A 440086-nucleotide genomic window follows, 5' to 3' on the forward strand; every position below is an offset into this window, starting at 1 on the left:
ATAAAAGCCTCTCAAAATTCACTGATATATTTCAACTGCAGTTGTTGGATTATATTAGATTTCCTCAGGTTTGGAGGAGAAATATAGCCCCGAGTCACTCATCTGATAACAAAAAGAAAATATCAGGAACTCTAAAGGCCTCTTGAATCTAGCAGAGAGAGGCATAAGGAGAAAGAACGGCTGGAAGATAAAGCCAGAGAAATTCAAATGGAAAATTAGGGTGATTAACCACTGGAAAAAACCACCGAGGGAAGTGGTGGATTTTCCATCTTTTAAGTTCAACACGGGATGTCTTTCTGGTCGACGTGTTTTAGACCAACACAAATTACTGGGCTCGATGCAGGAGTAACTGGACAAATTTATCTGGCTTGTATTGTACAGGGGGTCAGACTAGGTTTTCTAAATTCAACGGTCTCTTCCCCTTCTGCCTTTAAAAATCTGTGATAGCAAATGGAGATTGGAGGATTATGAAGGCACCCACCAGGGAGGTCCAGGGGAGAGGCCCTGTTCCCACTCATCCTGCTACTGAGAATTGGGAGGGTGTTAATGTTCCTGTCCCTGGACTCTGCTGAGGGGCTCCACCTCCCATATCAGCAACTGACTAGTAGGTGTGTTATGAATGGGAAACTCTGTCCCAAGCTCTCTCTTTCTCCCCTCCTTAAGCCTCCTGGCTACTCGAGCAGGGTGGGGGCAGGATTCTGCTATTTTGTCCCTCCCAGAGCTTCCATTTTATCAGCCCAGCTCCCCTGTGATTGTGACTGGGGCAGTAGGTGCTGAGCGGGAGACTCTTGTTGTTTCAGATGTCGGTGACCTTTGACGAGGTGGCTGTGTATTTCACCCAGGGGTGGGGGCTCTGCTGGACCCCAGGCAGTGAGCCCATTACAGGGACATCATGCTGGAGAACTATGAGACAGTGGCCTCACTGGGTAAACGATTCCCTTCCCCTCAGGTACTGGAAGCCAGGGAGTCTGTGATGTGGCTGGTTTGGCTCCTGCCCAGGTTCTCCGCTGGTCACTGAGGTTACGTCTACACAGCATCTGGGAGGTGTGGTTCCCAGCTCAGGTAGATGGACATGCACCAGTTCTGCTACAGCTAGCGCCTAAAAATAGCGGTGCAGAGAGACGCTTGGGCTAGCCACCTGACTACATGCCCTGCATCCTTTGAGGTGGCAGAAGCATTGTATTGTCCTGTCTGTATTTACTCATGTCTGTTCCCCTCCCTTTCAGGGACTAGCTCCATCCATGGGCAGATGTCACTCACCCATGCTGACTTCTCTTTTTCCATCTCTCCAGCACTGATTGTGTTGTGTTGTGTTTCCTCCCCCTTGCTGTTTCCCTTTTGTTCCTCACCCAGCTGCTGGGAATGGGGAGGATTTGGGGATTCCTAGCCCTGGATCCTGCTCTGTGGCTCCATCTCCTAAATCAGCCTCTGTCTACTAGGTGTGTGATAAAGGGGAAGACCATGCCTTCCTCCATCTGCTGGGAGGGACAAGGAGCTCTCTTATTCTCCAATCACCTTGAAGCCTTCTGGCTGCTCTGAGCTGGGTGGAGGTGGGATCCTGCTTCTCTGTCCTTCCCCAGAAATTCCTTTTTATCAGCCCTGCTCCCCTGTGAATAGGGGGTTTGTGGCTGGGGCAGCAGGTGCTGAGCGGGGGGCTCTTGTTGTTTCAGAAACCGGTGATCTTCGAGGAGGTGGCTGTGTATTTCACCGAGGGGTAGGGGCTCTGCTGGACAGATGATATGCAGGAGAATTACGAGATGGTGACCTTACTGGGTAAGGGATTCCTGGCCCTTCAGATATTGGAGGGGCGGGGTCTGTGATGTAGCTGGTTTGGCTTCTGCTCAGTTTCTTCCCTAGTCACTGAGATTATGTCTGCACAGCATCTGGGAGGTGTGGTTCCCAGCTCAGGTAGATGGACATGCATCAGTTCTGCTAGAGCCTAAAAATAGTGGTGCACAGGTGGCTTGGGCTAGCAACCTGACTACATGCCCTAGGGCAGGGTAGGGTTGTAATCAAGCGACTAATCCAAGCCACAGCCCTCGCTGCCATGGTCACACTGCTATTTATAGATGCTAGTGTTGGTCTGTAGACCAAGCTGGGAATTATACCACCCAGCACCTGTGTAGACATAGCCTTTGATTTCAGGAGAAGGGCCCCACACTCCCCATCACCTGTTTAAGACAGACTTTGATCTCCACTCCCCCAGCAAGGGGAGTCAGAAATACAACAGAGATGCTAATTCATCTCCATCCCGAGGTGGCAGAAGCATTGTATTGTCCTGTCTGTATTTACTCATGTCTATTCCCCTCCCTTCCAGGGACTGGCTCCATTCATGGGGCAGATGTCACCCACCCTTGCTGACACATCTGGCAGGATCTCCCTCCCCGACTTTACTTCCTCCTGGGTCTTTAACAAGATATGTGGAGGCAGAATCCAATTTGTCCTTTCTGGGGCCCTGGTGCTCTGTGCTGTCCGTTACAATAAGGCTATTTTTTCAGAGCATGAAAGAACCATTTTTTTAAAATTTATTTTTAAATCCTCTGTGTTTAGCTTCTCTCTGTGGTGTCGTTGTTGTACCTGCTGCAGTACATTGTGAATTACAGACGGGTCAGAAATGTTTCCCTTTCTCAGTCCCCCCAGCACTTATTGTCTTGTGTTTCCCCTCTTTGCTGTTCCCCTTTTGTTCCTTTCTCCTTGGCACAGGGGATGACCCCTGTCTGGATTCTCTCTCTTTATTCCAGAGGGTGCTGGGATGGTAAGTGAGATGGAGGAGAAGAATCCACAGCGGGAAGGTTTTGAGGACATGGATCAGCATGGAACAGTATTGGGAAGAGCTGAGGGGAATGTTCCTCAGAATCATAAAAAAGGCAAAACATCCAGAAATCAGTGCAGGTCACAAAGGCTGCTGGGGTATGACCCAGGGAAGAAAATGTGTGAACCCATAAATAAGGGTGGAGACTGCAAGGACCTCAAGGAAACCACAGATCAGCAGAGACTCCCCACAGAAGAGAGAAAAAACACATGCACTGAGTGTGGGAAAAGCTTTATTCGGCGGTCACACCTTATTTCACATCAGAAGGTCCATACTGGAGAGAAACCCTATAAGTGCCTTGTCTGTGGGAAAGTGTTCAGTCAGAGCTCAAACCTTATTTCACATCAGAGGATCCACACAGGGGAGAAACCCTATAAATGCCTTGTTTGTGGGAAAGGTTTCAGTCACACCGCAAACCTTAGTTCACATCAGAGGATCCACACGGGAGAGAAACCCTATAAATGCCTTAACTGTGGGAAAGGTTTCAATCAGGGTTCAAATCTTATTAGGCATGAGAGAACACACACAGGTGAGCAGCCCTATAAATGCCTGGAATGTGGGAAAAGCTTCATTCAGAGCTCAGATCTCATTAGGCATGAGAGAACCCACACGGGTGAGAAACCCTATAAATGTCTGGACTGTGGGAAAAGCTTTGTTCTGAGTTCAGATCTTATTTCACATCAGAGTACCCACACGGGAGATAAACCCTATAAGTGCCTGGACTGTGGGAAAAGTTTCAATCAGAGCTCATACCTAATTTCACATCAGAGAACACATACAGGAGAGAAACCCTACAAATGCCTCGAGTGTGGGAAAAAATTCAGCTGGAACTCAAATCTGATTTCACATCAAAGAACTCACACAGGAGAGAGACCTTATAAGTGCATGGACTGTGGGAAAAGGTTTATTGACAACACAGCCCTTATCAAACATCAGAGAATGCATACAGGCGAGAGACCCTATAAATGCCTCAACTGTGGGAAAAGTTTCAGTCGGAGATCAACCCATATTGGACATCAGAGAATTCACAAAGAAGAGAAACCTTGAATGTGGGAGATGCTTCAATTGGGGTCAGCTTGTATCAGGCATCAGCAAATCCAGACAGGAAATAGACCTCTTAAATATCTTTAATATGGAAAAGGCTTACAGCAGAATTGACATGAGAGACTCCGCACAGGAGAGAAATTCTATCAATTCCATCACTAGGACTGGCCATAGTTACTTAAAAGGATAAATCCAATATCCCGGTGCATATCTTTTGATTTAATTCATTCTCATGAGGGCTACAGATGAAAATGGCGCAGATCTGGAGGGGGGATTCAAATGAATCTCAAATTCTGTGTTATGGTTCTTAGCTTAAATCCCAGTGTCCATCAGACGGGAATTGGGGTTTTCTCCTTTCATTAGGATGATGTTAAATCTTTTGTGACTAATATGACCATATAAGAAGGCTCCGAATGAGGCAGGTATAGACAGTTCAGAGGAGAACATGAGTAAATCTATTCACTTGATTTTGAATCATCTGGAGCATGCTCTGGGATGTCACTTTATATGAACTTGAAAGTGTCTTATAGCCCACCCTGTATTTAGTTCTCTCTTTGCTGAATGCCATTTGGTCACATAATACGATATTAGTTTCTTTTTATAGGATGTAGTGCGAAATTATTGGGGACTCCACAAGATAAATAACCGTTTGCCGGAATACTTTCTCTTTTTACGTGTACCATTTTCCGACACTTTGCCATGCGATTTTAGTGTTGTTTGAACAATGATTATGATAAATCACCATCATCACAAATACGGATGGGGCCAGTCTGACAGTCGCAGGCCGAGAGGCAGAGACTGAAATGGGAAGGAAGTTCCTGCCTGAGCCCTGCAGTGATGTGAGATCCAGTTGGGAGAGGGAGAGTGCGGGAGATAAAGAGCAGGGGAACTGCAGGGTTTTCTCTTGAGAACTGTGCAGCTGAGGCTGAGAATTGTTAATTTGCTGCATTGGAGCCAGAGAGAGACAGGAAATAGCCTACGCGTGTTGGGTGAAGCCATCCCTGGATCCCAAAGGGCTAGAAATGATGCTGCTTGTGGTGTGATCCGGTGCATCAGTGATTTCTGAGCGAATGAGGCTGAGCCAAGCCAAAAAGAAAACTGGGGAAGTCAACAGGCCTGGCTGGCCCTGAAGCCGGCTGAGCTCCATCACTGAGACTGGAGGGCAATGAGGACTCTGACGACCAAGATGGTCACTCCTACCCCTCCCTCCACGGCATCCTTTATAGAGGTGACGGAGACCGTCTCTGCCACACTTATGCCACTAATGCCAAGGACGTCTCCAGGGAATAAAAGTCTCAGCTGGGGTGGGAGCTGCCTGGCCGTTCTCTGGCTCCCGGTAAGCCGAGCTTCCTGGCTTTCCTGCGCTCAGGGTGTTTGCTTCTGTGACTGAATCTTGGTGTTTCTAATGGATTCTTGCCGGTTTCTGCCCACTGTGAATGTCGCTGATGCCTGCGGGACCTGGGAGCAGCACCACATGGGCTGGAGCGGAAATGCTCCGTGCTGAGCTGGGCTCTGGGTACTGGGTGGGGAGGAGACTTTAGCTTTTATTTCTTGCTGTGAACGAATAAAGTAGAATTTAGTTTTTCAAACTCCCAGAGTCCTTGGTCTTGAATAATGAGTAAAAATGGCCTTTAACGGGCTGTGAGTGCATCTGGGAATCATCTCTGAGATGTTGTTTCCTCAACCCTGAGCACTGCAGATTGCACATCCCTGAGCTGCCAGCTGTATGGGTTTTCAAACCCTTCAATGGGTCTGTGGCAAAAATCCCTTGTCTCTAAAGGGAAATCCCCTCTGTCATCTCCTATTCACCTGCCTCCTATCTAGCAGCATGTTCTGAGAGTTGTAATCATACTGTCCAATGTCCAAGCCCCTTTAATCGGTGGTGACTCCCAGAATCCATTGTCACTTAAACACACCACCTGCTAGAACTACCCCATGGCATAAACCTTTTAGTCTACTACTTCAAGGGGGCGCACGATATGTGTAAGGCATGACATTCATAGAACTGATGGCCAGGAGGGACTATTACGTCATTTAGTCTGAGCTCCTACATAACAGGCCAGAAAATTTCACCCAGATACTTCTGTGTTTAGCCCAATAACTTGCATCACTAATTTAACATTGACCGAGCTGCTCCAATGAGTTACCAGAGAAGATCAGCCCTGCTATCTGTGAAATACAGGCCGTCCCATTCATACAGCCCTCCCCTCCCACTGGAACATGGCCCAATGTTCAACAAAACCCAACCCCTCAGTTTCAAATCTGCTGCACAGCCAACGATTTACTTCCAGGATTTTTCTCCTTTTCTCATTCACGGGACCAGAAGGACCCTTTGCAGAGGAGTCTAACACATGGTTCTACTTTGAGTGATTGCTCATATCCATTCCAATATAGCAACACATCTCGAAGAACAACAGTTACTGGTAAGTAACCCTGTTTTATACTGGCGTACCAGCTGACTGCTAAGTTAAGGCCAGCTTACCAGTTAAATGTGAACATTTTGGGTCAGTGACAAAAATGTTGGTTTATTTGAGCTACGGTTTCTGGAGCTACAATGCCCCTCAAATAAACATCTTTTCTTAAGGTAGAGGGATTCTACCAACTTTTTTTTGTGTCAAACCATGTCTCTCTGATTCTGATCACAATGGTCTCAGTTGTTTGACCCTTCGCTAATTAGTGTATGTTAACCTTTGGGAGGACCATAACAGAAAACGATGCTCACCAGAGAGTTTAGCTCTCAGTCGGTGCACGTCCAATGCTCATTTGCTAAATGGTTCACCTGGCGTATGTGAAGACAGAGGGTCAAAGGGGCTTGCTAGTCAGAAATGATAAGACCTCAGTGAGTTTGAGGTGATAGGTTATAGTCACTCAACCTGAACAAAGAGCCGAGCCCTGGAAGTTTGAGTCTGGCCCTTGGGAAAAATAAAATAAAAGTGTGTTGCTAAAATCTGCCTCAGTCAAAGGTTTTTTTTGAGGGGATGAGGAGGTTGTTTTTATTTTCAGGAAACGTAATCCAAGTAGAGCAGAAATTCAGAAGGGACTGAAACATCTTTAGGAAAGTAGTGGTTATATTGGAGAGAGTCTAGCGGAGAGCAACAGAAATGAAAGGTTTAGAAAACCTGACCTGATGAGGAAAGGTTAAAAAAACTGGGCATGTTTAATCTTGAGAAAAGAAGACGGAGGGGGAACCTGATGACAGTCTTCCAATATATTAGGGACAGGGATCAGTTGTTCTCCATGTCCACTGAAAGTAGAGCAAGAAGAAATGGGCTTAATCTGCAGTATGGGAGATTTTGAGTTCCTCTTTGCAATTGCAACCCCCTGCCAGGAGAAATTTGCTTGCATATCCCCAACTCCTGGTGGGGGTAGGAGGGGTGGAAGAGCAATTAACACAGTCTTTTGTTCTACGATGATCTCCAATGTGCCTTCATGAGACCAGTGCTGTAAACTAGTTGATGTCTGGCGATCTGACTGGTGACAGAAAAACTGACAGTCCTTCTGTAGGAAGCCATTAGCTAATGTTTCTTTCCTGTTTGCTGCCTTACACAATTACAGATGATGGTAGTGCAGACATTTAATATCCCCTGAGAACACGGTGCCCAGATATTATAAGTAAGATGAAGGCCTGCAGCATTTTATACAATCTAAACACACTCTCATAAACATCTATTTTAACATTACTAACATACAGGTACGTCAGACTGATTACAGCCATGTATTGGTCAGTCTCAGAGGAGATACAGAGAGCTTGGCATGAGTTGGAACCTGTCTGCCAGCGTCACAGATATTCGGGAACACTTTCTCATTACAACAGTAAGTTTGTCTCTGGAACAGGCTTCCAAAGGGGGTGGTGGAAACCCATCATCTGAAGTTTTAAATATCAGGTTGGATAAACACCTGCTGGGGATGGTTTAGGTTGACCTGGCTCTTCCTCAGTGCAGAGGGCTGGACTTGATGACCTCTCGAGATCCCTTCCAGCCCGACATTTCTATAGATGCATAGACTATCAGACCAGAAGGGACCATCGTGATCGTCTAGTCCGATCTCCTGCACAACGCAGGCCACAGACCCTCGCCCACCCACTCAAGTAATACACCCCGTAACCTCTGGCTGCGTTACTGACGCCCTCAAATCATGATTTAAAGACTCCAAGTGACAGAGCACCACCATTTACACTAGTTTAAACCTGGAAGAGAGCCGTGCCCCCGTGTTGCAGAGGATGGTGAAAAAACACCAGGTGTCTGCCAATCTGACCCAACGGAAAATTCCTTTGCAACCCCAAATCTGGCGATCAGTTAGCCCCTGAGCATGTGGGCAAGACCCACCAGCCAGACATGTGGGAAAGAATTCACTGTAGTAACTTAGAGCCCTCCCATCCAGTGACCCATCTCCAGCCAGTGGAGATACTTGCTGCTATGATTCTATGACGTTTTAAAAAGATAATAAATTACACATGCAAATGTTTTTTGGGCCAGGAAGAGGGATTGGGGGCGAAGGAATGGGAGGAAATGGGAAGAGGGGTTTGGGGATGCAAAGAGGGAAGGGGGAAAATAGGGATGGGTGGGAGGAGAGAGGGATTGGAGAGCTCAGGACAGAGGGACGTGATTGGGGGAAATGGGACGAGAGGGTGAGCCACTGGGAGGGGTGACTTGGTGGTTGCTGGCAGGTGAGTGGGAGTGATTAGGAGAAAGGAGCATCTCTCAGCCCCACATTCTCCCCTCCCATGTGTGTGCTGAGATCTGGGTGTCCTTGCCCCCCAGTGCATGGCTGAGCCCCCTCTCTGCCCCACATGTGATCAGGCATCTGGGAAAGGCCTGTCCGTCTGGGGGATGAGCTGGGAACAGACATGTTGGGAGCCTGGTGGTATCAGGTGCCACTCCCAGATGCCGAGTTCAGCACGACGCAAATCTCGGCCAAGCAGTAAATAAAAAGTTAAGATAATGTATACTTAAATTTCTGAAAACCAGGAAATGCAGATTTAAGATACATCCCAATGCAACCATAACTCCGCCCTCCGCCCCGCCAGGATCCAGCCACGGTCACCAGGAATTATCTGCATGCACGCCAGCTGCATTTACTGGTACGTGCCACTGTCGTGAATGATGGAAGGATTTGCTGGAGCAGCCTGGAACAGCTGTGATTGTGATCTGAGATCTGGGGCTCCTGCGTGTCTGTGAGTGTGTGTGTGTACGTTTGTGCCTCTCTGCTTGCCCCCCTTGTGTATAGGATGAAAGGGAAGAGATGCATGTGTACCTCAGTTTCCCCCCTTTCACAGGTTGTGTTGGGAGCAGGGCACAGTGGTCACTTTGCCATGCGGCGTGTCAGCAGTGAGGTGGGCAATGAGTGTGGTCCGTTTGCTGAATGATGGGTAGATTAAAACATGCTGCTGGCTGCATCCTCGGCCTAAAGGGGAAGAGGCTGTAAAACGTCCCAAGTGTCAGGTTTTTTTCTATGCAGCAGGTTCCGTGTTTGCACAGGTGCCGGTAGCTCCGGTTCAGCACAGCTCACCTGAAACCAGAGCTGCCTTAGCAAACAGAAGGTGAGAGATTCTGTCCTGCCCCTGCCCTGTTCCCTGCGGGCCATGCACACTCTGCAAAGGCAGACTGGGAGGGGGCGGCTATGGACGTCTCGGGGCATCGCCCAAGGAGGGCAGGGTTGCGGCTGTTCTGCCGTTTACCTTAGCTCTGGCTTTCCTGGCGTCCAGAGGGCTGAGATTTGCTCTGGAATGGCGTGAGATACACACCGCGCCATTAACCACGTTCTTTGTCAGTGAAATTCCTAGCAGAAATTTTTAGCAAAGTGCGTCTGTTTCGGGAGGCGCTAGCAGGTATTTGGGCAGCCATCGGCGTCATGGAGGTCAGCAGCGGAGGCGGGGCTGTGGCGAGCTGAAGGCCCAGGGCGCCCTGTGATTCCTAAGTGGTCCTCCCCGTGGGCACGCGGTGACAGTGGCACTGGGCTGTCGGCCATGCTTCGAAAGCGCTGGAGAGGGGCGTTGCTGGCAGGGCGGGGGAGAATTCCCAGATAATGGCCTTCGTCCCAGAACCTGGACAGTTTTAGTCCACGCTGGCTACCGTAACTTTAAACACGTGAGAGAAGACGGGGGTGTCTCTCGCCCTCTCCACGCCCCAGCATCCCCGACAACCAGGGACGGCGCCACATGGGATGGTCTCTCTTACTGCCCCTCCAGGGTGTGCTGTGTCTGAGAGCAGGAGCTGCTCAGTGGGGGTCGTCTCCCCCTCAGGTCTGTGGTCCCAGCTCTTTTGTGCATGAGGGAGACGAGATCCGTCTTCCCTATTGGGGACGTGCTGGGCAGGCTGGCGTCTCTGTACTGGAAGAGTCTCCTGGGGAGCAGCGGGAATGTTACTGCTCCATATTCACCGCTCCCGGCTGCAGCCCGGGCTCCGGGGGCCCCAGGATCTTGCAAAAAGAAAATACAGGGACCCTGGATTTCCAAAGCAGTGCTGCAAGTGCAGTTCATGCCCGTTCCCAGCCCAGCTCCCTTCTCGGTCCTAGAGATAGACCCATTGCCCTGCAGCCAGCCTGCTTCTGGGGCAGCCTCGCCCAGCAGTCAGGGGTCTTCATAGAATCCTAGACGTGTAGGACTGGAAGGGACCCCAAGAGGGGATCTGGTCCAGTGTCCCCTGCACTCCAGGCAGGACCGTGTCATGACTAGATCATTAGAACTATCCTCGCCTAGAAGCCTGTCCGTGGGGGAGGGAAAGAAGGAGATGCACAATCCCCAGTAGCGGGGGACAAGGAGGATTTCTATGGGGACTCAGGATTGTTCCAGAGGGTCGCCAACATTAAATGGGACATGGGGGTGATGGGGTTCTGGGCCCAGAGAGCCTGCCCAGAGCCCTGAATCACAGGGGGCATGGTTCACTGTGATACTGGCTCTGGGTGGGATTCGCGCTGCAGGTTTCCATAGTTAAAGGGCAGAGAGGAGGAATTTCTGGCCCTGGCCCTCCTGGTCCTGCTCGAGGGGGTGGAGAGAAGTGTGCGTGCGGGGAGGTTGTTGTCTGTAGATGGCTCTTGCTCAGATGGAGGACAGCCTCACTTACTACCGGTAGCAGTAACTGATGTCTACTGGGTGTTCTTTTCTGCTGCTCTGTGGCAATGTGCTGCCCCTCCCTGTCCCCACACCCTGATCCAACCACAGCAAAATGGGATGGATAAGAGGGTCGCCTGTCACAATTTGCTAGCCCTACCTTTCCCCATCCTCTAGTCCACGGTAGCTTATTGTGATGGATGGAGGTATGCCTGACAGAATTTCGGTAGCTCTTACCTTTCCCCATCTCTTGGTCCATGGCGCAGCAAACTGTTATCGCTGGGGGCACGCCTGTCACAATTTGTGCCCGTCGAGACAACCCAGTTGTAAATTTAGAAACAGATAAAGAAAGGCGGTGTTGTGGTTTGGAAAAGCATGCTACAGATTTAAAATGCTGGCTGTTGGATGTAACCCCCTGAATGACGGTACTGTTTTTTTTCTTATTAGTCTCATTGTCAGAGGATGTTGTGAAGGCCAACATAACTGGGTTCAAAAAAGAATTAGATAAGTTCATGGAGGATAGTTCCATCAATGGCTATGAGCCGGTAGAGTTGGCAGATCTGGCGACATGCGGTCCACGGTGCGCAGGGTGAGGGAAAAAAGTCTCAAAGATGATTTCCATCCAGCCTCCAAATCCATTAAAGGCCATTTTTACTCATTATTCAAGACAAAGGACCCAGGGAGTTTGAGAAACTAAATTCTACTTTATTATGTCAACGAAAGAAAGAAAAGCTAAAATCACCCCCCACACCCGCCCCAGAACCCAGCATCTCACGTCACTGCAGGGTTCAGGTAGGAATTTACTTCTCAGTTTCAGTCTCAGCCCATGACTCTCACACTGGCCTCATCCGTGTTTGTGCTGCTGGTGATTTATAATAATCACTGTTCAAACAACATTCAAATTTCATGGCAGAGAGTCAGGAAATGGTACAAATAAAATAAGAAAGCATTACAGCCAATGGTCATTTGTCTTGTGAAGTCCGCAATGAATCTGAACTACATCCTGTAAAACAAAATTAATATCCTATTATGTGATCTAAGGGCCTTCAGCAAAGAGAGAAAAACCCACAACAGTGTGGGTTATAAGACACTTTCAGATTTATATATAATGACATCTTAGAGCTTGTTCTAGACGATTGAAAATCAGGAGAACAGATTTACTCATGTTCTCCTCTGAACTGTCTATACCTGCTTCATTCGGAGCCTTCTTACACAGGCGTGTTATTTTAACATCATCCTAATGAAAGAAGAAAACCCAAATTCCCGTCTGATAGTAACTGGGATTTAAGCCAAGAATTTGGGATTCATTTAAATCCCCCCTTCACGTATGCAATATTTTCATCTGCAGCCCTCATGAATCTGATTTAGCATAAGAGAAATCAAAGATATGTGCCGGGGAACTGGATTTCTTTTCTAAGAAACTATGGCCAGTCCTAGTGATGGACTTGATAGAATTTCTCGCCTGTGTGAAGTCTCTAATGTCAATTCCACTGGAAGCATTTTCCGTGTTAAAGACATTTAACAGCTCTGTTCCCTGTATGGTTTTGCTGATGCCTCAAACAAGCTGACCCCAATTAAGCTTCTTCCACATTCAAGGTTTCTCCCCTGTGTGGATTCTCTGATGTCGAATATGGGTTGATCGCCGACTGAAACTTTTCCCACAATCGAGGCATTTATAGGGTCTCTCTCCTGTGTGGATTTTGTGATGTTTAATACGGGCAGAGTTGTCAACAAACCTTTTCCCACAGTCCAGGCATTTATAAGGTCTCTCTCCTGTGTGAGTTCTTTGATGTGAAATCAGATTTGAGCTCCAGCTGAATCTTTTTCCACACTCAAGGCATTTATAGGGTTTCTCTCCTGTATGTGTTCTCTGATGTGAAATAAGGTATGTGCTCTGATTAAAACTTTTTCCACAGTCCGGGCATTTATAGGGTTTATCTCCTGTGTGGGTTCTCTTGTGTCTAGTAAGGTGTGCACTCCGATTGAATCTTCTTCCACAATCGAGGCATTTATAGGGTTTCTCTCCTGTGTGGAGTCTCTGATGAATAATAAGGGCTGAACTATCACTAAAGGCTTTCCCACAATCCAAGCATTTGTAGGGTCTCTCTCCCGTGTGGTGCATTTGATGTCTAACAAGTTGCATGTTCCAATCAAAGCTTTCCCCACAGTCCAGGCATTTATAGGGTTTTTCTCCCGTATGGGTACTCTGATGTGAAATAAGATCTGAGCTCAGAACAAAGCTTTTCTCACAGTCCAGGCATTTATAGGGTTTCTCACCTGTGTGGGTTCTCTCATGCCTAATAAGATGTGAGCTCTGAATGAAACCTTTCCCACAGTCCCGGCATTTATAGGGTTGCTCACCCGTGTGGGTTCTCTCATGCCTAATAAGATGTGAACCCTGGTTGAAACCTTTCCCACAGTCAAGGCATTTATAGGGTCTCTCTCCAGTGTGGATCCTCTGATGTGAAATAAGGTTTGCTGTCTGATTGAAACCTTTCCCACAGACAAGGCACTTATAGGGTTTCTCTCCTGTGTGAATCCGCTGATGTGAAATAAGGTGTGATCTCCGAATGAAGCTTTTCCCACACTCGATGCATGTATTTTTTCTCTCTTCTGTGGCTTCCTTGAGGTCCTTGCAATCTCCACCATGATTTCTGGGTTCACAAGTTTTCTTCCCTAAATCGTATCCCAGTGGCCTCTCTGACCTGTGCTGATTTCCACAAGCATTTTCTTGTTTGTGATTCTGGTAAAAATTCCCCTCAGCTCTTCCCAGTATCGTTCCATGCAGATCCATGTCCTCAGATGCATCTCGCTGTGGATTCTCTGCCTCATTCTCACTCACCATCCCAGCACCCTCTGGAATAAAAAGAGAGAGAATCCAGACAAAGGACATCCTCTGTGCCAAGGAGAAAGGAACAAATTTGAAATAGCAAGGGGGAGGAAACACAACACAATCACTGCTGGGGAGATGGAGGAAGGGAAACTTTTACTAACACATCTGTAATTTTTCCTTCTTTAAAGAGAGTCCTGGTGGTGCATGATCCATCACAACTGTGATTTTCCTCCTCGTCTTCCCGATAGGAAAATTCTCACTCTAGCTTCACAATATATTGCACCAGGTACAACGACGGCACCACACAGTGAAGCCAGAACGAGAGGTTTTAAAAATCAATTAAAAAGATAAAGCAGCCTCCATGCTGGGAATAAATAATTTAGTTGTAACAGACAATCACCAAGCCCCAGGAATCACAGTGGAAAAACTGGATTCAGCTTCCACATCCCTTCCAAACACCCTGGGGGACATAAAGTTGGAGGGCGGGACGCTCCTGCCCGATCTCAGTCAGCATGGGTGAGTGACATCTGCCCATGGATGGAGCCAGTCCCTGAAAGGGAGGGGAACAGACCTGAGTAAATACAGACAGGACAATACAATACTTCTGCCACCTCAAAGGATGCAGGGATGGAGATGAGTTAGCATCTCTGTTCTGTTTCTGATTCCCCTGTCCCATGGCTGGGGGAGTGGAGATCAAAGTCTGTCTTAAATGGGTGGTGGGGACTCTGGGGCCCTTCTCCTGAAATCGAAGGCTATGTCTACACAGGCACTGGGTGGTGTAATTCTCAGCTTGGTCTACAAACACCAGCATCTATAAATAGCAGTGTGACCATGGCAGCAAGGGCTATGGCTGGGATTAGCCGCTTGATTACAACCCTACCCTGCCCCAGGGCATGTAGTCAGGTGGCTAGCCCAAGCGTCTCTCTGCACCACTATTTTTAGGCATTAGCTGTAGCAGAACTGGTGCATGTCAATCTACCTGAGCTGGGAACCACACCTCCCAGATGCTGTGTAGACGTAACCTCAGTGACCAGCGGAGAACCTGGGCAGGAGCCAAACCGGCCACATCACAGACTCCCTGGCTTCCAATACCCGAGGGGAAGGGAATCGTTTACCCAGCAAGGCCACTGTCTCATAGTTCTCCAGCATGATGTCCCTGTAATGGGCTCATGCCTGGGGTCCAGCAGAGCCCCCACCCCTGCGTGAAATACACAGCCACCTCGTCAAAGGTCACCGACATCTGAAACAAGAGTCTCCCGCTCAGCACCTACTGCCCTAGCCACAATCCTTGTATTCACAGGGGAGCTGGGCTGATAAAATGGAAGCTCTGGGAGGGACAAAATAGCAGAATCCTGCCCCCACCCTGCTCGAGTAGCCAGGAGGCTTAAGAAGGGGAGAAAGAGAGAGCTTCTTGCCCTTCCCAGCAGGAGGGACAGGGAGTTTCCCATTCATAACACACCTACTAGTCAGTTGCTGATATGGGAGGTGGAGCCCCTCAGCAGAGTCCAGGGACAGGAATTTTAACACCCTCCCAATTCTCAGCAGCAGGATGAGTGGGAACAGGGCCTCTCCCCTGGGCCTCCCTGGTGGGTGCCTCCTTCATAATCCTCCAATCTCCATTTGCTGTCACAGATTTTTAAAGGCAGAAGGGGAAGAGACCATTGAATTTAGAAAACCTAGTCTGACCCCCTGTACAATACAAGCCAGAGAAATTTGTCCAGTTACTTCTGCATCGAGCCCAGTAATTTGTGTTGGTCTAAAACACGTCGACCAGAAAGGCATCCCGTGTTGAACTTAAAGGATGGAAAATCCACCACTTCCCTCGGTGGTTTTTTCCAGTGGTTAATCACCCTAATTTTCCATTTGAATTTCTCTGGCTTTATCTTCCAGCCGTGCTTTCTCCTTATGCCTCTCTCTGCTAGATTCAAGAGGCCTTTAGAGTTCCTGATATTTTCTTTTTGTTATCAGATGAGTGACTCGGGGCTATATTTCTCCTCCAAACCTGAGGAAATCTAATATAATCCAACAACTGCAGTTGAAATATATCAGTGAATTTTGAGAGGCTTTTATATTATTATTTGACAACTGAGAGAGAGAAAATTAGGGAAAGATTCACATGTCCGTTAATTAGAAAGGAGAAGATATTCTTATGTTTTTAATAGTGGGTATTTAGAGAAAAAATTAGCAATAGTTATGCAGATAATATATTAATCTATAAATAGAGAAATTGAACAAAATTTGAAGGGATTTTATATCAAAATCTGGCAAGTGGAAAAAAAAGGAAAAAAGGTGAGATGTTATGGAGCGATATTTTATTAATAAAACGAAAAGGAGCTACATTAGTGGTGATTTTATTATTATATTTATATGGAGGCGAAGCATAATATCAGTATTAATTTACAAGGTTTTCTTTTTGATTTGTATTGATTTCAATTTTCACAGTTTCACAGGAAATTATGGGGTGGGTCAGACAATAATTATTTCATGATTGTAAATCCTGGAATTAAAGTTAGTTTTATAACCATGAAAACACAAATTGGCAGCATCACATGTCAAAAGATACCAAGCAAATACCCTTAAAGCGCACTCCATGAAGTTCTGGAGCAGCATTTTTCCTATTTTGCCTCTCTGTACATCTTGATTATTATCCATGGAAAATATTTATTCATCTATTTGTATGTGTAGGGTAGAACTGACCTTTACCCCCTAAAATCTAATCCTCCCAACCCTATTTATACAGAAGAGAAACACATGTTGAGCAGATTGATATCCACACAGGGCCCACAAACTGCCCTGAGAGCATGTTACTGAGGCTCTCTCGCACACGTGCAGTAGGAGGACGCAGTCTCTGCCAGGATCACACCCTGGGGGCTCTGCACTAGTGCAGGATCCGGCCTCCTGTCAGAACCGATGTCTGGGCTGGAGCACAGATGGCCCCAGCAGCAGTTCGGCACTGGGGAGATTTGCCGATCTCTGGGAACAGAAGAGGCTGGTCTCGGAGCACTGAGGGGTTCAGATGTTGGTAAAGGGGTCACGCTGTAAAATGAAAAACCTCCCCCACCCCCACCCCACTCTCCCCTCTCTCCTGTTCCCCCCATTTCAGTCCGATTTTTCACCCCTTCCCCCCTGACAAGCCGCCCCAGAGACACACCAGGGGAACCCCGCCGGGGCCCACCCATGTTCCCCCCACCCCCCGTCCCGACTCTCCCCGCTTGGCCCCGGAGCAGACCCTGGGCACCGCGCGGGCAGCGACTGGCTGCTGGGAGCGCAGCCCGGCTCCCTCCGGCAGGCGCCTGCCGCACACGGCAGCAGATTCCCGGCGCTGCGGGGTCTGAGGCTCCCCCCGGGGCCGCTTGTGCAGAGTCACTTCCCTGCCTAGCCCCGGCCCGGCCCCGGCTCCCCCATCACCTGCGGGCTCCGGCTGGGGTCGGCAGAGCCGGGGCTGCCCCCGGGGGCTGGGAAGTCCCAGCTGGGCTGGGCGCGGGGGGCTTCGATGAAGGGCTGGCCCCGGCACGGCCCGGCTGGGGGAGCAGCAGCGGCTCGGCCCCGGCCCGGCTCGCGGCTCACAATGGAGGAGGCGGCGGCGGCGGCCACGCCCGCTGACCCGGGAAGGTAAACACGAGCCCGCAGAGCATGTGCAGAGCGGAGCGGCTGTGACCCGCGGCTGCCGACATCCGGCCCCGCTCCGCGTTCGCGGCTGGCCGGGCCGGGGGCGCTGCGGGTGCTCGGGGCCATCGGCTGAAGCTGCTGCCCTGACCCTGCCTCCACCCCCGCCCCGGCCTGGAGCAGCTGCTGATCCCAGGGGCGAAGGAGGAAAATCCGGCGGGCGGAATCGGGCCGGGGGGACTGAAGGCACAGGAGGGTCCGACAGCTGGGGGCAGGAGCGGGGCCAAGAGGCGGACTGGGGGCAGGAGCCGGGGGCAGAGCCGGGCAGGTGCAGGCCAGGTGGTGGGAAAGGGGGAGACGCCAGAGACGGGGAGGGGCAGAGGGGGTGAAGGTTACCCTACAGAGGGTGAGACAACTGCCCTGGCTGCAAAAATAAGGTGGTGCGGGTCCGGGGGGCTTCCCCCCCTTGCAAGATGGTACATCTTCGCACCCCGCTTCCCAGGGCTGTGTCCTTGAAGGCACGGGGCACCCCACTGCCTGTCTGATATTATGTATTGAGCTGCTAAAGGAGACTCGAGTCAGTGAAATATTTTCCATTCACCCCCCTCCACAAACGACAATTCAAATACATGATTTTCGTGTTTAAAATAATCCCTTTTCTTGTTATATGTCTGCAGAAAACCTCCAGCAGTTCCCAAATATGGCTTAGCTGCAGTTCTCATTACCTGGCTTGGACGGCCTTTTCCCTGTAAGCCCCTGTAAATGCCCTTTCAACCCCCCAAATTACTTCCTCTTTAAAATATTTTTTGTATTCCTTTAAAGTAATATTTTTACCTCCATTTACACAGGCACAGTAAAGAAGCTCATGAAGCTACCACGTGGTGGAGGTGAACTTCACACTGGCAAATGGGGGAGAAGCCAGCATGGCCTCTAGGTGCAGAGAGAGTAGCTTGGTCTGGATTTGAAGAACCCATTTCAAAGGTTTGCCAGGTTGCAAAGACAGGGGAGCTGAACTTCATGTGAAAAACAATTGAATCAACTGATTGTGTCCAATATGGCTGAGTTATAAGAGGTTATAAAACTTTTAACTTTTTCATTCCAATCTTTACAGTCATGAAATTATTGTGTGACCCACCCCATAGTTTCCTGTGAGTGTGAAAATTTAAATCAATAAAAATAAATCCTTAAAAATAAACATTGATATTATCCATTGAAATGATAAAAAAAAAAAAAATCAAATTCGGCCAACCCTATATATAAATATACAAATACAATTACCATTAATCTAGCCCCTTTTCTCTCCCTTAATAAAATATTGCTCCATAACTCCTCAGATTAGTGTGCACTGAACAAATCCTTTGGAGCCCTTCGGGGTTGTGCACCCAAATCACAGGCAGCGGCTTACCCGAAGATCACACGTTTCTTTGTGCCAGGAGCCTGCCGCTGGGGCAGGGATCAGCCGGCTAACTGCAGCTGAAATCCCTATTCAGCTGGATTGACTGAGTGGAATTGCCGGGACTGCTCCTAAGCCCCTAGTTGGACTTGTCTGGTGGCCGCTCTGCAGCTGTACTTGTTCCTCTGCCTGTTGTCCACGCCAACCCTGCTCAGTTCCTGACTCCAGCTCTGACTCCGACTTTGACCACTAGGCCGGACTACCCCACGTCTTGCACCTGTGTTACTAGCCTGAGCTGTACTTTGAGCCAGGCCCTGCCCCTGCCTGCTCCAACCAATCCTTCCTATTCATGCTCCTGACCCACAGATTCCACCTCCCCTCTGCAAACCCGTAATCAGGGGCCAGCCTCACCCACCGATGTGGGGATGCCCTGAGCCCTTGGTGTGCATGATGAGCTCGGCCTAAAGAAGCAACAAAGTGTGTGCCGCCCTCATAAAATCAATAAGCAAGTTGTTCCTCAATAGCACCTTTCATTAATGGAGCGCAGCGTTTTACAAAGCAAATCTTTGTATGCAGTGGTGCGGTCAAACCGAGAGGTGCCAAGAGATTAGAGAGACAAGGTGAGGAAGAGAGTATCTTTTATTGGACTGACCTCTGTTGGTGAGAGACACAAGCTTTCGAGCTACACTGGGTTCTTCTTCAGGTCAGGGAAAGGTCCTGAGATTGTCACAGCCAAATACAACAGCAGTAATATAAGTAGTTACCACATATCTCAAGGGACCATTCAAGATGAATTGGCCAGTTAACACCTCTCCCATCATAGAGGAGGAAGAAGCTGTGGGAGGGTGGGCAGTGGGTTATTGATAGTTGTAATAAGGCATAAATCCAGTCTCTATCCAGTCCATGATTTTTAGTGTCTAATAAAGTTATGAATGTAAATATAACATAATATAACATACCTCCTCATCAAGAGACAGCAGCTAGGTCAATGGAAAAATTGTTCCGTTGACCTAGCTACTTCCTCCCACCGACTACAGGAAGGATGTGGACAAATTGGAGAGAGTCCAGGGCAACAAAAATGATTAGGGGGCTAGAGCACATGACTTATGAGGAGAGGCTGAGGGAACTAGGCTTGTTCAGTCTGCAGAAGAGAAGAATGAGGGGGGATTGGATAGCGGCTCAGCTACCTAAGTGGGGGTTCCAGGAGGATGGAGCGAGGCTGTTCTCGGTGGTGGCAGATGACAGAACAAGGAGCAATGGTCTCAAGTTGCAGTCGGGGAGGACTAGGTTGGATATTAAGCAAAACTTTTTCACTGGGAGGGTGGTGAAGCACTGGAATGGGTTACCTAGGCAGGTGGTGGAATCTCCATCCTTCGAGGTTTTTAAGGCCTGATTTGACAAAGCCCTGGCTGGGATGGTTTAGTTGGGGTTGGTCCTGCTTTGAGCAGGGAGTTGCACTAGATACCTCCTGAGGTCCCTTCCAACCCTCATCTATAATTCTAGTGCCATCTGCACCGGGGGGTTAGGTCAGATTAACTACGTAACTCAGGGATTTAGATTTCCCTCCACCATGAGCAATGTAGCTGGGTCGACCTACATTTAGTGTAGATCAGATGTCAGTCTCTGTCTCTCAGCCTGTGACGCTCACACTGGCCCCATCATGGTTGTGCTGATGCCGGTTTATAATAATCATTGTTCAAACAACATTAAAATCTCATAGCAAAGTGTTGGAAAATGGTACAATTAAAATAAGATAATGTCCTAGCAACTGGTTTTATGAAGTCTCAAATAAATCACCGCTATGTCCTGTAAAACAAAACTAACATCCAATTATGTGCCTTAATGGCCTTCAGCAAAGAGAGAACAACTAGCAATACAGGGTGGGACATAAGACACTTTCACGTTCATAAAAAGTGACATCCCAGAGCATGTTCCAGATTATTAAAATTCAGGAGAACAGATTTACCTACGTTCTCCTCTGAACTGTCTACACCTGCCTCATTCGGAGCCTTCTTATATGATCATATTAGTTACAAAAGTTTTAACATCATCCTAATGAAAAGAGAAAACCCACACCACCGTCTGCAAACAATCTGAGGTTGGCAGGAAAAAGACCAGATGCTGCTTTATCAATACACGTAAATTAGAATATACACTCAGAACAATCACACTATGTTGCAGATTCATTTGAATTCCCTCTTCATATCTGTGACGCTTTAATCTCCAGCCCTTATGAGTCTGACTTAGCATGAAAGAAATCAAAGATATGTTCATGGGAATTGAATTAAAAAGAAAAATTATAGTCAGTCCTAGTGATGGACTTGATACAATTTCTCTCCTGTGCGGAGTCTCCCATGTCAATTACACTTGAAGCATTTTCCATGCTTAAGATATTTAAGAAGTCTGTTCCCTGCCTGGATTTGCTGATGCCTGATACGAACTGACCCCAATTGAAGCTTCTCCCACATTCAAGGTTTTTCTCCCGCATGGATCCTCTGATGTCGAATATGGGTGGAGCTCTGATTGAAACATTTCCCACAGTCGAGGCATTTATAGGGTTTCTCTCCTGTGTGGATTCTCTGATGTTTAATAAGGGCTGAATTGTCACTAAAACTTTTCCCACAGTCCAGGCACTTATAGGGTCTCTCTCCTGTGTGAGTTCTTTGATGTGAAATCAGGTCTGAGCTCCAACTGAATCTTTTCCCACATTCGAGGCATTTATAGGGTCTCTCTCCTGTATGAGTTCTCTGATGTGACATTAAGTATGAGCTCTGATTGAAACTTTTCCCACAGTCCAGGCATTTATAGGGTTTATCTCCCGTGTGGGTTCTCTTGTGTCTAGTTAGGTGCGAACTCCGATTGAATCTTCTCCCACAATCGAGACATTTATATGGTCTCTCTCCTGTGTGGAGTCTCTGATGAGTAATAAGGGCTGAACTGTCACTAAACCCTTTCCCACAATCCAAACATTTGTAAGGTTTCTCACCCCTGTGGTGCATCTGATGTCTAACAAGCTGCATGTTCCAATCAAAACTTTCCCCACAATCAAGGCATTTATAGGGTCTTTCTCCCGTATGGGTTCTCTGATGTGAAATAAGATCTGAGCTCTGAATAAAGCTTTTCCCACATTCCAGGCATTTATAGGGTTTCTCACCTGTGTGCATTCTCTCATGCCTAATAAGATGTGAACTCTGATTGAAACCTTTCCCACAGTCCTGGCATTTATAGGGTTTCTCTCCTGTGTGGATCCTCTGATGTGAAATGAGGTTTGAGCTCTGATTGAAATCTTTCCCACAGACAAGGCACTTATAGGGTTTCTCTCCAGTGTGGATCCTCTGATGTGAAATAAGGTGTGAACTTCGACTGAAGCTTTTCCCACACTCAGTGCATGTGTTTTTTCTCTCTTCTGTGGGGAGTCTCTGCTGGCCTGTGGCTTCCTTAAGATGCTGGTAATCTCCACCATAATTTATGGGTTCACACGTTTTCTTCCCTGGGTCATATCCCAGCAGCCTCTCTGACCTGCGCTGATTTCTGCCGGCTTTTCCATGTTTATGATCCTGGTATAAATTCTCTTCAGCTCTTCTTAACACCTTTCCATGCAGATCCACGTCCTCAGAACCATCGAGCTGTAGATTCTCCGCTTCATTCTCGCTCACCATCCCAGCACCCTCTGGAATAAAGAGAAAGAATCCAGACAGGGGTCATCATGTGTGCCGGGGGAAAGGAACAAAAGGGGAACAGCAGAGAGGGGAAACACAACACAATCACTGCGGGGGAGATTGAGAAAAGGAACATTTTTTAACACATCTGTAATTTTTCCTTCTCTGAAGTGGATCCCTGGTGCTCCATGATCCATTGCAACCGGGATATGCTCCTCATCTTCCAAGCATGGAAGACACTCCATTTTTTAAACCCTCTCTCTAACTACACAGCATATTGCACCAGGTACAACAATGGTACCCCAGGGTGTAGCTGGAAACAGAGGCTTTAAAAATAAATTTAAAAAATAATGTCGCCTCCCTTGGAATATATAACTTAGTTGTAACAGACAAAACAAAGCGCCAGGGACCAACAGTGGAGAAAATAGATTCAGCTTCCACATCCCTTCCAAACACCCTGGGGGACATAAAGTTGGAGGGCAGGAAGCTCCTGCCTGATCTCAGTCAGCGTGGGTGACTGACATCTGCCCCATGGAGAGAGCTAGTCCCTAAAAGGGAGGGGAACAGACATGAGTAAATATAGACAGGACAATTAATGCTTCTGCCACCTCAAAGGATGCAGGGATGGAGATGAATTAGCATCTTCGTTGTGTTTCTGATTCCCCTGTCCCATGGCTGGGGGAGTAGAGATCAAAGTCTGTCTTAAACAGGTGGTGGGGACTCTGGGGTCCTTCTCCTGAAATCAGGAGCTGGGTGGTGAAATTCCCAGCTTGGTCTACAGACAAACACCAGCATCTACAAAGAGCAGTGTGACCATGGGAGCGTGGGCTGTGGTTCGGATTAGCCACTTGATTACAACCCTACCCTGCCCCAGAGCATGTACTCAACTGGCTAGCCCAAGTGCCTCTCTGCGCCACTATTTTTAGGCACTAGCTATAGCAGAATTGGTGCATGCTGGGAACCACACCTCCCAGATGCTGTGTAGACGTAACCTAAATGAGCAAGGAAGAAACTGAGCAGAATCCAATCCAGCTACATCACAGACCCCCCAGGTTCCAATACCTGAAGGGCCAGGAATCCCTTACCCAGTGAGGTCACCGTCTCATAATTCTCCTGCATATCGTCTGTCCGGCAGAGCCCCTACCCCTCGGTGATATACACAGCCACCTCCTCGAAGGTCACCGTCTCCTGAAACAACAAGAGCCCCCCGCTCAGCACCTGCTGCCCCAGCCACAAACCCCCTATTCACAGGGGAGCAGGGCTGATAAAAAGGAATTTCTGGGGAAGGACAGAGTAGCAGGATCCCACCCCCACCCTGCTCAGAGTAGCCAGAAGGCTTCAGGGTGATTGGAGAATAAGAGAGCTCCTTGTCCCTCCCAGCAGATGGAGGAAGGCATGGTCTTCCCCTTTATCACACACCTAGCAGGCAGAGGCTGATTTAGGAGATGGAGCCACAGAACAGGATCCAGGGCTAGGAATCCCCAAATCCTCCCCATTCCCAGCAGCTGGGTGTGAGAAGAGGGGACATCCCCCATCGACCTCACTGGTGGGTGCCCCCTTCGTATTTCAGAGCAGCTTCTGGCTACTAGGTTCAGCAGGCTCCAGCCCTGGGGAATCTGGTCTGTTTTCCCAGCAGTAGTTTTTTCCATTGGTTAATCACTGTAATTTTTCATTTGAATTTCTCTGGCTTTAACTTTCAACCATTCTTTCTACTTATGCCTTTCTCTGCTAGATTCAAGAGGCTTTTAGTACCTGATATTTTCTCTTTGTTATCAAATCAATGACTCAGGGCACTATTTTTCCTCCAAAACTGAGGAAATCTTATATAATTAAATAGAGTGAAAATATCAATGAATTTTGAAGGGCTTTTATTTTTATTATTTGACAAGTGAGAGAGAAAATTAGGAAAATAGGAGAGAATTTGTCAGCTAATTAGAGACGGAGAAGGCAAAATATTATGATTTTTTCTTTATAGTGGGTATTTAGAGAAACAAATAAGAAACATTTATGCAGATAATATGTTCATCTATAAATAGAGAGAAATTGAACAAAATTTTAGATTTTATATCAAAATCCAGCATGCAAGAAAAGGAAAAAGTCTTAGGTTTATAAAGCAATATTTTATTAATGTAGAGAAAAGAGGTAAGTGATTGTATTGCATTATTTATATACAGGTTTGGCAGAATTTGATTTTTTGATCATTTCAATGGTAATATCAATGTTAATTTTTATGGATTTATTTTCAATTTTTATCACTTTAAATTTTCACAGTTTCAGGAAATTATGGGGCGGGTCAGACAATTATTATTTACTGACTGTAGACATTGAGATTTGAAAAGGTTAACGCTGTAGAAATGTTCAACCCAAATTGTCATCATCACATGTCAAACCAGAGGAAGTAAATATCCTGACATCAATTTTAATAACCTCTCAAGCCACATTTTTCGTACTTTGCCTATCTGTACATTTTGATTATTTTCTATGGAAATAAATGTTCCTCCATTTATGTGTGTACGGTGAAATCGACGTTTAAGGACATTTACCAATAAAAATCTAATCCTCCCAACCCTATTTATACAGAAGAGAAACAAACGTTGAGCAGATTGATATCCACACAGGGCCCACAGACTGCCCCGAGAGCATGTTACTGAGGCTGTCTCGCACACGTGCAGTAGGAGGACACAGTCTCTGCAAGGATCACACCCTGGGGGCTCTGCACTAGTGCAGGATCCGGCCTCCTGTCAGAACCGATGTCTGGGCTGGAGCACAGATGGCCCCAGCAGCAGTTCAGTACTGGGGAGATTTGCCCATCTCTGGGAACAGAAGGGGCTGGTCTCGGAGCAGTGAGGGGTTCAGATGTTGGTAAAGGGGTCACATTGTAAAATGAAAACCTCCCCCGCCCCCACCCCACTCTCCCCTCCCTCCTGTTCCCCCCATTTCAGTCCGATTTTTCACCCCTTCCCCCCCTGACAAGCCGCCCCAGAGACACACCAGGGGAACCCCGCCGGGGCCCACCCATGTTCCCCCAACCCCCCTTCCCGACCCTCCCCGCTTGGCCCCGGAGCAGACCCTGGGCACCGCGCGGGCAGCGACTGGCTGCGGGGAGCGCAGCCCGGCTCCCTCCGGCAGGCGCTCCCCGCACACGGCAGCAGATTCCGGCGCTGCGGGGTCTGAGGCTCCCCCCGGGGCCGCTTGTGCAGAGTCACTTCCCTGCCCGGCCCGGCCCTGCCCCGGCTCCCCCATCACCTGCGGGCTCCGGCGGGGGTCGGCAGGGCCGGGGGCTGCCCCCGGGGGCTAGTTCCAAAGTCCCCAGCTGGGCAGGCCGCAGGGGGGCTCTGAGGACGGCCAGCTGCTCACTCCGGGCTCCGGCTCACAATGGACGATCTGACCTAGGAAGATAAACAGAGGCAGAGCGAGCGCTGCTGCCCCCCTGCGAGCAGGAACCAGAGCCCAGGAATCCCCCCCACTGCTCACCCCACCAAGACCGCAGAATCCCGGCCAGAAAAAAACCCCTTCTCTCTGCCCTTTAACTCCAGAGACCTGCCCAGCGAATCCCACCCACCCACCCAGAGCATGGCCCTGAGAAACGTGTTCCCTGCTGCATCTCAGGAAGGGCTCCGGCCAGGCTTCTTCTGGGGCCAGGACCCCAGTAGTCCCCTCTCTGGTGTCCCCCTGGGTTTTGAGACTCTCTGCAACAATCCCAAGTCCCAATAGAAAAATCCCCCTTCTCCACCCTCCCGGGGATCTTGCAGTTTCCTCTTTTCCATCCCCCCAGACAGGCTTCCAGGCAAGGAAAGCTGGAATGGTCTAGTCATGACATAGGCCTGTCTTGAGTGCAGGGGACACCGGATTAGATCCCCCCCCCTAGAGTTCCCTTCCAGTCCCACACATCTATGATTGTAGGAATACCCTGGGCGAGGCTACCCAGAGGCAGGCTAGCTGCAGTGCAATGGGTCTATCGCTAGGACCCAGCAGGGAGCTGGGATGGGAACAGAAGTGAATTGCGTTTCCTACAGTAACTTTTTGTTGCTGGGTGAAATTTCCAGGTTCCCTGCATGGTCCCTTTCCATTGACCTAGCTACTGGGAACTGACTGGAAAATAATGACTGACTTATCTGGGTTTTACTACGGTTACCATATTTGTTCCCCAAAAGAGGACACTGCTGGTGGGGGAGAAGGGTGATTTGGGGCCGCGGGAGGGAAGCGGGAGCTGGGGGGAAAGGAGGTGCAGGAGGAAGTATTTGGCAGAGGTTGCAGTTCTCGCCATCAGCTCCGGCATGGTGCAGCTGCACCTCTGTAGCATTCCAAGTGTAGACAAGCCCCATGTGAAGTGCTTTGTACTGTGTCAGGCCCTAGTCCCAGGGCCCAAGCATAATTTTTTCAGGCCCAGTACAAACTTGTAATACAGGCCCTCCTCCCACACACATACCACAATCCCTCATCCCATACATACAATCTTATGAGCCATGAAAATTGTTTTCCTCATGGTAATGGAGGTTGCAGGCTGGGCCGGGCGGCCCAGGGCCTGTGGGCCCCGGTAAAGTGTACCCTTCCCCCCACCCCATGTGGGGGACCTGCCTAGTCCTGGGTGTTTCTGGCCCCTTCTGGAGAGGCTCAGAGCATTCCAACTAAAATCTATGTCCCCCCCCGTCCCCCCCCCCAGTGCTTTTAGCCCTTTCTTCAGGCCAAAGAAGGACAAATCCTGCAGTATGTGGATTACATCAGCCTAAAATAAACTAATAATTAAGGTTTGTTTACACTGGGATTTTAGGGGGAGACTGGAGTTTCTAGACTTTGCCTTTGGAGGTCCCTAAATACCTTTGAAAAAGAAGTGACTCTGCAAAGGATGTAGGGGGTCATGGTGGACAAGCAACTCAACATAGCTCCCAGTGTGATGCTGGGGCAAAAATGGCTAATGATGCGATCCATGGATGTAGAAACGCAGGAGTGGGGAGGTCATTTGACCTCTGTCTATAGCGTTGGGGAGAGCAATATGGAGATAAGAAATACAGTCCTGGGGTCTGCATGTTTTAAAAAGGATGTTGAAAAACTGGAAGCAGTGCAGAAAAGAGCCCCAGACGTGATTTGAAGTCTGGACAAAATTCATTCCAGCTTATGCCGCTTGTGGAGTTGGATTTATTTGGCCGACGGGAGAGCTCTCTCCCATCAGTATGACGTAGAGCAGTGGTTCCCAACTTGTAGCCCGGGGGCCAAAAGTGGCCCATGGGGGCATTCAAAGTGGCCTGCGTCTCCCCTCCCGCTGGCTGCAGGAGGGAGCCGCTGCCTAAGGACCCAGGCAGAGCACGTTTCTGCAGCGCTCCCCTCCCCCTGGCTGTAGCAGGGACCATGGCACAGCTCTCTGCCTAGGTCCACAGGCGCTGGGGTCCCTTATGGAGCCAGAGGAGGGGAAATTATTGCTCCCCTCCCCAGCTCCAGCAGAAAGCAAAGCGCTCTGCCTGGGTCCCTAGGTGCCGGGACCAGAAGCTGCATTACCAATAGATGGAACCAGAGATTTAAGCTCAGAACGGTCACACTGTGTTTCAGATTTATTCAAATTCCCCCTCCAAGTCTGCGACACTTTCATCTCCTGTCCTCGTGAGTCTGATTTTGGGGGGCCGGAGACCATGATAGAAATGAGATGCTCAAGGTTGGTCTAGACTAGAAATGGTGAGGGTTTGATCAAGGTCAGGGGGAAATGCGCAAGTTACCAACCCTGACCAGTTTTCCTGGTCTAGACAACCCTCGGAGGCTGATTCTGCTGGGATTTTGGTGGGATTCTTTGGCCACTACATTCAGAGCATCTCTGCGGTCGCTGTGGACCCTCTGATGTGAAATAACAACTGAACTCTGAGTGAAACTCTTCCAACAATCCAGACATTTATAGGAGCATTCTCCAATGTGGGTTCCCTGATGTGTATTAAGTTGTGACTTGTCATTCAACTTTTTCCCACAGTCAAGGCATTTATGGGGTTTTCTCCCATGTGGATTCTCTGGTGTCTAGTCAGATTTGAACGCCGATTGAAGTTTTTCCCACAGTCGGGGCATTTATAAGGTGTTTCTCCTGTATGGATTCGTTGATGCACAATAAGATTTGAGCTCTGAATGAAACTTTTCCCACAGTCAAGGCATGTATAGGGTTTCTCTCCTGAGTGGGTTCTCTGATGTGTAACAAGGTGTGAGTTGTCACTAAAATTTTTCCCACAGTCAAGGCATTTATAGGGTTTATCTCCTGTGTGGGTTTTCTGATGTCCCATAAGGCGTGACTTGTCACTAAATTCTTTCCCACATTCAGTGCACGTATAAGGTGTCTCTCCGGTATGGATTTTCTGATGTCGAATTAGGTTTGACCTCCGATTGAAATTTATCCCACAGTCCTGACATTTATATGGTTTCTCTCCTGTGTGGATTCTGTGATGTGAAATGAGATCTGAGCTCTGGAAAAAAGTTTTCCCACAGTACAGGCATTTATAGGGCTTCTCTCCCGTATGGGTTCTCTGATGCGTAATAAGGTGTGCTTTGCCATTAAACTTTCGCCCACAATCAATGCACTTATAAGGTTTCTCTCCAGTGTGGGTTCTCTGATGTGTACTGAGTTGTGATTTGTCACTAAACATTTTCCCACAGTCAAGGCATTTATGAGGTTTTTCTCCCATGTGGATTCTCTGGTGTCTAGATAGATTTGAACTTTGATTGAAGTTTTTCCCACAGTCAGGGCATTTATAGGGTGTTTCTCCTGTATGGATTCGCTGATGCACAATAAGATTTGAACTTTGAAGGAATCTTTTCCCACAGTCAAGGCATGTATAGGGTTTCTCTCCTGAGTGGGTTCTCTGATGTGTAACAAGGTGTGAGTTGTCACTAAAACTTTTCCCACAGTCAGAGCATTTATAGGGCTTATCTCCCGTGTGGACTCTCTGATGTCCCATAAGACGTGACCGGTCACTAAATTCTTTCCCACACTCAGTGCATTTATAAGGTGTCTCTCCAGTATGAATTTTCTGATGTCGAATTAGGTTTGACCTCCGATTGAAACTCATCCCACAGTCCTGGCATTTATATGGTTTCTCTCCTGTGTGGATTCTGTGATGTGAAATGAGATCCGAGCTCTGAAAAAACATTTTCCCACAGTAAAGGCATTTATAGGGCCTCTCTCCTGTATGGGTTCTCTGATGAGTAATAAGGTGTGCTTTGTCACTAAACTTTCTCCCACAGTCGATGCATTTATAGGGTCTCTCTCCAGTGTGGGTTCTCCGATGTACAGTAAGTTGTGATTTGTCACTAAACTTTTTCCCACAGTCAAGGCATTTATGAGGTTTTTCTCCCATGTGGATTCTTTGGTGTCTAGTCAGATTTGAACTCTGATTGAAGTTTTTCCCGCAATCGGGGCATTTGTAGGGTGTTTCTCCTGTATGGATTCGCTGATGCACAATAAGATTTGAGCTTTGAATGAAACTTTTCCCACAATCAAGGCATGTATAGGGTTTCTCTCCTGAGTGGGTTCTCTGATGTGTAACAAGGTGTGAGTTGTCACTAAAACTTTTCCCACAGTCAGGGCATTTATAGGGCTTATCTCCCGTGTGGACTCTCTGATGTCCCATAAGGCGTGACTTGTCACTAAATTCTTTCCCGCACTCAGTGCATTTATAAGGTGTCTCTCCGGTATGGATTTTCTGATGTCGAGTTAGGTTTGACCTCCGGTTGAAACTCATCCCACAGTCCTGGCATTTATATGGTTTTTCTCCTGTGTGGATTCTGTGATGTGAAATATGGTGTGCTTTGTCACTAAACATCTTCCCAGAGTTAATGCATTTATAAGGTCTGCCTCCTGTGTGAGTTCCTTGATGTCCAATAAGGTGTGAGATATCACTAAATCTTTTTCCACACTCAAGGCATTTATAGGGTTTCTCACCTGTGTGGGTTTTCTGGTGTCTAAAAAGGTGTGATCTCAAACTGAAGCTTTTCCTGCACTTTGTGCATGTGTTTTTTCTTTTTTGTGTGTGCATTCTCTGCTGGGCTGTGATTTTCTTGAGATCCATGCATCCTTCCCTACAATTAATGGATTTAATTACTTCCTTCCACAGGTGGTTTCTCTGCTGCATTTCTGACATACACAGACTCTCACCGGATCTTCCCTGGTCGACACTACAGGAAACGTTACATTCATATCTTCCTGATACTATCCTGTACAGTTCCATTTGCTTAGGACTTTCCTGCTGGGAATTCTTCTCTTCATTCTCACTCACCTTCCCTTCACCTGCTGAAGAGAGAATCCAGGCAGGAGTCATTCCTCAAGCCAGGATGAAAGGGAAGAAAGGACAACAGCAAAGATGACACAGTAACAGTTCGGGATATTGAGACAGGTGAAATGTATTTACCCATTTCCATAGTGTCAGGGCAGCTGAAATTGTATTTCGCTTCTGCGGTTCACCAAGGTCACCCACTTCTAGGCTTCAGGCTCCCAGCTGTCACCTCCCTTTGGTGCAGATGTGATGTGAGACCTGGGGTGTCAAAGGATTATATTGAACAATGTGCCAGACGAGAATGGACTTTGGGGAGAAAAAGTGTTAAATGGTTTTCCTGGGGAATACATAGCAGGGAGGAGAATGCAAATTCCCTACCCCCAGTCATGAAAAACTCCCTGCCTTTTGAAGCTCTGGCCTGAGGAGGGGGCCTTTGTCCACCAATTGAAGGCCCAAGCTGTAGAGGCCAGAAGGCACCGTTATGATCATCTAGTCTGACCTCCTGTCTAACACAGGCCATGGAACTGCCCCCAAATAATTCCTAGAGCAGAGCTTTTAGAAAGACAGCCAGTCTAGATTTAAAAATGGTCAGTGATGGAGAATCCCACAATGACACTTGGTAAATTGTGCTGACGGTTAATTACTCTCACCGCTAAAAATTGATCTCTTATTTCCAATCTGAATTCGCCTAGCTTCAACTCCCAGGATTTGGACCGTGTTACGCCTTCCTCTGCTAGATTGAAGAGCCCAGTATTAAATATTTGTTGCCCATGCAGATACTTATAGACTAATCAAGTCACCCTTTAAACTTCTCTTTGTTAAGCTAAATAAATTGAGTTCCTTGAGTCTATCATTCTAAGGCAAGTTTCTAATCCTTTAAGCTTTCTCATAGCTGTTCTCTGAACCCTCTCCTATTTATCAGCATTAAAGAAGTATAGGTTGGATGAATGGACTATAAAATGGATAGAGAACTGGCTAGATCATCAGGCTTAACGAGTAGTGATCAATAAATCCATGTCTAGCTGGCCGCTGGTCACAAACGGGAGTGCCCCAAGGGTTGGTCCTGGGACTGGTTCTGTTCAACATCTTCTTTACTGATCTGGAGGATGGGGTAGATTGCACCCTCAGCAAGTTTGCAGATGACACAAAGCTAGGGGGAGTCATAGATACCCTGGAAGGTAGGGATAGGATACAGAGTGACCTAGACAGGTTGGAGGATTGGGCCAAAATAAATCTGGTGAGGTTCAACAAGGACAAGTGCGGAGTCCTCCACTTAGGACGGAAGAATCCCATGCACAGCTACAGACTGGGGACCGACGAGCTAGGCAGCAGTTCTACAGAAAAGGACCTGGGGGTTACAGTGGATAAGAAGCTGGATATGAGTCAGCAGTGTGCCTTGGTTGCCAAGAAAGCTAATAGCATATTGGGCTGCATTAGTTGGAGCATTGCCAGCAGATCGAGAGAAGTGATTATTCCCCTCTATTCGGCATTGGTGAGGCCACATTTGGAGTACTGTGTCCAGTTTTGGGCCCCCCACTACAAAAAGAATGTGAACAAGTTGGAGAGAGTCCAGCGGAGGGCAACAAAAATGATGAGGGGGCTGGAGCACAAGACTTATGAGGAGAGGCTGAGGGAACTAGGCTTGTTTAGTCTGCAGAAGAGAAGAATGAGGGGGGATTTAAGTACCTGAAAGGGGATTCCAGGGAGGAGGGAGCTAGGCAGTTCTCAATGGTAGTAGATGATAGAACAAGGAGCAATGATCTCAAGTTGCAGTGGGGGAGGTCTAGGTTGGACATTAGGAAAAGGTTTTTCACTAGAAGGGTGGTGAAGCACTGGAATGGGTTACCTAGAATCGCCATCTTTAGACGTTTTTAAGCTGCGACTTGACAAAGCCCTGGCTTGAATGATTTAGCTGAGGTTAGTCCTGCTTTGAGCAGGAGGTGGGACTAGATACCCCCCTGAGGTCCCTTCCAACCCTCATCTTCTATGATTCTATGACTCTAAGGGTATTTCTACAGTGCACTCTAAGCCCGGCTCCGTGGGAGCTGAGCCTGTAGGCTTGGTGTTTAGAAGCCTGGCCTTGAACATTCACACTGAACATTAACCCTACATTAACCCAAGGTCCATCAATGGCTATTAGCCAGGATGGGCAGGGATTGCTGTTACCAGAAGCGGGGAATATGCACCGGGATGGATCACCTAATGATGACCTGTTCTGGTCATTCCCTCTGAAGCACCTGGCATTGGCCACTGTCAGAAGACAGCATCTGATTTTCCTCCCACAAGAGCTCCACACTGGTGTAGACCGTTCCAGTGACTGCAATGGGGTTACTCTGGATTTGCACCAAGCTGATTGAGAGGGCAACAGCCTACATGGTACCAATGGAGTTACTCCTGATGTACACTGGGGGAGATGGGAATCAACCCATGTGATGCCAGTGGGGTCACTCCAGATTTAAACCGGGTTGAGTAAGAGGAGCACATTGAGTTTTGACTCTATGGGAAGTTTGAGAGTGTATGACAAGCTTCTTTGGGTGACCTGCCTGCATTTCCGTAGCCAACCAGGCCTCGAGTGTGTGTTTAACTTTAACAACAAATACTGTGGGTTTGTCATGCTGGTGTGACCCTCCACGCACTCTGCACCTTGCACTTGATTTTGGGATAATGAATTAAATGAATAATACCTAGCTCGGACCTAGCCCTTTACATCAGTCAATCTCAAAGCACTTTACAAAGCTGGTCATTATTTCTCTCCACGACTTCTCACCCAGGCATTAAAAAAAAAAAAAGAGAAAGAAAAGCAGCAGCAGAGCTCCCACAGACTGACGGGAGAACAGAAATGCCAGTCAGAGGCAATTTCCCCTGTAGATGAAGGTTTGTCTGCCAGAGACTCATAGAAGGATTTGAAACGCTCTAGCATCTGCAGTCTGTGGTGCTCAGGATTGGGGAAATAACACCTGAAAGAGGTTTCCTAGATGACCTCTGACTCCATCAAAGGCCATTTTTACTCACTATTCCAGACAAAAGACTCAGGAAGTTCAAGAAACTAAATTCTACTTTATTATTTCCAAGCCAGAAGTAAAAAGCTAACCCCCCCTCCCGGACCAATGCCCTGAGCCCGGCTCAGCTGTGTGTGTTTCAGACCAGCACATTGCTGCTCGTGGCTCCTGCAGCCACCAGCAACAGAGTTACATTTTAAAGCTGGCAGAAAAGGAAAGAGAATCCGAGACAGACGCTGTGTCCTGAGACAGGCAGCTGGATCCTTAGCAGCCAAATGCTCCTGACGTGTGTGTGTGAAAATTAGGAAATGGATTTCTTTTTTTAAACCATGGCCAGTCCTCATCCGGGCACTGAGAGAATGTCCTTCCGGTGTGGAGAAGTCTATGCTGTCCAACGTGGCGTTAACTCCACGTGGAGCATACTCCCTGTCAAGACGATCTAGAGGTCTCTTCCCTGTGTTCATTTGCTTGTGCTTGAGACGGTCAGAGCCCAGTTGAAGATCTCTCTCATTCAAATTCTTGCTCTGGTGTCAAGTTTCTGATGTTTAATATAGTGTAAGCTGTGATTGAAACTTTCGAGGCATTTATAGCAGTGGTTCTCGATCAGGGGTACACGTACCCCTGGGGGTACAGAGAGGTCTTCCAGGGGGTACGTCAATTCATCTAGATATTTGCCTAGTTTTACAACAGGCAACATGAAAAGCACTAGCGATGTCAGTGCAAACTAAAGTTCCATACAATGACTGGTTTACACAGCTCTATATACTATATCCATAGGCGACGCGTGTGGGGGGTGTCATGTGCCCCTCACCAATTTCTGCGAGGGTGGGAGTCGGGCTGAGCGTGACTGAAGGGATGTGTGTGGGAGGGGCACCAGCAGCTAGCACTTCCCCTGAGCTCCACTAGGTGGTGCCCAGAGCAGGGAAGTGAGATGGGCCTGGAAGCACAGCTCTCTGCCAGAGGGGGCACGGGGAAGCTTGCTGTGTCCCATCCCTCGCTCCCAGCAGCCGCAGTTACTTTCTCTAGTACGTGTCTGGACTGGCCTGCCTGGGGTGCACAAAAGGGAGCTTGGGGAGTCAACTGTGGCAATGGGGGGGGAGGGGGAAGAATCAGCAGGGCCCAGGGGAACTGGGGAGCCCATGGAGGCAACGGGCCAGGGGTGATGGGGGAATGGGTGGTGAGTGGGGGGAGGCAGCGGGAACTGGTGGGGATAGGTAGAGGGAAAGGGCAATGAGGAGGGGCAGAGGTCTGGGGGAGTCAGTGGGAGCCAGGGATGATGGGGAGGAGCAGAAGTCTGGGGGAGTCAGCGGGGGCCAAGGGTGATGGGGGAGCCAGGGAAGGCAGCGGGGCAAGGGCGACAAAATACAAGTTCCCCCAGGGTGCCACTGTCCCATTTTCTGACGTAGGCAGAGGGCGACCACCAGGGTACCATGGTCAGGGGGGTGCCATTATATCAAGAGGGTGTTGCTGGAGGGTACACCTTGGCAGTCACCGGGAAGTTGACTGGGGCTGTGGTGGTGAGGGGAGAGCCTGCCACTGTGCCTCCCCCACCATGGGTAATTACCAGTTGCCTAGGCATCTAGGTCAGTGTTTCTCAACCTGCGGGGCACGGTTTATTTTATAATTGTATGGTAAAAATGAGAAGGTGCAATTTTTCAGTCCTCGTGCGCGGCGACACTTCTGTATTTTTACATCTGATTTTGGAAGCAAGTCGTTTTTAAGTGAGGTGAAATTTGGGGTACGTAAGCCAAATCGGCTTCCTGAAAGGCGTACATTAGTCTGGAAAGGCTGAGAGCCACTGATGTATAGGGTGTTTCTCCTGCATGTACTATTTGATGTATACAAAGCTGTGAGCGGTGAATGAAATATTTCACACCCGCGGAGTACGTACATGGTCTCTGCCGTGTGGATCCTTTGATGTGAAATAAGACCTGACCTCTGACTGAATCTTTTCCCACAGTCCAGGAATCCATAAGGTCTTTCTTCAACATGGGTTCTCCAGTGTGTAGTAGGATGTGAACTAAATTTTTGCTCACAAGTTGAGGCTTTTGTGTTTTTTGCCTCCCCTGTGGATTTTCTGATGCCCAATGAGATCCGATTTCTGAATGAAACTTTTCCCGCAGTCCTGGCAGGTATAGGGTTTTTCCCCCGTGTGGATTCTCTGATGTCTAGTGAGGTTGTAACTCTGACTGAAGTATTTCCCACAGTCGGGGCATTTATAGGGTGTTTCTCCTGTATGGATTCTCCGATGCACAATAAGATCTGAGCTCTGAATGAAACTTTTCCCACAGTCCAGGCATGTGTGGGTTTTTTCCCCCGTGTGGATTCGCTGATGCACCGTAAGATCTGAGCTCTGAATGAAACTTTTCCCGCAGTCCAGGCATGTATAGGGTTTTTCCCCTGTGTGGATTCTCCGATGTCTAGTGAGGTTGTAACTGCGACTGAAATATTTCCCACAGTCGGGGCATTTATAGGGTGTTTCTCCTGTATGGCTTCTCTGATGTACAATAAGATCTGAGCTCTGAATAAAACTTTTCCCACAGTCCAGGCAAATATGGGTTTTTTTCCCCGTGTGGATTCGCTGATGTCTAGTAAGGGTTGAACTTCGACTGAAGTTTTTCCCACAGTCGGGGCATTTATAGGGTGTTTCTCCTGTGTGAATTCTCTGATGCACAATCAGATCCGAGCTCTGAATGAAACTGTTCCCACAGTCCTTGCATATATAGGGTTTCACTCCTGTGGGGATTCTGTGAGGTGTGGTAAGTTGTGACTTATCACTACATGCTTCCCCAGAGTCGGGGCATGGAGGCGTTTTTTCTCCCAGGTGGGTTATCTGGTGTCTAGTAAGGTTTGCACTTCTGTTGAAGCTTTTCCCGCAGTCGGGGCATTTATAGGGGGTTTCTCCTGTGTGGATTCGCTGGTGCACAATAAGATGTGTGCTCTGAATGAAACTTTTCCCACAGTCAAGGCATTTATAGGGTCTCTCACCCATATGAGCGCTCTGATGTGTAATAAATTGTGAGTTGTCACTAAAGCTTTTCCCGCTGTCAAGATATTTATAGGACTGATCTTCTGTGTGGGTTCTCTGATGTCCCATAAGGTATCACTTATCACTAAATTCCTTTCCACACTCAGTGCATTTATAGGGTGTCTCTCCTGTAGGGACTTGCTGGTATCAAACTAGGTTTGGCCATTGAAATTTATCCACAGGCCTGGCATTTATATGGTTTATCTCCTGTGTGGATTCTGTGATGTGAAATAAGATGTGAGTGCTGAAAAAAAAGGTTTCTCCCAGTAAAGTCATTTGTAGGACTTCTCTCCTTTGTGGGGGGTCTCTAATATGTAATAAGGCGTGCTTCTGTCGCTAAACTAAGTCCCACAGTCAATGCATTTATAGGGATCTCTCCTGTGTGAATTTTTTGATGTCCAACAAGGTGCGAGTTGTCATTAAATCTTTTTCCACACTTAAGGCATCTATAGAGTTTCTCTCCTGTCTGGGTTTTCTGGTGTGTAATAAAGTGTGATCTTGAACTGTAAATTTTGCCACACGTTGTGCATGTGTTTCTTCTCTTTTGTGTGTGGATTCTTTCCTGGGCTGTGGTTTCCTTTGTGTCTTTGCACCCTTCCCCACAAGATGTAATTACTTCCGTCCACAATTGGTTTCTCTGCTGTCTCTCTGATCTGCAATGATTCTCAAAGGATTTTCCCTGGCCAACAGTCCAGGAAACATTCCATTTTGATCTTCCTGATCACATCTCATGCAGTTCCACTTGCTTAGGAATTCCTACTGGAAATTCTCCTCTTCATTCTCACTCACCTTCCCTTCACCTGCTGGGATACAGAGAGAATCTAAAGTCATTCCCAGTGCTAGAGTCAAAGGAAAGAAAGGGGAACAGACAAGAGGACTAAGAAAACACTATAACTGTTAGGGTTTTGAGAAAGAGAAAATCTGCTTACCCGTCTAAGTTTTCCTTCTCTGAAGTGAGCATCTGGTGCTCAGTGATCCATTACAACTGGGTTACTCCTCAATCTTAGGAGCATGGAGATAAAATAAAATAAAATCTTCTAGCGTCACATTGTCGTGCGAGAAGGTGGAGGTGTTCTGTGAACATTTTGCCTCTCTAACTCTCAAGACAACTCTCCAAGTTGAGAAGACAAGCTATAAGTTGTGATGAATAAACTTTACAAAAGATTAGCCATCTCCAGGTAGGATACTTTATCTACTTATTCATTTAGTATACAAAAAAGTGGAAATGAAGGTTTTACAACAAAGCAAGATCCCAATAGGTGGGAATCCTAAGTTTTCTCCATCTCTCTGTTGGAGGGTTACATAGGGGAAATAAAGAAGGATTGAGAGATTTCCCCTTCAACTGGAATTTGTGTGGGGTGTCATGGAGCATCAGAGCCCACTTCAGAGAAGGGAAAATGATGGGTGGGGAGATAACTTTTACCTTTCTCCTTCTTAGGTACCTGGTGATCTATGATCCATTACAGCAGGGAAGTAGCCAATACTAAAAACAATCTCCACGAACAAGAAGGAAACTTAAAACATCAAGAAAATTGAACCAACAGGAAACCCAGCTCTTATTTGAGAGCTTGTTTTATTTCTCTTTCTTCCCCTGAGATATGATGAAAAACCAAGGGAGAGACTGCATAACCCTTTGTCCAAATGCCATTTCAGACAAACACCACCACATCTCTTCTGAGTGACAGGGAAGAGAACACATTGAAGGCCAGGTAGCCCTATGGCAAAATTACCTGAATGAAGCATTGTGCTGTTCTGACCTAAGGAAGCACTCGGATCTAATCAAGAACCTGTCTAGAAAGAGAGATGTTCCTGGTTGTGATCCAAAACAGGATTCCTGTCCTGTCAAGAGCACCATGAAGATCCAGTTATCTGAATCCCTAGAAAAGCCCAGGTGTGGGCAGTTCCTAGATTTGAGCAGGAAGTCTGTGAGTTCTCCTGAACATTTATGCTCCAGAAGGTAAAACCTCCCAGGTTCCAGGGTAAGAGCCTGAGATGTTGTGGGCTTGGGAGTTTGAGGGGCACTTAGACCAGACATTTCTTCCAGTCCAGGATGATCAAGGCTGTTGCACTGCCGTATCTAGGAATCTGAGAGACCAGCGCTGAATGTGGTCTCAAAAAGGTGTGTGTTTGTGTGTGTGTGTGTGGGGAGTGTCCATAATTTTCAACAGAAATGAGAGCGATGCCACGTCGGTCTGTCCCCTCCAACCCTACATCCATTCTGCTCCCACCTCTGTTCTGCTCCACCCCCCGTCAGTTCAGCCCCCACATCAGTTCTGCCTCTCCACCTCTGCTTTTCCTACAGCTCCAGAAGTTCCTTGCCCCCACTCTCAAGCCAGGTGTTGCAGGGACGGAAATGGGAGTGCGGAACAGAAGGGAGCCGAGCCGCCCTGATCACAGCTGGGCAATTTCTGCTCCTTCCAGCTCCTCTACTGCGAGGACAGCTTCAGCACCAGAGAGGAGAGGGAGAGTTTCCTGCAGCAGCTCTGATTGGCTGCTTACACCATGGGAATGGGGGGAGCAGCCAATCAGAGGGTTTTTTCCCTCTAGGCAGGGCTTAAATGTGAACCCCACTTCCAGTTGTAGACATTGTCTCTGTGACAACTATCAACTCCTTGAACTGTTTTTCTCCTTAGACTTGGTTTCCCATGGGATCTTACCTACCGACTCCCGGAGCTTGCTAATGGCTGTCTTCTTGAATCCATTATCTTTAGCGTACTGTTTCCCTCCTACCATTCCTTAGAATCATGAACTCTACTAGTTTCATGCTGGCTTTCATCCAGGTTGCCTTCCACTTCCAAATTCTCTACCTGTCCCTCCCTGTTTGTCAAAATCAAATCTAGAAACGCCTCTCCCTTAGTAGCTCCCTCCACCTTCTAAAGGTAAAAAAAAAGTGTCTCCAAGAACGCGTTGGATCATCTGTCCCCTGCTGCATTATTTTCCCAACAGATGTCTGGATAGTTGAAGTCCCCCATCAACACCAAGTCCTGTGCTTCGGATGATTTTGTTAGTTGTTTAAAAAAAAAGTGTCATCCATCTCTTCTTCCTGGTTAGGTGGTCTGTAGTAGACCCTACTATGACATCACCCTTGTTTTTTAACCACTTTTACCCTTACCCAGAGACTTTCAACAGGTGTCTCCTATTTCCATCTCAACCTCAGTCCAAGTGTGTACATTTTTAATATATAAAGCAACACTTCCTCCCTTTTTTCCCTGCCTGTCCTTCCTGAGCAAACTGTACCCTTCTATATCAATATTCCAGTTATGCGTATTATCCCACCAAGCCTCTGTGATGCCAACTGTGTCATAGTGCTGTTTATTAACTAGCATTTGAAGTTCTTCCTGCTTATTCCCCATACTACTCGCATTAGATTCCCCATTAGACAATAATTAGTGAGCAAGCTGAGTAACTTTTAAAGAGCTTTTGTATCAGTATATAACTGAGAAAGAAAATGAGGAAAACCTGAAAAGATTTACATAACTTGGCTAATTAGACTGGAAGAAAGGCATTATCGCTGGGGCTATATATTAATAATAGTTATTTAGAGAAACAAATAACATTTATGCAGATCAGTGGGCGTACTGAGGGGGAAGGCAGGAGGGGGTCATGCCCCCAAGTGCCGGTCTGGGGGGGGCACCGGCTGGGCCCTCCTCCTTGGAGCCATCTCCGGCTGACGTCCCTGGCGGCTGCACTGACCTGGCCCCTCCACCTCCCCACTCTTCTGCCCCTGTGCTGGGTGCAACGAGGGAGCTGCGGGGACCCCGGCTTTGCAGGGGCCAGGCAGCATGCCCCCCTGCCACGGGGCGGCCCAGGAGCATCTGCCCCTGTCACTCCCGCTCCCTGCCACACCCACCACCCCCACAGCGGGGGGAGGGAGTGGGGGATAGCAGGAAACGGGCCCGCAGACCCCCCCATGGGGCGCTGCCACCATCGCTGACGGGGGGGGGAGGGGGGGGCGGCACAAATACAGGTATTGGCCCCCAGACGCAGGAGACCCACAGTACACCACTGATGCAGATAATATATTAGTAATCTATAGAGAGAAATTGATCAAACTCTGAGAGGCTTTTATATAAAAAACTTGAGACAAAAGGGGAAAAAATCTGGGGGGTGGTATAATAACAAATGATTATTGGGAGGAAAAGGGGCAAGATCAGCGAGGATTGCAATATATTGCTAAATTGGATAATGATAAAGCACAGCAAAACTGGAAGGGATTTATATCAATATTACCCACAAAATCCACATTAAAAGAATGTTCTTACGGTTGCAAAGTCCAGCACTCACAGTAAGGCAGGGCCAGACTCAAGATGTTCATTCTGCCCCCTTGTGTGAGTGCATTAGGAAATAATCTCTAATGACAGGATCACACACCGCACTGTTCACTAACACAGGACCCTGCCTCATTCAGTCCTTTAAAACCTGACATCTCTGATGGAACAAACAGGTCCAGGAGAGCAAGTGAAGATTGGGGAAATTTTTGGCAGCTCTAGGGATCCCTTTCCATTTCTGTCTTACATTTCTAAAATCTCATGCTTTATGGCTTTAGCCAGTCACCTGCAGGGGTCAGGAAGGCATTACCCCACTGCTCACTAGAATTAATTGGGATTATGGGTGGGGGTGCTTTTCTTTTCCCCCTCCTTCCTCTGAAGCATCAGAGAATTGGAGATGGGACACTGGATGGCGTGGGCCAGTGCTCTGAGGTGGTACGGAGAATTCTCTTTCTCGGGTGTTTACTCACATGCTTCAGGTCTAACTATAATCGGGGTCAGGAAGGAATGTTCTCCCAAGTCAGATTGGCAGGGATCTTGGTGGGGTATTTTTTTTAATCTTCCTGTGCAGTGTGGGGAGTGTGTCACCTGCAGGGATTGTCTGGCTACATCTCAACCAATTTTCTGCCATGGCAGGGGCCTCCTGTTCTTTGCCTGTCTTGCCATAGCTTTATTTCCAGAGGGCTGTAATCCTTTGTCTAGTTCTGGTTTAATTCTGGTTGTTGGATTTGATGGGGAAGTGGCTGGGTGGTATACAAGTGGCCTGTGAGAGACAGGTCAGACTAGATCAGTGCTTTACAACCAGAGGTACACAAACCTCTGGGGGTACGCAGGAGAACATCAACTCAGCTAGATATTTGCCTTGTTTCACAAGAGGCTACATAAAAACACTAGCAACATCAGTACAAACTAACATTTCATATGGACGATGACTTGTTTATACTGCTCTATATACTATATACTGAAATGTAAGAACAATATTTATATTCCAATTGATTTTATTTTATAATTATATGATAAAAATGAGAAAGTCAGCCCTGTTTCAGTAACAGCGGGCTGTGACACTTCTGTATTTTTATGTCTGATTTTGTAAGCAAGTTCTTTTTAAGTGAGGAGAATCCTGAGGGCAGGCAAGACAAATCAGACTCCTGAAAGGGGGACAGTCATCTGCAAAGGTTGAAAGCCACTAGACTAGATGATCTGCCCTTCAACTCCATAAATCTATGAGAATTCCACATCTTCATGGAATTTATGGGGAACCAATTGCTTATCACACAGGCAGTAAAGGGTTTAGATTTTTAAAAGAAATAACCTCCAGTGAAACCCCGTCCTTTCTGTCACCCTTTCTCCACTCATCCCTTTTCTCTATAACACCTCTTATGTTTCATCTATTTCCTCTCTGACAACCCATCCTCAGAGGCACAAAAAGACAGACTGGGGATTGTTCACAGCCCCCCTGCCTCCCCACTTCTCCTCCTGAATCTCTCCAGTTTGGACCCTGAAGCAGACGCTAGGCAGAAGGAAAGCAGCGAATCATTGCTTTCAGGAGTGTAATTTCCCCTCTCTCCCCCCCGGACATTGCAGGATGTAGTATACAGTAGAAACTCAGCATTTTGAACACCTCGGGAATGGAAGCTGTTCATAACTCTGAAATGTTCCAAAACTCTGAATAAAACGTGGTGATTCTTCCAAAAGTTTACCAATGAACACGGACTTAATCCAGCTTTGAAACTTTACTATGCAGAAGAAAAAGCTGCTTTTAAACCAGCTTAATTTAAACAAAACGAGCACAGAATTCATTTCCTTACCTTGTCTTTTTTTTTTAAACTTTCCCTTTGCAGTTTTAGTCATTTACGTTTAACACGGCACGTTGCTGCATTTGCTCTTTTTTTTTGGGGGGTGGGGGTGGGGGCCTCTGGCGCTGCCTGATTGTGTTCTTCTGGTGCCAAAGCAGGCGTGTGGTTGTTGATCGGTCCATTGGTAACTCCGGTGTTCATAACTCTGAGACTCTGCTGTAATTACCTATAATGTTCGATAGGCTGACACAGCTTTGGCCCCCTCCCATTTTTTTGTGACTGCTGTAACTGAAACTCAGCAGAGTCACTTTCCTGCCCCTCCCCAGCCCTTTCCCCCCAGATCTCCCCCTCTCATCACCTGCTGGCTCAGGAGTTGTGGGTAGGGCCTTGGGTTGCCTCAGGGGGCTAGTTCCAGCCGCTGGAGAAAATCCCCACCTGGGTTGGGCACAGGAGGAGGTTTCACGAAGGTCTCTCCGGGGGAACAGACCCAGCTGCTCTCAGCCCGGGCTCCCAGATCACAATGGAGGATGCAGCAACGTCTGACCCAGGAAGAGAAGCACAGGGACAGATTAGTGCAGCCTCCCGCCTCTGAACCAGCCTTCTCTGCACTCCACCCTTCTCAGCACACACAGATCAGGGCCGAGCAGGCATCCTGCCAGAGTCCGTCTCAGTCTCTGCCCTTGAACTACAGAAACCTGCAGAGCAAATCCCACACACGGCCAGTGTCACTGAGAAAGGTGTCCCCTGCAGCAGGAAGTGAATTATTTTCTGGGAGAGGCTGCCCATGGGTAGGGGAAGTGGACCTCTCTCTCTCTCTCTCTCTCTCTCTCTCTCTCACACACACACACACACACACGCCCCTGGGCTTGCTGCATCAGTTATGAAGGTTAAAAAAAAAATTGCATGAGCCCCAGTATCTCTTTCATCACAAAGCCCCGGCCACCCCCTCTGCACGCTCCGAGCCGGCTGTGAGACCTGCCGCCAGTTTGCCCTGGGCACATCTGTACACGCTCGTGCTCCACACTTTTCATTTCCTCGCCCCCATGGCCCGCCCTGACACTAAGTGGCGGGACCTTTGGCCACCTACGGAGGGTGAGGAACTGTGGTGGATCAGCCCACGTTCCACCTCGGTCCCACGACCCGCCGGGGACTTTCATTGGCAGCTCCTTTGTGGAGCCATGAGCACGGGTGTGTACCTGGCACAGTTCACCCCTTTCCCCGAGACCTGTCTGTTTTGCGGTGTGAAGGAGACGTTGGCACGCGCTTCTCTTGCGGGCCAGGTTGCAGCCCCTTTTCCGGCTCCTCCAGAACCCTTTTTTTTAATGGTTCTGACTGCATTTTTCCCTGCACCTTCTAAGTTACACACACCCTATCCGTGGCCCCACAAGGTCACGAGACATCCGTGTCAGCCTCCGCCTGGTGCTGGCCTAAGAGGCCATCTATCAAAGCAGGGAGAGGAGGTTGGCCCAGCAAGACCTTTTTAAGACCTTTGTAGACCCTAGGCACACTTGCCTTTGTAGGCCCCCCCCCCGACCGAAATAACTAATTTGATTTTAAGCTGTTAATTTAAGCACATTAATTGCGAGGTTTTTGTGGACCCTAGTTATGCTACTCTGAGCAAAATGTCAAATAAAAATTGTTCAAAATTGAAACCTGCATTTCATGCATTCCCTTTTGCTAATATCGTAACCATATTCCTTAAAAGCGTAGAAAATTTTAAATCCTGTCACAGAATTAAATTACAATGGATATATGTAATAATAGAATAGTAATTTGTACCTTAGATATATTTAATTTAAGAAGATAGGAATTTTTGATTTTATCATTTGCTTTTTCAAATTTTCGGATACATTTTATTTTAGTTCACAAAATTTTTCGTAGGCCCTGAAAGTTTCGTAGGCCCTAGGCACTGTGCCTATTGTGTCTAATGGATAATACGACCCTGTGGCCCAGGGGGTGACAGTGGGGCCTGTCCCCTACACAACAAACATATCACTGTAACAATAAGGTCCAGCGTGCCATGAGCATTCCAGCAACACCTTAGGTGACATACGTGGCATTAAACAATACACAGTCACACCCAGGGCCGGCCCTAGGGGGGTGCGGGGCAAATCAGCGAGGCTCACGCTCCGGGGATGGGCCAGTCTAGCACACACACCCCAGCACATGGTCACTGAGCACCCCCCTCAGCTGGGTGGGCCCGGGGACCACTACTTACATTTGCCCCCCACCCATCGGCTGCAGCGCCCCACAGGGGTGGGGAATGCGGGTCCGTTTCCCGCTCTCCCCCACTCTCCCCCCCCCTCCATGGGGGCCGTGGGTGCAGCAGGGAGCAGGAGTGACAGGGGCAGATGCCTGTGAGGCGGGCGTGACAGGCTCTGCCCCGGAGCCCAGCCTTTGGCTGCCTGGCCCCTGCGGCTCCCTCCTTGCACCCAGTGTGGGGGCGGAGGAGCCGGGAGGAACTTACTCCCCCTGCCGTGGGAGCTGTCAGCAAGCTGGGGGGAGGAACTTAAAGCCGGGTAGCCCCTGGCCCCTGCCGTGGGAGCCACTGGCGGGGGCCCCCCAAAGCGCAGGGCCCGGGGTGGTCGCTCTGATTCGCTTACCCTGGGGGTTGGAGGCAGGACATGGCAAGAGAGTGAGGGTGAAGATCCAGTATCCCTACCGCCAGTCTGGGTTTAGTGTAGGGGAGAGGCCGTACACTTCCATCTGCAGCACGGGAGGCTCTAAAAGGTGTGAAGAGACTCATTTATCTAACGAGGGTGTTCCCAGCTGAATGAAAAGACCCCGTGCAGATGACGGCATCCTGGAATATCAGCTCCGTGAGAGTGCGTGAACTGCTCCATTCATATCGAGCATATACAGAGAAAGCACTTTTCACCTTTAGATCTCAAAGCCCTTTACGAAGGAGGCCCCTGTATCATTGTCTTACGGATGGGGAAACTGAGGCATGGGGAGGGAAAGCGACTAGCCCAAGGTCAGCCAGCAGGACAATGACAGAGCTAAGATTTGAACCCAAGTCACCTGAGTCCCTGTCTAGTGTGCTAGCCATCTCCGTGGCTTTTTCTCACCCCCTGTCCCTTTGTGTCAGCACTTGTGAGCCTACGTCATGGAGTGAGCTGGCCCTTTCTCAGCTCCTTGCTCTGGCTTCGGCCTTGTTTGCTCTGTGCATGCCCTGAGTGCGCCAGTTCTCTGCTCCCCACTTTGATCGCAGAGCTGGGCACTCCATTATGCACCAAAGATGGCTATTCCCAGCTCCCCCCTGCCCCAGTGTCTACAGGGCTGTGAAAAATCCACACTCCCGAGTGCTGTAGAGAGGCCAACCTAGCCTCTCTCCCCCACCGCTTGAGTCGGCACTATGGGATGGGGCCCCACGTCTCCCCCCAGGGATGGCCCCTCAGTCAGCACTTCAGGCACATCCTGCGTGTCCCAGAGTGAGACTTCACCTCTGCTCTGGCAAAAGCTCTGGGGTACTCAGACTGCTGGGATCTGAACCAGCTGGTCCTTCTAGGGGCAGCGCCCACTGAGACATCTCCTACCCACCTAGAGTGGGGGGAAATGAAGGGCCACATCTACAAACTGGCGGGATGTTAAACACAACTCCAAAGCCATATTTAACACCGGGTCAGTTAACGTGGCTCTTCGAAGTCCTGACTTAACGCAGACTCATTTTCCAGTGGAGACCATCCCTGGGAGTGAGGTGGTAGGTGTCTATGGGCCACTCCAGTGCGGTTACTCCTGGTCTGCATGGGAGGGAGCGAGAGGGGAATCCGTCCCAGTGAATCCAACGGGGTTACTCCTGCGATACGCCGGCTGACCGTCTAGCCCATATGTGCCGGGCTGTGCCCATGGATGTCTTACCTCCATCAATGTGCTTCACTCTTGGTCCAGAGTTGCTGTGACCTCCAAGGGCCAGCAAGAATCTCCGTGGCCCATTCAGGACTTGGCTTCTCTCTCAAGATCCCCAAAGAAAGGGCTGCCAATGACACTAGAAAGTGGGTTGGTCCTGCTTGGAGCAGGGGGTTGGACTAGATGACCTCCTGAGGTCCTTCCAACCCTCATCTTCTAAGATTCTACTCTAAGCTCCCAACCTCCAGGCCATCAGAAGGGGAAGAACTCTTCGGGCCACATTTGGCGCATTTAAAGCAATTTAAGTGCCTGAAGATGGAGATATTCACCGAGGGGGATTTATGAAATCTCCTGAACATTGTAGGCACCCAACTCCAGGTGAAATTGTTTGGGGGAAGTTCTACGAGTTGTGTTAGACAGGAGATCAGGCTAGATGGCGGTTGTATTTCTGGAGCCAGAAGGGAAGGAGAGAGGCGGAGAGACCAGAGGGAGCTGATGGAAACCAAGGTGTCTCTGCTGTGATAGCATCATTGTTCTGGCTGCAAAACTGAATCTAACATGATTCATGCCCGCAGGATGTGGAGAGAGCAAAGAGCCCCTAGAACGTTTAAAGGGATTGGGTCATCAGAATGATCCCACATGGTCCCTTTGGGCTCTAATCTGTGAAAGAAATATACATCTCTGGGCGCCTAAATACCTTGGAGGATCTGGTCCTTAGTCCCCAGAGCTTTACATCAGGAGCAGCCAAGGGCAAAGGCTGCTTTTGATGTCACCTGTCTTCACTGAAAAACAACCAAACAAACATTAACTAAATGATGCAGGTTCTTAACAGCGATGAAAACAGCCGTGAAAACACAGCAACTCAGCTTTTAATGGGGAGCGCGCACCTCGAATTCTATCCCCAGGCTCACCGACAGGCTTTCATTAGACCTGCTGAGCAGAGTTAAAAGATGAGTTGCCTTCTCTTCACCGCTATTTTAACCCAAATTTAAGAACACTTTTTTTTTTGTGCCCATGAAGGCAGATGCCATAGGCAGATGCCTTTCTCATGAGAGCATGAAGGGCAGCAAGGCTGACAAAGCACTCCTCCTCTTCTGAAAATGTCAGCAATATGTAACAAGACAGGGAAACGCCCTGTAGTTAACAAAGGCCTTTTCTGGGAATGAGGAAATGAAATTGATTCTCTCTGTCATTCACAAGGAGCCATGGCGGCTGCCGATCCAGATCCAGTAAAAACTTTTGAGGATGAAGCTTCTTGTTCCATCTGCCTAGAGTATTTTAATGATCCGGTGACTCTAGACTGCGGGCACAATTTCTGCCGAGCCTGCATCACCCAGTGCTGGGAAAGATCTGATCCAGATGTCTCCTGCCCTCAGTGCAGGGAGATCTTTCCCCAGAGGAACCTCCGAGCAAACAGGCAGCTGGGGAGTCTCATAGACCTAATCAGGCAAGTGAGGGATGAGGAACAGGCAGAGCTGGGAGGAGAGAACGTGTGTGAGAAACACCGAAAGGCGTTGAAACTCTACTGCAAGCAGGATCAGAGCCCCATCTGCGTGGTGTGTGACAGTTCCAGGGAACACGGCACTCACACTGTGGTTCCCATCGACGAGGCCGCCCAGGAGTACAAGGTGAGAGGGAATCTGTCTAGCGTGACAGATCATAGCTGCATGCAGTGTTGTAGCCACGTTGGTCCTAGGATATCAGATGGACAAGGTGGGTGACCAAACTTCTACTGCACCAATTTCTGTTGGCAAGAGAGACACACTCTGGAGCTTACCCAGAGCTCTTCTTCAGAAGCTTGAAAACTTGTCTTTCTCCCGAACGGAAGTTGGTCCGGTACAAGATATTACGTCACCCACCTTGTCTCTCAGATTAGAGCTGGGAAGTTAAAAGTCATTTGCGACGAGGAAGAACAGGGGCTCGTTTTGGTTGCCTGTGTTCTGGAGTCCAGAACTGGGATGGAGCGAAGGGACTGATCATAACCCACCTGTTTGTTACTGGAAATGAAAATGTTCCCAACGGGAAACTGAAATCTCATCCCAGAAGGCAGGCCACAGAAGCCAATAGTCTGGGTCATGTTTGCCAGTTGTTCTCCATAAGTGTCTTTAAACAGAACCCAGCTCAGATCCAGGGTTGAGGGTACTTTATGGGGGGTGAGGAGAGGGAGAGGAGCCCCACAAACACTTGTAATCCAATTCTTTCAGGAGCAAATCTGGAGGCGCCTGGATGTTTTGGAGAAGGAGAGAGAAGAGATTCTAGCTCTTATATCGTGTGAGGAGGAGCAAAGTCAGGAACTGCTGGTAACGGCCACTGGTATCCTGTAGCGAATTCACACAGGGAGGTTCCCATGTGAGAAGACAAAGGATGATTCGGTGGTTAGGATGCTATCCTAGGACTCAGGAGAGCTGGGTTCCTTGACCTGCTCTGCCCCAGCCTCCCTGTGCAATTTCGGGCAAGTCATTGAGTCGCTCTGTGCCTCGGTTTACCCATTTGTAGCATGGGGATAATAGAACTTCCCAGTTCTGAGAGTGATGTCTAGTGGTTGGAGCAGGGGAAGCTGGAAGTCAGGACGCCTGGGTTCATTACTAGCTGGGGAGGGTAGTAGTGCCTTGTAGTTACAACAGGGGGAGCTGCGAGTCAGGACTCCTGGTTTCTATCCTTACAAGGAGTGTTGTGAGGATAAATACAATAAAATCTGTGTGTTGTTCACATGCTACAGTGACTGCAACCATCTAAGTCACTTAGATATACTGTGACGTTGAAGCAACAAGGATGCGTTGCCTACTTTATTAGACAGATATTAAATATTTCCTCTTTGTAAAGCCAAGATCATCTTCTGCTTTAAAGGAACCGAGACTGATCTGGGAAATGGAGAATGAGGACAAAGGGCTTCTTTAAATTTTTGAATCACGGTCATTAAACAGCGACTGATTATTCTGGGTGCCTCAGTTTTCAGAGGCCCACTTGGAGACAAAGTAGAGCTGAAATCCCATTTTTCTTCCTTGCAAGTTACCTTTAAAGTTACACTTAAGACTATTTCAGACATTGGAAAGTTGCATGACTCCCCCTCTCTGTTCCTGGCCTTTCCCTGTCCATCACAGAGACAAATGGATATTGAAAGGGAGAAGATCGAGTATCGATTTGAGAAACTGCAGAAGTTTCTGCAAGAGCAAGAGCGACTCCTGTTCACCTGGTTGGAAAAACTGGCGAAAGAGGTTGTCACAAGAAAGGATGAAAATGTCCTCAGACTCAGCGAGGAGGTTTCCCGGCTCAACACCCTGATCAGCGAGATGGAGGAGAAGTGCGAGCAGCCAACGAGTGAATTCCTGCAGGTAAGACTGTATGAAAGATACCCCAGGCCTCGGCACCGGGAATGGAGGGAAGCCGTCATCGCAAGGCCCCAAGAGTCAATGATTAAAGCAGAGCCCTGCATCTGCCCAGCCCAATGGGAAATTCTTTGGTTCTTTGAGGGGAGAAAAATCTTCCTTTGTTCTGAATTGAGTGGAAGAAAATTCCCCTGAAGACCAAACCCCAAATCCTGGTCTCTGGTGCTCAGAGAATCTACTTTCAGAGAGTACAGATCCAGAATGCCAGGAACCAGGCCTCAAACTGATTGTGACGCAGAGCAAGTCCCCTCCGGGGCATGGCGTGGGTCTCCAGCATGTGGCTTGTGGGCCTGAGCTCCCATTTCTCTCTCTCTCCCCTCTAGGATATCAGAAGCACTTTGAGCAGGTTGGTGGCTCCTTCTCACTCTCCCTCGTGCTTCCTGATGCTGGGAAGGGACTCGGGCACTTGGTGAAGGACACATCTACTCAGGGCCCAGCAGGAAGAGCATGGGACGGTTTCCCCCTGCAGTACCTAATCTTCCCTCCGTCCCCAATGTCCTGGGGTTACTGCCATTTCCCCAGAATCCAGAACGGCCCAGACCTTAGGGGCAGGTGACTCTGAAAACTGAGCTCCTGTCCCATCCGTTCTCCCCGGTGCTTGGGCGATCAGCTGGTAACACCCTGTGTCTCTCTCTAGATGCGAAATGGGAACATTCCAGACTCCAGCGCCTACTTCTCCTGAACCAAAATGGCGACTCTGGTTATTTTCTCAAAATTTCACTTTTCTCCAGGATACTCTGAAGAAACTGAAAGGTAACGGAGAGATGGAGACGTTTGGGAGGTACATGACTACTTACGCAGGGGCTGGTCTGATTCTGATTTCACAGACACTGGTTGTACGTCATCTTAATTCTAGCGATTCCAGTGGGGTTACTCTTGATTAACACTAGAGTGAGAGGGGAATCAGTCCCCGTGTCCCGTTCTTTTTGTGAGAGTGTGAAAGAGGCAAACCGCCCTAATGGCTGTTTCTTAATTAGTCCACAAAAATTCTAAGTCACTAGAAAGATCTGTCTGTGGGTTTTCTGGGCCATGTCTTCTTCCGTCCAGTCTTTCACCCCCCTCTTTTAACTAAATCCAGGACCATAATTCACAAAATCTGATCTCCTTTCCATGCTTTTCTTCCTTTAGGGAGTCTGTTGCCTGAACCAGAACCAGAGAGAGGTAAATTTCTAAGCGGTTGTGGGAAGACTGATATTATTAATGTGACTGTGTTTTCTGACGTGGGGAGAACATATTTGGTTAGGAACATCATAAGCAGCAGGAACCAAACTAATTGCTGGAGTTGGCGCTACAAAAAGGACCTTCCATTGTCTGGGCTTCTAGGAATCTTCATCATTGGAGATTTTTAAGAGCAGGTTGGACAGACACCTGTCAGGGATGGTCTAGATAATGCTTGGTCCTGCCTTGAGTGAAGAGGACTGGACTAGAAGACCTCTTGAAGTCCTTTACAGTCCTATTATTCTATTCAATGCCAACTGTAGGGGGTTATTATTAGCCGCTGCAGTATTAATCATAGAATCCTAGAAGATGAGGGTTGGAAGGGATCTCAGGAGGTTATCTAGTCCAATCCTCTGCTCAAAGCAGGACCAACCCCAACTAAATCATCCCAGCCAGGGCTTTGTCAAGCCAGGCCTTAAAAACTTCTAAGGAGAATTGTCTAAGTCAGCAGCTCCCAACTCTTTTGAGTGTGTGGGCCCCTTTTCAATGTCCAAACATTTCACGCACCACCACATGCTCCTAGTTGTTTTTTACACTCTGTTGTATCATTAGATTTCCATAAAAAATGAAGAAATAATATGAAATCAGTAATAATTTGTAATGTACACATCTTATATTAAATCATTTTTTATTTGAAATTGTACATTCCCTTGGTGAGGATGTTATTTTTTTCTTTTCCATGAACACCCTGTAGTAACCTCCAAGGACTACAGGTTGGAAACCACTGGTCTAAGTAATATCTAAGTATTATCAACTCCTGTGATTTTAATCAAAAGTCTCATGACATTGGTGTTTTTCTTAAAGAACCAGCTCTTGGATTCAAGTGATTATGGGAAAAGCTCACTTTCATTTACTATTTCAAAAGAAACATCTAGCCCTTGTGGCTGCAGAGAAAAAAATGGAAAAAGTGAACCTTGGGTGACTCAAAGGCACCTAAAGAAAAAGGAAAATAGAAAGAACCCAACATTTATTTAAAAAGAAGATCCCATTGTGTGAGGCTGGGCTGACTCAGTGTCTGAATGCTTGGGTTTGGTGATGGTTCCAGACAAGGAGAGGCCACCATACAATTGACTCAGTCACTGTTTAACAATCAGATAAGATGGGAGAGGATATTGGTCTGTGCTTTGAAGGCCAGCGGTTGATCAGAACAGAGAAAAAGGGTGAGGTGGAAAATTAAAACTAGGCTTGGAAAAGCTGAAATCAATGACTAAGCGTGGCCACGAGATGGCAGCAGAACCTAAGGCATAAGACATAAGACCATAAGAACGGCCATAGTGGGTCAGACCAAAGGTCCATCTAGCCCAAGATGCTGTCTTCTGACAGTGGCCAAAGCCAGGTGCCTCAGAGGGAATGAACAGAACAAGTGATCCGCCCCTTGTCACCCATTCCCAGCTTCTAGCAGAGGATGGGGCACTGCCCTTTCTGTGCTGGATGTTGAAACAAACCCTGCCCTCAGGGCCGAGCTCTGTCTCTAACACTGATTTTCATTCCCCCTCTCTGTGCAGCGAAAGTGACTCTGGATCCAGACACGGCAAATCCCTGGCTCGACGTGTCCACGGATCGAAAGAGCGTGAACTGGGGAGTCGCGCGGCAGGATCAGCCAGAGAATCCTGAGAGATTTGATCCTGCTCCCTGTGTGCTGGCCGTGGAGGGCTTCATCTCCGGGAGACACTACTGGGAAGTGGAAGTTGGAGAAGGGGCAGTCTGGGTCATGGGAGTGGCCCAGGAGCCCGTGAAGAGGACAGGAGCAAGCAGCTTTACACCCGAGAAGAGGACCTGGGCTGTGCGGAAGTATTGGGATCAGCACTGGGCTCTCACCTCCCCTGAAACGCCTTTGTATCTGCATGGGGTCCCCAGGAGGATCCGGGTTTATCTGGACTATGAAGGGGGGTTGGTGGCATTTTATGATGCTGGCACCGAGACCCCGATCTTCACTTTCCCACCATCCTCTTTTGCTGGGGAGAAAATCTGCCCTTTCTTTGAGCTCCTGAGTACAAGCTCCCAGATCACATTGCAGCCCTGAGACAGGCTAAATCATCTCTGATTGGCCTTGTTCCTTTTGTGCTGACTGGCTCCCACCCGACAAGGACTTAGAGATGGAGAAACTAAGCCTAGACCAATCCAGCTCATTGCTCCAGCCTGATTGTCTCAATATATTTTTGACGACTGGTGGGACACAGCATCCTTGCAGAGGGGCAATAAATGAGGGAGAAGCAGGCTAGCTTTGCGAAGGGGAGGGGATTAGTCAGGAGGTCCCAGGTTAGTGTGGAAAGAGGTGGAGACTTGTACCTGAGAGGAGGCTGAGTGGTCTTGGCTGGCATTTTGTCTTGTAAGTGAAAGTCCCCAGTGTGGAAGGGGCTCACTTGAATAGATGCTTCTTGGCCCAGGAGAAGGAGGGAAAGATCTAAGTTGGGGCGTTGAGGTCATGTCCTGGGCTTTTCAAACTCAGCAGAGAAAGTGCTTCCCTTTTCCCTAGGGCTTTATCCCTTGTTAAAGTGCCCAGAACCCAGTCAGATCCAGCCTCTTCCCAACCCTGCATTGCGAGAGGAGCCCCTTTAGATGCATTCATCCAGGCTATTCAGATCAAATAATTGAAGGTATTGAGGGTCATAACTTCCGCTGATTTCAATGGAGCCTAAATACCTTTGAGGAGCTGGGCTTCAGCTCCTAATGCAAGCAGTTGTGTGTATGCTAGGAACCATTCCCTGGTTCCTGAATGTCCGTGGTCCACAAAACACAGACCAGTGGCGTGAGAAAAAGGACTAGAGGATGCTGGTCCTTCTTGTTTCCAGCTGCTAAACCATATTTAAAAAAAACGCTAAATAGACATGAATGGTCTCATATTTTACAGAGCTGCCCAAGGCGCTTGCGCACATGCAAGATGCTCAGTGCTTCCACAGAGCCAGGTCCTATATACATTAGTAATAATGCTTCTCCATAGAAGCAATTGGCCTGGGGATGGTTTTAACTACCAGAGGGGGAGAAGACGGTCCTCAAAATAATAAATAAGAAGCTATAAGTAAACAATCAGTTAGGATGGGCTCCACACTATGAGAAAAGTTTGGAGGAGTCCTAGCATACAGGTCACAGGGTGAGATTTAAAGATGAATATCTCGGCATGTTTGTAGTATGTTAACACCTAGAGGTCCCAACTGAAATCATAGCCCTCTCCCTAACACCTTTAAAAGAAAATGCAGAATTTAGCGGGAATAGCCTCTGCCAACATTTCATTTAAATTGTTCCTCCTTTTAAAGTCATTAATTATATTGTCTTTCTCTGTAAGTTATCCACTGCATATTCTTTTAAGATAGATAGCCCTTAAAAAGGCCATTAAGTTGCAATTACTTTTAAGTAATCAAGCAGTAACCTAGCTAAAGGAGGAAACTTTACTTAGAGCTGATATATTTAATAACAGTCTTAGTACCTTCAGATACAGCGTGCTTTGCCAGTTCTCTAGGCTGTAGCAAGCACACAGCTATCTGAATCTCCCTAGAGCTAATGGCTGAGGACTTAGCATGCAGAACCAAGCAGGACACATCCAGGACAATGCACCAGAGAGGTCAATCACAGAACAGTGCCTCATGCTCACAGTTTTAGAAGAAACACCAACATTAGGGTCAATCTGCTTGGCTGCTTCCATGCCTCATAAGTGTAAACAGAATAAGATTTTTCTTTACTCTTTTTTTGCTTATCATCACCTTTTTGATCAGGAACAAGCCTCTTCTAAGGTTTCTTAAGGGTAGACATCTCTTTTAGTTCTTCCACTTTTACCACATTTCCCCATTATAGTAACTATGGTCAGACCTGAGTGAAGACCTAGATAGCCTGCCTGCCCCCCAACTAGTTCAAGCCCATAAGGAACAACCACCCTTTGCTATGGCAAGATGCAAATTAGGGATTCCCACACACTACTTGTCATCGGCTTACCTGGGAAACCAATCGAACGGTGCTAACATCTGAAAGAAAACAGAAAGCATCAAGAATTGGTAACTTTGCGCCCACTATTAATTAGAAACGATGGTTTAACTTGGGAACTCCCAGGGTAAACACTGTGTATTCCTACAGCGCCTAGCACAGCACAGCTTCATTCCTGAATTGGGGTTGGTTTGATACTACGATGCAATTAAATATTTGCTAAAATAATCCTTTAATTTAACCCTTTGTCAGGTATCCATACTATAAACCACGCTGGGGGTGGACCCTTTTAGATAATGTCCTTCAGTTCCATTCCTTTGTTAAAACCAGCATCCTTATCATAATAAGGCAGGGTGAGGAAGTGAAGGGTGAGGTTCAGAAAAGGACCTTTTTCTCTCAAGAGATAGCAATGACACACCGCCTTACTTCTCTTGGGGTTTAACAATTAAATCCACTGTTCCTTAAAAACCAGCATCTGGGACCTGCAATTAAATGATTTATTGGGGAAGGAGTTGTTTGTTGTAACTCTTAATAAAATCACCACTAACAGCTACTTTATAAAGAGATGGGTCACTCTTTATGATTTTATTTAAATAGCAATCTTTCTTTTCTGGCCAGATTTGTTTCTGGATACATCACATCTCTACTTTACTGGTACAGCGCTACAGACAAAGAGTTTATGGTGTAGGCTAGATGTTGGTGTTACCAGCAACAGATGAATCAGTGCATCCATGCCAAGACTATAGACTTGCTCAGTTGCTTCTATTTAATTAGGCTTTGAAAATCCCCCAATTTATCTGGGTGTATTGAGTACACAACCAATTTACAGTATTTCTAATATTTCTAGTTCAATTACTTGGAACTCCCTTCTAATAATTCCATAAAATTACAGCTCTTTAAGGCAAGATAAGTAGGCATTAAAAGAACTCTCAGAGTCTAACGGTTTTAAGTAATCTGTTTTCTTCCTTTGCCCAACCAGATCACTTAACTTTACAGCTAATGTATTTGGTAATACTCTTAAGTACTTTCCACCATGCTTAAGAATAAGCACCCATTCTAGATTCAATTTCAACTGACAATCAGCACAGCCTACAAAAACCATACAACACATTTCAAAATGAATAAGCTCAAACTCGTTACAAAAAAATAAAATATGGTGCTTATAGTATTAAAATAAAAGCTTTTAGAAATTTTTCTTCATTCCTTTATAATAAAAGATTCTTATCTAGACTCCCAAATTTTTTCATGACACTATCTCAACCCCCTCTCCCCAAACTTTCCGGAGTACAACCCATCAGCTATTACGTAATAATTTTTTATTTAACTAATTGAAACAAACGCAGCGAATAAACCGTCTAACCATAGTGCGTTGGAACGCCTCCTTATATTGCCTGAAATCAGACCGGAATGGAAACTGAGAACTTTCCTACCCGCCAGACTTCGCTTAGCCCCGCCCCTTCACTAATTCAATCTAATATCTACCAACCACAGTGCGAGCTCCTGGTATGCGATAATTAAAACATTTCTCTTTTAAGAAACCAACCGACACGAATGTTGCTCTACCCCTGAAATACATGGCATGGAATTAAAATCCCCTAGTGTAAACCCTTCCCTTATCCCGGTTCTGGCCGTTTCCGGAGGGAAGGAAGGGAAATGTAGCTGGCATTTCAAGAAAAAACTCATTTAGAAAAGAGGGCGACAGAGGCGAGATTTGTGCATATTTTCCCCTAAATGTTTTAGTTTGTCTTCTCACTGAACTACACCCTGGCCACATGAACGTAACACGGGTATCTGAAAGACACAGGACTTGTCAGCTGGTGTTAAAAGTGCAGATTTCTGGTGCTGTAGAGCCCAGAGCTGCGGGGAGGGAAAAGGTTGATTCATTGGGCTGCGTGGGACACCGGGTTACAATTAACCTCTGACGCCAGACTGCGGACTTTAGGGTCTGAGCTACAGCAACCAGGAAGCGCAGCGTTTCTTCTTTGCCGGGGTGAACACTGATGATGAGCCCGCCTGCTCCAGCCACCAGGAGAACGAAGTGGAAGAAGAGGAAGGCGGCGCTGATCTCTCGACACGACCAGGAAGGTTTTGCCTACTTCATCCTCCACACAGTGGATTTCTCCAAGCACCCAGGGGAGGTCTCCTTGGGCGTCACCGGGGAAGCTCATCAAGCGGAAGCGAAGCTCCCTCGCTCAGGGGCTGAAGAAGGCTAGACTGCTAAAGCAGCAGGAAGAGCAACCCCGCAAAAAAAATGCAGCGAAGAAAAAAAGCCAGGAAGAAACTAAAGGATCTGGTCACGCGGGAGAATTCTGGTGAAACCGCTCCTTATGCAACCCCTGCGCAGGGGGAAGCATCTCACGAGGGAAAATCATACATTTCGATTCACCCCCCCCCCCAAATAAAAAATCCTAGGGCTCTTTTAAGAGCCACCCTAAAGCGTTTTCTGCATGTCCCCTTTCGTTCGATTGCATTGTACCTGGACTGAACCGAATCCCGTTCGCGAGGTCTGAACCTGCCGAGCGGAAAGGCAGGCAGATCGGAGCTCTAAGAAGTGTGCAAGTCGTTGTATTGGTTACCCAGAATAAACACCAGTGAACACCAGCCCCGAGGTCATGGTGAAAGTGCCCCGCCCTCAGTTTCCCCAACCTGCGTCTCGTAAGGTGCATTGCTCCACACGGCTGGCATCGCACCGTGGCCTTTAATTAACAAGGCTTTGCAATGCAAGTGGCTTTCCCTGATCCGAGGCGCAGCGCTCAAGCGTTATTTAAGTGCTTTATTACCAAACACCGCTTCACACACGCCAGTCGCTCTCGCTCTTTTAAAGAACACGTTGGGGCGGCTCTGAAAAGAACCGTTGTTTGCGTGGGGCCGGGCTGAGTCACCGCTTCATCAGGAAGGTGCCCTTAATAATCTCTTCTAGGATCTGCTTCCTGCGCGTTGCCACCGTGCCCCTGATTTTGCCCGGGTTTCTGCTGACCCGCGCGGGTCTTGCAGCAGCCGGTTTGATTTTCCCGCTGGAGTCACGGGGGCCTGCGGCAGCTGCGCCTTTCTCCTTGGAGCTCTTGCGCCCCCGGATCGATTTTTTGTTTTTTGCTGCCGGGAAACAGAAAGAGCCCGAGACGCCACTGCCGCTGGCTCGCAGCAGAATGCCTTTGTTCAAGAAATAGCGAAGCGCCGCCCGGATACGAGCCTTATTTTTGCGCACGTCGTAGCCCTCCCTTTGAAGCACTTTCTTTATAGCAGCTAGAGAAGCGCCTCTGCCCCCATGGAGTTCAGCGGCAGCCCGCAAAATGAGCTGACTAAGAGTGGGTTTTTGTCTTCCCTTCGGCGGAAACGTCTCCCGAACCACAGAGCACAATGCAGAAAGCGCGGGAAAAGGGGAAAAACCGGCCATGACCTTAAAAGTCAATGCCCGCGGCCAGCACCGCTAACCACAGGAGACGCCTCCACTCTGCCACTGAGCCCAACGGCTTTCGAGCTATGCAAGATAAAGGGGGGAGCCCGACGCAGCCGAATCAACCCCCTGCTTTCTTCCCGCCCCTCCCCCTCCCGGCCTGTGTTTCTTCTGCCCCTCCGGTTGCCCCTAAAAGAAGCGCCAGCCCCGATTTGCACAATCACTCAGTCCTGCCCACTCGAGGACGCGGAGCTATTTCGCCCGCTGGAGTTTGGCCGAGATATTAGGAACTTTGCTCTATGTCACGAAACGAAGCTGGGACTGCCCCGTCCAGACGCTCCTCGGTTCCTACCAGCATTCGGGTTTGTTGCTAAATTAAAACCGCATTCCCGCCGCTGCCCCTCTGAATTTCCCTGGGACAGGGCAGGGGTGGGCGGCGGAGTCAGAGAGCAAAAGAATTGCTCTGTTTTTCTGCTTTTAGTGTCATCTAACTTAATGTTACAGAAACTAAAAGACACACCCGAACGCCTCCATTTACCTGCAGACACATAGGGATCAACATTCCTGTCTTCCTATTGGACAAAAGAAACATCTCGCTTCCTATTGGGTCGCATTCTTCACCAATCAGGACAGGAGGCTTCGCGTTTCCTACAGGATTAGGATTGGAGGGCTGTTTCAGATCCGTCCTCTTGCTTCTTTCTAGTGGAGGAAGAGCAGTTGGAGGCTCGGATGATGTCAGGACGTGGGGGGAGTTATTTTCGAGGCTTACTGCCTCAGCTGATTTTCCCGCGTATTGTGTCTTATCATTTGCAGATTAATAACAATCCAGTGAATTCGTCTACTACTGATTTCCCTGTGTTTTATCATTTACAGTTTAATAACAACCCAGTGTACTTGTCTGTCACTGTTATGCCCTGGACACATCCCTTCCCTTCTAAGCGAAGTAAATAATTACTGCCCTGGAGTGAAAGGAGAGGTTTCTCTGTGTCATTTGACAGATGTGTATAATGGCTCTAGGAATCAAAGGCATGTCACATTCGAAAACAGGATTCTGCAGTAGTAAGGTGGAGGAGTGTGTTTTCTTTACTCCAGGAGTGGTGTTAGGCCTGGATCCTGGTCCACTGAAGTGGGCCATTGATTCACGTGGGAGAAAGATCGAGCTGGTGAGTCCCACGTTACAGTGTTAGTCGAGGAAAAGTCGGGGAGGCACCTATGCAAAATCGGTCCCTGCATGTTATTTCATCCTAATTTCTGGTCAATTTATAATAATTCTCCTTTAATAGACGTGAGGTCTTTTTCTAGGGTATATTTCCCCCTTAATTCTTATTTTCCTCTAACATGAGGGGGGCACTTAGGGAATAAAGGGTTTACAATATTCCTGTCACTGATTCTCAGATCCGACTGAAGTTTGTTCTTTTTCTAATCGTTTCTTGGACGAAAGAGTAAAAGCATCAGCGGGGCTGGAGCAGGTGCCGTTTTCTTTCCTTGCCTGTTTCCTATCACAGCCGCATTTGCAGGTGGTCGCTTAAAAAAACCGGCTTGTTTTTCCCTCCAACCAGAGCCTTGGCTTCCTTGTATCAGTGCCTGCCTTTCCTTGGGAGCCAATCAGCGCTCACTCGTGCCTATATAAAAGTCTCAGGGGGCATATGTTGGCGCTGTCGTTTGAACCGCGGAGAGGCGTGCAAAGGAAAGTAGCTGTGGGCGGTTTTGCGATGGCTAGGTTAAAGCAGCGCCTCTACAAATCGTCTACGGGAGAGTTCCTGTGGCGTGACCGACGCAGGAAAAAGGCGCGGAGAAGTGCTCCTTCCTTACCAGCGAAGATGAAGAGCCCCTGGCGTGATCTGACGACCGGGGTGGTGCGGAAGCGTCGTCGCTCCCAGAAATCTAGCGCGATGCTGATTCCTCAAAGGCCTTTTCAGCGTCTGGTCAAGACGATTTTTTCTAACTCTGAGGGGAGCCTGCGTTTCCAGATCCGCGCCTGCCTGGCCTTGCAAGAAACTATAGAAGCTCACCTGGTGGAGCTGTTCGAGGACTGGCAGTTATGCGCTCTGCATGCGAAGCGAGTCGCGGTCGTTTCCAGTGATGTCCATCTCGTGCGCTGCCTCCGCGGGCAGAGAGCTTGACGGCTGTGAATGCGGATCTACGCGACAGCAGCACCCTAGCTGAACCGACTTCAGATCACTTTAAAAATAGTTTGTTATGCACGAGCTGCTCACATTTTCCACTAGATATTAAGTGGAGTAAATTGTTTTAGTACATAACGTTGTCTTATGTCCTATATTTGTTTTGTTCAATGATTTTCGGAGTTCCTTTTGAAGCATGGACAGTAAAAAATAAAGCATCTTTCTTTTAAGAGGAAATTGATCCATTTTTTAAAATACACCCCCAATAATCCAAGGCTGAGGTTAAAGGGATTAGTTAGCTTTGGGTAAATACTTCACAGAATGAGCACGGGTGTAGGCACGCAATTCCGCAGTAAAGGATCCTAAGGGGGGTGATGTTAAGTGACGAAAGTTCCCCATACACACTTCTCTGTCACACTATTTCGATCATTTCCAGATGCTCTGCTGTCTCAGGACTTCACACCGATAGAACAGAGAAGCGCTGCTGTGGGGATTTTCTCCTGTCCTCAGTAGTACTGAGGTGACGTTACAGAATAATTCACCAGACCATTCACACTGCTACAAACGGTTATAGAGTAGTTTGTCGGCGTTGTGATACTAAAAATGGTGTCATCCTGGTGATGTGCATATCCCCCCCCCACACACACACACAGCCACGCTACTCTGATAGGGGGATATAGCCTTTTCTGAAGCTTTTCACCTGAGAATCTCCGCTTTCCAAATGCTCATTAAGGTTTACACTAGCACAGATCAAGTGCTATTGGGACAGTTACACGGATTAAGTGGCAATCAAAATAAAATCCCGTCGCAGCTTCTTTCAGTGACGTGCTGCGAAAAGATCGGGTGGCAGCTCTCCCATTGTTCAAACAGGCTGATTGTGATAACTCGCCAACAGAGAGATTATGTACATTTCCTTCCTCCCTTCTCCCCTGTAACAGCTGACTTTCACTGGTGTGTTAACTATTTCACTTGAGACTCGTGTTTGAAATAGATCTGGCCATGTGTGCTCCCCATCCCGCTTTTCTCGCAAATAAATGAATGCAGGGTTTCCGCAGGCGGATAATGAAGTTCAGCTGTTGCGCTGGGCGGTGTTTAATTAAATTGTTACATGGGGGTGAGTTAAATTTCGTAGAGAATGAATGTAATCTTCACGTTAATGGGTTGGATGAGTGAGAGAATAGTGCCGCGGTGAGTATAAAATTCAGGCTTTTCTTTACTGCGTGGGAAATCGGCTCCAGTTTTTAATCCTTCCCATTTAAACCGGCCTTGGGAGAAGCATTTCAGGCAGATTCACCAAACTCAGGTCAGCTGTGACCAGCGTGTGACCAGTGGGGGCAGCTACGAATAACAAAACCCCTATTAGCAAGTGACTGTGAGAAGCTTAGAGCAATTTCAACCTCCACGCTCTCTCCTCCCTCCCCAGGTGGAATAAACATGCCCAGAGCTGCCAATAATGATCATGTCCCAACCCCATGTTGTCAGAATCAGGATCTCGCCTGGAGTGGCTCTCCCCAGCTATCAGGTCCGGGCAGGATTTCTAAAGGAGACCTAAAGAAGGCTGCAGTTGCTACACAGAGCAAGGTAGGGGTGCTTTCTCCTGACTATTAGATCTGACCCAAATGCCCCAGTGTGATGTTAGGGAGGTTGTGTGACCAGGGCTGGGGCTCACTTGGGGGTGCTCTCCCATTGCAGTCCCAGATAACCAACTCAACGGCCCCACTTTGTCATTCCTGAGGCCCCAGCACTTTCTCTCCTACCTGGGGTATGAACCGTGGTGTCTTGGCTAAATGCCTCCTTTAATTATTCCATTCTGCCCCCCCTTCTAAAATCCACTTGCGCTTTGTTTGGCCACAGGATTCCCCATTCACTGCCTGGAACCCAGCTGCCCCACCCCAGAGGTGGCTGCCTCTGAGCGCTGGGTAAATGCATCGGAATGGTCTGTTGTGTGGCTGTTATCGGCTGCCCCACCCCAGAGGTGGCTGCAATTCACTGTTCATAGCCTTTACCATTCTAGGAAAACAGCAAGCTGTTTACTGAACTGGGGTCCGTGTTTCTGAAGCCCTGACCTGCTGCTCTATCCCCTCTGGCCAGCACACAAACCTCTCCCTCCCTGTGAGTGCATGCGCCCTCAACGTCACAGTGGCTGCTCCCTAGCTATTAAAATCTCAGCACTGGAGATGTCTGTTCAGCTCCAGCATCCCCCACCCTCCTTCGTGCTGAGCCGTGAGACACAGCGAGAGCCACGACGCTGCGCCTGTGCTAAGGAGAAGGGCAGGTGAGTCTGTGATCCTGGGGGTCCCAAGGCCTCTGTTGCAGATGGGGCAGAGGAGTCATGGGACTGAATGAGGTAGGAGAATAGCTAGAATTGGGATCACTCTTCGTAATTACCTCTCTAATACCCTTCTCAGAGACCCCATTCTCAGAGCTGGGAAGAGAACCCAAGAGTCCTGGCTCCCCCCCTTCTGCCCTCTAACCCACTAGACCCTGCTCCCCACCCGGAGCTGGGGATAGAACCCAGGAATCCCGACTCCCAGCCCCCACCCCAGTCTAACCCCCTAGACCCCATTTTCCTCCTCTCTTAGAGCTGTGAAGAGAACCCAGGAGTCCTGGCTCCCAGTCCCAGCTCCCCCTGTTCTGACCCCACTCGAGCTTCCTTAAACTAGCCAATGACGGATGTGCCAATGACAGAGAAGCACAATCCCTTTCACGGAGTTAGGTGCCTAAATCTGGTGGGCTGCAGGGAAGTGCCTTGCTCTGCTTTTGATCAACACATGGGACCCCCTCTTCTGGAACCAGGTGGTTTAGGTGCCTAAGCTACATCTTGCGAGAATGAGTGAGGTGCCTGACCCCTCCGCTACACGTGAAACAGCTGGAGTAGGAGGTAGGTGGATTTCCTTGTAACCTTTTCAGCCCAGCAATTAAGGCACTCCGCTGGGGTGTGGAAGCCCGGCCTCCTGTTCAAGTCCCCACTCTGCTTGAGGAGAAGCAGGGATCTGCTGCTCTCACAGGGGTACCTATGGGCTGTTGTGATGTGGGGCTTTCTCTATGTCTCCTATTGAGATTGTCCCACTTTAATTAAATAATTATGAATTGGGGAAGAGACTGAGTGAGTGAGAATCACTCTATAGCCAAATGTTCAGGGCACCCAGGTGAGAGGAAGCCGGATCTCTATTGAAAGCCCTTCCCCTCCGCAGGCAGCGGGGGGATTTGACCCAGCAAGGAGGGGTGGAGGCTTCCATATGCAAGGTAAATACCCTAATCACTGGACTAAAATAAAAAGATTCCATTGTCTTTCTCCTCCTACCCCCAGCTAATTTGTGTGGAGTCAAGCTGCTCTGGGCACTTCGACCAGAATGCCTATCTTTCCCTGGTTGGTGGATCGACTTAAACCCATGTCCTAGACTACTGAGGTAGCTACTGAACCATTCTTCCTCTCTAAACAACATCCGTAGAGGCCTCTCCTGCAATATAGACCCCGGTGTGCTAGGTGCTGTACGTTCTCAAAATAAATGCCAGTCCCTGCCCCATAAACTTCACCAGATTCTGCACCAAGCATGGTGCAACTGGTGGATTATTTCACAGCCATGGAATATCCGTGGGCCTGGTCTGACCCAGATGATCCCTGGTAAAGGGTCCCCTGTTCTTTGCAAACAACTCTCACTTCAGACCTGACAAACTCTTTGCACCAAACACATCTTGCAGGACTTTTTTGCCACAAAGAGTAACGTGAGGGATCTATCGAAAGCTCGTGCTGTGTTAAGATTAATAATAAGTGAGAGACGTATGTACGGGTCATATTTAAGGAATAATGTATTTATATTGAAAGTCTGCCTCATGGACTTGGCATCAAAAATAGTTAGCGGGAGATAACCATTCATGGAGGAGGAACACAATAATGATGGTGCCCTGATCTTAGCTGGGGCATCTGTGTGCCCATGTGATACATAGAACTGCATGTGTCCAGAGAGAACCCAAAGCCAGCCATCAAGATATCAGACCACTTGTAGAATGAGTCCTGTGGCCATTCTTGGTCATCTGGCCTTGGAAGTTTAAGGCAAGGGTTGATCCTTTGACGCACCACCAAGGACAGTTCATCTGATCCTAATCAGCCACCTTCCCTGCCACTCAGCTCCCCCTAACTCCTGTTTCTTCAGCTCCATAAATCCAAATCCTTAAGAGACATTTTACACATTGATTATAACATCCTTTGCCTTTGTAATGTACATCTCACGTCTTCTCTAGCTTTGCACAGACAGACAGCTAACCAGTTAAAGAAAGCACATTTAGCTTCAGCTGCTTGAGTTATGATGACCAAAAATGGTTCCTCTTCACATTGTTGTATTGTGTAAGCATAGCCATAGGAAATGAGTTCAGGAGTTTTTGGAAGGTGAAAATTATCTCAGTGTAAGCAAAGGCAGAGACTTCTCTTCATGGCAAAATGTGAGTATAGATGGTCCCAGTAATATAGGATGGAGGTCAGCCTGGTTACAAATTTCCTGGCAAAACTTTTTTTCAGCAGAAAATTTTGATTTTGAGTGAATGAAAAAATTGGCAGAAAATGTCTCCTTTCCTAGAAAATTTGCAATTCCCCCCAAGAAAACTGAAGGGGCGGTGAGGTGCAGTTTTTATCCTTTTTTAGCCTCTTTCCCCCCCCACCTTTTCCAACAAAAAAAGGCATGAGTCATCTGTGCCCTGAAACAATGGCCTGATCTACACTATAAAGAGTTAGGCTGACATAGCTGCATTGATCAGGGTTGTGGGGAAAAAACAACACACACCCGAGCACTGTAGCTGTACCAACCTAACCCCCAGCATAGATGCAGCTATGCCAACAGAAGAATGCTTCCATCCAACGCAGTTGCCTTCACTTGGGGAGGAGGAGGAGGATCTACACTGATTGGAAAAATCCCTGTCAGTGTAGGCTGCATGTACACTCTGGGATGATGCCAGTATGACCACGGCAACCTAGCTGTGCCGCGAACATCCGTGTGTAGACAAGGCCAACGAGTTTGGCCTATGTAACCTGGTCATCACCTTCTGTCAAGGACACTCTCTGTACAGAGCCCCGAGGCCACATGTTACCCTCTGTTTCAGGAAAGTAGCCTGAGGTGTGTTTGCATATCCCCAACCCGGAAAAAAGGGAAGATTCTCTCCCCTGTAAAAGAAGCTGGTGGGAATGAAAATATCTTTGCGTTGTTATCAATATCCCTAAATGCCACCAACCTCTCTTCATAGGCCAGATAAACTGCAATCTTTGTGGGACTCTTGCTCAAGGACAGAAGAATCATCGGGGAGGTTAGAACCCGGTACTGACCCCTGGAGAGCCCCATGGCCCAGATGCCCCCATCAGGGTCCAAGCTGATCTCTCCCTTCCTCCTCACAGACTCTCTGGCCACCCCCACAGCCCAGCATCCTCCATCCCCCACTTCCACCAGCCAGCAATGTCTCCCCGAGGTGAATCCCTCACAGCCCAGCACGCAGCGAGAAGGATCAAATCTCTCAGGACAGTAGGGCAGATCCTGCCGCGTGTCTCCCCATCTCACGCTTTTCCGGCTCTTGGACACGACAAATCGGGGATGCGCTGTGGCTGGATCAAAAGTCACATTTGCTGCAGTGGGAAAGGGAGAGTCCGAGCATTAGGGATGGAGCTCAGCCCTAGAGGTGGGTTTGACTGTATCAATGGCAGAACCTGCCTCAGCTGGAGAGTGAAACTGAGGATCTCCTTCCTCCAGGATTTACCCAGCTCTGAAGGGGAAGCAGCTCTGAGACCTCAGCAAATTGCAGAGGAGACTCATTCCAATTGGCACAGACAGGTCAGATACAGAGCAAAAGGTTTCAGGATCTTCTAGCATGTTTTTCCACAGAGACCCATGTGAAATGTGCTAGATTAGGCCACAGATCTTCTGCACCCAGTATAGTACTTTTACTCCCCTCCTCCCATTTAAGGCTCACTGAGCTAGTCTTCCCAGCATGTTTTTCCTAGCTGCATGAATTGCACCAGGTTAGATGAGCTGTCTTTAAGGAAGTGCCCTGACATAAAATCATAGAATCCTAGAAGATGAGGGTTGGAAGGGATCTCAGAAGGTCATCTCATCCCACCCTCTGCTCAAAGCAGGACCAACCCCAACATCTGGAGCTTAGCCCATGCCTCGTGCTGTATATTGGTCACAGGCTTTCATTTTATTGGGTTTCAGATGCCCCTTCCCTCACTCCAAAATTCAGGGACACAAACTAACTTTTCTCCTCAATTTCAGAAGATCCTCATATGCAAACATTCACTTTGTTAATTGGCTCCCGAAACGTACCTGTTTCCAACACGGGTACTGGTGGCAGAGTCTCTAGAAGAAATAAAAAAAATAGGGAGGGGAGAGAAAGGTGAGATCTCCTGCTGGCCTAGATACAGTCAGATTCCTAGTGTTTTTTACTGTACCTGGTTTAACTATCTGTGCTTGCACATGAGTGTATATAAATGATCTCAATCTTTAACCCTCTCCTAAATAGGCCTCATTTAAATTGCAGATTTACTGATGCAAGCTCAACTGAGTTTAGAAAGTGTTAAACTGATGGAAGTGCTTCTGCATTAGGGGTTGCATCAATTTAGCTAGAAGAGCACCCCCGTCAAAGCTTAAGACTAAGAACGGCCCTGCTGGGTCAGACCAACGGTCCATCTAGCCCAGTATACTGTCTTCTGACCGTGGTCAAGGCCAGGTGCTTCAGAGGGAATGAACAGAACAGACAATCATCATGTGATTCATCGCCTGTTACCCATTCCCAGCTTCAGGCAAACAGAGGCTAGGGACATTTCAGAGCATGATTTTCCCTCCCTGTCCATTCTGGCTAATAGCCATTGATGGACCTATCCTCCATGAGCTTCTCTAGGATGAGCTTATTGCACACCCCAGGGGCTCCTTTCAACTCTCCATTCCCTGCATGAACTCCCCATGGGCCAGCCTCCCATTCCCCTTTATTTCAGGGACTCCCTGCTACCCCCACCCACCCACCCACCTCATACCCTTTGTGTCCACCCTTTCCACCACATGCCTGAGTCCCCAAATCTCCCCCTGCCAGGAGTTCTGTGAGCCCCCCATTTCCCATACCAGCATCCCCCATACTCCCCTCTACGCCAGCAGCTCTGTGTGCCTCCCACATCTCTTAACCTCAGTTCCATCTCGCCACACACCCCCATCCCATGCGAGGAGCTGTGTTCCCCCATTCTCTTCCATACCTGGGTCCCCCAATCCCTTCTTCCACTAGGGGTTCTGTGTGCACCCTCATACTTCCTCCCAATACGAGGGTCCCCCATTCTCTCCCACATGGTCCTCAGGTCTGATTTAGCCTAGCAATTCCTATGTCCCTGTGTCAGAAAGAATGAGTGACATGAACAAGGCTGCAGAGGGAACCAATCCTAGAGTTGGCGTTAGGAGCAGAGCTGAGCGAATAATGGAATTTCAGTTCACTGGCAATTCCAGGGCGGGGGGGAAATAATTTCAGATCAACTGAAAACAATGATTTTGGGGGAACTTTTTTTGCAAACCAGGTAAAAAAAAAATGGGTCAAACTTTTGTTCTGTTTTAGGCTTTTTTTGAAAAAAAAATTTTGAAGGGAAAATCCAGAATGAAATATGATGTGATGTTGACCTGAAAAATCACAAACGTTTCATTTAAAAAATGTCAAAAGGAAATAAATCCTGAAAAAGTCAAACTATATTTTCGGATTTTTTCCTTCATTTGTGTTTGTTTTTATTTTTGTTTTGTTCCCCCCCATTTAAAGCAATTCACCAACATTGGCATGAATTCATTAAACATTTTGGTCAATCCAAATCTGCATTTATAATGAAAAAGAAAAAAGTTTCAGATGAAAAATGTCACCCAGGAGTCCCTAGTTAGGCTTGTGCTTAGTCCATGGTTTGTCTCAGTCTGTCATGCTCCTTTTTCCTGAAGCTGGTGGTCATACAAACCGTTTAGCAGTGGCGCTGGCTCAGCTGTCATGGCCAAGTGAGAGGGAGATTTTGGTGCATTGACAGCAGTGTGAGAAGCACATCCCCTCCACAGCTGCAAACTGATCCAGGGTCTCCCCCAAAATAAGCGACCTCTACCCATGCCTTTCCTGGACTAAAGAGGTCAGCCCTGCATGGTTGGAGTAAAGGCCCTGAATCATCTATGAGCTTTAGACAAGATCAAAAGTGATCAGCTAGTCAGGGGCCGTTACCTTTGAATTTCTTCAGAGCAACCTGTAGCAATGTGGTTTCTTGAGAGAGTTCCTTGATTCTCCTTCTCCAGTCAGGAGACACAGCTGTTGGCTTTTGAAACTTCCCCTTCCTCCATCTAAAGAGAAAACAACTGTTACCTGTCAGCTCTGTGGTTTTGGGGAACCAGGGCGCAAAACCCCTACGGTCTGACTCACCTGAACCCTCCCTCCCTCCATGTATAGTATATGGAGCAGTATAAACAAGTCATTGTCTGTATGAATTTCAGTTTGTACTGACTTCACTAGTGCTTTTTTACGTAGCTGGTTGTAAAACTAGGCAAATATCTCGATGAGTTGATGTACCCCCTGGAAGACCTCTGCATGCCCCCAGGGGTACCCGTGCCCCTGGCTGAGAACCACAATGGGCTCTGGTCCATGACTACGGTTCTTTGGCACCATAATACAAATAAATAATAATTCATTATGCTAGTACAAAGTACTGCATTCAAAGGAGGATTGGTAGGGGCTGTACCACTTCAGCTATACTTTCTGTTGTAGACAAGGCCTAAGCATTAAGCTCATACGTATTCGTGAGCTGAAGAGAATTCAAGACTATAAAGTTTAATGTGCATAAACTTTATGTGCTTGGGGGAAGAAAGCTTCATGACTCCTTTGAGGTATAATAACTCTTCACAGATGCTACTGGTGTTTGAGCCTCTTTTCCGTAGGGTTTACAAGCTCTTTGTGGTCTCCTGAGTAAGTTATTAGGGGACACTTTATCTATAGGCAAGTTTGCATCCGTCTGTCTGTTTAAGGGGGGATCATTCATAGTGCTCCAAAATCCATGTGCATATTCAGTTGGACCTGAAATTGTGTATGTCAGTAGAAGAATAAGGATAGAGATAATGGAGCAGATTTGGGGTCATTGGGTCAAGGGGTTTCTGAGATACAGAACCCCCCAAAAGATAATTTTTAAATGTGTTTGCTCTTACAATATTTGTATTTGCTGAGCTCAGAAAAACAAAAAACTACGGGAAGCATCCAAATAAAATTGATGTCTCTGGACAATCCCTGCGCTCGTTCAGCGTCCAGCATCAAAATCCATCCTCAAGACCAAGTAAGTCAAACATTATTAGACTTTCATTTTGGTTCTGCAGAATGGCCTGCAATGCTGATGTGAGCTGTGCACAGAATGCCAGCAGGACTGGGCTTATAACACAGATAGAGAGCATCTCCATTTAAATGCAAATTCCCAAAGCCCTCTAAAATTTGCAGACAGAATCAAATCGGGTACATACCAGTTGAAGTTTGGGCTGAGAAGTGTGCAAGAAGGAGCCACATACCTGCTCACGGTGGTTCTGATGTCCTAGAAAGAGAGAAAAAGAAAAGGGAGCTAAATCTATACTCCATATTTCCCTGGCTTATCCCCCCACCCTGCTTTTTATTATGGCCTTGTCTATACTAGAGAGCCTTCGCTGGTATAGGTATGCCAGAAAAGTCCCCAAGTGGACACACAGCATAAACTGACAGAAGGAGTTATGTCAGCAGAGCTACATGATCTCCCTGAATGACATTAACTTTGCGGGCAAAAGCATTCTTCTGTCGGTGTAGTTGTGTCAACACTGGGGGTTTAGTGGCCATAGCTCTGTTGACTGGAAGTGTGATTTTTTTTCACACCCCTGAACAACACAGCTATGCCGGAAAAACTGTGTAGTGCAGACTGCGCCTATGTCCCCTCTTATATCTCTTCAGCTAATCCCCTCCTAACAATCCCAGCCACTTTTTTGAAAAAAAAAAAAAAAAAAAAAACATGGCACTAACATGACATTTGCAAATCATCACTCTGGTCATGCTGCACGTATGTTCTCTCTCTTTTCGCTACCCTTTGTTCGGTCTTGGCTATTTCGACTGTAAGCTCTTCGGGGCAGAACCTATTATTTTATGTTCCCAGCTCCCAGCACAATGGGACCCTGATCTCGGTTAGCTCTTAGACACCACTGTCATGAAATTACAGTATCAAATAAGAACAGCCATACTGGCTCAGACCAATGGTCTATCTAGCCCAGTATCCTCTCTCTGAGAATGGCCAGTACCACTGTTTCAGGGGCAGTGTACGGAATAGGGCAGCTGGAGCTACCATTGTCTTCCCCTCCCAGCTTCTGGCAATCAGAAATGGGAAGTCAAATGAAGAGATTCAAAAAAATGGGGAGTTATATGGTCCAACTGGAACTTAAACAAGCAAGGAAAATGAGTTTTGCTGGCTACTCAAAAAGCTGATGGAGTTTTGGCAGGGGGTGAATCTTCAAAGCATAACACAGCAAGACAGGGAGGTAAGAGAATCTTGTATAACTGCACATGGGGTAGTGAATCCAGTTCCAGGTACCACGTTAGTGGAAAGACACAGACAAACTGGACGGAGATGTGTGAAGAGCAATAAACTGACTGAGCAGCTGGATTGACCGATCTATGAGGAAAGAGTAAACGAGCTTCCAGAGAATCATAGTTTTAAAACCAGAAGGGACCATTAGATCATCTAACCTGACCTCCCATGTAACAAAGGCCAGAGAATTTCACCCAGGTACAGCTGTGTTGAGCCTGATAACATGTCTTTGATAAAAGCCCATCTTCCAGAAAGGCATCCAGTCTTGACAGAAGACACTAACAGATGGAGAAATCCACCTCTTCCACTTTCTTTCAATGATTTATAACTCTCATTGATAAAAATGCATGTCTCATTTCTAATCTGAATTTGTCTGGCTTTAACTACCAGACCTAGATGATCTCCTAAGGTCCCTCCCAACCCCAATATTCTATGATTCTATGATGACCTTGGTTCTTGTTATGCCTTTCTTTTCTAGATTAAAAAGCCTGTTGGTATCCAGTCTTTCTCCCTGGAAAGGTTCTTTTTAATCATAATCAAGTCACCTCTCAATCCTCTTTTTAACAAACTACACAGATTGAACTCTTTAAATCTCTTCCTGTAGGGCATTTTCTCCCACCCTCATATTATTCATGTGGCTCTTTTCAGCATCTTCTCCTAGAAGGTGGAATATGATTTCTATCCTTTGAGCTAAAGGACCACTATGTTAGTTTGGATGCAGTAGCTGACTCAGAATTCTCTGTGTTTTCTAGCCACTGGAAAAGGTCAGGCACACACACACATACACACAGAGTTTTAGCCTGGATTACACTAAATTTGAAGTACCAACTACTGCTTGATCCAGCCACTGGGTGAGGAGTACAAAGAATCACACTCTGTTTGCATAGCTTACAGTGGAATGAAACTGAGGAAGGAAAAGCTGAGGCTGAGTGTCAGGAAAAGCTTCCTAACAGTGAGATGTGCTAGGCTGTGGAACATTCTTTCCAAGAGCAATGGTGAGATCTCCCAACACTTGAGATATTTAAAGCCAGTTTTGGCCTAACCCTGGGACATGTGGTAAAGGTCACGATCCTGCACTTGCCTCAGGGGAAATGGAGTGAGTGACACAACTGGTCTTTGCAGTGTAGTTGTAGAGCTCAGGATGGCTTGAAAGCTTATCTCTCACCAACAGAAGTTGGTCCAATAGAAGATATTACCTCACCCATCTTGTCACAACTGGTCTTTGGCACCCATCAGTTCTGTAAATCTGTGACTCACCCATCAGTTCCATGCGTCTGTGACTCAGCTTTCAAAGAGCTAAATAATAACGTAAACAGCAGCAGCAGGACACAGACTGATTTAGAGGGTAATCTCTGAATGCCGGGCTCCACTACTGATGATTCAGGAGCTCTCCCTTCCTTGTGCAGGGACATGGGGTGTCTCTAACACAGCCTCACCTGCAAGAATTCACTCGTTGGTTGCTGGCACTTCCCCTCCATCTCACAGACCAGCTCGCTGAGACAAGACAGCACTTTAGAGTATTTGGTAGCATTTTCATCCCTCCTTTTCACAATCTCCTTGGCCAGCTCGCCCAGCCGGCACAGTCGGCGTCGCTCTTGTTCCTCTAGAAATAGGCGCAACTGCTTAAATTCAGACGCAACCTTCTGCCTCTCAGTATCCACTTCTTTCTGCAGTGAAGAGGCACAAACAGGGAAAAGATGAGATCAGGGACACAGAGAGCATCACAGAATATTTCATAGACCCTTCCGTAATCAGTAGCTCTCTGCGGGACAATTCCATAGCAACCCGTAACAACTTGAGATTGGACATTTCACGAAAACGTGTCAAAAGAGAATTTCTCGATAGTTCCCCCAGCTGCACAAGAGCCTCCTTAAACCAGATCTTTCAAATAGCAAGAAAGGCACCAGGAGCTTGGCCTCAGCATGGCAGAAAACAAGCATCATCAAGCCCATTGTTTGGATGATGCATTTTTCTGCAGTCTCCATTTTCCTTCTGAGTATCTATGTATACTGTGTTAGAGAGGCCCCAGCCCCCTACGTGTGAATGCAGTACCTACGGCAAATGGATAGAGGATCTCTGAACCAGAAGAGAGTTTCCAAAAGACAGCTGAGTAAATAAGTACTAATCTCTCAGAGAGAAGCATGATACTCAGAATAACGTTATCAGTGATGCCCTTGTGCACGTGTGCTGGTAAAGAACAATGACACCTACCAGCAGTTCCTGATTTGTTATTTCCCCACTCGATTGAAACGCTAGAATCGCAGCTCTCTCTTTTTTCAAGATCCCCACATGGCTCTGAATTTGAACCTAAGAAGGGGGAAAAAAGTGTTATGAGCTCTTCTTAGAAACACACATTTTTGAGGCTCTTCCACCAACAATAATTTATAGCAGATTATTTTTAGCCCGCTTGCTTATTAATAGGGTGTGTTCATTAATGTGTTTTTAAATCATGTGCTAATGCCTAGAATATTATTAGTTTTAATTTGGTAGCAGCCAGGAGGCTTGGCTATAGGCCAGGAGCCATTGTGGTACGCACTCTACAAACAGACTCTCCCTGCCCCAAACTGCTTACCAAGTAGATAGATAATAAATAAATCAATCACTTTTTTTCCTCTGCTAAAAAGTCATCCTGAGTCCCAGACATAAATCTGTGCTCTTACCCAGTGCTGACAAGTTCTTGCGAGACTTCAAGGGGAAGTGTTGCTGCACAGCTTAGAAGTGAAAATGTATCCAAGACGCTCAGAGAAATTTTAGTTTGTACTGACTTTGCTAATGCTTTTTATGTATTTATTAAAATATCAGCTTGCACTATGTTATTATCTTATTTGCGGTGAGAATTATATAAAAACTAAATATTTCCCCTGTCATATTGTTTAAATGTGAATAGTACAGTGGTTCTCAACTAGGGGTACATGTAGCTATGTAAAGATCTTCCAGGGGGCACATCAGCTCATCAAGATATGTGCCTAGTTTTACAACAGGCTACAAAAAAAGCACTAGCTAAATCAGTCCAAACTAAAATTTCATATGGACAATCACTTGTTTACACTGCTCTATAGGCTACACACTGAAACAGAAGTACAATATTTATATTCCAATACATTTATTTTATAATTATATGGTAAAAATGAGAAAGGAAGCCATTCCTCAGTAATGGTGTGCTGTGACACTTTTGTATTTTTATGTCTGATTTTGTAAGCTAGTTGTTTTTAAGTGAAGTGAAACTTGAGGAAATGCAATACAAATCAGACTCCTGAAAGGGGGACAGTCATCCAGAAAGATTGAGAGCCACTTCTCTAGATAATACGTAGTCCTGCCATGAGTGCAGGGGACTGGATTACATGATCTCTTCAGGTCCTTTCCAGTCATAGAATCATAGAATCATAGAATATTAGAGTTGGAAGGGACCTCAGGAGGTCATCTAGTCCAACCCCCTGCTCAAAGCAGGACTAACCTCAGCTATATCATCCCAAACAGGGCTTTGTCAAGCCTCACCTTAAAAACCTCTAAGGATGGAGATTCCACCACCTCCCTAGGTAACCCATTCCAGTGCTTCACCACCCTCCTAGTAAAAAACTTTTTCCTAATGTCCAACTTAGACCTCCCGCCCTGCAACTTGAGACCGTTGCTCCTTGTTCGGTCATCTGCCACCACCGAGAACAGCCTAGCCCCATCCTCCCTGGAACCCCCTTTCAGGTAGTTAAAGGCCGCTATCAAATCCCCCCTCATTCTTCTCTTTTGCAGACTAAACAAGCCGAGTTCCCTCAGCCTCTCCTCATAAGTCTTGTGCTCCAGCCCCCTAATCATTTTGGTTGCCCTCTGCTGCACTCTCTCCAACTTGTCCACATCCTTTTTGTAGTGGGGGGCCCAAAACTGGACACAATATTCTAAATGCGGCCTCACCAATGCCGAATAGAGGGGAATAATCACTTCCTGTGACCTGCTGGCAATGCCCCTCCTAATGCAGCCCAATATGCCATTAGCCTTCTTGACAACCAGGGCACACTGCTGACTCATATCCAGCTTTTTATCCACCGTTACCCCCAGGTCCCTTTCTTCAGAGCTGCTGCCCAGCTCGTCGGTCCCCAGTCTATAGCTGTGCATGGGATTCTTCCTTCCTAAGTGGAGGACTCTGCACTTGTCCTTGTTGAATCTCATTAGATTTCTTTTGGCCCAATCCTCCAGTTTGTTTAGGTCACTCTGTACCCTATCCCTACCCTCCAGGGGATCTACCACTCCCCCCAGCTTAGTGTCGTCCGCAAACTTGCTGAGGGTGCAATCTACCCCATCCTCCAGATCATTAATAAAGATGTTGAACAAAACCGGCCCTAGGACCGACCCCTGGGGCACTCCGCTTGTGACCGGTTGCCAGCTAGACATGGAGCCATTGATCACTACTCGTTGAGCCCTATGCTCTAGCCAGTTCTCTATCCATTTTATAGTCCATTCATCCAACCCATACTTCTTTAACTTGCTGATAAGAATACTGTGTGAGACAGTATCAAAAGCTTTGCTAAAGTCAAGGTATATCACATCCACCGCCTTCCCTACATCCACAGAGCCAGTCCTGTGATTCCTACCTTGTACTCCTGGGCAGCCTCCTCTATGGGAACCACAGTGTGAGTTCTGTGCTCCTTAGATCTATCGCACACCACACAGATGAGGGTTTGATCCTCCTCACAGAACAGTTTCAGAGCCTCCTGGTGTTTCTCACACACCCTTTCCCCTCCGGGCTCTTTAACTGACTGCAGGCTGAGTTGCTTGGCTATCTCTGCAACATTTGCCAGCTGCCTGTTTGGCTTGAGGCTTCTCTGGGGAAAGCTGCCTCTGCAGCAGGGGCAGGAGACATTTGCATCCACCCCCGCCCTGTAACAGGTGATGCAGGCTCGGCAGAAGTTGTGCCCACAGTCTATAATCATCAGCGGATCTTTAAAATAATCCAGGCAGATGGAACAAGTAGCTTCGTCCTGGAGCGTTTTGGCTGGATTCGCAGCAGCCATTCTTCCCTTCCCAACAGGGCACTGGGTGCAGCAGAAGCGGAGTTGAGCAGCAATTGTTTGTCTTCCACCACTTCCCGAAGCAAAGTCATGGCCATGGGGTGGAGTTTTTTGCCAGCAGTCAGCCCACTTCCTGAAGTTGCAAGTTGTTTTTGTCGGTTGTTTGCAGACACTGGGCTGCTCAAGAGAACGGAGTCTGAAGGTCAGTGTGTTTCCCAACTTCCAATAGTCTGGCCTGCCCACAGTTTTTGCTCCTGTTGGAACTGACTGCCAGATAACTCCAGTACATGCCCACACTGACATATGCTAGCATAGACCCACTCATGTTTTGGTTTGCCCTAGGGTGAACCATATTCACAGGACATTAGACCAGAAGAGACTTCCCAGCTCATGGAATATAGTCCCCTGCTACTGAAAACAACTTCACAGGCAAATATTTATCATGGTGGTGGTGGGGATTTTGGGGAGCGTCTAGGTCAGTAGTTCTTGTAAAAAAAAAATCTAGTCAAATGAAAGGGAGGAAAAGTATCCAGAAAAGAAGACAGAAAATAAAAGAGGATCTGGCCAAAGGTTTTGAAACCTGGGTGCCTACAGTTAAATTCCTAAGTATATATATAAAGTCTAAACATAAGTGGCCTTCTTTTCCCAAAAAAAGGTTGTAAGGTGGTAGACAGCAGTTTTAAAATCAGGACACTTGTTCAGGCACATAGGAATAGATTTAGAAACCTAATTTCAGTCACAGAGAGAGAGAGAGAAGGAGAGATTAGATTAACTGATTTTTTTTTCCAAATAAATTAATTGTTTAATAAAGATAGCAGTGACTAAAGTAAAAAATCCATTCTTTGAATCATGCAGAAGAAGTCACATGGCTCTTTTGTACTCATGGCAAGTGCTGATCAGAATGTCTATAGATGGGATTACCTGCTAAAGTGAAATTGAGTAAATTGGTGACCAGGACTGCACTGAACAGGTACTTGTTAAATCTATGATCCATATGTAAAAAGTAAAAATAAAATGATTTGTAAAATATGGAAAAATAAGATAACTGTTGCAACATGCTAGACATTCTCCAACATAAAATTAAATATTAAATATTCTGATTTTTACAAATCTTTGGAATTGTAGAGGATTAAGAGTGGGTTAATCTAAGAAGAAAGCAGACAAGACTTTTGAGACAACACAAGATTTTATCATTTGTTCTGCCTTCTGGGTAGCAGATGGTGAATAAAGAAAGCCCTCATGTCCTAGGGAAACTTTAATTCCTTCTATTTAGTCAGATGCTACTTTGCCACTTTTCTTTCAGGAAGAAACTGAACAAAAAAGTGGTTGCGTTGAGGTGATTTTATTGTTTCGATTGATCCTAAATTCTGTATAAAAAAAAAAAAAACCACCACCCAAACAAACCCCGAATCCTTCTGTTATCAAAAGCCTTTCTATAGTGAAAACTATAATGTTATGCGTGGAGTTGTACATGTCAAATAGAGGTTAGACAAAAAGGCGGTCAGTATGACAGACATGATAAATCTTACCTGAACGGGGAAACTTTGCTGCTGTTTGATTGGTTTCCCAGGTGAGCCAATGAAAAGGCGAATAGTTGGAACCCTTGGTTTGTATAATAAGTAATATAGCGCAGTTAGCTATTAGACTGGACGAGCGAACGGGGTAAGGGGGAACATGAAATATAGCGGACTGAAGAAGTCTCAGTCTTCTTTCAGGTCGGAGTTCAAGCTATATAAAGAGGAATTCTGTGGCTGTTAATGTTTTAATTTTTTCAGCGGGGACGTGGAAGTGATTTAAAATGTCTGCGCGTGCTCCGAAGAAAGGCGGGAAGAAGTTTGCTGCAGAGGCTGCGAAGAAAAGTGATAAAAGGCGCAGGAAGAATCGGAAGGAGTCTTACTCAATTTACGTCTATAAAGTGTTGAAGCAGGTTCATCCGGACACGGGTATTTCTTCCAAGGCTATGAGCATAATGAATTCTTTCGTGAGTGATCTCTTTGAGCGCATCGCCGCCGAGGCATCACGTTTGGCTCTCTACAATAAAAGGCTAACCATCAGTTCGAGAGAGATCCAGACTGCGGTGCGTTTGTTATTGCCCGGGGAGTTGGCTAAACACGCTGTGTCGGAAGGCACCAAAGCAGTTACCAAATACACCAGCTCTAAGTAAAGCTTCACCGGCTGAGAAGGGACGAAACCATCCCCTGAATTAAAACCCAAAGGCCCTTTTAAGGGCCACCCACGTATCCATAAAAGCGCTACTAATCTTTGCGTAGGAAGGGAAAGGAGCTTAATCAATCGGGTGGTTGAGTGAGAAATTTCATGTTATTAAATTAAACGCTTGTTCCCGTCTGATTAACGTGGAAACAGCATTTGGGGAAGAAAACGGGTAAAAAGTCTGGTTCTTGCTGTGAAAAGTAAACACGTAAGCAAGATTTTTTCATAAAAAAATGGCAGGATGGGCTTTGTAAAATGCGATTTACGGGCTATTAATTCTTTGCATAGCAGATACCAGAGCTTCCAAGGGCAGGTAGAGCATGGATCTATACTTCAAGGGGAGAAGGGGACGGGGGGAAGTAGAGGGTCCTGTTTTTTTAAATCGAAACTCCAGCTTAAGCCCCAGGAGAAATTTGATTTTTAGAGACTTTTACAACACAAAGGCCCCCCATCAGCTACATCACGCGCTGCCTTGCAGCACCGATCTGGGAAAGTCCTTCCCCACCAGGAAGAGCCACCCTCCGCCCTGTGTATTTCTGACAGCGGCGGTTTTCCCCGCGGCTGAGCGGGCAGTAGCCGAGACCTTGCAGCGCGGTTGCTGGTGGGTTTCCGAGCTGTCTGAAACCGTCCACGTGGATTTTACAAGCGGGTTGGCTGCTGCTTTTCGTCCAGCCGCCTCCGACAGCTCCGCCGAAGACAGCAACGGCTTCTGGTTTGCGGAAAGGGTATTTCACACAGGGACAGGGGGGGCTGAGGGTCCGAGAGGAAAAGATCCATTTCAGAGTCTCAGATTGTATCCCCGGATTTTGGTTGTTTGGGAGCTGCTGGTTGGGGGTTGGGGGAGAGAGAAGGTTTAGTGGTTTGGGATTTTTTCAGATTATTTTGGGGAAGTTAAAAGCAGTTTGGATGATACTTTATTCCCTTTCCTTCCCGATTTTGGGTTTGCTCCCTTATGCCTGTGGGGCTGCTATTTTTCAAGTAATGCGCCTTGGCGCCCCATCACAGCCAACCCGGGGAGCGCAGCTGAGGCAGAAACAGGGCGGTCCTTGTCCCCCGGGCAGCCCTGACCCCTTCCCCGGTGGTAGTCACGGGCGCTGTGCTGCATTGCGGGCCATCCCTGAAAGCACAGCCTCGTCCGGCTAATAAACGGGGGGTTCAGTTGTTCCCAGGCTACTGTACATGTCCGTCCCCCCCTTACATCACATGACGGAGATAAGGTTGTGCGTAACTCAGGGCTTTAAATTGTCATACACAACTCCGCTTTTCTTGGCACTTGCTGACCACAGCTGCCGCTTTTTCACACTCGTTCCTGTCACACACACACTGAGAGGCTCATCCTGAAATAAACATGGCAGCGTATCTCGTGTCTTTCTAAAACGGGGGCGGGAACAGACCTAAAAGCCTGGTTGTGGGTTCCTATCGCACCCTTTATTTTCCACCGACAGGAGGTTTTGCGGGCGCCAGGAATGCAGTGTTTGGTCCTACCCCGTGCACAGGGAGATCAACCAGGCCCTTCGTGTTAAAGCTCTTCTGGGAATGGCTTGGGGTGGCTCTTAAAAGAGCCGTTGTTTCGCTGTGGGGAATCGATGGATCCTTCACGGTTTCCGCTTGGGAGATGCGGCCCCGCGAGCGGAGAAAGCAGCAGCCGTTTTGCCAGCTTCTGGGGTCACGTTCCTCTTCTTCCCGGGGATCTTCGTCCCCTTATATTTCTTCTTCTTGCTCTTTTTAGCGACAGGCGGCTTTTTATCTCCGCCTCTCTTCGGCTTTGCAGGCTTCTTGGCCGCCTGGGTCTTGGGCAGCTGCAGAACCAGCTGCGTTTTGCCGACCCCCGGCCCTTTGCTGAGCTTGTAGGAGCCGGGAGTCCCCGCCACTCCAGGCACCTTGCAGAGAATGTTGTTCGTGACCAGCTTCCCGAGCGCCGCTTTGATGCGGCTTTTGTTCCTCTGCACGTCGATCCCCGTCGCCGCCAGCTCCTTCTCGATGGCCACCAGAGAGAAGCCCTTGCGGCTCTTGGAGAAATCCACGCTCCATAGAATAAGCTGGGCAAAGGCCGGCCGCTGTTTCCGGGGCGGTTTCTCTCTCTTCTTTTTCATTTTCTTTTGGCTGGCTGGAAGTGGAGACTCAGGGTCACCAGCCGGTTGCGCCGCATTCATCTCGGCGGAGAGAGGGCGCTCCTTCCCCGCACACCAGCACCGCTCCGCTCCGCTTCCTATTGGCTCGCTGCTCCTGTTGGACAGGGAGCCCGGAGCAAAGATCGTCCTCCAACAGCGGCTCCCGAGACTGACAGCCAAGACTCCGGCCAGAGGCTAATTATAGCCTGGACCCGGACGCAACCGAATCAACCTCCCTCCTTGCCTGCCTGCTTCCGCAGCTCTGGGTTCTCTTCCAAAGTGTGTCTGCAGCACCGAGAACCTGTGTTCCTAAGAGCACACGAGGCCCCCTGTCATTCCACAGCCGGTATCTTGTTCAGATCGCGAGGGTGTTTCATTCCCTGGCGGTTGTTGTTAAGGAATGGACCTCGTCTTGCTGGGGGGGGAGGAAATAAAAACATCAACGCCTCGCAACATCCATAGTTCTACAGTCAGACCTGTCCAGTATTTGATATTTTTTCTTTCAACTAATGTTAAATTTCGCCGCCTTACCTCTGACTGAAAGAGGAACAGGGATGAACAAATCAACCTATGAAGGAATTCAGTGGATGATTTTGGGTGATGGTGGGGGGGGGGGGGTGAGGAACTGTTTTAAAATGGAGCAGGTGACTCTGTCGATGGCTATTAGCCAAGATGATCAGGGATCCAGCGCCATGCTCTGGGTGTCTGACTGCCAGGTGATGGGATTGGGTTGATAATTGGATTGGATGATAATTGCCTTGTTCTGCTCATTCCCTCTGAAGCATTTGGCATTGGCCACTTTGGAAGACAGGATACTGGGCTAGGTCTGACCCAGTGTGTCTGGTCTTATGTTCTTACGTTTTTAATGTTCTATGGCTAATCAAAGTATATGGCTCAGAAAGGAGTAAGTGGGAGGGCGAGGGGACCATGCTGTACAACAGAGAGGAAGTCTTTCAGTTATCTCTCTGCTGCTTTGGAAATCCACAGATATCAGAAATCTGAGATGCTGTCCTCCTAGTTGTCTTTCCAGCCACCGGTCAAGGAAGTTGACTATGAATTCAAGAAGAAGGTTCGTTTCAAGACCCTTGCAATTAATGGTGACTTTACTGGAGAACTGCAATGAGTGTGATCTTCATGCGAAGAAAGCAGCTCTCATGCTGAATGATATACATCTTGTGAAAACTCCTGCAATATTTACAGCAGCTGTGGGGATGTAGGACACTTTGGCTCTCACTTGAAAGAATTTAAAAACTTTCATTAGAACTACTCATGCTTTTTACAGCTAAACCTAATGGTCTCCTTTATGCAAAGTTAAAATTGTGGGGTTGCTTGCTCACCTGCTGATTCAATACCCTGGCCTTAAGTCTCCCTCTTTTTATTTATTCAAATAACGTTTTATTTTCGTTTCCTTTAAATTTGGCAACAGTCAGGCAAAATGGCATAAGATAAAGCTCCCCACCACCCTCCCAGTGTATCATGTTGAAGTCCAATAAATATTGATTAAATTGTTGTTAGGAGGGCTTGTTCTTTCAGCGTGGGTGTGTGAATGAACATTATTCCACATGGCATTGTAGAGATGAGTAGGATAGCATGTGGTGAATGGTATCACAAAAGTTCCCTGACACAGTCCAGGAAGTTCTTATCTGCACTGAACAACTGCATGACCAGCTATCTCAAGACTGCACACAAAGTCAGTGATGTGTGATATTGTGGAAAACATCACATCAGTTTCCGGTACATATGTGATATTATAGAATACAAAGAGGGAAGGGAAATGGGAAAGGAAAAGACAACCTAGTTTAATATCTAGCATTTGGTGAATGAACTGTTAAACAGTCAGTAAAACAGAGTAAATAAATTAATAGAAGTAAACTATTTCAGTGAGGAAAAAATCTTTTTTGGCTAACAGATATGAACTGAGTGGCTGGGTTGAATGAGTCACTGGATGGACTGAATGAGTGACAGGATTGCCTCTAGCTAAGTGTAAAAAAAAATCTGGGTTTTCTTTTCTGACTGCTCAGTGGGAAATCAAGCCCAGCTTTCCATTTAAATTGCTTCCCATTACAACCCTTTTTAGAAGACTTTCAATCTATGTGTACTGATGGTGGACCACGACCGTTTTAGGAGAGAAAAATAATCTGAAAGAAAAGGAGCTTTCTCATTGGTTCAATTAGGATCCTCATTCTTATTGGCTTAAGGGATCTGGACTCCTACTAGCCAATCAGGATGGAGGAACTGATCAACTCTGAGGTTATAACAAAGGCTGTTCATTCTTTCAAACATTTTGTTTTGCCTTGGAGTAAAGGGGGAAGAAGTGGTGAGGGCAGAGTATGTCTGCTTGTACAACAAATGAAGGAAAGTTGCAGGAGCAAAGTCTTGTTCATCTGAGATAGGGCCACTGTTCCTTGTAGGTAGGGTGCACAAACTGTTTCATGAGATGTAGTAGAGATGTTGCCTTTAGATTATTTGGCTGTTATATTGAAATATCTTGAGTATCCAGAACCTTCTATTAGCAGAGAAGGTGTCTTGGGAGAGTGAGAAATCAATTTTTTCTGTGCTATCTATAACTTGCTCTCTTCATGGATTGAAGATCTGAATAAACTGCTAAGAAAACTTCCTCTTGTGGAGTCTTGACCAATGAGGCTGTGATTTTGGGTGAGAAAACAGCACCTAGCAACAGTAGTAACTAACACCAAATGTAAAATCAGCAACTGTTATCTCTAGAAGAAAACTAGAGCTAAGATTGTGTCTGTCTTTGCCTCCCCATCACTTTTTTAGGAACAGGCATAACAAACTCTCCCATATATAGATAAGAAGAAACTTTTGATAATACATTAGCCCAACTCTTCATTCTAGCCAGCTCTTGTTAGCTATGGGAGTTTCTTAAAGTTTTACCCACATCCTATTTCTTTCATTGATCTATAGTAACTAGAATGTGGTGCAGTTTTACACCTGCATTGTAATTACAGCTGTCTGAAGAGTGAAAAACCTGATTAGTGAATTTATTCATGAATTTTAGCTTGGGGATTGATATGCCACTGTTCACTACTGAAAGTCATTTGGGAACATTTAATATTGTTGTCCTATGTCATTATTCTTATGTATTTCAGCTGCTGAGTTTCATGAAAAAGATCCTGAGATTTTCATTACTTTTAGTGATGTGATTTTATATCAAAGGGCATTTTAAAAAAAATCACTCATCCTGTTTAGCAGCAGAAACAAAATCACGTCACTCTTGTCACTAAAGAAAAGAAGTCAACACTACACATAAACCACTCATATTCTAAAACTGACTTATCCATGCTATTCAGTTGCTATTTGAGTAATAAAAATAGAAAATGAAAATTGGTTCACAAGTGATTCAATAACTGGTGAAAGATGCTACATTTTCAATAAACATTGGTCACAATGAATAATTCAACCACGTTTAATTAACCAAGTCTTCCACTGGTATTTCAGGGATCTGTAAATCTGTCCTGTATCTTAACACCAATATATTTTTGAACCTGTGTCTCTGACTTCCTGGGTGAGTGCTCAACCAATGGGTTAAAAGTTATAAGAGAGGCTCTTCCTTCTATATTGTACAGTTTTCTGCAACTTTTGATTTTTCTAGTGAAGTTAATGGATGTTTTGTCATTAATTTCAGTCAACTCAATGAGACTAGGATGCATCTCTGTATATATTAAAATAGCAGTACACTGAAAGTTTTTTGTAATGTTTTACTATGACAAAAAACTAGAGATGTTTGTATTTCCTTCTGAAATTAGACATATTCTGCTGGATTCATTTTAGATGGGTATGGGAAAGCCTAAGTGTGTTTTTTGTTTGTCTTTGGAGGAGCATTGCACAAAAAAACAAAGAAGGAAATGATTTCATTTATTTGTGTAGGATACTTCACTCACCCTTAATACTGTTCCTTCGATATCTTGAGGGCAGGTGCAAAAACTAAATTTTAATTTAGGATTAAACCCAAATTTTGTTTACATTTGGGGGACAGGCAGATGGATAAAGGTAGGTTTTTGTCAATTTCTGCAGGTGGGAGCTCATCCCCTAGCTCAGAAAAATGCAGCAGATGAAAATACCTAACGGTCTTAGCCTGGGGACGCCTACATTAGCTGAGCAAAAAGCCAATGGAACTTGTAAAATTTGAGATAAATGGCGTTTCAGAAACACAGATTGGGAGGTGCTGCTGGGAGGCAAGGAGACGCTGATTGATTCAGTTGCGTCCGCAGTGCCGGGGCTCGCGCGCGGCGGGTTGGTTGAGTCGGCTGCGTCGGGTTCTTTTCTATATAAATACCGAAAGGCTGCTGTCACGGTCATTTTGGGGCTGTAGTTCGCAAAAGACCGCGTTATATTGCAGCGCAGATTGACAAGTGGCGGCGGCGGCGGTGATTGCTGGGGCTTTTAGCTGCTGATGTAGCAGCCAGAGATGCGAAATTTAAGTTCAGCCTCCCAGGCTGCATCCTCAGCGGTGGCGCTAGCTTTTCTGTCCAAGAAGAGAGGGAGGCCGTCTCTCCCTGATCTCATTCTCCGGGCTGTTTGTATGTGTAGCCCCCCACGCAAGGGCGCCTCTCTGGCTGCCATTAAGAAGGCGCTCTTAGCTGAGGGGTACGATGTGCAGAAGAACAACGGTCGGCTGAAGGCGACGCTTAGCTCTCTGGTAACCAAGGGGATTCTCCAGCGGGTGACGGGCAGCGGTGTCTCGGGGTCTTTCCGAGTGAACAAGAACCAGAAGACGGGGAGCGCTTTGAAAAAAACGAAAAAAAAACCCGCCATCAAGAGGGCCAGAGCCCAGATAGTGGCCAGGAGGTCTCCGAAAAAAATCAACCTTGCACGAGCTAGGAAAGCGAAGGGCCCTGGCAGGCAGAGCAAACCACCTGTTAAAAGACCTAAGGCGCGCCGGAGCCCAGCCAGACCCAAGGGCAGAGGGGTAACCCGCGGCAAAGCTGCGGTCAAGAGACGTTGAAAAATCATTTCTAGCGACCTAATTAATATAAACTCAAAGGCTCTTTTAAGAGCCACCTTCAATGTTCATTGAAAGAGTTGATGTGTCGGTGGGGAGCGGGGGAGATCCAATATTCCTCGGGGGAGAGGGGAATAGTTTGTTTTTTTTAAAAAAACCCAAATATTCAACTGAGCAGTGATGGTTACAACGAGAAAATACCCCATAGTTCCCCTGGAAAAAAGTGGATTTAAGGAAAAAAAAATTGTCCTCTCTTTGTAGTAATGCTCGGGCCTCAACCTTTTATTAAATTCGTATTCAAGCTTGTCTCTTAATATTGTGAAAGATTCCAGTAGAGAAGCGGACTGAGCCCGTGCTGTCTCGGGTGCCTGTTTCCTATCAGGTCCGGCAAAGCGCGGCTCAACGAAAGTTCAAGCCAATTTCCCCTGCCTCGCCTTTGTCCTCCCACACAAACACTCTACCAAGGCTTGTCTTTTCAGCCAATCAGCACCCGTTCTTGCCTCTATAAATACGCGCCGTGTTATAGCTCGTTTGCTGTAGGCATTGGAAGACAGTCACTATTTTGCTATTAGTAGGAACCAGGTAGAGTGTACGCAAATATATTTGTAGAGTAGTAGAGAGAAAACGTGTTGCTGAAGAGAGCTCTTACAAGGGGGGTTTAAAAGGTTCATCAGTACCGGCCTAGCACTGTGGGGCTGTAGGAAATTAGCCGTTACTGTACTTTGTAAGCTGCTTTTCCAGTGCCCGGTCAGAAAAGTTACACAGGATTTCTAGAGCAATCTCTTCTTTCAGAGTTCCGCTGTCCTGGTCCTGTAAGAAACCTCGTGGTCTTATTCGAAGACAGTAATCTGTGCGCTATTTTGCTAAGCGAGTCGCTATCGTACCTAGGAGCCTGCAGCTGGCGCGAGATATCTGCAGAGAATGGGTCTGAATACCGCAAACACCCCCCCCCGCGCTTTACAGTGGTATAACGACCTGCAAAGTCAGCTTCACGGTGCGTTTAAGAGTCGCTTTCGTCGCGTTTTATAAACGAGTTTAGCGCTTAACGTGTTACTAAAAGACCTAATTGTGCAGTACAATGTTATAGTCATTTAGACGATAGAAACTCGGGGAGGGGTTTCTAACGATCCGCCTCAGGAACAGACTTCGATATCGTGTTCTAAAGGAAGTGGGGTTAGGAAGTTTGCAGCTTCAGTTAGGAGCTTGTTCGTGTGACTTTGCCTTGCTATGGAGGCTAGTTTGCTTCCCCCCGCAGAAGCTGTGAGTGTATAAATGGCAAACTCCCAGGAAACGTTTTCTCATTGCTTCAGCTGCGTTACAAACGCGGAACGGAAGAGAGACCTTGAAATACTGAATTCTGAAACCCTTTCACATAGTCTTTGATTATAAAAGACGCTCGAGGCAGGTGTTGTTTCTGTGTGTTCACTTCCCCAGAAGACGCGATCACTGGTAGAAGAAAATAGAAGAATTGCTCCTGATTCTGAATGTAGCAGCAATTGAAGCTAGAGCTAGGTATATATCCTTCCACTGTGACGAGGAGCCCTACACACCCGGACTGAATATTGCATACAGAGAACTAGCACACACTTATTTTCATTATTTCTTTGGTTGATTTCACAAGGGAGAGAGAGGAATCAACGAAGACGATGTCACCTGTTTTCTATAAGGTCCAGCGCTTAATCGCAAAGCTAAGCACATTGGGTTTTTTTTTCTTTTCTTTTTCTTTTTCTTCTAGTGCTTGTTTTCCACCAGCTCCGCGAACCTTATTACTATTTTTGGGGGGGACGACTCATGGGACACTATTGGAATTAGTTTGACTTTTTTTTTTTTTTTTAAGGTTTATCTTTGAGGAGGAAGACCGAATTTCTTTGTCTATGGTGCACAAGCTCATGGAGGGAAGCGTTCACTCCTTACCTATGGGAAATTATATGGAGAAGGAGCATGTGATGTACAATATAGTAAAGGCTGTTCACTGCAGGTCACAAAGGAAAATACACCAGAAAATGTAACACACTCTATAGCAATCCCCCTTAATGTGAGAATAGACCAAACATCCCTCCGACATGTTGAAATGCCTTTCCGTGCAGTGTGCTACTCGAAATGGCTCAGGCATCAACCCTGAAACGTCCGGCTAAACTTAAACTTGTGCACTATTGTCTAAAAGTGGGTGGTTAAAGTTAGGCACCTAAACCGATAGTTAGTGAGGTGTCTGAGTGGCCAGATTTTCAGAAGTGCTGTGCGCTCTGCAGCTCCCACTTACCGAGAGCCTGGTCGTGTACAGTCAAGTCCATGGGAGCTCCACCATAGCTGTTCTGTCAGTCATTGTGGGTGAGCAGCACTTTTGAGAATCGAGCCAGTCATTTAAGGGTTAAGATCTCAGAGCATTGCACGTGTAACGCATTAATTTGTTATTGCGCAATTCACTTTCCGTCTCAGACCAATTTGCAGAATCCTCATTTTCCAGCCCACCCGCTGCTTGGCGAACCTTAGCGCTGCGTGGATAAAATGCGGCTGTGCAGGCAGCCAGAGGAGGAGATGTTGCCTGGGGCTACAAGTAACATTCAATCCTTTGATCCTTCCCTCGTCATCTCGCCAGGCACAGGGTGCTGAGACGCTGCTCCTCGAGGATCCTGGATTTATGAACAAGGCGCTGTTTTCTTGCAACCAGGTAGGAATGCGACAAAGGTCCTTGTCGGGGCCATAGCACTGCCCCTGTACCAAAACCCCCAAAACCTCGCCCCCCCCCAGCACCACAACCACACACACACACACACTTTTAGGCGCTCCTCTGTGATAAGGTTCTGGTTTTGCCAAAGGAGTCCGGGCGGGCGGGATACCATGTAATAACCCCCCACACACACACACACACCCGGGCACAGGACCTATGCTTTGTGGATGGACAGAGGTTAAATTAAGGGATTATTTTAGCCCATATGTAACGGTGCCGTGTTGCCCTATCAAACTAAAACCCCGATCGGCACCAAGCCCCCCGGTGCTAGGCGCGGTAGGACTAGACCGTCCCCGCCCCTGTGAGTTCAGCATCTAATGAAGCAACAGCGGGAGCAAAGCCACGTCTCCCTCCGTGGGCTGGAATTTTGTTAATGAAACAAATCTCTCTTTTCTTGCAGGATGTAGCGCCGTTTGATTGGTTCCCCAAATCAGCCAATGACAAGGCGAAGGGGCGGAACGTTTCATGTGCAGAGCGGGGGGGGGAGGGGGCGTTGGAACACGCCGGGGGCGGGGCAGAGTTCGCCGAGGGCAGGAAGATGAGAGGTGTCAGTCTCCTTTCAGGTCCGCTCCCCCGCCAGCTAAAGCGTTCTTCTGCGCGTGGTTGGTGTCAGCCTGTGAGTGGTTTGTGTCAGTGGGGGTGGCTGTGGAAGTTGTGTTGGGTGGGGTCGGAGTTAGGGGCAGAGCGAATTCCCCGAGTGTTTTCCCTCCTTCCCCTAGAGGGGGGTGCCCCACAGTTTGGGGACTGGGGGTTGAGTTCCGGTTTAGGCTTGAATAAGCAAAGCAAAGGGTTGACCAAACTGCAGGCCTGGGGGGATAAAGGTCATGAAAAGAAGCAAAGGAGCAAATAATTCTTGTTATGTTTATGTCCGTGAGGGGCTGCAGTGAGTTAATCCGGATTCAGGCTTGTTCTGAGTGCTACACATTTCTAGTGGGTTACAGCCCACAAAAGCTTATGCCTGCAGAAGTTAAATTTGTGAGTCTTTAAAGTGCTGCAGGACTCATTGTTTTCACACATTTCTTTATCTGTGCTCTGAGCACATTGCTGTGGAAATAACGTGCCTGGCTGGTTCAATAGGAGCTTGACCATGCATTCTGAGAGAGATCCTGACGGCTGTGTGCTTGTTACTGTGTGGGGAAGGATTCAAAGCAGGCTGTATTTAAAGGTATCAAACTTAATACTAAATACAGTAGCTGTAAATAAAATCCCCTCTCCAGTTGAAGTAAGGAGGCACTAACCATTTAAAATAACTAGAGTCCAAAGGCCCTGTTAAGGGTCACACATTTTCCATTAAAAAAAGTTATTCAGTAGAATCTTTAATTAGAAAAACATGACTGTAATATTTGTTGATTTAAAATTTTTTGAAGTATAGGAAGCATTTAAGGAAATTAAGTCTATAAAATACTCCTATTTATAAGGCCTATTCCGGCAGGAGTAAGATAAAGGCCCGCAACCTCTGTCTTGTATAAAACATGAAATGATGTAAGGCAATATGTTTTATGCAGATGCTGTGGCCAAACTCATTCAATATTTCATCTTACATTAAGAGCATTGCCGTTGGGGGTGAAATGCAGTGATGGTTTGATGAACTTGATAATGTTATGATATGAACTTCAGATACGTTAAGGGCTGTTATAAAAAGGAGGGTGATCATTCTTCACCTCCACTGGGGGTACAACAAGAAGTAATTGACTTAATCTTTAGCAAGAAAGATTTAGGTTGGAAATAAGGAAAATCCTTCCAACTATAAAGATAGTTAAACCCAGGAAGAGGCCTATAAAGCAGGCTGTGGAATCACCACCATTGGAGGTTTCTAGGAACAAGTTAGACAAACGCCTGTCAGGGATGGTCTAGGTTTACTTGGTTCCATCTCAGCCCGGGTAGCTGGGTTAGATGATCTCTGGAGGTCCCTTTCCAGCCCTACATTTCTGAGATTCCAAGTTAAAGCTGGAGTACAAATTAAAAGGGGGGGGGGGGAGACTCAAGGGTTATGATGGGGGTGAAAGCAAGATCCAATAAATAATTACCTCTATAGCTGAAAACCATGTTTTTGTTTGTTTAGGGTCCTCCCCGCCCACTCAGCAAATTCATTTAATATTTATAAAATCAACCTGAAGCCGCCAGGATCCTTCCGACGCATCCAGAATGTTTATGAAAACCTTTAAAGATGCAAACCCTCTCCTGTCTGAGCCACAAACCAGTTCCGTTAGCCAAGGGTAATAGAGAGGCAAGGTGAGTGAAGTAATATCTTCTACTGGACCAATTTCTGTTGGTGAGAGAGACAAGTTTTTGAGCTTACACAGACACCTGAAGAAGAGCTCTGTGTAAGCTCAGAAGCTTGGTTCTCTCATCACCAGGTCCAATAAAGGATATTACCTCACCCAACTTTTCTCTGATGTCCTGGGGCCAAGGCGTTTAACCACTATGGCAGTGTCATCAACCTGTGTATGTGATCCAGCCACCACTAGAGGGGGATAAGGTGCCACAGTGGGTGGAGGTGGATTAAAAATCCATTGATAAAGCTCAAAGCCTCTGAAGGGGATTTTGTCCTTTCAGCGAGAGGTAGCCCTGTGTCGCTCTGTAACTATCCTTGCCACACAGCAGGAGGGGGCCCTGTGACACACGGGGGGCAGGCCAGGGATGTTGAGAACTAAGCCGCAAGCTGGGCTCATTTTTCTTGCTCAGAAGCTGGGAATGTGTGACGGGCTGGGTCACTTGATGATCATCTGTCTTGTTCATTCCCTTTGAAGCACCTGGTGTTGGCCCCTGTTGGAAGACAGGACACTGGGATAGATGGACCATTGGTCTGATCCAGTATGGCAGTAGTTAGCTTTTTAAGTGAAGCTTCGAGATCTCCCAAAAGTTGTGCAAAAATGTCTTTCTTGCCACCCCTAAGAAGAGCTGGAGAACATCAGCACCAAAAGGTCTTTGCCCCTTGGCTCCTTCAGTTATTGAGCATCCAAATAAATCACAGCCAAAGCACCCAAGTAAACAGCCCCCCCTGAATGCCCGCCTCTGTCATCTCCAGCCAAAAAGTGATAGAGAAAGTTACAGAAGCGAAGAAAACCCTCATCAATGAGAAACATTAAACAGAGATCTCAGGAAATGACGAAGGACTCTCCAAGAGGGCAAAGCATCCCAGCAGCAGGCAGTGAAAATCAATGAGAAAAGGAGCAGCAAGAGTCAGGACTCCAGAAAGTCGCCAAACATAAAAATGAGTATTAATAAAGATCTCCTGAGGCACACTGGCAGAGGGCTGTGTCGGCTACCTCCCCATCTGATGTCAGGCTCCGTAAGGTGCTGACTGGCTTTGGTGTCTCTGCTTAAAGTTAAAACAGGAGTCTGGTAGCACTTTAAAGACTAACACATTTAATTTCTGCAGGTATAAGCTTTCGTGGGCTGCAACCCACTTTGTCAGATGCCTTAAAGTTGGTTCCCATCTCCTTAACTCCAGCAGTTTCCCAGTTCTCCGCTGGGAAGGGGCTGGACTTTTCTGCCCTTCTCCCAACTCTCAGGCAGCCAGTCCCCTCTGACACTGACAAGCCTCAGTTGCCTTGCAGTCCAATTAGGTCAGGTTACCTTTCCTCCCATGGCGAAAGCTTCCTGACCATTCTTGGCCTGCCTCAGCCTCCCAGCTGATCTGGGTTATCCCTCTTATCCTTCACTGGACCAATCCTCTCCACCTCAGCACGTTCTTTCTCGTCTATCTCCATAGCTACATTTCATGCTGCCAGTCTTCTCTGATAAGGGAGAAGAACTGATTCACTAACCGCTCCCCTTCCCTACCCGTTGAAGAGTGTCTGGCATCTGTGATGCTTGTATAATGTTTGATTTTTGTTTGGCCTTCCCCACACCACACTTCCTTAAACATCCTTTCATCACACCAACATGAGCCTGATTATACTGAAGAATCAAGTAGGGAACCAAATCCCCCCCATCTCCCCCTGTGCGCCCCCCTCCCACACACACACACACTCTTTCTCTCTCTCTGCAGCTAGAGGAAAAATAAAGGGGGAGAGGTAAACATAAACCAGCTGGTGTTTTAGGTTGGTTTTGTGTTTGTAGTTTTCATCACAATTTTGGAAGTTTTCTGACCTGCTCCAGTTCACAATCACAGTTTACTAAACCAAGGCAACCGACATGTTTCCCTTTGTCCTGAATCAGTGACGCACGATCACAGAGACACTTACGAAAATGAAAGAGAAACAAATTCTACCAGGCATGTGCCTGCTGCTTTACATCCACAGGTACCTACCAGATGCTCCTGGTGTCTCCTTGCTCCAATCAGTTTATATTCCAGAAGCTCCCGGTCCTTTCTGTCTTCAGAATCTTTAAATGAGTCTGGGTTTTTTTTTCCTGAGTGCAGGAAAAAAATATTTTCAATCGCTTGTGTAATTTTTGCTTTGAAAGAGCCGGTTCTTTCCTTTCAATAACCAGTCTCCCTCACTTCATTCCCCCCTCCCCCCGCCAAGTATAAGTGACCTGGATCTGTTTCATTTTCAGGTTTTATTGAAATTAGAGTGGATTGACTGTCATTGAGAAGAAAAACAGATGCCACCAGAGCTGCTGAATGAGCCCGAGTTCCTTTATTTCCTTGTGTTTTGCTTCAGACTGAAAATGTTCCCTTTGGTTTGTGTCGTTATAAAGCTCTCCCCAAACCCAGCCCGTGCAGCTCCCTGGACTTTCAACCTTGAGTTGTCCTAGAAATAGATCATCATAGGGAAACAGACCTGCCTTCGCCCAGGACATAGGGAGGGAGCCATCTTCCCTGCTTGTGACCTGCTTACGCCTCCCTCCCTGTGATGGGCTTTAGCCCAAAGACACAGGAAGGGAGCAGTCTTCCTGTCTTCCCTGCTCTCTGGGTAGGGGGAACTTGCTGCCAAGTTTAACCTATTTTTCTGCCCCCAAGACAGCAACTCAGGCGACAGTGAGGAGAGCCGGCACCAAGACCCCACCACAGAGTTACAGCACACTTCCTGCCGCTGGGACTTTCTGACCCCAGTGATCGCTCCTGCCCCAGCTCCGTTGGGTCCTCCAGATAAACCAGTTGTGCTCCGGCAACATTGCATCACGCTCTGTCCCTTTTGCACTCCTGTTCTCCTGGTTATATCATCAGCTGGGCTCTGCCCTAAAGTTTACACCTGTCTGGACCTTTATTTTGCAGAGACAAGGCGGGTGAGGTAATATCTTTGACGGGGCCAACGTCTCCTGGTGACAGAGACAAGCTGTCACAGGCAGCTGCAGTTCTGAGCTGCGTGACTCACCCCACATAACGTGTTGGTGCAGGAAGAGAAACTCCCATTTCTCGTTCAAGAGTCAGCAGCGCATTGCCAGGAACAGGGAAGTGAAATTAAACTGCTCTCCTGCCCAGGGCGAGCCATGGCTGCTGCGAAGGCAGCACAAAGCCTCCAGGATGAAGCCTCTTGTTCCATCTGCCTGGATTATTTCAAAGACCCGGTGACTCTGGAGTGCGGGCACAATTTCTGCCACACCTGCATCACCCGGTGCTGGGGGAGCTCGGACACAAAGGTCTCCTGCCCTGAGTGCAGATCTATCTTTTCCCAGAGGAACCTCAGGCCAAACAGACAGCTGGCGAACGTGGTAGAAATAGCCAAACAGCTGCATTTGCAATCAGCAAAGGACACCGGAGCGGGTAGAGCTTGTGAGAAACACCAGGAGGCCCTGAAACTCTTCTGTCGAGAGGATCAGTCTCCCATCTGTGTGGTGTGTGACAGATCGAAGGAGCACAGAGCTCACGCTGTGGTCCCGATAGAGGAGGCTTTCCAGGACTACAAGGTAGGAGGGGCTCCCTGTCTAGCAAAACTGGCTGATATTACTACACCTCACTGCATGAAATGTTCTGTGCAGCCGGAAGTACAGGTCCAGACCCAGGGAAGCAGGGGCAGTGGCAGCTTTAAACTTTGAATAGCCCTTGTGCTTCTGGACTAAAACAGCCCCTGGTACGTTTTAGAGGAGATCTCTGGATCCCACGCCTCCTTCACCTCCCTAGAAGGGAAGCTGAGTTTTCGACTGAATGCAAGTGTTCATGGAAAGTGTCTGCTTTCCACAAGAAGGCTGGGTTTTTCATCGGGGGGGCAAAAAAGGTTTTGTTCAAAAATATTTCCGTTTTTGTCCAAAAAATACAAGATTTTTTTTCTTTTTTTGGTTTTTTTTTAATGAAAATTTTCCACAAGGAGAAAAAGAGTCATTTTTTGGCCAGATCTCATTTCATGTACGTTTATTGGTTGTTAACGACATGTGTAGTTCTTCTGCAGTGTGCTTCTTTTTTATGTTTAATAAGTTACCAGCATGTGCTCTTAACTTGAACTTCACCTTAGCAAAGTCTTTTGCCTGGGAGTTTATTTATTTTGCATCAGGGACAGATAAGGGAAGGCCATCACCTGCTAACGAGGAGCTATGGAAAGGATCTTAAATGTGTGTCGCTTTCTGGCTGTTGCTAGAGACAAGTCACCTAAGAGACAACTGCTGATTTTACACCTTACGACCTGATCTTGCAGTGATTCCTTGCTTATCATTATAGAGCTATCACTCCCTGGGCCGGAAGGTCTGTGCTATATCTCCAAGAGGCACTATGCAGAATCTCACCCATAAGTTTTAATTTTGATAAGAAATCTTTTTTTATTATTTATTTAAACTGGCAGCGGGGAGAAGGCGTTCTACCTGGAACTCATGTAGATGTCTGTGAAAGTTCATTTTAAAATTCTTTTCATGTGAAATGTCATCACGTTTTTTTGTGTAAATACAGGATCAACTGCAATATTTACTCTCATTCTCAACTGGGATTTTAATACTCCCATCCTATAGTTACACTAAGCTCTCTAGATCTTAATATTCTGGTCTGTTTATCTTGACTGGAGCATGCAGCTTGGCTGAACTTTCTGTATGTCTAATGCTTGTATATAATATTTGTTGTTTTGCTATTGAATGCATGGCTGACAGATGTACCTTTTTCTTCTATCCAGGGTGACTTAATCTGCTTTGCCTAGCAAAGTTCATATCTTTCTTCATATATAATTGTGATGTGTATGTACATTTTGAAGGGCAAAGCTTGTGAGTGATTCTGTAAGTTTTATCACTGAGTTAATAATTGTCAACCTATAAATAACTCGTAAAAATACCCTCAAGTGCAAGCAACTTTTCTTTGCTCTAGGAACAAATTCAGAGTCGTCTGGAGATACTGAGGAAGGAGATGAAAGACATTGCTGCGCTGAAACTGAATGGGGAAATGACAAGCCAGGAGATGCTGGTATTTACTCCTCAGCAAATGAACCTATGTTGTTATTTTGGGTGCCACTGGAGTTGAACAGAGTAATGTGTGATGCTCCATAATGGATTATCACTTATTTGCGTCCATAAAGTAAATTTTGTCATGGTTCCAAGATGGCCAAAGTGGAGAATGCAGGAGGGTGTTGGATAGTGTTCCTACCTTTTCAGGGCTGTGGGCCAGATGCTACTTTTAGGGTTCCTTTGCAGGTTGCATATAGAAATATACACTCTACAGAATCACACCCTATATGTGGTGGGACTTTGCATGGAGGATGTTATTTTGTAGAGCGGGTCTCAGGCACATGCAGCCTCTCCCGTTAGCTTAAAGCATTTTCATGAAAGCCCTATAGTGACGCAGCTGCATCGGTGCAAACTTTTAAGTATAGACTTGCCCTTAATGTGAGTGAGAAACCTGTTTAGCAAAGAGTGTGACGTGCTGAAATTAAGTTTTAGATATTAAAAGCCTGTTTTGTTTTGTTATAGCCAGCTTGGTCTCTTCCAGCCCTTCTCATTGGTGCTTAAGTTTCAGTTCTTTGCTTAACATTACATCTCTCGTTGCATTACAAAACCATCTCAGTGCTGAATATTAAACTAAAGGGTGAAATTGTCAGCTAACCTACAGGCTGGTGTGTATTCTGTCTCTGTGGAGGCAGCGTACTTGATCATTCTTGCGCGGGGAGATGGTTTGAGAGAGACTCAGGATTGGAAGGGTTGTTGGTTTCACCCTACAAGGAGTAACCAGGGTGGTTGGAAGCCAGGGTGAGGCCTTTGTGCTCTGCGTAGGCTGCTTGTGTCAGGGCTCTGAACCATGGCTGCAAAGCACAGAGACCCCCAGGGTTAGGGCTGGGTGAACCCCCAGAACATCCCAGACTCCTTTGAAAATGTTACTTGTTATGGACTGTCACATATTTCTCTCCACGCCCCTGACCCAGCCTTTCCCCGCTTGTACCTGTTCATCACAGCAACAGACGGAGACCGAGAGGAAGAAGATTCTGTTGGAATTTGAGATACTCCATGAGTTTCTAGAGGAGAAAGAATTGCTCCTCTTGGCCCAGCTGGAAATGCTGGACAAGGAGATACTGAAGAGGCAAGACGAATACACTGCCAGGCTCACACAGGAGATATCTCGTCTCAGCACCCTGATCAGTGAGATAGAGGAGAAGAGCCGGCAGCCAGCAAGTGAATTCCTACAGGTGAGGTTGTGTGAGAGGTACCCCAGAGCCCTTAGTTCAGATGTGCATGGCTGTTTGCTATTGGAATCCAATTTCACAGTATACTGCACTGTAGGAACATACATTATTTTACTCATTAAGGTCCTGTTGGAACAAGATGCTCAGCACTGTGTTTCCCTGATCCAACAAAACACTTTTAAACACATGAGTTTCCCCATAGATTTCATAGATTTTATGCCCAGGAGGGATCATTCGGATAAGCTTGTCTGACCTCCTTCATTACAGGCCAGAGAATTTCACCCAGCAATTCCTGTATCAAGCTCACAATCTTGGCTGACTTAGAGTGTGTTTTTTTAGAAAGACGCCCAATCTGGATTTAAAGGTTGCAAGTAATGGACAATCCAAGAAGCAGTGAAGTGGCCTTCAGTTTTGGACTGTGAGATATTGGAGAGGGTCCAGAGGAGAGTAACAAAAACGATAAAAGGTTTAGAAAACTTGACTTAGGAGGAAAGGTTAAAAAAAAAACCAGACACGTTTGTTCTTGAGAAAAGGAAACTGGGAGGGATACGTTGAAATATGCTAAGGACTGTTACCAAGTGTTTGCCATGTCCACTGAAGGTAGGACAAGGAATAAATGGGTTTAATCAACAGCAAGTAAGATTTAAGTTGGATATTAGGAAAAACTTTCCAACTCTAAGGGTAGTTAATCTCCGGGATGGGCTTCCAAAGTTGGTTATGGAATCCACATCACTGGCGGTTTGTAAGAACAGGCTGGACAAACACCGGTCAGGGATGATCTAGGTTTACTTGGTCCTGCCTCATTGTGGGGGGTTGGACTAGATGACCTCCTGAGGTCCCTTCCAGCCCCACATTTCTACTATTCTAACCCACAGAATCTACATCTGTCATTGTTAAGATTAATAGACCAGAAAAATGGCTAAGTCAATAGCTCAGGTCACGCTTACGTGAACCGTTGTGACCATCGGAGTGAACTCAACCAATCATCTCCCTTTCTGACCAGCTAATTTGCATGCTTTACTTTTGTGGGTTGGAATGAGTCATGTGTCATAAGGGGAACTAGACATGTGTCAAGAGTTCCCACTGGCAGATTAGCCCGCAATTGTATGCTGACTTGTTGAGATACCATGTGTAACTCATGCTTACATGATGTGTCTTTTTCCCCCTCTTGTGGCTGTAAGGTTTATACATATACAGATTTATGAGTCTGGTGCTGCCTTCCAGCTAAGGGACCTGGGAGTAAAATTTTTAAAAGGGACTTAAGGTCTGGATCCTCAAAGGTATTTACGTGACTCCACTCCCATGAATTTCAGTGGGCGTTAAATCCAGATCCTCAAAGGACTTTTGTTACCTATGTCCCATTTTCAAAAGTCCCTCAGGCATTTTTTACCCTAAATCTCATAGACTTTTAAAGAGGCTCAGGATCCTTAGTGTCATGGGGTCGGATTTTCAGAGGTATTTAGGCACCTAAAGATACAGATAGGGATTTTCAAATAAGCAAGTTAGGTGCCTCAGAGCAAGAACGATCGTCAGTATATGGTGTGTGGAACTGAGCTCCCCTCTCTCTCTCTTTCTCCCCTCTAGGACATCAGAAGCACCTTGAACAGGTACATGGCTCCTCTCACTCCCCCTCACAGGTGCAGGTGTTGGGTAAAGGACATGTCTTCTCAGAGTCTAGCCGGGAAGAGTATGGGACAATCTCAGTGGAAGCTCCTAATCTCCCTTCCACCCCAGAATTCTGAGTCTGGCTAGCTAGCTAGCAGGCGGCTAACTACCTACCAATATCTACCTAGGGGTATTGTCTGCTGCCCATCACCATAGTAACTTCCCAGTCAATCATTCCAAACTCCTCCTGGGTTAGTGATGATGTCAATTCGTTTCCGTCTAAGGACTGTTCAGTGCCTTTTTAATCCCGAAGCACAGTCTCCCTGCTCAGGGTTGCAGAAAACAAAGGAATTGTACATGTCAATCGGTACACATCCCAATGAATTTAAAATGTGCTGTGAGACAAAGTGTCATGTTTATCCACATAAATGCATGACTCCTCCCTCCTGTTGGAAAGGGGTCAGTGGATCTCACTCATCCTCCTGCTGGGAGGGACGTTCCCCCATCACAAAAGCCCATTGTTCCCCCATTGTCAACAATTCCAGCAGTGGGGCCAAGGACTGAATGGATCATGGAGAAGGAACGGTCCTGTCATTTTGGCAGAGGCTCCTCCTTCTCCCCATGACATAGGTGAGAGACCCTGGTGGGATGAGGAAGCTTGCAACGTCACTGAGTCAATTCTGTGGATCATTGGGGAATTGAAAAGCCAGATTCTCCACTAGTGTAAATCAGGAAATCCTCATTGGCGTGAGATTCCCAGCTGGTATAAATCAGCCGTAGCTCTATTAAAGGCATTTCAGCCAGACCTCCCTCCCCCACCTTCTGGCGTATGTTGGTCGTGGCTGTATTGCAGTCAATGGAGGCAGATCTGCAGCTGGTGGAAATCCATGGGTCTCTATCGAAGTCAATCTCCAGCTAGTAAAAATGAGCATTACTTCAGTGTCGTTAATGGAACAAAGTCAATTAACATCAGTTATGGATCTGAACCTATGTCTCTCTGGGCTGTTCAATGTATCATCTTTGATTAGAATTAAATTCACTTTAGAAAAAAAGGTTGTTTTGGGGTGGGGGAAGAGGGGTTAAAGAATTTAAAGAATTTCAGATTTAGAAAAAAAGGGATTTTTTAAATCAAAAAAAGTCTCCAGAATTCTTTTCCTCCACACTGCATTTTTACTGTAGTTGTTACTCTTGTTGAAATCAGTTAACAACAAATAACAGGCCATTTTTCTCTCTAGATGTGAGACGGAGAGGTTTCAGAATCCAGCATCCCATTCTCTGGAACTGAAAAGGAGAGTCAAGGAATTCTCTCAAAAGCACACATTTCTGGAGAACGCGCTGAGTAAATTCAAAGGTAACACACTCTGGGACCGTTCTTTGCCATGATGTACTTGTATAGGCCCCAGTCAGGGATCAAGGTCTAATTGCTCTAGCTATTGTACACACATATGAGATGAAAAGAGTCCTCCAGAGAGCTCGGAGTCATGTCACTAGCTTACAGGTTATTCATGGTCTCCCTTGTAGAAACCCATGAGAACCCTGGCCACACGTCTCTCCCGTTTTGCAAGGACACCACGTGGGGTTGGGCTTCCAAAACAGCTACAGGCTCGCTCTGGAGGTAACCAGAACTTCCTGCCAGTTGGCCGAGAAACTTTTCTGTCGAGCAGCTAGTCACAAAAGAAGGTCAGCACAACATGAGATGCAGCATGGTCTAGTGGACCGAGTCTGGGATTAAACAGGGGCTGCTGTGGTTTCAACCTGCCTCTGACAAAGCCTCCATCTGAGGATTGGATCACTTCTCTTTCCTGCCTCATCTGTACATAGGGATAATAACTTTCCTGACTCAGCAGGGGCAAAGGGGAGGAAGTGATGCTTAAGACAAATTTTCCAGTATTTTTTTTTCCTATGGGAGTTAGATGCCCAGTCCCAATATGCAAGAGGCACCCAGCTCCCCTAAGCTACTTTGAAAATTGAAGCCCAAGCAGTTAGTAGTTTGCAAAGCACTGTACAGATGCCAAAATTCACTAGATTGTAGGAGCCTGGGAACCCCATGTCCCCCATCTTATCTGGATTATTTCCCCTTCCAAGCAATTATCTGTCTGCAACAATGCCTGGATCCCAGCACAGACAGTTAGGGAGCAGAGCGGGGGCAGATATCGTTGTTGGGTTTTTTTTCTCCTCCCATGGAAATTTTCAACAAAAGCAAAAATGTATGCAACATTTGCCCTGAAAAAATGTTGATTTTTTCATACAAAAAAAATCAAAGAAATATATCAGTCGAATAAAAAAATATTTAACTTTGGAAATATTGCTGCAGTGTTTCATGGAAGGTGTAGTTTGGATGCCACAGGCTCTCATTCTCCCCATGGGCTGGGTTTCCTGAGCAGACTTCCTCTTGGGGAAGGGATGTGATGTGTCATGACGTCCCTGGCTGTGGTGCATCCTGGGAGATGTAGTCTAGTTCAAGAGCCTATCACATAAAGGATAACAGGAACATGAGCAAACCAAATTACAATTCCCATGAGGCACCAGAGCAGTATTTTTGGCCAAAATATTTTCGGATATTCAGATTTTCAACAAATTGAAAATTTCTATTGCCACTTTTTGTGAAAACTTTCATGTGCTCGAAAACCCAATTTTCCATTGAAAAGTAATTTTGATGGAAAGTTTTTGACCCGTTCTAGTGGGGCAGGAGTATGCGGTGTGCCTCTAGTCACCACTAGAGGGAGGATGTTTCTGACTCTGAGAGGAGAGGCTAGTTCCATGTGCACAGGGTGCAACGGACCCTATCTGTCTCCAGTTGTGATCAGCCCATAAAAGCTTGTATAAAACAAGCCACTTCCCAGGGAGGGTAGAACACTATGTCTGTGAGGGAGCTCTGCAAAGGAAAGAGAACTCACTCCGGATCCAATTTCCAAAGCCCTTTGCCTGCTGCCACAGCTTTTCAGCTTTGTCTTCTGAGCACGACCAAGCCAAACAGTAGCGAACACTGATTCTTACAGCCCACATCCCCAGAGGTCAATAATAATTACCCCAGGGATTCTGAGGACAGAATTCTGCCCTTCATCATGGTACAGCCTCAGTTGCTCTCTGACTATCTTCATGGGGTGAAGATTTCTGAGAGCAGAGCCTTTCATCCAGCAAAGGCAGAACGAGATTCAATGGCTGCAAATTGAAGCTAGACAAATTCAGCCGGGAAATAAGGCCCACATTTTTAACAATGATAATTAATCACTGAGGCAATTACCTATGGACATTGTGGGTTCTCCATCTCTTGGAAGATTTTTAAATCAAGACTGGGTGTCTCTTTCCAAAGATGCACATACTGGTTTACCCAGAAATTATTGACTTCATGCAGCATGATTGGGTGAAATTCTCTGGCCTGGGTTATGCAGGAGGTCAGACGGCCAATTTTGGACTCTACTCCAAAGAGCTTACAATCTACAATAGGAATGAATGAGAACAGCTGAGATTTCACCTCTTCCACTTTTTTCTCCCTTCCCTTCTAGAGACTCTGTCATCTGAACCAAAGTTGGAAAAAGGTAAATTTCTGGAGCTAATGGGGGGAATACAGTTACAGGGCGGGGAAATGACTCTGAATCCAAAGCAATTTTTAAAAACAAAATTCCAGAAAAAAATATTCATTTTCAGTCAGTTGGAGTGTTTTGTTTCAATAAATATGAAATGTTTCATTTTGATTTTGGCACCATTTTTTAATATAAAATGAAGAACATTTTGGAACAAGAAGTAATTTCAAAATAAAAACATCTAAACTTTTTTCCCCTGAAAATGTTGAAATGGGACATTTCCAACCCCTCTATTTTCCCCCCCAAAAAATAAAATTTCCCCGAAATCAATACAATTTTGTGAGAAAGTTCAATTTACTCAAAATGGAGTTTTCTGACAGAAAACTATTTCAAGGAAAAATTTCCAACCAGTTCTAGAAGTGACTTTCCCAAGGTCACACAGTAAGTCAGTAACAGAGAGAGAAATAGCATGCAGGACTCCCAAACGCCAATCCCTTGCTCTTACCACTAGTTCATTCTGCCTTCCTCTTGGCAGGGGTCAGGGTATCAGAAAAATCAAGTAATCCTAAATACTGTTTTGCTTTGTTAATGCTGTCTCAGTAGAAAGAGCTCTGTGGATTTCTTTGCATTTACATCAGCCCTCTTTTATATACAGTTAATCTGCAGTTATGTTTGTTAAAAACAGAAATGTCTTGGTAAAGTTGACAACAGCTATACTGAAAGTGTTTCACTTTTTCTCCCAGGAGTGACTCAATCTGGAAAGCAGGTGGACAAAGGTAAATTTTGGGAACCGATGGCATAATTGAGTACTGTATTATACCCAGGCAAAAAAAAAAAAACAACCCAGAGGTAATTCAGCCAGTCATCATTCACTCCCTCCAGTTCATTTGCAATCCCATTGGTTGAAATGAGTCAGCAAATGATGTCACAATGATGCTACTCAGGCTCTTCTGTCTGTAGCATCAAACAGGCACTGTCTGATCTCCCTGTAAGAGACTGGATTTTCTGATTCACTCTCCAGCTGGGGCAGATTCTGTCACTGACCTGATCAAACCCTCCTCCCAGGGCTGAGATCTGCCTCTAACGCTCTGATTCTCCCTCTGCCCCCCAGCGAATGTGACTCTGGATCCAGACACGGCTCATCCCCAGCTCGTCCTGTCTGAGGATCGGAAAAGCGTGAGATGGGGACATGCATGGCAGGACATGCCGAGCAACCCTAGGAGATTTGATCCCGTTCCCTGCGTGCTGGGCTGTGAGGGATTCATCTCAGGGAGACATTGCTGGGAGGTGGAGGTGGAGGGGAGTGGCTGGGCTGTGGGGGTCGCCAAAGAGTCTGTGAGGCGAAAGGGAGGGGTCAGCCTGGAACCAGAGGAGGGGATCTGGGCGGTGGGGCAGCTGAACGCAATTCAGTACGTGGCTCTCACTTCTCCTTGGACCAGCCTGCCTCTGGATAGGAGACCCAGGAAGATCAGGGTCACCCTGGACTACGAAAAGGGGCTGGTGGCATTTCTCAACACTGAGAACAAGACTCAGATCTTCACTTTCGTAGCAGGCACTTTTGCTGAGAGTCTCTTCCCATTCTGCTGGGTGGCGGACAAAAGCTCCAAGGTCAGAATGTGTCACTGAACCCCGAGATGCAGTATCCCTCTTCCCCCAGGATCTAGCTCTGACATATGTGCTGTAGCATCTCAGTGCAGCCTGCTGGTGGAAATGTAGTCTGTCCTACCCAGCTTCTTTTAACCACAGCAGTATCTGGGCACCCAAGCCATCCACAGCTCCAGCTGGAGCTCAGAGAGAGCCCACAGTGTCTCTAACGCTTGCAGACCATTCATGGTCCAGACAGTTGCAGTATATAGGAGTCAGAGGGTGGGGACAAAATCCGTCCCTCAGACGGAGGGGAGGGCATCTTTTATAAGGGGAGAGATTAGAAGTGGGGAAACAAAGAGTGACGGAAAAGGATGTTTGTAGAAGGAAATATGAAAGGAAAATGTGTAGGAGGAAAAAAGGATGAGGGAGAATATAAATTCTTTGGAGCAGGGACTGTCTCTCACTGTGTGTCTGGGCAGTGCCTGGCACGATGGGGCCCAGGTCTCAGCTGGGGCAAAGACTGTCTCTCATGGGTCTGGGTGGCACCTGGCCCTGTCGTGAGTCCCATGTTTTCCCTGCTTTGGTGAGATCAAGTGGCAGAATTCTCTTTTGTCCTTGCTGCTCGCACAAATGTTCCAAGTCCAAAGCCAACTTGTCTTCATTTTAGGATTCATGTTTACTAAGTCTGAATAAAATCCATATTTTTAAATACACGTATTTTCTCTTGTGCTTCCCTTCCCCACATCTGTATTGCTGGGCTTTTGCAGGATGGGGACATAACTCCAGTTCCTAGATTCACCAGACAGGACTCTGACTCTAGCACCGATGGGGAACCAAGCAAACTTGGCGAGGATCGCTGGGCGGAATATTGGGGTGAGGGCAAAAGTTTCTGAGCAAAAAGTTTGACTCTTCATCCAAAAATGAAAAAGTTTCAGCCACTGAAAACCCTGCAACGTTTGGTTTTCCCCTGAAAATGTTCAGCTTCAAGTGAACACATTCAGGGTTTGTTTTCCTGGGCACGTTGCCGAGGAAAGCAGACACGGCTTACAAAAAAAATTTCTTGCAATGAAAACCCAAGTCTTCCCTAGGGGGCAAAAAATTGGGAGAGGGACTTTTTGCCCTGCCCTGTTACCAACATAGATTCCTAGATTTGAAAGGCCGAAGGAACCATTAGATCATGTTGCCTCATCAGCTTTCTGCATTGCACAGACCAGAGAATTCACCCAGGGGCTTTTGCATCCAGCTGTGTGATAAGGCCATAGATACAATTGCTCAGCCTTCACCTGCCCCCACCACCAGCTTCACTTTCCCCCCTCAGCTCCCTGCTTCTCCTCTATCATCAAACTCCACTCCCCCCTCCCCACAAGTCCCTTCTTCACACACACTCCCCATCACTCCCACACCCCATAGAACAGCCAGTCCCAGTTCTCCCCCAGCACCCAGGCTCCTCATCAGATGTCACCCTTCCCTCCTGGCCCTCACCACCTTCCCCTTGCCCCACTGATTGTCAGTTGCTGTCTAGAGTGTGGTTGAGGTGCCTGGCCAGGGTGTGGATGAGAACCCAGCTGTGGAGAGGGTGGCTGGGAAGCTCTCAGCCAGCTGGGGAAGGGGCTGGCCAGAGGGGGGCGGTGGCGACTGGTCCAGCTGGGGAAGGCGGGAGTGGCTATATTAAGGGGGGTTGATGAGCCCACTTGGGGGGCTGGCTAGAGTGGGGGTGAGGGATCCAGCAGTTGGGGGATCAGGCTAACATGGGGTTGAAGGGCCCAGCTGCTGGGGAAGCTGACTGGCATGGGGGTAAGGGGATGGGTGGGAGGATGGCTGGCCGGAGTTCAAGTGAGGCGGGGTTGGCCAGAATTGGAGGAATGGGCCATGCTGAGAGGCTGGAATGGAGACAAGGGGCCAGGCGTGGTGTGCAGTGTGGCCTACAAAAGCAGCAGAGCATGTGAGCCTCTAACTTTCCTCCCTTGACAGGGGAGGATTAAGTGTGGAAATTTCCAAGGACCTTAAGGGAGCTAGGCCGGGAGAGGCAGGCACCCAACTCCCCTCGGCCTTTCTGACAATTCCAGTCTGACCAGAACTCGGGGGGGGCAGTCCCAGCTGGCTGAAGTGAGGGCAAAAAGCCCAAGGATGCTGCCCTGGGTGCCAGGAGCCTGGCTGAGGATGAGCTGGCTGAAGTGGGGTGAAGGCCCCGCTAGCCCGAACCCTAAAATCACTGCTTCACCCCTGTCGTCCTGGGTGACCAAATGGTGCTTTGAATGGAAATCAGGCTTAGCCGATTTTCACGAAAATCATTAGAGGCAGGTTCTGCCCACCGGTGCCTAGAAGGTGCCTCAAAATTTTGCAATTGACCAGTTGTTGTTTTCTAAAGTCCTCACTTTACACACAGCCAAGCAGAGAAACGCCGTGGAGTTACGCATAGGTCCAGCCCTCAGCTCGCTTGGCCAGTTAAGGCTGCACAGTCACCTTAATTTTCCCCGCGGGAGTATATGCACTGTGATACAGTCTTTAATGATCACATAGTGTTTGCTTCCACAGGCAGCCCCTGCCTCATTCTATTCCATTGCCTCCAGCCTGTCCCTCCCCCAGTCTTCCCCCACCCCATTCTCCTCACCTAGACATTTCCAGTCTTTCCCTCATTTAAGCTAGTCTCAGTCTCTATTTTCCTCACCTAAGCCAGTCTCAGCATCCACTCATCAGGCTTCTCAAACCAAGGCCCAGTCTCCCTCTGGACTGCCCATCCCAGTCTCTTTACCCAGCCACTTCCAAGTCCTCCCATCCTTCCTGGCATAGAGGAAGATGTAGGCCCCATTCTGATCTCATGAACTTTGACAAAACATTGGAGTAACACCAGTGGACTCAGAGGAGTCATTCTGGATTTATATAGATGTAAACAAGAACAGGGTCTGATCCATTATTTTAGAGCCTCCAGATAAATGAATCTTTACAACCCCTGGATGGTTGCAGGGAGAGAAACACCAATTTGTTTTTAAAAGCTCAGCCCGCTCCTAGGAACAAGGAAGTGAAAAAGACATTCCACTTTTAGATCGCGTTCCAACGCGGGCTGTGGAAAGGCCTTGGTACGTGAATCAACAGCCGGGTTCGAAATCCAAGCAACACTTTAACCAATAATAATAACACTGAGTTTGTAAAATGTTCTTCTCCCCAAGGAAAAATCTTTTTAGCTGACAGCACCCAGACCACAGAGAACAGCAGGAATGGGGAAGGGGAATTTTTAAAAGAACCTCTCTCCATTTTCCAGTGGAGGAAGAGGTTTTCTATTGGTCCCTGTAACACAGCTGAAGCTGGCTTCTCACACTCTGCCCTCTCCCACTATCGGCAGGCCTGGGTCGTCTCTGCATGGTACCCCTGTTAGAGCAGCGTAGCTATGACTTTGTGGGCAGCAGGATGGGCTGTCTGTCTCAAGCACAACCCCATCTGAAATCCTGGGTAAGTACTTTGGCCGGCTAGCCTATCCTGGCATCATTGCTACTTTTAGCCTGCTGGCTTAATCAGAGCCAGCATGGGTTTGCGTGAGCTGGAACTGAAACCTGCAGCTGCAGTGTAGACATACCCTCAGCCGGTTCAGATTCATCCCTAGTGGATCTTTGTTAATTTCAGAGGTGTTGCAGCGGGGGGGAGATTTGACTCTTCAGATACACTTTTCAGTCGTTTCTCCCCCAAGCCTCCCAGGAGCTGGTTGTCTGACAAAATTACACAATGCAGCCTAAAGGAAACGCAGCAGCAAACACAAAAACAACATGCCCAAAATGCTTTTAGGGAAGAAAACACCCAGTTGCTGGGTAAGACTCAGGCCATGTCTGTGACCAGGAGATTGCAGCTGATCGTCTCTCTTTTACACAGAAGGAACAGTGGCTTCTGAGAATCCATCCGAAACCCGCCAATAGAAGGCTGCTTGTTCCATCCTCGTGATTTGTATATAAGATCCAGTGTTCGCAAATCAAGGACACAACATTTGCTGCTCCTGCACCACCCAGTGCTTGGAAAATTTACCTAGAAACATCTTCTGTCCTTGGTGCAGAAAAACCTGGCCGAATGCCGTAGAGCTGGGCAGATCATTCTTTTTGCAATCGGCCAAAGAGCCAGAAGCAGAGAGAGTGTGTGAGAAAAACCAGGAGGGGATTTGCTTTGTTCTCTGAAGCGAGGCCAACAACTCACCTGTGTGATCTGCACGAAGAGCCCATGTTACAGCTCCCACCAAGGCAGCTGCTGAGCAGGGCAAGGTAGGACATTGCTAGTGAGTGAAACATATTATACTAAAAACTTCCAGTAGCAAATCAAGTAACTAAATGGGGGATCTGCAACACATTTAAAAAATCTCTACATATTTGCTGTGTCCTGTGTTATTTATCTTATCAGAGTTAGAATGATGGGATAATTGCTTGGATGATTGCTAGGATTTCACCGATAAAAGGAAAATCAGCTCCCGATGTCTCCCTAGCAATCCAGAATTTAGAAACATTATCAGTAAGTTTGTTCAATTCCTTTCAGACTGATCCTTCTCTCTTTGCAGTCTCCTCTTGACTACAAGAACAATGCCTTTTGTGCTCCTGCTGTCTGGGTTGGTTGTTTTTTAGATCTTCATAGTTCCCATATAGTCCTTTGTCTGTTCTTTATCCATAGATATTTTTACTTCTGTGCCAACTGTTCTAATTTCTTCTCTGTATCTTTGTTGGGAAAGGAACCCAACACCTCTGCTATTTTTGAACCATCGTTAACGCAGAGCTGGTGGAATTATTCAACGTGAAGCACCTGGTCTATAAACATAACCCCTATTTTTGCAGTCATGAATTATCCACGGATAGGGCTTGCGGTGTCTATGAATCTGTTTGTTATTTAAACTCCATGGATTCATAGATACCAAGGAACCACTGTGAGCATGACGTCTGACCTCCTGTATAACACAGGCCACATAACTTCCCTGAAATAAGTCTTGTTTCAGCTAGAACATAATTTCCAGAAAAACACGTCCAGTCTTAATTTAAAAAATTGCTAGTGATAGAGAATCTACCCATACCCTTAATAAATTCTTCTAATGGTTAATTATCCTCACGTTTAAAAACGAACACTTTATTTCCAATCTAAATTTGTCCAGTTTCAGCTTCCAGCTATTGGATCTTCTTCTGCTTTTGTCTGCTCGATTAGTTATCTGTTAGTTATTTGGCTAAAGGTTTGTGTGAATTAATTTTAGCCTCTGTGTCCCTGTATCACCTCAGATCTCAGCGCAGTTCCAAATGAGCAGGGACCAGCTCCCTGGGGGAGGGCGTGGTTCTAGTGCATTTATCTCTGTGAGACACATTTTGACCGAGGCCTCATCCCAGCTTGTCAATTTTTGCATCTCCAGTTGTAGGCCCAAATTTGTAAGTGACTCCAAAACTCAGGTTGGAGGGTGCACATGGGCCTTTTATTTGCACGTGGAGCTCGGATTGCTCGTGCAGAGGTTGCTGTGAGTAGTCCAGGTTCGTTATTTGCTTTGGGTGCCTTGTGATTGGACACCTCAATCACATGGTTTTGTTTCTGTTCAGTGGGTAAATGACTTCCTAAGATTTACAAATAGGGAGTGTCTATTGTAGAGAAAACATTCTCAATGCCCCAAACCCTAATCAATGGAGTTCTGAGAATTAACAATGGGAATGGAGAGATTAAATCATAGATCTGAATCGACCAGCTACTAGCAACTGGGAGTAGTGACAAAAAATGAGCTTCTTCTCAAGCAGGAGGTGTCCATAATATGTGACATGTAGAACTGAGCTCCCTTTTCTCTCTCTCTCCCTTGTAGGACGTCAGAACCACCTTGAGCAAGTACGTGACTCCTTCTCGCCCCCCTTGCACTTCACGAGGCAGGTAAGGGGCTTGGGCGGAGGCTGAAAGATACAATCGGCGTTGCCAACTCATGATTTAGTGCACATCTGGTGGTGATCTTTTATGTTTTTGGGGGGTGATATTTTGTGTTTTTTTCTTAAAGCCCCCGTTCCTGGAGTCATGTGATTACATTAAAATCTTTTTAAAAAGGGCAATTTATAGTTCTTGCGGTTGCAGAGAAAAGCTTTAAAAATATGCCCCCTAGAAGACAGGGAATAAGCCGCTGTCCAAAGGGAACAGGGATGGACATTTTGCCGAGTCTTTGTGTGGGAATGGCGGTGAAAAGGCTCCCTGTTATTTATATTGCCATAGCACCCATAAGCCCAGCTGAGATCAGGACCCCATTGCATACACACATAGTAAGAGACAGTCCCGGCCCTGGAGAGTGTATAATCCAATGAGACAAGCGAGACACAAGGTGGAAGGGGAAGTGACTTGCCTTTAATCACACAACAGGTCAGTTGTAGAACAAGGAGTGGAAGCCAGGTGTCCAGATTCCCAGTTTAGTTCTCTTTTCCACTGGTCCCGCACACCGCCCCCCCTTTGTGGGTCTTTCCCCATCGCTCCCCCAACCTGGAGAGAACTTGCAGACTCATGCCAGGTCCAGGAACAGATGGGCCCCTGGATGTTTTGATACCACTGGAAGCGAGCAATGAGATGAAGATTAATAAATGTGTGCGGGTGTTTTGCCTTCTCTAGCTGTGAGGCGGGGAAGGTGTTGGCTGCAATGGCTCTTTCTCCTGAACCGAGGCAGAGGACGCAGGATTTTTCCTTTGACCCCCAAACCCTAAAGCAGTTCAAAGGTAAGGCACACAAACCCTGCAAAATTTTCACACACACACACACACACACAATCATTTTCATTGATTTTATTTTATTATTGGAAAATGAAAACTCAAAAAGTTTTCAGTTTTTGGCAACTCAGTTTTATGAGTTTTCCCTCTCTCCCATCCTGAAAAAAAACTTTACATGGTAAGATTTTCATTTCCTGGCCAGCTCTACTCATCAGTTACCACAAAGAATTGCTCATAGAACCATAAAAATGTGGGGCTGGAAGGGCCCTTAAGATGCCATCTAGTTCAACCCACCTCACTGAAGCACGATTGGGTATACTTAGACCATTCTTGACAGACATTGTCTAACCTGTTCTTAAAAACCTCTAAGGAGGGGGTGCTAAAATCTAAAATGATTGGATGACATTAACTCTTCTTTCGAACCAGGTAGAGTCCACAGGATATGAGATACTTTGTCCATTTCTGATTAGTCGCAGTATATCTGCGTCAACTATCCCACCTTACTTAAAAAGATGCTATGCCCAGTGGATGCACAGGTGCCCTCATGCACGGAGCCAGTGTGTCTATCGAAACTCACCTCCTACGTCTAGATCACAGGTGTACAGCACTGGTGGGTGTGCTGAGGCAGCATATTTATTATGTGTGGTGAAGTTCAGAACTGTGTATGCATGCACTTTTAAAATTATGGTTTATTGTTCACATTTTCTTAACTCCCCTCTCGATGCAATGTTCAGTTCTACATGTTTATGGCTATGGGCTGAGGACTTGTGTCAGCCCCTAAAGACATAAAGAGCAGGGGCAGAAATCCTTGATCCTAGGAGGGATAGAAGAAGGGAAAGATGGAAGAGTGGATAGAAGGGGCAGAGTTAAGGTTATCTGAGGGTATGTCTGCACTGCCTAGGTTGCAAGGATCGATGCAGGGGGATCGATTGAGTGGGCTGTGGAGACCCTTTCACTCGATCCCAGAAGTTCTCTCTGGCCAATGCAATAAATACATCCCCCCAAAAAGAGTAAGGCTCCGTCAACTGGAGGGCGTCTCCTGTTGACGCAGAGCAGTGGAGACGCTGCAGTATGGCAACGTAAGTAAGTCGACAGGAGATAAACAAGCTACAGTATATAGCTTGCATATCTCCCTTCGACAGCTGGCAGCAGTGTAGACCAGGCTTGAGTGACCATCACTTTTAATGTTCTGCCTTTTCAATGTTTCTTGCTTTTAAAACACAAATATAAAAAGTCCCTGTACACTGCTTGCATTCTCACTTCTGAATGTCCTAGTTTATGAACATTGGCCATTGATAGTTCCAGCATCCCTGCTAAGCCTTTAACATCTAAGAGTCTGGTATGAACGTTCAGCCTTACCTTTCACCTAGAAAAAGATGTTGCTGCTGGCGGCACATTGAGTGCATCCAATTGTAGATGATTATATTGTACCAATGTCTGACCACTTGATATTCTATCCGACCTTCCCCCAGGCTGATTTCTGCCTCTAATGCTCTGATTCTCTCTCTGTCATGCAGTGAACATAACTCTGGATCCAGACACGGCAGGTCCTGAACTCATCCTCTCCGAGGACCTGAAAGGTGCCAGATTTGGAAAACCAAGTCTTGAGATGCCTGACTGTCCTAAGAGATTTGACACTGATCCCTGTGTGCTGGGTCGAGAAGGATTCACCTCCGGGAAACATTACTGGGAGGTGGAGGTGGATGGGAGGCTCTGGACTGTGGGTGTTGCCAGAGAGTCTATAAGGAGGAAGGGACATATTATCTTTCGACCCAACACAGGGATCTTGGGTTTGCAGAAATATGATCATCTCTGCGTGGCGCTCACCAGCCCTTCCAACACCTTAGTGTCCCTCAAGAAGAACAACAATGAGTTTGGAGTCTATCTGGACTATGAGCTGGGGCAAGTGTCATTTTACGACCTCAGCAACAAGAAGCTGGTTTTCACTTTCCCACCGGTCTCTTTCAATGGGGAGAGAGTTTTCCCTTACTTTTGTGTATTGTTGTCCTACATAAAACTGTCCCCAGAGGGTGATGTGTAGCTGTGCTCCCAAGAAACTGGATTATCTGGCCTCTGTTGTCATAGTCTGTATGATCCTAGAAGTTCTTGCTGAACCTCTTCTAACTTCCATTTTTCTAGGCTCTATGACCCTGGAGGATTACAATATTCTTGCTGAACCTTTTCTAGCTTCCATTGTCCTAGACTCTATGACCCTGGAGGATTACAATATTCTTGCTGAACCTTTTCTAGCTTCCATTGTCCTAGACTCTATGACCCTGGAGGATTACAATATTCTTGCTGAACCTCTTCTAGCATTCATTTTCCTAGGCTCTATGACCCTGGAGGATTACAATATTCTTGCTGAACCTCTTCTAGCATTCATTTTCCTAGGCTCTATGACCCTGGAGGATTACAATATTCTTGCTGAACCTCTTCTAGCATTCATTTTCCTAGGCTCTATGACCCTGGAAGACAGCCACTTTCCTGAAGAGCTGCTTCTAGCTACCTCCTTAGTTTCCATGCACTGGGAGGATGCCCATGTTTCTACACAGAAAATCCTAGCCTCTAAATTACGGTCTTTATGACCCCATAAGGAGTGCAGTGTTCTTGCAGAGTCCCATTTCACTTCCTATTTCCTAGTCTCTATCATCCTGTCAGACTCCCATGTTCCTTCAGAACCCCTCTAGCTCTCTCTCTGCAAACTGGATTATCCTGACGTACAGAATATGGTGTATTTTAATGGCAGAAATTACAGGAAAGAAAATCCTGAGTTAAAACTATTTCTTTTTCAACAGATCTTGCTTTAAGCATATTGTATCAGCCGAGGGAATCTCAATTAAACCTATATTACCGTTGTGACAGATATTGCAAACACACTCAGCGTCTTTGGGAAAGATTGTTTCAACCTGATACATGTTATCTGTACACTTGAGCCAGAGCTTGAACGTATGAAAACTTCAGAGACTATTATACTGAGATGGGCCAGACAACATTGACCCATAGTATATTCATAGACCTTTGTATCAATATGTGTAATTGTATGGTCCAGGATCACTGGGTTGATTTCCTGGGGACTCTGGAAGCACTAGGGAAGATTAATGCAAAACCCTATGCTTAGTTACGCAGATTCCCAGCCTTTGAAGGCTTTGCCCCCTGGTGACAGGGGCACTGGCTAATTTTACCTGTTTCAGGAGCTTGAGAACAAATTTTGGGGTATAAAGGGTGAGTTTAAACAGACTCCCTCATTTGGATCCAACAAACTGACATGAACTTTTAAACAATAGGTCTAATCCCCAGAAGGGGTGGAAAGGCTAGCACCTGCCAGGGTCTCCGTAGGACTGATGGGAGACCTCTGGGAAGCAGAAGTATGTATTCAGACTTGTTATTGCTTTATTGATCTGTTTTCTCTGTAAGGCTTTTGTTCTTAAATAAATGTACTTTGCTCCATGCAAACTGCCTAATCACTGGTACGCTGCTTTTTAACCCTTGAAAGAAACAGAGCAAACCTGATCCCCTATCTTTTCTCCACTGTTCAATGGTACGATAGAAAGGAAAAGCACGGAAAAAACATTGGCAAGATGTTAAAGATCCATCATGGAATGGATTTCACTAACCTCTATCCTCTATTCATTCAAGTAGAAGACTGAGCCAATAACAGCAGTAAATGCGACATGAAATAAATGTGAGGTGAGTGAATGGGAAATTCCATTGAGACACGCAGAATAAGACATGCTTAGCAACCATCACATCACAAGCTTTTCTGGATGGGGAATTGGTGAGTTGTGTTTTCTTTTCCCAAAATATTTATTACATTTCTTTGTGTCATTGATTTTTCCTTGTTGATCAGTATCTGGTAGAAAGATGCCTGATTTTGCAATACATATTTATTCCTATTTTTCATGTTATTCTATCAGAATCCTTTCCCAACATCACCCCTGTAACCTACACATCTATTTTTTAATGTAGGATCATAATTTAAAATGTCATGACCATAAATAACATGTTGGTGCAAATATAAAGACCAACGTCTCCCTGAGAAGAACATTTGCAGATCCATGCAATAAAGTGCAAACCATGGCCCTAAAACTAGTCGAATTATTCACTGGGAATGCTACTCATTACCAGTTAAGCACCTTGTTGAAGTAACAAGTCATTTGTGAATCAACCCTGATTTTCTATGCATGCTCTTACATAAGTATCAGCTCAATAGTTTGGAACCATGATTTTCATACTCTGGACTGTTTGTGTTAACGTGTCGCTGTTCACTTCTTCTGTTGTTAACCCAATAACCAGCCTCTGGGCTTGTCTACATTTAAAATGCTACATTGGCACAGCGCTTCCATATAGGCACTACCTATGCTTATGATGGGAGGGATTCTCCCGTCAGCATAGTTAATCCAACTCACTGGAGGTGGTAGCTAGGTTGATGGAAGAATTCTTCTACCAACGTGGCTACGCAGGAATTTAGGTCAGGTGAATTACACCACTCAGGGGTGCGGATTATTCAGACTCCTGAGCGACATCGTTAAATCAACCTAATTTCAAGTGTAGACCAGGCCTGTCTTTGATATTTTCATGTACTGCATTTCCAAAATCACAGTTTCCAGCCAATGCGTGCAGAGCTCTCATAACACATTCAGTATTTCCCCCCCAGTTCTTGGATTCTCAGGTGAAAACATGCTTTTTCATAAACCATCTTTCTCTGAGGCATAAAGCATGCATCAAACATAGCCAGAACCCTTCCATGGTCATCTGTCTTCAGTAAAGTCAAAAGATTTAAAGATATGCTCTGCTTGCTTCCCCATAGAGTAAATTAAAGAAGATACCCGTGTATCTCCCCTTTCTCGGTGGAGTTGGTTTGCAATTCAAAATCTTGCAAAGTACTGTTTGCAGTCTGCCTATTGTGAAGGCTGAGCAATACTGAAGTTCTCCTGGGGCACTGAAGAACAGCCTGTTGATGAAATCCTGCAAACTTTGTTGCTGTTCTCCTTGTGTGTGTGTCCTTAATTTACTCCTGACACCATGTCATGTCCCTGCACCAGATCTGGCCTGGCCAAAGAGCTTTTTTATACACACCAGCTGTGTTCATCGTAAGGTCCTTCAATGCTTTGCCAGCTATGGCTGAGGTTTATTTAAATAAGGTATTTTATACACTGTGACACCTACTGTTGAAACGGTTTAGCATTCGATACATACTGGTACATGAGCACCGTTTTTCTTTGAGAACGTGCAGGCGGTGAGGGTGAACTCAGACCCAGATCTCATCTCACAATCACAGTGGCTCCACCTACTTCCTCTGTCATTCAAATACAGCTACACCTAACACAGTGACTGCAGCTGGAGGACAAGCAGATAATTCCAGTGACTATTGTCAGTCCCAGTAGGCCAGAGCTAAGCTTGCACTGGTGTGTACCTTAACTCTGTATTTCCTTGTTTTCAGAAGCCTGAGTTTTTGATGAACTTGTGGTCCTGGGCGGATACTGGCTGTCATCGGGAACCCTTAACTCAACGTTAACATAGTTTTGTTTTGTTTTGGCTTCTTTTCAATTTTCTAAATCCACAAAAAAGGCAAGAAGAGAGAGTCTCTCCAGAATCCTTCCTGAGTGTATTCAGATCATCTCTTGGGGCCCCTGAATGCTTGAGTCTGTTGGTACAGGCACGTCCAGCTCAGCAGGTCCATGGCTGTTTCTTTAAGAGATTACTCTAACCTCCCCCACACGAGGGAGTTTGAAATGACTGCCTCTTTCTCGGTAGTGCATTAGTTTCACTTTCCAATTTGGCAAATGCTGCAAGAGGGAAGCACCTTTATCAGTCTGGAACAGGAGCATATTTCTTTTAAAAAGGGCACGGAAAAGCTATGAGAAAACTCGGCAGCTATTGTATAGTCAGTCCAGAATTAGCTGTGCAGCTTGCTTTACTGAAATAGTCACTTAAAAACTGGAGCAAGACGAATGAGGCTGGTCACATCCTGAATATTTTAAAACTTCCCGGGAGAAAAAATCAGGTAGGTTAACGGCTTCAAAACGACTCATAGGGGTCTGCACCTCTCTATGAAAAAAGATCAGAAACCCTTGCTTTATAACCCCTAATTTACACTGCTTATTGTGTGGACAAATTGTTAACATAAAAATTAAATAATCATGGGATGTTTGTTTTACTCTATGTAAACACGAACATTACATGTATATTCAAAATGATTTACATTAAAATACATTTCAGATTCTTTTCATAGAAATGTAACTTGAGATTCGTGCAGCCTATTGAACTAGTAATTTATTTCATTTGTGTTTTATTCAAGTACACTGAGGGAGATTTGTAACAAAATAACTTCCTATATTTGGAGTATAGGAAGAAATTTACTGCATCAAAATCCAAGTGTCTTTTGCCTGTTGTTATTACAGGTTTCTAAATCTGGTTGGGGCACTGAATTCTTTTGCTTCTGATACTTTCAAAGGGAAAAAATAATGTAATTATTTCCATAATCAAATGAAACAGAAAATTGAAACCTTTTCTTCTTCTGAAAACAGTGGGAATTAAGCGTGTGCCTAAAGCTTATGGAGTATTTAAGAGAGTTGCTGAACAGGGATTTTATGTCATGATTAAAAAAAGAGGCAAAAAGAGGTTGTGTGACTGATCGTCTACTGTGTGAAAAACCATTTAAGGGGAGTTTTCATGAGCAAATCGATAGCAGTAAAGCTAGTGTAGCAAAGCGCTGTGGCTTTCCTCAGAGCCTGGGCCCGAGAAAGGGTCATGACGCCCCGGCTGGGCAGATCACAAACCTGCAGGCCAAATACCGTGGGAGCGGAGGGGCGGGGCCAGGACAGGAAGGGGAAGTACAAAAGGCCTGCCTAGCAGCTCAGTCAGGGGGAAGCTGCTGCTGGAGAAAGATGTGCCTTCCCGGAGGCTGTGCATAGCAAACACTCCACTGACCGGAGCCACCAAGGGAGAAACTCCAAGAGAGAAATCCCCCAAGGCCGGCCCTGACCTAGAGGAGCTGCCTGTCGCTGGGGACCCACTGGTGCTGCCTGAGCCCAGCGTGCCGGAGGACCCACCGGCACCCTGTGACCTGGAGGAGCTGCCATCTGCTGATGGCCCCGGGGAGTTCCCGGACCTGCCGCTGGCTGATGGTGAGGGACTGGTGGGACTCCCGCTAGCCGTCTACCCCAGCGACTCGGAGGAAGACCCCTGGCTCCAGGTACCTGGGTTCAGGGTGGGAGGAAGTAGCCCAGGGGCAGCCAACTACAGTTTAGCTGAGTTGTGGTCACACCAGTGTCGGCGTGTTGCGGCTGGAGCCCCGCTGATCCAGTGGCAGAGCCTCTTTGCCACTGATCGGGCCCTGGGCCAGGATGCAGTGGAGTCGGGTGGGCCTGCGTCCCCCTCCCCACTTCCCTAGCCACCCCGGGAGTGTTTGTCTCCTCTGACCTGTTGCCACAGAGGATGCTGAGCCTTGGAACCACAGATTCCAGCCCCACCCGTCCTGCCTGGGGGCCGGGGGCTACAGACTACGTTGCTAGCCCACCTCGCCTCGGGGCTGGGGCTAAAGATTCGTAACCTGCTAGTTTTTTTCCCTTAGAGCAAGACGCTGTGGCCTTCCTCAGAGCCTGGGCCCGACGAAGGGTCGCGACGCCCCTGCTGGGCCGTGTCACCAGGCTACACTCGTTTTAAAAAACGACTGGTGTGAAATTGTATTTTAAAATGTTTGTTTTGTTTGAAATATGGATTTTTTCCATTTTTTTAATCAAATATTTTTTAAACAAACATTTTGTTTTCAGTTTTTCTTTTTACACCCCCCAGTTTTCTTTTTCCTTTCCTTGTGGACCTGAACCGTCCAGACGGGCCTATGCAGAATATGGGGAGAAAGAGGGTTGTGATAAGTGGAAAATTAAAATTCATGCATTGCAGATCTGTGGGGCATCCTGATCTGGCCTTACGTGCTTCAAAAACTCCTGCGCTGCCTGAATAACATACACTGCTTTATTTACAGCTTTGGCTAGCGCTGAGCCATAGGAAGAAATCCTGGTGTCATCAAAAACAAATATCACAAATTTGGTGTTGAAAAAGGGGGAGCCTTGGCGTATATTTTAATTAACATATTTGTCTCTGGATCTAACCTGCCTTTTTTTTAAAGCTAATCTTTTTGTGAACGTGCACACGTGTGTGAATGGGCATGGATGGACATGTAGGCAACACAGTGGGTTCATAGCGGAAAGTCAGTTTCAACTTTAATATGGGTGGTGTCACTCCAGAATATCAAAATGAATTTACTTAACTGTGTATATCCCCGTTTTATATAACACATCCTATTGGTAACCTTCTACCTCTCAACCACAAGAATCTAGTTTGCTTTGATTGTATTGATCACTAGAGCCTTGATCCAAAGTTAGTGGGAGGCCTTTCCATCTGGATCGGGCCCTAAATGTTTGTTCATTTTTTTGCTTCCCCCCTCAACTCCTGTTGCACAACTCAAGTTACAACAAAGATGAAGATTTCCTCATTCTGCTGCAGCTCCAGAACCAGCTCTACTCGGATGGCTTTGACCATTTTCCTCATTATTTCTCACATCCATAAGCTGGAATCAGGTAGGAATGCCGTCTGGTGCTTATTTTGATTTGTGAAATGTGCCTGTTCCATTCCTGAGTTGCAGATACGCACACGAACACAAATACCAAACTGGATCAATAATAATAAATAATATTCTCCTTATTTCCCAGCCCTTCATGACAAATAACTCTCCATCTCCCACACCGCCTTTAACCCATTTATAGCCCCTTTCATCTGCTGCCATCTCAAAGTGTATGGAGATTTGACTGGCCTATCACCATGACCAGAGGGTCAAGAGAGCTGTCCCTTTTTTGGCCAAGGATGGCTGTGAGTGCTATAGTGGACTGCTTTTCATTGAAGATACCCTGCCTTCATTCTCCTCTAATTAAGAGCAGTGTGGCTTGTAAACTCAAGTACCCCCATTAATCCCAGCCACCCTGGTATTGCAGGATAATAGAGGTGGTCTGCAAGGGGACGTGGTCCCAAATCACATCGTTCTTCAAAAAAACAAAGCCAACTCCTTGAATTATGTTCACAAATATATTGGACACGGAAGCAGAACACAGAGCTCAGGGATGAGGTGTTCCCTCTGAGGAGCACAGCTAAGCAAACAGGATGCCCCAGTTTGCCCCAGCTGGAGTTTCCACATGGTCTGCAGATGTACCCCAGGTACAGTGTAATCATGAGGAGACAGAAGCAACTGAGGGTCCAAAAACGTCCAATGTAAAGTGAATGAACTACTCTGGGGCCTAAAACTTAGTGAAGACAGCTGTTACCATCCCAGAAATGTCCTCCAGTCACTTTGCCCAACTTACCTGGGCTGGTTCTATCTGATGCACAGAGCATGCTGCTTTTGGGGCTAGGAGGAATGAGAGAAAAGAGGACATATATGGAGATCAGTAATGAAATAACTAAAGAAGTGACATCTCTACCTTCTTTCTGTCTCCTTTAGGTCCTAGGATCTACCCATCATGTTATCCTCTTCATATCTCCTGATATCACCTGTGGCAGGGGTCCTATGGATAAAATAGTATAGGATCCTCTAATTAAAGACTGTGTCATCATTAGACTGGGTGAATTGTTGGCAAAACATTTTTTTTTTTTTTTTTTTGCCAAATATGCAGTTTCAGGTTGGCTGAAACTGTTTGCAAACTCAGGTCAATTTTGGTGAACAGATTTGGACCAAAAAAATGGAGATTTTTTTTTTCTTTTTGAAAGTCAAAAACATTTTGGTGAGACATTTTCAAAACACGACGTTTTGATTTTTCATTCTGAAATTATTTCATTTTGAAAATTATGAAAACTTAATGCATTTTTAAAAGTTTTTAAAAGCTGAAAACACAATTAAGTACTTTGTTTCAGTTTGAACAAAAATGATTGATTTGAGCAGAATTATTATTTTACTCTTTTGCTGAAAAAATGAGAATTTCTTTTCATTTTGAGTCACCCAAAATGATATTTTAAAAATTGTTTAGTTCAGCCACTGAACCGAAAAACAAACAAAACATGCATAAAGGAAGAGACAGTAGGTTGTCAGGGCAACTTAATTTTGGTATTTCCTGTCTTTTGACTGCTATATTATGCAACCTCAATAGCACAGAGACAAGGTGGGAGTGGTAATATTTTTACTGGACCAACTTCTGTTCGTGAGAGAGACCAGCTTTCAAGCTTACACAAAGCTCTTCTTTAGGTCTGTTAGCTCAAAAGCTTGTCTCTCTCATCAACTGAAGTTGGCTCAATAAAAGATATTACCTCTCCCGTCTTATCAGTCTAATATCCTGGGACCATTAGGCCACAATCACACTTCATAAACCTTAATAATGCTATTTTAATGTAGTTTGTGTGTGTGTAATATGGAATATAAAATATGTATAATCTAAACTACTGAATATCTTATTTTGGAAATGTACATCAAATCATTATATTCTTTCTAAGTTTATTTCCTTTGTGTTCTGATACATTTCACAGCCAAGTTCTCAGTGGTTGCATCTGATCACCCTGTCACTGCTATTGTGGGTGAGGCATTTCTATTACCCTGTCACCTGTCCCCCAGAATAAATGCTCAAAACATGGAGGTGAAATGGTTCCGGCCCCATCCCTCATCTGTTGTGCATCTGTACCGTGATGGAAAGGATCAGAATGAGTCTCAGTCTGTCGACTATCGGGGAAGGACAGAGCTTTTGAAAGATGGCCTCTCCAATGGGAGTGTCGACTTGAAAATACACAACATAAGACTCTCTGATAAAGGATTATATAGCTGCTTCATTCGATCAAGTCTCTTTTATGGAGAAGCCCTACTGGAATTGAAGGTTGCAGGTCAGTCATTGTGTTTGGTGTGGTCGCTCCACACATTTCAGTAGCTTATGTGGTATTTCCTTTTGACATGGTAGTTTGTTTTGGATTTGTTTATTTGTTTATTATTTGTATATCAGTAGTAAAGCTGGTCAATATTTTTCCACTGACTCCCGCCCCCTGGAAAATGGCTATTTTAATCACAATGGTAATTGCAAAGACATTTTTTGAGGGATTTCATGGACACAAAATATTGGTTGGCTGGGTAAAAAGTTTCAGTAAAACTTTCAAACACAAACAAAAAAAAAATCCATGAAACATTTGTTGTAGGGGGAAAAAAATCATTTTTCAAACAGTTCTATTCAGTACCAAAAATTCCCCCTAACTCCCTGACTTTTCTCCTAACAGCAGCAGACCTGGTGTTTTATGAGCTGTGCTAACAGCTGAGAGTTTTCAGCCTCTGTCTTTCTGCATCAGAAAAGAAGGGTTACAGCCCTATATGAAACTAACACTATGGGCCACCACTGCTCTTTGTGAAACTAAGAAAAAAAAAAAAAAAGAATCTACCTGGGACATATTGTCATATTGGAAAAGCAGGATCCAGGTACAGACACAACTCTTACTTGTTACTACGAATCTTTCTCCCGGATCAACCAAAACCATTTCAGCCTTTCCTTCACTCAGCCAGTCAGTCCATTCATAAAGTTCCAACCACTGGGAGAAAGAGAGACATCCACATTGTCCTCCGATAGGGATAAAAGTTATAGAGATGAATGTCAAAAGCAAGCGAGTGACGCTGCAATCAGTGATGTCTTGCAATCGCCCTCAAGGCCTTAACATATACAGTAAAACAGGAGGAGTGAATGCTACAGCCATGAGAAACTACTGTCCAATAAATACATATAAAAGTACAGGTTGAATTAGCATCAGTATGATAACTGCCCTCTTGGCCTCTGCCAGGGATGTTCGGAGCCGAAAACGTGAGTCTGTACAGCCTGAGCTAAGGGATGATCTTCGGTAGCTAGGAGTTGTAATAGACTCCCCTCTTCTCTGGATCACGCACAGAGGGAGATGCATAACATACACTGACCAGTGGGTGACACCAACATGAAGATCTAGCACAGATGTACATTCTTCTCTGTACACACACCCACGCAACAGCCCCTGATGAGGAAAATGATGGCTTGCAATGTTCTCTGAATGCACATTCTGGTCCAGTCAGGCGTCTGAAAGAAAATTCCTGAACGGGGCTTCTCCCTTTAAAAACACTCTCCCTACAAAAGATACATCAAATGACTGAAAGTTCAAGAACTCTTTGTTCTTAGCTATAAGCCACAAAGAAAAGGATGGTCTCTAAAGTGCACACGTCTCAAGCTATGTGGGATCAAGGATCAGTCTAAAGATCAGGCAACAAATGGACATCTCACTAGAAGATGGATAGGGGAAAACAAAATATATTTTTTTCATAGAATCATAGAAGGTTAGGATTAGAAGGGACCTCAGGAGGTCATCTAGTCCAACCCCCTGCTCAAAGCCGGACCAACCTCAGCTAAATCATCCCAGCCAAGGCTTTGTCGCTTTCTCTTACTCTTTTCCAAAACTCCCTGTTCAAGAACCTTACAGTCTCACTCATGTAATAATGAAACACATAATGTTGCAGGTAGTCAAGGTTATTGTTGCCCTTTGCTAAGTGGAATCAGATTTTCAAGACAACTGCTCCATACCAGTTGCCGGTATGGAGCAGAATTTGGTGACAGTCGAGTGTATTCTTAGTGTAATTCATCCGTTTGCAAAATATTCCCAAACCCTATTTTCAGATGCAGGGATGGCCACAGAGAGCCTGCAGGCAATTCACTGCCACAGGCGCTTCCTCTCTCCAGGAACACACACAAGCGACCGAGCAAGCAATGAGTGCTTAGCTCACAGAAGTCCTCAGTCCCTGTGGTTTTATCCCTAATCTGATGACATGACAAAGGGGGCTGAGTTTACTCACTCTGTATCTTTTAGGATGGTCTGGGGTGCAGTAATTTAACCTCCTGAACTACATTCTAGGAGCAGTCACTACACAAATGGACCTAACAGTAACCCGTTACACTATCATGAAGGTAGTATGTCCCCCTCCCGATCAGTTTTCCTTTTTAATGTGTTCACATAATTTACTCTGACCATGATCACTGGGAATCTATTGATGGCTTAAAATTCCATCTTTTATATGGAGTATGTCTATAAATTAGCATATAGGAATAAGGGATGTACCCTGTTCTCCTGCAGGTTTCGGCTCTGATCCACACATCGCTGTGGAGAGTTATCAGGATGGAGGGATCCGAGTGGTTTGTCTGTCAACTGGTTGGTACCCAAAGCCCGAAGTGCTGTGGAGAGATCTCAGTGGGCGACATTTACCTTCAGTCTCTCAAACAACATTCCAAAGAGACAATGGCCTGTTTGAAATACAGACCGCTTTCATTGTCACGGAACATTCAAACCAGAACGTGTCCTGTTGTATCCGGAACACCTTCCTCAACCAAGAGAAAGAATCAACAGTTTCTGTGTCAGGTCAGTTGCAATCAATGCCACACTTTAAATTAATTATCAACACCCAGACGCAACTGGTTAACTAAAAGAGGTAGATTAGCTGCATGGCTGAGAAACTAGCCTCTGATTTAAAAGATCTGGATTCAGATCCCATTTCTGTTAGAAATGTCTTGGTTAAATCCTTTAATTCTTCTGTGCTTTAATCCCCATCTATAAAGTGGGGATAATCAACCTTCCTTTCTACCACCCTGTCTGCTCTGCACATTTGGACTGTAAATTTTTTGCGACGGTGGCTTTCTCTTATTATATGTATTTAGAATGCCTAACACAATGGAGTCTCTAGGCACCTATATAATATAAATAATAAGTGAATATTGAGTCTCTATGCTAATTAAACTACACTGCTAAACACAACAAACAACACTGACCACTTATATTTTCCCTAAAATGTATCCTAAAAGTATGTAAATGGAAGTGAAGGAAATGAAGGGTTGGAAGTTACAGAGTGGCACAAGGAAAAATGAAAAACTGCCCTACAACTTTCCACTCTAACTTTTTCGAAGGTGGAGAAGTTTTGAAAAGGTAGTGTGGAAAAAGGAAAAGTGGAGTGACGGGGGGGGGGGGGGAGGAAATTCCCTGGACATTTGGTCATACCCAGTGGCGAAAAGGAAAAGGCAAAAGCAGTGAAGAAGGAAAACTTGAAATTTTCTGAAAAAATATTTTGTGAAAAATTTGGGAGCTATGAAGAGCATTGCATTTTCATCCCTGGGGCATGGAAATAATGTTTACCATTCGAAACTGCCTAGAAAATGGCTTGCCATTTTTCAGCAGTACCATCATTAGCTCTGTTACAGACCTCACTGGGGCAAAATTACAGATCTGTTATAAATGGACCCCGCCTTTTGGATCCCATGACTTTCCAAGCCATCTGGAACTGGGTAGAGTCCAGGCACTGGTTCTAGCCTCCAGGACTCAAGTCACACCCCTAAGGATAGCCTTTTTCCCTGATACCCTTCCTTGGGACACCACACGACAACAGTCTGAGGTTCCCAAACCAGCTGAGGCCTCCACAGCCATGTTCTCCTAGAGTTCCACCTAGCTGCAGACACCCGGGTTTGTAGTTTAACCCGTTGGGAATCATGTGGCAAGGAACACAGGCTTTGCACAGGAGTTTATTAAACACAGAAACTTTTACTTTCAAAGCAGAAGAGTTACAGTTCTTCAGGAAAAACGCTCTACGCTCTTGCCCAAGTCTATGCTCACCCTATCTGTGAGTTCCAGGTCAATCAGTGTGTGAGGTGGGTAGGTCCCACTGCTTCCTGCAGCCTTGCTGTTGTCTGGCAATATTCAGCTGAGGAGAGAGGCTGAGGCTGGAGCAGATCGTGTTCTAAAATAATGTTTCTGCCCCGCTCTGTCATGTGCCTAGCTGAGCAGCTGCAGAACTTCCTTTCCAACCCCTGGAAACGCATTTCCCTTCAGCCAGGCTCTTCTTTGTAGCAGATCCATAGTTCCAGGGATGGTCCCCCTTCATTGAAGGACAATCAGAGCTCATGATGCTCTCTCATTGTTATCCCTCAGTTAGTGTCCGGAATAACTGTCCTGGCAGGACCAGTCTGGTTTCTTCTAACACACCCTGGGTGTCTCCATCCATATGGAGGTTACAATATGCAAGTGGAGGTTACATGGAAGTTGCAGTCAGAATGTCACTCATCAAACAAAAAAGAGTTTACAACTTGCCCCCGTCAGCTCTCCAGTCTGTCTAGTGTGACCAGAAGTCCTGATTTTATGGGGACAGTCCCGATAGCCAGGACTTTTTCTCCTATAGCCACCTATTACCTCCCACCCCTTGTCCTGATTTTTCACACTTGCTATTTAGTCTGTCACAAGCTCTACTGTCTAAATGTTCTCAAGTTTTTTGTAAGCATCAAACTAGAATGCTACCTCTGATCATTGAGGTGCTGATGTTAAATCCTAACGAGGATATTTTAAGAGGCAGATTCACTGGAATGGAGGTCCTCTTTAGAAGAGTTAAGGAGAAAATAAAACTTGTTAAGGAAATCTCCTCAGAAATCTGTTACCTTTAAATGCAGGGATTCTCAAAAGGGTGTGCTGAAGGAAGTAAAAGGCCATTTCCTATTCTTTTCAATGGGAGCTAGATGTCTAAGGCTTGTTCTACACTTACCTCGGCGGCGGTCGACAGGAGTTATGCAAACTACGCAGAGAACTTGCATTAACTCCCGTCCACTGCTGTGCTTCTCTTCTGCGCGCCGTCTTCACTGCACTGTGCCGATGGGAACCAAGTTCCTGTCGACTCAGCGCTACGCCACTTGAGGAGGTGGTTTTAGTACGTCGACTTCTGGATCGACTGAGCAGGTCTTCACCGACCAGTCGATCCAGATAAGTCGATTCAGATAAGTCGATCAGCCGTCAGTATGTAGACATAGCCTGAATCAGTTATACCCCTTTGAAAATCACATCATAAGAACACACACATTATTTTTTTAAAGTTAGAAACTCAGGAAATTCACCTTATATAAATTCTCTATAAAGGGAATATTTAGATAAAGTGTGACCAAGATTTCTCTGTGGGAATTAATTTTGCTATGGGGTGATTTGAAAAGTTAAAAAACCTATTCATTATTTATCCCACGTCACATGACGTTGGCCAAAAACTGACTAAAATTATTAAACGGGATAACAGTGATTAATGAATGAGGTACTTCATCTCCAAATGTGCAGATGACTTGTGAGTCACTCAAGTAATGAGAGTAATACTAGCCTTGCAAATATTTTTTTCTTAATGACTGGGTCCATTTTTTTTAATGTTCCTGAACATTGACTAATATCACCAATAAACAGCAGTGGATTGAGCCATGCTCATTTACTCAGATATTTACCTCCCTTATATCTCTGTTGGTTGGAACCATTCCGTTTCTGATCTCTGCAATCAGACAGGGACATATATGTAAGCTCCTCTCACACAAACTCTGTTATGGACGTACTAACTTGGAATTAAATCATGTGACTTTTGCCCTTGCTTCCCAAGTAAGAAAATTCCTGGCATTCTATGTTTCAGATTCTTTTTTCCCCAAAGTCTCCCATTGGATGGTGGCTCTCTGGATGATCGTGGTGGTTTTGTTTGTTTCCATTGGCCTTTGTATTTATCTCTTCAAAGTAAAAGGTAAGGCATTGTACAATGAAATAGTGCAAATGGGAAAGAAGATAACAGAATACCACCCAGTGTTCATAGAAGACTCGGGTTCAATTCCTTGCTCCACCACAGCCTCCCTGTGTGGCCTCGGGAAAGTAATTTAGGCTCCAGGTCACAGCTCTCCCATCTGTAAAATGGACATATTAGTACCTCACATGGTGTGTGATCAGGTATCCAGATACCTGACACGTCCCAGCAATCAAAACAGTCTCATCAGGGATGAAAATACTTTAATGAGCATCCTGGTTCCCATATGGGCATCCAAAGGCTCATGATGTGGAGATGGGGTAGCCTTTTCTCCTTGGGATCCCCTATGTGGGTCTCAAGCAGGAATCTAAGAAGAGAAGAAAGGTCCAGGGGACAATTAAGTTGCAGAGAGAGAGGTCAAGAGATGTATGAACACTCCTTCCTTCTCCATTGACCAACTGCCTACAAACCATCAGAGAAGAGTTTTCCTGCTGGAAACCAGAGGAGATTAATTTGATGGACAAAGCAGAGAAAGGCTAACGCTGCCTCTCTGCCTTCTCCTTCCATGCCCTCGAGCTGCTCCTGTGCACGTCCCTCCCAAAGCGAAGTCGTTTCCCACCTGCTGCTGGCAGCCCATGGTGAATCATTGGTCTCTGGAGAGGGGGCAGAGTCTGGGAATGTGTTTCTTCTTGGTAGACATGTGATGTTAGGGGCAGAGAAGGAATGTGGGATTACCTTCCGGCTGAGTGTGCTTTGTCCTCCAGTCCTAAACTGTGTTCATGTAGTGTTTTAAGGGAATTCCTTGTTCCTGTGCGTGGCTTTAACAGTGTAGGGAGCCAGGGATACATTTTGCCGATGAAGAACACACTCCTTTAACTGCAGAGAACAAAAAGTAAACCACACAATGACCAATAAAGTATATCTGGTTTTGTTTGCTTTTCAGGTAAACTTGTAGCGGAACTTAGTAAGTATCATTCTTCCTCTCCACTAAATATCTTTTGCACAAATTTGTATCCTCATGAGGGTCTTTGTTTGATGGCTTTGTGTGTGTGTGTGTGTGTGTGTGTGTGTGTGTGGGGTGTGTGTGTGTGTGGCAGGGGAAGTTATTTAGTTTAGGATTTTGGCAGTTTTGTTTAATGTGGGATAATATGAAGCATGAAAAAAATCACATCAAAAGTAATTTGAAAAACTCTTGTCTTCTTTGGATAAAAGTGACTTGTTAGCCTCACCCTAAGCACTGACAAAGTCATGTAGTAAAGGCATCAGGTAAAACATGTAAGGGAAAGGGAACAGCTAAACCTCTTCAACTTTGTAGTAAGGACATGAAGACACATAGAAACAACTATGGCTCAAGGGTGGGATTTTCATATGTGCTTAAGTATTTAAATCCAGACTGGGTGTCTTTCTAAAAGATCTGTTCTAGCTCATATGGACATTATGGGCTTGACGCAGGAATAACAGGGTGAAATTATCTGGCCTGTATTATGCAAGAGGTCAGACTAGCTGATCACGTGGATTTCTTCTGACTCTGAAATCTATGAATAAGGAATGCAAGTTCCCATGACTTTCAATGGAGTTTCTGCTCCTAAAATTATCAAATGCTACTCCCACTGCCTTCAACTAGACCATGATCAAGCCTATTTCCTCATGCAGTTTTAGTGCATCAGATAGCAAACTGTGATAATTTATTAATATTTATTTATATAGTTAATGAGAATCCCAACAAAGCAACGAGTCTGTTTAAATGTATAGCCTCTGTGAGAGAATTGCTGATTATATATTGGGAATGATCAGGAATTTTTCATCAAAATGTTTTTGATGGAAAATTCTGGGTTAAAGTAAATGGACATTTCCCGTAGGGCGGTGTTGATCCTGCCAGAACTTTTAGCTTTTCCCACTAGAAAATCAAAATGAACCATTGTATTTTGGGTTGGGTCTACCTTAATTCGTGCTTGCCTGAACCACTGCAGTATTCAGTGGGATTTGTAGTTCATAGAATCATAGAGCTGTAGGACTGGAAGAGACCTCGACAAGTCTTCTAATCCAGGTCCCTGAACTCAAGGCAGGACTAAATATGATCTAGACCATCCCTGACAGGTGTTCGTCTAACCTGCTCTTAAAAATCTCCAATGACAGAGATTCCACAATCTCCCTCGGTAATTTATTCCAGTGCTTAACTACCATGACAGTTAGGAAGTTTTTCCTAATGTCCAACCTAAACCGCCCTGGCTGCAATTTAAGCCCATTGATTCTTGTCCTGTCCTCAGAAGTTAACTAGAACATTTTTTTCTCCCTCTTCCTTATAACAACAGAAGCCGTATGTCCGCATTCTCCCCTATGCACTACATCTTCCACAATGTACTGTGGTCTTTCCTCTGCCTGATTCTGGGGACAAGAGGCAGCAGAACGACAACTCCCATGAGCCAGTGCAGCAGCCTGAGCAGACCTAGATAACCATCAAACCCACCCAAAACAAAACGTTTGTCTCGGGTTCAGATGCTTTGTTTTGGTTCAGGAATGTCTGTTCTGCAAAAAGTTTCAATGTTTCAACTTATGGCCCAACTCAAGACACAATTCAAAATATCGGAACTTCCTTTAGGATGAAATCTCCATTTTAAAATCAGCCCTGTTATTTATACTATGGTAAATGTTCAGGCACACTAATTTCCCCTCCAGTGTATCATTTTCTACAGTATTTAACTCTATTAGTATAGTATCTGGTCAGTCAATTTCTCATCTCTAATTTGTGGTTGGTTTCAGGATGGAGAAGAGTCCTCACACACCCAGGTAATTAAAGTTAATATATTACCATTGTTCAGATCCCAAAATGTTGCCCCTTTTCCTGGTATGTGTTAATGGAGTGGGGCAGGAAATACTGTATTTCACAGGACACCATGAGGACCGACGGGTTTTGTAGCTGGATCCAATCAGACCACAGTATCTCTCTATGTCACAGCAGCTCGTCTTTCTGCCCTCTCTGCTTGCATGTGCAAGCTAGAGCCCTGCTGTGGGACTGGGATCCACTGCCATAAAAGCAGGGGTGGGTAAAATGCTCTTTGTTGCGGGCATAATTGGGTGGGCAAAAAAAAAAAAAAAAAAACAGACTACGGGAAATGTTGGGACACAAAAGCAACATCAGGTGGTATGGGGAGGGGAAAAATATGTTTCCACTCAGAACTGAGCAGTGTTCTCTCCCTGTATCCCTCGAGGGCGCTAGGCCTCAAGAATCAAGTGAATGAGGCTAAAAAAACACTGGGGGCAGAAGGATGGACAGCAAGGCTGAAGAAAGTACTTTGTGTCCCAACATTTCCCACCCACCCCCACAAATGCATCTATGCACCCACACTCTTTCTTCTTTATCATTCCTTTCATGCACTTGTTTTGTTAGGGTTTTTTTTAACCTTCTTCACATCCTCCCTACCAAAGGGGTAAGTTCTGAGCCATCATATCTTTGTGATGGTCCTGGAAGAGTATGGAATGTATTCCTACTACTGACCCGTGAAATCTGGGACACGGCAAATCCTGGTACCGTGAGTTCTGTTGCTGTCTATGACTGGAGGACCTCAGGCAGGTGGCGTTTCTCAAACAAGCACATTTCAGCGGTGCCGCGCTGTAATGTATTCCAACAAAAGGGTCGCTGGAATACTGTGAGATTTAAGATAAATAGGGGTCACTGCAGAGGGTGGTCATCTGTGTCAAAGAGAACTGGGAAGGGGTGGACATGGAGTTCCTACATAACAGGCTCTTCCACCTGTCCGTGGGGAGAAAGGATGGGAAGGATTCTGAACTGTAAGCCTGGCTCAACTGATCTTTTCACTCTGCCACTGACCCATCTCTCTCAGGGGAGTGAATTTCCTCTGCATATTGCTGGAGACCTCAGACCTGGATCCATCCTGGAGGAAGGAGATTCCCTGATTCACTCCCCAGCTGGGGCAGATTCTCTCACTGACACCCTCAAACCCTCCCCCAGGGCTGCGCTCTGCCCCTAACGCTCTGATTCTCTCTCCCCAGCGAACGTGACCCTGGATCCAGACACGGCTCATCCCCGACTCGTCGTGTCTAAGGATGGGAAAAGTGTGAGACAGGGAGACACTCAGCAGAATCTATCCAACAACCCTGAGAGATTTGATTACGAGTGCTGCGTGCTGGGCTGTGAAAGATTCACCTCGGGCAGCTGTTACTGGGAGGTGGAAGCAGGGGACGGGAAGCACTGGGCGGTGGGGGTAGCCAGAGAGTCTGTGAGTAGGAAAGGAGAGTTCATGTCAAACCTAAACCCCGAGGGGGGGATCTGGGCTGTGAGGCTGTATGGAGATCAGTTCCAGGCTCTCACGTCCCCGAAGACCCCCCTACCCCTGAAGCATAGCCCCCGCAGGATCCGGGTGTGTCTCAACTGTGAACAGGGACAGGTGGCATTTTTTGATGCTGATAACCAGACCCTGATCTTCATGTTCCCTCTGGCCTCTTTTACTGGAGAGAGACTTTGCCCCTGGCTCTGGGTAAGGGGGGGATCCCAGCTCAGCCTTTGTCACTGAGGCATGGAAGGAAGTATCCAACTGAAGACCCTGAAATCAGAATCCCTAGCGTCGATGACCTGCGGGGTCTCTGGGAGGAGTCTCTGGACTGTAAAAACCATAGAGAGCAGGAAGTCATCAAGATGAACCTGCCAAGCTCATTGCCCCAATGATTGGTCAGTGTGTTTGTCTCTGTCCTCTATGACCCAGGAGGCCTCTTAGCCACCTGTAGGTTCAGAGACCGATAGATAGGAACCCAGGGAAGGGGGAAATAAAAGTGAAGGTTAGTGAAAAGTAGGGTGACTAGATGTCTCAATTTTATAGGGACAGTCCCGATATTTGGGGCTTTTTCTTATACAGGCGCCTACTATTCCCCACCCCTGTCCTGATTTTTCACACTGGCTATCTGGTCACCCTAGTGAAAAGGTAAGAGAAAAAAGGAGGTTGACTGTGAAACTGGGAAATTCTATTGAAAGTGACCGTGTTTCATCACATAGTTCATCCGCTTATTTCTTTAGTTCATGAAAAAAGGAGCCCATTTCTGTGCCTTAAAAATGCTTGGCACAAATTTTGTCAACTTTTGTCTTTTCTCGTGGTTAAATATTCACTTCCGAGTTACATGATGTCCTCATATTTATGGAAAACAATTATCAATAAATAAAGTGTCATTGTCTACTTGGCATTTCTCCCATTTTGATGAGTTTTTTTTCTTGTGAACTTGTTTGGAGAGAACAGGTAGCGTCCCAGGGGTTTAATCCCTCACTGATCAAAACACCTCTAAGAAAAGCCTGCATGTTAATACGATGAGTCTGTTGGCATTTCTTGGTGATCTGTTGCTTCTGGGGACTTGTGATTTCACCAGAGAAAACACTTTGCTAAGGTTGTGGTCGCATAACGTTGCTCAGTTGTTAATGTGCTCTTGTGACCCTGAGCACCTCTGTATTCATAAGGGCTGAAGTTCCTGAGTGTTTCCTACCTTGCATTTCTGGGCCTCCTCCCCCATGAGAAGCACTGTGTGAGATCTGCGCTTTGGGGATCTCTCACAAACCACACACAAACGGCTTCCCCGTCCTCTTCACAGAACAGATCCAGGGTCTTTTTGAGTCCCCCACACACACAGCCACTTGTTTCATTTTTTCCACTAGATTTCCCAACGGCCTGCTGGGCCAGCGGTTTCCTTTCAGAATTTGGGATCTGCAGATGGGACACTTCAAGGATCCACGTTCTTCCCAGGCCTCACCGAACTGGGTGATGTAGCCTCGGCAGAAGTTGTGCCCACAGTCTACACTCACCGGGTCTGTCAGATGCTCCAGGCAGATGGAACACGTGGCTTCCTCTCGCATGTCCCAGTCTGCAGGTGCTGAGGCTATGGCTCTTGGAGTCTCCAGGCTTTTTCTGACCTGCCTTTTTATTCTGCCTGTGGAGGGGAGAACAAGCTCAGTGAGAACCATATCAGGGAAGGGAGGGGGACTGGCTGGGAGAAGGTGAGGAAAGCAAGATAGGAATGGAGAAGAGAAGGCAGCAATGCCTAGATGGGGGACGCTTCTTTCACACTCACTCTGCAGGGGTGGGCATCTCTCTAGAGTGGGGGCTACCGTTACAAGCCCTGTTTCCCTCCTGCAAACCCAATCTGTGTCCACACTGGCCCTCTCCATTTCTCAAAGCCAAACTGATCTGAGCCCCTCGCCTTTTAGTGTACAGAAGCAACCCCCTGGAACATAACTGACTCCGTGTACTCTCTAGGGCAGCGCTTGTTAGAGTTTGGCTGCTGACAGCTGAATTCGCCCCACACCTGAGCTGACCTTCACGCTGTCCCTGTGTTGGAGCTGCTGGGGTGGTTAGCCTGAACTCTGCATTTCATCCCCCTTATTAAAAGGCTGGACTATACAGTGGTTTGCACTTCGGCTTTGGCCCAATTCATATTTAATTACCAAACTAAATGGGAGCCGGGCTCAGTTCCAATTTGTGGCTCTGGACCGTAGGAACGATGGCTGTTAAACAGTGTGCAAGGCTCTACTGTCACTATAGCAGAGCTCCCACTCTGCTATGTTACCTACATTAGACCAATTTGAATGTATATGCTGCTATAAAACAGTAAATGTAGTGGTCATTTCATATTAAAAAAAGAATACTCTCTACAACTGTTTAATTCGCACACTTTAACTGTCCTTCCTAGAGTAATATTTTAAAAATGATGTACACGGATGAGTAAAGTTTCAAGGGGGTCTTCGACAAATCTGAGAAACACACCTGCGTAATGTGGAAGAAACGAAGCTTCACTCAGCGTTTTTAGCTGAGGCTCGTCGGAGATACGAGACGCTTTTATTTGTATTAAGTACAAAGAAATGCAGGGGCAGAGCCACTGTGAGAGATTTCTCTGGTCAGTAAAGGGTCTCCGCCTCCAGGCAGATTTTAACATACATTTATAGCGGTGTTAGAATACAGCTACAATCACTTTTCTTATCAGCCAAGGTTACAAACACAAACGAACTGCAGCATTGTTTTTCTAAATGAAGGGAGCACGCCATCTGGTCTGTTTTGCAGGAGCCCATGCATTAAATTATGTCTTTAAATTCTACCTTAACTATAGCGGAGTGGCAGCCTTGCGTCCTGCTTAACAGCCCTTGTTTCTGAGGCCAGGATTACCCAAATTAGAAAGCTCCTGTGGGGTGGACTCCTGGTGATGCTGGTCCCATTGAGCAATGCTGCCTGGGAGCCAGCTGGAAGCTGGTGCAGAGACACAGGGCCACATGAAAATGGGCCAAAGCTCTGCAGATCACGGGAGATTCACCAGGTTTAGGGATGGGCTCTGTGGCCTTTTTTGAGTGGGGATAAAACCGCTCCTCACTGGGCGGTTTGGGGGACTCTCCATGAAGGGGTCATCACAGGGAATTTCTCCCCCGGCTTTTTGTGCAGAGGGTGGTGAAATGCAGAGGTCACACTAAACACTCCAGCACCCCACCACAGAAGAGGCACAAGGGACGGGAAGCTCCGCTCGGACCTGGGGTGAATTCAGCCCTCAGTGTCCAGGCAGCTGGGATAGGCTCTAGCAAGATCTGCAGTGGGGTATGTGTTGGGTCGGTTTCATTAAAGGGGCTGCTCTGTGCACTGAAAGGGGAGAGGCTCAGATCCGTTCAGGGTTAGCCAACGGAGAGGGCCAGTGTGGACACACATGGGTGCGGAAGGAAGGAAGAGGGCCTTGGGATGGAGAGAGACTTACAGCCCCCATTATGAAGAGACACCCAGCTCTCCAGAGTGAGTGTGAAACGGGCATTCCTCATTCTTTTCTCCATCCCAACCAGCTTCCCCTCCCTTTCTCCCTGCCCTGGGTCCTGCTGCCCCCCCCCACGTGGTTCTCACTGAGCTTTTTCTACCCTCCACCCGCAGCATAAAGGAAGAGGCCAGACAAACCACTGGAGATCCCAGCAGCCATGGCCTCAGCAACTCCTGGGCAGGGAATTCGAGAGGAAACCATATGTCCCATCTGCCTGGAGTGTCTGACAGACCCCGTGACCAAGGACTGTGGGCACAACTTCTGCCAGGGCTGCATCACTCACTGCTGTGACGAATGGGAAGACGATGGAGCCTTGGAGTGTCCTGTCTGCAGAGCCTGGAGCCAGAAAGGGAGCCTCCGGCTCAACTGGCCGCTGGGAAATATAGTAGAAAAAATCAGATCCTAGTGAGGAGAATCTGTGTGAGAGACACCAGGAGAAACTCAACCTGTTCTGTGAAGAGGACGGGGAAGCCGTGTGTGCGGTTTGTTGGGGATCCCCAGAGCACAGATCTCACGGTGCTTCGTCTAGAGGAGGCTGCCCAGAAATACAAGGTAGGAAATGCTCTGACGTTGGTTAATTCAATCCTTTTCTTTTCAGACGAAGTTGAACTTTCCCCTGGGGCAGCTGAAGCTTCTCTGAACCTCCTTCCGAGCCACAGGTCCTCCCAGCTTCCCAGACATCCTCTCCCAGAAGCCAGTTCCATCAATAGTCCTGCCCTACAGAGATATTCCCCCTGGGCTGGCACTGGGATCGTGGGTCCTGACGTTGCGTCTAGCTGATCAGCCCTTAATTGTGCTGAGTTGTCCACAAAAGGCTCCCTGAAAAAGAATTAACAATGAGGGGTGCATGGTTCCGTCAGACCCAGCCAAAATCAACTCCCCACACTCCCCTCCCTGCCAGACCCCCAGCCTGGAGGGATCAAGTGTAATCAGGGCTGGAAGGATTGAGGCACAGACAGGCGAGAGTCCAGGGCTCTGTGTGTGTGTGTCTGTGTGTCTGTCGTGCGATTCCTTGATCGCTAGGACCCAGGAGCTGCTGGGATGCGGCTCTGGGAGCGATCGCGGGGGTCACTCGGTCCCGGCAGCAGCAGGAAGTGACTGAATCACAGACTGGCGGCAGCAGAGGGAGACTCCGGGTCCGGCTCCCGGCGAGATCCGAGCCCGGCGGCGGCTGCTGGGTCCCCGGAGCCGGGCTGCAGCCGGGCGGTGACTGGGGCGGTGACATCCCCGCTGCGCCCCACCCAGGAGCCTCTCCCGGGGCAGAGACCCCAGCCTGGCCAGGCCCTTCCCGGCCCCGATCCCGGCCCCGCTCGCAGGGAAGGTGAGAGAGACCTTCCCCCCCCCCACCCCGCCTGTCCCAGGGAGCGGCGCCTCCCGCTCCCAGCCCGGCTGCAGGGGCGGGTTTGGCCCCGGGCTGCTCCCGGCGGCGCTGGCTGCGATTCCCCCCCTGCCCCCGCCCGGGGAAGCTGCCGCCGGTTCCTTTGTTTGCGGGGCGGGGGGAGCAGCTGCGCCGGGCTGCGGCTGGGACCGCGGCCCCGGGGGGGAGGAAGCCGGGGGGGCTCATCACGTTCCCATCCGCCGCCCCCCAAACCCTGCAGCTGCTTTGTGCCCGTGCGGTGTGAACCGGGGCTGCTCGGGGAGATCCGCTGCCCCGCCCCGCCCCGCCCGCACCGGCCCCCCGGGCCGAGAAGCAGCGCCCGGCTCTTCCTGGGGGGCAAAGGGGCAAATCGGGGGGGGACAGAGTCTGGGCAGGGGCCAAAGTGAAGGGTGAGGAGGGTCCGGCCGCTGGAGGCGGGGGAAGGAGAGGGGCCAAGGGGCGAGATCAGGCCTGGGGCCAGGAGCGGGGTAAGACCCGGCTGCAGCACTGCCGGACATGGGAGAGGGGGAAACCCGGGAACAGGGAGGGGCAGAGGGGATCAAAGTCCGCCCAGACGGGCTGAGCCAGCTGCAGTGGTTGCAATAATAGGCTGTGGGGCAGAGGGGCTGCCCCCCCCCTCCCCTTCCCAGGATCTTAGCTCCCATTTCCCAGCGCTGTGTGTTTAAAGGCCCGGTGCATCCCAGTGCCCCCTAGACAGGGCCGCTCCTCCCTCCTGTCTAGGATGTCTTCGAGGCAGATTGACTCCCCCTGGACAAGAAGCCGAGGGATGGGAAGTGACAGCCAGAGAGGATTGCCCCGTGCAGATGGTGGATGATCCCCGCAGACCTAAAGCCGGTAGGGTTGGCAGCTTTGCAATCAGAGGCGCTCAGTGATGCAGAAACAACACCTCAAAGAGACTTCCAAGATGGCCTCCGACTCCTTCAAAGACCATTTTTAATCAATATCAAGACAAAGGGCTCTGGCAGTTTGAGCAGCTCAGGGCTGCTTTAATATTCCAAAGGAAGAAATAAAAACTAACCCCCCATGCTCAGATCCCAGCCTGCCGCATTTCAGCCCCAGCCCAGCAGGTTGCTGGTTCCCCGCAGGCACCAGCCACAGAGCAAGATTTTAAGGCAGGTAGAAAAACGCAGCTAATCCCTGAGGGACGTGGGGATCCTGTCGCAAAAACCAGCACAGAAAACCCAGGGAGCTGAGGTGAATGGGAGCCAGCGACCAGGAGGAATTTAGAGCAGCGTCAGCATCCCCAGTCCCAGTTTAGCTTTGATTTCCCTGGGGACATCCCTGATGAGTGGGGCAGAGACAGTCTCCATTGTCCCCAGCCAATGGTGTGGTAAATGGGGATGGGGAATGCTTCTGGACTGGATGATTGATGTCAGTCTGGTTTCAGGGCTGGCCAGGCCTGTTGGCTTCCCCGCCTTCCTTCTCAGCTCTGCTCAGCCTCACCTTCTCAGCAATTGAGGACTAAATCCTCCGACTACGTCCTTCATAGCGCTTTAGAATTTAAGGATGGCTTCTCCTGACCGTCACAGGGGATCTCCTGTCTCTCAGATTTAACATCATCACCGAAAAAGAAAGAAAAAATAGCAGCAAGCAATCTGAGCGTGGCAAAAAAAAAAAAAAAGGTCCATCGCTGCTTTTATCAATAGTCTCTCTGCAGACTCAGGTAGTTCTTGCTGCTTCAGTTATGGTGGGGTCTCAGTTTAAAGTTTTCCTCTGCAAGTAAGAGGGCTAGAAACGTACTCCAGGGTGGTTGTATTGAATTGTCTTAAGATGTCTAAAACATTAGTTGTGTTCGCTTTAAGTTTTTTTTAGGGGAAAATCCACATAAAGAATTGATAGAACAGTATGTTATATACTGAACCGTTACACTGTATTGTGTAAGCACATGTTTTCACATTTTTAACCGTGTGTCTTATGTCAGTGTTTAAGAACTTTAAACACTCAGGTTGTTAACATGATAGGCAGCAAGAGTTCCAACAGCTGTGACAATTTAATTCATAATTAAAACTAGTGCAATGGCTCTTTTAATATATCTCACTTCTCGAATTTTGAAAGAGTGAGTTTATGGAAATACGTATTGTTTCAGTTCCATTGCATAACAGTGCTGCTATGGTTAAAGGCTCTGTAACAGTTCATTTTATATAGCCCAGCCACTAGGATCTTATCTTTCAGGCAGAGAGATTTGCTCCAGGCTGCATTTTTTGGATTAAAGAATCTTAACCCAAATGATATTTTGGTACACTTTTTTTTTTAAAGGCTTCATCTGGTTTTAGAGGTTTGTAAATGCAAAAAGAAAAGATAAATGCATTCATTTATGTGCTCCTACGTGAAAAGCAAGTTTATTTTTTTTAAAAAAACATGGAATCCGATTCTCATTTATACAAAGTCCTTTTTATGCAACTCAGTCGGCATAAAGGGGCCTTGACTTGGGAGGAAATGATGTTTATGCCTACTGTAAGGGCCCATGTTACACAGTCAGAGCCACGTAAAAGAGCCCTTAATCATAAGACTGGAAGGTACCTCAAGAGGTCATGTAGTCCAGTCCCCTGCTCTCATGGCAGGACTAAGTATTATCTAGATTCTAGACCATCCCTGACAGGTGTTTACCTAACCTGCTCTTAAAAATCTCCAACGATGGAGATTCCACAACCTCCCTCGGCAATTTGTTCCAGTGCTGAACCATCCTGACACTTAGGAAGTTTTTCCTAATGTCCAACCTAAACTGCCCTTCCCGCCATAGAAGCCCTTTGTTTCTTGTCCTATCCTCGGAGGTTAACGAGAACAATTTTTCTATCTCCTCCTTGTAACCATCTTTTATGTACTTGAAAACTTTCATCATGTCCCCTCTCAGTCTTCTCTTCTCTAAACAAACCCAGTTTTTTCAATCTTCCCTCAGAGGTCACGTTTTCTAGACCTTTTAATCGTTTTTGTCGCTCTTCTCTGGGCTTTCTCCAACTTGTCCACATCTTTCCTGAAATGTGGCGCCCAGAGCTAGACACAAGACTCCAGTTGAAGCTTAATCAGCATGGAGTGGAGCAGAAGAATTCGTTCTCATGGCTTGCTTACAACACTCCTGCTAACACATTCCAGACTAATGTTTGCTTTTTTTGCAACAGAGTTACATTGTTGACTCATATTTACCTTGTGATCCTCTATGACCCTCAGATCCCTTTCCGCAGTATTCCTTCTGAGGCTGTCATTTCCCATTTTGTATGTGTGCAATTGATTGTTTCTCCCTACTCGGAGTACTTTGCATTTGTCCTTATTGATTTTCATCCTGTTTACTTCAGACCGTTTCTCCGCTTTGTCCAGATCATTATGAATTTTAATCCTATCCTCCAAAGCACTTGCAATCCCTCCCAGCCTGGTATCATCTGCAAACTTTATAAGTGTGTTTTCTATGCCATTATTTAAATAATTGATTAAAGTATTGAACAGAACTGGCACAATGTAAGTGAGACTCCGTCCCTAAATGTTTTCCTGTCATTTGATCATTATATAGACTGGTACATGGGAGTAACTACTTTTAAAAACAGTGTCTTAGTATCAATTTCTGCCCTTGGATACTGATGTGCTCCTCCCTTTTGAGTAAATAGGTGCAACATCCATGGTCAGGCTTTGACCCTTATCAATAGGCCTTTATATACCTAGAGTTATTTGCCAAATCCTGTCCCTTAGATAGAAGATGTAAATTATTAATTATCAATGCCTCAGGTACTTGAGTGACTGTTGGTCTGTCCTGTATGGGCACAGAGGTTCTAAATGGACCGGATCATGGGTAGCTCCCAGAACCGAGAAGGCCCTCATTCGTGGAATTTGTTCCCTGAACCTTTACCTGAATCCCTCTTTGGCTGTCTCAAGGAATCAGTACAATACCTTTTGATTTGGGTCAGCTCATCATTGACTGTCTTTTTCAATAACTCTTAATTTGGTTTATTTTTACCTTTATTTTATTTTTTTAATCAGAGTAGCTATGACCTGGCCCAGTTTGTGCCAGCTTTATTAGTTCATAGCTTAATTATAGATGTTACGGGACTCAGTCCTGCAAGATACTGAGCGCTCTGGCCCTGCTCCATTAAAGCACTTAAGCATGTGCTTATCTATAAGCTTTAAGCATATCTTTAAGCACATGTAGAGTCAATGGGACTACTTGTTCTTAAAGATAAGCACAGGTTTAAGTACTTTCTTGGCTCAGGAACAAAATGTTCAGCATCTTAAAAATGTTTTGAATTCTCAGATTGTATGAATTTGATTGGGTTTTGATTTGACTGGAATGGAAATACCGGCTCAATCGGCTACGGAAAAAAAGGTGTACTAAGTTTTGGTCAGTTGTTGTTTATTTTGCTTTAAATAGTAGTATGTCTGTGGTGTTTCGTTTTCTTTGTGTGTGCAAATGGCTAATTTTAAACTATAATACAGCACCTTCTCTGATTTAAAGTAATTAGCTATTAGTATTATTTCACCAGTAATTTTTTTCCCAGAAGTTTGTGTTTCTTTATTGTTATTTATTAATATTAGTTGTGGTATTTATTTATTTATTGGCTCTGGTTATTTTTCTTATTGATTTTCTGTGAGTTGCACCCAGTGAGCTGCCCTAGATGAAGTTTAAAACAGATGTGTCTGTATCTATTTTTATTCTCCTTTTGAGGATGACATAGACAAAAGGCACATTTAAGTGCGTATTGTTAAAAAAAATAAATAAGTATGTTTGTCCACAAGATGTATACCACAGCACCCCACATTTTTGGTGCTTTAAACTGTAAAGATTTCTCTTTGATCTCAGCCTCTACCTGCTCACCAGCCACATGTTATATACATTTTCTCTCTTACTAACTACGCACTGCCGGGAAAATTTAACTTAGACAGACAGCATTGTCTGTTATCCCGTTCCTACAGTAATAGGGTCATATTAATGAGCTCATGACTGTGATATTCACAAAGGTGTGAGGACACACCCTCACAGGCGTAGGAAACATGTTTTCAGCTCACATCAAACATTGTGATGCGTCTCAGCACATGTGCAAGGTGATGGGCTGATCTCCCGGTGCAGAAGCCTCCAGAAATAAGGTGTGGCTGTGATTGCTAGACAGATGCTCTCTGTTTGTTTCTGAAGCTGTATAGGATGTTTTCACTCTGGGAAGCCACCTGGCAGGCCACTGCCTGTTTACAGATTGACAGTGGAGACAATCAGAGATTAAGGCAGGGGGTAGGAGAATGTTATAAATATGTCTGTTGATATCAGCGGCTACTTAATGCAAGAGCTTGCTCACGTTTGCTGTGTGGGATGGGTTTGCCGACAAGTCGGAGAAGTGTTTTGAAAAGGAGGAGGACACGGGCATTCTTCAGATCCAACAAACCCTGGTGCTTACGCGACATGTGATGGCTGCATTAGAGAAACTTAGGGCCAGATTCACCCAAACCCCATGCTAAGCACAGAAGTCTGAGCTTAGGTACCCAAGTCCCAGTTTCGACTCCATTGGGAGATGTAAAACTCCTGATGAACCCTGTAGGTCCCAAAACTCACTCAGCACCTGTATTTCCAAGGTAGAATTTGCCTAAGGAACCTTAGTTTCTGCCTCTGAACATAGAATCACAGAAGATGAAGGTTGGAAGGGACCTCAGGAGGTCATCTAGTCCAACCCCGACTGCTGCCTTGGTCTAGGCGTCCAGACACCTGTCTCCCACTTAAACCCCAGAGTGCTCCAGGAAGAAGGAATGAGGCAGGTGAATGCCTACCTTGCATTCTGGGCACAATCCGATTGGTGTGCTGAGATGCCCTCTGCTGGGTCAGGTCCCGTTCAAACTCTGGTGGGAGAAGGAGATCGTGATGTTGCTATCCAACCTCTAGCCCAGTGTTTGGAGCACTCACCTGGGACATTGGAGAGCAGGTTCAATTCCTGCCTCAGACAGAAGGGGAGAAAGGGTTTGAGTGGGGGTCTCCCACCCCTCAGGTGAGTGTGGTAACCATGGGGTTAAAAGTGATCGGGTGGGCCCCATCCTTCTCCAGCTGTTTTATGTGGAGTGAGGTGCCTGCCTAGCTCATCCTCACAAGAAACAATGTAGGCGCCTGAGCTGCCTGATAGTCAGCAGGATTCCCATTTCTAGATCACTAGGCCGAGCTCGGCGCTTCCCTGCCGAGGGGACGTAGGCACCGAACTCCATGAGAGGGGCAGGATTTAGGACACAGCCGTGCTCGGCGACTCCTGGCCTAGCGGGCTGGCGTTTTTGGATCCCACTCTCAGGCTCCCGTCTCTCCCTATTCCCTAGGCACCTTACTCCACTTTGCGGATCACAGTGGTGTTCCCGTGACTTTCTAGGTGCCTAAAAGTTAGCCCGTGCGACACTCAGCATCACGACACCCCAGTCCCTGGGTGAATTTAGCCCACGGGCCTTTCCCTCGCTACTGAGAGAGGTGGTTTTTTTGTTGTTTACCTCAGGGTAGGTAAGGTGTGGGAGATATTCGGAGGTAAAATCACAATGAGGACAAGGCACTTTGGTTTTAGCGGGGAGGAAAAGGCGGAGGAAATAGCTGTGAAATCAGATCCGAGGGCAACGTGATGAATGTCTGTGGCGTGATCTACAGTGGAAAGAGACGAATCGAGAAATGACACCACCTTCCTTCTGGGTTATACATGGCAGGGCTGACCAGAGTCTGGGTCTGATATCTGAGTGGGATTCCGATCTCAGTGATACTGGTGTCAGACCAGAGTCGCTGCCAGCTAGGGCAGGGGGTGAGTGCGGATGGGCAAATGAGATCGGCCTCTGCCTGACTGTGCTGGGGAGAGACCTTCATTAAAGCTCCCTCCTTTCCCAGCCCAGGTGGGGACAATCTCCGGTGGCTGGAACCAGCCCCTGGGGCAGCCCCGGGATCTGCTGACATCAGCTCCAGAGCCGGAGCCTCCAGGGAATGGAGAGACCTGGGGGAATGTTCTGGGGATGGGCATGGAAGTGGTTCTGCACAAATGGCCCCATGTCACACACACACCCTGCCCCATCTGTGCTCCCTGTGTGTCTGCTAGTCCCAGAGGGGACAGCCGGGCCTCACACTCCTGCTATCAGTGGCAGGAGCTGATCTGCCTAATGAGAGCAAGCGCCCATGTAAAGGGGCAGTAACCATTTCTCCCAGGCAGCGGGAAAGGGAGAGAGGGGAGGTGATAGAAACAGTGCGTGGCCAGACTGAAAGGGGCAGCAGGAGCAGTAAGGGGGGGGAGAAGGTTCCCAGCTCCTGCACCGGCCCAGATCCATTCCCTGCATCCCCCTGGGCAGATTGACTTTCCTGGGAACAAGGTGAGGAGCTGACAGAGGAAAAACCAGTTCATGCCTCCTCCAAGTCACCGCGCTTTTTGGGGAGGACAGGACAGAGGGGGTCCCGCTGCCTTTGCGGACAATGTCGGGGGAATCCCCCAAAGTGGCTCCTTTGGCTCTGTTCTTTTTCCAGCATTTGGCTCGGTGATGCTGTTACTGGGAGGGTTTTAAAGCGTCCCGGTGCGTTTAGTTCTGCTGGGAGGGCCCTGGTCTGGGTAGTAATAAACCAACTGAGTTTCTTCCCAGCATGGCAGAGTCCAGAGCATCTGTCTGCAGGGGAAAAGCCTCGGGGGAATCAGGATGTTAAATGGATTTAAATCCCTTCTGAAACCTCCCCAATCACCCTTCTTGCCCCAACAGGCTGAAGAATCAGGTCCACGTTTCACTCCAGATTGTCCCGTTTTCCTGGAGGACGGGGCAGGGAAATGGCTGTGATGGAGCCAGCTCAGGTAAGGGATTTTCAGGGAGCTGCAGGGGTTCTGTTGTGGGGGGTGGCGGGAGGGAAGCAGGAAATACACAGGGTGAGGCAGGGAGGGGACAGGGTGTGATAAACCTGCCGGGACACGTTCAGCCTGGGACCTGATTTTCTGAAGAGGCCCATGGGCAGGGGGTGAACGTTCTCCCGTTTCAGAACCAGGAAACAAACTGCCCAAGGGAGGGCTGGGAAAACTGACCCAGACTCTCAGGGCTGGAGCCTGAACTCGCTAGCCAGAGGCTACTGTGAAACAGGAAGGGAAGCTGTCGGGATTCCTGCCCCTGTGCCCTGCTCGGACCTCCGCTTCCTATGCCAGCCAGTGCCTGGTCGGTGTGCGGTAAATGAGAAGACTCTGCCCTCCACCATCGGCTGGGGGAGATGAGGAGCTCTCACTTGCTCTCCATCCCATGAAGCCTCCTGTGGGGGGCGGATTCTGTATCTCCGGCCCTTGTTGTTTCAGATGCCGGTGACCTTCGAGGAGGTGGCTGTGTATTTCACCCAGGGGCAGGGGGCTCTGCTGGACCCCAGGCAGCGAGCCCTCTATGGGGACGTCATGCAAGAGAATTACGAGATGGTGACCTCGCTGGGTAAGGGATTCCTGTGCTCTCGGTTCTTAGAAGCCGTGGGGTCTGCATTTCCAAATCTGGTCAGGTTCTTCCCTGGTCAGTTAGGTTGGAGGGGAATATGTCCCATAATCCACAGCTGCAGTGTGAGAGAGACTTGCATCTCCATTCCTCCCTCCGCCAATGGGATCAGGGTATTAAAACCTCATGGACATGCTAACTCATCCCCATCCCTCCAGCTTTCAAGGGGGCAAAAGCCGTGTATTGTCCTGTCTGTGATGGTTGTCAGTTGCACGTAGAATCCCTGTTCCCCTCCCTTCCTGGGACAAGCTCCAGCCATGGGGAGGGCTCTGGGCTCTGCAGGTTTAGAAACAGGCAGGGGTTTAGCTCCAGAGCTGTGTGTGTGTCAGCAAGGCTCCCAGAGCGCACAGATCCTGGGAACTCCTATTGAGGATGTGACAGTTCCCCCCACTTCTGCAGACGTCTGCCTCTCCCTGGGGGGCTCAGTGACTAAGTTCTCATCCTCTTGGATTCCACGTTCCACCAGCACAGCACGGGGACAGGTTCAACTTACGGAATATCCTTTGTGACAAATACTCTGCCAATACTCCATGCACCCTGATCTTCTCTGATTTCTCCCACTGAGCAGGATTTCCCATTTCCAAACCTGACCTGATCACCCGACTGGAACAAGGGGAAGAGCCGTGGGTGCCCGATCTCCAGGCCTGCGAGGAAAGGGAGATCTCAAGAGGCTGCTGCCCAGGTGAGGACTCAGTGAAACTGACACAGAAACCATCTGGTGAATGATGGAAAAAATTGCGAATGCCAAAAACATGGTGTGAGCAAGTGCCCTGAGTTCTGCCTTATGTCACCGAGGGCAGGCTGTAGTTAGCAGATATCGCACACGGCTTTCCATCCCTCCTGTTAGCTGCAGGATTGTCCTTCCCAACTTTACTGCCCTCAGAGTGTTTGGGTGGGATGTGGAGGCAGAATCCAAATGCTCCGTCTTTGCAACTTTTTTGTGTTGGGTTTTCCCTTTGTGCTATTCCTCCTCCTCCCCAACACAGACAATGACTAAGTGTCTGGATTGTCTCTCCCAGCAGGTGAGGTGAGAGTGAGAGAGAACAAGGAGGGAAATCAACACCAGAAAGTTCCTGGCAAAGTGGAACCTCAAGGGACCTTTGTGAGAAGAGCTGAAGGGAATTTTTCCCAGTGCTTGGAACACGGAGAAGGCTGGGGGAATCAGCACAGGTCAAAGAGGCTTCTGGGAAACCACCCAAGGAAGAAAGTGGATGAATCTATTAAAGGTGAGGAAGGATTCAAGGATCCCAAGGAAACCACAGCCCAGCAGACAAATCCCAAAGAAGAGAAACCCTATCACTGTCTCGAATGTGGGAAAGGATCCATTCTGAGATCATACCTTATTACACACCAGACAATCCATACAGGAGAGAAACCCTTTGAGTGCTTGGACTGTGGGAAAAGCTTCAATAACAGTTCAGACCTCAATAACCATGGGAGAAGCCACACAGGAGAGAGACCCTATCAGTGCCTCCACCATGGGAAATTTTTTAATTGGAAGTCAGCCCTTCTTACACCTCAGGCAGCCTACAGAGGAGAGAGACCCCATAAGTGCTTGGAGTGTGGGAAAAGCTTCAGTAACAGCTCAAACCTTACTAAGCATCGGAGAATCCACATGGGAGAGAAACCTTATAAATGCCTTGACTGTGGGAACTGTTTCAGTCTGAAGACAACCCTGATTATGCATCAAAAAATCCACACAGGAGAGAAACCCTATAAGTGCTTGAACTGTGGGAAAAGTTTCACACAGAGATCAGCCCTTATTACACATCAGACAATCCACACGGGAGAGAGACCCTATAAATGCCTCGACTGTGGGAAATGTTTCATTCAGCGCTCACACCTTCTCAGACATCTGAGAATTCATACGGGAGATAAACCTCATAAATGCCTCCACTGTGGGAAAAGTTTCATTCAGCGAACAAACCTTATTTCACATCAGACAATCCACACAGGAGAGAAACCCTATAAATGCTTGGACTGTGGAAAAAGCTTCAAGAACAGTTCATACCTTACTAAACATCGGACAATCCACTCAGGAGAGAGTCCCTATAAATGCCTCAACTGTGGGAAAAGTTTTGTTCTCAGTTCGGACCTTACTGTGCATCAGAGAATCCACACAGGAGAGAAACCCTACATATGCTTGGACTGTGGGAAAAGCTTCAAGAACAACTCGTACCTTACTAAACATCGGAGAATGCACACCGGCGAGAGACCCTATAAGTGTCTCGACTGTGGGAAATGTTTCAGTCAGAAGTCATCCCTTGTTACACATCAGGCAATCCATACTGGAGAGAGACCCAATAAGTGTTTGGAGTGCGGGAAAAGTTTCACACAGCGATCGGCCCTTATTATACATCAGAGAATCCACACGGGAGAGAGACCCCATAAGTGCTCCGACTGTGGGAAAAGTTTCACACACAGATCAGCCCTTATTAGACATCAGGCAATCCACACAGGAGAGAGACCCCATAAATGCTTGGACTGTGGGAAAAGTTTCATTCAGAGATCAACCCTTATTAGACATCAGGCAATCCACACAGGAGAGAGACCCCATGAGTGCTCAGACTGTGGGAAATGTTTCACAAACAGATCATCCCTTATTAGACATCAGGCAATCCACACAGGAGAGAGACCCCATAAGTGCTTGGACTGTGGGAACAGTTTCATTCAGAGATCAAACCTTATTATACATCAGAGAATCCACACAGGCTATAAACCTCATAAATGCCTGGTCTGTGGGAAATGCTTCAGAAAGAGCTCATACCTTACTAAACATCAGAGGATCCACAAAGGTGTGGGCGACCCTAGGAATAGTTTGATGGCAGGAAAAGATTCAATCGAAGCCCACGCATCAGTGATCCACACGACAGAGAGACCTTGTATGTGGGGGAAGCTTGAACTGGTGATCCCGTAGTGCCAGGCATCGGCAAATCCGCACAGAGAAGACGCCTCTGAGATGTCCTGAGCATGGAAAATGCTCCAGGTGGAGCTAATAGCATATCAGAGATGAGAGACTCCTCCACACAGCAGGGAAGTTCTCTCAGTGCCCGGACTAAAGCTGCCCATCGTAACAAATCCATTCCCACACACATCAGGGGCGTTTGATGCCCAAGGATCCAGCTGCCCATCGCTGGGGTGAGGATACAGCATCAGCTGGTCAGTGACCCTCTGGCTCTGCCTGGTCTAAGCAAATCCCAGGCAGAGAAGGGGAAGCACTGCTCAGCCCCTCCTCCCTGCTGCATCCCTGGCTGCTGAACTGACAGGCCACAGGTGCGGGAACAGACAGAGAGAAACTCCTCCAGACGCTCCCTCTGCCTGTTTGAAGTCCCCCCCCCCCCTTCCCGTCCCAGATGGGATCCCCCTGCCATGGGGATGAGGAGAAGGACTCTTGGGCTAGGCCCCACCTTCACTCTAGTCCCCTGTCCCCACCCCCGTCTTCCACCAGTTCCTGGGCTGCACTTCCCCACTTACCTGGAGCTGTTTCCTGCAGCTGAGTGTGCCTGGGGCTAGTAACTTCTCCCCTCCCCAAATACCCCAGAGCGCTTGGCTTTGTGGGATCAAATATTAAGGGGCTGGGAGGATGGTTTATGTGGAGGAAACTGGGGATTGAACGTGGGGACTGGGAACAAAGGGAGGTGGGTTCTGTGGCTATCAAGTGTTTAGGGATTATGGGCTAAGAAGAGAGGCAGAGCACAGGGGTACAGAGATGCTGCCTCTTGTCACTCACCGTCTCTGCCCCTTCTCCCTGCCCCCTCTGCATTCAGAAAGCACCAATCAAAGGGGCTGATTCCCACAGGATCTTTTGTGGAGGCTTCGAGATCCCCACCTCTGCCCCCGCAGCCTCAGAGGTTCTCTCTATGGTAGGAAATGTGGTCAGAAATAGTCAGCACATCCCTGTGTCCCTCCACCAGATTTCCTAGTGTAAACTGTGTGATGCTAGCAGACCAGGTGCCAGCTCATGCCAGAGCCCCAGGTCAATTCCCTTGTGTTTTAGGATAGATGGAAGTGATTGTTCAATGTGCAAGAGTGTAGTTGGTGTTTAAACTTCATGAATGCTAATGAGATGTTACTTACATTGTTTTCACTTAACTGTATCCTGTTATAATGTAGTTGCAAACATTTACATGGCGTATACCCCCATCACTAAATAACCCATCAAACAAGGAAAAAGCGTCAAGGAATGCGAATGAAGAACTTTAGCAGGAAAGTGCAGATTTCAAAGCAAGTGCTCATTGTGTGTGATGTCAAAGACTTTTAAGTGCGTTCCTCACTCACCGCCATCAAAGGAAAAGCCCCCATTTGTTTTCTGTGAGAAGAAGCTATAAGTATGGATTCAAGAGAAGACTCTTCTTCTCTGGACCATTTGGACTCTTACAGGGAAGTGTACCAATGCAAAGTGGAGATCCCCAGCGACAATCTGGATACCCAGAAAAGACTTCTGGGAAACTGGTAGTTTGTTACATCACTGCTGCTACTTGGAATTACACACTGTGACTCACCTGTTCATACATTTTACCTGCTTTAACCTCTCGATAACTTTCATTTCCTTTTCTTAGCTAATGAATCTTTAGTTAGTTTCCTATAGCACTGGCTACCAGCGTTGTCTTTGGTGTAAGATCTAGAGCACCAGTTGATCTGGGGTAAGTGACTGGGAGCAACCAGATGTGGTGTGATTTTTGGTTTAAGTGACCTTTTATCACAAAGTCCAGTTTGTCTGGGTGGCAAGATAGATTGGAGAGTCTAAGGGGACTGTCTGTGAGTCTATGGTAAGGCTGGTATAATGAACTAGGAGTTATTTGTCACAGGCTGGGTGAAATCTAATTACAGAACACACCACCAGCTTGGGGTGTGTCTGCCCTGTTTTCTGACCATCTGCCCTGAGGTAGGCACTCACAGTTGGGGGCCACTCGAGACAACATGACAAACTTACCCTGAACATCTTATCTATTTTGATCTCTCCCCCGCCTCTCCCCAGACCCCTCATTAGCAGAGTGATTGCTAGTCCCTGAGTTCCCCCTTTGGGGCTGGATTGTCTCTTTGCCAGATATTCTCACATTACTCCAGGCCATGCTGAAAAACATGTAGCGTTTGTACATTTTCTCCCTTATGGACCAGAATTAAATACATGGAAAAAAGGGAGAGCAGGGATAGTAAAATGGGGTGTTTTAGCTTCTGTGCTATTTGAGGGCAATGGGGTGAGTCTGTGGGATTCCCTCCTTCCTCCGTCACCATCACCCTCCACCCTTGACATGGTAACCTCTGTCCCAGCAATGGAGAGTTTTATCCTTTCTCCATTCTACCCCTCCACCTCCCAGAGTCTCACTAATCACAATGGCCTTGGCTCTCCATGCTAGAAAACTTTGCTTTGATTTCTATGATCCTAAGTCAGACACTTGAGGCCTGGGGAAGAAAGTGTCACAGATCTGGAAGGGAATCCAAATGAACCTGAAGGCACATCTTCAGCTTTCTGATCTTACAGCCTTGTTTCCATCTACTGGTAAAATTGTTTCCGGTTTTTGCCAAGGCTAGTTCAGATCATTTTTAGATGGGAAACGGGTTTGTTTGTTTTGTTTTTATTATGATGATGCTAAGACTTTTGTAACTAACACGACCAAATAATGAGGTGAGAAGTAAAGCAGGTTTAGCCCCTTGAGAAGAAAACGGGTACACTTATTTGCTGGATTTTGAGTCTTCAGATTCTCTCTGGGATTTGCCTTTTTGAATGTGAAAGTGTTTTATGGCCCACCCTGTATTGTGAGTTTCTCTCTTCCTGAAGGCTGTTTGGTCACATATGTTGTTGTTAGATTTAGTCTGAGAGGATGTAGCTCAGATTTATTGAAGGCTTCATGAGACAAATGTTCATTTGCCAGAATAGTCCTTTTTAATTTTATTTTAATCTGTCATGTGACTTTCTTTCTTTGAACAGTGACAGTTATGCATATCTGTCAGCACAAACACTGAGCATGAGTACTAGATTGACACTCAAAGAGCCAGAAACTGAAATGGCGGAGGTAGTTACCGCCTGATCCCTGCAATGCTGTGAGGTACAGTCAGGAGGGGGAGAGGGCAGTGAGGACAGAGCTGGGAAATTGCTGGGTTTGCTCTTCAGAGCCAGACAGCTGAGACTGAGAACTGTGAACTCGCTACACCAGTGCTAAAGGGAGAGAAGAATTATCCTGCAAGTGTCGGCTCAAGCCGTCCCAGAATTCTAAAATGCTGTGAATCACACCCAAGAGGAATGTTATGGGAAGAGGCAGTGTCTACTGATTGCTGAGAAGACAAGGCTGGGCAGAGGTAAGGAGGGACGTCAACAGACCTGGGCAGCTTCGAAGCCAGGCCAACCACATAATTGAGGCCAGAAGGAAATGAGGAGCCTGACAAGCCCAGCTGGTCACCCCTACCCATGTACTGGAGTGTCCTGTGTGGGAACGACAGAGACTGGCTCTGCCCCATGCACCCCACACTGTCCCTCTAACCTGTGTTGCTTGGATTCCCTGTTCTCAGAGTGTTTGCTTTTGTGACTGGGTCCCACCGTCTCTCATGGCTTCTCTGCACGTTTCTACCCATTTATCAGAGTTGTTCTGTTGCTGGTGCATGTGGGGTTGGTGTAGTAACGGGCTGGGCTGTGGGTGGGGAAGGGAGTCTGTCTTTTGCTTGTCCACTGAAATAATAAAGTAGAATTTAGTTTCTCCCATTGCCAGGGTCCTGTGTTCTGCATTCAATGGCTGCCAACTCCAGAGTGAGGGTTAGAGGTGAGAGCAATGCTAACATGGTCTGGATGGAAATGTGCAGTGAGGTCACCCAACCACCCTCACCCCTGCCCTGTCATAGGCGCCTCAAATTCCCCATAGAGATAAAACACTGAAATCTTGTGCTGCTCTCCCTGACCCCAGCACAAATCAGGAACAGTCTGACTGGTCTCATACGCCTCTCCTCATCCCTGATGCTAGTCGGGCGTCATCCCACTGGAGCCACTTGAACTGTCTACAGCAGTTTGAAGCTGTGAGTGGACAATCAGACCATTGGCCTCTAAGGGTATGTCTATACTGCCCAGGCTGCAGGGATCCATGCAGTGGGATCAACTGAGCGGGCAGTGGAGACCCGCTGAATTGATCCTGGATGTGTTCTCCGGTTGACACTGACACACACACACACACCCCGAAAGGAATAAGGCTGTGTTGACCGGAGGGCATCTCCCATCGACGCAGCGCAGCAGAGACGCCATGGTAAAGGACCGTAAGTAACTCGATGGGAGACACGGTCACTGCCAGTGTAGACCAGGCCTTGGTCTGTTTGCAGAGATACGCTCACAAATTGTGCCAAAGCAATTCTGATCTCTGAGCTGGGTTTCAGCCCAAGGTCACTCTTCTCACAACCTTACCCCTGTCTAATTGTAGCGCAGTCCCATTGAAATGACTGGGTTAGGGGCTGGAAGATGCTGGAAATGGGAGGGACTGTTTCTAGTTCAATCACCCAAATGTGTTCTGAAAGGTCACTGTTAATGGGATCTGCTTCGCTCTGCTGCTTGGACAGCCTCTATATCTGGGGATCCCGGGGACAGGAAGAAGCAGCCTTACCATTTGGCTGCCAGTTCCCGCCGGCTCCTGGGACCCAGCCTGGCACCGCTGGGTTTTCAGCATCCTGATCCTGAAAGACAACCTGGCCGGGGAGAAAGAAGGAACCAGCTGCCATCCTCCACTCCACCAGCTTGAGCTAAATCCTGAACTTCTCCTGGGATGTGAGACTTGGGGTTCAGCTGTCACCCTTCTCTTCCTGCATCATTTTCCTTCCCCTCCCCCCACTCCACTTCTGCTCATTCCTCTCTCTCCTTTTGCCTTCTGTCTCCTGTAAGTCTGGCTTAGCCGGTTGAGACATCTCCACCTTTTGCACCAATGCTGGTGGCCTGTGACCGGAGAAGCAGTTAAAAGCAATGCTATAAGCAGCCCAATCTGGCTAGAAGTTTACCATGTCTCAGACGGGCTGATCAGTGGATGAACTGTGCCCAGTTTTCCCCCACCTGTGAGGCTGCCAGTGCAACTGAGACCCGGCAGAAGAAGCTGCGTTTTCTGTTTTTGTTGTTCATTTTATCTCCCCTTTTGTTGGTCACTGTTTTCTTTTGTCTCATGGGGAGCAAGATTGGACTCCAACAACAACAGCTCAGGCCTGTCTCCACTAACTTTTTCTCTTTTACCCTCAAAAGCACAGTTACTACCATAAGCTACCTAAAAGAATGTCAAGTAGGGATTTCCCCCCAGGAAAGAGTCTTTACAGCTAATGGGAAATTGTTATCATGGGAGGAAGCCGTGATAACTGCATCCCAAACTGCACTTACCTGTTTAAAAATGCTGGAGTTATGAACGAGGGATTTGTTAAAATCTTCCCATTGTTGGCAATAGAAATAACCAAACTTGTTTTCCGGGGGTGGATTGGGGAGACAGAACCTTTATTGCCTGCTTGTTCCACCTCCGCGGGTGAGCAACGAGGGGGTTACTTTACAATCCTTTTATCTACAACAGTATTTAAATGTATACATTTCCAGCCAGTCCCCATACACCCTTATTTGGTTACACTGACACCTACAAAATGAATATTAACAACTACATAATGATTATAATTATACGCACCCCGTTTGGTGTTTACAGGATTACCATGCAGAGGGCAGGTATATCACCTTAAAATCTATACATTTTACACTAATATTCTTTGAAGTAAAGGCATGCCAGCGGGAGAAGGAAGATAACGCTTTCTTCCCACCAAGGCCTGACTCAGAAGTGATGATAGTACCTCATTCCCAGCACAGATGGCCTGGGAGGGAGGAGAAGAAGAGAGAGAACAGAGTCTAACTAAAATTCACAGCAAGAACAGAAACAAGATTTGCCCCTGCCATGACCCTATTCCCTGTAATTTCGGCCTGGCCAGTTGTTCAGCTTTTAACTCTTTATTCTCCTACAATTGTCTTTTGAAATCCTATGGTTGTAAAACTGCCAGGGGCAAAGTGTGTCCCGGGGGTGGTGTCACCACTGAGAAACGTGTCCCGTCCCTCCTGCTCCAGGCTCCGGGCAGCCTGTGGCCGAGCAGGACCCATCACCCCCGTGTCCCCGAGCACATTGTGGACTGTCTGGAGCAATGCCCGGACTCCTGCACAGAAACGCCCCTTCTCCCCCTCCCCGCAGCTGGGGTCTCCTTCCTGCTGCCCCTTGACCCGGCGGCTTCGATGCACGATGCGCCCTTTGATGCTGAGAGAGGCGGCCAAGGTCTTTGGGGACAGGTGGGCCCCCAACAGGGAGGGCGGCTGCCGGGCATCCCTTGATCGCTAGGACCCAGGAGCAGCTGGGATGCGGCTGTGGGAGTGATCGCTGGAGGGGTTAGTACGGCAGCAGCAGGAACAGGAGCAGCACACGCGGGCTACAGGCTCCTGGGCTGGTTTACTGCTGCTCCGGCTCTGGGTCCCTACAAGATCCTCGAGCCCCGAAAGCCGGGCTGCAGCCGGGGCGGTGACATCCCCGCTGCGCCCCACCCAGGAGCCTCTCCCGGGGCAGAGACCCCAGCCTGGCCAGGCCCTTCCCGGCCCCGATCCCGGCCCCGCTCGGAGGGAAGGTAAGAGAGACCTTCCCCCCCCGCCCCGCCCCAGGGAGCGGCGCCTCCCGCTCCCAGCCCGGCTGCAGGGGTGTGGGCATTGCGGGGGGCAGGGATGTGCGATGGGGCAGGGGGGGTGATGGGGTGCGGGGGCTGCGCTGCGGGGCAGTGGGGGGCGGGTGGAGAGCTCTGGGGTGAACATGGCTGGAGTCGAGGGGAAGTCTGGGTGGGGGGTGCTGAGAAGCAAAGGGGGATGTGGGGGAGGGGCTGGGGGGCAGGTGAGGGCTAACGGAGGCTGGGTGGGGAAGAGACCGAGAGAGGCTAATGACAAAGGGACAGTGAGCGAGAGAATGGCTCCCCCCCTCCCCCATAAGGCAGGAAGAGGGTGAGGGGGGGCCTCCAGCCCAGCAGCCGGTGGGGACATGAGCTACTGAGCTGGACCCTCCGGGTGATGGAGAGAGACCTGGGGGAAAGTGCTGGGGCCGGGCAGGAAAGTGAGTCTGCACAAAGAGCCCCATTCAGGGACCTGCTGGTGAGTTTGCCCGGAGAGTGAGGGGCTCCCTGGGTGTCTGCAAAGCCCAGAACTGCCGCCCTCAGTAACACAGCCAGGCTCAAACCTCTGTTGGCAGTGGCCAAGGAAAGCAAACGCCCACGTCCATGGGGCAGTAACCCGTTCTCCCAGGGACAGAGAAGGGGAGAGAGGGAAGATGGTAAAAAAGGAGCCTGGGGACCGAAAGGGGCAGCAGGAGCAGTAAGTGAGGAGAGAGGTTCCCAGCTGCCATGCCTGCCCAGATCCATTCCCTGCATCCCCTGGGGCAGACAGACTTTCCTGGGAAGAAGGGGAGCGACTGGCAGAGGAAAAGCTGGTAGCTCAGTCTGCTGAAGCACTGCACTACTTGGCGGGGGCTGGGGCGCTGGAAGGGGTCACAAGGTCTTTGGAGACAATGTCGGGGGAGTCCCCCAAAGTGACTCCTTTGATTCTGCTCTTTTTCTAGTCTTTGGATCAGAGACTCTGTCCCTGGGAGGGTTTAAAAGTCCCACTGGGTTTAGTTCTGCTGGGAGGGACCTGGCCTGGGTAGTAATAAACTGAGTTTCTTCCCAGCATGGCAGAGTCCAGAGCCTGGGGGAATCGGGGTGTGAAATGGACTCAAGCCCCTTCTGACACCTCTCCAATCTCCCTGCTCACCCTGACAGGTTGAAGAGTCGCACCCAGGTTTCACTCCAGATCATCCCATCTTCCCGGGGAAATGGCTGTGGTGGAGCCGGCTCAGGTAGGGGATTTTCCGAGGGCAGCTGAGTGGGAGAGAGTGACAGGGAGAGGACAGGGTGTGATGGAGCTGCTGATTTTCTGAGCAGGCCCTTGGCTGGGGGTGAAAATTCCTCCATCTAAAACAGGAAACAACCCCCCTGAACGGGGCTGGGAACGTTTTCCAGACTCCCAGGGCTGCAGCCTGAACCCACTAGCCAGAGGCTGCTGTAAAACAGGAAGGGAAGCTGTTGGGATTCCTGTCCCACCCTGTCCCTGTCCCCTGCTCAGAGCTCAGCTTCCCATGTGAGCCTGTGGTAAAGGAGAAGACCCAGTCCTCCTTCATCTGCTGGAGGGACAAGGAGCTCTCACTTTCTCCTGTAGGAGAGTGAAGAGTTAAAAGTTGGACAAGTGATCAGGCCTAAGCCACAGGGAATGGAATCATGGCACAGGCAAAAACCTTGTTTCTGTTACTTGGTGTGAATTCTAGCTAGAGTCTGCTCTCTGTCTCCTTTCCCTCCCTTCCTAGCCATTTGCACAAGGAATGAGACTAACCAATAACTATTCTCCCTTCTGTTCAAGGTCTTTGGTGGGAATGCAGCATTATCTTCTCCCCTGCTGCTTCTCTCCCCTCCCCTTCCTGTCACTTTTTTTTCTTCTTGTTTGAGAGCTCAGGGTTAAAGCCGCAGTTGGAATGTTGGTGTCGTCAGCCTGTGCATTAAAGTAATTTCACAGAACTGATTGGTTGCTTTTCACCCCCTCCCCTTTTTTCCCCTGCTTCTTCTCCTCCCTCCCCTTCCTCTCTCTCTCTCTGCTTTTCTTTCCCCGCCCCCCCCCCCTCTGCCTTGCACTTTGTTTTTCTGAAATTTTAATGGGGGCAATTTTAAGTATACTTTGAAAGTAAAAAGTTTGTGACAAAGCACAGACGAAGGTCGCTGTGTTGCAAATATTGCACTTGGTGGCTCAAGTTTTGGAAGCACAATACGCCACCTGAAGGATGCAGCTCAGTAAAAGCAGTGGCTGATAAATCCAGTAAAAGAAAGGAGGGTTTACGATCACAAACCTACGTTGCCAGTGAAATGTTCAAGCTATGGCAGCAAAGAATGATATAATAAAGCTAAAATATGTTTAATTGAATGCAAAAGTAATTTAAGAAATGGAGGGAAGTTAAAGGTAGCTTTTGTAAGAATTAATACTAGAAAAGCTGAGAACAATTGAACAGTTAATTGTGGAATTGTTGGAGGGTGATAGTTGTGGAAATGGTATAAAAGTAATAGTGTTAAAATATTTTTGTTTCATAATATTCAGTAAGGTAAATGTATGGATAATTTGGTACAGTCACGTTGCATGGAAACCTAACAGTTAAACAAATTACACAAAGTGGCTATTAACATGTTTTTGTCCCCAGGAGCCTTTACAGCTATTCTGAAGGAAAATGGGCCCTTTTCCCGAAGGAATCGTCAGTAAACAATTAATTGTAAGTAATTGCTGCAGGCAGCAGGCAAAAAGACAATCTGATTTTTTTACACTAATTTTTTACACACTTAGATTTTCATTTTGTACATTTAGAAACGGTCACATTTTAATGGAACCCCCTTATTTCCTTTTGTAAATTTGACCGATTGTTCAGTACTCCAATGATTTAAATCAGATTGTTCCTTTGCCTGCTGCCTGCACCAGTTATTTACAATTAATTGTTTACAGATGATTCCTTCAGGAAAAGGGCCCGTTTTCTTCCAGAATAGCTGTAAGGGCTTATGGAGACACAAACATGGTAGTAGCCACTACCTGACCCCTTTGTGTAATTTGTTTAACTATCAGGTTTCCACACAATATGACTGTACCAAATTATACATATATTTACTTTACTGAATATTATTAAACCAAAATATTTTAACATTATTACTTTTATACTATTTCCACAACTCTTCCTTTTCAACAATTCCCCAACTTCCAACTGTTTAATTGTTGGGGTTTTTTTTTTCAACTTTTGTAGTATTAACTCTTACAAAAGTTACCTCTTCATTCTTTTACTGTGTTTATTAGTCACTGTTTCTACTGAGTTGCATTCTTAAGGTGCCATATTATGATTGTGAAACCTGAGCCACCAAGTACAATCTTTGCATCACAACTACCTTAGTCTGTGCTTTGTTAAAAACTTTTCACTTCCAAAGTGTATTCAAAATTCCCTCCATTAAAATTTCAAAAACAACAAAAGTGCAAGGGTGTGTGTGTGTGTGTGTGTGTGTGAGAGAGAGAGAGAGAGAAAAGCAACCAAGTAGTTCTGTGAAATCATTTTAAAGCACAGGCTAACAGCAAACACATTCTTTAAAATTCCAACTGCGGCTTTAACCCTCCACCTTCAAACAAGAAGAAAACGTGACAGGAAAGGGAGGGGGGAGAAGAAGCAGGGAACATGGGGGCGGGGGGAAAAGATAATGCAGAGAGAGACTTAGGAAGAAGAAAGACCTAAGCCAAAAAAAAAAAAAAGGTACAGAAATCAGCGGGGCCCTTTGGGAGGGGCTCCTTGCAAACTCTCACTCCTAAGCCTTTATCCTGGCTCTGAGAGATGAGTGGGAGTTCTTTCTGTTACTGGTGTGAAGTGTCGCTAGAGTCTGTTCTCTCTCTCCTTTCCCTCCCTTCCTAGCCATTTGCGCAAGGAACGAGACTAACCAATAACTATTCTCCTTCTGTTCAAGGTCTTTGGTGGGAACAGAGCGTTGTCCTCTTTCCCTCCCTTACACACAATATGTTTTAAAGAATGTTAGTAAGTTTCAAGGTAATGTGCCTGGGCTCTGGGCAATAATCCTGTAAACAACACACAGGGGCGGGTATAGTTGTATTCATCCTGTAGTTATTAATATTCATTGTATGGGTGTCACTGTAACCAACTAAGGGTCTGCGGGAAGTTGCTGGGAATGTGTACACACTGACATGCTCTTCTGGATAAAAGGATTGTAAAGAAACCCTGTCATCGCTCACTAGCGGTGTCGAGGTGGAACGAGCAGACAATAAAAGATTCTGTCTCCCCAATCCACCCCGGGGACAACCTGTTTGATTATTTCTAACACTCCCCACCCCCTGAAGCCTCCTGGCTGCTCTGAGCAGGGTGGGGTGGGATTCTGCTCCTTCAGCCTTTCCAGAGCGTCTCTCTTTTTGGCCTTTCTCCCCCATCACTAGGGGAGTTCTGGCTGGGGCTTCAGATGGTGAGTGGAGACATTTGTTGTTTCAGATGCCGGTGACCTTCGAGGAGGTGGCTGTGTATTTCACCCAGGGGCAGGGGGCTCTGCTGGACCATGGGCATCGAGCCCTTTATAGGAACGTCATGCGAGAGAATTATGAGAATGTGACTTCGCTGGGTAAGGGATTCTTGTGCCCTCAGTTCTCAGAAGCCGTGGGGTCTGCATTTCTAAATCTACTCAGGGTCTTCCCTGGTCACTTAGATTGGAGGGGAATTGGTTCCATAATCCGGAGCTGCACTGTGACAGGGACTTCCATCTCTCTACCCCCTCCCATGGGACCAAGGTGTCATAACCTTGTGGACATGCTAACTCGTCCCCATCCCTCCCACTTTCAAGGGGGCAGAAGCCGTGTATTGTCTTCTCTGTCTCATTTCTCACTTGCACACAGGATCCCTGTTCACCTCCATTCTTGGGACTCGCTCCAGCCATGGGGAGAGCTCTGGGCTCTGCAGGTTTAGAAACAGGCAGGGGTTTAGCTCCAGAGCTGTGTGTGTGTCAGCAAGGCCCCCAGAGCGCACAGATCCTGGGAACTCTAATTTAGGACATGACAGTTCCCCACACCTCCCTCGTCATCTGCTTCTCCCAGGGGGGCTCAGTGACCATGTTCCGATTCTCTTGGATTCCACATTCCCTCAGCACAGCATGGGGACAGGTTCATCAAATCATCTTTGTGCTGAATATGCCTCCAACTCTCTGTGCACCCTGATCTTCTCTGATTTCTCCCCTGAGCAGGATTTCCCGTTCCCAAACCAGACCTGGTTGCCTGGCTTGAACGAGGAGAGGAACCGTGGGTGCCCGATCTCCAGGCCTGTGCGGAAATGGAGATCCCGAGAGGCAGCCACACAGGTGAGGACTCAGTGAAACTGACACAGAAGCCACCTGCAGATGGAAGGAAAAAGTTGAGAATCCCAAAAATGTGGTGTGAGCAAGTGCCCTGAGTTCCACCTCATTTCCCCAGGTCATGGCTGTTTGGCAGTAGATATCACGTGTGGTTTTCCACTCATCCTGTTAGCTGCAGGAATTTTCTTCCCAACTTTCCTGCCCTGTGAGTGTTTGGGTGGGTGGTGGAGGCAGAATCTGATTGTTTGGTCTTCACAACTTTAAGGTGTTGGTTTTTCCATTTGTGCTCTTCCTCTTTCACCACGACACAATGACTGAGTGTCTGGATTGTCTATCCCAGCAGGTGATGAGATAGTGAGTGACAACGAGGAGGAGAATCAACACCAGGAAGTTCCTGGGGAAGTGGAGCCACAGGGGAACTTACTGAGAAAAGCTGAAAGGATTTTTTCCCAGCAGACAAATCCCAAGGAAGAGAAACCCTATCACTGTCTCGAATGTGGGAAAGGTTTCAATTGGAAGTCAGCACTAATTAGACATGAGAGAATCCACACAGGAGAAAAACCCTATACATGCTTAGACTGTGGAAAATGTTACACACAGAGATCGACCCTTGTTACACATCAGGCCTTGTACTGTGGAAAAAGTTTCACAAGGCAATCAGGCATTGTTGTACATCAGAAAACCCACACAGGAGAGAAACCCCATAAGTGCTTGAACTGTGAGAAAAGTTTTGCACAAAGATCATACCTTATTAGACATCTGATAGTCCACACAGAAGGGAGACCGCATAAGTGCTTGTACTGTGAGAAAAGTTTCATATGGAAATCAGGCCTTCTTGCACATCAAGCAACCCACACAGGAGAGAGACCCCATAAGTGTTTGGCCTGTGGAAAATGTTTCATACAGCGATCACACCTTATTAGTCATCAGACAGTCCATACAGGAGAGAGACCGTATAAGTGCTTGGCGTGTGGGAAAAGTTTCAGTTGGAAGTCAAACCTTATAATACATCAGAGAATCCATACAGGAGAGCGACCACATAAGTGCGCTGACTGTGGGAAAAGTTTCATGCATAGAGCAGCTTTTACTAGGCATCAGCGAATTCATACCAGAGAGAGACCCTATGAATGTCTCAAGTGTGGGAATTGTTTCAGTTCAAAGCCAGATCTCATAACACATAAGAGAATCCACACAAGTGAGAGAACCCATAAGTGCTCCGACTGTGGGAAAAGCTTTAGTGGCAGCTCACAACTCTCTCAACATCGGAGGACCCACACAGGAGAAAGACCCTATAAATGCCTTGAGTGTGGGAAAAGCTTCACTGGGAGCTCTCACCTTATTGCGCATCACAGAATTCATACGGGAGATAAACCTCAGAAATGCAGCAACTGTGGGAAATGTTTCAGGTGGAAGTCGGATCTTATAACACATGAGAGTATCCACACGGGAGAGAGACCCCATGGGTGTTTGGACTGTGGGAAAAGTTTCACATACCGATCAGCCCTTATTAGACATCAGGCAATGCACACAGGAGAGAGACCCCATCAGTGCTTGGACTGTGGGAAAAGTTTTGCACGAAGATCATACCTTATTATACATCAGGCAATCCACACAGGTGAGAGACCCCATAAGTGCTTGGACTGTGAGAAAAGTTTTACACATAGATCAGCCCTTACTAGACATCGCGTAATGCACACAGGAGAGAAACCCCATAAGTGTTTGGACTGTGGGAAAAGTTTTGCACGAAGATCACACCTCATTAGACATCAGAGAATCCACACCGGATCTAAGCACTGATCAGCACCTCCTCCCTGCTGCAGTCCTGGCTGATGGCCCACAGGTGGGGGAGGGAGAGAGAGAAACTCCTCCAGACGCTCCCTCTGCCTGGCTGAAGTTCCTCCCTCTCCCTTCCCTTCCCAGCTGGGATCCCCCTTTCATGGAGATTAGGAGGAAGACACTTGTCAGGCTCCACATTCACACTAGACTCTTCCCCTCCATCTTACACCAGCCCCTGGGCTGGGCTCCCCCACTGAGCCGAATCTATTTCATGCAGATTGAGCTTCCCTAGGGGCTGGCAGTTCTACATCTTCCTAATACTCCAGGGTGTTGGGTTCTGGTGGATGAAATATTGAGGGACCAGGAGGGATGGGTTTGGGGGAGGAAAATGGAGATTCAATGGTTGAGCTGAGTACTGGGATTATTGGGTGTTTGGGGACAATGGGCTAAGAAGAGAGGGGAGCACAGGGGTAGAGAGATGTTGCCTCTTATCACTCACCCCCTCTGCCCCTTCTCCCTGCCCCCTCTGCACCAGTGAGAGGGACACATTTCCACAGGACCTTTTGTGGGATGCCTAGAGATCCTCACCTCTGCCTCCGCAGCATCAGCCTTCAAGCGACCATCTAGGGTAGGAAAATGGTTGGGATTAGCCAGCACATTTCCTCTGCCCCTCCAACACTCTTCCTAGGTAAACTGACCCTCAGTATATTGAGTGTTGTGGTCCCCCCTTCGCCGAGTGCTAGTCCCTGAGTTCCCCCTTTGGGGCCAGATTGTCTCATTCCCAGATAGTCTCACATTACTCCAGGCCATGCTGAAAAGCATGTATTGACTGTAGATTTTCTCCCTTATGGACCAGAATTAAATAGATGCTAAAAAAATTGGAGCAGAGATAATAAAATAGTGGATTTAGCTTCTGTGTTTTTGGAAGGCAATGGGACGAGTCCGAAGGATTCCCTCCTTCCCCCATTGCTATCATAATCCACCCTCAACACAGCCTCCCTTTCCAAGCGATGGAGAGTTTTAACCAGCCTCCTTTCTACCCCTCCACTTCCCAAAGTGTCAGTTACCACCATGTCCTTGGCTCTCCATGCTTAGGAATCGGTGTTGATTTCCATGAACCTAAATCAGATTCCTGAGGGCTGGAGAAGCAAATGTCAGGGAATCCAAATGAATATCAAAAAAACAGTTGGACCTTTCTTCATCTAATACCCATTTCCATCTACTGGTAAAATTCCTTCCAGGCTTTTCCTGTTCTAGTTCAGGTCACTTGTCAATGGGAATTTTTTCTTTTTTGTTTTTTCTTCCTTTTATTATGATGATGCTAAAACTTTTATAGCTATAATAACCTAATAATACTAAAGCAGGTTTAGAAATGTTAGAAGAAAATGGATACATTTATTTTCCTGATTTTTGTAGGAAAGTAAAGAGTTAAAAGCTGGACAAGTGATCAGGCCTAAGCTACAAGGAATGGGCTCATGGCACAAAGAAACCTTATTTCTATTACTTAGTGTGAATTTTAGATAGAGTCTCTTATCTCTCTTCTTCTTCTCCCTTCCTGGCCATTTGTACGAGGAATGAAACTAACAAATAACTATTCTCCCTCAAGATCTTTGGTGGGTACAGGGCTTTGTTTTCTTTCCCTCCTTTGCATGTAGTATATTTTAAAGAATATTAGAAAGTTTCAAGGTAAAGTGCCTGTGCTCTGCATTAATCCTGTAAACAACAAACAGGGGCGGGTATAATTGTATCCTTTATGTAGTTATTAATATTCATTGTATGGGTGTCAATGTAACCAAATAAGAGTCTATGGGGAGTGGCTGGGAATGTATATACTTACATACTGTTCTGGATAAAAGGATTGTAAAGTAACCCCCTCGTTGCTCACTCGCGGCGTGGAGGTGGAACGAGCAGGCAATAAAGGTTCTGTCTCCCCAATCCACCCCCGGGACAACCTGTTTGATTATTTCTAGCAATTTTGAGTCTCCACATTTTCCATGCAGCTGAGTGAGCTAGTTACACTGACATCAGCTGCTAGTGTAGACCAAGCCTCAGTCAGGAGGAGAGGGTGACGGGGGAGGAGCACAGAGCTGGGAAATGGCCGTGTTTGCTTCCCAGAGGCAGAGAGCTGAGGCCGAAAACTGTGAGCTCCCTGCCTCAGAGCCAGAGAGAGACTAGAACTGGCCTAGGAGTGTCCTGTGAAGCTGCTCCTGAAATCTGACAGCCCAAGAATGATGGGGGAGGGGCCGCATCTCCTGATTGCTGAGATGACCAGGTTGGCACAGACAAGAAGGGAGCCGGGAACGTCAGCAGACCTGGGCAGCCCTGAAGCCAGGCCGACCCCCATCACTGAGGCTGAAGGGAGATGAGGAGCCTGACAGCCCAACAGGTCACCCCCTCCCCATCGACCGCAGTGTTCTGTGTGGGGCAGAGACAGACTCTGTTGTACCCACTCACCCCACACTCTCCCTCTAACCTGATCTCTTTGAATTTCCTGCCCGGAGTGTTTGCTTTTGTGACTGGGTCCCACCGTCTCTCATGGCTTCTCTGCACGTTTCTACCCATTTATCAGTGTTGCTCTGTTGCTGGTGCATGTGGGGTTGGGTGTAGTAACGGGCTGGGCTGTGGGTGGGGAAGGGAGTCTGTCTTTTGCTTGTCCACTGAAATAATAAAGTAGAATTTAGTTTCTCCCATTGCCAGGGTCCTGTGTTCTGCATTCAATGGCTGCCAACTCCAGAGTGAAGGTTAGAGGTGAGAGCAATGCTAACATGGTCTGGATGGAAATGTGCAGTGAGGTCACCCAACCAACCTCACCCCTGCCCTGTCATAGGCAACTCAAATTTCCATAGAGATAAAACACTGAAATCTTGTGCTGCTCTCCCTGACCCCAGCACAAATCAGGAACAGTCTGACTGGTCTCATACGCCTCTCTTTCTTCCTGATGCTACTCGGGCACAATCCCACTGGAGCCACTTGAACTGTCCATTCCCAGCACAGATGGCCAGGGAGGGAGGAGAAGAAGAGAGAGAACAGACTCTAACTAAAATTCACAGCAGGAACACAAACAAGATTTGCCCTTGCCCTGACCCCGTCCCCTGTCTGGAAGAAAAGCCGGTGGACACCAATGTAAGGTTGCAGAGCTTCTAGGGCGAAGTTTAATTCAAGACATTGCAAGGAGAGGGGGACATGAACCCACAGAGTCTCCTCCTCAGTCCAGTCAACCCCCTAATCCGTGTTAGTACAGAGGCAACATATTCTTCAGTGTCATTCCCTTAAAGGTATAACCAGTCAGCCACGCAGTTCACCACAGCCCTTGTGCTTTTCCTGCTACTCTCCAAGTTTAGGGGGAACTGACACTTGCAATATCTTTGTTCATGTTGCCCCATTTCCTCATCAGCAAACGAGGCTGCAATTCACACATCAAGCGCTTCTGACAGTTACACTTCTCAGCAGATTCTCACTCCTTCTTCCACCCTTCCCTATAAGACACACTTTCCTTGGCCAGAGTTTAAGGCCTAAACAGTTTACTTCCACCCCTGTAACTTAGCCTGGCCACTTGTCCAGCTTTTAACTCTTTATTCTCCTACAATTGTCTTTCAAAGTCCTTTGGTGGTAAAACTGCCAGGGGCAAAGTGTGTCCCGGGGGTGGTGTCACCACCCAGAAACGTGTCCCCTCCCCGCTGCTCCGGGCAGCCTGTGGCCGAGCAGGACCCATCACCCCCGTGTCCCCGAGCACATTGTGGACTGTCTGCAGCAATGCCCGGACTCCTGCACAGAAACGCCCCTTCTCCCCCTCCCCGCAGCTGGGGTCTCCTTCCTGCTGCCCCTTCACCCGGCGGCTTCGATGCACGATGCGCCCTTTGATGCTGAGAGAGGCGGCCAAGGTCTCGGGGACGGGTGGGCCCAGGAGGCAGGTCTGGGGCAGGGCGGCTGCCGGGAATCCCTCGGGCGCTAGGACCCAGGAGCAGCTGGGCTGCGGCGGTGGCAGTGATCGCGGGCGGAGCTCGTGGCGGCAGCAGCACAGGCGGCTCCAGGCTCCCGGGGCTGGTTCGCTGCTGCTGCGACTCTGGGTCCGGCTCCCGGCGAGATCCGAGCCAGGCGGCGGCTGCTGGGTCCCCGGAGCCGGGCTGCAGCCGGGCGGTGACTGGGGCGGTGACATCCCCGCTGCGCCCCACCCAGGAGCCTCTCCCGGGGCAGAGACCCCAGCCTGGCCAGGCCCTTCCCGGCCCCGCTCCCGGCCCCGCTCGGAGGGAAGGTGAGAGAGACCTTCCCCCCCCCCCCCCCCCCCCCCCAGGGAGCGGCGCCTCCCGCTCCCAGCCCGGCTGCAGGGTGTGGGCATTGCGGGGGGCAGGGAGGTGCGATGGGGCAGGGGGGGTGATGGGGTGCGGGGCAGGCCGGGATGGGGGCAGGGGCTGCGCTGCGGGCAATGGGGGGCGGGTGGAGAGCTCTGGGTGAACATGGCTGGAGTCGAGGGGAAGTCTGGGTGGGGGGTGCTGAGAAGCAAAGGGGGGTTTGGGGGAGGGGCTGGGGGGCAGGTGAGGGCTAACGGAGGCTGGGTGGGGAAGAGACCGAGAGAGGCTAATGACAAAGGGACAGTGAGCGAGAGAATGGCTCCCCCCCCCCATAAGGCAGGAAGAGGGTGAGGGGGGGCCTCCAGCCCAGCAGCCGGGGGGGACATGAGCTACTGAGCTGGACCCTCTGAGTGATGCAGAGAGACCTGGGGGAAAGTGCTGGGGCCGGGCAGGAAAGTGAGTCTGCACAAAGAGCCCCATTCAGGGACCTGCTGGTGAGTTTGCCCGGAGAGTGAGGGGCTCCCTGTGTGTCTGCAAAGCCCAGAACTGCCGCCCTCAGTGACACAGCCAGGCTCAAACCACTCTTGCCAGTGGCCAAGGAAAGCAAACGCCCACGTCCATGGGGCAGTAACCAGATCTCCCAGGGACAGAGAAGGGGAGAGAGGGAAGATGATAAAAAAGGAGCCTGGGGACCGAAAGGGGCAGCAGGAGCAGTAAGTGAGGAGAGAGGTTCCCAGCTGCCATGCCTGCCCAGATCCATTCCCGGCATCCCCTGGGGCAGACAGACTTTCCTGGGAAGAAGGTGAGCAGCTGGCAGAGGAAAAGCTGGTAGCTCCGTCTGCTGAAGCACTGCACTACTTGGCGGGGGCTGCGGCTCTGGAGGGGGTCACATGATCTTTGGGGACAATGTCGGGGGAGTCCCCCAAAGTGACTCCTTTGATTCTACTCTTTTTCTAGCCTTTGGATCAGAGACTCTGTCCCTGGGAGGGTTTAAAAGTCCCACTGGGTTTAGTTCTGCTGGGAGGGACCTGGCCTGGGTAGCAATGAAGTGAGTTTCTTCCCAGCGTGGCAAAGTCCAGAGCCTGGGGGAATCGGGGTGTGAAATGGACTCAAGCCCCTTCTGAAACCTCTCCAATCTCCCTGCTCACCCTGACAGGCTGAAGAGTCGCACCCAGGTTTCACTCCAGATCATCCCATCTTCGTGGGGAAATGGCTGTGGTGGAGCCGGCTCAGGTAGGGGATTTTCCGAGGGCAGCTGAGTGGGAGAGAGTGGCAGGGAGAGGACAGGGTGTGATGGAGCTGCTGATTTTCTGAGCAGGCCCGTGGCTGGGGGTGAAAATTCCTCCATCTAAAAGAGGAAACAACCCCCCTGCACGGGGCTGGGAACGTTTTCCAGACTCCCAGGGCTGCAGCCTGAACCCACTAGCCAGAGGCTGCTGTAAAACAGGAAGGGAAGCTGTTGGGATTCCTGTCCCACCCTGTCCCTGTCCCCTGCTCAGAGCCCAGCTTCCCATATCAGCCTGTGGCCAAGAAGTGTGTGGTAAAGGAGAAGACCCAGCCCTCCTTCATCTGCTGGAGGGACAAGGAGCTCTCACTTTCTCCCCACCCCCTGAAGCCTCCTGGCTGCTCTGAGCAGAGTGGGGTGGAATTCTGCTAGTCCGGCATTTCCAGAGCATTTCTGTTTTTGTCCTTTTTCCCCATGATTAGGGGGATTGTGGCGGGGGCTTCAGATGGTGAATGGAGACTTTTGTTGTTTCAGATGCCGGTGACCTTCGAGGATGTGGCTGTGTATTTCACCCAGGGGCAGGGGGCTCTGCTGGACCCCACTCAGAGAGCCCTTTACAGGGACGTCATGCAGGAGAATTACAAGAATATGACCTCGCTGGGTAAGGGATTCCTGTGCCCCCAGTTCTTAGAAGCCGTAGGGTCTGCATTTCCAAATCTGGTCAGGGTCTTCCCTGGTCAGTTAGATTGGAGGAGAATTGCTTCCATAATCCGGAGCTGCACTGTAAGAGGGACTTGCATCTCTCTACCCTCTCGCCTGGGGCCAAGGTGTCATAATTTTCTGGACATGCTAAGTCATCCCCATCCCTCCAGCTTTCAAAGGGGCAGAAGCCGTGTATTGTCTTCTCTGTCTCGTTTCTCACTCGCACACAGGATCCCTGTTCACCTCCATTCTTGGGACTCGCTCCAGCCATGAGGAGGGCTCTGGGCTCTGCAGGTTTAGAAACAGGCAGGGGTTTAGCTCCAGGACTGTGTGTGCGTCAGCAAGGCCCCCAGAGCTCACAGATCCTGGGAACTCCTATTGAGGACATGACAGTTCCCCACACCTCCCTCGTTATCTGCTTCTCCCAGGGGGGCTCAGTGACCATGTTCTGATTCTCTTGGATTCCACGTTCCCTCAGCACAGCATGGGGACAGGTTCATGAAATCATCTTTGTGCTGAATATGCCTCCAACTCTCTGTGCATCCTGATCTTCTCTGATTTCTCCCCCTAGCAGGATTTCCCATTCCCAAACCAGACCTGATTGCCCGCCTTGAACGAGGAGAGGAGCCGTGGGTGCCCGATCTCCAGACCTGTGCTGAAAGGGAGATCCCGAGAGGCAGCTGCACAGGTGAGGACTCAGTGACACTGACACAGAAGCCACCTGCAGGTGGAAGGAGAAAGTTGAGAATCCCAAAAATGTGGTGTGAGCAAGCGCCCTAAGTTCCAACTCATTTTACCCAGGTCATGGCTGTTTGGCAGTAGATATCACGCGTGGTTTTCCACTCATCCTGTTAGCTGCAGGAATTTCCTTCCCAACTTTACTGCCCTGTGAGTGTTTGGGTGGGTGGTGGAGGCAGAATCTGATTGTTCGGTCTTCACAACTTTAAGGTGTTGGTTTTCGATTTGTGCTGTTCCTCTTTCACCACGACACAATGACTGAGTGTCTGGATGGTCTCTCCCAGCAGGTGATGAGATAGTGAGTGACAAGGAGTTGAATCAACACCAGGAAGTTCCTGGGGAAGTGGAGCCACAGGGGAACTTTTTGAGAAGAGCTGAAGGGAATTTTTCCCAGTGCTTGGAAGAGGGAGAAAACCGGGGAAATCAGCAGAGTTCAGAGAGACTTCTGGGAAACCACCCAAGGAAGAAAGTGGATGAATCTATTAAATGGCGGGGAGGATTCAAGCATCCCAAGAAAACCACAGCCCAGCAGACAAATCCCAAGGAAGACAAACCCTATCACTGTCTCGAATGTGGGAAAGGTTTCAATTGGAAGTCAGCACTAATTAGACATGAGAGAATCCACACAAAAGGGAGACCACATAAATGTTTGAACTGTGAGAAAAGTTTCACATGGAAATCAGCCCTTGTTTCACATCAGGCAACCCACACAGGAGAGGGACCCCATAAGTGTTTGGCATGTGGAAAATGTTTCATAGAGCGATCACACCTTATTAGTCACCAGACCGTCCACACAGGAGAAAGACCCTATAAATGCCTTGAGTGTGGGAAACATTTCACTAGGAGCTCTCACCTTATTAGACATCACAGAATTCATTCTGGAGATAAACCTCAGAAATACAGCAAGTGTGGGAAACGTTTCAAGTGGAAGTCGGACCTTTTAAGACATCAGAGTATCCACATGGGACAGAGACCCCATAGGTGTTTGGACTGTGGGAAAAGTTTCACATACAGATCACACCTTACTATACATTGGGCAATGCACATGGGAGAGAGACCCCATAAGTGCTTGGACTGTGAGAAAAGTTTCGCACAAAGATCACTCCTTATTAGTCATCAGAGAATACACACAGGAGAGAGACCCTATAAGTGCTTGGACTGTGAGAAAAGTTTCGCATACATATCAGGCCTTTGTAGACATAAGAGAAACCACACAGGGAAGAGACCCCATCAGTGTTTGGACTGTGGGAAAAGTTTCACACGAAAATCAAACCTCATTGTTCATCAGAGAATACACACAGGAGAGAGACCCCATAAGTGTTTGGATTGTGGGAAAAGTTTCGTACAACGTTCACACCTCAGAATTCATCAGAGAATACACACAGGAGAGAGACCCTATCAGTGCTTGGACTGTGGGAGTAGTTTCCCATTCAGATCAGGGCTTATTAGACATCAGCTAACCCACACAGGGGACAGACCCCATAAGTGCTTGGACTGTGAGAAAAGTTTCACACAAAGATCACTCCTTATTAGTCATCAGAGAACCCACACAGGGAAGAGACCCCATAAGTGTTTGGACTGTGGGAAAAGTTTCACACGAAAATCATACATCATTGATCATCAGAGAATACACACAGGAGAGAGACCCTATAAGTGCTTGGACTGTGAGAAAAGTTTCGCATACAGATCAGGCCTTGTTAAACATAAGAGAACCCACACAGGGAAGAGACCCCATAAGTGTTTGGACTGTGGGAAAAGTTTCACACAAAAATCATACCTCATTGATCATCAGAGAATACATACAGGAGAGAGACCCCATAAGTGTTTGGATTGTGGGAAAAGTTTCATACAACGTTCAAACCTCAGTATTTATCAGAGAATACACACAGGAGAGAGATCCCATCACTGTTTGGATTGTGGGAAATGCTTTGAACAAAGATCAGCCCTTATTATACATCAGGCAACCCACACAAGGGAGAGACCCCATAAGTGCTTGGACTGTGGGAGAAGTTTCACATTCAGATCACGGCTTATTACACATCAGGAAATGCACACAGGAGACAGACCCCATAAGTGCTTGGAGTGTGGGAAATGTTTTGTACGAGGATCATGCCTTGTTAGACATCAGCTAACCCACACAGGGGAGAGACCCCATAAGTGCTTGGATTGTGGGAAACGTTTCGTACGAAGATCAAACCTCATTCGACATCAGGGAATCCACACAGGATCTAAGCACTGATCAGCACCTCCTCCCTGCTGCAGCCCTGGCTGATGGACCACAGGTGGGGGAGGGAGAGAGAGAAACTCCTCCAGACGCTCCCTCTGCCTGGCTGAAGTTCCTCCCTCTCCCTTCCCTTCCCAGCTGGGATCCCCCTTTCATGGAGATTAGGAGGAAGACACTTGTCAGGCTCCACATTCACACTAGACACTTCCCCCATCTTCCACCAGCCTCTGGGCTACCTATGGGGTACGGCCTTCTGGATCAGAGGGTACCAACGCAGCAAAGCAATTAAAACGGTATTGGCCTTTCAGAGCCACCTGGTGAACAACCCTCGGGGAAAAGAAGTAGCTAGAGGGAACTGGACCTCTGCCACCCTATTGCAAGCGAATGTCGGGGGTGGGTGTAAATGGGAATGGTCCCAAGAGCCAGCGTGGCAGGTGCGGGTTGAAACAAACGACACACAGTTTGTGGTTGGGATAGAGGTATACTATCCATGGATGGGAGTAATTTGGGCAGGACAAGGTAACACACGGGAGGGATGGTCACAAAAACAACCACCATTACAATGTATAGAACCGGTATCCCCTCAGCACTGCGTGGAACAGGGAAATAAAATCTGCTGGCAGGGATCAGCCGTGCTCAATGGTCAGGAGCTAAAGGATGGAAGGTGTGTGGAACGGGTGGGGTTTGGAGCAGAAAGCTTTACCCTGCAACTAGGAAACTCCACCTATCACATCTGCATCCTGGCCATAAAACAGCTTAACATAACAGGACACCAACAATTCCAGTGAACTGGACTGAGGCTGTACCTGAACCCTCCTGGGTAAATTCGGACCGCCTAACACTGCTGTAAAAACAACTCCAGGCCGAGCAACGCAGATCGCAGGTTTTGGAAGCCCCGGCCCTCCGAGGAACCAGCGCGTTCCAACTAGCCACTGAGCTGCCTCCTGACTGTGCTTGGACTGATGTAGCCTGTGCCCTGAGAACAGGCGTAACAGACTCATTCGCTCCTCGGTCGTGTTACTCGTGTTGTAGGAATATTAATCATAGTAGTTGTTTTTTTAATGATGTTTATGGGATGTTGAGAACTTTGCACCCTCCCAGCCTCTCCCCGAAAGCCAGACCTGTAATTTTAGGGCTAATTGTCCAGTCAGTAACCCGCTTCCCTCATCTCCCTGTAGCATGAGCAGTGTCTCAAGGCATTGGGCCATCGGGAACAAGGGCCTCCTGGACCAGTGCCCCACCGGCCAGTGTGCGGGAAGGATGGGTGCCTGGGCCTTTCTTTGAAGAGAGTGGGGGAGTGTGGGAGAATGAAGAGTTAAAAGCTGGACAAGTGATCAGGCCTAAGCTACAGGGAATGGGTTCATGGCACAAGCAAAACCTTGTTTCTGTTACTTAATGTGAATTCCAGCTAGAGTCTGTTCTCTCTCTCCTTTCCCTCCCTTCCTAGCCAATGGCGCAAGGAGTGAGAATAACAAATAACTATTCTCCTTCTGTTCAAGGTCTTTGGTGGAACAGGGCTTTGTTTTCTTTCCATCCCTTGCACACAGTATATTTTAAAGAACATTAGTAAGGTTGAAGGTAATGTGCCTGCGCTCTGCAATAATCCTGTAAACAACAAACGGGCGGGTATAATTGTATTCATTATGTAGTTATTAATAGTCATTGTATGGGTGACAGTGTAACCAGATAAGGGTCAATGGGAGGTGCTGGAAATGTATACAGCTCTGGGTAAAAGATTGTAAAGTTACCCCCTCGTTGCTCACTCGCGGCGTGGAGGTGGAACGAGCAGGCAATAAAGGTTCTGTCTCCCCAATCCACCCCCGGGACAACCTGTTTGATTATTTCTAACAGTTTTGAGTCTCCACATTTTCCATGCAGCTGAGTGAGCTAGTTACACTGACATCAGCTGCTAGTGTAGACCAAGCCTCAGTCAGGAGGAGAGGGTGACAGGAGGAGCACAGAGCTGGGAAATAGCCGTATTTGCTTCTCAGAGGCAGAGAGCTGAGGCCGAAAACCATGCTTATCCACTGATATAATAAAGTAGAATTTAGTTTCTCCCATTGCCAGGGTCCTGTGTTCTGCATTCAATGGCTGCCAACTCCAGAGTGAGGGTTAGAGGTGAGAGCAATGCTAACATGGTCTGGATGGAAATGTGCAGTGAGTTCACCCAACCAACCTCACCCCTGCCCTGTCATAGGCGCCTCAAATTCCCATAGAGATAAAACACTGAAATCTTGTGCTGCTCTCCTTGACCCCAGTACAAAGCAGGAACAGTCTGACTGGTCTCATACGCCTCTGCCTCACCCTGATGCTAGTCGGGCGTAATCCCACTGGAGCCACTTGAACTGTCTACAGCAGTTTGAAGCTGTGAGTGGAGAATCAGACCATTGGCCTCTAAGGGTATGTCTACACTGCCCGGGCTGCAGGGATCCATGCAGTGGGATCAACTGAGCGGGCAGTGGAGACCCGCTGAATTGATCCTGGATGTGTTCTTCGGCTGACAATAAATCCACACACACACCACCCCGAAAGGAGCAAGACCCTGTTGACTGGAGGACATCTCCCATCGACGCAGCGCAGCAGAGACGCCATGGTAAAGGAACGTAAGTAACTCGATGGGAGATATTGTGTCACTGCCAGTGTAGACCAGGCCTTGGTCTGTTTGCAGAGATATGCTCACAAATTGTGCCAAAGCAATTCTGATCTCTGAGCTGGGTTTCAGCCCAAGGTCCCTCTTCTCACAACCTTACCCCCTGTCTAATTGTAGTGCAGTCCCATTGAAATGACTGGGTTAGGGGCTGGAAGATGCTGGTAATGGGAGGGACTGTTTCTAGTTCAAATCACCCAAATGTGTTCTGAAAGATCGCTCTGCTGCTTGGACAGCCTCTATATCTGGGGATCCAGGGGACAGGAAGAAGCAGCCTTACCATTTGGCTGCCAGTTCCCGCCGGCTCCTGGGACCCAGCATGGCACCTCTGGGTTTTCATCATCCTGATCCTGAATGACAACCGGCCAGGGAGAAAGAGGAATCAGCTGACATTCTCCACTCCACCAGCTTGACCTAAATCCTGAACTTCTCCTGGGATGTGAGACTGGGGGTTCAGCTGTCACCCTTCCCCTCCCCCCCACTCCACTTCTGCTCGTTCCTCTCTCTCCTTTTGCCTTCTGTCTCCTGTAAGTCTGGCATAGCCGGTCGAGACAACTCCACCTTTTGCACCAATGCTGGTGGCCTGTGACCAGAGAAGGAGCTGAAAGCAATACTGTAAACAGCCCAATCTGGCTAGAAGTTTGCCACGTCTCAGAGGGGCTGATCAGTTGATGAGCTGTGCCCAGATTTCTTCCAACTGTGAGGCTGCCAGTGGGAAAGAAGCTGGGTTTTCTATTTTGTTGTTCTTTTATCTCCCCTTTTGTGGGTGACTGTTTTCTTTTATCTCATAGGGAGCAGGATTGGACTCCAACAACAACAGCTCAGGCCTGTCTCCACTAACTTTTTCTCTTTTCCCCTCAAAAGCACAGTTACTACCATAAGCTACCTAAAACACTGCCAACCAGGGATTTCCCCCCCAGGAAAATCTCTATACAGCTAATGGGAAATTGTTATCATAGGAGGAAGCCGTGATAACTGCATCCCAAACTGCACTTACCTGTTTAATGCTGGGGCCATGATTATATCAGCATTTGATAAGTACGCGAAAATGAGGAAAATTCTGAGCAGATTTATAACAAATTGGCGAAGTAGAAAGGAAAAAAGCCAACTCAGCAAGGTTTCACATGGAATGGGTATCGAAAGGAAAAATAAGCAGGGAATATATTTAGTAATCCAGCAACAGAGAGAAAGTGATCAACCTCTGAGTGGGGTGTAGTAAAATCAGGAAGTGAATAAAGGGGGAAATCTGTGCAGCAATATTTGATTATTGGAGAGAAAAGGGGCCGGACTGGAGGATATAATATCTGCCTATTAAATTTATCTGGTAGAGCAGGAAAACGGGAGGGGATTTATAAGAACATTAGCCTCAGAATATTACAGGGAAAGCATGTTCTTAAGGATGCAAGGTTCAACAGTCTCAGGCAGTGCCAGAACCAAGGATGTCTGGGCCTTGTTAATTCAGCCCCCTTGTGCCTGTGCGTTCCTACACAATCTTTAATGACAGGGTCACACCCTGCAGCGCTCATTAACACAGGAACTGCCTCATGCAGGGTATGTCTACACTGCAACAACAAAACACCATGGCAGCCAGTCTCAGAGCCTAGGGCAGCTGACTTGGCGTTGCCGCGGATGTTCTGGCTTCAGTGCAAAAAATGGCCGTGTAGATGCTTGAGCTGGAGCCTGGGGTCTGAGACCCTCCCCACACGCCAGGTTTCAGGGACCAGCTGGAGGTAGAACCCATAATCGCCATTGCTATTTTACTGCCAAAGCCTAGTCAGTTCACCTGGGCTCTGAGATTCACTGTCGTGGGTCTTCATTTGCAGTGTAGACGTCCCCTCAGTCCAATGAACCTTTGAACTGGATTCTCTGAGGGTGATCTCCTCCGGACAGAAATCCATGTCCAGCAGCTGTGAGGCAGTGTAAGAAATAAAATCTTTAAGTTAGCCTAAGTGACTCCATTTTGGCTAGCTGTCTGCAGGGAGCCTCAGGATTGCAGAAGGCCCCTGTTCTTAGCTAAAGCAGAACATCCCTGCAAGATCCGGATAGTTCCAGTTAGCGGACAAAGGAATGTATCAGCAAAAACATAGAACAAAAAACTAGTGCAGGGACCAATCACCTTTACCAAATAGCCTTATCTTCTTCTGCAACCTTGTCTGGCTGCCAAGTATGCCCGTGTAAGTTAAGCTACTGCGCATGTGTGTTTGCTGTTTATATGCTTGTATAAATACGTAGTAAGGCGTGTGTTCGGGGTCTTTTGTTCACTGGCCACCTTTGGCTATGTGACGGACCTTCTGCAGAATAAAACTTTTGGAGACTGTCCGGATTCCTGTCTGGGTTTCTTATCTATGCAGGGCAACGAATTACTTGCAATCTTTTTCCAACAGCAGGTAAGTGACACGGAGTCTGTCTCGAGGGCAGCGTCCTCCTGCTGCGACCCGCAGCTGTGTGTGGATGCTAAAATGCAAATCGTTTCGTTCCTGCCCACTCTGGTGATAATAGGGGGAGGTTTCCCTGCACCCCCTCATTAGGGGCTGTCCGGCTGCTTCCCCAGGCTGTAAATACATTGTCTGCCCAAGTCCCATGGTAGTAAAACTGCCAGGGGCAAAGTGTGTCCCGGGGGTGGTGTCACCACCCAGAAACGTGTCCCCTCCCCGCTGCTCCGGGCAGCCTGTGGCCGAGCAGGACCCATCACCCCCGTGTCCCCGAGCACATTGTGGACTGTCTGCAGCAATGCCCGGACTCCTGCACAGAAACGCCCCTTCTCCCCCTCCCCGCAGCTGGGGTCTCCTTCCTGCTGCCCCTTCACCCGGCGGCTTCGATGCACGATGCGCCCTTTGATGCTGAGGAGGCGGCCAAGGTCTTGGGGACGGGTGGGCCCAGGAGGCAGGTCTGGGGCAGGGCGGCTGCCGGGAATCCCTCGGGCGCTAGGACCCAGGAGCAGCTGGGCTGCGGCGGTGGCAGTGATCGCGGCGGGAGCTCGTAGCGGCAGCAGCACAGGCGGCTCCAGGCTCCTGGGGCTGGTTCGCTGCTGCTGCGACTCTGGGTCCGGCTCCCGGCGAGATCCGAGCCCGGCGGCGGCTGCTGGGTCCCCGGAGCCGGGCTGCAGCCGGGCGGTGACTGGGGCGGTGACATCCCCGCTGCGCCCCACCCAGGAGCCTCTCCCGGGGCAGAGACCCCAGCCTGGCCAGGCCCTTCCCGGCCCCGCTCCCACACACACACAGGGAAGGTGAGAGAGACCCCCCCCCACGCCCCGCCCGCACACACACAGCGGCGCCTCCCGCTCCCAGCCCGGCTGCAGGGTGTGGGCGGTGCGATGGGGCAGGGGGGTGATGGGGTGCGGGGCAGGCCGGGATGGGGGCAGGGGCTGCGCTGCGCAATGGGGGGCGGGTGGAGAGCTCTGGGTGAACATGGCTGGAGTCGAGGGGAAGTCCGGGTGGGGGTGCTGGGCAGGGGGGATGTGGGGGAGGGCTGGGGGGCAGGTGAGGCTAACGGAGGCTGGGTGGGGTCAGACCGAGAGAGGCTAATGACAAAGGGACTGCGAGAGAAGCTAAGGCAGGAAGAGGGTGAGGGGGGCCTCCAGCCCAGCAGCCGGGGGGGATTTTCCCCCTTTGTGGTGAAATAAGGCTGGGGGCTGGGCAGGAGAATTCAGGGCTTGGAAACTACTCAGCAAATATCCAGACACAACCTGCACCACCCCCACACACACACACACACCCCCTTCACTCCTCCGCACACACACCCTGCTTCCAATTTGTTACACTTGTTTACAGACAAACTCCCGATTTTGGGTGTCGTCTCCTGAATGTTTCTGTGGGGGTCCTGGCCTGATCTCTGCGCAGGATTCAGAGCTCAGCCAGGCCGGTGTCAGACCAGAGTCGCTGCCAGCTCGGGCAGGGGGTGAGGGCGGCTGGGCAAATGAGATCGGGCCCTGCCTGAGTGTCCCTGGGGGCTGCAGTGATGGTCCAGGGGGGCTCAGACGTTAGCCGCTGCCAGCGGAGGGCCTGGTTATTGTTCTAGTGCGAGGCTGGCTGCAATGTCCCGTGTACGGCTGTGTGGCTGCACCATGTCACCTTCCCCGAGATGTGTCCTCCTGGCTTGAAACTTGTCCAGGCAAAACTCTCCTGGGCAGTTCACAGCGGGTCAAGGCGTGTGTAGAACAAACCCAGCTCAGCCATCCAGGGACAAAGGACTGGACTGGGCAGCCCAGATTGCCCCAGGGACTGGGGAACCTACTCACAGTAGGAGAGTCCTAGAGCTGAGCCGCTGCCTGGGTCAGATGTGCTGCATCCTTCTGTCTTGTTGGGTGTGGGAGGGAGCCAGGCTGAGCAGCTGCTGGCTCCTGCAGCAGGTTAGTGCTGGGGAGAGACCTTCCTTAAAGCTCCCTCATTTCCCAGCTGAGGTGGTGGGGACAGTCTCCAGTGGCTGGAACTAGCCCCCTGGAGCAACCCCGGGTTCTGACGACATCAGCTACTGAGCTGGACCATCCGGGTGATGCAGAGAGACCTGGGGGAAAGTGCTGGGGCCGGGCAGGAAAGTGTCTCTGCACAAAGAGCCCCATTCAGGGACCTGCTGGTGAGTTTGCCCGGAGAGTGAGGGGCTCCCTGTGTGTCTGCAAAGCCCAGAACTGCCGCCCTCAGTGACACAGCCAGGCTCAAACCTCTGTTGGCAGTGGCCAAGGAAAGCAAACGCCCACGTCCATGGGGCAGTAACCCGTTCTCCCAGGGACAGAGAAGGGGAGAGAGGGAAGATGATAAAAAAGGAGCCTGGGGACCGAAAGGGGCAGCAGGAGCAGTAAGTGAGGAGAGAGGTTCCCAGCTGCCATGCCTGCCCAGATCCATTCCCGGCATCCCCTGGGGCAGACAGACTTTCCTGGGAAGAAGGTGAGCAGCTGGCAGAGGAAAAGCTGGTAGCTCCGTCTGCTGAAGCACTGCACTACTTGGCGGGGGCTGGGGCTCTGGAGGGGGTCACACGGTCTTTGGAGACAATGTCGGGGGAGTCCCCCAAAGTGACTCCTTTGATTCTGCTGTTCTTCTAGCCTTTGGATCAGAGACTCTGTCCCTGGGAGGGTTTAAAAGTCCCACTGGGTTTAGTTCTGCTGGGAGGGACCTGGCCTGGGTAGCAATGAAGTGAGTTTCTTCCCAGCATGGCAGCGTCCAGAGCCTGGGGGAATCGGGGTGTGAAATGGACTCAAGCCCCTTCTGACACCTCTCCAATCTCCCTGCTCACCCTGACAGGCTGAAGAGTCGCACCCAGGTTTCACTCCAGATCATCCCATCTTCCCGGGGAAATGGCTGTGGTGGAGCTGGCTCAGGTAGGGGGGTTTTCAGAGGGCAGCTGAGTGGGAGAGAGTGGCAGGGAGAGGACAGGGTGTGATGGAGCTGCTGATTTTCTGAGCAGGCCCGTGGCCAGGGTTGAAAATTCCTCCATCTAAAACAGGAAACAACCCCCCTGCACGGGGCTGGGAACGTTTTCCAGACTCCCAGGGCTGCAGCCTGAACCCACTAGCCAGAGGCTGCTGTAAAACAGGAAGGGAAGCTGTTGGGATTCCTGTCTCATTTGGTCCCTGTCCCCTGCTCAGAGCTCCACTTCCCATGTGAGCCTGTGGCTAATAAGTGTGTGGTAGAAGAAAAGACCCAGCCCTCCTTCATCTGCTGGAGGGACAAGGAGCTCTCACTTTCTCCCTGTAGGAGAGTAAAGAGGTAAAAACTGGACAAGTGATCAGGCCTAAGCCACAGGGAATGGAATCACGGCACAGGCAGAGCCTGTTTCTGTTACTGGTGTGAATTGTAGCTAGAGTCTGTTCTCTCTCTCCTTTTCCTCCCTCTTTGATTATTTCTAACACTCCTCACCCTCTGAAGACTCCTGGCTGCTCTGAGCAGGGTGCAGTGTTATTCTGCTACTCCAGCCTTTCCAGAGCATATCTCTTTTTGGCCTTTTTCCCCATGATTAGGGGGATTATGGCTTGGGCAGCAGATGGTGAGTGGAGACTTTTGTTGTTTCAGATGCCGGTGACCTTCGAGGAGGTGGCTGTGTATTTCACCCAGGGGCAGGGGGCTCTGCTGGACCTCGAGCAGCGAGCCCTCTACAGGGATGTCATGCGAGAGAATTATGAGAATGTGACCTCGCTGGGTAAGGGATTCCTGTCCCCTCGGTTATTAGAAGCCGTGGGGTCTGCATTTCCAAATCTGGTCAGGTTCTTCCCTGGTCAGATTGGAGAGGAATTGCTTCCATAATCCGGAGCTGCACTGTGAGAGGGACTTGCATCTCTCTACCCCCTCCCATGGGACCAAGGGGTCCAAACCTTGTGGCCATGCTAAATCGTTCCCATCCTTCCAGCTTTCAAGGGGGCAGAAGCCGTGTATTGTCTTCTCTGTCTCGTTTCTCACTCGCACACACAATCCCTGTTCACCTCCCTTCTTGGGACTCGCTCCAGCCATGGGGAGGGCTCTGGGCTCTGCAGGTTTAGAAACAGGCAGGGGTTTAGCTCCAGGACTGTGTGTGCGTCAGCAAGGCCCCCAGAGCGCACAGATCCTGGGAACTCCTATTGAGGACATGACTGTTCCCCACACCTCCCTCATCATCTGCTTCTCCCAGGGGGCCCAGTGACCATGTTCTGATTCTCTTGGATTCCACGTTCCCTCAGCACAGCATGGGGACAGGTTCATGAAATCATCTTTGTGCTGAATATGCCTCCAACTCTCTGTGCACCCTGATCTTCTCTGATTTCTCCCCCAAGCAGGATTTCCCATTCCCAAACCAGACCTGATTACCCAGCTTGAACGAGGAGAGGAGCCGTGGGTGCCCGATCTCCAGGCTTGTGCTGAAAGGGAGATCCCGAGAGGCAGCTGCACAGGTAAGGACTCAGTGACACTGACACAGAAGCCACCTGCAGATGGAAGGAGAAAGTTGAGAATCCCAAAAATGTGGTGTGAGCAAGTGCCCTGAGTTCCACCTCATTTTCCCCAGGTCATGGCTGTTTGGCAGTAGATATCACGCGTGGTTTTCCACTCATCCTGTTAGCTGCAGGAATTTCCTTCCCAACTTTACTGCCCTGTGAGTGTTTGGGTGGGTGGTGGAGGCAGAATCTGATTGTTCGGTCTTCACAACTTTAAGGTGTTGGTTTTCCATTTGTGCTCTTCCTCTTTCTCCCCGACACAATGACTGAGTGTCTGGATTGTCTCTCCCAGCAGGTGATGAGATAGTGAGTGACAAGGAGGAGGAGAATCAACACCAGCAAGTTCCTGGGGAAGTGGAGCCACAGGGGAACTTTTTGAGAAGAGCTGAAGGGAATTTTTCCCAGTGCTTGGAAGAGGGAGAAAACCGGGGAAATCAGCAGAGTTCAGAGAGGCTTCTGGGAAACCACCCAAGGAAGAAAGTGGATGAATCTATTAAATGTGGGGGAGGATTCAAGGATTCCAAGGAAACCACAGCCCATCAGACAAATCCCAAGGAAGATAAACCCTATCACTGTCTCCAATGTGGGAAAGGTTTCAATTGGAAGTCAGCACTAATTAGACATGAGAGAATCCACACAGAAGGTAGCCCACATAAATGCTTGAACTGTGGGAAAAGTTTCACATACAGATCAGCCCTTATTAGACATCAGGCAATGCACACAGGAGAGAGACCCTATAAGTGCTTGGACTGTGAGAAAAGCTTTACACATAGATCAGCCCTTATTATACATCACGCCACACACACAGGAGACAGTTTCCACAATTGCTTGGACTGTGAGAAAAGTTTCGCATGGAGATCAGCCCTTATTATACATCAGAGAAGACACACAGGAGAGAGACCCTATAAGTGTTTTGATTGTGGGAAATGTTTCACAAGAACATCAAACCTCATTACTCATCAGAGAATACACACAGGAGAGAGACCCTTGTAAGTGTTTGGACTGTGGGAAAAGGTTTTCACAAATATCATCCCTTACTAGACATCAGGCAATCCACACAGGAGAGAGACCCCATAAGTGCTTGGACTGTGAGAAAAGTTTTGAATACAGATCAGACCTTATTAGTCATCAGAGAATACACAGTGGAGAGAGACCCTATACGTGCTTGGACTGTGGGAAAAGTTTCATACAAAGATCACACTTCAGTAATCATCAGAGAATACACACAGGAGAGAGTCCCCATAAGTGCTTGGACTGTGAGAAATGTTTTACACATAGATCAGCCCTTCTTAGACATCAGGTAACCCACACAGGGCAGAGACCCCATAAGTGCTTGGATTGTGGGAAATGTTTTTCACAGAGATCATCCCTTATTATACATCAGGCAACCCACACAGGCGAGAGACCCCATAAGTGTTTGGATTGTGGGAAAAGTTTTGCACTAAGATCAGCCCTTATTCTACATCAGGGAACCCACACAGAGGATAGACCCCATAAGTGCTTGGATTGTGGGAAAAGTTTTGCACGAAGATCACGCCTCATTAGTCATCAGAGAATACACACAGGAGAGAGACCACATAAGTGCTTGGAGTGTGAGAAAAGTTTTACAGATAGATCATCCTTTCTTAGACATCAGGCAACCCACACAGGACAGAAACCCCATCACTGCTTGGATTGTGGGAAATCTTTTATACAAAGATCATCCCTTATTATACATCAGGCAATCCACACAGGAGAGAGACCCCATAAGTGCTTGGATTGTGGGAAATGTTTTGCACAAAGATCAGCCCTTATTATACATCAGGCAACCCACACAGGGGAGAGACCCCATAAGTGCTTGGACTGTGGGAAAAGTTTTGCACAAAGATCACAGCTCATTAGTCATCAGAGAATACACACAGGAGAGAGATCCCACAAGTGCTCGGACTGTGAGAAAAGTTTCGAATACAGATCAGGCCTTATTAGTCATCAGAGAATACACACCGGAGAGAGACCCCATAAGTGCTTGGACTGTGGAAAAAGTTTCATACGAAGATCAGGCCTCCTTAGTCATCAGCGAATACACACGGGAGAGAGACCCCATAAGTGCTTGGAGTGTGAGAAAAGTTTTACATTCAGATCAAACCTTGTTAGACATCAGGCAACCCACACAGGAGAGAGACCCCATAAGTGCTTGGAGTGTGCGAAAAGTTTTACAGATAGATCATCTGTTGTTAGACATCAGGCAACCCACACAGGAGAGAGACCCCATAAGTGCTTGGATTGTGGGAAATGTTTTGCACAAAGATCGGAACTTATTACTCATCAGAGAATACACACAGGAGAGAGACCCCATAAGTGCTTGGATTGTGGGAAATGTTTTGCAGATAGATCATCCCTTGTTAGACATCAGGCAACCCATACAGGAGAGAAACCCCATAAGTGCTTGGACTGTGAGAAGAGTTTTACATATAGATCATCCCTTGTTAGCCATCAGGCAATCCACACAGGAGAGAGACCCCATCAGTGCTTGGACTGTGGGAAAAGTTTCGCACAAAGATCATACCTCATTAGTCATCAGAGGATACACACAGGAGAGAGACCCCATAAGTGTTTGGACTGTGGGAAAAGTTTCTCAAAAAGATCACACCTCATTAGTCATCAGAGGATACACACAGCAGAGAGACCCCATAAGTGCTTGGACTGTGAGAAAAGTTTTACAGCTAGATCAGCCCTAATGATACATCAGGCAACGCACACAGGGAAGAGACTCCATCAGTGCTTGGACTGTGGGAAAAGTTTCACATACAGATCACACCTTATTAGACATAGGAGAATCCATACAGGATCTAAGCAATGATCAGCACCTTCTCCCTGCTGCAGTCCTGGCTGATGGACCACAGGTGGGGGAGGCAGAGAGAAAAACTCTTCCATATGCTCCCTCTGCCTGGCTGAAGTTCCTCCGAGCTGGGATCCCCCTTTCATGTATATTAGGGGGAAGACACTTGTCAGGCTCCACATTCACACTAGACACTTCCTCCCATCCTCCATCTTCCACCAGCCTCTGGGCTACCTATGGGGTACGGCCTTCTGGATCAGAGGGTACCAACGCAGCAAAGCAATTAAAACGGTATTGTCCTTTCAGAGCCACCTGGTGAACAACCCTCGGGGAAAAGAAGTAGCTAGAGGGAACTGGACCTCTGCCACCCTATTGCAAGCGAATGTCGGGGGTGAGTGCAAATGGGAATGGTCCCAAGAGCCGGCATGGCAGGTGTGGGTTGAAACAAATGACACACTTTCTCTGGTTGGGCCAGAGGTATACTATCCATGGATGGGAGTCATTTGGGCAGGACAAGGTAACACACGGGAGGGATGGTCACAAAAACAACCACCATTACAGTGTATAGAACCGGTATCCCCTCAGCCCTGGGTGGAACAGGGAAATAAAATCTGCTGGCAGGGATCAGCCGTGCTCAATGGTCAGGAGCTAAAGGATGGAAGGTGTGTGGAACGGGTGGGGTTTGGAGCAGAAAGCTTTACCCTGCAACTAGGAAACTCCACCTATCACATCTGCATTCTGGCCATAAAACAGCTTAACATAACAGGACACCAACAATTCCAGTGAACTGGACTGAGGCTGTACCTGAACCCTCCTGGGTAAATTGGAACCGCCTAACACTGCTGTAAAAACAACTCCAGGCCGAGCAACGCATATCGCAGGTTTTGGAAGCCCCGGCCCTCCGAGGAACCAGCGCGTTCCAACTAGCCACTGAGCTGCCTCCTGACTGTGCTTGGACTGATGTAGCCTGTGCCCTGCGAACAGGCGTAACAGACTCATTCGCTCCTCGGTCGTGTTACTCGTGTTGTAGGAATATTAATCATAGTAGTTGTTTTTTTAATGATGTTTATGGGATGTTGAAAACTTTGCACCCTCCCAGCCTCTCTGCCAAAGTCACACCTACAATTTCAGTCATATTGTCCAGTCAGTAACCTGCCTCCCATGTCTCCCCATAGCATGAGCAATGTCTCAAGGCACTGGGCCATCGGGAGCCAGGGCCTCCTGGACCAGTGCCCCATCGGCCAGTGTGCGGGAAGGATGGGTGCCTGGGCCTTTCTCTGAAGAGAGTGGGGGAGTGTAGGAGAGTAAAGAGTTAAAAGCTGGACAAGTGATCAGGCCTAAGCTACAGGGAATGGGTTCATGGCAGAAACAAAACCTTGTTTCTGTTACTTAATGTGAATTCCAGCTAGAGTCTGTTCTCTCTCTCTCCTTTCCCTCTCTTCCTAGCCATTTGCGCAAGGAATGAGACTAACAAATAACTATTCTCCTTCTGTTCAAGGTTTTTGCTGGAACAGGACTTTGTTTTCTTCCCCTCCCTTGCACACAGTATTTTTCAAAGAATATTAGTAAGTTTGAAGGTAATGTGCCTGCGCTCTGCATTAATCCTGTAAACAACAAACAGGGGCGGGTATAATTGTATTCATTATATAGTTATTAATATTCATTTGGTAGGTGTCAATGTAACCAGATAAGGGTCAATGGGAGGTGCTGGAAATGTATACAGCTCTGGGTAAAAGATTGTAAAGTTACCCCCGCGTTGCTCACTCGCGGCGTGGAGGTGGAACGAGCAGGCAATAAAGGTTCTGTCTCCCCAATCCACCCCCGGCACAACCTGTTTGATTATTTCTAACAATTTTGAGTCTCCACATTTTCCATGCAGCTCAGTGAGCTAGTTACACTGACATCAGTTGCTAGTGTAGACCAAGCCTCAGTCAGGAGGAGAGGGTGACGGGAGGAGCACAGAGCTGGGAAATGGCCGTGTTTGCTTCTCAGAGGCAGAGAGCTGGGGCCGAAAACTGTGAGCTCCCTGCCTCAGAGCCGGAGAGAGACTAGAACTGGCCTAGGAGTGTCCTGTGAAGCTGCTCCTGAAATCTGACAGCCCAAGAATGATGGGGGAGGGGCCGCATCTCTTGATTGCTGCGATGACCAGGTTGGCACAGACAAGAAGGGAGCCGGGAATGTCAGCAGACCTGGGCAGCCCTGAAGCCAGGCCGACCCCCATCACTGAGGCTGAGGGAGATGAGGAGCCTGACAGCCCAACTGGTCACTGCCTCCCCATCGACCGCAGTGTCCTGTGTGGGGCAGAGACAGACTCTATTGTCTTTAGTGACTGGGTCCCAGCGTCTCTCATGGCTTCTCTGCACGTTTCTACCCACTGATCAGTGTTGCTCTGTTGCTGGTGCATGTGGGGTTGGGTGTAGTAAGAGGCTGGGCTGTGGGTGGGGAAGGGAATCTGTCTTTTGCTTGTCCACTGAAATAATGAAGTAGAATTTAGTTTCTCCCATTGCCAGGGTCCTGTGTTCTGCATTCAATGGCTGCCAGCTCCAGAGTGAGGGTTAGAGGTGAGAGCAATGCTAACATGGTCTGGATGGAAATGTGCAATGAGGTCACCCAACCACCCTCACCCCTGCCCTGTCATAGGCTCCTCAAATTCCCCATAGAGATAAAACACTGAAATCTTGTGCTGCTCTCCCTGACCCCAGCACAAATCAGGAACAGTCTGACTGGTCTCATACGCCTCTTCCTCATCCTGATGCTAGTCGGGCGTAATCCCACTGGAGCCACTCGAACTGTCTACAGCAGTTTGAAGCTGTGAGTGGACAATCAGACCATTGGCCTCTAAGGGTATGTCTACACTGTCCGGGATGCAGGGATCCATGCAGTGGGATCAACTGAGCGGGCAGTGGAGACCCGCTGAATTGATCCTGGATGTGTTCTCTGGCTGACGCAATAAATCCACACACACACTCCTAATGGAATAAGGCTGCGTTGAGCGGAGGGCATCTGCCATCGAAGCAGTGCAGCAGAGACGCCATGGTAAAGGAACGTAAGTAACTTGATGGGAGACATGGTCACTGACAGTGTAGACCAGGCCTTGGTCTGTTTGCAGAGATATGCTCACAAATTGTGCCAAAGCAATTCTGATCTCTGACCTGGGTTTCAGCCCAAGCTCCCTCTTCTCACACCCTTACCCCCTGTCTAATTGTAGCACAGTCCCATTGAAATGACTGGGTTAGGGGCTGGAAGATGCTGGAAATGGGAGGGACTGTTTCTAGTTCAAATCACCCAAATGTGTTCTGAAAAGTCACTGTTAATGAGATCTGCTTCGCTCTGCTGCTCGAACAGCCTCTATATCTGACCATATATCTTACCATTTGGCTGCCAGTTCTCGCCGGCTCCTGGGACCCAGCGTGGCACCGCTGGGTTTTCATCATCCTGATCCTGAAAGACAACCCGGCCAGGGAAAAAGAGGGAACCAGCTGACATCCACCACTGCACCAGCTTGAGCTAAATCCTGAACTTCTGGGATGTGAGACTGGGAGTTCAGCTATCACCCTTCCCCTATCCCCCCTCCCCCACTCCACTTCTGCTCATTTTTCTCTCTCCTTTTGCCTTCTGTCTCCTGTAAGTCTGCCTTAGCCAGCCGAGACAACTCCATCTTTTGCACCAATGCTGGTGGCCTGTGACCAGAGAAGCAGCTAAAAGCAGTGCATTAAGCAGCCCAATCTGGCTAGAACCTTGACACGTCTGAGACGGTCTGATCAGTGGGTGAGCTGCTCCAGTGTGACTGAGCCCTGGTGGAAGAAGCTGCGTTTTCTGTTTTTGTTGTTCATTTTATCTCCCCTTTTGTGGGTCACTGTTTTATTTTGTCTCATGGGGAGCAGGATTGGACTCCAACAACAACAGGTCAGGCCTGTCTCGACTAACTTTTTCTCTTTTCCCCTCAAAAGCACAGTTACTACCATAAGGCACCTAAAAGAATATCAAGCAGGGATTTTCCACCAGGAAAGTTTCTATACAGCTAATGGGACATTGTTATCATGGGAGGAAGCCGTGATAACTGCATCCCAAACTGCACTTACCTGTTTAATGCTGGAGCCATGAACGAGGGATTTGTTAAAACCTTATCCATTGTTGGGTTGTAAAGAGCCCCTTATCAACACCACAGCTCCGTGAACACGGAGGAAACACCTTGCTGTTCACATGTCACAAGGAAAGCTGATCTTTGGGGAGTTTTAAACTCCAATCCCCCATTGTGGGAATTACTCAGTCATTCTCCTCCAAAACGGAGGGCATCTTACATCATTCAGCAATTAGAGACAGACACAATCGATAAACGGTGAGGACAGTTTATATCAGCATTTGATAAGTAGGCGAAAATGAAAAAAAATCTGAGCAGATTTATAACAAATTGGCGAAGTAGAAAGGAAAAAAGCCAACTCAGCAAGGTTTCACATGGAATGGGTATCGAAAGGAAAAATAAGCAGGGAATATATTTAGTAATCCAGCAACAGAGAGAAAGTGATCAACCTCTGAGTGTGGTGTAGTAAAATCAGGAAGTGAATAAAGGGGGAAATCTGTGCAGCAATATTTGATTATTGGAGAGAAAAGGGGCTGGACTGGAGGATATAATATCTGCCTATTAAATTTATCTGGTAGAGCAGGAAAACGGGAGGGGATTTATAAGAACATTAGCCTCAGAATATTACAGGGAAAGAATGTTCTTAAGGATGCAAGGTTGAACAGTCTGAGGCAGTGCCAGAACCAAGGATGTCTGGGCCTTGTTAATTCAGCCCCCTTGTGCCTGTGCGTTCCTACACAATCTTTAATGACAGGGTCACAGCCTGCAGCGCTCATTAACACAGGAACTGCCTCATGCAGGGTATGTCTACACTGCAACAACAAAACACCATGGCAGCCAGTCTCAGAGCCTAGGGCAGCTGACTTGGCGTTGTCGGGGATGTTCTGCTTCAGGGGAAAAAATGGCCGTGTAGATGCTTGAGCTGGAGCCTGGGGTCTGAGATCCTCCCCCCTCGCCAGGTTTCAGGGCCAACTGCAAGCCAAAACCAGACATCGCCATTTCTATTTTAGCACCAAAGCCAAGTCAATTCACCTGGGCTCTGAGATTCGCTGCCGTGGGTCTTCATTTGCAGTGTAGACATCCCCTCAGTCTAGGCTCTGGGGTGTCTGATGCAGCAAATATCTCCCCAACCCAGCTCTGTGGAGTTGAACAGGACCCGCTAGCTTGTCCTTGGACATTCATGGGTTAGATTTGTAAATGGCTAATCACCCCGGAACCAAACACTCTCCTCCTCTGCATCATCCTCTCTGTTCCGTCTTCATTAGTCTGGGCAAAACCCCATGACGCCCTTAGACAAACTGGGTGTGTCGCTAGTTACATTGTCTTTGTCTGTGCCCCAAATTGTTCCTTTGCCTTCTCTGTTTGGGGCGCTGGAACATTGAAAACTGAAATCCATTGTCTGGGGCTTGTCTGGAGCCCTGTATGGCTCAGATGTGACAATTGTAAGTAATAAAATCTTTAAGTTAGTCTAAGTGACTCCATTTTGTCTAGTTGTCCAGAAGTAACCTCAGGATTGCAGAAGGCCCCTGTTATCAGCTGAAGCAGAACATCCCCGCAAGATCCGGATAGTTCCAGTTATCGGACAAAGGAATTCATCAGCAAAAACATAGAACAAAAAATTACTGCAGGGACCAATCAGTTTTACCAAATAGCCTTATCTTCTTCTGCAACCTTGTCTGGCTGCCAAGTATGCCTGTGTAAGTTAAGCTACTGCGCATGTGTGTTTGCTGTTTATATGCTTGTATAAATATGTAGTAAGGCGTGTGTTCGGGGTCTTTTGTTCACTGGCCACCTTTGGCTATGTGACGGACCTTCTGCAGAATAAAACTTTTGGAGACTGTCCGGATTCCTGTGTGGGTTTCTTATCTTTTGTAAAGGAAATTATGCATGTGGAAATCATTAGCTGGAAACATGAGAGTGGTGAACGATAAGAAAGGATATTATACATGAAAGTGTCATGAAGCTATAGGATAGGAATGTCCTTTGTAAGCAGAATTTAACAGAGAAACAAAAGAAAAGAAGGAACATATATATAAAACTGCAGTGTAAGCAAAATTACTAGGGAGAAACAGGAGATGTGCACCATCTGGTTTTAATATCTAGGGGGGCCCACTCCTTTAGGTAAGAGGTATATACGCAAGAATAAAAAAAACAGGAGGGACTTGCAATCCTGTTATTGCAAGTCTTCAGCTGAATAAAGGATTCTTTTCCTATGAAACTGTTTGTGACTGTTCTGCCATTTCATCTCAGCTGAAAGGGACCCTGACTCAATTATATGCATGTGGGTAAACAGGCTTTATTTGCCTAAACCTGTGGCTGTAATTCATGCATGTCCCTCACACTATGCAGGGCAACGAACAAAGTTGAAATTTGCTCAGCACACCTGCAGACTTGTCAGATCCTGGGCTGCAATCCAGACCGGTGAAGGGCTGGGTCAGTTCTAACCCTGTAACCCCAAGTTCCTCACAGTGCTTAGCCTCCATGTCCCTCTGCCTGGGATGCCCACAGTCAGCATGGAGCATGCACTCGATGTATTGGGCAGCCCTGGACCATCTCTTTGAATCTGGGCGCCCTGCCTGCAATCAGCCGGACTGTCACCACCGAGAAACGTGTCCCCTCCCGCTGCTCCGGGCAGCCTGTGGCCGAGCAGGACCCATCACCCCCGTGTCCCCGAGCACATTGTGACTGTCTGCAGCAATGCCCGGACTCCTGCACAGAAACGCCCCTTCTCCCCCTCCCCGCAGCTGGGGTCTCCTTCCTGCTGCCCCTTCACCCGGCGGCTTCGATGCACGATGCGCCCTTTGATGCTGAGAGAGGCGGCCAAGGTCTCGGGGACGGGTGGGCCCAGGAGGCAGGTCTGGGGCAGGGCGGCTGCCGGGAATCCCTCGGGCGCTAGGACCCAGGAGCAGCTGGGCTGCGGCGGCGGCAGTGATCGCGGGCGGAGCTCGTAGCGGCAGCAGCACAGGCGGCTCCAGGCTCCCGGGGCTGGTTCGCTGCTGCCGCGACTCTGGGTCCGGCTCCCGGCGAGATCCGAGCCCGGCGGCGGCTGCTGGGTCCCCGGAGCCGGGCTGCAGCCGGGCGGTGACATCCCCGCTGCGCCCACCCAGGAGCCTCTCCCGGGGCAGAGACCCCAGCCTGGCCAGGCCCTTCCCGGCCCCGCTCCCGGCCCCGCTCGCAGGGAAGGTAAGAGAGACCTTCCCCCCCGCCCCGCCCCGCCCCGCCCCACCCCAGGGAGCGGCGCCTCCCGCTCCCAGCCCGGCTGCCGGGGCGGGTTTGGCCCCGGGCTGCTCCCCGCGGCTCAGGCGGCGATTCCCCCCCAGCCCCCGCCCGGGGAAGCTGCCGCCGGTTCCTTTGTTTGCGGGACAGGGGCGGCCGGGCTGCGGCTGGAACCGCGGCCCCGAGGGGGCTCATCACGTTCCCATCCGCCGCCGCCCCCCAAAACCTGCAGCTGCTTTGTGCCCGTGTGGGTGTGAACCGGGGCTGCTCGGGGAGATCCGCTGCCCCGCCCCGCCCGCACCGGCCCCCCGGGCAGGGGAAGGAGAGGGGCCAAGGGGCTAGATCGGGGCCTGGGGCCAGGAGCGGGGTAAGACCCGGCTGCAGCACTGCCGGACATGGGAGAGCGGGAAACCCGGGAACAGGGAGGGGCAGAGGGGATCAAAGTCCGCCCAGATGGGCTGAGCCAGCTGCCGTGGTTGCAATAATAGGCTGTGGGGCAGAGGGGCTGCCCCCCCCCCTTCCCAGGATCTTAGCTCCCATTTCCCAGCGCTGTGTCTTTAAAGGCCTGGTGCGTCCCAGTGCCCCCTAGACAGGGCCGCTCCTCCCTCCTGTCTAGGATGTACTGAGCTGCGGTAGGAGACTGAATTCAGTGAAATACTTACATCCCCGTCACACACACCTCACACCTGTGCTTAGTGTTTACAAGAACCCCTCCTCCGTTTACATGTCTGCATAAACCTCCTGCCACTTCCGAAATGTGTCTCACCTGCTGGTCCCCTTCCCGAGTTCAGTGGTTATTTTGTCTGTCTCTCCAGCACCCTTCACGTGTCTTCTTGGTGGATAGAACTTGGTTCCCAAATATTCACTAAAAGTTAGAATTTCAAGGGTGAAGGCACCGAGATCCTTTTTAATATGCCACTCACAGCATCAATCCTTTAAAAAATCTGTCCCTAAGCGCATTATATTATCTTGTATTAAATGCTTCTCAATAGGAAATTTCTACTATATTTTTTAATAAACATAGATACCCAACTCCAGGATCGATTGACAATGGCAAGCATTCAACGCTCATGAGTTATGCACCCCAAAGTCAAGAATTTAAATAAATAAAGAGAAATTTTGCTTTCCATTTTAAAACCTTTTTGTGTCTGAGCCTTTAGGATACATTTAGCCTCAGGGTTTTGCTGCTGCCCCTTCCAAAGAATCCATCCATCTAAAATGGTTGTGCATTCAATGCCCTTTGTGACTTCCAGTACATGTGATTTTTCCCCTATTAGTAACTGAAAATTGATTTAAAAACTTTATTTCTGTCAATAATCCCCCATCCTGCACACACGGAAGTGCACCCTTTTCTTTTCTACTACTTCATTCATTGTATATGTAGGTGTTGATTTTTCTACTGTGTTGCTTGTTTCTGATTGTCTATTTGAAGCTCACACAGCCTTTTATGGGTGCCAGTTTTTTGTTTTGCTACATTGCTGGGATGTTCTTCATGCTGACAAATCTGTTGATTTTTACTACCTGGCTCATTCTCAGAAGAAACAGCTTCTATGCCTGAGCCGCCTGACCCCAGGAGCAGGGTTCCCATTCCTGGATCACTAGGCAGACCTAGGTGGCTCCTTGCAGAGGGGATTTAGGCACCGAACTTTGTGAGAGGGGCAGTGTTTGGGACATCACCCTGTGGTTGGCATTTCCCATTGGATAGATTAAAGACACCTGACTTAGCGGATGTTGCAGGGTCAATTGAAGAGAGAGAGACTGAGCGCAGTGGAGTGATAAGGAGCGTTTTTTGGTTACAGCTTCTAATCCACTCATTCCCCTTTGTCACGCACGTCCAGCAAAGTGAGCCCCGAGTTCCCTACTTTACAACTTTTTATCTAAAATAATAGGTGAACACACACACTTCTGCAACGCCCCCTAAAATCCCTATTTGGTGATATAAAAGATTATAAAATGAATATTAATGGCTAGGGGAGGCGTATCATTATATCTGCCCCTGTTTGTTATTTCCCACTGTTAGACCTGAAGCAGTTTTCAGCCCCATCCAAACCCACAAGAATTAGAGGCATGCATAACAAAAGCTGAAGGACAATGGCTAGTGTAAATGCCTGATAACTCAAAGACCAGATGCCCACTTAGTGATTCTGCCTTTCCATGACAACAGCACATTCCTTACACCCCCACCCCGACCCCCCTTGTGGTGTACCTTCTTATCTGTAAATATTCCACCCATTCTCCCCCCCCCCCAAGGATAGGCAGAAATCCTGTTCTGTCTCTGTCTTTATCACCCGTGTTCTTTCTGAGAAGAACAAGATCTGTATTTGTAAGTAAATAGATAAAAGAAATGTAGATGAATTGTTTAAGTGAGAAAAAAACCCGTATATAAGTGATCTTTGTAACACCATGAAGCCGAAGCTGATTTATCAGACTTCCCGGTATTGTGAATAAACCTCTTCAGTCCCTGTGATGCCTGATTCTTGGAGAAAGGATCCTTCTTGCTTTACACCACGACACTTGCATAGCGGATACTTTTATCTGAACAGCAGGAATGACCATGAAGTCCCTTAACAAACGAGCAACCAGGGAAGAAGTAGGGGGAGAGATCCCGAGCCTTCCCTAACAGACATGCTGCCTGGGGGAGAAGAGAGACCAGCCTTTCACCACATTCTTTGTCCAGGTGGTGCGGGGAGGAATGGTCAGGAGAGGGGAGGGGGAACAGAGCCTGCCCGTTACCATGGTGCCTACTGGGCAGGTTTGCCCTGTTCTGGACACTGCTAAAAAGTTGCTCTGATTTGCTCCCTCTTCCCGAACTTCAAGGCTAGAAAAGTGCTGTGGTTTGCACATGATTATTGCTTGGCTAGTACCTGGCCTTTTTAGCCCAAGTCAGGGGTCCTGCGGTGGACAGTTCGTGTCCAAAGCCTGGGCCCAACTCCCAGCCCCCCAGGAATGTGGCCCAGCGCTGACATCCTTTGTCCCCGCGCCCACAGCGGGCTGGCTGTTTCGGATCCCATTCTAAGGCTCCCATCTCTGCCTATCCATTGTACAGGGAGCCTAGGTACCTACCTCTGCTGTGTGGATCTCGGTGCTTTTCCTGTGGCTTTCTAGCTGCCTAAAGGTTAGGTCTTGCCACGGCTCAGCATCACAATGCCCCAGTGCCTTTGTGAGTCTAGCCCCAGGCCTTTCCCTCCCTGCTGAGAGGTGCTTTGTTGTTGTTTACCTCAGGGTAAGTAAGGTGTGGGAGATATTCGGACACAAAGAACAGCTCTGTGTGGGTTGAAAGCTGGTCTCTTTCACCAACAGAAGTTGGTCCAATAAAAGATATATCACCTCACCGCCTTGTCTCCCTAAAATCCTGGGACTGACCCAGCTACAGCAACCCTGCATACAATAATGATCAGTCTGTCTAAGGAACACACGTAGACAGATTTGCTGCCCAATAGCTCGTGTTTAAAAGGTATTCATAAGAATTCCAAATACTCTTGATAATCTGTTACACTATTTCTGTGGTTTGCGTGCATTAGAAAGAAGTTCATTCACAGTAGAAACTCAATGGCCTGATCTACAATGGAAATCAAGAAATAACGCCACCTTCATTCAGGGTTTTACATACAATAGCCCTGAGGGTTACCTCTGTAGGACGCTTTTCCAAATTACAAAAAGACCTTTCTTTATTTGTGTCCCAATTAAAAATCGAGATTTCATGGTAGCAACTTGTGACAGGAGCGTCCCCATCTCTCACAACTTCCCACTGCTGGACTAAGGGATGGAAAAAGGTCAGAAGGTAGCCAATTGTAAGGGCAGTACCTCCAACCTTCAGAACTTGCTATCCTGGAACAGAGGATGGGGAAAGGTAGAAATATCAAAGAGTAATAGGCAAACCTTCACTGTCCCTGGCGGCTGCAGCGACGGGTCCGGGGAGGCTCAGACATTAGCCGCTGCCAGCGGAGGGCCTGGTTATGGGTAAGGCGGAGGAGGCGGGTGTCTGTGCCTCTCCCCCTGCTGGGACGCCCTGCACCCCATGCTCAGCCCCTCCTAGTGTCATTGTGTGTGATCTAGTGCACAGCGCGGCACGCGGGCTGTCTTCTGAAGGCTGGGGATGGACAGCTCAGTATTGTTCTAGTGCCAGGCTGGCTGCAATGTCCCGTGTACGGCTGTGAGGCTGCACCATGTCACCTTCCCCGAGATGTGTCCTCCTGGCTTGAAACTTGTCCAGGCAAAACTCTCCTGGGCAGTTCACAGCTGGTCAAGGCGTGTGTAGAACAAACCCAGCTCAGCCATCCAGGGACAAAGGACTGGCCTGGGCTGCCCAGATTGCCCCAGGGACTGGGGAACCTACTCACAGCAGCAGAGTCCTAGAGCTGAGCCGCTGCTTGGGTCAGATCTGCTGCATCCTTCTGTCCTGTTGGGTGTGGGAGGGAGCCAGACTGAGCAGCTGCTGGCTCCTGCAGCAGGTTAGTGCTGGGGAGAGACCTTCCTTAAAGCTCCCTCCTTTCCCAGCTGAGGTGGTGGGGACAGTCTCCAGTGGCTGGAACTAACCCCTGGGGCAGACCCGAGTTCTGCCGACATCAGCTACTGAGCTGGACCCTCCAGGTGATGGAGAGAGACCTGGGGGAAAGTGCTGGGGCAAAGCAAACACCCACGTCCATGGGGCAGTAACCAGTTCTCCCAGGGACAGAAAAGGGGAGAGAGGGAAGATGATAAAAAAGGAGCCTGGGGACCGAAAGGGGCAGCAGGAGCAGTAAGTGAGGAGAGAGGTTCCCAGCTGCCATGCCTGCCCAGATCCATTCCCGGCATCCCCTGGGGCAGACAGACTTTCCTGGAAAGAAGGTGAGCAGCTGGCAGAGGAAAAGCTGGTAGCTCAGTCTGTTGAAGCACTGCACTACTTGGCGGGGGCTGGGGCGCTGGAGGGGGTCACATGGTCTTTGGAGACAATGTCGGGGAGTCCCCCAAAGTGACTCCTTTGATTCTGCTCTTTTTCTAGCCTTTGGATCAGAGACTCTGTCCCTGGGAGGGTTTAAAAGTCCCACTGGGTTTAGTTCTGCTGGGAGGGACCTGGCCAGGGTAGCAATGAAGTGAGTTTCTTCCCAGCATAGCAGAGTGCAGAGCCTGGGGGAATCGGGGTGTGAAATGGACTCAAGCCCCTTCTGACACCTCTCCAATCTCCCTGCTCACCCTGACAGGCTGAAGAGTCGCACCCAGGTTTCACTCCAGATCATCCCGTCTTCCCGGGGAAATGGCTGAGGTGGAGCCGGCTCAGGTAAGGGATTTTCCGAGGGCAGCTGAGTGGGAGAGAGTGGCAGGGAGAGGACAGGGTGTGATGGAGCTGCTGATTTTCTGAGCAGGCCCGTGGCCGGGAATGAAAATTCCTCCATCTAAAACAAGAAACAACCCCCCTGCATGGGGCTGGGAACGTTTTCCAGACTCCCAGGGCTGCAGCCTGAACCCACTAGCCAGAGGCTGCTGTAGAACAGGAAGGGAAGCTGTTGGGATTCCTGTCCCGCCCTGTACCTGTTCCCTGCTCTGAGCTCAGCTTCCCATATCAGCCTGTGGCCAAGAAGTGTGTGGTAAAGGAGAAGACCCAGCCCTCCTTCATCTGCTGGAGGGACAAGGAGCTCTCGCTTTCTCCCTGTGGGAAAGTAAAGAGTTAAAAGCTGGACAAGTGATGAGGCCTAAGCCACAAGGAATGGAATCATGGCACAGGCAGAGCTTGTTTCTGTTACTGGTGTGAATTGTTGCTAGAGTCTGTTCTCTCTCTCCTTTCCCTCCCTTCCTAGCCATTTGCACAAGGAATCAGACTAACAAATAACTATTCTCCCTGCTGTTGAAGGTCTTTGGTGGGAACAGAGCATTGTCCTCTTTCCCATCCTTGCACACAGTATATTCGAAAGAATGTTAGTAAGTTTCAAGGTAATGTGCCTGGGCTCTGTGCAGCAAACCTTAAACAACACACAGGGGCGGGTATAATTGTATTCATCCTGTAGTCATTAATATTAATTGTATAGGTGTCACTGTAACCAACTAAGGGTCTGCGGGGAGTGGCTGGGAATGTGTACACATCGACATGCTGTTATGGGTAAAAGGATTGTAAAGTAATCCCCTCTTTGCTCACTCCCGGCGTCGAGGTGGAACGAGCAGACAATAAAAGGTTCTGTCTCCCCAGTCCACCCCGGGGACAACCTGTTTGATTATTTCTAACACTCCCCACCCCCTGAAGCCTCCTGGCTGCTCTGAGCAGAGTGGGAAGGAATTCTGCTAGTCCGGCATTTCCAGAGCATCTCTCTTTTTGTCCTTTTTTCCCATGTGATTAGGGGGATTATCGCAGGGCCAGCAGATGGTGAGTGGAGACTTTTGTTGTTTCAGATGCCAGTGACCTTCGAGGAGGTGGCTGTGTATTTCACCCAGGGGCAGGGGGCTCTGCTGGACCCCGCTCAGAGAGCCCTCTACAGGGATGTTATGCAGGAGAATTACAAGAATGTGACCTCGCTGGGTAAGGGATTCCTGTGCCCTCAGTTCTTAGAAGCCGTGGGGTCTGCATTTCCAAATCTGCTCAGGGTCTTCCCTGGTCAGTTACATTGGAGGGGAATTGCTTCCATAATCCGGAGCTGCACTGTGAGAGGGACTTGCATCTCTCTACCTCCTCCGCTGGGGCCAAGGTGTCATAACCTTGTGGCCATGCTAACTCGTCCCCATCCCTCCAGCTTTGAAGGGGACAGAAGCCGTGTATTGTCTTCTCTGTCTCGTTTCACACTCACACACAGGATCCCTGTTCACCTCCTTTCTTGGGACTCGCTCCAGCCATGGGGAGGGCTCTGGGCTCTGCAGGTTTAGAAACAGGCAGGGGTTTAGCTCCAGCGCTGTGTGTGCGTCAGCAAGGAACCCAGAGCGCACTGATCCTGGGAACTCCTATTGAGGACATGACAGTTCCCCACACCTCCCTCGTCAGCTGCTTCTCCCAGGGGGGCTCAGTGACCATGTTCCGATTCTCTTGGATTCCACGTTCCCTCAGCACAGCATGGGGACACGTTCATGAACTCATCTTTGTGCTGAATATGCCTCCAACTCTCTGTGCACCCTGATCGTCTCTGATTTCTCCCCTGAGCAGGATTTCCCGTTCCCAAACCAGAGCTGATTGTCCAGCTTGAACGAGGAGAGGAGCCGTGGGTGCCCAATCTCCAGACCTGTGCTGAAAGGGAGATCCCGAGAAGCAGTGACACGGGTGAGGACTCAGTGACACTGACACAGAAGCCACCTGCAGACAGAAGGATAAAGTTGAGAATCCCAAAAATGTGGTGTGAGCAAGTGCCCTGAGTTCCACCTCATTTTACCCAGGTCATGGCTGTTTGGCAGTAGATATCACGCGTGGTTTTCCACTCATCCTGTTGGCTGCAGGAGTTTCCTTCCCAACTTTACTGCCCTGTGAGTGTTTGGGTGGGTGGTGGAGGCAGAATCTGATGGCTCGGTCTTCACAACTTTAAGGTGTTGGGTTTTCCATTTGTGCTCTTCCTCTTTCACCACGACACAATGACTGAGTGTCTGGATTGTCTCTCCCAGCAGGTGATGAGATAGTGAGTGACAAGGAGGAGGATGAACACCAGGAAGTTCCTGGGGAAGTGGAGCCACAGGGGAACTTTTTGAGAAGAGCTGAAGGGAATTTTTCCCAATGCTTGGAAGAGGGAGAAAACCGGGGAAATCAGCAGAGTTCAGAGAGACTTCTGCGAAACCACCCAAGGAAGAAAGTGGATGAATCTATTAAATGTGGGGGAGGATTCAAGGATCCCAAGGAAACCACAGCCCATCAGACCAATGTCAAGGAAGACAAACCCTATCACTGTCTCGAATGTGGGAAAGGTTTCAGTTGGAAGTCAGCACGAATTAGACATGAGAGAATCCACACAAAAGGGAGACCACATAAATGTTTGAACTGTGAGAAAAGTTTCACATGGAAATCAGACCTTATCATTCATCAAGCAGTGCACAGAGGAGAGAGACCCCATCAGTGCTTGAACTGTGAGAAAAGTTTCACACGAAGATCACTCCTTATTAGTCATCAGATAACCCACACAGGAGAGAGACCCCATCAGTGCTTGGAATGTGAGAAACGTTTTACACTGAGATCAACTCTTCTTAGACATCAGGCAATGCACATAGGAGAGAGACCCCATCAGTGCTTAGATTGTGGGAAATGTTTTGCACAAAGATCACTCCTTATTAGTCATCAGAGAATACACACAGGAGAGAGACCCTATAAGTGTTTGGATTGTGGGAAAAGTTTTATAGATAGATCAGCCCTTGTTAGACATCAGGGAACCCACACAGGGAAGAGACCCCATAAGTGTTTGGACTGTGGGAAAAGTTTCGCATACAGATCAGGCCTTATTAGTCATCAGAGAATACACACAGGAGAGAGACCCCATAAGTGTTTGGATTGTGGGAAAAGTTTTATAGATAGATCAGCCCTTGTTAGACATCAGGGAACCCACACAGGGAAGAGACCCCATAATTGTTTGGATTGTGGGAAAAGTTTCACACGACGATCACACCTCATTGGTCATCAGAGAATACACACAGGAGAGAGACCCCATAAGTGTTTGGATTGTGGGAAAAGTTTCATACAACGTTCACACCTCAGTAGTCATCAGGCAATACACACAGAAGAGAGATCCCATCACTGCTTGGATTGTGGGAAATGTTTTGAACAAAGATCATCCCTTATTCTACATCAGGCAACCCACACAATGGAGAGACCCTATCAGTGCTTGGACTGTGGGAGAAGTTTCCCATTCAGATCAGGCCTTATTAGACATCAGGCAATGCACACAGGAGACAAACCCCATAAGTGCTTGGAATGTGGGAAAAGTTTTGCACGAAGATCATCCGTTGTTAGACATCAGCTAACCCACACAGGGGAGAGACCCCATAAGTGCTTGGATTGTGGGAAAAGTTTCGTACGAAGATCACACCTCAATAAACATCAGAGAATCCACACAGGATCTAAGGACTGATCAGCACCTCCTCCCTGCTGCAGCTCTGGCTGATGGACCACAGGTGGGGGAGGGAAAGAGAGAAACTCCTCCAGACGCTCCCTCTGCCTGGCTGAAGTTCCTCCCTCTCCCTTCCCTTCCCAGCTGGGATCCGCCTTTGCATGGAGATTAGGAAGAAGACACTTGTCAGGCTCCACATTCACACTAGACCCTTCCCCCATCCTCAATCTTCCACCAGCCTCTGGGCTACCTATGGGGTACGGCCTTCTGGATCAGAGGATACCAATGCAGCAAAGCAATTAAAACGGTATTGGCCTTTCAGAGCCACCTGGGGAACAACCCTCGGGGAAAAGAAGTAGCTAGAGGGAACTGGACCTCTGCCACCCTATTGCAAGCGAATGTCGGGGGTGGGTGCAAATGGGAATGGTCCCAAGAGCCGGGGTAGCTGGTGCGGGTTGAAACAAACGACACATGGTTTGTGGTTGGGCCAGAGGTATAATATCCATGGATGGGAGTAATTTGGGCAGGACAAGGTAACACACGGGAGGGATGGTCACAAAAACAACCACCATTACAGTGTGTAGAACCGGTATCCGCTCAGCCCTGGGTGGAACAGGGAAATAAAATCTGCTGGCAGGGATCAGCCGTGCTCAATGGTCAGGAGCTAAAGGATGGAAGGTGTGTGGAACGGGTGGGGTTTGGAGCAGAAAGCTTTACCCTGCAACTAGAAAACTCCACCTATCACATCTGCATCCCGGCCATAAAACAGCTTAACATAACAGGACACCAACAATTCCAGTGAACTGGACTGAGGCTGTAGCTGAACCCTCCTGGATCAATTGGGACCGCCTAACACTGCTGTAAGAACAACTCCAGGCCTAGCAACGCAGAACGCAGGTTTTGGAAGCCCCGGCCCTCGGAGGAACCAGCGCGTTCCAACTAGCCGCTGAGCTGCCTGCTGACTGTGCTTGGACTGATGTAGCCTGTGCCCTGCGAACAGGCGTAACAGACTCATTCGCTCCTCGGTCGTGTTACTCGTGTTGTAGGAATATTAATCACAGTAGTTGTTTTTTTAATGATGTTTATGGGATGTTGAAAACTTTGCACCCTCCCAGCCTCTCCCCGAAAGCCAGACCTGTAATTTTAGGCACAATTGTCCAGTCAGTAACCCACCTCCCTCGTCTACCCATAGCATGAGCAGTGTCTCAAGGCACTGGGCCATCGGGAACCAGGGCCTCCTGGACCAGTGCCCCACCGGCCAGTGTGCGGGAAGGATGGGTGCCTGGGCCTTTCTTTGAAGAGGGTGGGGGAGTGTAGGAGAGTGAAGAGTTAAAAGCTGGACAAGTGATCAGGCCTAAGCTACAGGGAATGGGTTCATGGCACAAGCAAAACCTTGTTTCCTTTACTTAATGTGAATTCTAGCTAGAGTCTGTTCTCTCTCACCTTTCCCAATGGCTCAAGGAATGAGACTAACAAATAACTATTCTCCTTCTGTTCAAGGTCTTTGGTGGAACAGGGCTTTGTTTTCTATCCATCCCTTGCACACAGTATATTTTAAAGAATATTAGTAAGTTTGAAGGTAATGTGCCTGCGCTCTGCAATAATCCTGTAAACCAGCGGTTCTCAACCTTTTTTTCCCGAGTACCACTCAGGTCAGGTAGAGTCAGCTCAAGTACCACTTCACCTGACTGTACCTGACCAGAGTACTACTCGGGAAAAAAAGCGCACTAAGCGCCTTCAATTAATACCCTCCGCCGAAACCCTGCAGCTGTTTGCCCGTTTTCGGCAGCGGCAAGGGAGACATGATTCGGCGGGGGGGGGGGGGAAGCAGCGACGGAGGCAGGTTTTCTCTGCGGCACTGAGAGGGGGGGAAGTCAGCGGCGGGGGGGGGGGGGACGCGGCGGAGGCAGCAGGGTTTCCGGGCGGGGGGGGGGGGGGGGGGGAAATCGGTAGCGGCGTTTGCGGCCGGCGGCGGTGGGGGAATCAGCGGCAGCAGGGTTTCTCGGCGGCGGCGAGGTTTGCCTCGCGTACCACCGAGCCGGCTTCCGCGTACCACTAGTGGTACGCGTACCACCGGTTGAGAACCCCTGCTGTAAACAACAAACAGGGGCAGGTATAATTGTATTCATTATGTAGTTATTAATATTCATTTTGTAGGTGTCAATGTAACCAGATAAGGGTCAATGGGAGGTGCTGGAAATGTATACAGCTCTGGGTAAAAGATTGTAAAGTTACCCCCTCGTTGCTCACTCGCGGCGTGGCGGTGGAACGAGCAGGCAATAAAGGTTCTGTCTCCCCAATCCACCCCCGGGACAACCTGTTTGATTATTTCTAACAGTTTTGAGTCTCCACATTTTCCATGCAGCTGAGTGAGCTAGTTACACTGACATCAGCTGCTAGTGTAGACCAAGCCTCAGTCAGGAGGAGAGGGTGACAGGAGGAGCACAGAGCTGGGAAATGGCCGTGTTTGCTTCTCAGAGGCAGAGAGCTGGGGCCGAAAACTCTGAGTTCCCTGCCTCAGAGCCAGAGAGAGACTAGAACTGGCCTAGGAGTGTCCTGTGAAGCTGCTCCTGAAATCTGACAGCCCAAGAATGATGGGGGAGGGGCCGCATCTCCTGATTGCTGCGATGACCAGGTTGGCACAGACAAGAAGGGAGCCGGGAATATCTCCGGCGGGCGCTAGGACCCAGGAGCAGCTGGGCTGCGGCGGTGGCAGTGATCGCGGCGGGAGCTCGTAGCGGCCGCAGCCGGAAGTGACGGAATCACGCACTGGCGGCAGCAGAGCGAGACTACGGGTCCGGCTCCCGGCGAGATCCGAGCCCGGCGGCGGCTGCTGGGTCCCCGGAGCCGGGCTGCAGCCGGGCGGTGACTGGGGCGGTGACATCCCCGCTGCGCCCCACCCAGGAGCCTCTCCCGGGGCAGAGACCCCAGCCTGGGCAGGCCCTTCCCGACCCGCTCCCGGCCCCGCTCGCAGGGAAGGTAAGAAAGACCTTCCCCCCCCCCCCCGCCCCAGGGAGCGGCGCCTCCCGCTCCCAGCCCGGCTGCAGGGGCGGGTTTGGCCCCGGGCTGCTCCCGGCGGCGCTGGCTGCGATTCCCCCCTGCCCCCGCCCGGTTAGACCTGAAGCAGTTTTCAGCCCCACCGAAACCCACAAGAATTAGAGGCATGCATAACAAAAGCTGAAGGACAATGGCTAGTGTAAATGCCTGATAACTCAAAGACCAGATGCCCACTTAGTGATTCTGCCTTTCCATGACAACAGCACATTCCTTACACCCCCACCCCGACCCCCCTTGTGGTGTACCTTCTTATCTCTAAATATTCCACCCATTCTCCCCCCCTCTCCCAAGGATAGGCAGAAATCCTGTTCTGTCTCTGTCTTTATCACCCGGGTTCTTTCTGAGAAGAACAAGATCTGTATTTGTAAGTAAATAGATAAAAGAAATGTAGATGAATCGTTTAAGTGAGAAAAAAAACCCGTATATAAGTGATCTTTGTAACACCATGAAGCCGAAGCTGATTCATCAGACTTCCCGGTATTGTGAATAAACCTCTTCAGTCCCTGTGATGCCTGATTCTTGGAGAAAGGATCCTTCTTGCTTTACACCACGACACTTGCATAGCGGATACTTTTATCTGAACAGCAGGAATGACCATGAAGTCCCTTAACAAACGAGCAACCAGGGAAGAAGTAGGGGGAGAGATCCCGAGCCTTCCCTAACAGACATGCTGCCTGGGGGAGAAGAGAGACCAGCCTTTCACCACATTCTTTGTCCAGGTGGTGCGGGGAGGAATGGTCAGGAGAGGGGAGGGGGGAACAGAGCCTGCCCGTTACCATGGTGCCTACTGGGCAGGTTTGCCCTGTTCTGGACACTGCTAAAAAGTTGCTCTGATTTGCTCCCTCTTTCCCTAACTTCAAGGCTAGAAAAGTGCTGTGGTTTGCACATGACTATTGCTTGGCTAGTACCTGGCCTTTTTAACCCAAGTCAGGGGTCCTGTGGTGGACAATTCATGTCCAAAGCCTGGGCCCAACTCCCAGCCCCCCAGGAATGTGGCCCAGCGCTGACATCCTTTGTCCCCGCGCCCACAGCGGGCTGGCTGTTTTGGATCCCATTCCAAGGCTCCCATCTCTGCCTATCCATTGTAGAGGGAGCCTAGGTACCTACCTCTGCTGTGTGGATCTCGGTGCTTTTCCTGTGACTTTCTAGCTGCCTAAAGGTTAGGTCTTGCCACGGCTCAGCGTCACAATGCCCCAGTGCCTTTGTGAGTCTAGCCCCAGGCCTTTCCCTCCCTGCTGAGAGGTGCTTTGTTGTTGTTTACCTCAGGGTAAGTAAGGTGTGGGAGATATTCGGACACAAAGAACAGCTCTGTGTGGGTTGAAAGCTGGTCTCTTTCACCAACAGAAGTTGGTCCAATAAAAGATATATCACCTCACCCGCCTTGTCTCCCTAAAATCCTGGGATTGACCCAGCTACAGCAACCCTGCATACAATAATGAGCAGTCTGTCTAAGGAACACACGTAGACAGATTTGCTGCCCAATAGCTCGTGTTTAAAAGGTATTCATAAGAATTCCAAATACTCTTGATAATCTGTTACACTATTTCTGTGGTTTGCGTGCATTAGAAAGAAGTTCATTCACTGTAGAAACTCAATGGCCTGATCTACAATGGAAATCAAGAAATAACGCCACCTTCATTCAGGGTTTTACATACAATAGCCCTGAGGTTTACCTCTGCAGGACGCTTTTCCAAATGACAAAAAGGCCTTTCTTTATTTGTGTCCCAGTTAAAAATCGAGATTTCATGGTAGCAATTTGTGATATTCAGGGTCGGGATCACCAGTGTGGTACAGTGTGTTGGCCACTGATGTTTATCAGTGTAGGCTGCGTGTGTGTGTCCCTGTGTAGATGCTGTCTCAGCTCTGGCCAGGAAACTGAGACGGCTCTCACGATCGAATGAATCAACACGACCACAGATTAGCTGAGCAACGAAGGCGCCCAGGCCAGCTTTATTGCATGCGACACAATAAGAAGTGACCTACAGAGTATCTCGGGGTCAGTTTCGTATAAGCCGCATTACAATGGCCACGGCCCAATGGCAGGACTTTCCGTTATCCCCTAGACGGGACAACATTATTCCCTCTGACACCCTCTTTTATACATTGTTACATACAATGTCGTTCTGCCCCCTCTGACGTAGTCTAATACCACCTTTTTCCGTTAATTGGCTGATTTGGGCAAAACGACTCCATTTTATCACTTTTTAGTCATTTCTATTCATCAAAGTGTCATTTTAGGGAGTTAGTTCTCTTCAATATCTCAGTACCTCCTATACCTGCTACATGATTTGCATTTCAGTAATATTTGGGCAGTATATATACTTACAGTATCAGCACTTTCCTCTGCCAATTTCAACTAGCTTTGTTTTTTCCACTTATACTCCTGTTCACTTGGCTTTTTCCACTTAGGCCTTAGCCTGTTTTACAGGGCTTATGACAGGTCTTATACTTTTCCATTCAGGGTTTTACATACAATAGCCCTGAGGTTTACCTCTGTAGGACCCTTTTCCAAATTACAAAAAGGCCTTTCTTTATTTGTGTCCCAATTAAAAATCGAAATTTCATGGTAGCAACTTGTGACAGGAGCATCCCCTTCTGTCACAACTTCCCACCCCTGGATTAGAGGATGGAGAAAGGTCAGAAGGTAGCCAATTGTAAGGGGAATACCTCCAACCTTCAGAACTTGCTATCCCAGACCAGAGGGTGCGGAAAGGTAGAAATAGCAAAGTGTAATAGGCAAACCTTCACTGTCCCTGGAGGCTGCAGCGACGGGCCAGGGGGGCTCAGACATTAGCCGCTGCCAGCGGAGGGCCTGGTTATTGGTAAGGCGGAGGAGGCGGGTGTCTGTGCCTCTCCCCCTGCTGGGACGCCCTGCACCCCAAGCTCAGCCCCTCCTAGTCTCATTGTGTGTGATCTAGTGCACAGCGCGGCACACTGGCTGTCTTCTGAGGGCTGGAGATGGACAGCTCAGTATTGTTCTAGTGCCAGGCTGGCTGCAATGTCCCGTGTACGGCTGTGAGGCTGCACCATGTCACCTTCCCCGAGATGTGTCCTCCTGGCTTGAAACTTGTCCAGGCAAAACTCTCCTGGGCAGTTCACAGCTGGTCAAGGCGTGTGTAGAACAAACCCAGCTCAGCCATCCAGGGACAAAGGACTGGCCTGGGCAGCCCAGATTACCCCGGGGACTGGAGAACCTACTCACAGTAGGAGAGTCCTAGAGCTGAGCCGCTGCCTGGGTCAGATCTGCTGCATCCTTCTGTCCTGTTGGGTGTGGGAGGGAGCCAGGCTGAGCAGCTGCTGGCTCCTGCAGCAGGTTAGTGCTGGGGAGAGACCTTCCTTAAAGCTCCCTCATTTCCCAGCTGAGGTGGTGGGGACAGTCTCCAGTGGCTGGAACTAGCCCCCTGGGGCAGCCCCAGGCTCTGCCAACATCAGCTACTGAGCTGGACCCTCCGGGTGATGGAGAGAGACCTGGGGGAAAGTGCTGGGGCCGGGCAGGAAAGTGAGTCTGTACAAAGAGCCCCATTCAGGGACCTGCTGGTGAGTTTGCCCAGAGAGTGAGGGGCTCCCTGTGTGTCTGCTATCCCACAGTGCAACGAACCGTAGAGGCTGTTGTGACGAGTGTCGTCATCCCAGGATGCAGCGCTGCTTCCCCCACCCTCTTCCCCCACCCCCAAACAAACAGCAAAAGGATTTTCATGCTGTTTTTTTACTCCCCCGATGGCCATTGCTGCAGGCACATGGAGCCGGCTGAACTGTGCTCTCATTTTGACCGTGACAAATACACCGCAGCATATCCTGGATTACTTTAGAACTGTATGCTGTTTGCCTTTTATGCTCCCCCTACCATCCCCTGTATATTGCTTGCCTTTGATTTTGATTCTACAGGTGTCTGTAGAATGTAAGATAAATAACAAGGGAGTCAGTTAGTAGTTTAATACAGTGATACAAATGTTTCCTTTTCACTGATGGAAAACATCATCTAATGTATCCACATGTAGCACTGTGAATAAACTCTTAAGAAAGTATCAATTTCCATGATTGTCCACTGAAACAATGTAGCAAAGAATTTCCTCTCACTGCTGGCATTTAAAAGGCATTCACCAGGCGGGGAGTGGGGTGGGTGGTGAAATCTTTCAAAGGGACAGATCTTAGTGGGACAAAGAGCAAAGGGCTTTCTGGGCAGCTAAAACGCATTCACCACGCGGGGAGAGGAGGTGTGAAATTTTCAAACCCTTAAAGAGACAAACTGAAAAGGGCTTGTGTGTGTGTGCGGGGAGTGATTGCAGCTTGGATTTTAAACCCATTCACTGCAGGAAATGAAGATTTAAATCTTCCCGGGGCTGCTTTGGGGGAGGGTACTGAAATGGGGCATCATGGGTTACAGTCTGGAGGCCAATTAATTTGAATTACATCGTATTGCGTCCACACTCACACTAATGTGAATGAACTGATGCGCTTCAGGCGCTAATCCACTTGCAGAGGTGGTTTAATTAATTCCATTTTAAAGGCTCCTTAATTTGAATTAATAATGTGCAAGTGTAGACGTGGGTGTAATAAATTCAAATTAAGGGACTTTAATTCGAATTAAGCCACCAGTGTAGACCGGAACTTAGTAAGTTTCAAGGTAATGTGCCTGGGCTCTGGGCAATAATCCTGTAAACAACACACAGGGGCGGGTATAGTTGTATTCATCCTGTAGTTATTAATATTCATGTTATAGGTGTCAATGTAACCAACTAAGGTTCTGCGGGGAGTGGCTGGGAATGTGTACACACTGACATGCTCTTATGGGTAAAAGGATTGTAAAGTAACCCCCTCTTTGCTCACTCCCGGCGTCGAGGTGGAACGAGCAGGCAATAAAGGTTCTGTCTCCCCAATCCACCCCGGGGACAACCTGTTTGATTATTTCTAACACTCCCCACCCCCTGAAGCCTCCTGGCTGCTCTGAGCAGGGTGGGGAGGGATTTTGCTACTCCGGCCTTTCCAGAGCATCTCTCTTTTTGGCCTTTCTCCCCCATCACTAGGGGAGTTCTGGCTGGGGCAGCAGATGGTGAGTGGAGACTTTTGTTGTTTCAGATGCCGATGACCTTCGAGGAGGTGGCTGTGTATTTCACCCAGGGGCAGGGGGATCTTCTGGACCCCGCTCAGAGAGCCCTCTACAGGGACGTCATGCAGGAGAATTACAAGAATGTAACCTCACTGGGTAAGGGATTCTTGTCCCGTCAGTTCTTAAAAGCCTTGGGGTCTGCATGTCCAAATCTGGTCAGGTTCTTCCCTGGTCAGTTAGATTGGAGGGGAATTGCTTCCATAATCCGGAGCTGCAGTGTGAGAGGGACTTGCATCTCTCTACCCCCTCCCATGGGACCAAGGTGTCAAAACCTTGTAGCCATGCGAACTCGTCCCCATCCCTCCAGCTTTGAAGGGGGCAGAAGCCGTGTATTGTCTTCTCTGTCTCATTTCTCACTCGCACACAGGATCCCTGTTCACCTCCTTTCTTGGGACTCGCTCCAGCCATGGGGAGGGCTCTGGGTTCTGCAGGTTTAGAAAGAGGCAGGGGTTTAGCTCCAGGACTGTGTGTGCGTCAGCAAGGCCCCCAGAGCGCACAGATCCTGGGAACTCCTATTGAGGACATGACAGTTCCCCACACCTCCCTCGTCATCTGCTTCTCCCAGGGAGCTCAGTGACCATGTTCTGATTCTCTTGGATTCTACGTTCCCTCAGCACAGCATGGAGACAGGTTCATGAAATCATCTTTGTGCTGAATATGCCTCCAACTCTCTGGGCACCCTGATCTTCTCTGATTTCTCCCCCGAGCAGGATTTCCTGTTTCCAAACCAGAGCTGATTGCCCGGCTTGAACGAGGAGACGAGCCGTGGGTGCCCGATCTCCAGGCCTGTGCTAAAAGAGAGGTCCCCAGAGGCAGCCACACAGGTGAGGACTCAGTGACACTGACACAGAAGCCACCTGAAGATGGAAGGAGAAAGTTGAGAATCCCAAAAATGTGGTGTGAGCAAGCGCCCTGAGTTCCACCTCATTTCCCCAGGTCATGGCTGTTTGGCAGTAGATATCACACGTGGTTTTCCACTCATCCTGTTAGCTGCAGGAGTTTCCTTCCCAACTTTACTGCCCTGTGAGTGTTTGGGTGGTTGATGGAGGCAGAATCTGATTGCTCGGTCTTCACAGCTTTAAGGTGTTGGTTTTCCATTTGTGCTCTTCCTCTTTCTCCCCGACACAATGACTAAGTGTCTGGATTGTCTCTTCGAGCAGGTGATGAGATAGTGAGTGACAAGGAGGAGGAGAATCAACACCAGGAAGTTCCTGGGGAAGTGGAGCCACAGGGGAACTTTTTGAGAAGAGCTGAAGGGAATTTTTCCCAGTGCTTGGAAGAGGGAGAAAACCGGGGAAATCAGCAGAGTTCAGAGAGACTTCTGGGAAACCGCCCAAGGAGGAAAGTGGATGAATCTATTAAATGTGGGGGAGGATTCAAGGATCCCAAGGAAACCACAGCCCAGCAGACAAATCCCAAGGAAGAGAAACCCTATCACTGTCTCCAATGTGGGAAAGGTTTCGATTGGAAGTCAGCACTAATTAAACATGAGAGAATCCACACAAAAGGGAGACCACATAAATGCTTGAAGTGTGAGAAATGTTTTACATGGAGATCATCCCTTGTTGCACATCAGGCAACCCACAAAGAAGAGAGACCCCATAAGTGCTTGGACTGTGGGAAACGTTTCGTATACAGATCATCCCTTATTATACATCAGAGAATACACACAGGAGAGAGACCCCATAAGTGTTTGGACTGTGGGAAAAGTTTCGCACAAAGATCACACCTCATTAGTCATCAGAGAATACACACAGGAGAGGGACCCCATAAATGCTTGAACTGTGAGAAAAGTTTCACATGGAAATCAGGCCTTGTTGCACATCAGGCAACCCACACAGGAGAGAGACCCCATAAGTGTTTGGACTGTGGGAAAAGGTTCGCACAAAGATCATACCTCATTCGTCATCAGAGGATACACAAAGGAGAGAGACTCCATAAGTGCTTGGACTGTGGGAAAAGTTTTGCATACAGATCATCACTTATAATACATCAGAGTATCCACATGGGACAGAGTCCCCATAGGTGTTTGGACTGTAGGAAAAGTTTCTCACGAAGATCACACCTCATTAGCCATAAGGTAACCCACACAGGAGAGAGATCCCATAAGTGCTTGCAATGTGAGAAACGTTTTACACAGAGATCAACGCTTGTTAGACATCAGGCGATGCACACAGGAGAGAGACCCCATAAGTGCTTGGACTGTGAGAAAAGTTTCACATACAGATCAGCCCTTATTATACATCGGGCAATGCACACAGGAGAGAGACTCCATCAGTGCTTGGATTGTAGGAAATGTTTTGCACAAAGATCATACCTCATTCGTCATAAGAGAATACACACAGGAGAGAGACCCCATAAGTGCTTGGACTGTGAGAAAAGATTTATAGATAGATCAGCCCTTGTTAGACATCAGGCAACCCATACAGGGAAGAGACCCCATAAGTGTTTGGACTGTGGGAAAAGTTTCGCACGAAGATCACACCTCATTGGTCATCAGAGAATACACACAGGAGAGAGACCCTATAAGTGTTTGGACTGTGGGAAAAGTTTTGTAGAAAGTTCACACCTCAGTAGTCATCAGAGAATACACACAGGAGAGAGAGCCCATCACTGCTTGGATTGTGGGAAATGTTTTGCACAAAGATCACTTCTTATTATACATCAGGCAACCCACACAGGGAAGAGACCCCATCAGTGCTTGGACTGTGGGAGAAGTTTCCAATTCAGATCAGGCCTTATTAGACATCAGGCAATGCACACAGGAGACAAACCCCATAAGTGCTTGGAGTGTGGGAAAAGTTTTGCACGAAGATCATCCGTTGTTAGACATCAGCTAACCCACACAGGGGAAAAACCCCATAAGTGCTTGGATTGTGGGAAAAGTTTCGTACGAAGATCACACCTCAATAAACATCAGAGAATCCACACAGGATCTAAGCACTGATCAGCACCTCCTCCCTGCTGCAGCCCTGGCTGATGGACCAGAGGTGGAGGAGGGAGAGAGAGAAACTCCTCCAGACGTTCCCTCTGCCTGGCTGAAGTTCCTCCCTCTCCCTTCCCTTCCCAGCTGGGATCCCCTTTGCATGGAGATTAGGAGGAAGACACTTGTCAGGCTGCACATTCACACTAGACACTTCCCCCCATCCTCCATCTTCCACCAGCCTCTGGGCTACCTATGGGGTACGGCCTTCTGGATCAGAGGGTACCAACGCAGCAAAGCAATTAAAACAGTATTGGCCTTTCAGAGCCACCTGGTGAACAACCCTCGGGGAAAAGAAGTAGCTAGAGGGAACTGGACCTCTGCCACCCTATGGCAAGTGAATCTCGGGGGTGGGTGCAAATGGGAATGGTCCCAAGAGCCGGCATGGCAGGTGTGGGTTGAAACAAACGACACACTTTCTCTTTTTGGGCCAGAGGTATACTATCCATGAATGGGAGTAATTTGGGCAGGACAAAGTAACACACGGGAGGGATGGTCACAAAAACAACCACCATTACAGTGTATAGAACCGGTATCCGCTCAGCCCTGGGTGGAACAGGGAAATAAAATCTGCTGGCAGGGATCAGCCGTGCTCAATGGTCAGGAGCTAAAGGATGGAAGGTGTGTGGAACGGGTGGGGTTTGGAGCAGAAAGCTTTACCCTGCAACTAGGAAACTCCACCCATCACATCCGCATCCCGGCCATAAAACAGCTTAACATAACAGGACACCAACAATTCCAGTGAACTGGACTGAGGCTGTACCTGAACCCTCCTGGATCAATTGGGACCGCCTAACACTCCTGTAAAAACAACTCCAGGCCGAGCAACGCAGATCGCAGGTTTTGGAAGCCCCGGCCCTCCGAGGAACCAGCGCGTTCCAAGTAGCCGCTGAGCTGCCTGCTGACTGTGCTTGGACTGATGCAGCCTCTGCCCTGAGAACAGGCGTAACAGACTCTCATTCGCTCCTCGGTCGTGTTACTCGTGTTGTAGGAATATTAATCATAGTAGTTGTTTTTTTAATGATGTTTATGGGATGTTGAAAACTTTGCACCCTCCCAGCCTCTCCCCGAAAGCCAGACCTGTAATTTTAGGCACAATTGTCCAGTCAGTAACCCGCCTCCCTCGTCTACCCATAGCATGAGCAGTGTCTCAAGGCATTGGGCCATCGGGAGCCAGGGCCACCTGGACCAGTGCCCCACAAGCCAGTGTGCGGGAAGGATGGGTGCCTGGGCCTGCCTTTGAAGAGGGTGGGGGAGTGTGGGAGAGTGAAGAGTTCAAAGCTGGACAAGTGATCAGGCCTAAGCTACAGGGAATGGGTTCATGGCACAAGCAAAACCTTGTTTCTGTTACTTAATGTGAATTCCAGCTAGAGTCTGTTCTCTCTCTCCTTTCCCTCCCTTCCTAGCCAATGGCGCAAGGAGTGAGACTAACAAATAACTATTCTCCTTCTGTTCAAGGTCTTTGGTGAGAACAGGGCTTTGTTTTCTTTCCCTCCCTTGCACACAGTATATTTTAAAGAATATTAGAAAGTTTCATGGTAATGTGCCTGCGCTCTGCAATAATCCTGTAAACAACAAACAGGGGCGGGTATAATTGTATTCATTATGTAGTTATTAATATTCATTTCATAGGTGTCAACGTAACCAGATAAGGGTCAATGGGGAGGTGCTGGAAATGTATACAGCTCTGGGTAAAAGATTGTAAAGTTACCCCCTCGTTGCTCACTCGCGGCGTGGAGGTGGAACGAGCAGGCAATAAAGGTTCTCTCTCCCCAGTCCACCCCCGGGACAACCTGTTTGATTATTTCTAACAATTTTGAGTCTCCACATTTTCCATGCAGCTGAGTGAGCTAGTTACACTGACATCAGCTGCTAGTGTAGACCAAGCCTCAGTCAGGAGGAGAGGGTGACGGGAGGAGGAGCACAGAGCTGGGAAACGGCCGTGTTGCCTTCTCAGAGGCAGAGAGCTGGGGCCAAAAACGGTGAGCTCCCTGCCTCGGAGCCAGAGAGAGACTAGAACTGGCCTAGGAGTGTCCTGTGAAGCTGCTCCTGAAATCTGACAGCCCAAGAATGATGGGGGAGGGGCCGCATCTCCTGATTGCCGGGATGACCAGGTTGGCACAGACAAGAAGGGAGCCGGGAATGTCAGCAGACCTGGGCAGCCCTGAAGCCAGGCCGACCCCCATCACTGAGGCTGAGGGAGATGAGGAGCCTGACAGCCCAACTGGTCACCCCCTCCCCATCGACCGCAGTGTCCTGTGTGGGGCAGAGACAGACTCTGTTGTACCCACTCACCCCACACTCTCCCTCTAACCTGAGCTCTTTGAATTTCCTGCCCCGAGTGTTTGCTGTAGTGACTGGGTCCTAGCGTCTCTCATGGCTTCTCTGCACGTTTCTACCCATTTATCAGTGTTGCTCTGTTGCTGGTGCATGTGGGGTTGGTGTAGTAACGGTCTGGGCTGTGGGTGGGGAAGGGAGTCTGTCTTTTGCTTGTCCACTGAAATAATAAAGTCGAATTTAGGTTCTCCCATTGCCAGGGTCCTGTGTTCTGCATTCAATGGCTGCCAACTCCAGAGTGAGGGTTAGAGGTGAGAGCAATGCTAACATGGTCTGGATGGAAATGTGCAGTGAGGTCACCCAACCAACCTCACCCCTGCCCTGTCATAGGCGCCTCAAATTCCCATAGAGATAAAACACTGAAATCTTGTGCTGCTCTCCCTGACCCCAGCACAAATCAGGAACAGTCTGACTGGTCTCATACGCCTCTGCCTCATCCTGATGCTAGTCGGGCGTAATCCCACTGGAGCCACTTGAACTGTCTACAGCAGTTTGAAGCTGTGAGTGGACAATCAGACCCTTGGCCTCTAAGGGTATGTCTACACTGCCCGGCCTGCAGGGACCCATGCTGTGGGATCAACTGAGCGGGCAGTGGAGACCCGCTGAATTGATCCTGGATGTGTTCTTTGGCTGATGCAATAAATCCACACACACATACACATCGAAAGGAATAAGGCTTCTTTGTCCGGAGGGCATCTCCCCAGCACAGCATAGATGCCATGGTAAAGGAACGTAAGTAACTCGATGGAAGACACGGTCACTGCCAGTGTAGACCAGGCCTTGGTCTGTTTGCAGAGATATGCTCACAAATTGTGCCAACGCAATTCTGATCTCTGAGCTGGGTTTCAGCCCAAGGTCCCTCTTTTCACACCCTTACCCCCTGTCTAATTGTAGCGCAGTCCCATTGAAATGACTGGGTTAGGGGCTGGAAGATGCTGGAAATGGGAGGGACTGTTTCTAGTTCAAATTACCCAAATGTGTTCTGAAAGGTCACTGTTAACGGGATCTGCTTCGCTGTCCTGCTTAGACAGCCTCTATACCTGGGGATCCCGGGGAAAGGAAGAAGCAGCCTTACCATTTGGTTGCCAGTTCTCGCCGGCTCCTGGGACCCAGCATGGCACTGCTGGGTTTTCATCATCCTGATCCTGAAAGACAACCTCACCGGGGCTAACCAGAGAGAGGGAAACAGCTGACATAAAGACAACCTGGCCAGGGAGAAAGAGGGAACCAGCTGACATCCTTCAGTCCACCAGCTTGAGCTAAATCCTGAACTTCTCCTGGAATGTGAGACTGGGGGTTCAGCTGTAACCCTTCCCTTCATGCATCATTTTCCTTCCCCTCCCCCCAACTCCACTATTGCTCGTTCCTCTCTCTCCTTTTGCCTTCTGTCTCCTGTAAGTCTGGCTTAGCCGGATGAGACAACTCCACCTTTTGCACCAATGCTGGTGGCCTGTGACCGGAGCAGCAGTTAAAAGCAATGCTGTAAGCAGCCCAATCTGGTTAGAAGTTTACCATGTCTCAGAGGGGCTGATCAGTGGATGAGCTGTGCCATGTTTTCCCCCACCTGTGAGGCTGCCAGTGCGACTGAGCCCCGGCGGAAGAAGCTGCGTTTTCTATTTTTGTTGTTCTTTTATCTCCCTTTTTGTGGGTCACTGTTTTCTTTTGTCTCATAGGGAGCAGGATTGGACTCCAACAACAACAGCTCAGGCCTGTCTCCACTAACATTTTGTCTTTTACCCTCAAAAGCACAGTTACTACCATAAGGCACCTAAAAGACTGTCAGCGAGGGATTTCCCCCCAGGAAAGAGTCTTTACAGCTAATGGGAAATTGTTATCATGGGAGGAAGCCGTGATAACTGCATCCCAAACTGCACTTACCTGTTTACTGCTGGAGCTATGAACAAGGGATTTGTTAAAACCTTACCCATTGTTGGGTGGGAAATAGACGTTTATCAACCCCACAGCTCCCTGAACACGGAGGAAACACCTTGCTTTTCAAATGTCACAAGGAAAGCTGATCTTTGGGGTTTTAAACTCCAACCCTCCATTGTGGGAATTACTCAGTCGTTCTCCTCCCAAACGGAGGGCATCTTACATCATTCAGCAATTAGAGACAGACACAATCGATAAACGGTGAGGACAGTTTATATCAGCATTTGATAAATAGGCGAAAATGAAAAAAAATCTGAGCAGATTTATAACAAATTGGCGAAGTAGAAAGGAAAAAAGCCAACTCAGCAAGGTTTCACATGGAATGGGTATCGAAAGGAAAAATAAGCAGGGAATATATTTAGTAATCCAGCAACAGAGAGAAAGTGATCAACCTCTGAGTGGGGTGTAGTAAAATCAGGAAGTGAATAAAGGGGGAAATCTGTGCAGCAATATTTGATTATTGGAGAGAAAAGGGGCCGGACTGGAGGATATAATATCTGCCTATTAAACACTATCTGGTAGAGCAGGAAAACGGGAGGGGATTTATAAGAACATTAGCCTCAGAATATTACAGGGAAAGAATGTTCTTAAGGATGCAAGGTTGAACAGTCTGAGGCAGTGCCAGAACCAAGGATGTCTGGGCCTTGTTAATTCAGCCCCCTTGTGTCTGTGCGTTCCTACACAATCTTTAATGACAGGGTCACACCCTGCAGCGCTCATTAACACAGGAACTGCCTCATGCAGGGTATGTCTACACTGCAACAACAAAACACCATGGCAGCCAGTCTCAGAGCCTAGGGCAGCTGACTTAGCGTTGCCGGGGATGTTCTGGCTTCAGGGGAAAAAATGGCCGTGTAGATGCTTGAGCTGGAGCCTGGGGTCTGAGATCCTCCGCCCTCGCCAGGTTTCAGGGCCCAGCTGCAGGCCGAACACAGACATCACCATTGCTATTTTAGTGTCAAAGCCACGTCAGTTCACCTGGGCTCTGAGATTCGCTGCCGTGGGTCTTCATTTGCCGTGTAGACGTCCCCTCAGTCTAGACTCTGGGGTCTCTGATGCAGCAAATATCTCCCCAACCCAGCTCTGTGGAGTTGAACAGGACCCGCTAGCTTGTCATTGGACATTCATGGGTTAGATTTGTAAATGGCTAATCACCCCGGAACCAAACACTCTCCTCCTCTGCATCATCCTCTCTGCTCCGTCTTCATTAGTTTGGGCAAACCCCCCTGACGCCTTCAGACAAACTGGGTGTGTCGCTAGTTACATTGTCTCTGTCGGTGCCCCAAATTGTTCCTTTGCCTTCTCTGTTTGGGGCGCTGGAACATTGAAAACTGAAATCCATTGTCTGGGGCTTGTCTGGAGCCTTGTGTGGGCTCAGATGTGACAATTGTAAGTAATAAAATCTTTAAGTTAGGCTAAGTGACTCCATTTTGTCTAGTTGTCCAGAAGTAACCTCAGGATTGCAGAAGGCCCCTGTTATCAACTGAAGCAGAACATCCCTGCCAGATCCGGATAGTTCCAGTTAGCGGACAAAGGAATGTATCAGCAAAATAAAATAAATAACTAGTGCAGGGACCAATCACTTTTACCAAAAATAGCTTTATCTTCTTCTGCAACCTTGTCTGGCTGCCAAGTATGCCTGTGTAAGTTAAGCTACTGCGCATGTGTGTTTGCTGTTTATATGCTTGTATAAATATGTAGTAAGGCGTGTGTTCGGGGTCTTTTGTTCACTGGCCACCTTTGGCTATGTGACGGACCTTCTGCAGAATAAAACTTTCGGAGACTGTCCGGATTCCTGTCTGGGTTTCTTATCTATGCAGGGCAACGAACAAAGCTGAAACTTTCTCAGCACACCTGCAGACTTGGAAATAATAAACCGTAGCTTTCCCATGACAGATTTAAATCCCTCTTCAGCTTAAGGCTCTGTCAGGTCCTGGGCTGCAATCCAGACCGGTGAAGGGCTGGGTCAGTTCTAACCGTGTAACCCCAAGTTCCTCACAGTGCTTAGCCTCCATGTCCCTCTGCCTGGGATGCCCACAGTCAGCATGGAGCATGCACTCCATGTGTTGGGCAGCCCTGGACCAACTCTTTGAATCTGGGTGCTGTAAAGGAAATTATGCATGTGGAAATCATTAGCTGGAAACATGAGAGTGGTGAACGATAAGAAAGGATATTATATATGAAAGTGTCATGAAGCTATAGGATAGGAATGTCCTTTGTAAGCAGAATTTAACAGAGAAACAAAAGAAAAGAAGGAACATATATATAAAACTGCAGTGTAAGCAAAATTACTAGAGAGAAACAGGAGATGTGCACCATCTGGTATTAATATCTAAGGGGGGGGGCACTCCTTTAGGTAAGAGGTATATACGCATGAATAAAAGAAACAGGGGGGACTTGCAATCCTGTTATTGCAAGTCTTCAGCTGAATAAAAGATTCTTTTCCTATGAAACTGTTTGTGTCTGTCCTGCCGTTTGTCTCAGCTGAAAGGGACCCTGACTCAATTACTTGCATGTGGGTAAACAGGCTTTATTTGCTTAAACCTGTGGCCGTAATTCATGCATGTCCCTCACAGCACCCTGCCTGCAATCAGCCGGACTGTCACCGGCCTTGCTCAACAGCTGGTGAGGTGACTTCACACTCTGCCCAGGCCTGACTTTTCCCAGGAAGGGGTGATCTGCAGTGTGCAGCCCTGTCCTGGAACAATCAGAGCATGGTTAAGGTTTGTTTCTCCCTTTACAGAGTCAACGTGCACCAGTTTGTAACTTTCCCTGTCTGGAGACACCGAACCATTCACAGCCCTGGATCGGTCTGTGTCACAGTCCACTGAACCTTTGAACTGGATGCTCTGAGGGTGATCTCCTCCGCACAGAGATCCATGTCCAGCAACTGCGAGGCAGGTGGGTGACAAGGAGTCTGTCTGTCTGTCCTCCTGCTGCGATCCGCAGCTGTGTGTGGATGCTAAAATGCAAATCGTTTCGTTCCTGCCCCCTCTGGTGATAATAGGGGGAGGTTTCCCTGCACCCCCTCATTAGGGGCTGTCTGGCTGCTTACCCAGGCTGTAAATACATTGTCTGCCCAAGTCCCTGGTAGTAAAACTGCCAGGGGCAAAGTGTGTCCCGGGGCTGGTGTCACCACCCAGAAACGTGTCCCCTCCCCGCTGCTCCGGGCAGCCTGTGGCCGAGCAGGACCCATCACCCCCGTGTCCTCGAGCACATTGTGGACTGTCTGCAGCAATGCCCGGACTCCTGCACAGAAACGCCCCTTCTCCCCCTCCCCGCAGCTGGGGTCTCCTTCCTGCTGCCCCTTCACCCGGCGGCTTCGATGCACGATGCGCCCTTTGATGCTGAGAGAGGCGGCCAAGGTCTCGGGGACGGGTGAGCCCAGGAGGCAGGTCTGGGTCAGAGCGGCTGCCGGGAATCCCTCGGGCGCTAGGACCCAGGAGCAGCTGGGCTGCGGCGGTGGCAGTGATCGCGGGGGGAGCTCGTAGCGGCAGCAGCCGGAAGTGACGGAATCACGCACTGGCGGCAGCAGAGGGAGACTCTGGGTCCGGCTCCCGGCGAGATCCGAGCCCGGCGGCGGCTGCTGGGTCCCCGGAGCCGGGCTGCAGCCGGGCGGTGACTGGGGCGGTGACATCCCCGCTGCGCCCCACCCAGGAGCCTCTCCCGGGGCAGAGACCCCAGCCTGGCCAGGCCCTTCCCGGCCCCGCTCCCGGCCCCGCTCGCAGGGAAGGTGAGAGAGACCCCCCCCCCCCCCGCCCCAGGGAGCGGCGCCTCCCGCTCCCAGCCCGGCTGCAGGGTGTGGGCATTGCGGGGGGCAGGGAGGTGCGATGGGGCAGGGGGGTGATGGGGTGCGGGGCAGGCCGGGATGGGGGCAGGGGCTGCGCTGCGGGGCAATGGGGGGCGGGTGGAGAGCTCTGGGGTGAACATGGCTGGAGTCGAGGGGAAGTCTGGGTGGGGGGTGCTGAGAAGCAAAGGGGGGATGTGGGGGAGGGGCTGGGGGGCAGGTGAGGGCTAACGGAGGCTGGGTGGGGAAGAGACCGAGAGAGGCTAATGACAAAGGGACAGTGAGCGAGAGAATGGCTCCCCCCCCCCCATAAGGCAGGAAGAGGGTGAGGGGGGGCCTCCAGCCCAGCAGCCGGGGGGCACATCAGCTACTGAGCTGGACCATCCGGGTGATGCAGAGAGACCTGGGGGAAAGTGCTGGGGCCGGGCAGGAAAGTGAGTCTGCACAAAGAGCCCCATTCAGGGACCTGCTGGTGAGTTTGCCCGGAGAGTGAGAGGCTCCCTGTGTGTCTGCAAAGCCCAGAACTGCCGCCCTCAGTAACACAGCCAGGCTCAAACCTCTGTTGGCAGTGGCCAAGGAAAGCAAACGCCCACGTCCATGGGGCAGTAACCCGTTCTCCCAGGGACAGAGAAGGGGAGAGAGGGACGATGATAAAAAAGGAGCCTGGGGACCGAAAGGGGCAGCAGGAGCAGTAAGTGAGGAGAGAGGTTCCCAGCTGCCATGCCTGCCCAGATCCATTCCCGGCATCCCCTGGGGCAGACAGACTTTCCTGGGAAGAAGGGGAGCAGCTGGCAGAGGAAAAGGTGGTAGCTCAGTCTGCTGAAGCAATGCACTACTTGGCGGGGGCTGGGGCGCTGGAGGGGGTCACGTGGTCTTTGTGGACAATGTCGGGGGAGTCCCCCAGAGTGACTCCTTTGATTCTGCTCTTTTTCTAGCCTTTGCATCAGAGACTCCGTCCCTGGGAGGGTTTAAAAGTCCCACTGGGTTTAGTTCTGCTGGGAGGGACCTGGCCTGGGTAGCAATAAACTGAGTTTCTTCCCATCATGGCAGAGTCCAGAGCCTGGGGGAATCGGGGTGTGAAATGGACTCAAGCCCCTTCTGACACCTCTCCAATCTCCCTGCTCACCCTGACAGGCTGAAGAGTCGCACCCAGGTTTCACTCCAGATCGTCCCATCTTCCCAGGGAAATGGCTGAGGTGGAGCCGGCTCAGGTAGGGGGTTTTCAGAGGGCAGCTGAGTGGGAGAGAGTGGCAGGGAGAGGACAGGGTGTGATGGAGCTGCTGATTTTCTGAGCAGGCCCGTGGCTGGGGGTGAAAATTCCTCCATCTAAAACAGGAAACGACCCCCCTGCACGGGGCTCGGAACGTTTTCCAGACTCCCAGGGCTGCATCCTGAACCCACTAGCCAGAGGCTGCTGTAAAACAGGAAGGGAAGCTGTTGGGATTCCTGTCCCTCGCTGTCCCTGTCCCCTGCTCAGAGCCCAGCTTCCCATATCAGCCTGTGGCGAAGAAGTGTGTGGTAAAGGAGAAGCCCCAGCCCTCCTTCATCTGCTGGAGGGACAAGGAGCTCTCACTTTCTCCCCACCCCCGAAGCCTCCTGGCTGCTCTGAGCAGGGTGGGGTGGGATTCTGCTAGTCCGGCATTTCCAGAGCATTTCTGTTTTTGTCCTTTTTCCCCATGATTAGGGGGATTGTGGCGGGGGCAGCAGATGCTGAATGGAGACTTTTGTTGTTTCAGATGCTGGTGACCTTCGAGGAGGTGGCTGTGTATTTCACCCAGGGGCAGGGGGCTCTGCTGGACCCTGCTCAGAGAGCCCTTTACAGGGACGTCATGCAGGAGAATTACAAGAATGTAACCTCGCTGGGTAAGGGATTCCTGTGCCCTTGGTTATTAGAAGCCGTGGGGTCTGCATTTCCAAACCTGGTCAGGGTCTTCCCTGGTCAGTTAGATTGGAGGGGAATTGCTTCCATAATCTGGAGTGGCACTGTGAGAGAGACTTGCATCTCTCTACCCCCTCCCATGGGGCCAAGGTGTCAAAACCTTGTGGCCATGCTAACTCGTCCCCATCCCTCCAGCTTTGAAGGGGGCAGAAGCCGTGTATTGTCTTCTCTGTCTCGTTTCTCACTCGCACATAGAATCCCTGTTCACCTCCCTTCTTGGGACTCGCTCCAGCCATGGGGAGGGCTCTGGGCTCTGCAGGTTTAGAAACAGGCAGGGGTTTAGCTCCAGAGCTGTGTGTGCGTCAGCAAGGCCCCCAGAGCGCACCGATCCTGGGAACTCCTATTGAGGACATGACAGTTCCCCACACCTCCCTCGTCATCTGCTTCTCCCTGGGGGGCTCAGTGACCATGTTCCGATTCTCTTGGATTCCACGTTCCCTCAGCACAGCATGGGGACAGGTTCATGAAATCATCTTTGTGCTGAGTATGCCTCCAGCTCTCTGTGCACCCTGATCTTCTCTGATTTCTCGCCCGAGCAGGATTTCCTGTTTCCATACCAGAGCTGATTGCCCGGCTTGAACGAGGAGAGGAGCCGTGGGTGCCCGATCTCCAGGCCTGTGCTGAAAGGGAGATCCCGAGAGGCAGCTGCACAGGTGAGGACTCAGTGACACTGACACAGAAGCCACCTGAAGATGGAAGGAGAAAGTTGAGAATCCCAAAAATGTGGTGTGAGCAAGCGCCCTGAGTTCCACCTCATTTCCCCAGGTCATGGCTGTTTGGCAGTAGATATCACGCGTGGTTTTCCACTCATCCTGTTAGCTGCAGGAGTTTCCTTCCCAACTTTACTGCCCTGTGAGTGTTTGGGTGGGTGGTGGAGGCAGAATCTGATTGCTCGGTCTTCACAACTTTAAGGTGTTGGTTTTCCATTTGTGCTCTTCCTCTTTCTCCCCCACACAATGACTGAGTGTCTGGATTGTCTCTCCCAGCAGGTGATGAGATAGTGAGTGACAAGGAGGAGGAGAATCAACGCAAGGAAGTTCCTGGGGAAGTGGAGCCACAGGGGAACTTTTTGAGAAGAGCTGAAGGGAATTTTCCCCAGTGCTTGGAAGAGGGAGAAAACCGGGGAAGTCAGCAGAGGTCAGAGAGGCTTCTGCGAAACCACCCAAGGAAGAAAGTGGATGAATCTATTAAATGTGCGGGAGGATTCAAGGATCCCAAGGAAACCACAGCCCAGCAGACCAATGTCAAGGAAGACAAACCCTATCACTGTCTCCAATGTGGGAAAGGTTTCAATTGGAAGTCAGCACTAATTAGACATGAGAGAATCCACACAAAAGGGAGACCACATAAATGTTTGAACTGTGAGAAAAGTTTCCTATGGAAATCAGGCCTTGTTTCACATCAGGCAACCCACACAGGAGAGAGACCCCATAAGTGTTTGGCATGTGGAAAATGTTTCATAAAGCGATCACACCTTATTAGTCACCAGACCGTCCACACAGGAGAAAGACCCTATAAATGCCTTGAGTGTGGGAAACGTTTCACTAGGAGCTCTCACCTTATTAGACATCACAGAATTCATTCTAGAGATAAACCTCAGAAATGCAGCAAGTGTGGGAAACGTTTCAAGTGGAAGTCGGACCTTTTAAGACATCAGAGAATCCACACGGGAGAGAGACCCCATAGGTGTTTGGACTGTGGGAAAAGTTTCACATACAGATCACACCGTACTATACATTGGGCAATGCACATGGGAGAGAGACCCCATAAGTGCTTGGACTGTGAGAAAAGTTTCGCACAAAGATCACTCCTTATTAGTCATCAGAGAAAACACACAGGAGAGAGACCCTATCAGTGCTTGGACTGTGGGAGAAGTTTCCCATTCAGATCAGGGCTTATTAGACATCAGGAAATGCACACAGGAGACAGACCCCATAAGTGCTTGGATTGTGGGAAATGTTTTGCACGAGGATCATGCCTTGTTAGACATCAGCTAACCCACACAGGGGCTAGACCCCATAAGTGCTTGGATTGTGGGAAAAGTTTCACACAAAGATCACTCCTTATTAGTCATCAGAGAATACACACAGGAGAGAGACCCTATAAGTGCTTGGACTGTGAGAAAAGTTTCGCACAAAGATCACTCCTTATTAGTCATCAGAGAATACACACAGGAGAGAGACCCTATAAGTGCTTGGACTGTGAGAAAAGTTTCGCATACAGATCAGGCCTTGTTAGACATAAGAGAACCCACACAGGGAAGAGACCCCATAATTGTTTGGACTGTGGGAAAAGTTTCACACGAAAATCATACCTCATTGATCATCAGAGAATACACACAGGAGAGAGACCCCATAAGTGTTTGGATTGTGGGAAAAGTTTCGTACAACGTTCACAGCTCAAAATTCATCAGAGAATACACACAGGAGAGAGATCCCATAAGTGTTTGGATTGTGGGAAATGCTTTGAACAAAGATCAGCCCTTATTACACATCAGGCAACCCACACAATGGAGAGACCCTATCAGTGCTTGGACTGTGGGAGAAGTTTCCCTTTCAGATCAGGGCTTATTAGACATCAGGCAATGCACACAGGAGACAAACCCCATAAATGCTTGGAGTGTGGGAAATGTTTTGCCCGAGGATCATCCCTTGTTAGACATCAGGTATCCCACACAGGGGACAGACCCCATAAGTGCTTGGATTGTGGGAAAAGTTTTGCACGAAGATCATCCCTTGTTAGACATCAGGCAACCCACACGGGACAGACCCCATAAGTGCTTGGATTGTGGGAAATGTTTCGCGCGAAGATCACACCTCATTCGACATCAGAGAATCCACACAGGATCTAAGCACTGATCAGCACCTCCTCCCTGCTGCAGCCCTGGCTGATGGACCAGAGGTGGGGGAGGGAGAGAGAGAAACTCCTCCAGACGCTCCCTCTGCCTGGCTGAAGTTCCTCCCTGTCCCTTCCCTTCCCAGCTGGGATCCCCCTTTCACGGATATTAGAAGACACTTGTCAGGCTCCACATTCACACTAGACACTTCCCCCCCATCCTCCATCTTCCACCAGCCTCTGGGCTACCTATGGGGTACGGCCTTCTGGATCAGAGGGTACCAACGCAGCAAAGCAATTAAAACGTTATTGGCCTTTCAGAGCAACCTGGCGAACAACCCTCGGGGAAAAGAAGTAGCTAGAGGGAACTGGACCTCTGCCACCCTATTGCAAGCGAATGTCGGGGGTGGGTGTAAATGGGAATGGTCCCAAGAGCCGGCGTGGCAGGTGCGGGTTGAAACAAACGACACACGGTTTGTGGTTGGGCCAGAGGTATACTATCCATGGATGGGAGTAATTTGGGCAGGACAAGGTAACACACGGGAGGGATGGTCACAAAAACAACCACCATTACAGTGTGTAGAACCGGTATCCGCTCAGCCCTGGGTGGAACAGGGAAATAAAATCTGCTGGCATGGATCAGCCGTGCTCAATGGTCAGGAGCTAAAGGATGGAAGGTGTGTGGAACGGGTGGGGTTTGGAGCAGAAAGCTTTACCCTGCAACTAGGAAACTCCACCTATCACATCCGCATCCCGGCCATAAAACAGCTTAACATAACAGGACACCAACAATTCCAGTGAACTGGACTGAGGCTGTACCTGAACCCTCCTGGATCAATTGGGACCGCCTAGCACTCCTGTAAAAACAACTCCAGGCCGAGCAACGCAGAACGCAGGTTTTGGAAGCCCCGGCCCTCCGAGGAACCAGCGCGTTCCAACTAGCCACTGAACTGCCTGCTGACTGTGCTTGGACTGATGTAGCCTGTGCCCTGAGAACAGGCGTAACAGACTCTCATTCGCTCCTCGGTCGTGTTACTCGTGTTGTAGGAATATTAATCACAGTAGTTGTTTTTTTAATGATGTTTATGGGATGTTGAAAACTTTGCACCCTCCCAGCCTCTCCCCGAAAGCCAGACCTGTAATTTTAGGCACAATTGTCCAGTCAGTAACCCGCCTCCCTCGTCTCCCCGTAGCATGAGCAGTGTCTCAAGGCATTGGGCCATCGGGAACAAGGGCCTCCTGGACCAGTGCCTCACCAGCCAGTGTGCGGGAAGGATGGGTGCCTGGGCCTTTCTTTGAAGAGAGTGGGGGAGTGTGGGAGAGTGAAGAGTTAAAAGCTGGACAAGTGATCAGGCCTAAGCTACAGGGAATGGGTTCATGGCAGAAACAAAACCTTGTTTCTGTTACTTAGTGTGAATTGTAGCTAGAGTCTGTTCTCTCTCTCCTTTCCTAGCAATTTGTGCAAGGAATGAGACTAACAACTAACTATTCTCTCTTCTGTTCAAGGTCTTTGGTGAGAACAGGGCTTTGTTTTCTTTTCCTCCCTTGCACACAGTATTTTTTAAAGAATATTAGTAAGTTTCAAGGTAATGTGCCTGCGCTCTGCAATAATCCTGTAAACAACAAACAGGGGCAGGTATAATTGTATTCATTATGTAGTTATTAATAATCATTTTGTAGGTGTCGATGTAACCAGATAAGGGTCCATGGGAGGTGCTGGAAATGTATACAGCTCTGGGTAAAAGATTGTAAAGTTACCCCCTCGTTGCTCACTCGCGGCGTGGAGGTGGAACGAGCAGGCAATAAAGGTTCTGTCTCCCCAATCCACCCCCGGGACAACCTGTTTGATTATTTCTAGCAATTTTGAGTCTCCACATTTTCCATGCAGCTGAGTGAGCTAGTTACACTGACATCAGCTGCTAGTGTAGACCAAGCCTCAGTCAGGAGGAGAGGGTGACGGGAGGAGCACAGAGCTGGGAAATGGCCGTGTTTGCTTCTCAGAGGCAGAGAGCTGAGGCCGAAAACTGTGAGTTCCCTGCCTCAGAGCCAGAGAGAGACTAGAACTGGCCTAGGAGTGTCCTGTGAAGCTGCTCCTGAAATCTGACAGCCCAAGAATGATGGGGGAGGGGCCGCATCTCCTGATTGCTGCGATGACCAGGTTGGCACAGACAAGAAGGGAGCCGGGAATGTCAGCAGACCTGGGCAGCCCTGAAGCCAGGCCGACCCCCATCACTGAGGCTGAGGGAGATGAGGAGCCTGACAGCCCAACTGGTCACCCCCCGCCCCATCGACTGCAGTGTTCTGTGTGGGGCAGAGACAGACTCTGTTGCACTCACTCACCCCACACTCTCCCTCTAACCTGAGCTCTTTGGATATCCTGCCCGGAGTGTTTGCTGTAGTGACTGGGTCTCAGCGTCTCTCATGGCTTCTCCGCACGTTTCTACCCATTTATCAGAGTTGCTCTGTTGCTGGTGCATGTGGGAGTTAAGTGTAGCGCTGGGCTGGGGAAGGGAATCTGTCTGTCTTCATCATTTGAAATAATAAAGTAGAATTTATTTTCTCCCACTTCCAGTGTCCTGTGTTCTGCATTCAATGGCTGCCAACTCCAGAGGGAAGGTTGAAGGCAGAAGCAATGCTAACATGGTCTGGGATAGAAATGCATAGTGAGGTCACCCAACCAACCTCACTCACCCCTGCCCTGTCATAGGCTCTGTCAAAGTTCCCTTTTAGTTCAAACTTTCTGAAATCTTATGCCTACTTCCTTGATCCAAGGACAAATCAGGAATAATCTGACTGGGTTCAGAGGCTCATTCTCTCCCTAAACCAGGAGTAATCCCCCTGGAACTCCTTAAACTGACTACACCAGTGTGAAGCTGTTGTGAGAGGAAAATCAGGCCCTTGCCTCCAAAGGTGTTAGCAGGAAACATAGTCACAAACAGAGCGGTACTGCCAACTGTTCTCCGCTGAGACGCAGAGTTCATGGTTTGAGATCTCAGTGAGGAGCAGGAAGCAGGCGGACAAGCCGGTGTCTGCAAAGCTGTTTATTCAAGCTGCAAGCAATACAAATCAGGCGCTTCCCACAGTCAGAGAGGGGAAGCCCATTTCTCCCTGTCACATAAGCAGGCTGCGCTAGGAACCAACTTGCCCGGAGCACCTGCTGGATCCTCCACAGGTCTACGGGGACTTCCAGCTTCCGCATATTCTCCCTGTCATGCTATAACCCATTCTGCTCTAATTATTGGTCCTCTATTGATCCACTAAAGGATTGGCTATTGACACTTGTTTTTCCTGGTATGATTGGTGCACTTTCGCACCCAATCAGCTATCACTTTCCTCTATCCCTCCCCCCCCCCCTCCCGGCCTTTCCCGCCCCCGTCATGCACTATTTCTATTCCATTTATGGTATATGCATGCAATCTTACCAGATATAAAAAGCCAATCTGCTCAGCAAAAACAGTACAGGTGTTTCCTACATTAACTGCCTCTCAGCCACTTGAAGTGAGCTTTGTGGTTAGCTCATTTCCTCTTTCTCTTGTGTTCAGAGCTACGTCACGCTGGGCATAGCTGCTGTTGTTTATGCTACTTTGGGCCGAGCTATTGCCAGGAGCCACTTCAGGCCGAGCTGTGGCCGCCTATTTTGCATTCGTGTTCCAATTTTCTGGCGGGCCCTACACCAGCCCCACTTGTTCAAAACTCACGGCAGACCCCCCCCCCCCAAAATTATGAGATTGGCCAAAAAATCATGAGATTCTCAGGAAAGATTAAATCATGATTTTTTTAGTCCACTTTCTGGTTTTTTATCTCCCTCTGCCTAATCCCAAGGTATGTGTGACTACCACCAAGCTGCCTGCTCTTCCATGCTTCAGGAAAGGAAGAGGATCCTCCTGCCCCAGGGATTCTCACAATAACTCAAAGAGCTCTTACACCGTTTTGGAGCTTTTCTTGGAGCCTGACAGCCCAGCTGGTCACCCTCCCCATGTACTGGAGTGTCCTGTGTGGGAAGGACAGAGACTGTCTCTGCCCCATGCACCCCACACTCTCCCTCTGAGCTCTTTGGATTTCCTGCTCTCAGAGTGTTTCCTTGAGTGACTGGGTCCCAGAGTCTCTCATGTAAAGGGGTCCCAGCGGGAGAAGGAAGATAACGCTTTCTTCCCAAAAAGGCCTTACTCAGAAGTGATGATAGTGCCTCATTCCCAGCACAGATGGCCAGGGAGGGAGGAGAAGAAGAGAGAGAACAGAGTCTAACTAAAATTCACAGCAAGAACAGAAACAAGATTTGCCCCTGCCATGACCCTATTCCTTGTAACTTAGCCTGGCCACTTGTCCAGTTTTTAACTCTTTATTCTCCTACAATTGTCTTTTGAAATCCTATGGTTGTAAAACTGCCAGGGGCAAAGTGTGTCCCGGGGGTGGTGTCACCACCCAGAAACGTGTCCCCTCCCCGCTGCTCCGGGCAGCCTGTGGCCGAGCAGGACCCATCACCCCCGTGTCCCCGAGCACATTGTGACTGTCTGCAGCAATGCCCGGACTCCTGCACAGAAACGCCCCTTCTCCCCCTCCCCGCAGCTGGGGTCTCCTTCCTGCTGCCCCTTGGCCCGGCGGCTTCGATGCACGATGCGCCCTTTGATGCTGAGAGAGGCGGCCAAGGTCTCGGGGACGGGTGGGCCCAGGAGGCAGGTCTGGGGCAGGGCGGCTGCCGGGAATCCCTCGGGCGCTAGGACCCAGGAGCAGCTGGGCTGCGGCGGTGGCAGTGATCGCGGGCGGAGCTCGTGGCGGCAGCAGCACAGGCGGCTCCAGGCTCCCGGGGCTGGTTCGCTGCTGCTGCGACTCTGGGTCCGGCTCCCGGCGAGATCCGAGCCCGGCGGCGGCTGCTGGGTCCCCGGAGCCGGGCTGCAGCCGGGCGGTGACTGGGGCGGTGACATCCCCGCTGCGCCCCACCCAGGAGCCTCTCCCGGGGCAGAGACCCCAGCCTGGCCAGGCCCTTCCCGGCCCCGCTCCCGGCCCCGCTCGCAGGGAAGGTGAGAGAGACCTGCCCCCCCCCCCCCCCCCGCCCCGGGGAGCGGCGCCTCCCGCTCCCAGCCCGGCTGCAGGGTGTGGGCATTGCGGGGGGCAGGGAGGTGCGATGGGGCAGGGGGGTGATGGGGTGCGGGGCAGGCCGGGATGGGGGCAGGGGCTGCGCTGCGGGGCAGTGGGGGGCGGGTGGAGAGCTCTGGGGTGAACATGGCTGGAGTCGAGGGGAAGTCTGGGTGGGGGGTGCTGAGAAGCAAAGGGGGATGTGGGGGAGGGGCTGGGGGGCAGGTGAGGGCTAACGGAGGCTGGGTGGGGAAGAGACCGAGAGAGGCTAATGACAAAGGGACAGTGAGCGAGAGAATGGCTCCCCTAGGATTCAGAGCTCAGCCAGGCCGGTGTCAGACCAGAGTCGCTGCCAGCTCGGGCAGGGGGTGAGGGCGGCTACTCAGCAAATATGAGATGCACCCCCCCCCCCCCACACACACACACACACTGAGTGTCCCTGGGGGCTGCACACACGGGCCATTTGTTACACTTGTTTACAGACAAACGATTTTGGGTGCTGCCAGCGGCGGGGTCCTGGCCTGATCTCTAAGGCGGAGGAGGCGGATGTCTGTGCCTGCCCCCCTGCTGGGAGGGTGGCTGGGCACCCCAAGCTCAGCCCCTCCTGAGTGTCATTGTGTGTGCTGATGCACAGCGTGGCACTCGGGACTGTCTTCTGCAGGCTGGGGATGGACAGCTCAGTATTGTTCTAGTGCCAGGCTGGCTGCAATGTCCCGTGTACGGCTGTGAGGCTGCACCATGTCACCTTCCCCGAGATGTGTCCTCCTGGCTTGAAACTTGTCCAGGCAAAACTCTCCTGGGCAGTTCACAGCTGGTCAAGGCGTGTGTAGAACAAACCCAGCTCAGCCATCCAGGGACAAAGGACTGGACTGGGCAGGCCAGATTGCCCCAGGGACTGGGGAACCTACTCACAGTAGGAGAGTCCTAGAGCTGAGCCGCTGCCTGGGTCAGATCTGCTGCATCCTTCTGTCCTGTTGGGTGTGGGAGGGAGCCAGGCTGAGCAGCTGCTGGCTCCTGCAGCAGGTTAGTGCTGGGGAGAGACCTTCCTTAAAGCTCCCTCATTTCCCAGCTGAGGTGGTGGGGACAGTCTCCAGTGGCTGGAACTAGCTCCCTGGGGCAATCCTGGGCTCTGCCGACATCAGCTACTGAGCTGGACCCTCCGGGTGATGGAGAGAGACCTGGGGGAAAGTGCTGGGGCCGGGCAGGAAAGTGAGTCTGCACAAAGAGCCCCATTCAGGCACCTGCTGGTGAGTTTGCCCGGAGAGTGAGGGGCTCCCTGTGTGTCTGCAAAGCCCAGAACTGCCGCCCTCAGTGACACAGCCAGGCTCAAACCTCTGTTGGCAGTGGCCAAGGAAAGCAAACACCCACGTCCATGGGGCAGTAACCCGTTCTCCCAGGGACAGAGAAGGGGAGAGAGGGAAGATGATAAAAGAGGAGCCTGGGGACCGAAAGGGGCAGCAGGAGCAGTAAGTGAGGAGAGAGGTTCCCAGCTGCCATGCCTGTCCAGATCCATTCCCGGCATCCCCTGGGGCAGACAGACTTTCCAGGGAAGAAGGGGAGCAGCTGGCAGAGGAAAAGCTGGTAGCTCAGTCTGCTGAAGCAGTGCTCTACTTGGCGGGGGCTGGGGCGCTGGAGGGGGTCACATGATCTTTGGGGACAATGTCGGGGGAGTCCCCCAAAGTGACTCCTTTGATTCTGCTCTTTTTCTAGCCTTTGGATCAGAGACTCTGTCCCTGGGAGGGTTTAAAAGTCCGACTGGGTTTAGTTTTGTTGGGAGGGACCTGCACTGGGTAATAATGAACTGCACGGGGCTGTGAACGTTTTCCAGACTCCCAGGGCTGCAGCCTGAACCCACTAGCCAGAGGCTGCTGTAAAACAGGAAGGGAAGCTGTTGGGATTCCTGTTCCTCCCTGTCCCCTGCTCAGAGCTCAGCTTCCCATATCAGCCTGTGGCCAAGAAGTGTGTGGTAAAGGAGAAGACGCAGTCCTCCTTCATCTGCTGGAGGGACAAGGAGCTCTCACTTTCTCCCTGTGGGAGAGTAAAGAGTTAAAAGCTGGACCAGTGATAAGGCCTAAGCCACAGGGAATGGAATCATGGCACAGGCAAAACCTTGTTTCTGTTACTGGTGTGAATTTTAGCTGGAGTCTGTTCTCTCTCTCCTTTCCCTCCCTTCCTAGCCATTTGCGCAAGGAATGAGACTAACCAATAACTATTCTCCTTCTGTTCAAGGTCTTTGGTGGGAACAGAGCATTGTCCTCTTTCCCTCCCTTACACACAGTATATTTGAAAGAATGTTAGTAAGTTTCAAGGTAATGTGCCTGGGCTCTGGGCAATAATCCTGTAAACAACACACAGGGGCAGGTATAATTTTATTCATCCTGTAGTTATTAATATTCATTTGATAGGTGTCAATGTAACCAACTAAGGGTCTGCGGGGAGTGGCTGGGAATGTGTACACACTGACATGCTCTTATGGATAAAAGGATTGTAAAGTAACCCCATCTTTGCTCACTGCCGGCGTCGAGGTGGAACGAGCAGACAATAAAAGGTTCTGTCTCCCCAATCCACCCCGGGGACAACCTGTTTGATTATTTCTAACACTCCCCACCCCCTGAAGCCTCCTGGCTGCTCTGAGCAGGGTGGGGTGGGATTCTGCTAGTCCGGCCTTTCCAGAGCATCTCTCTTTTTGGTCTTTCTCTCCCATCACTAGGGGAGTTCTGGCTGGGGCAGCAGATGGTGAGTGGAGACTTTTGTTGTTTCAGATGCTGGTGACCTTCGAGGAGGTGGCTGTGTATTTCACCCAGGGGCAGGGGGCTCTGCTGGACCCCGCTCAGAGAGCCCTCTACAGGGACGTCATGCAGGAGAATTACAAGAATGTGACCTCACTGGGTAAGGGATTCTTGTCCCATCAGTTATTAGAAGCCGTGGGGTCTGCATTTCCAAATCTGGTCAGGTTCTTCCCTGGTCAATTAGATTGGAGGGGAATTGCTTCCATAATCCGGAGCTGCACTGTAAGAGGGACTTGCATCTCTCTACCCCTTCCCCTTTGGACCAAGGGGTCAAAACCTTGTGGCCATGCTAACTCGTCCCCATCCCTCCAGCTTTCAAGGGGGCAGAAGCCGTGTATTGTCTTCTCTGTCTCGTTTCTCACTCGCACACAGGATCCCTGTTCACCTCCCTTCTTGGGACTCGCTCCAGCCATGGGGAGGGCTCTGGGCTCTGCAGGTTTAGAAACAGGCAGGGGTTTAGCTCCAGAGCTGTGTGTGCATCAGCAAGGCCCCCAGAGCGCACAGATCCTGGGAACTCCTATTGAGGACATGACAATTCCCCACACCTCCCTAGTCATCTGCTTCTCCCAGGGGGCTCAGTGACCATGTTCTGATTCTCTTGGATTCCATGTTCCCTCAGCACAGCATGGGGACAGGTTCATGAACTCATCTTTGTGCTGAATATGCGTCCAACTCTCTGTGCACCCTGATCTTCTCTGATTTCTCCCCTGAGCAGGATTTTCCGTTTCCAAACCAGAGCTGATTGCCCGGCTTGAAGGAGGAGAGGAGCCGTGGGTGCCCGATCTCCAGGCCTGTGCTGAAAGGGAGATCCCGAGAGGCAGCCACACAGGTGAGGACTCAGTGACACTGACACAGAAGCCACCTGCAGACAGAAGGATAAAGTTGAGAATCCCAAAAATGTGGTGTGAGCAAGTGCCCTGAGTTCCACCTCATTTTACCCAGGTCATGGCTGTTTGGCAGTAGATATCACGCGTGGTTTTCCACTCCTCCTGTTAGCTGCAGGAATTTCCTTCCCAACTTTATTCCCCTGTGAGTGTTTGGGTGGGTGGTGGTGGTATTCAAATAACAAATATTACAGGATCTTTTTCAGGGGATAAGGGAAAAAGCCACGTTTAATGTGAATACAGCAATTTGTTAAATAGTATCAATAAAAAGAAAAGTATCAGCATTGTAATAACATCAATATTGTTCTGTACATTAGTGAAATAGTATTAATAATGTAAACCCTAGGAAAACAGTATTAACATTGTATCTATACTACAATTACAGAGACACATGTTTCAACTGATACTTTCATTCACTCTCTCACACACAGACAGGCATACATAGACAGGGAGACAGACAAACATACCTAGGGGTCTTACAGATGTTATAGTTACCAGTCTCTTGGTGCTCATGGCAGTCACTGGCCAGGTGACTGTAGCACGGGGGTGAGGAGCAAGGTTTTGCCGATGCGCATCGGTACTCCTGGCTGGTTGGTGATGTAGACCCGAACCTCCAGCCTTCATCTTCCTGTCCTATTTTATAGGGAAAAGATTCCATGTCAGTCTGTCATGCTGCAACTGCATTTTTGGTGTGATTCTTAATCACCCACATTCTTGCAAGCCTGATCGGATTTTGTTCTTTGAAGTGGGCTGGCTCCAAAGTCATCAGCGTGGTTCAGAGGAGTCCACTTAGGCCATTTGAATGATAAAAGTTATTATTTTCGCTCCTCAAGGTTTTTAGGTGAGGCTGGTGTTTTCTTCACGTCTGTTTTGATATCCCTTACTCAGACCAATTGTTCAATCATTCTCCCTGTCTACACTCACCTCAATGGCTCAGCCAATGCTCCAATCACTCAGTGCCAACTCCTAGCTGAAGGATTCACATATTATTTTTAAAGCAAACCTTATTTCATTTTTGACAGTGTCTTTCACAATTGAAAGCGTTTATATTACATTTTACAGTGTGGCTTCTTATACTTAAAATAGGGTTTTTACAAATATATTGAAAGTGAGTAAAATTAACAGATAAAATGCTCGGTGGAGTGGTTTTACAAACAATCTTAAAACGAGAATTATAGAAATTAAAGACAGACTTGAATGTTATGCAGTAAATGGATATTTTAAAAAGGCTGAAGTGAACATTCAAAAGGGTAGAACAGTAAGAGTCAGTTGAGGTTTTAGCTTTTGATTAAAGGTACAGTGTATCAGGCTGAAATGCCTCTTGGTAGAAAGGGGGGTGTTTGAGGTTCTGTTCTTTCATGTTCTTTCTTTTCAGGATTGGGCCATCAGTGGAGGCAGAATCTGATGGCTCGGTCTTCACAACTTTAAGGTGTTGGTTTTCCATTTGTGCTCTTCCTCTTTCTCCCCGACACAATGACTAAGTGTCTGGATTGTCTCTCCCAGCAGGTGATGAGATAGTGAGTGACAAGGAGGAGGATCAACACCAGGAAGTTCCTGGGGAAATGGAGCCACAGGGGAACTTTCTGAGAAGAGCTGAAGCAAATTTTTCCCAGCAGACAAATCCTAAGGAAGAGAAACCCTATCACTGTCTCGAGTGTGGGAAAGGTTTCAACTGGAGGTCAGCACTAATTAGACATGAGGGAATCCACACAGGAGAGAGACCCCATAGATGCTTGAACTGTGGGAAAAGTTTCGCACAAAGATCATACCTTGTTAGACATCTGATAGTCCACAGAGAAGGGAGACCGCATAAGTGCTTGTACTGTGAGAAACGTTTCGCACAAAGATCATATCTTCTCAGACATCAGACAGTCCACACAGAAGGAACATACCATAAGTGCTTGGACTGTGGAAAAAGTTTCACATGGCGATCAGGCTTTGTTGCACATAAGGCAACCCACACAGGAGAGAGACCCCATAAGTGTTTGACATGTGGAAAATGTTTCATACAGCGATCACACCTTATTAGACATCAGGCAATCCACACAGGAGAGAGACCGTATAAGTGCTTGGCGTGTGGTAAAAGTTTCAGTTGGAAGTCATATCTCATAACACATCAGAGAATCCACACTGGAGAGCGACCCCATAAGTGCGCTGACTGTGGGAAAAGTTACATGCATAGAGGAGCTCTTACTAAACATCAGCGAATCCATACGGGAGAGAGACCTTATAAATGTTTGGAGTGTGGGAAAAGTTTCAGCTGGAAGTCAGATCTCATAAAACATCAGAGAATCCACACAGGAGAGCGACCCCATAAGTGTGCTGACTGTGGGAAAAGTTTCATAAAGAGAGCAGATCTTACTAGGCACCAGCAAATCCACATGGGGGAGAGACCCTATGAATGCCGCAAGTGTGGGAATTGTTTCAGTTGGAAATCAGATCTCGTAACACATAAGCGAATCCACACAAGTGAGAGACCCCATGGGTGTTTCGACTGTGGGAAAAGTTTCACATACAGATCAGCCCTTATTAGACATCAGGCAATGCACACAAGAGAGAGACCCCATCAGTGCTTGGACTGTGGGAAAAGTTTTTCACGAAGATCATGCCTTACTAGACATCAGGCAATCCACACAGGAGAGAGACCCCATAAGTGTTTGGATTGTGGGAAAAGTTTCGCACAGAGATCATACCTTATTAGTCATCAGACAGTCCACACAGCACAGAGAGCCTATAAATGCTTGGAGTGTGGGAAAAGTTTCTTTTGGAAGTCAACCCTTAGAATACATCAGAGAATCCACACAGGACAGCGACCCCATAAGTGCGCCGACTGTGGGAAAAGTTTCATAAAGAGAGCAGATCTTACTAGGCACCAGCGAATCCACACAGGAAAGGGATCCTATGAATGCCTCAAGTGTGGGAATTATTTCAGTTGCAAGTCAGATCTCGTAACACATAAGAGAATCCACACAAGTGAGAGACCCCATAAGTGCTCCGACTGTGGGAAAAGCTTTAGTGGCAGCTCACAACTCACTCAACATCGGAGGACCCACACAGGAGAAAGACCCTATAAATGCCTTGAATGTGGGAAAAGTTTCACTGGGAGCTCTCACCTTATTGCACATCACAGAATTCATACTGGAGATAAACCTCAGAAATGCAGCAACTGTGGGAAATGTTTTAGGTGGAAGTCGGATCTTATAACACATCAGAGAATCCACACGGGAGAGAGACCCCATGAGTGCTCGGACTGTGGGAAAAGTTTCATATACAGATCAGCCCTTATTAGACATCAGGCAATGCACACAGGAGAGAGACCCCATCAATGCTTGGACTGTGGGAAAAGTTTCACACGAAGATCACACCTCATTAAACATCAGAGAATCCACACAGGACCTAAGCACTGATCAGCACCTCGTCCCTGCTACAGCCCTGGCTAATGGACCACAGGTGGGGGAAGGGAGAGAGAGAAACTCCTCCAAACACTCCCTGTCCCTTCCTTTCCCAGATGGGATCTCCCTTTCATGGAGATTAGGAGGAAGACACTTGTCAGCTTCACATTCACACTAGACACTTCCCCCCATCCTCCATCTTCCACCAGCCCCTTGCCTGGGCTCCCCCACTGAGCCGAATCTATTTCATGTAGATTGAGCTTCCTTAGGGTCTAGCACCTCTACATCTTCCTAATCCCCCGGTGCGCTGGGTTCTGGTAGATGAAATATTGAGGGACCAGGAGGGATGTGTTTGGGGGAGGAAAGTGGAGATTCAATGGTCGAGCTAAGTGCTGGGATTATTGGGTGTTTGGAGACCATGGGCTAAGAAGAGAGGGGAGCACAGGGGTAGAGAGATGCTGCCTCTTATCCCTCACCCCCTCTGCCCCTTCTCCCTGCCCCCCTCTGCACCAGTGAGAGGGACACATTTCCACAGGGCCTTTTGTGGGATGCCTAGAGATCCTCACCTCTGCCTCCGCAGCATCAGCCTTCAAGCGACCATCTGGGGTAAGAAAATGGTTGGGATTAGCAGCACATTTCCTCTGCCCCCCCAACACTCTTCCTAGGTAAACTGACCCTCAGTACATTGAGTGTTGTGGTCCCCCCTTCGCCGAGTGCTAGTCCCTGAGTTCCCCCTTTGGGGCCAGATTGTCTCATTCCCAGATAGTCTCACATTACTCCAGGCCGTGCTGAAAAGCATGTATTGACTGTAGATTTTCTCCTTTATGGACCAGAATTAAATAGATGCTAAAAAAATTGGAGCAGAGATAGTAAAATGGTGGATTTAGCTTCTGTGTTTTTGGAAGGCAATGGGGTGAGTCCGAAGGATTCCCTCCTTCCCCCGTTGCTGTCACACTCCACCCTCAACACAGCCTCCCTTTCCAATCGATGGAGAGTTTTAACCAGCCTCCTTTCTTCCCCTCCACTTCCCAAAGTGTCAGTTACCACCATGTCCTTGGCTCTCCATGCTTAGGAATCGGTGTTGATTTCCATGATCCTAATCAGACTCCTGAGCGCTGGAGAAGCAAATGTCACAGAGCTGGGGAGGAGTGGAAGGGAATCCAAATGAACATCAAAAAACAGTTGGACCTTTCTTCATCTTATACCCATTTCCATCTACTGGTAAAATTCCTTCCAGGCTTTTCCTGAGCTCGTCCAGCTCACTTGTCGATGGGTAGGTTTTTTTCCCCCTTTCTTATGATGATGCTAAAACCTTTATAATTAAAACAACCAAAGAATGCTAAAGCAGGTTTAGCAATGTCAGAAGAAAATGGATGCATTTATTTTCCTGATTTTGAGTCTCTACGTTCTCTGGGATATTGCTTTACAAATGTGAACGTGTTTTTTGTAGCCCACGTTGTATTGTGGCCTTTTATCGCTTCCTGAAGTTTGTTGGGTTACATCCTTTGCTACTAGTTTAGTTTGACAAGATCTCACTCAGATTTATTGAGGACTTCAGGAGACAAATGCTCATTTGACAGAATAGTCCAGTTTTATTCTATTTTAACCTTTTGCTACCCTTTGTGAAAGGAGTTTTGTTTTATTTGAAGAATGACAATGATCAGTATCCCCCAGCATAAAAACGGAGGGGGAGTGCTAGATTCACACTCCAAAACGCAGTGACTGAAACGGGGATGGCAAACCAGACGCTTGCAGGGCGTATGGGACAAGACTGGGAATCACATGTCCAACGCTCATTCCGTTGCCCCAGAGGGGGCAGGAGCTAAAGGATTTCTATTTTGGCTGACATAGCTCCCGTGGGGGCGAAAGCAGTAGGACACACCACACTGCCTTCAAGACAGATGTCTGCACACCCCCGTTTCTTACCTCGCAGATAGAAATAGACTTTTGTCGGGAGGTCACTAACAGAAGAATCCAGTTCAAAGGTTCATTGGACTCTACCACAGACCGATCCAGGGCTGTGAATGGTTCGGTGTCTCCAGCCAGGGAAAGTAACAAACTGGTGCAGGCTGACTCTGTAAAGGGAGAAACAAACCTTAACCGTGCTCTGATTGTTCCAGGACAGGGTTGGACAGTGCAGATCACCCCTTCCTGGGAAAGATCAGGCCTGGGCAGAGTGTGAAGTCACTTCACCAGTTGTTGAGCAAGGCCAGTGACAGTCCGGCTGATTACAGGCAGGGTGCCGAGACTCAAAGAGTTTATCCAGGGCTGCCCAATACATCGAGTGCATGCTCCATGCTGACTGTGGGCATCCCAGATGGAGGAGCACACAGGCTAAGCACTGTGCAGCACTTGGGGTTACAGGTTTGAACAGACCCAGCCCTTCACCGATCTGGATTGCAGCCCAGGACCTGACAGAGCCTTCAACCGAACAGGGATTTAAATCTGTCATGGGAAAGCTACGTTTTATTATTTCCAAGTCAGCAGGTCACATCTGAGCCCACACAAGGCTCCAGACAAGCCCCAGACAATGGATTTCAGTTTTCAATGTTCCAGCGCCCCAAACAGAGAAGGCAAAGGAACAATTTGGGGCACCGACAGAGACAATGTAACTAGCGCCACACCCAGTTTGTCTGAGGGCGTCAGGGGGTTTTGCCCAGACTAATGAAGACGGAGCAGAGAGGATGATGCAGAGGAGGAGAGTGTTTGGTTCCGGGGTGATTAGCCATTTACAAATCTAACCCATGAATGTCCAAGGACAAGCTAGCGGGTCCTGTTCAACTCCACAGAGCTGGGTTGGGGAGATATTTGCTGCATCAGAGACCCCAGAGTCTAGACTGAGGGGACGTCTACACTGCAAATGAAGACCCACGGCAGCGAATCTCAGAGCCCGGGTGAACTGTCTTGGCTTTGGCGCTAAAATAGCAATGGTGATGTCTGTGTTCGGCCTGCAGCTGGACCCTGAAACCTGGCGAGGGGGGAGGATCTCAGACCCCAGGCTCTAGCTCAAGCGTCTACATGGCCATTTTTAGCGCTGAAGCCAGAACATCCCCGTCAATGTCAAGTCAGCTGCCCTAGGCTCTGAGACTGGCTGCCATGGTGTTTTGTTGTTGCAGTGTGGACATACCCTGAAGGAGGCAGTTCCTGTGTTAATGAGCGCTGCAGGCTGTGACCCTGTCATTAAAGATTGTGTAGGAACGCACAGGCACAAGGGGGCTGAATTAACAAGGCCCAGACATCCTTGGTTCTGGCACTGCCTCAGACTGTATTCTTAAGAACATGCTTTCCCTGTAATATTCTGAGGCTAATGTTGTTATAAATCCCCTCCCATTTTCCTGCTCTATCAGATAACATGTATTGCTTGCAGCTGCACATAGGTGATGGTGATGGGAACAAGAAGCTATCCTTGAATGGTTGGGGTACACTGTTTCATTGCCAGGGGGCATACTTTTACTCTGCCCCTCCTATCACCAGATGTTTTGATGACCTCGATTATCATGGTAAGAACGAAATGTAGTTAAGGGTAGCAACCCAATGTGGGTAATTAGCATATATGATAATGAGAGAGATAATTAGGTAAAGGTTGTTTATGGAAGGGTCTAAGAAGTCATTATTTAGAGAAAGGTGGGGGCACTCCATCAACAGCTGAGTCCGCAGGAGGTGCTGCCGGTCGGACCAGAGGATCCACTGACTCCCTGGCGGGGCCCCTGAAGAAAGCTACTGCTGTATACAGTCTTCTGCGTGTCTGCTTAGCTCTCCAGGCTTCGTGAGTAGGATATATTGTAGTTAATTTTAGGCTTTCTATCTAACTAGTATATTTTTAAAAAAGCTTTGCACACTAAACCTTCTTGATCTGCAAATCGGGCGTACCGTGTCTCGATGGTATCCACACTGATCACAGTGTCCAGAATCAACACAGGCCACCGGCATTGGTGCAAAAGGTGGAGCTGTCTTGGCCGGCTAAGCCAGACTTCCAGGAGACAGAAAGCAAAAGGAGAGAGAGGAACAAGCAGTAGTGGAGTGCGGGGGAGGTGAAGGAAAATGATGCAGGAGGGGAAGGGTGACAGCTACACCCAGTCTCACATCCCAGGAGAAGTTCAGGATTTAGCTCAAGCTGGTGGAGTGGAGGATGTCAGATGGTTCCCTCTCTCTGGTTAGCCCCGGTGAGGTCGTCTTTCAGGTTCAGGATGAAGAAAACCCAGCGGTGCCAGGCTAGATCCCAGGAGCTGGCGGGAACTGGCAGCCAAATGGTAAGGCTGCTTTTCCTATCCCTGGGATCCCGAGATATAGACGCTGTCCAAGCAGGAGAGCGAAGCAGATCCCATTAACAGTGACCTTTCAGAACACAGTTGGGTGATTGAACTAGAAACAGTCCCTCCCATTTCCAGCATCTTCCAGCCCCTAACCCAGTCATTTCAATGGGACTGCACTACAATTAGACAGGGAGTACGGTTGTGAGAAGAGGGAGTTTGGGTTGAAGCCCAGCTAAGAGATCAGAATTGCTTTGGCACAATCTGTGAGCATATCGCTGCAAACAGACCAAGGCCTGGTCTACACCGCCAGTGACCGTGTCTCCCATCGAGTTACTTACGTTCTTTTACCATGGCGTCTCTGCTGCGCTGCGTCGATGGGAGATCCCCTCCAGTCAACACAGCCTTATTCCTTTCGGAGCGTGTGTGTGGATTTATTGCGTCAGCCAGAGAACACATCCAGGATCAATTCAGCGGGTCTCCACTACCCGCTCAGTTGATCCCACTGCATGGATCCCTGCAGGCCGGGCAGTGTAGACATACCCTTAGAGGCCAATGGTCTGATTGTCCACTCACAGGTTCAAACTGCTGTAGACAGTTCACGTGGCTCCAGTGGGATTACGCCTGACTAGCATCAGGGTGAGGCAGAGGCGTAGGAGACCAGTCAGACTGTTCCTGATTTGTGCTGGGGTCAGGGAGAGCAGCACAAGATTTCAGTGTTTTATCTCTATGGGAATTTGAGGCGCCTATGACAGGGCAGGGCTGAGGTTGGTTGGGTGACCTCACTGCACATTTCCATCCAGACCATGTTAGCATTGTTCTCACCTTTAACCCTCACTCTGGAGTTGGCAGCCATTGAATGCAGAACACAGGACCCTGGGAATGGGAGAAACTAAATTCTACTTTATTATTTCAGTGGACAAGCAAAAGACAGACTCCCTTCCCCACCCACAGCCCAGCCCGTTACTACACCCAACCCCACATGCACCAGCAACAGAGCAACACTGATAAATGGGTAGAAACGTGCAGAGAAGCCATGAGAGATGCTGGGACCCAGTCACTACAGCAAACACTCCGGGTACGAAATCCAAAGCGCTCAGGTTAGAGGGAGAGTGTGGGGTGAGTGGGTACAACAGAGTCTGCCTCTGCCCCACACAGAACACTGCGGTTGATGGGGAGGGGGTGACCAGTTGGGCTGTCAGGCTCCTCATCTCCCTTTAGCTTCAGTGATGGGGGTCGGCCTGGCTTCAGGGCTGCCCAGGTCTGCTGACATTCCCGGCTCCCTTCTTGTCTGTGCCAACCGGGTCATCTCAGCAATCAGGAGATGCGGCCCCTCCCCCATCATTCTTGGGCTGTCAGATTTCAGGAGCAGCTTCACAGGACACCCCTAGGCCAGTTCTAGTCTCTCTCTGGCTCTGAGGCAGGGAGCTCACAGTTTTCGGCCCCAGCTCTCTGCCTCTGAGAAGCAAACACGGCCATTTCCCAGCTCTGTGCTCCTCCCGTCACCCTCTCCTACTGACTGAGGCTTGGTCTACACTAGCAGCTGATGTCAGTGTAACTAGCTCACTCAGCTGCATGGAAAATGTGGAGACTCAAAATTGTTAGAAATAATCAAACAGGTTGTACCGGGGGTGGATTGGGAGAGAGAACCTTTATTGCCTGCTCGTTCCACCTCCACGCCGCGAGTGACCAACGAGGGGGTAACTTTACAATCTTTTACCCAGAGCTGTATACATTTCCAGCACCTCCCATTGACCCTTATCTGGTTACATCGACACCTACAAAATGAATATTAATAACTACATAATGAATATAATTATACCCGCCCCTGTTTGTTGTTTACAGGATTATAGCAGAGCGCAGGCACATTACCTTCAAACTTACTAATATTCTTTAAAAAATACTGTGTGCAAGGGAGGAAAAGAAAACAAAGCCCTGTTCCAGCAAAGACCTTGAGGGACAATGGTTATTTGTTAGTCTCATTCCCTGCGCCATTGGCTAGGAAGGGAGGGAAAGGAGAGAGAGAACAGACTCTAGCTAGAATTCACATTAAGTAACAGTAATAAGGTCTGCATGTGCCATGAAGCCATTCCCTGTAGCTTCAGCCTGACCACAAGACCAGCTTTGAACGCTTTACTCTCCTACAAAAATCAGGAAAATAAATGTATCCATTTTCTTCTGACATTGCTAAACATGCTTTAGTGTTCTTTGGTTGTTTTACTCATAGAATCATAGAATATTAGAGTTGGAAGGGACCTCAGGAGGTCATCTAGTCCAACCCCCTGCTCAAAGCAGGACTAACCTCAGCTATATCATCCCAACCAGGGCTTTGTCAAGCCTCAGCTTAAAAACCTCTAAGGATGGAGATTCCACCACCTCCCTAGGTAACCCATTCCAATGCTTCACCACCCTCCTAGTAAAAAAGTTTTTCCTAATGTCCAACCTAGACCTCCCGGCCTGCAACTTGAGACCGTTGCTCCTTGTTCTGTCATCTGCCACCACCGAGAACAGCCTAAGCCCCATCCTCCCTGGAACCCCCTTTCAGGTAGTTAAAAGCTGCTATCAAATCCCCCCTCACTCTTCTCTTTTGCAGACTAAACAAGCCCAGTTCCCTCAGCCTCTCCTCATAAGTCCTGTGCTCCAGCCCCTAATCATTTTGGTTGCCCTCCGCTGCACTCTCTCCAAATTGTCCACATCTTTTTTGTAGTGGGGGGCCCAAAACTGGACACAGTATTCTAAATGCGGCCTCACCAATGCCGAATAGAGGGGAATAATCACTTCCCGTGACCTGCTGGCAATGCCCCTCCTAATGCAGCCCAATATTCCATTAGCCTTCTTGACAACCAGGGCACACTGCTGACTCATATCCAGCTTTTTATCCACTGTTACCCCCAGGTCCTTTTCTGCAGAGCTGCTGCCCAGCTCGTCGGTCCCCAGTCTATAGCTGTGCATGGGATTCTTCCTTCCTAAGTGGAGGACTCTGCACTTGTCCTTGTTGAACCTCATTAGATTTCTTTTGGCCCAATCCTCCAGTTTGTTTAGGTCACTCTGTATCCTATCTCTACCTTCCAGGGTATCTACCACTCCCCCAGCTTAGTGTCATCCGCAAACTTGCTGAGGGTGCAATCTACCCCATCCTCCAGATCATTAATAAAGATGTTGAACAAAACCGGCCCCAGGACCGACCCTTGGGGAACTCCACTTGTGACTGGTTGCCAGCTAGACCTGGAGCCATTGATCACTACACGTTGAGCCCTGTGCTCTAGCCAGTTCACTATCCATTTTATAGTCCATTCATCCAACCCATACTTCTTTAACTTGCTGATAAGAATACTGTGTGAGACAGTATCAAAAGCTTTGCTAAAGTCAAGGTATATCACATCCACCGCCTTCCCTACATCCACAGAGCCAGTCACCTCATCATAGAAGGCAATCAGGTTGGTCAGGCATGACTTTCCCTTGGTGAATCCGTGTTGACTGTTCCTGATCACCTTCCTCTCCTCCAAGTGCCTTAAAATGGATTCCTTAAGGACCTGCTCCATGATTTTTCCAGGGATTGAGGTGAGGCTGACCGGTCTGTAGTTCCCTGGATCCTCTTTCCTCCCTTTTTTGAAGATGGGCACAATATTTGCTTTTTTCCAGTCCTCAGGGACCTCCCCTGTTGCCACGAGCTTTCAAAGATAATAGCCAATGGCTCTGAAATCACCTCAGCCAACTCCCTCAGCACCCTCGGGTGCATTGCATCCGGCCCCATGGACTTGTGTATGTCCAATCCTTCTAAATAGTCTTGGACCCGTTCTTTCAGCACTGTGGGATGTTCACCTCGTTCCCATTCTGTGCCACCCAGTACAGCAGTCTGGGAGCTGATCTTGTCTGTGAAGACAGAGGCAAAAAAGGCATTGAGTACCTCAGCTTTCTCCACATCCTCCGTCACTAGGTCGCCCCCTCATTCTCTAAGGGGCCCACACTTTCCCGAATCTTCCTCTTGTTGGCAACATGCCTGTAGAAACCCTTCTTGTTCCCCTTCACGTCCCTTGCTAGCTGCAACTCCAATTGCGCTTTGGCCTTCCTGATTTCATTCCTGCACGTTCGAGCAGTGTTTATATAATCCTCCTTAGTCATCTGACCAAGCTTCCACTTCTTGTAAGCTTCTTTTTTGCGTTTAAGTTCGCCAAGGACATCTTTGTTAAGCCAAGCTGGACGCCTACCATATTTGCTATTCTTATAAACGTTTTAGCATCATCATAATAATAAAAAAAAAAAAAAAAAAAACTTCCCATCGACAAGCTCAGGAAAAGCCTGGAAGGAAATGTGCTGGCTAATCCCAACCATTTTCCTACCCCAGATGGTCGCTTGAAGGCTGATGCTGCGGAGGCAGAGGTGAGGATCTCTAGGCATCCCACAAAAGGCCCTGTGGAAATGTGTCCCTCTCACTGGCGCAGAGGGGGCAGGGAGAAGGGGCAGAGGGGGTGAGGGACAAGAGGCAGCATCTCTCTACCCCTGTGCTCCCCTCTCTTCTTAGCCCATGGTCTCCAAACACCCAATAATCCCAGCACTCAGCTCAACCATTGAATCTCCACTTTCCTCCCCCAAACCCATCCCTCCTGGTCTCTTAATATTTCACCCACCAGAACCCAGTGCCCTGGGGGATTAGGAAGATGCAGAGCTGCCAGCCCCTTGGGAAGCTCAGTCTGCATGAAATAGATTCAGCTCAGTAGGAAAGCCCAGCCCAGAGGCAGGTGGAAGATGGAGAATGGGGGGAAGTGTCTAGCGTGAATGTGCAGCCTAACCCAAGTGTCTTTCTCCTAATCTCCATGAAAGGGGGATCCCAGGTGGGAAGGGAAGGAGATGGAGGAACTTCAGCCAGGCAGAGGGAGCGTCTGGAGGAGTTTCTCTCTCTCCCTCCCCCACCTCTGGTCCATCAGCCAGGACTGCAGCAGAGAGGCGGTGCTGATCAGTGCTTAGATCCTGTGTGTATTCTCTGATGTTTAATGAGGTGTAATCTTCGTGTGAAACTTTTCCCACAGTCCAAACAGTTATAGGGCCTCTCTCCTGTGTGTATTCTCTGATGATTAATGAGGTGTGATCTTTGTGTGAAACTTTTCTCACAGTCCAAACACTTATGGGGTCTCTCTCCTGTGTGTATTCTCTGATGATTAATGAGGTGTGATCTTTGTGTGAAACTTTTCCCACAGTCCAAACACTTATAGAGCCTCTCTCCTGTGTGTATTCTCTGATGACTAATGAGGTGTGACCTGCATGTGAAACTTTTCCCACAGTCCAAGCACTTATGGGGTCCCTCTCCTGTGTGGATTCTCTGATGTTTAATGAGGTGTGATCTTCGTGTGAAACTTTTCCCACAGTCCAAACACTTATAGGGCCTCTCTCCTGTGTGCATTCTCTGATGATTAATGAGGTGTGGTCTTTGTGTGAAACTTTTCTCACAGTCCAAACACTTATGGGGTCTCTCTCCTGTGTGTATTCTCTGATGATTAATGAGGTATGATCTTTGTGTGAAACTTTTCCCACAGTCCAAACACTTATAGGGCCTCTCTCCTGTGTGTATTCTCTGATGATTAATGAGGTGTGGTCTCTGTGTGAAAGTTTTCTCACAGTCCAAGCACTTATGGGGTCCCTCTCCTGTGTGGATTGCCTGATGTCTAATAAGGTCTGATCTGCATGTGAAACTTTTCCCACAGTCCAAGCACTTATGGGGTTCCTCTCCTGTGTGCATTGCCTGATGTATAATAAGGGATGATCTTCGTACAAAACTTTTCTCACAATCCAAGCACTTATGGGGTCCCTCTCCTGCATGGGTTGCCTGATGTCTAATAAGGCTTGATCTATCTGTAAAAGTTTTCTCACAGTCCAAGCACTTATGGGGTCTCTCTCCTGTGTGGGTTACCTGATGTACAGTAAGGTGTGATCTTTGTGAAAAAGTTTTCCCACAGTCCAAGCACTGATGGGGTCTCTCTCCTGTATGCATTACCCGATGTATAATAAGGGCTGATCTGTATGTGAAACGTTTCTCACAGTCCAAGCACTTATGGGGTCCCTCTCCTGTGTGCATTGCCCGATGTCTAATAAGGGCTGATCTATGTGTAAAACTTTTCTCACAGTCCAAGCAGTGATGGGGTCTCTCTCCTGTGTGCATTGCCCGATGTCTAATAAGGACTGATCTATGTGTAAAACTTTTCTCACAGTCCAAGCACTTATGGAGACTCTCTCCCATGTGGATACTCTGATGTCTTAAAAGTTCCGACTTCCACTTGAAACATTTCCCACAGTTGCTGCATTTCTGAGGTTTATCTCTAGAATGAATATTGTGATGTTTAATAAGGTGAGAGCTCATAGTGAAACTTTTCCCACACTCAAGACATTTATAGGGTCTTTCTCCTGTGTGGGTCCTCCAATGTTGATTGAGTTGTGAGCTGCCAATAAAGCTTTTCCCACAGTCGGAGTACTTATGGGGTTGCTCTCCTGTGTGGATTCTCTCATGTTTAATTAGTGCTGACTTCCATTTGAAACCTTTCCCACATTCGAGACAATGACAGGATTTCTCTTCCTTGGGATTTGTCTGCTGGGCTGTGGTTTCCTTGGGATCCTTGAATCCTCCCCCACATTTAATAGATTCATCCACTTTATTTCTTGGGCAGTTTCCTAGAAGCCTCTCTGAACTCTGCAGATTTCCCCGGTTTTCTCCCTCTTCCAAGCACTGGGAAAAATTCCCTTCAGCTCTTCTCAGAAAGTTCCCCTGTGGCTCCACTTCCCCAGGAACTTCCTGGTGTTGATTCTCCTCCTCCTTGTCACTCACTATCTCATCACCTGCTGGGAGAGACAATCCAGACACTCAGTCATTGTGTCGGGTGAAAGAGGAAGAGCACAAATGGAAAACCAACACCTTAAAGTTGTGAAGACCGAGCCATCAGATTCTGCCTCCACCACCCACCCAAACACTCACAGGGCAGTAAAGTTGGGAAGGAAACTCCTGCAGCTAACAGGATGAGTGGAAAACCACGCGTGGTATCTACTGCCAAACAGCCATGACCTGGGTAAAATGAGGTGGAGCTCAGGGCGCTTGCTCACAGCACATTTTTGGGATTCTCAACTTTCTCCTTCCACCTGCAGGTGGCTTCTGTGTCAGTGTCACTGAGTCCTCACCCATGTGGCTGCCTCTCGGGATCTCCCTTTCAGCACAGGCCTGGAGATCGGGCACCCACGGCTCCTCTCCTCGTTCAAGGCGGGCAATCAGCTCTGGTTTGGAAACAGGAAATCCTGCTCGGGGGAGAAATCAGAGAAGATCAGGATGCACAGAGAGTTGGAGGCATACTCAGCACAAAGATGATTTCATGAACCTGTCCCTATGCTGTGCTGAGGGAACGTGGAATCCAAGAGAATCAGAACATGGTCACTGAGCCCCCTGGGAGAAGCAGATGACGAGGGAGGTGTGGGGAACTGTCATGTCCTCAATAGGAGTTCCCAGGATCGGTGCGCTCTGGGGGCCTTGCTGACACACACACAGCTCTGGAGCTAAACCCCTGCCTGTTTCTAAACCTGCAGAGCCCAGAGCCCTCCCCATGGCTGGAGCGAGTCCCAAGAAGGGAGGTCAACAGAGATTGTGTGTGTGAGTGAGAAACGAGACAGAGAAGACAATACACGGCTTCTGCCCCCTTGAAAGCTGGGGGGATGGGGACGAGTTAGCATGTCCACAAGGTTATGACACCTTGGTCCCAGGGGAGGGGGTAGAGAGATGCAAGTCCCTGTCACAGTGCAGCTCTGGATTATGGAAGCAATTCCCCTCCAATCTAACTGACCAGGGAAGACCATGACCAGATTTGGAAATGCAGACCCCACGGCTTCTAATAACCAAGGGCACAAGAATCCCTTACCCAGCGAGATTACATTCTTGTAATTCTCTCGCATGACGGCCCTGTAGAGGGCTCTCTGAGCGGGGTCCAGCAGAGCCCCCTGCCCCTGGGTGAAATACACAGCCACCTCCTCGAAGGTCACCGACATCTGAAACAACAAAAGTCTCCACTCACCATCTGCTGCCACCATAACTCTCCTAATCACAGGGGGGAAGAGGCCAAAAAGAGAAATGCTCTGGAAATGCCGGACTAGCAGAATCCCGGAGGCTTCAGGGGGTGCGGAGAAAGTGAGAGCTCCTTGTCCCTCCAGCAGATGAAGGAGGGCTGGTCTTCTCCTTTACCACACACTTCTTGGCCACAAGCTGATATGGGAAGCTGGGCTCTGAGCAGGGGACAGGGACAGGGTGGGACAGGAATCCCAACAGCTTCCCTTCCTGTTTTACAGCAGCCTCTGGCTAGTGGGTTCAGGCTGCAGCCCTGGGAGTCTGGAAAACGTTCCCAGCCCCGTGCAGGGGGGTTGTTTCCTGTTTTAGATGGAGGAATTTTCACCCCCAGCCACGGGCCTGCTCAGAAAATCAGCAGCTCCATCACACCCTGTCCTCTCCCTGCCACTCTCTCCCACTCAGCTGCCCTCGGAAAATCGCTTACCTGAGCCGGCTCCACCACAGCCATTTCCCCGGGAAGATGGGATGATCTGGAGTGAAACCTGGGTGCGACTCTTCAGCCTGTCAGGGTGAGCATGGAGATTGGAGAGGTTTCAGAAGGGGCTTGAGTCCATTTCACACCCCGATTCCCCCAGGATCTGGACTCTGCCATGCTGGGAAGAAACTCACTTCATTGCTACCCAGGCCAGGTCCCTCCCAGCAGAACTAAACCCAGTGGGACTTTTAAACCCTCCCAGGGACAGAGTCTCTGATCCAAAGGCTAGAAAAAGAGCAGAATCAAAGGAGTCACTTTGGGGGACTCCCCCGACATTGTCCCCAAAGACCATGTGACCCCCTCCAGCGCCCCAGCCCCCGCCAAGTAGTGCAGTGCTTCAGCAGACGGAGCTACCAGCTTTTCCTCTGCCAGCTGCTCACCTTCTTCCCAGGAAAGTCTGTCTGCCCCAGGGGATGCCGGGAATGGATCTGGGCAGGCATGGCAGCTGGGAACCTCTCTCCTCACTTACTGCTCCTGCTGCCCCTTTCGGTCCCCAGGCTCCTTTTTTATCATCTTCCCTCTCTCCCCTTCTCTGTCCCTGGGAGAACGGGTTACTGCCCCATGGACGTGGGCGTTTGCTTTCCTTGGCCACTGCCAACAGAGGTTTGAGCCTGGCTGTGTCACTGAGGGCGGCAGTTCTGGGCTTTGCAGACACACAGGGAGCCCCTCACTCTCCGGGCAAACTCACCAGCAGGTCCCTGAATGGGGCTCTTTGTGCAGAGACACTTTCCTGCCCGGCCCCAGCACTTTCCCCCAGGTCTCTCTGCATCACCCGGAGGGTCCAGCTCAGTAGCTGATGTCCCGCCCGGCTGCTGGGCTGGAGGCCCCCCTCACCTCTTCCTGCCTTATGGGGGGGGGGGAGCCATTCTCTCGCTCACTGTCCCTTTGTCATTAGCCTCTCTCGGTCTCTTCCCCACCCAGCCTCCGTTAGCCCTCACCTGCCCCCCAGCCCCTCCCCCACACCCCCCTTTGCTTCTCAGCACCCCCCACCCGGACTTCCCCTCGACTCCAGCCATGTTCACCCAGAGCTCTCCACCCGCCCCCCATTGCCCCGCAGCGCAGCCCCTGCCCCCATCCCGGCCTGCCCCGCACCCCATCACCCCCCTGCCCCATCGCACCTCCCTGCCCCCCGCACTGCCCACACCCTGCAGCCGGGCTGGGAGCGGGAGGCGCCGCTCCCTGGGGCGGGGCGGGGGGGAAGGTCTCTCTTACCTTCCCTGCGAGCGGGGCCGGGAGCGGGGCCGGGAAGGGCCTGGCCAGGCTGGGGTCTCTGCCCCGGGAGAGGCTCCGGGGTGGGGCGCAGCGGGGATGTCACCGCCCCAGTCACCGCCCGGCTGCAGCCCGGCTCCGGGGACCCAGCAGCCGCCGCCGGGCTCGGATCTCGCCGGGAGCCGGACCCAGAGTCGCAGCAGCAGCGAACCAGCCCCGGGAGCCTGGAGCCGCCTGTGCTGCTGCCGCTACGAGCTCCGCCCGCGATCACCGCCACCGCCGCATCCCAGCTGCTCCTGGGTCCTAGCGCCCGAGGGATTCCCGGCAGCCGCCCTGCCCCACACCTGCCTCCTGGGCCCACCCGTCCCCGAGACCTTGGCCGCCTCTCTCAGCATCAAAGGGCGCATCGTGCATGGAAGCCGCCGGGTGAAGGGGCAGCAGGAAGGAGACCCCAGCTGCGGGGAGGGGGAGAAGGGGCGTTTCTGTGCAGGAGTCCGGGCATTGCTGCAGACAGTCCACAATGTGCTCGGGGACACGGGGGTGATGGGTCCTGCTCGGCCACAGGCTGCCCGGAGCAGCGGGGAGGGGACACGTTTCTGGGTGGTGACACCACCCCCGGGACACATTTTGCCCCTGGCAGTTTTACCACCATGGGACTTGGGCAGACAATGTATTTACAGCCTGGGGAAGCAGCCAGACAGCCCCTAATGAGGGGGTGCAGGGAAACCTCCCCCTATTATCACCAGAGGGGGCAGGAACGAAACGATTTGTTTTTTAACATCCACACACAGCTGCGGGTCGCAGCAGGAGGACGCTGCCTTCCAGACAGACTCCTTGTCACCTACCTGCCTCGCAGCTGCTGGACATGGATCTCTGTCCGGAGGAGATCACCCTCAGAGCATCCAGTTCAAAGGTTCAGTGGACTCTGACACAGACCGACCCAGGGCTGTGAATGGTTCGGTGTCTCCAGCCAGGGAAAGTAACCAACTGGTGCACGTTGACTCCGTAAAGGGAGAAACAAACCTTAACCGTGCTCTGATTGTTCCAGGACAGGGCTGGTGTGATGGATATACATTAATTACGGCCACAGGTTTAAGCAAATAAAGCCTGTTTACCCACATGCATATAATTGAGTCAGGGTCCCTTTCAGCTGAGATGAAACGGCAGGACAGTCACAAACAGTTTCATAGGAAAAGAATCCTTTATTCAGCTGAAGACTTGCAATAACAGGATTGCAAGTCCCTCCTGTTTCTTTTATTCATACCTAAAGGAGTGGGCCCCCCTAGATATTAAAACCAGATGGTGCACATCTCCTGTTTCTCTCTAGTAATTTTGCTTACACTGCAGTTTTATATATATGTTCCTTCTTTTCTTTTGTTTCTCTGTTAAATTCTGCTTACAAAGGACATTCCTATCCTATAGCTTCATGACACTTTCATGTATAATATCCTTTCTTATCGTTCACCACTCTCATGTTTCCAGCTAATGATTTCCACATGCATAATTTCCTTTACACTGGACACTGCAGATCACCTCTTCCTGGGAAAGGTCAGGCCTGGGCAGAGTGTGAAGTCACCTCACCAGCTGTTGAGCAAGGCCGGTGACAGTCCGGCTGATTGCAGGCAGGGCGCCCAGATTCAAAGAGTTGGTCCAGGGCTGCCCAATACATCGAGTGCATGCTCCAAGCTGACTGTGGGCATCCCAGGCAAAGGGACATGGAGGCTAAGCACTTTGCGGCACTTGGGGTTACAGGGTTAGAACTGACCCAGCCCTTAATCAGTCTGAACTGCAGCCCAGGACCTGACAGAGCCTTCAACCAAACAGGGATTTAAATCTGTCATGGGAAAGCTACGTTTTATTATTTCCAAGTCAGCAGGTCACATCTGAGCCCACACAAGGCTCCAGACAAGCTCCAGACAATGGATTTCAGTTTTCAATGTTCCAGCGCCCCAAACAGAGAAGGCAAAGGAACAATTTGGGCACAGACAGAGACAATGTAACTAGCACCACACCCAGTTTGTCTGAGGGCGTCAGGGGGTTTTGCCCAGACTAATGAAGACGGAGCAGAGAGGATGATGCAGAGGAGGAGAGTGTTTGGTTCAGGGGTGATTAGCCATTTACAAATCTAACCCATGAATGTCCAAGGACAAGCTAGCGGGTCCTGTTCAACTCCACAGAGCTGGGTTGGGGAGATATTTACTGCATCAGAGACCCAGAGTCTAGACTGAGGGGACGTCTACACTGCAAATGAAGACCCAAGGCAGCGAATCTCAGAGCCCAGGTGAACTGACTTGGCTTTGGCACTAAAATAGCAATGGCAATGTCTGTGTTCGGCCTGCAGCTGGTCCCTGAAACCTGGGGAGGGCGGAGGATCTCAGACCCCAGGCTCCAGCTCAAGCATCTACACGGCCACTTTTTCCCCTGAAGCCAGAACATCCCCGGCAACGCCAAGTCAGCTGCCCTAGGCTCCCATTTTCCTGATCTATCAGATAACAAGTATTGCTTGCAGCTGCACATAGGTGATGGTGATGGGAACAAGAAGCTATCCTTGAATGGTTGGGGTACACTGTTTCATTGCCAAGGGGCATACTTTTACTCCACCCCTCCTATCACCAGATGTTTTGATGACCTCGATTATCATGGTAAGAACGAAATGTAATTAAGGGTAGCAACCCAATGTGGGTAATTAGCATATATGATAATGAGAGAGATCATTAGGTAAAGGTTGTTTATGGAAGGGTCTAAGAAGTCATTATTTAGAGGAAGGTGGGGGCACTCCATCAACAGCTGAGTCCGCAGGAGGTGCTGCCGGTCGGACCAGAGGATCCACTGACTCCCTGGCGGGGCCCCTGAAGAAAGCCACTGCTGTATACAGTCTTCTGCGTGTCTGCTTAGCTCTCCAGGCTTCGTGAGTAGGATATATTGTAGTTAATTTTAGGCTTTCTATCTAACTAGTATATTTTTAAAAAAAGCTTGCACACTAAACCTTCTTGATCTGCAAATCGGGCGTACCCTGTCTCGATGGTATCCACACTGATCACAGTGTCCAGAATCAACACAGGCCACCGGCATTGGTGCAAAAGGTGGAGCTGTCTCGGCCGGCTAAGCCAGACTTCCAGGAGACAGAAGGCAAAAGGAGAGAGAGGAACAAGCAGTAGTGGAGTGGGGGGAGGGGAAGGAAAATGATGCAGGAAGAGAAGGGTGACAGCTACACCCAGTCTCACATCCCAGGAGAAGTTCAGGATTTAGCTCAAGCTGGTGCAGTGGAGGATGGCAGCTGGTTCCCTCTTTCTCCCTGGCCAGGTTGTCTTTCAGGATCAGGATGATGAAAACCCAGCGGTGCCACGCTGGGTCCCTGGAGCCAGCCGGAACTGGCAGCCAAGTGGTAAGGCTGTTTCTTTCTGTCCCCGGGATCCCCAGGTATAGAGGCTGTCCAAGCAGCAGAGCGAAGCAGATCCCGTTAACAGTGGCCTTTCAGAACACATTTGGGTGATTGAACTAGAAACAGTCCCTCCCATTTCCAGCATCTTCCAGCCTCTAACCCAGTCATTTCAATGGGACTGCGCTACAATTAGACAGGGGGTAAGGTTGTGAGAAGAGGGAGCTTGGGCTGAAACCCAGCTCAGAGATCAGAATTGCGTTGGCACAATTTGTGAGCATATCTCTGCAAACAGACCAAGGCCTGGTCTACACTGGCAGTGACCGTGTCTCCCATCGAGTTACTTACGTTCCTTTACCATGGTGTCGCTGCTGCGCTGCATCGATGGAGATGTCCTCTGGTCAACAGGGTCTTGCTCCTTTCAGGGTGTGTGTGGATTTATTGCGTCAGCCGAAGAACACATCCAGGATCAATTCAGTGGGTCTCCACTGCCCGCTCAGTTGATCCCACTGCATGGATCCCTGCAGGCTGGGCAGTGTAGACATACCCTTAGAGGCCAATGGTCTGATTGTCCACTCACAGCTTCAAACTGCTGGAGACAGTTCAAGTGGCTCCAGTGGGATTACGCCTGACTAGCATCAGGATGAGGCAGAGGCGTATGAGACCAGTCAGACTGTTCCTGATTTGTGCTGGGGTCAGAGCAGCACAAGATTTCAGTGTTTTATCTCTATGGGGATTTGAGGAGCCTATGACAGGGCAGGGGTGAGGGTGGTTGGGTGACCTCACTGCACATTTCCATCCAGACCATGTTAGCATTGCTCTCACCTCTAACCCTCACTCTGGAGTTGGCAGCCATTGAATGCAGAACACAGGACCCTGGCAATGGGAGAAACTAAATTCTACTTTATTATTTCAGTGGACAAGCAAAAGACAGACTCCCTTCCCCACCCACAGCCTAGCCCGTTATTACACCCAACCCCACATGCACCAGCAACAGAGCAACACTGATAAATGGGTAGAAACGTGCAGAGAAGCCATGAGAGATGCTAGGACCCAGTCACTACAGCAAACACTCCGGGTACGAAATCCAAAGAGCTCAGGTTAGAGGGAGAGTGTGGGGTGAGTGGGTACAACAGAGTCTGTCTCTGCCCCACACAGGACACTGCGGTCGATGGGGAGGGGGTGACCAGTTGGGCTGTCAGGCTCCTCATCTCCCTTCAGCCTCAGTGATGGGGGTCGGCCTGGCTTCAGGGCTGCCCAGGTCTGCTGACATTCCCGGCTCCCTTCTTGTCTGTGCCAACCTGGTCATCCCGGCAATCAGGAGATGCGGCCCCTCCCCCATCATTCTTGGGCTGTCAGATTTCAGGAGCAGCTTCACAGGACACTCCTAGGCCAGTTCTAGTCTCTCTCTGGCTCCAAGGCAGGGAACTCACAGTTTTCGGCCTCAGCTCTCTGCCTCTGAGAAGCAAACACGGCCATTTCCCAGCTCTGTGCTCCTCCTCCGTCACCCTCTCCTCCTGACTGAGGCTTGGTCTACACTAGCAGCTGATGTCAGTGTAACTAGCTCACTCAGCTGCATGGAAAATGTGGAGACTCAAAATTGTTAGAAATAATCAAACAGGTTGTCCCGGGGGTGGATTGGGGAGACAGAACCTTTATTGCCTGCTCGTTCCACCTCCACGCCGCGAGTGAGCAACGAGGGGGTAACTTTACAATCTTTTACCCAGAGCTGTATACATTTCCAGCACCTCCCATTGACCCTTATCTGGTTACACTGTCACCCATACAATGAATATAAATAACTACATAATGAACACAATTATACCTGCCCCTGTTTGTTGTTTACAGGATTATTGCAGAGCGCAGGCACATTACCTTCAAACTTACTAATATTCTTTAAAATATACTGTGTGCAAGGGAGGGAAAGAAAACAAAGCCCTGTTCTCACCAAAGACGTTGAGGGAGAATAGTTAGTTATACTCATTCCTTGCGCAAATGGCTAGGAAGGGAGGGAAAGGAGAGAGAGAACAGACTCTAGGTAGAATTCACACTAAGTAACAGTAATAAGGTCTGCCTGTGCCATGAAGCCATTCCCTGTAGCTTTGGCCTGACCACAAGACAAGCTTTTAACTCTTTACTCTCCTACAAATATCAGGAAAATAAACGTATCCATTTTCTTCTGACATTGCTAAACCTGTTTTAGTGTTCTTTGGTTGTTTTACTTATAAAGGTTTTAGCATCATCATAATAAAAGAAAGAAAAAAACAAAAAAAAAACTTGCCATCGACAAGCTCAGGAAAAGCCTGGAAGGAATTTTACCAGTAGATGGAAATGGGTATTAGATGAAGAAAGGTCCAACTGTTTTTTGATGTTCATTTGGATTCCCTTCCACTCCTCCCCAGCTCTGTGACATTTGCTTCTCCAGCCCTCAGGAATCTGATTTAGGTTCATGGAAATCAACACCGATTCCTAAGCATGGAGAGCCAAGGACATGGTGGTAACTGACACTTTGGGAAGGGGGGGGGGGGGGGGGGTAGAAAGGAGGCTGGTTAAAACTCTCCATCGCTTGGAAAGGGAGGCTGTGTCGAGGGTGGAGTGTGACAGCAACAGGGGAAGGAGGGAATACTTCGGACTCACCCCATTGCCTTCCAAAAACACAGAAGCTAAATCCACCATTTTACTATCTCTGCTCCAACTTGTTTAGCATCTATTTAATTCTGGTCCATAAGGGAGAAAATCTACAGTCAATACATGCTTTTCAGCATGGCCTGGAGTAATGTGAGACTATCTGGGAATGAGACAATCTGGCCCCAAAGGGGGAACTCAGGGACTAGAACTCAGCGAAGGGGGGGACCACAACACTCAATGTACTGTGGGTCAGTTTACCTAGGAAGAGTGTTGGGGGGGCAGAGGAAATGTGCTGGCTAATCCCAACCATTTTCCTACCCCAGATGGTCGCTTGAAGGCTGATGCTGCGGAGGCAGAGGTGAGGATCTCTAGGCATCCTACAAAAGGCCCTGTGTAAATGTGTCCCTCTCACTGGTGCAGAGGGGGCAGGGAGAATGCGCAAAGGGGGCAGGGACAAGGGGCAGCATCTCTCTACCGCTGTGCTCCCCTCTCTTCTTAGCCCATGGTCCCCAAACACCCAATAATCCCAACACTCAGCTCGACCATTGAATCTCCACTTTCCTCCCCCAAACACATCCCTCCTGGTCCCTCAATATTTCATGTACCAGAACCCAGCGCCCTGGGGGATTAGGAAGATGTAGAGCTGCCATCCCCTAGGGAAGCTCAATCTGCATGAAATAGCTTCGGCTCAGTGGGGGAGCCCAGCCCAGGGGCTGGTGGAAGATGGAGGATGGGGGAAGTATCTAGAGTGAATGTGGAGCCTGACCAAAGTGTCTTTCTCCTAATCTCCATGAAGGGGGATCCTATCTGGGAAGGGAAGGGAGAGGGAGGAACTTCAGCCGGGAAAAGGGAGCATCTTGAGGAGTTTCTCTCTCTCACTCCCCCACCTGTGCTCCATCAGCCAGGGCTGCAGCAGAGAGGCGGTGCTGATCAGTGCTTAGATCCTGTGTGGATTCTGTGATGTTTAATGAGGTGTGATCTGTATGTGAAACATTTCTCACAGTCCAAACACTTATGGGGTCTCTCTCTCCTGTGGATTCTCTGATGACTACTGAGGTATGATCTTCGTGCAAAACTTTTCTCACAGTCCAAACACTTATAGGGTCTCTCTCCTGTGTGGGTTGCCTGGTGTCTAATAAGGTTTGATCTTCGTGCAAAACTTTTCTCACAATCCAAGCACTTATGGGGTCTCTCTCCTGTGTGGGTTACCTGATGTATAATAAGATGTGATCTTTGTGAAAAACTTTTCCCACAGTCCAAGCACTGATGGGGTCTCTCTCCTGTGTGCATTGCCTGATGTTTAATAAGGGCTGATCTGTATGTGAAACTTTTCCCACAGTCCAAGCACTGATGGGGTCTCCCTCCTGTGTGGATTGCCTGATGTCTAATAAGGGATGATCTTCGTGCAAAACATTTCCCACAGTTCAAGCAGCGATGGGGTGTGTCTCCTGTGTGCATTGCCCGATGTCTAATAAGGGCTGATCTATCTGTAAACCTTTTCTCACAGTCCAAGCACTTATACGGTCTCTCTCCTGTGTGTATCCTCTGATGACTACTGAGGTGTGATCTTCGTGCGAAACTTTTCCCACAGTCCAAACACCCATAGGGTCTCTCTCTCATGTGGATACTCTGATGTCTTAAAAGTTCCGACTTCCATATGAAACATTTCCCACAGTTGCTGCATTTATGAGGTTTATCTCCAGAATGAATACTGTGATGTGTAATAAGGTGAGAGCTCGTAGTGAAACATTTCCCACACTCAAAGCATTTATAGGGTCTTTCTCCTGTGTGAGTCCTCCAATGTTGATTGAGTTGTGAGCTGCCAATAAAGCTTTTCCCACAGTCCAAGCACTTATGGGGTCGCTCTCCTGTGTGGATTCTCTCATGTCTAATTAGTAGTGACTTCCATTTGAAACCTTTCCCACATTCAAGACAATGACAGGGTTTCTCTTCCTTGGGATTTGTCTGCTGGGCTCTGGTTTCCTTGGGATCCTTGAATCCTCCCCCACATTTAATAGATTCATCCACTTTATTCTTTGGGTGGTTTCCCAGAAGCCTTTCTGAACTTTGCTGATTTCCCCGGTTTTCTCCCTCTTCCAAGCACTGGGAAAAATTCCCTTCAGCTCTTCTCAAAAAGTTTCCCTGTGGCTCCACTTCCCCAGGAACTTCCTGGTGTTGATCCTCCTCCTTGCCACTCACTATCTCATCACCTGCTGGGAGAGACAATCCAGACACTCAGTCATTGTGTTGGGCAGAAAGAGGAAGAGTACAAATGGAAAACCAACACCTTAAAGTTGTGAAGACCGAGCAATCAGATTCTGCCTCCACCACCCACCCAAACACTCACAGGGCAGGAAAGTTGGGAAGGAAACTCCTGCAGCTAACAGGATGAGTGGAAAACCACGTGTGATATCTACTGCCAAACAGCCATGACCTGGGGAAATGAGGTGGAACTCAGGGCGCTTGCTCACACCACATTTTTGGGATTCTCAACTTTTTCCTTCCATCTGCAGGTGACTTCTGTGTCAGTTTCACTGAGTCCTCACCTGTGAGGCTGCCTCTCGGGATCTCCCTTTCAGCACAGGCCTGGAGATCGGGCACCCACGGCTCCTCTCCTCGTTCAAGCCGGGCAATCAGGTCGGGTTTGGGAACGGGAAATCCTGCTCGGGGGAGAAATCAGAGAAGATCAGGGTGCACATAGAGTTGGAGGCATATTCAGCACAAAGATGATTTCATGAACCTGTCCCCATGCTGTGCTGAGGGAATGTGGAATCCAAGAGAATCGGAACATGATCACTGAGCCCCCTGGGAGAAGCAGATGACGAGGGAGGTGTGGGGAACTGTCATGTCCTCAATAGGAGTTCCCAGGATCGGTGCGCTCTGGGGGCCTTGCTGACGCACACACAGTCCTGGAGCTAAACCCCTGCCTGTTTCTAAACCTGCAGAGCCCAGAGCCCTCCCCATGGCTGGAGCGAGTCCCAAGAAGGGAGGTGAACAGGGATCCTGTGTGCGAGTGAGAAACGAGACAGAGAAGACAATACACGGCTTCTGCCCCCTTGAAAGCTGGAGGGATGGGGACGAGTTAGCATGGCCACAAGGTTTTGACACCTTGGTCCCATGGGAGGGGGTAGAGAGATGCAAGTCCCTGTCACAGTGCAGCTCCAGATTATGGAAGCAATTCCCCTCCAATCTAACTGACCAGGGAAGAACCTGACCAGATTTGGAAATGCAGACTCCACGGCTTCTAAGAACTGGGGGCACAGAAATCCCTTACCCAGCGAGGTCACATTCCCATAATTCTCTCGCATGACGTTCCTATAGAGAGCTCGCTGCTCGAGGTCCAGCAGAGCCCCCTGCCCCTGGGTGAAATACACAGCCACCTCCTCGAAGGTCACCGGCATCTGAAACAACAAAAGTCTCCACTCACCATCTGAAGCCCCCGCCACAGTCCCCCTAATCCCAGGGGGAAATGGCCAAACAGAGAGAGGCTCTGGAAATGCCAGACTAGCAGAATCCCACCCCACCCTGCTCAGAGCAGCCAGGAGGCTTCGGGGGTGGGGAGAAAGTGAGAGCTCCTTGTCCCTCCAGCAGATGAAGGAGGGCTGGTCTTCTCCTTTACCACACACTTATTAGCCACAGGCTGATATGGGAAGCTGGGCTCTGAGCAGGGGACAGGGACAGCGAGGGACAGGAATCCCAACAGCTTCCCTTCCTGTTTTTTTACAGCCTCTGGCTTGTGGGTTCAGGCTGCAGCCCTGGGAGTCTGGAAAACGTTCCCAGCCCCGTGCAGGGGGGTTGTTTCCTCTTTTAGATGGAGGAATTTTCATTCCCGGGAAAAGGCCTGCTCAGAAAATCAGCAGCTCCATCACACCCTGTCCTCTCCCTGCCATTCTCTCCCACTCAGCTGCCCTCTGAAAATCCCTTACCTGAGCAGGCTCCGCCACAGCCATTTCCCCGGGAAGATGGGACGATCTGGAGTGAAACCTGGGTGCAACTCTTCAGCCTGTCAGGGTGAGCAGGGAGATTGGAGAGGTGTCAGAAGGGGCTTGAGTCCATTTCACACCCCGATTCCCCCAGGCTCTGGACTCTGCCATGCTGGGAAGAAACTCACTTTATTGCTACCCAGGCCAGGTCCCTCCCAGCAGAACTAAACCCAGTGGGACTTTTAAACCCTCCCAGGACCAGAGTCTCTGATCCAAAGGCTAGAAAAAGAGCAGAATCAAAGGAGTCACTTTGGGGGACTTCCCCGACATTGTCCCCAAAGACCATGTGACCCCCTCCAGCGCCCCAGCCCCCGCCAAGTAGTGCAGTGCTTCAGCAGACGGAGCTACCGGCTTTTCCTCTGCCAGCTGCTCCCCTTCTTCCCAGGAAAGTCTGTCTGCCCCAGGGGATGCCGGGAATGGATCTGGGCAGGCATGGCAGCTGGGAACCTCTCTCCTCACTTACTGCTCCTGCTGCCCCTTTCGGTCCCCAGGCTCCTTTTTTATCATCGTCCCTCTCTCCCCTTCTCTGTCCCTGGGAGAACGGGTTACTGCCCCATGGACGTGGGTGTTTGCTTTCCTTGGCCACTGGCAACAGAGGTTTGAGCCTGGCTGTGTCACTGAGGGTGGCAGTTCTGGGCTTTGCAGACACACAGGGAGCCCCTCACTCTCCGGGCAAACTCACCAGCAGGTCCCTGAATGGGGCTCTTTGTGCAGACTCACTTTCCTGCCCGGTCCCAGCACTTTCCCCCAGGTCTCTCTGCATCACCCGGAGGGTCCAGCTCAGTAACTCATGTCCCCCCCGGCTGCTTGGCTGGAGGCCCCCCCTCACCCTCTTCCTGCCTTATCGGGGGGGGGGGGGAGCCATTCTCTCGCTCACTGTCCCTTTGTCATTAGCCTCTCTCGGTCTCTTCCCCACCCAGCCTCCGTTAGCCCTCACCTGCCCCCCAGCCCCTCCCCCACGTCCCCCCTTTGCTTCTCAGCACCCCCACCCAGACTTCCCCTCGACTCCAGCCATGTTCACCCCAAAGCTCTCCACCCGCCCCCCACTGCCCCGCAGCGCAGCCCCTGCCCCCATCCCGGCCTGCCCCGCACCCCATCACCCCCCCTGCCCCATCACCCCCCTGCCCCATCGCACCTCCCTGCCCCCCGCAATGCCCACACCCTGCAGCCGGGCTGGGAGCGGGAGGCGCCGCTCCCTGGGGGCGGGGGGGGGGGAAGGTCTCTCTCACCTTCCCTGCGAGCGGATCTTGCAAGCGGAGCCGGGGAGTCCCGGGGACCCGGAGTCGCTGCGGCGCGGCTGAGCCGGAGCGATTGGCTCGTTCGCTTCCTGCCGGACCGTGACCCCAGCCATCGCTGCCCCAGATCCCGCTGGGTCCTAGCGATAAACCCGGCGAGCGGCGCCTCCCTGTCCCCGCAGAGCACCGCACCCTGGGCGCAGGCAGCTTCTCTCAGGTGGGGGGAAGGGTACACCGCCCTGCCCCAGACCTGCCTCCTGGGCCCACCCGTCCCCGACACCTTGGCCGCCTCCCTCAGCATCAAAGGCCGCATCGTGCATCGAAGCCGCCGGGCCAAGGGGCAGCAGGAAGGAGACCCCAGCTGCGGGGAGGGGGAGAAGGGGCGTTTCTGTGCAGGAGTCCGGGCATTGCTGCAGACAGTCCACAGTGTGCTCGAGGACACGGGGGTGATGGGTCCTGCTCGGCCACAGGCTGCCCGGAGCAGCGGGGAGGGGACACGTTTCTGGGTGGTGACACCACCCCCGGGACACACTTTGCCCCTGGCAGTTTTACTACCATGGGACTTGGGCAGACAATGTATTTACAGCCTGGGGAAGCAGCCAGACAGCCCCTAATGAGGGGGTGCAGGGAAACCTCCCCCTATTATCACCAGAGGGGGCAGGAACGAAACGATTTGCATTTTAGCATCCACACACAGCTGCGGGTCGCAGCAGGAGGACAGACAGACAGACTCCTTGTCACCCACCTGCCTCGCAGCTGCTGGACATGGATCTCTGTGCGGAGGAGATCACCCTCAGAGCATCCAGTTCAAAGGTTCAGTGGACTCTGACACAGACCGACCCAGGGCTGTGAATGGTTCGGTGTCTCCAGCCAGGGAAAGTTACAAACTGGTGCACGTTGACTCCGTAAAGGGAGAAACAAACCTTAACCTTGCTCTGATTGTTCCAGGACAGGGCTGCACACTGCAGATCACCCCTTCCTGGGAAAGGTCAGGCCTGGGCAGAGTGTGAAGTCACCTCACCAGCTGTTGAGGAAGGCCGGTGACAGTCTGGCTGATTGCAGGCAGGGCGCCCAGATTCAAAGAGTTGGTCCAGGGCTGCCCAATGCATCGAGTGCATGCTCCAAGCTGACTGTGGGCATCCCAGACAGAGGGACATGGAGGCTAAGCACCTTGAGTCACTTGGGGTTACAGGGTTAGAACTGACCCAGCCTTTCTCCGGTCTGGATTGCAGCCCAGGACCTGACAGAGCCTTAAACTGAAGAGGGATTTAAATCTGTCATGGGAAAGCTATGTTTTATTATTTCCAAGTCTGCAGGTCACATCTGAGCCCACACAAGGCTCCAGACAAGCCCCAGACAATGGATTTCAGTTTTCAATGTTCCAGCGCCCCAAACAGAGAAGGCAAAGGAACAATTTGGGGCACCGACAGAGACAATGTAACTAGCGCCACACCCAGTTTGTCTGAGGGCGTCAGGGGGTTTTGCCCAGACTAATGAAGACGGAGCAGAGAGGATGATGCAGAGAAGGAGAGTGTTTGGTTCCGGGGTGATCAGCCATTTACAAATCTAACCCATGAATGCCCAAGGACAAGCTAGCGGGTCCTGTTGAACTCCACGGAGCTGGATTGGGGAGATATTTGCTGCATCAGAGACCCGGAGTCTAGACTGAGGGGACGTCTACTCTGCAAATGAAGACCCACGGCAGCGAATCTCAGAGCCCAGGTGAACTGACTTGGCTTTGGTGCTAAAATAGCAATGGCGATGTCTGTGTTCGGCCTGCAGCTGGTCCCTGAAACCTGGCGAGGGGGGAGGATCTCAGACCCCAGGCTCCAGCTCAAGCATCTACACGGCCATTTTTTCCCCTGAAGCAGAACATCCCCGACAACGCCAAGTCAGCTGCCCTAGGCTCTGAGACTGGCTGCCATGGTGTTTTGTTGTTGCAGTGTGGACATACCCTGAATGAGGCAGTTCCTGTGTTAATGAGCGCTGCAGGCTGTGACCCTGTCATTAAAGATTGTGTAGGAACGCACAGGCACAAGGGGGCTGAATTAACAAGGCCCAGACATCCTTGGTTCTGGCACTGCCTGAGACTGTATTCTTAAGAACATGCTTTCCCTGTAATATTCTGAGGCTAATGTTGTTATAAATCCCCTCCCATTTTCCTGCTCTACCAGATAGTGTTTAATAGGCAGATATTATATCCTCCAGTCCAGCACCGTTTCTCTCCAATAATCAAATATTGTTGCACGGATTTCCCCCTTTATTCACTTACTGACTTTTACTACACCACACTCAGAGGTTGATCACTTTCTCTCTGTTGCTGAATTATTAAATATATTCCCTGCTTATTTTTCCTTTAGATACCCATTCCACATGAAACCCTTCTGAGTTTGCTTTTTTCCTTTTTACTTCACCAATTTGTTATAAATTTTCTCAGATTTTTCCTCATTTTCGCATACTTATCAAATGCTGATATAAACTGTCCTCACCGTTTGTTGATTACGTCTGTCTCTAAATGCTGAATGATGTAAGATGCCCTCCGTTTGGGAGGAGAACAGCTGGGTAATTCCCACAATGGGGGGTTGGAGTTTAAAACTCCCCAAAGACCAGCTTTCTTTCTGACATGTGTAAATCAAGGTGTTTCCTCTGTGTTCAGGGAGCTGTGGTGTTGATAAAAGGCTGTTTCCCACCCAACAATGGGTAAGATTTTAACAAATCCCTCGTTCATAGCTCCAGCATTAAACAGGTAAGTGCAGTTTGGGATGCAGTTATCACGGCTTCCTCCCATGACCACAATTTTCCATTAGCTGTAAAGACTCTTTCCTGGGGGGGAAATCCCTACTTGACATTCTTTTAGGTAGCTTATGGTAGTAACTGTGCTTTTGAGGGTAAAAGACAAAAAGTTAGTGGAGACAGGCCTGAGCTGTTGTTGTTGGAGTCCAATCCTGCTCCCTATGAGACAAAAGAAAACAGTGACCCACAAAAGGGGAGATAAAAGAACAACAAAAATAGAAAACGCAGCTTCTTCTGCCGGGTCTCAGTCGCACTGGCAGCCTCACAGGTGGGGGAAAACAGGGCACAACTCACCGACTGATCAGCCCATCTGAGACGTGGCAAACGTCTAGCCAGATTGGGCTGCTTACAGCATTGCTTTTAACTGCTGCTCTGGTCACAGACCACGAGCATTGGTGCAAAAGGTGGAGTTGTCTCATCCGGCTAAGCCAGACTTACAGGAGACAGAAGGCAAAAGGAGAGAGAAAAACGAGCAGAAGTGGAGAGGGGGGGGAGGTGAAGGGTGACAGCTGAACCCCCAGTCTCACGTCCCAGGAGAAGTTCAGGATTTAGCTCAAGCTGGTGCAGTGGAGGATGGCAGCTGGTTCCCTCTGTCTGGTTAGCCCCGGTGAGGTCATCTTTCAGGATCAGGATGATGAAAACCCAGCAGTGCCACGCTGGGTCCCTGGAGCCAGTGGGAACTGGCAGCCAAATGGTAAGGCTGCTTCTTCCTGTCCCCTGCATACCCAGATATAGAGGCTGTCCAAGCAGGAGAGCGAAGCAGATCCCGTTAACAGTGACCTTTCAGAACACATTTGGGTGATTTGAACTAGAAACAGTCCCTCCCATTTCCAGCATCTTCCAGCCCCTAACCCAGTCATTTCAATGGGACTGCGCTACAATTAGACAGGGGGTAAGGTTGTGAGAAGAGGGAGCTTGGGCTGAAACCCAGCTCAGAGATCAGAATTGCTTTAGCACAATTTGTGAGCATATCTCTGCAAACAGACCAAGGCCTGGTCTACACTGGCAGTGACCGTGTCTCCCATCGAGTTACTTACGGTCCTTTACCATGGCATCTCCGCTGCGCTGCGTCGATGGGAAATGTCCTCCGGCCAACACAGCCTTATTCCTCTTGGGGTGTGTGTGTGTGGATTTATTGCGTCAGCTGAAGAACACATCCAGGATCAATTCAGCAGGTCTCCACTACCCGCTCAGTTGATCCCACTGCATGGATCCCTGCAGCCCGGGCAGTGTAGACGTACCCTTAGAGGCCAATGGTCTGATTGTCCACTCACAGCTTCAAACTGCTGGAGACAGTTCAAGTGGCTCCACTGGGATTATGCCCGACTAGCATCAGGGTGAGGCAGAGGCGTAGGAGACCAGTCAGACTGTTCCTGATTTGTGCTGGGGTCAGGGAGAGCAGCACAAGATTTCAGTGTTTTATCTCTATGGGAATTTGAGGCGCCTATGACAGGGCAGGGCTGAGGGTGGTTGGGTGACCTCACTGCACATTTCCATCCAGACCGTGTTAGCATTGCTCTCACCTCTAACCCTCACTCTGGAGCTGGCAGCCATTGAATGCAGAACAGAGGACCCTGGCAATGGGAGAAACTAAATTCTACTTTATTATTTCAGTGGACAAGCAAAAGACAGACTCCCTTCCCCACCCCCAGCCCAGCCCGTTACTACACCCAACCCCACATGCACCAGCAACAGAGGAACATTGAAATGGGTAGAAACGTGCAGAGAAGCCATGAGAGACGCTGGGACCCAGTCACTAAAGCAAACACTCCGGGCAGGAAATTCAAAGAGCTCAGGTTAGAGGGAGAGTGTGGGGTGAGTGGGTACAACAGAGGCTGTCTCTGCCCCACACAGGACACTGCGGTCGATGGGGTGCGGGGTGACCAGTTGGGCTGTCAGGCTCCTCATCTCCCTTCAGCCTCAGTGATGGGGGTCGGCCTGGCTTCAGGGCTGCCCAGGTCTGCTGACATTCCCGGCTCCCTTCTTGTCTGTGCCAACCTGGTCATCCCGGCAATCAGGAGATGCGGCCCCTCCCCCATCATTCTTGGGCTGTCAAGATTTCAGGAGCAGCTTCACAGGACACCCCTAGGCCAGTTCTAGTCTCTCTCCGGCTCTGAGGCAGGGAGCTCACAGTTTTCGGCCCCAGCTCTCTGCCTCTGAGAAGCAAACACGGCCGTTTCCCAGCTCTGTGCTCCTCCCGTCACCCTCTCCTCCTGACTGAGGCTTGGTCTACACTAGCAGCTGATGTCAGTGTAACTAGCTCACTCAGCTGCATGGAAAATGTGGAGACCCAAAATCGTTAGAAATAATCAAACAGGTTGTCCCGGGGGTGGACTGGGGAGACTGAACCTTTATTGCCTGCTCGTTCCACCGCCACGCCGCGAGTGAGCAACGAGGGGGTAACTTTACAATCTTTTACCCAGAGCTGTATACATTTCCAGCACCTCCCATTGCCCCTTATCTGGTTACACTGTCACCCATACAATGAATATAAATAACTACATAATGAATACAATTATACCCGCCCCTGTTTGTTGTTTACAGGATTATTGCAGAGCGCAGGCACATTACCTTCAACCTTACTAATGTTCTTTGAAAAATACTGTGTGCAAGGGAGGGAAAAAAAACAAAGCCCTGTTCCACCAAAGACCTTGAACAGAAGGAGAATAGTTATTTGTTATTCTCACTCCTTGCACCATTGGCTAGGAAGGGAGGGAAAGGAGAGAGAGAACAGACTCTAGCTACAGTTCACACCAGTAACAGAAACAAGGTTTTGTTTCTGCCATGAACCCATTCCCTGTAGCTTAGGCCTGATCACTTGTCCAGCTTTTAACTCTTCATTCTCCTACACTCCCCCACTCTCTTCAAAGAAAGGCCCAGGCACCCATCCTTCCCGCACACTGGCTGGTGGGGCACTGGTCCAGGAGGCCCTGGTTCCCGATGGCCCAGTGCCTTGAGACACTGCTCATGCTACGGGTAGACGAGGGAGGCGGGTTACTGACTGGACAATTAGCCCTAAAATTACAGGTCTGGCTTTCGGGGAGAGGCTGGGAGGGTGCAAAGTTTTCAACATCCCATAAACATCATTAAAAAAACAACTACTATGATTAATATTCCTACAACACGAGTAATAAGACCGAGGAGCGAATGAGTCTGTTACGCCAGTTCGCAGGGCACAGGCTACATCAGTCCAAGCACAGTCAGCAGGCAGTTCAGTGGCTAGTTGGAACGCGCTGGTTCCTCCAAGGGCCGGGGCTTCCAAAACCTGCGTTCTGCGTTGCTCGGCCTGGAGTTGTTTTTACAGCTGTGTTAGGCGGTCCCAATTGATCCAGGAGGGTTCAGTTGCAGTCTCAGTCCAGTTCCCTGGAATTGTCCTGTTATGTTAAGCTGTTTTATGGCCGGGATGCCGATGTGATAGGTGGAGTTTCCTAGTTGCAGGGTAAAGCTTTCTGCTCCAAACCCCACCCATTCCACACACCTTCCATCCTTTAGCTCCTGACCATTGAGCACGGCTGATCCCTGCCAGCAGATTTTATTTCCCTGTTCCACCCAGTGCTGAGCGGATACCGGTTCTATACATTGTAATGATGGTTGTTTTTGTGACCATCCCTCCCGTGTGTTACCTTGTCCTGCCCAAATGACTCCCATTCATGCATAGTATACCTCTGGCCCAAAAAGAGAAAGTGTGTTGTTTGTTTCAACCCGCACCTGCCACGCCGGCTCTTGGGACCATTCCCATTTGCACCCACCCCCGACATTCGCTTGCAATAGGGTGGCAGAGGTCCAGTTCCCTCTAGCTACTTCTTTTCCCCGAGGGTTGTTCGCCAGGTGGCTCTGAAAGGCCAATAACTTTTTAATTGCTTTGCTGCGTTGGTACCCTCTGATCCAGAAGGCCGTACCCCATAGGTAGCCCAGAGGCTGGTGGAAGATGGAGGATGGTGGAAGTGTCTAGTGTGAATGTGGAGCCTAACAAGTGTCTTCCTCCTAATCTCCATGAAAGGCGGATCCCAGCTGGGAAGGGAAGGGAGAGGGAGGAACTTCAGCCAGGCAGAGGGAGCATCTGGAGGAGTTTCTCTCTCTGCCTCCCCCACCTGTGGTCCATCAGCCAGGGCTGCAGCAGGGAGAAGGTGCTGATCAGTGCTTAGATCTTGTGTGGATTCCCTGATGTCGAATGAGGTGTGATCTTCGTGCGAAACATTTCCCACAATCCAAGCACTTATGGGGTCTCTCCCCTGTGTGAGTTGCCTGATGTCTAACAAGGGATGATCTTCGTGCAAAACATTTCCCACACTCCAAGCACTTATGGGTTCTGTCTCCTGTGTGCATTGCCTGATGTCTAATAAGGCCTGATCTGAATGTGAAACTTCTCCTACAGTCCAAGCACTTATGGGGTCTCTCCCTTGTGTGGGTTGCCTGATGTATAATAAGGTCTGATCTTTGTTCAAAGCATTTCCCACAATCCAAGCAGTGATGGGCTCTCTCTCCTGTGTGTATTCTCTGATGAGTACTAAGGTGTGAACTTTGTATGAAACGTTTCCCACAGTCCAAACACTTATAGGGTCTCTCTCCTGTGTGGATTCTCTGATGACCAATGAGGTGTGAACTTCGTGCGAAACTTTTCCCACAGTCAAAACACTGATGGGGTCTCTTCCCCGTGTGGATTGCCTGATGTCTAACAAGGGCTGATCTATCTATAAAACGTTTCCCACAGTCCCAGCACTTATAGGGTCTCTCCCCTGTGTGTATTCTCTGATGATTAATAAGGGCTGATCTGTATGCGAAACTTTTCTCACAGTCGAAGCACTTATAGGGTCTCTCTCCTGTGTGCTTTGCTCGATGTATAATAAGAGCTGATCCATCTGTAAACCTTTTCCCACAGTCCAAGCACTTATGGCGTCTCTCTCCTGTGTGCGTTGCCCGATGTATAATAAGGGATGATCTTTGTGAAAAACATTTCCCACAATCCAAGCACTTATGGGGTCTCTCCCCTGTGTGGGTTACCAGATGTCTAACAAGGGCTGATCTATGTGTAAAACATTTCTCACAGTCCAAGCACTTATGGGGACTCTCTCCTGTGTGTATTCTCTGATGAATAATAAGGGCTGATCTGTATGCAAAACTTTTCTTACAGTTCAAGCATTTATGTAGTCTCCATTCTGTGTGGATTTTCTCATGTCTAATTAGTGCTGACTTCCAACTGAAACCTTTCCCACATTTGAGACAGTGATAGGGTTTGTCTTCCTTGGGATTTGTCTGCTGAGCTGTGATTTCCTTGAATCCTCCCCCACATTTAATAGATTCATCCACTTTCTTCCTTGGGTGGTTTCCCAGAAGTCTCTCTGAACTCTGCTGATTTCCCCGGTTTTCTCCCTCTTCCAAGCACTGGGAAAAATTCCCTTCAGCTCTTCTCAAAAAGTTCCCGTGCGGCTCCACTTCCCCAGGAACTTGCTGGTGTTGATTCTCTTCCTCCTTGTCACTCACTATCTCATCACCTGCTGGGAGAGACAATCCAGACACTCAGTCATTGTGTCGGGGAGAAAGAGGAAGAGTACAAATGGAAAACCCAACACCTTAAAGTTGTGAAGACCGAGCAATCAGATTCTGCCTCCATCACCCACCCAAACACTCACAGGGCAGTAAAGTTGGGAAGGAAACTCCTGCAGCTAACAGGATGAGTGGAAAACCACGCGTGATATCTACTGCCAAACAGCCATGACCTGGGGAAATGAGGTGGAACTCAGGGCGCTTGCTCACACCACATTTTTGGGATTCTCAACTTTTTCCTTCCATCTGCAGGTGGCTTCTGTGTCAGTGTCACTGAGTCCTCACCCGTGTGACTGCCTCTCGGGATCTCCCTTTCAGCACAAGCCTGGAGATCGGGCACCCACGGCTCCTCTCCTCGTTCAAGCCGGGCAATCAGGTCTGGTTTGGGAACGGGAAATCCTGCTCGGGGGAGAAATCAGAGAAGATCAGGGTGCACAGAGAGTTGGAGGCATATTCAGCACAAAGATGATTTCATGAACCTGTCCCCATGCTGTGCTGAGGGAAAATGAATAGAAGAGAATCGGAACATGATCACTGAGCCCCCTGGGAGAAGCAGATGATGAGGGAGGTGTGGGGAACTGTCATGTCCTCAATAGGAGTTCCCAGGATCTGTGCGCTCTGGGGGCCTTGCTGATGCACACCCAGTCCTGGAGCTAAAGCCCTGCCTGTTTCTAAATCTGCAGAGCCCAGAGCCCTCCCCATGGCTGGAGCGAGTCCCAAGAAGGGAGGTGAACAGGGATCCTGTGTGCGAGTGAGAAACGAGACAGAGAAGACAATACACGGCTTCTGCCCCCTTGAAGCTGGAGGGATGGGGACGAGTTAGCATGGCCACAAGGTTTTGACCCCTTGGTCCCATGGGAGGGGGTAGAGATATGCAAGTCCCTGTCACAGTGCAGCTCTGGATTATGGAAGCAATTCCCCTCCAATGTAACTGACCAGGGAAGACCCTGAGCAGATTTGGAAATGCAGACCCCACGGCTTCTAATAACTGATGGGACAAGAATCCCTTACCCAGCGAGGTCACATTCTTGTAATTCTCCTGCATAACATCCCTGTAGAGGGCTCTCTGAGCGGGGTCCAGCAGAGCCCCCTGCCCCTGGGTGAAATACACAGCCACCTCCTCGAAGGTCACCGGCATCTGAAACAACAAAAGTCTCCACTCACCATCTGCTACCCCAGCCAGAACTCCCCTAGTGATGGGGGAGAAAGGCCAAAAAGAGAGACGCTCTGGAAAGGCCGGAGTAGCGGAATCCCACCCCACCCTGCTCAGAGCAGTCAGGAGGCTTCAGGGGGTGGGGAGTGTTAGAAATAATCAAACAGGTTGTCCTGGGGGTGGATTGGGGAGACAGAACCTTTTATTGCCTGCTCGTTCCACCTCGACGCCGGCAGTGAGCAAAGATGGGGTTACTTTACAATCCTTTTACCCATAAGAGCATGTCAGTGTGTACACATTCCCAGCCACTTCTCGCAGACCGTTATTTGGTTACATTGACACCTATCAAATGAATATTAATAACTACAGGATGAATACAATTATACCCGCCCCTGTGTGTTGCTTACAGGATTATTGCACAGAGCCCAGGCACATTACCTTGAAACTTACTAACATTCTTTAAAACATATTGTGTGTAAGGGAGGGAAAGAGGACAACGCTCTGTTCCCACCAAAGACCTTGAACAGAAGGAGAACAGTTATTTGTTAGTCTCACTCCTTGTGCAAATGGCTAGGAAGGGAGGGAAAGGAGAGAGAGAACAGACTCTAGCGGCAATTCACACCAGTAACAGAAACAAGGTTTTTACCTGTGCCATGATTCCATTCCCTGTGGCTTAGGCCTGATCACTTGTCCAGCTTTTAACTCTTTACTCTTCTACAGGGAGAAAGTGAGAGCTCCTTGTCCCTCCAGCAGATGAAGGAGGGCTGGTCTTCTCCTTTACCACACACTTATTGGCTACAGTCTGATATTGGAAGCGGAGCTCAGAGCAGGGGACAGGGACAGGGTGGGACAGGAATCCCAACAGCTTCCCTTCCTGTCTTACAGCAGCCTCTGGCTAGTGGGTTCAGGCTGCAGCCCTGGGAGTCTGGAAAACGTTCACAGCCCCGTACAGGGGGATTGTTTCCTCTTTTAGATGGAGGAATTTTCATCCCCGGCCACGGGCCTGCTCAGAAAATCACCGGCTCCATCACACCCTGTCCCCTCCCTGCCACTCTCTCCCTCAGCTGCCCTCTGAAAATCCCTTACCTGAGCCGGCTCCACCTCAGCCATTTCCCTGGGAAGATGGGACGATCTGGAGTGAAACCTGGGTGCAACTCTTCAACCTGTCAGGGTGAGCAGGGAGATTGGAGAGGTTTCAGGAGGGGCTTGAGTCCATTTCACACCCCGATTCCCCCAGGCTCTGGACTCTGCCATGCTGGGAAGAAACTCACTTTATTACTACCCAGGCCAGGTCCCTCCCAGCAGAACTAAACCCAGCAGGACATTTTAACCCTCCCAGGGACAGAGTCTTTGATCCAAAGGCTACAAGAAGAGGAGAATCAAAGGAGTCACTTTGGGGACTCCCCCGACATTGTCCCCAAAGATCATGTGACCCCCTCCAGCACCCCAGCCCCCGCCAAGTAGTGCAGTGCTTCAGCAGACGGAGCTACCAGCTTTTCCTCTGCCAGCTGCTCACCTTCTTCCCAGGAAAGTCTGTCTGCCCCAGGGGATGCCGGGAATGGATCTGGGCAGGCATGGCAGCTGGGAACCTCTCTCCTCACTTACTGCTCCTGCTGCCCCTTTCGGTCCCCAGGCTCCTTTTTTATCATCTTCCCTCTCTCCCCTTCTCTATCCCTGGGAGAACGGGTTACTGCCCCATGGACGTGGGCGTTTGCTTTCCTTGGCCACTGCCAACAGAGGTTTGAGCCTGGCTGCGTCAGTTCTGGGCTTTGCAGACACACAGGGAGCCCCTCACTCTCTGGGCAAACTCACCAGCAGGTCCCTGAATGGGGCTCTTTGTGCAGACTCACTTTCCTGCCCGGCCCCAGCACTTTCCCCCAGGTCTCTCTCCATCACCCGGAGGGTCCAGCTCAGTAGCTGATGTCGGTAGAGCCTGGGGCTGCCCCAGGGGGCTAGTTCCAGCCACTGGAGACTGTCCCCACCACCTCAGCTGGGAAATGAGGAAGCTTTAAGGAAGGTCTCTCCCCAGCACTAACCTGCTGCAGGAGCCAGCAGCTGCTCAGCCTGGCTCCCTCCCACACCCAACAGGACAGAAGGATGCAGCAGATCTGACCCAGGCAGCGGCTCAGCTCTTGGACTCTCCTACTGTGAGTAGGTTCCCCAGTCCCCGGGGCAATCTGGACTGCCCAGGCCAGTCCTTTGTCCCTGGATGGCTGAGCTGGGTTTGTTCTACACACGCCTTGACCAGCTGTGAACTGCCCAGGAGAGTTTTGCCTGGACAAGTTTCAAGCCAGGAGGACACATCTCGGGGAAGGTGACATGGTGCAGCCTCACAGCCGTACACGGGACATTGCAGCCAGCCTGGCACTAGAACAATACTGAGCTGTCCATCCCCAGCCTGCAGAAGACAGCCCGCGTGCCACGCTGTGCACTAGAGCACACACAATGACACTAGGAGGGGCTGAGCATGGGGTGCAGGGCGTCTCCCCAGCTAAAATCTCTCGAAGACATCATTAAAGATCTACAACCTATCCTAGCAGATGATCCGTCTCTCGCTCAGGCAGTGGGTGACAGACCCATCCTGGCTTTCAGACAGCCCTCCAACCTGAAGCAAATACTCACCAGAAAACATACACCCTACAAAAAGTCCAACCCAGGAACCTACCCCTGCAACAAACCCCGTTGCCAGCTCTGCCCGCACATCGACTCTAGTGACACCATCACAGGTCCTAACCACATCAGCCACGCCATCAGGAGCTCATTCACCTGCACATCTACTAACGTGATATATGCCATCATGTGCCAGCAATGCCCCTCCGCCATGTACATTGGCCAAACCGGACTGTCACTGCGCACAAGGATAAATGGACACAAATCAGACATAAAAAATAACAACATCCATAAACCAGTGGGAGAGCACTTCAGTCTCCCAGGACACACTGTCGCTGACCTGAAAGTTGCTGTAGTTCTCCTAGAAAAACCCTCCAAAAGCAGACTTCAAAGAGAAGCTGCTGAGTTAGAAATGATCTGCAAACTCGACACATTCAAACTGGCTTTAAACAGGGATTTGGAATGGCTCGCTCATTACAAGAGGTAAATTGCTTTGCTCACCCATTCTCACCTCCTACTCAATGGTTGTCATTAGGCCTCAAGTACGTGGCTTTCATCCACCTCCCCCATTGTTCTCTATGCGCTTGTATATGTCTATGATGCCTCTATGTCACCTCTTTGCTGTATCATTTCTACCTACTGCACCTGAGGAAGTGAGCTGAGACTCACGAAAGCTTATGCCTGCTGAAATTACATTTGTTAGTCTTTAAAGTGCCACACAATTCTCCTTGTTTTTCCAGCAGGGGGAGAGGCACAGACACCCGCCTCCTCCGCCTTAGCCATAACCAGGCCCTCCGCTGGCAGCGGCTAATGTCTGAGCCCCCCTGGCCCGTCACTGCAGCCCCCAGGGACACTCAGGCAGGGCCCGATCTCATTTGCCCAGCCGCCCTCACCCCCTGCCCGAGCTGGCAGCGACTCTGGTCTGACACCGGCCTGGCTGAGCTCTGAATCCTGCCCAGAGATCAGGCCAGGACCCCGCTCAGCCCAAACATTCAGGAGACGACACCCAAAATCGGGAGTTTGTCTGTAAACAAGTGTAACAAATTGGAAGCAGGGTCTGTGTATGTGTGTGTGTGGGGGGGGGGGGTGCAGGTTTGTCTGGATATTTGCTGAGTAGTTTCCGAGCCCTGAATTCCCCTGCCCAGCCCCCAGCCTTATTTCACCACAAAGGGGGAAAATCCCCCCGGCTGCTGGGCTGGTGGCCCCCCCTCACCCTCTTCCTGCCTTATGGGGGGGGGGAGCCATTCTCTCGCTCACTGTCCCTTTGTCATTAGCCTCTCTCGGTCTCTTCCCCACCCAGCCTCCCTTAGCCCTCACCTGCCCCCCAGCCCCTCCCCCACATCCCCCCTTTGCTTCTCAGCACCCCCCACCCGGACTTCCCCTCGACTCCAGCCATGTTCACCCCAGAGCTCTCCATCCGCCCCCCATTGCCCCGCAGCGCAGCCCCTGCCCCCATCCCGGCCTGCCCCGCACCCCATCACCCCCCTGCCCCATCGCACCTCCCTGCCCCCCGCACTGCCCACACCCTGCAGCCGGGCTGGGAGCGGGAGGCGCCGCTCCCTGGGGCGGGGGGGGGGGGAAGGTCTCTCTTACCTTCCCTGCGAGCGGGGCCGGGAAGGGCCTGGCCAGGCTGGGGTCTCTGTCCTGGGTGGGGCGCAGCGGGGATGTCACCGCCCCAGTCACCGGACCCAGCAGCCGCCGCCGGGCTCGGATCTCGCCGGGAGCCGGACCCAGAGTCGCAGCAGCAGCGAACCAGCCCCGGGAGCCTGGAGCCGCCTGTGCTGCTGCCGCTACGAGCTCCGCCCGCGATCATTGCCACCGCCGCAGCCCAGCTGCTCCTGGGTCCTAGCGCCCGAGGGATTCCCGGCAGCCGCCCTGCCCCACACCTGCCTCCTGGGCCCACCCGTCCCCGAGACCTTGGCCGCCTCTCTCAGCATCAAAGGGCGCATCGTGCATCGAAGCCGCCGGGCCAAGGGGCAGCAGGAAGGAGACCCCAGCTGCGGGGAGGGGGAGAAGGGGCGTTTCTGTGCAGGAGTCCGGGCATTGCTGCAGACAGTCACAATGTGCTCGAGGACACGGGGGTGATGGGTCCTGCTCGGCCACAGGCTGCCCGGAGCAGCGGGGAGGGGACACGTTTCTGGGTGGTGACACCACCCCCGGGACACACTTTGCCCCTGGGCAGTTTTACCACCAAAGGACTTTGAAAGACAATTGTAGGAGAATAAAGAGTTAAAAGCTGGAGAAGTGGCCAGGCTAAGTTACAGGGGTGGAAGTAAACTGTTTAGGCCTTAAACTCTGGCCAAGGAAAGTGTGTCTTATGGGGAAGGGTGGAAGAAGGAGTGAGAATCTGCTGAGAAGTGTAACTGTCAGAAGCGCTTCATGTGTGAATTGCAGCCTCGTTTGCTGATGAGGAAATGGGGCAAGATGAACAAAGATATTGCAAGTGTCAGTTCCCCCTAAACTTGGAGAGTAGCAGGAAACCCACAAGGGCTGTGGTGAACTGCGTGGCTGACTGGTTATGCCTTTAAGGGAATGACACTGAAGAATATGTTGCCTCTGTACTAACAGGGATTAGGGGGTTGACTGGACTGAGGAGGAGACTCTGTGGGTTCATGTCCCCCTCTCCTTGCAATGTCTTGAATTAAACTTCGCCCTAGAAGCTCTGCAAGCTGACATTGGTGTGCACCGGCTTTTCTTCCACACAGGGAACGGGGTCAGGGCAAGGGCAAATCTTGTTTCCGTTCCTGCTGTGAATTTTAGTTAGAGTCTGTTCTCTCTCTTCTTCTCCTCCCTCCCTGGCCATCAGGGGTCTGGGGGGTCTGCCGTGAGTTTTGAACTCGTGGGGCTGGTGTAGGGCCCGCCAGAAAATTGGAACACGAATGCAAAATAGGCGGCCACAACTCGGCCTGAAGTGGCTCCTGGCAATAGCTCGGCCCAAAGTAGTATAAACAACAGCAGCTATGCCCAGTGTGACGTAGCTCTGAACACAAGAGAAAGAGGAAGTGAGCTAACCACAAACCTGGCTTCAAGCGGCTCAGAGGCAGTTAATGTAGGAAACACCTGTACTGTTTTTGCTTAACAGATTGGCTTTTTATATCTGGTAAGATTGCATGCATATACCATAAATGGAATCGAAATAGTGCATGACGGAGGCGGGGAAGGCGGGGGGGGGGGGTTTAGAGGAAAGTGATAGCTGATTGGGTGCAAAAGTGCACCAATCATACAAGGAAAAACAAGTGTCAATAGCCAATCCTTTAGTGGATCAATAGAGGACCAATAATTAGAGCAGAATGGGTTATAGCATGACAGGGAGAATATGCGGAAGCTGGAAGTCCCCGTAGACCTGTGGAGGATCCAGCAGGTGCTCCGGGCAAGTTGGTTCCTAGCGCAGCCTGCTTACGTGACAGGGAGAAATGGGCTTCCCCTCTCTGACTGTGGGAAGTGCCTGATTTGTATTGCTTGCAGCTTGAATAAACAGCTTTGCAGACACCGGCTTGTCCGCCTGCTTCCTGCTCCTCACTGAGATCTCAAACCACGAACTCTGCGTCTCAGCGGAGAACAATTGGCAGTACCGCTCTGTTTGTGACTATGTTTCCTGCTAACACCTTTGGAGGCAAGGGCCTGATTTTCCTCTCACAACAGCTTCACACTGGTGTAGTCAGTTCAAGGAGTTCCAGGGGGATTACTCCTGGTTTAGGGAGAGAATGAGCCTCTGAACCCAGTCAGATTATTCCTGATTTGTCCTTGGATCAAGGAAGTAGGCATAAGATTTCAGAAAGTTTGAACTAAAAGGAAACTTTGACAGAGCCTATGACAGGGCAGGGGTGAGTGAGGTTGGTTGGGTGACCTCACTATGCATTTCTATCCCAGACCATGTTAGCATTGCTTCTGCCTTCAACCTTCCCTCTGGAGTTGGCAGCCATTGAATGCAGAACACCGGACACTGGAAGTGGGAGAAAATAAATTCTACTTTATTATTTCAAATGATGAAGACAGACAGATTCCCTTCCCCAGCCCAGCCCTACACCCAACTCCCACATGCACCAGCAACAGAGCAACTCTAATAAATGGGTAGAAACGTGCAGAGAAGCCATGAGAGACGCTAGGACCCAGTCACTACAGCAAACACTCCGGGCAGGATATCCAAAGAGCTCAGGTTAGAGGGAGAGTGTGGGGTGAGTGGGTACAACAGAGTCTGTCTCTGCCCCACACAGGACACTGCGGTCGATGGGGCGGGGGGTGACCAGTTGGGCTGTCAGGCTCCTCATCTCCCTTCAGCCTCAGTGATGGGGGTCGGCCTGGCTTCAGGGCTGCCCAGGTCTGCTGACATTCCCGGCTCCCTTCTTGTCTGTGCCAACCTGGTCATCGCAGCAATCAGGAGATGCGGCCCCTCCCCCATCATTCTTGGGCTGTCAGATTTCAGGAGCAGCTTCACAGGACACTCCTAGGCCAGTTCTAGTCTCTCTCTGGCTCTGAGGCAGGGAACTCACAGTTTTCGGCCTCAGCTCTCTGCCTCTGAGAAGCAAACACGGCCATTTCCCAGCTCTGTGCTCCTCCCCCCGTCACCCTCTCCTCCTGACTGAGGCTTGGTCTACACTAGCAGCTGATGTCAGTGTAACTAGCTCACTCAGCTGCATGGAAAATCCACACCCCTAAGTAAGGCAGTTATACCAACCTAACTCCTGGCTTCCCCTGTTGACATAGCTACCACCGCTTGGGGAGGTGGAGTAGGCCAATGGCAGAAGAGAACCCGTCCCATCAGTCTGTGTCGTGTCTTCTTTGCAACTCTACGGTGGCGCCACTGCAGCGTTTTAAGTGTAGGTAAGCCCTAACTCCCATCACTGCAGGAATCCGGCAGCAACTGCAGTCCCCTGTCTCAGTCACTGCGTCTTGGAGTGTGAATCTAGCACTCACCCTTTGTTTTGTGCTGGGAGATACTGATCATTGTCATTCTTCAAATAAAACAAAACTCCCTTCACAAAGGGTAGCAAAAGGTTAAAATAGAATAAAACTGGACTATTCCGGCAAATGAGCATTTGTCTCAGGAAGTCCTCAATAAATCTGAGTGAGATCTTGTCAAACTAAATTAGTAGCAAACAACGTGACCCAACAATCTTCAGGAAGAGATAAAAAACCACAATAGAGGGTGGGCTACAAAAAACACTTTCACAATCGGAAAGCGATATCCCAGAGAATGTGGAGACTCAAAATCAGCAAAATAAATGTATCCATTTTCTTCTGACATTGCAAAACCTGCTTTAGTGTTCTTTGGTTGTTTTAATTATAAAGGTTTTAGCATCATCATCATAAAAGAAAGAAGAAACAAAAAAAAATTCCCATTGACAAGTGACCTGGACTAGAACAGGAAAAGCCTGGAAGGAATTTTACCAGTAGATGGAAATGGGTATTAGATGAAGAAAGGTCCAACTGCTTTTTGATGTTCATTTGGATTCCCTTCCACTCCTCCCCAGCTCTGTGACATTTGCTTCTCCAGCCCTCAGGAGTCTGATTAGGATCATGGAAATCAACACCGATTCCTAAGCATGGAGAGCCAAGGACATGGTGGTAACTGACACTTTGGGAAGTGGAGGGGAAGAAAGGAGGCTGGTTAAAACTCTCCATCGCTTGGAAAGGGAGGCTGTGTCGAGGGTGGAGTGTGACAGCAACGTGGGAAGGAGGGAATCCTTCGGACTCATCCCATTGCCTTCCAAAAACACAGAAGCTAAATCCACCATTTTACTATCTCTGCTCCAACTTGTTTAGCATCTATTTAATTCTGGTCCATAAGGAGAAAATCTACAGTCAATACATGCTTTTCAGCACGGCCTGGAGTAATGTGAGACTATCTGGGAATGAGACAATCTGGCCCCAAAGGGGGAACTCAGGGACTAGCACTCGGAGAAGGGGGGGACCACAACACTCAATATACTGAGGGTCAGTTTACCTAGGAAGAGTGTTGGGGGGGCAGAGGAAATGTGCTGGCTAATCCCAACCATTTTCCTAGCCCAGATGGTCGCTTGAAGGCTGATGCTGCGGAGGCAGAGGTGAGGATCTCTAGGCATCCCACAAAAGGCGCTGTGGAAATGTGTCCCTCTCACTGGCGCAGAGGGGGCAGGGAGAAGGGGCAGAGGGGGTGAGGGATAAGAGGCAGCATCTCTCTACCCCTGTGCTCCCCTCTCTTCTTAGCCCATGGTGCCCAAACACCCAATAATCCCAGCACTCAGCTCATCCATTGAATCTCCGTTTTCCTCCCCCAAACACATCCCTCCTGGTCCCTCAATATTTCACCCACCAGAACCCAGCGCCCTGGGGGATTAGGAAGATATAGAACTGCCAGCCCCTAGGGAAGCTCAATCTGCATGAAATCGCTTTGGCTCGGGGGAGGGGGAGCCCAGCCCAGGGGCTGGTGGGAGATGGAGAATGGGGGAAGTGTCTAGAGTGAATGTGGAGCCTGACCCAAGTGTCTTTCTCCTAATCTCCATGAAGGGGGATCCCATCTGGGAAGGGAAGGGAGAGGGAGGAACTTCAGCCAGGCAGAGGGAGCATCTGGAGGAGTTTCTCTCTCTCCCTTCCCCCTCCAGGGCTGCAGCAGGGAGGAGGGATTGATCAGTGCTTCTCCTCCCCTGTCTGGGGTTTGCTTAGAGGAGGCAGAGGGTCACTGACCAGCTGATGCTCAGTTGATGCTGTATCCTCATCCCAGGGATGAGCAGCTGGATCCTTGAGAATCAAATGCCCCTGATGGGTGTGGGAACTAGGAAATGGATTTTCTACCATGTCCATCCCTAGTCAGGGCACTGAAAGAACTTCCCTGCTGTGTGGAGGAATCTCTCATCTCTGATATGCTATTAGCTCCACCTGGAGCATTTTCCACGCTGAGGACATCTCAGAGGTTTCTTCCCTGTGCAGATTTGCTGATGCCTGATACTACGGGATCATCAAATGAAGCTTCCCCCACATTCAAGGTCTTTTGGTTCTGTGCATCACTGATGGGTGGTGGGCTTGGCCTGAACCTTTTCCTGCAGTCAAACTATTCTTAGGGTCTCCCACACCGTTGTGGATTCCCTGATGTTTAATGAGGTGTGATCTTCGTATGAAACTTTTCCCGCAGTCCAAACACTTATGCGGTCTCTCTCCTGTGTGGATTGCCTGATGTCTAAGAAGGGCTGATCTCTGTGTAAAACATTTCTGACAGTCCAAGCATTGATGGGGTCTCTCTCCTGTGTGGATTGCCTGATGGGTAATAAGGCATGATCTTCGTAAAAAACTTTTCCCACAGTCCAAGCACTGATGGGGTCTCTCTCCTGTGTGCACTGCCTGATGTCTAATAAGGGCTGATCTGTTTGTGAAACTTTTCCCACAGTCCGAGCACTCATGGGGTCTCTCTCCCGTGTGGATTCTCTGATGTGTTATAAGATCCGACTTCCATCTGAAACATTTCCCACAGTTGTGGCATTTCTGAGGTTTATCTCCAGTATGAATTCTGTGATGTGCAATAAGGTGAGAGCTCCCAGTGAAGCTTTTCCCACACTCAAGGCATTTATAGGGTCTTTCTCCTGTGTGGGTCCTCCGATGTTGAGTGAGTTGTGAGCTGCCACTAAAGCTTTTCCCACAGTCGGAGCACTTATGGGGTCTCTCACCTGTGTGGATTCTCTCATGTGTTACGAGATCTGACTTCCAACTGAAACAATTCCCACACTTGAGACATTCATAGGGTCTCTCTCCTGTGTGGATTCTCTGATGCCTAGTAAGAGCTGCTCTCTGTATGAAACTTTTCCCACAGTCAGCGCACTTATGGGGTCGCTCTCCTGTGTGGATTCTCTGATGCACTATAAGAGTTGACTTCCAACTGAAACTTTTCCCACACTCCAAGCATTTATAGGGTCTCGTTCCTATGTGGATTGCCTGATGCGCAACAAGTGCTGATCTTTGTGTGAAACTTTTCCCACAGTCGGCGCACGTATGGGGTCTCTCGCCTGTGTGCATTCTCCGATGTATTTTAAGGGCTGACTTCCACCTGAAACTGTTCCCGCAATCAAAGCATTTATAGGGTCTTTCCCTCATGTGGATTTTCTGATGGTTAGTAAGGTTTGAGCTGTTACTGAAGCTTTTCCCACACGCCAAACACTTATATGGTCTCTCTCCTGTGTGGACTGTCTGATGTCTAATAAGGTGTGATTGCTGTATGAAACATTTCCCACAGGCCAAACACTTATGTGGTCTCTCTCCTGTATGGGTTGCCTGATGGGCAACAAGACCTGATCGCCATGTGAAACTTTTTTCACAGTACAAACACTTATGGGGTCTCTTTCCTGTGTGGATTGCCTGATGTGCAACAAGACCTGATCTCCGTGTGAAACTTTTCTCACAGTCCAAGCACGTATGGTGTGTTCCTTCTGTGTGGACTGTCTGATGTCTAAGAAGGTATGATCTTTGTGTGAAACTTTTCTCACAGTTCAAGCACTTATGGGGTCTCTCTCCCGTGTGGGTTTTAAGATGTAAGACAAGGCCTGATTGCCATATGAAACTTTTTCCACAGTACAAGCACTTATGGGGTCTCTCTCCTGTGTGGATTGCCCGATGTGTAACAAGGGCTGATCTCTGTGTGTAACTTTTACCACAGTCCAAGCACTTATGGGGTCTCTCTCCTGTGTGGAGAGCCAGATGTTTAATAAGGCATGATCTTTGTGTGAAACTTTTCTCACAGTGAAAGCACTTATGGGGTCTCTCTCCTGTGTGGATTCTCTGATGTAAAACAAGCACTGATCTGCTCCTGAAACTTTTTCCACAATCCAAGCATTTATGGGGTTTCTCTCCTGTGTGGGTTCTCTGATGTGTAACAAGGGCTGATCTCCGTGTGTAACTTTTCCCACAGTCCAAGCACCTATGGGGTTTCTCTCCTGTGTGATTTGCCTGATGTGTAACAAGAGCTGATCTGTTTCTAAAACTTTTCTCACAGTTCAAGCACTTATGGGGTCTCCCTTCTGCATGGACTGTCTGATGTCTAATAAGGTGTGATCTTCGTGTGAAACTTTTCCCACAGTCCAAGCACTTATGCAGTCTCTCATTTGTGTGGACTGCCTGATGTCTAATAAGGTATGATCTTTGTGTGAAACTTTTCTCACAGTCCAAGCACTTATGGGGTCTCTCTCCTGTGTGGGTTCTCTGATGTAAAACAAGGGTTGATCTGTTTCTGAAACTTTTCCCACAATCCAAGCACTTATGGGGTGTCTCCTCTTTGTGGATTGTCTGATGTCTAATAAGAGTTGATCTCTGTGTGTAACGTTTTCCACAGTGCAAGCATTTATAGGGTCTCTCTCCTGTGTGGAATCTCTCATGTCTAATTAGTGCTGACTTCCAATTAAAACCTTTCCCACACTCGAGGCACTGGTGGGGTTTCTCACCTATGTGGTTTCTCCCCTGATTATTAAGGTCTGACCTGTTATTGAAGCCTTTCCCACAGTCCATGCATTGAAGGGGTTTCTCTCCCGTATGGATTCTCTGAGCTGTAACTAGGTCTGATCTCACAATGGATCCTTTCCCACATTTGAGACAGTGATAGGGTTTCTCTTCCTTGGCACTGGTCTGCTGGGCTGTGGTTTCCTTTGGATCCTTGAATCCTCCCCCACATTTAATAGATTCATCCACTTCCTTCCTTCGGTGGTTTCCCAGAAGACTCTCTGAACTCTGCTGATTTCCCCGGTTTTCTCCCTCTTCCAAGCACTGGGAAAAATTCCCTTCAGCTCTTCTCAGAAAGTTCCCCTGTGGCTCCACTTCCCCAGGAACTTCCTTGCGTTGATTCTCCTCCTTGTCACTCACTATCTCATCACCTGCTGGGAGAGACAATCCAGACACTCAGTCATTGTGTGGGGGAGAAAGAGGAACAGCACAAATAGAAAACCCAACACCTTAAAGTTGTGAAGACCGAGCAATCAGATTCTGCCTCCACCACCCACCCAAACACTCACAGGGCAGTAAAGTTGGGAAGGAAACTCCTGCAGCTAACAGGATGAGTGGAAAACCACGTGTGATATCTACTGCCAAACAGCCATGACCTGGGGAAATGAGGTGGAACTCAGGGCGCTTGCTCACACCACATTTTTGGGATTCTCAGCTTTTTCCTTCCATCTGCAGGTGGCTTCTGTGTCAGTTTCACTGAGTCCTCACCCGTGTGGCTGCCTCTCGGGATCTCCCTTTCAGCACAGGCCTGGAGATCGGGCACCCACGGCTCCTCTCCTCGTTCAAGCTGGGCAATCAGCTCTGGTTTGGAAACGGGAAATCCTACTCCGGGGAGAAATCAGAGAAGATCAGGGTGCACAGAGAGCTGGAGGCATATTCAGCACAAAGATGATTTCATGAACCTGTCCCCATGCTGTGCTGAGGGAACTTGGAATCCAAGAGAATCGGAACATGGTCACTGAGCCCCCTGGGAGAAGCAGATGATGAGGGAGGTGTGGGGAACTGTCATGTCCTCAATAGGAGTTCCCAGGATCTGTGCGCTCTGGGGGCCTTGCTGACGCACACACAGCTCTGGAGCTAAACCCCTGCCTGTTTCTAAACCTGCAGAGCCCAGAGCCCTCCCCATGGCTGGAGCGAGTCCCAAGAAGGGAGGTGAACAGAGATTCTGTGTGTGAGTGAGAAACGAGACAGAGAAGACAATACACGGCTTCTGCCCCCTTGAAAGCTGGAGGGATGGGGACGAGTTAGCATGTCCACAAGATTTTGACCCCTGGTCCCATGGGAGGGGGTAGAGAGATGCAAGTCCGTCTCACAGTGCAGCTCTGGATTATGCAACCGATTCCCCTCCAATCTAACTGACCAGGGAAGAACCTGACCAGATTTAGAAATGCAGATCCCACGGCTTATAAGAACCGAGGGCACAGGAATCCCTTACCCAGCGAGGTCACATTCCCATAATTCTCTTGCATGACGTTCCTATAGAGGGCTCGCTGCTCGAGGTCCAGCAGAGCCCCCTGCCCCTGGGTGAAATACACAGCCACTTCCTCGAAAGTCACCGGCATCTGAAAAAAAAAAAATCTCCACTTACCATCTGAAGCCCCCGCCACAATCCCCCTAATCCCAGGGGGAAAAGGCCAAAGAGAGAGAGGCTCTGGAAATGCCGGACTAGCAGAATCCCACCCCACCCTGCTCAGAGCAGCCAGGAGGCTTCAGGGGGTGGGGAGAAAGTGAGAGCTCCTTGTCCCTCCAGCAGATGAAGGAGGGTTGGATTTTCTTTTTTACCACACACTTCTTGGCCACAGGCTGATATGGGAAGCTGAGCTCAGAGCAGGGGACTGGGACAGGGTGGGACAGGAATCCCAACAGCTGTCCTTCCTGTTTTACAGCAGCCTCTGGCTAGTGGGTTCAGGCTGCAGCCCTGGGAGTCTGGAAAACGTTCCCAGCCCCGTGCAGGGGGGTTGTTTCCTCTTTTAGATGGAGGAATTTTCACCCCCAGCCACGGGCCTGCTCAGAAAATCAGCAGCTCCATCACACCCTGTCCCCTGCCTGCCACTCGCTCCCACTCAGCTGCCCTCGGAAAATTCCTTACCTGAGCCGGCTCCACCTCAGCCATTTCCCCGGGAAGATGGGATGATCTGGAGTGAAACCTGGGTGCGACTCTTCAGCCTGTCAGGGTGAGCAGGGAGATTGGAGAGGTGTCAGAAGGGGCTTGAGTCCATTTCACACCCCGATTCCCCCAGGCTCTGGACTCTGCCATGCTGGGAAGAAACTCACTTCATTGCTACCCAGGCCAGGTCCCTCCCAGCAGAACTAAACCCAGCGGGACTTTTAAACCCTCCCAGGGACAGAGTCTCTGATCCAAAGGCTAGAAAAAGAGCAGAATCAAAGGAGTCACTTTGGGGGACTCCCCCGACATTGTCCCCAAAGACCATGTGACCCCCTCCAGTGCCCCAGCCCCCGCCAAGTAGTGCAGTGCTTCAGCAGACTGAGCTACCAGCTTTTCCTCTGCCAGTTGCTCCCCTTCTTCCCAGGAAAGTCTGTCTGCCCCAGGGGATGCCGGGAATGGATCTGGGCAGGCATGGCAGCTGGGAACCTCTCTCCTCACTTACTGCTCCTGCTGCCCCTTTCGGTCCCCAGGCTCCTTTTTTATCATCGTCCCTCTCTCCCCTTCTCTGTCCCTGGGAGAACTGGTTACTGCCCCATGGATGTGGGTGTTTGCTTTCCTTGGCCACTGCCAACAGAGGTTTGAGCCTGGCTGTGTCACTGAGGGCGGCAGTTCTGGGCTTTGCAGACACACAAGGAGCCCCTCACTCTCCGGGCAAACTCACCAGCAGGTCCCTGAATGGGGCTCTTTGTGCAGACTCACTTTCCTGCCCGGCCCCAGCACTTTCCCCCAGGTCTCTCTCCATCACCCGGAGGGTCCAGCTCAGTAGCTGATGTCGGCAGAACCCGGGGCTGCCCCAGGGGGCTAGTTCCAGCCACTGGAGACTGTCCCCACCACCTCAGCTGGGAAATGAGGGAGCTTTAAGGAAGGTCTCTCCCCAGCACTAACCTGCTGCAGGAGCCAGCAGCTGCTCAACCTGGGCTCCCTCCCACACCCAACAGGACAGAAGGATGCAGCAGATCTGACCCAGGCAGCGGCTCAGCTCTAGGACCCTTTGTTCTTGGATGGCTGAGCTGGGTTTGTTCTACACACGCCTTGACCAGCTGTGAACTGCCCAGGAGAGTTTTGCCTGGACAAGTTTCAAGCCAGGAGGACACATCTCGGGGAAGGTGACATGGTGCAGCCTCACAGCCGTACACGGGACATTGCAGCCAGCCTGGCACTAGAACAATAACCAGGCCCTCCGCTGGCAGCAGCTAATGTCTGAGCCCCCCTGGCCCGTCGCTGCAGCCCCCAGGGACACTCAGGCAGGGCCCCATCTCATTTGCCCAGCCGCCCTCACCCCCTGCCCGAGCTGGCAGCGACTCTGGTCTGACACCGGCCTGGCTGAGCTCTGAATCCTGCCCAGAGATCAGGCCAGGACCCCGCTCAGCCCAAACATTCAGGAGACAACACCCAAAATTGGGAGTTTGTCTGTAAACAAGTGTAACAAATTGGAAGCAGGGTGTGTGTGTGTGTGTGTGTGTGTGTGTGTGTGTGTGTGTGTGGGGGGGGTGCAGGTTGTGTCTGGATATTTGCTGAGTAGTTTCCAAGCCCTGAATTCCCCTGCCCAGCCCCCAGCCTTATTTAACCACAAAGGGGGAAAATCCCCCCGGCTGCTGGGCTGGAGGCCCCCCCTCACCTCTTCCTGCCTTATGGGGGGGGGAGCCATTCTCTCGCTCACTGTCCCTTTGTCATTAGCCTCTCTCGGTCTCTTCCCCACCCAGCCTCCGTTAGCCCTCACCTGCCCCCCAGCCCCTCCCCCACATCCCCCCTTTGCTTCTCAGCACCCCCCACCCGGACTTCCCCTCGACTCCAGCCATGTTCACCCCAGAGCTCTCCACCCGCCCCCCACTGCCCCGCAGCGCAGCCCCTGCCCCCATCCCCGCCTGCCCCGCCCCCCCTCACCCCCCCAGCCCCATCGCACCTCCCTGCCCCCCGCAATGCCCACACTCTGCAGCCGGGCTGGCAGCGGGAGGCGCCGCTCCCTGGGGCGGGGGGGGGGGAAGGTCTCTCTCACCTTCCCTGCGAGCGGATCTTGCAAGCGGAGCCGGGGAGTCCCGGGGACCCGGAGGCGCTGCGGCCCGGCTGAGCCGGAGCGATTGGCTCGTTCGCTTCCTGCCGGACCGTGACCCCAGCCATCGCTGCCCCAGATCCCGCTGGGTCCTAGCGATAAACCCGCCGAGCGGCGCCTCCCTGTCTCCGCAGAGCACCGCACCCTGGGCGCAGACAGCTTCTCTCAGCAGAGGCCGGGCCCCACATGTCGGCGGGGGGGGGGGACACACTTCTAGTCACCTCCTGCTGCTGCCGGGACCGAGGGACCCCCGCGATCTCTGTCCGGAGGAGATCACCCTCGGAGAATCCAGTTCAAAGGTTCGTTGGACTCTGACACAGACCGACCCAGGGCTGTGAATGGTTCGGTGTCTCCAGCCAGGGAAAGTAACAAACTGCTGCAGGCTCTCGTGGAAGAAAGATCAGGAGCTTCACTTTTAGGGTTAGATCCAGTGGAGCTTTACGTGTGTGTGTGTGTGTGACACAAACACACACACACACACACACGAGTCCAGGCAGCAGGTCTCTGTGCTGGTCCCTGGCACGTCCCCTGGCTACCAGATACAAAGGACGTCTATAAATTTGATTTAGAATCATTTACATATGATCGGATGGTGGAGTTTGATGAACAGGTTATTTGCCCACAAGCAGGGTGATTACAGAACACCATGGGCTGCTCCAGGTGCCAGCCTGTGTAAATGGGTCTTCCGGTGCCAGGACGTCTCAGATCAGGTACAGACACTTACTAACTTATCTGACAGGAGATGTCTGTGTTCCAGCTTCACAGGGGGATAAGTTCTGCAACACTGACTAACGAATTTGCATGTGGATGGCAGGGCTAAGACATGCCACCCGAACTTAGCATTTCTATCACGGGTTCAGACTGTCAGTGAGTTTCAGACGAAGACATTTTGTCAGTGATTTTTTTCTGATTTCACCTCACTTTCTCTCTGTTGCTGGATTACTAAATATATCCCCTGCTTATTTTTCCTTTAGATACCCATTCCATATGAAACCTTTCTGAGTTTGCTTTTTTCCTTTCTACTTCACCAATTTGTGTAAATCTTCTCAGATTTCTCCTCATTTTCGCGTACTTATCAAATGCTGATATAAACTGTCCTCACCGTTTATCGATTGTGTCTGTCTCTAATTGCTGAATGATGTAAGATGCCCTCCGTTTGGGAGGAGAACGACTGAGTAATTCCCCCAATGGGGGGTTGGAGTTTAAAACTCCCCAAAGATCAGCTTTCCTTGTGACATGTGAAAAGCAAGGTGTTTCCGCCGTGTTCAGGGAGCTATGGTGTTGATAAAAGGCTGTTTCCCACCCAACAATGGGTAAGGTTTTAACAAATCCCTCGTTCATGGCTCCAGCATTTAACAGGTAAGTGCAGTTTGGGATGCAGTTATCACGGCTTCCTCCCATGATAACAATTTCCCATTAGCTGTATAGAGACTTTCCTGGGGGAAATCCCTGCTGGACAGTCTTTTAGGTGCCTTATGGTAGTAACTGTGCTTCTGAGGGTAAAAGAGAAGAAGTGAGTCCAGACAGGCCTGAGCTGTTGTTGTTGGAGTCCAATCCTGCTCCCTATGAGACAAAAGAAAACAGTGAACCACAAAAGGGGAGTGTGGACGTGTCCCTGGAAGCAGGGAGCAGCGTCCGGGCTTCTCCCTCTGGGGCCTTCTCAGAGGGGGGACCACCCCTCCCGGCTACGGGGAGATAAAAGAACAACAAAAATAGAAAACTCAGCTTCTTCCGCTGGGGCTCAGTCGCACTGGCAGCCTCACAGGTGGGGGAAAACTGGGCACAGCTCATCCACTGATCAGCCCCTCTGAGACGTGGCAAATGTCTAGCCGGATTGGGCCGCTTACAGCATTGCTTTTAACTGCCGCTCCAGTCACAGGCCACCAGCATTGGAGCAAAAGGTGGAGTTGTCTCAGCCGGCTAAGCCAGACTTACAGGAGACAGAAGGCAAAAGGAGAGAGAAAAACGAGCAGAAGTGAGAGAAGGGGAAGGAAAACGATGCAGGAGGGGAAGGGTGACAGCTGAACCCCAAGTCTCACATCCCAGGCCGGAGTTGAGGATTTAGCTCAAGCTGGTGCAGTGGAGGATGGCAGCTGGTTCCCTCTTTCTCCCTGGCCAGGTTGTCGTTCAGGATCAGGATGATGAAAACCCAGCAGTGCCAGGCTGGGTCCCAGGAGCCGGTGGAAACCGGCAGCCAAATGGTAAGGCTGCTTCTTCCTGTCCCCGAGATCCCCAGATACAGAGGCTGTCCAAGCAGCAGAGCGAAGCAGATCCCGTTAACAGTGACCTTTCAGAACACATTTGGGTGATTGAACTAGAAACAGTCCCTCCCATTTCCAGCATCTTCCAGCCCCTAACCCAGTCATTTCAATGGGATTGCGCTACAATTAGACAGGGGGTAAGGGTGTGAGAAGAGTGACCTTGGGCTGAAACCCAGCTCAGAGATCAGAATTGCTTTGGCACAATTTGTGAGCATATCTCTGCAAACAGACCAAGGCCTGCTCTACACTGCCAGTGACCGTGTCTCCCATCGAGTTACTTACGTTCCTTTACCATGGCGTCTCTGCTGCGCTGCGTCGATGGGAGATGCCCTCCAGTCAATGCAGCCTTATTCCTTTCGGAGCGTGTGTGTGCGTGCGAGCCGAAGAACACATCCAGGATCAATTCAGCGGGTCTCCACTGCCCGCTCAGTTGATCCCACTGCATGGGTCCCTGCAGCCGGGCAGTGTAGACATACCCTTAGAGGCCAATGGTCGGATTCTCCACTCACAGGTTCAAACTGCTGGAGACAGTTCAATTGCTCCAGTGGGATTACGCCTGACTAGCATCAGGGTGAGGCAGAGGCGTAGGAGACCAGTCAGACTGTTCCTGATTTGTGCTGGGGTCAGGGAGAGCAGCACAAGATTTCAGTGTTTTATCTCTATGGGAATTTGAGGCGCCTATGACAGGGCAGGGCTGAGGTTGGTTGGGTGACCTCACTGCACATTTCCATCCAGACCATGTTAGCATTGCTCTCACCTCTAACCCTCACTCTGGAGTTGGCAGCCATTGAATGCAGAACACAGGACCCTGGGAATGGGAGAAACTAAATTCTACTTTATTATTTCAGTGGACAAGCAAAAGACAGACTCCCTTCCCCACCCACAGCCCAGCCCGTTACTACACCCAACCCCACATACACCAGCAACAAAGCAACACTGATAAATGGGTTGAAACGTGCAGAGAAGCCATGAGAGATGCTGGGACCCAGTCACTACAGCAAACACTCCGGGCAGGAAATCCAAAGAGCTCAGGTTGGAGGGAGAATGTGGGGTGAGTGGGTACAACAGAGTTTGTCTCTGCCCCACACAGGACACTGCAGTCGATGGGGAGGGGGTGACCAGTTGGGCTGTCAGGCTCCTCATCTCCCTTCAGCCTCAGTGATGGGCATCGGCCTGGCTTCAGGGCTGCCCAGGTGTGCTGACATTCCCGGCTCCCTTCTTGTCTGTGCCAACCTGGTCATCTCAGCAATCAGGAGATGTGGCCCCCTCCCCCATCATTCTTGGGCTGTCAGATTTCAGGAGCAGCTTCACAGGACACTCCTAGGCCAGTTCTAGTCTCTCTCTGGCTCTGAGGCAGGCAGCTCACAGTTTTCGGCCCCAGCTCTCTGCCTCTGAGAAGCAAACACGGCCATTTCCCAGCTCTGTGCTCCTCCAGTCACCCTCTCCTCCTGACTGAGGCTTGGTCTACACTAGCAGCTGATGTCAGTGTAACTAGCTCACTCAGCTGCATGGAAAATGTGGAGACTCAAAATTGTTAGAAATAATCGAACAGGTTGTCCCGGGGGTGGATTGGGGAGACAGAACCTTTATTGGCTGCTCGTTCCACCGCCACGCCGCGAGTGAGCAACGAGGGGGTAACTTTACAATCCTTTTACCCAGAGCTGTATACATTTCCAGCACCTCCCATTGACCCTTATCTGGTTACACTGTCACCCATACAATGAATATAAATAACTACAGAATGAATACAATTATACCTGCCCCTGTTTGTTGTTTACAGGATTATTGCAGAGCGCAGGCACATTACCTTCAAACTTACTAATATTCTTTAAAATATACTGCATGCAAGGGATGGATAGAAAACAAAGCCCTGTTCTCACCAAAGACCTTGAACAGAAGGAGAATAGTTATTTGTTATTCTCACTCCTTGCGCCATTGGCTAGGAAGGGAGGGAAAGGAGAGAGAGAACAGACTCTAGCTGGAATTCACATTAAGTAACAGAAACAAGGTTTTGCTTGTGCCATGAACCCATTCCCTGTAGCTTAGGCCTGATCACTTGTCCAGCTTTTAACTCTTCACTCTCCCACACTCCCCCACCCTCTTCAAAGGCAGGCCCAGGCACCCATCCTTCCCGCACACTGGCTGGTGGGGCACTGGTCCAGGTGGCCCTGGCTCCCGATGGCCCAATGCCTTGAGACACTGCTCATGCTAAGGGGAGATGAGGGAAGCGGGTTACTGACTGGACAATTAGCCCTAAAATTACAGGTCTGGCTTTCGGGGAGAGGCTGGGAGGGTGCAAAGTTTTCAACATCCCATAAACATTATTAAAAAAACAACTACTATGATTAATATTCCTACAACACGAGTAACACGACCGAGGAGCGAATGAGTCTGTTACGCCTGTTCGCAGGGCACAGGGTACATCAGTCCAAGCACAGTCAGCAGGCAGCTCAGCGGCTAGTTGGAACGCGCTGGTTCCTCCGAGGGTCGGGGCTTCCAAAACCTGCGTTCTGCGTTGCTCGGCCTGGAGTTGTTTTTACAGCAGTGTTAGGCGGTTCCAATGGATCCAGGAGGGTTCAGGTACAGCCTCAGTCCAGTTCCCTGGAATTGTCCTGTTATGTTAAGCTGTTTTATGGCCGGGATGCCGATGTGATAGGTGGAGTTTCCTAGTTGCAGGGTAAAGCTTTCTGCTCCAAACCCCACCCGTTCCACACACCTTCCATCCTTTAGCTCCTGACCATTGAGCACGGCTGATCCCTGCCAGCAGATTTTATTTCCCTGTTCCACCCAGGGCTGAGGGGATACCGGTTCTATACATTGTAATGGTGGTTGTTTTTGTGACCATCCCTCCCGTGTGTTACCTTGTCCTGCCCAAATTACTCCCATCCACGGATAGAATACCTCTGGCCCAACCATAAACTGTGTTGTTTGTTTCAACCCGCACCTGCCACGCCGGCTCTTGGGACCATTCCCATTTGCACCCACCCCCGACATTCGCTTGCAAAGGGTGGCAGAGGTCCAGTTCCCTCTAGCTACTTCTTTTCCCCGAGGGATGTTCACCAGGTGGCTCTGAAATGCCAGTAACATTTTAATTGCTTTGCTGCGTTGGTACCCTCTGATCCAGAAGTCCGTACCTTATAGGTAGCCCAGAGGCTGGTGGAAGATGGAGGATGGGAAGAAGTATCTTGTGTGAATGTAGAGCCTGACAAGTGTCTTCCGCCTAATATACATGAAAGCGGGAACTGCGCTGGGAGGAACTTCAGCCAGGCAGAGGGAGCATCTGGAGGAGTTTTTCTCTCTGCCTTCCCCACCTGTGGTCCATCAGCCAGGGCTGTAGCAGGGAGAAGGTGCTGATCAATGCTTAGATCCTGTGTGTATTCCCTTATGTCGAGTGAGCTGTGATCTTTGTGCAAAACTTTTCCCACAGTCCAAACACTTATGGGGTCTCTCTCATGTGTGAATTCTCTGATGACTAATGAGGTATGATCTTGGTGCGAAACTTTTCTAACAGTCCAAACACTTATGGGGTGTGTCTCCTGGGTGCATTGCCTGATGTCTAATAAGGTGTGATCTGTATGTGAAACTTTTCCCACAGTCCAAGCACTGATGGAGTCTCTTCCCTGTGTGGGTTGCCTGATGTACAATAAGGACTGATCTAGCTGTAAAACTTTTCCCACAGTCCAAGCACTTATGGGGTCTCTCTCCTGTGTGTATTCTCTGATGACTAATGAGGTATGATCTTTGTGTGAAACTTTTCCCACAGTCCGAACACTTATGGGGTCTCTCTCCTGTGTGTATTCTCTGATGATTACTGAGGTGTGATCTTTGTGGGAAGCTTTTCCCACAGTCCAAACACTTATGGGGTCTCTCTCCTGTGTGTATGCTCTGATGACGAATGAGGTATGATCTTTGTGCAAAACTTTTCCCACAGTCCAAGCACTTATGGGGTCTCTCTCCTGTGTGTATACTCTGATGACGAATGAGGTATGATCTTTGTGCAAAACTTTTCCCACAGTCCAAACACTTATGGGGTCTCTCTCCTGTGTGTATTCTCTGATGATTACTGAGGTGTGATCTTTGTGGGAAGCTTTTCCCACAGTCCAAACACTTATAGGGTCTCTCTCCTGTGTGTATCCTCTGATGATTACTGAGGTGTGATCTTCGTGTGAAACTTTTCCCACAGTCCAAGCACTTATGGGGTTTCTCTTCTGTGTGGGTTGCCTGATGTGTAACAAGGCCTGATCTATCTTTAAAACTTTTCTCACAGTCCGAACACTTATGGGGTCTCTCTCCTGTGTGTATTCTCTGATGTTTAATAAGGGATGATCTGTATGCGTAAAAAACTTTTCCCACAGTCCAAACACTTAACTTTTCTCACAGTCCAAGCACTTATGGAGACTTTCTCCTGTGTGGGTTGCCTGATGTATAGTAAAGGATGATATTCGTAAAAAACTTTTCCCACAGTCCAAACACTTATAGGGTCTCTCTCCTGTGTGTATTCTCTGATGACTAATGAGGCTTGATCTGTATGTGAAACTTTTCCCACAGTCCAAACACCCATAGGGTCTCTCTATCGTGTGGATTCTCTGATGTCTTAAAAGATCCGACTTCCACTTGAAACATTTCCCACAGTTGCTGCATTTCTGAGGTTTATCTCCAGAGTGAATACTGTGATGTGTAATAAGGTGAGAGCTCACAGTGAAACGTTTCCCAAACTCAAGGCATTTATAGGGTCTTTCTCCTGTGTGGACGGTCTGGTGACTAATAAGGTGTGATCGCTCTATGAAACATTTTCCACATGCCAAACACTTATGGGGTCCCTCTCCTGTGTGGGTTGCCTGATGTGCGACAAGGCCTGATTTCCATGTGAAGCTTTTCTCACAGTTCAAGCATTTATGGGGTCCCTGTCCTGTGTGTATTCTCTGATGACGACTGAGGTGTGATCTTTGTGCGAAACTTTTCCCACAGTCCAAACACTTATGGGGTCTCTCTCCTGTGTGTATTCTCTGATGACTAATGAGGTGTGATCTTTGTGCGAAACTTTTCCCACAGTCCAAACACTTATGGGGTCTCTCTCCTGTGTGTATTCTCTGATGTATAATAAGGGATGATCTATATGTGAAACTTTTCCCACAATCCAAGCACTTATGGGGTCTCTCTTCTTTGTGGGTTGCCTGATGTCTAACAAGGGTTGATCTCCGTGTAAAACATTTCTCACACTTCAAGCATTTATGTGGTCTCCCTTCTCTGTGGATTCTCTCATGTCTAATTAGTGCTGACTTCCAATCGAAATCTTTCCCACATTGGAGACAGTGATAGGGTTTATCTTCCTTGGGATTTGTCTGCAGGGCTGTGGTTTCCTTGGGATCCTTGAATCCTCCCCCACATTTAATAGATTCATCCACTTTCTTCCTTGGGTGGTTTCCCAGAAGACTCTCTGAACTCTGCTGATTTCCCCGGTTTTCTCCCTCTTCTAAGCACTGGGAAAAATTCCCTTCAGCTCTTCTCAAAAAGTTCCCCTGTGGCTCCACTTCCCCAGGAACTTCCTGGTGTTCATCCTCCTCCTTGTCACTCACTATCTCATCACCTGCTGGGAGAGACAATCCAGACACTCAGTCATTGTGTCGGGGAGAAAGAGGAAGAGCACAAATGGAAAACCCAACACCTTAAAGTTGTGAAGACCGAGCAATCAGATTCTGCCTCCATCACCCACCCAAACACTCACAGGGCAGTAAAGTTGGGAAGGAAACTCCTGCAGCTAACAGGATGAGTGGAAAACCACGTGTGATATCTACTGCCAAACAGCCATGAACTGGGGAAAATGAGGTGGAACTCAGGGCAATTGCTCACACCACATTTTTGGGATTCTCAACTTTTTCCTTCCATCTGCAGGTGGCTTCTGTGTCAATTTCACTGAGTCCTTACCTGTGTGGCTGCCTCTCGGGACCTCTCTTTTAGCACAGGCCTGGAGATCGGGCACCCATGGCTCCTCTCCTCGTTCAAGGCGGGCAATCAGGTCTGGTTTGGAAACGGGAAATCCTGCTCGGGGGAGAAATCAGAAAAGATCAGGGTGCACAGAGAGTTGGAGGCATATTTGGCACAAAGATGATTTCATGAACCTGTCCCCAAGCTGTGCTGAGGGAATGTGGATCCAAGAGAATCGGAACATGGTCACTGAGCCCCCCTGGGAGAAGCAGATGATGAGGGAGGTGTGGGGAACTGTCATGTCCTCAATAGGAGTTCCCAGGATCTGTGCACTCTGGGGGCCTTGCTGATGCACACACAGTCCTGGAGCTAAACCCCTGCCTGTTTCTAAACCTGCAGAGCCCAGAGCCCTCCCCATGGCTGGAGCGAGTCCCAAGAAGGGAGGTCAACAGGGATCCTGGGTGCAAGTGAGAAACGAGACGGAGAAGACAATCCACGGCTTCTGTCCCCATGAAAACTGGAGGGATGGGGACGAGTTAGCATGTCCACAAGGTTTTGACCCCTTGGTCCCATGGGAGGAGGTAGAGAGATGCAGGTCCCTCTCACAGTGCAGCTCCGGATTATGGAAGCAATTCCCCTCCAATCTAACTGACCAGGGAAGACCCTGACCAGATTTGGAAATGCAGACCCCACGGCTTCTAATAACTGACGGGACAAGAATCCCTTACCCAGCGAGGTTACATTCTTGTAATTCTCCTGCATGACGTCCCTGTAAAGGGCTCTCTGAGCAGGGTCCAGCAGAGCCCCCTGCCCCTGGGTGAAATACACAGCCACATCCTCGAAGGTCACCGGCATCTGAAACAACAAAAGTCTCCACTCACCATCTGCTGCCCCAGCCAGAACTCCCCTAGTGATGGGGGAGAAAGGACAAAAAGAGAGATGCTCTGGAAAGGCCGGAGTAGCGGAATCCCTCCCCACCCTGCTCAGAGCAGCCAGGAGGCTTCAGGGGGTGGGGAATGTTAGAAATAATCAAACAGGTTGTCCCCGGGGTGGATTGGGGAGAGAACCTTTTATTGTCTGCTCGTTCCACCTCGACGCCGGCAGTGAGCAAAGAGGGGGTTACTTTATAATCCTTTTATCCATAACAGCATGTCAGTGTGTACACATTCCCAGCCACTCCCCGCAGACCCTTAGTTGGTTACAGTGACACCTATCAAATGAATATTAATAACTACAGGATGAATACAATTATACCCGCCCCTGTTTGTTGTTTACAGGATTTTGCCTAGAGCCCAGGCACATTACCTTGAAACTTACTAAGGCCTGGTCTACACTGGTGGCTTAATTCGAATTAAAGTCCCTTCATTCGAATTAATTACACCCGCGTCTACACTTGCACATTAGTAATTCAAATTAAGGAGCCTTTAAAATGGAATTAATAAAACCACCTCTGCAAGTGGATTTGTCCCTTTGAAAGTTTAGCCCTTTAACGTTTGTCCCTTTGAAAGATTTCACCACACACCCCGCTCCCCCCCTGGTGAATGCCGTGGTGAATGAGTTTTAAATGCCAGCAGTGAGAGGAAATTCTTTGCTACATTGTTTCAGTGGACAATCATGGAAATTGATACTTTCTTAAGAGTTTATTCACAGTGCTACATGTGGATACATTAGATCATGTTTTCCATCAGTGAAAAGGAAACATTTGTATCACTGTATTAATATACTAACTGACTCCCTTGTGATTTATCTTACATTCTACAGACACCTGTAGAATCAAAATCAAAGGCAAGCAATATACAGGGGATGGTAGGGGGAGCATAAAAGGCAAACAGCATACAGTTCTAAAGTAATTCAGGATACGCTGTGGTGTATTTGTCACGGTCAAAATGAGAGCACAGTTCAGCCGGCTCCATGTGCCTGCAGCAATGGCCATCGGGGGAGTAAAAAAACAGCATGAAAATCCTTTTGCTGTTTGGGGGTGGGGGAAGAGGGTGGGGGAAGCAGCGCTGCATCCTGGGCTGACGACACTCGTCACAACAGCCTCTACGGTTCGTTGCACTGTGGGATAGCTTCCCACATTGCACTGCTTTCTAATTCGAATTAAGGCTGGCCAGTGTAGACGCAAGACATCAGCACAAACACTGTAGCGTGGACAGTCTGCAGCACTTTCTATAAATCGCTTTCTGTAATTCGAATTTGAATTAGTGCTGCAGTGTAGACATAGCCTAACATTCTTTCAAATATACTGTATGCAAGGGAGGGAAAGAGGACAATGCTCTGTTCCCACCAAAGACCTTGAACAGAAGGAGAATAGTTATTGGTTAGTCTCACTCCTTGTGCAAATGGCTAGGAAGGGAGGGAAAGGAGAGAGAGAACAGACTCTAGCCACAATTCACACCAGTAACAGAAACAAGGTTTTGCCTGTGCCATGATTCCATTCCCTGTGGCTTAGGCCTGATCACTTGTCCAGCTTTTAACTCTTTACTCTCCTACAGGGAGAAAGTGAGAGCTCCTTGTCCCTCCAGCAGATGAAGGAGGGCTGGGTCTTTTCCTTTACCACACACTTCTTGGCCACAGGCTGATAAGCTGGGCTCTGAGCAGGGGACAGGGACAGGGTGGGACAGGAATCCCAACAGCTTCCCTTCCTGTTTTACAGCAGCCTCTGGCTCGTGGGTTCAGGCTGCAGCCCTGGGAGTCTGGAAAACGTTCCCAGCCCCGTGCAGGGGGGTTGTTTCCTCTTTTAGATGGAGGAATTTTCACCCCCAGCCACGGGCCTGCTCAGAAAATCAGCAGCTCCATCACACCCTGTCCTCTCCCTGCCACTCTCTCCCACTCAGCTGCCCTCGGAAAATCCCTTACCTGAGCCGGCTCCACCACAGCCATTTTCCCGGGAAGACGGGATGATCTGGAGTGAAACCTGGGTGCGACTCTTCAGCCTGTCAGGGTGAGCAGGGAGATTGGAGAGGTGTCAGAAGGGGCTTGAGTCCATTTCACGCCCCGATTCCCCCAGGCTCTGGACTCTGCCATGCTGGGAAGAAACTCACTTCATTGCTACCCAGGCCAGGTCCCTCCCAGCAGAACTAAACCCAGCGGGACTTTTAAACCCTCCCAGGGACAGATTCTCTGATCCAAAGGCTAGAAAAAGAGCAGAATCAAAGGAGTCACTCTGGGGACTCCCCCAACATTGTCCCCAAAGACCTTGTGACCCCCTCCAGCGCCCCAGCCCCCGCCAAGTAGTGCAGTGCTTCAGCAGACGGAGCTACCAGCTTTTCCTCTGCCAGTTGCTCACCTTCTTCCCAGGAAAGTCTGTCTGCCCCAGGGGATGCCGGGAATGGATCTGGGCAGGCATGGCAGCTGGGAACCTCTCTCCTCACTTACTGCTCCTGCTGCCCCTTTCGGTCTCCAGGCTCCTTTTTTATCATCTTCCCTCTCTCCCCTTCTCTGTCCCTGGGAGAACTGGTTACTGCCCCATGGACGTGGGCGTTTGCTTTCCTTGGCCACTGCCAACAGAGGTTTGAGCCTGGCTGCGTCACTGAGGGCGGCAGTTCTGGGCTTTGCAGACACACAGGGAGCCTCTCACTCTCTGGGCAAACTCACCAGCAGGTCCCTGAATGGGGCTCTTTGTGCAGACTCACTTTCCTGCCCGGCCCCAGCACTTTCCCCCAGGTCTCTCTCCATCACCCGGAGGGTCCAGCTCAGTAGCTGATGTCGGCAGAGCCGTGGTTGCCCCAGGGGGCTAGTTCCAGCCACTGGAGACTGTCCCCACCACCTCAGCTGGGAAATGAGGGAGCTTTAAGGAAGGTCTCTCCCCAGCACTAACCTGCTGCTGTCATGCAGCCTCACAGCCGTACACGGGACAGTGCAGCCAGCCTGGCACTAGAACAATACTGAGCTGTCCATCCCCAGCCTTCAGAAGACAGCCCGCGTGCCACGCTGTGCACTAGAGCACACACAATGACACTAGGAGGGGCTGAGCATGGGGTGCAGGGCGTCCCAGCAGGGGGAGAGGCACAGACACCCGCCTCCTCCGCCTTAGCAATAACCAGGCCCTCCGCTGGCAGCAGCTAATGTCTGAGCCCCCCTGGCCCGTCGCTGCAGCCCCCAGGGACACTCAGGCAGGGCCCGATCTCATTTGCCCAGCCGCCCTCACCCCCTGCCCGAGCTGGCAGCGACTCTGGTCTGACACCGGCCTGGCTGAGCTCTGAATCCTGCCCAGAGATCAGGCCAGGACCCCGCTCAGCCCAAACATTCAGGAGACGACACCCAAAATCGGGAGTTTGTCTGTAAACAACTGTAATAAATTGGGAGCAGAGGGTGTGTGAGTGTGTGTGTGCGGACGAGTGAAGGTGGGGTGTGTGTGTGTGTGGAGGGGGGGGGATGCAGGTTGTGTCTGGATATTTGCTGAGTAGTTTCCGAGCCCCGAATTCCCCTGCCCAGCCCCCAGACTTATTTCACCACAAAGGGGGAAAATCCCCCCGGCTGCTGGGCTGGAGGCCCCCCCTCACCGTCTTCCTGCCTTATGGGGGGGGGAGCCATTCTCTCGCTCACTGTCCCTTTGTCATTAGCCTCTCTCGGTCTCTTCCCCACCCAGCCTCCGTTAGCCCTCACCTGCCCCCCAGCCCCTCCCCCACATCCCCCCTTTGCTTCTCAGCACCCCCACCCGGACTTCCCCTCGACTCCAGCCATGTTCACCCCAGTGCTCTCCACCCGCCCCCCATTGCCCCGCAGCGCAGCCCCTGCCCCCATCCCGGCCTGCCCCCACCCCCCCATCCCCCCCCGCCCCATCGCACCTCCCTGCCCCCCGCACCGCCCACACCCTGCAGCCGGGCTGGGAGCGGGAGGCGCCGCTCCCGGGGGCGGGGGGGGGGGAAAGGTCTCTCTTACCTTCCCTGCGAGCGGATCTTGCAAGCGGAGCCGGGGAGTCCCGGGGACCCGGAGTCGCTGCGGCGCGGCTGAGCCGGAGCGATTGGCTCGTTCGCTTCCTGCCGGACCGTGACCCCAGCCATCGCTGCCCCAGATCCCGCTGGGTCCTAGCGATAAACCCGGCTCGCGGCGCCTCCCTGTCCCCGCAAGGCCCCGCACCCTGGGGGCAGGCAGCTTCTCTCAGCAGAGGCCGGGCCCCACATGGCGGGGGGAGCGGGGGGGGGAGGATACACTTTACCTGGGCCTGGAGGTCCTGGGGGGCCCGACCCAGGCTGCAACCCCCATTACCATGAAACATAAAATGTCCATGGCTCATGAGACTGTATGTATGGGATGAGGGATTGTGGTATTGGGGAGGGGGGGGGGGTGAGCGTTACAAGTTTGTACTGGGCCAAAAAAAATACGTTCAGAGGGCAGTGCTGTGCTCAGAAACCTGCCAACTGGAGGACAGAAAGGAGAAGCCAAAAGAAATCTGATGAGGTTCAACAAAGAAAAGTGCAGAGTCCTGCACTTAGGACAGAAGAATCCCATGCACAGCTACAGACTGGGGACCGACGAGCTGGGCAGCAGCTCTGCAGAAAAGGACCTGGGGGTAACAGTGGATAAAAAGCTGGATATGAGTCAGCAGTGTGCCCTGGTTGCCAAGAAGGCTAATGGCATATTGGGCTGCATTAGGAGGGGCATTGCCAGCAGGTCGCGGGAAGTGATTATTCCTCTCTATTCGGCATTGGTGAGGCCGCATTTAGAATATTGTGTCCAGTTTTGGGCCCCCCACTACAAAAAGGATTTGGACAAGTTGGAGAGAGTACAGTGGAAGGCAACAAAAATGACTAGGGGGCTGGAGCACAGGACTTATGAGGAGAGGCTGAGGGAACTGGGCTTGTTTACTCTGCAGAAGAGAAGAGTGAGGGGGGATTTGATAGCAGCCTTTAACTACCTGAAAGAGGGTTCCAGGGAGGATGGAGCTAGGCTGTTCTCAGTGGTGGCAGATGACAGAACAAGGAGCAACGGTCTCAAGTTGCAAGGCAGGAGGTCTAGGTTGGACATTAGGAAAAAGTTTTTCACTAGGAGGGTGGTGAAGCACTGGAATGGGTTACCTAGGGAGGTGGTGGAATCTCCATCCTTAGAGGTTTTTAAGCTGCGGCTTGACAAAGCCCTGGCTGGGATGATATAGCTGAGGTTAGTCCTGCTTTGAGCAGGGGGTTGGACTAGATGACCTCTGAGGTCCCTTCCAACTCTGATATTCTATGATTCTATGATCCCAGGCAGAGGGAGGGGGTTATATGGAAGCTGAGGATTATTCCAGAAAGTCTCCCTATATCACCAGGGATGCAGGGGTGATGGGCTCCAGAGCCTGGAGCTGCACGGACACGTCTCAGTGGCACTGCTTGTGTGTATGAGAAGCTCTGGTAAGATTGGTGCAGGGAGCAGCTTGTCAGAGATGGTCTCGTCTCCTCCGAGGTCTGCTCCCTAACTCGGGTCACGGAGTTGTCAGGGCTAGGGCACTTTGGTGATCTGTAGGGCCAGCTTCACTCGTCCCTGTCAGCAAAACATCTCTTGTCCACCCTGCCTCCAGGCCTCCCTGCCACGGTGACATTAAAAACAGCTGCCAGCACAATTTCCTTCCGGCAGCGATTACTGACATCAAAGTGTTCTCTTTCGCTGCCCCGCCAGAATTTGTGGCCTCTCCCTTTCCTACCCTGTGATCCAGGCTAGCACACGGGGACAGATGGGGGCAGGCCCATCACAAATCCTATTTTCCATTCTCTGTCTTCCCCTTCCCTTGCTCCAGCGATGTCAAAGCTCTGAGTGTTGAAGCTTTGCCTTTTACACTTTGCTATTTCTACCTTTCCCCATCCTCTGTGCCAGGATAGCAAGTTCTGAAGGTCGGAGGTACTCCCCTTACAGTTGGCTACCTTCTGACCTTTCTCCATCCCCTCGTCCAGAGGGGGGTGAAGTAGTGACAGAGGGGGACACTCCTATCACAAGTTGCTAGCATGAAATCTCTATTTGTGTTCCCATTAAAAATCAAAAGGTCTTTTTGTAATTTGGAAGGGGGTCCTGCAGAGGTAAACCTCAGGGCTATTGTATGTAAAACCCTGAATGAAGGTGGCATTATTTCTTGGTTTCCATTGTAGATCAGGCCATTGAGTTTCTAGAGTGAATGAACTTCTTATGCATGCAAACCACAGAAAAGAGTGTAAAGGATTATAACCACTATTTGGAATTCTTATGAATACCTTTTAAACAGGAGCTATGGTGCAGAAAATCTACGTACGTGGGTTCCTTAGACAGACTGATCATTATTGTATGCAGGGTTGCTGTAGGTGTGTTGGTCCCAGGATTTTAGGGAGACAAGGCCGGTGAGGTGATATATCTTTTATTGGACCGACTTCTGTTGGTGAAAGAGACCAGCTTTCAAAGCACACAGAGCTCATCTTTGTGTCCAAAAGCTGTCTGTCTCACTAAGAGGTTAGTTTAATAAAAGATATCACCTCATTCACCTTGTCTCTCTAATATCCGCTCACTGTCACTTTTACATGTATTTGCACTTCGGCACAAGTATGTCTGTGTGTTGCCCTCAGATCTGATTTCAGAGACATTTTCTCAGACCTTTTCCTCGTTGCTGAAACCAAAATGGCCTGTCCTCCACTATGTTTTTACCTCCCAATGTCTCCCACACTTTACTTACCCTGAGGTAAGCAACAAAGCACCTCTCAGCGGCAAGGGAAAGGCCTGGGGCTCAATTCACAAAGGCACTGGGGCATTGTGACGCTGAGCTGTGGCAAGGCCTAAATTTAGGCACAGGAAAAGCACTGAGATCCACACAACAGAGTTAGGTACTGTGACAAGGGCAGCTTGTTCAGCCCTTTTGTGGGTATTGTGCCCTCTTTGGCTACAACTATGATCTGCCTGGGTGGGAGCAGGGGGGGGCCTGGACCCACCCTCTGCCCCAGGCCCCAACCCAGGGACCCTGTGTGGAGTAGTCTCCAAACTGCCCAGTCCATGACTTACTCCCTTCCCTGGGCTGCCTGTCCTTGGTCCCACTGCTTACGGTCTGCTTCCTGGAACTGGGTGGGGAGGGGTTCTCCCTCAGGCCTGGGCCTTGAGTCCCTGGCCATAGCCGGACAGGTGCCCCCTCTTGTCTCTGGTACCTTTCCGGGTTGTAGTATGTGCCAGTGATTGCTCCAAGTCCTGTAGCTGCACTGCTTCTCCTCCTAACTCCCTTCCAGCTGCCTGACCGGGAGGCTTTTAACTGCTGGGCCAAGCTCCTTGATTGGCCTCAGCTGGCCTAATTGGCCTAATTGCCCCAGAGTAGCCCCAGCTGGATCACCCGGGAAACTGGGATTTGCTAATATTGGGGCTAATATAGATCCCCAACACTACACTCCTGTAGCCATCAGGTCTGGCCCTGTCACAGTACCTAGGCTCCCTGTACAATGGATAGGCAGAGATGGGAGCCTTAGAATGGGATCCGAAACAGCCAGCCCGCTGTGGGCGCGGGGACAAAGGATGTCAGCGCTGGGCCACATTCCTGGGGGCTGGGAGTTGGGCCCAGGCTTTGGACACGAATTGTCCACCGCAGGACCCCTGACTTGGGCTAAAAAGGCCAGGTACTAGCCAAGCAATAGTCATGTGCAAACCACAGCACTTTTCTAGCCTTGAAGTTAGGGAAAGAGGGAGCAAATCAGAGCAACTTTTTAGCAGTGTCCAGAACAGGGCAAGCCTGCCCAATAGACACCATGGTAACGGGCAGGCTCTGTTCCCCCCTCCCCTCTCCTGACCATTCCTCCCCACACCACCTGGACAAAGAATGTGGTGAAAGGCTGGTCTCTCTTCTCCCCCAGGCAGCATGTCTGTTAGGGAAAGCTCGGGATCTCTCCCCCTACTTCTTCCCTGGTTGCTCGTTTGTTAAGGGACTTCATGGTCATTCCTGCTGTTCAGATAAAAGTATCTGCTATGCAAGTGTCGTGGGAAATAACAAACAGGGGCCGATATAATGATACGCCTCCCCTGGCTGTTAATATTCATTTTATAATCTTTTATATCACCAAATAGGGATTTTAGGGGGCGTTGCAGAAGTGTGTGTGTGCACCTATTATTTTAGATGTAAAGTAGGGAACTCGGGGCTCCCTTTGCTGGACGTGCGTGACAAAGGGGACCGAGCGGATTAGAAGCTGTAACCAAATGAACGCTCCTTCTCATTCCTCCCAGTTCAACGACCCTGCAACACCCGCTAAGTCAGGTGTCCTTAATCTATCCAATGGGAGATGCCAACCACAGGGGGGTGTCCCAAACCCTGCCCCTCTCACAGAGTTCGGTGCCTAAATCCCCTCTGCAAGGATTCGCCTAGCTCTGCTAGTGAACCCTGCTCCTGGGGTCAGGCGGTTCAGGCATAGAAGCTGTTTCTTCTGAGAATGAGCCAGGCAGTAAAAATCAACACATTTGTCAGCATGAAGAACATCCCAGCAATGCAGTTTTCAATGTTCCAGCGCCCCAAACAGAGAAGGCAAAGGAACAATTTGGGCACAGACAGAGACAATGTAACTAGCACCACACCCAGTGTGTCTCAGGGCGTCAGGGGGTTTTGCCCAGACTAATGAAGACGGAGCAGAGAGGATGATGCAGAGGAGGAGAGTGTTGGGTTCCGGGGTGATTAGCCATTTACAAATCTAACCCATGAATGTCCAAGGACAAGCTAGCGGGTTCTATTCAACTCCACAGAGCTGGGTTGGGGAGATATTTGCTGCATCAGAGACCCAGAGTCTAGACTGAGGGGACGTCTACACTGCAAATGAAGACCCACGACAGCGAATCTCAGAGCCCAGGTGAACTGACTTGGCTTTGGCGCTAAAATAGCAATGGCGATGTCTGGTTTTGGCTTGCAGTTGGCCCTGAAACCTGGCGAGTGGGGAGGATCTCAGACCCCAGGCTCCAGCTCAAGCATCTACACGGCCATTTTTAGCCCTGAAGCCAGAACATCCCCGGCAACGCCAAGTCAGCTGCCCTAGGCTCTGAGACTGGCTGCCATGGTGTTTTGTTGTTGCAGTGTAGACATACCCTGCATGAGGCAGTTCCTGTGTTAATGAGCGCTGCAGGGTGTGACTCTGTCATTAAAGATTGTGTAGGAACGCACAGGCACAAGGGGGCTGAATTAACAAGGCCCAGACATCCTTGGTTCTGGCACTGCCTGAGACTGTTCAACCTTGCATCCTTAAGAACATTCTTTCCCTGAAATATTCTGAGGCTAATGTTCTTATAAATCCCCTCCCGTTTTCCTGCTCTACCAGATAGTGTTTAATAGGCAGATATTATATCCTCCAGTCCAGCACCATTTCTCTCAAATAATCAAATATTGTTGCACAGATTTCCCTCTTTATTCACTTACTGACTTTTACTACACGCCCCTGAGAGGTTGATCAATTTCTCTCTGTTGCTGGATTACTAAATATATTCTCTGCTTATTTTTCCTTTCGATACCCATTCCACATGAAACCCTTCTGAGTTCGCTTTTTTCCTTTCTACTTCACCAATTTGTTATAAATTTTCTCAGATTTTTCCTCATTTTCGCGTACTTATCAAATGCTGATATAAACTGTCCTCACCGTTTATCGATTGTGTCTGTCTCTAATTGCTGAATGATGTAAGATGCCCTCCGTTTGGGAGGAGAACAGCTGGGTAATTCCCACAATGGGGGGTTGGAGTTGAAAACTCCCCAAAGACCAGCTTTCCTTGTGACATGTGAACAGCAAGGTGTTTCCGCCGTGTTCAGGGAGCTGTGGGGTTGATAAAGGGCTGTTTCCCACCCAACAATGGGTAAGGTTTTAACAAATCCCTCGTTCATGGCTCCAGCATTAAACAGGTAAGTGCAGTTTGGGATGCAGTTATCACGGCTTCCTCCCATGATAACAATTTCCCATTAGCTATATAGAGACTTTCCTGGGGGAAATCCCTGCTGGACAGTCTCTTAGGTGCCTTATGGTAGTAACTGTGTTTTTGAGGGGAAAAGAGAAAAAGTTGGTCGAGACAGGCCTGAGCCGTTGTTGTTGGAGTCCAATCCTGCTCCCCATGAGACAAAAGAAAACAGTGACCCACAAAAGGGGAGATAAAAGAACAACAAAAACAGAAAACGCAGCTTCTTCTGCCGGGGCTCAGTCACACTGGCAGCCTCACAGGTGGGGGAAACCTGGGCACAGCTCACCCACTGATCAGCCCGTCTGAGACATGGCAAACTTCTAGCCAGATTGGGCCGCTTACAGCATTGCTTTTAACTGTTGCTCCGATCACAGGCCACCAGCATTAGTGCAAAAGGTGAAGCTGTCTCGACCGGCTAAGCCAGACTTACAGGAGACAGAAGGCAAAAGGAGAGAGAGAGGAATGAGCAACAGTAGAGTGGGGGAGGGGGAGAGAGGGAGGGGAAGGGTGACAGCTGAACCCCCAGTCTCACATCCCAGGCGGAGTTGAGGATTTAGCTCAAGCTGGTGCAGTGGAGGATGGCAGCTGGTTCCCTCTTTCTCCCCGGCCAGGTTGTCTTTCAGGATCAGGATGATGAAAACCCAGCGGTGCCAGGCTGGGTTCCAGGAGCCGGCGGGAACTGGCAGCCAAATGGTAAGGCTGCTTCTTCCTGTCCCCTGGATCCCCAGGTATAGAGGCTGTCCAAGCAGGAGAGCGAAGCAGATCCCATTAACAGTGACCTTTCAGAACACATTTGGGTGATTGAACTAGAAACAGTCCCTCCCATTTCCAGCATCTTCCAGCCCCTAACCCAGTCATTTCAATGGGACTGCGCTACAATTAGACAGGGGTAAGGTTGTGAGAAGAGTGACCTTGGGCTGAAACCCAGCTCAGAGATCAGAATTGCTTTGGCACAATTTGTGAGCATATCTCTGCAAACAGACCAAGGCCTGGTCTACACTGGCAGTGACCGTGTCTCCTATCGAGTTACTTACGTGCCTTTACCATGGCGTCTCCGCTGCGCTGCGTCGATGGGAGATGCCCTCCGGTCAATGCAGCCTTATTCCTTTCGGTGTGTGTGTGTGTGTGGATTTATTGCGTTGGCTGAAGAACACATCCAGGATCAATTCAGCGGGTCTCCACTGCCCGCTCAGTTGATCCCACTGCATGGATCCCTGCAGCCCGGGCAGTGTAGACATACCCTTAGAGGCCAATGGTCTGATTGTCCACTCACAGCTTCAAACTGCTGGAGACAGTTCAAGTGGCTCCAGTGGGATTACGCCCGACTAGCACCGGGATGAGGAAGAGGCGTATGAGACCAGTCAGACTGTTCCTGATTTGTACTGGGGTCAGGGAGAGCAGCACAAGATTTCAGTGTTTTATCTCTATGGGGAATTTGAGGAGCCTATGACAGGGCAGGGGTGAGGGTGGTTGGGTGACCTCACTGCACATTTCCATCCAGACCATGTTAGCATTGCTCTCACCTCTAAACCTCACTCTGGAGTTGGCAGCCATTGAATGCAGAACACAGGACCCTGGCAATGGGAGACACTAAATTCTACTTTATTATTTCAGTGGACAAGTAAAAGACAGACTCCCTTCCCCACCCACAGCCCAGCCCGTTACTACACCCAACCCCACATGTACCAGGAACAGAGCAACACTGATCAGTGGGTAGAAACGTGCAGAGAAGCCATGAGAGACGCTGGGACCCAGTCACTACAGCAAACACTCCGGGTACGAAATCCAAAGAGCTTTGCTGCGTTGGTACCCTCTGATCCAGAAGGCCGTACCCCATAGGTAGCCCAGACGCTGGTGGAAGATGGAGGATGGGGGAAGTGTCTAGTGTGAATGTGGAGCCTGACAAGTGTCTTCCTCGCAATCTCCATGAAAGGGGGATCCCAGCTGGGAAGGGAAGGGAGAGGGAGGAACTTCAGCCAGGCAGAGGGAGCATCTGGAGGAGTTTCTCTCTCTCCCTCCCCCACCTGTGGTCCATCAGCCAGGGCTGCAGCAGGGAGGAGGTGCTGATCAGTGCTTAGATCTTGTGTGGATTCTCTGATGTTTATTGAGGTGTGATCTTTGTGCGAAACTTTTCCCACAGTCCAAGCACTTATGGGGTCTCTCCCCTGTGTGGGTTAGCTGATGTGTAATAAGGGATGATCTTCGTGAGAAACATTTCCCACAATCCAAGCAGTGATGGGGTCTGTCTCCTGTGTGTATTGCCTGATGTCTAATAAGGTGTGATCTGTATGTGAAACTTTTCCCACAGTCCAAGCACTGATGGAGTCTCTTCCCTGTGTGGGTTGCCTGATGTATAATTAGGGCAGTTCTAGCTGTAAAACTCTTCTCACAGTCCAAGCACTTATGGGGTCTCTCTGCTGTGTGTATTCTCTGATGACTAATGAGGCATGATCTTTGTGCAAAGCTTTTCCCACAGTCCAAGCACTTATAGGGTCTCTCTCCTGTGTGTATTCTCTGATGACGACTGAGCTCTGATCTTTGTGGGAAGCTTTTCCCACAGTCCAAGCACTTATGGGGTCTCTCTCCTGTGTGTATTCTCTGATGATGACTGAGGTGTGATCTTTGTGGGAAGCTTTTCCCACAGTCCAAGCACTTATGGGGTCTCTCTCCTGTATGTATTCTCTGATGATGACTGAGGTGTGATCTTTGTGGGAAGCTTTTCCCACAGTCCAAGCACTTATGGGGTCTCTCTCCTGTGTGTATTCTCTGATGTATAATAAGGACTGATCTCTGTGCGAAAGTTTTCCCACAGTCCAAGCACTTATGGGGTCTCTCTCCTGTGTGAATTCTCTGATGTATAATAAGGCCTGATCTCTGTGTAAAACTTTTCCCACAGTCCAAGCACTTATGGGGTCTCTCTCCCGTGTGTATTCTCTGATGTATAATAAGGCCTGATCTCTGTGTAAAACTTTTCTCACAGTCCAAGCACTTATGGAGACCCTCTCCTGTGTGGGTTGCCTGATGTAGAGTAAAGGATGACATTCGTAAAAAACGTTTTCCACAGTCCAAACACTTATAGGGTCTCTCTCCTGTATGTATTCTCTGATGTATATTAAGAGATGATCTGTATGCGAAACGTTTCTCACAGTCCAAACACTTATAGGGTCTCTCTCCAGTATGTGTTCGCTGATGTTTAATAAGGGCTGATCTGTATGCGAAACTTTTCTCACAGTTCAAGCACTTATGGAGACTCTCGCCTGCGTGGGTTGCCTGATGTGTAATCAAGGATGATATTTGTGAAAAAGTTTTCCCACAGTCCAAACACTTAAAGGGTCTCTCTCCTGTGTGTATTCTCTGATGTTTCATAAGGCCTGATATATCTGTAAAACCTTTCCCACAGTTCAAGCACTTATGGGATCTCTCTCCTGTGTGGATTGCCTGATGTCTAACAAGGGTTGATCTCTGCGTAAAACTTTTCTCACAGTCAAAGCACTTATGGGGTCTCTCTCCTGTGTGTATTCTCTGATGATTAATGAGGTTTGATCTTTGTGCGAAAGTTTTCCCACAGTCCAAGCACTTATGGGGTCTCTCTCCCGTGTGTATTCTCTGATGAATAATAAGGAATGATCTCCGTATAAAACATTTCTCACACTTCAAGCATTTATGTGGTCTCCCATGTGGATTCTCTCATGTCTAATTAGTGCTGACTTCAAATCAAAACCTTTCCCACATTGGAGAGAGTGATAGGGTTTTTCTTCCTTGGGATTTGTCTGCTGGGCTCTGGTTTCCTTGGGATCCTTGAATCCTTCCCCACATTTAATAGATTCATCCACTTTCTTCCTTGGGTGGTTTCCCAGAAGCCTCTCTGACCTCTGCTGATTTCCCCGGTTTTCTCCCTCTTCCAAGCACTGGGGAAAATTCCCTTCAGTTCTTCTCAAAAAGTTCCCCTGTGGCTCCACTTCCCCAGGAACTTGCTGGTGTTGATCCTCCTCCTTGTCACTCACTATCTCATCACCTGCTGGGAGAGACAATCCAGACACTCAGTCATTGTGTCGTGGTGAAAGACGAAGAGTACAAATGGAAAACCAACACCTTAAAGTTGTGAAGACCGAGCCATCAGATTCTGCCTCCACCACCCACCCAAACACTCACAGGGCAGTAAAGTTGGGAAGCAAACTCCTGCAGCAAACAGGATGAGTGGAAAACCACATGTGATATCTACTGCCAAACAGCCATGACCTGGGGAAATGAGGTGGAACTCAGGGCGCTTGCTCACACCACATTTTTGGGATTCTTAACTTTCTCCTTCCACCTGCAGGTGGCTTCTGTGTCAGTGTCACTGAGTCCTCACCCATGTCGCTGCTTCTCGGGATCTCCCTTTCAGCACAGGCCTGGAGATCGGGCACCCACGGCTCCTCTCCTCGTTCAAGCCGGGCAATCAGCTCTGGTTTGGGAACGGGAAATCCTGCTCGGGGGAGAAATCAGAGAAGATCAGGGTGCACAGAGAGTTGGAGGCATATTCAGCAGAAAGATGATTTCATGAACCTGTCCCCATGCTGTGCTGAGGGAACATGGAATCCAAGAGAATCGGAACATGGTCACTGAGCCCCCTGGGAGAAGCAGATGACGAGGGAGGTGTGGGGAACTGTCATGTCCTCAATAGGAGTTCCCAGGATCTGTGCGCTCTGGGGGCCTTGCTGACGCACACACAATCCTGGAGCTAAACCCCTGCCTGTTTCTAAACCTGCAGAGCCCAGAGCCCTCCCCATGGCTGGAGCGAGTCCCAAGAAGGGAGGTGAACAGGGATCCTGTGTGCGAGTGAGAAACGAGACAGAGAAGACAATACACGGCTTCTGCCCCCTTGAAAGCTGGAGGGTTGAGTGAGCATGTCCACAAGTTTTGACCCCTTGGTCCCATGGGAGGGGGTAGAGAGATGCAAGTTCCTGTCACAGTGCAGCTCTGGATTATGGAAGCAATTCCCCTCCAATCTAACTGACCAGGGAAGACCCTGACCAGATTTGGAAATGCAGACCCCACGGCTTCTAAGAACTGACGGGACAAGAATCCCTTACCCAGCGAGGTCACATTTTTGTAATTCTCCTGCATGACGTCCCTGTAGAGGGCTCTCTGAGCGGGGTCCAGCAGAGCCCCCTGCCCCTGGGTGAAATACACAGCCACCTCCTCGAAGGTCACCGGCATCTGAAACAACAAAAGTCTCCACTCACAGTCTGCTGCCCCAGCCAGAACTCCCCTAGTGATGGGAGAGAAAGGCCAAAAAGAGAAATGCTCTGGAAAGGCCGGACCAGCAGAATCCCACCCCATCCTGCTCAGAGCAGCCAGGAGGCTTCAGGGGGTGGGGAGTGTTAGAAATAATCAAGCAGGTTGTGCCCGGGGTGGATTGGGGAGACAGAACCTTTTATTGTCTGCTCGTTCCACCTCGACGCCGGGAGTGAGCAAAGAGGGGGTTACTTTACAATCCTTTTATCCATAACAGCATGTCAGTGTGTACACATTCCCAGCCACTCCCCGCAGACCCTTAGTTGGTAACATTGACACCTATCAAATGAATATTAATAACTACAGGATGAATACAATTATACCCGCCCCTGTGTGTTGTTTACAGGATTTTGCCCAGAGCCCAGGCACATTACCTTGAAACTTACTAAGGCCTGGTCTACACTGGTGGCTTAATTTGAATTAAAGTCCCTTCATTTAAATTAATTACACCCACATCTACACTAGCACATTATTAATTCAAATTAAGGAGCCTTTAAAATGGAATTAATAAAACCACCTCTGCAAGTGGATTAGCACCTGAAGCGCATCAGTTCATTCGTATTAGTGTGAGTGTGGACGCAATGGGACGTAAATGGTGAATGCCGTGGTGAATGCGTTTTAAATGGCAGCAGTGAGAGGGAATTCTTTGCTACATTGTTTCAGTGGCCAATCATGGAAATTGATACTTTCTTATAAGAGTTTATTCACAGTGCTACATGTGGATACATTAGATCATGCTTTCCATCAGTGAAAAGGAAACATTTGTATCACTGTATTAAACTACTAACCGACTCCCTTGTAATCTATCTTACATTCTACAGACACCTGTAGAATCAAAATCAAAGGCAAGCAATATACAGGGGATGGTAGGGGGAGCATGAAAGGCAAACAGCATACAGTTCTAAAGTAATTCAGGATACGCTGCGATGTATTTGTCACGGTCAAAATGAGAGCACAGTTCAGCCGGCTCCATGTGCCTGCAGCAATGGCCATCGGGGGAGTAAAAAAACAGCATGAAAATCCTTTTGCTGTTTGTTTGGGGGTGGGGGAAGCAGCGCTGCATCCTGGGATGACGACACTCGTCACAACAGCCTCTATGGTTAGTTGCACTGTGGGATAGCTTCCCACATTGCACTGCTTTCTAATTCGAATTAAGGCTGGCCAGTGTAGACGCAAGACATCAGCACAAACACTGTAGCGTGGACAGTCTGCAGCACTTTCTATAAATCGCATTCTGTAATTCAAATTAAGCTAATTTGAATTAGTGCTGTAGTGTAGACATAGCCTAACATTCTTTCAAATATACTGTATGCAAGGGAGGGAAAGAGGACAATGCTCTGTTCCCACCAAAGACCTTGAACAGAAGGAGAATAGTTATTGGTTAGTCTCACTCCTTGTGCAAATGGCTAGGAAGGGAGGGAAAGGAGAGAGAGAACAGACTCTAGCCACAATTCACACCAGTAACAGAAACAAGGTTTTGCCTGTGCCATGAACCCATTCCCTGTGGCTTAGGCCTCATCACTTGTCCAGCTTTTAACTCTTTACTCTCCTACAGGGAGAAAGTGAGAGCTCCTTGTCCCTCCAGCAGATGAAGGAGTGCTGGTCTTCTCCTTTACCACACACTTATTAGCCACAGGCTGATATGGGAAGCTGAGCTCAGAGCAGGGGACAGGGACAGGGTGGGACAGGAATCCCAACAGCTTCCCTTCCTGTTTTACAGCAGCCTCTGGCTAGTGGGTTCAGGCTGCAGCCCTGGGAGTCTGGAAAACGTTCACAGCCCCGTGCAGTTCATTATTACCCAGTGCAGGTCCCTCCCAACAAAACTAAACCCAGTGGGACTTTTAAACCCTCCCAGGGACAGAGTCTCTGATCCAAAGGCTAGAAGAAGAGCAGAATCAAAGGATTCACTTTGGGGGACTCCCCCGACATTGTCCCCAAAGACCACGTGACCCCCTCCAGCGCCCCAGCCCCCGCCAAGTAGTGCAGTCTAATGTCTGAGCCAGTCTAATGTCTGAGCCCCCCTGGACCATCACTGCAGCCCCCAGGGACACTCAGGCAGGGCTCGATCTCATTTGCCCAGCCGCCCTCACCCCCTGCCCAAGCTGGCAGCGACTCTGGTCTGACACCAGCCTGGCTGAGCTCTGAATCCTGCCCAGAGATCAGGCCAGGACCCCGCTCAGCCCAAACATTCAGGAGACGACACCCAAAATCGGGAGTGTGTCTGTAAAGAACGGTAACAAATTGTGGGAAGGGGGTGTTGGTGTGTGTGGGGGGGTGCAGGTTGTGTCTGGATATTTGCTGAGTAGTTTCCAAGCCCTGAATTCCCCTGCCCAGCCCCCAGCCTTATTTCACCACAAAGGGGGAAAATCCCCCCGGCTGCTGGGCTGGAGGCCCCCCCTCACCCTCTTCCTGCCTTATGGGGGGGGGGGAGCCATTCTCTCGCTCACTGTCCCTTTGTCATTAGCCTCTCTCGGTCTCTTCCCCACCCAGCCTCCGTTAGCCCTCACCTGCCCCATAGCCCCTCCCCCACATCCCCCCTTTGCTTCTCAGCACCCCCCACCCGGACTTCCCCTCGACTCCAGCCATGTTCACCCCAGAGCTCTCCACCCGCCCCCCATTGCCCCGCAGCGCAGCCCCTGCCCCCATCCCGGCCTGCCCCGCACCCCATCACCCCCCCTGCCCCATCGCACCTCCCTGCCCCCCGCAATGCCCACACCCTGCAGCCGGGCTGGGAGCGGGAGGCGCCGCTCCCTGGGGCGGGGCGGGGCGGGGGGGGAAGGTCTCTCTCACCTTCCCTGCGAGCGGGGCCTGGACCGGGGCCGGGAAGGGCCTGGCCAGGCTGGGGTCTCTGCCCCGGGAGAGGCTCCTGGGTGGGGCGCAGCGGGGATGTCACCGCCCCAGTCACCGCCCGGCTGCAGCCCGGCTCCGGGGACCCAGCAGCCGCCGCCGGGCTCGGATCTCGCCGGGAGCCGGACCCAGAGTCGCAGCAGCAGCGAACCAGCCCCGGGAGCCTGGAGCCGCCTGTGCTGCTGCCGCCACGAGCTCCGCCCGCGATCACTGCCACCGCCGCAGCCCAGCTGCTCCTGGGTCCTAGCGCCCGAGGGATTCCCGGCAGCCGCCCTGCCCCACACCTGCCTCCTGGGCCCACCCGTCCCCGAGACCTTGGCCGCCTCTCTCAGCATCAAAGGGCGCATCGTGCATCGAAGCCGCCGGGCCAAGGGGCAGCAGGAAGGAGACCCCAGCTGCGGGGAGGGGGAGAAGGGGCGTTTCTGTGCAGGAGTCCGGGCATTGCTGCAGACAGTCCACAATGTGCTCGGGGACACGGGGGTGATGGGTCCTGCTCGGCCACAGGCTGCCCGGAGCAGCGGGGGGGGACACGTTTCTGGGTGGTGACACCACCCCCGGGACACACTTTGCCCCTGGCAGTTTTACTACCATGGGACTTGGGCAGACAATGTATTTACAGCCTGGGGAAGCAGCCAGACAGCCCCTAATGAGGGGGTGCAGGGAAACCTCCCCCTATTATTCACCGGAGGGGGCAGGAACGAAACGATTTGCATTTTAGCATCCACACACAGCTGCGGGTCACAGCAGGAGGACAGACAGACAGACTCCTTGTCACCCACCTGCCTCGCAGCTGCTGGACATGGATCTCTGTGCGGAGGAGATCACCCTCAGAGCATCCAGTTCAAAGATTCAGTGGACTCTGACCCAGACCGACCCAGGGCTGTGAATGGTTCGGTGTCTCCCGTCTTTAAGTTCCACTTGTCTTTAAGTCACTGGCTGCTTGGCCTGTTGTTGTTGAAGTCAGTCGTCCTCTCACTGTCACTGACAGAAACAGTTGTAACAATTGTCTTCATAGAACTCGTCTTTTAATTCACTCATTTCCGTACTGCCACCACTGGATGGACCATTCCTCTAAATGATTTGTTTGGTAGCATTAGAACTATAGTAACTCTGTCAATTGCTTGTTCTCTATCATCGTAGGCAAAGTCTGACATGACTTCATATTGCACCTGAAACTCCGTTTTGAATCAGTGTACTCCATTAACGAGTCTGCGTCTTGCTGAAACTTCATTTAGGGGCGGATCATTTCATCTGAATGTGTGAATGAAGCATGAGTGATGGTATCAGTCTCCAGCACTAGCCTGGCCTGATGCTCATGGGGATTACAAATGCCAGTACCACCTTGATGGCTGAAGAAAGCAGACGACACCCTGAAAAAAGCAAGACGGATCCACTCTAGAAAAGAAACAAAGTCCCATTGGAAGCAAGATGAAAGTCATGTCTGTAATGGACTGGTGGTCGATGGTCACACAGACCCCTGAGGCAGCGTACACAGCAGCATCCACAGACTCACGTTAAAACTCAAACATATCAAAAGGTGGGTGAGACTGGAAAGTTTGGGGGTTTGTTCTGCAGTCCTCATCTTGGAGCATTGGAGTCGCGACTGACAGAAGCCCGGCTCCCTCCTCGTGCCCAGCCTAGTTGGCCACTAGGCTTCCTCGAGCAACTCATAAAAGGACTGGTCATTATGTGACACCATCTTGCAGAACGTCTTGGGTATGAATGTGTGTGAGACTATTTTTACATTTGCAATAAACGCGGTGTGTTGCCTTGTCCCTGAATAAGATCCTGCTCGTCTTTTCTTTTACAAGTATAACAAGGGCAAGGAGCACAAGACATCAGAGTTTTATTTCTATGGGATATTGGAGGAGCCTAGGAGGCAGTAGTGAGGTTCTTTAGGTGACCTCACTATGCATTTCCATCCCAGACCATGTTAGCATTGCTTTTGCCTTTAACCTTCCCTCTGGAGTTGGCAGCCACTGAATGCAAAACAAAGGACACTGGAAGTGGGAGAAAATAAATTCTACTTTATTATTTCAAATGATGAAGACAGACAGATTCCTTTTCCCAGCCCAGCACTACACCCAACTCCCACATGCACCAGCAACAGAGCAACTCTGATAAATGGGTAGAAACGTGCAGAGAAGCCGTGAGAGACGCTGGGACCCAGTCACAAAAGCAAACACTCTGAGAGCAGGGAATCCAAAGAGCTCAGGTTACAGTGAGGAATGTGTGGTGCATGGGACACAGACAGTCTCTGTTGTCCCCACACAGGACACTGCAGAATGTGGGGAGGGGCTGACTAGTTGGGATGTCACACTCATCTCCCTCTGGCCTCAGTGATGGGGATCGGTCTGGCTTTAAAGTTCTCCAGGTCTGCTGACTTCCCTGGCTTCCTTCCCACCTCTGCCCAGCTTGTTCTCGCAGCAATCAGGAGATGCTGCCCCATTCCCCACACCATTCTTCATCAAATCAAAGAAGATGAGGGTTGGAAGGGACCTCAGGAGGTCATTTAGTCCAACCCCCTGCTCAAAGCAGGACCAACCCCAACTAAACCATGCCAGCCAGGGCTTTGTCTTCTTGGGATGGCATTCATAGCCAATTAGATTTCAGGGGTAGCATCACATGACGCTCATCATAGGCCAATTCTAGTCTCTCTCTGACTCTGCTGCAGGGAGTTTACAGTTCTCAGCCTCAGCTGTCTGCCTCTGAGGAGCAAACCCAGAAGTTTCTCAGCTCTGTCCCCCCATCTCCCAACCTTTCCCCCTCTCATCTGTATCTCACATCACTGAAGGGATGAGGCCGGAACTTCTTTCCCCATTTCAGTCTCTGCCCCTTGAAGAGACAATCTACACTTACCCTCAATGTTTGTGCTGATAGATATTAATTGTCATTCTTCAAAGACAACAAAAATCAGGTGACAAAGGGCAGAAAAAGGTTAAAATTAAATTAAAAAGGACTATTCCGGCAAAGGAACATTTGTCTCGTGATTTCCTCAACAAATCTGAGCTACATCCTGCCAAACTATTCTAATATCTAAATGTCTGAGCAAATGACTTTCGGGAAGAGAGAAAAACCCACAGTACAGGGTTTTTGTATACGGGCTAGCAAATACTTTCATGTTCAGAAAGTTCAGACTCAAAACCAGGAAAATAAATTTACCCATTTTTTCTAGGGGCTAAACCTGCTTTACTTCTTGCCTCATTATTTGGTCGTGTCAGTTACAAAAGTTTTAGCACCATCATCATAAAAATAAAACAAGCCAGCGTCCCATCTGAAAATGATCTGGACTAGCCTAGACAAAAACCAGAAGCAATTTTACCAATAGACGGAACCAGGGCTGTAAGATCAGACAGCTCCAGATGTGCCTTCAGGTTCATTTGGATTCCCTTCCAGGTCTGTGGGACTTTCTTCCCCATCCCTCAAGAGTCTGACTTAGGATCATTGAAATCAAAACTCTGATTCCTAATCATGGAGCGCCAGGGACACTGTGTTAAAGTGACACTTTGAGCGGTGGAGGGGTAGAATGAAGAAAGGATAAACTCTCCATTGCTTGAATAGAGGCTGCGATTTCGAGCATGAAGTGTGAGTGTGATGGGGGAACCCCTAGGAGTTACCCCATTCCCTATGAAATGACACAGATGCTAAAACACCACATTTTACTGTCCCCGCTCCAACTTTTTTAGCATCTATTTAATTCTGGTCCATAAGGGAGAAAATGCACAAACAATACATGCTTTACAGCATGGCCTGGAGTAATGTGAGACTATCTGGGAATGAGACAATCCCAGCCCCAAAGGGGGAAGTCAGGGACTAGCAATCACTCTGCTAACGGGGGGATCAGAACACAGAAGATGTTCAGGGTCAGTTTACACTAGGAAATTTGCTGGCGGGTCATAGAGATGCGCTGGCTAATCCCAGCCACATTTCCTACCACAGAGAGAACCTCCGAGGCTGATGTGGTGGAGGGAGGTGTGGGGAATCTCTAGGCCTCTCACAAAAGGCCCTGCAGGAATCAGCCCCTCTCAGTGGTGCTCTCTGAACGCAGAGGGGGCAGGGAGGGTGAGTGATCAGAGGCAGCATCTCTCTACCCCTGTGCTCTGCCTCTCCTCTTATCCTGTTATCCCCAAACAATTGACAGCCCCGGCAGCCACCTCCTTCTGCTTCCCAGCTCCAACCTTCAATCCCCAGTTTCCTTCCAAAATACTATTCCTTGTCCCTCAATATTGAATCCAACAGAACCCAGCACCCTGCGGGATTTGAGGGGGGAGGCCGGGTTACCACCCCCATGTACACTCCCCCTGCTGGGAACAGATCCAGGTAAGTGGGGGAGCCCAGGCCAGGGGTGGTGGAAGATGGGGAAAGGTATCTAGAGCAAAAGCGGGGCCTGGCCCCACTTTCCTTTGCTTAATCTCCAGGACAGGGGGATCCTGTCTGGGAAGGGAGAAGGGGGGAACTTCAGCCAGGCAGAGGGAGCATCTGGAGAAGTTTCTCTCTTTTCCTTCCCCCACCTGTGGCCCGTCAGCTCAGCAGTCAGGGCTGCAGCAGGGAGGAGGGGCTGATCGGGGCTTCTCCACCTCTGCCAGGGGTTTGCTTAGACCAGGCAGAGCCAGAGCGTCACTGACCAGCTGCTGCTGTATCCTCACCCCAGCAATAGGCAACTGGATCCTTGGGAGCCAAATACCCCTGATGTGTGTGGGAATTAGGAAATGGATTGGTTATTATGGCCAGTCCTGGTCAGAGCCCTGAGAGAATTTTCCTGCTGTGTGGACGAGTTTCTCATGTCCAAGATGGTGTCAACTCCACTTGGAGCATTTTCCACGCCGAGGACATCTCAGAGGTTTCATCTCTGTGCAAATTTGCTGATGCCTGATACTACAGAAGCACCAAATGAAACTTCCCCCTCATTCACGGTCTTTCTGTTGTGTGCATCACTAATGTGTGAGCTCAGATTGAATCCTTTCCTGCCATCAAGCTATTCCTAGGGTTGGGCTCACCCTTGTGGGTTCTCCGATGTTTAGCAAGGTTTGAGCTCTTACTGAAGCTTTTCCCACAGACAAGGCATTTATGAGGTTTATAGCCAGTGTGGATTCTCTGATGCAAAATAAGGTTTGATGTGCGCATGAAAGTTTTCCCACAGTCGAGGCATTTATAGGGTCTTTCTCCCGTGTGGCTTGCCTGATGTCTAATAAGGGATGATCTGTGTGGGAAACTTTTCCCACAGTTCAAGCACTTATGGGGTCTCTCTCCTGTGTGGGTTGCCTGATGTGTAATAAGGGCTGATCTCCGTGTGAAATATTTCCCACAGTTCAAGCACTTATGAGGTCTCTCGCCTGTGTGGATTGTCTGATGCCTATTTCGGGCTGATCTGTGTGTGAAACTTTTCCCACAGTCCAAGCACTTATGGGGTCGCTCTCCTGTGTGGATTCTCTGATGTGTAACAAGGCTTGATCTCTGTGTGAAACTTTTTCCACAATCGAGGCATTTATAGGGTTTTTCTCCCCTCTGGATTCTCCAGTGTTCAGTAAGGTCTGATCTGTGGCTGAAACTTTTCCCACAATCAAGGCATTTATAGGGTCTCTCTCTTGTGTGGATTTGCCGATGTTTAGTAAGGTTTGAGCGATTATTGAAGCTTTTTCCACAGTCCAAGCATTTATAGGGCTTCTCTCCTGTGTGAATTGTCTGATGTGAAATAAGGTCTGTTTTCTGAATAAAACTTTTCCCACAGTGCAGGCACTGATGCGGTTTATCTCCCGTATGAATTCTCTGATGTCTGATAAGGTGGGAGCTCTCAATGAAACTTTTCCCACAGTAGAGGCATTTATAGGGTCTCTCCCCTGTGTGGGTCCTCCAATGTCCAATGAGGTGTGAGCTGCGGCTAAAACTTTTCCCGCAGTCCAGGCATTTATGGGGTTTCTCTCTAGTGTGGACTGTCTGATGTGTAATAAGCTCTGATCTCAGAATGAATTGTTTCCCACACTGGAGGCAGTGGTAGGGTTTCTCTTCATTGGAATTTGTCTGCTGGGCCATGGTGCCCTCAGGATCCTTGCATCCACTCCAACATATAATAAGTTCATCCACTTTCTTCCTGGGGTGGTTTCCCAGGTGCATCTCTGATTCGTGCCAATTTCCCCAGGCTTTTCCCTGTTCCAAGCACTGGGGAATTATTCTTCTCCCTGGTGGTTCCACTTCCCCAGGAACTTCCTGATGTTGATTCTCCTCCTCATTCTCACTCACTCTCTCATCACCTGCTGGGAGAGACAATCCAGACACTTAGTCATTGTCTGTGCTGGGGAGAAGGAGGAAGAGCACAAAGGGAAAACCCAACACAATAAATTTGCAAAGACGGAGCAATTGGATTCTGCCTCTACATCCCACCCAAACACTCCGAGGGCAGTAAAGTTGGGAAGGAAACTCCTGCAGCTAACAAGAGGGGTGGAAAGCCGTGTGCGATATCTACTAACTACAGCCTGCCCTCAGTGACATGAGGCAGAACACAGGGTGCTTGCTCACACCCTATTTTGGGGATTCTCAACTTTTCCCATCACTCTCCAGATGGTCTCTGTGTCAGTTTCACTGAGTCCTCACCTGTGCGGCTGCCTCTTGGGATCTCCCTGTCCTCACAGGCCTGGAGATCGGGCACCCACGGCTCTTCCCCTTGTTCCAGTCGGGCAACCAGGACAGGTTTGGGAACGGGAAATCCTGCTCAGGGGGTGAAATCAGAGAAGATCAGGGTGCATGGAGTATTGGCAGAGTATTTGTCACAAAGGATATTCCATGAATTTAACTTCTCCCCATGCTGTGCTGAGGGAATGTGGAATCCAAGAGGATGAGAACATGATCACTGAGCCCCCTGAGGACAAGCAGATGTCTGGGGAAGTGGGGGGAATGTCACACCCTCACTCGGAGTTCCCAGGTTCTGTGCACTCTGGGGGCTTTGCTGACGCACACACAGATCTGTAGTTGAACCCCTGCCTATTTTTAAACCTGCAGAGCCCAGAGCCCTCCCCATGGCTGGAGCTTGTCCCAGGAAGGGAGGGGAACAGGGATTCTGTGTGCAACCGAAAACCATCACAGACAGGACAATACACGGCTTCTGCCCCCTTGAAAGCTGGAGGGATGGGGATGAGTTAGCATGTCCATGAGGTTTTAACACCCTGATCCCATTGGCGGAGGGAGGTGCGGAGATGCAAGTCTCTCTCACACTGCAGCTGTGGATCATGGAATCGATTCCCCTCCAATCTAACTGGCCAGGGAAGACCCTGAGCAAATTTGGAATGCAGACCCCACGGCTTCTAATAACCGACAGGACTAGAATCCCTTACCCAGCGAGGTCACATTCTTGTAATTCTCCTGCATGACGTCCCTGTAAAGGGCTCTCTGAGCGGGGTCCAGCAGAGCCCCCTGCCCCATGGTGAAATACACAGCCACCTCCTCGAAGGTCACTGGCATCTGAAACAACAAAAGTCTCCCCTGAGCACCTGCTGCCCCAGCCACGATCTCACTAGACACAGGAAAGGAAGAAAAAATATCGGAAGCTCTGGGGGACGACGACAGAGTAACAGAATCTCAACCCCACCTGCTCAGAGCAGCCAGGAGGCTTCAGGGAATGGAGAGCCAGTGAGAGCTCCTTGTCCCTCCCGGCCGATGGAGGAGGGCTGGGTCTTCTCACTGAGTACGAATAGAAGCTGTGCATGGAGCAGGGGACATGGACAGGCACAGATTTCACAATAGCCTCTGGCTAGTGGGTCCAGGCTCCAGCCCTGAGAGTCTGGTCAATGTTCCCAGCCCTGTGCAGGGGGGTTGTTCCCTGTTCCAGAAATGGGGGGATTTCCTGCCCCCTCCCCACCAATGGACATGTTCAGAAAAATCAGATTCAGGTTGAAGGTGTCCCAGGAGGCCAATCACACCCTGTCCACCCTCCTGCCACCCTCTCCCCCCCAGCAGCTCCCTGAAAATCCCCTACCTGAGTTGGCTCCACCACAGCCATTTCCCTGCCCTGATGCCTGGGAGAGGGGACGATCCGGAGCTAAATGTGGACGTGATTCTTTAGCCTGTCAGGGCCAGCAGGGTGACTGGGGAGGTTTCAGAAGGGGCGTTGGACCATCACACCCCGATTCCCTCCCAGGCTCTTTCCATGCTGTGGAAGAAACACAGTTCGTTTATTACTACCCAGGCCAGGCCAGGCCAGGCCCCTCCCAGCAGAACTAAACCCAGCGGGACTTTTAAACCCTGCCAGGGACAGAGTCTCTGATCCAAACGCTAGAAAAACAGGGGAACTCAAAGGAGCCGCTTTGGGGGGTTCCCCCCACACGGTCCCCCCCGGCAGCGCAGTGATCCCAGAGGGGCAGGACCTGCCCCTTCTCTCGCAGCTGCTCACCCTGTTCCCAGGACAGCCGGGCTGCCCCGGGAGGGGTTGGAGAGACCCGATCTGGGCCGAGCTGGGAACCTCTGCCCCCACTGCCCCCTTCTTTCTCCCCTCCCCCGGGCCTGGGAGAACTGGTTTGTGGCCCGTTTACACGGGCGATTGCTCCCGGCAGAAACGGATCGGCTCCTGCTAGTCCCCCCCTCCCCCCGCTTCCCCCCCCCCCCCCCAGTACCAACCCACCAGCAGGTCCCTTTCCTGCCCGGCCCCGCCACGTTCTCCCAGGTCCTCCCCACCTCACCTGCCCCAGGGGCTGGTCCCGGGCACCGCAGAAAGTCCCCCCCAGCCCAGGGCTGGGAACCGAGGGGTTCACCCAAGGTCTCTCCCGGCCGGAGGAGACGCAGATCTCCGGCTCCCAGATCAAAATGGAGGCGGCGGCAGCTCCTGATCCAGTGCGGGGAGCTCAGCTCCCGGCTCTGCTAGGTCTACACCAGCGGGGAGCGGATCCGCGGACACACCCGCCTCCACCACAGCCAGGGCCCTCTGGTGGCAGCAGCTCCGCCTGAGCCCCCCCCCCGGCCTGGTCCCCCCCCCCGATCTCATTTGCCCAGCCGCCCTCGCCCCCTACCCAGCTGGCAGTGATTCCGGTCTGATACTGGAGTGGCTGAGCTCTGCAATCAGGCCAGGGCCCCGATCAGGAGGGAGCCCAGGGAGATGGGGCGCCGGGGACAGATGGTCCCAGGGAGCAGTTTGTCAGAGCCAGTCCCTTGTCTCCACACCAGGCTGGCTGGCTACTAGCCCCGGATCTGGACTAGGAGCTCTGCTCCCCTAGCTCGGATCATGGCGCTGTCAGAGCTTTGCCACCCGCTTCCTCCCATTACTTGTCCGTCCAGATTAACCCATCCCTGGGCTCTGGGCAAAATCCCCTCAGGTCTGCGCCCCACCCAGGGATCCCCTCCGCAGCTCCCTGTCGGGCACTTGGATGTCAGCAGCGAAGCTTCAGCGGGTCTGGTTTAGGGACTGGTGCACTGCCCATTCAGGATTGGCCCCAGCACCCATCTCCCACCATCGTAATTGGCAGAGAGGCATCGGGCCAAAACTACGTGAGTGGCCTTGTGACGTGGTGCGTGGGGTTACAGCATCGTTCGCTCACTTTCAGCCCTGCCACCGACCAGCTCTCAGCACCTCTGACCATTCACTCAGCTTTGGCCTTGATCCTCCCACCCCCGCCTGAAACAGGGGCAAGCCTGAGCCAAACCGGAGTGAGCAGTGGGACAGCCAACACAGCTCTGTTGTGGGGCAGACTCCCCCCCCCCAAAACCCCTATTAACTGGCCTCCAGTCTCATGCCTAGGTTGTCTGAGCCTTAATCCAGCCTGGACTTCCCTTGATCCCTCCAGGGTTGGGGGTCTGGCAGGGAGGGGAGTGGGGGGAGTTGATTCAGCAGCGGTTGTGTCCAGGGGGGTCTGGTCCCTGCTCAGAGAGAGGAGGCTGTGCTTGATCTGTTGCTGGTTTTCATCCTGGGTCAGGAGCTGTTGTGTCCTTCATTGGGATCTGGGAGCCCGAACTGAGCAGCTGCTGCTCCCCCAGTGGGGTCTGCGCTGGGTGGAGACCTTCATTAAAACCCCCTCTGGGCCCAGCCCTGGTGGGGACGTTCACTGGGCCAGAGAGCGAGATTGACTCTGCAGGCCAGTGGTTGGGCACCTGCCCGGGAGGGCCCAGTCCCCTTTCCAAGGACCCTGTCATGATTCACCCGAAGTGTCACAGGTTCAACAGGAGAGATTGAGGGAGCCCCCCCCCCATCAGAAGATCCCAGGGGCCGTGGGCAGGGCACTGAGCTGAGTGGTGTGGGAGGTCCCTGTTCAAATCTTTTCTCCCCATCGGGCACAGGGAGAATCTAACCTGGTCTAAGCCCTGGGCTAAACATGTGAAGGAGGAATCACCCGGCACACTTACCTCCTGCGGGGGTTTTGTGTGGAGCTAGGTGCCTGCCTCACTCCTTCTCACAAGCGCTCAGACACCTGACTGCAGGAGAGGGGTTCCCAGCTGTGGATTCACAGTCAGAGAGAGACGCCTGCTCTGGGAAGGTTTATATCCGGCAGAGGGGCGGGGATCAGACAGTGCCCTCCCCTCAGCATCTCCTCTTGGCTACTTTAGAGAGCTACTGGCTACACTGTGCCTACTAGACTAGGGTGTTGTGACTCCTGTTCTCAGTCCCTGTCTCTCCACTTGTCATGGAGCTCCCTAGGGGAGCCTGGGTGACCAGCTCGGGCTTTGTGGATCCAACTGTTGTTCCAGGGATTTTCTAGACCCCAAAAGTTGGCCTTTGCAACATCAAAGTCCATTTGTTCAGCCAGGCCTTAGCGGCCGCCACCCACCAGATCTTGGATCTGTCGACAATGGCAGACCTGGCTGACGCAGATGGGTCTGCTGTGCCCCAAGTGCCCCCATTGCCCACTATAGTTTTCCAGTTTTCACCCAACTCATCAGCCTTCTCCCCATGGCTGCCTAGAACGTTCCCGGAAAGTTTGACTGGATCAGATGCCGCAATCCAAAGCTTTTGCATCGCCCCAAACAGACAAAGGCGTCGAGTTAAGTGCTGGGCCTCACTTTGCCAGGCCAAAAACAAATCAAAACACTGCCTGGCTCCTCAACAGCACTTTTCATCAGCAGACCTCCGAGCCCCTCACAAAACACACTGTTACCATTTCTATCCACAACTGCGCCACCGAGGTGAAGAAAAGTGCCTCCCCAGGCTCATTGTTTCTACTTCCACAGGAGGCAGGGAAATGGGAGATGGCAGCCAGCGGGGATTTCCCTTGCAGTTGGTGGATTTTCCTACCAGACCCATAGAAGAGTCTGAAAACCCGAGGAGTTAGCAGCTCTCGTATGACCGAAGAACCCCTCAGTGGCCACTGCAACAGGGTGCCTCATTCTAGGAGAGCAACGCCGATCAGGTCTGACAAACTCATTACACCCAATGTATTGCTTTCATACTATTTATCCACCACGGGTCATGTGAGGTCTCTAATGAAGGGTCCCGTCATACAGATCCTCCTAATCATTACGAGAAGTAGGGGCAGATGATCTTTAAGGAACTATGTTTATATATATGTTTTAAAGTGTGAACAAAAGCAGGATTGACAAACAGGTTTTGCCAGACAAAGGGATATCTAGTCATCTGTCTCCCACGGTTCACATGTACATTAGCATTGTAGGGGAACACAACTGAAGCCCAGTTTTCTTACAGAAACAAAAGAAGGAGCACTCAGAACAAACAATGGGGGTGCCGGGGATGGAAGGATGCACTCCAGGGGTTTACTGGACAAGAAATGGGGGACAAGAAGAGCTGCCATCCTTCCCTGAGGAAGCAAACAGGAGAGCATGTTTTGCATTCATGGAAAAGGGATCCCAGCCATGGTAGTTGGTGACTCTGGAGGTTTTGGACATGGATTTTACTTGTTCAAGTTAAGATCAGACTATCTCAGTCCTGTTACACCTTGTGTTTTATATCTAACCTGCTGGTCTTATTCCTTTGCTCACTTTTTAAAATCTTAGTTAATAAACTCCTGTTTTTTTTACTAAAAATATATCTCAGCACGTTGATGTTATACTGGAGCTGATCCTAAGTTGAATCAAACAATCCGGTGTACATGTTGTCCCTTTGGGGACACTTACCTGGGAATTTCTGAGTGTCCAGTGGAGAGGGGCTGGATGCTACAGAAGGACACTTCAGAGGAGCTCAATGACTAGGTTGCACCTTACTGTTAACCTGCAAGGCAAAGTCAGGACTAACCCAGCACTGGGGAGATTGTGTGGCGAGCTAAATGGCTGAGGGTGACACGGAACCGACACCCAGTTAAGCAGAAGCACGTCTCCCTCTGGCTGAGGCAGGGGGGCAACAAGGTGATGCACAATCCTGGGCAATCTAAGAAAATATCACATCCAGAATCTGCCGTCTGTGGAGCTCAGGGCCGGCAAAATAACACCTCGAAGAGGCTTCCCAGACAGCCTCTGTGTCCATGGAAGAGCATTTCCCCCCCCCCCAAATTTAAAACCAGGGACATGGGGAGTTTGAGAAACTAAATTCTACTTTACTCTTTTCAAAGCAAGAAATAAAAGTTATAAAGTGGGTGACATCACCAAAACCACCCTCCTTCCCCCTCCCACACACACATTTTGTGTGGAGCGAGGCAGGTGCCTAACTCACTCCAAAAAGAAACGCTTTAGGTGCCTGAGCCATCTGACATGAGGCCCTGGGTTCCCGTTTGTGGATTGCTAAGCAGAGATAGTCGCCCCACTGCAGCACAGATTTAGGCACCTATCTGTGAGAGAGGGGCAGGAATTAGGACTCCTTTCCCCCTTTGTTGGCCTCTCCCATTAGCTGGTTTAGATGGCTCCCCGCCGCGTGAGCTGGCTTTTGTGAATCACGCTGTAAGGTACCTGTGTCGCCCATGCATTGTACAGAGAGTTTAGTCACCCAGCTCAGCACTGAAGATCACTGTTGTTCCTGTGATTTTCTAGCTGCCTAAAAATTAGGCCCTGAGATACTTGGCATTGCAACACCCAAGTCCTTTCATGGATTGCACCCTGTGCAACCAGTCACCTCTCTGCAGAGCACAGCTGAGCAACTCCTGATTGATGTGAGTAGATACAGGACAAGAGGCAGAGCACAGGCTGGATAGCAACATATCACAGTAAAGGCTCAGCTCACATCATAGGGACATGCGGGTATATTCTCTGTTGGTGCTGGAGGTTCACAACCAAGTAGGGAAACAAATCCCACGATTCTACCCCCAACAATTGCAGCTGGGAAATTAACAAAACAAATCAGAATTGTCTTGTATGCTTTAATGTGATGTAATTTAATGTAAATATTCGTCAGATTGAAAAGGAGCTAAGAAGTAGCTTCAATAACCCCAGCACTGGAAAAGAGAGACACAGATTTTGGGAACAGTTTTTAATGACACTAAAATGGCAACAAAGCCAAGGAGGTGAAATGTGCAATTAATGAGTTGCAGTCTCAATTTCAGTGACATTTGAAAAATCTCTCTGTCCCTTTTGTGTTCCCTTTTCTCCTCCCTTTTCTTTCACACTGTTCACTTTTACTCACCATTTTTCTAGCCCACATTTCCCACCCCTGTTTATTTCTGTTTCTCTTCAACTTTCCTCTGATCCCTACCACAGATCATTCCCCACTCAAGTTCTCCATTCTCTCCCTGAGTTTATCCCTTCCCCTCTCGCTGCCTCTGACTGGATCCCCTCTTCAGTATTTTCCTCTCATTGTTTTCATAGCTATTTTACAAACTTTCTCCAGGACTCTCTGTTCATTTTGTTTTACTTTATCTTTCCCTTTTCTTTCCTCTATTTGCTCTGGTTCAACCCACCCTGGCCCCAGGGGCTCCACCACTTTGCCAGCCTCAAAAGTTAAAAATCGTGAGTCAGAACCGAAAGTCGTGAAATTGAACCTGCAAAACATGAGGTTTCAAACAACACAGACTGTATCTGGGTGATCCTGTGATTTGTGAACTCTCCCTGCCCATCCCCTGCGTGTGTGTGACAATTCCTGTGGTGCCAGCCCTGCAGCGACAGAGGAAGGTGACTGGCCCTGCGGCAGGAGCTCTGGCTGGGAGCCCCAGTGAGATCTAACCCCACAGATTGTACAAACCCTCCCTGCTGCTGCGGAGCTTCCAGCTTCTCCCAACCCCCCAAACCTCATTAATTAATGCTGGGTCCGGCCACCCCCACGTCTGCCTGTCCCAGCCCGGCTGTTAATTCTGCCCCTGCCCATCCCCACATCTGCCCCTCAGGGCCCCTCTGCTCCCCCTGCAGCTCCAGGGGTTCTTCACCCTCCTTCCCCTCCCATCCCTGGTGCTGCAGGGAGGGGGAAGGAGCTTCCAGGGATCATAGAGATGAAGGACCTGGGTAGATGGGAGTCCTCCAGGGTCATAGAGACTAGGGTGTGTGAGGCTAGAGAGGGTCCCCAGTGTCTCATGGAAACAGGCTGAGCTGGGATCCTTCCCCCACCCAGAGCCAGGGGCGGATTCTCCCGCCAGGGACAGAGGCCGGCGGGAAAATGAAGATCAGGGCCTGGTCACCAGCATCGAAAAATGTCACCTGCCCCCGGTCACAGTCCAGACACACCCGGATCCTGCTGGGGACACGGCGCCGGGGCAGGGAGGTCACAGGGGAGGTGAGAACAAAGAACTGATCCTCACACCACCACACAGCCCAGATCCCCTCCTCAGGGCTAGGGCTGATCTCTCCCTTCCTCCTTACAGACTCTCTGGCCACCCCCACAAGCCAGTATCCCAAACCCTCCACCTCCACCTCCACCTCCCAGTAATGTCTCCCCGAGGTGAATCCCTCACAGCCCAGCACACAGCGCTCAGTGTCAAATCTCTCAGGGTTGTCGGGCAGATCCTGCCGTGTGTCTGCCCATCTCACACTTTTCCCTTTTTCATACAGGACGAGTTCGGGATTTGCCGTGTCTGGATCCAGAGTCACATTCGCTGGGGGGAAGAGAGAGAATCAGAGCGTTAGGGGCCGAGCACAGCCCAGGGGGAGGGTTTGATGGTGTCAGTGACAGAATCTGCCCCGCCTGGAGCGTGAATCAGGAAATCTCCTTCCTCCAGGATTTACCCGGCAGCTCTGAGATGGCAGCAAAGTGCTGGGGAGAGTCACTGCCTGGCAGAGACGAGTCAGTCACAGAGGGAAAGAATCAGCTGGGCCAAGCCTGGGACTTGGAATCTTTCCCCCCTGCCCCGAGCTCTCCCCACGGAAGGGCCTAGAGACTCTGGGGCCCTGGCAGATTGTACAGCTCGGTGAACATTGACAGAGCTCCCCTCCCCAGCTTGAATCTCACTGTGTCCCTGCTGCCCCTGAGCTGGACTTTGGTTTGGGGCCTCCCTGCCGCTGGTATCCTGCCTGCTCTGAAATGTCAGTCCTCGGACAGCAACGGGCCAAACAGGAGCAGGATTGAACATGCCCAGAACTGCACTGCTCAGCAGCAGTTGCAACAGAAAAGTACATGAGCATGAGGGAGGGGTTAACACAGGGGAAGGGCTCCTAGTTGAATGAGGAAGAAGCTATGTGTGGGGGAGCTGTGGAGTAGGTGGCTGGTGGAAAGAAAGCGAGGGCCATGCTAGTGCTGGGAGACTAAAGCGATGTCCTGTTTAACAGGGACAGGAGAATTCTGGTATCATGGTAGTTGGAGAGAAGAGAAAAAAGAGACAAGATCCCAGGTTGCAGACCCTGTCTGTGCTGGTTTTATTCTGCTGTGTCCTAGTTTAGCAGCCTGATCACAGGAACTCCCTGGGTCTGTATATTGGAGCCAGGAGAGCCTCTGTCTGTGATCAAGGCTCTGTCCCTCTGCTTAAGATTAGAGCAAGGATCACCCACAGACACACTCCCTGCTCACCAAGTCAGTATGAGGTCACTGCAGAGCTACTGGCTTCCTCCATAGAGAAGAGGAAGGAAGAAACAGAGCGGCATTGGAGACAGGCCATCAGAACCTGGAGAGAAAACCAACTCCCCCTGGGCTAGAGGTTGTGGAGCTGCATTTCCCACTGGCTCTGTGCAATGAGTGGAAGCTGCTCTCACAAATCTCTGTCGGGTGCAGAGCCGAGGTAGGCAGTGGAGAGGCAGGAAGAGTAGCTGCAATATGATACAGATCATTGTGGTGTGCTAGGACACAATCACAGCCCTGCCTCACCTCATGCTGTGCTGTGAAATGCAGGATGCTGGGAATGAACTAACACGTCCACTGCCACATTCAAGAAAAAAGAGGAACATTGTCTCCTGGGAACTGATATATAGACACTGATAAAATACTATCGTTAATTACCTTCTTCTATAGGTGGCACGTCTCTTCTCCACCCTAAAACCAAGCACATCATTAGAGATGAGAGCTGATCTCAACAAGTATTTCATGATTCAGTATTGTACAAACTATTACAATGAGGGAAAATAAAGTGATAAGTTTTCCAGCAGTATCCTGTCATATAAATCATCAGAACCTCCACTGACCTTCATGAGTCTCTCTCTCCCAGGGTGTATCTTCACTGCAGAGTTAGCCCAGGATCTTACTTGGCTGCTGTCCCTAAGCTGTTTATTGCTCAAGCACAAAAACTCTGACTCAAGTTTGCTGCTCCTTTAAACTCAGGCTGGCTGGCAAGACTTTGGGTATAGGCTACAGTCCAGGTTCCCCTTAATACAGGTTAGTTACCTGGGTACTTTGCGGTGCGGAAGGAGGCTAATCATCTCAGATGCTGATAGTCCTCCAGTGCTTTCCCACAGTTCCTCCGGGGCCATATTTTCTTGGTCACTACCTACGTCCTTCTTCTGTACCAGAAACCACCTTCCAATGTAGAGACCCTGGTGGTCTCTACATTGGACCATTCCATGTGATCTGCTACAATTCTACTGCACTTCCAGAGTGCTTCTACAGTGATGCCATATGGGAGAGCATCCTCCCAGCATGCTGCTAGCTGGCCAGGTACTAATATGAAGATCCTGGTGTACTTCTGATGCCAGGTCAGTAATACTCATGATTTGGGGAGGGATGGAGTCAAAATCAGCTGTTGCAGGAGGATATCTCCTAGAAGCTGGCAGAGAAGGGAATTTACCAGAGGAAATCACAGTGTAGGGAGAAAATTAAATCCCTCCAGACTACATAAAAGCCAGGATCACATCCCCCAGTCTGACACTCACTGGGAATGTGCCCTTTCTACAAGGAGCTGGACCAGGTGCCTGGCAGTGCCCCAAGCAGAGAGCCCCCTTTCCCTCTGGATGGGCTTTGGACTACGGATGGTGCTGGTGGTTGATCAGGCAAAGCAGGACCGGAGGAGCAATAGCAAATGCTACGTGCTTTGTAGCATAGCCAGAATGACCTGAAGCCTGAGTTCCAGGACCTCTTTGGGGAGCAGATGGGAGAATGGACAAGGAAGGATGCAGAAGAGGGGCCAGCATTGCAGCAGCTGGGTAAGATGCAAGCTGCCAGATTTGTTATTGTTCTGGGGAATATTAACAATGTTTATAACCAATCTCATTACTGACACAGGGATGTTGTGTGCTGGGGGTGGGGCTGGTCAGCTTTGATAACAAAGCTTCACCTGAGGTCAGAAAAGACCTCCATTTTCCCTCTTCCTCCTTTCTTGCCCACTCCTCCCTGGTCACATGGATTTCAAGTGTGTATGCAGGCAGGGGAATAAACACGAAACCAGTGCTGTGTTCTGGCACACTCTGCTGCAGGCATGCAAAGCAGTACAAGCAGTGCTTGGAAATGTAGGGAAATGGGCAGCAGAAGCATATGTGTGTATATGAAGGTGCATTTATCCTGCCTCAGATCAAGGAGCTGAACTAGATGATCTCTTGAGGTCCCTTCCAGCCCTACAGTCTATGATCTCACACTGACACCAGCATTACAACATCTCTGGAGGCAGCTTAGATATTAAGTCCCATGCAATGCCCTTGGCAGTATAAAGTGCAGAGCACCTGCAATGTCTCTCACTGTTCCAGATCTTGTGTCCAGCTGCCACAGGTGTAAGGTGGATAGGGTTGCAGAGCCCATCTGTGGTGGTTCTAGACTGCTGCATCCTAGGTTCAGCAGCCTGTTTATGTTTGCGTCAAATGGTCAGTTTTCTAGGCAGAGCAAACTTCCCACACTCCCCGCAAATCTTGTGGCTCACTGGTCCTCTCCAGTGATCAATCTGCCCATCAGTCACCAGGTGGTGAAAGACCTCCATGGCATAGATGGATGGTTTTCTACTAGAGGCTTGGAACAGGTCCTCTCTTTTTCATTCCAGAATTTCCAGCAAATTGACAAGATCCAGTGTTAGCACAGCCTGAAATAATGTTAAGACCATCACTAATAAAAGGTTCTGGAGCTGAAGGTCTGGACAAGCTCGTCACAGAGCACCAGAAATGCAGCCTTCCTCATGCAGAAGTTCTGGACCCACTACTGTTCATCTCAGATCTGCTTCATAATGTAGCTCCCATTGTTCTGTTCTTGTTCTCCTGCTCTAGATCTACCGGTCAGCAAAGGAGGAATCCACAACTATTAAACCCACATTAGCTATCTCCACAGCTTCCTGTCTGCATGATCTCCTCAGCAAGTCATGCCACCGCCTTCCCAGAGTGACAAGCTGCTTCTGAAATGTCCTGCACCTTGTCTCATGCCCTACATCTGCCTTCTGGTTGTGAAATGAGGGTTGCATTAACTCTAACAGCTGGAGCAACTCCTCATTCTGAGTTGGATCCATGCCTTGCCACTGGCTGGAACAGGGTTGCAGGCAGATGTGTGGTGTTTGCCAGACCAGAAGTGGTTACTATACTGAGCTGATGGGCTGAGATCACTTCTGCACAGAGCCCAGGAAGGACAGACAAGGTCTCTCACAATAGACTGAGAAAGAATTCATAACGCAGTGTGGTGCTACATACCATGGGACATCCCGCTAGAGTACTAGCCCCTCACACAGGTGTGTGCAGCACCACTGTGGACAAAGCAACACGGGCATGACTCGGGTAGGGCTTTGCAGAGGGGACACTCACACCTGGGCAACACTAACCCACTTGCTTAGACCCGGGTGCAAATTACCAGGACTAACTCTGCAGTTATGCTTATGCTGCTGAAATTCAATTTGTTAGTCTTTAAAGTGCTACAGAACTCAGGTTGTTTTTGGTGTATACAGATTAACATGGCTACCCCTCTGGAACTCTGCAGTGAAGACATTCCTCTAGTGACTACACATTTAAGAAGTCCCATTACCTATGTAACTATTAACACTTACGATCAGTTTCCTGTGATTTAGGTTAGATTTCAGGAAAATCTTTCTTACTATAAGGGTAATTAAGCCGTGGAACAGGCATCCAGGGCAGGTTGTGGAATCCCTGGCACTGGAGGTTTTTAAGAACACGTTGGACAAACAGCTGTCAGGGATGGTCTAAGTTTACTTGGTCCTGCCTCAGTGCAGGGGGCTGGAGTCGATGACTTCTCAAAGTTCCTCCTAACCCTCTATTTGTATGCTTCCATGTACAGGAGCAGTTCCATTGAATTCAAAGGGTTCTACTCAGACACATAAAATAACACATGACATCTAGAAAAATAATAATAAATAAGTTTTCTGTGAAAAAATGGCCTTTTATCAGAAAAATATGGTTTGTGGTTTTTTTGTTTGTTTCTTGGCAGAAGATTGTCAGTATTATGAACATTTTTGATTTTTTGAAATATTTTATGAGGGGCTTTTTTTTAATCAAATACATTCTGTGAAATATCTTTTTATTAATTAATGAAGTTTTTAATTTTAATAAAGAAACAGCGTTGATCAGAATTTTTAAAAAATTAGAATATCCCCAACCAAACAAATTGTCCTTTTCAAGCATTTGAAAACCTTTGTGAACTTTTAAAGTACTTTGCAAAGCTAGTTTTCTATGTTACTTTAAGTTCATGAATCTTTATAGGGTCAGAGACAATCATTATTTGAAAAGATTTACAATTATGAAGAAAAGTTAAATTACAAATATGTATACTTAGATAAAATGATTTGGATATTTGCTGTTTCTCTGGTTAGTAGAAACAAATCTATTGAGAGAGACTCATGTCTTACCACAAAGGTGAAAAGGTTCATTTCCCCCTTTTTTTATATATTACATGTTTTTATTACATTAGGTTGCCATTAAGGTAAAGAATTTGTGATTATTTCTATTCAAATCCCTATTTTATTTATATGACATTTATCTCTTCTGTCTCATTTCTCAGTACGGTCAGTACTAAAGTTGAGACTGAGAGCTCATTTTGATTTAAACCTCTTTCTTTTAATTGTTTATTGCATTTTCCAAATTATCTTTTGATGTGAAAATTATCAATCTTAGCCTTACCCCACATTAAAGAAATAAATCAAGATGTGTGCACACACAAACAAACCAAAACCTCCACCCTGATCAAGATACAGTTATGTAGAAAGTTGTAGTGGTGAAAAGAGAGGAAAGGAGACTTATCAAATGCTGCCATAAGTTTCCCTTTAAAAATATGGAAATAAATATGAATGATTATTGAGAACTTACTTCTGCATTAATACACAGTAAAGGACTGAAATTCACGGGACTGTGGAGGTTTGTGTCTGAGTTATATGGAAGTTGGGCAGAAAGATTTGAGAATCAATTATATTTTGGCTCTAATGACTCAAAACAAGCTTAGTTTGAAAGCTGGAAAATAGCTCTGAATTTCTTTCCTGTCTGCGCAAAAAAGAAGCGTTTATTAACTGTGTTTCCGCAGTGGCACTTTTTTTGTAGTGCTCATCCACAAAGTGTCAAACCTCAGGTATAACTTTCTTCTTTTACAAGCTAAAGTTCTTTTGTACTAAGTTGTCAGTATTAAGGTAAAGATGCGAATTTCCTTCTGTTCAACCCTGACACTTAGAGAGATCACTGCAATACAAACCGCATTTTTTGTTCATTAAAACAGTCCATACTACATTTTGGTTTGAAAGTCCTCAGGTTTGTCTTTCCCTAATTTCTTTTTAAAAGTTACTCGAAAAATGAAACAACTCCAAAAATTAAAGAAACAAAATCACCCATATGAGGTATCACAACATTATGTAAACATTTTCTCAGAGGGCAGAGAATCAGACTTACCATATTCTGCATTGTGTATCCCATTAAAGAAAGAAAGAAAAAAAAATTTGTTAGAAGTTTCCCTTTATTTCAATTTATCTTCAGTAAGACATTTAGGCTGAGAGATTATTTTTATTAAACCTCCTCTTCAGGAGGTCAGACTAGAGACTCCAGTCCTCCCTTCAGCTATTAAACTCTGTGAATCAAAATCATCAATTTTTCAAAGAACCTTTTGGTGTCCGATTCATCCAGTTTATTCTTTTCCCAAATTTTATAAAATGACATTAAACAAACAACCCCCACTGCTCAAAGAAAAAAGAAAAATTTTAAAAGGAAACAACTCCACAACAATGCAGCAAATTCCCTCATCAGGATCCAATTTTGTACAAAATATTTCTTCTCAGAGGAAGGTTCATGACACTTACCAATTTCTACATCTCTTATGCCTAAAAATTAAACAGAAATACACATATTGTTTGTTAGGTGTTTGCCTTTTCTTATCTTTAATTTCTCTTTATCAACAGTATGACAGTAAAGACAAAGATTATTTCTATTCAATCTCCTCTTAAGAAGGTCAAACTAGAGGATCTGGTCATCCCTCCTAGTCTTAAACTCTACAACTCTATTGCTTATCAATTTTTCAAATAAGTTTTTGTTGTGAACTGAAATTCTTCCAGTTTCATCTTTCACCACATTTTATAAGGGTACATTGAAAAAGCAACCCCCTCAGTCTGCCACAATACTACTAGTAGTAGTAGTAAAGCAAGAAAACCAATAGTAAAAGTTTTCATATTGCAAATATTTTAAATGTTCAATTTTAAAACAAACACCTCCACCACAATTAAACAAACTCCCACATGAGGATCCAAATTGGTACTAAAAGTATCTTATCAGAGGAAGGATAATGCCACTTACTTATTTCTTGAGCTCGTTTGTCTAAAATTTAAAGAGAAATAAATACATATTTTTGGTAAGTGTTGGTAAATGTTTTATTTCTCTTTATCATCAATAAAACAGTAAAGATTGAGAGATTATTTCTATTCAATCTCCTTTTAAGGAGGTCAGTCTAGAGGATACGGTCATCATGTCTGGTCTTAAACTCTGTGACTCAATGACTCTATTTCATATTAATTTTTCAAATTAGCTTTTGGCGTGAAATTCATCCAGTTTAGTGTTTCCCCACACTTTATATAGTTACATTAAAAAAACACACCCCACAAAGAAAGAATTATAATAATAAAAAACAAATAAATGAAAAAACAAAAACAGGTTTAATAATGCTTAAAAAAAAATTAAATTTAAAAGCGAACAACTCCACAACAACTGAACAAACTCCCTGTGATGGAGTATACCACTTTAAATCCAAGCCCTTTGGACTTCACGGGCCGCTGCCACTTTCCAGCCACTGATGGACAGAGTGGCCACATACATCCTATGCAGCCACCTACGTAGACGATATCATCATCTACAGTGAGAGCTGGGCCAAGCATATGAAGCATGTTGCTGCGGTATGACAAGCTCTCAAAGAGGCAGGTTAGATGGCCAAGCCATGTCGCCTGGCCAACCAAGAAGTCATTTACCTAGGGTATGCTGTGGAGGGGAAGGGCAGACAGCGCAGCTACAATCTTTCTTGAAAGAACACCAATCTCTAGTGAGCTGCCCTGTCCCTTCCACAAACAAGCAAGTCCGACGGTTTTATGGGATTAGCGGGATACTATCCACCGTTCATCCCAAACTTCACTGCCAGGGCTGCCCCTTTGACAGGCTGGTTAAAGACACTGCACCCAAAAAGGTCCATTGGACTAAAAGCCGTGACAAGGCATTTCAGGCACTAAAAGACTCATTGACCCAGCAGCCAGGAGAATTCCACTCAGACTTCTAAAAGTCCTTTATTCTCCAAAGAGATGTGTCTCATATCAGACTCAAGAATTTGGAGGAAGAGAACGCTCTGTTCTCTATTTCAGTAGGAAGTTGTTCCCACAGGAGGTAGCCTAATTGAGCGACAGGAAGGAGGCCCTGGAGGTTAAATGAGCCGTTGATGCCCTAAGCAATTATCTGAGGGGACACCCCTTCCACCTAGTAACTGACCATGCTCCACTCCACTGGCTGAACTCAATTACACACCATAACCCAGGTAATATGCAGCGGTATCTCTCAATGCAGCCATGTAGCTTTCAGCTGGAACATCATTCAGGAACAGAAAACAAATATGCTGACTTCTTATCACAGGATGGAGGGGACATGAACTGGCCCCAGGACACCACAGCCCAAAGTCTGAGGGGAAGGGTGTGTGAGGGGATAGTATACAAACCTATCCTTGGCCTGAAGGGTGAAAGGACGGTACTGGGCCCAGGTATCCCGGACCCCCCAGCCCTGCAGATCATGCTCCAACTGGGGAAAGGGGTGGAAAGGGAGTAATCCAGCTCAGAAGGAAGAGACTGAGGAGGACAGACCTACCCGGAAGGGTCCTGACAAGAACATAAGAAAGGCCATATTGGGTCAGACCATTGATCCATCTAACCCAGCATCCTGTCTTCCAACAGTGGCCAGAGAAGCCTTCCAACAAGGCTGCCAGAGAAGTCTCCCCAAGGGACTGACTGTACGCTTAGCCTGGTTGGGGCTGATGCTTTGATTGCCTTTTCTTTTTCTTTTCACCTTATCTTGGACTGGAAGCTGGAGGAGAACAGCAGAGGGTAGGAAGTGATGCAGGGAGGGCGACTCAGAGGACCACTTTGGGGACCAGACATTGTTGACCCTCCTCTTGGGTCAGAGCCAGGTGGAGTGGATGGACCTGGACATCCCTACCACTGCCTGACTCCCTGCTCCTCTGATTAAAAGAGGACCTGGGTGGCAAGACCTGCCCACTGGGAGGGGGCAATAAGTGTACTAACCACTAGGTCACCTAACCCAGCAACAAATCCCACGTGAGGATCCAATTTGGTACAAAAAATATAGAGACTAAGGCCCAGACAGCAGGCAGCACCTGCACTTATGTCTCCTAGACTGCTCTGAGAGCAAACAGTCCTTTCCCCCTACTGGGTAACAATGCCGCATATAGGGGAAACTGAGGCACACATATGCTTGATAAACATATTACAGAAAATTCCCACTTCAGCACACCTTCATTAACAAGCCAGACCTCTGTAGATTCTTGTGAAAAACTCTGAGATTGAGATCTTGTCTGCACTGAAAACTAGGCATAGCCACTTCTCTCAGGTGTGTGAAAAATCCACAACCCTGAAACACGTGCCTCTGCTGAGCTCATTCCCTCATTAGAAGGACTTTAAGGGAAAGAGTCTCTGGAAACACCCCAACAGACCCTAAAAGGTTCAGCCGATCACACACACACACCAACGTCTTCCTCCCGCCCATCCTGACACACACACAAAAATAAAATAAATCAAAGAAACAACCAAGCCTATATACAAATGTGTAACTATCGTCAAAAATTGCATTTGTGGAAAAAGGAAAATTGAAACTTACCAACTTCTTCAGTGAGTTTCCCTTAAAAAATACAGAAATAAAGAAATTATTCTCATCTCGTGCTTCATGAGAGTTAGAACATTACATGCTATAGTAAGAAAATTCATTAGGAGCATAGAGGGACATGTCTCATTTACTTGGAAATTGGGCAGATATTCTTTATGGATTAAGTGAATCAGGGCATGGACAGGGATGTCTGAGTTATGTAAAAGTTTATACAACCTTTTCCCCCCCGACTGAAGAACAAATGTGTTCATTTACTGATTTACCACAGGGCATTTCTATAGGGCCCATCACTATAATGTCAGGATACCTTACACTTCATTACCAATAAAGAGATTTGAAGTGCACATATGGAAGCCTAGGTTTTGCAGAACCTTCTCTCAAGTGGGACCAGAGACAGACAGCTGTAACCCCCTGAGAACTGGGAAAGAGGGAGAGATAGAGGACGAAGGAGAACACAGTTCTGTCTGTTATGATCTTATTGTCTGGTTCACTTTCTATTCTCTCTCCCACCCACCTCTGCCACCACCCTCTATCAATAAATACACATATATTCTTCTTCTTCAGTTAGGACAAGATCAGCAGGTCCCACATTCATTTCATGTTCAATTCCTAAATTGCCCTTATTCATTTATTAGAATAAAACCTTCATATCCAGTGCATTTCTCCCTCTGATAGTTACCTTTCATTTTAAAGTGATAAATAATGAGGCCAATCAAACAAACAAACAAAACCATCAGGATCAAACTCAGAGCCACCACCCAGGGATTCACCCTCGGGAAAAAGGGATCTGAAAAACAAAACACCCAGGACTTTCCTTAGTTTGGAAGCAGTGACTAAAGGCAAATGTTTTTATTTCATAAAAATACACAAATAGTGCCCAGCAGGATTTCTGTGAGACAAGAGTGAAAGAATGGCCATGTGTGTACTACACAAAAGACCAGACACTGATCTTAAAAACGGTTCCAACCAACACAGCTTTAACACTGATTTATCCTTGGGAAAACAGGCCTGGTTTGAGTCATGGCTATTCAGAGGACTGTAGATTTCAGGTCCTAATTATCAGCTCATAAAACCCCTTTGACTTCAACAGAGTTACACCAAATAATTTGTCCCTTAGTGTTCAGCAACATTCAGAAATTGTCAGATTAATCAGAATATTTTTGAAAAATCTGCCATTACCCTCAAATATTTGGAGAAATCACAATCACAATTCCTAAAGATATTGGTGCAGCAAACTAACTAATTTTCATTTGCTGGTCTTGTGTTCACAGTGATTCAGTCACAGACTCATAGACTTTAAGGTCAAAAGGGACCAATATGATCATCTACTCTGACTCCTGCACAACGCAGGCCACAGAACCTCACCCACCCTCTCCTGTAATAGACCCCTAACCTATGACTGACTTATTGAAGTCCTCAGATCACGGTTTAAAGACTCCATGATGGATATAACCAGGATGGACTTTTCAAATGTGCCTCAGGCCTTCTCTGCACATGGTTTGTGCTCTGATCTAGTGAAACTGGGGCCACCTTCTTATGGAGTCATTTTTAAATAGGTTCAAGAGTTGACAACTTCTGTGGGTTCCACCAATTTATATAAATTACTGCACAAAACCTTAAATAATAAATCAGCTTAATAGTGCCCTGCCTCCATCTAGCTGAAGTCGGTAAGGAATTGACTCAAGATAAATCTATAGAGGGCATGCTGAAACTTGTATCAGTGTTCACCCAAGCAAGTACCATTGATTAACTTAATAGTTAATAAGTGCAACTTTTGTGTGAAGACCACGGTACATCGAGTCCTTTTGTGGATCTGGACCAAAGTGACTTAAGGAGCACAAGTCCCACTGAAAGTCAGTAGAAACAACATCATCATATGATTTAGGTGACATTTCACACAAGTAATCAGGAATTAATTGGTGTAGCGACAAGATCACAAACAAGCCACAGCACAAAATTTACCCATTTAAATAAACCATTAATATGAATTTAAGGTTGCAGGAACATCTTGTGTCAGTGCATTGAGTGAAAGTTTCTTCTAAAAAATGATGGAAGGTTTGCGTATGTGCGTGTGTGTGTGAGCACTAGAATATCAGGAAAAATCAGACTTAATATTAAATTTACATGAAATCTAAAATGTTCATAGTCTTAATATTAACAATTAAGGGAATGAGGCTGCCTAAACTGTGACCCTGTAAAGATACCAGCCTCCCATCTTCTTTGTTTGTATGTGGATTATGAAATACCCAGCACAGATGTTTCAGTTCTTTTCTTCCTAAGTCATGTTTTATTTCTAGCGATGGTGAGTTCAGGGTGGGATTTGAATGGTAACTGACCTGCTATATAAACTGCCGATTCCTTGTCTTGATTGAGAAAGGTGTTTCTGATGCAACAGGACAACTTTTGGTTTGACTGTTCTTTTATAACGATAGCAGTTTCTGTGTCAAACAGGTTGTTATCCCCTCGGGATTTTGTTTCAGAGAGTGATGGTAAATGTTGCCCATTGAGATCTTTCCACAGCACCTCAGGCTCTGGGTACCAACCAGCTGATCGACAAACCACCCGGATCCCTCCATCCTGGTGACCCTCAACAGAGATGAGAGGAGCAGAGCCTAAACCTAAGGGGGAAATACATAAAGGTGTTAATTCCATGAATTAATTTATAAGGCATAAGGGAGGCGGGACAGATCGTGGATCCCTTCCTCACACTAGAAAGCACTAATTCATGTGGGTTGCCAGTTGAAGAGTTAAATGGATACTGGAATCTCTGAAATCCCAATGCTCATGGACACTCAAAAACTGTGAAGAAACATTTAAAATAATAGCACTGAGTCAGTGAGAAATATTGTCCTCTCAATACAGGAGGAACTGAATGCTAAGTACTTTTGGAGATATGACCTCTTCATTTAGATACCCGAATGGGATATGAGCTTTTGGAAAATCTGATAGTAAGTGCATTGGATAGATATATTTATTGTAAAAAAAATTAATTGGCCTGAGGGTATTAGTTTCAAAGCAGCATGGGAGAAAGATCCGTCTTGTCTAAGACTGGTAAATACATAACTCCGCACCACCTCCATGACCATTATACAGTCTCAGCAAATACGAAGGCTGCATCTGATTTTAGCTACACCCCTGAGAAACAGCCAGTAGTGAACCAATAAGAAGGCCATAAAAGTCTGGCAATCCCACCTTAGCCACACATCCTAGAAATGACTGCAGAGCAACTGGAAGGCCATATTTGCCCACAAGTTCTTCCCTCCTAACTAAAGACCCCTTTTGGAGTCAATCAAGATATGGCAAAAAATGGGCTTTTGCATTCTGAAAATGTTTTTAACAACATGTTGTCGGTATATTTTCCCAAGTGACTGTTTGCTCAAATTTAGACACACATTGTTATTGTGAAATATTTCACAAGCAGGGAGTCACAGTTGTTGTAATAGGAAAGAATAAAGCCTGCAGACCACGCAAAGATAAAACTGTCAGAAAACACTGACCTGCTACCCGCAGTTCCAATACGGTTTCTTCATACAAAGTATCATCTTGAACAAAGCAGAGGTATTGTCCTTCATCAGAGGGTCTGATATTGAGAATCCTCAAGGGAATGTTTCCATCTGTGAGTCCATCTTTCAAAAGCTCTGTCCTTCCCCGATACTCTGTCATCTGCCCTTCATACTGATCCATCCCATCGCGATACAGGTGCACAAAGGATAAAAACTGAGACCGGAACCATCTCACCTCCATGTTTGCAGCGCTCATCCTGGAGGACAGGTGACAGGGCAACACAGTGTCCTGACCCAGGGTGGCAGTGACAGGGTCACGGGATCCAATCACTGTGAACTTGGCTGGAAAAAAGCACCAGGACAACAACAAATGTAGCTCAGAGGAAGGTGGGGATTGGATAGGAAGGACACATCCAACAGGTTCCATTTCCAAAAAGTTCAGGCAGAGGCAGACACCGGCATGGAAAATTTCAGGCTGAATGTTTCAGGGAGAGCAGTGCTCATGTGCAGTGGGGGTGGGGCTGTGTTATAAGAACACTCAGCCGCAGTGCATGGCCCAGACACACAGCACTGAGAGGGGGGCATGGACAAGCTTGGTGCATGGCAGAGGCACAGAGCACTGGACGGAGTGAGGAGCTGGGAATAGGTAGGTTCAGTCCATGGCACAGGTGCTGACACAGGGTGGGAAGCTGAAGAGGGGTGCCTCAGTCCATGGCACAGTCACACATCAGAGAAACTGAGGCAGAGAACTGGGAATGGACGTGCTCGGTGTGTAGTTGAGACAAGCTTCCTATTCAACAGCCTGTTTTCCCAAGTGCTCTCGAATTGACATGCTCACTGCCATTGCCATGACATTCGCTGGGCCTCACCGGGGCTGGTGGGGGCCATATCTGGTGTTCTTTCACCCAGGTGCTCCTGAGCCAGAGCCCTAGTGCTACAGCCAATGGCTGGTCTATTATGGTTCAATGCTTCATATGATAAAGAGACCAAATAACTGAACTTAACCAAAGGTGTTGCCTAAAGAGAAAAGAGTTCACTACGAAAAGGAGGCACACATATCCTCTCTCCTGGAAGCAATTCTCATCTGGCAGTGTGTTCACTTTACACAGAAGTTGTGCTTCTAAAACACACTCCCAAACCCACTTACATTTATATCATGGCAGTTTACAAGTGAAAAAGCACTTCATACATCACCTACGATCCAACCCACCAGTTCCTCAACGTGTTCAATAACTTCCTTATCTCTGTTTGGACACTACATACAAACCAGGTGGGTAGAGGTACATCCCAAGCAGTGCTAGGACACAACATTCATGTGTCTGAGCTTTGATAGGCTTCCTTTTTATTTTTGTGAACGCTAACTTCAACTTTGCAAGGTTTTGTGGGATATTTGAGATTGGTCAACAGAATTGTGGGAAGAGCATAACACATTCCATTAATTTAACTTTCCCACACTGAACAGATATATATATATAATGCATAGTATTGGACTATTGTGCACATAATACCTAATAATATGGTGTATACTACACCTAACCTATATGTATTAGGTAACAATAAAGAAGTCACATGACATCAATATATTCTGGTTCTTAGATTCTTGAGAACATGTGAGTCTCAAATAGGGCTCTGTTCTTTTTTACATCTGAAACCCACTAACTTAATTTATAGATTTGTTTTATTGTTAATTATTATTGTTAAACTCTTCAATAAATGTTCATCCAATGCTTTGGACATCCTTAACTATCTTTTAAAAATACTCGTGTGAAGAAACTTGTGTACAGTGTCCCAGGAAGAAATAAAATAACCCACGAGCAACACAATCAGAGCAAAAATTAATAATGAAGGTGTTGATCTTGCTGGGTGGTTAAGTTTACACACTGTGTGTAGTTCCATTGACCTGGAGTTAAGCATGTTGTTAAGACACTTCATGGACCTAAATAAATCCTCTAAGACAGTGTTTCTCAACCTTTTTGATACCAGGGTCCAGTTTGGAGCCTTCCTAAACTGTGTCAGGGAAATCTCAGGGATCGGTGTGATCCACGGACCGATCATTGAGAAACTGCTCTTGGAAACAGCAGACACATTGCGGATTCCTACCTGATTCCATCTTGTGAATGTAAAAAGTAAGGAAGAAAATAACAAAACCAGGGAGAGGGGAGCTGGCTCTGAAGCTGTGGCAGAATGAAAGAACCTTCATCTTCACTGCAACTTGATCTAGACAACAGGAAGAAGGAGAAAAAAAGACTTCTCATAGTGAGCATAAGATTGTTTCACATTGAATCATTAGTCAAACATTAAAGAGGAGACATTAAATAAAAAAGGATAAATATATTGTTAAGTGAACTCTTCCATATTATGGAGTTAGAACAGCCATTCAATTAAAGTTGAAAATGTATTTCCTTTATGAGTCTGATTTTGTCCCAGCCTTACAAAATCCACATTAAAAAAAAGTCAAATCAGAGTCAGTAATAATTCCATTAATGGAGAAAAAATGTTAAGGAATGAGAAAGAGTGTGAGTGTGAGTTTGTGTGTGAATTGGCTATTCTTGTTGGGGGTTTTTTACTCATTTTTTTCTTTCAACGTATCACAGGCAAAAAGATTCAGTCCCATAACCAGAGCTATGAAATAGCAGGGACGACAGAGTAGGACGCTCCCCCATAAAGTTGGATTTGCATGAGTTTGTAACTTACTTTAGAAAACAGAAACATACCGTGAATTCATTCATATCAAATCCCCCTTTGAATGCATTGAGAGCAGGATCAGGTCCAGTTTTCTTCAATAAAATATAAGAGGAAAGAAAGAAATAGATTGTTAAATCCAATAACTAAAAGAGGTTGATGTTAAATTACAATGAAAGGAGAAAATAGAGCATGTATCATTTTGAATATTGAGCTCAAAAGCAAAGTTTGTACTCAGAGTAAGACCCATTTGTCCTGGGATTACAGGATCATTTTGCGGCACTGGTGCACTGTGGGTCAGGGGGCCGATGATTGCATTTGCGCGTCCCCCTCCCACATCGGTGGCAGCGGCAGTGCCCCACAGAGGGAAGGGGGGTCTGCGGGCTTGTTTCCCACTGTCCCCCAATCCGCTCACTGTGGTGCAGTTGGGAGCGGGACAGAGGCAGATGCCCCTGGGCTGCCCAGTGGCGGAGGTGTGTGTGTGTGTGTGTGACAGGTCCTGCCCTGGAGCCCTGCCGTTGGGTTGGCTGCCCGGCTCCTGTGTGCTGGGGTCCCCGCGGCTCCCTGGTGTCCTTAAACTTCCAAAGCGGGGCTGTGTGCGCGGATCATCATCCCCTGGGGCAGCAGCTTCCGCCCCCGCCTGAGCAGCCCTGTCTCTTCCGGTGTCACAAGGCGCTTGCTGCAGCCTTTCTAACATGTCAGCATGTGAAGGTGGGGGCAGATCACGGTGAAATCTGCAGCAGCTTCAGACTAAGTCCAGAGCCTGCGGCTGAGAGCTGCCCTCCAGCGGAGTCAGTGATTGCTTCAAGAGTGAACATTTTAAAAAGTAAAAACAACAAGAGTCTTGTAGCACCTTAAAGACTAACAAATTTCTGCAGGAATAAGCTTTCGTGGGCCTCTGGGTACCTCCTACAGGACAGAGCCAACAAAGAAAACAACAGAACACCAGTGGCCATCACCTACAGCCCCCAGCTAAAATCTCTCCAACCTGTCTTAGCAGATGATCCCTCACTCGCTGAAGCCGTGGGAGGTAGACTTATCCTTGCTTACAGACAGCCCCCCCAACCTGAAGCAAATACTCACCAGCAACCGTACAACAAGAACACTAACCCAGGAACCTATCCCTGCAACAAACCCCTTTGCCAGCTCTGCCCACACATCAACTCTAGTGACACCATCACACGTCCTAACCACACCAGCCACGCCATCAGGAGCTCATTCACCTGCACATCTACTAATGTGATATATGCCATCATGTGCCAGCAATGCCCCTCTGCCGTGTGCATTGGCCAAACTGGACTGTCACTATGCACAAGGATAAATGGACACAAATCAGACATAAAAATGGTCACATCCATAAACCAGTGGGAGAACACTTCAATCTCCCAGGACACTCTGTAGCTGACTTGAAAGTTGCCAAACTTCTACAACAAACCTTCAAAAACAGACTTCAGCTAGAAACTGCAGAGCTGGAACTGATCTGCAAACTTGACGCAATCAGACTGGGTGTGAACAGGGACTTGGCCTGGTTCTCTCATTGCAAGAAGTGATTGTCACTGTTCACACATTCTCACCTTCCAATCAATGGTTGTGAATAGGCCTCAGCTACTCTAACTGAATGGACTTTCCTACACCTTATACCTGCAGAAATGTGTCAGTCTTTAATGTGCTGCAGACTCTGCTGGTTTTGCTGTGCAGAGACTAACCCGGCTCCGCTCTGGGACTTTTAAAAAGTGCTGCAGGTTCCCAGCCCTGCCATTGGCTCCGCCACACGCTGCCTTCCTATTGGCTGAACAACGACCAGACCCGACGGGGGGAAGCAAACAAGGGCATGGCTCCAAGTCATGTGGGCGCTGGAGTGGGCGGAGGGAAGAGGAGCGGACTCTGCAGCGCGGTCGCTCCCAGCTGTTAGGGGGTGGGGAGTAGAACGCTTGTTCCCCGCCCCTCCCACAGCGGGAGCCTCGTGAGCCAGGCGGGAACTTGGCAGCCCAGCCCCAGGCTGTCTGCAACTGCGGGGGGAGGGGCGGCTCCCCCAGGGCGTGCCCGTTCCCCCCCCCCCCCCCCGCCGCCGCTCCGCAGTTACTGCTTCACCGGAGCGATCAATGCGGCTGCGAACAGCAGCGCGGGGCAGCGGCGGCTGCACCGACCGACAGCGGCTCACCTGCCTGCGCCGGGACCGGCCTCGGGCAGCGCCGGGATCTCGGGTTCGCTGCACTCCGCACCCGGCCCGGCAGCGAGTTTACACCGGCCGGGAGCGGGTCCGGGTCCGTTCCGGGGCTGCAGGATTAATCCTGGTCTGTGTCCTGCGCCGGGCGCTGCTGGAAACGGGTCCGCCTCGGCCCCTGCAGCGAGATCGGAATGGAAAGTGGAAAAGTCCCAGGACAGAGGCGGGGCTGTCCGTGCCCGTCACATCCTCGTTACACTGTGGGGGGAAGGATCCTCTCTCCAAGACCTCCCCCCGGTGTTCGAGGGCAGCAGGCTCCGCTTTCCACGGCCCGATCTGGCCGGGCCGAGAACTGCTAAACACCGTCACAATGTTCGCTACATTTTCATCTCAGCCCCGAATGGAAACTTCCCCTTTCATCGCCGCAGTAACAAACCCCCGTTGTGCTGCTGAGCGGGGGTGCGGTGACGCCTGGGTCTGTGTCGCTGCCAGGGCTGGAGGTGCGAGCCCAGCCCATCTCTGCTCTCAGAGCAGAGTCTAGCCCGGATCAAGCAGCGTTAGCTGAGTCCCAGCTCGGACGGTCCGTGCAGACACGGGGCTGTCCTGGGCCGAGTCATCACCGCAGGTTCCTGAACCCCTGAATCAAACCTCCAGGTTCTTGCTGCTCCTTTACAAGTGGCAGCGCATTGATGGGTCAGACCAAGACAATCCCAGTGCGATGGTGTCACAGGTCCAGGTAACGTCTGCCATCACCTGAGCAAGACTTGGAAGAGCAGGAAGCCCTGACTGCAGGAATCCAGTTAACAGACAGCCAAGGTGGGGCAGCTCATCTCTTTCATTGCACCAATTTCTGTTGGGAGAGAGAGAGAAGATTTCGAGACACACAGAGCTCTTCAACTGGACCAGTCACAGCAGAGGGGCCATTAACACCACTGCAGCCCTAGGACAAAAAGAGGGTTAGTGGGTTACAGCTGGTTGTAATGAGCCATGAATCCCGTGGGTCTGTCAGTCCTTGATTGTTAGTGTCTAGCAGGCTCGATTTACAAAACGCTCCTGCTGGGGCAGAGTTTCCAGCTTCTTCCATAGCCCCAAACTGTATTTAACTAATTCTGTGTCTCAGCCACCCCCACATCTGCCTGTCTCCAGCCCAGCTATTAATTCTGTCCCCTGCTCAGCCCCCACATCTGCCCCTCAGCACCACGTCAGTCTGAGCTCTGTGTGTCTGCGACATACCCCAGCTTGCCCCGTCCCAGCCCTGAGCTGAGCCAGCCGGCCTGGTGTCACTGGGCAGGGGTCCAGCCCGCCGGGCCCCACAGAGAACTGACCAATCCAGCCGGGACTCTGGCACCAGCCTGGCTGGGGGCATTTTCAATGTACAATTGAGACTCGCCCATGTCAGCCTGGTCCCACCTCAGTGTTCTGTGCTTCCTATTCCCTGCCCCCACAGCACTGCCACCAGCCTGTGCCACGGATGGACTTGGGCACCCAGCTCAGTGCCACTGGGGTTGTGACCAACATCACAATCTGAGATATTTAGAACTAATTTGAGAAAAAAAATTGGGGGAAATTTGTTTCTGGATCAACTTCCCACCTTTCACCATCAACTCCTGACTGTTCCCCCCCGTTCCCCCCACAGACCTTGTTCTTGTCCTCCTCTCCAGCCCATGTCACTGAGGGAGACTTTCCCTGGAGAAACTGAAGGACGCCAATTAAGCACGAAAGGTTTCTGTTTGTAATGAACTTTTCCACTTGGTAGTTTTTAACATAAGGAAAAATATTTGTCTGTGTTTGGTTTGGTCCATTTGCTTTGATGGCTGTGTTGTGTTGTGTTGGGGATAGGGTTCTAGTTTCCCTTCTCAGGGGCTCTGCCCTTTGTCACATCCTGGGCTTAGAGGTGCTGCTGATGGGTAACTTGAGCAACTGATTGGACTGAAACTGAGTGCAGCAGGGGAGGTAGCTCTGGGTGTGCATTTCCCCTCTAGCAACCTTGGGATCTTTTATGGCCTCCAGGATCATAAGAGCTGAGTGATACACAAATCTTCAGTGTATTTATCCTCACACCAGCCGTGTGAAATAGGAAAACATTCTCACCCCTTTTCACAGGTGGGGGCTGAGGCCCAGAGAAATGACGTGACTTGCCTGAGGCCATGCAGAAATCTCACAAAACAGAGAATATAACCTGTGTCACCAGTCTCAGGTTCACACCATGACCACCGGACAATCCTTCCTCTGAAGTTCCAGCTCCTCCGTATGCAGTTCTAGCCCTTGTGCTTGACTTAGTGCATGTAGCTGTGTTGGGGAAGAGGTGACATTCAATGCACTGTAAACTTGCTGGGACAGATCTCAGCAGCGCTGTGGAGCAATGAAACTTTACACCAGCTGAGGATCTGCCCAGAACTGTCTTACCAGCCATAAATAAATAAAAGGTAGATCAGGGGACTTTAATTTTAGGATCCTTCCAGCACAATCATTCAAGCAAATAGAGTCTCAGCCCATATGAAATTCTGTTGAGGAAGTCATGCAGACACTCCTTTCAATTTCACATGTAAGAAGAAAACTTCCCAACCCCCAGTCAGAATGAGGAAGACGCTTGTGGGTGGTTGTCAGCTGGTCCAGGTCTCGTGCTCAAGGCAAGTGAGGACAGGAGAGACTGAAGAATCCCACCATCAGACTATGCCATAGCTCCGTGGTTCAAATCCTCTCCCCCTAGGTCAAAGAGGGGGACTTTGAACCTGGATCCCCCCATCCCAGGCAAATGGGCTAAAAGCTATAAAGTGGCTAGCAACCCGAAAACCCGCCCCCATGCTGTGTGCAGCACAGCAGGTGCCTAACTCATTCCCACAAGAAACTACTCTGGCAGTGGGTTGACATGCAGAGTAGTTGCTCGGCCCCCAACCCAGATTTAGGGCATGTCCCTCTCATTGGCATAATAAAACCACCCCCAAGACCAGCAGCAGCTACGTCAGCAGGAGCAGCTCTCCCGCCACCATAACACTGCACACAACGACGCTTACTGGGGTGTAACTTATGTTGCTCGGCGGGAGAGGAGCTATTCACACCCCTGAGCAACATAAATTACACCAACACAACCTGTAAGTAGACATTGCCTTAGGTGCCTATCTTTGAGAGAGGGGTGGGGTTTAGGACACACCCTGTTGTGTGCATCTCCCAGTGACTAGTTTAGATGGCTCCCCAGCCAGCATGCTGGTTCTTGTGGATTGTGTTTTAAGGCACCTGCCTGTCTCCGTTCATTGTACAGGGACACTAGGTGCCTACCACAGGCTTTGTGGGTCGCAGGGTTGTTCTTGTGATGTTCTAGGAACCTAGAAGTTAGTTACAGTGATGCTCAGCATTGCAACGCACAAGTCCCTTTATGGATCCTACACCCAGTCATTAAAATTAGAAGCTCACAGAAGAGCAAGTCACAGCCCTGGCAATGAGTCTTTCCCTTTACATCCCATCGTTTAGCTCATGTCCACCCTAGGTGAAAGGGTTTTTTTTAAATGTTTTTTCAGTGTGAAAGCAAAAATGAGGCCATGATCTCATTGTACAGTCCTAGTGGAGATGAGGCAAGTGGTGCTTTCAACTCAGTGTAGCTAATCAAAGTGACCCATAATCCCCGCAACACCCCCCAACCCACAGATTTCTTCTTGACCAGTTACACTGAGGTGAAACCACCACTTGGCTTGTCTACACTCGGATTGTACAATGTGAGAGAGACACCTGCATCACAGTGTAGACAAACCCCAGAGACTGTCTCTTGCAGCAGGTCCTATCCCATGAATACTCCCGTGGGCAACACAGCAATTACTGATAGATGTTCACCTTTCTTCTGCCTATTTTATATATCATTAGCCAATAATTTGAATAAACTCAGTATCTGTGGAAGCAAAGAGCAGAGTCAGCACCATGTGTTCAGCCACCTCTCCACAGAGCACAGCTGAGCAATTCCTGGTTTACATGGCTATAGACAGCACAACAGACAGAGCACCGGCTGGATAGTAACGTATCACAGTAGAACCCCAGCTCCCATCATAAGGACATGTTGGTATATTCCCTGTTGGTGCTGGGGCAACACAATGAAGTAGGGAAGCAAATCCCAGGACTCTGCCCCCAACAACCACAGCTGGATAATTAAAAAAAGAATAAATCAGAATTGTCTTTCATGCTTTATTTACCAGATGCGGAGAGTTTCCTACCTTGTATTTCCTGGCAGCCTGTTCCATGAGAAGCACCGAGTGAGATCTGTGCTCTGGGGATCTCCAACAAACCACACACACGGCTTCCCCATCCTCCTCACAGAACAGATCCAGGGCTTTGTTGTGTCTCTCACACAGATTCCCTCCTCCTTGTTTGAAATCCAGGTGTTTGATTTTCCCCACTATATTTGCTAGCTGACAGTTGTTCCGGAGAGCCCCTGCCTGGATCCGGGCTCTGCAGTTGAGGCAGCACAAAGGGCCGTAGTCCCCTCTGTCCATGTCTCCCCGTGCTGAGTGATGCAGACTCGGCAGAAGTTGTGCCCACAGTGTGTGGTCACCGGCTCCGTCAGATAGTCCAGGCAGATGGGACATTTGGTTTCCTCTTGGATTTCCTGTACTGGAGTCGCTGAGGCCATGGCTGCTGGGATCTCTGCTCCTCTGTTCCCGCTGCACAGAAATGGTTTGGCTGATAATGGGAGGGGCGTGTCCCACTGACACCAGCTGCACAGGTGCAGAATGAGGTGAAGGAAGAGGAGAGGCCGGGAGGAGGAGCAGGAGAAAGATAAGAAAAGAAGGAAGCAGGAACTCCCTAGGCAAGGAACGGAGCAGCAGGGTGTGAAGAAGCAAAAAGGGAATGAAAGGAAAAGGTGGAAAGGAAGGAAACAAACAAGGACACAAAAGCTTAAACTCAGGGTTTGTCTACACCATGGTTCCCAAAAGTGGCCCGTGGGGTCTTTCAAAGTGGCCCGCTGCTCCCCTCCCATTGGCTGCAGACGTGATGTGCTGCCTAAGGACCCAGGCAGAGCACGTTGCTGCGGGGCTACAAGACCAGTGCAGGCTCCTTGCTGCAGCCAAGAGGACGGGAGATCAGCGCTGCCCTCCCCTGGCTGTAGCAGGGACCATGGCAAAGCTCTGCTTGGGTCCCTAGGCGCTGGGGTCCCTGCTGGAGGCAGTGGGAGGGGAGCACTGATCTCCTGTTCCCCTGGCTGCAGAAGGGAGCCACTGCCTAGGGACCCAGGTGGAGCGCACGGAGCTACGGGACACATGTAGTTTCCCTGCTGCAGCCAGCGGGGCGGGAGATCAGCAAGGAGGCAGCCTGCTCACTGAACTCCTTCCGTCTGTCTGCAGTGGGGGGAGCAGCCAGGACCCACCGTGCTTGAGGAGAGGGGGCAGGACTCTACAAATCAGAGCCTTGCGCTTTGGCCTGCACTTAGCAGGTCACCCACCGTGACATGAATGCCAGGCCACGTGCTTCAGTGTGTGCTGACAGTCACTCATCCACACCAGTGCAGCGGTTCCCAACCTGTTCGAGGGTGTGGAGCTGCAGGCCAGCGGTAGTGTCTGCCTGGGGCATCGCGGCCCTTCCTCAGGCCCAGGCCCCGAGGAAGGCCACAGCGCCTGTTACCAGGGGAATGTTCTAGTGCCTGCGCACGAGTCTGAGCCCGGCCCTCAGGCAGGGCGGGCCGACAAGTACCTAGAGTCTCCAACCCCCACGCAGGGTGAGACAGGTTCGCAGTCAATGGCCTCCGGCCCTCAGGCGGGGCGAGGCAGGCTGGCAGTGGATGCGCTGTCTAGAGCGGCAGGGGAGAGCACTTCCTCCCGGGGCGGTCAGGGAAGGGGGAGGGGGACACAGGCCCACCCGTCTCCACTGCGTCCCAGCACAGGGCCCTAGCAGTGGCCCAGCCATTGCCACTGAATCAGGGGGGCTCCAGCCGCAACACACTGATTGGAGCTAGTCCCTGATTCAGCCACTGTCTAGCTGGCTGTCCTGGGCCACTTCCTCCCCCTGGTGCCCAGGTACCTGAGAGTCCTCCGTGTCCTCAGGGTCGCTGGGGTACTCAGTACACGGCAGTCTCACCAGTCCCTCCTCATCGAGCGGCGGCAAGTCGGGGAGCTCCTCTGCGGAGGGGAACTCTTCCAGGTCACAGGGCTCCTGGGATTCTCTAGCATCGGGCAGCTCCTCCAGGTCCTGGCCGGCCTCAGGGGGTATCTCCCACCCACACGGGTCTTGGTCCAGTCCCTGGGGCCTCCGCCCTGGGAGGCGGTTGCTCAGAGCGGCTGCTCGGCTGGGGTCAGGCCTAAGCCGCAGCCAGCAGGAAGGCACATCTGCCTCCAGCAACAGCCTTTCTACCTTTGAGCTGTGGGGCCTGCCTTTTATATTTCCTGTTCCTGCGGAAGCTCCACCCCTCTGTTCCCAGGTAGATTGCCCTGATGGGCCTGGTACTGTCCAGCGGGGGCGTTGCGGCCCTTCCTCAGGCCCAGGCTCCAAGGAAGGCCACAGCACCTTCCTACAGGACACCTTTTCAACCTCCAAACACTTTGTGGACCACCACATGCTACTAGTTGATTTTAAACTATATGAAATTACTTTTTTATTTGAAATTGTACGTTTCCTTGGTGAGGATGTTATTATTTTTCTTTTCCGTCGACCCCCTGTAGCAGCCCCGCGGACCACCAGGGCTCTGCGGACCACAGGTTGGGAACCGCTGCATGAGTGCTTTGTCTGCGAGTGTGTGACGTACTGTGAGTAATTTGTAGGTGTAAAATAGTGAATGTAAAAATGAGCACAGTAGCATCAAATGTTTACTTTAAATCTGTAGTGATTTGTTGTCCTTAATGGTCTCTACGTCAATATATTTTTTATTAGTCGATAGACTGGTGGCCCTTCAGGGTTGTAGAAAAAGGTTGGGAACCCCTGGTCTAAGCTTTATGACTTTGCAGACTCAAGGCTACGCCCCAGCCCAGCCAATTCACAACGCCAGGGCAGAGCTGGAAAGAAGGTTTTGGGTTTTAACGTCATATAACTCCACACACAGAAGGGAAAGTAACAATCCTACTCACCTCCCGCCCCCTTCCAGCTGCCCCAGTCTCTTCCAGTCGTTTCTTCTCCTTGGTCCAAAACTGAGCTCAGAATCACTGTGCGGCCTGGATTTGTGGGCAGGGGAGGGGGAAATATGTGCCAGGGATCCATGTTTTGCTTTTTCTGGCTCTGGGGAGAGGAGTGTCAGCTCGGAAAGAAGGGACAACAAGGATCGTTCAGTACAGAAAGCTGGATATGCTGAAGTCTACAGTCAGCAGCAACCTACTCCTCTGCACAGGCTCTTTGCTGAGGGACTCCCCGCACGTGTTTCCCACCAACACATTTGCTGCCGTAGGTAGATCCTGACTCGGGTTGTACCACGGCTCCTTTGACCTGAGCAATTAGCCAGCATTTGGGGCTTTGCTAGGTTCTTCCGTAAATAGGAGAAATTGATGACAGGAGTCAGGTATTCCTTGGGTGCAATCATTGTTATTTACAAACAATGTCCACACATTCCTGTGTGCTGAGCACAGGAGAAACAAACAGCAGCAGGCAGTTTCCTTACTCAGAAATCACGTCTGCCTTTGCAGGAAATCCTGTGCCTGAAGCAAGCAATGGCTCTGTTTCCTGCCAGGATCACACTCACGGCTGCGTCTCTTGGCTTTCTGCTTCCCACACTTCACACAGCTGCCAGCTAATCCCTGGCCCCCTGTGTTTTCAGCTAGCTCCAGGGAAACCCCACTTAGGCCTGGTCTACACTTAAACGTAGATCAGCCTAATTACGTCATTCCGGTAATGTTGTGCCCTGAGTGCCATGGCTAGATCGAACTAACCCCTGGTGTAGACGATGGAGTTCTTCCGTTCACCTAGCTACCGCCTCTCAGAAGGATGGATTAACCAGAGCGATGGAAAAAAACACTTCCAGAGGGTCATGATGACGTATCATAGAATCATAGAATATTAGAGTTGGAAGGGACCTCAGGAGGTCATCTAGTCCAACCCCCTGCTCAAAGCAGGACTAACTTCAGCTATATCATCCCAGCCAGGGCTTTGTCAAGCCTCAGCTTAAAAACCTCGAAGGATGGAGATTCCACCACCTCTCTAGGTAACCCATTCCAGTGCTTCACCACCCTCCTAGTGAAAAACTTTTTCCTAATGTCCAACCTAGACCTCCCGCCCTGCAACTTGAGACCGTTGCTCCTTGTTCTGTCATCTGCCACCACCTAGAACAGCCTAGCCCCATCAGGTGTTCAGGAGACAAGAGTCCTCCAGGGCCATTCCTACTCCAACCCCGTGTCTCAGGGACACAGGCTGAGCTGGGATCCTGTCCCCATGCAGAGCCAGGGGCGGATTCTCTCCCCAGGGACAGAGGACGGTGGGAAAGTGAAGATCGGGGCCTCGTCACCAGCATCGAAAAATGTCACCTGCCTCCAGTCACAATCCAGACACACCCGGATCCTGCTGGGGACCAGGTGTAGGGACAGGTAGGTCCCAGGGAAGGTGATAGCCCAGAACTGACCCAAACAACCCACAGCCCAGATCCCCCCCATCCCAGGGCTAAGGCTGATCCATCCCTTCCTCTTCACAGACTCTCTGACTACCCCACAAACCAGCATCCTCCATCCCCCACCTCCACCTCTCAGCAAAGTCTCCCTAAGGTGAATCCCTCACAGCCCAGCACACAATACGCAGAGTCAAATCTCTCAGGCTTGTCGTTCAGATCCTGCCGTGTGTCTGCCCCTCCCACACTTTTCTAATCCTCAGACAGGACAAGCCGGGGCTGAGCCGTGTCTGGATCCAGAGTCACAGTCACTGCGCGGAGAGAGATTCAGAGCCTTACGGGCAGAGCTCAACCTTGGGGGATTCTGGGACCATTTCTCACACTCCTCAACAGCCCTGTTCTGGCTGGGACACTCCTGGATCTCAGGGAGCTCCTGGACACCTGAGTGATTCCTCTGTTTCACTCCCAGAAATGGATCAGTAGAGAGAGATGGAGGAAAGAGACAGAATCTGCAGGCAGGGGAGTTGAGAGACGGCTGGAAATAGATTTAACCCCCTTGGGAATCCCCCTCCCCCCAGCTGGTCCTCCTTCCTAGTCCTGGTAGAAGAGGGGAAGATGTGACATTAGGGAGAAGCCGCTCCAGACCAGAGAGTATGAAGGAGGAGGTGGTATTGTGTGAGATAGCCCCCTACCCTCACCCCCCACGTCCCCCGCATCCCCGCGGGAGAGAAAGGAGGCCCTGGCCGCACTGCAGGGAAAGCCGTTCCCCAGCCCAGGGAGAAGTGAGCAGCATGAAGGGAAAGGCCAGACAAAGCCCGGCCAAGGACAAGGGGGGATGCTGGAGAAGAACCATGGGCCGGCTCCCTCACTCCACTCCTTCCTCTGGATTTTATATGCTAAAGGCCTGTGATTGGCTGGCGTGAGAGCAGAGCAAAGTGATTTAAGGCCGTCAGTGCCACAATTGGGGGCTGCCCATCTTAGTGATAGAGCGGGGAGGGGGTTTCAAGTGTATCTTGTGGTGTTTGTTCTTTTGATGTCTGAATCCTCCTGCCACCCCAGTGTGTGTGTGTGTGTGTGTGTGTGTGTCTTACACCCCCATTCCCAAGCCTGGACCCTAGAGGGTGCAGTGGGGACCCCTCTCCCCTTCGCAGGCCGGGTGTTGCAGGGAGGGGGAGGAGCAGAGGAGCTGGGCTGCTACTCACAGGTGATGCCACTGGATCAGAATCTGCTTCCCAGCAGAATTTGCTCCTTTGCTGCTCTAGTGACTGAACATGCTCAGTAACGTCTGCTGAAGCCGCTGCCCTCGCTCTGCCCTCACTTGAGCAGACAATCTGCTTCCTGCCATGAAAGGGGCTAAAGTGGGGAAGTGGGAGGGGAGGGCTGGGCAGAATTTGTGCAGGGGCCAAGCGGTGTCCAGAGAAGAGAGAAGGAGGGAGGGGAAGGAGAGAGGCAGATGGTGAAATGGGGGACAGGGTGCAGGAGCTGAGCACAGAAAGGGGCAGATGCACTGCCAGACAGGTGCAGAGGGGGAAACTCCGTGACAGGGAGGAGCAGAGGGGAGTCAGGTGCAGAGGTTGCCAAAATAGGTTGTGGGTAGCAGGGAGCCTTGTGGTCTTTGCTGAATGATGCATCTCAAAATCCCCCCTCCCAGCACTGGGGGTTAAAGGCCCAGCACAACCCAACGTCCAGACACAACAGCTCTTCTCTAGCTGAGCTGACAGTCCCTGAGCTGCCAGAGGAGACGTGGTTCAGTGAAATATTTTACACAGACGCGCCCTCCAGTGTAAAAAATTGATACTTTTTATACCTGTTTTTGATGCTTCAGAGAATTCCGGGTTATTTTATGCAGGTGTCCCAGGCCTGTCCCCAGCCTCCGAGTGTAGCCGGAGATTTTTGTCTTGAACTGTTTGAACCTGGTAGCAGAATAATCAGGTGAAAAGGGTTGCAGAAAAGCCTCGGAAGGGGTTTAAAATGACAGCAAAAATGACAGGAACTGATGAGATACATAGAGATACATAGGACCAGTGCCTGGACATTCTGTGCTATTTAAAATATGGATCAGTTTTAGGAAAAGGATCTTGAGGATAAAAATTAGCGAGTGAATCTGGCGTTGGCAATTAGAAAATAGCTCCCCCCCTCCTCACTCCTAGCCCCCCCAGAGTGACCTTTGGCTGAACTCACTCCTAGCCCCTCCCATAGCCATTTCGACGTACTTGCTCCAAACGTGACCCCTCCCCTACCTGAAAGGGATAGCTCTATATAGCCGGCTGGCAGCGGGCAGTGGGTGGTGCAGAGCTGAGATCAGGGGTGGAGGAGAGGAGCTGCACGTAGGGGGAGCTGACCAGCTAAAGCAGAAGAGCTGAAAAGAACCACGACATCCCGAAAACATCTGCACAGGGGTGAGCATCATGGAAGCAAACGTGCGCCTTAGGCTTTAGACAACCCGGCTAACGGAGTGCCCGTTCTGTGTCCAAGCCAAGGGAATCCTTCTGTTAGGAAGCTGCTCAGGTGCCCCTGGGCTTACAGGCAACCAGGCTGAGTCCCTGCTCTGTGTCTGCACCTGGGGTAACTCTCTTAGCAATGCTTGGAGAGAGCAGAAGGACCTTCCCTGACGACCAGAGGGATGTTCTAGAGGCTGTGTAAATAAAGGCCACCTGAATCTGCATGTCAGTAGAGCTGGGTGCTTGTGGCTGAGTGAGATTCTCCCTCTTTACCCACCTGACAACCACCTGATCCGCGCTTGCTGGATGATCGATGTTTAAGTGTAGGTGTTTGATAGAATGTTACGTATGTCATTGTTAAATTAATAGTGTTAAGTAGTAGAGTTAAGTTACAGTTTTTATTACACCGTATATGTTCTAGTAGTCTAGAACTATTTTATGTACCATAGATCTTCTAATAGTTGTATTTTGATAAATATATATATTGTTATACGGTTACACATCATGCTTGACTTCTATCACTTTCTACTTAATGTAATCATTCGCTTCTAAATAAACTTGGTATTTGTTTTTGAAGTATCACAGCTTATGTGTTCTATCTTGATCGGAGGGCTAGATCCGTGTCCTTTCAAGGGGGGATTGTCTCCCTGGAAATTTCAATAAAGTGAACTACCATACCAGTAGTTTTTACGGGTAATTCTGTACTCCAAAGGTCTCTCAGTAATAACAATTTGGCTTCATTAAATTCTTCTGGCATCCATTTAGATTTCATTTAGAAACACTATTTAGAAAGGGTGTTTTTCTCAATGCGAGAGCAAACATGAGTCAGTGATCTTATTCTACAGTTGTAGTGGAGATGAGGCAAGTGATACCTTCGTCTCAGGGTAGCTAATCAAGGTGACTGTTATCCCTCCGAACACCCTCCAACCACAGACTTCTTGACCAGTTACACTGAAGTGAAACCATCACTTGCCTTGTCTATACACAGATAGTACAATGAGAGAGAGAAACCTACATCCCAGTATAGACAAACACCCAGAGACTGTCTCTTGGAGCTGGTTCCATCCCCTTGTTGGCCCAATCCTGTTTTTATGAAATACATGAAAGAACAGAGCCACAAACAACCCCTCCCCCACTTCCTACCAAGAGGCACTTCAGCCTGATACACTGCACCTTTAATCAAAAGCTAAAACCTCAACTGATTGTTATTGTTCTACTCTTTGAAATGTTCACTTCAGTCTTTGTAAAATATTCATTTACTGCATATCATTGGAACAAGAGATCCCAGATTTTTGTCTAAGCTATTCTCTGTAAGTCCTACATTCCAGTTTGACATGGTTCCAAATCATATTATTTAGTAATTATTCAAGTCTGTCTTTATATGAATAATTCTATCTGTTTTAAGATTATTAGTAAAACCGCTCCACTGACAATTTTATCTGTTGATTTTACCCCCTTTGAGAATATTTGAAAAAATCCTATTTTATATGTGCTTAAGTCAAAAATGAAATAATGTTTGCTTTAAAAGACATGTAAGCTCTTCAGCTAGGAGTTGGCACTGAGTGATTGGAGTGTGAATGGCTGAGCAATTGAGGTGCGTGTAGACAGGGAAAGTTGTTGAACAATTGGCCTAAGTAAGGGATGTCGAAACATGATGAAGAAAACACCAGCCTCACCTCAAAGGTTTGAGGGAGGAAGAAAGGAGCAAAGATAATAACATTTACCACTCAACTGGCTGAAGAGGAGTCCACCCTGATAACATTGGCGTCAGCCCAATTCAAAGAACAAAATCTGATCAGGCTTCCAACAATGTGGGTGATTAAGGATCACACCAAATGCAGCTGCAGCATGAAAGAGCAAAAACCCATAGACTTACATGGGGGTCTTTTTCCTATAAAATGGGACAAAAAGATGAAGGCTGGAGGTTCGGGTCTACATCACTGCACCATCCAGGAGTACTGATGCGCGTCGGCAGAACCTTGCTCCTCACCCCCGTGCTACAGTCACCTGGCCAGTGACTACCATGAGCACCAGGAGGCTGGTAACTATAACATCTGTGAGACCCCTATGTCTGTCTGTCTGTATGTGCCTGTCAGTGTGTGAGAGTGTGAATGAAAGTACCAATTGAAACATGTCAGTGAAGTATACTTTATTAACAAGAGTCTCTGTATTTGTAATCACTAGGTAAAGCACAATATTGATATTGATACAATGTTGATACTGTTTTCCTGGTATTTATGTTATTGATACTATTTACCAAATTTTTGTATTCACAATAAATGTGGCTTGTTGCCTTCTCCCCTGAAAAAGATTCTGTGACATTTGTTAGTTGGATAACACCATCAACACCTGCCTGGAGCCCACAGCAATTGCTGATAGGTAGAAGAAATGTGAACAACATATTTCATGTTAGCTACCTTTGAATAAATTCAGTACCTCTGGAAACAAAGAGGAGAATCAGCACCACATGTTCAGCCACCTCTCTGCAGAGCACAGCTGACAAATTCCTGGTTTACATGGCTATAGACAGCACAAGAGGCAGAGCACAGGCTGGATAACAACATATCACAGTAAAGCCTCAGCTCGCATCATAAGGACATGCCGCTATATTCCCTGTTGGTGCTGGACGTTCACAACCAAGTAGGGAAGCAAATCCCACGATTCTACCCCCAACAATTGCAGCTGGGAAATCAACAAAACAAAAAACAAATCAGAATTGTCTTGTATGCTTTAATGTAAAGTAATTTAATGTAAATACTTGTCAGATTGAAAAGGAGCTAAGAAGTAGCTTCAGTAACCCCAGCAATGGAAGAGAGAGAGACAGATTTTGGGAAAAGTTTTTTAAATGACACTAAAATGGCAACAGTCAAGGAAGTGACGTGTGCAATTAAGGAGTTGCAGTCTCATCTTCAGTGACGTTTTATAAATCTCTGTCCCTTTTCTCCTCCCTTTTCTTTCATACTGTTCATTTTTACTCACCATATTTCCAGCTCACATTTCCCATCAATGTTTTTTTTTTTGTTTCTCTTCCACTTTCCTCTGATCCCTGTCACAGATCATTCCCCTCATGTTCTCCATTCTCTCCCTGAGTTTGTCCCTTCCCCTCACACTGCTTCTGGCTGGTTCCCCTCTAAGAGTGTTTTCCTCTCATTGTTTTCATAGCTATTTTACACCCTTTCTCCAGGATTCTCCGTTTATTTTTTAACTTTATCTTTCGCTTTTCTTTCCTCTATTTGCTCTGGTGCAACGCACCCTGGCCCCAGGGACTCCACAGCTTTGCCAACCCCAGAAGTTCAAAATCATGAGTCAGAACCAAAAGTCGTGAAATTGAACCACAAAAACATGAGGTTTGAAAACAACACAGACTGTATCTGGGTGATTCTGTGATTTGTGAACTCTCCCTGCCCATCCCCTGCGTGTGTGTGACAATTACTGTGGTGCCAGCCCTGCAGCGACAGAGGAAGGTGACTGTGGCCCTGCGGCAGGAGCTCTGGCTGGGAGCCCCAGTGAGATCTAACCCCACAGATTGTACAAACCCTCCCTGCCGCTGCGGAGCTTCCAGCTTCTCCCAACCCCCCAAACCTCATTAATTAATGCTGGGTCCGGCCACCCCCACGTCTGCCTGTCCCAGCCCGGCTGTTAATTCTGCCCCTGCCCAGCCCCACATCTGCCCCTCAGGGCTCCTCTGCTCCCCCTGCAGCTCCAGGGGTTCTTCACCCTCCTCCCCCTCCCATCCCTGGTGCTGCAGGGAGGGGGAAGGAGCTTCCAGGGATCATAGAGATGAAGGGGCTAACACCTATTTAAAGTTATATGCCTCTGTCATGCTGACTGGATTGAGGGGGGAGGACATCTGTGTTATTGACATCAGTATGTCAAAATCATAGTAATCCATGTGAGACATGCCATGTCAGGTACTGTTAGAAAGGCTACAATGCTAAGTAAGATGATGTTTATGTCCATGTGTTATGGAAGTTATGGATATGTTTGATATATCAGTATTTCAAATTGTGCTGTCTGGGCGACACCCCAGACAGGATAGCTGCAGAACAATAGCCTACTTAATGGCCCATTAAGACAAGGGGCCCAGGGGGAGTAGCCAGAGATGTACCTGATAAGTCACCAGGGTCTGGCCCATGTGACTCTGGACTCCATTTTGGTTCCAGTAAAATGCCACAAACAGCGTGGCAAGGGCCAGAGGATATAAAAGGCTTCAGTTCAGCTTTCAGCCACCTATCTACCTCTGGATCAACTCATCTACGACTGAAGCTGTGAAACAAAGGACTGAGACCCATCCAGGTACTGGATGTATACCAGAGGGATTATACAAGCCTGCAACTCCACAATTCTTCTAGAAACCTGATACATATGGACTTTCAAATCATTTGTATGGATCTGATTGCTGTAATCCTTTAACATTTCTCTTGTAGTTTGTTTTCTTTTTATAATAAACCTTTAGTTTTAGTTACTAAAGGATTGGCTGGCAGTGTGGTAGTTTGGGTAAGATCCAAACTTATATTGATCTGGTGCTGTGATTGATCCTTTGGGATCAGAGGGAATCTTTTTAGTAAAGAACATAGAGTTTAAATAACTGGTCTCTTTACTTGACCTAGTGCGGGTTGGGAGCCAGAGACTGAAATGCAGTAAAGGGGGCTGTGTGTATTTCCATGCTGGTTTCTTGATAACCAGTGTTGGGAATCAGAAGCACTGTTTGTGGCTGGTTGGAGAGTCTGACTTCAGTGTCATCCACAAGTGCTGGGAGAATCTGCTCTTCTTTTACAGCCTGCCCTGACCTTGGCATTTTCAGGTGGCTATCCTGGGCACGGACGGGCCACAGGGTATGTGAGGCTAGAGAGGCTGATTTCTCACTTCCATGTCAGGGACACAGACTGAGCAAGCATCCTGGCCACCACACCCCCAGCAAGGGGCGGATTCTCTCCCTAGGGACAGAGGCCGGCGGGAAAGTGAAGATCGGGGCCAGGTCACCAGCATCGAAAAATGTCACCTGCCCCCGGTCACAGTCCAGACACACCCGGATCCTGCTGGGGACCCGGCTCAGGGGCAGGGGGCGCTCAGGGGAGGTGAGAGCCCGGAATTCATCCCCAGACCGCATCACAACCCAGATCCCTCCCTCAGTGTTAAGGCTGATCCATCTCTTCCTCCTCCCAGACTCTAGGGCCACCCCCACAAGCCAGTGTTGCCCATCTCCCACATCCACCTCCCAGTAATGTCTCCCCGAGGTGAATCCCTCACAGCCCAGCACACCGCGCACAGTGTCAAATCTCTCAGGGTTGTCGGGCAGATCCTGTCGTGTGTCTGCCCATGCCACACTTTTCCCATCCTCAGACAGGATGAGGTTGGGATGAGCCGTGTTTGGATCCAGAGTCACATTCGCTGGGGAGAGACAATCAGAGCGTTAGGGGCAGAGCTCAGCCCTGGGGGAGGGTTTGATGGTGTCAGTGACAGAATCTGCCCCGCCTGGAGCGTGAATCAGGAAATCTCCTTCCTCCAGGGTTTACCCGGCAGCTCTGAGATGGCAGCAAAGTGCTGGGGAGAGTCACTGCCTGGCACAGACGAGTCAGTCACAGAGGGAAAGAATCAGCTGGGCCAAGCCTGGGACTTGGAATCTTTCCCTCCTGCCCCGACCTCTCCCCACAGAGGGGCCTAGAGACTCTGGGGCCCTGGCAGATTGTACAACTCAGTGAACATTGACAGAGCCCCCCCTCCCCAGCTTGAATCTCACTGTGTCCCTGCAGCCCCTGAGCTGGACTTTGGGTTGGGTTCTCCCTCCCGCTGGTATCCTGCCTGCTCTGAAATGTCAGTCCTCGGACAGCAATGGGCCAAACAGGAGCAGGATTGAACATACCCAGAACTGCACTGCTCAGCAGCAGTTGCAACACAAAAGTACATGAGCATGAGGGAGGGATTAACACAGGAGAAGAGCTCCTAGTTGAATGAGGAAGAAGCTATGTGTGGGGGGAGCTGTGGAGTAGGTGGCTGGTGGAAAGAAAGAGAGGGCCATGCTAGAGATGGGAGACTGAAGTGATGTCCTGTTTAACAGGGACAGGAGAATTCTGGTATCATGGTAGTTGGAGAGAAGAGAAAAGAGACAAGATCCCAGGTTGCAAAGCCTGTCTGTGCTGGTTTTATTCTGCTGTGTCCTAGTTTAGCAGCCTGGTCACAGGAGCTCCCTGGATCGGTATATTGGAGCCAGGAGAGCCTCTGTCTGTGATCAAGGCTCTGTCCCTCTGCTTGAGATTAGAGCAAGGATCACCCACGGACACACTCCCTGCTCACCAAGTCAATATGAGGTCACTGCAGAGCTACTGGCTTCCTCCATAGAGAAGATGAAGGAAGAAACAGAGCGGCATTGGAGACAGGCCATCAGAACCTGGAGAGAAAACCAACTCCCCTGGGCTAGAGGTTGTGGAGCTGCATTTCCCACTGGCTCTGTGCAATGAGTGGAAGCTGCTCTCACAAATCTCTGTCGGGTGCAGAGCCCATGTAGGCAGTGGAGAGGCCGGAAGAGTAGCTGCACTATGCTACAGATCATTGTGGTGTGCTAGGACACAATCACAGCCCTGCCTCACCTCATGCTGTGCTGTGAAATGCAGGATGCTGGGAATGAACTAACACGTCCACTGCCACATTCAAGGAAAAAGAGGAACATTGTCTCATGGGAACTGATATATAGACATTGATAAAATACTATCGTTAATTACCTTCTTCTATAGGTGCCACGTGCCTTCTCCACCCTAAAACCAAGCACATCATTAGAGATGAGAGCTGAGCTCAACACGTATTTCATGGTTCAATATTGTACAAACTATTACAATGAGGGGAAAATAAAGTTTTCCAGCAGTATCCTGTAATATAAATCATCAGAACCTCCACTGACCTGCATGAGTCTCTCTCTCCCAGGGTGTATCTTCACTGCAGAGTTAGCCCAGGATCTTACTTGGCTGCTGCCCCTAAGCTGTTTATTGCTCAAACACAAAAACTCTGACTCAAGTTTGCTGGTCCTTTAAACTCAGGCTGGCTGGCAAGACTTTGGGTATAGGCTACAGTCCAGGTTCCACTTTAATTCAGGTTGGTTACCTGGGTACTTTGCAGTCTGCTTTCCCATGGTTCCCACAGTACCAGAGGCCACCTGGTGGTCTCTACATTGGACCATTCCATGTGGTCTGCTACAATTCTACTGCACTTCCAGAGTGCTTCTACAGTGATGTCATCTGGGAGAACATCCTCCCAGCATGCTGCCAGTCGGTCAGGTACTAATATGAGGATCCTGGTTGACCTTTGGTGCGAGGTCAATAATACTCATGATTTGGGGATCAGCTGTTGCAGGAGGTTATCTCCAAGAAGCTGGCAGAGAAGGGAATTTACCAGAGGGAATCACAGTGTAGGGAGAAAATCAAATTCCTCTAGACTACATAAAAGCCAGGATCACATCCCCCAGTCTGACACTCACTGGGAATGTGCCCTTTCTACACGGAGCTGGACCAGGTGCCTGGCACTGCCCCAAGCAGAGAACCCCCTTTCCCTCTGGATGGGTTTGGACTACGGATGGTGCTGGTGGTTGATCAGGCAAAGCGGGACCAGAGGAGCAAGAGCAAATGCTACATGCTTTGTAGCACAGCCAGAATGACCTGAAGCCTGAGTCCCAGGACCTCTTTGGGGAGCAAATGGGAGAATGGACAGGAAGGATGCAGAAGAGGGGCCAGCATTGCAGCAGCTGGGTAAGATGCAAGCTGCCAGATTTGTTATTGTTCTGGGGAATATTAACAATGTTTGTAACCAATCTCATTACTGACATAGGGATGTTATGTGCTGGGGGTGGGGCTGGTCAGCTTTGATAACAAAGCTTCACCTGAGGTCAGAAGAAACCTCCATTTTCCCTCTTCCTCCTTTCTTGCCCACTCCTCCCTGATCACATGGATTCCAAGTGTGTATGCAGGCAGGGGAAATAAACACGAAACCAGTGCTGTGTTCTGGCACATGCTGCTACAGGCATGCAAAGCAGTACAAGCAGTGCTTGGAAATGTAGAGAAATGGGCAGCAGAAGCATATGTGTGTATATGAAGGTGCATTTATCCTGCCTCAGATCACGGAGCTGAACTAGATGATCTCTTGAGGTCCCTTCCAGCCCTACAGTCTATGATCTCACACTGACACTAGCATCACAACATCTCTGGAGGCAGCTTAGATATTCAGCCCCATGCAAAGCCCTTGGCAGTATGAAGTGCAGAGCACCTGCAGTGTCTCTCACTATTCCAGATCTTGTGTCCAGCTGCCACATGCGGATCCAATTTGGTACAAAAGAAATTCTTGTCAAAGGAAGGATAATGACACTTACCAATTTCTATATCTCGTTTGCCTAAAAATGAAACAGAAATACATGTATTGTTTGTTAGGTGTGTAATGATGTCTAGTTTAGGGGTGACCATTTCTAATATTATTGATATCAATATTGCTAAATGACAATAATTCGTACCAGATATGCCATGTCAGGTACCAATGAAAAAGTCATGATTCGCTGAGATTGAGAAGCACGTTTCTATGTATGTCTCAGTTTTGTATTATGAGTTCTAAAGATGTCTGGTATATTTGTATTTCACACTTGTGCTGGGTTTCTGGGTGACACTCCAGACAGGATGGCAGCAGCACTAGCCTGTTTAATGGCCCATCAAGGGAACTCACAGGTACAATGAGCCCAGTGAAAGAACCCAGGGGCTACACTTATGAGTCACCAGGACATGTAAGAAGGTGCCTGTGGACAGGGGACTCTGAGTCTCTTCCATGCCATGTGCTGTGTGGCTGTGTTTGGGACAAGCCGCATGGCAAAGGGACATAAAAGGCAGCTGCACCATCTCCATCTTGTCTTCATTCCTGCTTCCTACCTCTGGATCAACTCGTCTACAACTGAAGCTGTGAAACAAAGGACTGAGACCCATCCAGGTACTGGAGGTATAACAGAGGGACTGTATGAGCCTGCAATTCCACACTTCTACTCAGAATCTAATATATATGGACTTAAGTCATTTTTATGTAGCTGATTGCTTTGGCCATTTAACATCTCTCATTATTTCTTTCCTTTTTAAATAAACCTTTAGTTTTAGTTACTGAAGGATTGGCTGGCAGCGTAGTATTTCGGGTAAGATCCAAACTTATATTGATTTAGTAACGTGCCTGACCCTTTGGGGGTCAGGAGAACATTTTTGGTAAAGGGAATAGAGTTTTAATAACTTGTCTCTTCACTGGACCTAGTTGCTAATTGGGGGCCAGAGACTGAAATGCAGTAAAGGGGGCTGTGTGTTTCCTGTTGTAGCTTCATGATAATCAGTGTGGGGGATCAGAAGCACTGTTAATAACTGGTTGGGGAATCTAATTGCAGTGTCACCCGCCAGTCTGGGAGAATCTGCTCTGCTTTTGCAGCCTGCATTCCTGACCTTGGAATTTGCAGGTGGCCTACCCTAGGCACAGATGGGTCACCAGGTATTTCCCTTTTCTTATCTTTTATTTCTCTATCATCTGTACTACAGTAAAGGCTGAGAAATTACTTCTGTTCAATCTCCTTTTAAGAAGGTCAGACTAGATGGATCTGGTCATCTGTTCTGGTCTTAAACTCTGACTCTATAACTCTATTGCTTATCAATTTTTCAAATTAGCATTTGATGTGAACTGAAATTCATCCAGTTTAGTTTTTCCCCTAAGTTACATTAAACATACCCCCATACCCCGCCAAAAGAACGATGATAATAATAAAAAAGCAAACAAATAAACAAACCATAAAAGGTTTCATATTGCAACTATTTTAAAAGTTCAATTAAAACCAAACACCTCCACCACAATTAAACAAACTCCCACATGAGGATCCAAATTGGTACAAAAAGTATCTTGTCAGAGGAAGGATAAAGACACTTACTTATTTCTTGATCCCGTTTCTCTAAAATGTAAAAAGAGAAATAAATATATACATTTGTTAGGCGTTCTTCTTTCCTTATGTGTTATTCCTCTTTACCATCAATACGACCATGAAGGCTGAGAGAAATCAAACTCCTCTTCAGGACATCAGATGAGTGAGGGACCAGTGACCCCTTCTGGTACTAAACTCTGTGACTCTGTTTCTTATCAGTTTTTCTAATCAGTTTTTGGTGTGAAATCTATCCAATTATTGTTTCCCCACATTTTATACAATCACACTAACCCCTCCAAAAAGGAATAATAATGATAAAAAGAATAAATAAACAAAGAAAAAGGTTACAAATTGCAAAAAAATTGTAGAAGTAAAATTTAAAAGCAAACTCCACAACAATTAAACAAAGTCCCCCATGAAGATCCAATTTGATACAAACAAACAATTTCTTGTCAGAGGAAGGATAATGACACTTACCAATTTCTTGATCTCGTTGGTCTAAAATTAAGAGAGAAATAAATACATATTTTAATAAGTGTTTCCCTTTTCTTATGTTCTATTTCTCTTTACCATTAAGACAACATTCTTCAGGATGTCAAGCGAGAGAGACCAATGGTCCCTTCTTGTCTTAAAATTTGTGACTCTATTACTTATCAGTCTTTCAAATTAGCTTTTGGTGTGAATTGTTTCCCCACATTTTATAAAATTACACTAACCCCTCCAAAAAACAATAATAGTAATAGAAAGCAAGTAAACTGAGTAAAAGAAGTTTCATATTGCAACAAAATTGTAAAACAGTGGTCAGAGAAGCCTTCCAACGAGGCTACCAGAGAAGTCTCCCCAAAGGACTGACTGTATACTTAGACTCGTTGGGGCTGATGGTTTGATTGCCTTTTCTTTTTCTTTTCACCTTATCTTGGACTGGAAGCTGGAGTACAACAGCAGAGGTAGGAAGTGATGCAGAGAGGGTGACTCAGAGGACCACTTTGGGGACCAGACATTGTTGACCCTCCTCTTGGGTCAGAGCCAAGTGGAGTGGATGGGCCTGGGCTCCCCTAGCACTGTGCGACTCCCTGCTCCTCTGATTAAAAGAGGACCTGGATGGCAAGACCTGCCCACTGGGAGGGGGCACTAAGTGTGCTAACCACTCGGTCACATAACCCAGCGACAACTCAACTTACAATCCCACGTGAGGATCCAATTTGGTACAAAATCTTCTTGTCAGAGGAAGGACAATGACACTTACCAATTTCCAGATCTCGTTTCCCGAGAGAATAAACCGAAATACATATCAAAGTTTATGAGTTTTCCTTCCCTTCTGTGTTGTTTCTCTTTATCATCAATACAAAGTTCAGGCAGGTGATTATTTCTATTCAACTTCTTTTCTATTGCTTCTTCACACACCCCAAATAACATTGTGGTGTGAAGTTTATCTAATTTAGACTTACTCCAAATGTTATAAAACTGGACTCTGTCAAGGGCCACACCCCATCACAGATGGGAAAAGATGAAAACTCCTCTGGGCTCAAGTGGTATTAACTAGGCGTTGCTGCAGGGCCTGCTCCACTTGGAGGACATGATCTTGAAAGGGAGAGTTTGTCACAGGAAGGGGGGGGCATCCAGGAGGAAGGCTGCTAGAACTCACAGGTAGGCAATTCTTGCGACAGAGCCGCTGGTAGGAAGACAACTTGTGAACGTTTGCTACACAAAAGGGCCCTTCAGACCAGGTCCAAGCTGACTGCAGCAGGGAGTGGTTGAAGACAAACCCTGTCCTGGGGTCCAGCTGTCCAGACTCCCTCGGCACACTCTTCAGGGATAAACGCACCTCACCGAGCGTTCACAGTGACACCCAAAGGGCGCTGTCAGAACAGTCGGGTGTATTAGTTACCTGGACACAGCTGCCTAGGAAGCCCTCACATTGTCACCGAGAATGGAAGGTTAAAGCACAGACTGTTCTGGTCAGCCCAGAGCCCAGCCAAGCTGTAGTGAACCTCACTGTCTTAGCTCTGTTTGTGTCAGTGTCTGACCCCCTTGGTCAGACCCCAGGTGAGAGTCTCAACTCCGTCCTGCAGCCACCACCTATCCCCCACCTCACACCTCTCCAGTCCTTTGCTACTTCAGCTGGGGGATGTTGCTCTGCTTCCCTGCTCAGAGGTGAGGAAATCCATCTCCCTCCAGGTCCTTCGTTGCTAGGAGCCAATGTCCAGGTGACTGGATTTGCCATGGTCTTCTCAGATGTTCTATCGATACAGGGACTAAGGCCCAGACAGCAGGCAGCACCTGTGCTTATGTCTTCTAGCCTGTTCTGAGAGCAAACTCTACTTTCCCCCCTACTGGGTAACAATGCCGCTTATAGGGTAAACTGAGGCACACATATGCTTGATAAACATATTACAGAAAATTCCCACTTCAGCACACCTTCATTAACAAGCCAGACCTCTATAGATTCTTGTGAAAAACTCTGAGATTGAGGTCTCGTCTGCACTGAAAACTTGGCATAGCCACTTCTCTCAGGTGTGAGAAAAATCCACAACCCTGAGACGTGTGCCTCTGCTGAGCTCATTCCCTAATTAGAAGGACTTTAGGGGAAAGGGTTTCTGGAAACACCCAAACAGACCCTAAAACGTTCAGCCTATTACACACACACCAACCTCTTCCCCCCACCCATCCCAACACACACACAAAAATAAAAATAACTCAAAGAAACAACCAAGCTTATATATAATACAATAAATGTATTCTTCTTCAGTTAGGACAAGATCAGCAGGTCACACATTCATTTCATGTTCAATTCCTAAATTGCCCTTATTCATTTATTAGAATAAAACCTTCATGTCCAGTGTATTTCTCCCTCTGATATTTACCTTTCATTTTAAAGAGATAAACAGTGAGGCCAATGAAACCAAACAAAACCATCAGGATCACAAACAGAGCCACCATCCAGGGATTCACCCTCGGGAAAAAAGGATCTGAAAAACAAAACGCCCAGGACTTTCCTTAGTTTGGAAGTGGTGACTAAAGGCAAATGTTTTTATTTCCTACAAATACATAGATTGTGCCCAGCAGGATTTGTGCGAGACAAGAGTGAAAGAATGGCCATGTGTGTACTACACAAACGACCAGAAACTGATCTTAAATATGGCTCCAACCAACACAGCTTTAACACTGATTTATCCTTGAAAAACAGGCCTGGTTTGATTCATTGCTATTCAGAGGACTGTAGACTTCAGGGCCAAATTATCTCTTAAAACCGCATTAACTTCAATAGAGTTATACAAGCAAATAATTTGTCCTTTAGTGTTCAGCAACATTCAGAAATTGTCAGATTAATTAGAATATTTTTGAAAAATCCCCTATTACCTTCAAATATTTGTAGAAATCACAATCCCTAAAGATATCGGTGCAGCAAACTAACTAATTTTCATTTGCTGGTCTTGTGTTCACAGTGATTCAGTCACAGACTCACAGACTTTAAGGTCAGAAGCAAGCAATATGATCATCTACTCTGACTCCTGCACAACGCAGTCCACAGAACCTCACCCACCCACTCCTGTAATAGACCCCTAGCCTATGGCTGACTTATTGAAGTCCTCAGATCATGGGTTAAAGACTCCATGATGGATATGACCAGGATGGACTTTTCAAATGTGCTGAGACCTTCTCTGCACATGGTCTGTGCTCTGATTTAGTGAAACTGGGGCCACCCTCTTATGGAGTCGTTGGAGGAACTGACTCAAGATAAATCTATACAGGGCACTATGAACCCTATATGAACGTTCACGCAAGCAAGTGGCATCGATTAACTTAATAGTTAATAAGTGCAACTTTTGTGTGTAGACCAGGGTAAATTGAGTCCCTTTGTGGATCTGGACCAAAGTGACTTAAGGAGCACAAGTCTGAAAGAAAGTCAGTAGAAACAACATCACATGACCTAGGTAACATTTTGCACAACAATTAGTGAAGAATGAGTTGGTACAGCAATAAGATCACAAACAAGCCACAGCACAAAATTTACCACATTTAAATAAACTATTAATATGAATTTAAGGTTGCAAGAACATCTTGTGTCAGTGCATTGAGTGAAAGTTTCATCTAAAAATGGTGGAAGCTGTGTGTGCGCACGTGCGTGCGTGGGCACGTGCACTAGAATATCAGGAAAGTCAGGCTTAATATTAAATTTACATGAAATCTAAAACGTTCATAGTCTTAATACTCCAAATTAAGTTAATCAGTTAACCTAAACTGTGACCCTGTAAAGATACCAGCCTCCCATCTTCTTTCTTTGTATGTGGATTATGAAATACCCAGCACAGATGTTTCAGTTCTTTTCTTCCTATCTCATGTTTTATTTCTAGCGATGGTGAGTTCAGGGTGGGATTTGAATGGTAACTGACCTGCTATATAAACTGCCGATTCCTTGTCTTGATTGAGAAAGGTGTTTCTGATGCAACAGGACAAGTTTTGGTTTGACTGTTGTTTTATAACGATAGCAGTTTCCGTTTCAAACAGGTTGTTATCCCCTTGGGATTTTGTTTCAGAGAGTGATGGTAAATGTCGCCCATTGAGATCTTTCCACAGCACCTCAGGCTCTGGGTACCAACCAGCTGATCGACAAACCACTCGGATCCCTCCATCCTGGTGACCCTCCACAGAGATAAGAGGAGCAGAGCCTAGAGCTAAGGGGGAAATACATAAAGGTGCTAATTCCATGAATTAATTTATAAGGCATAAGGGAGGAGGGACAGTTTGTGAATCCCTTCCTCACACTAGAAAGCACTAATTCATGTGGGTAGCCAGTTGAAGGTTAAATGGATACTGGAATCTCTGAAATCCCAGTGCTCATGGACACACAAAAATGTGAAGAAATATTTAAAAGAATAGCACTGAGTCAGTGGGAAATATTGTTCTCTCAACACAGGAGCAAAATACTGTGTGCTAAATACTTTTGGAGATATAACCCCTTCTTTTAGATACCTGAATGGGATATGACTTTTTGGAAAACATGATAGTAAGTGCGTTGGATAGATATATTTATTTAAAAAAATCTAATCGGCTTCAGGGTTACAGTGTCAAAGCAGCAAGGGAGAAAGATCTGTCTTATCTAAGAGTGGTAAATGCATAACCATTATACAGTCTCGGCCAATAAGAAGGCTACATCTGATTTTAAATGCACCCCTAAGTAATAGCCTTGGAGTCAATCAAGATATGGCAAGAAAGTGCCATCCTGAAAATGTTTTTAATAACTAGTATGAAAATGGCTGTTTGCTCAAATTTAGATACACTCTGTTATTGTAAGATATATCACAAGCAGGGAGTCATGGTTGTTGTAATAGGAAAGAATAAATCCTGCAGACCATGCAAAGATAAAACTGTGACAAACCACTGACCTGCTACCCGCAGTTCCAATACGGTTTCTTCATACAAAATACCCTCTTGAACAAAACAGCGGTATTGTCCTTCATCAGAGGGTCTGATATTGAGAATCCTCAAGGGAACATTTCCATCTGTGAGTCCAACTTTCAAAAGCTGTGTTCTTCCCTGATACTCTGGCATCTGCCCTTCATCCTGATCCTTCCCATCACGATACAGGTGCACAAAGGATGAAAACTGAGACCGGAACCATCTCACCTCCATGTTTGCAGCGCTCATCCTGGGGGACAGGTGACAGGGCAACACAGTGTCCTGGCCAGGAATGGCAATGACAGGGTCACGGGATCCAATCACTGTGAACTTGGCTGGAAAAAAGCACCAGGACAACAACAAATGTAGCTCAGAGGAAGGTGGGAATTGGATAGGAAGGACACATCCAACAGGTTCCATTTCCAAAACGTTCAGGCAGAGGCAGACACCGGCATGGAAAATTTCAGCCTGAATGTTTCAGGGAGAGCAGTGCTCATGTGCAGTGGGGGTGGGGCTGTGTTATAAGAACACTCAGCCGCAGTGCATGGCACAGACACACAGCACTGAGAGGGGGCGTGGAGCTGATAACAGACAAGGGAGGTTCAGTGCATGGCACAGGCATGTGGTGCTGACACGGGGTGGGAAGCTGAAGAGGGGTGCATCAGTCCATGGCAGAGTCACATCAGAGAAACTGAGGCAGAGAACTGAGAATGGACGTGCTCGGTGTGTAGTTGAGACAAGCTTCCTATTCAACAGCCTGTTTTCCTAAGTGCACTTGAATTGACATGTTTACTGACACTGCTATGAAATTTGCGGGGCCTCATCAGGGCTGGGGGGGGCCATATTTGATGTTCTTTCACCAAGGTGCTCCTGAGACAGAGCCCTACTGCTACAGCCAATGGCTGGTCTATTATGGTTCAATACTTCATACGATCAAGAGACCAAATAACTGAACTTAACCAAATGTGTTGCCTAAAGAGAAAAGAGTTCACTACGAAAAGGAGGCACACATATCCTCTCTCCTGGAAGCAATTCTCATCTGGCAGCGTGCTCACTTTACACAGAAGTTGTGCTTCAAAAACACACTCCCAAAACCACTTATATTTATATCATGGCAGTTTACAAGTGAAAAAGCACTTCATACATCACCTACGATCCAACCCACCAGTTCCTCAACGTGTTCAATAACTTCCTTATCTCTGTGTGGACACTACATACAAACCAGGTGGGTAGAGGTACATCCCAAGCAGTGCTAGGACACACCATTCATGTGTCTTGGCTTTGATAGGCTTCCTTTTTTCCTTTGTGAATGCTAACTTCAGCTTCGCAACGTTTTGTGGGATATTTTAGATTGGTCCATAGAATTGTGGGAAGAGCATAATACATTCCGTTAATTTAACTTTCCCACACTGTACAGATATATAGATACATATAATGCATACTATTGGACTATTGTGCACATACCACCTAATAATATGGTGTATACTACACCTAACCTACATGTATTAGGTAACAGACTCAATAAAAAAGTCACATGACATCAATATATTCTGGTTCTTAGATTTTTGAGAACATGTGAGTCTCATACTATGGCTCTGATCTTTTTTACATCTGAAACCCACCAAGGTAATTTGTTGATTTTTATTATTATTAAATTATTATTATTAAACTCTTCAATAAATGTTCATCCAGTGCTTTGGGAATCCTTGACTATCTTTTAAAAATACTTGTGTGAAGAAACAGCCCTGTACACTGTCCCAGGAGGAAATAAAATAACCCAGCAGCAACACAATCAGAGCAAAAATTGAATAATGAAGGTGTTGATCTTGCTGTGTGGTTAAGTTTACACACTGTGAGTAGTTCCATTGACTTTGAGTTAAGCATGTTGTGAAGACACTACATGAGCCTAAATAAATCCTCTAAGACAGTGTTTCTCAACCTTTCTGATACCAGGGACCGACTTGGACTGGCTTGCAGTCTTCCTAAACTGTGTCAGGGAGATCTCAGGGATCAGTCCGGTCCATGGACTGGTCATTGAGAAACAATGCTCTTGGAAACAGCAGACACATTGCGGATTCCTACCTGATTCCATGTAGTGAACGTAAAAAGTAAGGAAGAAAATAATAAAACCAGGGACAGGGAAGTTGGCTCTGAAGCTGTGGCAGAAGGAGAGAACCTTCATCTTCACTGTAACTTGATCTAGACAACAGGAAGGAGGGGGGGGAAATGTATCATAGGGAGCATAAGACTGATTTAATCACTTAAATCATGACTTTAAATCATTAAAGTCAAACATTAAAGAGGACATAGTAAATTTTAAAAAAAGAGTAAAATATATTGTTAAGTGAACTCTTTCATATTATGGAGTTAGAACAGCCATTCAATTAAAGTTGAAAATATATTTCCTTTATGAATCTGATTTTGTCCCATCCCTACAAAAAGAGAGAAAGAGAGATTCTTGATTTTTCTTTTTACCCATTTCTCTTCTTTCAACATATCGCAGGCAAGTGATTCAGTCCCATAACCAGAGCTATTAAATAACAGGGAATACAGAGAAAGATGCTCCACCATGAAGTTGGATTTGTATGAGTTTATAACTTACTTTACAAAACAGAAACATATTGAACCTCCCTTTGAATGCATTGAGAGCAGGATCAGGTCCAGCTTTCTTCAATAAATTATAAGAGGAATGGAATAGATTGTTAAATCCACTAATCAAAATAGGCTGGTGTTAAATTACCATGTAGCATTTTGACTACAGAGCTCAAAAGCAGAGTTTGTGCTCAGAGTCAGACACATTTATCCTGGGATTACAGGATCATTTTGCCGCACTGAGGGTCTCTAGCGCACGGAGGCCAACGCTTGCATTTGCACCCTACCCTGTCGGTGCCCCATGGCGGGGGATAGGGGGGTATCTGTGGCCTTGTTTCCCGCTCTCCCACCTCACTGTGGCGCAGCTGGGAGCGAGATGCCCAGTGCTGGTGGGTGTGTGTGTGACAGGTTCTGCCCCGAGCCCCGCCCTTGTGCTGGCTGCCCGGCCCCTGTGCGCTGGGGTCCCCGCGGCTCCCTGGTGCCCTTAAACTCCCGAGGCGGGGCTGTGCGCGCGGATCAACATCCCCGGGGCAGCAGCTCCCGCTCCCGCCGGAGCAGCCCGGTCTGTGCCGCTGTCAGCACGCGCGCGCTCCAGCCTTTCTAACACGTGGGTGCGAAGGGGGGGGGAGGGGGAGAGATCACGTGACATCTGCAGCAGCTTCAGGCTGAGCGACGGCCTGCTGCCGAGTCAGGGTTTGCGTCCAGCGCGAGCCTTTCACAGCGCGCGCGAGAGGCCGCCGGCCCTGCGATTGGCTCTGCCACACGCTGCCTTCCTATTGGCTGAGCACAGAGCACAGGGCGAGGAGGGGGTGACGCAGCCAGCGAGATCGATCCCAGCTGTTTAACAGCGCGGGGGGAGGGGAGTAGAACGCTTGTTCCCGCCCCCCGCCCTCCCGCCAGCTGGAGCCTTCTCAGCCAGGCAGGAACGTAGAAACCCAGCCCCCGGCTGCCTGCAACTGCGGGGGGAGGGGCGGCTCTCCCGGGGCGTGCCCGGTCACCCCCCCCCCTCCGCACCCTTACCCCGCCGCTGTTTTGCAGTTAATAATTCACCCCGGCAGCGATAAATGTCTGCGAGGGAAGAGCAGCGCGGGGCAGCGGCTCACCTGCCTGCTCCTGCGATCCCGGGTTTTCCGAACTCCGCACCCATTCTCCTGCAGGGAGTTACATTGTCCGCGGCCGGGTCAGTCCCGAGGCTGCAGGATCAATTCTGGGCTTTATTCTCTGTCCGGCGCTGCTGGAAACGGCCCCGCCTCGACGCCTGCTCCGAGATGGGAATAGAAAGCAGAGAAGTCCCAGGACAGAGGCGGGGCTGTCCGTGCCCGTCACATCCTCCTTACACTTTGGGGGGAAGGATCCTCGCTCCAAGACCTCCCCCCCGGTGTTTGAGGGCAGCAGGCTCCGCTTTCCACGGCCCGATCTGGCCGGGCCGAGAACTGCTAAACACTGTCACAATGTTCGCTACATTTTCATCTCCACCCTGAATGGAAACTTCCCCTTTCATCGCCGCAGTAACAAACCCCCGTTGTGCTGCTGAGCGGGGGGTGCGGTGACGCCCTGGGTCTGTGTCGCTGCCAGGGCTGGAGGTGCGAGCCCAGCCCATCTCCGCTCTCAGAGCAGAGTCTAGCCCGGATCAAGCAGCGTTAGCTGAGTCCCAGCTCGGACGGTCCGTGCAGACACGGGGCTGTCCTGGGCCGAGTCATCACCGCAGGTTCCTGAATCCCTGAATCAAACCTCCAGGTTCTTGCTGCTCCTTTACAGTCAGACCAAGACAATCCCAGTGCGATGGTTTCACAGGTCCATGTAACGTCTGGCATCACCTGAACAAGACTTGAAAGAGCAGGAAGCCCTGACTGCAGGAATCCAGTTAACAGACAGCCAAGGTGGGGCAGCTCATCTCTTTTATTGGACCAATTTCTGTTGGGGAGAGAGAGAAGATTTCGACACACAGAGCTCTTCAACAGGACCAGTCACAGTAGAGGGGCCATTAACACCACTGCAGACATAGGACAAAAAGAGGGTTAGTGGGTTACAGCTGGTTGTAATGAGCCATAAATCCAGTGCGTCTGTCAGTCCTTGATTGTTAGTGTCTGGCAGGCTCGATTTACAAAACGGTCCTGCTGGGGCAGAGTTTCCAGCTTCTCCCATAGCCCCAAACTATATTTAACTAATTCTGTGTCTCAGCCACCCCCACAGCTGCCTGTCTCCAGCCCAGCTGTTAATTCTGCCTCTGCCCAGTCCCCACATCTGCCCCTCAGCACCACGTCAGTCTGAGCTCTGTATGTCCGTGACATGTTCCCAGCGTACCCCATCCCCACGTTGAGCTGAGGCAGACAGCCTGGTGCCTCTGGGCAGGAGTCCAGCCAGCCGGGCCCCACAGAGAACTGACCAGCCCAGCCGGGACTCTGGCACCAGATTGGCTGGAGACATTTTCCATGTTCAAGTCAGACCCGCCCAGTCCCACATCACCATCCTGTACTTCCTATTCCCCCTCCCCCAGCACTGCCCACCAGCCTGTGCCAGGGATGGACTTGGGCACCCAGCGGGATGGCACTGGCATGTGACCAATGTCGCAGGATGTAGGACAGCCCAAGATATTTTTAACTGATTTGAGAAAAAAATATTTGGGGGATGTTTGTTTCTGTCTCAACTTCCTGCCTTTCACCATCAAACTCCCGGCTCCCGACACACACTCACAAACCTCGGTCTCCTCTCCCTCCCATGTTATTGAGGGAGACTTTCCCTGTAGAAACTGAAGGACGCCAATTAAGCAGGGATGGTTTCTGTTTATAATGAATTTTTCCACTTGGTATTTTTCAACCTAAGGAAAAATATTTGTCCTTGTTTGTTTGGTCCATTTGCCTTGATGGCTGTGTTGTGTTGTGTTGTGTTGGGGAGGGGGGTGCGGTTCTGGTTTCCCTTCTCAGGGGCGCTGCCCTTTGTCACATACTGGGCTTGAGAGGTGCTGCTAATGGGTAACTTGAGCAACTGATTAGTCCCAAACTGAGTGCAGCAGGGGAGGTAGCTCTGGGTGTGCGTTTCCCCTCTAGCAACCTTGGGATCTTTTATGGCCTCCGAGATCATAAGAGCTGAGTGATACACAAATCTTCAGTGTATTTATCCTCACACCAGCGGAGTGAAATAGGGAAACATTCTCACCCTTTTCACAGATGGGGCTGAGGCCCAGAGAAATGAAGTGACTTGCCTGAGGCCACAAAGAAAGTCTCACAAAACAGAGAATATAACCTGGGTAACCAGTCTCAGGTTCACCCCATGACCACCGGACAATCCTTCCTCTGACGTTACAGCTCCTCCTTATGCAGTTCTAGCCCTTGTGCTTGACTTAGTGTATGTAGCTGTGTTGGGGAAGAAGCGACATTCAATGCACTGTAAACTTGCTGGGGCAGATCTCAGCAGCGCTGTGGAACTATGAAACTTTACACCAGCTGAGGATCTGCCCAGAACTGTTTTTCCAGTGATAAGTAAATAAAAGGTAAACCAGGGGACTTTAAATTGTGGATAGTTCCATCACAATCTTTCAAAATAATAGTCTCAGCCCGTGTGAAATTCTGCTGAGGAAGTTATGGAGATGCTGCTGGCAATTTCATATGTATGAACAGAATTCCCATCCCCCAGCCAGAATGAGGAAGATGCTTGTGGGTGGCTGTGAGCTGGTCTGGGTCTCGTGCTCAGAGTGAGTGAGGACAGGAGAGACTGAAGAATCCCACCATCCAACTATACCATAGCTCCGTGGTTGGAGCAGCCACCTAGAAAATGCATAACCCCTCTTCAAATCCTTTCTCCCCCTCTGGCCAAGAGGGGGACATTGAACCTGGATCCCCCACATCCCAGGCAAGTGGGCTACCACTGGGCTAAAAGTTTAAAAGTGGCTAGCAACACCAAAACAACCCCCACCCACATGATTTGTGCAGTGCAGCCGGTGCCTAACTCATTCCCACAAGAAACACCTCCGGTGGTAGGTTCCCATTCGTAGACTGCTATGCAAAGATAGCCACCCCCCAGCATCCCAGACTTAGGGCATGTCTACACGTAGAGTGCTACCACAGGACAGCTGTACGAATGCAGGGAGAGAGCTCTCCTGTGGGCATAATAAAACCACCTCTGTGAGCAGCAGAAGATCTGTCAGCGGCAGCAGCTCTTCCATCGATATAGTGCTGGAGACAATGGTGCTTATGTCGGTGTAACTTTTGTTGCTCAGGGGGTGGTTTATTCACACCCTCAAGCGACATAATTTATGCCGACATAAGCTGTAGTGTAGACATAGTGTAGTGTAGACACAGGCGCTTACCTGTGAGAGGGGGCGGGGCTTAGGACACATCTTGTTAGCATCTCCCAGTGACTTGTTTACATGGCTCTCCAGCTAGCCTGCTGGCGCTTGTGAATTGCATTTTAAGGCATCTGTCTGTCTCTGTTCACTGTATAGGGAGACGAGGTGTTTAAGTCAGGCTTTCTGGGTCACAAAGTGTGGTTCTTGTGAGATTCTAGTCATTTAAATCAGAAGCTCACAGAAGACAAAGTCATCGCCCTGGCAAAGAGTGAGGTGTCTCCTTTTTCACCTTTAGATCCCATCCTTTAGCTCATGTCCACCCTAGCAGAAAGGTTTTTTGTTTTGGGTTTTTTCAATGCGATAACAAACACAAGGCAGTGATCTCATTATACAGTCTTGGTGGAGATGAGGCAAGTGATGCTTTCATCTTAATGTAGCTAATCAAGGTGACCACTAATCCCCCAACCCACCCTCCAACCCTCAGAATTCTTCCTGACCAGTTACACTGAGGTGAAACTACCACTTGCCTTGTCTACACGCAGATTGTACAGTGAGAGAGTGACACCTGCATCCCAGTGTAGACAAACACCCAAAGACTGTGTCTCAGAGCTAGTCCCATCCCAGGAACACCCCCTGTGGACACCACAGCAATTGTTGATTTGTGACCAACATATATCATGTGACCAACATATTTCATCCATCTTTAGCAACCTTTGAATAAATTCAATATTTTCTGAAACAAAAAGGAGAATCAGCACCATGTTGTGTTCAGCCCCCTCTCCACAGAGCACAGCTGATGAATTCCTGATGTACATAGATATAGACAGTACAAGTGACAGAGCACAGGCTGGATAGCAACATAGCACAGCACCCAAGCTCTCGTGATAGGTACATGCTGTCGGTATATTCCCTGTTGGTGTGGGGGTGCGGGAGGGCATAGCCAAGTAGGTTGACTCTGCCTCCAACAACTACAGCTGGGAAATTTTAAAAAAAATTAGACTTGTGTTTCATGCTTTATTTACCATAAACACCCATCAGAGTGAAAAGGAGCTCAGAAGTAGATTCAATAACCCCAGGAATTGAAAAGAGACCCCTGGATTTTTGGGAATCTTTTTTATAAATGACACAAAAATGGCAACAAAGTCAAGGAAATAACATAGGGAAAATAATGAGTTACAGTTGCACCTTTAGTCAACAATCATGAGTCAGAAGGGGAAAGTCGTGAAATTGACCCCACAAAACATGAGGATTCAAAACAACACAGACTGTATCTGGGTGATCCTGTGAGTTGTGAACTCTCCCTGCCCATCCCCTGCGTGTGTGTGACAATCACTGTGGTGCCAGCCCTGCAGCGACAGAGGAAGGTGACTGGCCCTGCGGCAGGAGCTCTGGCTGGGAGCCCCAGTGAGATCTAACCCCACAGATTGTACAAACCCTCCCTGCCGCTGCGGAGCTTCCAGCTTCTCTCAACCCCCCAAACCTCATTAATTAATGCTGGGTCCGGCCACCCCCACGTCTGCCTGTCCCAGCCCGGCTGTTAATTCTGCCCCTGCCCAGCCCCACATCTGCCCCTCAGGGCCCCTCTCCTCCCCCTGCAGCTCCAGGGGTTCTTCACTCCCCTCCCCCTCTCACCCCTGGTGCTGGAGGGAGGGGGAAGGAGCTTCCAGGGATCATAGAGATGAAGGGCCTGGGACTGGGTAGATGGAGTCCTCCAGGGTCATAGAGACTAGGGTGTGTGAGGCTAGACAGGGTCCCCCAGTGTCTCAGGGACACAGTCTGAGATGGGATCCCACCACCCAGAGCCAGGGGCGGATTCTCCCGCCAGGGACAGAGGCCAGCGGGAAAGTGAAGATCGGGGCCTGGTCACCAGCATCGAAAAATGTCACCAGCCCCCAGTCACAGTCCAGACACACCCGGATCCTGCTGGGGACCCGGCGCAGGGGCAGGGGGGTCTCAGGGGAGGTGAGAGCCCAGAACTGATCCCACCACCACTGCACAGCCCAGATCCCCTCCTCAGGGCTAAGGCGGATCCATCCCTTCCTCCTCACAGACTCTCTGGCCACCCCCACAGCCCAGCCTCCCCCACCCCCCACCTCCACCTCCCAGCAATGTCTCCCCGAGGTGAATCCCTCACAGCCCAGCACACAGCGCTCAGTGTCAAATCTCTCAGGGTTGTTGGGCAGATCCTGCCGTGTGTCTGCACATCTCACACTTTTCCCATCCTCAGACAGGACGAGCTGGGGGTGAGCCGTGTCTGGATCCAGAGTCACATTCGCTGGGGAGAGAGAATCAGAGCGTTAGGAGCAGAGCTCAACCCTGGGGGAGGGTTTGATGGTGTCAGTGACAGAATCTGCCCCGCCTGGAGCGTGAATCAGGAAATCTCCGTCCTCCAGGATTTACCCGGCAGCTCTGAGATGGCAGCAAAGTGCTGGGGAGAGTCACTGCCTGGCACAGACGAGTCAGTCACAGAGGGAAAGAATCAGCTGGGCCAAGCCTGGGACTTGGAATCTTTCCCCACTGCCCCGACCTCTCCCCACGGTGGGGCCTAGAGACTCTGGGGGCCCTGGCAGATTGTACAACTCAGTGAACATTGACAGAGCTCCCCTCCCTCTCCCCAGCTTGAATCTCACTGTGTCCCTGCAGCCCCTGAGCTGGACTTTGGTTTGGGGCCTCCCTCCCGCTGGTATCCTGCCTGCTCTGAAATGTCAGTCCTCGGACAGCAACGAGCCAAACAGGAGCAGGATTGACATGCCCAGAACTGCACTGCTCAGCAGCAGTTGCAACACAAAAGTACATGAGCATGAGGGAGGGGTTAACACAGGGGAAGGGCTCCTAGCTGAATGAGGAAGAAGCTATGTGTGGGGGGAGCTGTGGAGTAGGTGGCTGGTGGAAAGAAAGAGAGGGCCATGCTAGTGCTGGGAGACTAAAGTGATGTCCTGTTTAACAGGGACAGGAGAATTCTGGTATCATGGTAGTTGGAGAGAAGAGAAAAGAGACAAGATCCCAGGTTGCAGAGCCCGTCTGTGCTGGGTTTATTCTGCCGTGTCCTAGTTTAGCAGCCTGGTCACAGGAGCTCCCTGGATCTGTATATTGGAGCCAGGAGAGCCTCTGTCTGTGATCAAGGCTCTGTCCCTCTGCTTGAGATTAGAGCAAGGATCACCCGCAGACACACTCCCTGCTCACCAAGTCAATATGAGGTCACTGCAGAGCTACTGGCTTCCTCCATGGAGAAGATGAAGGAAGAAACAGAGCGGCATTGGAGACAGGCCATCAGAACATGGAGAGAAAACAAACTCCCCTGGGCTACAGGTTGTGGAGCTGCATTTCCCACTGGCTCTGTGCAATGAGTGGAAGCTGCTCTCACAAATCTCTGTCGGGTGCAGAGCCCATGTAGGCAGTGGAGAGGCAGGAAGAGTAGCTCCATCTATATGGGGACCCAGACAGCCAGGCAGCACCTGTACTCCTTTCCCCCCAACTGGGTAACAATGCTGAATATAGGGTAAACTGAGGCACATGTGCTTCATAAACATATTACAGAAAATTCCCATCTCAGCACACCTTCATTAACAAGCCAGACCTCTATAGATTCTTGTGAAAAACTCTGAGATTGAGATCTCATCTGCACTGAAAACTAGACATAGCCACACGTGCCTCTGCTGAGCTCATTCCCTAATTAGAAGGACTTTAGGGGAAAGGGTCTCTGGAAACACCCAAACAGACCCTAAAAGGTTCAGCCCATCACACACACACCAACCTCTTCCCCCTGCCCAACCCAACACACACACAAAAATAAAAATAAATCAAAGAAACAACCAAGCCTATATACAAATGTTTAAATATCATCAAAATTGCATTTGTGGAAAAAGGAAAATTGAAACTTACCAACTTCTTCAGTGAGTTTCCCTTAAAAAATACAGAAAAAAAACAAATTATTCTCATCTCGTGCTTCCTGAGAGTTAGAACACGACATACTCTAGTATCAAAATTCATTAGGAGCATAGAGGGATATGTCCCATTTATTTGGAAACTGGGCAGATATTCTTTATGGATTAAGTGAACCAAGGCATGGACAGGGATGTCTGAGTTATGTGAAAGTTGATATGACTTTTCCCCCTCTAACTGAAGAACAAATGTGTCCATTTACTGATTTACCATAGGGCGTTTCTATAGGGCCCATCACTGTAATGTCAAGGTGCACTACACTTTATTAGCAAAAAAGAGATTTGAAGTACGCATATGGGAGCCTAGGCTTTGCAGAACCTTGTCTCAAGTGGGACCAGAGACAGACAGCTGTAACCCCCTGAGAACTGGGCAAGAGGGGGAGATGGAGGACCGAGCAGAACACAGTTGTGTCTGCTATGATCTGATTGTCTGGTTCACTTTCTATTCTCTCTCCCAACCACCTCTGCCACCACCCTCTATCAATAAATGCACATATATTCTTCTTCTTTATTAGGATAAGAAATCTGAGAGAAATCAAACTCCTCTTCAGGATGTCAAACGATAGAGTCCTTGGGTCCCTTCTTGTCTTAAAATCTGTGACTCTATGACTCTATTACTTATCAATCTTTCAAATTAGCTTTTGGTGTGAATTGTTTCCCCACATTTTATAAAATTACACTAACCCCTCCAAAAAAAATAGTGATAAAAAGCAAGTAAGCAGACTAAAAGAAGTTTCATATTACAACACCATTGTAAAAGATAAATTTAAAAGCGAACAGTTCTACCACAATTAAACAAAGTCCCCCAGGAGGATCCAGTTTGGTACAAACAATTTCTTGTCAGAGGAAGGATAAAGGCACTTACTTATTTCTTGATCCCGTTTTTCTAAAATGTAAAGAGAAATAAATATATATGTTTATTAGGCGTTTTTCTTTCCTTATGTTTTATTTCTCTTTACCATCAATAGCACAGTGAAGTCTGAGAGAAATCAAACTCCTCTTCAGGATGTCAGATGAGAGAGGGACCAGTGACTCCTTCTGCTCTTAAACTCTGAGACTCTATTTCTAATCAGTTTTTGGTGTGAAATCTATCCAATTATTTTTCCCCCACATTTTATACAATTACAATAACTCCTCCAAAAGGAATAATAATGATAAAAAAGTAAACAAACAAACAAAAAGGTTACATATTGCAAAAAAACTATAGAAGTTAAATTTAAAAGCAAATAACTCCACAACAATTAAACAAAGTCCCCCATGAGGATCCAATTTGATACAAACAATTTATTGTTAGAGGAAGGATAATGACACTTACCAATTTCTTCATCTCTTTTGCCTAAAAATTAAACAGAAATACACATATTGTTTGTTAGGTGTTTTCCTTTTCTTATGTTTAATTTCTCTTTATCATCAGTATGACAGTAAAGACAGAGATTATTTCTATTCAATCTCCTGGAGAATCAGCTTCGGGGCAGTTCTGAGATCTGGGGTTTTCTAAACTCCGCACCCGTTCCCCTGCAGCGAGTTTACACTGTCCGCGGCTGGGTCAGTTCCGGGGCTGCAGGATTAATTCTGGTCTTTATCCTTTTCCGGGAGCTGCTAGAAACGGGTCTGCCTCGGCCCCTGCACCGACCAAGGAAGCGAAACTAGTGAAGTCCCAGGACTTCAGGTGGAACCAAAGACAGACAGCTGTAACCCCCGAGAACTGGGAAAGGAGAGGAGATGGAGGACCGAGCAGAACACAGCTGTGTCTGCTATGATCTGACTGTCTGGTTCACTTTCTATTCTCTCTGCCCGCACACTTCTGCCCCCACCCTCTATCAATAAATACAAATATATTCTTCTTCTTTATTAGGATAAGATCAGCAGGTCACACATTCTTTTCATGTTCAATTCCTATATTTCTCTTATTCATTTATTAGAATAAAACCTTCATGTCCAGTGTATTTCTCCCTCTGATAGTTACCTTTCATTTTAAAGAGATAAATAACGAGGTTAATCAAACATACAAACAAAACCATCAGGATCACACTCAGAGCCACCACCCAGGGATTCACCCTCGGGAAAAAGGGATCTGAAAAACAAAACACCCAGGACTTTCCTTAGTTTGGAAGTGGTGACTAAAGGCAAATGTTTTTATTTCATACAAATACATGGATAGTGCTCAGCAGGATTTGTGCGAGACAAGAGTGAAAGAATGGCCATGTGTGTACTACACAAAAGACCAGAAACTGATCTTAAATATGGCTCCAACCAACACAGCTTTAACACTGATTTATCCTTGAAAAAAGAGCCCTGGTTTGATTCATTGTTATTCAGAGGACTGTAGATTTCAGGGCCAAACTATCTGCTCATAAAACCCCATTAACGTCAATAGAGTTATACAAGCAAATAATTTGTCCCTTCGTGTTCAGCAACATTCAGAAATTGTCAGATTAATTAGAATATTTTTGAAAAATCCCCTATTACCTTCAAATATTTGGAGAAATCACAAGCACAATTCCTAAAGATATCGGTGCAGCAAACTAACTAATTTTCATTTGCTGGTCTTGTGTTCACAGTGATTCAGTCACAGACTCATAGACTTTAAGGACAGAAGGGAACTATATGATCATCTATTCTGACTCCTGCACAACGCAGGCCACAGAACCTCATCCTCTCACTCCTGTAATAGATCCCTAGCCTATGACTGACTTATTTAAGTCCTCAGATCATGGTTTAAAGACTTCATGATGGATATGACCAGAATGGACTTTTCAAATGTGCCTGAGACCTTCTCTGCACATGGTTTCTGCTCCTATTTAGTGAAACTGGGGCCACCCTCTAATGGAGTCATTTTTAAATTGGTTCAAGAGTTGACAACTTCTGTGGGTTCCACCAATTTATATAAATTACTGCACAAAACTTTAAATAATAAATCAGCTTAATAGTGCCCTGCCTCCATTTAACTGAAGTCGGTAAGGAACTGACTGAAGATAAATCTATACAGGGCACGCTGAAACTTGTATGAGCGCTCACCCAAGCAAGTACCATTGATTAACTTAATAATTAATAAGTGCAACTTTTGTGTGTAGACCAGGGTAAATCGAGTCCCTTTGTGGATCTGGACCAAAGTGACATAAGGAGCACAAGTCCCATTGAAAGTCAGTAGAAACATCATCATCATATGATTTAGGTGACATTTCACACAAGTAATCAGGAATTAATTGGTGCAGCGACAAGATCACAAACAAGCCACAGCACAAAATTTACCCATTTAAATAAACCATTAATATGAATTTAAGGTGTCAGGAACATCTTGTGTCAGTGAATTGAGTGAAAGTTTCATCTAAAAATGGTGGAAGGTGTGTGTGTGTGTGTGTGTGTGTGCACATGCACTAGAACATCAGGAAAGTCAGGCTCAATATTAAATTTACATGAAATCTAAAATGTTCATAGTCTTAATACTCCCAATTAAGGGAATCAGGCTGCCTAAACTGTGACCCTGTAAAGACACCAGCCTCCCATCTTCTTTCTTTGTATGTGGATTATGAAATACCCAGCACAGATGTTTCAGTTCTTTTTTTCCTATGTCATGTTTTATTTCTAGCGATGGTGAGATCAGGGTGGGATTTGAATGGTAACTCACCTGCTATATAAACTGCCGATCCCTTGTCTTGATTGAGAATGGTGTTTCTGATGCAGCAGGACAAGTTTTGGTTTGACTGTTCTTTTACAAGATAGCAGTTTCTGTTTCAAACAGGTTGTTATCCCCTAGGGATTTTGTTTCAGAGAGTGATGGTAAATGTCGCCCATTGAGATCTTTCCACAGCACCTCAGGCTCTGGGTACCAACCAGCTGATCGACAAACCATCCGGATCCCTCCATCCTGGTGACCCTCAACAGAGATGAGAGGAGCAGAGCCTAGTCCTAAGGGGGAAATACATAAAGGTGTTAATTCCATGAATTATTTTATAAGGCATAAGGAATTAGGGACAGTTTGTGGATCCCTTCCTCACACTAGAAAGCACTAAGTCATGTAGGTAGCCAGTTGAAGGGATAAATGGATACTGGAATCTCTGAAATCCCAATTCTCATGGACACACAAAAACGTGAAGAAATATTTAAAATAATAGCACCGAATCAGTGAGAAATATTGTCCTCTCAACACAGAAGCAAGTGAGTGCTCAGCACCTTTGAAAATATGACCCCTTCATTTTGATATCCGAATGGGATAGGAACTTTTTGAAAATCTGACAGTAAGTGTATTTATTTAAAAAAAAAAATCCAATTGACTTCATGGTTACAGTGTCAAAGCAGCATGTGAGACAGATCCGTCTTGTCTAAGAGTGGTAAATACATAACTCCCCACCACACCCATCATCATTATATGGTCTCAGCAAATAAGAAGGCTGCAATTTGATTTTAACTACATCCCTAAGTAACAACCGGTAGTGAACCAATCAGAAGGCCATAAAAGTCTGGCAATAGCACCTTAGCCACACATCCTAGAAATGACTGCACAGCAAATGGAAGGCTACATTTGTCCACAATTCCTTTCCCCCTTAACTAAGACCCCGTTAGGAGTGAATCAAGATATGGCAAGGACGTGCCTTGGCAACCCTGAAAATGTTTTTAATAACATGTCGGGAAGTTGTCAGCATATTTTCCCTAGTATGAAAGTGGCTGTTTCCTCAAATTTAGTTACACTGTGTTATTGTGAAATATTTCACAAGCAGGGAGTCACAGTTGTTGTAATAGTAAAGAATAAATCCTGCAGATCATGCAAAGATAAAACTGTCACAAACCACTGACCTGCTACCCGCAGTTCCAGTACGGTTTCTTCATACAAAATACCCTCTTGAACAAAACAGCTGTATTGTCCTTCATCAGAGGGTCTGATATTGAGAATCCTCAAGGGAACATTTCCATCGGTGAGTCCAGCTTTTGAAAGCTCTGTCCTTCCCCGATACTCTGGCATCTGCCCTTCATCGTGATCCTTCCCATCACGATACAGGTGCACAAAAGATAAAAACTCAGACCGGAACCATCTCACCTCCATGTTTGCAGCGCTCATCCTGGGCGACAGGTGACAGGGCAACACAGTGTCCTGACCCAGGGTGGCAATGACAGGGTCACGGGATCCAATCACTGTGAACGCTGCTGGAAAAAAGCACCAGGACAAAAACAACAAAGATGGCTCAGAGGAAGGTGGGAATTGGATAGGAAGGACACATCCAACAGGTTCCATTTGATACAAACTTTCCAAAAAGTTCAGGCAGAGGCAGACACCCGGCATGGAAAATTTCAGGCTGAATGTTTCAGGGAGAGCAGTGCTCATGTGCAGTGGGAGTGGGGCTGTGTTATAAGAACACTCAGCCGCAGTGCATGGCCCAGACACACAGCACTGAGAGGGGGCGTGGAGCTGGTAACAGACAAGCTTGGTGCATGGCAGAGGCACAGAGCACTGGACGGAGTGGGGAGCTGAGAATAGGGCAGTTCAGTGCATGGCACAGACATGTGGTGCTGACACGGGGTGGGAAGCTGAAGAGGGGTGCGTCAGTCCATGGCACAGTCACACATCAGAGAAACCGAGGCAGAGAACTGGGAATGGACGTGCTCGGTGTGTAGTTGAGATAAGCTTCCTATTCAACAGCCTGTTTTCCTAAGTGCTCTTGAATTGACATGCTTCCTGACATTGCCATGACATTCGCTGGGCCTCACTGGGGCTGGTGGGGGCCTTATCTGGTGTTCTTTCACCAAGGTGCTCCTGAGATAGAGCCCTAGTGCTACAGCCAATGGCTGGTCTATTATGGTTCAATACTTCATATGAACAAGAGACCAAATAACTGAACTTAACCAAATGTGTTGCCTAAAGGGAAAAGAGTTCACTATGAAAAGGAGGCACACATATCCTCTCTCCTGGAAGCTATTCTCATCTGGCAGCGTGCTCACTTTACACAGAAGATGTGCTTCAAAAACACACTCCCCAAACCCACTTACATTTATATCATGGCAGTTTACAAGTGAAAAAGCACTTCATACATCACCTACGATCCAACCCACCAGTTCCTCAACGTGTTCAATAACTTCCTTATCTCTGTGTGGACACTACATACAAACCAGGTGGGTAGAGGTACATTCCAAGCAGTGCTAGGACACAACATCCATGTGTCTTGGCTTTGATAGGCTTCCTTTTTATTTTTGTGAACGCTAACTTCAGCTTTGCAACGTTTTGTGGGATATTTGATATTGGTCCACAGAATTGTGGGAAGAGCATAATACATTCCGTTAATTTAACTTTCCCACACTTTACAGATATATATATATATATATATATATAAGGCATACTATTGTTCTATTGTGCACATAATACCCAATAATATGGTGTATACTACACCTAACCTACATGTATTAGGTAACAGGCCCAATAAAAAAGTCACATGACATCAATATATTCTGGTTCTTAGATTTTTGAGAACATGTGAGTCTCAAATAGGGCTCTGTTCTTTTTTACATCTGAAACCCACTAAGTTAATGTATTGATTTTTTTATTGGTAATTATTATTATTATTATTAAACTCTTCAATAAATGTTCATCCAATGATTTGGGCATCCTTGACTACCTTTTAAAAATACTTGTGTGAAGAAACTTGTGTACACTGTCCCAGGAAGAAATAAAACAACCCAGGAGCAACACAGTCAAAGCAAAAATTAATAATGAAGGTGTTGATCTTGCTGTGTGGTTAAGTTTACACATTGACTTGGAGTTAAGCATGTTTTTAAGACACTTCATGGACCTAAATAAATCCTCTAAGACAGTGTTTCTTAACCTTTTTGATACCAAGATCCGGCTTGGAGCCTTCCTAAACTGTGTCAGGGAGATCTCAGGGATCAGTCTGATCCACGGACCGCTCACTGAGAAACAATGCTCTTGGAAACAGCAGACACAGTGCGGATTCCTACCTGATTCCATCTTGTGAACGTAAAAAGTAAGGAAGAAAATAATAAAACCAGGGAGAGGGAAGCTGGCTCTGAAGCTGTGGCTGAATGAGAGAACCTTCATCTTCACTGCAGCTTGATCTAGACAACAGGAAGAAGGAGAAAAAAGACTTCTCATAGTGAGCATAAGATTGTTTCACATTGAATCATTTGTCAAACATTAAAGAGGAGACATTAAATAAAACAGGAGTAAATATATTGTTAAGTGAACTCTTTCATATTATGGAGTTAGAACAGCCATTCTATTAAATTTGAAAATGTATTTCCTTTATGAGTTTGATTTTGTCCCAGCCTTACAAAATCTACATTAAAAAAAAAGTTAAATCAGAGTCAGTAATAATTCCATCAATGGAGAAAAATATTAAGGAATGAGAAAGAGTGTGAGTGTGTGAATGAGCGATTCTTGTTGGGGTTTTTTTTACCCATTTTTTTCTTTCAACATATCACAGGCAAAAAGATTCCGTCCCATAACCAGAGCTATGAAATAGCAGGGACAACAGAGTAAGACGCTCCCCCATAAAGTTGGATTTGCATGGGTTTGTAACTTACTTTAGAAAACAGAAACATACAGTGAATTCATTCATATCAAATCTCCCTTTGAATGCATTGAGAGCAGGATCAGGTCCAGTTTTCTTCAATAAAATATAAGAGAAAAGAAATAGATTGTTAAATCCAATAACTAAAAGAGGTTGATGTTAAATTACAATGAAAGGAGAAAATAGAGCATGTAGCATTTTGAATATAGACTCAAAAACAAAGTTTGTACTCAGAGTAAGACTCATTTGTCCTGGGATTACAGGATCATTTTGCAGCACGGGTGCACTGTGGGTCTGGGGGCCAATGATTGCATTTGCGCCTCCCCCTCCCACATCGGTGGCAGCGGCAATGCCCCACGGAGGGAAGGGGGGTCTGCGGGCTTGTTTCCCACTCTCCCCCACTCCCCCCTCACTGTGGTGCAGTTGGGAGCGGGACAGAGGCAGATGCCCCTGGGCTGCCCAGTGGCAGGTGTGTGTGTGTGACAGGTTCTGCCCTGGAGCCCTGCCGTTGGGTTGGCTGCCCGGCTCCTATGCGCTGGGGTCCCCGCGGCTCCCTGGTGTCCTTAAACTTCCAAAGCGGGGCTGTGTGCGCGGATCATCATCCCCTGGGCAGCAGTTCCCGCCCCTGCCTGAGCAGCCCGGTCTGTGCCGGTATCACAAGGCGCTTGCTCCAGCCTTTCCAACATGTCGGCATGTGAAGGTGGGGGCAGATCACAGTGAAATCTGCAGCAGCTTCAGATTAAGCTAGAGCCTGCAGCTGAGAGCTGCCCTGCCGCCGAGTCAGCGATTGCTTCAAGAGTGAATGTTTTAAAAAGTAAAAACAATGAGAGTCTTGTAGCACCTTAAAGACTAACAAATTTCTGCAGGCATCAGCCTTCATGGGCCTCTGGGTACCTACTACAGGGCAGAGCCAACAAAGAAAACAACAGAACACCACTGGCCATCACCTACAGCCCCCAGCTAAAATCTCTCCAACCTATCCTAGCAGATGATCCCTCACTCGCTCAAGCCATGGGAGGCAGGCTTATCCTTGCTTACAGACAGGCCCCCCAACCTGAAGTAAATATTCACCAGCAACTGTACACCATACAACAGGAACACTAACCCAGGAACCTATCCCTGCAACAAACCCCGTTGCCAGCTCTGCCCGCACATCGACTCTAGGACACCATCACACGTCCTAACCACACCAGCCACACCATCAGGAGCTCATTCACCTGCACATCTACTAATGTGATATATGCCATCATGTGCCAGCAATGCCCCTCTGCCAGGTACATTGGCCAAACTGGACTGTCACTACGCAAAAGAATAAATGGACACAAATCAGACATAAAAAATGGTAACATCCATAGACCAGTAGCAGAGCACTTCAATCTCCCAGGACACTCTGTAGCTGACTTGAAAGTTGCCATACTTCTACAACAAACCTTCGAAAACAGACTTCAGCAAGAAACTGCAGAGCTGGAACTGATCTGCAAACTTGACACAATCAGACTGGGTCTGAACAGGGACTTGGCATGGTTCTCTCATTACAAGAAGTAATTGTCACTGTTCACACATTCTCACCTTCTAATCAATGGTTGTGACTAGGCCTCATCTACTCTAACTGAATGGACTTTGTTAGCACTTGCCCTCCCATTGTTATGTTTCTTACCCTTAGATGTATATACACACCCCCATCTGATTTCTATTTCATGCATCTGACTACGTGGATTGCAGCCCAGGAAAGCAGAAATGTGTCAGTCTTTAAGGTGTTACAGACTCTGTCGGTTTTGCTGTGCACAGACTAACCCAGCTCGACCTCTGGGACTTTTAAAAAGTGCTGCAGGTTCCCAGCCCTGCTATTGGCTCTGCCACACGCTGCCTTCCTATTGGCTGAGCAAAGACCAGACTGGGACTGGGGGGAGGAGGGGAAAGAGGAGCAAGCAACGTCATTGCCCCAACTCATGCAGGGGCGGGAAAGGGAGGAGGGGCGAGGAGCGTGGCCAGTCCCCTCCCCCATCCCTCCCTACGCCCCTGTCTAGCAGTTATCAATTCACCGCGGAGCAGCGATAAATGTCTGCTGGGACTAGCAGAGCGATGCAGAGACAGATGCATTCAGTCGACAGCAGCTCACCCACCTGCTCCTTGGGAATCAGCTTCGGGGCAGTGCTGAGATCTGGGGTTTTCTAAACTCCGCACCCGTTCCCCTGCAGCGAGTTTACACTGTCCGCGGCTGGGTCCGTTCCGGGGCTGCAGAATTAATTCTGGTCTTTATCCTCTGCCGGGCACTGCTGGAAACGGGTCTGCCTCGACCCTGCACCGAGATGGGAATCGAAAGTAGAAAAGTCACAGGACAGAGGCGGGGCTGTCAGTTCCTGTCTCCTCCTCCTTACGATTTGGGGGGAAGGATCCTCTCTCCAAGCCCCCCCGGGTGTTTGAGGGCAGCAGGCTCCGCTTTCCACGGCCCGATCTGGCCGGGCCGAGAACTGCTAAACACTGTCACAATGTTCGCTACATTTTCATCTCAGCCCGAATGGAAACTTCCCCTTTCATCGCTGCAGTAACAAAGCCCCGTTGTGCTGCTGAGCGGGGGGTGCGGTGACGCCTGGGTCTGTGTCGCTGTCAGGGCTGGAGGTGCGAGCCCAGCTCATCTCTGCTCTCAGAGCAGAGTCTAGCCCGGATCAAGCAGCGTTAGCTGAGTCCCAGCTCGGATGGTCCGTGCGGACACGGACACGGGGCTGTCCTGGGCCAAGTCGTCACCACAGGTTCCTGAATCCCTGAATCAAACCTCCAGGTTCTTGCTGCTCCTTTACAAGTGGCAGCGCATTGATGGGTCAGACCAAGACAATCCCAGTGCGATGGTTTCACAGGTCCATGTAACGTCTGTCATCACCTGAACAAGACTTGGAAGAGCAGGAAGCCCTGACTGCAGGAATCCAGTTAACAGACAGCCAAGGTGGGGCAGCTCATCTCTTTCATTGAGCCAATTTCTGTTGGGGAGAGACAAACTTTCGAGACACACAGAGCTCTTCGACTGGACCACTCACAGTAGAGGGGCCATTAACACCACTGCAGCCCTAGGACAAAAAGAGGGTTAGTGGGTTACAGCTGGTTGTAATGAGCCATAAATCCGGTGTGTCTGTCAGTCCTTGATTGTTAGTGTCTAGCAGGCTCGATTTACAAAATGTTTCTTGCTGGGGCAGAGTTTCCAGCTTCTCCCATAGCCCCAAACTGTATTTAACTAATTCTGTGTCTCAGCCACCCCCACATCCGCCTGTCTCCAGCCCAGCTAGTAATTCTGCCCCCTGCTCAGCCCCCACATCTGCCCCTCAGCACCACATCAGTCTGAGCTCTGTGTGTCTGTGACATGTCCCAAGCCTGCCCCGTCCCAGCCTGAGCTGAGCCAGCCGGCCTGGTGCCACTGGGCAGGGGTCCAGCCAGTCGAGCCCCACAGAGAACTGACCAGCCCAGCCGGGACTCTGGCACCAGCCTGGCAAGGGGCATTTTCAATGTACAATTGAGACTCGCCCATGTCAGCCTGGTCCCACTTCAGTGTTCTGTGCTTCCTATTCCCTGCCCCCCAGCACTGCTCACCAGCCTCTGGCAGGGTCAGTGGCACTGGGTGTGTGACCAACATCACAGTCTGAGATATTTAGAACTAACTTGAGGAAAGAAATTGGGGGAAAGCTGTTTCTGTATCAGTTTCCCACCTTTCACCATCAACTCCTGACCAGTCTCCCCGCCCCCCCCCGACCTTGTTCTTGTCCTCCTCTCCAGCCCATGTCACTGAGGGAGACTTTCCCTGGAGAAACTGAAGGACGCCAATTAAGCACGAAAGGTTTCTGTTTGTAATGAACTTTTCCACTTGGTGGTTTTTAACATAAGGAAAATATTTGTCTGTGTTTGGTTTGGTCCATTTGCTTTGATGGCTGTGTTGTGTTGGGGATAGGGTTCTGGTTTCCCTTCTCAGGGGCTCTGCCCTTTGTGACATACTGGGCTTAGAGTTGCTGCTGATGGGTAACTTGAGCAACTGATTGGACCAAAACTGAGTGCAGCAGGGAAGGTAGCTCTGGGTGTGTGTTTCCCCTCTTGGAAACTTAGGTTCTTTTATGGCCTCCATTATCGTAAGAGCTGAGTGATACACGTCTTCAGTGTATTTATCCTCACAGCAGCCGTGTGAAATAGGGAAACATTCTCACCCCTTTTCACAGGTGGGGGCTGAGGCCCAGAGAAATGAAGTGACTTGCCTGAGGCCACACAGCAAGTCTCACAAAACAGAGAATATAACTTGGGTCACCAGTCTCAGGTTCACACCCTGACCACTGGACAATCCTTCCTCTGAAGTTCCAGCTCCTCCTTATGCAGTTCTAGCCCTTGTGCTTGACTTACTGTATGTAGCTGTGTTGGGGAAGAGGTGACATTCAATGCACTGTAAACTTGCTGGGACAGATCTCAGCAGCGCTGTGGAGCAATGAAACTTTACACCAGCTGAGGATCTGCTCAGAACTATATTCCCAGTGATAAATAAAAGGTAGACCAGGGGACTTTAATTTTAGGATCCTTCCAGCACAATCATTCAAGCAAATAGAGTCTCAGCCCATATGAAATTCTGCTGAGGAAGTCATGCAGACACTGCTTTCAATTTCACATGTAAGAAGAAAAATTCCCATCCCCCAGTCAGAATGAGGAAGACGCTTGTGGGTGGTTGTCAGCTGGTCCAGGTCTCGTGCTCAAGGCGAGTGAGGGCAGGAGAGACTGAAGAATCCCACCATCAGACTATGCCATAGCTCCGTGGTTCAAATCCTCTCCCCTAGGTCAAAGAGGGGGACTTTGAACCTGGATCCCCCCATCCCAGGCAAATGGGCTAAAAGCTATAAAGTAGCTAGCAACCCCACAACCCGCCCCCATGCTGTGTGCAGGCACCTGCTGCGCTAACTCATTCCCACAAGAAACGACTCCGGCGGTGGATTGACATGCAGAGTAGGCGCTCGGCCCCCAACCCAGGTTTAGGGCATGTCCCTCTCGTAGGCATAATAAAACCACCTCCATGAGCAGCAGCAGCTACGTCAGCGGGAGCAGCTCTCACGCCGCCACAGCACTGTACACAACGACGCTTCTCTGGGTGTAACTTATGTTGCTCAGCAGGAGAGGAGCTATTCACACCCCGCAGCAACATAAATTATACCAACACAACCTGTAGGCAGACATTGCCTTAGGTGCCTATGATTGAGAGAGGGGCAGGGTTTAGGACACACCCTGTTGTGTGCATCTCCCAGGGACTAGTTTAGATGGCTCCCCAGCCAGCATGCTGGTTCTTGTGGATTGTGTTTTAAGGCACCTGCCTGTCTCCGTTCATCGTACAGGGAGACTAGGCGCCTACCTCAGGCTTTGTGGGTTGCAGGGTTGTTTTTATGATGTTCTAGGAACCTAGAAGTTAGTTACAGTGATGCTCAGCATTTCAATGCACAAGTCCCTTCATGGATCCTACACCCAGTCATTAAAATTAGAAGCTCACAGAAGAGCAAGTCACAGCTCTGGCAACGAGTCTTTCCCTTTACATCCCACCGTTTAGCTCATGTCCACCCTAGGTGAAAGGGTTTTTTTAATGTTTTTTCAGTGTGAAAGCAAAAATGAGGCCGTGATCTCATTGTACAGTCCTAGTGGAGATGAGGCGAGTGGTGCTTTCAACTCAGTGTAGCTAATCGAGGTGACCCATAATCCGCGCAACACCCCCCAACCCACAGATTTCTTCTTCACCAGTTACACTGAGGTGAAACCACCACTTGGCTTGTCTACACTCAGATTGTACAATGAGAGACAGACACTTGCATCACAGTGTAGAAAACCCCTCAAAGATTGTCTCTTGCAGCAGGTCCCATCCCATGAACACTCCTGTAGGCAACACAGCAATTACTGATAGATGTTCACCTTTCTTCTGCCTATTTTATATATCATTAGCCAATAATTTGAATAAACTCAGTATCTGTGGAAGCAAAGAGCAGAGTCAGCACCATGTGTTCAGCCACCTCTCCACAGAGCACAGCTGAGCAATTCCTGGTTTACATGGCTATGGACAGCACAACAGACAGAGCACCGGCTGGATAGTAACGTATCACAGTAGAACCCCAGCTCCCATCATAAGGACATGTTGGTATATTCCCTGTTGGTGCTGGGGCAACACAATGAAGTAGGGAAGCAAATACCATGACTGTGCCCCCAACAACTGCAGCTGGATAATTAAAAAAAGAATAAATCAGAATTGTCTTTCATGCTTTATTTACCGCATGCAGAGAGTTTCCTACCTTGTATTTCCTGGCAGCCTCCTCCATGAGAAGCACCGAGTGAGATCTGTGCTCTGGGGATCTCCAACAAACCACAAACACGGCTTCCCATCCTCTTCACAGAACAGATCCAGGGCTTTGTCGTGTCTCTCACACAGATTCCCTCCTCCTGGTTTGAAATCCAGGTGTTTGATTTTCCCACTCTATTTGCTAGCTGACAGTTGTTCCGGAGAGCCCCTGCCTGGATCCGGGCTCTGCAGTTGGTGCAGCACAAAGGGCCATAGTTCCCCTCTGTCCATGTCTCCCAATACTGAGTGATGCAGACTCGGCAGAAGTTGTGCCCACAGTGTGTGGTCACCGGCTCCGTCAGATATTCCAGGCAGATGGGACATTTGGTTTCCTCTTGGATTTCCTGTACCGGAGTCGCTGAGGCCATGGCTGCTGGGATCTCTGCTCTTCTGTTCCCTGTGCACAGAAGTGGTTTGGCTGATAATGGGAGGGGCGTGTCCCACTGACATCAGCTGCACAGGAGCAGAATGAGGTGAAGAAAGAGGAGAGGCCGGGAGGAGGAGCAGGAGAAAGATAAGAAAAGAAGGAAGCAGGAACTCCCTAGGCAAGGAACGGGAGCAGCAGGGTGTGAAGAAGCAAAAAGGGAATGAAAGGGAAAGGGAGGGAAGGAAGGAAACAAACAAGGACACAAAAGCTTAAACTCAGGGTCTGTCTACACCAGTGGTTCCCAAAAGTGGCCCGTGGGGTCCTTCACAGTGGCCCGCTGCTCCCCTCCCGCTGGCTGCAGAAGGGATGTGCTGCCTAAGGCCCCAGGCAGAGTACGTTGCCGCGGGGCTACAAGACCAGTGCAGGCTCCATGCTGCACCCAAGAGGACGGGAGATCAGCACTGCCCTCCCCTGGCTGTAGCAGGGACCACGGCAAAGCGCTCTGCTTGGGTCCCTAGGCGCTGGGTCCCTGCTGGAGGCAGTGGGAGGGGAGCACTGATCTCCTCATCCCCTGGCTGCAGAAGGGAGCCACTTGCTTAGGGACCCAGGTGGAGCGCACGGAGCTACAGGACACATGTAGTTTCCCTGCTGCAGCCAGCGGGGCGGGAGATCAGCAAGGAGGCAGTGTTACCCAAATAACAAATATTACAGGATCTTATTAGGGGATAAGGCAACAAGCCACATTTATTGTGAACACAGAAACTTCTGTAGATAGTATCAAAGAAAAGAAAAGTATCAACACTGTAATAACATTAATATTGTGCTCTACTTAGTGAAATAGCATTAATAATAATGTAAACACTAGGAAAACAGTATTAACATTATATCAATACTACAAATTACAGAGACATGTTTCAATTGATGCTTTCATTCACATTCACACACACTGACAGGCACACACAGATAGAGACAGACAAACATACATAGGGATCTTCCAGATGTCATAGTTACCAGCTTCTTGGTGCTCATGATAGTCACTGGCCAGGTGACTAGAGCATGAGGATGAGGAGCAAGGTTCTGCCGATGCGCATCGGTACTCCTGGCTGATGTGATGTTGTAGACCCGAACCTCCAGCCTTCATCTTCTTGTCCCATTTGATAGGGAAAGGTCCCCATGTCAGTCTATGGGTTTTACATTGTCATGCTGCAACTGCATTCTTGGTGTGATCCTCAATCACCCACATTGTTGCAAGCCTGATCAGATTTTGTCCTTTGAAATGTGCTGGCTCCAAAGTTATCAGGGTGGGCTCCTCTTCGGCCATTTGATCATCTTTGCTTCTTTCTTCTTCCCTGAAGTGTTTTAGGTGAGGCTGGTGTTTTCTTCATGTCTGTTTCGATATCCCTTACTCAGACCAATTGTTCAATCACTCTTTTTGTCTACACCCAACTCAATTGCTCAGCCATTCACACTTCAATCACTCAGGGCCAACTCCTAGCTGAAGAACTTACATATTATTTTTTTAGAGCAAACCTTATTTCATTTTTGACAGTGTCTTTCACAATTAGATAGATACATTACATTGCAGTGTGGCTTTTGTACTTAGAATAGGATTTTTACAAATATATTGGAAGCAGGTAAAATTAACAGATAAACTGGCCAGTGGACATAGCACAGACATTTACAAACAATCTTAAAATTATACAAAATGCAGACAGACTTGAATTAACATTTAAAAGGGTAGAACAGTAAGAGTCAGTTTGAGGTTTTAGCTTTTGATTCAGACTGGTGTGCTTTTTGGTAGGAGGGGGAGGCGGTGTTTGTGGCTCTGTTCTTACATATATTTCAAAAACAAGATTTTGGCCAACAGCAGCATGCTCACTGAACTCCTTCTGTCTGTCTGCAGTGGGGGGAGCAGCCAGGACCCACCGTGCTTGAGGAGAGGGGGCAGGACTCTACAAATCAGAGCCTTGAGCTTTGGCCTGCACTTAGCAGGTCACCCAACGTGACATAAATGCCAGGCCATGTGCTCAGTGTGTGCTGACAGTCACTCACCCACACCAGTGCAGCCGTTCCCAACCTGTTCGAGGGTGTGGATCTGTAGGCCAGCGGTAGTGTCTGCCTGGGGCATCACGGCCCTTCCTCAGGCCCAGGCCCCGAGGAAGGCCACAGCGCCCTGTTACCAGGAGAATGTTCTAGTGCCTGCGCACGAGTCTGAGCCCGGCCCTCAGGCAGGGCAGGCCGACAAGTAGCCTATAGTTTCCAACCCCCACGCAGGGTGAGACAGGTTCACAGTCTATGGCCTCTGGCCCTCAGGCGGGGCGAGGCAGGCAGGCAGTGGATGCGCTGTCTAGAGTGGCAGGGGAGAGCACTTCCTCCCGGGGCGGTCAGGGGAGGGGGGAGGTGGACACAGGCCCACCCGTCTCCACTGCGTCCCAGCCCAGGGCCCTAGCAGTGGCACAGCCATTGCCACTGAATCAGGGTGGCTCCAGCCGCAACACGCCGCTTGGGGCTAGTCCCTGATTCAGCCGCTGTCTAGCTGGCTGTCCCTGGGCCACTTCCTGCCCCTGGTCCCCAGGTACCTGAGAGTCCTCAGGGTCGCTGGGGTACTCAGCACATGGCAGTCTCACCAGTCCCTCCTCATCGAGCGGCGGCAAATCGGGGAGCTCCTCTGCAGAGGGCAGCTCCTCCAGGTCACAGGGCTCCTGGGATTCTCCGGCATCGGGCAGCTCCTCCAGGTCACAGGGCTCCTGGGATTCTCCGGCATCGGGCAGCTCCTCCAGGTCACAGGGCTCCTGCGATTCTCCAGCGTCAGGCAGCTCCTCCAGGTCCTGGCGGGCCTCAGGGGGTATCTCCCACCCCCAGGAGCCTCGGTCCAGTCCCTGGGGCCTCCGCCCTGGGAGGCGGTTGCTCGGAGTGGCTGCTCAGCTGGGGTCAGACCTAAGCCGCAGCCAGCAGGAAGGCACATCTACCTCCAGCAACAACCTTTCCCCATTTGAGCTGAGGGGCCTGCCTTTTATACTTCCTGTTCCTGCGGAAGCTCCGCCCCTTTGTTGCCAGGCAGATTGCCCTGATGGGACTGGTACTGTCCAGCCGGGGCATTGCGACCCTTCCTCGGGCCCAGGCTCCAAGGAAGGCCACAGCACCTTTGTACAGGACCCTTTTCAACATCCAAACACTTCGCGAGCCACTACATGATACTAGTTGATTTTAAACTATATGACATTAATTTTTTATTTGAAATTGTACATTTCCTTGGTGAGGATGTTATTATTTTTCTTTTCTGTGGACCCCCTGTAGCAGCCTCGCAGACCACCAGGGTTCTGCGGACCACAGGTTGGGAACCGCTGCACGAGTGCTTTGTCTGCAAGTGTGTGACGTACTGTGAGTAATTTGTAGGTGTAAAATAGTGAATGTAAAAATGAGCACAGTAGCATCAAATGTTTACTTTAAATATGTAGTGATTTGTTGTCCTTAATGGTCTCTACACCAATATATTTTTTATGAGTTGATAGACTGGTGGCCCTTCAGGGTTCTAAAAATGGTGTTTGTGGCCTCTATCCAAAAAGGTTGGGAACCACTGGTCTAAGCTTTATGATTTTGCAGACTCAAGGCTATGCCCCAGCCCAGCCCATTCACAACGCCAGGGCAGAGCTGGTTTTGGGTTTTAACGTCATATAACTCCACACACAGAAGGGAAAGTAACAATCCTACTCAACTCCCACACCCTTCCAGCTGCCCCAGTCTCTTCCAGTCATTTCTTCTCCTTGGTCCAAAACTGAGCTCAGAATCACTGTGCGGCCTGGATTTGTGGGCAGGGGAGGGGGAAATACGTGCCAGGGATCCATGTTTTGCTTCGTCTGGCTCTGGGGAGAGGAGTGTCAGCTCGGAGAGAAGGGACAACAAGGACCGTTCAGTACAGAAAGCTGGATATGCTGAAGTCTACAGTCAGCAGCAACGTACTCCTCTGCACAGGCTCTTTGCTGAGGGACTCCCCGCACATGTTTCCCAAGAACACATTTGCTGCTGTAGGTCTAGATCCTGACTCTGGTTGTACCACGGCTTCTTTGACCTGAGCAACTAGCCACCATTTGGGGCTTTGCTAGGTTCTTCCATTGGGAGGAGAAATTGATGACAGGAGTCAGGTATTTCTTGGGTGCAATCGTTGTTATTTACAAACAATGTCCACACATTCCTGGGTGCTGAGCACAGGAGAAACAAACAGCAGCAGGCAGTTTCCTTACTCAGAAACCACGTCTGCCTTTGCAGGGAATCCCGTGCCTGAAGCAAGCTCTGTCTCTGTTTCCTGCCACGATCACACTCATGGCTGCATCTCTTGGCTTTCTGCTTCACGCACTGTACACAGCTGCCAGCTAATCCCTGGGCCCCTGTGTTTTCAGCTAGCTCCAGGGAAACCCCTCTTAGGCCTGGTCTACACTTAAATGTAGATCAGCCTAATTACGTCACTGCGGTAATGTTGTGCCCTGAATGCCATGACTAGATCGAACTAACCCCCGATGTAGACAGTGGAATTCTTCCATTGATCTAACTACCACCTCTCAGAAGGATGGATTAACCAGAGCGATGGAAAAAAACACTTCCAGGGGGTCATGATGAGGTATCAGGGGTTCATTAGACAAGAGTCCTCCAAGGACATTCCCACTCCAACCCCATGTCTCAGGGACACAGTCTGATCTGGGATCCTGGCCTCACCCAGAGCCAGGGGCGGATTCTCTCCCCAGGGATACAGGCCAGCGGGAAAGTGAAACCATCACTTGTTTTATCTACACACAGATTGTACAATGTTAGAGAGAATCCTATGCCCCAATGTAGACAAATGCCCAGACACTGTCTCTTGGAGCTGGTCTCATCCCATCAACACCTCCCTGGAGCCCACAGCAATTGCTGATGGGCAGAAGAAATGTGAACAACATATTTCATACACCTTTAGCTACCTTTGAATAAATTCAGTACCTCTGGAAGGAAGAGGAGAATCAGCACCACATGTTCAGCCTCCTCTCCACAGAGCACAGCTGACGAATGCCTGGTTTACATGGCTATAGACAGCACAAGAGGCAGAGCACAGGCTGGATAGCAACTTATCACAGGAAAGCCTCAGCTCGCATCATAAGGAAATGCGGGTATATTCCCTGTTGGTGCTGGAGGTTCGCAACCAAGTAGGGAAGCAAATCCCACGATTCTACCCCCAACAATTGCAGCTGGGAAATTGACAAAACAAAAAATAAATCAGAATTGTCTTGCAGGCTTTAATGTGATGTAATTTAATGTAAATACCCGTCAGACTGAAAAGGAGCTAAGAAGTAGCTTCAATAACCCCAGCAATGGAAAAGAGACACAGATTTGGGAACAGTTCTTTTAATGACAAAAAAATGGAAGCAAAGTCAAGGAAGTGACACATGCAATTAATGAGTTGCAGTCTCATCTTCAGTGACATTTTATAAATCTCTCTGTCCTTTTTGTGTTCCCTTTTCTCCTCCCTTTTCTTTCACATTGTTCACTCTTACTCACCATTTTTCTAGCCCACATATCCCAGTCCTGTTTATTTCTGTTTCTCTTCCACTTTCCTCTCATCCCTGTCACAGATCATTCCCCGCTCATGTTCTCCATTCTCTCCCTGAATATATCCCTTCCCCTCTCGCTGCCTCTGGCTGCTTCCCCTCTTCAGAGTGTTTTTCTCTCATTGTTTTCATGGCTATTTTACTCTCCCTGCCCATCCCCTGCGTGTGTGTGACAATTCCTGTGGTGCCAGCCCTGCAGCGACAGAGGAAGGTGACTGTGGCCCTGCGGCAGGAGCTCTGGCTGGGAGCCCCAGTGAGATCTAACCCCACAGATTGTACAAACCCTCCCTGCCGCTGCGGAGCTTCCAGCTTCTCCCAACCCCCAAACCTCATTAATTAATGCTGGGTCCGGCCACCCCCACGTCTGCCTGTCCCCAGCCCGGCTGCTAATTCTGCCCCTGCCCAGCCCCCCATCTGCCCCTCAGGGCCCCTCTGCTCCCCCTGCAGCTCCAGGGGTTCTTCACCCTCCTCCCCCTCCCATCCCTGGTGCTGCAGGGAGGGGGAAGGAGCTTCCAGAGATCATAGAGATGAAGGGCCTGGGACTGGGTAGATGGGAGTCCTCCAAGGTCATAGAGACTAGGGTGTGTGAGGCTAGAGAGATTCCCCAGTGTCTCAGGGACACAGTGTGAGCTGGGATCCCCTCCACACATAGAGCCAGGGGCGGATTCTCTCCCCAGGGACAGAGGATGGTGGGAAAGTGAAGATCGGGGCCTGGTCACCAGCATTGAAAAATGTCACCTGCCCCCGGTCACAGTCCAGACACACCCGGATCCTGCTGGGGACCTGGCCCAGGGACAGGGGGGACTTAGGGGAGGTGAGAGCCCAGAACCGATCCCACCGCCACTGCACAGCCCAGATCCCCTCCTCAGGGCTAAAGCTGATCTCTCTCTTCTTCTTCACGGACTCTCTGGCCACCCCCACAGCCCAGCCTTGCCCACCCCCCACCTCCACCTCCCAGCAATGTCTCCCCGAGGTGAATCCCTCACAGCCCAGCACACAGGGCACAGTGTCAAATCTCTCAGGGTTGTTGGGCAGATCCTGCCGTGTGTCTGACCCTCTCACACTTTTCCCATCCTCAGACAGGACGAGTTCGGGATGAGCCGAGTCTGGATCCAGAGTCACATTCGCTGGGGAGAGAATCAGAGCGTTAGGGGCCAAGCTCAGCCCTGGGGGAGGGTTTGATGGTGTCAGTGACAGAATCTGCCCCGCCTGGAGCGTGAATCAGGAAATCTCCTTCCTCCAGGATTTACCCGGCAGCTCTGAGATGGCAGCAAAGTGCTGGGGAAAGTCACTGCCTGGCAGAGACGAGTCAGTCACAGAGTGAAAGAATCAGCTGGGCCAAGCCTGGGACTTGGAATCTTTCCCCCCTGCCCCAACCTCTCCCCACGGAGGGGCCTAGAGACTCTGGGAGCCCTGGCAGATTGTACAACTCAGTGAACATTGACAGAGCTCCCCTCCCCCTCCCCAGCTTGAATCTCACTGTGTCCCTGCAGCCCCGGAGCTGGACTTTGGTTTGAGGCCTCCCTCCCGCTGGTATCCTGCCTGCTCTGAAATGTCAGTCCTCGGACAGCAACGGGCCAAACAGGAGCAGGATTGAACATGCCCAGAACTGCACTGCTCAGCAGCAGTTGCAACACAAAAGTACATGAGCATGAGGGAGGGGCTAACACAGGGGAAGGGCTCCTAGTTGAATGAGGAAGAAGCGTTGTGTGGGGGGAGCTGTGGAGTAGGTGGCTGGTGGAAAGAAAGAGAGGGCCATGCTAGTGCTGGGAGACTGAAGTGATGTCCTGTTTAACAGGGACAGGAGAATTCTGGTATCATGGTAGTTGGAGAGAAGAGAAAAGAGACAAGATCCCAGGTTGCAGAGCCCGTCTGTGCTGGGTTTATTCTGCCGTGTCCTAGTTTAGCAGCCTGGTCACAGGAGCTCCCTGGGTCTGTATATTGGAGCCAGGAGAACCTCTGTCTGTGATCAAGGCTCTGTCCCTCTGCTTGAGATTAGAGCAAGGATCACCCACAGACACACTCCCTGCTCACCAAGTCAATATGAGGTCACTGCAGAGCTACTGGCTTCCTCCATAGAGAAGATGCAGGAAGAAACAGAGCGGCATTGGAGACAGGCCACCAGAACCTGGAGAGAAAACAAACTCCCCCTGGGCTAGAGGTTGTGGAGCTGCATTTCCCACTGGCTCTGTGCAATGAGTGGAAGCTGCTCTCACAAATCTCTGTCGGGTGCAGAGCCCATGTAGGCAGTGGAGAGGCAGGAAGAGTAGCTGCAATATGCTACAGATCATTGTGGTGTGCTAGGACACAATCACAGCCCTGCCTCACCTCATGATGTGCTGTGAAATGCAGGATGCTGGGGAATGAACTAACACGGCCACTGCCACATTCAAGGAAAAAGAGGAACATTGTCTCATGGGAACTGATATAGAATCATAGAATATTAGAGTTGGAAAGGACCTCAAGAGATCATCGAGTCCAACCGCCTGCTCAGAGCAAGACAAACTAGAGGTGCTGGGGATTGAATATATATAGACATTGATAAAATACTGTCTTTAATTACCTTCTTCTATAGGTGCCACGTGTTTTCTCCACCCTAAAACCAAGCACATCATTAGAGATGAGAGCTGATCTCAACAAGTATTTCATGATTCAATATTGTACAAACTATTGCAATGAGGGAAAAATAAAGTTATAAGTTTTCCAGAAGTATCCTGCAATATATATCATCAGAACCTCCTCTGACCTGCATGAGTCTCTCTCCCAGGGTGTATCTTCACTGCAGAGTTATCCCAGGATCTTACTTGGCTGCTGCCCCTAAGCTGTTTATTGCTCAAGCACAAAAACTCAAGTTTGCTGCTCCTTTAAACTCAGGCTATATAATCAATATGACAGTGAAGGCTGAGAGATATCAACCTCCTCTTCAGGACAACAGACGATAGAGGATCCAATGATCCCTTCCGGTTTTACACTCTGTGACTCTATTGCTTATCAGTATTTCAAATTATATTTTGGTGTGAAATCTATCCAGGTTTGAGTTTCCCCACATTTTTTCAGTTTACACTAACCCCCCAACCAAAGAAACAATAATAACGAAAATCAAGCCCACAAACAAACAATAACAGGTTAAATATTGCAACAACATTTTAAAGGTGGAATTTAAAACAATTTCACACCAATTAAACAAACTCCCACATGAGGATCCAATTTGGTACAAAAGAAATTCTGGTCAGAGGAAGGATAATGACACTTACCAATTTCTATATCTCGTTTGCATAAAAATGAAACAGAAATACATGTATTGTTTGTTTGGTGTGTGATGATGTCTAGATTAGGGGTGACCATTTTATAATATTATTCGTACAAGATATGCCATGTCAGGTACCAATGGAAAAGTCATGATTCACTGAGATTGATAAGCACGTTTATATGTATGTCTCAGTTTTGTATTATGAGTTCTAAAGATGTCTGGTATATTTGTATTTCAAACTTGTGCTGGGTTTCTGGGTGACACCCCAGATAGGATGGCAGCAGCACTAAGCCTGTTTAATGGGAACTCACAGGTATAATGAGCCCAGTGAAAGAACCCAGGGGCTACACCAGGACATGTAAGGATTTGCCTATGGACAGGGGACTCTGAATCTTTTCCATGCCATGTGCTGTGTGGCTGTGTTTGGGTCAAGACTCATGGCAAAGGGACATAAAAGGCAACTGCACCATCCCCATCTTGTCTTCATTCCTGCTTCCTACCTCTGGATCAACTCATCTACCACGTAAGCTGTGAAACAAAGGACCGAGACCCATCCAGGTACTGGAGGAATAACAGAGGGACTGTACGAGCCTGCAATTCCACAGTTCTACTCAGAATCTAATATATATGGACTTAAGTCATTTTTATGTATCTGATTGCTTTGGCCATTTAACATCTCTCTTATCATTTCTTTTCATTTAAATAAACCTTTAGTTTTAGTTCCTGAAGGATTGGCTGGCAGCGTGGTATTTCAGGTAAGATCCAAACTTATATTGATTTGGTAATGTGCCTGACCATTTGGGGGTCAGGAGAACATTTTTGGTAAAGGTAATAGAGTTTTAATAACTTCTCTTTTTACTAGACCTAGTTGCTAATTGGGGGCCAGAGACTGAAATGCAATAAAGGGACTGTGTGTTTCCTGTTGTAGCTTCATGATAATCAGTGTAGGGGATCAGAAGCACTGTTAGTAACTGGTGGGGGAATCTAACTGCAGTGTCACCCGCCAGTCTGGGAGAATCTGCTCTGCTTTTGCAGCCTGCCCTGACCTTGGAATTTGCAGGTGGCCTACCCTAGGCACAGATGGGTCACCAGGTATTTCCCTTTTCTTATCTTTTATTTCTTTTTATCATCAGTATGACAGTAAAGGCTGAGAAATTACTTCTATTCAATCTCCTTTTAAGGAGGTCAAACTAGAGGATCTGGTCATCCCTTCTAGTCTTAAACTCCACCTCTATTGCTTAACAATTTTTCAAATAAGTTTTTGTTGTGAATTAAAATTCTTCCAGTTTCATCTCTCACCACATTTTATAAAGGTATATTAAAAAAGCAACCCCCTCAATCTGCCACAATCCTACTACTACTACTACTAGTAAAGAAAGAAAACCAACAATAAAGGTTTTCATATTGCAAATATTTTAAATGTTCAATTTTAAAACAAATACCTCCACCACAATTAAACAAACTCCCACATGAGGATCCAAATTGGTAATAAAAGTATCTTGTCAGAGGAAGGATAATGCCACTTACTTATTTCTTGATCTCGTTTGTCTAAAATTTAAAGAGAAATAAATACATATTTTTGGTAAGTGTTGGTAAATGTTTTATTTCTCTTTATCATCAATAAAATAGTAAAGATTGAGAGATTTTTCTATTCAATCTCCTCTTAAAGAGGTCAGTCTAGAGGATCTGGTCATCCTGTCTGGTCTTAAACTCTGTGACTCAATGACTGTATTTTATATTAATTTTTCTAATTAGTTTTTGGTGTGCACTGAAATTCAATCAGTTTTGCCTATCCCCACATTTTATAAAGTTACATTAAAAAACAAACTCCCACACTCTACCAGAATAATAATAATAATAATAAAGCAAGAAAAGACACAAAAAAAGGTTTCATATTGCAACTATTTTAAAAGTTCAATATAAATACAAACACCTCCACCACGTTTAAACAAATTCCCACATTAGGATCGAAATTAGTACAAAAAATTTGTTGTCAGAGGAAGGATAATGACACTTACTTATTTCTTGATCTCGTTTGTCTAAAAATTGGAGAGAAATAAATATATCTTTTTGTTAGGGGTTTCCATTTTCTTATGTTTTATTTCTTTTTATCATCAGTGTGACAATGAAGATTCAGAGATTATATCTATTCAATCTCCTCTTAAGGAGGTTAGACTAGAGGATCTGGTCATCCCTTCTGGTCTTAAACTCTGTGACTCTGACTCTACTGCTCATTAATTTTTCAAATTAGCTTTTGGTGTGAAATTCATCCAGTTTAGTGGTTCCCCACGTTTTATATAGTTATATTAAAAAAACACGCCCCACAAGGAAAGAATGATAATAATAAAAAACAAATAAGTGAAAAAACAAAAACAGGTTTAATGATGTCAAAAGAAAAAAATTTAAATGTAAAAGTGAACAAATCCACAAAAAACTGAACAAACTCCCTGTGATGGGGTATACCAGTTTAAATCCAAGCCCTTTGAACTTCATGGGGCCACTGCCACTTTCCAGCCACTGATGGCCAGAGTGCCCATATACATACTACGCAGCCACCTACATTGATGATATCATCACCTACAGTGAGAGCTGGGCCAAGCATATGAAGCATGTTGCTGCGGTATTACGAGCTCTCAAAGAGGAAGGTTAGATGGCCAAGCCATGTCGGCTGGCCAACCAAGAAGTCACTTACCTAGAGTATGCTGTGCAGGGGAAGGGCAGACAGTGCAGCTGAAAGAACTCCAATACCTAGTGAGCTGCCCTGTCCCTTCCACAAAGAAGCAAGTCCGGCGGTTTTATGGGATTAGCGGGATACTATCCACCATACATCCCAAACTGCACTCAAAAAGGTCCATTGGACTAAAAGCCGTGACAAGGCATTTAGGGCACTAAAAGACTCATTGACCCAGCAGCCAGGAGAATTCCAATCAGACTTCTAAAAGTCCTTTATTCTCCAAAGAGATGTGTCTGATATCAGACTCAAGAATTTGGAGGAGGAGAATGCTCTGTTCTCTATTTCAGCAGGAAGCTGTTGCCGCAGAAGGTAGCCTAATTGATCAACAGGAAGGGGTCCCTGAAGGTGAAATGAGCCGTTGATACCCTAAGCAATTATCTGTGGGGACAGCCCTTCCACCTAGTAACTGACCATGCCCCACTCCACTGGCTAAACTCAATTACACACCATAACCCAGGTAATATGCAGCGGTATCTCTCAATGCAGCCATGTAGCTTTCAGCTGGTGCATCATTCAGGCACAGAAAACAAATATGCTGACTTCTTATCACAGGATGGAGGGGACATGAACTGGCCCCAGGACACCACAGCCCAAAGTCTGAGGGGAAGGGTGTGTGAGGGGATAGCATACAATTCTATCCTTGGCCTGCAGGGTGAAAGGACGGTACTGGGAGCAGGTATCCCTGACCCTCCAGCCCTGCAGATCATGCTCCAATTGCAGAAAGGGGTGGAAAGGGAGTAATCCAGCTCAGAAGGGAGATGCTGAGGAGGACAGACCTACCCTGAAGGGTCCTGACAAGAATACAAGAACAGCCATATTGGGTCAGACCATTGATCCATCTAACCCACTATCCTGTCTTCCGACAGTGGTCAGAGAAGCCTTCCAACAAGGCTGTCAGAGAAGTCTCCCCAAGGGACTGACTGTACGCTTAGCCTGGTTGGGGCTGATGCTTTGATTGCCTTTTCTTTTTCTTTTCACCTTATCTTGGACTGGAAGCTGGAGGAGAACAGCAGAGGTAGGAAGTGATGCAGGGAGGGCGACTCAGAGGACCACTTTGGGGACCAGACATTGTTGACCCTCCTCTTGGGTCAGAGCCAGGTGGAGTGGACGGGCCTGGACATCCCTACCACTGCCTGACTCCCTGCTCCTCTGATTAAAAGAGGACCTGGGTGGCAAGACCTGCCCACTGGGAGGGGGTACTAAGTGTGCTAAACACTAGGTCACATAACCCAGCGACATACAATTTGGCACAAAAAACATAGGGACTAAAGCCCAGACAGTTAGGCAGCACCTCAACTTATGTCTCGTAGCCTGCTCTGAGAGCAAACACTCCTTTCCTCCCTACTGGGTAACAATGCCGCATATAGGGTAAACTGAGGCACACATATGCTTGATAAACATATTACAGAAAATTCCCACTTCAGCACACCTTCGTTAACAAGCCAGACCATTATAGATTCTTGTGAAAAATTCTGAGATTGCAATCTTGTCTACACTGAAAACTAGGCATAGCCACTTCTCTCAGGTGTGTGAAAAATCCCTGAGACACGTGCCTATGCTGAGCTAATTTCTTGATTAGAAGGACTTTAGGGGAAAGGGTCTCTGGAAACATCCAAACAAACCCTAAAAGATTCAGCTTATCACACACACACCAACCTCTTCCCCCCACCCACCCCGACACACACACAAAAATAAAAATAAATCAAAGAAACAACCAAGCCTATATACAAATGTGTAACTATCGTCAAAACTTGTATTTGTGGAAAGGAAAATTGAAACTTACCAACTTCTTCAGTGAGTTTCCCTTAAAAAATACAGAAATAAACAAATTATTCTCATCTCGTGCTTCATGGGAGTTAGAACACGACATGCTCTAGTAACAAAATTCATTGGGAGCATAGAGAGACATGTCCCATTTATTTGGAAATTGGGCAGATATTCTTTATGGATTAAGTGAACAAAGGCATGGACAGGGATGTCTGAGTTATGTAAAAGTTGATATGACTTTTTTTCCCCCTGACTGAAGAACAAATGTGTCATTTACTGATTTACCACAGGGCGTTTCTATAGGGCCCATCACTGTAATGTCAAGGTGCACTACACTTCATTAGCAAAAATAGATTTGAAGGACACATATGGGAGCCTAGGCTTTGCAGAACCTTGTCTCTAGTGAGACCGAGACAGACAGCTGTAACCCCCTGAGAACTGGGAAAGAGGGGGAGATGGAGGACCGAGCAGAACACAGCTGTGTCTGCTATGATCTGATTGTCTGGTTCACTTTCTATTCTCTCTCCCACCCACCTCTGCCCCCACCCTCTATCAAAAAATACACATATATTCTTCTTCTTCAGTTAGGACAAGATCAGCAGGTCACACATTCATTTCATGTTCAATTCCTAAATTTCTCTTATTTATTTATTAGAATATAACCTTTATGTCCAGTGTATTTCTCCCTCTGATAGTTACCTTTTGTTTTAAAGTGATAAATAACGAGGCCAATCAAACAAACAAACAAAACCATCAGGATCAAACTCAGAGCCACCATCCAGGAATTCACCCTCGGGAAAAAGGGATCTGAAAAACAAAACACCCAGGACTTGCCTTAGTTTGGAAGTGGTGACTAAAGACAAATGTTTTTATTTCATACAAATATATAGATTGTGCCCAGCAGGATTTGTGCGAGACAAAAGTGAAAGAATGACCATGTGTGTACTACACAAAAGACCAGACACTGATCTTAAATATGGCTCCAACCAACACAGATTTAACACTGATTTATCCTTGAAAAACAGGACTGGTTTGAGTCATTCCTATTCAGAGGGCCATAGATTTCAGGGCCTAATTATCTGCTCATAAAACCCCTTTGACTTCAACAGAGTTACACCAGCAAATAATTTGTCCCTTAGTGTTCAGCAACATTCAGAAATTGCCAGATTAATTAGAATATTTTTGAAAAATCTGCCGTTTTCCCAAATATTTGGAGAAATCACAATCACAATTCCTAAAAGTATTTTTCCCACAAACTAACTAATTTCCATTTGCTGGTCTTGTGTTCACAGTGATTCAGTCACAGACTCATAGACTTTAAGATCAGAAGGGACCAATAAGATCATCTACTCTGACTCCTGCACAACGCAGACCACAGAACCTCACCCACCCGCTCCTGTAATAGACCCCTAGCCTATGACTGACTTATTGAAGTCCTCAGATCACGGTTTAAAGACTCCATGATGGATATAACCAGGATGGACTTTTCAAATGTGCCTGAGATCTTCTCTGCACATGGTTTGTGCTCCTATTTAGTGAAACTGGGGCCACCCTCTAATGGAGTCATTTTTAAATTGGTTCAAGCGTTGACAACCTCTGTGGCTTCCACCAATTTATATAAATTACTGCACAAAACCTTATATAATAAATTATCTTAATAGTGCCTTGCCTTCATTTAGCTGAAGTCGGTAAGGAATTGACTCAAGATAAATCTATACAGGGCACGCTGAAACTTGTATAATTGTTCACCCAAGCAAGTGGCATTGATTAACCTAATAGTTAAAAAGTGTAACTTTTGTGTGTAGACCACGGTAAATCGAATCCTTTTGTGGATCTGGACCAAAGTGACTCAAGGAGCACAAGTCCCATTGAGAGTCAGTAGAAACAACATCACATGACTTAGGTGACATTTCACACAAGAAGTAAAGAATGAGTTGGTGCAGTGACAAGATCACAAACAAACCACAGTACAAAATATGCCACATTTAAATAAATCATTAATATGAATTTAAGGTTGCAGGAATATTTGTGTCAGTGAACTGAGTGAAAGTTTCACCTAAAAACTGGTGGAAGTTGTGTGTGTGTGTGTGCACGTGCACTAGAATATCAGGAAAGTCAGGCTTAATATTAAACTTACATGAAATCTAAAATGTTCATAGTCTTAATACTCACAATTAAGGGAATTAGGCTGCCTAAACTGTGACCCCTTAAAGATACCAGCCTCCCATCTTCTTTCTTTGTATGTGGATTATGAAATACCCAGCACAGATGTTTCAGTTCTTTTCTTCCTATCTCATGTTTTATTTCTAGCGATGGTGAGTTCAGGGTGGGATTTGAATGGTAACTGACCTGCTATATAAACTGCCGATTCCTTTTCTTGATTGAGAACGGTGTTTCTGATGCAACAGGACAAGTTTTGGTTTGACTGTTCTTTTACAACAATAGCAGTTTCTGTGTCAAACAGGTTGTTATCCCCTCGGGATTTTGTTTCAGAGAGTGATGGTAAATGTTGCCCATTGAGATCTTTCCACAGCACCTCAGGCTCTGGGTACCAACCAGCTGATCGACAAACCACCCGAATCCCTCCATCCTGGTGACCCTCAACAGAGATGAGAGGAGCAGAGCCTAGAGCTAAGGGGCAAATACAAAAAGCTGTTAATTACATGAGTTAATTTATAAGGCACAAGGAATGAGGGACAATTTGTGGATCCCCTCCTCACACCAGAAAGCACTAATTCATGTGGGTAGGCAGCTGAAGGTTAAATGGATACTGGAATCTCTGAAATCCCAGTGCTGATGAACACTCAAAAAAAGTGAACAAATATTTAAAATAATAACATTGAGTCAGTGAGAATTATTGTCCTCTCAAGACAGGAGCAACCGGGTGCACAGCACCTTTGGAGATATGACCCCTTCATTTAGATACCCGAATGGGACATGAACTTTTGGAAAATCTGATATAAGTGCATTGGATAGATATATTTATTGTAAAAAAATGTAATTGGCTTCATGGTTACTGTGTCAAAGCAGCAAGGGAGAAAGATCCGTCTTTTCCAAGCGTGGTAAATACATAACTCGCCACCACCACCATCACCATCATACAGTTTCAGCAATTAAGAAGGTTACATCTCATTTTAACTACACCCCTAAGTAACAACCAGTAGTGAACCAATAAGAAGGCCATAAAAGTCTGGAAATCCCACCTTAGCCACACAACCTACAAATGACTGCAGAACAACTGGAAGGCCATGTTTGTCCACAATTCCTTTCCCCATGAACTAAAGACCCTTTTTGGAGTCAATCAAGAAAGTGCCTTGGCCATCCTGCAAATGTTTTTCTAACATGTCGGGAAAGTTGTCAGCATATTTCCCCTAGTATGAAAGTGGCTGTTTGCTGAAATTTAGATACACTCTGGTATTGTAAAATATTTCACAAGCAGGGAGTTACAGTTGTTGTAATAGGAAAGAATAAATCCTTCAGACCATGCAAAGATAAAACAGACACAAGTCACTGACCTGCTACCTGCAGTTCTAATACGGTTTCTTCATAAAATGTATCATCTTTAACAAAACAGCTGTACTGTCCTTCATCAGAGACTCTGATACTGAGAATCCTCAAGGGAACGTTTCCATCTGTGAGTCCAGCTTTTGAAAGCTCTGTCCTTCCCCAATACTCTGGCATCTGCCCTTCATCCTGATCCTTCCCATCGTGATACAGGTGCACAAAGGATAAATACTCAGGTCGGAACCATCTCACCTCCATGTTTGCAGCGCTCATCCTGGGGGACAGGTGACAGGGCAACACAGTGTCCTGACCCAGGATGGCAGTGACAGGGTCACGGGATCCAATCACTGTGAACGTGGCTGGAAAATGAATCAGGAAAAAAATAAAATAAGCTCAGAGGAAGGTGGGGATTGGATAGGAAGGACACATCCAACAGGTTCCATTTGATACAAACTTTCCAAAAAGTTCAGGCAGAGGCAGACACCGGCATGGAAAATTTCAGGCTGAATGTTTCAGGGAGAGCAGTGCTCATGTGCAGTGCGGGTGGGGCTGTGCTATAAGAACACAGCCGCAGTGCATGGCCCAGACACACAGCACTGAGAGGGGGCCTGGAGCTGATAACAGACAAGCTTGGTGCATGGCAGAGGCACGGAGCACTGGACGGAGTGGGGAGCTGGGAATAGGTAGGTTCAGTGCATGGCACAGGTGCTGACACGCGGTGGGAAGCTGAAGAGGGGTGCGTTCAGTCCATGGCTCAGTCACACATCAGAGAAACTGAGGCAGAGAACTGGGAATGGACGTGCTCGGTGTGTGGTTGAGATGCTTCCTATTCAACAGCCTGTTTTCCTAAGTGCTCTGGAATTCACATGAAATATGCTCGGCCTCAACAGGACTAAGGGTAGGGTAGGTGGGTCTTATCTGGTGTTCTTTCACCATGGTGCTCCTGAGACAGAGTTCTGTTGCTACAGCCAATTCTTGGACTATTATGGGTCAATATGTCACATGATCAAGAGACCAAATAACCAAACTTAACCAAGTGTGTTGCCTAAAGACAAACAGTTCACTATGCAAAGGAGATGTACATACCCTCCTTCCGAGAGGCAATTATTATCAGGCAGTGTGCTTACCGTACACAGAGGGTGTGCTTCAGAAATACACACCCCAAAACCACTTATATTTATATCATGACAAGGGGAAAAGCACTTTATACTTTACCTATGATCTAAGCCACCACTTCCATAACACGTTCTTCACATTCCTGATCTGTGTTTTGGACACCACATTCCAAACCAGGGGGGTGTAGAGATACCTCCATTTAATGTATATTATAGGACTACCGTGCACATAGTACCTAATAATATGGTGTATACTACACCTCACGTGGATGTATTCGCTAACAGGCCCAATTAAAATGTCACATGATATCAATATATTCTGGTTCTTCTTCTGTTTTGTGCACATGTGAGTCTCAGACGATGGCTCTGATCTTTTTTACATCTGAAACTCACTAATTTAATGTATTGATTTTTTAATTATTGTTTATTATTATTATTAAACTCCTCAATACGTGTCCATCTAATGCTTTGTTAATCCTTGACAGTCTTTTAAAAATACTTGTGTGAATAAAGAGACCTTAACACTGCCCCAGAAATAAATAAAATAACCCAGCAGCAACACAATCAGAACCAAAATTGAATAATGAAGGTGCTGATCTTGCTGTTTGGGTAAGTTTACACACTGTGAGTTGTTCCACTGACTTGGAGTTAAGCATGTTGTTAAGACACTTCAGGGGCCTAAATAAATCCTCTAAGAAACAGCAGGCACAGTGCGGATTCCTACCTGATTCCATCTTGTGAACATAAAAAGTAAGGAAGAAAATAAAACCAGGGAGAGGGGAGCTGGCTCTGGAGCCATGACAGAAAAAGAGAAGCTTCATCTTCACTGTAACTTGATCTAGACAACAGGAAGAAGGAGGGGAAAAAACATAACATAGTGAGCATATCCCTCATTAACATTAAATCATTAAAGTCAAACATTAACAAGGACACGTTAAATAAAAAATGAGTCAATACGTTATTAAGTGAATTTTTCATATTATGGAGTTAGAACAGCCATTCAATTAAAGTTGAAAATATATTTCCTTTTTGAGTCTGAATTTGTCCCATCCCTACCAAAAAAAAAAAAAAAAAGCAAAAGAGAGATTCTTGATTTTTCTTTTTACCCATTTCTCTTCTTTCAACATATCGCAGGCAAGAGATTCAGTCCCATAACCAGAGCTATTAAATAACAGGGAATACAGAGAGAGATGCTCCACCATACAGTTGGATTTGCATGAGTTTAGAACTTACTTTACAAAATAGAAACATATTGAATCTCCCTTTGAATGCATTGAGAGCATGACCAGGTCCAGTTTTCTTGAATAAAATAGAAGAGGAAAGAAATAAATTCTTAAATCAAATAACCAATATAATTTGGTGTTAAATTACAATGAAAGTAGAGCCAAAATCAGATCATGTATCATTTGAATATAAAGTTCAAACAAAGTTTATACTCAGAGTAAGACACATTTATTTGGGGATTATTGGCTCATTTTGCATTTAATAATCACCCAAGGAATAAATGATTTCTAGGGGTTATAAAAGAACAATGGAGATGGCAATCAAGTGACAGAAGCTCACCTACCGGATCCTGGAAATAAGCTTTGGGACAGTTCTGAGATCTCCCTGGTGTGCCCAGGTTTTCTAAAATCCTCATCCATTCTCCTCTCCTTAGTTTACATTGTCAGTGACTATTTCAGTTTTGAGGCTGCAAAATTAATTCTTAATAAAAAATTATAGAGAAAAGAGCTGAATTTCCATCTTTGCTTCCTATTTCTGTCGAAATGGTCTTTATTCTTTGTCAGACACTGAAGAGAAATGTGTCTCTCTCGATGCCTGCACCAAGATAGGAAGCGAAAGCAGAGAAGTAACAGGAAAGAGGCGGAGCTTTCAATTACTGTCTCATCCTCCTGACGCTTTGGGGAGAAGGATCCTCTCTCCAAGAAGCCCTCCTAGGGTGTTTGATGGCAGCAGACTCAGCTTTCCAAGTGTCCGAATCTGGCTGAAGGCGAGAACTGCTAAATACTGTCATAATAATCATTATATTTTTCATCTCATTCTCCAAATGGAAACTCCCCTTTTAATTACTTAAGTAATAAGCAACCTTTGTTCTGCTAAACTGGATTTTACGGTGAAGCCTGTGTCTTTATTGCTGTAAGGTCTGAAGGTGAAAGCCCAACCCATTTCTGTTCGCAGATCAGAGTCTAACTAGGATCAAACAGTATTAGTTAACCCAGTTCTGATGGGTAAGTGGACATAGAGCTCTCCTGGTCTAAGTAATCACCACAGGTTCCTGAATCCCTGATTCAAACTCTCCAGGTTCTTCCTGTGAGCAGTGTATTGATGAGATCAGACCAAGAAATCGCAGTGCAATGTTTTCAGAGGTCCATGTAACAGCTTGCCATGACCTGAGCAAGACATGAAACAGCAGGGAAGTCCTGACTGCATGGATATAGTTAATAGAGAGCGAAGGTGGAGGAGGTGATCTCTTTTACTGGACCTACTTCGTTGGGGAGAGAAACAAGCTTTCCATCTACAAGGAGCTCTTCGAATGGACCATTCAAGGCCCTTTAACACCACTGCCGTTACAGGACAAAAAGAGGGGTTAGTGGGCTATGGCTTGTTGTAATGAGCCATAAATCCTGTGTGTCTGTTCAGTCCTGGCTTTTTAGTGTCTAGCAGGCTAGATTTACAAAATGCTCCTGCTGGGGCAGAGTTTCCAGCTTGTCCCCGAAGCCCCAAACCGTATTTAAGTAATTCTGCTCCCTGCCCAGCCCCCACATCTGCCCCTCAGAGCCATGTCGGCCTGAGATCTGTGTGTCCTTGCCCTGCCCCCTGAGTGCCCCATCCCAGCCCTGAGCCAAACCAGCCTGCCTGGTGCTGCTGGGCAGGAGTCCAGCCAGCCGGGCCGTGCAGAGAACTGACCCAGCCCAGCTGTGACTCTGGCATCAGCCTGGCTGGGGGCATATCAGCCTGGTCCCACATCACCTTCCTGTGCTTCTGATTCCTCCCCCCCTCCCCCAGCACTTCCTGCCAGCCTATGCCAGGATGGACTTGGGTACCCAGCTGGATGGCACTGGGGGTGTGATCAATGTCGCAGGGTTTAGGACTTTTTTTTAGGATTTAGGATATTTTTAACTAACTTGAGAAAAAAACAAAAGGGGGAAGTTTGTTTCCATATCAACTTCCTGCCTTTCACCATCAAACCCCCAGCTCCCAACACACACAAACCTCGTCCCCCTCCCCCTCCAATGTCACCGAGGGAGACTTTCCCTGTAGGAACTGAAGGACGCCAATTAAGCCGGAATGGTTTCTGTTAGTAATGAATTTTTCCACTTGGTATATTTAACGTAATGAAAAATATTTGTCGTTGTTTCTTTGGTCCATTTCCCTTTATGGCTGTGTTGTGTTGTGCTGGGGATGGGGGTAGTGTTCTAGTTTCCCTTCTCAGGGATGTTGCCCTTTGTGACATACTGGGCTTGCGAGGTGCTGCTGATGGGTAACTTGAGCAACTGATTGGACCGAAACTGAGTGCAGCAGGGGAGGTAGCTCTGGGTGTGTGTTTCCCCTCTAGCTACCATAGGTTCTTTTATGACCTCCAGGATCATAAGAGCTGAGTGATACACAAATCTTCAGTGTATTTATCCTCACACCAGCCGTGTGAAATAGGAAAACATTCTCACCCCTTTTCACAGATGGGGGTTGAGGCCCAGAGAAATGAAGTGATTTGCCTGAGGCCACAAAGAAAGTCTCACAAAACAGAGAATATAACGTGGGTCACCAGTCTCAGGTTCATGCCATGACCACCGGACAATCCTTCCTCTGAAGTTACGGCTCCTCTTTATGCAGTTCTAGCCCTTGTGCTTGACTTAGTGGATGTAGCTGTGTTGGGGAAGAGGCGACATTCAATGCACTGTAAACTTTCTGGGGCAGATCTCAGCAGCACTGTGGAGCAATGAAACTTTCCACCAGCTGAGGATCTGCCCAGAACTATATTCCCAGGAATAAATAAATAAAAGGTAGACCAGGGGACTTTAATTTTAGGATCCTTCCAGCACAATCACTCAAGAAAATAGAGTCTCAGCCCATATGAAATTCTGCTGAGGAAGTCATGCAGACACTGCTTTCAATGTCACATTTAAGAAGAAAAATTCCCATCCCCCAGCCAGAATGAGGAAGATGCTTCTCGGTGGTTGTCAGCTGGTCCAGGTCTCGTGCTCAAGGCGAGTGAGGGCAGGAGAGACTAAAGAATCCCACCATCAGACTATGCCATAGGTCCATGGTTCAAATCCTTTCTCCAGCTAGGTAAAAGAGGGGGACTTTGAACCTGGATCCTCCCCATCTCAGGCAAGTGTGCTACCACTGGACTAAAAGCTATAAAGTGGCTAGCAATCCCAAATCCCGCCCCCATGCCGTGTGCAGCGCAGCAGGTCCCTAACTCATTCCCACAAGAAACGACTCTGGAGGTGGATTGACATGCAGAGCAGGTGCTCGGCCCCAACCCAGATTTAGGGCATGTCTCTCTTGTTGGCATAACAAAACCACCTCCATGAGCAGCAGCAGCTACGTCAGCGGGAGCAGCTCTCCCGCCACCATAACACTGCACACAACGACGCTTCTCTGGGTGTAACTTATGTTGCTCAGCAGGAGAGGAGCTATTCACACCCCGCAGCAACATAAATTATACCAACACAACCTGTAGGTAGACATTGCCTATCTTTGAGAGAGGGGTGGGGTTTAGGACACACCCTGTTGTGTGCATCTCCCAGTGACTAGTTTAGATGGCTCCCCAGCCAGCATGCTGGTTCTTGTGTCTTGCGTTTTAAGGCACCTGCCTGTGTCCGTTCATCATACAGGAAGACTAGGCGCCTACCTCAGGCTTTGTGGGTCGCAGGGTTGTTCTTGTGATATTCTAGGAACCTAAAAGTTAGTTACAGTGACGCTTAGTGTTGCAACACACAAGTCCCTTTATGGATCCTACACCCACTCATTAAAATTAGAAGCTCACAGAGATTAAGTCACAGCTCTGGCAACGAGTCTTTCCCTTTACATCCCATCGTTTAGCTCATGTCCACCCTAGGTGAAAGGTTTTTTTTTAATGTTTTTTCAGTGTGAAAGCAAAAATGAGGCCATGATCTCATTGTACAGTCCTAGTGGAGATGAGGCAAGTGATGCTTTCACCTCAGTGTAGCTAATCAAAGTGACCCATAATCCCCGCAACACCCCTCAACCCACAGATTTCTTCTTGACCAGTTACACTGAGGTGAAACCACCACTTGGCTTGTCTACACTCAGATTGTACAATGAGAGAGAGACACCTGCATCCCAGTGTAGACAAACCCCCAGAGACTGTCTCTTGCAGCAGGTCCCATCCCATGAACACTCCCGTGGACACCACAGCAATTACTGATAGATGTTCACCTTTCTTCTGCCTATTTTATATATCATTAGCCAATAATTTGAATAAACTCAGTATCTGTGGAAGCAAAGAGCAGAGTCAGCACCATGTGTTCAGCCACCTCTCCACAGAGCACAGCTGAGCAATTTCTGGTTTACATGGCTATAGACAGCACAACAGACAGAGCATGGGCTGGATAGTAACGTCTCACAGTAGAACCCCAGCTCCCATCATAAGCACATGTTGGTATATTCCCTGTTGGTGCTGGGGCAACACAATGAAGTAGGGAAGCAAATCCCACGACTCTGCCCCCAACAACTGCAGCTGGATAATTAAAAAAGAATAAATCAGAATTGTCTTTCATGCTTTATTTACCGGATGCGGAGAGTTTCCTACCTTGTATTTCCTGGCAGCCTCCTCCATGAGAAGCACCGAGTGAGATCTGTGCTCTGGGGATCTCCAACAAACCACACACACGGCTTCCCCATCCTCTTCACAGAACAGATCCAGGGCTTTGTCGTGTATCTCATACAGATTCCCTCCTCCTTGTTTGAAATCCAGGTGTTTGGTTTTTCCACTCTATTTGCTAGCTGACAGTTGTTCCGGAGAGCCCCTGCCTGGATCGGGGCTCTGCAGTTGGTGCAGCACAAAGGGCCATAGTTCCCCTCTGTCCATGTTTCCCAGTGCTGAGTGATGCAGACTCGGCAGAAGTTGTGCCCACAGTGTATGGTCACCGGCTCCGTCAGATATTCCAGGCAGATGGGACATTTGGTTTCCTCTTGGATTTCCTGTACCGGAGTCGCTGAGGCCATGGCTGCTGGGATCTCTGCTCTTCTGTTCCCTCTGCACAGAAATGGTTTGGCTGATAATGGGAGGGGCGTGTCCCACTGACACCAGCTGCACAGGTGCAGAATGAGGTGAAGAAAAAGGAGAGGCCGGGAGGAGGAGCAGGAGAAAGATAAGAAAAGACGGAAGCAGGAACTCCCTAGGCAAGGAACGGAGCAGCAGGGTGTGAAGAAGCAAAAAGTGAATGAAAGGGAAAGGGGGGAAGGAAACAAACAAACAAGGAAACAAAAGGTTAAACTCAGGGTCTGTCTACACCAGTGGTTCCCAAAACTGGCCCGTGGGGTCTTCCAAAGTGGCCCGCTGCTCCCCTCCCGCTGGCTGCAGAAGGGATGTGCTGCCTAAGGCCCCAGGCAGAGCACATTGCCGCGGGGCTACAAGACCAGTGCAGGCTCCTTGTTGCACCCAAGGGGACGGGAGATCAGCGCTGCCCTCCCCTGGCTGTGGCAGGGACCATGGCAAAGTGCTCTGCTTGGGTCCCTAGGTGCTGGGTCCCTGCTGGAGCCAGCGGGAGGGGAGCACTGATCTCCTGTTCCCCTGGCTGCAGAAGGGAGCCACTGCCTAGGGACCCAGGTGGAGCGCACGGAGCTACGGGACACATGTAGTTTCCCTACTGCAGCCTGCGGTGCGGGAGATCAGCAAGGAGGCAGCCTGCTCACTGAACTCCTTCTGTCTGTCTGCAATGGGGGAAGCAGCCAGGACCCACCGTGCTTGAGGAGAGGGGGTAGGGCTCTAGAAATCAGGGAGTTCTGCTTCGGCCGGCACTTAGCAGGTCACCCACTGTGACATGAATGCCAGGCCATGTGCTCAGTGTGTGCTGACAGTCACTCATCCACACCAGTGCAGCCATTCCCAACCTGTTCGAGGGTGTGGAGCTGTGGGCCCGCGGTAGTGTCTGCCTGGGGCATTGCGGCCCTTCCTCAGGCCCCGGCCCCGAGGGAGGCCACAGCGCCCTGTTACCCGGGGAATGTTCTAGTGCCTGCGCACGAGTCTGAGCCCGGCCCTCAGGCAGGGCGGGCCGACAAGTACCTAGAGTCTCCAACCCCCACGCAGGGTGAGACAGGTTCACAGTCTATGGCCTCCGGCCCTCAGGCGGGCGAGGCAGGCAGGCAGTGGATGCGCTGTCTAGAGCGGCAGGGGAGAGCACTTCCTCCCGGGGCGGTCAGGGAAGGGGAGAGGGGGACACAGGCCCACCCGTCTCCACTGCGTCCCAGCACAGGCCCTAGCAGTGGTACAGCCATTGCCACTGAATCAGGGGGGCTCCAGCCGTAACACACTGATTGGGGCTAGTCCCTGATTCAGCTGCTGTCCAGCTGGCCGTCCCTGGGCCACTTCCTCTCCCTGGTGCCCAGGTACCTGAGAGTCCTCCATGTCCTCAGGGTCGCTGGGGTACTCAGCACACGGCAGTCTCTCCAGTCCCTCCTCGTTGAGCGGTGGCAAGTTGGGGAGCTCCTCTGCAGAGGGCAGCTCCTCCAGGTCACAGGGCTCCTGGGATTCTCCGGCATCGGGCAGCTCCTCCAGGTCCTGGCCAGCCCCAGGGGAGATAGCCCCTAGCAGCCCGGTCCAGTCCCTGGCCCTGGAAGCTTCAATCCAGTGCCTGGGGCCTGGCAAGTCTGGCAGGTTCTGGGGCCTCCGCCCTGGGAGGTGGTTGCTCGGAGCAGCTGCTCGGCTGGGGTCAGGCCTAAGCTGCAGCCGGCAGGAGGGCACATCTGCCTCCGGCGGCAGCCATTCCCCTTTTGAGCTGTGGGGCTGCCTTTTATACTTCCTGTTCCTGCGGAAGCTCCGCCCCTCTGTTGCCGGGCAGATTGTCCTAACAGGCCTGGTACTGTCCAGCCGGGGTGTTGCGGCCCTTCCTTGGGCCCAGGCTCCAAGCAAGGCCACAGCACCTTCCTACAGGACCCCTTTTCATGCTGCTAGTTGATTTTAAACTCTATGAAATTACTTTTTTATTTGAAATTGTACGTTTCCTTGGTGAGGATGTTATTATTTTTCTTTTCCGTGGACCCCCTGTAGCAGCCTCGCAGACACCAGGGTTCTGCGGACCAGAGGTTGGGAACCGCTGCACGAGTGCTTTGTCTGTGAGTGTGTGACGTACTGTGAGTAATTTGTAGGTGTAAAATAGTGAATGAAAAATGAGCACAGTAGCATCAAATGTTTACTTTAAATATGTAGTGATTTGTTGTCCTTAATGGTCCCTACGTCAGTATATTTTTTATGAGTTGATGGACTGGTGGCCCTTCAGGGTTCTAAAAATGGTATTTGTGGCCTCAATACAAAAAGGTTGGGAACCACTGGTCTAAGCTTTATGACTTTGCAGACTCAAGGCTACAGCCCAGCCCAGCCCATTCACAACGCCAGGGCAGAGCTGGAAAGAAGGTTTTGGGTTTTAACGTCATATAACTCCACACACAGAAGGGAAAGTAACAATTCTACTCACCTCCCACCCCCTTCCAGCTGCCCCAGTCTCTTCCAGTCGTTTCTTCTCCTTGGTCCAAAACTGAGCGCAGAAACACAGGGCGGCCTGGCTTTGTGGGCCGGGGAGGGGGAAATACGTGCCAGGGATCCATGTTTTGCTTCGTCTGGTTCTGGGGAGAAGAGTGTCAGCTCGGAGAGAAGGGACAACAAGGACCGTTCAGTACAGAAAGCTGGATATGCTGAAGTCTACAGTCAGCAGCAACCTACTCCTCTGCACAGGGTCTTTGCTGAGGGACTCCCCGCATGTGTTTCCCACCAACACATTTGCTGCTGTTGGTCTAGATCCTGACTCGGGTTGTACAACGGCTCCTTTGACCTGAGCAATTAGCCAGCATTTGGGGCTTTGCTACGTTCTTCCATAAGGAGGAGAAATTGATGACAGGAGTCAGGTATTCCTTGGTTGCAATCGTTGTTATTTACAAACGACGTCCTCACATTCCTGTGTCCTGAGCACAGGAGAAACAAACAGCAGCAGGCAGTTTCCTTACTCAGAAACCACGTCTGCCTTTGCAGGGAATCCCATGCCTGAAGCAAGCTCTGTCTCTGTTTCCTGCCAGGATCACACTCACGGATGCGTCTCTTGGCTTTCTGCTTCACGCACTGTACGCAGCTGCCAGCTAATCCCTGGGCCCCTGTGTTTTCAGCTAGCTCCAGGGAAATCCCGCTTAGGCCTGGTCTACACTTAAACATAGATCATCCTAATTACGTCACTCCAGTAATGCTGTGCCCTGAATGCCATGGCTAGATCCACCTAACCCCTGGTGTAGATAGTGGAGTTCATCCATTGACCTAGCTACTGCCTCTCAGAAGGATGGATTAACTGGAGCGATGGAAAAAAAACTTCCAGGGGTTCATGATGAGGTAACAGGGGTTCAGGAGAAAAGAGTCTCCAGGGACATTCCTACTCCAACCCCTCTGTCTCAGGACACAGTCTGAACTGGGATCCTGGCCCCACCCAAAGCCAGGGGCGGATTCTCTCCCCCGGGACAGAGGCCGGCAGTAAAGTGAAGATCAGGTCCTTGTTTCCAGCATCAAAAATGTCACCTGCCCATTTCCACAGTCCAGACACACCCGGATCCTGCGGGGGACCCAGCGAAGATGCAGCAGGGTTCAAAGGAAGGTGAGAGCCCAGAACTGACCCAAACAACCCAGAGCCCAGATCCCCCTCCGTCTCAGGGCTAAGTATGATCCATCCCTTCCTCTTCACAGACTCTCTGGCCACCCCCACAGCCCAGCATCCTCCAACCGCCACCTCCACCTCCCAGCAGTGTCTCCCCCAGGTGAATCCCTCAGAGCCCAGGACACAGTGTCAAATCTCTCAGGGTTGTTGGGCAGATCCTGCCATGTGTCTGCCCGTCTCACACTCTTCCCATCCTCAGACAGGATGAGCCGGGGATGAGCCATGTCTGGGTCCACAGTCACATTCGCTGGGGAAGAGAGAATCAGAGCGTTAGGGGCAGAGCTCAGTCCTGGGTAGACAGGGATCATTTCTCACACTCCCCGACAGCCCTGCTCTGGCTGGGACACGCCTGGATCTCAGTGAGCTCCTGGACACCTGAGTGATTCTCCTGTTTCACTCCCAGAAATGGATCAGTAGAGAGAGATGGAGGAAAGAGACTGAATCTGCAGGCAGGGGAGTTGAGAGGAGGCTGGAACTCATCTGCAAACTTGACACAATCAGACTGGGTCTGAACAGGGACTTGGAATGGTTCTCTCATTAGAAGAAGTAATTGTCACTGTTCAGACCTTCTCACCTTCTAATCAATACTTGTGAATAGGCCTCATCTACCCTAACTGAACTGACTTTGTTAGCACTTGCCCTCCCCATTGTTATATTTCTTACCCTTGGATGTATATATAAACACCTCTTATCTGTGATGTCCACTTCATGCATCTGATGAAGTGGGTTACAGCCCACGAAAGCTTATGCCCGCAGAAATCTGTTAGTCTTTAAGGTGCTACAGGACTGTTGTCGTTTTTACACCTGGGTTCGGTTCCTGACTCTGCTGCTCTTTTATGGTGAGCAAGGTGCTCGCTCAAGGCCTGCTCTACACTCCAAATTTAGATCAACGTAGCTACATGGTGCAGGGGCATTAAAAGTTCACACCCGAGCGCTGCAGCTACGCAAACCTAACCCTTGGTGTAGATGCAGGTAGGTAGATAGCCTGCGTCTGTCAGCCCAGCCACTGCCATGCAGGGGGGTGGATAATCTACAGTGAAGGAACCTTCTGTCACTGTATGAAGTATCTACCTTACAGGAGCAAGGCTGCTGTGACACTGTAGCACCCATAATGTAGACATGGCCTCAATTTCTGTCTTTAAAACACACCAGCCTCTGGATTGTGGACTGTGCAGTGATTCTCATGAGTTCGCTGGCCCCTCTAATATGTAATTAGAGTGGAATGGTTTCACTAAGAGAGACTGAAAGAGAATCACCTCAGAGTATCCCGTAGCTTGGGGTTAGAGCACTTGTCTGAGAGGTTAGAACCCCTGTTAAAATCCCTTCTCAGGTGCAGGCCAAATTCCCAGCTGGGGTCAGTCAGCCTAGACCCCTTCAAGTCAATGAGGCTTTGCTGATTTCCACAGGCTGCACATCTGGCCCAATGTTCAAAACCCACCTCTCTGCAAGAGAGGGAGAAAGATTCTGAGCTGTGTGTCTCCCACCGTTCAGAAGGGTGCGTTAACCTCTGAGCTCTGGCTAGTCTGATGTGGGGAAACCTTCAGGATCTCCTCCTCAAGGTGTTCCACTTTGGTCCTCTCCTTGGACCATTCCCTTGTTGTGATGGAGAGGCTTGTGGGTCCCACTGACTATCAGAAATATGTCGTCCCGAGTCTTGTACTCCTGGTCTGAGGTGAGGTTCCAGAGGAAGCTCAGTCCAAACTTCTCAACACCCTGAAAGTGGTACAGGCAAATCTGAGCAGGTGTCAGTTCTCTGCGGCTGTGAAGTCAGATGAGGGCTGCTGCAGGATGGAGACCTCTGATTGTGTCAGCCTTCCTGCCGCCGGGTCCAGAGCTACTTCCTGGCAAGTTTTGTGAGGTTGCTGCCTACGTACCGGCTCCCCCACATTTAGAGATTTCATGCAGTTACCCCCAAAAATCAGACTTGAGGCACCCCCATAATGGCCTGCCATCAGTTATTAGTAAGTGAAAGAGGGTGGCCTGCCTTAGAGGAATTGCCAGGGAGAATTTCCCTCTGATATTTGGGAAAAGTCCCCAAAACAAACAAATTCTGTTGATCCTTGGGAGAACACGGATACAGCCTTCCGCTCAAAGGATTGATACTCAGACAGTAATCTCTGAAAATAACATTTTTTATTTAATGCAGCAGTACTTCCTGATACAATAAATATTAAAAGAAACGTGTTAAAAGAACAAAACATAAATTTTATCAGTACAGTTACAGACATCAACGTAGCCATGACTGCAATTCCATACAGCTGGAAATAGAGTTACGTGGTGACATGGTACATGCAGTGATCAGTCACATGTTGGATGCTGACAGCAAGTTCTTACTGAAACATTAAATCGATTCACATAAAAACAACGGTCCGTACGCAAACATCGAATTTTATTATCTTAGACACACACACTCATCATCCACAGCATGTGAACTGCCTGTTTAGGGACACAAGCCGGCCCACATCTCCCCTCCCCAGTGCTGCCCCTTCCATCTGAGGCCCTGCCCCTTCCAGCCGCCTTGCTTGCCAGACCTCCAGCCCCTGAAGTGGCCAGAGGAGCCCCACCCCAGCTGGCCCAGGCCACTCAACCCCAGATGGCCCAAGCACCAGGCAGCCCCAGCCTTGGAGTGTAAAACACCAGCCTACCCCAACACCTGGGCACCAAAGGTCAGCCCTGCCTTCTCCAGCACCAGAGCACTGGTCTCCCCCAGTGCTGACTTAGGCCACTGTCTGTCTCTCAGCACAGGAATGCTGGCCTGCCCCATCTCACACCCACCTGAATCCTGGGCCACCCTAGAAGTTCTAAGTTCCGGCCCCAGCCAACCCAAATCCCAACAGATAAAGACACCTACACCCGTGCCTATGTCTACCGAGGGACTGAGCAGCATGTGGACTGTGCTGGGCCCATGAGAGTGATACAGCAGGAAAAAAATGGGACCACACCTCACTGTGAGAAAGAGCTTAGCCTCCCCGGCCTTACATACTCACCACCCCAATCACCGTGTGCTCTATTTCTTGTTTCTACTATGGTCATGTTCATTTCTCAGCAGTTTTCTCTTCCTTTAACTTGTCACCTTCTTTCTGTTCTTTCTGTTCTGTCACAATTACTTCTCAGTTGCTGCCATTATCGCTACTCAGCTGTTATCAAGTCTTTGGCACTGCTTCCATTGATTACAAGATCTCCTTCAACCGTCTAACACACTTCTCCCTTCCATAGTGATTTCACTCTCAGTGTTTCGTTCATCTTGCACTCTCTTCTCTGCCTGCTTTCCTTTTCACTCAGTCTGCTGACACTGGTGCCTGTCAGCTCTCTGCCTTCTATACAGGATTTGGCTTTTCTGATTGGTCATTTCCTCAATCAGGATCATTAGCATACCTGTCTACCAATCATCTTTAAGTCTTCCCTGATTGGTTCATTCTTATGAACAAATCACAGCTGCTAAACTTATCTGTCAATCAAAGCCAGACCTGGTTGAGAACCTACATCATGTTCTCCTGACCCTCCCTTCAGTTTTTGGAGTGAATTTTAGCTCACCTCAGCCTGCCTATTTGCTATTGGCCAAATTATGCCAAGTCCACGAGATCTCATGGCGTCGTACTCTCTGGCGGGAGCACATGATGCTGTGACATCTCGCAGCCTTGTACTCTCTGGCGGCAGCGTGCGCTGTCGTGTGATCTCGCAGTGTTGTACCCTTTGGCGGCAGTGCACAATGCCGCCAGAGAGTATAACACCGTGAGATGTCACGGCAGCGCGCACTGCTGCCAGGGGCCAGACCAAAAAGGTTGGCAGGCCGTATCTGGCCTGCGGGCCGGACATTTCAAACCCCTAATGCAATGTAATTTAATGTAAATACTCGTCAGATTGAAATGAAGCTAAGAAGTAGCTTCAATAACCCAAGCAGTGGAAAATAGACACACAGATTTTGGGAACAGCTTTTTTAATGACACTAAAATGGCAACAAAGTTAAGGAAGTGACATGCAATTAATGAGCTGCAGTGTCATCTTCAGTGACGTTTTATAAATCTCTCTGTCCTTTTTGTATTCCCTTTTCTCCTCCCTTTTCTTTCACACTGTTCACTTTTACTCACCATTTTTCTAGCCCACATTTTCCACCCCTGTTTATTTCTGTTTCTCTTCCACTCTACTCTGATTCCTGCCATAGATCATCCCCTACTCATGCTCTCCATTCTCTCCCTGAGTTTATCCCTTCCCCTGTGGCTGCCTCAGGCTGGTTCCCCTCTTCAGAGTGTTTTCCTCTCATTGTTTTCGTAGCTATTTTACACTCTTTCTCCAGGCCTCTCTGGTTATTTTGTTTTACTTTATCTTTCCCTTTTTGTTCCTCTATTTGCTCTGGTTCAACCCACTCTGGCCCCAGGGGCTCCACAGCATTGCCAGCCCCAGAAGTTAAAAATCATGAGTCAGAATCGAAAGTCATGAAAATTAACCTGCAAAACATGAGGTTTCAAAACAACACAGACTGTATCTGGGTGATGCTGTGATTTGTGAACTCTCCCTGCCCATCCCCTGCGTGTGTGTGACAATTACTGTGGTGCCAGCCCTGCAGCGACAGAGGAAGGTGACTGTGGCCTGCGGCAGGAGCTCTGGCTGGGAGCCCCAGTGAGATCTAACTCCACAGATTGTACAAACCCTCCCTGCCGCTGCGGAGCTTCCAGCTTCTCCCAACCCCCCAAACCCTCATTAATTAATGCTGGGTCCGGCCACCCCCACGTCTGCCTATCCCAGCCCGGCTGTTAATTCTGCCCCTGCCCAGCCCCACATCTGCCCCTCAGGCCCCTCTGCTCCCCCTGCAGCTCCAGGGGTTCTTCACCCTCCTCCCCCTCCCATCCCTGGTGCTGCAGGGAGGGGGAAGGAGCTTCCAGGGATCATAGAGATGAAGGGCCTGGGACTGGGTAGATGGGAGTCCTCCAGGGTCATAGAGACTAGGGTGTGTGAGGCTAGACGGTCCCCAGTATCTCAGGGACACAGGCTGAGCCAGGTTCCTGACCCCACCCAGAGCCAGGGGCGGATTCTCCCGCCAGGGACAGAGGCCGGCGGGAAAGTGAAGATCGGGGCCTGGTCACCAGCATCGAAAAATGTCACCAGCCCCCGGTCACAGTCCAGACACACCCGGATCCTGCTGGGGACCCGGCGCAGGGGCAGGGGGGTCCGAGGGGAGGTGAGAGCCCGGAACTGATCCCCCCATCGCTGCACAGCCCAGATCCCCTCCTCAGGGCTATGGCTGATCCCTCCCTTCCTCCTCACAGACTCTCTGGCCACCCCCACAGCCCAGTATTGCCCATCCCCCACCTCCACCTCCCAGCAATGTCTCCCCGAGGTGAATCCCTCACAGCCCAGCACACCGCGCACAGTGTCAAATCTCTCAGGGTTGTCGGGCAGATCCTGCCGTGTGTCTGTCCTTCTCACACTTTTCCCATCCTCAGACAGGACGAGGTCGGGATGAGCCGTGTCTGGATCCAGAGTCACATTCACTGGGGAGAGAGAATCAGAGCGTTAGGGGCAGAGCTCAGCCCTGGGGGAGGGTTTGATGGTGTCAGTGACAGAATCTGCCCCGCCTGGAGCGTGAATCAGGGAATCTACTTCCTCCAGGATTTACCCGGCAGCTCTGAGATGGCAGCAAAGTGCTGGGGAGAGTCACTGCCTGGCAGAGATGACTCAGTCACAGAGTGAAAGAATCAGCTGGGCCAAGCCTGGGACTTGGAATCTTTCCCCCCTGCCTGACCTCTCCCCACAGAGGGGCCTAGACACTCTGGGGCCCTGGCAGATTGTACAACTCAGTGAACATTGACAGAGCTCCCCTCCCCCTCCCCAGCTTGAATCTCACTGTGTCCCTGCAGCCCCTGAGCTGGACTTTGGTTTGGGGCCTCCCTCCCGCTGGTATCCTGCCTGCTCTGAAATGTCAGTCCTTGGACAGCAACGGGCCAAACAGGAGCAGGATTGAACATGCCCAGAACTGCACTGCTCAGCAGCAGTTGCAACACAAAAGTACATGAGCATGAGGGAGGTGTTAACACAGGGGAAGGGCTCCTAGTTGAATGAGGAAGAAGTTATGTGTGGGGGGAGCTGTGGAGTAGGTGGCTGGTGGAAAGAAAGAGAGGGCCATGCTTGTGCTGGGAGACTAAAGCGATGTCCTGTTTAACAGGGACAGGAGAATTCTGGTATCATGGTAGTTGGCGAGAAGAGAAAAGAGACAAGATCCCAGGTTGCAGAGCCCGTCTGTGCTGGTTTTATTCTGCCGTGTCCTAGTTTAGCAGCCTGATCACAGGAGTGCCCTAGATCTGTATATTGGAGCCAGGAGAGCCTCTGTCTGTGATCAAGGCTCTGTCCCTCTGCTTGAGATTAGAGCAAGGATCACCCACAAACACACTCCCTGCTCACCAAGTCAATCTGAGGTCACTGCAGAGCTACTGGCTTCCTCCATAGAGAAGATGAAGGAAGAAGCAGAGCGGCATTGGAGACAGGCCATCAGAACATGGAGAGAAAACAAACTCCCCCTGGGCTAGAGGTTGTGGAGCTGCATTTCCCACTGGCTCTGCACAATGAGTGGAAGCTGCTCTCACAAATCTCTGTCGGGTGCAGAGCCCATGTAGGCAGTGGAGAGGCAGGAAGAGTAGCTGCAATATGCTACAGATCATTGTGGTGTGCTAGGACACAATCACAGCCCTGCCTCACCTCATGCTGTGCTGTGAAATGCAGGATGCTGGGGAATGAACTAACACGTCCACTGCCACATTCAAGGAAGAAGAGGAACATTGTCTCATGGGAACTGATATATAGACATTGATAAAATACTATCGTTAATTACCTTCTTCTATCGGTGCCACGTGTCTTCTCCACCCTAAAACCAAGCACATCATTAGAGATGAGAGCTGAGCTCAACAAGTGTTTCATGATTCAATATTGTACAAACTATTACAATGAGGGAAAAATAAAGTGATAGGTTTTCCAGAAGTATCCTGTCATATAAGTCATCAGAACCTCCACTGACCTGCATGAGTGTCTCTCTCCCAGGGTGTATCTTCACTGCAGAGTTAGCCCAGGATCTTACTTGGCTGCTGCCCCTAAGCTGTTTATTGCTCAAGCACAAAAACTATGACTCAAGTTTGCTGCTCCTTTTAACTCAGGCTGGCTGGCAAGATGTTGGGTATAGGCTACAGTCCAGGTTCCACTTTAATTCAGATTGGTTACCTGGGTATTTTGCGGTGTGGATGGAGGCTAATCATCTCAGATGACGATAGTCCTCCAGTGCTTTCCCTCAGTTCCTCTGGGTCCATATTTTCTTAGTCACTAGCTATTCCAGTCCTCCGTACCAGAAGCCACCTTCCAATGTAGAGACCCTGGTGGTCTCTTCATTGGACCATTCCACGTGGTCTGCTAAAATTCTACTGCACTTCCAGAGTGTTTCTACAGTGATGCCATCTGGGAGAGCATCCTCCCAGCATGCTGCCAGCTGGCCAGGTACTAATATGAAGATCCTGGTGGACTTCTGGTGTGAAGTCAGTAATACCCATGATTTGGGGAGGGATGAAGTCAACATCAGCTGTTGCAGGAGGATATTTCCAAGAAGCTGGCAGAGAAGGGAATTTACCAGAGGGAATCACAGTGTAGGGAGAAAAATCAAATCCCTCCAGACTACATAAAAGCAAAGATCACATCCCCAAGTCTGACAACTCACTGGGAATGTTCCCTTTCTACAAGGAGCTGGACCAGGCGCCTGGCACTGCCCCAAGCAGAGAGCCCCCTTTCCCTCTGGATGGGCTTTGGACTACGGATGTTTCTGGTGGTTGATCAGGCAAAGCGGGACCAGAGGAGCAAGAGCAAACACTCCATGCTTTGTAGCACAGCCAGAATGACCTGAAGCCTGAGTCCCAGGACCTCTTCAGGGAGCAGATGGGAGAATGGACCAGGAAGGATGCAGAAGAGGGGCCAGCATTGCAGCAGCTGGGTAAGATGCAAGCTGCCAGATTTGTTATTGTTCTGGGGAATATTAACAATTTTTATAACCAATCTCATTACTGACATAGGGATGTTGTGTGCTGGGGTGGGGCTGGTCAGCTTTGATAACAAAGCTTCACCTGAGGTCAGAAGAAACCTCCATTTTCCCTCTTCCTCCTTTCTTGCCCGCTCGTCCCTGGTCACATGGATTCCAAGTGTGTATGCAGGGAGGGGAAATAAACACGAAACCAGTGCTGTGTTCTGGCACACACTGCTACAGGCATGCAAAGCAGTACAAGCAGTGCTTGGAAATGTAGGGAAATGGGCAGCAGAAGCATATGTCTGCATGATCTCCTCAGCAAGTCATGCCACCGCCTTCCCAAGCTACTTCTGAAATGTCCTCCACCTTGACTCATGCCCTACCTCTGCCTTCTGGTTGTGAAATGAGAGTTGCATTAACTCCAACAGCTGGAGCAACTCCTCATTCTGAGTTGGATCCATGCCTTGCCCCTGGCTGGAACAGGGCTGCAGGCAGATGTGTGGTGTTTGCCAGGCCAGAAGTGGTTACTATTCTGAGCTGATGGGCTAAGATCACTTCTGCACAAGAGCTCAGGAAGGACAGACAAGTTCTCTCACAATACACTGAGAAAGAATTCATAGCACCACACTGCGTTAAGTACCATGGGACATCCTGCTAGAGTCCTAGCCCCGCACACAGGTGTGAACAGCACCACTGGGGACAAAGCAACACGGGTATGACTTGGGTAGGGCTTTGCAGTGGGGACACTCATACCTGGGCAACACTAATCCAGCTGCTTAGACCCGGGTGCAAATTCCCAGGACTAACTCTGCAGTGAAGACATTCCTCTAGTGACTGCACATTTGAAAGACTTTTCTGTTATAAGAAGTCCCATCACCTATGTAACTATTAACACTTACGATCAGTTTCCTGTGATTTAGGTTAGATTTTAGGAAAATCTCTCTTACTGTAACGGTAATTAAGCAGTGGAACAGGCTTCCAGGGCAGGCTGTGGAATCGCTGGCACTGGAGGTTTTTAAGAACACGTTGGACAAACAGCTGTCAGGGATGGTCTAAGTTTACTTGGTCCTGCCTCAGTGCAGGGGGCTGGAGTTGATGACTTCTCAAAGTCCCTTCTAACCCTCTATTTGTATGCTTCCATGTATAGGAGTAGTTCCATTGAATTCAAAGGATTCTACTCAGAGACATAAAATAACACATGAAATCTAGAAAAATAATAATAAATAATTTTTTTTTAAATGGCCTTTTTCAGAAAAACAAGTTTTGTGGATTTTTTGTTTGTTTCTTGACAAAGGATTGTCAGTATTATGAACATTTTTTAAATATTTTATAAGGGGCTTTTTAAAATCAAATACATTCTGTGAAATATCTTTTTATTCATTTATAAAGTTTTTAATTTTAATAAATAAACAGTGTTGATTAGAATTTAAAAAAAATCAAAATATCCCCAACCAAATTGGTCCTTTTCAAGCATATGAAAACTTTTCTGAAATTTTAAAATATTTTGCAAAGCTAGTTTTCTATGTTACTTTAAGGTCATGAATCTTTACAGAGTCAGAGACTTAATCATTATTTGAAAAGATTTAAATTGTGAAGAAAAGTTAAATTACAAATATGTATACTTAGATAAAATGATTTGGGTATTTGCTGTTTCTCTGGTTAGTAGAAACAAATTTATGGAGAGAGACTCGTGTTACGACAAAGGTGAAAAGGTTCATTCCCCCCCTTCTTTTATATATTACATGTTTTTACTATATTAGGTTGTTGTTATTAAGGTAAAGAATGAGTGATTATTTCTATTCAAATCCCTATTTTATTTATCTGACATTTATCTCTTCTGTCTCTTTTCTCAGTACTGTCAGTACTGAAGTTAAGACTGAGAGCTCATTTCGATTTAAACCTCTTTCTTTTAATTCTTTCTTGCATTTTCCAAATTATCTTTTGGTGTGAAAATTATCAATTTTAGCTTTACCCCACATTAAAGAAATAAATCAAGACGTGTGCACACACAAACAAACCAAAACTCCCACCTGATTAAGATATAGTTATGTAGAAAGTTGTAGTTGTGGAAAGAGAGGAAAGGAGACTTACCAAATGCTGCCATAAGTTTCCCTTTAAAAATATGGAAATAAATATTAATGATTATTGAGAGCTTCCTTCTGCATTAATACACAGTAAAGGACTGAAATTCATGGGGGTGTGCAGGGCTGTGTCTGAGTTATATGGAAGTGAGGCAGAAAGATTTGACAATCAATTATATTTTGGCTCTAATGACTCAAAACAAGCTTAGTTTGAAAGCTGCAAAATAGCTCTGAATTTCTTTCCTGTCTGTGAAAAATGAAGCATTTATTAACTGTTTCCGCAATGGCACTTTTGATAGGGCTCATCCACATAGTGTCAAACCTCAGGTTTAACTTTCTTCTTTTATAAGCTAAAGTTCTTTTGTACTAAGTTGTCAGTATTAAGGTAAAGATGCGAGATTACTTTTGTCCAACCCTGACACTCAGAGAGATCACTGCTATATGAAGCTCAGTTATTGTTCATTAAAACACTTCAGATTACATTTTGGTTTGGAAGTCCTCAGGTTTAGTCTTTCCCTAATTTCTTTTAAAAAGTTACTCTAAAAATGAAACAACTCCAGAAATTAAAGAAACAAATTACCCATATGAGGTATCACAACGTTATGTAAACATTTTCTCATCAAAGGGCAGAGAATCAGACTTACCATTTTCTGCATTGCGTGTCCCATGAAAGAAAGAAAGAAAGAAAGAAAGAAAGAGAAAATTTTTTGTTAGAAGTTTCCCTTTATTTCATTTTATCTTCAGTATGACATTAAGGATGAGAGATTATTTTTATTAAACCTCCTCTTCAGGAGATTAGACTAGAGAATCCAGTCTTCCCTTCAGCTATTAAACAGTATGAATCAAAATGATCAATTTTTCAAAGTACCTTTAGGTGTCAGATTCATCCAGTTTATTATTTTCCCAAATTTTATAAAATTACATTAAACAAACAACCCCCACTGCTCAAAAAAAAAAAAAGAAGGAAAAAGAAGGAAAATTTAAAAGGAAACAACTCCACAAAAACAAAGCAAATTCCCTCATCAGGATCCAATTTTGTACATAATATTTCTTGTTAGAGGAAGGATAATGACACTTAATTTCTATATCTCCTTTGCATAAAAATTATTATATTTTTGTTAAACATTTCCCTTTCCTTAGGATTTATTTCTCTTTATCATCAGTACGACAGTGAAAGCTGAGAGATCTCAAACTTGTCCTCAAAATGCCGGATTAGAGGATTCAGTGATTCCTTCTGCACTTAAACTCTGTGACTTTATGCCACTATTGCTTATCAATTTCTCAAATTAGCTTTTGCTGGGAAATTTATCCAGTTTACTCTTTCCCCACATTTTATAAAGTTACAATAATACTCCCCTAAAAAAAGAATAATGATTAAAAGCAAGCAAACGATAAAAAGAGGTTTAATACTGCAACAAAATTATAAAAGTTAAAATTAAAAGCAAATAACTCTACAATAATTAAACAAGCTCCCACATGAACATTTGGTACGAAAATTTTTCTTGTCAGAGGCAGGATAATGACACTTTCCAATTTCTACATCTCATTAGTCTAAAATTAAACAAATATACACATATTGTTTGTTAGGTGTTTGCTTTTTCTTGTGTTTTATGTCCCTTTATCATCAACATGACAGTGAAGGCTGAGAAAAATCAACCTCCTCTTCAGGACGTCAGACTAGAGGATCCAGTGACCCCTTCTGGTTTTACACTTTGTCACTCTCTTGCTTATCAGTTTTTTAAATTACATGTTGGTGTGAAATCTATACAATGTAGTGTTTCCCCACATTTTATAAAGTTACAGTAGCCCCCCCCAAACAATAATAATAATGAAAAGCAAGCACACAAACCAACAGAACCTGATTAAATAGTGCATCACAATTTTAAATGTTAAATTTAAAAGTGAACAACTCCACAACTCTGAAATAAACTCCTATCTGAGGATCCACTTTGGTACAAAAAAAATTCAAGGCAGGACTGTACGTTTAGCCTGGTTGGGGCTGATGGTTTGATTATTTTGTCTTTTTCTTTTCACCTTATCTTGGACCGGCAGCTGGAGGAGAACAGCAGATGGTAGGAAGTGACCCGGGGAGGGGACTCTGAGGACAACTTTGGGGACCAGACACTGTTGACCCTCCTAGGGCCTTGGGTCAGAACCTGGTGGAGTGGGCAGGCCTGGGCTCCCCTATCACTGCCCACCTCCCTGCTCCTCTGACTAAAAGAGGACCTGGACCGCAAGATCAGCCCACTGGGAGGGGGCATTAAGTGTGCTAACCACTAGGTCACCTAACCCACCCGTGACTCAATTACACTCCCACGTGAGGATCCAATTTTGCACAAAAATGTCCTTTGCAGAGGAAGGACAATGACACTTACCAATTTCTAGAGCTTGTTTCCCTAGAAAATAAACAGAAATACATATCAAAGTTTATGAGTTTTCCTTCCCTTATGTGTTATTTCTCTTCATCATAAATACAAAAGTTAAGGCTGGGTGATTATTTCTATTCAACTTCCTCTTGTCTATTGCTTCCCCTCTCCCCCACCCCCCAACATTTTGGTGGGAAGTTTATCTAATATAGATTAACCTCACATTTTTTAAAATTAGCTGAATACGCTCTGTCATGGGACACAGCCCCATCCCCAAGAGCAAAAGACTCAGGCCTTCTCTACACTTACCTATGAGATTCGGTGGCAGTTGACGGGAGTTACACAAAGTAAGCTAAAAACTTGCATAACTCCCATCGACTGCTGGGCTTCTCTTCTGCCCTCCGCCTGCACTGCGCTGCACTACTTTTGTAGCTGGTCTTAGTGCGTCGATTTCTGGATTGACGGAGCGGGTCTGCACTGTATAGCCTATAGAACTAGCCTGGTTGCTTGCATTATTATTATTAGAGATATTTTTCATATATATTTTGATATGATTGTGTGATTAAATAATAAAATTATATATTTTATTCAGCTGTAATGCAAAAGTACCTTACAGGCCACATCCTGGATGACAGCTATCACAGGCCTCATCCTGGATGACAGCTACCGTTAGTATATATATATTTATTTATTTAACCTTTGGCTTAGATAAGTATCAATGTAGAACAGGATAAGACATATATGGTCATAACCTTTACCCTAGATAAGTCAAGGAACATTAAAAGGGGAAGGGGCTGTCCCCGGTTACGCCCAAGAAACTTTAAAAACACCACAGAACCCACAATAAGCTAGAAATAACAAAGGTGAGATAAAAGACCACCTGGAAAAGGATGTGGATACGTCAATAATACGTAAGAACCTAGTAGCCAATAAACTATATGTACCCCTAAAGTTTGGAGGTGGAAAGGCCAAGTATGGGCCCGGATGAAGGACCCATATTCTTGGGGGTATAAGTAAGATCAAATCCAGCTCATCGGGGCAGTCGACTGTCAGCTACCCCTGCTTGAAGTTTTATTTAGTGTTAAGATTCATTCTTTATTTTATATTCTTAAAGTTGTAATGTTAGTCTTAGCTTATAGCTCTTAGCTTTGAAGCAGTGCTTATTCCACTCAACTCCAACTTGAGAAATTAGACATCTCTTTCAACCAAGTCCAGGAAGGGTGTGAGTATACTAGTTTAAAGCATATCATAGATATATATCAAATAAGTCTTTAAATTTTGAGATTGTATTAATCCATTATCCATTTAATTATTCATTTTATTTTCTCTATATCAGTCATTTGTTTATTATTTTATGTTATCTTAATACATTTATAAATTATACAAATATTGGTTATCACTGGAATTTTTCCTGTGTTGTACCCGGGGTCCTTATAAAACTCACCTGAAGCCTGATTAAGGATACGAACCTCATAATCCTTTAATTAGAGCAATTGGCAAACCTATTACCCTATTCAATAAATTAATAACCATAAAATCAGGCTACAACTGACTGCTCAGTCGATCCAGAGAAATCGATCTGAGGGCGGCGGAGTTTGCCACCGTCAGTGTAGCCATAGCCTAAGACTCCTCTGGTCTCAAGTGGTATTAACTAGGCATTCCTGCAGAGCCTGCTCCACTTTGAGGAAATGATCTTGAAAGGGAAAGTCTGCCCAGTGCTTTATTTGTAATGAAAGAGATGCCGGGGCTCAAGCAATTTAAGTGCTGGGGTTCAAGCAGTTTTTTTAGAATCAAAACTGATATGGCAAATGCAGAGGTGCTGAAGCTTAAGTGAACTGACAAGTGTGCTGGTCTGGCACAAATTAAGCACCATCTCTGCCACTCACAAGGGCCCTTCAGACCAGGTCCAAGCTGACTGCAGCAGGAGAGGTTGAAGATAAACACTGTCCTGGGGTCCAGCTGTTCTAAAACATCTGTCATGGATTCACTTGATTGGTGCTACACCCCCAGCTTGCAACAGCCTCTGGACTCTTCAGTCTGCCAGACTCCCTAGGCGTTTCTCTCTTCCCCTCCTGGGTTAGCTACACAGCTTCACCACCTCCTTAGATTAGACCTCTGGGCCTTCAGAGCTCTTGTTTTCAGGGTTCCCAACCTTTCTGGATCGAGGGCCACAAATACCATTTTTATAGTCCTGAAGGGCCACCAGTCCATCAACTCATAAAAATATATTGACATAGTCACCATTAAGGACTACAAATCACTACATATTTAATGTAAAAATGTTGGTGCTACTGTGCTCATTTTTACATTCACTATTTTACACCTACAAATTACCCAGTGTCACACACACACAGACAAAGCTCTAGTGTAGATGAGTGACTGTCACTGCACACTGAAGCACATGGCCTGGCAGCTAAGTCACGGTGGGTGGCCTGCTAAATGCAGGCCAAACTGGGAAGCACAGATTTTTAGATTCCTGCCCCTCCTCAAGCATGGTGGGTCCCGGCTGCTCCACTAGCAGCACCCCACTGCAGCCAGATGGAAGGAGTTCAGTGAGCAGGCTGCCTCCTTGCTGATCTCCCGTCCCCCTGGCTGCAGCAGGGAAACCTCACATGTCCTGTAGCCTCGTGCACTCCACCTGGGTCCCTAGGCAGTGGCTCCCTTCTGCAGCCAGGGGGATGGGAGATCAGTGTTCGCCTCCCTCTGGTTCCAGCAGGGACCCCAGCACCTAGGGACCCAAGCAGAGCAC

The 440086-nt window shown here is 48.8% G+C and overlaps 13 protein-coding genes, 2 long non-coding RNA genes and 7 pseudogenes across 25 annotated transcripts; 11 read left to right on the top strand and 11 right to left on the bottom strand.

Moving 5' to 3' along the window:
* The first annotated feature begins 1667 nt into the window (after positions 1-1667).
* On the top strand, positions 1668-5445 carry LOC137162534 (zinc finger and SCAN domain-containing protein 2-like). The gene is made up of 2 exons (XM_067562420.1): positions 1668-1773; positions 2742-5445. Exons 1-2 carry the CDS (start codon positions 1740-1742, stop codon positions 3857-3859), a joined length of 1152 nt encoding a protein of 383 aa, XP_067418521.1. The 5' UTR covers positions 1668-1739; the 3' UTR covers positions 3860-5445.
* Positions 5446-11662: 6217 nt separating this feature from the next.
* LOC137162547 (zinc finger protein 436-like) lies at positions 11663-14977 on the bottom strand (annotated as a pseudogene).
* Positions 14978-17746: 2769 nt separating this feature from the next.
* On the top strand, positions 17747-18480 carry LOC137162549 (uncharacterized). Its single transcript, XR_010922393.1, has 2 exons — positions 17747-18091; positions 18192-18480. It is a non-coding gene; the product is annotated as an uncharacterized lncRNA (long non-coding RNA).
* An 877-nt stretch (positions 18481-19357) lies between these two features.
* Positions 19358-24518, bottom strand: LOC137162533 (zinc finger protein 436-like). The gene is made up of 2 exons (XM_067562419.1): positions 23481-24518; positions 19358-22406 (listed from the first exon to the last, which is right to left on the bottom strand). The coding sequence occupies exons 1-2, from the start codon at positions 23512-23514 to the stop codon at positions 21205-21207; spliced, it is 1236 nt and encodes a 411-aa protein (XP_067418520.1). The 5' UTR covers positions 23515-24518; the 3' UTR covers positions 19358-21204.
* Positions 24519-27718: 3200 nt separating this feature from the next.
* Positions 27719-248382, bottom strand: LOC137162545 (zinc finger protein 208-like; annotated as a pseudogene).
* On the top strand, positions 47772-53199 carry LOC137162535 (zinc finger protein RFP-like). Its single transcript, XM_067562421.1, has 7 exons — positions 47772-48200; positions 48777-48872; positions 49674-49904; positions 50282-50304; positions 50596-50711; positions 51087-51119; positions 52682-53199. Exons 1-7 carry the CDS (start codon positions 47778-47780, stop codon positions 53197-53199), a joined length of 1440 nt encoding a protein of 479 aa, XP_067418522.1. The 5' UTR covers positions 47772-47777.
* On the bottom strand, positions 50101-55139 carry LOC137162550 (uncharacterized). Its single transcript, XR_010922394.1, has 2 exons — positions 55104-55139; positions 50101-50704 (listed from the first exon to the last, which is right to left on the bottom strand). It is a non-coding gene; the product is annotated as an uncharacterized lncRNA (long non-coding RNA).
* LOC137162537 (histone H2B 5-like) lies at positions 62062-78406 on the top strand. Of its 6 annotated transcripts, XM_067562426.1 has the most exons (7): positions 62062-62189; positions 62623-62883; positions 63405-63489; positions 63919-64018; positions 76193-76374; positions 77028-77142; positions 77948-78406. In XM_067562426.1, the coding sequence occupies exon 7, from the start codon at positions 77971-77973 to the stop codon at positions 78334-78336; it is 366 nt and encodes a 121-aa protein (XP_067418527.1). In that variant the 5' UTR covers positions 62062-62189; positions 62623-62883; positions 63405-63489; positions 63919-64018; positions 76193-76374; positions 77028-77142; positions 77948-77970; the 3' UTR covers positions 78337-78406. The 6 variants fall into 6 exon arrangements, 4 of the variants coding, with proteins under 4 accessions (XP_067418527.1, XP_067418526.1, XP_067418528.1 ...); XR_010922391.1 differs by lacking the exons at positions 77028-77142; positions 77948-78406 and adding an exon at positions 76515-76590; XM_067562425.1 differs by lacking the exon at positions 77028-77142.
* On the bottom strand, positions 64427-76175 carry LOC137162530 (zinc finger protein RFP-like). Its single transcript, XM_067562418.1, has 7 exons — positions 75756-76175; positions 73387-73482; positions 72612-72842; positions 70139-70161; positions 68817-68932; positions 66914-66946; positions 64427-66216 (listed from the first exon to the last, which is right to left on the bottom strand). The coding sequence occupies exons 1-7, from the start codon at positions 76173-76175 to the stop codon at positions 65699-65701; spliced, it is 1437 nt and encodes a 478-aa protein (XP_067418519.1). The 3' UTR covers positions 64427-65698.
* Positions 84788-88028, top strand: LOC137162536 (histone H1C-like). 3 transcript variants are annotated; one of them, XM_067562422.1, is made up of 2 exons: positions 84788-87124; positions 87295-88028. In XM_067562422.1, exon 1 carries the CDS (start codon positions 84924-84926, stop codon positions 85458-85460), a length of 537 nt encoding a protein of 178 aa, XP_067418523.1. In that variant the 5' UTR covers positions 84788-84923; the 3' UTR covers positions 85461-87124; positions 87295-88028. The 3 variants fall into 3 exon arrangements, with proteins under 3 accessions (XP_067418523.1, XP_067418524.1, XP_067418525.1); XM_067562423.1 differs by having other exon boundaries at positions 84788-86969; XM_067562424.1 differs by having other exon boundaries at positions 84788-86451.
* On the top strand, positions 93480-112911 carry LOC137162525 (zinc finger protein RFP-like). Its single transcript, XM_067562411.1, has 13 exons — positions 93480-93981; positions 95357-95452; positions 96435-96665; positions 98247-98269; positions 99503-99618; positions 101774-101806; positions 102535-102567; positions 102903-103399; positions 104146-104251; positions 107576-107619; positions 109176-109240; positions 109958-110061; positions 111570-112911. The coding sequence occupies exons 1-13, from the start codon at positions 93565-93567 to the stop codon at positions 112091-112093; spliced, it is 2289 nt and encodes a 762-aa protein (XP_067418512.1). The 5' UTR covers positions 93480-93564; the 3' UTR covers positions 112094-112911.
* On the top strand, positions 115954-131790 carry LOC137162529 (butyrophilin subfamily 1 member A1-like). 3 transcript variants are annotated; one of them, XM_067562417.1, is made up of 8 exons: positions 115954-116056; positions 118521-118631; positions 120562-120909; positions 123157-123438; positions 126494-126598; positions 127539-127559; positions 129356-129382; positions 130607-131790. In XM_067562417.1, the coding sequence occupies exons 2-8, from the start codon at positions 118532-118534 to the stop codon at positions 131125-131127; spliced, it is 1404 nt and encodes a 467-aa protein (XP_067418518.1). In that variant the 5' UTR covers positions 115954-116056; positions 118521-118531; the 3' UTR covers positions 131128-131790. The 3 variants fall into 3 exon arrangements, with proteins under 3 accessions (XP_067418518.1, XP_067418517.1, XP_067418516.1); XM_067562416.1 differs by lacking the exon at positions 115954-116056 and adding an exon at positions 117141-117247; XM_067562415.1 differs by lacking the exon at positions 115954-116056 and having other exon boundaries at positions 117814-118631.
* Positions 143474-170200, top strand: LOC137162540 (zinc finger protein 850-like). The gene is made up of 6 exons (XM_067562430.1): positions 143474-143512; positions 143999-144125; positions 144751-144864; positions 145202-146979; positions 159558-160873; positions 168366-170200. Exons 1-6 carry the CDS (start codon positions 143489-143491, stop codon positions 170056-170058), a joined length of 5052 nt encoding a protein of 1683 aa, XP_067418531.1. The 5' UTR covers positions 143474-143488; the 3' UTR covers positions 170059-170200.
* On the top strand, positions 153729-159316 carry LOC137162539 (zinc finger protein 707-like). The gene is made up of 4 exons (XM_067562429.1): positions 153729-153782; positions 154956-155032; positions 158240-158366; positions 158982-159316. The coding sequence occupies exons 2-4, from the start codon at positions 155009-155011 to the stop codon at positions 159185-159187; spliced, it is 357 nt and encodes a 118-aa protein (XP_067418530.1). The 5' UTR covers positions 153729-153782; positions 154956-155008; the 3' UTR covers positions 159188-159316.
* On the top strand, positions 177963-183679 carry LOC137162546 (zinc finger protein 850-like; annotated as a pseudogene).
* On the top strand, positions 194816-234953 carry LOC137162541 (zinc finger protein 850-like; annotated as a pseudogene).
* A 5276-nt stretch (positions 248383-253658) lies between the features above and the next one.
* Positions 253659-258230, bottom strand: LOC137162528 (zinc finger protein 436-like). 2 transcript variants are annotated; one of them, XM_067562414.1, is made up of 3 exons: positions 258104-258230; positions 257376-257489; positions 253659-257039 (listed from the first exon to the last, which is right to left on the bottom strand). In XM_067562414.1, exons 1-3 carry the CDS (start codon positions 258228-258230, stop codon positions 255760-255762), a joined length of 1521 nt encoding a protein of 506 aa, XP_067418515.1. In that variant the 3' UTR covers positions 253659-255759. The 2 variants fall into 2 exon arrangements, with proteins under 2 accessions (XP_067418515.1, XP_067418514.1); XM_067562413.1 differs by having other exon boundaries at positions 253659-257042.
* Positions 258231-266824: 8594 nt separating this feature from the next.
* On the bottom strand, positions 266825-284638 carry LOC137162544 (zinc finger protein 850-like; annotated as a pseudogene).
* Positions 284639-291435: 6797 nt separating this feature from the next.
* LOC137162542 (zinc finger protein 850-like) lies at positions 291436-319664 on the bottom strand (annotated as a pseudogene).
* A 7660-nt stretch (positions 319665-327324) lies between these two features.
* LOC137162527 (butyrophilin subfamily 1 member A1-like) lies at positions 327325-374219 on the bottom strand. Its single transcript, XM_067562412.1, has 12 exons — positions 374120-374219; positions 372025-372372; positions 371032-371313; positions 369502-369606; positions 343038-343154; positions 340932-341279; positions 339771-340052; positions 338114-338221; positions 337429-337449; positions 334861-334881; positions 329180-329212; positions 327325-327845 (listed from the first exon to the last, which is right to left on the bottom strand). Exons 1-12 carry the CDS (start codon positions 374217-374219, stop codon positions 327325-327327), a joined length of 2286 nt encoding a protein of 761 aa, XP_067418513.1.
* A 6458-nt stretch (positions 374220-380677) lies between these two features.
* LOC137162531 (butyrophilin subfamily 1 member A1-like) lies at positions 380678-390470 on the bottom strand (annotated as a pseudogene).
* Positions 390471-403261: 12791 nt separating this feature from the next.
* LOC137162548 (butyrophilin subfamily 1 member A1-like) lies at positions 403262-415851 on the bottom strand. The gene is made up of 7 exons (XM_067562431.1): positions 415744-415851; positions 413916-414263; positions 412750-413031; positions 411100-411207; positions 407918-407938; positions 405213-405245; positions 403262-403776 (listed from the first exon to the last, which is right to left on the bottom strand). The coding sequence occupies exons 1-7, from the start codon at positions 415838-415840 to the stop codon at positions 403262-403264; spliced, it is 1404 nt and encodes a 467-aa protein (XP_067418532.1). The 5' UTR covers positions 415841-415851.
* Positions 415852-440086: the final 24235 nt, after the last annotated feature.

The sequence above is a fragment of the Emydura macquarii genome, unplaced genomic scaffold (genome assembly GCF_026122565.2).
Source record: "Emydura macquarii macquarii isolate MOO-44397 ecotype Brisbane River unplaced genomic scaffold, CSIRO-AGI_Emac_v2 contig_2428, whole genome shotgun sequence".
Taxonomy (NCBI): Eukaryota; Metazoa; Chordata; order Testudines; family Chelidae; genus Emydura; species Emydura macquarii.

Coding starts and splice junctions, on each gene's coding strand:
- LOC137162527 (XM_067562412.1), bottom strand. CDS start 374,219: ATGAAGGTTCTCTCCTTCTGCCACAGCTTCAGAGCCAACTTCCCTGTC. Junction 337,450..338,113: donor TTATCACTTTAAAATGAAAG/GTAACTATCAGA, acceptor GTATTTTTTAAG/GGAAACTCACTGAAGAAGTT. Junction 329,213..334,860: donor CAAACGAGCTCAAGAAATAA/GTAAGTGGCATT, acceptor GCTTGGTTTTAG/GGTGGAGAAGAGACGTGCCA.
- LOC137162525 (XM_067562411.1), top strand. CDS start 93,565: ATGGCTGCTGCGAAGGCAGCACAAAGCCTCCAGGATGAAGCCTCTTGT. Junction 93,982..95,356: donor AGGCTTTCCAGGACTACAAG/GTAGGAGGGGCT, acceptor TCTTTGCTCTAG/GAACAAATTCAGAGTCGTCT. Junction 103,400..104,145: donor TGGCGGACAAAAGCTCCAAG/GTCAGAATGTGT, acceptor GGGCTTTTGCAG/GATGGGGACATAACTCCAGT.
- LOC137162535 (XM_067562421.1), top strand. CDS start 47,778: ATGGCGGCTGCCGATCCAGATCCAGTAAAAACTTTTGAGGATGAAGCT. Junction 49,905..50,281: donor CAACGAGTGAATTCCTGCAG/GTAAGACTGTAT, acceptor TCTCCCCTCTAG/GATATCAGAAGCACTTTGAG. Junction 50,305..50,595: donor ATCAGAAGCACTTTGAGCAG/GTTGGTGGCTCC, acceptor GTCTCTCTCTAG/ATGCGAAATGGGAACATTCC.
- LOC137162529 (XM_067562415.1), top strand. CDS start 118,469: ATGTTTGTTCATTTTTTTGCTTCCCCCCTCAACTCCTGTTGCACAACT. Junction 120,910..123,156: donor ACTGGAATTGAAGGTTGCAG/GTCAGTCATTGT, acceptor GTTCTCCTGCAG/GTTTCGGCTCTGATCCACAC. Junction 127,560..129,355: donor TAAACTTGTAGCGGAACTTA/GTAAGTATCATT, acceptor GGTTGGTTTCAG/GATGGAGAAGAGTCCTCACA.
- LOC137162536 (XM_067562422.1), top strand. CDS start 84,924: ATGCGAAATTTAAGTTCAGCCTCCCAGGCTGCATCCTCAGCGGTGGCG.
- LOC137162533 (XM_067562419.1), bottom strand. CDS start 23,514: ATGCAGGAGAATTATGAGACGGTGACCTCACTGG. Junction 22,407..23,480: donor TGAGACGGTGACCTCACTGG/GTAAGGGATTCC, acceptor TCTTTATTCCAG/AGGGTGCTGGGATGGTGAGC.
- LOC137162548 (XM_067562431.1), bottom strand. CDS start 415,840: ATGAAGCTTCTCTTTTTCTGTCATGGCTCCAGAGCCAGCTCCCCTCTC. Junction 413,032..413,915: donor ATTAGAACTGCAGGTAGCAG/GTCAGTGACTTG, acceptor TTTGCCCCTTAG/CTCTAGGCTCTGCTCCTCTC. Junction 411,208..412,749: donor ATCGGCAGTTTATATAGCAG/GTCAGTTACCAT, acceptor TTTGTTTTTCAG/ATCCCTTTTTCCCGAGGGTG.
- LOC137162540 (XM_067562430.1), top strand. CDS start 143,489: ATGGCTGTGATGGAGCCAGCTCAG. Junction 143,513..143,998: donor CTGTGATGGAGCCAGCTCAG/GTAAGGGATTTT, acceptor TTGTTGTTTCAG/ATGCCGGTGACCTTCGAGGA. Junction 146,980..159,557: donor ATCAGAGGATCCACAAAGGT/GTGGGCGACCCT, acceptor ACAAATCCCAAG/GAAGAGAAACCCTATCACTG.
- LOC137162537 (XM_067562426.1), top strand. CDS start 77,971: ATGTCTGCGCGTGCTCCGAAGAAAGGCGGGAAGAAGTTTGCTGCAGAG.
- LOC137162530 (XM_067562418.1), bottom strand. CDS start 76,175: ATGGCTGCTGCGAATCCAGCCAAAACGCTCCAGGACGAAGCTACTTGT. Junction 68,933..70,138: donor ATCAGAACCACCGTGAGCAG/GTATGTGGCTCC, acceptor TTTTCTCTTTAG/ATGGAGGAAGGGGAAGTTTC. Junction 66,217..66,913: donor AGTACCCGTGTTGGAAACAG/GTACGTTTCGGG, acceptor TTCCCACTGCAG/CAAATGTGACTTTTGATCCA.
- LOC137162539 (XM_067562429.1), top strand. CDS start 155,009: ATGGCTGTGGTGGAGCCGGCTCAG. Junction 155,033..158,239: donor CTGTGGTGGAGCCGGCTCAG/GTAGGGGATTTT, acceptor TTGTTGTTTCAG/ATGCCGGTGACCTTCGAGGA. Junction 158,367..158,981: donor TGAGAATGTGACTTCGCTGG/GTAAGGGATTCT, acceptor TCCCCTGAGCAG/GATTTCCCGTTCCCAAACCA.
- LOC137162528 (XM_067562413.1), bottom strand. CDS start 258,230: ATGCCGGTGACCTTCGAGGAGGTGGCTGTGTATTTCACCCAGGGGCAG. Junction 257,490..258,103: donor TGGGAATGTGACCTCGCTGG/GTAAGGGATTTC, acceptor TCCCCCGAGCAG/GATTTCCCGTTCCCAAACCC. Junction 257,043..257,375: donor CCCGAGAGGCAGCCTCACAG/GTGAGGACTCAG, acceptor TGTCTCTCCCAG/CAGGTGATGAGATAGTGAGT.
- LOC137162534 (XM_067562420.1), top strand. CDS start 1,740: ATGCAGGAGAATTACGAGATGGTGACCTTACTGG. Junction 1,774..2,741: donor CGAGATGGTGACCTTACTGG/GTAAGGGATTCC, acceptor TCTTTATTCCAG/AGGGTGCTGGGATGGTAAGT.